The sequence below is a fragment of the Delphinapterus leucas genome, chromosome 13 (genome assembly GCF_059928025.1).
Source record: "Delphinapterus leucas isolate spDelLeu-1000000601 "Yukka" chromosome 13, BTC_Dleu_Yukka2, whole genome shotgun sequence".
In the NCBI taxonomy this organism is placed as follows: Eukaryota; Metazoa; Chordata; class Mammalia; order Artiodactyla; family Monodontidae; genus Delphinapterus; species Delphinapterus leucas.
In genome coordinates, this window is record NC_143141.1 from 8,851,204 (window position 1) to 9,427,919 (window position 576,716).

Below are 576,716 nucleotides of genomic sequence, written 5' to 3' on the forward strand. Positions count from 1 at the left end.
TGCGCCCCAGTTCTCTCGCCTGCAAATGGGAGGACAGACACGTATGACTCAGGGTGTATGAGAGGAAGCCGTGCACAGCAGCCAGCGCTCGGCAAGGCTCCAGGAGGGCGGGTGGCTCATGAAATCAGTGACAGGGGACGTGCGTCACCCCTCTTGAGCCGACAGGCCCTGGCGCACAGTGAGTGCTCAGTAAGGTCAGCGTACGAAACCTAACAACACAAGGTCCCTTCCTGCGCAGCCGGGAGAGGAGGGAAGACTCGGCGAGGTGGGCAGGGGCCGGCCTGGGCCTGGAGCCAGGGAGTCAGAGGGAGACCAGAGCCCGCAGGCCAAGCAGCTGTCCACCTGAGGGCTGGGCAGAGGCCAGGCCTACACCGGGAGGAGAAACCCCAGGCCCAACCCGAGCGGGGGCTCAGTGCAGAGAGGGGTAGGAAGCAGGCCCACTCCCTGGGGAAGGAGGTAACTGGGCCTAGTCAGTTACCAGGGACCTGAAAGCCATCAAGTGCGGGACTTCGGGGACCCACGACCAGCCACTGAGGGGACTGCAAGGACCTACGACAAGCAACTGAGGGGTCTTGGGGACCCACGGCCAGCCACCAAGGCGGGGGAGAAAAGGAAGATGAGCTGAAGACACAGATAACTGACTCAATTCTGGTCTCCCTCTGACTCCGTGGCTCCAGATTCGGTAACAGGGACCACCATGAACTTCTTATTATTTTTAGATTAATTAATTATTTTTCATACAGCAGGCTCTTATTAGTTATCTTTTTATACATATTAGTGTATACATGTCAATCCCAATCTTCCAATTCATCCCACCACCGCCTCCCCCCTCCCTCTGGACCACCATGAATTTTCATGTTATTTATACTATGTAAGTACAAATAAATATGCAATAGGGGCATATCTATTCATCTTCAAATCAAAGACGACTTCTCTCAGTCCACAATCGGGAAATGACCTTCTAGATGTCTGTCCTCTGGCTCCCCTCCCCGCAGGGCAGGAGTGGTAGGTGCTGTCTGCTATTCTTTCCCTTTCGCCCCCTTGACATCCTGGCACAGGCAGGCATTCAATAAATGTTTGTCACATCAATGAGTCAATTATTTGCACAAATCCCAGTGCACTATTTCTTCCAGGTATTAACACAATCCCTCCTTCATGTCACCTGGCCTTGCTCATGTGACTTCTCCTTGCTGGGACCAGGAACTCACACTGAATAAGGACCCCTCACACAGACCCTTGCTGGGCCGCCCTTGCTGGGCCGCCCTTGCTGGGCCATTTCACCCAGGTGATACCATCTGACCCTCGGGCTGTTCTGTCCTCAATTCACAGATGAGGACAACGAGACTGCCCAGGGCCACCTGGCCACAGTGAAACGAACTCACTCATCAACAAACGTGCCCCTAGCGAGGTGCCGCACAGGCCCCTGATCCGAAGCTCTTACTTTTCCAAACCAATGTAACACAGGAAGACGACAGGACTTATCTGTTCATTGAGTGCATGTTCAGCAAACGGCCCTCCTGCAGGTCCAGGAGAAGGACGAACCATGGCCGCCCAACGGCCTCAGCCGTGCCAAGCCTGGGCTTCCTCATTCTGTCTGCTGTGTCGGGCAGTGCCATCCTCACCAGGCTGCTGCACCACGTAGGAGGCCAAATAGTGCCCCCCGCAAAGATGTCCACGTTCTAAGCCCTGCAACCTGTGAGCGTTATTTACATGGCACGGCCTTTGTAGATGTGATTAAGTTGAGGATATTGAGGTAAGAAGCTATGCTGGAATATATGGTGGACCCTAAATCCCCATAAATGTCCTGAGCAAAAGGATGCTAAGGAAGGTTTCAGACGGAAGAGAAGAAAGCCATGTGACGGAAGCAGAGGGAGGCACAGTCACAGAGAAGAAGCTACACAGCTGGCGCTGGACGGAGGAGGGGGCCGTGAGCCAAGGAAAGCCGGCTACCATCTGGACAAGGCAAGAAATGGATTCTCCTCTGCAGCTACCATGGCCCTGCTGATACCCTGATTCTGGCCCTGGAACGCTAATTTGGACTTCTAGCCTCTGGAACTGTAAGAGAAAGAAATTTCTTTTGTTTTAAGCCGCCAAGTTCGTAAGAATGTGTGACAGCCGTCCTAGGAAACTGATACAGGGGATGAAGTGGGAAGTATGAGCGAAGCCAGCAGAACAGGGCCCGGCACACAGCAGGAGTTCGAGAACCTCAATCCGTGAAGGACGGTTCCTGTCACCTCCCTGGACCATGAGCCAGTCCTTCAAGCTACGCAAAGAGCTACAGCCTTATGCTGCAATGAGCCTGCTGACATTTAAAAACCTCCTTCACATATACTGTCTCTCTTGATTCTGTCTCAAGAGGGAGTTTCCAAGGCTGCCCAAACTCTTAGCTCATCCTACATAAAAATACAGTTTTGCCACAGGCATTTGTCTTAAACACCCAGTACAATAACTCAGCTATTCCACGGGCGGCCTTTGCTGACCTCTCACAGAGGACCTCAGGCATCGTGAGCTGTGATCAGGGCCTCCTAACCTTGAATAAACACAGCAGAAGCGCTCCTCTCAGCCACAGGCCCTGCAGCTGCCAAAGGAGGGGCTGGAGGCGGGTCCCCAATGTGGGTGGGCCCCGAGAGCCCTGCCCTGCGAACCCGGGATAAGGGCCAGCTGGGCCAGCAAAGGACCGGGTGGTTAACATCTGGCCCTCTGTCCCCTTCTCTCCATCTCTTCAGCCCTGGCTCCGCGGCCCCGCTCTCGGTTTTCCTTCTTGAGGGGTGGGTCCCAGTGTTGAAACACACGATGTGCAATAATCCCACTTCCCCTGGCGCTGGCAGCTGCCCTCCGGGCTCTGCGCGGACGAGGCCCGGATGCTGGAGGCGCCTCTGCCCTCCCCCTGCCCCCATTCAGGGGCCCCGCCACTCTGTCTCCGGCCTGCGTGAGATCTGAAGACCATCCCTCTCTCACAGGCCGCGAGCAGCCCGCCACAAAGGGCTCAAGGCGGAGCCTCGAAACCTCAAGGGTGTCTTAATGAAAAGATGAACAGAAAGAGGAAGCCCATTGCCTTCCTGAGAGCAGCCCTCTGAGCTGTCTTCTTTGCACCCGTTCTCGTCTGACCTTCTGCACGGGTGCAAGGGCTGGGCTCACTCATGGGACACATGTGCCCTGGGCTCCTGACAAGACACCACCAGGGCAGACAGGGGACAGCAGCAGGTCAGGACCGAGCCAGGGCAGAAGGAGGCGCCCCTCGGCGCTCCTCAGCCTGGCAGACCCCAGGGGTTCAGGCCTAACGTCCGCGCGCCCCTCACTCTCCTCGGAGGGCTCACAGCTTGGCCCTGTCCTGCGAGACCCCACCTGGGTCTTGTGCGCAGCCTCCCAGACACACTCCTGGGACGACCCTGAGGGGTTATCACCACGTCCTGCTCCCTGGAGCACCCCCGGGCCGTGCGGCCACAGTCCCCCCTACCTTGTGCCTGAAACCCTGTACAGGAGGGAACGTGAGCAGGCAGGCAGGTAGGTGTCAGTAACCTCCGCCAGCCCACCTCCCGGGCCTGAAGGGCGGCCTCGCAGACGCCCCTGCCCACACGCACCCACTCCAGTGGTGAACTGCCAGGGCCGCCTGGCAGACTCAGAAGCTGACGGCGACCACCCAACGTGACTCCGAGTCGTCCGTATGTACAGTGCCCGTGTCCGGATCGTTCCCTTCCCTTCCAGACATACAGCGTGATGGTGGGAGCGGCTGATACCCTGGGAGGGCACAGCCAGGACCAGCGTCAGCCAGACACCACCACAGCTGGAAATCGGCTCGATTCCCCAGGCGCTGTGCAGTCCTGGGCCCGGCTGTCAAGAGACGTCCCTCCAGAACCTCTTGTAGCACCTGCTGCTCAGCCCTGCAGTGGGCCAGGCAGAGGAGTGCCCCTCAGAGCCACTGTTCTTTTCTTTTTTTTTTTTTTAATTTATTTATTTTTGGCTGAGTTGGGTCTTTGTTACTGCGCGCAGGCTTTCTCTAGTTGTGGCGAGCAGGAGCTACTCTTCGTTGCGGTGTGCGGGCTTCTCATTGCGGTGGCTTCTCTTGTTGCGGAACACAGGCTCTAGGCGCGCGGGCTTCACTAGTCGTGGCTCGCGGGCTCTAGAGCGCATCCTCAGTAGCTGTGGCGCACAGGCTTAGCTGCTCTGCGGCATGTGGGATCTTCCCCAACCAGGGCTCGAACCCGCTCCCCTGCATTGGCAGGTGGGTTCTTAACCACTGCGCCACCAGGGAAGCCGGGAGAGCCACTGTTCTTGAAGCTGAGGTCCAGGTAGCCTTGACAAGCCTCATTCAGGATGCTACAGACTCGTTTGAAAAGTCTGTGTGTGACTAGAAGGCGATAATTCTAAAAAGCATATCTTACAAATAATATCTAAGCAAGAAATAGTTACAGGCCAGGTGAGAATAGGAGGAAATGCGGAGGAATGTTCAAACGTCATCTAAGCCCACTCTCTCCTTCCAGCCAGGGTGATACTCCATCCACCCCTCAGAACAGGGTGGGGCAGTAACCACACTCGTGCCAAGCACGGGCTGGAAAGTGCCCACCACGCATCAAGAGAGCTCTGCTTAAAGAATCTACAGTACAGCCTGGCAGGGTGACCCGGCGCAGCTGGGGCAAACAAGGAGAAACTATGTTCCCACGTGCAGAGAGTACCAGGATACAGTCAGGGGATAAGGGGAGGCCCCAGAGAGCATGGAGCGCAACAGCACCGGTGCAATTAAAAGGTAAACATGAACATATTTACACATAAAACATACACATACTTGGCTGGCTTGTACACAGAATACCTAGGGAAGAATACATGAGAAGCACATGGCATTGATGGCTCCAGGGAAGGGATCTGGGTGGCTGGGGGATGGGGCAGGAGGCAGACTTTATCACATATCCTGCTGAACCTTATAATTTCTGAACCATGGAAGTGAACGCCTATTGGAAAACATAACACAGGATGTCATCCCATTTGTCAAATCAAGCTAAGAGCAGGCAGATTTCGAGGACTCGCACCAAGTGACATTAGTGCAAGGATGGGGGACTTGAGGGGGCCGTACTCTGGGGCACTGTCACCCTAGCAGGTGGGGGAATGGAGGAGGGGGCCGTGCTGGTTTCTGGCAGTGACCCCCATCACCTCTCTAGCATCAGCACCCCTCGCTCTCTGCCTTCACTTCCCTCCTCCCCAACTGGGCGCCTTCGTCCGTGTCTTCCGCCGACTATGTCACTGCAGTATACAGCACAGGGACACGTATGCTCCGAGTCCCAGAGCCCCAGAATCTTGGAGACCGAGTGTGCCTTAGCGGACGCAAGCCAAGCCCTGTTCCTGTAATCGCTCACTACCAAAGCCCCCTCCCCGGCCTCTGGCCAACGGGCTCGACCATGTTTCATGGCAGCTCCGCGCCCACTGCACAGAGACCCCACGAGGTCCCAGGGAGAGCGTGACGGTGGAGAACGGGAGGCCACCAAAGCTGCCGCTTGGCTGTTTCATCACAGGGAGAGGACCCTGAGACACTGTATCCACTTCTAGGAACACATTATCTCTGGGGCTCTGCATACCCCAGTGCTTCGTCTCCCTCACAGCCCAGTTTTCACAGGCGGTTTAGAATATTCTTCCCTGGTGCTGGTTTCATTTCTGTCATTTCAGAGACACGGCTTCACTGCCACCACTGCAGGATCTGGGGACATCCTGCCTGTGGTTGGGCACTTCGGCCACCCAGCATCAGGCCCCAGGGCTGGGCAGGGCTCAGGGAGCTGTGGTGCCCACGCCTGCTGGCCCAGCCCTGAGCGGAGACCAGGAAGCCAATTTTGGCCCACGAACCTGATTAGTGCACAGGGATGGTCATAAGAACACTGCAATCTAAGGACCTTCTCAGACCACAGAAGACTACGAGTTGCTTTTGTCATGTAAAATGATAATAATGATTCAATCAATCAATCAACCAACCAATCAATAAGATACAAACAAAACAGAACTTAAAAGTCTGATAAGGGACTTCCCTGGTGGTCCAGTGGTTAAGACTCCACGCTCCCAATGCAGGGGGCCCGGGTTCAATCCCTTGTCAGGGAACTAGATCCCACGCGCATGCCGCAACTAAGAAGTCCACATGCTGCAACTAAAAGATCCTGCGTGCCGCAACTAAAGATCCCACGTGCTACAACGAAGAGCCGGCACAGCCAAAATAAATAAATATTTTTAAAAAAACAACTCTGGGGCTTCCCTGGTGGCGCAGTGGTTGAGAGTCCGCCTGCCGATGCATAGGACATGGGTTCGTGCCCCGGTCCGGGAAGATCCCGCATGCCGCGGAGCGGCTGGGCCCGTGGGCCATGGCCGCTGAGCATGCGCGTCCGGAGCCTGTGCTCCACAACGGGAGAGGCCACAACAGTGCGAGGCCCGCGTACTGCGCAAAAAAAAAAAAAAAAAAAAAAAAAACGAAAAGAAAAACTCTGAAGAAACTCCGGGGTGGGATGAATGATGTCCCGAATCTTGAGCCGGTCCCGCCCCTCCTGAGTCTCCTTCCTGACGTGTTACCCCGTCCTGCCCACACTTCTCTCCTGAGCCCCCCAGCTCAAGCCACCACCCCGAGCCTTGACACAAAACTCATCTCTCCGTGAAGCCCTGTGATTCCCCGCGAGGCCCAGGAGAGGAGAAGGCCCCCCTTCCTGTGCGCCCTTATCCTCCCGGCTTCTCTAAAGTCCCTAGGATTCCACCCACAACCCTGTGCATGTGCAAACAGAATTCCTCTTTTAGGTTCACTAAATTTAGGAAGCAAACATCCAAGCTGACCAAGCCCTGAGGTGTGGCTCCTTCCTCCCAGAGGGGCAGAAGGGCCTTAGGTTCCAGCCAGCGGGGTGAGGGGGCGTGCGCTGAGGACACGTCAGGTGCAGGGGGACAAGCTGACGGGCTTGGTTTCACCTTGAGAACTTAACTGGGATGACCACGGGCTCTGGGCTCACCTCCCTTTCTTAAGTTAGACTGAACCCCAACTTGACCTCCAGGTAATGGGCTATGTTCCCAGGAGAGCCTGAGGCTTTTCCTTCACTTCTGACATTGGCGTAGTAGCTTTTTTCTTTCGTTCATTCAACAAACATTGATTACACACCGATTCTGTGCCAGGTACTGTAGGATGCTCTTGGGAATAGAAAACTGAGCTATTGTCCCTGCCCTGAAGGACGCTGATGTCTTAGGACACCCCAGATCTGCTGTGTTCACTGGGCATGTCCCTTGAGAACAATCTTCACACTGGTGAACACCATGTGGGACATGACATCCCCATAAAATGCAGTAAAGCAGAAGTGCACCTCTTAAGCAATTCCTCCTGACCCTGAAGGAGTTACTGTTAAGGAACTACACACCAGGAAGGAGAGGGTAAGGGGACCTCCCGACCATGGGGCTCAGGGGACCCAGCCACTCAGCACTCCCCACACCAGCTCTTCAAGGTGCCCAGAGTAGATTATCTTACTTTGATGCTGTTTTTCCTCTTAGCTGCCCAGCACTCACCCGCCTCATCTGAACCACAGTTGCCTACACGCCGTTAAAGTGACCATGCCACCCACCCTCTCTCAGGCCACTCAACCTGGGGGGCGGGGGGGGGGGGGCAGAGAGACCCACACCAGGCACTCAGGGTGTCTAGTTCCCCAGCATCAAGGGTCAGTCCCTGACCAAGGACCATATCCTGCGCCCCCCCGGGTGCTCCCTTCACACTTCAGTGTCTCTGGGCCTGTGCTGTTGCCGTCTGGAACTCAGATGTTCCCCGAGTGCCACTATGTCCCTGGCAAGGGTTACCAGGCCGGGGGCCACACGACCTTTGCTGACAGCCCCCTCCCACAGGCAGCAGTGCTTTCCAGGACTCCCGTCTCCTCCACCCTCCTCTCCCCCAGCCCACCCCGTGACAGCGCCTGCCCCTTCAAGAGGGGGAGACGAAACACGGAAATCAGAACCACCTGCCTCCAGCGGGGCCTCACTTTCTGCATTTACACTGCATACTTAGGGTGTCCCAGCAGTCTTTGTTTCCTCTGAAAAACACGTGCAGCATCTGGTCACCGGGGCACCTGTGGAACGGGAAGGCAAGTCGCAAATAACACAGGGACGGGCACACCCGTGACGGGAAGTAAAGGTAGTTCGATGAAGTTCGATGGTCACCTCCCGCAAGCAAAATATTTCACCCACAAACATGAAAAAACAAATTATGTTTTTACTGAGAAAGAACTGGACAGCAAAACAATCTGGGAGATCAGCACCAGCTCAGGCAGGGGAGATGCTAGGGTGAGAGGAAAGATGCCCAGTTCATCCACTCCCTGCGGAGCTGCCCCCGGGAGAGAAGACAAGAGAGGGCCTTGGGGTAGTCCTTGCCTTTTTTAAAATGCGAAGTTAAAAAGTCTTTAGAGGCCAGGAAAAGCTGTTATTACACATGAGCAGATTTTCATCATTAGTTTCGGAAACACAAAAGGAAGTTCCTGAGTTTAGGAGCATGAATTCAGGGAGTGTTTCTGGTAAAGATGCTTGAATACGAGCACATCCAGACCCCTAGCCCCCAGGGATTCCACTCAACCAGAAAGCAATGCACGGCCCTTCCAGAAGCTCAACTTCCGGGGGCTACTGCCTCCTTGCAGGGGGGTGGGGAGGGGGAGGGGTGCGTGGGCATGCACACGCACGCACAGTGAGCGTGTATACACGTGTGCAAGCGGCAGGCGTAAGTGCACGCCTGGCTGGCGTGTGAGCACACGAGAGGTGTGAGGCGCGTGCTGCACACAGGCGTTGGGCTGGGGTGGGGGGAAGGTGACAGGAGCAGCTGGCCTGGCCAGCCTCACCCAGGTGTGCAGCAGGCACACGCTACGCCCAGCGGCTGGTGGCACAGGGAGGCCCCCGGCTCCTCTTATTCCTGGGTCTGCCGTCCGACCATCCGAGAGGCTCTGAGTGTAGGCACTGCTAGCACATATATCCTTCTTAAAATGCAAACGCCTCAAAGAGCAGAACACAGTCGATTTCGCTGACACCTAGAGTTATGGGATCCCTTTCATCGGACAGAGAGCGAGGCACTTGGGATCACCCTTCTGAAAGGAACAGCAGAATGAGGAGGGAAAGAGGCAGGAGAGATACAAGCAGACCCAGGCGTCTCTCAACTCAGCTGGCGAGGCCGGCCCTCCCCCAACCCTCTGGGGAGGGGGCATGCCCGTGGCAGGCTCAGGGCGAGGATGGCTCTGGAGAGAGAAGCTCTCTGCCTCTCCCAGGCCCTCCCACTCCAGGCCTCTTCCCACTCAGGGCATCTCGCCCACTGGCCCTCGCCTGGATCTCACACCCTGCCTGAAATCCCCACGCCGAGGCAGCCCTTGCCTTCTGAACACACCCATGGGTCCAGAAACCCCGAGGGAACTACTGGGGAAAAGCAACTCCAGTCTGCGGAGCTCAGCACTGGCCCTGAGAACTCAGATTAGACTTCTACCATTTCTGTTCTTTAAATGAGGAAGTGGAGGCACAAAAGGAACAGTGACCTCTTTCAGGTTCGAGTATGAAGGCCCATGTGGAAGTGAGAAAGGTCTTAAGCCCTTGAGTTTTCAGTTAGATGCCCACGCCTGGTTTCCCCACAGAAATTTTGCCAACACTTTCCCAACAAGCACAAAAACTCATCTTTCAAAACAGATAACAACTTGCAGGCAAGACACAGCTAGGTGTGCCTCCGATGTCCATTCTTCCCTTCCTCCTTAGAAACAGGCCCAGGACCCTGACTCGGTTGGCATGGGGCTGCATGCCTCCTTGGCATCTAGGTGTGGCCAGGGGTTCAGCTCTTGCCAACAAGATACAAGGACAGAGCTCGACGAGGAGTTCTCAGGAAGTTTGCCTTCCTGCGGCCTAGTGTCTGGAACGCCCACGAGCTCGGTGTACCTCTAGCCGCCGTCCTGGTCCTGGACGTGAGGCCTGGGCTTAGGGATGGTAGGGCACAAGCTCTGATTGCCCACCTCCAGACCTCAGTAGATAAAGAGAAATAAATGCCTACTTAACTAAGCCTCTTGTCCTTCCGATTCGTTCTGTTACTCATGACCAGATGTTAATCCTAACAATTTTACCATTTCTCACTTATATCCAATGGTGGAGGGCGCCACCATCCTGGAATGCTGAGAGCTGGGGATAAGGAAAGATACTATTTTAGACTTAAGTTCATTAACAGTCCCATTTTCCCCGAAAGAGGCCTTTAAACAAAGCATTCTCAAGTTTACCCTGGGCTCCAGGCTAGGGTGAGTACATTCTCACAAGACCTTATAAGCATAAGAAGATTCACTTCGTTATAGAGTTATTTCATAAAACAGTTCCTTCCTAACGCGGTCAACACTTATAACCCTAAAAAAGCTATAACCAATCCTACTTCCAGGCCTGCCCCACTACCAAGCTCAAAAAGACTTAATATACCGAATTCCTGTTTACCGCCCCAAACATTTAATAGCTTGGCTTTTGCATATTCAGTCCCGACAAATCTAGGTTATGAGGTAAAAACAGCCCCTTTTCATTCATTACGGTTAGTCCACTAAACTAGGTTCACAGTCGAAGCCATGGGCTGCTGGTTGCCATGACAAACACTGGTACAACCCTTAAGAGTTTATGGAACAGCCAACCTATGGGTCTCTAACACTGGTCAGATCCTGTCACGTCCAGTGCCAAGGAATGATACAGCGATTTATGGCCCTGGAATTCGATCATGTCTCATCTAATCCTGTTTGAAACGAGTCACACCCACTACAGCTTAGAACCCTCTTGGCCATAGAAGGGGCTGAGGCTGCGCTGGCTGCTGCGACGAGGAACGAACCTGCACACTAGACAGCGTGACCTGATGCCCTGAGAGCACACAGGGTCACAGCCCCATCGGCAAGTCCCCAGTGCAAAAGGCTTATGTTGTCCCAGGTTAGGAACTGATGGAGATTAATTTTAAAACCCGGATCTTCTTAACCAAGATGGCAGTACTACTGTCGCGGAAGCATTCTTTCTCTTTGAGCCAGTGAAACAACCCTGCACAAGGCCCCTCACTGCTTCCCAATCCACCTGCTGGCTTTTCTTCTGTCTTTGACCAACGAGGTGAATACCTAGCTTGGTAAAGATACTTGACTAATTAAAGAATGATTAAGTAATTAAGTTGGCTCAAAATGCAAAGATCATCCTCCCTCTGCTGAAGTTATTCAAAATACCATAACAGCGCGAAGGCACCTATAATGATAATCACAAAACACGTGTCTTGAGAAATCACACGCAGAACACCAACTATTTCCAAGATTATTTTTGCTATCAAGACAGGTTCCTGTTCTCACGGGCTCAACGGCATTTCAAGGAGACACACAAGGGCTTCCCCGGTGGCACAGTAGTTGGGAGTCCGCCTGCCGATGCAAGGGACACGGGTTCATGCCCCGGTCCGGGAAGATCCCACATGCCGCGGACCGGCTGTGCCCGTGAGCCGTGGCCGCTGAGCCTCTGCGTCCGGAGCCTGTGCTCCACAACGGGAGAGGCCACAACAGTGAGAGGCCCGCGTACCGCAAAAAAAAAAAAAAAAAAAAGGTCAGGGATGGCTAAAAAGAAATAAAATAGGTCAAAAACAGAGTAAAAAGGAGGTCAGAGAGACGTAAGTGGAGAAGTCAGGGAAGGATGTCAAGCTGCCAGAGAGAATCCAGAGCTGAACCAGACAATAACTGTGCATAAATTATCTAGGCAAAATATCAGAGAGTAGAGTGGTCTCCATCAGTCCACGGAGAATGACAAGGATCTGGGCTTCAACATAGAGTGCAGTTGTACTGGGGGACTTCCTGCAAAGAGCCTCAGAGTAGGGGTGTGGGGATGGGGCACAGGTGGAGGAGCCAGGGGCGGCACCGGATGCTCTACTTGGACCAGGAAGAGTTTGGTCTGCATGGCACACAGGGAGCTTCCATCTCCACGGACACGCCCAGGGTCCTCCAGCATCTCTGACACGAAGCTTCTCCATTCTGGAAAGCTGCTGCTGAATCACTACAGAGCGGAGGGAAAGTGAAAGAGCACGAGGCAGGAGATGGACTTCCAAGGCCACAGACTCAAGAAGCACTTCCCTAAATAGACTTTATGTATGTCTGTGTCTGAGCCTGAGGCCCACCAAACCAAGCACACACAAGATTTTGCCCATGCAGCCCTCAGGCACCATCACAATTCCACTGCGACGCAGGATTGGGGGCCAAGGGGGCAGGAATGCAGGGACTGACCTTCACTAGATGAACAAGGAAGGAGAAGGTAAAACTCAGGCCCGGCTTCCCCAAATCACCTGCAAGCCGGGGGTAAAACCCAAATGCGCCTTCCTCCTCCCCCAGGTAGGCCTGTCAATCAGCAGGGTGTTTCCGCGAGGCCAATCCACTCACCCAACACTCCTCTTCCAAACCAGAGCAGTAACAACGCATGGAAGATTCTGGGGCACCTTGATGCTGCTTGGCACACGCTCCACCAATGATTCCATTTTACCGGCCATCTGATTAGCACCCAATTAGGCAATGTGATCATACTGTTTAACGTGTGTTTACGCAGAACACAGTCGAAGCAATAACTAAGAAACGTGAAAATACTTACCATTCCACTGCACACAAGTTTCTATGTGCTTTAGAAAAAAAAAAAAAAGTGTCAGTAGAAGACAGCTGGGTCAGTGGCCACCTGACTAAACATCTATGAGCCCAGGCCCCTCTCACTTCCCTCTTCCCACTTCTGCCCACATCCTTCTCCTCTGACCTTTGCCGGCAGTCCCCTACCTCTCAAAACCTCCTTCTTCTGCAGCATTTCCCTTTAGAGGTGCCCTGGGAAGGACTGAGAGATGGGATGCACTCTAGCCTTTTGAATACACTTTTTAGAATAGGGGCCCAGTAGGAAAAAGGGTAATCGAGACTGCAAAGTCGAGAGGGGAGACGCCGGACCTCCTGCGAGACAGTACCTTCCCTGGACCGGCACTGGTCCAGAGCTGCAGTGCCCAGACCTCTCCTGCTTGTATCAATAGTATTTAATCCACACAGCACCCGCCCCCATCCCCATGAGCCAGGCACCTTCCGCATTTTACACATGAGAAAGCTGACTCAGGTTCTTGTCCAGCACTTTCTCTTCCCACAATCCAACTTACCCCCCCTCAAAAAACAGACACTGACACCCCGAAGCCATTACTGCGCGTGCTTTGTGACACAAACCAGACTAACCCCGGCGTGAAACAATGCATATCACCCCGTCCCAACGGCAGCCAAGGCGACGTGGGAGCTGTCCTGTCACTGCTCACAGGCAACAGTGGGGCCCGCCTCCAAACAAGCCAGACGCAGACACCTGTCCACATCTGTCTCCACCTCTATCCCCTTTCCCCGCCCTCCCTCTGTAGGTCACCATATGCTGATCCGCCTTGTCAGAAGGATGGGTCAGGCGTCCAGAGTCACATTTTAAACCTCTGAAAAGTCGACACACTCCCTGCCACGGCCTCCCCCGTCTCAGAGTGGCCAGGCTGAGGACCCCCAACATCTTCAGGAGGATCTGGCCCAGGTGGTCAAACACCACAAACAGTAAACCAGAGTGAGGCCAGGAAGTTCAGACCCCTCCCTGCTGTCCTCGGGGCTCCAGCTCCACTCCCCCGGCCCACACCGCTAAAAGGCCCTTCTCGTTTCCCATCAGTGGCTCTCCACCTGGAGTAAGCCACGCAACCCCCGAGGCCCCCTCCCCGGCAAAAGACCCCGTGTCCGTACACGTCCAGTGGAGCCCCCTTCTCCCCGTGCTCGACCCTCGGATTTAATACTTTTTGAAAAAAACCCACAGGAAGAAACAATCACACCGTGACAATACCCACACACACACGTGCAAATAACTACCTGTGGGATCAAAAAATGCTTACCCTCCCTGTAGGAAATATACTTGGATATTTTCTATTTTATTTCAAAAAAATTTTTAATGCCGGTTACAATCTCAAATTGATGTCACAAATCACTGCTGTCTGAAGACACTATCCTGGACCCTCCCCAGGCCCCCTCCCCCTGGGCTGCCCTCCTTCCTGGGCCGTCAGCACCGATGCAGAGGCGCTCAGCGTGAGGCTCCCATACATCACTTTTATGTATTAGGATGAACCTTGAAAGCCGTGCAAAGTCAAGAAAATCTAGAACTACCTCAGCTCTCTAGTTCCAGGAAAGGTCTGGAACAGTGGGCTAGTCTGATCCCACGAATCACACCGTGGAGGTGGCTGTTTTACTCCACCCGAACGTGAAGGTGAGGCTGTGCCTCCGAAAGGGGACGATAAAGCAGGTCACAGCCCGCTGCCATTATTAACAGTCCCTGAGGCTGCCGTCCCTCCAGGCCCGTTCCTTCAGCATTCCCCAAGCCCCTACTAACGGCACTGCTCCCTGTTTCTTCCTAATTGAGTGAGAAGTAGCAGCATGTGCAAACCCCACGCACCTGAACACGCTTAGGGCCCCGGCTTAGGAAAGTGAGTCAGCAGGGCCCGCGCACCCCATCCCCGCTGGGCCAGAGAGAGAAGCTGGGGCCGGCGCTCCCAACGCGGCCCCCTTCAGTGCCGAGTCCTGCAGGGAGGGCGTGGGCCCCGCTCAGAGGGGCTGGAGAGACTGCGGGCACGGGAGCTGGGACACTCAGCTGGGCCCATACACTGCGGCAGGGGGCCAAGGAGGGCAAAGCCGCCCACAGGCTCCTTAAACACTCTGCACGCCCCTCGGCTGACGCTGTGGGCTGACCTCCCAACTTTTCCCTCCCGTCCGCCTATTCTGGGAACTGTCCTCTCTGGATTCCGGAAACACCAGCTCCATATCCAGCTGAGGAGTGGGGCGGGGGGGGGGGTCTTGATTAGACTGAGGGAGCAATTCTCAAACTGGACCCTGCATCAGAATCACCTGGAAGGCTTGTTTCGCAACAGGTCGCTGGGCCCCAGCCCAGAGTCTCTGATTCGGTCGGTTGGTCGGGGCCTGAGGCCGCGTTTCGGACAAGCCTCAGGTGGTGCTGATGCGGCGGGTCTGGGGGCCACACTCGGAGGGGCTCTCCTAAGTCAGCCGGCCCACAGCCTCCTGTTCTGGGTCCGGGGAGGCCACATGATGCTCACTGCTCCCACAGACCAGAGGGAGGACAGGCAGACGCTGTGGCTGGGGACCGGCTGGCGTGTCTCCTTCACGCAGTCCCGCTGACGCTAAGAACCATCTCATAACCGCGGGGAGGCTGACCCTGGGATGAAGCATCTAGGTCCTCGACGAAACTTCAAAACTGCTGCTAGAGTAGGACTCCAGGTCTGTGAGACAGTAAACGTCCTCATTGCTCACTCGGCAGCCAAAAGCACCCCAAATGACCTGCCCCATAATCCATAACCCCAGGGAGACTCCTGAACTGGGCATCCTCATTTCCTAACACGACCTGTTCTCCCAGAAACACGCACCTGCCTAAATGCATTTCTTTCGCTCTCCCAGAATGTGCACACCAAGGTCATCCGTCTTGAAAGCTCTAATTCATGGGCTAGAGAATGCACCACTTGAAATGCAAGCAACACAGGACAGGGAAGGAAAGGAGTTCCACATCCTGGAGTGAGTGAGTTTTATCAGGCAGCTACTGTAACAGCCGCTGATGCCAGCCATTCAAGGGCACTGGTGGAGGCAGGGGGCAGGGGGCAGGGAGGGAGGCCGGGGGTTTCAGGAGACCTCAGAGTCCTGCCTGCAAGCATAAGAGAAGGGGCGCTGCAGGGGCTCGAGGTCAAGAGAAAGAATAGGTGTCTGAGGGACAGGCTCTGAGGAAGGGAGCTGAGGGGAGCTGGTCGCTTGGCCCCTCCAGTGGTCCCCTCCCCTCCTCCTGGAGGCCAGAGGACACCTGTCTGTTCTCCTGACCCCATTCCAGAAAATGGACACCTCCTCTTTATCCCCAGAGCATGCCCCTCCCCACCAGATACTGCCTGCCTCTGAGACCCTCCCAGGTGACCCCCACTGAGCAGACCGCACATGGAAAGGCCTGCAGTGTCTCAGCTGTCCCAGGTCAGCAGCTGTGGGCAGACAGGAAGGGCCAACTGGGCTAGCTGGCAGGCCCATGACAGGGCACAAGCAAGGTCTGTAGAGAGAGGATACAAGCACACAGCACCCAGGGGCCCTGGGTTCCCATTTCCCGGCCGGGTCATGACAAAAGGGATGGTTAAGAGATTAAACCCAACCAGAAGAGGCTGCGCTAGTTCCACGCGGCCCCCCACACGTGCTTTCCATATAGACTCATCCTCAGGTACATCCCCTGGGTTTTCAGCAGGCATCAGGCACCACTGCACACACCTGACGTGTATTAACTCATTCAAGCCCCCAGCAAAGCCTCTGGGTTTGCTGCTGCCATCAGCCCAGTTTTGCGGGTGAGAAAACCGGGCACAGAAAGATGAAGCCACTCGCCCAAAGTCACACAGCCAGCTGGAGACTTACAGGAAGTTTGACTGCAGAGTCCACGATAGCTCCAGGAATAAAATAGATGGTTTTGAGAGATGTGTATGTTCACCACGCAGGACTGAGTGAAAAAGCCCTTTACTGATACAGAAATTGTTGATACTGGGGACTCCAGGTAGCTGATTTTCACGTCCACGCTGACACATAAAGCATTCATTTCAAAATCCTGTGAAGGGAGCTACGTAATTTCGTGGAGACGGCACTAGATCCAGACAGACCCGGGTCTGAATCCCGGTCCAACCACTTACAATCACTCCCAGGTGGTGCCTTAATCATGCCTCGTCTCAACCCCCCCTCAACACCACTGGCCTCCCGGGACCTTGCTGAGAACGCATACCGACGCTTGGCCCAGGGCCTGGAACGTAGGGGGTGCTCAGAATATGTTAGTTTCCTTCTCCTTTAGGATGAAAAATGCATCACCCTTAAAGGAGACATCAAAGGCTGCCGAGAATAAAGTCCGAAGTTACAGCACCTTCCACAACCCAGCGAGATAACCTCATAAGAAAAAATGGTCAAAGGGTATGGACAGGCTATTCACAGAAGCTAAAATATAAACTGGCAAGAAAAGGTTTTCAATATTTTTGGTAATTTGGGAAATGTAATTTAAAAAGTAATGTCTTCTTTATCCATTAGATTGGCAAAAATTTACAAGATTTATACTCTTCAGTTCAGTGTTGGTCAGATTAAAGGGGAAAAGGCAATTCCACACACTGACGAATGCATAGAGCGGTAAAGCTTCTTGGAAGGGGCGAGGGGGCAGTGTGGCAAAGCTATCCGTTTAATATATTACTCTTTAACCCAGAAATTCTCCTTCGAGGGATCTAGGAGACTGAAACATCTGTGTTGACAATGATGTGGTTCACAGATTCCCCACTATTTTTAGAGCAGAATATTGGAAACAACCTAAAAGTCCATCAATAAAGGACAGTTAAGGAAATAACGGTACACCCACACTCTGGAATACAGACCAAACTTTCCATGTCAGTGCATACAGATCCCCAGGACATAGCATTAAATGTAAAAGGTAAAGCAGAGGAAATTTTTCGATGTGTCTCCAGTTATGTTTACGAGAACACTTGTCCACTGAAAAGGCCTAGGAGCAGCAAGGAGCACACCTAGCACCCAGATCTGGGTTTTCAGTATCATTCTCCACTAAAAGGAACTTGGACTCTTCGGAGAGATGGCTGATTCCAGGGCTGGAAAGTACAAGCTGAGTCTTGGAGGTTTTGTGCCAGAAAGTACAGAAGTCCTCAAAGATAATGAGAACATATCAAAAGGACAGGAGGGCCAGCTGGAAGGGGCTCCTGCAGGCCAAGTCTGGGACAATTTAAGCAGAAAAGTGGGTAATGAGCATAACAAACTATAATCTACTGCATAAAGCAGGAATTCATCCATGAGTGCGGAGACATAAACCAAAGAGTAAATGAGGGAGAAAGTAAGGTTCTTCCTTTTAGTACAATTCCAACTGATGAGCGTAGAAAGAAACATGGAATTAGAAAATCACCATCTGTCAACTATCATAACTGATCTGGGTAAGCATCACCAATGGATTCTTAAACTAGTGGGTGAAAGTATGAGGAGTAACAGTATATTTACAGTCTCAAGTGAGCTTACTATGAGATACATATTAACAACAAAGGGAAAAACGGGAACTTTCTGTGAGGGAATCTGACAGACAGGATCTTAATGAAGTGATGACAGGACCAGTGAATGGGACAGATCAACAGCATACGCCTCCCACCGTGAGACACGCTGAGACGGCCGCAGCACCGCCCCGTGCCACACCTGCCAAAAGCATAATGTGAATCTAAGCAGGAGGAAACCACGGGCAAACCCAAGGGGAGGGACATTATCCAAAACACAGGCAGTTGTCTTCAAAGATGTCAATGTCAAAGTCATGAAATACAAAGACAGATTCAGGAACTGTTCCAGATTAAAGGAGACTAAAGAGACAGGATGGTTTAAGGCACCACAGAATCTTGGATTTCCTTTTGCTCTAAAGTGGCCTACTGGCAAGATCTGAAAAAGACCTGTAGATTCAATAATAGCGTTGCATCAACATTTAATTTCCTGATTTCTAATAATCATGCTGTTGTTTTGTAAGAGAATGTCCTTGTTTTTATGAAATACACAATAAAGTATTTAGCAGTAAAGGCGTATCAAGTCTGCAACTTAACATTAAACATTTCAGAGAAAAGTAATCACACACACACACACGAATAGGAGAGAGGATAAACCAAATGTCAATATTTGGAGAATCTGGGTAAAGGATATCTTGGAACACTTTGGATTATTCTTTCAACTTTTCAGTGAATCTGAAATAATATATTTTCTTAAAAAATTTTTAAGAGAGCAAGGTATGCATATGCATAGAAAAATACAGGTAAATTCCTGGGGATTAAGTTCACAATGGTATTTTCCTTAAAAGCCCAGAGAGACAAAATGAAGCAGGCCTACCCTGGTGTTACCACTGGTCTCCCTAGAATATGCTGTCCTCACAGAGCTTCTGTTCCAGGACACTGGAAAAAGCTGTTTTGAAGGATCTCTCAAGGCTAGCTCGTTAACCAAGTTCCACAGAAGCAGCAACAACATAATCAAGGCTTCTTCACTGCAAATTTGTGCTGTTCTTCCCTCAGTGAAAAGCCACAGCATCCTGACGCTGTGCATGGCTGATGATGCCACAGGACCCTTCCTGGAATTCATAATCTCTAAAGAAGTTTTTCATAAGAAACCAGGATAAAAGAGTCTTGGTCCAAAGTCTTCCCCTCTACTGTGTCTTACTGGATTCTTGAAATGTTAAGCCATGGGATGGGGGTTGGGATCAGTTTGTCCCACACCCTTTTGCTTCCATTCCTTTGGTGCCCTTGCAGATTTGCTGGCTGAGGAGAATGCTCCCAGGCAGGCAGCTGGCTAACGGGACTTGAACGGTCAATAGTTCTATCATACACAACCTGTCTCTCTAGAGCTTTACAGCTTACAACCTCTTATGTATATTATTTGATTTCATCCTTCCCTTAAACTGATTTTTTTTTTTTACTTACTAATGGCATTAAGTCTAACAGCAATACAACAAAATATACAGTTTCCAAAAACAATGAGTTATAATGTCTACCCTTGACTTTGCGTCTAGCGGGGAGGCAGGACTTGCACCTGAGCAGATAAACACTCTGAGACAGCATAAGCCTAATGAAAAATAGCTGGATAAGTAAACTGGCTAGTGGAATTAGTACAACTAATTCTACCACTGAGCTCAGTAGAAATACAGCCCCCCTTTCTCTTTGTATTTTTCCAGCATTTATTCCTTTAAGCCCCGTCTTCAGGGCAAACCCTCCTTGTAAATGTAACTCTGGCTTGTTGTTACAGAGGCTTGTTTGCAAGACACCACAGGGAACCAGGCCTTGTGGGGCTCCAGTTCGCACGCAACGCGCCCCCCGCCCCCCACCCCCGGACAGCATCGCGGTCTCCTGACACCAGCCCTCCAACACAACAACCACACTGACCTTCCCACACAGGCACCATCATCTCAACTTTCTTCAAAGAAACCAGTGAACTGACTCTTCCAGAAGTAAACATTTCAGCAAAGGACCCCCCCCCAAACAAAGGCCCTAGCCTAAATCCAAAGACAAAATTCCTGTTAAAGAAAACCTGTTTTCAATCAAAGAAAAATTAGGCTTAATTCTAGGACAATCTATAGTTAGTCTATGCGCACTTACCAATGCCAACAGCATCTAGATTCCAAAACAAACTCAGCAAAGTAGGTTCTGTTCTCACCTTCCAGAGATGAGAAAATTGAGAACCAGAGTTAGCAACTGGCAGATTCAAGATTCACATCCAAGTCAGCCTGTTCGCTCTCCAACCCCACTGCCCACAGTCCGCCCCATCCACTGTGAACACAGATGAATCAGGCAGAATCTCACTGCAACATTCAAACTGCCACCCCACCTCCTACTCCCTCGGTTTAGGTGCCCCTTTAAGGGGCAGGTGGCAAATCAAATTCGACTCTTCAGCAGCCTCTCAACACAAAACCCATTAAGTGGCAAAGCAAAAACACAAGAAGATGGGCTTTACAACCGCCTATACTTTTTTCTTATCCAAAGGAATATTTTTTTATGATCTGTCATTAGGGATGAAGTCGGGGCAGGAGGAATACATGATTATGTAATGTCACAGGGCAGGCAACAAGGGGAGGGAGAGCCGAGCCCATCACCGCTCCCTTCGCCCACAAACACGTAAATTAACCGTTGACGTTTTGAGTGTTTCAATCTCCTGTGGCCTACACATTCATGACTGGCTTTTCAGGAGACAGTCACAAACCCCTGCAGATTTCCCAGGCCTCAATTCACTGACTAGCAAAGCCATAAAGAAAGAAAATATCAAAAGCAAAGATGCCAGAACTGTTGTCGGGGACGGTGGGCCGGCAGAAAAGGGAAGAGTTTGGGAGGATGGGGGCCTACACCGAGGTGTATGTTTATTTTTACCCGGTTCTGTTTACACCCGAAACACCCCGAGGCCTCAGCGTCTGGAGTCACTAGATCCAGCCCTGGAGACGCACCAAGCAGGCGCCGCGACCTGGCCTCGGGGGCGCCACGTCCCGCATCCCGGCTCCCCGCCGCCCGCTACCCTCAGCCCTAGGCGGCCCGGGGCGTCATCCTGCTAGGGGTCGCCGGGGTCTGACCATTCTCCAAAGACGCCACCACCAGGGAACCGCTAGCTGTACGATTTCCATGACAACCGCCGGCGCCTTCCGCGTCCGGCGCGCCGGGTATCAGGATGCGCGCCGCGCCCCGCCGCTCCCCGCTCCGCCCGAGGAGCATCCCGGTCCCCGGCGGCTCGCGGCCGCCGCGTCGCCCCCGGCCCGGCCCGGCCAGGCCCACCTACCTGGCGCGTCCCGGCCCGCGGCGCCCGCGCCCTGCCGTCCCGCCGTCCTCGGTCCCGCCGGGCCGCGCGCCCGAGCCGCGCAGCAGCAACGCCGCCGCTGGGTCGCAAAGTCGTGGGCTGCAGCCGGGCTCCAGGTGCTCGTCCTCTTGTCCGGGTCCGCGGCGCCCACCCCAGCCGCGAACCTGCCGCCAGCGCTGCAGCGCCAAACCCGCCGCCCAGGCTGCTGCTGCTGCCGCTGCTGCTGCTGCCGCCGCCGCTCAGGAGGCCACGCCGGCCCCGCCCCGGCCCCGCCCCCTCGCCGCGCATGCGCGCTCCACGAGCCCCGGTCTGGGCCGACCCCACCCGGCCGGTCCTCCTCCGCGGCTGCTCACGCAGACTTCTCTCGGCTTCCTGCAAGACCCGCTCTCAGCTGTCATCGAATCGCCTGCAAGGAGTTCTTGAACTTCTGCACTTTAATTGGACGATGGCATTTTCGCCCTCACAAATACTGAGGCTTGGAGGCCCCGACGCATCCCTGAGGAAGAAGACTCCTGAAGAGTCGCGACCCGGGAACCGCTCCGGCCGTTTGCCCTCCGGTGAGCGCGCTCCCCGGGTGCGGACTACGCAGTCCCCTGGCGAAGTTTAGGAAACTGAACATTCAGCCCAGAAACAAGCAAAAATTAAAATCATACTTTGAAGAAACAGATAAGCAAGAAGACAGAGACTGCTAACATCCTTCCAGATTGTCCTGGCATACTGTATATACATTTACAGACTCTCACCAAATATCAGCTCCTTACACCTCTCTCCCAAAGTTCTATTCTTCCATGGCGGGGGCGCGGGGGGATGTGAAATAGAAGAGTCAGAAGTTTTGGAAGAAAAATTTCACTTTAATATAACTTTAAACCTTAATATTTCTGCTTGAGCAAGGGTAATACTGGACTGAATATAAACATTCATCTTCATCTTTAAATTTTGTCAGAAAAAAAATTCTTTAAAATTCTTGAATGAAAACTAATTTAATTCAATAAACCAGAACACTTCTCAGTTGGCGCTCACATCCCTCAGGTATAAAAACAAACATTTATAAATTACTTTAAAAAGAAAAGATTAACCTGTAAGAAATGAAAATTAAACAAAAATTCTCTAATATTTAGAATTAGAGCTGAGCTTCCCCATGTCACCAAAAACCAAACGCAGACAACAGTCTGGATAAAAATAAGTAAATATGAAACTTTTTAAAGTTTAATTTATTTTCTGATTTTTATTTCTCTTCTGAAAAGTAATTTACTAACAAAAAGCTTTCTATTATTTCTTCAGATAAATGGATAGAAATATTGACAGAACTTTAACCCTAGTGTAAAACTAAATCCAAAATATCAAACTTGTGGAAATGCAAAAATAATTTTATACCTTATTTTCTAAAACTAGGGTGACCAATATACCTGGTTTAGCTGGGACAACCCCAGTTTACATCTTTTACCCAGCAAAATTATTAATAGGTCCCCTTTCATTCTCAAAAGTGTTCTCAAAAGTGTTCAGACAATACATTTTATGGCCATGATAACTTTAATCAAGCCAAGAGAGTTTTTCAATCACTGGCTTTAAAAAAAAGTAACAAATTTAAATTCACAAACATTTAAAAATAGACATCAAAGTTCAACAATTCATTCATTTAGCATAGTAACAAACTGAATGAGAATCAGGCCTCCAATAACATTTGTCACTTGACTGTTGCGTAATTCAGGTTAATCTTATAAAGATCAATTACAATTTCAGTGCAGCAAGGAACGGGGCCCCAATTTCACTGCAGAATGAACATTATCAAGAGAAAAAGGAGCCAGGTTTGTTGGTAAATATGGTACTGTGCATTCCCTAAGCATCACAACATGATAGAAGAAAGTATCCTAGAAGTGTGCTTGTGGGAAAATATCCCCATCCTTCAGAAACTCTCAGCATGTGATACCCAAACAACAGCATTGATATCCTCTCAGAACTTGCTAGAAATGCAAGTTCCCAGGCTCCATGCCAGACCTGCTGAATCAGAAACTCTGAAAGTGGGGCCAAGCAATCTGTGTTTTAACAAGCCCTCCAGGGATTCTGATAAACGTGTGGACCTAGATTGTCTATATACAATAAGTAAGCTGACTTAGATCATCTATATATGATAATTAAGAGCTAAGCAGTGCTGTTTTGGGGACTCGAAACAACCTACATGAGAATTTCTTTGGGGGCCATTAAACATAATATATTTACATGTGTTTTCACTGGAGAATATATGTAGCCTGGAAAACTAACAGCCCTGCTGCCATAGTAGCTGTGAAAACCAGTGGCCTCGCAAAAAAGGAGGCACAAAAAAGCTTTTGGAGTGCCTCATAACGCCCTATCCCCAAGGAGTTTTCACTATGTGACTGGCCTGGCAGCTTAATGGAGAAGCTCCATTCTCAGGGCTTGTCTTTAATTGACCTGACTCAGTGCTTATTTGGTGCAGTTGGCCCTATCCACAGAGCATTTGGTGAAAGCAATCGGCAACAATTACTTAACAGGGCAACTGCCTAAGGTGGTGATACCAGGTGGAGCTAGCAAGAGACTCACCAATTAAAAGGAAAGAATGGGGGAACTTTGGAAAGACCTGACATATTTCTTGGAATCCAAAAGGACACACATGTGTACAACTATGCACATGTCCAGGAAAGACTTAAGAAGGCCATAATTTCTCACTTCTGGCTGACCTTGAGGCTTTGAGCAAGCAAGAAATGAAGGCTCAGGCAGAGTTGTAAATTGCCTGCCCGAACACTGAAGACATGCCTCAACATACACACACAGCCCCTTCATAAAGACATATTGAGGGCTTCCCTGGTGGCGCAGTGGTTAAGAATCTGCCTGCTAATGAGGGGACATGGGTTCGAGCCCTGGTCCGGGAAGATCCCACATGCCACAGAGCAACTAAGCCCGTGTGCCACAACTACTGAGCCCGTGTGCCTAGAGCCGGTGCTCCACAACAAGAGAAGCCACCGCAATGAGAAGTCCATGCACCACAACGAAGAGTAGCCCCCGCTCACCACAACTAGAGAAAGCCCATGCGCAGCAACAAAGACCCAATGCAGCCAAAAATAAACAAATAAATTTTTTTTTTTAAAAAAAGAAGACATTCGTCCCAGCATTTGAGACTATCTTTGTATAATAGTTAGCCAATATACACAAAGAATATCAATAAAAAGACAGGAATTAAGCTAACCAAGCAAGGACTTCAGTGGCTACAAATGACATAGAATAAAGGCTTTATAGAATTATCCCAAGAGAGACACTAAACAAACAAAAGGCCCTCTTCTCTTTCCCTGGGGTAGAGGGAAACTTGATTTCCAGAATTGCCACATTATGTAATTTAAAATGTCCAGTTTCAAACAAAAAGTTTAAGCATAAAGAAACAGGAAAGGACAGAGGCTAAAAGGTAGTCAATAGAATGTCTGTGAGAAAACACAAGTGTTATACTTACTAGACAAAGACTTTAAATCAGTTATCATAAACATGTTCAAAGAACCAAAGGAAACCACGTATCAAAAGCTAAAGGAGGGCTTCCCTGGTGGCGCAGTGGTTGAGAATCTGCCTGCCAATGCAGGGAACACGGGTTCGAGCCCTGGTCTGGGAAGATCCCACATGCCACAGAGCAACTGGGCCCATAAGCCACAATTACTGAGCCTGCACGTCTGGAGCCTGTGCTCCGCAGAGAACAAGAGAGGCAGCGACAGTGAGAGGCCCGCACACCACGATGAAGAGCGGCCCCCACTTGCCACAACTAGAGAAAGCCCTCACACAGAAACGAAGACCCAAAACAGGCATAAATAAATAAATTAATGTTTAAAAAAAAGCTAAAGGAAAGTATGAGAGTAACAAAAAGAGAATATCAAAAAGAGATGGGAGTTATAAAAAAAGAACCAAACATAAATCCTATATTTAAAAGGTATAATAACTGAAATGAAAAATCTGTTAGAGGGGTATAACAGCAGGATTGGGCTGGCAGAAGAAAGAATTACATTTGAAAATAGGTCAATTGATATAGCCTAGTCTGAGGAACATAAAGCAAAAAGAATAAAGAAACATGAACAGAGGCTCAGAGATCTGTGCACCATCGACTATATCAACATACACATGATGGAAGTCCCAGACGGAGAGGAGAGAGAAAGGTACAGAAAGAATATTTTTTTTTTACATCTTTATTGGAGTATAATTGCTTTACAATGGTGTCAGAAAGAATATTTGAAGAAATAATGGCTAAAAATTTCCCAGTATGATGAAAAACACTAATTTACACATCCAAGAAGTTCAATAAACTCCAACTAGCATAAACTCAAGTAGATTCACCCTAGACACAGCATCATCAGACTATCAAAGGCCAAAGATGAAAAAAAAAGCCAAAGATGGAAGGAATCTTGAAAGCACCAAGAGAGAAGCAACTCATAAAGTACAAGTGATCCTCAACAAAATTAACAGCTGTTTTCTCATCAGAAATCATGGAAAGGGACTTCCCTGGTGGCACTGTGATTAAGAATCTGCCTGCCAATGCAGGGGACACAGGTTCGAGCCCTGGTCCAGGAAGATCCCACATGCTGCAGAGCAACTAAGCCCATGTACCACAACTACTGAGCCCAAGCTCTGAAGCCTGCAAGCCACAACTACTGAAGCCTGTGTGCCTACAGCCCGTGCTCCGCAACAAGAGAAGCCACTGCAACGAGAAGCCTGCGCACCGCAATGAAGAGCAGCCCCTGCTCGCCGCAACTAGAGAAAGCCTGCACACAGCAATGAAGACCCAATGCAGCCAAAAATAAACAAATAGATAAATTTATTTTTAAAAAAAGGAAATCATGGAGGTCAGAAGAAAGTAAAATAACATAATCACAGTGCTGAAAGGAAAAGGCTGTAAACCTAGAGTTCTATATTCAGCAAAACTCTCTTTCAAAAATGAAGGAGAATAAGATATTCTCAAGTAAACAAAAACTGAGAGAATTCACTGCTAGCAGACCCATCCTATAAGAAATAATAAAGGCAATCCTTCAGGCTGAAATGAAAGGACACTAAAGAATAACTCAAATTCACACAAATAAATAAAAACTAAAGGTAAATACAAAGGTAAAAATCAGTTTGAAATGCTTTTCTTCTCTCTGATTTAAAAGATATCTGCATAAAACAATCAATATAAATCTGTGTTGATGGGCTCATAATATAAAAAGGATACAATGTGTATAATAATAATAGCACAAAGGAGTGGGGAGAAAACAGCTTAATTGGGGTGAAGTTTGTATATACCACTGAAATTAACTTGGTATTAATACAAACTAGATTGATTTAAGTTAATTAAGATGATAATTTAATTCCCAGGGCAAATACTAACTGCAGATATACACAGATATAGATATAAATATAAACATTAAAAGAAAGAAGGGAATTAAAATATCAGTAGTATACTAAAACATACATATTTACCACAAAAGAAGCAGTAACAGAGGAAGAGAGGAACAAAAAGGACATAAAATATGTGGAAAACAAAGAGCAAAATGGCAGATATAAGTCCTACCTTATCACAAGTTATATTAAATATAAATAAATGAAATGCTCCAATTAAAAGGCAGAGATTGGCAGATGGATTTTTTTTAAAAAAAGAAGAACATGACTGAACTATGTGCTGTCTACAGAAACAAAATTTAAAGGTACAAATAGGTCAATGGTAAAATGATGGACAAAAGTATACCATAGAAACAGTAAACAACAGAGGGCTACTGTGGTTATACTAATATCAGACAAAACAAACTTTGAAACGGAAAAACTATTACTACAGACAAAGAGGGACATTTTCTAAGAGGGTCAGTTAATCAGGAAGATACAATAAAGACGATGCATCCAAAAAAGAGACCCAAATTACAGGAGACAACACGGACAGCGTTTAAGTAAGAGGTGGACAGTGTAATAGTAATAGTTAAAGATGTCAATACTCTACTTTAAATAATGCATAAAACAATGAGGCAGAAGATCAAGGAAACAGAAGACTTGAATAACACTATAAACCAACTAGACTTAACATATATCCATAGAATACTCCACCCAACAATATCAGAACATACATACATACTGCTCAGTTATTTATGAAACGTTTTCCAGGATAGACTCGTAGGCCATTAAAAAGTCTCAATAAATTATAAAGGATTGAAATCATATAAAGTATGTTCTCTGACCCCAGTGTTACTAAAATAGAAATCAACAACAAAAGGAAATTACAAGTAGGTAGAAATTAAACAACACAGCCCTCAATAACCGGGGGGTCAAAAAGAACTCAAAAGGGAAGTGAGAAAACATTTTCAGAAAAATTACAGTGAAAACTCAACATACCAAAACTTTCGGAATGCAGCTAAAGCAGTGCTAAGAGGAAAATTTATGGCTGGAAACACCTATATCAAAAAAAAAAAAAGACCTAAAATTAGTAACCTAACCTTTCTCCTTAAGAGATTAGAAAAATAACAATCCTCCCACCCAAGAAAAGCACGAGAAAGGAAATAATAATGATCAGAATTGAAACAAATGAAATACAGAATAGAAAATATAGAAAGATCAATAAAACCAAAAGTCAGTTATTTGAAAACACTAACAATTTTGACAAACCTTTAACTAGATTGGCCAAGAAAAAAAGGAGAGAGAAGATTCAAATTACTAGAATTAGGAGTGAGAGAGGAGATATCACTACTGACCATGCATCAATAACAAGGATTATAAAGGAAAACTCTGAACAATTTTATCTTAACAAGCTACAAAACCTAGATGAGATTGAGAAATTCTTAGAAAGAAGCAAATGAGACAAACTCAAAAGAAGTAGAAAATCTGTATAGACCTATAATAAGAAGACAATTTTTAATTAATAACTTTAAAGCATTCCATTAAAAAAATCCTCAGGCCCAGATGTCTTCACTAATGAATTTTAACAAATATTTTAAAAATTCTTTACAAACTCTTACAGAAATTAGAAGAGGAGGAAACACTTCCAAACTCTTTCTATGAGGCCTGTATTACTCAAATACCATAAACAGACACAGACATTAGAATAAAGGAAAACTCCAAATCTATATTCCTTATGAATATACACAAAAATCCTCCCCCCAAAATACTAGCATACTGAATCTAGTAATATATGGAAAATGTTATACACCATGACCAAGAGAGATTTATCCCAGGAGTATAAATTTAGTTTAACATCTGAAAACCAATTAAGGGAACACGTCATATTCATAAGTAGCAAAACACACATGATTTGACAAAATTCAACACCCAAAACTTAACGAACTAGGAATAAAAGAGAACTTCCTCAAACTGACAAAGAACATTTTTGAAAACCCAGAGTCCACATTATATTTGATGAAAGATAGGATGTTTTACCTCTAAGATCAGGAATAAGACAAAGATGTCCCCTCTTTCCACTTACATGCGACATTGTATTGGAGGTTCCCCTTAGGGAAAGGAGAAAAGGAGAAAAAAAAAAGGCATCCAGACTGAAGAGGAAGAGGTAAAACTCTCTCTATTTGCAGGTAGTGCCATCCTTATATAAAAAAGCCTCAGGAATCAATTAAAAAAAAATTAGAATAAACCAGTTCAGCAAGGATGCAGGATGTAAGATCAATATTTTTACAAACTAGCAGTGAACAATCCAAATGTGAAATCAATAAAACTCCACTTATTATAAACTCCATTTATAATAGCACCAAAATAATAAAATACTTAGGAATATATTTAACAAAGTTCAAGACTTGTGTACTGAAAATCCAAAACATTGTTCAAAGAAATTAAAGAAAACCTAAATAAATAGAAATATACCCCACGTTCATGGATCAGAAGACTTAATATTTATAAGATGGCAATATTCCCCCCAAATGATCTTCAATTCAACATAATCCCTATCAAAATCCCAGCTAGCTTCTTTGCAGAAATTGACAAGTTGATCTAAAAATGTATATGGAAATGGAAAAAACTGAGATAGTCAAAACAATCTTGAAAAAGGAAAACAAAGTTGGAGGACTTATTCTGACTAATTTCAAAACTTACTAAAAAGCTACATAGTGAAGATACCATGGTACTGGCATAAGGATAGACATGAATTGAGAGTCCAGAAATAAACCCTTATGTTTGTGATTTATTGATTTTATTGATGCCAAAACAACTTAGCTGGGTAAAGAATAACCTGTTAAACAAATGGTCCTGGGACAACTGGGTATGTACAGGCAAAAAATGACATTGGATTCTTACTTCACACTATATACGAAAATTAACTCAAAGTGGATCACAGACTTAAAAGTAAAAGCTAATACTGTAAAATTATCAGAAGAAAACATAAGAATACGTCTCTTTGGACTTGGACTAGGGGGTGATTCCTTAGATGTGACACCACAAGTACAAGCAACAACAACCAAAAATAGATAATTTGGGCTTTACGAAAATCAAAACCTTTTGTGCTTCAAAGGGTAACATCAAGAAAGTGAAGACAACCCACAGAATGGGAGAAAACATTTCAAAATCATATATATTTAGGGCTTCCCTGGTGGTGCAGTGGTTGAGAGTCCGCCTGCCGATGCAGGGGACGCGGGTTCATGCCCCGGTTTGGGAGGATCCCACATGCCGTGGAGCGGCTGGGCCCGTGAGCCATGGCCGCTGAGCCTGCGCGTCTGTGCTCCGCAACGGGAGAGGCCACAACAGTGAGAGGCCCGGGTACCACAAAGAAAAAAAAAAATCATATATATTTAAGGAACTTTTATCCACAATACATAAAGGACATTTACAACTCAGCAATTAAAAGACAAATAACCCAAGTGAAAATGGGCAAAAGATCCAAACAGACATTTCTCCTGAGAAGATATATGAATGGCCAATAAGTATATGGAAAGATGCTCAACCTCATTAGCCATCAGGGAAATGCAAATCAAAACCACCATGAGGTACCACTTCACAGCCTCTAAGATGACCAAGACTTAAAAAGTCAGATAATAACAAGTGTTGGCAAATATGTGGTAAATTGTAACACTCGTACATTGCTGGTAGTATTGTAAAATGGAGCAGCCACTTTAACAATTTTTGAGTTTTTTTTTTTTTTTTGGTCGCACCACATGGCTTTTGGGATCTTAGTTCCCAGATCAAACCTGGGCCCACAGCAGTGAAAGTGCTAACCACTGGACAGCAAGGGAATTCCCAAAACTGTTAAACATAAAGTTACCATATGACCCATCAATTCCACTCCTAGGTATGTAATGAAGAGAATTGAAAACATATCCATGAAAAAACTTTTACAGGATTGTTCATAGCAGCACTATTCATAAGAGCCAAAAAGTAGAAACAACCCAAAGTTCATCAACTGAATGAATGGATAAATAAAATGTGGAATATTGTTTACAATAAAAAGGAATGAAGTACTGATACATGCTATGATGGATAAACCTTAATAATATGCTAAATGAAATAATCCAGTTACAAAGGGCCACACATTGTATGATTCCATTTATATAATATTTCCAGAATAGGCAAGTCCATAGAGACAAAGGTAAATATGTAGTTTCCAGGAACTGGGAGGAGGGGAGGATGGAGAGTGTTTGTTAATAGGTAAAGCGATCTTTTAGGGATGATTAAAATATTCTGGATTTAGATGGTGGTGATGGCTGCATAGTTCTGTGCATATACAAAAACCCATTGACTCGTACACTCCAAAAGGGTAATTTTTATGGTATGTGAATTTATATCTCAAAAAAAACTGTTATTTAAAAAAGCAAATAGGGTATTATTATGTTGGGGATCTTCAAAAGACTGTCCTGAAATTCAATAATTTGCTAGAAGGACCCACAGGACCCAGAGGTTGTTATACTCAAGGTTACAGTTTATTGCAGTGAAAGGATACAGAACAAAACCAGCAAAGGGAAAAGGCACATGGGACAAAGTCCCGAGGAAATCAGGCACACGTGGACTCTCTCAATGGCGTGGCGCAAGTTGCACTTAATTCCTCCAGCAACGACATGTGTGAAGTGTTGCCAACTTGGAAAGCTCACGTGAGCCTGAATGTCAAGGGTTTATACTGGAGGTCAGTCATGCAGGCATACAGCACCTGCATGACTAGCCTCAGTCACTGAAGTCTAGTCCCCTAGACCGAAAGCAAGTATACAGTTTAAATCAAACTGTTGGTATAAAATTTCCCAGAGAAAAGTACACGCAATGAACCTCAGCAATATTCTGTAATGAAGACCAGGGCTGGTATGGAATCCTCACAACCTTACGTGAACCTTTAAAGTAAGTGAGATACAGAATAGCATGATTTCTTTAACTTCAACGAACTGTGAAGGGATATAAAAGCTAAGGTACTTCATTATTCTTCAGTACTGAAAAGAAGTTGTTTGTTCTTCTACTGTAATTAGTAATCAGAATAAAAGTAATTACTATCATGTCAAACTTTTTCAAGCATTTCATATTTTTCACTCGTGCTTTCTGTAGTAAAAACCTATTGTTTCTGCTTGCTCTGAATCCCTTTTTCTTTTTGAGGAGAGGTCCATCTCTCGTCCAATGAGACTCTGATGGGTGCTATCAATTACAGTGCAATGAGGACAGGCATATGGCCCAGACCTGGTTGATCAGGGGACGTCATCCCTTTTTCCACAGGAGCTGTTCTAATTCGAGGGCAGGTGTTCCAGAGGAGACAAGAGACCTTCTGTGGGACCTGATTAGTGGACCCTAGAAAAGGTTCTCTCTCTTCCTTTTGGATCACAGACCTTAAGGATGTGTGCTTTGGGCAGACACTGGCCTCTTTCCCATTATGTAGAGAGGGCCAGACTGAAAACGAGGTCAGGAAGCAGAGAAAAACGGTCAAGGGATGGAGGCAAGGAGCCCTGGTAGCATAATCCCAGGCTCTGGATCCAGCTATGCCTAATGAGTGATATTAATGTTTTGAGGTTGTTACTTCAGTGAATTAGTGCAAATGAAGCATTTCTTCTCCAAGGAATCAAACACAATTTATTTTAAAATTAGATAGAAAAAAATGAACAAAATGAGTGTTTTAACCTACAATTTCCAGATAGAAAAAAATGAACAAAATGAGTGTTTTAACCTACACTTTCCAGATAGAAATTTTCTCACCAAGCTCTGTGTTGTCAGTTACATCCGTCCCCCTGAAAGCCATCATAATATTCTCAAAGGGTGTACAAATTGTGTCATTTGGTCAAAAATCAAGCTTGAAAATAACAGTATTTCCAATCTTTGCTTTTAGAACGATTCTCAAAACACAAATTATCTATTTTTCCTTTTGCTGGTGATGCTTTTGGTTTCATATCTGAAAGACCATTGCCTACTAAAAGGTCACAAAAATGTTTGCCTTTGGTTTTTTCTAAGAGTTTTATAGTTTTAATTCTTTCGTTGAAGTATTTGACCCATTTTGAGTTCAATTTTTTTTCTAGTATGAGGCAGGGGTACGATTTCATTCTTTTTCTTTTAAATAGCCATTTGTCTTGGTACTATTTGTTTAACTGACAATTCTTTCTCCCATTGAATTGCCTTGGCATCCTTGCCAAAAACCAATTGACTGTAAATGTGATGGCTTATTTCTGGATTCTCAGTTCTATTCCATTGATGTCTATCCTTATTCTAGTGCCACAATGCCTTGATTTGTAGTAAATCTTGAAATCAGGAAGTGTGGGTCCTGCAATTTTGTTCTTTTTCAAGATTTCATTGGCTCTTCTGGGTCCCCTGTACTTCCAAATGAACTTTAGGATCCACTTATTAATTTCTTCAAAGAATCCAGCTGGAATTTCATTAGGGAATATGTTGAAACTATAGGTAAATTCAAGGAATATTACCCTCTTAAAATATTAAGTCTTTTGATCCATGAACATGGGATATCTTTCCATTTACTTAGGTCTTTTTAAATTTCTTTCAATAATGTTTTCTAGTTTTCAGAGTATGAGGTTTGCACTCTTTGGTTACATTTATTCCTATTTTACTCTTTTTATAATATCATAATAGTTTTCTTAATTTCATTTCTGGTTTGTTCATTCCTACTGTATGGAAATAGATTTTTGTATATTCATCTTGTATTCTGCAACACTGCTGAACCCATTTGTTAGTTCTTATAGATTTTTATTAGATCCCTTCGTTTTCTATATATAAGATTATGTCATCTGTCTACAGAGACTTCTTCCTTTCTTTCCAATCTAAATGCCATTTATTTGTTACTTTGTTTGCTTGTTTACTGCCTAATTGTGCTTGCTAGAACCTCCATTACAATGTTGAATAGAAATGGAGCACTTGAATATGTTACTCAACTGTCTCCATTATGTATTATGAGGAGCCAGCTGTTAATCTTATTGGGATTTCCTTGCATGTGACAAGTCACATTCTCCTGCCGCTTTCAAGATTTTCCCTTTGTCTTTTATTTTTAGTATTTTTACTCTGATGTGTTTGTGTTTGGATCTCGTTGGATTTATTCTATTTGGAGTTGGTTAATCTTCTTGAATGTGTAGATCCCTTTTTGCTCCTCTCTCCCTCTGGGATGTGTTTAATGGCATCCCATATTTCTCATGGTGCTGTTTATTTTTCCTCATTCTTTATTCCCTCTGTTCTTTGGACTGCATAATCTCTGTTGCTCTATCTTCAAGTTTGCTGATTCTTTCTTCTGCCAGTTCGCATTTACAGTCAAGCCCCTCTAGTGAATCTTTCATGCCAATTACTATACTTTTCAACCCTAGAATTTTCATTTGATTTTTTAAATAATTTCTGTCTTTTTATTGATATTCTTTTTAAAAATAGTATTTATCTTTATTTTGGCTGCACTGGGTCTTAGTTGTGGCACTCGAGATCTTCGCTGAGGCATGCAGGATCTTTAGTTGAGGCATGCGGACTCTTATTTACTGCATGCATGCGGAATCTAGTTCCCCGACCAGGGATCGAACCCGGGCCCCCTGCATTGGGAGCATGGAATCTTACCCACTGGACCACCAGGGAAGTCCCTGATATTCTTTATTTCATGAAACATTGTCATAATCTTTTTTCATTTCTTTTTCTTTTTTCTTTTTTTTTTTTTTTTTAATTTCAGCCCCAAAGTTTATTCCTGACCACCTAATTCCTGAATCTCTGGACTGATTTGGTAATTTGCCTCAGAGCAATCTGGTTTTCATTTTGTTTTTTGCTCAAGTCTAGGATTTTAATTTTGGTGTTTGTTTGGGGACCCTGAAGATTTCCTTTACTTTCCAAAGGGCCAACACTACATTATAATTATTATTATTATTTTTTGGCCATGCTATGCAGCTTGTGGATCTTAGTTCCCTGACCAGGGATCAAACCTGGGCCCCTGGCAGTGGAAGCATGGAGTCCTAACCACTGGACCACCAGGGAATTCCCTTTTTTAACTTCTTTAAAACATGGTTTCCATTCTTTGAATATGTTTATAATGATAGGTTTGAAGTCTTTGTCTGTTAAGTACAATCCAGGCTCTCTCCTAGGCAGTTGCTATTGCCTGTTTTTTTTGTTTGTTTTTGTTTTCCTGTGTATGGGCCCCACTTCCCTGTTTCTTTGCATATAGGAACTGAGAGGAACAGCTCCTTAACAGCTCCCTAGATGTAGGACATGCTAGTGTCTTGTTACTTCTTTCAAAACCTGAGGCTGAGAGAACTTTTGGTTTCATTTAGTCTTCCATCTTCAGGATTCTGTGAAGAGAGTGGATTTTGATCATACTTCTCCTTTTTGATACTGGCTCCCTCCTTTGATTGCTTTTCTCCTGGCTAGTACAATTGGATGAGTCTGGGATTGTCTCACCTTGCAGACCCTCAAGGTGGGCCCCTGCTTTAGAAGCACCTTCTCTTCCTAAGTGTGGGCTTCCTCCAGAACCTTCCATTCTTTGCCTCTTCCTATAGCATTGCTTCCCAAATACTTTTACTCCATGGCATACAGAAAACATATTTTCCAGGATCCTGGGGTAATGAAAGAAAGCCTCTTGCAGCTGGAGGTAAACATCTTAGGGAATCTGGCCCCCCAGACCCCATCAGGGAAGTGTCTCCAGCATATCAGTTGAGCATCTCTGCTCTAGGCCAAGATAAAGTGTTAGATGTAGGAAAAAGGGACAGAGAGGCTTCTCAGTCTGATTTTGGTGTCAGCCTTGGGCCAGAAGTCCAGAATGTATCAATTAAGCCTATAAGCATCTAGGTTCATTTCCCACCCTTCAGGGACTGACCCCTGAAAACTACACCTCCTAGGTTCCTTTGCCAACTGACTTCTGGCTGGGTTTCCCCAATGGCATGCACTGTCAGGAAACAGAGGAGCAGGAGGAAAGGAGAATCTAGGCATCCCCTATCTCCCTTGACCAGAGTTTGTCACGTTTGCATCATTGGCTGCATCTCCTTGGTCAGCCCAGCTCCCTTTGTGCAGTCCTTACTGTGTTTCCAGCTCCCATTGGAGAACTCTGGCCCCTGGGTTCTGGTAATTCCACCACCTCCTAATGTCCCTTCAGCTTTTGGGCTCTCTGCTAATCTCTGGGTTGCTGTATGTTTGGGTTTTTAGCAACTCTATTATGTAACTAGTTCCTCTATCAAATTCTCTCCATTGAGTATCTGTTGTGGGCTGTTTTGCTGCCTGCACCCTCCTGACAGCTTATGTATGGCCTTCCAAATACCCCTAGCTGCTAAAAAGAAAGAACAGGCACTGACTGACCTTCTTCACTGTGCAGGGATCTTCCTCATAAATCTCATAAGCAGCAGTGGGCAGCTGGTCCAGAATTTGGGATCCTGAGTCCTGGCCAAATATCACCTCCCTACGGCTAATAAAGAGACAGAACAAAGCTTTGGGGCAGCTCCTTCCCTTGTCTGCCTGACAATTCCCTACTCATCCTTTAAGGTCTTAAATATTATCACTTCTTGAGCAGTCGTTTTTTTCTTCCAACTTCCTCAAGACTGAATCAGTTCCTCTCTCATCTGTATTTCCAAAACAAGCATACATAAATGTACTATAGCAACTTTGGGCATTATAGTCACACACAGATCTATTTCCCCTATTAGTCAGCAAGTTCACTGAGGGCAGGGACCTGGTTTCACTCAACTCTATGTTAGGGCCTCACTCAGCTCACAACGCCTGGTACATAGCATGCATTCAACAATTTTCTTTCTAGAAATTCTTTAACTTGGCTGCATATCAGGATCATCTGGAGACCTTTTAAAAATTGTAGCTGTGCAGGCTCTATCCCAAGACCAATTAAATCAGAATCACTGAGGATGGGGCCCAAGCTCTGGAATTTTTAAAAGCCTTCCTGGGTGATTTTTTTAAATTGAAATATAGTCGATTTACAACGTTGTGGCAATCTCTGCTGTACAGCAAAGTGAGTCCGTCATACACACATAGACGTTCTTGTTTTTATATTCTTTTTCGTATGGTTTATCACAGGATATTGAATATAGTTCCCTGTGCTATGCAGTAGGGCCTTGTTGTTTATCCATCCTATATATAATTGTTTACATCTGCTAATCCAAAATCCCAGTCCTTTCCTCCCCAATGCCCCTTCCCCTTGGCAACCACAAGTCTGTTCTCTATGTCTGTGAGTCTGTTTCTGTTTTGTAGATAGGTTCATTTGTGCCGTATTTCAGACTCCACATATAAGTGATATCATATGGTATTTGTCTCTTTCTGACATACTTCCCTCAGTATGATAATCTCTAGTTGCATCCACGTTGCTGCCTCCTAGCTGATTTTAATGTGCAGCTAGTGTTGCAAACCACTGGTTTAACTCATTACTTCACCTTATCACACTTGCTCTTGCTGCTGAGTCCTGCCAGAAAATCAGCTTCTCCTGAAATTTAATTCAATTCAGCAAATATTTTTGAGCACCCATTCTGTGCCAGCCATTGTGGAGACCGACCCTTGCTACGCAAAGTGTGTTTTGTGAACCAGCAGCACTAGAATCATCAGGGAACTTGTTACAAATGCAGAATCTCAGGCTCCATCCCAGACCTACTGACTCAGGATCTGCACTTAACAAGGTCCTCAGGGTGGTTTGCATGCACACTGAGGTCTGAGAAACAGTGCTGTTGATATCACACAATGTCAAAATTCTTGCTCACTGTGAATTGTATTTCACTTCCTATTCACTCTGCTTTGCTTTCCTTTAAAGGAGTATCATATTCTATTCTATTCTTCAGCTAAAACAGAACATCTCATCCAAAGCAGGTTGAGACTAAGCAGGGGAGAGATGAGCTAGTGGATGGTGGATTCCGAGTGTGTGAGGGAAGAGGGAAGATGAGGTTGGCACTTGGAGAGATAGATGGAAGCATTTCTTGGCACACTGAAGATGAGTGTATCGGAGGCCTTGGGGATGGTCTGTTCGGAAGGGATGACTACTGTCTGACATGGCCAATTCATTGGGAACAATCTGGGTGTTCTGGGGGGCTGGAGCAGATCTGGTTGCCAGGGAGCATGCTGACATTGGTGCCTTCATTGGTAGGATAAATAAAGCAGCCTTGTTCACCTTGTACTTTGGGGATCAAAGTATAGCGGGGCTCACAGACATAGAAAACAAACATATGGCTACCAAAGGGGGGCAGGGATAAATTGGGAGTTTGGGATTAATGGATACACACTTCTGTACATAAAATAGATAAGCGACAAGGACCTACTCTATAGCAGAGGGAACTATATTTAATATCTTGTAACAACCTATAATGGAAAAGAATCTGAAAAAGAATAGATGTATGTTTATACATATAACTGAATCCCTTTCTGTACACATGAAACTAATACAATGTTGTCTAAAACATAAAAGGTATAGTGGGGCATTTCTGAGGGCTGGCCCATCAGGAGTCACAGGTTACCCCCAAATGTAACATTTTCTTTTCCCATTAAACTCACAAACAATTGAGGCCTAATTTTTGTGGTGTTGTCAGACTGTTGACTACAATCTGTAGCAAAAGACTGAATTTTATGTCCCAATCAAACACATGATATGTGAGTCTAACAAACACAATTTTCATGGAGACATACCCCTGTGAATGGTGCCAATGCAGTCTGTTATTTTCTATTATATTCTCTTAAAATCTGTCATTAGATCGATTTCATGACCCAATAATGGATTGCAATCCACAATTAGGAAAAAAAAATGCTTTTCACAGAATCATAGTAATTTTGCAAGGAAAGCACTGGACATATTCTGTTTGAACTTGTCAAGCTGACCCAACTCCTGAGGCACAGTTTAGCATAGTGGTTAAAAATACAGGCTTCCGGAATCCCTGCCTGGCTTCAAAGCTGTATGCTCTGAACAAGTGATTTCATCTTGCTCAGCCTTGGTTCCCCATTTGAAAATGGGAATGATGACAGCTACTTCCTCCTTCCTAGATCTCTCCTAGAAACTGCGCTCACCCTTAGCTGTCCCACAGGTGGCAAAATAAGCGGTGTGTCTCGGGGCCCAAGGCTTTCTGTGCATCCATGGGCAGAATGGCGCTGCAGGGACCCAGGGACGGGGACAGCACCCTTAGGAGCATCACGGATCAGGAGGTAGGGTTGGGAATGACTTTTATAGAAATATAACACCGACTTGCTGGCACAGGAAGTAAAATGCTTCCTTCCTTATTCAAAGGCAGATATTATAAAACGTTGCAAATAAACACCAACTGTCACTGGCTTTACACAGTGAAGGTCTATTTCTCCCTCATATCACAGTCTTGGGGGCTGCAGCAATGGCTTGGAGATGCAGACTCTGCGTCATGAGGCCTGCAGGTCACCAAGGCAGAGGAGGAAGCAAGCATGGGGTGGGCACATGTAGACACGCTACTTCCGCTCACACATCTGTGCTCACTGCTGGTCCCCTCATCAGCCGAACTGCAAGGGAGGCAGAGGGGGGCCTCGGTGCCTGTCAGTGAGCCCTCACCGTGGCCTCACCACAGAGACGAGGAAGGAGAGAGGGCGCTTGTGACCATCACCATCTTCATCAAAAGCCACCCTCCCACGAGAGGGACAAGCACCTAGGAGTTTATTATCAGTCATTGGATCTTAAATTCCACAAATGGTGTCAACCATAGTCTTGCTTTGGCATCTTGACTTAATTATTGCAGGGTGCTAAAAAGGCCAAACCATACCTTGCTGCCAACCCTGAAGGCTGCTGTTTGCACAGAAAAGAGCTGTTCCCTCCCACTCTTACTTGCTCTGGCTCTGAGGCATGTTCCCTGCTGGGTGGATCCCCTGGGTGGGTGCATGTGCACAGCTCAGCCTAACCTTTCCCTGGAAAACCACTCCAAGTACTGGCAGATGTGCCCTCTGGATCCCTCCCTCGCCTGATTATTAACCTAAACTTTGTGTACAACAATCACACACACACGATTTCTCCTTCAATGCACTTAGGAAAGATATGGGCTGTACTTAAACAATGGGAGAGTCCAACATTGCCAAATCTGTGAACACTGATTTCTATTAACAGCATGCATCTTGCATACCCACCTGAAATATATGGAAGAATGAAATCATTCTGTCAAAGCTGACTCCGCATCTGGGTCTAGGGTTAACCACTGCTGCCAGCAGCCATGACAGGCTTGCTTCAGTGGTTCACCAGGCCCCAGGGGAAAATATCACCCAAATGATTCATAATGTGTCATTTGTAACTGTCTAATCTTAGGCAATTTCACTGGTAATATAAGGTGTCTATTAACGTATTGACCAAAATTTAATTTTAATATTTGAAAGTATATCTGAAGTTTAAAAAATTTCCAAAGACCATCTTGAGATTCTCATCTTAAAATGCTTGCCTTAGTAAAACAGAACTCAGATTATTTTGAAGGAGCTATCAAAAGAGTTTTGAAGTTTTCATAACCCATGCGGGCTGTCTCTAGTTTTGGCGAGCGGGGGCTACTCTTTGTTGTGGTGCATGGGCTTTGCATTGCGGTGGCTTCTCTTGTTGCGGAGCATAGGCTCTAGGAGTGCAGGCTTCCGTATTTGTGGCGCATGGGCTCAGTGGTTGTGGCTCGCGGGCTCTAGAGCACAGGCTCAGTCGTTGTGGCACACGGGCTCAGCTGCTCCGCGGCATATGGGATCTTCCCGGACCAGGGATCGAACCCGTGTCTCCTGCATTGGCAGGCGTATTCTTAACCACTGTGCCACCAGGGAAGCCCCTCATTTTTTTAAAAAAAGAAGTTGATCCTCAGCATCTAAAGCATCATTGCTCAAGTTGGGGAGCCAGTTACATGGTTATATTCAAGGTCATTGACATCAGATTCTTCTGGACTGCAGTTGCCACATTGTAGCAATTACTAGATACAAAGCCTGGTTTCTGACATAATTGCCTTGTCTTGGGGACAGGCAACTTCTGAAGTACAATGCCACCCACGGGCATGAGGTTTTTCTTCCCCCCCAAAATCTGGCTTTGTTGTGGTTCTGGGAAATCCACTCATCATGAAATTCTTGCACACAGAAAAAAATAATGGTCTATCATTTTAATTTTAATGGTTTCATTCATGTTTACCTGCTTATCTATTCTCTGTACTCATGATGTGGTTTAGCAAATACAAGGTTAAAGCAAAGTGTTAAAACAGAAGACTTGGAGAATAAAGAACATTAGACGTGCAGGATCCTCTCTGGCCGAGACAGGATTTAGAAGATGAGAGTTGCTTACCAAAGGTTCTGAGGGCCCCTGGCCCAGAGTTCTTCCTCCTTCATGTCTCTTATTTCTTTTTTCATAAATAATAACAAAAGTAATACATGCTTGTGGTTTAAAAAAAATTGGAAGGTACAGTTAAGCAAAGAAGGACAAAAAGATCATTCACAATTCTACCAGGAGACAACGGTTAATGATTTACTGCATGTATCTTTCTACCTTTTGCTATCATACCTACCTCTTCCAGAAGGAAAGACTGAATGAAATAGCACAAGAGAACTTGCCAAGGTCACCGATGTCCTCTTTGTTACCAAATTCAATGCACACTTTGCAGCTCTTCCCAGAACGTGACATCATCGATCGCACCCTCCTCCTTGAATTTCCATCTCTGACTTTGACCACATCCTGACCACTTACTTGCTTGCCTCAGTTCTCTGTAGGTTTCATGGGTGCGTCTTCTTTCTCCTACCCTTTAAAAATGGTGAAGCTCCCCAGGCTTTAAAATACTACTAACTACTAGGCCTCTTAAATGTTTCTTGACTGTTCAGCCTGCCATCCTCCCTACCTGGGCCAGCGCTAAGGCTTCCCAACTGGTCTCCTTAGGTCTCCAAATCCAACTCCCACACACAGTGGTTTATTTAGGAGGCAGCTCAGAACCCTCCAGTATCAAAGGATAAGGCCCACCTATAAAACACAAGGGGCACAGTCCCCCTTTCTCCTACTGGTAGGATCAGAGAAGGGCAGAGCTGGAGGGGCCTTGGAAACTGGCTGACCCCACACCCCCAGCCCTGCCCCAGGTGCAGAGAGATGCAATAGCTGTGGCTTCACCCTGTTGGCAACAGTATTAACCGACCAGAGCAGCCCCAGAACCCTGGACACAGTAGCCTTTCTCAATAAAACATCTGGAAACATGGTGGAGCTGTAGCATTTGCTCATTTAGCTTTTGCAAATCCAACTGTCTGAGTTTGGGGCTGAGCAGAAGGGAGGGAAGGAGGGAAGCACTCTGAACAGTATGGCAGACTCTGTCTGTCCTTCTGCTGCTGAAGTGAGCAGGGATTCCCAAGAGCATCTCAGAGTGTGAGCAGTTTACCACACAGACATCCTAACGTGCCAGAACAAGGCAAACATTTTTTCAGTTAATAGATTTTTTGTTTCCCAGTCTTAACAATTATAACAAACATAAGGCCATTATTAAAAAATCATATGCCTGACCAAGTAGGTGAAAGACATATGCTAAGAACTATAAAACACTGATAAAGGAAATTGAAGATAACTCAAAGAAATGGAAAGATAGCCCATGCTATGGATTGGAAGAATTAATATCATTAAAATGGCCATACTACCCAATCTACAGATTTAGTGCAATCCCTATTGAATCACCCATAACATTTTTCACAGAACTAGAACAAATAATCATAAAATTATATGGAACCAAAGAAGACCCAGAATTGCCAAAGCAATCCTGAGGAAAAACAACAATGCTGGAAGCATAACCCTCCCAGACTTCAGACACTACTACAAAGCTACAGTAATCAAAGCAGTACGGTATTGGCACAAAAACAGACATAAGGATTAATGGAACAGAACAGAGAGCCCAGAAGTAAATCCACACACCTACAGTCAATTAATCTTCAACAAAAGAGGCAAGAATATACAATGGAGAAAAGACAGTTTCTTCAGCAAGTGGTGCTGGAAAAGCTGGACAGCAGCATGTAAATCAATGAAGTTACAAGACTCCCTCACACCATGCACAAAAATGGCTTAAAGGCTTAAATATGAGACATGACACCATAAAACTCCTAGAAAAGAACATAGGCAAAACATGATCCGACATAAATCACAGCAATGTTTTCTTAGGTCAGGCTCCTAAGGCAAAAGAAATACAAGCAAAAATAAACAAATGGGACCTATCAAACTTATACACTTTTGCAGAGCAGAGGAAACCATGAACAAAACAAAAAGACAACCTATGGAATGGGAGAAAATATTTGCACATGATGCAACCAACAAGGGCTTAATTTCCAAAATATACAAGCAGCTCATACAGCTCAATATCAAAAACAAACAAACAGAAAACCCCCAACAACAACAAAACAACCCAATCAAAAAAATGGGCAGAATACTTAAACAGACATTTCTCCAAAGAAGACATACAGATGGCCAACAAGCACATGAAAAGATGCTCAACATCACTAATTATTAGAGAAACGCAAATCAAAACTACAATGAGGTATCACCTCTCACTGGCAGAATGGCATCATCAAAGAGACTACAAATAATAAATGCAGGAGATGGTGTAGAGAAAAGGGAACCCTCCTACACTGTTGGTGGGAATGTAAAATGGTGCAGCCACTATGTAGAACAGTGTGGAGGTTCCTTAAAAAACTAAAACTAGACCTACCATATGATCCAGCAATCCTACTTCTGGGCATATATCTGGAGAAAACCATAATTGGAAAGATACATGCACCCCAATGTTCATAGCAGCACTATTTACAATAGTCAGGACATGGAAGCAACCTAAGTGTCCATTGACAGATGAATGGATAAAGATGTGGTAAACACACACAATGGAATACTACTCAGCCATAAAAAAGAATGAAATAATGCCATATGCAGCAACATGGATGGACCTAGAGGTGGTCATACTAAGTGAAGTAAGTCAGACAGAGAAAGACAAATATCATATGATATCACTTATTTGTGGAATCTAAAAAATGATACAAATGAACTTATTTACAAAACAAACAGATTCACAGACATAGTAAACAAATGTATGGTTACCAAAGGGGAAAAGGGGTAGGGGAGGGATAAATTAGGAGTTTGGGATTAGCAGATACAAACTACATTGTATAAAGTAGATAAATAATAAGGTCCTACTGTATAAAACAGGGAACTATATTCAATATCTTATAATAACCTAAATGGAAAAGAATCTGAAAAATAATACATTTATATTAATATGTATATGACTATATATATATTTGAATCACTTTGCTGTACACCAGAAACTAACACAACATTATAAACTAACTATACTTCAATAAAAATTATATGAAGCTGGTCTTCCCTGGTGGCGCAGTGGTTGAGAGTCCGCCTGCCGATGCAGGGGACACGGGTTTGTGCCCCGGTCCGGGAAGATCCCACATGCCGCAGAGCGGCTGGGCCCGTGGGCCATGGCCGCTGGGCCTGCTCGTCCGGAGCCTGTGCTCTGCAACGGGAGAGGCGGCAACAGTGAGAGGTCCACGTACCGCAAAAAAAAAAAAATTATATGAAGCCAAAGATGTAAAATATATATATACAATAAAGACTCATTAATTTAAAAAATTATATGAAGCTAATTATCAAACATAAAATAGAAATTTTGAATTGTTAATGAGTTGGAAACTCAAAATCACTAAGAAAAATTAATTTGTTATGAAACAGATACACCTATTGCTTTCATGGAAATGAAATGCTTTGCCAGTTTTAATGGTGGTGTGTCCATTATCTCTTTTCTATAGAAATGATCACTGCATTTGCCAGTTTTTCTTGTGGCATCGTAAACCTTAAGAAGCTACATTTTCTACTGACAACTGGTATTGGCTAACTGATTTTGTATATAAATATATACAAAAGAACTCAGAAATGAATCCAGTAAATCATCACTGCAAGTATGCTCCAACACCCTTGTGGGAGTCAAAAAATGACTCCATTAAGAACTCACGTCTCTCCGTTATACGGAAGGGAGAGATATACAGCTGCCCTGTCCAGACAAGACTCTTTACCTACCCCGTTAGAGAACTGTCATACTATACTTGTCATATTAAAACAAGACCCCCTCTATATATAAAATAGATAACTAAGAAGGACCTACTGTATGGCACAGGGAACTCTACTCAATACTCTGTAAAGACCTATATGAGAAAAGAATCTAAAAGAGAGTCGCTATATGTGTATGTATAACTGATTCACTTTGCTGTACACCTGAAACTAACACAACATTGTAAATCAACTATACTCCTATTAAAAAAAAAAAAAGGACCCTCTACTGCCATCTGCTGGAAATGTCATAAAAAATACAAAAATCTGTGATGCTAACAAGGCAGGATGCCTCTTTAGAAGGGGCACTTTTGAGCAGTACACAACTAGAGCAACCATATGTGGCAGTCCTGAATATAGTCACTAAAAGCAAGCCAATGCCTTCCTTTGGCTCCCAGCCAAAGAGTGAGCAATCTGCTCCACTGAAAGGAATACAGGCATGTTGGACCTAACACAATCCTAGACTGTACACAGAGGGCAATTTGAAACATTTCCTAGGGTAATTTTGGCTACACTTGATTTTTTCCTTACCCAGCCTTTATATAAAGGGTGATCCTGTTTCCCTGGCATGTTTAGTCATCAGAGAATAGGACTGACTCTATTATATGTATATGAAATACATCAAATTCAAGAGCAAGTATGAGGACATAAAAGGAAGCTGGTGAGCTTCTGAAGGAAGCTGGTGAATTCTGAAGGATTTTTCTGCTAATTTTAGTTTGCATGGACAACTGTAGGTCTATTAAAAGACTGTGCTCCCTTCCAGAGTGTAGAGTTGTCACCAGGAAGGGGCTGCCTAGTCAAGGACCATAATTTTCACTCCCCTCCCTGTATTCCTGTGTGTCTAGACATGATAAATTTTTGCCAAGAGAAGTGATGTACATCTCTTCTAGGCTGAGGTGATTATGAAAGCAGGGGTGCCTTCCCTAACTCCCTTGCCCCCCATCTGCAGGCTTCAGAGCTTTGAGACCCAAAGGGAGGGCACACCCCCAAAACAGACAGCGCCTGGATCCCTGCCAGCCAGGAGCACCCACATTGCCCTGTTGCAGAGTAAGAAACTTGTACTGCATCAAGCTACAAACCTTTGGGAGTTCATTTATCACAGCAGCTAGGGTTATCTTAATACGATTTGCTAATAGTTAATGCATTTTGTCTGCTAATAGCACAAATAGTACCGGGGAGCAAAAGTTTCAGCAAACCTTAAGGAGGAAAATGAAAAGATAAGGCCATTACTGTTTTCTGTTGATTGGCAAAAGACTGCCCTTTCTAAATTTCAGAGCAAAGTACTAGCATAGCTCACACACACATTCCATGAGAAAATGGTTTTGAGAATCCCTGAACAGGCTTTCTGGAAGGCTGCTTTCTGCTCACTGCTTCAGGAGAACAGCCTGGTGGTGGTAAGTACATGGCAGAAAGCTCTCCTGTACCTACCAGGCCTCTCTCCGATTGTCCTCATCGCTGTAACATTGCTGTTCACACTCATCTGATCCAGGTGTAGAGCTTGAGGCTCTGGAACATCTCCAAGGCCATCTTTTCCGTAAAGACTGTCATAAATCAGGGGCTGAGGTAATAGGGAGGAAGCGCTTTCCTTCCTTTCTTCCTTCTCCCTCCTTACCTCCCTTCTCCTTCCTTTGCTTCCTTCCTTTCACTTTTGGTGAAAACATTTCATAACTGGTGGTGTGTCCTTTTTATTACGTAAGTGAGGGGGCCCATAATGCTTGATTCATCCACCTGTAGTGACGTTAAAGGGGGTCACTGAGTTCAGATTTGTCAGTCTGATCCACAATAAGTTTCCCCATCAACTTTTCAACTAGCAGTTTTTTTGGGTTTGTTTGTTTTTTTTTTTTTGCGGTGTGTGGGCCTCTCACTGTTGTGGCCTCTCCCATTGCGGAGCACAGGCTCCGGACGCGCAGGCTCAGCGGCCATGGCTCATGGGCCCAGCCGCTCTGCGGCATGTGGGATCTTCCCGGACCGGGGCACGAACCTGTGTCCCCCGCATTGGCAGGCGGACTCTCAACCACTGCGCCACCAGGGAAGCCCTCAACTAGCAGTTTTGACATCCATTTAATATTAGTGCCTAGATCCAATATTTCATAAGGTGATTTTTTTAGTTGGAATTCTTCTATAAAGAAGAACTTTCCTTCCTCAACTGTTTAGGCTGCTCTGAAATACAGTTTGTACAGGAAGATCAGGATAAGTGCTTGATTCTTTCCCCTCAACGGTTTTCAGAATGTCGAGTTGCAATGGTGACTAATAGATTACTTTTTAGTATACTTATCAACTCACAGGTTAAAAATATATATATACATATATATGTATATATATTTGATTTAGTTCAAACCACTGCAGTTGCTTTTCTTTTCAATGCTCAAATCTCCCATCTTTGGCCACTGGAAGTTCATTCAGGCCGGCTCCCGTGTCCTGTGGATGTAACCCCAATAAGTAGTCTTTGATAGCTCCCTTGCTTTCTGGCAAAACAAAATGTCCAGATTCATTTTGGTTTCTTAAATGTGAAAATGTATTCAAAGACTGCAATCTGGGTTCTATGGATACTCATACTACCGAATTGTCATTGTTTCTGAGCCTTTTCAATGGACACTCCTTATGCCAATATCTTCCCAACCTTTTGATCTTCAGAAGGTTCTTGTACTTGGGGAGATTACTCAGGAAGGGCTCATTGAAACAGTATTCTCTGAGTTGCTGCATGTTTCTAACTGTTTATCTGTGGCCTTTATACTTCAAGGTCAGTTTGGCTGGATATAAAATTTGTGGCTCATATTTTCTTTCTTTAAATATATTAAATGTGTTACTGCATTGTCTTCTAGCACCATGTGCTATTTTATAGAAGTCCCCCTTGTTTTTTCCCCCCTTACAAGTGATTTTGTCCTTTTGCTTGAGTGCCTAAAATATTTTTTTCTTTTCCTTTGAAGAAAGATCCATAAGATTTGCAAGAATATGTCTCAATGCCAGCTTCTTGGGTCAGTTTGTCAGGATGCAGGATGCTTTTTCAATATACAGTTCAAGCTGACTTATTTTAGGAAAGTTTTCTTAAATTATAAGTTATAGTGTTGGCTCTTTTCCAGAGTTTTGGTTTACTTCTCTGGAAATTTTTGCCAACATGTTAGATCTCTGTTGCTTGTCCTCTGTATCTGTCGCTTTCAAATCTTTTCAATTTTTTCATTTACTTCTGAGTTTTAAAGTATTCCTCCTTTCCATCTTTGATATTTCTCTCATCATCTATTGTGTTTATTTGCTTCAGTGTTTCTTCTACTTCAGTCTTTATTTTGAAGTGATTTTTTTCTTTTATTTCCAATACTCTTCTGAGTTCTATGACCTCTCTTTTTGACTCTCCCTTTTCCTCAATCACTTCAATCCTGATTTTGCTTTACATTGTTCTTTAGAGTGTCCATCGTTTTCCTAATCTCTTTGGGCTGATTTTGAAATGTCAGGTCACATCTGTTTTGTGATCATGTCTTTTTGGTGGATTTCATTATATATAGAGACCTTATACTGTATCTTATTCCCTCTCTCTCTCTCTTTTAATAATGGCTTTGCCTGGAATCTGGCTGTGATCCTTTTCTGTTGCTCATATTTTAAGTGAATTGAATGTGCTTTATACTTTTTTTATACTTTAGAAAGGAGAGAGGGAACATGATTTCTCTTTTTCTACATGGTCAAATCTTTACATTTTGGCAAGTAGACAGAATAGGCAAAGAAATAACTATTAGAATCCTTAACAAAGGCATCTGTTTGTTTGCTGTCTCCTTTCAGTGGCCTTGAAGTAGAACCATGCGGCTCCCAGCAACAGATTCTTTATTCTTCCCAAAACAGAGTTCCTGGTACTGAGTGATCCTGAAACTCCACAGTGTGGTGGTCAAAGTCTACCAGCGATAACGTAGCTGAACTTTTGAAAGGAGCTTCTCACTTCATGAGCCATCCCATTACTTTGTGAGAAAACATGAGATAAAAACATATGATCCATAGGTATATTTGCCCAACAGAAATGAACGCATACATCCACCACAAGAACGTTCATAGCAACCTTACTCATTATGACCAAGAACAGAAACAGCCCCAAAGCCCGTCACTACCAGCATGGATAAATAAATCATGTTCTATTCACCCAATGAAATAATGGACAGCAATGAGAATATGGACTACAGCTATATATAACATCACGGATGAATCTTGAAAACTTTATGTTTAACAAAAGAAGTCAGCTACAGAAAGCAAATACGATATGATTCCATAATATGAAGTCTGAGAACAGACAAAACTAATCTCTAGTGATAGAAATCAAAATGGTTATCTTTCAGGGGGTTCTAGACTGGGAAGGGACACTAGGGGGTCTGTCCTGATGCTGGAACTGTTCTATGCGTGTGAGTTCATGTCCACATGACATGAACATCTACATCTATGATTCCCCCACTTCACTGTGTGTATCTTATCTACATCAAAACCTTTGCTCTGGAACTTTGTGGCCTCAACCTCATTTAACTCCTTTTACCAAAATGAATTCTTTCCAAATAGATAAAGAATTCAGATATAAGAAATGAAGCCATAAAATCCTAGAGGTGTACATGGGTGGATATTTCTATATCCCGAATGAAAAGGCTTAACTATGACATAAAGGCCAAAACGAATAAAAGACTGATAACTTCAACTACATAAAAATGTGGAAACTTTTGTGGACAAGAACTAAGCAGAGAGGAAATGGGATCACATGTTGACAAAGGAATACCAATTCATTTTCCTAATACCGTCTCACAAATGAATAAGAAAGAGAAGAAAAACAGAAATATAGGAAGAGTTATAAACAGGGGTTTAAAAAGAATGATAAATAACCAATTATTATATAAAAGATCCATTTATAGTTATAGTGAAATAAATCACATTAAAATAAGATAATTTCCCAACTATCAGCTTGATAAAGAATAAAAACATGATAATACACAGTTACCCTTATAAACTGTAAAATGATGTAAACTTTTGGGGGAGCAACTTAATGGGCATCAAAAGCCTTTTTTGGAGAATTTCTACACTTTGACTCACTAATTCCACTTCCGGGAATTTACCCTAAGGAGCTTCAATCCTTCAACTTTTCAGCACCTAACTATAGAACACCTATTATTGCGCTTGGCCCTTTGCTGGGTAAACTGTGATAAGAAAAAAAAAAAAAAAAAAGACCCGATCTTTGTCAGAATGGAATTTAGCGTAGGAGGTAATCAGATGAAACCTCAATAGAAAAATGAACAAAGAGAATAAAAAAATCATTCACAAAATAAGAAATGAAGAGTGGAGATGCGTGATTAAAGACTGACCGCACTCACCACCAGCAAGACTGGGAGAATTTGCTCTTTCAGACAGGGGGTGGGCGTGTACACTGATAGAGCTGTTGCGGGGTGGGGGACTCAGGCAGGATGTATAAAAATGCTAAATGTGTAAGCCTCTTGAATAAGAATGGCATGGTTTCTTGGTTTCTGATAACAAGTCATGTGACTTACAGCGTTTGCCTTTTTACTTTCATTGTTTGGCTCCTTGGAGCCCAATTTGATGTTCAACCTTTAATCATTTAAATCTTAGGGCCCAAAATTGCACAGGGACTTCTCTGGTGGCACAGTGGTTAAGAATCCACCTGCCAGTGCAGGGGACACAGGATCGATCCCTGGTCCAGGAAGATCCCACATGCCGCGGAGCAACTAAGCCCACGCGCACCACAACTACTGAGCCTGCGCTCTAGAGCCTGCGAGCCACAACTACTGAAGCCTGCGCGCCTAGAGCCCGTGCTCCACAACAAGAGAAGCCACTGCAATGAGATCCCTGCACACTGCAATGATGAGTAGCCCCTGCTCACTGCAACTAGAGAAAGCCCGTGTACAACAATGAAGACTTGACATAGCCAAAAATAAATAAATAAATAAATAAATTTATTTTAAAAAACCACAGTCAAAGGAGCAAAAGGCCAAAAAAGACTGAGGAGCCAACTGTTCCAGATGAAAGGAGGTTAAGGAGATGTGACAATAAATGCAATTTGGACCTGGATTAGATCCTGGACATGGAAAAAGGAGAGCTTCTTGGGACTCAATGAAATGTGAATACGGATCACAGATCAGGTAAAAGTATTAAACCAGGAAGTAGTTAAACTTTCTGCTTTTGAAAACTGCACTGTGGTAAAAGAATGTTCTTGTTCTTTTTCTTATAAAATACATACTGAAGTCTTAGTGGGGATGAGGGTGAGGACAACTGAGCTACAGACTCATCCGATGACTAGCTCAAAGAAAAATTTTTAAATTCAGATAAATTTCTATCTTCTATGCTATGATTATCCTAGTAAATCATTAAGAGAATGTGAAATTCTCATTAGTCCAGGTTTTTGTTGGGCTGCATTTACCTTCATTTTTGTTTAGCAGGCATGCTATCCTGCTAGAAAAAAAATCGTGAATCCAAAATTTGCCACAAAATATATACTAATAAATGTTTATGCTCTGATCACAGATAATGCATATGGGTGAATTCAATGCCAACATTTGGTGCTTTTTTCTCTATCTCAATTGATTTGACACCGGGTGGGATATTTAACTTTTCTGAGTTTTAGTTTCCATGGCTGTAGAATGGGGATTCTACTCCTTGCCTTCAAGGGTTGAATATAAAAGAAATGCAGAGCACCTGATATTGTACCAGACACCAAGCAAGTGCCTTCCACGCGTCAGGGAGTATTACGGCATGTGTCTCCAACTCTCTTCCTATTAGCTTAACTGATTAGAGCCTGGGTCTGGGAAATCCCAGTTCTATGCCGGCCCAAGGCAAATTAGTACTTTCTGGTCATAAGCCAGCCCCCATTCTTGGATTCTAGGTCATCCATCAGCAAATGCAAGATCCTCCCGATGAGCCATCAGGGCCTGGCCTAGCCTGGTGTCTCACTTCCCATCAGCATTCACAAAAAGCCACTCAAAGCCATGACCACTGACACATGGGCCCCATATATCAGGAAAGGTTAGTATAAAACCTTTGTTAGATATTTTTTAAAAACCAGCAATCTCTGATGGAAACAACTCAGAAAGGTGGTCGCCTCTGAGAGTGGAATGGAGGTTGCCTGGGAAGGAGTGTGAGGAACTTTCTGGAGTGTTGGTAATGTTCTACATCTGGATAGGGGTATGTTGCAGGGTATACATTTATCAAAACTCAGAGGACATATGCTTAATATTTGTGTACTTCATAGTTCACACATGCATTTTGCCTCAATAGAAAAAAAATCTGTAAACACAGAACTCTAATGATATGCATGTTGAAGAATTTGGGAGGAATACTGATAGCTGCAATTTACTTTGAAATATATTTTAAAATTAGGTGCATTAATGGATGGATAGAAGAATGGATAGATGGATAGTGATAAAATAAATACAGTAAAATGTAAATGGTAGAATCTAGGTGGTGGGTATATGGTTGTTTAACTGCACAATTATTTGTTTTGCTGCTTGTTTGAAAATTTTCAAAATACAATGTTGGAGGACGGGGGGAGGAATCAATGCCTAGAGCCCAGGACCTTGAAATGGACTGACATTTAAAATACCTGATTATTTTCAACACTGAATCCACAATTCTCATTGGGTTGGATAAAGAAAGCATGATTATAGCAATGAATAATCAGTTAGCTTTTTTCTGTCTTCACCACTGGCTGGTCTAGTGAACCATAAGATCCTGGACGAATCCAGATCAAAGATGAAGGACCAGTGTCCAAGTGCAGGTTCAAGGTCCAGGTCTAGGTTCATTACCAAAGTATAGGAGAACAGTTCAGCCACGAGCCCTGATGACTTCACGCAGGTCCAAAGTCCAAGTTCAGTATCCACGTCCAGATCTAAGGTCCAGGCCCATGTCTATGAACAAGGTCAGGTCTAGGTCCAAATCTGAGGTTAAACCAAAGGTCCACATTCAAGTTTATTTGTTTGTTTGTTTATTTATTTATTTATGGCTGCGTTGGGTCTTCGTTTCTACACGCGGGCTTTCTCTAGTTGTGGTGAGCGGGGGCTACTCTTTGTTGCAGTGTGTGGGCTTCTCACTGCGGTGGCTTCTCTTGTTGCAGACCACAGGCTCTAGGCGCATGGGCTTCAGTAGTTGCAGCATGTGGGCTCAGTAGCTGTGGCGCACGTGGGCTTAGTTGCTCTGCGGCATGTGGGATCTTCCCAGACCAGGGATCGAACCCGTGTCCCCTGCACTGGCAGGCGGATTCTTAACCACTGCGCCACCAGGGAAGTCCCCACATTCAAGTTTAGAAGTCCAGTTCCAAATTCTAGGTTCTAGGTCCAAAGTATAATAATGTCAAGCACATGTTTCATTTCAAATTCATGTCCAAGCTCCAGGTTCAATGTTCAAGGGCAGATCAAGTTTCAGTATGAAGTTCCAGGATGAAGGTCATATCTAGGTCCAGGACTGAGGTCTAGGGTCCAGGTTTGAGGACCATGTATCAAGGTTCAGATCTATAACTAAAGATCAGATTTAAGGCCAGATTCAAGGTTCAGGACTAATCCAAGTACATGGCTGAGGTCTGGTGTCTGGTTTTCAGGTCCAAGTCCAAGGACAAGGTCAGTAGCCAAGGCCTTTGACCAGGTTGAGACCTGAGGTATAGTCCAAAGATCAGGTCCAAGGTCTAGGGCTAGGTCTGAGTTCCAGGTTCAAAGTTCAGGTGCAAGGTCAAAGGTCTACTTCCAATGTCCAAGTCCAGGATTTGGTTCAAGGCCCGTGACTATTTTTGAGGTTCAAGGAATATCCAGGCTCACATCCAAGGTTGAGGGACAAAGTGCAGGTCAGATTTGAGAGGATGAGGGGAGAATGACCAAAAAGGCAGAGTAGAAAGACCCTGAGCTCACCTCCTCTCACGAGCACAACAAAATCACAACTATTTGCAGAACAACCATCAATAAAAAAGACCAGAACCTATCAGAAAAGATCTTCTACAGCTAAAGACATAAAGAAGGAACCATGTCAACACAGGTAGGAGGGGCAGACTTGTGATATAATCAAGTCCCATACCCCTGGGTGGGCAACCCACAAACTGGAGAATAATTATATTGTAGAGATTCTCCCACAGGAGAGTTCTGAGCCCCACTTCGGGCTCCCCAGCCTGGGGGTCCTGAACCAGGAAGATGAGCCCCCAGAAGATTTGGCTTTGAAGACCATCAGGGCTTAATTTCAGGAGTCTTTGGGAAACAGAGACTTCATTCATAAAGGTACACACAAAATCTCACGCTCACGGGGACCCAGAGCAAAAGCAGTAATTTGACAGGAACCTGGGCCAGACCTACCTGCTGGTCTTGGAGAGTGCCCCAGAGAGGCTGAGGGAGGGGGTGGCTGCAGCTCACCTGGGGAACATAGACACTGGTGGCAGCAATATTGGGGAACATTCTAGTGTGGGAACAATGCTCCTTGGGGCTTCCACCTTGGCTCATTAGCCCCAAGACCTGGCCCCGCCCAACAGCCTACAGGCACCAGTGCTGGGAAGCCTCAGGCCAAACAACTAACTAGGCAGGGACACAGCCCCACCCATTAGCAGACGGGCTGCCTGAAGAGTTCCTGAGCGCACAGCCACCTCTAGATACAACCCTGTCCACCAGAGGGCCAAGACCCAGCTCCACCCAGCGGTGGAAGCCTGCACCAGCTTCTAGACCAGCCTCACCCACCAGGGGGCAGACACCAGACAGAAAAAAACCACAATCCAGGTGCCGAAAGCCACTTGCTTTTCTTCTCTGCAGAGGAGGCTGCACAGTTGGGAAGCCCAGGGGTGCTCCTTCTGTTCTTTCAGGCTCCTGGACTTGTACCAGTGCACTCTGCGAACCAGCTGTGCCCCAGCGGTGCAAGGGAGCGCCCACCCTGGGGGCCAGGCAATTGCTTGGCACTTAAAAAAACTTTCTGGAGGGCTCCGGGAGCATTGTAGGGGTTCGGAAGTGGGTCTCGGAGGCTCCCCCAACCTCGACTGCATTTGTGTGCAGCTGAGTGCGAGGCCAGTGTCCAGTGAGGGACAGGGGTTGCTCGTGTGTGATGTCAGAAGAGAGGCTGGACCGAGGGTGCAAAGTGGGAGGGAGAGGAGGAGCCCGTTTAGGACCGGGATCACAGGATGTTTCCGGCTTTAAATTGAAAGGAGAGGGGTGCCCCCCAACCCTTGTAATAACTGTGGGCTGCAAGGGTGTTCTTAGATTCTGGTATTTAGGTTATTTTCTTTTGTGTACTAAAATAACGCTGCAATAAACATTTGTACATGTCTCTGGGTACACATGTGTGAAAGCTTACCTGTGTATGGGAGCCAGAAGTGTGGTTGCTATGTTACAGGAATAAGTCTTCAACTTTACTAAACAAAATCACTCCCTGCACTTCAGAGAAGCATTTTTCTTCTCCGTTTTATTCATTCAGGGTTTGCATTTCACCTCTCCTTCCTCAGGGTATTACTAATGGCCCCAGACCCAGAGAAGGAATCTGCCTTGGCTTCCTTCTATTTGACAGAACCCTGGCAGAAGGGTCTGAGAGGGACCAGAGTGTGCTTGATAAAGTTACAGCAGGTCTCTGGTCCTGCTTAATTTTGGGAGTTGGTAGCATCATATGTCTGAGGGCCAGTGTTTCATGGGGGATGAAGCAGTCTTCTCTCTTACTGAATCAGTTGAGTTACAAATTTTTTCAGATGCTCCTTATACTGTTACTGCCAAGATCTCCTTTGCCCAGCTCTGTGTGGTTCCTTGAGGCCTGGAAGCTTTGGGACTTTCCAAGCTTGAGGCATTGGACTCTTTACCAGGCTGGTTTCCCCAGAGCCAAAAAGCTCCAGCCCGCTCATCTGAGGTCCTGCCACCTCTCACCTCCCCAGGGTTCTGCCAGGGATCCTGCATCAGTCCATACCTTGAGGGGTGCCCACCAACATTTGCTTTCTTTGTTTCAGAGACTCTCTCTTTTGAGACAAACAGACAGACACACACACACACAGACCTCAATGAGCTTAGATTCCCACAAAAGGCACGAAGAGAAGCTATCTCCCAGCATGGATCCCCATGGCTGAACCCAGTACAGAGGGAAGAACGGCCTTCAGGGGCAGCACAATGGCTGGGAGACCACAAACCCTGTCTCCGGTTCCAAGACAGTGAACGGCAGTCCTGAAAACAACCCGAGACCCAACTTCCCAACAATCTTGGCACAATCTTTTCATCTTAACTAGATGAAATTGTATTCATTTATTTCTCTAGGACGATAACGTGACTTTTTGTGCACCCAAGAAGTTGAGCGGGCCGTCCCCGTTATACTGTGTTATTTTAAAGTTTATTCACCACAACTCTGTGAGGTAGGCAATATGGTTCCCATTTTTCAGGTGGGGAAAGCGAGGCCTAGTGAGGCAAAATAACCTGCCCAAGGGGCAGGGCTGTGACTTGAACGACAGCAGTCCTGATTCCCCAAGGCCCATATTCTAACTTGCCACCCAAACTCCTTGGGTATAAGCACAGGACAAAGCTGGGGAAACGCTTACCCAGCTTCCTGTCCATCCATGCCTTCCTGAACTGCCTGACCAACCCCCATGGTGACCCGGGACAAGTGATGCCAGGAATCTTAGCATCCTGCTTGGGATACACTTCTTATATATCTGAATGCTTTGAATCACTCACTCTGACAAACGCTGCCGCTTCGGTTGCATTTTCTTACCTGCTTTTGTACTTATCCCCTTCACATCGAGCATGTGCTGTCCCTGTTCACCAGCGCCCGTTCTTTTGGGGAAGCCGGGCTCATTGCCCTAGAAACATACCCCAGGACTGAATCTTCCCTTATAACAAACTATGAAGCAGGAGTCATCCAGTATTTTTAAAATCCAGGTCTCTATTTTTCCTGTGCAAACATGAATGTAGGCAAAATTAATAGTCAAAAGGCTTTTTAAAATATATGCATTTTGATAACACGTTGCTAGTTACATTTTGCTGTTGATATGAGCTTGGATCACACTTTCCTTTAATAGGCCTTTGAAATTCCTTTTAGAAAGTTAAAATGGTCAAATGGTCCATAGTAAAAACCAGAAGAGACCCATGTAAATCCAAAATACATACTTGAAAAGGCAGCACCTTTTGGATGAACTACATTAGGGCCGAGTTATGTAGAATATGGATTATATAACAGTGGACCACAGAGACTTCAAAGCAAATGGGGCATCTTGTCCGAGAACAAGAGAGAACAGGAAGAAAGAAGAGGAGAAGGAAGAGAATAGAAAGAAGGAAGAAGAAGGGGAGACAGAGACAGAGAGGTTGATGGAAAAGAGGATCAGGAAAACCTACATATACGGCTTCTCTGCATCAGGAGAGTGACTCGTCTTTGGGTAATTTACAATGTGTATTAAGCAAAGGATGGACCATTAAGGTAATAATTCACAAACATAGAACCCAAATCTAGAGATATCTTATATAAAATGTTAATGCAATACTATTTACTGGATTAGACAAAAAGAGCTAGGTTCTACACTCTGCACATTTTCAGCTAAGAGCTTTGCCTCAGGATGTAATTCCAAGGGAGAGCAAGGCTTCCTCTTCAGGGGTCAAGGAGCAGTTTGCAAAGACATGGCCTAAGGGTCTCATCTCCTAAAAGTCCTAGTGGTCAGCTTGTTTGGCTTAGGACCCCATTCCAGCCTCCAACCTGGGAACCTTTCCCCTCCACATAAGTCTCCCCACCAAGTCAGAACAGGCTGCCCCAGAACCCTGACTCAGGTACCAGGAGAGAGGTTGTCTTTGAACCCCGCTGGCGAGTTAGGAGATGTCTCTTTCCCTAACGGAGATGCTCTTTTCTATGAAACAGATTCCGGTTTCACAGCAGCTGGATGGCAGGGAGCCTGGATTTGCTTCTCAGACTCGAAGTGACCTCAACTGGGGCGACCTGGCTTTATCCCTTGTGCTTGTTGCAGCACCAATGGCCAGGGTTTCTAGCATCCCAAAGAGCACACGAGGATATACCAGAGTCAGAAACAAGCCCCAAACCGTCTCGTGTATTGAATTTGAGTTACCACATGTACTTCAGATTCTGTTACATCCCCCTCAGCAAAAGGGGGTGAAGTGAGGGGCAGAAGCGGGTGGGTGACTAAATCATCTTCCACTTATAAAAAAAAAAAAATGAAGTTCACAAGTCTAAAAATTCTCTGTGGATAAAAATTAAAAGAGCTCTGTGCTCACACTCTCGTACTCTTGAGCAGGGGGCGCCCCACTCTTTACAAAGCCCGGCTGCATGCAGTGCTTCTTGTGAGCTCACAGCAACCTGCCACTTAACTGGGGCAGATGGCAAGAGTCCCGCTTTCTAGATGAGGAAACCGAGGCCACGCAGCTCGCAAAGGGTAAGGAAAGCTGGAATTCAGCCCTGGCCAAGTCCCACGCCGTGCAGCATCACACTGACAGCTGGCTCTGGGAAGCGGGAGACAGACATCTGCGTCTTCACTGTTGTTTGGCCTCTGTTTGTGGAGCATCCCCGTCAGGCGGGAGGCCGATCTTCACCTGGTTTTCCAGTTGGCTGAGCCGCTGTTTCACTTTCATCTGGGTGGCACTGTACTCAGCCAGGAGCCGTGCAAACCTGGTCTGCAGGGTGTCCAGGGAGGACTCCAGATGCTCCACTTTCTCCTCGATGCCCTGGGGGTCCGCCCCGGCCTTGGCCAGTTCCTCGTCGATCAGGTTGTCCTTCATCAGGATCTGCCGCCCCTTCTCCTCCAGCGCCTTCTTGGCCTCAGGGTATTCGGTGAGCGCCTCCATCAGATCGTCCCTGGAGAGGCAGAACAGGTCCGAGTAACCGAGGCTCCTGATGTTGGCCGTCCTGCGGTTCCCCGACTTGCTCCCCTTGATGTTCAAGATGCTGATCTCGCCAAAGTAGCTCCCATCGCTGAGGACCACGAACTGGGTGACCCCATCCTCGGCCACCACAGCCAGCTTGCCCTCCTTGATGATGTACATCTCCCTCCCTATGTCCCCCTTCTTGCAGATATAATCCCCGGGGCTGAACACCGCAGGCCGCAGCTTCAGCACCAGCTCCACCAGCAGCCCCGCCTCGCAGTCCTGGAAGATGCGGACCTTCCTCAGAGTGTCCAGGTGCACGCTGATGGCGATCTCGGCCCTCAGCTTGTCGGGGAGGCACTTGAGCACCTCCCTCTCATCCACCGTCTTCTTGTTGGCCCACAGGTAGTCGAACCACCGGATCACCCGTGTCTCCAAGTCCTTGGTCACCTTGCGGAATTGCATGTACTGCTTGACGGAGTCACTCTTGGCCTGGAACTCAGCCTGCGAAGCGTTCATGTGTGAGATCATGGAGCCCACGTTGCCCACAATGGTGGCAAAAATCAGGACACCCACCAGGAAGTCGAGGACCACAAAAAGATACTCCTCATCTTTCACGGGGGGTGGGGTCTCGCCGATGGTGGTCAGGGTCAAGGTAGACCAGTAGAGGCTGTAGATGTACTTCCTGGAGAGGCGCCCATACTCTGGGTTTGAGATGTTTGGGTAGACCCAGGAGTCGGTCCCGAAACCAATGAACTTGGAAATGGCAAAGTAGAGGCAGGCATTCCAGTGGACGATGATGAGGATGTACAAGACCAAGTTCCCAATCCTGAACATGTTGGGGTAGTTGGTCCTCGTCTCTGTGCGGTCAAAGAACTCGAAGAGCCGGGCCAACTTTAGTAGGCGGTTGAACCTCAGCTCTGGGTAGTTCATGCCCAGCTTAAAATAAGCCAGGTCCGTGGGGACCAGGGACAACATGTCCAGCTTGAAGTGCAAGGTCTTTGTGTAGTGCTTCCACAGCCGGTTGGCATCCGTGACCAACAAGCCTTGCTCCAGGAAGCCTGATGAAGAAGATAGATCACGTGGGCATCAAAGAGGCCTTTTTATGACCATGGCCCGCAGAAAGGTATCTCACCTCAAGACCACACAAAACGTGGTTATACATAGATAAAAGAAACAACTTCCACAAACCACACATACCATTACTACAGGAAATGCACTCCGGTATTTTCTATTCAACGATCTGATCTATTTTATTCAATTAAAAACCTAGATCAGTTAGGTAAATTTGAATGTGGATTGGGTATTTGATGGTAGTAAGGAATGCTTATTAAATTTTCAGAGATAAATGGAAGTTATACTTAAAAAACGGGACCCTAGTTAAGGTTACATGCTAACGTGGTTACTGTCTGAGATTTGCCTTAAAAAACTCCATCCAAGAACAGGGAGTGGGAGGATAAATGAAAAAAGATAAGCAAAATGTTGATAACATTTGGAGCTGGGTAAGCATATGTGGGGATTCATAACACTACTGTCTCAGTTTTGTATATGTTTGAAAATATTAACAATAAAAAATTTGAGGGCTTCCCTGGTTGTGCAGTTGTTAAGAATCTGCCTGTCAATGCAAGGGACATGAGTTCGAGTCCTGGTCCGGGAAGATCCCACATGCCACGGAGCAACTAAGCCCGTGCGCCACAACTACTGAGCCTGCGCCACGACTACTGAGCCTGAGCTCTAGAGCCTGTGAGCCACAGCTACTGAAGCCTGCACGCCTAGAGCTCACGCTCCGCAACGTGAGAAGCCACCGCAGTGAGAAGCCCATGCACCGCAACGAAGAGTAGCCCCCGCTCGATGCAACTAGACAAAGCCTGCGCATAGCAATGAAGACTGAACGCAGCCAAAAATAAATAAATTTATGAAAAAAAATTGAAAACACTGGTCATGGCCTAGCAAACTGACTTTACAAGTCACTGATGGCGTATGACCCGTCTTTTTATTTTTTTAACTATTTATTTATTTATTTATTTATGGTTGCATTGGGTCTTTGCTGCGGTGCGTGGGCTTCTCATTGCGGTGGCTTCTCTTGTTGTGGAGCACGGGCTCTAGGCGCGCAGACTTCAGTAGTTGCAGCACGCAGGCTCAGTAGTTGTGGCTCACAGGCTCTGGAGCGCAGGCTCAGTCGTTGTGGCGCACGGGCTTAATTGCTCCGCGGCATGTGTGATCTTCCCGGACCAGGGCTCGAACCCGTGTCCCCTGCACTGGCAGGCGGACTCTTAACCACTGTGCCACCAGGGAAGTCCCGCAACCTATCTTTTTAAAACCTTGCCCAGGAACACAGTGGTTCTCCTTCCTGGTTGCACATTACTGTCACCCAAGGGGCTCTGAAAACACATGAAGCCTGGGACCCACCCTGGTCTGGAGATGGGCTGGACCTTGGGAGTCGTGAAGCGTTATTACTGGTGAAATCCACCACATAGGCCATGACCTGCCGTCTCCCTTCGTCCCTCTCTCCCTTCCTTTCCCTCCCTCCCTCTTTCTTCCTTTCTTTCTTTCATTTTCAAACATGCAAAAGAGTAGAGAGACTAATGTAACAAATGCTTTTTAGATCTGGGTGAGCAACAGCAACACACCAAGGGCTCTGCAAGTCACAGAGCTGGACCTGCCCCCAGAGTTTGGTCCCATAGGTCTGGGGCATCTCTAACAACTTTCAGGTGATGCTGCTGGTCCAGGGCCACACTTTGAGGGCTAGACCGAGGTAGGATCGCCCCCTCTGTGATAAGCAAACATCAAGTTTGTTGTCACGTTAGGGACACCTGGCTTCACAGCTCCCCATCCCCTATTTGTTTGGTTACACTCGTGTTTATTGAGTGCCTAGATCATTACATTGCACTCGTGCGCCTTGGGACTCCTCAACACCTCCTTAATAATCTTGTCTCAATTCTGACGATTTTTTCTCCATGGCCTCTTGGTGTCTGTGCCTACCTGTCCCCCTCTCTCTCCCAGCCTTCTGCTGAATCTTAGATTGCCAAGGACAGTACCAAGCACAAAAAGGGGTGGGGTCAATGTCTGGGTGAGGGCTGCCTGTCCCACCGAAGCCTGATTGATGCAGGGAGTCCCCCCAACGAGTCAGCCACCCACAGGGCTCTTGCATCTCCATAGGCTCGTGTAACCATGGAGTGGCAGGCCACCAGGACTGGCCAAGTCACCCAGGCAAGCCTCAAGCTGTGTTCTTGAGATCTTCTAAGTTATGATGCAGGGCACTAATTCTGGAGAAGGGGGGGCACCCATCTGGCCTGCTGGGTGGTGCCTGTGGCCTTTAGGCTGGCCACTCAGCATCTCTGGGCCCCAGTTTCTAAAGCAGTAAGATGGAGATAATCATGCCTACACTTCTTGTCTTCTGCAGCAGTTCTCATGAGAAAACAAGACGTGCTCGGAATGCTCTGTACACCATGAAGCCACCCTGAGGTTTTGCTGTGATCCAGTGGTTTTTACATCCACAACCATGGCACAGTTTTTAGTTTAAAAATCTTGGAAATGGTAAGCAGGGCCTCCACCAGCTTATGTGATGCCTTTGTGCAAATCAGAAAAAGGAGGCCCAAGGAGGCACAGCTTGGAGACTGAGGCATGGGTGGGGCTTTAGCCCCCACTCACAACTAGAGGTGATCTTGTTACCGACTGGTGTCCTTGGACTCTTTAATCAACAGAAACTGATAAGAGTCCAGATGAGGAATTCAGGCCTTTATTGGGACTCATGCTGCAGCACAAGGGAGCGAAAACAGTAACAGGTGGCCTTGCTTGTTCCCTGAGGGGTGGGGGCGAGCTTGTCCCTTAAAGGATATGGGGGTGGATTGGTGGGTTGGGCTGGAGGGGGGCTTAGGTGGTCTGCACATGCACGTAGTTATTTTTAGTCCTTTACAGATTCTTTGTGTCCTGTCGCTAGAGGAGATGTTTGTCTAGCGGCAAGTGCAAGCACTCTGGTAGAGGGTCCCAGGTCCCAGCCTGTCTTAATCTGAAGGAAGTCATATCCCTCTAGGCCCTGTTTTAGGTTTTAGTTCTGAAACTTATATACATGTAGTATATTACACCTCCTCTAAAAGCCATGGGGTAACATGCCCTGGCTCCTCTCACTGCCTGAGAAGAGGAACTCCAAGGGCTACCATTCTGGATCTCCCTGGACCTGCCCCGTAGCCCCCAGGTGGCCCCCGAATCACGCTGTGGGGTCTGCGGGCCTGGGCCCACTCACCTGTCCGGGCTCGGACTAGCACATCGAAGCCATAGAGGAAGTCGGCTGAGCAGTCCAGGACCAGCCAAAGCATCAGGTGCTCAGACTGAAGCTCATCAAAACAGGCCCTAAACAAGTGTGAGAAGGGGCAGGTGTGTAGGGGGGAGGGAGCAAGGCGGGTAGCAGCTCTGTGCTACAAACCTGGGGTCAGCTCATCCCGCTAACAGCCCAGCCCACAGGGTTGCACCCCAGCATCAGCGTCCCAGCCCCGATGAGGGGACCCAGGCTCTCAGAAGCTTTTCTGTCTCAAGGTCACCGAGCTCCTAAGAAGAGCTGGGACTGACCCCAAAGAGTGGGCCCCATTGCCTTGCAGCAGTAGCGACAAGACTGCTCCCCTCCCCTGGCCGGGGAGCAGTTTATCCAGGCCTCAGACGAAGGGGCTGAGAACTTGCCCTTTCTGGGGCCATTTTAAATGCCAACAAAGATATAACAATTTCTGAGAGATTGACAACAGAACAAGCCATATCCATCCCCACAAATTAGCAGTTTGGGAGCACCCCGAGGCCCCGGCCGCCCTCACAAGAGCAGCAGCTCACCCTGCATCCCAACCGGCTCAGAAAACCCAAGGCCCACAGCCGACAGCCTGAGAACTTCGCCTGGCGCCTGCATCCCTGTCCTGCAGGTCAGCTCAGGAGTGACCCAGCCCCTCCCACTTCCCCTCAGAAGAGCAACGGCTCGCCCTTGCATCTTCCTCCTGCGACTCCGTCAAGGAGGCTCCAAGGTGCCAGGACCATGGTTTTGATCTCAAAGCCAGGCCTCCACCAGCGCTTCAGGGAACCCAGGAGGAACTGAGGCACATGCAGCTGGGTGGTGGCTGCCAGGGACTCAGAGCTCTGTGTTGAGGCCCCGCCCCACGCCCCTACCTGCAAACGAGCAGACACCAGTTGTAGAAGATGGGCACGGCGATGATGGTCAGCCAGTGATAGTACATGTTGTTGGAGGGGTCCACCACGGTGGTGTCCTTCTTCTTTCTGGAAACACCGACACACAAGCAGCGCAGTGCGTTAGAAGACCACAGCTTTGGAAAGGCATAGAGACCCGGCCTAGCTTAGAGACCCCAGGGCAACTGCGGGCTTCAGCTGGAGATGGCTTCCCAGATAGGGTGCTGTCAGTCCCAGGGGGGTCACATGGGTGTCCCTATATGGGTGCCCCCACCCAGGCTGGGAGCAGGGCAGACTCCGAAGGCCTTCTCCCAGCTCGGCACCCCGGGAAGCCACCGGTGACTACAAAACTACAGCGATGACATTCCCATGTCCTGGGGTATCATCCATAGCCTTCAGGGTGCCGAGAAGGAAAATGGAGCACAGTGATGTTGGAACCGTCTCGGGGAGCTCTGTGAAAATGCCGACTCCCAGGCCCAGCCAGACCCCTCCAGGACTGGGGTCTGGAAATGTGCATTTAATCACTGTCCTGGGTGGTTCTGAGACAGCTCCTCTCTGGACTGAACTTGGGAGCTTGGGAGCCCAGAGCTCTCCCTTGGGAATGTGCTCTCTCCACCTCACTAACTGCAATCGTGCAGATGTTCTAAAGACATTTCCTGCCTCTCCGCCAAAACCACCAGCCTGGGAACCATCGAGGTATGTCAGCCAACACTGAATGGAAGAAATAGCTTAGGGTGCTTTCGGTGTTTATTTTCAGGATTTTCGGAGGATTGGAATTTATAGGCGGTACTGGAGATCTTTCTTTGGGTCCACGCGTCTCCTCCCCCACCCCATCTGCCCCCCATGCCCGCCTAGGCCTGCAGAGCTGCTCCCGTGCCCCAGAGGAGACCCTGAGTTGCCTGTTTTCACCTCAACTCAGCAAGTCCGAGGTCAGCTGCTGATTGGCTGGGCTTTGGACGTGCCCAACGCTCGTTGGCACTGGGCTTGGATTAAAGTTTGTGAATATAGTGTTTTCTAGTACCCAGGAAAAGGGCTCCGCGTACTCCACTGTGTGGACGGCCACCTCGTGGGCAAACAGAATGCCCAAGGGGAGGGCACCGGAGCAGGCTCCCAGGGAAGCCCCGAACTGCTCACCTGAGGCTGTAGGCAAACCTGCCTACCTACAAGCCCCCCTTTGGGCTCCCCGACTTTCCCTGCAGAACGAGACCCTCACGTGATCTCAGCAGGCCTGATCCCTGCCTGAGACCAACTCCTTTTCTGTAGCCCTAAGCAGCCCTCTCTCCAGGGCTGACCCTAAGGCCTGACTGCGTCTCTCTCCTCCCCAGGGCCAGGGCCAGGGCCGGGTGGTGTGGAACCAGGCCTGCTGTGACGATGAAACCCCCTCTTTGGGGGCAGTTTCTCTCAGTACTTACTCCTCCTTTTTTGGGTTTTCCTTTTTCTCTTCCTTTTTTTCTTTCTCCTTTTTCGCCTTGTCACTGGATGACACAGGGTGACATTTAGCAATTTTCATATACCAAGGTCATTACCACGGGGAGAGGGTAGGCCACAGTGACACGGGGGAGAGGGCGTGGTGCAGGAAACCAATCTTTCTAGCACACTGGGATGAAATGAGGTTGTTGATTTCATGAATAATATCATTATTATTATTCCTGAAGGGGGAGGGTACCACCTCCACTGAAGTATCCATTGTATACATTGAAATGTACACAGTGGTTCAGTCTAATATTCTACAATTTCTGACCTATTTCCGTGAGTCCCTAGAAAGTCACAAGCAGCTTGAGACTGGAAACTTTTGAGGTAATGGGAAATAAACCCAAATCCACACCTTTAGGGTGGAAAAGCCACTCAAGAGTTTTGGGAGTCACATGGAACGCTCTTTGTTCTGAGGAAAGGGGGTGGCTTTTCCGTTGTTCTGGGGTCACATGAAAACCTGGCCCTTGATGGGAAAGCCAGGGGACAGAAAGGAAGCAAGACCCTTAGGCAGGCACAGGTGTGCTGGGCAGCAGCAAGTCTTCAAGTCGTCTGAGGCAAATGCAGCCACGCTCAGACGCTCCCAGACTTTGCTGGATGTGGCGTTGCAGGTGGGGCCTCGCCCTCCTGTCTGCATCGGCAGGAAGGGCCTGTAAGGGCAGATGTTTCCTCAACGCACAGCTTTACTCTGCTTCCCCTTCTTTATTGCACGTCCTTCATGGGCCGGACACAGTTACAAGGGTTACCTATTAACAGTTAGAGTAGTCCTGCAAGGCACACATTATTGCCCACTGAACAGCCGAGGAAACAAAGGTGGAGGGTAAAAGACCCTGCCTGCCTCAGGGCACCCCCGGAATCACCCGCAGGCCCTTCTGATTCCCCTGTTCCTTCCCCTGGAGGAAGGAAGGGCTGAGAAATAAGTGTCTGCTAATTAAACACTCGTTGAAAAGGACCAATGCACTTTACACAGCACTTCCCCAGGAAATAATCAAAGGTGTGTGCAAACATGCATACAGAAGAATCATCACCACCATTATTTCTAAGTCACAGCACAAACAATCTGATCATACAACAGAGGAAATTCTTCAACCACAGAATTCAACCACAGAACAGGATACTGTTTCTATCCTTCAGCTCCAAGCTGGCAGCGTTTCTGCTGCCATAAAATCTTCTAGACCTTAATGGGTCATGTATACCAGAGGGATCCACTCCACTAGACAGAGGCTCATCCACAGATCTTTCTGAGAAATCTCTTCTCTATTTTTGGCTTCTGTTGAGATGAGCCGTGGTTCACACCCTCGGTCTCTTCAGAGGGTCTTTTATGTGACTGAATACTCAGAGCTTTTGATCTTCGAGTTATTAGCAAAAGTTCAGCCGCATCCTCGGCTTTTTCCTGAAGGCATGCTTTCCTGACAGTGACTTTTTAAAACTTATTCTCTTTTGCCATCTGAGCAGGCTGAGAACTTCCCAAGTCATCAAGTCTTGTTTCCTTTTCGTTTATCAGTTCTTCCCTCAATTTCTTTCTTAAGTTTTACCATCAACAGCAAGAATAAACCAGGCTGCACCCTCAGTACCTTAGCTTAGAAATGTCCTCAGCTAAATATTCAAGCTCATTGCATACGAATTCTGCTTCCCCCATACTTGTGGGACATAATCCCGCTCAGCTTTTTGCCACTAAACAACATGAATCCCCTTTCCTTCAGGTTCTAAAAGCCTGCTCCTCACGTCCTTATGAGCCCTCACCAGCAGCACCCCTAAAGTCCAGGTTTCTACTAATAGTCTGTTTCGACCATTTAGGTATTAAGTACGTAGGCAGCTTAGGTTTTTCTCTGGAATGCTCCCCATTTTTCCTTCTGAACCCTCACTGCTATAGTTTTTTTTCTGATGATTGTTCCCCACTTTTTTATATCTTTATTGGAGTAGAATTGCTTTACAATGGTGTGTTAGTTTCTGCTGTACAACAAAGTGAATCAGCTATATATATATATATATATATATATACATATATCCCCATATCCCCTCCCTCCCACCCTCCCTATTCCACCCCTCTAGGTCGTCACAAGGCATCGAGCTGATCTCCCTGTGCTACTGGTAGAGTCTTTAACATTCATATTTCTTTTAACAACCTGTTCAAAGCAATCTAGGCTTTTTTTAACAAAAACATGCTCCTTAAAATTCTTCTAGATCCTACCTAGGGTCAATTCTGAAGCCACTTCCACATTTTAGGTATTTGTTACAGCAGCACTCCACTTCTGGGATCGAAAGCTGTGTTATTGATTTTCTACTGTTGCCATAACAAATTACCACAAGTGTAGTATCTTAGAACAACCCAAATTCATTCTCTTACAGTTCTGGAGATTGGAAGAAGTCGTATAATCTGACTGGATGAAAATCAAGGTGCCCTCAGGCTGTGTTCCTTTTTGGAGGCTCTGGAGAGAATCTGTTTCCTGCTCACCGGGATTGCAGGTAGAATCCAGCTCCTTGAAGCTCAGGACCAAGGTTCCTGTTCTCCTGCTGGCTGTAGGTGGAGGGCTATCCCTGGCTTTTGGAGGCTGCTGCATCCGTGGCTCAGGCCTCCCTCCCCGCTTCCTCCATCTTCAAAGCCAGCAATGACAGGACGGTCCCGCTCACACTGCGAATCTCTCCTCCTTCCATCTCATATCTCTGACTCACTCTCCTACCTCCCGCTTCTGCTTTTAAGAACTCATGTGATTACATTGGGCCCACCTGGATAATCCAGAATAATCTCTCCATCTGCAGGTCCTTAAATTCAATCACATTTGCAAAGTCTCCTTTGTCATGTAAAATAATCTACTCGCAGGTTCCAGGGGTTAGGATGGAAACACTTTTGGTGAGGTTGTGGTAGTGAAATTACTCTGCTTCCCACAGTAGTCAATATTGATTGATCATTTACTATGTACTCGGCACTTCACATGTATTAGAACAGTCTTAACACAACTCTGTAAGACGCCAGTTACAATCCCTATTTCACAAGTCCAGAAACTGAGGCACAGAGAGGTCAGGTAACTTGCTCAAGGTCACAAAGCTCTTAGGTGGTTGAGTTGGGATGCAAATGCACTTAACCAGTACATATATTAAACATATTGCATCTGTCTATGTATCTGTGTATCTATGTATCCACGTATCTATCTATTCAATATATACGCCTAGAGAAAACTTGGAGGGATATTTGCCAACATGTGAAGAGGGGTTGTCTCTGATAATGGGGTTCAACTGCTAACGTAAAGTGTACTTTTTTATGGGTGTATGCTCGTGGGTGCTTTTCTGTGTTTTCAAGTTTTTGACAATGAGCATATTAATAAACTAAGAACAAAAGTTGTTAGAATCTTTAAATGAGAAGAGCAAGGACACTCACCCATCCTCTGTTCTCTTGAAGCTACTGGTTTTTCTGCAGCTGAAGTCTTAATGTCAAGTCACCAGCAGAGGGCGCTGCCCACAAGCTTATCGGGCACACTTAGCCCTGCTGGGAGTTTAATTACACCAGGCTCTGCCACCCTTGTTCAGGATTTGTGGCCCCGGGTTACAAGCTTTGGACTTTCCTCTGGCTACCAACCTGCTGAGGGCCTAGGGAAGACCCCGTGCCATCCAGCTGTGTCCCGGAATCCACCCAGCACTGCCCCAGGGGACCTACACAGAGCTACAAAACGAGGCTGGTTTTGGCTGAGAACAGATTGATCGGGAGAAAGAAACTTTCAGAACCCATGGGACTAAGTGAAAATGCTAGAAATGTGGTGGAAGAATGGGGGAAGGTGTCCATAAGAATTACTTCTGTATCTTTGTACCCAGGTGGCTCCATTTGGGGGCAGCCCCCAATTCGGTCCTTCGGTCCTTGGCTGCAGTGTGGACCCACGATACGAGCCCATCTGAAAAGATTTATAAGAGCCTGATGTAGCTGACGGCATCCACACCATCCTTGCCCACATCCCAGCCCCAGGATGGAGAAGCCTGGAGACCCACCCACAAGACCTCTACCTATGGTTTCTGGTGCCCTGAGCCTTTGCCTGACTGCGGGACTCAACACCAGGTTTCCAAGGGCATCAAACACATATCACAGTAGCTATCATTTTGCAGATTAAATCATTTCATTTTTCTTGACTGTTGGCATTTGAGTCTCTGGATTTCATGTCCCAAGTTATGTAAACAAAATGCAACTAAGGGGGAGAGGATGGGGCAGGGATCAACTGGGAGTTTGGGATTAGCAGATGCAAACTATTCTATATAGGATGGATAAACAACAACGTCCTTCTGTAGAGCACAGGGAACTAGATTCAATATCCTGTGATAAACCACAATGGAAAGAATCTGAAAAAGAATATACGTATGTGTAACTGAATCACTTTGCTGTATTCCAGAAACTAACACAACATTGTAAACTCACTTCAATTTAAAAAATACATTTAAAAAACAAACAAAAAAGCCCCCAAATGCAACTAAGGTTCACGGAGGGGAAATGGAAAGAAGTTCTATCAGAAGAACAAAGGAAAATAACAAGAAAAAGCCTCGGCACAGTTCTCAGTCGGCTGGAAGTCAAGGAATTGGCATTTCTTGGCTGACACGGATGGTTTTCCCCTAAGCTCCAGCTGAGACCCCCCTCCGCTCCTACCTCCACGGTGTTCTAAAAAGGAAGGCTGGAGAGCGGGACACACACACACACACACACACACACATGTGTTCACACACAAACACGGTCACACACATACGCACACTGTCTGCTTGGGCTCTTGGGTGATGTTGCCAGAGTCACACATCAAACCGCTCTGCCCGCTCAGCATCGGGTGGCAGGAAGGAATTACGGTGGGTCACGGTTTCAAGAGGCTAATCTCTGGAACTATTTAAATCTCCTCTTTCCACTGTCCCGATCATGCCCTCCAAATTGGCCTGAATTGGCTTGAAGACAAGGGCACTTCACCGGCACACAGGAGCCTGAGGATGTAGAATGGAAAGTGCATTCTCATCATGAAGGAGATTTATCCACTGCTCTGTAAAGGGACTCCAGCTTTGCACCTTCAGATACATAGCAACAGAGGTGTTAGCACTGAAAATGTTTACCGAGCCAACCCCTTCGCTTTCTAGATGAGAACAATGAGAGACACAGAGATAAAAGGACCTGCCCAAAGAAGTCACACAGACCAGGTCCCTCTCCCCATTTGTCCACAGGGATGGGTTTCCAATGGAAGGAGCAGGACCCTAGAATGGTCTGGTGGGGTTTGGGGGAGGTAGCAGTACAAAGCTGGGGTGTCTACAGGGAGGGGGTTGGCCGCAGGGGGTGGGAGGGGGCAGAGGTACTCACTCCTTCTCTGAGTTGTTGCAGGCATTGGTGTTGCTTCTGGCCAGGGGCCAGTCACTGCGGGGAGGTAAAGAGAGCACAGCATGGGAATCTGAAATCAAGTCCAATTGCTGGGGACCCCTTGCCCCCAGGCAGTTATTCTGGGACTCCCATCCCCTGTCTCACGGGCCTTTCCACACAGCTTGAACAGAGGGAATTGTTATTGTCAGGGACAGACATTGTTTCGTGACTAGTGTTGGTGAACGGGAGAGGATGAACACCTGGGTAAATTGAGGCTTCTGAATAACTGAGGATTAACTCTTTGAATCCCATCCAGCATCCTAGCCTCGATTCCTCTCAATGTCCTCCAGTTTTAGCATGTGCCAGGCAGTGGGCCAGGCACTATGGAGGGGGGGAGCACAGAGACCACCCGGCATGGCGCCTGCCCTTGGGTGCTCCTGGGTGAACAGGCCAAGCTCCTTGGACCAGAATGGACATCGTTAGCAGCAGCAGCAACTTGCTGCCCCCTCTGCAGAGACATGGCTGTCACAGGGCCCTTCCCTTGGAAACCCCATCACAGGGCCCGCTTCCAGTTCTCAGGACAAAAAATGGACTCTTGGGTTTCCCTGGTGGCGCAGTGGTTGGGAATCTGCCTGCCAATGCAGGGGACACGGGTTCAAGCCTTAGTCTGGGAAGATCCCACATGCCGCAGAGCAACTAGGCCCGTGAGCCACAACTACTGAGCCTGCGCGTCTGGAGCTTGTGCTCCGCAACAAGAGAGGCTCCAATAGTGAGAGGCCCGCGCACCGCGATTAAGAGTGGCCCCCGCTTGCCGCAACTAGAGAAAGCCCACGTGCAGCAACGAAGACCCAACACAGCCAAAAATAAATTAATTAATTAATTAAAAAAAAAAAAAAGGACTCTGGGCAGAGCTGCCCCAGGTTTCAGCCCATCCTCCCCCTTCCCCTGCCCCACATTCATCTTAGAACTCCAGGGCCTGCCATCCCAGATCTATGTGAGAATCTGGTAGAAGGTAAGGGCTGGTTTCACAACCAAGCATGTTTACTGAAAGCTGGATTGGGCAGTACTTGGTGATGTTCTTTAGGAAAAGGCGTGATCTCCCTGAGCTCACCTGCCAGTTCGCATCTTTGACAGCTGGTTTTAGAAAGCCAGCCTGGCCTCACAGGGCTAGAGGGCAGCTTGCCTGTCTGTGGTGACTGCAGACCATTCACAGGACAGGAGACCCCAGGGCCCAGAGCCAGGCGCTGGTGACACTCCAGCCTGACTCTCAGGGCACCTGTTCTATGATGTTGAACATCCAGCCAAATGCCTTTTTGGTACTTCTGCTCATCCCTCCCAAGCCTCCCTCTCCCCATCCAGGATGTGGCTCTAACTGCTTGTTTCAGGATTGGTTCAGATCATCTAAAATTCCCCTGGGGAATCAAAACTGGGAGATTATAGAGGAAAGTTTAGCTCTCTGGGGTGCAGTTGCCCGTGAGCTGCACCATGATCTGCCATAATCTCATCGGGCCAAACCCACAGGAAAACTAAGACCCACCTCTGCATACACTTTGCTTTGCTGATGGGACTTGGCCTTGAAAATTCAAAGTCTTCTTCCCCCAGGAAGCCTCCCTGATTGATCTGCTCCCATCCTGCACCTATGCATTCACCTGCCCACTCTGAACCTTCCAGCAAGTGACCAGGCATTGGGGCTTGGTTCTGATGGGGTCAACCCTCCGTTAATCTGGTCACATAGGGAAATGGGCAGAGTCTAATGTTCATCTCCATGAGTCTAAAGTTGTGGAGAAGAAGTTTGATCAATTAAGCCAAGGAAGTCTTTGCTTGCCTAAAAGGAACTGAACCAGCCTGGCTGGCTTGCTAGCAAACCTCCTTTCCTCCCCGACTCTTTCCTCCTCCTCCACCCTCCCTTCGTCCTTAGCTGCCAGCCGTCCTGTCTTTCTGGCTCAGTAGCGAACAGCATGTGGGCCTCATGGTCCTGGTGCTCCCTCACAGCCTGGGATGCCCGGCCCTGGGAACCTGGGATGGCCCTGAACACATCCAGCCAGCACCCAGGCCCTCCACGGTCCCCTTCCCACAGCCCAGGGAGCCCGAGGGTTTATAGTCCAAGCTCATGGGAAAAGGGAGCCTGAGAACGCTGCTCCACTGGGCCTCCGGCTCTCAGCCAGAGATTCTCACACCTTTCCCCAGCAGAGAAGACTAATGTACGTCTCCTAATGTCTCTGGCAAGACATCTCTTTGAACTCTCATAATTTATCTTAAATACGCTTGTACATCTTGCACATTTTGCAATGGACTGCATAACCTGTAATAAACATAACCCCCTGCCCCAAATCTGGAAATAAAATCAAAGCTCCAAAAAAATTCATCTGTTTCCCCTGAGGCTTCATGGCCTTTACTCCCCAGGGGCTTTCTTTGCCTTTTCGAGGGGCCCGCAACCGAGCCCTCTGTTCCTTTGACTCCAAAACAGACAGCATTTTCTCTAGCAAATTATACAGGGACTGTCTGTTCTGCAACAATCATGCTTCTTTTTTCACACTTTACGTCTTCTAAACCCTGGCATAACCTAGAGAATTCAGCCAAAAGATCTTTTTCAAGCCCCTTTTTCCTTAAAACAGGTTCTGAGCAAGTGTCCTCCTGTTTGTGAGGCTGAGAGGAGGTCTGCTTCCCCTGAACGTGTTACCTCTTCTCCCCCAACTGCCCCAAGGGTCCTAAAGAGACCCTCTGCTGTTCAGCGACAATGGATTCAACCCACGGTCGCCCAGTGGTCTCCCCGCCCACCAGAGGCTGGGGTGACTTCTCAAGAACACGAGAAGAGGGGGAGGGGAGGCAGCAGCTCTGTGCGGGGGGGGCAGGGGTGTTGGGGGGTGTCAGTCCAGCCCCTGCAGATTTCTCTACTTGCAGGCACCAGACAGCACCAGCCACAAGCTCCCCACTGGGCAGGGGGCCGTGCAAGGTGCTCAGAGCCCTTGTTCTGCAGACCCTTATCCTACTAGAAAGCAGACACTTTCCTCATCCCCCACCCTACTCCCACCTACTGTGCTCCCCACGGTTCTTAAACCAACCTGGGGCGAGGATGGTTCCCCTTCAAAGTTCTAACCAACCTTTGGACCTTTTCCCCAGAAGAATGTACGTATACCCATCCATAAAATTGTGGGTACCATCTAGGTACTCCCTGAGGTTCGTGGTACAAAAGCCCCAGTTTTTTAGCAAGGTGGGTCACAGTGCAAGGTGAGTAGGATGAGGGTCCTTTAACGGAGAGATTGGTGAGGCTAACGTCCCGGGTGCGGTTCCCAGAGCACCAACTCCAGGGGGCGCTAGCGGGAGCTCCGCGGAGGACAGGGTCAGCTGCCCATGAGGCCGGGGCCTCTGGTTAAAGGGTTTCCGCTCCCGCAGGGCTTCTTGGGCTCGTGTGGAGACTCCTAGAGCATGAGTGTTCCCCCAGGACAGACCCCTTCTTCAGGGAACAGCTGAGGGACTGGTGCTCCCGGCCACCCGGGGGGCGGCGGGTATCCACGCTGCACGGAGGGGGCAGCAGGTGCTTCCCTCCCCGTTTGGGGCAGGCAGCCCTGCCTCCCTTACCTTCTCCCTCTGTCTGGCGGCTCCTGGCTGCCCGCGTTGTTCTGGACATGGCTTTCGCGGCTAGACACCTCCTTAAGCTCGGCTCCGTGGAAACGCTCCAGGAAAGAGTCAGGCCTCTGGTCCTCGTGGCGTAAGTGACTGGCGGCCCAGGCACGCAGCGAGGTGATGAGGCGTGACAACCTGGAAGGGCACAGACCCGCAGCGAGGCCGGTGCGGAAGGAGACGGAAGCCCCCTCCCAGAGGGCTGGGGCAGGGGCAGAGATGCCGGCAGGATGTGGGTCCCAGGGCCGGTCTCAGGTTTGCACGCCACCCCCTGCCCCCACTCGCCAGAGCCTTTTCTTCCCTCCACCTCTGCCACCTGGGACGGAGCTTCCTCCATAAGGGACATTTCTTCATTATGGCTTTGTCCCTTTAACACCTGGACTCCATCAAAGGCACGATCCTGCCAATGGGCCATTTAGCAAGCTTTTCTGCTCATCTTTCCTTCTGCCCCATGTAGAGCTCTTTGTTACGACTGGTAAGCATAGGCACAGTAAAAAATACAATTTCCGAATAGTGATAAAATTCAGAGCAAGGTATAAAGGAACAAGCACCCAGATACAACCTAGGTTCTTTCCCCAACCCTCGTCCTATGAATCGCTCTTCATACAAACTCTTGTTTTCTCCCCAGCCCTGTGCAGAAGTTCCTGTGCAATGTGCCCTGATCTCTCTCCTGGAGCGGACGCCACCCGGGCCGCAAGCACCTGAGACCAGGCAGTCCACGCCCAGAGCTCATCTTAGCTTCAGTTTTCTGTAAAAAAGCTTCCCTCAGCCCTGCCTCTTGCTTCCCCGTCTTGGCCAGGGGGGAACGGAAAGACAGACTCAACTATTTCTTGGAGTTCAGCTTTCCTGCCTGGGCACCCACTGTGCACGCCACTGTCCCCAAGAAATCAGTTCTGAGCAACCTGGCATGGAGTCATGAATTGTCACATACCTTGATCCCCATCACACACTTGTGACCATAGCCTAAGGGAATAAGTTGAAGTGAGGCAACATGCCACGCACAGAGATGCTCACAGCGGCCACTGCAGATGAATGGCAAGGTGCCTGCCCAGCCCAACCTCTCCGCTCTGACACTCCCCACACCCACGTCCTCCCTCTGCTGAGGGAGAGAAGCAAGGTCATACTCCCCGGAGCTCCAGCCTCAGCCAACAGGCTCGGGGATGGACGACTGACCCACAGAGTCACTCAAGCCTCGGAACTAAAAACCACTCCAAGATGGGGTTGGGTGTTTCGACTCAGGATCATATGGTGAAGGCTGTGTTCAGCCTGTGCCTGCTGAGGTGTGAGCCGAGAAAGCCAGAAACGTAGGAGGCACGCAGGCAAAAAGCACACAGATCATGAAATGTTGCTAGAGAAACGAGAGAGGGAAGGCAGCTGCTTCCCCATGGCCCCTTATGAGCCCCACTGGCTCCGTTTCCACAAGGTGGCCTGGATCTTAGCTTACACCAGCCCCTGCCCCAGCCCTACCCTTTTCATTTGAGCTAGTTGAAGGTGTTCTCTAACTTACGATCAACAGGCCTTTTATTAGCAAGATATTTTATTAGTAAGACAAAAAACACTGGAAATCACTTAAATGCCCAGCTGTAAGTGGCTAGTGAAATAAATAATCCTCCACAATGAAAAACATGAAGAATAACTCGATAAATTAATTTTTTTGCAATACTCTTAAGCAAAACCTGTAGAACACGTGACTGTATGAAACTCTGGCTTTGGTAAAAAAACAATATATATCAGTGGAAGGAAATAATGAGCCCAACATTTGTTGAGCGCCCGTCGTGGGGCAGGAGCGGGCTCTGCCGCAGCCCTCATGTTACTAGATGCATCTTTAGATGAGACGTGAAAGGTGAAATGACTTCCTCCAGGTGGTACAGCTACTGAAGCCGGAGGACAGATGTCATCAGAAGGGAGACAGAGCTCGGAGCCTAGTTAATCTTTCAAATACTTTTGCGAGGACGTAAGCTATGAAGTCTAGACCCATACGAGTGAGGACCTGCCAGGGGCTATTTGAGGACCTGCCAGGGGCTATTTCCGACAGAGCCACGATTGCCCTCTGTGTGCCACCGTGATCCACCCAACGGTCTCCCACGGCTGGCTGATCTTTCTTCTGAATTCTTTTCTGAAACTTCTCTGGTTGGCTTTTTTTTTCTTGAATTCTTCCAGAATTGAGCAAGTACCTCAATATCACTTTTTATGAGAGCAATTTCAGATCGAGGCAGTTTTTCTTAGACTTTTCTGAGCTCGGAACACCTGACCCAAGAGGAAATGACTCCCTGATAGATTTCTGACTCCGCTTCTCCTGCCCCTTTATTCTCCAAATCTGCAACCCTACCCTCAACCACCATTTCTTCCTGAGACTTATCTACCTTCTTTCTGCCTCCGTCTGCCCTTTCCCAAGGTGAGGGCTGAGACCGGTCGGTTACCTGGCGGGCCCCTGGCTGGTGAAGGAGCTTCGCTTGGATTCAGCCAGTCCTCTGGTCTCCATGGTGATGCCTTCTTGCAGTTCTGACGGTGTCTCCTCACATGGCAAGTGGGTCCTAGGAAATCAAATATGCAGCAAGCAAAATTGATTTCAAGCTCATCCTTGACATTGATTTCCAACCTCCTGGACACGTTGAGGACTGAGATGGCCAGATGCCCTGCTTAAAGAAGAAAGCTACTGTCACAGATCCTCACCCCAGAGCTCCCCACTTCAGTTCATACTCCAGCAGCAGCCAGCAGGTCCTGGCTTTCAGGAGAAAGTGGCTTTTCCTTTATGACAAGGAGGCTACTGCCCATAGCCCAGGTGAAAAGGGCAAGCCAGCAGCAAATGGTCCTTATTAGAGCACTGGGGGCGGGGTGATGGGGGGGAGGTCCCGGACCTGCATCTGGAGCCACAGCAGCTGTTTCCATGCAAGGATTCCAGAACAAGGATTTTGGTTCATACACATCTCTGCATACTGAAATCCCATCTCCTAAAGTCGGATCAAGTGCCGCCTCCTTCAAGAGGTCTTCCCTCGCCCTCTGTCGTAGTGTGTGGGTACTGCGGGAGCCCACTGGTTAAGAGGAGGGTCCGGCGATACTGTAAGGAATTGGCCTAGCCCTCCACGTGCATTTGTGTAGTGCTTTCACATGAAAATCCATTTCTGCTGTGCCCTTTTGCCAAGCCCTAACCCGTGTCCCCTGTAACGCGGAGAGAAGGGGGGCGGGGACCTCACCTGTGCAATTCAGGGCGAAAAGCAACAGCACCCACAGGACAGGTGTCCACAGCTCAGTCTGAGCATCGGCAGAGCCTCGTGTTTGTTGAACTTCCTGGAATAAGACCTCTCTGCTGGGGTGTAATTTTCCTTTTTTCCCTTCCTTTTAAAACTTCCTAGGGCTGAAGTTTGATCAGCCTGATTAAAAGCCATCCAGGCATCGGCCTCCAGGGATTTGCACTTCATTCTATGAGTCTTGGAGAGCCCAGGCAAGACAAATTAATTCGATCACATGACCTATTCCAGCCTAATCAGCCTTCTTAACAAGGTGGAAACACGGTTGAAGAAGCAAGAATTAATGTCAGGGCAAAGGCTCTATCTCTCCCCAGTGAGTGATTCGAAGTCAGAATCCCGTATCTCAGCCGCCAAGCCGCTGCCTCTTCCTTTCTGCAACCTCCCTGCCGTCTCCAGCACGGGGAGCTCACTACCATTCCATGGCTCCTCCAGGTCTTCTCTGCACAGCCCTGATTGCCGGCAGGTTCTTCTCTCCCTCAGCTTCCCCATATCGAGGATACACGTTTTTGTGGGTTTTTTTGCTGGAACCACGTGGAGTCAGGCAACTTCATCTTCTAAAAGACCGCCTTCCATGAAGGGACAGCTCTCACACCTGTGCTGCCTCGCTTTTCCAAGCTAGACGCATCAGCTCACCCAGCCTTTCCTCATCAGGTTCAAGTCTCTTCCCTGTCACGGTCATTCTCCTGTGAGCAGGTTCCTGTATTCTTGCCTGACTGGGCACAGAGACTGAGAACCACCCTGCTGTTACTGGAGCCCAAGACATGCTTTTGGTGCCCCATCACCAGCTACCATCATCCAAAACCCAATGTCTTATAACATGTGCTGCTGCTAAGCCAGAAGGCCTTGTCTTATGCATGTACAATTGATTTGTTGGAAATAAGTATTGGACTCTCCCATTTATCTGAGTCACTTGATGTTCTGGCACGCTTGGTATGCAGGGTCCTCCCAACTCCGTCTCATTCACAGATGTGATATCCGAAGTATACACCATTTATTGACTGCTTGCTGTATGTCAGCCACATACATTTGATCACTTAATCCACATAAAAACTGTATGAGAGGAAACTGAGGTTCAGAGAGGTTAAGTAACTTCCCCAAGGTCACACAGCCAAGTGGCAAAGCTGAGATTTGTATGCCATTCCATCTCCTTTCAAAGCCTGCTCTCACCTACTCCATGAATCTGCCTTCTGTATTTTCATATATGGCACTGATTAAAGCAAAAGTTGAATAGGACACGGCTGAGAGCTGAGCCCTGTGGCATGCCACTAGAGACATGGCTCTGATTCCCCTGGCTGCACAAATGTGGGCATGGCTTTTTTATTTCCAAATCGCCTAACTGAATTCTCTATACTCATAAGAGACCACTCACACCTCATCCTTATACATATGAGAGACCCTACCAGAAGCCCTGCTGCAGTTAGGAAGCTACAATACCCTTGAGCTTCTAATATTCTGCGTACCGCAAAGGTGGGAATGCATGTTGCAAGGCACCCGGGTCAGTTACAGGAGGAGGAGGCGGCAGGGGGACAAGTGAGTCCATCTCTCCAGTGCCTGGATCCTAGCAGCTGGCATGCTTGGGGGTGGGGAGTTGGGGTGCGGGCAGCAACTAACAGCTGGGCTCTAGCTCTGCCACAGAATGTGTGCCTGGAAGATCTAGAGGCAATCCCAGGACGAGGTGTTCTGTCCCCACGAGCAGCTCCCTCCTCAGGGAGCTCTAGGCATCGAGCAGGCGGCCCAGCATTTCTGCCTGGTCTGGATTCTGTTCATTGTGGGGGGATGGGGGGGGTACATCCTGAGACCAGATTTATTTGCATTAGCAGCAAAGGACTCAATGCCCATGACATCAGGGCTTGTGGGTGGGTGAGAAGGGCAGAACTCACCCCAGATTTCAAAGCAGGCCTGCAGCTGGCAGCAGTGAGAGCTACTGCAAGTGGCCTGGAACTTTGACACCTACATGAAGGGGAGGTGGCGTAGTGGGGAGCCCGGAGGCCTGTGTTCGAACCCCTAACCCAGCACCTATTAACTAAGTGCACTGTGGGCTGGTCACTTACCCTCCCTGAGTTTAATTTTCCTGGTCTTCGAAAAGAAAACGAAGGAAAAATTGATTTCATATTGATTTAAGTATTGGTCAAACACCCAAGTCCAGAAAGGCACATTTAGCTGTGAAGAATAGGAAGGGTCTTATACGATGTAAGTTCAAGGGACCCAAGGGGTCTTTTCTTCTTGATGCATCTCCCCACTTGTTTCTTGATGCCCAGAGTTCTACCCTGCTGTCTTTCTCCCAGCTCCATAGTTTCTACCCTCGTTAAATGCCTGGGGGTATTTAAATAGCAAACCAATTAGTTATTCCTCAGAGAAACTGATTTTACGAGGTAAATGGAAGAGGAGATTGGCTAGGAGGAGAGGAACCAAATGTCTGAGGTGATATTTTGTGTCCCCAAGGACACACAGGTACTGCCAAAAGGGAGAAACTTCTGGCAATCAGTGCAAGATCAGGGATCCAGAACCTCCCAGGGAAATACAGAGGCAGGAGAGAGTGCGGGCCAGGTGCTGTCCGGCCCGGAGCTGGCTCAGGACTCGACAGGCTTCAGTCTCTGTAAAACAAGCAGACCAGGCCGGGACAACATGAAGTTGCCTTCTACCCACAGTCTCCGGTTCTCCGTGGTGATGGTGCCTTTGCAGGAAGAAGCCCTGTGAAGTTAGTAACTAGCAAGATCAAGGGCAACTGGTGAAACAAAATGAAGTGACTGTTTTGAAAGACAAGGTCATTTTCAACCTGTAAAGCTCATCTTCTGAGTTTATTTATACAGAGGAATTAATGTCCACAAGGTGAAGCTTCTTCGTCACTGGGAGGGAGCAGAGGTTCTCATCAGAACGGGAACTGGTGATTAACTTTGTGCTCTGTGGATCTGGTGTCTTCTTTCAGTGACTTTGGGGACATAAGAGGAAACAGAAGTGGCCTTTTGGAACAAGGGTGGAGAAGATGATACCTTATTTTACTTTTCCTGCTCTCAAGCCCTGAGGAACTAGAGTGATGGGCAGGTACTGCCCCGGCCACGTGTGACCAGGGAACTGAAGTCACTGCATTTTTGTCTTGGGTCCTGGGGAAGCAGGTTGAAAATGGTTTTCTTTTGTGGAAATTGCTTTGGGCTCTGTTCAGGGTAAAGCATGAAGAGAAGTCTCCTTCTCTGTAGGACACAACCCCTTATGCCCAAAAGCTCACCTAAAATAGCTACACTAGGAGACTGATCTGGGGTTTGGGGTGCCCTCGGTCCCAGCTGCAATCCTCTGTGGCAGACTGTGAAGTCTTTCTCTATTGCAGTATCTGCAAAAATATGCCAGCCAGCTCTCAAATAACTGAGTCACCCAAACAGATCTAAATAGGAAAAGCAAAATTCAAGAAAGACATCTTTATTTCTGGTCTTTTCAAGGTGTAAACTTAATTTTTTTGTTCAAAGGAAACACTTTCATCCTTCCTTATGACTCTTCACTAGGAAAATGGGCCCAGTGATTTAAAAAGAGAAACAGAAACCTGCGTCTCTAACTTGGTGAAGGACCTGGGAGGCGGGATGTCTCAGGGGTCGGGGAAATGATACTCCCCGCTTTGGGGGGCACTCAGCAAATGCATATGTTCCTAATGCATATGTTCCCAGCACAGCTGTGTGATATCATTGAGGATAAAGAGTGATTAATATTTAAGGACACACATTCATAATTATTTCTCCCAAAAGTTTTCTAAAAGGATTGGAATTTCAAGGCAAAGATCTACGATTTGTTCAAACAGCATTTCCTCCCTGCAAATAGTGATTTGAAACTTTAAAAATTTTATGTGACTGTGCCAGAGTCCTTTGCTGAAATCAATCTTACAGGGAAAACTAGTCTGTGAATTGACAGATGTTGGGCTGCTCTGGGAAGCAGGGGAGGGCTCTGGGCCCAGCCTTCCGGCCCAAGGCTGCTCCCCCCAGCCTGAACTCCTATTCTCAATCTTTGGTGATGCTAAGGAGCCATTCTGGAAACTTCTGTCTGTTAACCCACTCCTGCCTCCATGAGATAATGCTTCTCACGAAGGAAGCATTTTTCCTCTCTCTCCTTTTGAAACCTCTCAAGTGTTTCCACGGGATTCTGTGCTAATCTGTCAACAAGCTTTTGCCACGTATGTAGCTGGGCACGGCCCCAAGCGGAGCTCACTGAGACTCGGCTAGTGGTCAGGCTGAGACAGCCTGATGTGGGCACAGGCAGGAAATGGCCCGCTCCAGGTGTCGGGACAGCTGGGGCCATCTGAGGTCAGAGGAGGTGAAGAAGGCTTCAGCTGGGATGCTAGAGAAGGCCCATAGGAGGGGCAGCATCTCCAAGACCCGCAGTGAGCACCGACTAAGCATTCACTGCGTGGCAGGGGTGCCCTGTCTTACCCTCATTTCCGCCCTGAGGTCAGTGCTGGTCCATTTTGCAGATGAGGAGACTGAGGCTTGGAGCTGTTGAGCAGCTTTTCAAAGCCACTTTTCAAACCCGGCAGTCTGACCCCGAGCCTGTGCTGTTGGTCACCACGCTGGCCTGGGGATGCGGGTGGGGGATGGGAGGGCATTTGCTCACCCGTGAGATGGCAGGGTACTGTCCAAGAGGATCACTTCAGAGCGCTGGCTGTGTGGACAACCTATCCCCGGAGCGTGCATGGACCCAGTGTGAGCCCAGAGCGAGGCTCTCGGAAACCAGAGGCTCTTGAACAGCCCGCAAGCCAGACGGAGCTTGTCGGCCACCGGCCGAGGCAGAGCCAGGACGAGTCGGGCAGAGCTGGCTCGTGGTGGTGTCGGGTCAAGCAGGCATTCTGGGCAGGAGCCCAGCCCACTCGCCAGGCCCGCCTTCTCACTGGGCGGAGCCAGACTGACACTCCAGGGACTCTGGAAGCTCCACGAGATGCTCTGGTTTTGTCCCGCTCGAGGCAAAAGGGAGCAATGGGGAAAAGTTCCATTTGCTTCAAATTCTTCTTGATCCTAACAGCTTCTTCCTTCTCCCATTGGGCCCAAGATCCCAGGAGCCTGATGCTGCCCAGGGAGCCTGACTTCCTGCTGTGCTCCAAGCTTGGGACTTTTCTCCCCTCTACCGCAATCCTCTTTGAAGCCCCTCTTCGGGGGGTGTTATTAGCTCAGGTATGGGAAAGAAACTATTAACGCACACCAAAGTTTTAATAGCAGATAACTGTCCTAATAGTGTTCCTCTTCCTTTTAAATAAGGGCAATGCCTTAACCTAAAGGAAGGAGTCCTCAGTTGTGGAACACAAGTATTGACAGTCGGCCAGTTAGGAGGGAGAAATTTGAGTAGGGTGAGAATTTCTGATGCCCCTGGGTCTATCAAATTTCCTGGGTCCAAGCACCAACTTAAAAGAGTTGGAGGGAATATCTGTTGCCATGCTTTGAGATTTCCTTCCTTTGCCTGAATCCCAGAAGGTGGAGGTCCAAAGACTACGTAAGTTTGCAAAGATAGGGAAATCGCGGTCTATCACTTATTAGCTGAGTTGCTAAGGAGCTGGGACAAAGCACCTAGACGTAGGAAAAACCAAATGTGCATTTGAGAGAGGAAGTGACATGTGTAAGTTAGTGAGGAGAAACGACGGAGGAGGGCCTAGTGCCAGGGATGCGAGGATTGAGGACTGTAATTGCACTTTTGGCCGTCAGATAATATGCAGTTTTCATGGGAGGGAGGTTTTAAGTGTTATATTTGTGAGACAAAAATAACATAAATATTGGAAATAAAGCTTCTTCTTGTTCAACTCAATCAACTCACTGAGAATTTAAGAAACATAAGAATGTAAGTCCATTTGCACCAAATAGATACTCTCCCATTTCCCAATGCTGCTCCATTTTGCAGTTGAAGAAACTGAGGCATGGAGGGGTTAGTGAGTTTTCCCAGGTCTACTAGTAAGTTAGGAACAGGGCTAGAAGTAGAACTCAAGGCCCCAGGTTTCCATGTGGCTGCCTGTGTCGGGATGTCACTGATGGGGCCGATGGCTTTGCTGGCAAGGCACGGCCCACTCCCCCCAGGTACATGAGCACGGCTGAGTCCTGGCCTTCTCCTGGAAGTGAGGGACAGTGCACCTGATCTGTACTCCACCCCAGTGCCCGGGGCAGTGGCTGGTGCACAGACAGAGCCCGATAAATGTTTCATGTATACAAGGGAAAGTGTGGCAGTTTGGGGACATTTTTATAGTAGAATTCAATCAGCTGTGTATGAGTCTCCATTTTCTTGCCTTCTAGAAAAAAAGTTACAAGAGTTATGTAACTTTTGGAGCCTCACTCTCCCACATCTCTAAAATGAGAATAAAAACTACCTCAGCGTGGGTTGTGAGGAGCGAGGGGCACGGAAAATGAAGTTAGAAGGGGTGCTGTGAACAGGGCCCGCCCGCCGACCTGCGCTGGGCCACAGGCTAAGGCGGTCTTTCCCCCAGGTCTAGATCAGCTATGGACATAACCTGTTCCAGGCACGACGTTAAAAGCCCATCCTACCTGCTGAGGCCGTTCTCAATGCTATCGAGATCTCTGTCCGTGGTCCTTACCACGAGGTGGTGAGTCCTGGAAGGGTGGGAGTATTGGGTGCTAATCTTGGCCATCTTCTTGCTTTGTCACATTCAGCTCCAAAGTGGTTGCTGAAACATGAACACAAAGCAGATATGTCATCAGGACCCCCCCCAGGAAGTAACTGCAAACCCAGCTGGTATGGGAGGGCTACTCCCCCAGGCAAGCCCTGGCACACGTGCCCTCCTCCATTTCTCTCCCAGTTCCTGCCACACTGTGTTTTAGTTGGATCTCTCCCGGCTAGTTGTCCGAACCAGAAGCACAAACAAGGTCTTTTACTCCTTTGTATATGCTGCATGCTGAGAGCTGCTCAAAGGTTTTTGTTTGTTTGTTTGTTTTGTTTTGCTTTTTGCCACCCCTCGTGGTTTGCAGGATCTTAGTTCCCCGACCAGGGACTGAACCTGGGCCCCCAGCAGAGGAAGCGCGAAGTCCTAACTACTGGACCGCCAGGGAATTCCCAAGGGCTGCTCAAAGTTAAGCGCTGATTCAGCAAATGAATGAATGAATGGCCAAGTTGGTATCCCATGTAAGAAAGCTAAAACCCTCATGATTCTCTTTAATGATGCAGTGTCCCTCCTAACTCTGGCTTTCTCATTTACCCTATGTTAATCTTATAATTTTGCACATGTTTTAGTAACTCCCCAAAATCTTGTTTTAAAACAAAGTATAAAAAACCTAAGTACTTGACATTTATAAAACCTTTACAACGTGATGTTCAACCCAGTACACACGTCGTCTCATTTAATCTTCACAATAACCTCATCAGATATTTACAATTTTTGTCTCCATTTAAAGATGACTAAATTGAGGGACCTCTCCAGTGGCACAGTGGTTAGGAATCTACCTGCCAATGCAGGGGACACTGGTTCGAGCCCTGGTCCGGGAAGATCCCACATGCCGTGGAGCAACTAAGCCCGTGCGCCACAACTACTGAGCCTGTGCTCTAGAGCCTGTGAGCCACAACTACTGAGCCCACGTGCCACAACTACTGAAGCCCGCATGCCTAGAGCCGGTGCTCCACAACAAGAGAAGCCACCGCAACGAGAAGGCCACGCACTGCAATGAAGAGTAGCCCCCGCTCACCGCAACTAGAGAAAGCCCACGCGCAGCAACAGAGACCCAATGCAGCCAAATATACATAAATTAATTAATTTAAAGAAAATTTAAAAAATAAAGATGACTAAATTGAGACTCAGTGATGTCAAACAGCTTGTACAAGCAAAGAAATAGATAAAACCTATCGATGGCATGATCCTTATGCTAGAAATCTGACCGTGAATACTTTCCCTTCAGCAAACATTGGAAGGTGTCCCTCTGACTGATGAGAAAAGAAAACTGATGTGAGTGCACAGCTGGTGTGATGGATACGAAGACAGGCCAACTGCATGATTTCTGATCACAGTCTTCCAGAAGGAAGATGAATTCCTGAGGACAGTTTCTCTGAAACAGATGGGCACAGGCTCTCTTGAGCAGCCACATGGCTTAAGTGTGTCAGAAGTCAGTACAGACCACTCCAGAGAAAGATGGTGATTTCCAGAAATAGCCCAGTGACTAATTCCAGGACTAAATTAATTTCATATCCAAAGGAAGGTCAGTGCCAGGAGCCCAGAGCACTGCACTGAAGTACCCAACATGGATGTGGTCCCTGCTCACCACGAGTTACTCAGGGAGGGGCAGCTGGTGGCTCAGATAGTCCTGGTTTATCTCTAATGTTTGATAGTTTAAGTCCACAATTTTAAATTTTATAATTTTCTCAATAGATAAAAAATAGTTTTGATTTTTAAAAACTGTATTCATTTATGTAACTTAGTTTCTGGCTGACCACAGGAGATACAAAGGAATATAAGACAACGACTGTTCTCAAGGATCTTACAAGTCTAGTGGGGCAGATGACGTATACCAGAGGGTCCTGAAAGTTGAGTCACGGAGCTTGGGCTTTACCTCTGAGCCCATCAGGGATGTGGTCAGATGTGTAAAGGCCACTCTGGCTACACTGGGGAGGATATATTCAGGGAGCAACTAAGCCTGTGCACCACAACTACTGATGCCTGCGCTCCTAGAGCCCGTGCTCTGCAACAGAAAAGCCACCGCAATGAGAAGCCCACGCACCACAATGAAGAGTAGCCCCCATTCGCTGCAACTAGAGAAAGCCCACGCGCAGCAATGAAGACCTAACGCAGCCAAAAATAAAAATAAATAAATTTTAAAAACCCCACAACTACCAGATAGATAGAAGCACCGGGACATGGTAATTGATCAAGGATGAGGGGTCACGCTGCCGTGACCGCTGGCATGGGGGTCGGTGGTGCTGCCCACTGAGGCAGGGACTGCGGGAGGGGCAGGGTTGAGGCAGGGAATGATTCCAGTTTGAGATGTCTGCAGAAACTTTGAAGCCAACATAGGAACCAAGAGCCTCCCACTAAAAGAAATACACCAAATTTGAAATCATCCATCCAGTGCTTTTTTACTGAGCACTTACTATGTGCCAGGCAGTATGCTAAGAGCTAGGGTTTTATCAGAAAATGATATGCAGCTCTGTCCTCAAGGAGCTTATGGTCCAGTGGGATCTAAAACAAGTCTTTTTTTTGGCTGCACCATGCAGCATACAGGATCTTAGTTCCCCAACCAGGGATCGAACTGGGGCCCCCTGCATTGGGAGTGCGGAGTCTCAAACACTGCACCACCGGGGAAGTCCCTAGAACAAGCCTTAAAGAAGCTTTGGGACTCTGTGGAAAATCTATTAAATTACTCTTCTTTGTGTATTTTCATGAGAATTGTACCAAACAGAGAAAAAGCTCATTGCAGCCAGTCTGTGCCCTTTCCCTCAGCCCCCTCAGCTGTCCCCTCCATCCTGGGCACAAACCCTGACCCCAGATGCCACCTCTGGACCCTTGCAGACCTGCTCCCTGTGGAGAGCTCCCATATGCCAGGCTCAGAGTGGCTGCTCGTGTAATACTGTCTCCTTCAATCCTCACAACAGCCTTCTTCCCTCCCTTTTCCAATGAAGAAATTCAACAGGTGAGCAGTTTCCCTAATGTTGTTGCTTGCAGCCTGAGCCAAGGTTAACAAAGACCTGTCTGACTCCAGAGCCCGATAAAGTCAGTGGGTGGAAAAGAACTGGCATTACTTTTTGGCCTGAGCAGTAGGGGTCCTGCCTGGGGCCCCATTCTTTAAAGCAGCGGTCCCCAACCTTTTTGCCACCAGGGGCCGGTTTCGTGGAAGCCAATTTTTCCATGGACAAGGAGTCAGGCGGGGGGTATGGATCACTGTAACGCGAGCGATGGGGAGCGACAGGGAGTGGCAGGCGAAGCTTCGCTCGCCCACCCGCCTGCCACTGCGCCACCTGGTTCCTAACAGGCCTCAGACCAGTACCTTTAAAGGCCCCCACTCTGACTCCCCTCCAGCCCTAGCCCATGAGGCCAAGGGAACATGCTCTCCCAGAACCCCATGCCCTGCTCTAGACTATGCTCTGGGTGCCCGGGACGCCCAAATTCTCTGTGGACGGGCTCTAGAGGCTGCCTGGGCCTCTTCCCAGGTCTGTCTTCCTGAGAACGGTGTCGGTGTGCTGCCCCTAGACCTACAGGTGGCGCAGGAGGAGCTATTTGTGAGGGTGAGGTGAATGGAGCTTGGAGGTGTGAGCAGATTGTCCACTCATGTGTGTGAAAGGCCCCCTGTGGCTTGGGGTGGACTCAAGGCTGGGAATAGAAGGGGGCAGGCCATGGATGGGGGACCAGAGATCAAATGTCCCCATGCCACTATGTTCCAAGGCCATTCTGACACACGTGCAAACCCAAAGTGCTAGAGAGTTAACTCCCCTTGGGCAACCCTTGACTAACAGAACCTGGAACCATGGGTAAATATTCCCCTTTTCCGTCCCCTCAGGAAGATAATTCAGACATATATTCTACATGGCTCTTTGGAGAAGCCCTAGAAGGATCAAACGACTTGCCCAGAGTGGTGATTAGTTTGATAATGTACACTTGGGGTAGTTTCCCCTGCCTCCCTTGTTTTCTCTTCCTTGGAACCACTCCCCAAAAAAGTTGCCTGCCAGCATGCCGTTACCCAAAAAATTCTTTTTTTTTTTTTTTTAATGGTGGGAGGAGGGGATTACCTCAGCTAAGAGAACGCTTTTTAGTTATTTAGACATGGTAAGTGGGCCGTGTGCACTCCTGACCCAGGTCCCTCAAGGGTTAGAAGTAACCTAATTTCCTTCTTAATTCCGTGTTCTTTATCCAGGAGAATGAGGCTGGGTAGGACAGGGCAAAATGTACATCATTAAAGGAAAATGTTAGTTTAAGATAAATCATTAAGATCTTTTTTCCCCTAATTGTTTCATAAATGTCATAAGGGTTGTCTTAAAAAATTACTTAAAAGAATCAGGACACAAACAAAGTCTATATATTCTGATTGGTTGATGTACCTCACTGGTATTTTTAAATCTAAAGTTTCTATGCGTTTCTCTTCTTTCTCTTTACGGAAGAAACGTAATTGTTTGTACTATAGAATTTCCCACAATATGGATTTTTGCCAATTCCAACTCTACGATGTTTCCTGTAAATTAGAAGTTGTACTCAGGGCTTGTTCAAATTTGGGTTCCATATTTTCTTGGGTGATTTTAGCAGCCATTGGTGATCACTGACTGGATCTATTGATTTATTAGGAGTTGCAAATTGGTGATATTCTAGCATTCCATCTTCATCAGTTAGCTGAAATATTCTTAAAAAAGAAAATCTGACTTATTATTTGGCTGCTCAGTGGTATGGTTCATACAGGAAAGGCAGAACAAACACTTAATTCTTTCCCTTTATTTACTAGCTTGTAAGCCATGACATCCTAAGTGATTCCCCAACCGCCAGAGTGTTTTCACATCTCCCAGCCCCATAAACTCTAGGAGAACTCACAAATGAGATGATGAAAGTACAACAGATGATCCTGAGGCTCTGTTGAAAATGGAAACTGCCATCCAGCCAGGGCCCCCCGAGTGTGAGGCACCTGCATATCCATTACTCATTCATCCTCAGGAACCCCAAGAGGTAGTAGCGAGGCTGATTTTGCAGGTAAGGAAATGCGGGCTAGGGTCTGTCTGACCCTGCAGTCTGTGTTGTGGTTTGTTTTGCTTTGTTTATCATGCCCGCTGCAGGAGATGAGAAGTGCACAAATATAATTTTAATTTTCAAGCACGGGAAGAAGATGCATCCTGCCAAGTACCAGGGTGACCTTGAAGTGGATCCCAGGCCTGAGCCGTTTGTGAGCATCTCCCAAATGAATGTGTGTTTTCTAGGGCTTGACTGGGAACTAAGGACATACCATTCCAGACAATTCCCATTTTCTTTACAACATCACTAAACCCAACATATTTTCTTCCCACCGACACACTTATTGACTCCATCAGTGTCCTAGGCATTGCACCTGGCCCTGAGGATTACGATGAAGAAGACAGGTCCCTGTCTTTGAAAGCGCAAAATTGCCTGGGAAAACAGGTATGTAAACAGCAGGGGGAGGAAAGAGAGGTGCTGAAATAGAGACAGAGACATGATGGGGAACAATGTGGATGGGGGGTACTAATTCTGCCTTAGGGATCACTGAGGTCTGAGAAGGCTCCTCATGTGAGGAGCAATCACAATAATTATTTAACATTATTCAACATGTACTATGTGTTAGCCATTGTGCTGTGCACCTTTAAGGATCTGACTGTCTTTTGTGCACATCTTTAACTCTCTCCACTGTCCTCGGCTGGGACACCTAAGTAGGCAGGAATCTAACAAAGCTCGCCTGCATTCCAGATATATTTTTTTCACTCCTTTATTAACTCCAAAAGCCTTGAAGGCAAGAATTGTTTCCTTTTACTTAGAATATTTTATCCTCCAAAATACTCAGCATATACACATGGTAGGTAATAAAAAGTGGGTGTGGCATAAATGGAGGAGGACCAGGTGAGTAACTGTAATGATGACCCTGATAATTACAACAGTACATTTACTAGCATTTACTCTTCGCCTGGTCCTGTTCTGATAACTTCAGTGTGTATTAACTCACTTGATCCTCACAACACTCCTGTGAATGAGTCACACTGAACATTTCTATCCTACTTAAGAATGGATGGGAATTTATGAGGGAGAGAGCAAGTGAGCAACAAAGGAGGTCAAAACATGGGAAACCCTTTCTTCTAAATTGAAGTGTGCTTCTGAAAAAAAACCTTGGTCCCCACTTATGATGACTAACTTTTCATACTAAAAAAATATTGTCCATGTTCTGTCCTCTTTTTTATTATGGCTTACACATGAAAACCAGTCCTGGTTCAATTTGTGTCATTTGAAACATTGTCATTTTTCAAACCCTGAATGCATCTCATCAATAGAGAGGTGCCTGCAGCCCAACATGCATGCCCATCTAACCCACTGGAGGTCTTTGTGAATTATCATTGTCCTGCGTGATGACTCCTATTCAGCCGGGGACTGGCAGGTCCAATTAGTGAGGCACCAAGTCTAGACACAGAGCCATGCCAAATAAATGGGAACTCCAATCAGAGGGGAGCCCCACAGTCTTGCTGGATGTGCACTCTTGGCCCAGGTCTCTGTCTTCTCCAATGGAGATCGACCACTTTTACCACCTGGGGTCTTTGCTCTTCTCAGAAGTAACCTCTCTCTGGGCTTCATCCATTTCAATCCTCCACAACTCAACTTTCTCATCATTGTTCTAGGCAAAAGCACTCAGCCAATTCTCAGTAAGTATGAGGTTGGACAGGCTCACTGTGTCAAATTAAACTCCAAAGATAAATCAATAACTCCCACAAGGTCTGCATGCCTTGGAACTTTTGTCTAAAGCACACTTCTAATTGCCTTTCCCTTCTTTCCTATTCCATCTGAGAACTTCAGGGTAGGAGGGAAAACGTCCAATGCTGAGGCACTGAATCACTCTGAGACCTGCGAACCAGCCAGAGAACAAACACAAGGACCAGAACAGACGTCACTACACTAACCCAATGACGAGGGCTGTGTGTTTTCAAGCAGTCCCTTGAGTAATATCTTTTGTTTGAGACAAATGACTTTGGAAAGACAATATAGGCAGTCAAGGGCACTCAACTGAGAGAAAGGAGAGCTGGGGTCTCTTCTCAGCTCAGCCTCCAATTTGGGCGAGTGACCCAGCACTTTAGTTTCTTCATCTAATGATGGACATAGACTTACTGCAGATGAAATCTTTCATAGGAACCCAATGCATAAAACATTCACTTGTAGTATTTTATTTAAACGTATTTTGTAATTTTATAAAGACAATCAGTGGGACATAAGTTAATTTTGACCATGATATCCAATATAGTAAAGTTTGGTATGGAATACAGGTCAATCAATGCTATCTTTATTTATTTGGGCTTTTAAAATACTTAAATATACATTTTTTTAAAAACCCTTAAAATGCATACAGAATACCTTAGGGAACTCTGTGGAACAGAGTTGAAAACCAAGGCCAAGTTGATTATTAAAGGTCCTTCTGTTTCAGAAGTTCCATGATGGGACAAAACTCTACAGTGCAAATACTGTACCCAAGGGTCCTCTCATATTTTCTGTGAGTGTGATCCTATGTGGAGAAAATAAAAATATTCCAGAGCTTCGAAAACAAAAAGGGGAAAAAACTATATAATGTTAATATTCTCTGGACATGGCACAATATAAATATAAACAACTTGAATATCAGAACTTAACGTGAGAGGGCATTTTGAAAACTGTATTAATATGCAAAGATCCTCAACAAAATACTAGCAACAAAAATCTAGCAACACATAGGAAGGATTTTACACCATGACCAAGTGATATTTATCCTAGGAATGCAAAGTTGATTTATCATTCAAAGTCAATCAGCATAATACACCATATTAGTAGAATAAAGGGTAAAAACCATGTGATCATCTCAACAGACACAAGAAAAGCATTTGACAAAATCCAACATCTTTTCAAGTTAAAAATTATCAATAAACTAGGACTAGAAGGAAACGTTCTCAACCTGATTAAGGGCATCTATGACAAAGCCATAGCTAACAACATAATGGTGAAAGACTGAATGCTTTCCCCCTAAGATCAGGAATAAGACAAAGACATCCATTCTCATCACCTCTCTGCAACATGGGATGGCTCGCCAGGGCCATTAGGCAAGAAAAATAAATAAAGGCATCAGATTGGAAAAGAAGAAGTAAAACTATCTCAATTTGCAGATGACATGATCTGATATATAGAAAATCACAAGGAATCCACTAAAAAACTATTAGAATTAATTGAGTTTAGTAGTATTGCAGGATACACGATCAGCATAGAAAAATCAGTTGTATTTCTATACACTAGCAATAAATAATAAGATGAAATTAAGAAAACAGTCCCATTTTTAGTAGCAGTAAAAAGAATAAAATACTTAGGAATAAATTCAATCAAGGAAATGAAAGGTTTGTATGCTGAAAACTATAAAAATTGTTGAAAGAAATTAAAAACATGTAAATCAGTGGAAAGATATCTCCTGCTCACAGATTAGAAAAATTAATAGTTAAGATGGCAATACTTCCCCAATTGATCTACAGATTCAATACAATCCTTATCAAATCCCTTCTGGAATTTTTGCAGGAATTGTCAGGCTGATTCTAAAATTTACATGGAAATTCTAGGGACCCAGAGTAGCCAAAACAAACTTGAAATCCTGATAAAGAAGAACAAAGTTGGAGGACTCACACTTTCTGATTTCAAAACCTATTACAAAGCTACAGTAATCAAGACAGAGTGGTACTGGTGTAAGGATAGATATATAGGTCAATGGAATAGAATTGAGAGTACAAAAAATAAACTCATGCACCTACGGCCAACTGATTTTCAACGAGGGTGCCAAGATAACTCAATGGGGAAAAGAATAAATAGTCTTTTCAACAAATGTTGCTGGGAAAACTGGATATTCACATGTAAAAGAATATATACCATACATGAAAATTAACTCAAAATAGATCATAGACTTAAATGTAAGGGTTAAAACGATAAAATTCCTAGAAGAAAACATAGGAGTAAATCTTCACAACCTTGGATTAAGCAATGGTTTCTTATATATTACACCAAAAGTATAAGTGACTAAAATAAAAATTAGATTGCACTTCATTAAAACACACACACACACACAAAAAACCTTTGTGCTTCAAATGATACCACCAAGAAAGTAAAAAGCCAACCCACAGAATGGAAAAAATATTTTAAAATCATATATTGGTAAGAGACTTGTACCCAGAATATATAAAGAACTACTACAACTCAATAATAAAAAGACAAATAACCCAATTAAATAATGGGCAAAGGATTTGAACAGACATTTCTCTGAAGGAAATTACAAATGTTCAACAAGCACATGAAGAAATGCTTAACACATTTAGTTACGGAGAAATGTCAGTCAAAATCATGATGAGATAACCACTCCACACTGCCTACGATGGCTATAATTAAAAAAACAGACAATTACAAGTGTTGGTAAGGATGTGAAGAAGTTGGAATCTTCATACACTGCTCGTGGGAATGTAAATGATGCAGCCACTTTGGAAAACAATGGCGCAGTTCCTCAAAATGCTAGAAATAGTCACAATGTGACCCAGGAGTTCCACTCACAGGCATATACCTAATGAAAACATGTCCACACAACTTGTATTTCAATGTTCACAGCAGCATCATTCATAATAGCCCCCAAATGGAAACAACCTAAATGTCCATCAGCTGATAACTGGATAAACAAAATGTGGTATATCTATATAATGAAATGTTATTCAGGTGGAACTTTATTTGGCAATTAAAAAGGATAAAATACTGATACCTGCTACAACATGGATGAACCTAGAAAACATTATGCTAAGTAAACAAGCCAGACACAAAAGGCCACACATTGTATAATTCCGTTTATATGAAATGTCCAGAATAGGCAAATCCACAGAGATAGAAAATAGATTAGTGACTGCCAGGGGCAAGGATGGGCAGGGGAGTCAGAAAAGAAAATGTCTGATAATGGGTTCAGGGTTTCTTTTGGGAGTGTTGAAAAGTGTTGGGCTGCACCCCGCAGGCCCACAAGGCCTGCGCTTGCCCAGCTTTAAGACCGAACAAAGAGCCTGGAGTCAGCAACAGAGACATCAATGGTTTAATGGATGGGGGGACCTTACACGTCTGAAGCAAGGTCCTGGAGCGACACCCCACTGTGTGTGGCTCAGGGCAGACAGGACCTGGTGGCAGTCTTCGCCCCCAAAAGGAAGGGGGGATTACCATTTATAGGAGAATTGACGGAAGGTGGGCTCATTAGTTACCAGGGAAACCAGCAGAGGGGCACGCCCCTCACCACCGCTTCCATAAGAATAATCACTAGCTGGGGGCTGGGGCAAGTAGTAGGAAGGTCAGTCAGGTGTGTAAGATACAGGTGAAGCAGGCATTTGTTGGGCTGGGGGCTGAACAGAGGGCAAGAGAACAGCAATCTCGAGTGACCTGGCCCTACAAAAAGTTTAAACATTATATCGAGTTAATGGTCGCACAGCTGTGAATATACTAAAAAATAACTGAAATATATACTTTAGAAGACTTTCATCACATGTGAGTTATACCTAAAAAAGAAGTAGTGTTAAATCTAAAATCAAAACACTTTTCAAATGCAAAACTCACAATGTCTGCTACAAGAAACTCACGAAACATAAATATACTAAAGGGGAGAAATGTCAAAATATCATATTAATAAAAATACTGATAATGATCACATTTTTGAGAGTTTACATGATGCTAGGTACTTCTCCCCATGTAACAACTCATTTAATTTTCACAATAACCCTATGAAGTAAGTACAACTATTATCCCTATTTTATAGATGAGCAAACCAAGGTACACAGTTCACACAGCCAGGACTGTAGCAGGCAATCTAACTGTAAAGCCTGAAAGCTTAATCCACTGCCTCTCAAGAAACGAGGCCAATTTCTGGGACCAGTAAGTATCAACATTTCCTCCATCTGCCCAAGGAATGTCCAAAAGGGTAGCTCAGGTCTTAGACCATGAGGATGTGTCCAGTTGTGCTTGGAGCTGAGCTTCCCGGTTGACGAAGGGAAATGGAAGTCAGAATCTCTGTTCTCCCTTTTCTGCAGAGTAGTGGCTAGGCAAACCCAGGAATGTCACTGCACCAAGATAGGAAGAATGAGTCTGAGTTAGGAGACTTGAATTTTGTTTTTCAAGGAAACCTCTGAATGGCTGGGAGGCGGAGTCCTCCCTCTTCTCAACTCGATGCACTTTTATAACACAAGCAAAGGGAAGCCTGCACACACCAGCTGTAGATTTTCAATTCCTGCCTGAGAAGAAAAGCTAACATTGTTCCCCCAGACAGGAAGAGATTCTGGGTAAAAGAGAGCCCACCGAAATTGTAACAAGGTTATCAATTATGTGACTCAACCACCAGACAGAGGCTTGCCTCATGCCTAGAAAGTGTCTTGGTCTTCTGTAGAGATGACTCAGAACTAATGGGACTCTGGTTTCCTGAGCTTTATGTGCACTCAGTTTCTAAATGACTATTTTGCAATAGGATTCAGCTGCTCAGGTTGAGATTCCAAGAGGATGAAAGTGCTTTCTAGATGTATCTAGGGCCGGAGAACCTGTACCTCTGTAGCCAGCCCTATAGATGCTCTGCCCAGAATTCCATCTTCTCCTCCCACCTCCCAACACACACACACACACACACACACACACACACACACACACACACACACACACACACACACACACACACACACACACACACACACACACACACAGTCATCAAGCCAGGCAAAGGACCTCCCTTCCTTCCCCAAGGACTGTTTCCCCAAGGCTAGCTGCAGACACAGGAGGTAAAGCGTGTTTTTTCCCTTAATTAACTTTTGGGATATGATATAAAGGTAATGCATTGTCATTATAGGAAATTATAAGATGGTCATGTCCAACTTTGAGCACTTGCCATGCCAGGCACTGAACTAAGAAATTCACACCAATCGCTTCATTTCTTCTCCCAACAACTCAGTGAGGCAGATGTTATAACTACTACCACCAACTTACACATGAAGAAACTGAGACTTGGAATGGTTAACAACTTATTCAAAGTCACCCAGTGGCAGAACTGGGGAACAAAAGCCTGTTTTGTTTTTTAAATCCCTACACTGCATTATTATAGTACAAGACGGAATGTGTGGAGTTCCTCAAAAAGGGGATCAGATGAGGTCCAAGGTGTGGGCCATGTGAGGGAGGATACAGTATATCCAGGAAGTTTTTGTTGGTACAAAACTAAATGTCCTGAATGGCACCGTCCCAACTGCTCCCAAATATGCCCTTCCTCCCCTGAGTCTTATTCTGGTTAATGCCCCATGAACGACACCTGGAGCCAACTAATCACCCAGCTAAGCCTCGCATAAGCTTCCACTCCTCCCTCTCCCTCACTTCCCCAGATCCACCATCACCAAGTCCTTCAGTTACACAACCAACTGTCTGTCCCCTCTGTTGCCTTCCACTCATCCATTCACTAAGTCAGAAATGCATGAGCCCTAACCATATGCCAGGGCTCACACAAGCCAGAGACAGCTCTCAGCCTCCTTGAGTTCTGTTCCCACCTCTGTCCAGGCCCTGTTCCCCCTCCCCAGGATTGCTGAAACAATTCTTTTTGTGCATCTCCCATCTTTAGTTTCACCTCTGCAACTCATCCAAGTTGGCACTCAGGAGGTGCTCAATGAGTGTGGAATGAAAGAATGAATGAATCTTCTACACTAACATCGGGGTCTTTCTACACAATAGTTCTAATCATGTCACTCAGAAACTTTCAGAGGTTGCCTATTTTCTCCAGCATGCAGTCTTAGCCTGACATTCAAGGTTTTTTTGTAACCTGGATCATATTAGCCTAAAAGGGATGCTCCATTTAAATGAAATTACTCATCCTTCCCTTAAGAGTGGCATGAATTTTCTCATCCCACCTGGTGGCAGAGACTGCTCACCAAAGCCCACCCTAGTACTGGCTGTATTTCTCAGTCCCCCTTCCAGGCCAGCTGAGGGCTGGGTGGCAGGATTTGGCCAGCAGAGTCCCCACCATGATGCAGGGCCCCCAAGTGCCTCGGAACCTCAGACATCGCATAGGCCATGGGCTAAGCCACTGAGACGTTCTGGGTCTGTTACCGAACGCAAGTCCGTGTGCCTGACGCACAGTGAGTCCCAACAATACCAAAATGTCGGAGTTGGCAGCAGAGGAAGGTTTACTGCAGGGCCACGCAAGGAGACGGGTGGCTCATGCCTTAAAAACCCTGAACTCCCTGAAAGCTTTCAGCAGAGCCCTTTTGTAGGAAAGGTGAGGGAGGGGCGTGGTTAGTTGTTGCTAACTTCTTGGTGTCTGATCCTTTGTTCTTGAGGTCGGGTCTCGGTCAGGTCATGATGTTCCCCTAAATCTCTACCAAAACAAATGTCTTTCTCTATTCTGACAAGAAAGGGCAAGGGCCCAAGGCTCAACTTCCGCCCTCCGAGGTCCAGGTCCTGCCTAAGAGGAGCCTGTGCAGGTCGCTTATCCTGCCCGGGAGTGTTCATCCAGCGCCCAGTCTGGGTCCTCCCGCCAATGCCCAGGCTCCGCTGAGGAGGCAGATCTCAGCTGGTGGCGCCCTCGGGCCAGGTCCCCAGACCCCATCCAGCCTTCATCACTGAAGGAGCCAGGCACGCCGCACCCAGTCGGCCCTCAGGCTTTTCATTTAAGCTGGAGAGAATCATTTGCAGAGCATCAACAGGAGCACATGGTGTAGCAAATACCAATCAGGTGAATGCCCAGCTCACCACAAGTGCCCTGCTTTGAGAACAGCCCCACGACAGAGGTGGACCTGCAGTCACGACGTGCAATGCCCTTGCAATTTAACCCTGACCCCTGGCCACCTCCTAGGGGTGGACAACTGATCTAAGCTGGACCAAGTTTAGAAACTTGAACGGAAAGACTGAAGCTGGTTGAAGCTGTTACCTTCATGGCTGTGTCCATATACTCCCGTTGCTGAGGCCTCCAGGGACTGCGATCCATGGAGACGGCCGCCGCCATGAAGTCGCGGAGGCGGGGATGGGAGAGGGGTTCGCTGCTGCCTCAAGGTCTGGGCCCGGCCAGTGGGTGGCAGTGAAGAGGACTCTGGAGCTCTGGGGGACACAGCCCTCAGCCTGTCCCCGGGCCCCCCCCGCCCCAGCTCACCCTCAGGCTCGGAGACCGGAGGGCCTGCAGGGCCCAGGAGAGAAGGCCAAGGTCCGCGTCTCGCCGCACTTTCTGCTACGAGGAACACGACAGCTGTGCTCCTCGGGGCAGCCAGACCTCCAACCCCCCGGAGCGCTCCGGCTCTCGTGCACTTAGGGTCTCGCGTGCTCAGGGTCTCGCGATAACTGTCGTGCGCTAAGGGCTGCGCGCGGCTCTGCCCCTATTACGAGTCTATGTGTTTCCACAGCAGGGTCTATCCTCTCCTGAACAAACGCACATCTTGGCTCCTGCTAGTCCCTCTGCCTAGAGAGACGTTTTCCCTCTTGCTCAGCAGTTGAAATTCCTTAGTTTCAACTCCATTATGGCCTCCCCTGGGGGGGGGTCTGTCACTCCCACTTCTCTCTACTCTGGGACACTGTTATCACCCCTATTGCAGCCCAGAGCAGAGGCCATCCCTACACCATGATGTCCAGAGGCCAGGGACTGTGTTTGTTTAATTAATTTTGTCTCCCGCAGGGCTTAGTCTTGTCATTTGTACTCAGGAGTAGACAGTGTGCAGCTGACATGAATTAGGTCAAAGGGAAAACCATTTACCCCAGCCTCATTGTAGCAGTTGGGGGATGGAGGTAAAAGCTGGACCCATCCCAACCTGGAGGCCGCAGTGATTGGCAGGGATTAAGAGAGGGTTTCAGGTGAACAGGCGGCTAGACAGTGTGGGTTGGGAGGGAAGAGGGGACCACAGCACCTGATCATTGCCATCCCTCCCTCACAACCACAGGAAACCCGCAGCCTGTACAAGATCTGGGTGGGGGGGGTAGCTACTGAAGAGCTTCGGTGGCTTCCAACTGTTTACCTCCTGGGTACCATGGCGACGGGAAATTGGTCGCCATGGCAACCCCATTATTAACCAGCCGCAGCAATCGCCGGCAGATAGTGAATGACTACCGAAAAGGCAGAAACACAGGCGCATCAAAGGCAAGAGGCACACGCAGTCCCGGCCAAAGTCCCAGATAAAGTGACTGAGATCGTGTGGGGACCAGTCACCCGGAGAGCAGCCAGTCACCCTCTCCTGGCATCCCACGCCCGACGAGGGCCCCGTTTATGACAGAACAAAGGCTGAGAAGGAAAAGTGCGTGCGCTCGGGCGTTCTTGCGAAGGGAAGTTCGCGTCTTTCCTGCCACACCCGCTCCCCGCCAAGGGAGTCCCGCTAGCTCAGTGAAATGCTAACTCGCTTCCCTGACCTAGCGGAATTGTCAAGAATCCGGGACTTTGGCGTACAAGGACCTAGCTCAGGGAGTGGCCGTGACAGGGGTCACCTCCCTCCTCCCGGCCCGGCTTTCCATCGCCCCCTCCCGTGATTTCTCATTCAGGGAGTATGTCACCCCATGCCTAGACAACGACGTCGTTGCCCGTTTTTATGAATGAAAGTGTGTGCGTGCGTGTGTGTGCGAGGGAGGGGCTGGTGGACAGGTCCATAGAGACGGGTCTGGACTGAACACTCCGGGGTAGAGCCCGAACCCAGGTAGCCAGTCACTGCCCCAGGGTGTGAGGTACCAGGGAAGGCGCCGGCCCCAGCTTCGCCCCTCCGGAACATTTGGTGAGGAGCGCCCACCGTCGGGCCGTCTGGTTTCCGGGAGAGGGGTTGCGCCGGCGGAACCGCTGGCAGGGAGAGCGCTGAGCGAGCGAATTGCGTGTCCCCGGCACCGCGTCCACCGCCACGGGGTCCCAGCCACGGGCTCCAGGTCCCCTCTGCTCTTGCCCCACTGACCCTCGGCCACATGCCGTGTCTAACTAGAGATACCCACTTCAGAATGACAAATTTTAGTCTCAACAACAGCATAAAGTAGGGCAGCTGTGAACTGGGGAATCACACGGAGGGAAAAATGAATCGGCACTTCCTCCGGTCATCCAGTCCTTGCCCAGGGTTGCTGGAGAGCGAGGGGCTGCTGGCCGCGCCCCCCTCGGGGCGTCGGGGGCGGGGGTGAGGGCTGAGCTGGGGAGAAAAGCCGGAGGACGAGGACAGAGGGCCCGTGTGATTATCCGGTTAGGGGTTTGCAGAGGATCGGAGGCCCACCCCGCCCCGGCCCTTCTCCTCGCTCCTGAGCACTAAGTCCCTAAGGCCAGAGCAGCCAAGATCGCGGATCATGATTTTGTCGTTAAAAAAACAAAAAAGAGTGACTGCTCACTCCCCCGAAGTATTTTCATTCTTTGCCTCCTCCGCAGCCCACCTGTCTCTTTGCATCCTCAGGGCTGAGCAGGGCCCAGCGGAGGCAGTCCCCCGACGCCGGCGGGGGTCCCCTTGGCTCCTGCCCCCTCCAAGCCATGGACACAACTTCCACCCGCGCCGCGCGTACTCGGGGAGACTCTGCTCGGGAGCCGGATCTGGAGCCCGGGGAACGAGGCGGCGCGGCCTTCGGGTACAGGGTCTCTTGGGGACGTGTCTCGGGGGTGGTGTCCATCCTTTTGCTGAAGGAGCCCAGCTTCTTCTGCCTCCTGCCCTGACGGCTCAGCCCGACTTGGCCCAGCGCGTCTGCGGGACGTGAGTAGAAAGGGGTGCGATAGACTTAGGAGGCGCAGGGGACGCCTTCTAGTCCTTTGATCCCTGCTGGAGGGAGTTGTGTGTGTGCCGCGGGTGGGAGCAGATGCCAGAGCTGGCTCTTGCTTCTGCTCCTTCCTTTCCTGCCGAGATGTGGCCCGTTTCAGCACCGGGGGGTGCGGACAGCGCCGCGCCCGCCCTAGGGCTCCGCCACCCCACTGCCCTGGGCGTACTTCTTTAATCCACACGGTGACTGGAGTCTGCGTCCCCCGCGCACCTCCCAGCGCCCCAAGAACAACCAGCTCAAGGGCCCCTAAAATCCTTACCCCACTTCAAAGTTTGAGCTCTCCGCGGCGCGCCTGTGTCTGGCAGAGCGTCTCCTCCCCGCTCTGGGCCGCAGCTCCGGCTTCACTCCCTCCCACACTCTCGGGCCCCAGGACCCTCCTCTTCAGGTGGCGTAAGGAGCCGGTTGCCCGCCTCTCTCTGCGAAAGTCAGGTGAGGCTCTGGAGCCTCAAAGGCGGTCCCCGAAGAGGCAGAAGCCACTCGTTCGCATCACCGTGGGCTCCAAGGGAAGAGGGGCGAGCCAGGAGCAAGAAAGCAGAAAAGTCTGTCTGTCAAATACGGACCCTCCCCTAACCGCGAACGGCCTCCTTGGACTCCTTCCTGGGATGTTTTACCAGTAGTGTAATCCATGCGGCATGAGGACACAGCAGAGATCTGGGAGTTTGAAGTTTAAAGGTGGGAATGTATATCCCCTTAAACTCATTTACAATCTTAGGGGGAGGGTTTTAGAAACAAATGTCTCTTAGGGATATTGTGTATTCTCCTTGCAGAATGTTGGTTTCCCTCTATCACACCGGACAACACGGATTCCCCAAATCAAAAATTAAAACCCACCAATCCAGTTGTTATTCATTGCCCTCTGTGAAAGAGTTTATGAGTTTCTTAAACTCTTTTCGAAGAAAATAACTTTAACAAAACCTCCACCTTTCTCCAAACTCACTTTCTCCACAGAAGTCATTTATCTAAGGACATATTCAGGATGAAGACCTAATCTCACCTCCCTTTCACTTAGGTTCTAGATGGAAGGAACAGGTCCCAGGAGCCTTCTTGTCTGGGACAAGAAGCCTCTGGGTTCTAGGTTCCCATGAGTGACACTCTTATAGTAAGAAACTCTGAAGGAGCAGTTCCCCCAGCAGCCTGAAAACCAGAGGTTTCCCTGAGGGCTTCAAGTATGTGGCATTTCCTGAACATACATATCACACTGTCTATTATTCATGGAGCAAATTGTCTTTAGAAGACAAGTTTTCAAGTTCATGCAACATTTCAAGGGAGAGATGAAGTGTACACTATTCACTGGAGAAATAAAGAGTTAGAATGGCACGTGCACACGTACACACATTCATCTTAGAGAAGGGAAGTAAAGCCTAGCAAAAATTTCCTTGAAAAGTCAGGCTTAATTGTTCAGATTCAAAGGATTCTGGTTATGTGAAAGCAAATGAATGGAGGTGGTGAGTCAACAAAACAAAGCTGAAGCCACAGAAGTTGGAGGAGAGTTCTTGTTTTATCATTTGGGCTCCTGGAAGAAATGTGAAGTGAATTTAACACACGAGAAAACATAATTCATGAGACTATGGCCTCATTAAGACCTTTAGTCTCCTCAATCCAGAGAGTCTCCCACATACATCAGTTACCCTGTGCAATTTTGTTTTCGGCCCTCATTATTGGGAAATGCTGCATTTCCTCTAATCCCTGTAACTTACCATACAAGTTAAAGCTGTTTCCTGTTGCCTTGTCCTCAGGGAAGACAGGAAGCAGGTGGTAATCCTCTGTTGCCCAGAAACATTTCAGAGCTTCTAAAGAATCTTAAATGCTGATTTTGGAGAAAGTAGTAGTTATCATGAGACAATTTTAAGGCATAAGACTAAAAATGAAAAATCCATTTGGACTTTGTTTTTGAAATGCAGACCATTTCTAAGATATGAGGGGGAAAGCAAGACCTTACAAAATTGACAATAAAATGGAGAAGTGCGCTGAATCTGATGAAGTAGAGCATCCACTACAGGACGGAGCATGTAATTGCCCTGTAGGAAATTATGTGGGTGGCTAGAGTTATCACTGAAGAACTTTTGGCACCTGAAATGTGGAAACAGGTGAACTGAGACGGGAAATGAACAGAAAGAGACCGGAGAAGATATATCTGTGAATTTGCCTGGAAAGGCATCCAGCGGCAAGATCCTGGGCCGCCAGGATGGAAGGTCCAGATAGGGCCAAAGGCACACTGAGTGGGGTGGCCTCTGGGGACCTGTCCTACTGCTTAATAAGCTTCATCTGAGGTACAAGCAGGTGTGTATGGCACAGTGTGGAAGGGTCAGCAATCCTTTATCGAGATGCAGGACACTGTCAGCACCAGGCAATCCCAGACAAGTTAGTGGGAGGTCCTAACAGGTCCATGGTATCCAGACACCCAGCAGAGGGATCTTCAGAAACCCAAAGCCTTGTGCCAGAAGAGGGAGTCCACAGTTTGAAGGGTGCTGTGGAGAAGGTATCGCTTCCTCATTCTGATGGGGCAGGTGAGACTGGGAGTGGGGGAGGACTAGGTGAGTCCTAGGTTGTTTCAGCCTCAGCCAGGACTCACTAAAGAAATGAGAAGGGGTCTGTGGGGAAAAGGGTGGCACCCAGCCATCAGGAGCTGAGGAAGGCTGGCCCCAGGGAACCTGGTGAGACCAGTTCTATTCACCTGTGACTTCAATGCCAGAGAAATGAAAGGATAAATACTCGCCATGCCCAGAAGGATTGAGTCCGAGTATGAGCCTGTATAGGTGTGGCTTAGGGGACTCCCCAGTGATATGTAGTTTTGTTTTAAAGTTTAGAAATGGTGTAATTATGGTCTATATAGTCTTCTGGGATTTATTTTTTCAATCAATATTAAGATTCAGTGATGTTTCTTGTAGCTTTAGGTCTTTCAGTTTTACTCTGTAAATATACAATTTGTTATTTATTCTGGGTGCACATGATGCACTTTGATTTCATAAACTGGGGAGGGGAACTAAATTTTTGCTATTCTAATTATGGAAAATCTGCCTAGTACAAACAAATTTCAGATGTCCTGGTGACCTGATGATTATAGGCTAGGGTTGGAAGGCACATAATTTGTGCCCATAGGTGGGCAACAAGGCAGCTACTTCTGCTGGGGGCCATATGGTGTCCATTGTGCTAAAGAACATGCAATCGGATAAGCAGATAAGCCAGACTAGCAGATGAGAAGTAGAAATGCAAACAGATAAGCCCAGTTATCGGTAAGGGGGAGGGTGTGGGCCTACCCTGGCAGATGGTCTAGATCCTTGGTAAATGATAAGGCAATTTGTAGGAATGGCTTTGAGGAAATAAAATATTTATGCAGAGGCAGGCAAGGTTCACATGAGAAGCAATGATGAACCAATTTCCCCAGCAAAAATTCTGCCATCAGTGCAAAGTCATCTGGGGAGGAAAGTCCCCGAGGTGGGAAGAAGCAGTTGTTTTTAGATTTTAAGGCTCACTTTGCCTGTTTCCTTCTCAATGATGATGACATGTTTCCCTCACCTACCTGGCAGTTGGAAGAACAGAAGGAAAATTAACTTAAATTAATGAAATGTGAAGAGTTATGAATTCTATCCAAATATCATTAAAGGCCTGAGGAGGACCGTGGTGCTGTAGGGTCTAATCTACCTTGTCCCAGGAGACACCCCATTCAGGCCAGCCTTGCAGGCAGTGGACAGGTAGGGGCTGCCAAAAAGGCCCCCATCTCCTCTCTCTGACCACCAGTGCCTGCAATTCCACCCTCAGAATTTCATCCCTCTATTTCCAAACTTTGATCCCTGTTAAAATGCAGATAGCTCCGGGTGATAGAGTGTGGATAAAGAATCAAATAAAAAGTTCTGATAAGACTGAGGAGACCATGTGATGATGCTAGAGACCACTGAGGGTGGGATGGCGTGGATGCCATGGCAGGGGGGTGGGTGGTATCAGAGGGGTCAAGGGCCCAGGTGACAGATACTGGACACTGAGGGCAAACTTGATCCCCATTACAACCGAAACTGGCCCTGGCCTGGGCACATCACACGAGCTTTCCTCTAAGCCTAAAGCCTTCATTTTCCACCCACAAAAGAGGACAATGACCTCTGCTAATTGTTAGAGCTGGCAAATGTGTACTGGATGCAAGGCTGTTCTAGTGGATGGTAGCATGAATGTCATCACAGGCGCTCATTAATAGATGTGATGTACCCTGGAGCTCAGTACTACTCAGGACCACATTCTCATCAGGGCCTGGGGTAAACCGTATGGAGTGTTCCTGGACATTTTAATATAGATAGAATGTATGGCTAACATGCCCTCAGGAAATGTGGCAAATAAGGGGTGTAAATCGGGGTCCAAAATCATCTTGAGCGCTTTCAGCAATGGGCTGAAAATACAGACCAAGAAAAAACTGTAACGGGAACAAGTATAAGGTTCTGCATTAGGGTCCTGAAAACTCAGCCACCGCAGCACAGGAAGAGGAGACGTGGCTTAGCAGACCTCAGCCAATGTGACGCTAAGCTTCAGGGTGATGTGTCTCCACAAAATTGGCAAAAAGTTAAGGAGAAATAAAGCCGACTTAATAGAAATAGATCACATAGAAAAGAGGTGAGAACATAGCATTTTATGTTATGTTCTAGATTTTCTTCACATACACATATTCTCTTTCACAGTCATAATAACATGTAAATACAATTTTGTTATTCTGCTTTCAATTATCTTGAGAAATAGCCTATCTTGCTGCATTAGTTTCCAATGCTTTTTAGTCGTGGCCAAATCTTTTATCACTGGCCACGATCATGGTCAAATGAATTATATGATCAATAGAATGATTTACACAATTATTGAACTTCTTATGTACATTTAAATTATTTCCTATTTTTCAATCCTTTAAATGACTGCCAAAAACACATGCATAGAGCCTTTTCCTATTTTTTGTAATTATTTTAGGTTATATGGTAGAATTATTATTTCCTTAGGTTCCCAGAAGTAGGATTACTCCAGAGATATAAACATCTGAATTCAAGAGAAGTTTTAGCAATTTCTATTGCCATCAAAGATTTGCCAGTTCCACCGTTTTTTTCCACCAGCATTCTATTTTATTTTTCACATTTCATGCTAAACTGTACCCCACCATAGTTTTAAATTGCATCTCAATAAGAGGTAGTAAAATTGAACATTTTCTCATGTCTGTTACTTCTGTTTCCTCTTGGTGAATCATCTGTTCGTGTCCAACTTTACATTAAAGGTGATGTTTTTTGGGCTTCCCTGGTGGCGCAGTGGTTGAGAGTCCGCCTGCCGATGCAGGGGACACGGGTTCGTGCCCCTGTCCGGGAAGATCTCACATGCCGCGGAGCGGCTGGGCCCGTGAGCCGTGGCCGCTGAGCCTGCGCGTCTGCAGCCTGTGCTCCGCAACGGGAGAGGCCACAGCAGTGAGAGGCCCACGTACCACAAAAAAAAAAAAAAAAAAAAAAGATGTTTTTCCTTTCAATTTTCATGAGGTTTTGTGCAATACTGGGAGAGATTCTCTCTGGTTTATTTGATGAAAATATTTTCCCCAATTGGTTTGCCTTTTTATTTGAGCTATGATAATATTTATTCTACAGACTTGCAAACATTTCCCACTGAGATTCATTCAATTCGTTGAAGGCCTAGAAGCAAAATTCCACTACACATATGATGTCTACTCTTTTTTTTTTGATGGTTTTACATGTTTTTATTCTTAATATTAACTCTGTAATACAATTGGATTTATTTTGACATAAAGTCTAGAATTTTACTTAAAATTTCTTAAATTTGAGCAATTAATTTAATGTGGGACTCGGGTTCATCTGTTAAAAAAAAAAAAAGCACCTAGTTTTCACTTTTATTCCAAGATGTTCTAATAGAATACTAGGTGGGTCAAATACTTGATTGCCCAGCATACCCCGTTCTTCAACCATACTACGTCAGTTATCGAGTCATTACCTTTTAGCTCCCCAGTATTACCTGCTCCCCGGTATTACTTTAAGCATTTGTTTTGTACGGGGTGCAAGATGTTAAGCTTTCTCAGTAGAGGAAGCAGGAAGGGACTCTTCTGCTTCTGGTGGCTGCACCATCGGTCAGCAATGAGGATGTGAGAATGACCAGTGGTGCTTTCCCCCCGCCCCCCATATGCCTAGAACACACAGTCCTTTGATGATGTCTCAGCCTCAGCCCGAGCTGGTGGTCGCCTTCCTGCAGCTCTCTCAGCATGGACACCGAATGCTGCAGCCCATCCTGCCTGCACTGGTGCTGCAACTCCATCTGCTTCCCTATGCCCCACCCCCAGATTTGTCTCCTGGGACTTTTGGTGCCATAACCCTTCTGACACAACACCACAGCTCCAGATCTCCATCTTACACTGGTGTCCCTGCTTTCTTGGCACACTGGTGTGGCCACAGCCACTGGTTGTGGCTTCACCGCACCTGCATTCTGTGAGTTGCTTCTTGCTGGCCCAGCAACTGCAGATCAGCTCAGGCCTGTGCAAACCAGTGAACTTCTCTGCCATCTACTGGGCTGCAAGTATGCCAGATCCAAAAAAGTCTAAATGCTAGCCTTGGCGGGGGCGGGGAGGGGGTCCCATTCCAAGTTTGTCCTTCCTTGGTTACTCCCTTTCAGCCCAGGTCTTTTTTTTTTTTTTTTTCGGTACGCGGGTCTCTCACTGTTGTGGCCTCTCCCGTTGCGGAGCACAGGCTCCAGACGCGCAGGCTCAGCGGCCATGGCTCACGGGCCCAACCGCTCCGCGGTATGTGGGATCTTCCCGGACCGGGGCACGAACCCGTGTCCCCTGCATCGGCAGGTGGACTCTCAACCGCTGTGCCACTAGGGAAGCCCGAACGGTCTTTATATTAACCTTATCCTGTTTAAATTATTGTGTGGTTTCTGTCTCTTGATTAGATCCAAATTGATAAATGTGCTATGAACCGGGGTGTCTTTTATATTTTTCTCTAGAGAAGGGGTCAGAAATTTTTTCTTAAGGGGCTGGATAGTAAATATTCTAGGCTTTCGGGCCAGATGGTCTCTGTCACAAAACTCAACACTCATTCATGTTAAAAAAAAAAAAACCCACAAAAAACGAAAAACCAGAAAAAACTCTCAACTCTCAGCAAATTAGGACTAGAAAGGGACTTCCTCAAGTTGATAAAAGTCACCTTAGAACAGCTTACAGTTCTCAGCAAATTAGGACTAGAAAGGGACTTCCTCAAGTTGATAAAAGTCACCTTAGAACAGCTTACAGTTCTCAGCAAATTAGGACTAGAAAGGAACTTCCTCAAGTTGATAAAAGTCATCTTAGAACAGCTTACAGTTCTCAGCAAATTAGGACTAGAAAGGAACTTCCTCAAGTTGATAAAAGTCACCTTAGAACAGCTTACAGTTCTCAGCAAATGAGGACTAGAAAGGAACTTCCTCAAGTTGATAAAAGTCACCTTAGAACAGCTTACAGTTCTCAGCAAATTAGGACTAGAAAGGAACTTCCTCAAGTTGATAAAAGTCATCTTAGAACAGCTTACAGTTCTCAGCAAATTAGGACTAGAAAGGAACTTCCTCAAGTTGATAAAAGTCATCTTAGAACAGCTTACAGTTCTCAGCAAATTAGGACTAGAAAGGGACTTCCTCAAGTTGATAAAAGTCATCTTAGAACAGCTTACAGTTCTCAGCAAATTAGGACTAGAAAGGAACTTCCTCAAGTTGATAAAAGTCATCTTAGAACAGCTTACAGTTCTCAGCAAATTAGGACTAGAAAGGAACTTCCTCAAGTTGATAAAAGTCACCTTAGAACAGCTTACAGTTCTCAGCAAATTAGGACTAGAAAGGAACTTCCTCAAGTTGATAAAAGTCATCTTAGAACAGCTTACAGTTCTCAGCAAATTAGGACTAGAAAGGAACTTCCTCAAGTTGATAAAAGTCATCTTAGAACAGCTTACAGTTAACATGCTTAATTTGAAGACAGAGATCAGGAACAAGGCAAGAATGTTCCATTTCAGCCATTCTATTCACCTCCGTACTGAAAGTCCTAGCCAGTACAATACAGAAAAAAAGAAAAGAAACAAGTGGCATGAAGATGAGAACATAACTGTCATTACTCAAAGAAAGCATGATTGTGTATGTAGAAAAACCTATTTAATCTATAAAAATATTAGAACTAAAAGTGAATTTAATAAGATTGCAGAATACAAAGTTAATATACAAACTCAATTGTACTTCTATATATTCTAGCAACAAACAACAGAAAATGAAATTTTAAAAATACCATTTACAGTAGCATCATAGGCACAATTACTTAAGAATAAATCTAAGGCTATGTGCAAGACTTGTAAAATGTTGCTAAGAAAAATTAAAGAAGACCTAAATAAAAGTAAATATATATCATGTCATGGTATATGTTTATGAAATCTCAATCATTTAAAGATTTCCCACAAAATTAGTCTATATATTTCATGCAGTCCCAATCAAAACCCCAATAGGCTTTTTTTTATTTAAAGAAATTGGATTCTAAAATTTTATGGAAATGCAAAGGATCTAGATTAGATAAAATCATCTTGAAAAAAAAGAACAAAGTTGTAGGATTTATGCCACTTGATCTCAAGAATGTAAAGCTACAGTAGTTAAAACAGTGTGGTACTGGCCTGAGAACAGGCTAGTGGAACAAAATAGAAACTCCAGTAAAACCCCATGTATATATGGTCAATTGAATTTTGATAAAGGTGCCAAGGCAATTCAGTGGGGAAAGGAAATTCATTTTTAAGAAGTGGTGGTGAAACAACTAGGATATGTATGAATAAAACCAAATCTCAACTCCTATCTCACTCCACACAGGAAATTTAATTTGAGATGGATCATAGATAGGCCTAAATATAAAAGCTGCAACCAAGATGCATAGAAACAAAAAACCAGAATATTTTCATGATTTGGGGGTAGGCAAAATTTTCTTAGACAGGACCAAAAGTTACTAACCATAAAAAAAAACCAAAACAATAGGGGTTTTTTGTGTCTCCATACAAATTTTAGGATGTTTTGTTCTACTTCTGTAAAAAATGCCATTGGTAATTTGATAGGCATGCATTGAATCTGTGGATTGCTTTGGGTAGTATAGTCATTTTCACAATATTGAGACTTCCAATCCAAGAACATGGTATATCTCTCCATCTCTTTGTGTCATCTTTGATTTATTTCATCAGTGTCTTATAGTTTTCTGAGTACAGGTCGTTTGTCTCCTTAGGTAGGTTTATTCCTAGGTATTTTGTTCTTTTTGTTCCAATGGTGAATGGGATTGTTTCCTTAATTTCTCTTTCTGATCTTTCGTTGTTAGTGGATAGGAATGCAAGAGATTTCTGTGCATTACTTTTGTATCCTGCAATGTTACCAAATTCATTGATTAGCTCTAGTAGTTTTCTGGTGGCATCTTTAGGATAATCTATGTACAGTATCATGTCATCTGCAAACAGTGACAGTTTTACTTCTTCTTTTCCAATTTGTATTCTTTTTTTTTCTTTTTGTTCTCTGATTGCCATGGCTAGGACTTCCAAAACTATGTTGAATAATAGCAGTGACAGTGGACATCCTTGCCTTGCTCCTGATCTTAGAGGAAATGCTTTCAGTTTTTCACCATTGAGAATGATGTTTGCTGTGGGTTTGTCATATATGGCCTTTATTATGTTGAGGTAGGTTCCCTCTATGCCCACTTTCTAGAGAGTTTTTCTTACCATAAACGGGTATTGAATTTTGTCAAAAGCTTTTTCTGCATCTATTGAGATGATCACATGGTTTTTATTCTTCAATTTGTTAATATGGTGTATCACACTGATTGATTTCTGTATATTGAAGAATTCTTGCATCCCTGGGATAAATCCTACCTGATCACGGTGTATGATCTTTTTAATGTGTTGTTGGATTCTGTTTGTTAGTATTTTGTTGAGGATTTTTGCATCTATATTCATCAGTGATATTGGTTTGTAATACTCTTTTCTTGTAGTATCTTTGTCTGGTTTTGGTATCAGGGTGATGTTGGCCTCATACAATGAATTTGGGGGTGTTCCTTCCTCTGCAGTTTTTTGGATGAGTTTGAGAAGGATGGGTGTTAGCTCTTCTCTAAATGTTTGATAGAATTCACCTGTGAAGCCATCTGGTCCAAGACTTTTGTTTGTTGAAAGATTTTTAATCACAGTTTCAATTTCATTACTTGTGATTGGTCTGTTCACATTTTCTATTTCTTCCTGGTTCAGTCTTGGAAGGTTATACCTTTCTAAGAATTTGTCCATTCCTTGCAGGTTGTCCATTTTATTGGCATAGAATTGCTTGTAGTAGTCTCTTATGATGCTCTGTATTTCTGTGGTGTCCACTGTAACTTCTCCTTTTTCACTTCTAATTTTATTGATTTGAGTCCTCTCCCTCTTTTTCTTGATGAGTCTGGCTAAAGTTTTATCAATTTTGTTCATCTTCTCAAAGAACCATCTTTCACTTTTATTGATCTTTGCTATTGTTTTCTTTGTTTCTATTTCATTTATATCTGCTCTGCTCTTTATGATTTTTTTCTTTCTACTAACTTTGGGTTTTGTTCTTCTTTCTCTAGTTCCTTTAGGTGTAAAGTTAGATTGTATATTTGAGATTTTTCTTGTTTCTTGAGGTAGGATTGTATTGCTATAAACTTCCCTCTTAGAATGTTTTTTGCTGCCTCCCATAGGTGTTGGATTGTCGTGTTTTCACTGTCATTTGTCTCTAGGTATTTCTTTTCTTTTTTTTTTTTTTTTGTGGTACGCGGGCCTCTCACTGTTGTGGCCTCTCCTGTTGTGGAGCACAGGCTCCGGACGTGCAGGCTCAGCGGCCATGGCTCACGGGCTCAGCCGCTCCGCGGCATGTGGGATCTTCCCGGACCAGGGCATGAACCCATGTCCCCTGCATTGGCAGGCGGATTCTCAACCACTGCACCACCAGGGAAACCCATCTCCAGGTATTTCTTGATTTCCTCTTTGATTTCTTCAGTGATCTCTTGGTTATTTAGTAACGTAATGTTTAGCCTTTTTTTTGTGTTTGTGTTTTTTACCATTTTTCCCCCTGTAATTTATTTCTAATCTCACAGCGTTGTGGTCAGAAAAGATGTTTGATGTGATTTCAATTTTCTTAAATTTACCGAGACTTGATTTGTGACCCAATATGTGATCTATCCTGGAGAATGTTCTGTGTGCACTTGAGAAGAAAGTGTAATCTGCTGTTTTTGGGGAATGTCCTATAAATATCAATTAAGTCTATCTGCTCTATTGCGTCATTTAAAGCTTGTGTTTCCTTATTTTCTGTCTGGATGATCTGTCCAAGTCCCCCACTATTATTGTGTTACTGTCGATTTCCTCTTTTATAGCTGTTAGCATTTTTCTTGTGTATGGAGGTGCTCCTATGTTGGATGCATACATATTTATAATTGTTATATCTTCTTGGATTGATCCCTTGATCATTATGTAGTGTCCTTCTCTGTCTCTTGTAACATTCTTTATTTTAAAGTCTATTTTATGTGATATGAGTACTGGTACTCCAGCTTTCTTTTGACTTCCATTTGCATGGAACATCTTTTTCCATCTCCTCACTTTCAGTCTGTATGTGTCCCTAGGTCTGAAGTGGCTCTCTTGTAGACAGCATATATACAGGTCTTGTTTTTGTATCCATTCAGCGAGCCTGTGTTTGTTTGGAGCATTTAATCCTTTCACATTTAAGGTAATTATCAATATGTATATCCTACTACCATTTTCTTGTTTTGGGTTTGCTTTTGTAGGTCCTTGTCTTCTCTTGTGTTTCCCACTTAGAGAAGTTCCTTTAGCATTTGTTGTAGAGCTGGTTTGGTGGTGCTGAATTCTCTTAGCTTTTGCTTGTCTATAAAGCGTTTGATTTCTCCATCGAATCTGAATTATATCCTTGCTGGTTAGAATAATGCTGGTTGTACGTTCTTCCCTTTCATCACTTTATATCATGCCACTCCATTCTGGCTTGTAGAGTTTCTGCTGAGAAATCAGCTGTTAACCTCATGGGAGTTCCCTTGTATGTTATTTGTCATTTTTCCCTTGTTGCTTTTAATAACTTTTCTTTGTCTTTAATCTTTGTCAATTTGATTACTATGTGTCTCAGCATGTTTCTCCTTGGGTTTATCCTGCCTGGGACTCTCTGTGCTTCCTGGACTTGGGTGGCAATTTCCTTTCCCATGTTAGGGAAGTTTTTGACTCTAAGCTCTTCAAATATTTTCTCAGGTCCTTTCTCTCTCTCTTCTCCTTCTGGGACCCCTATAATGTGAATGTTGGTGTGTTTAATGTTGTTCCAGAGGTCTCTTAGGGTGTCTTTGTTTCTTTTCATTCTTTTTTCTTTATTCTGTTCTGTGGCAGAGATTTCCACCAATTCTGTCTTCCAGGTCACTTATCTGTTCTTCTGCCTCAGTTATTCTGCTATTGATGCCTTCTAGTGTATTTTTCATTCCAGTTATTGTATGGTTCATCTCTGTTTGTTCTTTAATTCTTCTAGGTGTTTGTTAAACATTTCTTGCATCTTCTTGATCTTTGCCTCCATTCTTTTTCCGAGGTCCTGGGTCATCTTCACTATCATTATTCTGAATTCATTTTCTGGAAGGTTGCCTATCTCCACTTCATTTAGTTGTTTTTCTGGGGTTTTATCTTGTTCCTTCATTGGTACATAGTCCTCGGCCTTTTCATTTTGTCTACCTTACTGTGAATGTGGTTTTTGTTCCACAGGCTGCCGGACTGTAGTTCTTCTTGCTTCTGCTGTCTGCTCGGTGGTGGATGAGGCTATCTAAGAGGGTTGTGCAAGCTTCCTCATGGGAGGGGCTGGTGGTGGGCAGAGCTGGGTGTTGCTCTGGTGGGCAGAGCTTAGTAAAACTTTCATCTGCTTGTCTGCTGATGGGTGGGGCTGAGTTCCGTCTCTATTGGTTGTTTGGCCTGAGGTGACAGCACTGGAACCTGTAGGCTCTTTGGAGGGGCTAATGGCAGAATCTGGGAGGGCTTACAGCAAGGAGTACTTCGCAGAGTTTCTGCTGCCAGTGTCCTTGTCCTCACAGTGAAACAGAGCCACCCTCCGCCTGTGCAGGAGACCCTCCAACACAAGCAGGTAGGTCTTGTTCCATCTCCTGTAGGGTCACTGCTCCTTCCCCATCGGTCCTGATGTGCACACTATTTTGTGTGTGCCCTCCAACGGTGGAGTCTCTGTTTCCCCCGTCCCATTGAAGTCCTGCCATCAAATCCCGCTTGTCTTCAAAGTCTGTTTCTCTGGGAATTCCTCCTCCCTTTGCTGGACCCCCAGGTTGGGAAGCCTGACGTGGGGCTCGGAACCTTCACTCCAGCGGGAGGACTTCTGTGGTATAAGTGTTCTCCAGTTTGTGAGTCACCCACCCAGCAGTTATGGGATGTGATTTTACTGTGATTGTGCCCCTCTTATCATCTCACTGTAGTTTCTCCTTTGTCTTTGGATGTGGGGTATCTTTTTTGTCACCAAACCAAACTGTTCAGCAGTTAGTTGTAATTCTGTGCTCTCGCAAGAGGGAATGAGCACACATCCTTCTACTCTGCCATCTTGAACCAATCTCCCATTATGCTTTTAATGCCTATAGGGTCTCTAGTGATAATTCCTCTTCATGTTAATTTGTGTTGTTTCTCTTCTGTCTTACTAATTAGAGGTTCATCTCTTTTGTTGATTTCTTTCAAAGGACTAACTTTAGAATTTGCCATTTTACCTTGTAGTTTTTTCTTTGTTCTATCAATTATTCAGAAATGTATTTAATTTCCAAATATTTTGAGATTTTAATGAATATCTTATTGCCATTGGTTTCTCATTTAATTTCACTGTGGTCCAAAAACGTGCTCTGTATGATTGTAATTCCTTTAAATTTATTGAGACTTATTTTATGGCCAAGCATATTGGTAAATCTACCACGCATGCTGGAAAAGAAAGTTTGCCAGGATTTGGAATTTAAGTTGAGGTGGTTAAGATAATCTTGTTTCTTTTAATTTCTTTTATATTTTATTTTTGTTTTTTAAATTTTACTTTAGTCTACTTAAGTGCCAAAAGAAAAAAGTTAGTATCCACACCTATGTAAAATGTAGAAACCTTGCAGTCATGTAAATCCATTTACCACTCTACCAGTTGCCTTTCAAGCCATAGTTGTCATATGTATTATGTCTATATGTATACCATGGAAACTGAGAGGAAAAATAGTTAACAAATATTTCCTAGATACTTACCATTTCAGAAGCTGTTCATTCCATCTTTAAGATCTGATTTTCTATATTGCATCATTTCTCTTCAGACTGAAGAACTTCCTTTAGCATTTCTTACAGTACAAGTATTTTCATAATAACTTCTCTTCATTTACTTTTATCTGAAAATGCTTTTATTTTTATTTCATTTTTGAAGGATATTTTCAGATGATACAGAATTTTGGGTTGAGAGGTTTTGTTTTCTTTCAACAATTTAATGATGTTTCACTGCCTTCTAGCTTCTATAGTTTCTGATGAGAAGTCAGTGATTTCTAGCTATTGTTCCTTTATGTGATGTGTCGTTTTTCATCTGGAAGCTTTCAAGATTTTCTCTTTATGTTTGGTTCTCAACATTTTACCCACATGGAGTAATTTTCTTCTTATTTATTCTGTTTGGGGTTCACTGAACTTCTTGAATCTATAAGTTTGTATCTTTCAAGAAATTTGTGATATTTTTCAGCCAGTGTATCTCCAAATATCCTTTCCTTCCTCTCTCTCCAGTTACAAAGGGTATTAGATTTTTTGATATTCTCCAAAGTCCCCAAAGTCCATGAAAAAAGTCTTTTATCTCTTTTTCAGACCAAACAATTTCTTTGATCAATCTCAGTTCCATTAACTCTTTCCTTGGTCTATTCTGCTCATAAGTCCAGTCAGTGGTTTTTTTTCTTTAAACTTAAGATATAATTTTTTGTTCTAGAATTTCCATTTTTAACAGTCTTTTTCTCTGCTGGGATTTCCTGTCTTTTCATTAATTATAAGCATGTTTTTCTTTACCTTAATGGACATAGTTATAACAGCTGCTTTAAAGTTCTTGTCTGATAATCCAACATCTGGGTCATATCAGGGTTAGTTTGTTGCCTTTTCTCTTGAAACTGGATCGCATGTTTATATATTGAATAACTTAAAATTGTATCTCAGACTTTGTGCATATTAGCTTGTAGAGATGCTGGATTCTGTAACATTCCTCAGAAGCCTAGTTATTTTTGTTTTAACAGACGTTAACTTTGTTGAACTTAAATGGAAATCTCTGCCTCTTTGGTGGCAGCTCAAATTTCCATGTAATTTTTTAACCTTGGATTGTGATCCTGTAACCTGATTGTGCATGTGTGGTTAAGATGTCAGTCAGAAATATGGGAAGAGTTTGTATACACAATATTTTTGGTTCCCTGTCTCTGGCTCTCTCCTTGCTGGGATTCTCTCTGCACTTTTCAGAAGCTATAGTTTCTCCAAACTCTGTTTTCTGGTTTTTCAAGACAGAAAGACTATATGTTTTCATTCAGAGATTAAACCTGCCCATATGGTACTGACCACGTCCTGCCTCAGGTTCCCTCAAGCTAAAAAAATATAATAGCAGGAAACTCACTACATCAGAATCTGCCTGTCTTTGGTCACTTTTCAGGATCTCTGGGTAGTTGTTATTTGTATGCTGTCTGTCAGAGGGTTCTGTGTTAAGAGTTTACGTTTTCAAACGTACTGGAAGTGGAATTTCTCTTGCCTTTATTGTTGAAGGTTAGTTCCACTGAACATACAATTCCTTGTTACATATTTTTGTTATTTTCCTCTTTCTGCACTTTCCTGTCCCAATATCTTCTGGTTGCCATAGTTTTTGTTAAGAAGTCATTGATATTGTGTCATCATTTCCTGGAATGTAACACACTGTTCTTCTCTGGTCACTTTCAAGATTTTCTTGGTATCATTTTTCAGCAGTTTGACTGTGACGTCCCTGGAGTGGTTTTCTTTGTATTTATCATGCTTGGGATTATTTAGGCTTCTAGGATCTACTAATGTTTTCCATCACATTTTGGAAGTTTTCAGTCATTGTCTCTAGATATGTTTTTTCTTTCTCTTTTCCTGTCTCCTTTTCTTCTAGGTCTTCAACTTCACATATTTTGAAATCATCCCACAGGTCTCTGAGGTTCTGTTTACTTTTCTCCAATCCCCTTTCTTTTTGTTGAATTGGGAAATTTTTATTAATCTATCTTCAAGTTCAATGATTCTTCCGATCTCTCCTCCTGCTGTTCAGTCCATTTAATATGTTTTGTTGTACTTCTCAGCTCTAGGATTTTCCTTTTGCATTTTTAACACCTTCATGTATCTATTGAGATCCCCTATACATTTCTTCATTGATTTTCCTTTAATTCTCTGCACATATTTATGACTGTTGCTTTGAAGTTTGTTAAATACAACATCTGGACTCAAAGTTTCCATTGACTGTCTTTTAGCCATTAGAATGGAACACATTTTCCCATTCCTTTTCATGTCTAAGTTTTTTGATTCAGAAATCAGACACTGTAGGCAGTATATTCTAGCAATGCTGTAGTCTACTGTGTTCTTCAAGGTTTTTGTTTATTTATTTTTGGTCTGTTGTCTGCTTGATTTTTTTTTTCCTATTCTAGTACGAAGTTAACTTGCCTGTATTCAAACTGCAAACTTTTCTCTGCTGTAATATGAAGCAGCTCACATTTTAATTCTGTTTTTATGGGTTGTCATTGCTGCTTTTCAATCCTGGCACCTTGGGTGTTTCCTCTATGGCTACATAATTTGGTGGCAGATTTTGGAGCTCACTCTTTCAGTGATTTCCCTCCTTAACTTTTCAACTGCATTGCCAGCCTTGGAGTCTGTCCCCTGACACTATAATCCCACAGGACTAGATTACTGCTGCCCAAGCTGTACATGATTTGGAAATACATTTCAGTTAACAAGGAGCAAACACAACAGACTTTGCTCCATGCAGTTCTATCTCACGAAATTCCTCTGTTTTCTGCCTATTTTGGTTTTGAATAGGGCTCCCTGGGTTCTCCCCTGTACATGCTTAAGTAGTTTAGTGATCAGCCAGGAATAAAAACAGTTTATATTTAGATTTCATGACTCACTCTTACTGTGGTTTCTTGCTGCCAAGATGTTGTCTTTAAATTTTCACTTCTTTTCTACCCTTGAACTCTTATCTCTGGCACCTTGAGCCAGTCAGGCTGTAGTTTTCTGTGGCCTTGGCCATGAATACTAGGGAGTGCCCTTAGGCCAGAGTGTCACCACCTCACAATTCTTACCTCTTCCAGTTGCAGTTTTTGGAGACTAAACTCTATGCTTTTGAACATTTTCTTGTGAATTTAAATACTTGTTGACTTTTAAAAACATTTTATCCAGGTCTTAAAATTAAGATTAATTAAGGGATTAGTTAAGGGATTTGGATTACCACTTCACATTGCCACATTTCTGGAAGTTCTCTAAATGTAGTTTTAATTTATATTTCTCTTAACATGAGTGAAGTTAAATATCTTTTCAAACTTTTAGGTTTATATATTTGCAAATACTTGATGTCCTTTGCCTGTTTTTCTGTCATGTTTTTGGTCATTTTTCTCCCTCAATTTTTAAGAGTTTATGATATACTAAACTCTTTATGATATACTAAATTTCCATTTTTATTTGGGTCTGTTTCTAGACTCTATTCTATCCCATTGGTCTATTTGTCTTTTCTTGTGCTAGCACCATACAATTTTAAGCGTGAAGATGTTATAGTGTTTTATGTGTTCTTACAAGTCCCTCCTCATGGCTTTTCTTTTTCAGTATTTTATAGTTACTCTCACATATTTATTTTTCCATATGAACTTTATTATCAACTTTTCAAGCCTTATAAAATATTTGCTGTTATTTTTATTGGGATTGTGTTACATTAATAAATGAGCTCAGGGGCTTCCCTGGTGGCTCAGTGGTTAAGAATCCACCTGCCAATGCAGGGAAAACGGGTTCGAGCCCTGGTCTGGGAAGATCACACACGCTGCAGAGCAACTAAGCCCATGCGCCACAACTAGTGAGCCTGCGCTCTAGAGCCTGTGAGCCACAACTGCTGAAGCCTGCACACCTAGAGCCCGTGCTCTGCAACAAGAGAAGCCACCGCAATGAGAGGCTAACGTACCACAACAAAGAGTAGTCCCCACTTGCCGCAACTAGAGAAAACCCATGCACAGCAACAAAGACCCAACACAGCCAAAAATAAACAAATAAATAAATTTATAATAAATAAATAAATGAGCTTAGAGAGAACTAACATTTTCATGATGTTGAGCCATTCTATCTAAAAACAAGGGATATTTATTAAGTCAAATTTTGTGTCTTTCAGGAGTGTTTTAAAGTTTTCCCCATATTGTTTTTGTTTATTGTTAAGTTTATTCAAGCTACAGTTGATCCTAATTATTCATGGATTCCATATTTGTGATTCACCAAGTCACTAAAACTTATTCCTAACTCCAAAATCAATACTCAAAGTATTTTGTAGATATGCATATGCTCAGACTGGTTAAAATCTGAGTCACCTTTCTGTCTCGTTTCAGCTCTCTTACTGTAAAATAGTGTCCTTTTCATGGCATATTTAGTGCCATGTTTTTCACATTTTTGTGTTTACTATTGGTGATTTCACTGTTTAAAATGAAATAGTGTTGAAATGCTGTCTAGTATTCTTAAGTGCAAGAAGGCTGTGATGTTCCTTACAAAGAAAATACGTGTTAGTTTCCTTCAGGCATGAGTTATAGTGCTGTTGGCCATGAATTCTATGTTAATAATTCAATAATACATATTAAATAAGGTGTCTTTAAACAGAAACACACATAAAAGAAGGTTAGATATTGATCAGCTGGTGGAAATGATGTGACCAGAGGCTCACAGGAACCTAACCCCTAAGGGCCATAATTCAGTATTTGCTTAATTTAGTTTTAGAGATGACTTTATAGAACAGAGCTGCCATTTTAAAAATGAGATTTATGAGAATTACTATATTTAGTTTTCTATGTTTCTATTGTAAATGAGGTTTTCATTACCAATATATCTTCTAATTGATCGTTATCTGTACATATGAAGACTATTGATTTCTGTATATTAAATTTCTATCCTGCCACCTCACTGCATTATTTTTTTGTTTCAATTAGTATTATTATTTATTCTCTCAGGTTTTTCAGGTATATTCTCTTATCATGTGCAAATATAATTTTACTTCTTTTTCAATTCTATTCCCCTAATTAATTTTTCTTATCTAATTGTGTTTGCTACAACTACTCCTCCCTTTTATAAGGATGTATTTTCATCTATGTTGAACTGCTCTGAGCTGGTAACGGCCTAGGTTATTGATCCATAGATTCCTGAAGTTGAAAGGAACTTAGAGGTAATGTTGGTGATTCTGCCACTTGATGCATGAATCTTTTTTACATCCTTCAAGTGGTCATCCGGTCTCTTCTTGAACCATCTGTTCCCTTTCTTCTAGTAAGAGCTTATCACCCTGTATGCATTCCACACAGTTCTCTGTGGCTACCCGTCACTTCATCCTGATGCCTCTGCACCTGGCTTATGATCCAGGCCAATTATATAGGGTAGGCTGTAAAATCTGGATATATAGCTATCATTTTTAACAGATTGAATCCTTTTTATTGCTTCTTCTGTCACACGCTAAAAGTGCAGATTTATTCAGTGAAAATCAAATACACAAATTACCTGAGGCAATGCATACAGATGCACAAGAAGGATGGATGGTAATGCATCCCCTCCATTTGCTGTAGCCTGGAAACTGTCTCTAGACAGTAAGTTGGGCACTCACAGGGCTCACTTCGTTTGTTTCTCAGAGATCAATGCTTCTGTCCAATGTTTTGGAAACTGTTGTTACATACATTTTATCAGGTGTTTTAGTTGTTTCAGGTGGGGGATGGGGGTTGGGGTGGAAATCCAGTTCCTGTTATTCTATCCTGGCTGGAAGTGGAAATACGTAGTCATTATTGCAGTCTTCCCCAACACATAGAACTGGGCATTATCGTTGAAGGACAACACACTGAACATATCACTTGATGTCATTGAGCATATCATGCATTGTAATATAATATCAATACACTATTTCATATATTTGTCCTGTGGTTCATCCTTGCATCCCCGTGGAGATGAAGAGGGTAGAATAGTCTAATGGTCTCTCTGCAGCCTGGCCCACTGTGAGCACTCGTTTGTTGAATAATTGAATGAATACATGCAGACTTACATGAATGCACTCATGCATGAATGAATCACTTTGACTGTGTGAATGGATTCTTTCCTACCCGAGCCCCGCCCCGCCCCCCCCGCCCCCCCGCCAAATTCTCCACTGTGCAGACCAAACCTAGACGACTGCTCCAGAGCCTTCCTGCCCGGGTTCTGGGTGACAGGATGTCCAGTGACAGGACACTGTCCCCGGCCTTGTTCCAGATCATTTCCTCACTCCTCAATTTCTTCCTCCCTGCCTTACTACTTTTAGCCTGATGCTGAGCTGATGTCCCTTCTTCTTACATATTTTTGGAAGTGGTTAAATTCTTCACCATAACCCTGGTGACCCCTTAGCTTTTGAGAATGTAAGTATCACTTTTAATTAGGTTGTGGATTTTAGAGTATCACAACGCTGCCCTATCATTTCTATTTGCAAAAAGCATCCAATATTTTTCTTATTAATAATCTGTACTCTATTATTATCTAGCCCTAGAGCTATTATTGAATAGAAGAAAACAATTTGGGAGACTATTTCATTTTTAAAATTAATGACGCTAATTTTACTAAAATTTTTTTGCAGTGAATACTTTGGTACCTCATTGCTAAAATGTGTTCAGAGAAAACAGTAACAGCCCAATAGTTCTGAAATGTTTCCAATGTAAGAGTTTTTATTCTGGTTCCACACTCAGAGGTACCTACAACAGACTACAGATAAAACTAATTAGGGAGGGCTCAATAAAAATTTTCAGAAAACAGTAAAATAGGCAATGTTCAGCCTTGCAGCTCTCAGACAAGTTACTAGGTCTTAATTTCAGTCCTAACATTTAATGATAAAATCTCTAATTCTGATGAGATAATCAATTTAAAACAAGACTGCAGGCTTGGATTAGAACTACATAATTTCAAGATTAGAACTACAAATTTCAAAAAATTTGAAAATCCTATGATGGTAATCTATCAGATTAAATTTCTGGGTGTGGGGAGTCTACCAGAAGATGGTATTCAGTCAGTTTTGTGGGGGCAGGGAAAATAATAGGATAAAGAATGGTCCAGGAAAGCCAGAACCAATAAGCTCAAACAGATCCAGGTGGAGGATGGCAGGGAAGTCTACCTTTGTTACAACCGGGGAAGGCAGAGGTAGAATGAAGCATGGCCTTACCTCAGCAGAGGGGCTAGTTCCACAATGTCTGGTGGCTGAGGGCAGCCCAGGAGGAACACTGGTTCTCTTAAACATGGTTGCCACTAGACTGCTTTCAGGTTTCTCAGCGATGCTCCTCAGCGCTTTGCTGCTGTGGGTGGCTTCATAAGGGCAGGGCAGGGCAGGGCAGGGCTGCTCAAGGTGGAGGTGTGGCAGCGATGGCGTGGCTGGTTGACTCCTAGACCCCACACCGAGGACTTTCTCTGGGGAAGTGGATGTCAGCATTACTTAAGGGTGTTAGAGTTTTTGCTGTCCTGGCGCCTAAACTGGCCCGGAAACTGGGGAGTGATCTTACATGCACTATCCTTGAGAGACATTTCAGGGTGTTCCTGAAAGAAATGATGTTGTCCCTCTCCCAGCCTGAGCTTGGGGTGTGTTTTGGGGTAGGACTCTCGGGACCTGTTTCCATGGGAAGAGTCATCTGAGTCCGAGGAGACCATCTCCTGGAGAGGTAGCCTCTTGGTGGCTTTCTTTTTCTTCCTTCTAGGGTTCTCCTGTCTTAGTGCTTGTAAATCCCCAGTGTTAACTTCTTTGATTGGCCATATGAGGAGAGTAGAGTTCTTTATCTCCATGTCTTCCCTAGAGAGACAGAAAGAGAGTGAGAGAGATAGATCAGGGTTATCCTGGTCTTGATGGCTGCTGTGTCTACAGAAATGTTCAAGCCAAGAGATAACAAGTGTGGTGAGGATGTGGATAAAAAGGAACCCTCGTGCACTGCTGGTGGGAATGTAAACTGGTACCGCCACTATGGAAAACAGTATGGGGGTTCCTCAAAAAATTAAAAGTATAACTACCATGTGATCCAGCAATTCAACTTCTGGGTATATACCCAAAGGAAATGAAATCAGTATCTTGAAGAGATATCTCCACTCTCATGTTCATTGCAGCATTATTGACAATAGTCAAGACATGGTAACAACCTAAGTGTCCACTGATGGATGAATGGGTAAAGAAAATGTGATATACATGGAATATTATTTAGCCATAAGAAAGAAGGAAATTTGCCATTTGTGACAACATGGATGGACCTTGAGGGCATTATGCTAACTGAAATACGTCAGACAGAGAAAGACAAATACTGTATGATCTCACTCATATGTGAATCTAAAAAGAGCCAAACTCACAGAAACAGAGAATAGCGTGATGGTTGCCAGGGGCTGGGGAGGTGGGAGAAATGGGGAGATGTTGGTCAAAGGGTATAAAAAAATAAAGGAAAATATATCGGGCAGTTTATTTATCTAGAAGTGTCATCCTTCAAAGAAGGCGTCTTGGGAACACCACGACCCCATCTCAGCCAGGCCATCATGGCATACCATTTCGGGAACTTGCCTTTTTCAGGGCCTTTAGGGTAAAGTAAGGACACCAGCTGTTCAACCTTATTTTGTTCCCATAATCAGTACCTGCCACCTTGATCACCCATCTTTCACTCTGAGTAACTTTGCCATGGCTGCTTCAGATCCTTTTGGAAATTGTCAAGAAAAACATTAGTAGAGTGGAAAAAGATTTTTAGTTACTTTTAAATAGAAAATTTCATCAATCAAATTCCTCTTCAAAGGATCAAGATTCACCACATGTGATAGTTTTCAAAGATTGGCTCAAGGACTCAGGAGGTGATTTCCAAGAGACATTAAAAAATTGGCCTGACCAGTTCACACGCATTAGGATAGCCATTGCCAAAAAAAAGAAGAAAAAAAAAATCAAGAAGTAACAAGTGTTGGCAAGGATGTAGAGAAATTGGAATCCTTGTGCACTGATGGGAATGTGAAGTGGTACAGCTGCTGTGGGAAACAGTGTGGCAGTTCCTCAAAATACTAAAAATAGAATTATATAATCCAGAAATTCCACTTATGGGTATGTACTCCACAAGAATAAAAGCAGGGACCCAGATACAGATATCTGCACACTGATGTTCATAGCAGCACTATTCATAATAGCCAAAAGGTAAAAGAAGCCCAAGTGTTCATTGACGGATAAATGAACAAACAAAATAGGATATATACACGCAATGGAATATTGTTTAGCCTTAAACAGGGAGGAAATTCTGGCATTTGCTGTGACGTGGACGAACGTTAAGCTGAGTGAAATACGCCGGTCACAAAATGGCAAACACTGTGATTCCGCGTAGATGAGGTAGTACCCGGAGTCATCAAGATCACAGAGGTAGAACACAAAACGGTGGTTGCCAAAGGCTGAGCGGAAGAGGGAGTGGGGAGTCCGTGTTCACGGGTGCAGAGTTTCAATTTGAGAAATTGAGAAAAAGCTCTGGAGATGAATGGTGGGGATGGTTGCACAACCATGTGAATGTACTTAATGCCACTGAACTGCATGCTTAAAAATGGTTAAAATGGTCAATTTTATGTTATGTATATTTTACTACAATAAAACAGGTGGCCTTAGCAATAGCAGTAGCATTGGAAAAAGGCTTCCCAGGAGGCCACCAACAAGATTATCTTTAAATATAAGGCCAGCGCCTGTGTGGATGGGTAAGTTCTGTGAGGCCAGGTTCTCAGAGACTCGAAATCACGCCGCAAGACTGTAATCACCAGCCCTGTTCTTTGAAATCTAAAATCTTATCCACCCCACTACCATCAATTCTCCCGCAAATCACTACGCTGCTCCAGAGGAGACTAAGTTGATACATACTATTTCCTTTCAGAGGTTTTCTCTGTTTCCCATATATTAGAGTTGGCCGCAGTCCAGTCTATAACCTATCAGCTGTCCGACAGAAGAGCAGCAAGGAAGGAATGCGAAGAAGAGAGTTTTCCGGGTGTACTAAAGGCACCCAAAGAGTAAGGCACAGGAGAGGCCTACCTGCCCACCTGAAGGACACTAGGAGATGATCTTGGAAGGAACCCAGGAAGAAGAGCATGAAAGACCAAGAAGCAACGTGTGTCCAGCCCTCCCTCAGTAGGGGGTTGGTCACATAAGTGGTGGACCACCTGGACAACTAGATTTGAGGCAGGCAATAATGAAACAAGAAGTGCCCTTGTCCTGAAAAGATGCAAGTAACATATTACGTAGAAAAAATGGTGCAGAACAGAATGTATGTTACATGTTCATTTCTGTTATTAAGATTGTGAATATGGGGGATGATTGGAAACCTTCACATCCATCTCTTAATAGTTGCCTCAGAGAAATGGATTCCAGGAGAATTGCCACTTTCTCCACATTAAGAAGTCTCTTTTCAACTGTCATAAATGATTAAGAGAAACAAAGGTTTCTATTTTGAGGAAAGAGAAGCAAAATAGCAGAGAAAACACTCTAGAAGGAAATACATCAAAATGCAAATGGCAATTACTCTTGAAATGTGGAACTACGGATGGTTTTTATATTCCTTTTGTTTTTTGCTTTTAATTCCTAAATTATATTAACTATGCATTACTTTTTGAATAAGAATAAAACAGTATAAGTTAGCATGATTCGAATAAAAATGGGCCGGGATTTTGATCAAGGAAAAGCCTTTACATCAACCAAGTAGATGCTGCTAGGCTACCCTATTATATCCTCCAGAATGACTAATGTAGACCAAGTTCAAGGTATTCCACAAGGAAATGTCCCCTTATAGGATGGGGGAGCAGGGTAGGTGTGAATCTGATGTGAAAGCTCTTATCCACACCCCCCGGCCCCCCACGCACCCTCACTCTGCTCTGTGGGAAGGGGAAGGGCGGCCATGCTCCCGACTTCAGCCAGTGGACATTCTCCACCAGCACACCCGGAAGGGCCCTGCTAAGTGGCTTTCTTTTGCCCTATTTCATGCCCAAAGTGAATTCGATTTAGTGCCCTATTAATTATTTTAGGCTACAGAGTTGGTCAACACTGCAGGGGATCGTGGAGGAGCCAGGCACTGTGCCTTCCTTCACTGGCTCTTCAGAGCAGCTCGTTCCACTACGGGGAAGAGTTCTGAGCATCCTGCCCATGCTCTCCTTGGGTCAAAATCCACCGCATTCACCTGACCTGGGCATCGTCAGTTTGCCCGTATTCTTGCTGGCTCCCTGAGGCCTCATGTCTATTCTGCCCTAAGCGTGTCTCTGTTGGCAAGGCCATCTTAGAACATAAAGAACAGGAGGACGTCTGGCATAGGTACCGGATACACATTTGATGAGGGCCAGGAGGCCCCTGAGTTTTAACAACGGAAGGGGCAGAAAAAGGAGAGACTGAGAAGAAAAGGCAGTTTTTGCTATCCAGATTGCTCTCACTGGCCCTCAGGGGTAACGAATCACCATGACTGTCTGTGCTCTTGTCCCAAGTACAAGCACGCCTTCTGAGGACAGGCAATGGCACCTGTCCCTCTGGATAAGGTAGGACACTCACAGACAGGGTTATGGCGGAACTGCTTGTTTTCCAGGCCTTAGGAAATGGGGCTCCTGATCTGACCAGAAGGGACCGAGGGAGCTGATGACATACACAGGCTTAATGATTTCCAGAGGCACAGCTCCTTCTAAGGGAAAAATAGTCAGTAGTGACCGGGTGAGAGGATGGGAGTGATTCATCTCAGAGGCAGCACTGAATCTTGAAGTTTTAATCGATGACTTAATATCCCTGCTGTCAGGAAGGCAATGTGAGGCCATGCTACATGGATAAAGGGAGGAGGGTTCAACAATATGGGAATTATCATTTCCTTTGGGGGCACAGTCCTAAATCCGAATAGCTTGATGGAAAATTGCTAAACTGCTCAAAGAAAGGTAACGAGAGGCTAATATTTTGTGTAATAGGAATTAAGAGCTGGCTGCAGACCCAGACAAACCACATCAGAACGCTGGGAGGGGATTCTCCTACCCAGCCACGTCCCCAAGACCACACGGTTACAATTGTGCACAAAGGGAAGAACACTCTTGTCTGCAGTCTCCTTCTAGCGGAGAATCTCACTGCCCAACAACCTCCTTCAGACGCCCAATGATTTTTCCGGAGCACAGAGAAAATCATTAGTCCAATCTGGTTCTCCTGCGATCCCATTTAGAATGTTGCTCATTATTTCAAGAAATCAAACTCCCTCTGTGGTGAATCTTCTTGAAGAGGAAACTTGGAGGTAATTTGCCCAAGCCTTGTTCTATCAACAAGGAAGGGAGGATGGATTCCAGCTCGGCTGGGAGGGGTTTCCTGCCAGTTACATGGCACCAGAGGCGCCCTGCCCAGAGGAGCACGTGGTCCCCACCTGTGGGTGGTTGAGCAACACCTGCTAGAGGCACTTCCCTTCAATGGAGAAAACCGGAAGTCAGAGCATTAAGCCCAGCAAACACGCTTTCCCTGAAGGAGCCGGAGGCCGCAGCCTTCTGATGTGAATAGGACCCCGGGGAGGTAGTCAGGGAAGACCTCGTGCTGTGAATCTCCAGGCTGGCAAGGAGGGAGGATGCCAAAGTGAAGGAAAATTCCTTCTGGCTCCCTTGACTTTTGGAGTTAGGAGAAATTACATGTGTGTTCTCTAAATGGAGAAAGTTACTGACAGGTTAGGGACTATTTTCATTCAGAACAGACATCTCTGATGGCACGAAATGCAGAAAAAGCTCAGGGACTTTACTGAAGGTAAGGCAGGGCAAGGCAAGAGCAATCATTTCCCTCCACCAGACACACCTCTCTCAGTGGTGCTGCCAGAGAATGCAATCATCAGGTTTCAAAGGAACAAGAAAATTGGAAGAGCCTCACCTGACTTCATATCACAAACATGGTAATACTAAAACTCTCTCCTTTAAGGACTAGTTATTTGGAATTTAGCAAAATGGGTAACATATTTTGCAAGACAACCTTGCTATAAGTCTTCAAGAATCATTTTTGTCGGGCTTCTCTGGTGGCGCAGTGGTTGAGAGTCCGCCTGCTGATACAGGGGACACAGGTTCGTGCCCCGGTCCGGGAGAATCCCACATGCCATGGGGCGGCTGGGCCCGTGAGCCGTGGCCACTGAGCCTGCGCGTCTGGAGCCTGTGCTCTGCAACGGGAGAGGCCGCAATGGTGAGAGGCCCGCGTACCATAAAAAAAAAAAAAAAAAGAATCATTTGTGTCGAATTTTGAATTGAAAATGAAAATTTGTATCAGCTGTGGCCATATTCAATCAATTTTGAACCCTTTGCCTTCCAAATACTTTTCTTCCTGCCTTTCACTCTGTACCAGCCTTGTTAGGAACCAGAGGAGGGGCTTGCAGAAAATACTCTCAGTGACCCCAAACTGAAGACCTCAAGAAGGAAGAAAAAGAGGAGGGGCAGAGGGTGGAGAGCTGGATGTCTGGCATCCTGGTCCACAGCTGTTTGGGACCATATACCCCTTGTCTTACCAACCCCCAATGGATGGTTATAGTGGATTCAGTATTTTAAAATTAAATTTAGCCATATGATGTCCCGTTGAAGTTGTAACCTACAGTACATTTCTTTAATTAGCCCATGAAGAAAGCACCACGATATTTTTGTTTTTAAATGGTCTCATCTGGGGTAAGAGTGTGAAGATTTACTAAAGAACAACCAAAGGGAGGTGGCACATTTAGAAAGGAAGCGAGAAAGGGTTTCTGATGAGAAAGGACCTACCAGAAGGAAATCCCAGTGTAGATACAAAATAAGACCTATGCCTTTATTCTGTGTGCTCACATCTACCAGCCCTGATTATGGAAACAGAGACAGATTAACCTCTGAACGTAGCGGGCTGGATGTGACCTCTGCTTAGGAGAATTAAATGCAGTCTCTTTCTAGCGGAGAGGCAGCTAGAGCAACACAACAGTGGAAATTACAATGGGAGACCAGGGGTCAATGAACGCTTCCGCTGTGTAAAGCCCCAGGAGCTGGGGTAGGCAACTAGCAGCAGAGCTTTAAATAAGGCCTGGGGTAGTACTAAGGCAGAAAATAATGAAAGGTTTTTCTCAACACAGAAAGAACTGAATTTTAATTCTAAAGTAGTGATTGATAATACTGAGTTTAGTGAAGATGGTACCTAGACAATACCTAGACACGTGTATCCATAGTCCTATATAATGTACTGTAATTTGGATATCATATTGCTTGAGTAGGATTTTGAGACAACAAAAGTGCTCTTACTTAAAATGATATATTCATCTAGAAAAAGACTGAAGGAGTGAGAATATATTTTCAACAATCATACCTAACAGAAGCTTCTCTGTGGAACTACATGCCCCCCAAGGAGCCTTGCTGGGCGTCCCCTAGTATTTGTGTGTTCATTGGTTCATTCCTCAAAGAGTCCTTGGGTACATCCTGTGGGCTGGACCCTGGCAACCAGGATTTAGAAGCAGACAGAACCTTGCCCCCGCTTTCAAGGACTGACGCCTAGTAGGGGTGATGGTCCTGAAAGTACATGGCCCAACACAAGGTAAAATTCCTATAATGAAAACGTCTACAGGATGCAGTGGAATCACCTCACCACATAGGGCTGGAGTCCTGGAACACAGGGCTTGCGTTCAATGTTGGAGTTCCCCAGGTGGCCAAGGGCAAGAATAGCATTCCAGGGAGGAGATACTTAGTCTCTGCAAAGGCACAGAGCCTTGAAAAAGCACAGCATGGGAAAAAAACTGCAAGTTTTTTTAATGGTTAGTTTACAAATTTAGTATGGTTAGTGTGCAGAGGGGCTTTTGGGAGGTTTGTTGGGGAGTGGCTAGGGGAGAAGTAAGGCCAGCTAGGCAGGCCTGGTTCAGGGCAACAAAAGGCTAAGCTAGGATAAGAAGAGGGATGGGGGCGGGGGTGGGGGGGGCGGTTCGTGGGGGAGGGGCAAGAGCAGATTTACACATGAGGAAGATTCCTCTGCTCGGTACTTAGGGGAGATGGCAGGACCTCAGGGCAGGAGGAGGCCTCAGGAAATGAGAGCACTTGTGCAGCCGAGCTGAGAAATATTCGCAAACTGTTTACGGAACGTGTATATCTCTAACTAAATCCACTTCTTACCTATCACTTTGTCTCTTCACTGAATTCTTTCTGTGATGCGACATAAAGAACCTGAGCTTCCAGGTGTGTGAGACCAGGTGTGTGATCTCAGTTAAAATACAGTGGGTTCAACTCCCAATCTGGATTTTGGCTGGATTCGAGTCCCAGCCCGTGGGTTCAAGTCCCAGTCTGAGTTGTGCGGTTTCAGATCTGGGTGGCAAAGGGAGAGGAGGGCGCTGGGTCACACTGCAGCAGGCAAGGAGGTGTAGTTATTTAGGATCGTGTGTGCACACGTGCATGTGTGTGTGCAAACAGAAGAGGCAATTTTGGGGTTTTGCAGAGGTGAAGGAATAGGTGGAGAGGAGCTAAGGAGAGAGGGGAGGAGAGTCCAGGGGTAAATCACAGAGCAAGGACGTGGGCAGGGGGGGACAGGCCTGCTAGACGGATCAGCATTGGATGAGGAGGGACTCTGACATCAGGGGGAGAGATCCAGGCTTCCACAAGCCCAGAGGTGAGGAAAGCAGCGCAGGAAGACAATGTCTGGTGGTTTCTGTTTATGAAGCACAAGGTGAGGCCACTGGGAGACTGAAGGTTGGCACCCAAAGACGGCTCAACCCGTGCTCAAAATCCACCTTCACCTCCAAGGTCAGGGCTCTGACTCCAACTCTGATGCCCCTCGTTGGCCCCATGGACTTGGTCTTGCCTGCTCTTCAGGCCTCAGCTTTTTCTTACTGATTTTGCTTTAATCCACCTTTCCAGCTGTTAGCCATCCTGCTGCCTCAGATGAAAATGTGTTTACCCCACTGTCGCCCCTGGAAACCACCACCCACCCACCCACACTCACCTGGGCACAGGCAAGCCAGGGCCAGCACCTCACTCTCACCCCCAACAGGGAGAGGTGATGGGTGATTAGTCCCAAGTGCAACTTAGTCTAACCTGTGCTTTACAGTGAGGCTTCCTCAGAAGACCCTGAATCCTTACAAATAAGAGGAAAATCACTCCTTCAGAGTCACGACAGGATTGGAAGCTTTGCTGAAGGGTCAGTAAAATACATAATGTTGAATTTGAGATTAGAACAAGACAGACAAATAACCAGCAGGTAAAAGCTGTGACGTTGAAGGAAGAATCATCATAGACTTGCACTTTGGTAGGAAGTCCTCCACCTCTGCTTTTCTCCCCAGGTATGTAGAGATCGTGGATCTCAACTCAGAAACAGATTAAAAGTGCCAAGATATAAATAAAATCCAGAAAGTAGAAAGTTGGGTCCACTTACACTTTTGAATCCTCCTGAATCGGGGGTGACTTAACATGAGCGCAAGAGAGGGCATATTTGTTTTGGCTGATCTTAATAAGTGCACTCCGAGGGCAAAACTCCTGTAATAATACCAAAAGAGTTCATTCAATTTAAATCAGAAATGTCCACAATTCAGATGTAATTTTAATCTAGCTCAACCCACTGTAATAGCTACCAGCCATTATCCTGCTCCGGTGATACTTAAGAGGGCAGCGTAAATGCAGAGTCTAGCTTGATAAGTTTACGCTGAATAAAAGTCATCATTGAGTCCTTCCTGTCATTTCTCCACATCCTGGATCATTTGTCAAGGGGTGTGTGTGTGTGTGTGTGCGCGCGCGCACGTGCATCCACTGATGCACACAAACACACACAGACACACACCTTCATATAACCACCTTCCTTTCTAGCTGAAGTCCAGCCTTGGCCATCTCTTTCCTGGACTTATAAACTATCACCACCACTATCACCACCACTGTATGTCCCACTGTCAGCCCCTGGGTCTCCCAGAATTTCTATCAGAACTGTCCTCAGCGTCCATCCCCAAGACCATGCCGTCTAGTCCAGGGCCCCACTGCCAAGGGGGGTAACCTCCAAGGTCCTTCCTGGGCTCCGAGGCTCTTCCTCAGGGATCCTGGGTCACCAGCTACATCTCTCCCCACACCTGGGACCCACCCACGGGCATCTCGTCAAACGTCCCTTGATCTGCTTTCTCCTCTCTTGCCTGGTAGATGTCCCAAACCAGGGCCACCTGGCAGAGATGCTTCCCACCCGCTGCCCTTCCAGGCTCCTTCAGTGTCATCCAAACAGCTCCAGGAAAGTCCATTATCTCTCACGGTTTTTCCTGGGTTGATGAGAAGATGCCCTTTCTCCCTCTTATTCTGTCGGATGGGATACAGTGCTCCTGCGGCCACTGGCTGTGACGGCCTTCGCTCATCCATCCTACATTTCATCCCTTCATCCTAAAATTCATTCACCATGACCCCTTCCCTTATGGACAAACCCCATGCTACAGTCAAGAATCGATTAGAGATTCACTTTGTTATACAGCAGAAACTAACACAACAATGTAAAGCAATTATACTTCAATAAAGATGTTTTAAAAAAAAAGAACTGATTAGATATTTTTGTTCTGTTTACTAGGCAGTTGGGCATAGACATTTAGAGTGCAGGCCACAGAACCAGACTGCCTAGGTTCAAAGCCTGTAACACCGCTCACCCTGGGTGTGACTTCACCTCTCTGCGTCAGGTTCCTTATCTGAAAATGGGGATAAGAGTACCTACCTCGCAGCGTTCTAAGCAGCCAGCTGTTCACTACGCGTGAAGCACCTGGGTTAGTACCTGTGCCACATAGTAAGTGCTGAATAAGTTAGCACGACTCTTTCGTTTGCTGCTTTTCACTTGCCAATCCATTTTCCAGGCGTATTAAGTGGGCCATCAGAACATGTTATTTCCATTAGAAAACATCGTTCATTCAAGTACCTCATAAAGCAATTGTGAGAACTTGCTCTTCACCAGCAGCGGTACCAGGGATGCATAGATGGATAGGACCCGGTCCCTGCCTTTAAGGAGTTGGGAGATTGGTGAGGGAGCCGGGGCGGAAGGAAGGCAGGACAGTGTGCAGGGGAACCTGAGGGCCTCAGCAGAGATCAGGCAGCGTCTTCGGGTGACAGAAAGAAGATGGGGAGGGTGGTCCAGGAAGGGTTAAAACGCAGGGGCTTGGGAAAGCCCACTGTGTTCGGGAAGCAGTGAACCTTCCATAGGGCTGGTAGCCAAGCTCACGGGGCAGGCGGGGGGTCAGGTGGGGGTCGGGCTGGGCTTTTCCTTGAGGTTGCCAAGAAGTGTGTGTGTGTGTGCATGTGTGTAGGACAGGGGGCACATCAGGTAGGCAAGTGACATCAACAGATTTGTAAACTGATAATGACTTTTTTTCTAAAACTTTTAGGAAAAATACAGAGGGAACAGCAGCAGTAGCAGCAAGGAGGGAGAGAGAGTGGGGCTGTAAGAACCTGGGGAGGCCCTTGACGAAGCCGGAATTGGAGCGAGCCTCCCCAGACCCCAAACGTGGAACGAGAGCCCCAAAGACCATCTGACAGAGGAGTTAGGAGGCCACGGCGACCTTAGCAAAGGCGGATTTTGTGTTGTACAGCGGACAGAACTCTAACCACAGCGGGTGGCGTGCAGGGGGAATAGAAACAGCCAGGGAGATCGCTCTTTCGAGACATCTGGCGGTGCCAGGAGAGAGCCAGGCATTGCCTGCAAGAAAGGCAGGGGTAAAAGGAAGCCACTTTCTGCCTAGCGAGAATGTTCTTTTCTAAGTGAAAGTCTACTTACTCTCCGGCTGTTACATTTTAAAACTGTGTAGACTTTATCTTCAGCCACATCTTGATTTGGAACTGCTATGACAATGGCGGGCACATAGAAGTCAAATCCTCGGGGTATCACAATTTTGGCAAACACATAATCTCCAACCTGTAGATGAGAACATCTTTCACGGCAAATATTTTGCTTATCCATCTTAGAGACAATATTCATATAAGCTTGTTTTAAAATACCCCAAGATGACTAGCAAGTACTGATGCTAGAATTCAATGCAATAGAATTGAATATAGAATTCAATTCAATACATATTTTTTTTCCTCAGTTGGAAAGAGTCGCTAGGTCCAAACTTCCCTGGGCTCATTGGGCCACAGTTGGAATTTTGTGACCAGTTTGGGGAAGCCGCATTTTAGCAGGGCTTCCCCTGACAAGGGTCTCAGGGACAGTCAGCAAGATGGTGAGGGGTCTGGAAACCATATCTTACAAAGACTGGTTGAAGGAAGCTGTAATGTTTCACATGAGGGCCAGGGAGAGAATAGACGGTGCCCTCCTGTGTCTGAAGGGTTATCGGGGACAGAGGAGAGGAGCAGATTTGTTTAATGTGGTTCCAAAGCTCACACCTGGAGTCCATGGGAAAAAGTCCCAAGAGAAAACTTCCAGCAGAAAGAAAGTCTCGTGAAGGGTCATACAAAGCTGCGGGGCACCTGTCAGATGGAGAGGATTCACGGTCGGGGGAAAGCGCACTGATGTGCCCTCTGAGTCTGCCCAGGGGAGGTGGGAACAGACAACCAATGTGAATCCTACGAGCGCTCCTCAGCACTCTTCCTCCTGGCTCACACTATCCAAGAAACAGCAGCAGTGCAGCTTCGGGGGGGTTCCTCTCTCTACACTCTCGCCTTGGTGCGGGGATGAGGATAGCACAGGAGGATGTGCCAGACACGGCACAGCTCTGATGAATTTATAAGCAGAAGAGGACACGTCAGCCCGGCTCACCCCTGCAATGCATGTTCAGAGGTAACTGCATTATGGCATCAAGGTCTGGCATCAACTGACTACAACGTCAAGGAAAGGGCTACTTCTGCCTTTGTTATTAAATCTGTTTTAGTATAATCTTCTGCAGTGAAAGCTTCAAGAGCACCAGCAGTTACAGCAACTCCCGCCCATGACCATCCATCGTCTGTAAAGCAACAAGAGCCTGGGGGCAAGGCAAGCAGGTCTGTGCAGTCCTGAGCTACTTAACAGGGCGTTAGCAGATCAGGGTCAGGAGCCAAGAAACTGCTAGGCAAGGGGTCTATAGGAAGAGGGGTCACTGTTATCCAGAGCCCTAGGAACGGTGAAAAGGGGCCCATGGGGCTTCCCTGGTGGCGCAGTGGTTGGGAGTCCACCTGCCGATGCAGGGGACGTGGGTTTGTGCCCCGGTCTGGGAGGATCCCACATGCCGCGGAGCGGCTGGGCCCGTGAGCCATGGCCGCTGAGCCTGCGCGTCCGGAGCCTGTGCTCCGCAACGGGAGAGGCCACAACAGTGAGAGGCCTGCGTACCGCAAAAAAAAAAAAAAAAAAGGGGCCCAGGAACAGATGGCTGGAGCAGGTACCTGGAGCAGTGGGCAGGGCATGGCGCCCCCCACAGGTGTGATGAACGAGATGGGCACGACCTTGGTGTCTCCGTACCTGAAGCCCACGAGCGCGTGGGTGGGGCTCACACACTTCTTCACAACCCCTGTAAGGAATCACATTTAAAATAAAACAGAAAGGCAATGCCTATTCCCTTAGGCTTGCCCCATCCCGTTGGTCAAGCTAAGTTACGGCACTTTGCCTGCTTACATCACTGTGCCCCTTGGTTTCTCCACCAGATAACACTGGATACTCTATGACGCCTGCTGGGGTTGAGCAAGTCAGAGCGTAGTGCCGTGCTCTGCTCCAGAGCTGAGCTGGGAAGCTAAGAGAATGCGCGGAAACTTGTTCAGCCAGCATTACCAGCAGCCAATCTGCTGGGAACACTGTTCCTAGAAATATCCTTTCCCTGGACACTTCCTAACGTCTGATTCCCTTATTTATTTTAGTCATATTTCCTTCTATAATACTTGGAGACAGAAAACCGTTGTTAGGATACACACTACTATATATAAAATGGATAACTAATAAGGACCTACTGTCCAGCACAGGGAACACTACTCAGTACTCTGTAGTGACCTATATGGGAACAGAATCTAAAAAAGAGTGGATGTAGGTATATGTATAACTGAGTCACTTTGCTCTACACCTGAAACTAACACAACATTGTAAATCAACTCTGCTCCAATAAAAATTTAAAAAAGGAAAATCATTGTTAAATTGTGAAAGTGAAAGGAAATATGAATTTTCATCCTCAGCTTTTCATCTAACATTACACACCCCACAGTGTCCCTAAAATGTACTATCAGAAAAGGAAGAAAAAAGGAAGCAAGTTTTCTTGTCTTTTAGTTACGTGCAGAGATTATTGTAACAGGAAAAGAAAATACTGGTGTTAAGGTTCTCGTATTTTGTCATTTATCCTAGTTGAAATTTATTATATTTTCCCATTTAAAAGGGATTATAAATACTGGGGGGACGTTTTGACTTTCCCGGCAGTAACAGCTGCACTTGGACCCCCTAGTTTGAGACAGAAATGAGCTTGTCCCCACTGGCTCCCACAGCGTGAGTGCCCGGCATCCTCGCCCCAGCTCACACACCGGCGTTCGCAAAGTCCTATGTGCTTTCAGGTGGCAAAGAAACAGCTGCTGATTTTCATCTCAAGTCCAGGTGTCTTGCTTTAAATGGCCAAAGAAAGGGAAAACTTATTTTTTTAAAAAACACCACACACATATGAAAACCAGCTTTATGTTGTCTGTTTTCTTATTGGACTAAATGTTCGGTTTGGTTTCTGAAACATTCTTTACACATGGCTCACACATTTTCTACCATAAACTGACTCTACCCTTTTAATTAGGAAAACTAACACTATTTTTTAGAAAGAATTCCTATTATGAAAACGAAGAACCCCTCTGAGTTGAGGAGAATCCTAGCATCCCCAAGCACACAAGCGCATCCCAACCCACCCCAACCCCGGCCCTGCCCCAGGCAGGGGTAAAGGTCTGGGCTGCCAAGATGACCTTGTTGGCCAGTGGGACCCTCCTCAAATTCTTAGCCTTTGGGACTTTGCAGAATCCAGTCTCAAACCTGGGATGCAGTTTTTCAGGTATCTGCCTCAGGTGAGTAGCTGTGTGACTGGATGGCCCGCGGCGTCTAATCCATGTATCGGCTGCCTTTTACAGAAAAAGGCTGCCGACCCCTGCTTGAGACCATTAGACCTAGACTTTTGGTATGTTACTACCAGCTCTTTTTTTTTTTTTTAATCTCTTTCCTCATCTTTTATTCTGATAACAAGCAAAATAGCTCACTTAGTGTCTTGTATTCTTTTTTTTTGAATTTTATTTAATTTATTTTTTTATACAGCAGGTTCTTATTAGTCATCCATTTTATACATATTAGTGTATACATGTCAATCCCAATCTCCCAGTTCATCCCACCACCACCTCCCCCCGCCACTTCCTCCCCTGGTGTCCATACGTTTGTTCTCTACATCTGTGTCTCTATTTCTGCCCTGCAGACAGGTTCATCTGTGCCATTTTTCTAGGTTCCACAAATATGCATTAATATACGATATTTGTTTTTCTTTCTGACTTACTTCACTCTGTATGACAGTCTCTAGATCCATCCACATCTCTACAAATGACCCAATTTCGTTCCTTTTTATGGCTGAGTAATATTCCATTGTATATATGTACCACATCTTCTTTATCCATTCATCTGTCGATGGGCAATTTAGACTATCAGCTCTTTTATGTTCCGATCTCTGCAGATGTGGACCTTTGTTCACCTCCAGAAATTAGTGTAGTTTCTTCCAATCTAACTCTAGAACCAGCCTCACGGTGTTGACACCTGGCTGTCCTCCAAGGCGGGAGGACCCAGAGCTGCTGGCCTGTTCGGTCATGGCTCAGCCTCTGCACTTACCCCTTCTCCACCTCATTAAGGAGCTGCTATCATTTCTAGGCCCTGATTCAAGATCAGCTTCTGATTTTTGGCTGCCCTTACACTGCAGTTTCTCTTTGCCCTCAGCCTCAGAGAGGTGAGATGGTGTTTCCTGCTCTGAAACGTCTCCTGGGACCATGTTAGGGGACTGGGCTCTGGAGGTTGGACCAGCAGGCAGAAAGAAGCATCTCCACTCCGTCATCTTCCTGGGTACGAGTGGGCCTCCCCACCTCAGCCAGGGGGCTCTCCTATACCCAGGTGTGGGGGAAAAGGGGACACACCTTAGTTGAGACCCTCAGCAAAAACACTGCCTATGCCCAGAGGTCAGGGGAGTGAAGAAACAGTCTAGGCAGACAGCATGCGTGAGTTCATTTGGTGAAAAAAGCAGGAATGGTTTTCAATCTTCACTCCAAATAGGAACTTCTCAGGCTGGAGAGTGGATTTTTTTTTTAACCGCTGGCTATAAGAACCTTCCGATATTCACAGCCCGGCTCGAATCCCATTTCCTGAAAAGGGCATCAGTTCTGCTCCACCAGAAGCGTCCCCTCCACCTGCCCCCCTCCACTGAATGCCAGCCTACACATCTAGTCATCACATTCTCTTCTTTAGTCTCAGAGGTTTCCTTTATAGCGCACTGTGCTGGTTTTTGCCTTTTCAAATTGCTCTTAAAGTTTTAAAGCTGTTGTTAAAGTTTTTAAACTGCAAGCAGCTCCCTCTACCCCCAGGTGAGGACCCCAGGTGAGTTGTTTATATCTCCCAAGAGGAGATAATAGAAATACTCTACACGTAATGAACACTTTCCAATTTCAAGATGCTGTACATTATCATATTTAATCTACACCATGATCTTATGGGGGGTTTAATTGTTTTAAATCTCATTTGGCAAGATAAGGAAACAGGCTCAGAGAACTTCAGTGATTCCAGTCACACGGCTGGTAGAGGCAAGAAGCAGACTTCGAATAAATAAAAACTTAGGATTGTCTGATCCTAAATCATGACCCCTGAGAAAGTATTCAGTCCTCCCCTGCCCCAACCTTCTTCTTCCGTTATAACTTGTTCCAACGACATAGTGCAGAAATCTTGCAACCCAGACTTTTCACCACTGAATTTCCTGAGATAAAATCCTGCTTCTTGCTGAACAATGGGAAGGATGACCCAATTCCTACAAATAATGATTTGAAATAAGGTTCTGAAGTGTGTCTGCCTCCCTGCCTTTCGGCATCCTAATAAGCCAGGCTACCAGCTTGTCCCTTCTGTTCTGCACAACACAGCCCTTCCTCAACTAGTGAATCCACATTGACCCCTGCATAGAGTTAGCCATACGGAAATACCTGCCCTGATTCCCAAGGATGGCGGCAACAACTGGGTCAGCTCTGCTCCAGTGTAGACGTGGGCTTGAGCAATGGATGCTCTGATCCCATTGCTCCAAAGCCACCTTCTGCTCAGATACATTTTAAAGCTATTTTTCATTAAAAACATTTAGGAGGTTTTGAACAAAAGTTATCAGAAAAGGAGTCATCAGTGAATATCATGCCACAAAACTCTATTTGGCCTTCTTTTTTGTAAGGGGTAAAAACAGTACCCTGCAGTGACCAGGTGATCTAAATGAACATCACTAATGAGGGCACGTGGACATCATGTGCCTTTGGATAGGCTGCCCTGAGAGGGATATGGCATCAATGATATCACATAACATTTTGGCTGGGAACACTTAACCTGAATCTAATTTAACCCAAATTGAGGAACATTCCATAACATAATTGGCCTTACTGTTAAATAATGTCAGTATCATAAAAGATGATGGAAAAGGCTAGAGAATGATTCTAGATTAAAGAAGACTAAAGAGAAATAACTAAATGCAATAACAATTGTGAATTGGGACCTATACTAGAGGGAAAAAAATGCTATAAGGGCTATTCTTGGGACAATTAACCAAATTGAAATATATAGATAAAACTATATAATATTAACTTTCCTGAATTTTATAACTTGACTGTGGTAATATTAAGGGAATACCCTTGTTCTTGAGAAATACATGTATCAAGGGGCAAAGGGGCATGACGTTACCTAATCTCAAATAGTTCAGGAAAAAATAATGTGTGTGTTACGGTAGAGGGAAGGAGACAGAGAGAGAGAGAACGGAAAAATAAAATAATAGATTGGTAAAATAAATGTGACAAAATGTTAAAAATTGGTAAATCTGGGTAAAAGTATACAGGAGTTCTCTATTATTCTTGCAAATTTTCTGGAAGTTTAAAATTATTTTTTTTTGAAAAAATAACTCTATGAGGGTAAAATAGAGTTGAAGTTCCCAGTTAAAGAAAAGATACATTGACTTTGTGGGGGGGAGGGGAGTGTAAAGGGGGGCTGTGGGGAGGGAAACAGAAACTAAGTCCATCCTTAACCGATGCATCATCATTTAATTCAGCTGAGTCAATATTTACTAACTAGCCACTAATCAAAATAACTGATTATATGACTAAATTCAAGTGTTTATTATGTTATTACCTTTTTTTTTTTTTTTTTTATTCTGGTCGTACTACGCGGCTTGCAGGATCTTAGTTCCCTGACCAGGGATTGACTGAACCCGGGCCCTGGCAGTGAACGGGCCGAGACCTAACCACTAAGCACCTGACTGCCAGGGGATTCCCATCAAATATTTATTACCTTTCAAGTGACTTATCTGAGCCACAGATTAAAAATTCCCAAATGGCCAAATCCCATGGAGCTATTAGGACTGTGTGCTCTCTGCTTCTAGCTGCATATTTAAAAACAACCAGGGCAATAATCATTGCTGCCATGGCCTTAGGTATTGCATGTGGCTCTGTGTTACCTGTTTCCTCTACTCCCCCAGATCAGCAGCGGTAGGTCTTCTGCATTTCCTTATTACACAGGGATGGTTGGGGGAAAAGTTTGAGCAGTATTATTTTTTAATGGGACCCTGGCCGGCAAACTGATCTCAAGCCCTAATCCAGCCATTTGGAATCCTGTCATTTTCAGCATTTTCATTCAACTGCTAAATTAGCCTTGGGTCCTGCTCCGTGGCTCAGATTCAGAAAACCAAGGAGGGGTGGCCTCCTATGATCACCTCTCAGCAAATCTAAGCCCCAGAGAAATAGGAGGTTCTCAGGCCCTGCTCTTGCAAAGAAGAGTTTCATGCCTCAGCCTAGGAGCTCATCTCAAATGCCTGGATCCATTTTTCTCTCAAGCAGTCAACTTCAAAGCACATTTACCAAATTTCAAATAAAATATCCTAGTTATAAGTTCTACACATATGCCTGCTGGAAACCCAAACTCCAGATGAAGTATTTTTCTCACTTAAAAAGCAGATTAAATTAAGTTTAATAAAGAACTACTTAACTGGTGATTGACAGATAATGCCTACATTAAGATCAGCTATATTTTGAGGTACAGTCTTTCTGCTTGACAGCTCTTCCTCAGGGTTCTTTCTCTAAGCTCTCTTTCCCAATAGGCCTTTACCATGATTTCAATGACTACTTTTGTGCTGACGTGGCAAAAATCTCTATCTCCCTACAGATTTCCTCCTCCAGACTCTGGACCCATTATCTCCAATTGCTTCTCTGACAACTTTAGCGTCTTGTGGTGCACCTACAATTCATCACGTCCCAGACACACCTCGTTATCTTCCTGTCCATACCGCCATCTCCTACAGGTACCATCCTTTACCTTATGACCCACGCCAGGGACCCAAGTGACGTCCTAATCCACTCCATATATACTCTTCACACAGCGCTGGGAGGGATCTTTTTAAAACTTCAAGTGTGACTGTGTTTCTTCCTGCTTTAAATGTGACTCCCCAATAAAGTTCAAACGTCTTAACATAACCCTTTACGAACAGCCACACACTTACCTCTCCGAAGAGCTTTCTTACTTTCTACCCTTCCTTTGCATTTTGGTTCCAGCCATAATCTATTTTATTTCTCCAGGCATAAAATGTTTTTCTTCACCTCTAGATCTTCACACATATCATTTTCATTATTCATGAAGCTCTTGCTTAACTTCACCTGGCTGATTCCTTCAGGATCACATGCCCCAGAAAGTCTTGGGCAAACCTCTCGGGTCCAGTCACACTGGCCTCTTCCTTCAAGGACGAGGGTGTCATGGGCACTCCATCCTCAGGACTTCGTACTGCTGTTCCCTGTGTTTAGAACTCTCCCTGAGATAATCTCATGGCTCCTTTTTAAAGTCCTTAGTAATATGTTGCCTTCCCTGGAAGCTCTTCCTTGTCCACCATATCTAGAATCGCGAGCTTCACCTTTGACACGCTCAACCCTCTTCGTGGCTTCATTTCCCTTCATAGCCCTGCGTCTGACACACTACGTATTTTACTTATTTGGTTGCTCACTACGCTAGACCAGCACCTTAGGGATATTACATACGTGGAACATAGTAGGTATGTAGGAAAACTTTACTAAACAAAAGAAAGATTAAAGTAAGTTTTTCTGGCTGTTACTTCCCCACAAATATGGGGAGAAACTTCATCATTTCATTTTAGAAGTGGAATACCTCAGCATAGCTCATGAAGTGTCAGTGTGCTAGGGAAAGCATAGTTTGAGAACTTCTGGTTCCCAATATCATATTATGTAACAAGGGAATCTTACAAAATAAAATACCTACCTGGAAAATAAAAGCCATTTTCGTCACATCTTGCAATAACCTTCTGGCCTTTGAGTGGATCCAATTTTTTGGATTTGCTTTTCTTTGTTGGAGTTCCTTGAATTTTCTGTTGCTAAAAAAAAAAAAAAAAACATTAATAGTTGATAGAAAAAGTAAGTGCAGACAGTGAAAGTCACAGATACAGGATAGTGTGCGATTCTTTACTTAGAATCACACTGTTGAGGAATTACAGGACGTGCATATACTGTATACTCACTCTGGAGTACTTTCTGTTCTATGCTGTTGGGAACAGGCTTTTAAAACTGAACTGATATGGAAAACACTGCACATAGAAAATGAGGCAGAATTCACAGTCTAAATCTAATCAAGCTTTGTTAAAACAAAACAAAAAAAGGCAGCCTTTTCCGGAGAATTTAAACAGGATCCGGAGTTTTAAACTATGATATTCAATATATGCATATACGATCCAAAATGCAACACACAAAAGAAGCAAAAGCAAACATGACCAATTCTCAAGGTAAAAGGAAATCAACAGATCACAGTATTTAGATGGCTCAGGTGTTGGAATAATCAGATTAAGATGCAAATCAGCAGTTATAACCATAGTACATGAGGTAAAGGTAAATACTCTTGAAATGAACAGTAAGGTAGTTGTTTTCAGCTGAGAAAAAGGAACTATAAAAAAAAAAAAATGGAAATTTTAGAAGTAAAAAAAAACCCAACAATATCTGGAAGGGCTAAATAGCAGAATTGATACGATGGAGGAAAGAGACCTGAAGACAAATGAACAGAAATCATCCAATCTGAAGAACAGAGAAAAAAAGATATTTAAAAATGAGCAAGGGCCTTCGTGTTCCAGATAACCCCTTCAAAGCCCAGCTCAGTTATAGTCTCTCTGGGAAGACTTCACCCCCAGACAATTTCAGAAAAAACAAAGGAAAGTACTGCTCTGTTATTTCCAAATGCTACCACATGAATCAAGGCTTGGAGTGAATGTGACTGTTGTGTCTACTACAGGAAGAAACTGGTAGCTTCATTTTTGATCTGTAAAGTCCAATTCTATCTAAAGTCCTATTTTCTATGCTTGATGACTGATCATTAGTAGAGAGACCCAATCTCCACTGCTCCTCCAAAAAACCCCCAAAAGCCTCCATTCCATCATCCAGAAAAGTCATTATTTTTGATTTCCAATCAATGTGAGGACCAACGATCTTGTAAAATAAATTTAAAATGAATTACTAGAAAACAAAATAAAAAACAGACATATAGTGTTTGGGTTTCTAGGTAAAATCTATTTAAGAATTCTGAAAAGCAATTGGTAGCAAATGGGTTGGAAAAGAAGACAAGAATTCAAAGTACCACCAAATTGGTAGGGTGTTTACCATTTTTTTCCTCTGGTATTCCCTGGCCTGACCTCAAGACAGCCCAAAACACAGAAGTGGGCTCCAGAGTACAGACAGAGAGAGCTCTAAAAGAAGCCCTCTAGTTCTGGCTTAAGGAATGGGAAAAGGAACTCCTAACCCTTGGAAAGAATACAGAAATCCTTCTCCCCTTTCTCCCTCCATACTCAGACCTCAGTCCCTAAGCAATTCTGTGCAGTGGCAGCAGTGTTGGCAAAACGAGCCTGGAGGAGCCAAAACTCTGCAGGAGTGGAATCTTCTTGCTCCAACAGGGTGGGTGAACCCCCACTGTTCTCTCTCTCTATGTATCTAGCCTCTGTTTGGTCCCAAAGGCAAGCACAATATATGGAAGCACGTGACTGAGTTAGGGACATAAAACCCTGGATTTCTGGCTGAAGGATTAAAAAGAGGAACCCTAGGAAACCAGAAATTACTAGGAAGGTCACTTATATTAGAAAAGGGAAGGCCAAGTATTACCCCAATACCAAAACAGGCAAAAACATCACAAGAAAAAGAACACTACAGTCCTATATTCCTCGTGAATATAGATGCAAAAATCTCTTAAGAAAATATCAGCAAAAAACCCAGCAACATATGAGAAGAATTATACACAATGACCAAGTAGGAGTCATCCAAGGAATGCAAAGCTAATTTAACATCCATAATTATGCATCCACAATTAATGTAATACTCCAAATTAATATAGTAAAGAATAAAACCATATTATTATCTTAATGCGTGAAGAAGGAGCATCTGACAAAATCCAACAGCCTTTCATGATAAAGACGCTCAACAAACCAGGAACAGAAGGAGACTTCCTCAAATTGATGAAAAGCATCTGTAAAAAGCCTACAGCAAGCATGACACTTAATGGCGAAATATGGGATGATTTCCCCTTAAGATCAGAAACAAGGCCAGATACTCTTGCAACTTCTACTTAACGTTGTACTTGATGTTCTAGCCAGTGCAATCAGGCAAGAAAAAAATAAAGGCATCCAGATTGGAAAGGAACGGGTAGAGTTGTCTTTCTTCATAAATGATATAACCCTATATGTGGAAAACCCTGAGGAAAGCACACAAACACTACTAGAGTTAAAAAGTTTTGCAAGGTGTCATGATGCAAGTTAAATATACAAAAAAGAAAAAATTGTATTTCCATGTACTAATAATGAACAGTCTGAAAATAAAATTAAGAATTCCATTTATAGAATCAAGAAGAACAGACTAAGGAATAAATTTATCAAAAATATATGAAAAGCTCATACACTGAAAACTACAAAACACTGCTGAGAGAAATGAAAGATCTAAGAAGTTGAATATCATGTTCATGGACGAGAAAACTTGATATTGTTAAAATAGTCATTTTTACCAAACTGATCTATAGATTCTACATAAATCAAACAAAATCCCAGGAATTTTTTTTTGGCCAAAATTGAGATGCTGATCTTAAAATTTACACATAAATGTAAATGACCCAGAAGAGCCAAAATCATTTTGAAAAAGAACAAATCTGGCGGACTTACTCTTCTTAATTTCAAAACTTACTGTAAACCTTCAGTAATCAAGAAAGTGTGGTCCTGAATTAAGGATAGTCATATGATCAGTGGAACAGTATTCAGAGTCCAGAAACAAATCCTTACATTTATGGTCAATTGATTTTTGACACTTTGGAAAAGCTTTTGGCAGTTTCTTTAAAAATTAAACATAAACTTACTGTATGTCCTGGAAATACCACTATTAGACATCTAGCCAAGAGAAACAGAAATTTTTATAACACAAACACTTGCATGTGAGTGTTCATATCAGCATTATTCACAGTAATGGAAAAATGGAAATAATCCAAACGTCAGTGGACTGGGGAAATGGGTAAACAAAATGTGGTATATCAATGCAATGGAATGTTACTCAGCCATTTATATACGAAACTTACAGAAAACACAAATTTATAGAGACAGAAATTGATTAGTGGTTACCTGGGGCTTGAGGTGTAAATGGAGACTGACTCCGAATAGGCATGAGGGATCTTTTCTGGGTGATGGAAATGTTCTGAAACTGGATTGTAGTGGCGGTTGAAGCTCTGTCAGTTTTGCTAAAAATCACTGAATTGAAATAGGTGAATTTTATGGTGTGAAAATTATAGTTGTATACATCTGCCTTTTTAAAGAAGGTTAAAATAGGCAGCCATCTGCTTCTTGTTTCCCTGCGTAACTGCTCAAGGTATTCTGCATAGTGGGCTGAAGAGGCGAATGAACACAAGTTTCTGAATCTACTCTTAAATCAAAAAATAAACAAAACAGGCCTTTTTCTTCAAATTGCTATAGTGTAGAAAATGGGGGTTTTCCCACCCAGATTTTTTTCATTTTTTTCCTTTCTTGACCCTTAACTTATTAATTGTTGGATTTCTCCAAGAAATTAGTCCTCCAACCCAATCAAAGCACCCAGTGACATCATTCACCAGCTTCTCATCTTTGCAGACCATCAGGTGACCCTCTTCTCCATGACACAAAGCCAATATAAACTGTTTTCACATGCACTTTGATGCCATCTTTTTTGCACTGCTGTAGCTATATCCTCAATAAAGGATTCGATGCATATTTTATGAGTTCATCTGCTGGTCTTCACTTAAGCAAGTCTCTAATTTATGAGGCGACTGACAAGAAAAACTGAAATAACTTCAGGTGGTGTGAACACCACTTACTCCTGGGTCATGATTCATGTTCAGTGTGGTTTGGGCTCCTGAAACCTGCAGCTCATTTCCCTGGTGCCCTGATATAACTGAGCATTTTGCAGCCATCTATCATTTGTATCTGTTTGGTGATACTTTTCAGGTTCACTAAAAGAAGTGGGAGTATGCTTTATTTCCTGGGAGCTGAAAAGTTAGAGCTAGGTCCTCAGGGAAGAAATAATGAACTAAGGGCTTAAAGTCTCTTGCAGGATGGTGGGATATGATCAAGTCTTCAGACCTGTGTTGCTTGTAGCCTATGTGGTCACAGACAAAAATGTAAGATGAACACCACGCTTTTGTTTATGATGTTCCCATCTAGTTGAATTTTGCTGGGGACCCTCTATTCTCATGGAATTTCTATTTTTACCGATGTACTCAATACGTCAAAGAGGATGGCCCAACATCATTGGTAGCTGGTGAATGTCATCTGCCTGTTCCTGGGCTTCACCCAGAGAAGAAACCTAAGCACTCCTTCCCGTGGGCAATCAGAATGACCTCCTGCCCATCTGAAATGGCCTCAAAGGGAGGAGACTGGACCAGGGGACAGGAGAAATGGGACTGAGTGCTGTCCAGGTGGCTGTGTGACTTTGGGCAGTCTGTTAACATTTCTGGGCTTCAGTTTCTACATGTGCAAAATAAGGAGATAAAATAAATGATCTCTAACATCCTCTCATATCTGTCCAGGAGAGTCTAGGCCTTACTAGCCTTTCTGCAGTGCTGGGGAAACTGTCAGGCTATGTGTGTACACGGACAGGAACACAAGCAGGATACCCTTGCTTGTAGTTTTTACAATATAAGGGAAATGTAATGGCCAGAACTGTGACATGAATAGCAGTGTTTTCCATCATAATACTCCAAAGAGATGCCCACACCACAGTTTCCTACAGTCAGTTCCTTGACGGAAGATTCCATGTACAGTATATTCTCATTGATAGAATTTAGAATCTTGAGAATTTGGAATAAGCCAAATTAAATCAGCTGTTGCATAAATACCTCACCTGTACATAAAGTGAACCTCCAAAGCCACCTTACTGCACACCATCAGTGTTCATATCAAAGACCAATCAGCCAGGGAGGTGCTGTTGGTCCCTGAGGCATCAGACAGTCTTATCACCTCCAGACCTGTAACAACCTGTTATTACAAAAGATGTCCACATCGATTCCAGAAAGCGATTTTTCCCCTTTAGATTTCATCAACAGACCAGACATTTATTAGAACCTCTGCCTAGAAACATTTAAAACTCCTTTTCAAAATTCTAAATGAGTATAATCACATAATTTATTTAAATAGCCCCTTTTAATCTCTGGATTCCAAATACTGATTCTCTCAATATACTAGCCAGAGGCTAACCAATGTGACTGCTTTCTACAGTTTCACATGTACAAATCTGAAGTCAGTTGCCAGAGATCATCAGGGACCTCTTTTTTTTTTTTTTTTTTCCATAGTTTTCATTCACTTACCAATTCATCTGATATAGGAAAACCACTCACTCTGTGAGGACCTTCCCTGCAAGGGCAGCAGCCACGAACAGAAGCGATACAGAGGGTTGCCGGTGTTCATTTTTAACACACTGAAAATGCCACCTAAGAAACTGCATTTTTAAATCGCTGAAAAGTATCACCTCCCATTCGAGTCATTCACACATCTGTGAGTTTACCTGAAAGGATCCTTACAGCTACTAAAGGGCTTTGCATACTCACATTCACTCTGCTCTTGTTTCCAACAGTTACTACTATTGGCAAGAATTCATTGCTGGCTGTTTCCACAGCACGTAGCTTTATGGAAGGAACTGTTCACTGTACACTCAGTGATTCTTCCATATCCCTGCAGAGGCAACTCAACTACACCACAGATAGAGCAGAGAAGCCGTGGCGAAACAAACCAACAGGGCCAGCATTAATACAATGGTTCATTCACAGAAATAGAGCATTGGTCTCCCAGGGTGGAAGGACATCGATCAGGGCAGCTAGACACACCATCCCTTCAGCCACAAAGTTGACAGCACCTTTCCAGAAAGATGATGTCCCGCTGTTTTTGAGTCTTGCCAAAGACTTTAGAGACCCCTTACAGCCCATACTAGAGGACATTAGCTTCCCTGTTCCTTTCCTGCCATCAGTCACCTATGCATGTGCACAAGACAAGCGTGCTACTGGGCTTTAAAATGAAATCTATGGGGACTTCCCTGGCAGTCCAGTGGTTAAGATTCTGCACTTCCAATGCCGGGGGTGCGGGTTCGATCCCTGGTCCAGGAGCTAAGATCCCACATGCTGCACGGTGCGGCCAAAAATAAAATAAAATAAATAAAAAATAAAAAATAAAATAACATTCTTTACAAAAATAAATTTAAAAAAAGAAATCTATGGAGGACAAGGGGATGGAGAATGAGAGAACAAGAAATGCTAGCACTAAATAAATAAGCCGACCCATCTCTAGGTTCAAGTGCCTGGCAGTAACTGCGTGCCAGTTTCAGTGAGGAAGTCAGATAGGCAATGATGCTGGCAGTTAGGGATGCTGTCCACTGGATAATTTGATTTTGCCTTGTCTCCAAAATTCAGAGAATCCAATTCACTTCTTTGCCAGATCCAATTATCGGGTGGTGCAGATCAGGATCCAACATGGTCTACCCTCCTTTCATTTCATTACTTAGTTTCAAGGTCATGCTCTCAGGTTTGCATTGGTGGAGTAAAGTTACTAAATGTTTGATGCTTTAGAATTTTCCATTTAACAAACAACATGTTTTCACATCAGGTACAGAATGCACTTCCATGATGTAACTAGAACTACTCTTCGGCTCAAAATCTTGTCGTAAAACCACTATATTTTTTCCTGCCCCAAATCACTGAACTCTGCTGGACCCAATCCCCAAACTGTACTAGCGGCAGTTCCAATGGCTTGTCTGTCCATGTTTTGTCCTTAAAGCCAAGTAAAGTCTGTGACTGTGCTAATCAAGATAATACATGTAGTGTCAGGCATGTTCTGACATGTTCATGACATGTTTCCTCTCGCTAGGATACCTAATTATAAGACCAGAATACTTGCAAACTGTCTCTGAATAATTCAACTCTTTTTAAAACCTTGGTAAGGAGGACAAGGCCAGCCTGGAGCATTTTCTGACATTCACTATCTCTCCCTTCATTTAGATTTAGAGGGGTTTCTCCACCACAAGAGTATCCAGGGTCTGCATCCCTTTTGGAAATGGGTTCTGGAGAGAAAATGAGAAAAAGACCTTACAGGAAAACATAAATCAGGGATGGCAAACTCCTGCCCAGCCCCTCTAGGCAGCGGAGTGACCGACCCATGGTAAAGAATTGAAAGGACTTGGAGCGCTTTCCTTCCTAGGCTATTTGCATTTTAACAGGAGTCAAACCATAAGGCTAAAGAAGTGAAGCTCTAGGTGGAATTTCCTGCCTCAGAGTCAAACCATAAGGCTAAAGAAGTGAAGCTCTAGGTGGAATTTCCTGCCTCAGTCCCTCCGGTCTGAAGAGGAAGCTAAGACTCCTTGCAAGACCTCTCACAAGCATAGCAGGTCGGCGCTGGGCTCCCGGGGACCCTGAGGACACCGTGCGTGAGCCCAAGGCTTAAGGCGGAAGCTGCGGCCAGGAGGACGTGCAGAGAGAATTATCGTCCCCTTTCAGAAGCCTCAGGCACTTAGCTGTGCTTTAAAATCCAAAGCAGCATAGGGACGTGCTTTTTCGGAGCTGTTTCCCCCTCCACCTCAGGGAACATCATAACTTTAGGAAACACAGCGTGAGCAACACGTGTCCCCAAAACTTCTGTGCGGGTTTCCACTTCCCCTCTTTGGGGGCTGCTTCCTGAGCAGATCAGGACTGGTGTGCTGCTTGGCCTTCCCCTCTTCCCGATGTGGTTCCTGTGCTGTGTGAGGGGCTGCTTAGGAAGCACAGGAAACAATTACAGGATGATGCCCTGAACTACCAGACAGGCCCCGGACGGGTCCCCAGCACTGAGCAAGGGAGAAGACTTAACCACCCTGACAGTAAGATCTCCAGTCAAATCTCAGTCAATAGCAACTCAAAGGGCTTTTGTGGGAGGCTGAACTTATTTTGGGTGGTTTTTTTTTTTTTTTTTGGTAGTAGCAAAGGAACCTAATAAATATGCATTAGATGCTGAATCGAACGATTTCCCTAGCTTGAAGAGCACACTTGTAACATCTTCTCAGGGAACACTCCCTTGTTGCTCTTTTAGGGAAGAATCAAAGAGAGAAAAACTTGAAATGTTTTAAGTATTTAAACCTGAAAATTAACAGCGCTGTGGCCTGCAATTCGAATGTTACTGACACAGTTATCTACAGGCAGCTACTCCAGAGATGCATCACAGCCATGCACTGGAGCCACTCCTGTGTCATTGCCTGGAGCGTGGACCACCTCCAGCTGCCTGCTGTGGTGCGAGGTGATGGCATAAAAAGAAATGCTGAGCCTTAAAGAAAGCTTTTCAAGAGATCTCTGTGCTGGTTACCCTGGGCCATCTACCTGCCCCCAGGTCCATTCCCTGCCCTGCTCCATGCCCCAGGAGGCTGACCCCCAAGGACAACATGACCCAATTTCTCTTGTTGGCTGACTTTCCAATAGGCTGAGCCAATGGGAGGCAAGAGGTCGGAGGGCAGCAGGGGGAGGAAGACAGGGGTATTGGCTCTGGGCTCCCTCCGTGCCCTTTGTCTCTCTAGGAATACCCCCTACTCTGGCTAGTGGCCTTCGCTCTTACAGGCTCCAGTAGCACTATTTCCCTCCACCCTTCAAGTCTGGGGGTGGTGACAACTTCCTGCTATTGCCAGTGCTGGGGTGAAATCCCCTTTTGGCTGCCTTAGACCTGCCTCCGCCTCTGCAAATAGTCCCTTCATTAATGTTTCTTCACTTGAAGTGACTGAATGGGATTCTGTTTCCTGCCTGGACCCTCCTGATAAGCCCTCCACAGTCGGTTCTCCTCCTTCAGACTGGGAGGTCAATGACCATCCCCAAACCTGTTTAGGGTAGAATTTATGCCAATGAAAAAAGATGAGCCTTGTGGCAAAAGAGTGCTAGGGTCCACCCAGCTGAAATCTCCAGCCAGGATGGCTGTCTTCAGCTTTAGAATGAAAAGACAATCTGGCAGTGATTTTTGTCCCTGGAGCTGATACCCTCCTTCCCACTCCTAAACATCAGGATACTAGACAGAAACCTTTCTGGATACTATTTAGAGTTGGTGGGAGTTTTTCTTCCCTTCTGTGAATTTCCTGCAGTGGCTGGTCTTCCTGAGTAGGATCCTCTCCTTAAATCCCCAGCTAACCCGGGCATGATCACGACACGGCAGCATCTTCTCTTTGGCATCCTCGCCCATCCCATCCAGGCACCTCACTCTCTCTGGGATTTCAGTCCCACCCTGGCCACATGTCCTAGCATTATCTCTCAGGAACCCATCGGGGGTCTGGTTTCCATATGTTAATGTGTCACCAAGGCACTGGCCTGAATGTGCACGTGTCATTCTTTGTGTGATGGCATCACTGGTGCACAACCCACACCTGCTAATTCCCCACCCTTGCACCAGGGGACCTTCTGTGTCACTGTCACTAAGGAGTCAGTCTTCCTACCAGACCCAAGTATCAGCAGAAGAGACTAAAGGTTTTACTTGTGGAATGAGAAAGGCTGGCTAGTCATAAAGGGTTAAGGTGTGATGCCTCCGTTCTCCCCTTAAAGAGGGAATAATGAGAGCTGCAAAAGAATGGGTTACAATGCAAGAATGACAACTGGTCCAATTATTATTTGGGAGCAGATATAACAAATGACGCTACTTATTCTGACTTCATTTTATATACAACTCAAAGAAATTTCTCTCTAAGTCTCCCCAACTAATGTTCTCCTGTGTGGTGTCAAAGTCACAACCCAATATAATGTTTTCAAATCCAAGTGGTCTCTTTTCGTCCCTTCATTCTCCCATTCCCATCTCACCCAGCCTCACCCATATCCTCCCTCCTGCTGTGCATTTTCCTAACACTCTCTCCTGGACAGTTTTCCATGGAGTGGACCACTCAATTAGTCATTCTTCAAAGCTAGAGACTCCACATTCCTTGCCAGTCTCAACTTGGAAAAGTAACCACGTGCAGCCAGCTGTGTAAGTACATTTCCGAGGCCTCTATTAGGGCTGTTTAGAGCTACTTAGAATTTAACAAGATTTTCTGCCTCCGAGTTTTTCAAGGCAGCCAAGATTGGGTGCAGAAAGCCCGTTGGATCTTTCTGGGCCTGGATTCTGTGGGATTTGCTCTGGAGAACAATCCTTATTTACTAAGAAAATGCTGCAGGACAACATAGCTGGAGCTGCCCTAGACCAGGCTCCCAGAGAAAACTTGGGAAGGTTAATTACAACTCAGATGTCCTTGGTGATTTCCACCATACTGTAGCTCCGAGGGCTCAGGAGTGGCCAATGACGTTGGGCTCTGCAATCACGGCAACAAGAAGGGTGCTCGTGAAGGGAGCTTTCAAGTGGAATATACAATTTCAGAATTAAGATCTTTCATTATGTAGTCAGTAAGCCAAGCACCTGTCTCCAGGGATGCCACAAAACTAGTGGATTACAGAAATAGGGAGGGACAATTAATCATGGAATGTGTCCAGTATAAGGTGCTGGGCAGAGCAGGTGGGATAATGATTCTTGCCCTATGTCTGATCCTGGGGCCAGCAAGGGACTGCCAGTGAAAGCCTGAGTGGAAAAAGCAGGGCACATTCTAGCCAGACACTGGCATGTATAGCCACTTCTCCCCACCTCTGATCCTCACCAACAGAAAAACCATGAAGCTGTCCCAAACTCAGGAACCAATATGGCAGCTACTTTGGGTGCCAGCGTACTGTAGGGGAAAGAATCAGAGAGCCACAGACCTCCAGACTCCATAACATATTCTGGAGTGGATCAAACAGGGACCACTCCCTTCTGAACATACGTGGGCATTTCTGATTGGGCATCCCATTCCGACCAACTTTGATCACCTTTTGTTACTTCTTATCAATAAACTTTAGGGGGTCTTAATGAAAAACAGGTTTCTTCCTCTCCAGATTACAGTCATTGATCAAAATCTTTGGCCTCTGCTAAAAACATTTAAAGTGAGACTTTTTTTATATGAGTCAATAAAAATGACTTGCATCTGTGATGGATTTTCACCACAGGATCTCAAAAGGCCTGGCAATCTTGAGCTTTGGTCCGAACCATTTTTCACGCTGAAGGATGAGACTTGTTAGCAGGTCATGAAATCAACTCAACAGAGCACGATAAAAATGGGATAAAAATACCACACAATACATCACACATGGTAAGGAGAAGTACCGTTTTAAGAAAATGATACAGAAAATCTTCCATTGCAGAGGGCCATGTTGAGAGTGGAAAGAACTCTGTAGATGAGCTGCCAACTATGGACCCCTCCCCGCCCATTCATTACCTACGGACTATTGTCCTGGGCACATGGGTGCTTTCCTGAACTGACAGTGGGGGCTTTGGTCACCCTATGTAGGGACAGGGCAGTGAAAGGACAGCCTTAGCCCCTGACCAAGAAAGGGGGCAGCAGTGGACCCATCAATACCATCACACAAACTCAATGTCTTCCTCACTCTGGCTCCCACATCAAGTTCCCTCCATTTTCTCTCCTTTGCTTTCTGGGAAGATCTTGAACAAAAAGTGCACTTCCTGTATTTACTTTCTCCACTGCTCTCTACTTCTCCAACCTCTGCACACTGGCTTCCACTCCCAAAATGCCACCGAAGTTGTTCTGGCTAAGATCACTAACGATCTCCCTCTTGAAAATCAAATGGTTTTCAGACATCATCCTGTATGACTTTCCAAACTCCTCAGTAATATTTTAACAACGGAAATAGCAATGACGGGCAAGGTGGGTTGAGGGCATTTCCTGTTGAGCATTTAGCGTGGCACACCGTACTGAGCATATTATGTGCGTTGTCTCACAGCCATCTTGCAGGTGGCTACTATGATTTTTCTAATTTAAGAATGAGGCATCTAGGCTTAGAGTGCCTAAGGAAGGTCCACATCTGGAAGTACTGAGACTTGCATTCAGGTGTCTCTGACTCCAGACCCAGGGCTCTTGCCATCTATCCTCCTCAGGCTCTGACATCATAGCTCCCTACCCTGGGCCTTCTGCTCCTCTAGCTTTCCTGTCTTGGCCCTTTCCACAGTCTCCTCTTCCTTTCTCAGCACCTCAAATGACCTCCAAATCTATCTCTGTAACATGGACTTCTCTCCTAAGCTCCAAACACATGGCTGCCTATCGGCCTTTCTCGCCGGGATGCCCTGTGGACATCTAAGAATCAAGAGGACCTAAAGTGAGTTACCTTTCCCTGAAAATCCGCTCTGCCTCCCATGGTACCTCTTCCTCTTGTTCTTCCATTCATGCATACATTCGAATACCTGGGAGTGCCTACAAGGTGCCAAGCGATACTGCAGCAACACTAGGAATACCCAGAACACACGGACCAAGTCCCCCCCTCATTCCAGCGGAGGAGATAGATGATGAACAAACACGCACATGATGTCAGGGGGTGAAACGTGCTGTGAAGAAAACAAAAATGTGGGAAGGGGTTAGAGAATGACAGGGTGTTTAGAGGGGCTGTCTCTCTGCGGAGCAGAGGTGACACGGATGTGGTGGCTAACCGTGCCTCTGTCTCCCAGTTGTCCAAGACGGGAAGTTTGTGGGTATCCTCAACGTTGCCCTCTGGCTCACCCCACACATTCACTTTCCACCAGCTGGTATCTCTTTCGCCCATTCCCTCCCCACTGTACCGGCTTGACTCAAGGACTCAACACCTCTCAGTGGAGTCTGCACCTGGTTTTGGTCTTTCATCCCTACACTGAGCCTCATCTTGCTGCCAAAAAAATCTTTCCAAGACACAAATCTGCTCATGTCCTCCACTTGCTGAAAATCCCTCGCTGGTATCCATTTCCTACAGGCTTGGTTCCTGATCCTAGGAGAGATTTCCAAGTTCCTTGTATTCTGGGGCCATCTTCCCTTTCCCGTCTTGTCTCCTGCCACGCCCCTGGTGAACATGCCATGTTCTTTCCACCTTCCTGCCTTTGCACAAACAGTTTCTCTCACTCAGAACATTTCTCACACTCCCCCCCTCAAATTCCTACACATCCTTCCAGACCACATTCAATCATCCCTTCCATGAAGACTTCCTCAACGCCTCAGCCAGAATCGTTCGCTTTTTCCCACCTTCCAGTTGTCCTATGGCTATGCCTCTGTTGTCATATTTATAATACTCTGCTATAAGGATCTGGGTTTCATTCCTTCAATAAATATTTTTGCGTGTCCACTGTGTGCCAGGCATCATTCTCAGTGGATGTAGCTATGGATACAGCTACAAGTAAGGCCAGACAAGATCTCAGCTCTCACAGAGGTTACGTTCTATGCCAGTATGTCTCCTCCACTAGGCTGGATCCATGTCTCCATTGCTGTTAACAAACCCCTATTTTGTGTCCAATGTATAATATCACCTTGGGAGGCCCCAAGGAAAGAGAGAAGAATGTGGCAGGCTGAGATCACCTGTGCCAAGGACAGAATCTGATCCATGGTCGGGAGTGAACAAATGTTTCTGGATGAAGAAATTGTGGAAATTATTTTAATTCCCACTCTGTGGACAAGGGAATAAAGAAATAGAGCAATTAATTCACATCCCATGAACAATGAGCTTTTGATGCCCACAAATTCAGGAGACTACACTACGTTCTGAAACATAAGAGGCTTCTTTTCACTTCATTAGCAACACTTCCCACTTTAACATTTAATATAAAGTATAGATAAAAGAATAATGCTTGCGAATTCTGCTGTTAGGCAGTAATGTCACCAGAGCTCAACATGCGAAAGTCCATCATTTAGAACCTATCTGTTCACCTCAACTAGAATAAGAGTGGGACCTGGTCTGTGTGTTTAGGTACCTCTAGTGCCTAGGATAGGGCTTGGTACCTCATAGGAACTCATACATATTTCAATGAATAAATGAAAGAACAGAGAGGAAGAAGCGTGAGGAAAAGAAGAGCAGATTTCCAGGGAGAGGGATTTACTTCATTTGAATTCAGTCTTCTTGATTCTTGGTGTTTACAGGGCATCTACGTGAGCAAGGCCAATAGACAGCCACATGTTTGGGGTCATCAGATGGTGCCTTCCAAGGAAAGACTGAACAACTCTTTGAGGAGGTCACTTTGAATAAAAACGACCACCCCCCCCAATATATATAAATAAATAAAATAAATAAAAACAAAAATATAAATAAAGATATGATAAAACTTTTGCACTCTGCACAGAAGAAATCGCTTTCCACACTGAAGGAAAAAAAGCCACTTGCAGGGGAAAAATAAATTTAAATAAAAATAAGCAAATAAAACACAAGAACGTAGAACAGCAAATACAGAATTTAAAACCAGGCAAAGCTGGTATCACTTAGCAAAGACTGAAATCAAAAAAGATGAATCTCAAAGGTCAGTTCCTTGGATATATCTTTTAGACTATCATATGGTAAATATATTAAAATTATATAGAACTCAGTAGGATTCTGGATGAACTGTTCCAGGTTTACACACACCCTACTATAGTCAGAAAGAGGATATTACACAGGCAGCAAGTATTTAGAGCCCCCAAATGTTCATGTCCTTTGGTCCAAGAATCCCACACCTAAGAATTTATCCTAGCAAAATAGTTCAACTATATGCACTATAGAAGCATTAAAACATGATGTGAAAGAGAAGAAAATTGGAAAAAACCCTCAAATGTCCAACATCCAGTGAAGAGTTAAACAAATCAGGGTATTTACATACCATGGAATATTATGTAACCACAAAAAATATCAGTTTGATGATTCAGCAAAAACACCGAGAAAATATATGAGACGTTGAAAAGCAGACCATAAAATGATTATGGATACTCTAACTGCAATTCTGTGTAAAATTTATTCAAGGAAGAAAAACAATTAAAAGTAAATGATACAAAGTGGTAATAAATAATATGGCTGCCAGAAAATAAATTTTCCTTGTAGGAGGTCTGTTTTACTAGTAATAATAATTGCAAACACTTATGGGGGGAGCTTTCAATACTAAGTACTTTAAATGCTCATTTTGCTTCCGTAACAAGCCTATGAGGCAGATACTAGTAACACTCTTATTTTACAGATTTAAAAAAAACCCCTAAGGTTTAGAGAGACAGAGTCACTGGCCAAGATCACACAGGGATTAGGTGGTAGATCTGAGGCTGGACTTTGGTCCGGCTCATATCAAAGTCCAGGCTTCTAATCACTACACGATACTTCTGTTTAGATTTATTTTTCAATTAAAACATGTATTGTTTAAAAAATAAGGCCAGAGTAAAATCAAATGGCATTTCCTTTCTGTTGAAAGAAGTCCTGAGACCTTAAGTGGGTTGGCTGTAACTCTTAGAAATCAGTGCGGTGGGAGGTGGGAGAGAGGGGAGGCCAGCACAGGAATGGCAAGGGCTTGGGATAGGAGGGAGGGAGGGAATACAGACACCTCCACGGTACACACCTCTTCAAGGGCCCTGCTCACATGATTCTCCTTCTTGGCAGCCTCCTGGAGCTCCATGGCCTGCTGCACATACATTTTCCCAGCTAGGATTTCATTCTCCAGCACTGACAGCTCCTTCAATGAAATGGGCCAATTCAACCGTTCTAATGCCTTGTTTAAAGCTGCCTTGTTTTCTAAGTAACGCATTGGTTTGTTTGCACCTAACCTAAAAAAAGAAGAAGAAAGAGAAACATAAAGTGATCATAGTAGAAAACATATGGAAAGATGTTTTTTCTGTAGACCCTCCCCTGAGAAACATCTGTCAGAGCAGATGTCAGGTGTCAGTTGACAGAATCACAGCCATGCCTTCTGGCCCGTCAGGGCTTTGGTAGTTTATGCAAGTCAGAAACAATCATCTCCGAGTCACGGTAGGCACTTTTCCCCATTACCTAATTTGATGATCTGATTTTACAGAAGTTTGATGCACATAAGTTATTTTTTCAACAATGTTTTCAGCGTATTTGGAACCCATTCCTTTCTCCCTAGGTCTAACATTTGGCAGAACCAACAGTGAGTTTCAAAGACATTTCACACAACTATGCCTAGCAGTGACTCTGGAAAACAAAGCAAACACTAAACTCAAATATTTGTCTCAGTGCAGTAATTCTCCTATTAGCTCATTTTAGCTATTTTTATCTTCTCTCCTCTTGTAAGCCTAAATAGGCCTAAACTTTCTGGCTTCACTGTTTTGGTACACAAAGAACAGAAGCCAGGCTTTCTATCAGCTGATGAACAAGCTGTGTGATTCCAGGGGAACCCAGTGGGGTGTGGAGGTCCCAAGTCCTGGATTCTGTTTCCAGTCCCAGTACTTCTGAGTCAGATACTCATGGAAGAGGGTACAGAGATTGACTGATTGAGGGACATGGGGGAGGAAAAACATTTCATAACTGTCATTCTCTTAGTGTTGAAAACGTCACGGCATTTTTTAAGATGTCGGGTGTTGGAAGAGCACACTGTTAAACCAGTACATTCACAGGACTCAATCCACAAACAAACTTGTCAACAGAAGGCAGCAAAAATTCTTATTAAAAAATCTAAATTGGTGTGATGTCAGCAAAGTGGTGAAATGAGAAACCCCAGGCCCTCATTCCCCCACAAGGACGCTGACTAACCATATAAAGACCAAAGTGCCTTTGTGAGAAACCAGTTAAAATGTACCTGCCCTCCAGGAGCACAAAGCCAAGAAGAGTAGGCATTGAAGCGAGTAGGAAAATGTGTTGCATTTTGTCTGGCCAAGCCCCTCCCCTTCCCTGGCACACTGCAGAGCAACTGGGAGAAAACTCCTATTCAACATGTATCCAACATTTTGGTCTTTTCTGGGGCTGCCCGAGAGACTGGCTTCTGTCTCACTTGACTCAGAATGTTGATAAAAATGGCAGTATACTTTGGATGCCAGGTTGGGGCAGCTGCGAACAAACGCAAATTTCATGGGTGGTTACAGCACCAGAGATACTGCCGTACTAAAGACAGACACCAGGGAGAGCAAGAGATTACGGGTTCCTGAGAAAAAAACAGGGGCAAAACCTCTTCAACTGGGAAATGACATGCACAAGCCTAGAGAAGACATATCCCCAGAAAAGGTGTGAGAGTGTCCCAGAATCTCTAGCCAGAATGATTGGTGAAGGTCTTCCCCTGTAAGAAGCCATTTGTAAAGACTGGGAGAAGTGTTTGTTTTATCAAATGCCCAAATATTGCCTAAAGATACTAAGGCATACAAAGAAACAGAGAAAGATGGCCCAATCCGAGGAACAAAATAATCTCCAGAAATCTACCCTAAAGAAAGGAGATCTATGAATTACCTGACAAACAATTGAAAATAACTGTCTTAAAAATGCTCAATGAGCTCACGGAGAATACAGACAACTAAAAGAAATCAGGAAAATGATGCATGAACAAAATGAGAATATCAACAGATATAGAGACTATAAAAAGAACCAAACAGAAATTCTGGATCTGAAGAATACAATAACTGAGCAAAATGGATGGCTAGTGGGAAGCTGCTGCATTGCACAGGGAGATCTGCTTGGTATTTTGTGATGACCTAATGGGGTTGGATAGGGAGAGTGGGAGGGAGGCTCAAGACGGGATATGGGGATATATGTATACATATAGCTGATTCACTTTGTTGTACAGCAGAAACTAACACAACATTGTAAAGCAATTATACTCCAATAAAGATATATATAGAAAAAGAATACAATAACTGAAGAATTCACTAGAGAGCTTCAAAAGCACACTTCGTCAATCAGAAGAAATAAATTAGCAAATTATGACTATTTTAAGTCATAAATTGTTACAAGGACAAAGAAGGACATTATATAATGGTAAAAGGGTCTATCCACCAGGAAGATCTGACAATCATAAATATATATGCACCTAATTTCAGAGCTCCCAAATATAGAACCAAACATTAACAGAATTGAAGGGAGAAATAGAAAGAAACAGTATAAAAGGAGGAGATTTCAATTTCCATTTTCAATAATGGATAGAACCACCAAACAGAAGACCAGTAAAGAAACAGAGGACTTGAAAAACACTATAGATTAATTAGACCTAACAGATATATACAGAACACATCACCAGCCAACAGCAGAATACATATTCTTCTTAAGTGCACATGGAACATTCTCTCCAGGATAAACCACATGTAAGAACACAAGTATTAAAAGTTTTTAAGATTAAATCATATAATCTCCAATAACAATGGAATAAAACTAGAAATCAGTAGCAGAAGGAAAACTGGAAAATACACAAATATGTGGAAATTAAACAGCCCACTCTTAAACAACCAATGGGTCAAAGAAGAAATCTTAAGGGAGATTATAAAATATCTTGGGATATTTTAAAATAAAAATACAACATATCAAAATGTCTAAGATATAGCAAAAGCAGTCATAAGAGGGAAATTTAGAGTGCTAAATATTTACATTAAAAAAGAGGAAAAATCTCAAATCAACAACCTAACTTTACACCTAAAGGAACTGGAAAAATGGAGAATAAACTAAACCCAAGTTAGCAGAAAGAAGGAAATAAAGATTAGAGCAGAAATAAGTGAAATGGAGTATAGATAAACAATAGAAAAAAATCTATGAAACTAAGAGTTAGATTCTGGAAAGAACAACAAAACTGACAAATGCTTATTAGCTAGATTAAGAGGAAAAAAGAGAAGATTCAAATAACTAAAATCAGAAAGGAAAGAGCAAACATTACAACTGTTGTCACAGAAATAAAAAGGATCATAAAAGACTACTATGATCCATTATACACCAACAAAATGGATAACCTAGAAGAAATGGATAAATTCCTATAAAATTATAACCAACTAAGACTGAATCAGGAAGAAATAAAAAATCTGAACAGACCTATAACTAGTAAGGAGACTGAATCAGTAAGCAAATAATTTCCAACAAGCTTGAGCTCAGCACTATGTAGCTTCCATGGAGAGTGCTACCACACATTCAAAGAAGATTTAACACCAATCCTCCTCAAATACTTCCAAATATTTAAGAGGAGGGAACATTTTGAAACTCATTCTATGATGTCAGCATTACCCTGATACCAAAGCCAGACAAAGATACTACAAGAAAACTACAGCCCCAATATTCCTTGTGAACATTGATTCAAAAATCCTCAACACAATACTAGCAAACCAAATTCAACAGCTTATTATGAAAGGATTAAACACCATGAAGAGTGAGATTTTATTCCTGGAATGCAACATACAAAAATGAATCAATATAATACATCACAGTAACAGAATGAAGGAAAAAAACCACTTGATCATCTCGATTGATACAGCAAAATCATGACAAAATTCAACACTCTTTCATGATTAAAAAGTCAAACACTCAACAAACTAGGAATAGAAGGAAACTATCTCAATATAATAAAGGCCTCATAACTTACTCAAACCTTACTTTAAATAGTGAGGAGGGAAATGATGTCATGAAAGGTGGTGGAGTAGGGAAATCAAGGAATTTGTCTTTTCACCAAAACAACTATTGATAGAATTAGCTATTTTGAAACTCTGGAATCTAGTTGAATACTTACAGTATCCAGGGGAATGCTTGATGAAGAGAGAGGCTGGCATTTAGGGAAATCTCTATCAGGTCACTGGCTGACCACAGAGATGAAACAATACTTCAGTGAACACACATGACAAGGAATATAGTCTTTGCAAAAACAGTGTGGAAAGACACTAAACAGACAAGTGCAGCCTTCATCAGGCAACAACAGAAATTTCTGGGGAGGGTAGAGAATCTAATTTCCAGAGTTACTACGTTACAATGTCCAAAATGTTCTGTTCTCAATAAAAAATTACAAAGAACACAAAGAAACATGGAAGTATATAACCCATTCACATGGAAAAAAAGAAACTGACAGATGAAGTCCAGACACTGCATTTGGTAGAGAAAGACTTTAAAATAACTGTCTTAAATATGCTCAAAGAGGTGAAGGGAACCATGGACAAAGAACTAAATGAAATCCTGAGAATGATATATGAGCAACTAGACAATATCAATAAAGAGAAATTATGAAAATGAACCAAATAGAAATTCTAGAGCTGAAAAGTACTATAGGTGAAATGAAAAATTCATTAGAGGGTTTTAACAGTAGATTTGAGCAGGCAGGAGAAAGAATCAGCAAACTTGCAGATAGATCAAATGAGATTACATAGTGTCTGGAGTAGAAAGAATACAAGAATGAAAAAGAGTCTAAAGGACATATGGGATTCTATCAAGCTTAACAACATATGCATTATGAGAGTGCCAAAAGGAAATGAGAGAGAAAAGGGTGAAAATATTTGGCAAAAATGAAATAATGGCCAAAAACTCTCCAAATTTGATGGAAGACATACATCTACACGATCCAAGAGGCACAGTGAATGAAAAGCAGAATACACTCAAAGAGAGCTATACCAAGACACTATACTATAATTAAACTGTTGAAAGACAAAGACAAAGACAGAGAATCTTGAAAGGAACAAAAGTGGCTCATGAACAAGAAATCCTCAATAAGATCAACAGCTGATTTCTTATGAGAAACCATGAAGTCCAGAAGGCAGTGACAGGGTTTGTTTGTTTATTTATTTATTTATTTAGGCCACGCCGCATGGCATGTGGGATCTTAGTTCCCTGAACAGGGATCGAACCCATGCCCCCTGCATTGGAAGCATGGAACCTTAACCACTGGACCACCAGAGAAGTCCCATTGATATGGTATATTTAGAATGCTGAGAGGAAAACACTATCAAGCAAGGATTCTATATCTGGCAAAACTATCCTTCACAAATGAAGGAGAAATTAACACATTTGTTAACACATAACAAAAGCTAAGGGTGTTTGTTGCTAGTAGGGCTTCCCCATAGAGGAAATGCTAAACAGAGCTCTTCAGGATGAAATAAAAGGGCACTGGAAGACAAGTTACACTGGCCATATGAAGAAATAAAGATGACTGGCAAAGATGACTACATATGTAAATATAAAAGCTAATATTCTTGTATTTTTGGTATGTAACTCCTCTTTTGTTTCCTATATTATTTAAAAGACAAATGCATAAAGCAATGATTATAAAGCTATGTTAACGGACACATAATGTAAAAGACACAAATAGGTTGAACGTGATAAAATGAAAAAAGATATTCCATGCAAATAATAACCAAAAGAGAGCTGGAATGATTATACTAATATCAGATAAAATAGATTTTAAGTCATACACTTTTACAAGAGAAAAAGAAGGACATTATTTATATTAATAAAAATGTCAAATCATCAAGAAGACATAACAACTGTAAATACATATCATCTATCAACAGAGCCCAAAAGTATATGAAGCAAACATTGACAAAATCGAAGGAAGATATAGACAGTTGTACAAAAAGGAGACTTCAATATCCCACTTTCAATAATAGAACAACCAGACAGAACATCATAAAGGAAATAGAGAACTAGAAAACACTATAAAACAACTAGACTTATATATAGAACACCTCACCCAACAACAGTAAAATAAGTATTCTTAAATGCACATGCAACATTCTCCAGGATAGACCATATGTTAGGTCATAAGGCAATTCTCAAAATATTTTAAAGATCAAATCATATAGAGTACCTTTTCCAGAACAGTGGAATGAAGCTAGAAATAATAACAGAGATAAAACTGGAAAACTGGAAGTATATACGTATAAATATACACCACACTCTTAAACAACCAATGGGTCAAAGAAGAAATCACTATTAGAAATTGGAAATTAGAAAACACGTTGAGATAAATAAAAATGAAAACACAACATATAAAAACACATGGGATGCAGCAAAGCCAATGGTCAGAGGGAAATTTCTGGCTGTAAATGTTTAGTAAAAAGAAAGAAAGATCTCAAATCAACAACCTAGGTGTACACCTTAAGGAACAAGAAAAAGAAGAGAAAACTAAACCCAAAGCCAGCAGAAGGAAGGAAATATTAAAGATTAGAGCAGAGATAAACAAAAGAGAGAATAGAAAAATAACAGAATCAACAAAATGAAAAGTTGGTTTTTGACAATATCAACAAAATTGGCAAAGCTTTAGCTAGGCTGACTAAAAGGAGAAAAGACAGAACTACTAAAATCAGAAACAAAAGCAAGGACATTACTATTGATCTTACAAAAATTAAAAGGATTATAGAGAATAATATGAACAACTGTAGGTTTTCAAATTAGATAATCTATACAAATGGACAAATTCCTAGAAACACACAAATTACCAAAACTGACTTCACACAAAATAGACAGTCTCAACAGCCTATAATAAAGACATTGAATCAGTAATCAAAAATCCCCCAACAAAGAAAAGTCCAGGACCAAAAGGCCTCACTGATGAATTCTACCAAACATAAAAAGATCAATTAACATCAATCCTATTCAATCCCAAAATAACAAAAGAGAGGAGTCACTTCCAAATACATTATATGAGGACAAGATTCATCTGATACCAATGCCAGACAAAGATGCTAAAGAAAACAAAACTACACGATCATTTCTGCTTATGAATATAGAACTAAATAGCCTCACCATATTACTAGCAAAACATTATTATTTATTTATATAAATTTATTTATTTATTGGCTTCATTGGGTCTTCGTTGCTGCACGCAGGCTTTCTTTAGTTGTGGTGAGTGGGGGCTACTCTTGGTTGCGGTGCGTGGGCTTCTCGTTGCAGTGGCTTCTCTTATTGTGGAGCATGGGCTCTAGGTGCGTGGGCTTCAGTAGTTGTGGCATATGGGCTCAGTAGTTGTGGCTCGCGGGCTGTAGAGCACAGGCTCAGTAGTTGTAGCACACAGGCTTAGCTGCTCCGCTAAGGGGATCTTCCCGGACCAGGGCTCAAACCCGTGTTCCCTGCATTGGCAGGCGGTTTCTTAACCACTGCGCCACCAGGGAAGCCCGACTTCAGTTTTTTAAAACGAGAAAAATAACAAGTGTCGGCATACAAGAACCCTCATACATTGCTGTATGTACGAGGTGGGAATGTAAAAAGATGCAGTTGCGGAAAGTAAATGAGAAGTTTGGCAGTTCCTCAAAAAGTTAAACACAGAATTACTCTGTGACCCAGAATATCCACGGCTAGGTATGTACTCAACAGAAATGAGAACACATGTCCACACAGAAACGTCTACGTATTTTGCAGCATTGTTCATAAAAGCCCCAAAGTAGACACAACCCAAATATTCATCAATGGGAGAATGGATAAACAAACTGTGGTATATACATACAATGGATCATTACTCAGGCATAACAAGGAAGGAAAAATACTACATATGCTTACAACTTGGAGGCACCTTGAAAACAATAAATTTTTGCATTAACTAAGTAAAAGAAGCCAGACACAAAAGGTCACATAATATGTGATTCCTTTCATATGATATATCCAGAATACGCAGATTCACAGAGACAGAGAGCAGATTGGTGGTTACCAGAGGGGGAGAGAGGAATGGGGAAGGATTACTTAATGGGTACAAGGTGTTTTCTGAGATGATAAAAAAGTTTTGAAACTAGAGGGAGGTGGTGGTTTGCACAACATTTTGAATAACTTAAATACCACTGAATTGTACATTTAAAAACTGTTAATTGTAGGTTATGTGAATTTCACCAAAATTTTAAAAATTTTTAAAAAGTGAGAAGAAACTGGCTTACTTTTTTTTTTCCTCTTGAGATAATGCTTGCCAAACAATTTTATTCAGGCGCCTGTTTAAAAAAAAACCAACAATAGTTATTTAGTAGCAACAGTTCATTTCATGACAAAAAGCTGAACCCGGGCAGGGAGATCCCAAGCCACGCAGCACCACCACCGCTGGACCATGTCATTGCCACTCGCTCAAAGAGATTGGATGTGAGTGTCTCCCACCCTCAGCATCACTGCAGAAGCCTCGGGGCTTTGTGGCAATCATGCTAAATATTAAAGGAGGGCACAGCTCTCAGCTGGATCAGGTAAAACCCAGACTGAGAAAAGGCAGCAAACAAACTGTTCCTCATTATCTCTGCATGAAGATATTTCTAAACGCCCACTGCTTTTCTTCATAAGGAAAAATACGTGTGCCCTTAGCCTGCCTTCTGTAGACATTCTTCTGTCTGGATTCTCAGAGCAAAAATAAAAGGTTAATAGGTTCATAAATAAGAGGATTGGGACACACTTTAGAGATCAACCAGCCTGATCTCCTTGTTTTCCAAATGCAGCCGCTAAGAGGGGCAGACAGATGAAGCGCCTTACTTATCCAGCACCGAGAGCTGGTGGGGCTGAGACTAAAGCTCACCGAACGTGTTCGCAGAGAGATGCTGGCCACCCAAGAAGGAAGGAGGAAGTTGGAGCCAGTGCTCTCTATCAGGTAGTTACAGCTCCTTTTCTTGTTACTGATCAGTGGTGCTTTTTCCAGAGCTTCCAGCCCAGTTCTGTAGTGCTACATCATCACCCAAATCAGGCTTACTAGGGCACAGGGCACAGAACGCTGGCTCCACAGGTTGTGAGCTGGTGTTCCATGAAGCAAAAAAGCTTCAATAAAATGGGGTGGGAGAATACTGCCTCTCCCCAGGAGGCATGCTTCTAATCCTTGGACCCAGCGTCCGTGGCACAGGGCTCTGGGAGCACACTTTGGGTGGTGTTATCCTGCCCTGATCTCCCATCACAGGCCTGGTGAGATCATGGAAAGGGGGTCTGGCTCGGTGGTGAAAAGCACAGACCCTGGAGCCAGACTGCCTGGGTCCAAAGCTCAGCTAGCTCCTCCTCTTATTAGCTGGGAGACTTTGGGCCAGTAGCCAACTTTTCTGTAGAAAGGGGGTAATCACAGTACCTCTCTCCCACTGCTGCAGTGCAGACTCAATGAGCAAGTTATGTGCACCGCACACAGAACTGTGTCTGACACAGGTAAACGCTCTGTAAGTGACAGGAAGAGTCAGGAAGTGGGAAATAAGCCAGCTCGGCTCCTGTGTCTCTTGATGTTTTTGGTTCTTTGGGGTCTATTTGGAAATGGTTTTCTTTAATGATGTGGTTGATGAAACAATGGGCTTCTAAGGCTTGTGTGCATTTCTGGGGAAAAAAACAAAACAAAACAGTAAATCCTTTTAAGTCTAAACCTTGAAAGTGCAGGCAGTAGAGTAGGGAGGCTGGGAGTGCGACGAGGGCTTGGGAGCTACGTGGGTCTGGGTTCAAATCTCAGCATCTCCACTTTGCCACCGTGTGAACCTGTTACATAACTTTTTGAAACACTGTTTTCTTATTGATAAAACAAAGATAACACCACCTACCCTTGGAGTTGCGAGGATTAAGTGAGCTGAATGTATAAAGTGACCAGGAATAACTAAGGCTCATTCCCTCCAGCTTCTGAAGGAGGGTGAGGCTTAGACACTCAGAAACAGTTGGTGAATGTGGGTCCAATTAGCTAGGACATGTCTCTAATTTTATTTCGGTTCTTCAGAAAATATTTTTCCAAGAGGGTATTTCCATAACCTCTATTATTCCTCTGCTTTCCGCCTTCACTGGACTATTTCAAAGCACACGGGGCAGAAAAAGCGAGTGGGTGTGAGCTGAGGGCAGCAGAGATGTGTGAATCCCGGCTCCACTGTCCCGGAAGGCAACCGTGGGAAAGCCTCTAAGCGTGCAGGACGAGGGCAGTCCTTGTGGGATGCTGGGATTTGACAAACCGCAGTTTTCCTCTTTCTTTTAGGAGACTGAAATTTGGCTGAGCGTAGCGTTTACTAGCTTTCTCTACCTCTAGTTTGCAAATCCGCTTGTACTGAGTGGCTCATTTGCAAAGCAACTCGTAACTAATGACACCTCAGAAGTCTAGTCAGCAGCCCAAGCAAATCGATGATAAGCAGAGGCTACTATGCCTGGTCCCTGAGTCAGAACTGATGCTTCTCCTGTGGACCTGAGGGCTGAGACCTTGACCTCAGATTCACAACACAAGCTGTGGAAAAGTCACCCCAGAATCCAGCCAACCCTGGTAATCGTCACTCAGAGCTTATGCTCAGACACACAAAGCCAAAACTGCTTCTGCAATTCTTAAAATATTGAACCAGAAGGACTCCTACACACGGGCACTAAGTGTGACCAAAACTGCTAGTTTACGTCACTATTTTGGCCAGAGGACTGTGAACTTCCCACTCATTTGGTCATCCCTAACCATACGGACTTAGGGTTATATCTGGCTTACTTGTGGTGGGAAACTCCTTAGAAACGTTGTATTGGGGATGAGATGGGGATAAACTAAGCTTCACTAATTACTTTTCATCTTTTCATATTCCGCATATCTTTAGAAAGACGAAGCAAGATGGAAAAGGGAACTGACATTTACGCCAGCAAAATTCTTCAACACTATTGAACACAAAAGATCAGGAAGCTTTGTTCTGTATAATATTAATGTTAATACTATTAAATAACAATATTAAATAAATAATTCATTTAAAATAAACATCAAGTTATTAATACCAAATAATTAATACTAATGCGATCAATAATATCAAACATTAATCATATTAAAATAAATGTTAATGATCATGTTTAAATTAATATCATTTTAATAAACAATATAGTATACTATTCCTCTAAGGGTACTAAAAGGCTTTTCCGGATTCACTCATTGGAAGAACTGGAACAAATCACCACTATGTCTGTATTTTGGTTTTGCCATTAACGAAGGACTCTCTTCTGCCTGGGAAGGTCCCTCTGGAAACTCTCGGGAAAGGGTCAGCTCAGTGGGAAGAGCTGTGTGACCCTCCCATTCCGTGTATTTATGGTTATTTTAGCATCAGCAGATATAGGGAATGAAAGAGGGAAATAATTAACATGAGTTGCTCTTTATATATAATTTACATAACCCTCACAACTGCCCCATGAGGCAGATCTTGCAAATGAAGCTCTCAAGTGTCACATGACATGTCAAGTAGCTGTCAGAGCCAAGAATGAAACCCCCGAGCTATCTGACCTCAGAGCCCCAGTTCATGGCCTGGCATCAGGCTTTCACAGACCAGGTAATTACAGCACTCAAATATTTGAATGAGTCAAGCAAATTAAATTACAATATGATGATATTATTGTATTTCATTCTGAATAACTGAATTGGATCAATTTTAATAAGTAAACTTGAATTAGATCAAATTAAATTCCAACAGCCAAATATATATATATATATATATATTATATCTATATATAGTGACACCTGCTAGGACGAGGAGAAGACCGGGGGAAAGCAAGCAGCCCAGCCCCTGCCTTCGAGGGCCAACATCCTCGCAGGGAAGGGACAAGCCTGTACAGAAGCTGTGAGTGCTCCAAGGGCCACACGCAAGGTGGGTGGTGCAGAGTCGTTGGGGAAAGGCCTCTCTGGGGAGGGCCATTGGCACTGAGGCAAGAAGGGAAGAAAGAGGACAGCTGGTGGGAGGGGGCAGGAAGAGGGGCAGTGGAGCTTCAAGGCAAGGGAAGGACTGCCTGGTGCAGGGGCAGGGAGGCGGAGAAGAGGGCCAGCACCAGTAAGAGGGTAACTACAGAGCAAAGTCTCAGGCCCACAGGGGAGGGCGAGCCTTGGCAGAGTTCAGCCTGCCTTCGAGAGAAATGAAGGGCCCACAAAGACTCAGCGAAGTCCTGAGAAGCCCATGGAGGCAGCTGCAGGAGCTCATGCGACACAGCCTCAGTTCTCAGGCAATGGCAGTGGAGGAGGCTCAAGTGTAAGGAGATCTGGAGAGGACCGTGATGGGCGTGGGGCGGAAAGGCCAGCCTCTGGGCTGGGTCGTGCACTCCAGGCAACAGAAGTCAGGCTTTATACTTTTTTGAACACACACTAGACACCCTGTAAAATGACAACAGATCAGTAAATGCTGGCCTGGGCCCCGTCGTTCACTTTGGCGTACTTTATTACCCTTTTCCCAACCACATGGTAGTAAATGAAAACCCAATTGCACAGCTTCCAGAACCAAGAATAGGCTTGCCTGGAGGAGCTGGGTAGCTCAACGTTTAATCAAGCGTGTGCACCAAGGACTAATTAAGTGCTGAGGGGCAGGGTGCGGAGGTGATTAGAGAGCTGGGAGAGGGTGAGATTCTAGCCCCAGAGCTGTGTTCTCCACCAACACTCTGAGGCAGGCTGCCAGGTCAGGCTGGAAGGAGCCAGGCCCCAGGAAGGGGCTGGGATTCAAGGACCCTGGGTCTCCTTCTCCAGCAAACCCTGGGTTATCTGCCCTTGGGAAAAAAGGCCCCCTCACTCAGTACTAACACAGTGGCTAGTTAAGAGTACAGTTTTCACTGTAGTCAACTTGGTCATCTTCTTGATTTTGATATAAAAATTGTTTAAATCAATTATCTCATTATTGTGGCGTTTCTTTATTGTGGTGTGGTGTCACTTTACAGAATGTTAGATACTAAAATGGTCCAATTCGCTCTGCTAAAAAGCAAAGGTTTAAAGAGCTCATGGAAACAGGAGATTTCTGCAGAGTTTGGAAAGGGAAGATGGCTTCTCGAAAACCCCGTTGGACATACTCAGGCAAAGCACTGGGCTGGCCAAAAAGTTTGCTCGGGTTTTTCTGTAACATCGTACGGAAAAACCCGAACGAACTTTATGGCCAGCCCAGTACTTAACGCAGTGCTGGCACAGAGGAAGCCCCTTATGTTAGCTGCCGCTGCTGTTAATATTCCTCATGGACCACTGTTAAAGAGCTGCGCCAGATGAAAAATTTAAGCTAAAAGAAGGGAAAACAAGCCCAAACAAATTCCACATCCATTAAAGAGTAGCCAGGTGTAATATACTCACTTTTCGTAGGACTTAACTGCCTGTTCCACTTTTTGCTTGTAGATATTAAGCTTCACTCCTTGGGGGTTAATTAAAGTCATCTTATTTGTGTCATTGCACACATGTGCCAGAGGGAACACCTATATGCCAATGCCAAAGGAAAGGGTCACTTGATAGGTTAACACGTGCCTTCAGAAATGGATCTAATGGCTGTACAGTATGTTTTTCTGAATATAAAATCAATACATTATATTTGTAGAGAAATTAGAAAATACAGAAAATAAAAAAAATAAGAATCAGAGATATCACTGCTAACCTTTTCCTTCCAATTTTTAAAACTATATATTTAAAAAATACCCCCCCCCAAAAAAACCTGTTTCAGGAAACCCAAATCAGAATCAAGTGTTATCTTAATAAGCCTCTGTCAAATTGAAGGGCATAGGCGTTAAGAAATAGAATATCATTGTTGCTACTTTGTAAATTACTAGCTGGGTTAAACATCTTTCTCACATATTTATTTTATATTTGATTTTCTCTTAAGAATATCTGATTATAGTTAATATCTTTTGACCATTTTCTTTATCAATTTGTAAGAGATCCTTAAACATGTCAAATAAAGAAGGCTTAGTGATCAATGAAAACACTTTCTGTAAGAACAACAGAGTACCAGAATGAGAGGGCATCTTTCTGAGTTCTTTCTGTCTGTGTCTGATGCTTCCTTCTGGGTTTGGGGATGCCTCTGATTCCATGCTATCTTAAGAGCACCTGTAATATTTTACATTTACCTGTCTGCATATTACTTTGTTTCATTCACTGCTGTATTCCTATCACCTAGAACAGTGCCTGGCCCTCAACAAATATCTGTTGATAAATGAATAAATGTATGTTTGCAAAAAGGCTCATTCCATGTCTTATTATTTACATAAAAAGAAGAAGTCTAACAGGAGAATACAAGGTCTAACAGGGTTTCGATACTGTGTATGATTCCAACCACGAGGAGCATGTAGGCATTTTAGAAATGTGGGGAATCAAAGCAACTATACACCAATAAAAATTAATTTTAAAAAACCCAATTAATCATAAGATGAAAGAAAGCTTTGGCCTTGACAACAGGGACCTGTGATATTTACTTTCAGAATATTTTCTATCAGTAATTTCAATAAATTGATATGTTAATTTAAAAAAATGTGGGAATCACTTTTAAGAAGTAAATTTTTACTTCCAATCCAGATGATACAGAGCTCATGTTTTATGTACCCCTTTGCCTTCAAAATCATACAAAAATTGTATTGTTGTTATTTAAGGAAAAAAATGCATAAAAAGAAAGGAAGGAAAGGAAGAAGGAGAGAAGGGAAAGGAAGAAGGAGAGAAGGAAAAAGAAAGATGCATGGTTGATGTATTTCTAGAGACAAAAAGTTGAATAAGTCAGCAGGGCTGAAGTTGTGTGTTTGTTGACTCTCGTGGGCAAAGACGGCAGGGGCGGTGGGAGCTCAACTCCCAGAAAGCAAGTGGGACTCTGAGTCAGGCTCAGTGCCTGAAGCCAGCACTAGTATGAGGTTCTCTCACCCCTGCAAGAAGGCCCTGCCTGGTGAGAGAGGACACTAGTGCAGTCTAACAACCAAGAACTGAACCAAGCCATCCTCAATCTACACTATCCCAGTATCGTCATGGGATAAGAGCTCTAAATACCAATGACTGGGGTACAAGGGGATGGATTTAGGTAACTGCAAAACAGAAGACAGAGAAAAAAACAGATTTTTAAAAATCTTGTCAAAATGTGCCAACCGGGCTTCCCTGGTGGCGCAGTGGTTGAGAGTCCGCCTGCCGATGCAGGGTACACGGGTTCGTGCCCCGGTCCGTGAAGATCCCACATGCCGCGGAGCTGGCTGGGCCCGTGAACCATGGCCACTGAGCCTGCGCGTCCGGAGCCTGTGCTCCACAACGGGAGAGGCCACAACAGTGAGAGGCCCGCGTACCGCAAAAAAAGAAAAAAATGTGCCAACGTACTAAAATTCCTAAATACACACACAAAAATGCTACAAACAGTAGCTGAGCAAATCAACAATCAGAACATCAATTCACGTGAGTAGAAATTAATTTTACGAGCCACCTAACAATAACTTTATATGAATTATGATTAAAATTAAGTATGATTAGGTTGTTCAAAGATGTAACAGTCATATAAAAGTGTAAGAACAGAGTGCCGTTAAGAACAAATGGATGAGAAAAAGAACAGTATTTTAAATAATAAAGTCATGTAAAAAAATAGATATTGAAATTGCAAACTACATAATTTTGCAATGAAAACATCAAGACCAAAAGAGACAAACAAAATAGCCAAAGATTCAGAAGGCTGAAAAGCAAGACATTTAGTTTGGCTGAATAGTCGAACCTTGCTACTTGTCAGATGCAAGAAGTCATCATGTGGCTTCTAAGTAATCTTGGTCAAAGAGAAGAAGCCAAAACAGTGGGTTAAAAGTTGAGGTGACTGGACTTTGAAAACTTAATGAAATTTGCAGAAGTGGAAAAAAAAAAACCCAAACAAACAAACAAAAAACACCATCTCTTAAAATTTCACATAAACTTTCAGAGGAAAAATCATCAGTCTCAACAAAATGAAAGACCCTTCCATATGTATCTCCCCTGGGAAAAAGACCCCCTAGAGGTCTATAAATAGCTCTGCAAATTGCCACCTTATGGCTCAACTGCAAATCAACCCCACGAAATATTTAGCAGCATTACACCATTTCACCAGGATCCGCTGGATGCCTGGCTGACGGTGCGTAAAGAAAACCCACTGTTTAATGTTCCACCTCCCTCTTTGGTGGATCTGGATCTCATGCCTTGCATGGCCATCATGGACTTCAGTGTGGTAGGAGTTCAAATTTGGCTCGTGTGCACCCACTCTCATTCCTTTCTGCACGCAGGTTTAGGGAAAGACCAAGTCATACTCCACACCTTCAGTCTGTGGTCTGAGTTTTTACAACATGGTAGTCACGTGGAGGTCCCATGGGCTATTCCCTTTATGATGTCAAGTTTAGTGTGACTATGAGGTCATAAGGGGCATTCTCACAGGGACTTGGGGGATCACAATCATGGCTTCCCAGCTTCTGTAGGGAAGCAGGTAGGGAGGAGAGTGTGATTAATGAGGAAACTGATACTATTTGAGAGGGAATGAAACCACCTGGTCACGCCTCCTGAACATGGTTTACTTGTTACCTCTTTCTTTTTTTCTCTTTTTTTTTTATAAGAAGAGGGAAATGCAGACACAGAGACAGAGAAGTCCAGGCCATGTGATGACAGAGGCAGAGACTGGAGTAATGCAGGTCCAAGCCAAGGGATGCCAAGGATTCCACCACCAGAAGCTAGGAACAGTCAAGGAAGGGATCTTCCTTAGAGCAGTCAGAGGAAGCATGGCCCTGCCAACACTTAGATTTCAGACTTCCAGCCTCCAGAATGTGAAAGAATAAACAAATTTCTAAGCCACCCAGTTTGCGGCACACTTTGTCACAGCAAACCTAGGAAAGTAATACAGAGATGTGAATACATATATATAACTGTTTATGTTTTCAAAACAAAATAATGGAACAACCAACTAGCTGTTGGCTGATCTAGGAATGACTTCTTGGAATGACTGGGGGGACTTGGCTCTGCTCCACGTGTCTCTAGAAGGCTTGACCAGGCATGTTCCCAGGCACAAATGAGTAAACAGAAATAGCCAAGGAGCCTTAATGCCTGGGCTTGGAACTGGTATACCCTTGCTTCCGTTTCATTCTATTGGTCAAAGATACTTGCTACCTCTTATAATGCAAATCAAGCATTAACAACTAATGGGAGATGCTTCTGGACAGTGTTTGAAAATAAAAGGGAGCCTCAAGGTATTACCTACTTCAATTCTCTTGAGGTAAACCTAGAAGTCTTACCAAATTGATGCTAATCACACCCTGTGTGAGAAGATTTTAACTGTGAGGGATGGAGGGCAGAGGGAGGAAGGGGGGGCAGGGGGAGGGGGGGAGTGAGAGAGAGATACTGGCCATAATTCCTGGAATTCATGGACAGCCCTAGTTTGGGCTGATTCTGTTAGAATTTTTCCCAGTGTTAGACCAGAGATACACCTTAACCACTAATTTTGTCAACAGGTGAGAATAGTTTTATCAATTCTATTAAGAATAGTTTTATCAATAATGGGATTGTAGCTTCAAGATGGCGGAGTAGAAGGACGTGCTCTCACTCCCTCTTGCGAGAGCACCAGAAGCACAACTAACTGCTGAACAATCATCGACAGGAAGACACTGGAACTCACCAGAAAAGATACCCACGTCCAAAGACAAAGGAGAAGCCACAATGAGATGGTAGGAGGGGCGCAATCACAATCAAATCAAATCCCATAACCACTGGGTGGGTGACTCACAAACTGGAGAACAATTATACCACAGAAGGGAAAAACGACAAATAACATACAAGGGAACTCCCGTAAGGTTAACAGCTGATTTCTCAGCAGGAACTCTACAAGCCAGAAGGGAGTGGCATGATATATTTAAAGTGATGAAAGGGAAGAACGTACAACCAAGATTACTCTACCCGGCAAGGATCTCATTCAGATTTGACAAACAAATCAAAAGCTTTATAGACAAGCAAAAGCTAAGAGAATTCAGCACCACCAAACCAGCTCAACAACAAAATGCTAAAGGAACTTCTCTAAGTGGGAAACACAAGAGAAGAAAAGGACCTACAAAAACAAACCCAAAACAATTAAGAAAATGGTAATAGGAACATACATACATAATGATAGTCATCTTAAATGTGAATGGATTAAATGCTCCAACCAAAGGACACAAGCTTGCTGAATGGATACAAAAGTAAGACCCATATCTATGTAATCTACAAGAGACCTAGGGACACATACAGACTGAAAGTGAGGGGATGGAAAAAGATATTCCATGCAAATGGAAATCAAAAGAAAACTGGAGTACCAATACTCATATCAGATAAAATAGACTTTAAAATAAAGAATGTTACAAGAAACAAGGAAGGACACTACATAATGATCAAGGGATCAATCCAAGAAGAAGATATAACAGTTATAAATATATATGCACCCAACATAGGAGCACCTCCATACATAAGGCAAATGCTTACAGCTATAAAAGAGGAAATCGACAGTAACACAATAATAGTGGGGGACATTAACACCTCATTTACACAGATGAACAGATCATCCAGACAGAAAATTAATAAGGAAACACAAGCTTTAAATGACACAATAGAACAGATATATTTAATTGATATTTATAGGACATTCCACCCGAAAACAGCAGATTACACTTTCTTCTCAAGTGCACATGGAACATTCTCCAGGATAGATCACATCTTGGGTCACCAATCAAGCCTCAGTAAATTTAAGAAAATTGAAATCATATCAAGCATATTTTCCAACCACAATGCTATGAGATTAGAAATAAATTACAGGGGAAAAAATGTAAAAAACACAAACACATGGAAGCTAAACAATATGTTACCAAATAACCAAGAGATCACTGAAGATATCAAAGAGGAAATCAAAAAATACCTAGAGACAAATGACAACAAAAACACGATGATCCAAAACCTATGGGATGCAGCAAAAGCAGTTCTAAGAGGGAAGTTTATAGCAATACAATAAGAAACAGGAAAAATCGCAAATAAACAATCTAACCTTACACCTAAAGGAACTAGGGAAAGAAGAACCAACAAAACCCAAAGTTAGTAGAAGGAAAGAAATCATAAAGATCAGAACAGAAATAGATGAAATAGAAACAAAGAAAACAATAGCAAAGATCAATAAAACTAAAATCTGGTTCTTTGAGAAGATAAACAAAATTGATAAACCTTTACCCAGACTCATCAGGAAAAAGAGGGAGAGGACTTAAATCAATAAAAATAGAAATGAAAAAGGAGAAGTTACAATGGACGCCACAGAAATACAAAGCATCATAAGAGACTAGTACAAGCTAATTCTATGCCAATAAAATGGACAACCTGCAAGAAATGGACAAATTCTTAGAAAGGTATAACATCCAAGACTGAACCAGGAAGAAATAGAAAATGTGAGCAGACCAATCACAAGTAATGAAATTGAAACTGTGATTAAAAATCTGCCAACAAACACAAGTCCTGGACCAGATGGCTTCACAGGTGAATTCTATCAAACATTTAGAGAAGAACTAACAACCATCCTTCTCAAACTCTTCCAAAAAATTGCAGAGGAAGGAACACTCCCAAATTCAATCTATGAGGCCACCATCACCCTGGTACCAGACAAAGACACTACAAAAAAAGAAAATTACAGACCAATGTAACTGATGAATATAGATGTAAAAATCCTCAACAAAATACTAACAAACAGAATAAACAACACATTAAAAAGATCATACACCATGAAAAGGTACGATTTATCCCGGGGATACAAGGATTCTTCAATGTAAACAAATCAATCAATGTGATACGCCATATTAACAAATTAAAGAATAAAAACCATATGATCATCTCAATAGATGCACAAAAAGCTTTTGACAAAATTCAATACCCATTTATGATAAAAAAAACTCTCCAGAAAGTGGGCATAGAGGGAACCTACCTCAACATAATAAAGGCCATATATGACAAACCCACAGCAAACATCATTCTCAATGGTGAAAAACTGAAAGCATTTCCTCTAAGATCAGGAAAAAGACAAGGATGTCCACTCTCGCCACTATTATTCAACATAGTTCTGGAAGTCCTAGCCACGGCAATCAGAGAAGAAAAAGAAATAAAAGGAATACAAATTGGAAAACAAGAAGTAAAACTGTCACTGTTTGCAGATGACATGATACTGTACATAGATAATCTTAAAGATGCCACCAGAAAACTACTAGAGCTAATCAATGAATTTGGTAAAGTAGCAGGATACAAAATTAAAGCACAGAAATCTCTTGCATTCCTATCCACTAACAACGAAAGACCAGAAAGAGAAATTAAGGAAACAATCCCAGTCACCATTGCAACAAAAAGAATAAAATACCTAGAAATAAACCTACCTAGGGAGGTTAAAGACCTGTACTCAGAAAACTATAAGACACTGATGAAAGAAATCAAACATGACACAAACAGATGGAGAGATATACCATGTTCTTGGATTGGAAGAATCAATACTGTGAAAATGACTACACTACCCAAAGCAATCTACAGATTCAATGCAATCCCTGTCAAATTACCAACGGCATTTTTTACTGGATGGAGACACAAAAGACCCTGAATAGCCTAAGCAATCTTGAGAGAAGAAAATGGAGCTGGAGGAATCAGACTCCCTGACTTCAGACTATACTACCAAGCTACAGTAATCAAAACAATATGGTACTGGCACAAAAACAGAAATATAGATCCATGGAACAGCATAGGAAGCTCAGAGATAAACCCATGCAGCTATGGTCAACTAATCTGTGACAAAGGAGGCAAGCATACACAATGGAGAAAAGACAGTCTCTTCAATAAGTGGTGCTGGGAAAACTGGACAGCTACATGTAAAAGAATGAAATTAGAACACTCCCTAACACCATACACAAAAATAAACTCAAAATGGATTAAAGACCTAAATGTAAGACCAGACACTATAAAACTCTTAGAGGAAAAATAGGAAGAACACTCTTTGACATAAATCACAGCAAGATCTTTTTTGACCCACCTCCTAGAGTAATGGAAATAAAAACAAAAATAAACAAATGGGACCTAATGACACTTAAAAGCTTCTGCACAGCACAGGAAACTATAAACAAGACGAAAAGACAACACTTAGAATGGGAGAAAATATTTGCAAACGAATCAATGGACAAAGGATTAATCTCCAAAATATATAAACAGCTCATGTAGCTCAATATTAAAAAAACAAACAACCCAATTCAAAAATGGGTAGAAGACCTAAATAGCCATTTCTCAAAGACATACAGATGGCCAAGAGGCACATGAAAAGCCGCTCAACATCACTAATTATTAGAGAAATGCAAATCAAAACTACAATGAGGTATCACCTCACACCGGTTAGAATGGGCATCATCAGAAAATCTACAAACAACAAATGCTGGAGAGGGTGTGGAGAAAAGGGAACCCTCTTGCACTGTTGGTGGGAATGTAAATTGATACAGCCACTATGGAGAACAGTATGGAGGTTCCTTAAAAAACTAAAAATAGAATTACCATATGACCCAGCAACCCCACTACCGGGCATATACCCAGAGAAAACTATAATTCAAAAAGAGTCATGTACCCCAATGTTCACTGCAGCACTATTTACAATAGCCAGGTCACGGAAGCAACCTAAATGCCTATCGACAGAAGAATGGATAAGGAAGATGTGGTACATATATACAATGGAATATTACTCAGCCATAAAAAGGAACGAAATTGGGCCATTTGTAGAGACGTGGATGGATGAAGTAAGTCAGAAAGAGAAAATGAAGTAAGTCAGAACGAAGTAAGTCAGAAAGAGAAAAACAAATATCATATATTAATGCATATATGTGGAATCTAGAAAAATGGTACAGATGAACTGGTTTGCAAGGCAGAAATAGAGACACAGATGTAGAGAACAAACGTATGGACACCAAGCGGGGAAAGCGGGGTTGTGGGGGAGGCGGTGGTGGGATGAACTGGGAGATTGGGATTGACATGTATACATTCATATGTGTAAAATAGATACCTAATAAGAACCTGCTGTATAAAAAATAATAAAACAAAAATTTGAAAACATGATAATAGTGTTTATCTCTTACTCTTTGCCAAGTACTAGGCAATCTATATATTTTCTCATTCAATCCCTCTATAGATGTATAGATTGAAATGCAGTTTTGTTATTTGGTTTTCCTCTCCACTGAACTCTAGTTTTTTATTCCTTTAAAAAATATTAGTTTCTAGCACAATGCATGTACAAAGTAACCACTTACTGAATACGTAAAAGACTAAAATTATATAAATTCAAATAATGGCTGAGGCTCCAACATTTTTAGAAGTTTATCTCTATTATAAAATACTGTGTTTGGAGTCTACCAAATTTGAGTTCTCGGTGATTGAGGCACGAGATGAGCGTACCTTTGCTATTTTAAAAGAGGTGTTTGCCAAGAAGGTTAATGATGTAACCAAGATTTTAAGAGATATATTTGGCTTACACAAGAAAACTATTCTCAAACAATAAAAGAAAAAAATTAAAATTGAATGCCATTTTCACTTAGCAATTGGCAGGTGTTTTTTGTTTGTTTGTTTTAATGTTACTGCTCTAAGTGACAGCAAAGATGTAGGAAAATAGGCACTCTTAAAATTCCAAGTAAACTGCCCAATAATGGGGGGAATAGTTAAATTAATTGTAGTAATTCATGTTATTGAATATTAGCACAACCATTAAAATTCATCCCAAATTGGTCATTACAGGGAAATATGTTCATAAGATATGCTAAATGAAGAAAGGGGGATACAGAACTGTACACACAGTTATTAGCTGTTAAAGTAGTACAGGAAGAATTCTACCTGACAACATTCTGGCTGTGTTTGTAAGCCATCCCACAACATTTTGAACATGAGAAAATAGTGTAAACTGGTGTTTATATATTCATCACTCAACACTAACTGAATTCACCAACTTCACTGTTTTTCAACTAAATCATTTCTTCCAATAAATATCCCAGAGCCTGCTGTCAGACTGGCCAAGGAGGGGTCTGAGTGGATGTGAGTAATGAAAATGCAAAGGCTGTGCAAATCCCACGTGGCTGACCCTGAACACGGCGCAGTGACTTCATAGTTGTGCAAACTGCTGAGTGCTGAAGCTTAAACCTCTGCTTAAACAGAAACATCTCCAGACTCCACAGAACAAATTGAAGGTGGGGCTACGAAGTGAACTGGGGAAGAGAAGTGTCAATCAGATCGTTCATAAACCCACGAAAATATGCTGCTTACTGCAGTGTAGGCTATAGCTCACAAATTTCAATCTAAATTGTTAGAAAATAAAAAAGACATTTTAATATAAATTTCAATTAAATTGCTAGTGAGGTCACTAGCATTTTAACTGGTATAGTAAATGAGTATTTGCTGGCATGCCATAATATTTGAAACAGACTGTTGAGTAGAAATCAAGGCACAGAGTATCTTTAGTTCAACTTCATTTTGGTAAAACAAAAACAAAGAACAAAGGCTATGTATGTAGTGAAAAAACTTTGGCCAGATAACCACCAAACAATTCATATGTGAGGAATTATATTCTATTGTTTCTCTTCTACTTATCTGTAGTTTCTAATTTTTCTACACAATGAATACGTATAGCTTTTGTATTAACTGTCCTTCTAGATTTTTTAATTAAAATAAACTTTTCTATCAGTATCGTTTTCATTGCTACTATATTTGAAAGCAACAAGATGCCATGCCCTTAGCAGCATCCCTAACATTCCTCGTCAGCTAAATGATGAGATAAAAAGCCACCTCACTACGTTGGTCTAAATTTTCCATCAGATACTTTGATGAGATCAAATGTTTTTCTCAAAACCTAGTCTGAGGGCTCACCACGTACCAGATTAGGGACCTTGCCATGACCCATCGGGAGTCAGTGACAGAGCTGGGGTGCAGGCCCAGGCTACCTGATCACAAAGCTGTGTGCTGAACCCAGATTAGGGCAAAGCAGGAAGCCTTGATGCAGTGCTGGTAACACATGATGATGGTGGTGGTGGTGGTGATGTAGTGGACTTTTCAACGATGCAAACTAATGTTCCCAAATTGTTTCTTTTTTTTCAAAGCCATTGTCAATAAAGAGCTTTAAATTCCAGATTCATCAAATATCTAAAGCAGTTTTACTCTGTATATGACTTGGTGATGAATTAATCTTTTTGAAAGAGCTAAGATTAAATTTATCTGGTCCACTGAAAACTGAAAGTGCCAGTTAGCATCTTGTAACGAAGAGTTGCTAGGGCAACCTCCCTGCTCAACACTTCATTTCCAAGGTGACAGATTTGATGCTGGTCCAAGAAACATGAAAACCAAAATAGCATTGTGCTCCAGAAGAAGAAACAGCCCATACATAAGTCATGAATGAAACAAGTAGCCGGGGATAAAGCCAAATGCTGCTTTACGATTCTACCCAGACAGATGTGGCTGCACACAGAACACAGGAGTAAAAGGCAATTACAATTCTCAGTGAAGTGGGTTAAGATTCATGTCTCCTTTTCAGCTCCAGTCTACTTTTTCAAAAAACTGTTAGGTCCAAATTTCAAAAAGCTATATATCTCACTCAGTGGGATTATATTTTTCGATCACTGTTTTCCCATTCTTTCCATCAGAGAAAATATTAAATAAAAGATGTTAAGTGGGCTTTGAGGATGAAATGGGAATTTATTGCAGTATATTTCCTTCATCATCATGATTCTTGCTCTTATGAGCAATAATGGAGGGCGGAGAGCATGTTGTGTGCTACGTACCCACAGGCCTGTGATGAGAATTTACAAAGCCACAGAAGGCACGAGCACAGATGCCCATGGTGGAATGCACGTGAAAAAATATACAGCCTCTTCCCTTGGCTTTGCTTTCTGGAGTCAGAAGACAGGTTCTCCAGAAAAACAGGACCCTCACTACTCTTCCATTTTTTCCTTCTTGGAAGTCACTCAACATTTCTCTCTCTCTCAGCCCCATGTGGTTTAGTCCTGTCGACTTGACTTTATATAGAGCCTTGGATCCATCCTCAGCGTTGTCACCTGGGTCACAGCCACCTAGACCTTGCCTCCTGACTGCCCCGCTTCGTTCCAGCCTTGAACCTCTACAACCCTTTTCCACATAGTAGCCAAAGACCAAACCTGATCTTCTCTGTCCTCTGCTAAAAACCCTTTGGCTTCCCTCAGGATGACCTTCAGAAAATCCTTAACTCGACCTTCACCAGCTTTCACACCTTCCTCCAGTTGCACTAAACTTTCTTTGGAACGACAAACGTCCTCTGACCCTTAGACTTCCCCCTAGGTCACTCCTCACTCCCCTCCACCTCATCATCCTCGTAACTCCTCCTCCCCTAGGTCCAAACCTGGACTGATCAGATCCCCCAGGTCTGAACTTCCCAGGCCAGGTCCAAAGCGCCCTCTGCCAACTCAAGGTGGTTAGGGGCCTCTCTGGCATCTTCGCTCTGCTCTTCCCACTCATCACATTTAACTAGAACTTCTTATTTTAATTGCTAGTTCCTCCATGAGATTGTAAGCTGTGATTGGGTAGGCTGCAGTCTAGCCCAGTTCAGAGACTGCATACAGTAGGCAATGTAATATTTATTGAATATTTTTATAATAAAAGCCAACGTTTGGGCTTCCCTGGTGGCGCAGTGGTTGAGAGTCTGCCTGCCGATGCAGGGGACGCGGGTTCGTGCCCCGGTCCGGGAGGATCCCACGTGCCGCGGAGCGGCTGGGTCCGTGAGCCATGGCCACTGGGCCTGCGCGTCCGGAGCCTGTGCTCCACAGCGGGAGAGGCCACAGCAGTGAGGGGCCTGCGTACTGCAAAAAAAAAAAAAAAAAAAAAAAAAGCAAAAAAAAGCCAATGTTTATTCAGTGCTTGCAGCCCATTATATGCATTACTTCTTTTTATACTATATATATATACCTATACTATATACATTCACTATACTATACACAGTATAACAGTCTCAGAGTAGGTATATTATTATCCCCAGAGTCCAGATACATTGCATACAGCCTGGAGAGCACATTTCAAAGTGCTGCAGTGAGTTACTATGTTTATTTCTTCTAAATATGAGGAGAGGACGAGTTGAATAAGATATCTGCACACTAAGGTCTGCACACTATTTTTAGGGTTTTCAAAGTATCTCTATACTTGTAGAACTAATGCTTATCAACAAGTATGATATACAGTTCCTCTTAGGAAAATGGCTGTCTTTCTGAATATAAACTAGTGGAAATATAGAATCTATTTGGAGGGTGATTTGGTTTAATCTGTCAAATATTTAAATGTACACATCCTTTGGGTCCAGCAATCCATCTATCACAAGGACAGACTTGTAGAGGTGCCCAGAAGTCTCTGTGCAAGGAAATCCATTACAGGATTGTTTGTAATAGGGGGAGGAAGGACACAATGTAAATATCCATTAACAATGGGGAAGAAATTTGCAACTAACAAAAATGAGATAGACCCATATCTACGCACAGAGAAAAGTCTCTAAGACATATGTTTATAAAAGACAAAATAGCAAATCCATATGGTATTACCTTATTAAACTGTTTTGTATATTAAAATTGTTATGTGTATATGTAAAAATATATGTAATGTATTTGTGTGTGTGTGTGTGTGTGCGCATGTGTGCGCGTGTGTGTGCGTGCGTGCGTGCGTGTGTGCGTGTGCGTGTGTGCGTGTGTGTGTGTGTGTATGTTGAAAAGGATTAGCACGATATTCACCAAACTATTCAGAGTGTTTCCTTTATAAATGAGGTTGGTGGAGAGAGAAACTTTGACATTTTCCTCTAAAGACTTCTAAATGGTCATTCTATACAAGAATGTACTCATATATTACTCATCAAACAAAAATAAACCAATAAATTAATTAAAAATCAAGTGTCCTTTGCATTTAAACTATTTTATCTCTTGTTTTAGGTCTGTTTTTCTTAACTTTTTTTTTCTCAGCATATCATTAATGTATGTCCAGAGTTGAAAGAACTACAACAAAAACTAAAAATTATATAAACAAACCCCCAGATCTCCAATAATCTCACCCCTCGGATAAACACTAGTAACATTTTGGTAAAAGAGAAAAGGGAGAGACAAAGAGTGCTATGTCTACATCATACACATATGTAACCAAATTAATGTACTATCTATGCGGTTTTGTACCCTGATTTTTTCATTTAGCATTGTATTGAGAACTTCTCCCCATGTCATTACTTATTCTTCAGAAACATGATATTAAATGAACATTCAATCATATGGATGTACTTATCGGATATTTAGGTCGTTTTCAATTTTCTCATTGTTAGATATAAGGCAGCAATAATTATTCTCTGAATATATTCTTCAGTATTTCTGATTATTTCCTTCTGTAGATTATGGAATATCTACATATGGATTTGCTGGAGGAAAAGTTGTAAGCCCTTAACACCTCTGAACATATTGCCAAGGTTATACCAACTTATACTCCCCCCAGCAGGATGTAAAAGTTCTAATTCCATCCTATTTTCACCACGACTGTTTATTAGTATTTTTTAACCTTACACATTTGATGATGGGGGGAAGTTGTCTAATTTTTTTTAATTTGCATTTTTTCAAAAATGCATTTATTTGGTTACCAGCAAGAAATATTTTTCTATGTGGTTTTTGACTTCTTATTTTTAAACTTTTTCCCCTAGATTTTCCACTGGGATATTTATCATTTTCTTATTCCTTTATGGTATGGGTGCATGTGCATTTTTGTGTGTATACTGAACCCTGATTTATACACACACACATACCATATGCATGTGCTAACTTACATGGATACACACATGCAAACACATATTTAACATATTACTCCTGTAACTCTTTGTTGTATACGTTAAAAATATTTTTCTGAGATTTGCCTTCATTTTAGTTATATGTTTTTAATGCAAAATAACATTTTTAGGTATTCAATCTATAAATCTTCCCTTTGATTTTATGTGCTTGCTTTCCTACCTTCTCATATTTGTTTTTTGAGTATTTACTTTTCAATGTATGTCAGGTTGTTGGGAGGCTTAGAAGGAGACATGATAAGTACCAGAAAATTCTATTTCCAGGGATAGTTCACCAAATATATTTTCTTTCAAACAGAACTCAAGAATAGTAATAAAATAAGTGCACAGAATATGAGAAGCTGTCACCAAACTTCCTAGAAGGAATAAATCAGCATTCAGTTTCTCTCTCTTGCTTTTGGAAGAAGTCAGATTCAAATGATAAGTTGGTATCTGAGTAATCAGGTTAGAGTTCACTGAAGGTAGAAGTAGAATCTTCCAGTCACAAGGTCACAGCCAGGGATAGGACCGCTCACCTTGAGGCAAAGTCATCAGGAACCCAGCCTAAGGGGTCATATATCCAACCTCCAGAGCAAGAACTGCTGGTCATGTCAAATCAGGATGCATATCCAACTCCATGGGTATAATCTCTTAAATGTGACTAACAGAAAAAGTCCACCAATTCATCTGCTTCTTCCAAATACATCAAATTTCAGCTACTGCGAGACCAGTTAGATAAAGCCTTTTTTTTTTTTTTAAATTTTCCTGCCTTTGCTTTTTCTCAACTTTTTACTATGGAAGCTTCCAAATACGTAAAAAAGCAGAGAGAATAGTAGAATGACCCTCCCCCAACTCAATATTCTTATTATCCAAATTTAACAATTATCAGCTCATGGCCAATCTTGCTTTATCTACTCCTCCCTTCCCCCAACTACTCCCACCATCCAGATTATTTGGAAGCAAATCCCAAATTTCCTATATACCCTCTGCAAAATTTCAGCATGAGATACGGTCTTTTAAGGATATTATTTCAATTTACTGACTGTAAAGCTTGATATATTCCTATTTAAACCATGAGTTGCTGCTACATTTGCCGGGAAGCACCAGGGTTCAATCTTCCTATTCTTGTTTTCCTTGTGTTCCTCATCTCTGTGCAATCTGGCTGCTCCACTGGATCCGTTCTTGCGTAGGGCAAGGACCTTCCAGTTGCCCAATTCAAGGCAAACTTTACAGTGCTTGGCTTTCCTCCACAGTTAACCCCAACTTGCGCCCTCCTACTGGAAGCTCTTTTTCTCCTGCCAGGACGTGACTCTCACTTTCTCATGGCTCTTGTGCTCTGGCTCACTCCCGATCCTCTCTCTCAATCCCTCTCTTTTTCTGCATCTCTGTCTCTGTGTCTCTCTCCCTCCCTCTTTCTGACGTTTTCCTTTGGAGACTTTTAGGATGGAAAAGATGCCACTGTATTTAGGAAGAGAAGGTAAGCAAAGGATGGACAAAATCTCTCACAAGCGCTCGCTGTCCTTTGATACAGACTGATATTCACTCGTGACTCATGACTCTGACCTAGAGGCTTTTCAGACATTTCTGCAGCTCCACAATGCCACCCATCAGCAACGAGCCATGAACTGCCAACCCAACAAAGAAGAAATTGTTCTTCTCATCTTAGAAGCAAAAATGCTTAAGAGCTTCTCTCTCTCCTTTTTACTGCCTTTGCAAATAATTTTTTCCCAATCGCTGAAATACATTTCTGTGACAACTGTACAAGACGTCAAGTGGACTACTCTTTATTTAGGCAGGAAATGAAAACTACATCAAGCAGGGACACATAGAAGATCAGTTTTACCTCATCAAAGACCTTGGAAACGACATGCTTGTCCAGAATGGGGACGTAGGTGGGACTGTGAGGGATGGCGGTCATGGACAAAGCATCCATGATGGTGAGCTTCTTGGCCACCAAGCCATGGATCTTGAGCCAGTTTGCTGAAGACATTCCTGCAGAACTAAGAACATGAGACTGTGATGTTTTAAAACTTGTATCAAACAAAACACAACAAAACTGTCCCAGTAAAATTACTCACTCTTGGTCATAAACTTGGGTTCCTTCTCGAGTCAATCTTTCTAATGACTTGTCATCTGGAAACTCATTTGTCAGCAGGATGCCCATTTCTGTGGAAAGGGAAATGGCAGCTGTATAATTTCCTCATATATGGGGTTTATATCAAAAATGCAAAAGGATCACACTTATCTCTGAGTTCAGTTGTGACTGAGGGCTAATAAATGGACTATTTTTCCCAGAACTGATCTGTCAGAGGGGGTTCTAGGCAAGATTCATTTTGCAATGGACGCTAACGACCAATGCAAGAGTAAATAGGGTACTCTCATTGCTTTGCTAATCTATCTCACCCCATACCCATTGAGATCTCTCTCCATAAAAGGATGAGACAAATTCATTCTCCAGAAAACATATTTTTAAAATGTCAAGTAAGAACACCATGAACCAATAATTGTTCAATGTGGCCCTCATTAGATTTCCTCCAAATTACACAGGAGAGCCTTGTTCAACATTTCAGGTTTCGATAGTTTATTCTGTAATTCCTCAGCTCTGTGCAGAAACCCAAAATCCCTACTAGGTCCTGTTTAGTTATAAATTCACATTTTCAAATTATTATTTGGAGGTTTTTTTTTTGTTGTTGTTGTTGCTGTTTTGTTGCGGTACGCGGCCTCTCCCGTTGTGGAGCACAGGCTCCGGACGCGCAGGCTCAGCGGCCATAGCTCACGGGCCTAGCCGCTCCACGGCATGTGGGATCTTCCCAGACAGGGGCACGAACCCACGTGCCCTGCATCGGCAGGCGGACTCTCAACCACTGTGCCACCAGGGAAGCCCCTTATTTGGAGTTTTTAATGTATATCCTTATAGAATCTTGGATTCATAAATGAAAAGGGATATGAGCTAGTTGAATCAGCAGCATGTAGAAGGAAGGGGTGTTTGGGAGTGAGCTAGTCAAATGCCTATGAAATCATATCCCGATCATCATGGGATAAGCCCCTTAAAGGACTGTGCACGTAGCAGATTTAGGAGATAGGGCAGGTTAACTGAAACAGAGGAAAAGGCATCACATGGATCAACACTGAAGAACACAAGGTTTGATTAAGCTATGGCTCAGTAACAACAGGTGTAAATTTGTCCCTCAGGTGCTTCCTACTACTTAGGGGCTTGTGTGGATGTGTGTGTTTAGCTGGGGATTTATTATTTATCAACTCTTTGAAAGATAGGGAAAAGTGATACAGGAATTAAACTTTTAGGAAATTTATTCTTAAAATTTACTGTTTTAAGAATAATGATATTATCAGTAGTCTTAACAATTGAGTGGAAAAGTCTCGTTTTCCTCACATTTAGTTCCCAAAAGGCTGACAATATGGATCAGAGAGGGGCTTGTCAGATGGCGCCACCTGTGAATGAGGGGAAGAAAACAAACCAACTATGCAGTATTAGGTTTTCAAGTTCAAACCACGCAGTGACAGCAAGCATCACCACTAGTGCTGCGGTTATACGAGCCACGGGTATATTAAACACCCAGGCACCATATATGCAAGTCTGACCCTAAGAAAATCCAGTTCACTAAAGCAAGACGACCTGATTTACAAGGGAGTCCTTTGAAGAGGAAGCTCTCTGGACTCACTTAAAAATGATTTGTTTTCCCCAAAAGGACCTCTACCCAGCTCTTTCAGGAGCAGACACACTGGGGAGAGGAGACCCTGGGCTTCCTGACACAGAGACCCTTGCTGGCTTGCCTCTGTCACTTGGAGTGTTCCAGCTGCTGGAATTGGAAAGGCCGTCCTTCCTCTCACTGCAAGCTGAGCTCCTGAGGGTGGACAGCTGGCTCCTGAGTAGGCTGGTTTTGGTTGGTTCTGTGGGTACCACAGGGAGAAGGGTTAAAGGAATGTGGGTTGGAAGGAGGTATTTTATGAGATGCAACTACATTCTTGGATCCTTTAAAAAGAAAGCAGGTTCAGTCTCCCAACCCTCAGGGGGACAGTACTGCCACCAAGTAAATGCTGCAGTAATGGCTTGTTCCACTGATCTGGGTTCAAACTCTGCCCCTCTTGGAGAGAAATCTGTTTCCGAGCTCATTCAGGTTGTTGGCAGAACTTATTTCCTTGCAGTTGCAGGACTGAGGTCCCATATTCTTGCTGGCTGTCAGCTGGCGGCCTGTCTCAGCTCCTTAAGCACCCCCATTCCTACTCATGGGCCCCCTCTATCTTCAAGCCAACAATGGCACACCGATGCCCTCATGCCCCAAATCTCTCTGACTTCCTCTTCTGCCACCAGCTGGTAAGAGACCCTGCTTTCAGGGGCTCACATGAGTACACTGCGCTCTCCTAGAGAACCTGGCCGAGGTCACATAACACTCTTATCACTCCCAGAATCATGGGAGTGATGCCCCATCACATTCACAGCTTGCAGGGTTTAGAGCGGGACATCTCTGTAGTTCATTTTATAAACTCTGCTGACCACAGTTGCTGTCTAAGCCTTTATTTATATTATTTTCTACCCTCTGTTGGGTCCTTTCAACTAGCAAGTAGACACTTATCAAATTCTGACATTGAATCTGTGTGCTTTAGAGGATAATAAGTTTGTACCAAGACATGTTGATTACTTTTCCCATGTGGTCACAGAAACCAGACTAACTGTAAATGTGTTCCGTACTTCACGACCTGGATGCCTTCTGTAGTACCAAGGCATTATGTAGTATTCATAAATGAAATGCGTCCTATTTTCGACAAGATGGGACTTACCCTCTCTTACAAGAAATTAGACAATTAGAGTGAACATTAGCTAATAATCTGCACTATCTTTTTTTTTTTTTTTTTTTTTTTTGCGGTACGCGGGCCTCTCATTGTCGTGGCCTCTCCCGTTGTGGAGCACAGGCTCCGGACGCGCAGGCTCAGCGGCCGTGGCTCACGGGCCCAGCCGCTCCGCGGCATGTGGGATCCTCCCGGACCGGGGCACGAACCCGCGCCCCCTGCATCGGCAGGCAGCCTCTCAGCCACTGCGCCACCAGGGAAGCCCTGCCTTGTCTATCTTTTGCACAGGAAGATAACACAAGGGTCTCCGTGCATGGAGTAAGGAGTGTGCTATGTGTTACTTGTTTTCCTAGGCAACAAACAGGGTGATTCCTGTTTTGGTTGCCTCTGTAACAAGGAATTAAGAAGGATAAATTTTCTCAGGAGCTATGTTTGTGAGCAAAAGAGATGAATGATCCACATACGAGAGTTGAACTCCTGCCCCTGACTACACCGGCAGGCCACCTTGATCAAACTCACTGAGCAAAAACAAGAGGTGTGTCCAAATGAAAATGAAATTTAGCTCCCGAAGTCCCCAAACATAACAACTGTACTATTCCCAAACTCTGAAAATAAGGAGTAAAAGTATATTGATCTGGCACTGGATTCAAGCATTTAACTACTCCCCCAGCTCTGTACAGTCAGTCACCACATTTCATCACTCTTCTAAATTAAAAATTGAAACAGAATAAAAACTCAGCACAGGGATGCCTACCAACAGCAACAATCCCAAATCTAAGTGACATGGTACAAATGACCAAAGGCCATTAAAATGTTCAGGATGAGCGGCAAGTAGCATTTCTAGCAAAAGTCACGTTTACGGGAACGGGCAGGCAGGACTGGCAAAAGGGATGCTGCTGCACAAGTGGCCCAGTATGGGAATCCTCTTTGTCCCCATGGGCTTAAGACAGAGACACCAGGGCAAATGGACAGATCATGCAAGAGGGACCAAGCTTCAGCCAATGCCTCTTGGTCCCTACAGGGTTGAGGCTCTCTTCTCCTGCCCAAAGACATGGGGACACGCAAGAGACAGTGTGTGTGCGGCAGGGGAAGCCACCACAACCTTCCTCCACTGAGAGGCATCTAGCATCCTGGCCTGGGATACTCCTCTGCTCCCTCAGGCAGCACCAGTAGGAGCCCCAGTGACACCAGGAAACCAAGCACCAAAATAACACCACAAAGGCTGTGAAAATGAAATTACCACTGGAACCCCAACCCACAAGAGCAGGCCATGACCTATGGGCTAACTTTAAACAGGACAACTGCTTCCTAAAATAAAAGATTTACACAGCATCCAGGGTCCCTAACATAATAGACAAAACATTCAGGATACTGTAAAAAAAAAATCACCCATCATTTCAGGAATAAAGAAAATCACACCTTGATGGAGAAAAAACAATCAAATGATGCCAATACCATGATGAGTCAGAAGCTGGAACTACCTGACAAGGATCTCAAAGCGTGTCAGAAACATGCTTCAGCAATTAATTACAATTTCTCTTGAAACAAATAGAAAATCTCAGCTAAGAAACTGAAGTTATAAAAGTTTCCAAGTGGAAATTGTAGAACTGAAAAATAAAATATGAAAAATAAAAAAAATTTGTTGGATGAGCTCAGTAGTAGAGTGAAAATGGCAGAGGGCAGTTTGGGGACATAAAAATAGAATTCAGCCAATTTTAACAACAGAGAGAAAATACAATAAGAAAAGATAAACAGAGCCTCAGGGACCTGTAGGATAATAGCAAAATACCCATCATTCATATTATCAGAGTCCCAAGACAGGGAGGAAAAAAGTGGGACTGAGAGACCATTTGAAGAAGTAATAGATGAAAACTTCCCCAATTTGGTGAAAGATACAACATACAAATCAAGAAGCTGTGCAAACCCCCAACAGAGTAAACCCAAGGAAATCCATGCCAAGATGCGTTATAGTTAAACACTGAAAATTCGAGACAAAGAAAAAATTTTTAAAGCAAGCCAGAGAGAAAGGACCCAGTACCTAGAGGGAAGCACCAGTTTGAACAACAGCAAATTTCACATTTAAAAAGTAGGAGGCCCGAGGAAGAGGCACTATGTTTTTCAACTACAGACAGGAAAGAACAATCAACTGCAAATTCTGAATACGGCAAAAATGTCCTTCAGGAACGAAGAGAAAATAAAAACATTCCTAGACAAGGAAAAAATAAAAAATAATTGTGGCTAGCAGACCTACCTTTAAAGACTGAACACAGGAAGTTCCTCAAACAGACAGGAAATGATAAAAGAAGGAACTTTGGAGAATCAGGAAGGAAGAAAGGACAAAAGAGAGCAAAAATGTGGTAAATACAATAGATTATCCTTTCCTCTTGAGATTTAGAAATCATATTTGATGATTTAAATAAAAATTGTAGCATCACCTGATATTCAAGACAATGATGTTTAAAACTGGGGAAGGCAAAGAAACCTAAATTGAAGTAAGATGTCCGCACTCACAAAAAGTGGTAAAATGTTGATACCAGAAGAGTGTTATAAGTCATGTTTATATGCTGTTATACCCAGAGAAACCATACAAAGAGTTACACTCAAAAGCACTGCAAATAAACACTAAGGCCAAGTGGAAGATATTCCAGACATACAAGGCTGCTTCAACATTTGAAGCATCATATCAATAGACTAAAGAAGAAAAACCATATGATATATCATTTGACACAGCAAGAGCATTTGACAAAATCCAGCACTAGCTCATGATAAAAACTCTCAGAAAACTGGGAATGAGGGGAACTTCCTCAACTTGATAAAGAATATCTACAATAAACCTACAGCTAAAATCATATTTACTGGTGAAAGACTGAATATCTTTCCCCCTTAAGACCAGGATAAAGGCAAGGATGCCCACTCTCATCATCCTTATTAAACATAGTGCTGGAAGTTCTAGCTTCTGCCAACAAGGCAAGAAAAAGAGATAAAGCCAGAAAGACTGGAAAAGAAGATAAAACTGTCCAAATTTGCAGATAACATATTGTATATGTGAAAACAGTAAGGAATTCACACACACACACCAAAATTTAAAAAAAACCACCCACAAAACCCAAAAAACTCCTAGCAACATTAAGTGAGTTCTGTAAGGTTGTTCATTATGGTATCAACACACAAAATCAACCACATGTTGATACACTAACAATGAACATACAGCAACCTATATTAAAAAACCAATACCATTTGTAATTGTTCCAAATACTCAAATGAAATAATTAGGTATATACTTAACAAAATATGTACAGGATGTGTAAACTGAAAATTACAAAATGCTGCTTGTAAGACATCAAAGAAGATTTAAATACATGGTCATGGTCAGGAGTCATGTTCATGGGTCATGCCACATTCAGAGGCTGGATGAATCAACATTGTGGAGATGTCAGTTGTTCCCAAATTGATCTACAGGTTTAATGCAATTCCTATCAAAATCTGAGAGGTTTTTCAGTAAACAGAGACAAACACATTCTAAACATTAAGCAGAAATTTCAGGCCCTAGAATAGCTAAAATAATTTTGCAGAAGAAAAATAAAGTTGGAAGAATCACTGTATCTGATATTAAAGCTTACCTTGTAGCTACATTAATGAAGACATTGATCAGTGATCTACGTGGAGAGATGTACACATAGATCACTGAAACAGAACATACAGTCTAGATTTAACCCACGCAGATATGCCCAGATGATCTTTGGCAAAGGTGCAAAATTAATTCAATGGAGTAAATATAGCCTTTTCAACAAATGCTGCCAAAGCAACATCTATAGGCCAAACAACAAACAAACAAACATAAAAAACCTTGATCTAAAACTCACACCTTATACAAAAATTAACTCAAGTGAATCATGGACTTAAATGTAAAATATAAACCTACAAAATCTGTAGGAAAAAACATAAAAGCTAATCTTCAGGAATTAGGGTTAGGGAAAGAGTTCTTAGATTTGACACCAAAACCATGATCCATAAAGGAAAGACTGATAAATTGGATCTTATCAAAATTAAAAGCTTTTGCTTGGCCAAAGACCCTAATTAGAGGACAAAAAGACAAGCTACAGACTGGGAGAAAACATTTGCAAACGACATATCTGATAAAGACCTAGTATCTAGAATACATGAAGAACTCTCAAAATTCACCAATAAAAAACAAATCGATCCACACAGAAAATGGGCAAAGCACATGGGCACAGACATTTCACTGAAAAGGATATATGGAAGAGGATATCTATTTCACTGAAGAGGATATATTGTGAATGAGCACATAAAAAGATGTTCAATATCACTAGCCATTAGGGAAATGCAAGTAAAAACCACCGTGAGATGTTACACACCTATCAGAACAGTTAAAATAGAAAATAGCGACAATCAATACCAAGTTCTGGCGAGAATGTGGAGAAACGGAATCACTCATTCTTTGCTGTGATCATATAAAATGGCACAGCCACTCCCGCAAATAGTCTGGCAGTTTCTTATAAAACTAAACATTCGATACTATATGACTCAGCAATGGCACCCTTGGGCTTTATCTTAAAGAAATGAAAAATTATGTTCACATAAAACCTGTACAAAAATGTTTATAACTGCTGTATTCCTGATAGCCCCAAACTGGAAACAACCCAGATGTCCTTCAACAGATGAATGGTTAAACCAACTCTGGTACATCCATATCACAGGCTACTACTCTGTAATGAAAAGGACTGAACTGTTGATACCTGCCAAAAATCTGGATGAATCTCAAGGAAAATATGTTGAGTGAAAAAAGCCAAAACCCAGAGGTTATGTGCTGTATAATTCCATTTTATATAACATTTTTGAAATGACAACATTTTAGAAATGGAGAACTTAGTGGTCCCCAAGAATTGGGAAAGGGTGTCGGAGGGAGATGGCTGTGGTTATAAAAGAGCAATGCCAGGGATTCTTGTGGTGATGGAGATGTTCTGTAGCTTGACCGTGACGGTGGAAATATGAAACCACGTATGATAAAATCATATAGAAGTACACACACACACACACACATAAGTGAACACATGTAAAACTGGGGCAATTTGAGTAAGATCGTGGATTGTATCAATGTCGATCTCCTGGTTGCAAAATTGTACTATTTTTTCAAGATGTTACCACTGGGGGAAGCTGGGTGAAGAGCAGATATACGGGAGCTCTCTGTATTATTTCTCATAACTGCATATGAATGTATAATCACTTCTATAAAAATTTCAATTTAAAAAACACAGGTTTAGGCTTCTTTTAAAATATTATGGGGCTTTAGTTTTATTCTACCTTCTTGCATTAAAGGAAAACTGGTAATGAGAGTCAAACCATTTTGTTCACTGATACCTGCGTGGAGGACTTTCTTTTTCTGAATCTTTTGACTTGACAGGTCCTCTGGTACTTTCGACATTCGTGTTGATTCGACATCAGCGTGAGATTTTGCACATTTTTCTGGGGTTGAAACAATGGAACAGATTTCTTTTTGATGCCTGTTTTAGATAAAAAGTAGACAAAGAAGATGAAAGAAAAAAAAAAGGAGGGGGAAACAAAATTTCCATCAAGAAGGCAGAGTTAGATCAATACAATCGTGTTGAATGCTGCAAGCTTAAGAAGTGAGCCGCTCCCCTTATATTTGGTTAAAATAAGAATAGTCATTTGTCTCTGCCCCCGCAGAAGAGTGGACAGGAGCCCAGCCCTGGCTCACACCACAGCTCTGTTCCTTCCCAGCTATGTGACTAAGTGCAGTCGCTCAATCCTCTAAATTTCGTCACTTCCCTCACCCACAAACTGAAGGAAACATCAGCTGGGCCCTAACAGCATGGAGCTGATGAGAGGATTAACTCCAGAAAGAGTCTGTTGTAACACAGAAAGCATTATAGAAACCCTTTTCTCTAACTAAAGGGTTGAACAGCTAGCTATTATAAAAGCCAGAGAAGGGAAACCCCTGCCTTGAACCCTCTGCCAGCACCAGATCATGGCAAACCATTCTGTTGAAGATCTCGGGCCAGGAGGGATCCCCAAAAATTCCTAAATATTTTCCCAGGCACACCTTCTCTGACACTCTGAACACAGCAACCACAGAAAGGAGTTTCCAGAACAACCTCCTGCTCCAACACTGTAAAGCACGCCCTCCTTCCTTCACCTCCCCCTCCAAGCCCATCTCCACGGAGCACCCGCCCGGTGTCCCATGATGCCCCACCACACTGCATCCTGTGACAAGGGCCCAGGCTTACATTCATCTGTGCACCCCAGTTCGCCTGGCGTATGATTTGTACTCAGTAAATGTTTGAAAAAAGAAAGAAGGGAGATGAGATTTGGAGGCTGTAACATTTATTCCACCTGGTAAAAAACTCAATCTGTTTTCAACTACAGCTAGGTAGGTGAATTAACTTTTCCTAATGATATGTTATAAGGAAGTACAGAAGCATAATATCTATAGAATGAGGCACTGCATTTTACTCTTTTCTTTATATTAATTCAGAGCTCTTATTATGTGCCAGGCATGCCCTCATTTAATCCACCCAACAACCCTATGATGACCATTATTCCCCTCTTATAGATGAGGAAATTGAGGCTCAGTGAGGTTAAGTAGCTTGCCCAAAGTTACTAACATGTAATGGTGGGAAGCCTGGATTAAAACACTCCTCTGCATGACTCTAGAACCTGCTCCTTAGAGCCCCTAAAACATATATACATATAAAAAACCAAGAATACATCTACTAGTCAATCAATAGCAGCTACAGTCAACTGACCAAACCAACTTCCAAGCAATAGCTGGTCATGTTGTCCTGACATTCTTTAGTTTGATTAAGCAAGGGGAAGAAGACAGGTAAGGTACTAGCTGAAAAGTATAGAGAAGATAATTGACACTGATGTGCTGCTCATTTATTTCTTAGTTTATTTGCTTAAATTCTCCAGATTTAGGAGATGTATCTAAGCTTTCCCAAACAAATTAAAAAAAAATAATGCTGTAAAATCTCATTATAAGAGATGCCTGGGGGCTTCCCTGGTGGCGCAGTGGTTGAGAGTCCGCCTGCCGATGCAGGGGACACGGGTTCGTGCCCCGGTCCGGAAAGATCCCACATGCCGCGGAGCAGCTGGGCCCGTGAGCCATGGCCACTGAGCCTGTGCTCCGCAACGGGAGAGGCCACAACAGTGAGAGGCCCACTTACCGCAAAGAAAAAAAAAAAAAAAAAGAGATGCCTGGTATAACATTTATCTTTTTACTGATTCCATGCTCATGCCCTGCCCCCAGCCCATATTAAATGCTTAGTTTGCTAAGAGGAAGACAATAAATTTCGAAGAAGGAGAAATCCTGATTAATATGTATTTTCAACTTCTTTCCATTTTGCTATCACAGTTTTAAATAAAAAGACATCTTCCTGATGGGGTATTTATATGAAGCTGTGACACTTGAATATGTGTACAATGTGAAATCATTTAAATAAGATTTGACACATTTTCTGAGTGTTTGTTAGGGTGGTTTTGATCTTTATTTAAGAACTACTAGTTAGAAACATATTAGAGGGAATTCCCTGGCGGTCCAGTGGTTAGGACTCTGCGCCCTCACTGCCGAGGGCCCAGGTTCAATCCCCGGTTGGGGAACTAAGATCCCACAAGCCATGTGGCATGGCCAAAAAAACCCCAAAACCAACCAACCAACCAAACACAAAAACCCCCAAAATAAACATATTAGAATATAGGATGGGAAAAGACCTGAGGAATCATCTATCCCAAATTCTACCACCACACCCGTCATTTTAAAGATGAGGAAACTGAGACCCATGGCAATGGACAATATGGAGATCCACCAAGGTCACACAGAGTGAAGTCTGGACCTTGGCCTCCTGACCCTGAGTCAGATCTCCTTCATGACACAGCACTCCTGCTCTGCTCCGTCACTGCTTCGGTTGGTGGGGGGTATTGTCCTCACTGGGTGGAAATGAGACATCCTTAGGGCTCATGCAAGGGTTTCAGAATCTACATATAAGGATGACCATGTGGCCTCTCTAAGCCAATCATTATTATTTTTTTAATATATTTAAAAAATTTTTAAGTTATTTATTTTTATTTTTGGCTGCGTTGGGTCTTCGTTGCTGTGCCTGGGCTTTCTCTAGTTGTGGTGAGCTGGGGCTACTCTTCATTGCGGTGCGCGGGCTTCTCATTGCGCTGGCTTCTCTTGTTGCGGAGCACGGGCTCTAGGCGCGTGGGCTTCAGTAGTTGTGGCACGTGGGCTCGGTAGCTGTGGCTCGTGGGCTCTAGAGCGCAGGCTCGGTAGTTGTGGCACACGGGCTTAGTTACTCCGTGGCATGTGGGATCTTCTCAGACCAGGGCTCGAACCCGTGTCTCCTGCATTGGCAGGTGGATTCTTAACCACTGTGCCACCAGGAAAGTCCGCCAATCATTATTAATTTACTAGATTATGAGTTCCCTTTGCTTAAACAAAAATCCTAACATAATCATACTATGTGATTCTTTAAAAGAAATCTCACAAAGTATTGCAGAAAGAAGTGGCAAAGAGATCCAGCAGAGCATCCTAGGGGACCCCCTGCGATGGGGAAGTGGGAGCTCTGCTGTGCTCACCTGTCTCCATCCTTTTCTCCGTTGTACCACCAGTCCATGACCAAGGACTCCGAGTAAAGGTCTTGTACCTTCTCCAGGTCACTGCGTCCCTGCTCCATTTCCTTAATTAAAAGAGTCAGATCTTCATTCTGCCAAAATAAGTTAATGCATTACGAGATTAGAGTTCAGATTTCAAACATTTCTAACAGAAAACGAACTGTATCAGGAAAAGTAGAATCTAAAGAATTTCATGTAGTTCTTATATTATTCCTTTTTTAGACAGCCCAATTGAGGTATAATTCATTTATATTATAATAAACTGAATGTACGTGAAGTGTGCCATTTGAGTAGTTTCGACAGTCACACCTGTGAAGTCATCACTGCAATGAAGACAATAAACATATCCATTACCCCCGAAAGCCTCCTAGTTTCCCATTGTAAATCTGCCTTTCCTTTGCCTCAAAACCTGTCTTCCCCCAACCAACTACTCATCTCCTTTCTGTCACTATATAATATTAGTTTCAATTTTCTGGAATTTTACTTAAATGGACTCATATAGTATATACCCCTTTTTTGGTCTAGCTTGCTTTACTTTTATAATTATTTTGAGATTCACCCATGATGTAGCATAAATCAGTAGTACATTCATTTTTATGGCTGAGTAGTATTCTATTACATACCGAATTCAAAATTTAGTCACCTGTGGATGGACGTTTGAGTTTCCAGGTTTGGGCTATTATAAATACTAAAGCTGTGACCATTTGTACACAAGTCTTTGTATGGACATCTGCTTTCATTTCTCTTGGGTAAATAAATAGGAATGGAATGGTTGGATCAAATGGTTGGTGATGTTGAACTTTTAAAGCAACTATCAAACTTTTCCAGAATGGTTGTACTAGTTTACATTCCCTCCAGTAATGAATGAGAGTTCTAGTTCCTTCATATAATTGCAAACACTTGATGAGGTCAGTTGTCTTAATTATAGCCATTCTGATAGCTGTGTAGTGGTATCTCATCATGGTTAATGTGTATTTCCCTAATGACGAATGATGTTAACCATCTTTTCATGATCTTGTTTGCCATGCATATATCTTCTTTGATGAAGTGTCTGTCCAAATCTTTTGCTTATTTTTTGTTTCTTTGAGTTTTGAGAGATCTTTATATGCTCTGGATACGAGTCCTTTATTAGATATACAATTTGAAAACATTTTCTCCCAGTCTACAACTTGTCTTTTCATTATCTTAGCATTGTTTTTTAAAGAGAAGCTTTTAATTTTGATCAACTAAAATTTATCAGTTCTTATATAGACTATGCTTTTGATAACCTATTAAAAATTTTGGGGGGGCTAACACAGTGTCTCAAAGGGTTTTTCATATGTTCTCCTCTACCTGGAAAAAGACCTAGATTTTACATTTGGATCCATGTATCATTTTGATCCATGTATCATATTAACTTTTGAATATGGCATGATGTATGGAGGAAATTGTGTTTATTTTGTCCAATTGTTCCAACACCATTTTTGGGGGGAATAAAAAACTATATCCTTTTTCCACTGAATTGCCTTTGCATCTTTGTTGAAAATCAGTTGTCTACATATGTGTCAGTCTATTTCTGGTTTTGCTATTCTGTTCTGCTGATCTATATACCTATCTTTACACTAATACCACCCTGTCTTGATAACTATAGCTTTATATGTCTTGAGATCAGGCAGTATTAGTCCTCCAACTTTGATTTTCTTTTTCAAAGTTTCCATGGAATTAGTTTGTCAATTTTTAATTGAAAAAACCTGCTGAGATTTTGATTGGGATTGTGATGAATCTAAAGATCAATTGAGAGAGAACGCACATATTAACACTGTGATGTCTTCTGACCCGTAAACAAGATACATCCCTCAGCAATGTTTTGTAGTTTTCAGTATATAGGCCCTTTCACATATTTTGACAAATCTGTCCCTACATGTTTCATACTTTTGATGCTATTGTAAATGATAATTTTTATTTTTCTTTGCTAATATGTAGAAACAAAATTCATTTTTGTATGTTGACCTTGTATCCTACAATCTTGCTAAATTCAATGATTAGCTCCAGCAGCATTTTTGTATATTCCATTGGATTTTCTACATATATTACCATGCTGAATGAAAATAAAGACAGTTTTACTTCATCCTTTCCATTCTGGATGGTTTTCCTGCCCCCTGGTTTATTGGGCTAACTAGAATTTCCATTACACTGTTGAATAGGAGTGGTGAAAGCAGACAACCTTGTCATTTTACTGATGTGAGGGGGAAACCGTACAATCTTTTACTATTAGAGTATGGTGCTAGCTGTAGGTTTTTCCTAAGTGCCATTTAACAGAATGAGGAAGTCTGCTCTGTTCATATTTTGCTGAGAGATTTCATTAGAAAAGTGTGTTGGATTTTGTCAAAACTTTTTCTGCATAAATTGAGATGACTGTAAGGTTTTTAATAAAGTATGTTAATTTGGTGAATTGTATATCAATTTTCAAATGTTAAACAGAACTTGCATTTCTGGGATAAACCCAACTTGGTCCTTATGCATTCGACTTCTGTATGCGTTAAGGAATATTAGCCGATAAGTTTCTCGTCCGATTGTATTTGCGAGGGTTTGGTATCAGGTTAATGCTTGCCTCATATGAAAGTATTCCCTCCTTTCATTTTCCTAGACGAGTTTGTGTAGAACTGATATTATTTTCTCCTTTAAATGTTTGATGTAAATCAGCAGTAAAGCAATCTGGGCCTGGAGGCTTCTATGCATAAAGGTTTTTAACTACAAATTCAATTTCTTAAATAGATGTAAGGCCGTTCAGGTTATCTATTTCTTCTTGAGAGAGTTTTGGTAATTTGGGTCTTTTGAGCAGTTTATCACTAGATGTTGAATTTATGATTATTTTTTGCTTTACCAGTAAATTGTCTTTTTAAAATTAAATAACTGTAGATTTCATGCAGCTGTAATAAATAATACAGAGAGATCCCATGTACTCTTCGCCCAGTTTCTCCCAAGGGAACGGCAGACACTCCCAGTGTCTTTTCATCCTGTTAACAGGGTCTTTTGCAAAGCAAAAGGTTTTATTTTTGATGAGGTCCAATTTATCCATCTTTTCTTTTATGGATCATGCTTTTGTTCTCAAGACTAAAAGTTCTTTGCCTAGCCCAAGGTCCTTGAGATTTTCTTCCATATTTCTTTCCAGAATTTTTATAGTTTTATGTTTTACATTTAAGTCCATAATCCATTTTGAGTTAATATTTGCATGAAGGGTGAGGTTTAGGTTGAGGTTCACTATTTTGTCTGTGAATGTCCAATTGCTCCAACCATTTTTTGAAAAGGCTCTCCTTCCCCCATTGAATTGCTTTTGTACCTTTGTCAAAAATCAGTTTGGCATACTGGTATGCTGGGTATACTTCTGGGTTCTATACTCTATCCATTGGTCTAGGTGTCTGTTTCTCCACCAAAGTCATACTGCCTTAACTAACGCAGCTACACTGTAAGCCTTAATACTGCAATTATTTCTCCCACTTTATTCTTCTTTTTCAAGATTTGTAGGGTTTTCTAGGGCCTGTGACTTGCCATATAGATTTTAGAATAAGCTTGACCATGTCTGTAAAAAACCTTTCTGGGATTTTGACAGGAATTGGATTAAATCTATAAATCAAATAGATCTCTAATATGTTCAGTCATCCAATCCATGAACAAGGTATACACCTGTCCAGTTATTTATGTTTTCCTTGATTTCTTTCTTCAGCCTTTTGTAATTTTCAGCATAAAAATCCTGTACATATTTTTAAAATATACATCTAAGTATTTCATATTCTTTGGAGCAATTGCAAATAATATGGAATATTTAATTTTGACTTCTCAAAATGTGATTGAATTTTGTGTGCTGATCTTGTAACCAGTGGCCTTGCTGAACTCACTTAATAGTTCTAGGAGTTTTGCTTTGTTTTTTAGCTCCTTGGGGTTTTATGTGTAGACAACATGTTACGAGCAAATAGGGACAGGTCTCTTTCTTCCTTTCCGATCTGTATGCCTTTTGTTTATGCTCTTGCCTTGTTGCTGTGGGTACAGCTTCCAGTCGTATGTTAAATATGAGTGGTGAGAGTGGATGCCTTTGCCACGTTCTTGATGTTAGGAGGAAATTATTCAACCTTTCACTATTAAGTATGATTTTACTCATAGGTATTAAGTTGATGTAAGTTGAGGAAGTTCCCCTGTTTCTATTTTGCTGAGTTTTTTATTATTAATGGGTGTTGCATTTGGTCAAGGCTATTTGCGCACAATAATATGACCATATGATTTCTCTTCTTTAGCCAGTTAATACGCTTGATTACGTTGATTGATTTTCTAATGTCAAACCAGCCTTGTACATCTGAGTAAAATCCCCCTTGGTCATAATGTATAATTCTTTTATACACTGCTGGATTCAGGTTACTAATGTATTATTGAGGATTTTGGCATCGTTGTTCATTGGTATATTGGTCTGTGGATTTCTTTTTTCTTTCTTTTTTTAATACTGTCTTCTGGTTTTGGTGTCAAGGCAATACTGGCCTCATAAAGAGAATTAGGAAGGAAGTGATCTCTCCTATTTTTTGAAATAAATTGGTTTAATTATTTTTTGAACTGTTTGGTAAAATTCTCCATGGAGCCATCTGAGTCTTGGTATTTCTCTTTCAGAAGTTTTAAAATTATAAATTCAGTTTATTTTATGATTTTAGTGCTATTCACATTGTCCATTTTATCTTGGTTGAGTTTTGGTAGTTGGTGGATTTTGTGGAAGTGGTCCATTTTTTTTCTAAGTTGTCAAATTTATGAATGCAAAGTTGTTGTATTCCTTTTATTATCTTTTAATGACTGTGAGATCTACTGTGATGTCCCCTATTTCATTCCTGATATAAGTGCTTTGTGTCTAATCTTTTGTCTTTGTCAGCCTTCTGAGAGGTTTTATCAAATTCTTGAGAGAACTTTTTTTCAAAGAAACAGCTTTTTGTATCATTGATTTTCTCTACTGTTTTACTATTTTCAATTTCACTGATTTTATGCTCTTATCTTCATTGTTTCCTTCCTTCTGATTACTTTGGGTTTATTTTGCTCTTCTTGTTCTAGTTTCTTGGGGTGAGAATGCAGATTGTTGATTCAATATGTTTTCTTGTTTCCAACATAAGCATTTAGTGCTATAAATTTCACTCCCAACACTGTTTTAGCTGCGTTGCACATAGTTTGATGTGCATTTTTGTTTTCATTCAGTTCTAAGCAAATTGAGAACTTTTCTTTGACCCACTGACAAAGGGTTCTCCTGGAGTGGACCACTTGCTTGGGCTGGGTCCCTCCTGCCTATTTTTCCCTCCCACTCTGGCGTCTCTGTACAGAGGTGGAGTCTCAGGACCATGGGGATAAAGAGGCTTCCCAGAGGGGGCCACTTGTGGCTGTGTCCCTTTGGCTAGTCCTCTCAGTTACTCCAGTAAACCTGTTTTTCTGGTACATGTTTTATATATTTGGGAACTTTTATAGTTAAAGTTCATTTTCATTTGGGCATACCTGTGTATCTGGTGATTTTTTTTTTTTTCAGCTGTTTTCATCAAGGCAAACTGTCACAGCGGCCAGAGTCAGGAGTTCAGCTCTCTTTTCGTGGGACAGTTATCTCCACTTTGTTCACAGTCAGAGCTCCTAAGGGTAGGGGTTAACAGAGCACTGAGTAGCCCCACATAGCACACCTCCTTTGACCTTGTTGATGCTGGATAGAGGTAGAGGCTCAGCTCTCCACTGGGGGAGGAGCACTGCGGGGTTAGTCCTATTTCACACTACCTCATCTAGCTTATGCTGGTGGGTGTTGTGGAGGCAGCTTCCCACCAAGCCTCACTGACACAAAGGATGGGGGAAAGTGCAGTGTCACCTATCCCCAGCCCACACTTACTTTTTCATTTTCATTGATGCTGGGTGTTTGTGGAAGCTTAGCTCCTTGCTGATCCCTCTGCCATGAAGGCTGTGGTGAAGAATAGCAGTGATGCTCCTGATCTCACAGTGCCTTGTTAAGTCTCAGTACTGCCTGGTGGGACAGTGGTTCAGCTTGCCACTGGACACCTTGGACAATACCCTGCTTAGGGAATGAGAGCACTGCTTACTTCTACTGGAGTGGGGCGGGATGGATGATCAGCTTCCCTCTCAATCCTCTGATACTACCCTAGTGCAGGATTTGCAGCACATCTGCTTCTGCCTGGTGGGGTTTGGAGAATCAACTTTCCATTCAGCCCCACTCACACTAACCCAGCAGAGAAGCATTGCCACTGGCTTCCACCATGTTGGGGCTGGAATATTAGCTCTCTGGGCAGATATACTGATACCACCTGACAGGGATATCAGAGCACCATCACTTCCTTCCATGGAGCAGGTGGGTGGTAATGGAAGATCATCTCCCTGTTCAGCTCCACTGAAATCCTGGGGAAGGGGATGTAGTCATCCCATTGGTGTATGGCTGGAGTAGGGCAGGTATTGCCAAAAAGGTCTTTGGCTAAGCTAGGGGAAATAGGTTGTTCTTGGGTCATTTTTTGGGTCTGTGCCTGTTAGGGATTCCAGGTTGGAGGCTTTGGCAGTGCCACATCTGGGGTATATGGAAGACAATAACAAAACCCACAGAACTCATGCCATGTCATTCCTTAGGTTCTGAGGTCCCCAAGGCATTCTACCTCCTTCTTTCTACTTTTCAGAGTCTTCCTTTGCTTGTTTGTTGTTTTATGTCCAGGGCTTTTAAGCTGTAAGACAGAGGACCTAGGAGGAATGGGGCTACTCCATTATTGCTGGAACTGGAAATCCCTCCAGTTGTTTATAATTAGATTTAAATAACAAAGTAAAAAAACTTACATATTTACCCATGCAGTTACCATTTCCTTTGCTCTTCATTCCTTGGTGTAGGTCTGTATTTCTATCTGGTATGATTCCCTTCTACATATAGTACTCTCTTTAACATTTCTTGTACTGCAAGTTTATCGGTGATGACTTATTTCAGTTTTTGTGTATCTTTATTAACTTTGCTTTTTGAAATACATTCTGTGTATAGATTCTACACTGACAGATGTTTTTCTTTCAGTACTTTAAAAATGTCACGTCACTCTCTTTTAACTTGCATTGTTTCTAATGAGAAATCTGCTGTCATTCTTATCTTTTTTCCTCTGTACCTAATTCACCTTCTTTAAAATTTTCTCTTTGTCACTGCTTTTGAGAAGTTTGATTCTGATGTAACTTGGTGTAGTCTTCTTCATGTTTATTGTGCTTGCGATTCATTGAGTTTCTTGGATCTGTGGATTTACAGTTTCAATCCAACTTGTAAAATTTCTGGTCACTACTGCTTCATATATGTTTAAGCTACTTGAATTTTTCCACAGCTCACTGATGCCTTGTTTTCTATTTTTCTGTTTTTTTGGTTTTAATTCTCTTTCTTTTCTATGTTACATTTTGGATATTTCTATTGCTATCTTGCAGTTTACTAATCTTTTGTTCTGCAATGTCTGATCTGCTGTTCATCCTATTTACATGTATTTTTTTAATCTCATACATGGTACTTTATCTCCAGAAGCTTGATTTGTGACTTACTTGTATCTTCCACGTCGCTCCCTAACGTTTTGAACATATCAAATACAGTTACAGTAACTGTTTTCATGCTCTAATACTAACATCTGAGTCAGTTTTACATGTTTCACTTTTTCTGTTTGTTTTTTCTCCTCATTATGGACCTGTATTTTCCTGCTTCTTTGCATACCTGGTACTATTTGATTGGATGTCAGAAACTGTCGATTTTACTTTGTTGAGTGGTGGGTATTTTTGCTTTCCTATAATTATTCTTGGAGTTTGTTCAGAGATGCAGTTAAGTTCCTTGGAAATGGACTGATCCTTTCAGGTCTTGCATTTAAAATTTTCTAGACAGAACTGGAGCAGTGCTTGGTTGTTCCCACTGCTAAGAGAAGATCATTCTTTAAATTCTATCCAATGCCCATAAGATTATGAGGTTTTCCAGTACGACTGATGGAAGTAGTCAGTATTCTCTGCCTTGTGTGAGCTCAGAGTACTGTTCCCTCCAATTCCTTTGGATGATTCATTCCCCAGACTCTGGTAGTTTCCTCACATGTAAGCATTGATCAGTACTCTGGTTTGTCACTCCTTAGAGCAGACAGTAGGACAAAAACCACATTCTCTATCTAGAAGGGCATTCTTTTTTTTTTTTTTAAAGGATTATTTATTTATTTATTTATTTATTTATTTATTTATTTGGCTGTGTTGGGTCTTTGTTGCTGCACGCAGGCTTTCTCTAGTTGTGACAAGCGGGGACTACTCTTTCGTTGCGGTGTGTGGGCTTCTCATTACGGTGGCTTCTCTTGTTGCGGAGCATGGGCTGTAGGCGTGCGGGCTCAGTAGTTGTGGCTCACAGGCTTTAGAACACAGGCTCAGTAGTTGTGGCGCACAGGCTTAGTTACTCCGTGGCATCTGGGATCTTCCTGAACCAGGGCTCGAACCCACGTCTCCTGCATTGGCAGGCAGATTCTTAACCACTGTGCCACCAGGGAAGCCCATACAAGGGCATTCTTGAAATGCATATCTTCAGGCCAAGACTGGAGCATAGAATTTTATTTACTTTCTCCCATTAGTGCATTAGAATGGATTGCTTTATCAGGTGTCACGTGGTTATATAGCCTGAGAAGTCAGAAGACAACTACCTAACATCTGAATTTTTTGAAAGTTTCCCACAAATGTCTGTAAACAGGCAGTGGTTAACAAACTTTATGTATGGACCCCCAGGATGCTTGTTAAAAATACAGATTCCTGAAGTTTGGCAAAATGTTGATAATTGTTAAATTTGACTGATAGGTACATGGTCCATATACTCTTCTACTCTTGTGTTTGTTTGAAACTTTCCATAATAAAAAGCATAGAAAAAAAACAAAATATATTAAGATTCCTAGGCCTCTATGCCTAGAGCCTGATTTAGTAGCTCTGAAGTAGGACCCAGGAATCTGCATTGTCACAGGTGCCTTAGCTCAGGTGGTCCTTAGACCACATTTTGTAGTACACTCATTGTTAAGTGATTCATTTCCTCCACTTAGGTGTCCTTGTGGTTGCTGTTTTCCCAATTAAAGTCTCATCCATGGGCCTCCAGCCATTAGTGCTGAAATAAGTGAACACTCTCTTCTCAGCCCATTAAGCTCTTACCTGAACAGCCTCTGGAGGACAGGGATCCTTGTTACCAAAACTGTAAGAATGGAACTCTCCTCCAGTCAAAGAAGCAAGCTCTTTCAAAAATCCATTTGCAATCTCATCATTGTAACAGAAGGAGATGGTGTAAATAGGAACTTTCTGAAAACGTCTGGCCTGCTCTATAACCATTTTAGGTGGCTGAAATGATACATTTTGAGGGGAAAAGGGGAGATGGAAAGAGAGAGGAAGAGACAGAAAAAAAAAAAAAAGATGTGAAAATCCCTAATATTTGCTCTAGACAGTGAAATTCTCAAATAGTAATCCTGTATACAGCGGAGAATGACTTCTTGGAAAGGTGCAAATTCAATTCAATAAACAAAGCAAACACTGCCAGATAGTGAGAGCATGAAGACCAATGACTCAGCTCTTGCCCTCTGAGGGCTCACAGTTTGGTGGGAAAAAATCTAGGAGAAATATTTGACTAACCAAACTACTCAATTTCAGTGGACCTAAGCCTAAAGTCCATGCTTTTAAAATGCTGGGCTATACTTCTGAGCACTTAAAGTATTAGGGTCATGGGTAATACACCTTGGCTACTGGGATTCTGCAGAGTGAGGCCACCAGATGTCCATGTGGCTTCCAAAGCACCTACTCCCAAAAAGTAATTTCTAGACCATGGTCAATGTGTCTCCCACAGAGTGAAAAAAGAGACATTGATTGAGGGCCCTTCCATGTGCTGGGCACTCTGTTGCGGACAATAATATCCCAGTTAATCCTCATAACCATCTTGTGAGAGAGTTTTGGAAAGACTGCTAGTTGCCTACCTCTCCTTTTTTTTTTTACTGTCAGAGCCCTGGTTTTCTTTTCATGGTAGCAACATACTTAGTTAAAAACAAACAAACACAACACATACACACATACACACTCATCTTCTGACACTTTTTTTGCAGCTAGGTGTGGCCAGGTCTGTCCACTGAGATATAAGCAGAAGTCTCAAGGGAGAGACTTTTTTTTGCCAATAACAAAGATAAAGACTTAACAAAAAAAGCTAATATCCTCCCCTTTTCATCCCTGCCCCCTGGAAAGTGGACACTCTGCCTAGAAGTGGAGCAGCTCTTTTGTGACCATGAGGATGGACGTCACACACAAAGACAGTGAAGCATAAAGATTAAAGGAAGCCTATTTCTTGGAGACGTCCTTGAATAGCTGTATAACCTAGACTTCCTTCCGCTGGGCTTCGCAGCCATAGGGATATAAATCTCTCCATTGTTTCAGCCATCATTGGTCTGCTCTTCTGCTTTTCCTCCCAGTAACATGAAACCCTAATTGGCACAGTAGGTACGGATATGGACTCCACTTAAAGATGGAGAAACTGAGGCTCAGAAGAATTAAGTTTCCTAGGGCCATCAACCTCTTAAGTTGGTAAGACTAGATTCAAGAGTTTTTACTACTAGAGGCAATGCCAGACTATGTGTTTCCCCGCCGTTTGCAATAAAGACCGTCTCTTGCTAAGGACTGACTCTCCGTAAACATTACCCGACTCTCAGGAAAGATGACTGATGAACTGCCCTGCCACCTCTCTACCAGCACCACCACACCCAGCTGAGCACCCTCAGAAGTGCCTCTGATTGTCTTGCTTCCACTGCCTTTGTGTTTCTCAGTCCCTCTTTGATGGACCCAAATTGCTGGCTCCAACTGGAGAGTGGCCAGTTCCCACTCTCCACCCTCAGTTCCTATCCTTTGACTGTTAACCCTTCCTATACGTTTGCTATGAGCCCTGGGGAGGCAGGGGGATGAGGGAGGCCTCTGGACTCACCACTGGGAGATGGCCAGTTGAGTGGTCCCCCAGAGACTGGTCTCATTCCAGCCACCACTTACACATGGCTTCAGTCTCTGGATCTGACCAGCCTTGAACCTGTCCCTGCCTATAAGCCCACCCACACCTCTCCTCCTCTCTTCTCTCCCCTCCCCTCTGCCCACTGGCTGGTTCCTAACCAAACAGCAACCTAACCTAGCTGAGGGCTGATCCCATCCCTCTTGTCAACTTCAAGGACAGAGCAAAGCCCTCTCTGCTGCCTGCTCTTCCTTCAACCTAGCTTCCGTTTTGAGGACTTACCATGTGCTGGGCACTAAGGGCTCTGCTTGTGCTCTCTCCCTGCATCCCCCCCACAACCCACCATGGAAGGTACTATCATTATCCTCATTTCTTACAGGACTCCTGGCCACTGCCCCTCAGCCCCATATACCAGACTGGAGATGCTAGACCTAAATTCTGTTAATTTGATAGATAGGGTTTTAGCTAGAAATTACTCCTATATTGACTTACAGCTGAGATATTTGGGAAGGGAAAGAAACTAACGTTGATTTAGTGCCAGCGGTGTGGGTGCCAGGGACTGTGGGCAGCGTTTTCATCTTCCATACGCTACCTGACATTATTTCATATGGTCATTTGCTCCTTGCCTATCTCACCATAAAACAGAAGCTTCGCTGAAGGCAGGCATGTTGTCTATCTTGCTCCTCACTGTATCCCAGACTGATAGCAGTACCTGGCACATAAAAGGTGCTCAGTAAATATCCGTGGAATGCCAAAACAAAAACAAAAACAACCCCCCCCAAAAAAAAACCCCAGTGTTTAGGGACTTCCCTGGTGGTCCAGTGGTTAAGACTCCGTGCTTCCACTGCAGGGGGCATAGGTTCAATCCCTGGTGGAGGAACTAAGATTCCACAAGCCGGGTGGCAAAAAAAAAATATATATATATATATATATACACATATATGTATATAATCTCCATGTAATGCATTCACGAGAATATCACCTCATTCACTCATAGCAACCCTGGGAGGAGGGAGCATTAGCTCTAAGTCACGGATGAGGAAATTCACATCGGGGGCACTTGCCCAAGGTCATTCAGATGGGCAGTGCTGGGGATGAGCTCTAACCCAGGTCTCTGGCTCTAAAGCTGTTTATTTCCATCAGTCCTGACAGCTCAAGAGAGCATGAGCAAGTCTCTTATGTGTATCGCTGTGAGCCCTCCACCAGCACACAGCCCCAGGTAGTGTTTGCTAAACCGGCACGAGGTTCTAGTGCCCAGTGTGGCGGTGGAGAGTTGGGCGGAAGGCGGGGCTGCACCTTGATTGCAGAAGGAGCTCCATCCCTGCAACAGAAGAGAGCCACGCCTGTCCTCCCGCCCCAACCCTGCAGCCCCCAAGGATCCTTTTCGCTGGTGGGTGTCCTCACAGCTTAAAAGAAGACTCAGTATGTTGAAGTAAGCCTTTCACCACCACAGCCTGAGTCACCCTGACTCTCCCCAGCCACTTACTATAGTAGCTCAGCTCGCGGGGCTGTGCCATGCGGGGGCCATGTCTGTTAGGACACCGAGGAAGCCTTTCTCAGCCCAGGACTCCTTAGTCTATTCCCCCCAGAGGTCCCGTCAGTCCCTAAGATGGGGCCAAGCAGCACACCTGAGACACTCTCCCCCAGTACCCTCGTCCCCGAGCCTAAACAGGTGTGCGGCCAGATGTTCCTTTCACCACAAAAGTCAACTTGGGGTGTCAAGAAAGGCAGGGACGGTTCTCCCAACAGCTTGAAGGAGGTTTGTTTGTGCAGAGGGGCTCACCCTGTGCCTTCCCCTGCTCCCATCCCTCGCATACCCTACGTGGGGCTTTATTATCCATCTGTTTTTGTTTAGAACGGTGCAGATACCTTTCTCACGTCCATTCTTGCGAGGGTGAGCCCCTAACTTCAAAGAAGTCCCAAAATAACCACAGCCAAAGATGTGCTGGGCTGCTCCTGACAGAGGCCCTGCAGTGTCCATCTGCACCTACAGATGCCCACCAAAGGACACCTAGCAATCCCAGGCTCATGAAGAACCCTCTGAACTTGATTAATTAAAAGACTTGTCTTCTATATAATTCTGCCCTGGACATTTAATAAACAAGCAGCACACTGATGTTCATGGAATTGAATCCTGAACAGCATCTCTGTGCGTTCTTCCAAGTAGAAAATTCTGCGGAGTGCCGGGAATAATGACATTGGTCTTACATATTCAGGTCCTACAGTCAGTGAAAATTCAAAACCAAATCGAGATTGAGTGGTACATCTTAATGTCCTCTACATAGAACATGAATATCAAATATCCATTTGTTTTTTTGAGAGAGTCTGAGGAATAATGCAAAATAAGTAGATTGTTTGTGGGGAAAAGGTAGATACAAATATGAAATGCCTGAATAAGAGTTTATAAATCACTTTTTCAGTAACTTGCATATTTCTGATTCCAGCTCGTTCATTTCCCTAGTGCCTCATCGTTAAGTGGACCACAGACCCTCTGGGAATTTGGGGGCAAGCTACTGATCTTCTCCCCAGAGAAATGTACGAGTGCATTTTTTATATAATTTGGGGAGATTCCAGACCCTCATAAGTCTATGATGGACTGTAGACCGAGAATCCTTCTCAACATGCTGCTGGCACAGTGGTACTTGGTAAATCTTCTTCAAGGGCTATTTGGCGTATCTATCAAAACACATACCTTTTAATTGAGTTCACTTCTCAGAACTTATGCTACAGATATACATGTGCAAAATGATATATGTGCACAGTTACTTTTGCAACCTTGTATATAACAGGAAGATTGAAATAACCTAAACACTCATCACCGGGGGACATGACTAAGCAGCTGTGTGATGGAATAGCAGGCAGCTATAAGAAAAAATGAGGAAGCTCTTCATGCAATGATATTAAGCAATCTCCAAGGTATATCGTTTTATTAATACAGTCGCAGAATTGTGCGTGTAATATGCTACCATTTATGTATTTTAAAAGGAAATATACATAAACAAATATCTGTCTGCAGAGCAAACTATCTCTCAAAGAAGAGGCAAGAAACTGGTAATATACTGGTAACAGACATATCACCTGCCTCATAGCTGGTGAAAGGAGGTGGGAGGGAGGATTTTCTCTACATTCTATCCTTTCGCACCTCTGTCATTTGTACCATGTGAATGTATTACTATTCAAAAATTAAATCAAGTCAATTTTTAAGGTAGTTTTATTAAATCTATGTCATTTAATATGATGCACTCATTGAGAATGATGTTTCTGAAGAATTTCTCATGACTTGGAAAAACGCATATATTAGATGAGAAAGAGCAGAAAATTGAATTATGAACAATTTACACCTTATTCTTCCTTATGATTATATGCTTACTTATATTTTCTAAATTACAATAAAATCAGTTAGGATTTATTAACAAGAAAAAGATCCCCTGTCCAGATGACTTGCAAGTCAGAACCTGCAGCCTACTTCTTCCCCCAAATGCCAGCCCCATCCTTCTAGGGGCTTTTGGACAGCCGTGAACTCCAGGTGCTCGAACTCAGCTTCCTCCACCAGAAACCCCCAGGTCTCTCCTTCTTTAGATTTCAATCAGTTAATAACAATTACTAGAAACCAGAAATCAGTCATCTTGACCCCTTTCTCCCTTGTTCCTCACCCAGCCCCCCACCTCTTGCCCCCAAACTGGCCACCAAGTCCTTTGATGCTACTTCTATGATCTCATCTCTGGAGGGTCCCCTCCTCCGCATTTCTGTTGCTCCTCCCTGAGGTGGGACCTCACCAGCCCAAGATCTAGTCTTTCTCTGGCTCTCCCATCCACCTGTGCATTAGAAGCATATCTCTAACGCACTGGCGGATGGGACCATCTGCTCCTCTGAGAGTCCCTACTGAGGTAAAGCCCATCCTTTCTGTGTGACATCCAAGGACCTTCACAATCTCCCCCAACCAAACCTCCGAGACTCGGCCCTGACACTTTTCCATTCATTGCTCTCGGGATGTTCCCTCGAGCAGCCCACATATTTTCACACCTCTGTTCCTTCTGCCCAGGATACCAGTAATCTCCCCCGTTTAGGAAATTTCTTCCCCTCCTTCCAGACACAGCTGAAATGCACCCTCCTCGGCGGAACCTTGCCTGGCCTTCTCTCCATCGTGTACAGCAGAATTCATCACTGTGCTCCCGTACAGCCCGTAGCACAGGCAACTCCACTCCCTCTATCTCATCAGAATTAACTGTATATGCTAGCACATCCTCCGATGTGTAAGCTCCCCTAGGGCAGGATATTATTCATCTCTGTAGCCTCAAACGTGCAGCCGCCACACAAGGAGCATAAACAAGGCACAATAAATTGCCTCTGAATAGAAAGTGCAGTGAAGTTGATAGGAAAATCATTCCAAATAAAATTTCACTTTATACAACTTCGTGGCCATAAATCTAACACTGTAGTAAAATCCAGTTGCTTTAGTGTTTAAGCCCTGGACCGTTTGACACCGGGTATTTTACAATATTTGCCTAGCAGTCTTCACATGCAGACACTTCACAATGAAGGAAACAAGTCGATACTAATTCACTTTAGCGGTTAATTTACATTGTACTGGCCTGCACATCCGTATATTTATTTAATGCCCAGAGCATTAGTCTTTCATTCACAAAGCTCAAAAGAAGATGAACAGACGCCGCTAAAGATTTTCAAATATTTTCCGGTCAGGCTAAACAAAGAACATTTCACCAGAAAGGCATGCTTTTGTTTAAATGATTACTAAGTTAAAATTAGGGATAAAACCAAGGACACTGTGCAGTGACATGTTTTAGATTCAGTGTCCCCAAAGGAAAAAAATCAAAAAGAATCTCCTAACTCTTAGTTTATAATAAAATATAAACCAGTCTTCCATGGAAGGCATACATCTCCTTTCATGGGGTTGGTCTCCAGGTCTATGGGTGTGCATCAAATTAACCAAACAACACTCACCGTCACTTAAATTCTCCTCACTGTTGTAGAAGACAAAGGAATTTCTCAGTGTGTGTGTTTTTACCTCAGCTGTGCGTCCCTAAGCCAAGCAAGTATCTCTCAACAGCTTTTTAGTGGCAGTGGAAAAGGTCCCTCAAACCCACTCTCAGCATTCACTTTCAGGGGATTAGTGAGTCCCTCTTTGTTCCCAACTTTGATAAGTACCTGGTCAGGTCTCCCATCTGTCAAAAGGTAGATTACTTGTGTTTCTTTATCAGCAAAAGCAATTTGCAGTGCGCTCAAGGTGTTTGTGGAACTTCCAATCTACAGAAAAGAGAGAGAGAGACATAGCAAGTACATACTTGAATCTCAAAAAAGATCTCACAAACAAGTGTTATTTACTCTCTGCTTCCAAAAAGAGAAGTACTTGTGAAATAAAAGGTACAATTAAATTAGATTGAGATCATAATTTAAATCCAGGAATTCCAAGAAGACAAATCCCTGAATATGTCATAAAAGCATCTATGCAGACAGTTCCAGGATAGCTAGAAGCCAGGACGATGGATTTCCTGTCCTGATGACAGAGCTCTTAATTCAATTTTATCTTTGTGTGTTTCTGTGGCAGGCACTAACTCAGTTACTGTTCATTCAGCTGTCAGCACGGCTTAAACATGCAGCCTGAATTCCCCCCAGGCGGGGACCATGTTAGTTTCCAACCAGGATTGATTCATGACACCCAGTATTCAGCAAACATGAGTGTGGTGTCATGAGCAATCCAGAGGTACAGGAAACTGTAAAGTTGTAAAACACCTGCAGTTTCTGCCCAGGGAGGTACAGAACTGGCCAAGTTGTCACTCCAAAACTCAGAATGAGAAACAGCCAGAAAAACAGCAAGTACGTGACTTTTGTTATGCCCATGAGGGGGCTCAGGTCACAGGGCAACCAAGTGGCCCCAAATCTGGGGAGAGTCAGGCAAGAGGCCAGCCCTGGCTTTCTGGGACAGGATGCAGCCAGACACTAGAAGAAGAGTTGGGCTGGGGTGACTGGTGAATCAGCGGAGGCTCCCAGGTGTATGTTGGCAAGAGGCCCCAGATATGGGGGCATCGGCGCTCTCTTGAAGGCTGTTTTGCCACAAACCCCACAGGGTGCTCACAGAATAGATTGGGAGAGTCTAGAGAAAGTCTCCTTCACGGTGCAGAACTGGGGGAGAGAAACACAGGAATCTCCATAGAGACCCTCTCCTCACTCTCCCCATCAGAACAAAAGCCTTAATCTGTGTACGTATATGGGGTGGGGGGGCAACAATGAACACGCTCACCGTAGGGCACTGGTCAAAACCCAGGAAGGCTGGGGGAAGGAAAGAGGAAACAACAAACTCTCTACACCTGCGGAAGGAGCAGGGCTATGTGCTGGGCTCAGAGACACTGAGAAGGCCACACCCCTGAGACTCCTGGACGCCATGCCTGATTAAGACTGAGGCTTATTCAGAGAGCACCCACCCCCATCACTCCCCTAGAAACATCAACTAACAAATAACTTTCAAGAGAAACGCTCTCTCTGAGGCCCAGTGTGGAAGGAAAAATCAAAAGCCAAAGATAAAGCAGACAACCCTCTGGCACGTCATCCCCTACCCTAACACAAAGTGTCGCTACAAGAATTTGAGGGATGTGGTGCAAACAAACCTCAAAGCCAGCCCAACTCCTAATTAGAGTAATTTTAACCCACCCCACAAAGGAAGGCATGCCCATTTCCAGGCATGAAAAATATTTATCTCAGTCTCTATATACTGCACGTGATGTCCAGCTTTTAACAGAAAATAAGCACATAAACAGAAGAGCAAACAACATACTCCCGAGAGACAAAAGTGCTCATCGGAAACAGACACAGACATGACACAGATGCTGAAACCATCGGACAGAAAATTTAAAATAACTGTGATAATGGCAAAGGTGAACAACATTCAAGGCCAGGTGGGTAATTTCAGCAGAGATGGAACCTTAAGAAATAATAGAATAAAAATGCTAACAGTAAAAAACTCAGTAGGACGGTGAAGAGGTCTTTCAAAGAGTTCAGAGTACAGCTGTTCCTTGGTATCCACAGGGGTTGGTCCAGGACCCTCTCCCCCGACAGACACCAAAATCTGCAGATGCTCAAGTCCCTTACATAAAATGGCGTCGTATTTGCATATAACCTATGCACATCCTCACATATACTTTATTTATTTTTTAAATAAATTTATTTATTTATTTTTGGCTGCATTGGGTCTTTGTTGCTGCACGCGGGCTTTCTCTAGTTGCGGCGAGCGGGGGCTGCTCTTCGTTTTGGTGCGCAGGCTTCTCATTGCGGTGGCTTCTCTTGTTGCGGAGCACAGGCTCTAGGCGCGCAGGCTCAGTAGTTGTGGCGCACGGGCTTCGTTGCTCCGCGGCATGTGGGATCTTTCTGGACCAGGGCTCGAACCCGTGTCCCCTGCATTGGCAGGAGGATTCTTAACCACTGCACCACCAGGGAAGCCCCAACCTCGCGTACACTTTAAATCGTCTCTAGATTATGTATAATACCTAATACAGTTCAAATGCTATGTAAATAGTTGCCAGTGTGCAGCTAATTCAAGTTTTGTTTTTTGGAACTTTCTGGAATTAAAAAAAAATTTCCATCTGGGGTTGGTTGAATCCATGAATGAGGACCCTATAGATACAGAGGAATGACTATAGGTTCAAAACAGCCAAGGAAAGAAGTAGTGAACGTGAAGATAGAGGAATAGGAATTACCCAAATCAAAATACAAAGAGAAAAAACAGCAAATCAAAACAGAAAAGAGCACCAAAGAGCTGTGGAACAGTATCAAATGGTCTCATATATGCTTAATTGGAAACATAGGAGAAGAGGAAAAACAGGACAGAAGAAATATTTGAAAAAAAAAATAATGGCTGAGAATTTTCCAAAAACAATGACAGACATAACCCCATGGACACAAGAAGGTCAGATAACACCAAGTAGGATAAATAAAATAAATCACCTAACACTTCTGCCAGAGTGGTATACAAGGAAGCCAAGTAGTGAGCTGGGACTTTCATCCCCACCAACTGTACCACGTCCTCCCTGCTCAGTGATGTCCACTCCCGCCCAGCAGTAACAAGGTACTCCTCCCCATCAGGTGTCAACAGAGTTCGAGTGGGGAACCTGAACTTCAACCTGCACCTGGAAGTATGAGGCAGGGCCCACCCATCCCCCTGACAGAGCAGTGTGAGACAGAGCCAACTAAACAGAAGGCTGGAAGAATATCCAGTCTCATAACATGAAACAAAAACGTCTAGGATTCAACTGATAATCAGTCCATCGTACCAAGAAGCAGGAAGCTCTCAACCTGAAATGAAAACGATAATAGATACCAACAGCAAGAAGACAAATATGTTAGAATTATTCGACAAAAATTTTACATTAGCCATGAAAAAAATACTTCAGCTAGCAATTATCAACAATCTTGAAACAAATGAAAACTAAAATGCATCAGCAAAGAAAAAGAAGGTCTCATCAGAGAAGAAAAAAAGACATGAAGGAGAAGCAAATGGAATTTTTAGAACTTAGAAATAACAATAACTGGGCTTCCCTGGTGGCGCAGTGGTTGAGAGTCCACCTGCTGATGCAGGGGACACGTGTTCGTGCCCCAGTCCGGGAAGATCCCACATGCCGCGGAGCAGCTGGGCCCGTGAGCCATGGCCGCTGAGCCTGTGTGTCCGGAGCCTGTGCTCCGCAACGGGAGAGGCCACAACAGTGACAGGCCCGTGTGCCCCCCAAAAATAATAATAATAACTAAAATTTTTAAAATTCTCTGACCCAAGGACTGGCTATGCCAGCTGACCACTGCTCTGTGACACCAGCACACAGCAGGCTCAGAACGTCTGAGTGTTGTCCTGAACTTACTGGGTTGATTCCTGGACCAAACCAGTCCAAAGAATAATAGAGGAATCTGGTCTTCTTGAAAATGAATTTTGCACACTCAGCAAGCAAGCAAGGGTTCTTCAATGAAGACTTTTGAAGAGACCAGAATCACACTTTACAAAAAAATGATCTGACATATTTTTAGCCACGTAGATGGCTGATACTATCATCAGTGATTCTTACACGAAGCAGAGCCCACTTATGTTTTTACCCAATGAGATTACATATATAATATCTTGTTATCACAAACTCTAAATTAGTGGGCTCTGAATTAAGATACTTCCTACTGTAAAAGAAGACAACATATGTCCCAAGGAACCAATTTAACAAATTGTTTATGAACTTAATATCCTTTCCCAGCATAAGGTAGCCAGTTAGGACAAAATTTTACAGGCATTAATATTTCTTATAGATTTCCTCCTCCCACTTTAATTTTATTTATTTATTTATTTGGCCATGCTGTGCAGCTTATGGGATCTTAGTTCCCTAACCAGGGATCGAACCCGGGCCTTTGGCAGTGAAAGCACGAATCCTAACCACTGTACTGCCCCCAAATTCCCCCTTCTTCCATTTTTAAAAAACAAATCCCAAGGGAACTCCAGAACATCCCAATGACAGTGCAAGTTCTGCTTGGTTAATATTCAGGGAGCGTCACTAACGCCCATTTGTGGCTTCCTGTCAAGTCCAGGACTCTAAACTCAGGCACTGAACTATTTTAAGGATACTTGCGATCCATATTAGACCTCTAAGAATAACTCCTGGTCTCAGTTTTAGTATATCTTAAATATCTGGAATGCTATGTGGTTCTAGAAAAAGAACTTTTAAAATTAAGTTCAAGACAAGAGAAAATTTGAGGAAAGGCAAATTCTCCCCAGTAGTCTGTGTAAATGCCAAGAGCAGCAGCTTTAAAGTTCTCCAAGTAAAATGCAGGCCTGAAGGAAGTATTTCACCTTCTTATGATACCCTGCTGCCCTATCTCTCTCCTTGCTTTCAGCCCTTACCACTCACACTGTACTGTATGTTTCCACAAGTTCATTACTTTTGAACAAAGTCCACTGTTAAAAGCAGCTGTAATATATCATTTGAAGCAAGAGTGAAGCGTCAGAAGAAACAAATATGAATGTTTAAGTAAAAAAAAATTATATTTTGAAATTTGTTTTCATAAAAGTGCTGAGACTTGAGCCAAGAGAAGTGCTGTCAATAGAAGCTTATCTAAATGTTAGATATTGACAGAAAAGATTGACTTAACATGACCTCTGTAAGTAAAATGAACGCCTATGTGAAGCCATGGCTATCCTTGGTGTTCAAAGCATTTCTCAAGCATTTCTATCCTGATCCCTATCCTTCTTCTCCCGGACCCAGGCTCCTTCTTACCTTAATGTCTCTAACCCAGGCCTGGGCCCCCTTCAAATTATCCTCATCAATTTCAACAAGTTTTTCCCGCCAAGCAACGGCTTGAGCATCAAACTGCACAAAATTGAATTTCCTTTTATACTTCAGCTGTTCCTGTAAGAGACAATTATTATTTAGCCATGAAACCACTTATGTGTGAGAAAAGATTAGGACAGGTCAGGGTTTGATACATTTTAATCGTTTGATATCTCTTTTCAGTTCTAGAAGCTAAAAATTACATTCAAAAGAGAAAATGTTTTCTAGTTCAAAAGGCATTTAAATAAAATTTACACACAGTTTGGATATTAAAAATTTACAAACGTATATATGTATAAACACATATATATATGTCACATATAAGTTTATATATATAACGCGATATTATATCCTGTGTTTAATACTGACATTAATGGTATACCGAATATGCACACTAAATGCTTAAAAGAATCCAAAACAGTGTTATCGCTTTGGTCAACATCTTTTTGGTCAACATCTTTTTGGTAAAGCTATTTTATTCACTTGCCTTCCATCAATCAGCTCATGTTCCTCCAGCAGAAGTTCATCAAATTAAAAATTCTATTTTGTATTTGTCAAACACTCCCTGCAATTGTTTCCTATGGTTCATACTCACATCAATGCTACCAAGTCATGACAGTACTCTGATACCCGTTTATATGTGTGGAAACTAGGAGTTAGGGAGCGTTAGCAGCCTGCTTTGGGTAGTACAACTCAGAGGCAGCACAGGTGGAATAAGGACCAGAAGCTCCTGACCATCAGCCCACGCTCCTCCCACACATTAGTTCTGGGGCCAGTGCATGCAGCATCCCTAACACGCACTGGTAATTAAAATAAGCATGCCGAGCTGAAGAGTATCTGGAAGACAGTGGAGGCGTGTGCACACCACAGATTCCAGGATAGAGAAAACCTGGGGCAATGGACATAGAAATTTCCTTAGCAACCCGTATGTGTTATAGGAAGGACCCACAGAAGGAAGGGTCTGCTTGCAAAGAAGGGATGATGCTCTCACTGGCAAAAGGGAGCCTTTTTCTGAAGTGGCTTTTCTGTGATTTCTGAGTGCACACCTGGCCTGTGCATCTCTGACAACCACTACAGGTGTTAACTGGCGGAGATGCACTCATGATACTCGGCCCCCAGGTGCCTGATCCCGACAGCTCCATCTCACCTGCATGAGCTGGATGATCTTGTTCTTCACCAAGTCCAGTTTCCCCTTCATTGAGTGAGATGTGTCAATGAGAATGTAGACACAATCGCTAGGCACTTTTCCAAAAAGGACTTGACTCCCATCCTGTAGCCATTGAATCCTAGGCAGGAAATATTTGAAAGGGAACGGTTAGAGCCTGTGGCACTCAGAGCATCGTCCTAAGAACTTAATGATACGTCTACAGAGGAAAATCAATAGGACAGAAAAGTAAATCCAATACTGGGCTCCAAAGCCAAAAGTAAAATTACTTCCAGTCATCTGGTATTTTGGGGGCCTTTAGCTATGACTTCACACCATTTATTCTTCTAACCCTGCTGACTGCAGTCAAGCTAGTAATGCCAGCACATTCCTGAAGCTTCAGTGAAGCTTATGGATAGAATCAAGCAACCCCAGATCCCAGTAATAACCAAGCGCTAGGTGGTCATGTAAGCAGGACTGCTTCTGTGGTCCAGGCTCAGGATCCCATCACAGGATGTAGATTAAGTTCATGGTTGCAGGCAAACCCTGGGGGAGAGGGTGGGGCAGACAAAAAAAATACTTGAAACAGTTCAGAGTTCAGCAAGGCCCAGTCAATTAGACTTTACAGGGCAAAACACTGAAGAGGAGATCACTGCATAGGAGAGAAAGAGCGTCAGAGAGGGATGGAAAGAGAGATTGAAAGGGAGAGAGAGTGTGCTCCAGATATCTGCAGAAGGGTGCCCTGGAGACTTTGGCTAAGTTATGATCAGGGCATGTGCGTGAAGAAACTACTGAAGCCAGGGAATAAATCACCAAAAAAGTAATAGATGGACCAACCCCTCAGAGCTCACCCAAGTCTGGAAATAGTTCATCTTCCAATCAGCCAGAGTGGAAAAGCCTCCGTAATGCATGTGGCCTCAAGTAGAGTCCTCACAAGGGTATTGCCTTAATAATAGGACCAAATTAGTCCTGAACTAAAGGCTCCCCTGCACCTACGCTGACATAACTTAAAAGCAAGCCCCAGAGTAACTTACTGCATTCCAAGTAACAACTGCATCACAAAACACACATAAAAAATGCATCAAAATCCAGTACCCAACAATGTAGAATTCAAAATATCTGGCATCCAGTAGAAAATTACCAGGCACACAGAGAAGGAAACTATGACCCATAACCAGAAGAAAAGATCAAAAGAAACGTACCTGAAAATGACACAGATGATAGAATTTGCAAAAAAGGATGTTACGCAGCTATTGCCATACGTTCAAGAAGGTAAAGTAGGAACAGAATGAGGAGAGGAACGGAAGATCCAAAAAGAATCCTCTGAGGAAACGTCTAGAGATATACAATGACTGAAATGAAAAATACACTGCATGCTATTAACAGTGAAGTAGACACTAGCAGAAGAAAAGATCAGGGAATTTTAAGAAAGACACAGTAATAGTAAACAATCCAAAATAAAACACTGAGAGAAAAAGGTTAAAAAAGTATAACAGAATAAGCAACCCATGGAACAATATCAAGGAGTCTAACACATGTGTAATTAGACACTAAGGAGGGGGAAAGGGGCACAGAAAAACATTTGAAGAAATACAATCAAATGTTTCCAGGTTTGATGAAAACAATACACCCGCAGATCCAAGAAGCTCAAAGAATCCAATAGAAAGAAAAAACACCATGACACATCATAATATAATGGCTGAAATTTAGTGATAAAGAAAAAAATCTTAAAAGGAACCAGAGACAACACAGGATAATAGGTGACTGCTCATCATGCAAGCCAAAAAGAATGGGGAACAATTTTTAAAGTATTAAAAGATAAAACCGTAAACCTAGAATTCTATACTTAGCAAAAATACCTTCCAAAACTAAAAGTAAATTCAAGAGTCTTTCAGACTAAAACAGCTGAGAGAATGCATCACCAACAGACCTGTGCTAGGATCTATACAAACAGACTAGAGAGCAACAGACATCACAAATATGTGAATCAATACAAGATACATTTATTCTCATTTTAAATCTGTTTACAAGACAACTGATTGTTTATAATGTATTTTGGGTTGATAGGATATGTGGAAGTAAAGTGTGTAGGACAGCAATAGACAAGTCAGAAAGGGAATGGAAGCTGAAGACTTTCATGATGTACATGAAGCAATATATTATTATTTGAAGCTAGACTGTGATAAATTAAAGATGTATATTGTAAATGCTAAAGTAGTCACACCACAACAAAACAAAACAAAACAAAGAGGTAGAGTTAACAAGCCAACAGTGGGGATAAAATGGAATCGTAAAAAATATTCAAACCAAAGTAGGCAGAATAAGAGTAAAAAGGGAACAAAGAACAGGTGGAATGAATAGAAAACAAACAGCAAGATCTTAGGTTTAAATCCAACTAAATCAATAATCACCTTAAATATAAATGATCTTAACACTCCAATGAAAAGCAGAGATTGTCAGATTGGATTAAAAATAATATCCTTACATATTCTGTTGACAAGAAGCCTATTTCAATATAAGATACATATAGGTAAAGGTAAAAGGACAGAAAAAAGAAAAATCCTGCAGAAAATAACAAAAGAAAGCCAGAGTAGCTACATTGATGTTAGACAAAGCAGACTCCATAACAAAGAATATTACCAAAGATAAAAAGGGACATTTCATAACAATAAGGGAGTTGAGTCATCAAGAGGACCTAACAACACTAAATGTACATGTGTTGGCTAATCGAGCTTCCAATTACATGAAGAAAAAATTTTAGAACTGAAAGAAAAATTGGACAAATACACAACTATAGTTGGAGATTCTAACACCCTTCTCTCAATAATTTATAGAACAATTAAGCAGAAAATCAGTAATAATATGGAAGATTTGAATAATACTATCAACCAACTTGAGCTGAGATATTTAAAGTATACTCCACCCAACAAAAGTGGTTTTTTCTTCATATTCTGGGCCACAAAACAGATCTCAACGGATTTCAAAGAACTGAAATCATACAGTATTTCTCTGTCCACAGTGAAATTAAAAGCTATCGGGAAAAATCCACAAATACTTGGGAAGTAACCCTTTGGTCAAAGAAGAAATCAAAGGGGAAATTAGAAAATGTTTTGAGATGAATGAAATGAAATACAACATATCAAAATTCGTGAGAAACAGCTAAAGCACTACTCAGAGGGAAATGTATAAAATTAAATGTTTATGTTAGAAAGGGAGGTCAAGATCAGTAATCTAAGTATCTATCTCAAAAAACTCAAACCCAGAGTAAAGAGAAAGAAGGAAATAATAAAGATAAGAGTAGAAATCAATGGCATAGAAAGGAGAAAACCCTACAGAGAAACAAAACAAAACAACAACAACAACAGCAGTGAAACCAGAAGCCAGCTCTTTGAAAAGACTGAGAGAACGGATAACCTCCAGTCAGACTTAGAAAATAAAGATGATCAGCTCTATGTATATTTAAAGAAATTGAATGCAGCATTAAAAAAAAACCTTTCCACAAAGAAAAACTCCAGGCCCAGATGGCTTCAATGGTGAATTCCATGAACATTTAAGGGGGAGATGATACTAATTCTCCATGAAGTCTTCCAGAAAATATAAGAGGAGAGAAACCTTCCCAGCAACCCTTGATACCTGGTGGGAGGAGAGGGACAAACAGACCCAGGAGATGCCAGGTGGGGTGTCTTCTAAGCAGCTTCCTTTTCCCCAGATTTGAAATCCAAACTACTCTCCTAAGGGAGTCAATCCCAAAACCATAAGTACAGAAGACTCCAGAAGCAAGGATTACTTTTTCTGAGTGACCCATCATCAGCTGGGTTTTGAGAAACTGGGGCTCTGCAGAGTATATATGGGGGGAGACAGGTGTCTACAGCTTGTGGTTTATAACAGAAAACATGGAAGGAGGGAAAACGCTCTGATTGCAAGTGACTACTACAGGCTGGGTACTAGCCTAAACTCATTAGACTTAGTATCTAATCTAATCCACAGAACACATTTGTAAATGGCATTATCATTCCTGCTTTATAAATGAGAAAGCTGATGTACACAGACACTGACTAACGTGCCCAGGGTCACAGAAAATAGCAGACTGGGGTTAGAATCCAGCTCTGCCTGACCTTAGGGCCCATGCACCTAAATGGACGTGGTCTTTCTATTCTAGAGCATCATCTAGAGCACCTCCCTTGGCATCAGCGAGACGAAAGTGTTGAGTTAGGTCACCCCATGGAGCTGATGTTGAGGTCACAGTCTAGTACACTAGACTCTTATGAGCATTAACATATTTTAAGGACCAGCAGGGTTGAGAGGGATCACATGAAGTTATTTTTAGCAGATTTCTAATATGTATATATATATTATTCCATTGCATATAAATGTTTCACAACATTGTAACAGTTGCCTTGAAAGGTAATTTTCAAGAGTACAGAGGACAGGTGTCATACAGTCTGCTATACACCTGAGGCCCACAAAAAATGCAAGACATTAACAGAAGTGTTCCTTTGCCTCCTACAGTGATACACAATTAACATGATAACTACATCTTTGTTTGCTGTTTTTCAGAGTCTGCACTGGCATCAAGGCAGCTCAGAATCTGCATCCAAACATCCCCTTTGGTTATTAACAATGAGGCCAACAGCAAACCATCAGATGGCAACCTTGACGTAACAATGCTTATTGGCCATTTCTCTTGGTTGAGCTTTACCAAGAGCTCAAGCAGACTTGAATTTCAAGAGAGACTGGATCATGCAATGTACCCTCATGCAATACACCAACCTCCTCCGGATCCGGGCCAGGACTGCATGAATTCTCTCACTGTACCATGTGTACTTCTCCTTGGTAATGCAGACGTGGACCAAGCTCCCATCCTTCCAGGGAGCATGGACAAATCTGCTGCAGTATTTCGCATGCACTGTCTTCTTGTTGGTCTCCTAAGGAAAAGACATAGGACAGAAGCCACTCAGAAACCATTCAAAGAAGAAAAGTCCCCAGATGGCACCTCCACCTCTGCCTTATTTATACAGCTCCTAGCACTCACTCCCACCATAAAATCATTCAACAGTTGGTTCAACCAAACATATTACCGGGGCCTACTCCATATGGAGCCCTGCGCTGGATGTCGTGAATGACGGTCAGCAAGACATGGGCAATCCCATTTGTGCCCAGAGAAGCTAATGTTTCCAGCAGAGAGATGCTAAACACACACACAGGCACACACCTACATATACAAACACAGAGAAAGTAGCAATGTAGAACACTAGCACCCAGTACCTGGTCCTGGGTTGAGACAGTAATGATTGGGCAAGTTCTGGCAAAGAAGAAAGAGTTCACAATGGACTAGAGGGTCAGGGAGATCTAGAGGAGGTGGGACTTAAGACACCCCAAGCATCTTTCCACTGTTACTCCCAGCACCAAATGAAGAAAAGTAGTAAAGAACCCCATGCCACATCTAGGATCCTTCCTGGACATACGGAACTGGCCCAAGGACAAAGTTTTCCCACAAAGAGAGCTTTCCGAAGGACTGTCTCTATCACTCATCCAACCAGTTTATAAATGCATCAAGCACCACTCCGCCAGGCCCTGTTCTAGGCACCAGGAACACAATCCATAAAAGAAGACCAAAATCCCTGCCTTCATGGAGCTCACACGACAGGAAAAGAGCCAGATGATAAACCAATACTCATCTAGCAGGTCAGAGGATGACAAATGCTGTGGAGACAAATAAGGCAAGGAAGAAGAAGAGAGAATGCTGAGGGACAGGGGAGGGGAAGGGGCAAGTTAAAACCTAGAAGGGAAAGCCTCAAAGAGAAGATGAGGGCTTCCCTGGTGGCGCAGTGGTTGAGAGTCCGCCTGCCAATGCAGGGGACGCGGGTTCGTGTCCCGGTCCGGGAAGATCCCACATGCCGCAGAGCGGCTAGGCCCACGAGCCATGGTCGCTGAGCCTGCGCGTCTGGAGCCTGTGCTCCACAACGGGAGAGGCCACAACAGTGAGAGGCCCACATGCCGCAAAAAAAAAAAAAAAAAAAAAAGAAAAGATGAAATACGACTGAAACCTGAGGGAACAAAGTGTGTGGCCCTTCGGAGGTCTGGGGGGAGTCTGAGGACACAGCAACGACAAAAGCCCTTAGGTAAGTGTTTGCCTAGCATGTCTGTAGACTTTTAGGAAGGGCAGTATAGCCGAAACATAGTGAGTGAGGGAAAGAGCAAGATGAAGCCAGAGAAACAGGAGGAGGAGGACCAGGGAACAGATGCTGTGAAGCTTGCTCACTGATGGAAATGATTCTGGCTTGTCCTCTGAATGAAAAAAGGAAACATCCCAGGGCCTTAACATAAGAAACGACACAATGTTTTTAAGTTGAGATACAACTGACATTTAACATTTTATTAGTTTTAGGTGTACAACATAATGATTTGATATATGGATATACGGGGAAATGATCACCATGGTAAGTTTAGTTAACCTTCATCACCCCACAGTTACAATTTTTTTCATGTGATGAGAACTTTCCAGATCTATTCTCTTAGAAAAATGACACAATTTATACTTGTCTTACTCACAATTTAAAAGTTCCATTTCTAAACAGTTTTCGGGGTATTTTAAAAATAAATTTATTTATTTACGGCTGCGTTGGGTCTTTGCTGCTGTGTGCAGGCTTTAGTTTCAGTGAATGGTGCATGGGCTTCTCGTTGCGGGGGCTTGTCGCGGAGCCCGGGCTCTAGGTGCGCGGGCTTCAGTATTTGTGGCACGCGGCCTCAGTAGTTGTGGCTCGCAGGCTCTAGAATGCAGGCTCGGTAGTTGTGGCACATGGGCTTAGTTGCTCCGCGGCATGTGGGATCCTCCCAGACCAGGGCTCGAACCTGTGTCCCCTGTATTGGCAGGTGGATTCTTAACCACTGCGCCACCAGGGAAGCCCCCTTTTTTCATTTTAAAGGATAACTGTGGATACTCTGCTGAGAATAGACTGTAGATAGTCAAGGGCAGAGTCAGGAGATCAGTGAGGCGGCTTGGACCAGGGGTAGGAATGGTGAGAAGTGGCCAGATTCTGATTTACAGATATATTATGAAGGTAGAACTGACAGGATTTAATGAGAGGTCAGATGTGGGTATGAGATAAAAGAGGGGAGTCAGGAATGACTCCCAGGTTTCTGGCCCAGAACTAAAAAAGTGGAGTGGCAATAAATTGATGAGAGGAAGATTATGGGAGAGCAGCCTTGAAGGGAACAATGGGGATTCAGTGCCTGATGTGTTAGGTTCCAGATGCCTATTAGACATCCCAGTAACATGGCAAGTAGTCCAGCAAAGGCCAGGGAAGGACTCAGAGCTGGAGATTTAAAGTTGGAAGTCACCAGCACGCACACAGTATTAAAAGCCACGGGGCCAGATGAGGTCATCCAGAGAATGAGAGCAGATAGAGAAGAGGTCCAGGGACTGCGCCTTGAGGCCCTTCAGCAGATAGAGATTGGGAAAATGAGAACGAAATGACAAGGAAGACTGAGAAAGATTAGCCAGGATGAACTGGGGGATGGGGATTGACATTTATACACAATTGATACTATGTATAAAATAGATAACTAATGAGAACCGGCTGTATAGCACAGGAAACTCTACTCAGTGCTCTGGGGTGACCTAAACGAGAAGGAAATCCAAAAAAGAGGGGATATATGTATACATATAGCTGATTCACTTTGCTGTACAGTAGGAACTAACACAACATTGTAAAACAACAATACTCCAATAAAAAGTTTTTTAAAAACTAAAATGTTTCATAAAATTCTCTGGTTTAAAAAAAAAAAAAAAAGGTTAGCCAGTGAGCTAGGCAGAAAAACAAGACAGTGTATTTTCTGCAAGCAAAAGAATTTCATGGAAGTAACCAACAATAGCAACTGGTGATAACAGGTCAAGTAAGAAAGAGAATTAACCTCTGAATTTAGCAATTCAGGGATCCTCGGAAAGAGTGAGACCTTTGCCTCATTGTAGTATATTCAAGAGAGCACGGGAGAACTATGGGATTAGAGAAAAAGAATTTACAAAACTATTGAGGCATTGGGTTCCAAAAATGAACAGAGGAATAAGGCGAAAGAGGCAGAGCCAGAGACGAAGACGGGGGTCAAAGAACTGTATTTTTAAGATGGGAGAAGTACCGCCATGTTTTTTATGCTGACAGGAAAGATCTAGAAATGAGGACAATATTAATGACACAGACTAGAAAGGGGGAGAATGGATGAAAGAGAGGATAGGGGTCAGTGCACACGTGGAAGGGTTGGTTGGTGAGGACAATTCAGCCATCCTAGAAGAAACAGGGGTAGAGCGCACAGGTGCAGATGCCCGGGGATTTGTAACGTGGAGGCAAATGTTCACGGATGTTCACTTCAGTGTTCAGTGAACTGCGAAGCAAGGTCTCCTGCTAAGAGCGGGTGGGGAGGAGGAGGTGTTGGAGGTGTGAGGAGAGAGGAGGCAGGCATCTCGGAGAACAGGAGTCAGAGTGGATTGTAAACCCGAGCAGGGTGCGGGGCAGTGGCACAAAAGATCTGCCTGAAATCAGACGTCAGGAATTTAAAGTGAAACCAGGTGGCTGTGTGTTTTTCTCCAGTTTCCTTCATCAGAGTCAATTGCATGAGTATAAGGCAGAAAGCTGGGTTTAACAAAGGTTGGGGTTTTGCCAGATGAGTGCAAGAATGTAAGGCATGGGGAGTAGCTGAGGATTATGAGAGGGACAAAGGATAGAAGACAGAGAAAAGGTCACAGAAACAACCAGCTGTATATCCCCATGGGGCTGAAAGACTGGAATTAGTGTAGTAGAGGAAATGACCTAAAAAGAGTGGGAATTGATTATGTGGGTTATGACTACACAGTTATTTGCCATGACGAGGTCAAGGGTATGCCATGGCAGGATGGAAGAGAAGGAATGGAGGAGAAAGTCATTGAAAGTCATTGAACAGGTCAGAGAAATGAAAGGTCTGGGTATGGGAAGGGTCATCCACAAAAAACTGACATCACTAAGGATTGAAACAGCTGGAGCCAGTGACAGCAAGCCAGAAGCTATAATCTTCAAGGATGGATGGGGGTGACCTGAGGCTCAGTGGGTGTCAGATACAGAAGGTACCTTGGGTGGTACATTCTGATGACCTGGGAGGAGGGAGGGAGAATGATCAAGAAAACAGCAAAGAGGAACAAGGAGGTCACCACCCACCTCTGTGCCCACAGACCCAGGGAGAATGGGAGAGAAACTAGGGTCCTTGAGCAAGAACCCAGACAAGCAGGTGAAGGGAACATTTCAGAGTATGTGAGGCTACGGAGGGTCTGCAGATGACTTCCAGTTCCAGAGGGCACAGTGGAGGGGTTTTAGGAGTCAGTGGGGGATGGAAGAGGCTCACAGAAGGGATGCCAGAGCCACACAGGGATGAGAATCCAGGGGTCCAGGGGTGACTGATGTAGGCAGGATTGAAGCACATAATGGGATCAGTCCTGATGTTCTCAAGGCAGGCAGGAAGGCGAACCATATCTCCACCGCAGTGCAAAGATGGAAGGAGAAACACATCCTCTCTCTCAGTCTCACCATGTGCTCCCTACACTGAAACCCATCACGTGGCATTTCCCAACTGTGTCCTGTGCATTTCCAAATGGAAGCACACCAGACCAGAAGTTACGAGAACACAGGTGTCTGGCACCAGAGTGTCCAAATGGGAAAAGCACAGTGTTGAGAGCCCAACAGATGTGAATTCAAACCCTGCCTCTACCTGCCACGAGATCTCAGCTGAGTTGTCTAACCCCTTGGAGGCCCTGGGACTTCATTTTCTCATGTGTGATACAAGAGCACAAATATTCGCCTTGCATATAAAGTGGGTAGGCATTCCATAAATGCTCCTTTCTGACTCACTATGTTTGTAATAAAGAAAACAAGGAAGGCAACATCTAGTGGGCATCTCCTAAGTGCCAGGCATTGTGCTTATACATGCAATTTTCAAATTTAGACTTTACACCACCCATTTTACAGATGTGGAGAGTGAGAGTCAAACAGGTTAAATTATTTGCTCAACATCTCATATTTAGTAACTGGTAGAAGCAGTATTTACACCCAAGTCTTCTCATTCAACTCCGGTGTACTTTCCACTATACCACACTGCCTGGTACATAGTGAAGGCTCAATAAACATTTGTTGGAGGAATAAGTGATGAGACTAGAGTGCGTTTCTGAACATCAGGGCTGGCTTTGTGCTCAAGCAACATAAGTGGCCATGAATGCAACGTGACTTCAAGGGGTGCCCCAAGACATCAAGTTACTAGACTTTGCCTGCAAATTCCCTAATTAGAAATGCATTTTTGTCTCCTCTCCTCCCCTGCTCATCCATCTTAGAAATGCTACACAACAAGGCATTTTTCGTCGTTTCTTTCTCAGTGTCTCAATTTCCCGGATCCATACCTACAAAGCAGTTTTTATAGTTAAAAGTCTAGGAGGTCCTTCCCAGTGGGAGTCTGGGGGAACCCTAAAGAATCAACCTATTTCACAGCTTCAGTTTCTTTCTACCTTATACACACATCACAGTTTTAGGTACAAATCCAGTTTCAGATACGTATACCAAATACTAAAAATAAAATTGTCGGGCTCCCCTGGTGGCGCAGTGGTTGAGAGTCCGCCTGCCGATGCAGGGGACACGGGTTTGTGCCCCGGTCCGGGAAGATCCCACATGCTGTGGAGTGGCTGGGCCCGTGAGCCATGGCCGCTGAGCCTGCGTGTCTGGAGCCTGTGCTCTGAAACGGGAGAGGCCACAGCAGTGAGAGGCCCGTGTACCACAAAAAAAATAAATAATAAAATTGTCCCTTTTTCATTGGTGAACGAGGGCAGCTATACTGTACACTTCTCAACTTTTACTATACTATAATTTGTTAGTGTCAGAAGTTTGAGGTAAAATTCCCCATTTATAAAGCCAAATTCTTCAAACCATCCCTATAAAATTTCATTTAAATTTGTCAAGAAAGCAAAGGAAAAAATCAGTATTAGAGAAGACCTGTGCATACCACACTGTCGGGAGCCTGCAGTAAGCTATGTTCAAATTGACACGAATTCATATTTTAAAATATTCAGGGCCTAACGTATTTTAAAAATGAAATTTTAATTAGGTATGATTTCCTGAACTAATAACATTACTGAATAAGGTCTACAAAAGCAGAAAACGGTACTGAGGGAGGAAACCCACAAATGAGATTTCCCTGCAATGTAGCAATTACTCTGGATCCCAATATGTAAGCCAGGAAACAAGTCTTGCATCGATTCTGCATTTTTTCTCATTCAATTTTGATATTCTCCTCCTTGCAGTTCATTGTAAACGGCAATCAGAGGGCAAAAACACAACGTCATGTGGCTAATGTGGCCCCAAAGGAAAACAGCGCTTCCTCGGGTGGACGTGTGGAACCAGTGGCCATGCAGCCTAAGAGGGAGTGTCAAAGAGACTGGGGTTTCACCTCTGTAGGACTGAGAGACTTTGCAGTGATGATCTTGACACTGAATCAGAGCCTTAGAGAATACATAAAGGGACACTGCATTTGGGAAGGACCTTGATTTCCTCTCCAAGTAGTCTCTGCTGGGCTGCTGTAACTGACATGTCTGCTCTGTGGCTTGCATTTTGGCTCTCACTTCAGTGTGTACCTGGGTTTTCACTACCTTCTAAAAGAGATTTCCCTCAGTTTGACAAATTTACAATATTCATTTTACCCTGATTTTCTGTTTCATATGGAGACACTTTTTAGTCTTTCTATAATTCCAAACTTCGGACAGTCTTCTGGGTCCTGTTCTACACACCAGTGTTTCTCAAAGTGTGGCTCCCAGATCAGCAGCTTCAACATCATCTGGGGATTGTTATAAAGGCACTTTCCTGGGCCCGGCCTCAAACCCAGTGACTCATGCACACTAAAGGTTAGGAGCCACTACTACAGATCATTATCCTTCCACTACGAGCCAGAGTCAGGCATTTTGAGAAGCTGTATTCCTTTCAGACCCATTGTCACAATGGAACTACACCTTTCAAAAGTTTACAGTATAGACCCTTACCACGCTATAACCCCTTAGAGAATATAATTTTATGTTTACTGGAAATCCAGTAAATGCTGGCCGGTAGCCAGCCACTTGAATAACGTAGCTCCAATATAGTGACGGTCCAAGAGGACCGTAGAAATGCCTGCTTTGGGGCATATTCACCAGCAGTTTCTCTCTTCCATTCAATACAGGGAAACAAAGGGCTTCTTTTTTGACACAATGCCTGAATTTCTATAAGCACAGCTCCTGGCTTATGTATAATTATTGTCTAATTCACTTATATCTAGAAGCCTTTCTCAGACTTGAGCTCCACTCCCACAAGTAGCATTCAGAAAAGTGTAAGGCAGGGAACAGAGGAGCATCCTTCTTCAAAGGCAGCATGAATGCTGCCTTTCAACCTTGGTCCTGCCCTGGGTCCAGCCCTGGTCCTAGATGCCCCTCCCAGGGCATCCCCGTCTAGGTGTCCACTTCACTTACCGCACTGGTCTGCACCGACTCGTTCTCTGGTTTGGCTTTTATATCAACAACTCCATCAGCATGGCGGAAGGAGCAGTCAGCAATGACATCATAAAATGACAGCTTCTGGGATTTCAAACCATATTTCTGTAGCCACTTCTCAGAGTCCCAGGTGTCCTCTGGATTCGACTCATTTTCGGCAGAGGTTGCTCCTAATTGTGGTTTTGGAATCACAATTCATCAGCCGTTCATATGACACAAGACTCGCATACGTCATCCTCAACTTAATATTTCAAAGAAACATGTTCTTTGTTAGCTCACATTCTTTTCAGGAAGCATGCTTTCCAAAGCAGGACTGGCAGAGAACTGGTTCACAAGACTGGAAGGCAGGAATCTGCTACTTTTCATTTCACTTCCTCTGCTACCTAAGTTGACTGGACCCATGCAGAGGGGTAGGTGGCTGATAGGCAAGGCAGGAGAGCATTAACCGTAGGGTCAGAAGCTCTGGGTTCAAGTCCTGGCCCCGTTACTTACTAGCTTGGGCAAGTTGCTCAAACTTGGGTGAGTCACCCCATTTAACCTCTCTGAGCTTCAGTGGAATTCTTCACCTGCAGATAGCATCTACTTGGCCTTCCTAAGGGTGTCGGAGTGATTCAATATGAAAAGTTATGTGAAAGTGCGTGGTAACGAGTGGCGCGAGGAATCAGGGACAGGAGCTCCCCTGTTAACTTGGTGTATTTATCCTGATTCAGAGCCTGGCTCTCAACTCTGCAGGCTCAAGAACCTCACGTCAGCTCAGGCGCCTGGAGCTGTATCTATGCCTCACTTTAGGCTCACGTGATCAATTACAGCAAGAAGGCCAATCGCCCAAATATCCCTAGCCTTAGGCGCATTCCCTTGGTGTTTTCCAAATCTTATCTGTACTCTCTAAGGGGGAGGACGTGTTATGTTACCTGCCAGCTTATCATACAAACAGCAAAGTATCTATCCATGTGGCTCAAAACCCCTATGGCCACCTAAGGGAGAGTGGGGTATCTGAGGGTGGGCACAGAGGAGGCATGGTGTCTGGAGCTGGCCCGTGAGAGCTGACTGTGCCCCTTTCCTTCCCGACTCCAGGCTCAGTGGTAGCGCGTGGTGAAACTGACCGTGCCTGCCGGGAGCATATACAGAATCTGAAAATCAGCAGATGTTACAAATGAGGGCTTTCTTATTCCAGAGAGTGGTTGATAACATTTGTCTGCATGATGCCCCTGCAAGGAAGGCAGAAAGGAGCCTGAGCTCTTAGCCCCAGTGGGACCAGTAGAGCCTCAGGAGAACCGGGAGAAGGTGCTGTGCAGAGAGGTGGTTTTTAAAACGGGTACGACCACGTATTAGGCCCGCCAGTCCTACAGAGTTTATTTTCACTTGGATCAGTGGTTCTCAACCCTGCACACTGGAATCCTCTGAGGAGTTTTAAAATATACTGATGCCTGGGTCCCATGCATTAGATTCTGTTTTAACTGACCTGGACGTTGAGATTTTTCAGAGTTCCCTAGGTGATTATACTGTGCAGTCAAGCACTAGGGTAAGATGAAGAAAGCTTTCTAAATTATGATTCGGTGATCCCTCCATTTATGCTTCTATCAGACAGATTCAAGTTAAATTATACTTTTAATGGGAAACAAAAATACTACCCATAGATATCCATTACTATATTTAAGGGGATATATAATTAGAATAATATTTGAAGAAATAAAACACTTGAGAGCCAATTATTTCTCAATAACACATAAAGGATCTGTCCGTTAATGTTACATATGTCCTCAAATTTTAATAGAACAGCTTTTAAATAACGCACTCTGAAACCTACTGGAGCTGGAACTTCTCAAAGAAGCTTGATTTTGGCTTTTGAACTTTAAACCAATCTGGCATCAAAAGCCCCTCTGGACACCATCCCCGATGTCAGCAGTTGGTTTCTACATGATTCACAAAGTGTCTTTTCAATCTGCACAGGGGACTGAAATCAGAGGTTTCCCAGAGCTTCTGATCCCAAGGTTCTCCTGCAAGTTCTCCTGCATCGCAGGGAAAAAGCAAAAGGAAATTGGAGGCATTTTCGTCAGTGGGGTCAGCCTCCTTGCAGAAACCCTTTGGGTGACCATTTTTCCTCAATTATTGTTGATTACATTCTAAGCCTTTGTCTCCTCTTTACTCCTACTTTATTCTCCTCCCTCCTTTATGATCAATAGGTGTAGTAGGAAATAAACTTTTCATTCAATTATTTCCATAGCAACACACACACCTATCACATGCTTTGCTCTGTTTTGGGTTGCTTTCTTTTGAAAAGACAAGAGCCTTTTATCAATTATAAATTCAAGCCAATCATAAAAGAATTTCCTAAAAACACATCAAACAAATTCTAAGAAGGGATTTTTAAAGAGCCAGAGACTAATTTTTGACTGTAGCTTCACCCAGGACCAGGCAGTGCAGTCACCCTGAGGGTATGATTCAGGCTCCCAATTACCCTCTGAAAAGGGGTTGCAGGAAGACCCCAAAGCAACTTGAACTTCATAAAGGGAAGAAGGGGCAGCCAAGCATACAAAACCAAAGAGCATAGGCGCCCCAAAGCTGAAGAAAGGAGAGAAAGGGTGAAATCTCTTCACTTTCAGTGCTAATGACACCACCCCCATCTGAGCCTCATTTTCCCAGGGAGAGGAGAGGAGTGGCGAGGGAGTCATCCATTCATTACAAGTCACTCACTAAGGGGTCCTTCCCATTGCCCTGCAGTTGTCTTAATTAAATGTGCTACATAAATTCTCACCTATGGAGCCAAGGATAATACCTTCATGTATGATAGAGATGTGACCTCACAGTGCATCCTAGATTCTCTCTAATCCATGGGCAGATCACATCCATGTCACAGGATAACCTACCTGCCACCCGGCCCCTGTCCTACTTATCAATCTCAGAACATTTTTCAAGGAGTAAGACCTACCGGCCAGTGCTTTCGAAACATCACAGCTACAGCCAGGGCCACAGCAAAGAGACAAACTGGACACAGTCCATCAGTGCCCACTCTTCCTCTAGAGGCTCACAGCCATCAAGGACTTAGAGTCACCATAACTACCCTCCCCTTGGCGATGGTTAATCTTATGTGTCAACTTAGCCGAGCCACACTACCCAGATATCTGACAAACATTATTCTAGATGTTTCTATGAAGGTATTTTAAAAGTGAGATTAATATTTAAATTAGCAGACTTTGAGTAAAGCAGATAATCCTCCATAGTGTGAGTGGGCATCTCCATTCAGTTGAAGCCTTAGTAGAAGACAGACTGACGTCCCCTGAGGAAGAGGGAATTCTGCTTTTAGACCCAAACTGCAATACCAGCTCTTCCCTGGGTCTCCAGCCTGCTGGCCTGCCCTGCAGATTTTGGACATGCTGGCTTCCACAGGCATGTGAGCTAATTCCTTAAATCTCTCTCTCTATACACACATGTATACATACACATACACACACACACACACACACACACACACACTTAAATATACACGTATCCTATTGGTTTTGTGTCTCTGAAGAACCATGACTAAGAGGCCCATCCTCCTCCACTGAAAGTTACTTGTCCAGAACCTCATTCCTGCCATGGTCCATGTGCCTTTCAAGGGAACAGTCAGCTAATGACTAAACTACAGCTCTAGATCTGGAACCAACCTCACAGAGCATCAAGTTCAATGTTTCCCACAGTGTGTTCCACAGACTCTACTTCTACTGCATGTCAGTGGCTATTACTCAGAAAGAGGGTTCCTTAGCAAAACGTTTGGAGAGCTTGAAAATAAACAGTTTCAAGGGGTTTTTCAACGAAGGACTTGTCAAAGCCTTTGTTGTAGGAATCAGCAGTGGGTCTCACCATGAGCAGAGGCATGAATAGTATTTCCTAAAGGCATTTAGTCTAGGCCCTTTCTCCACAGAACATTTTGTAGGGCTTTTATTTGATAGATCACAGCTTGGTACACACTGTCCAACATCCCTGTTATCACAAGTGTCATGAGACAGTAAACCAACCCTTGGCTACCATGTGGAAAGTGGCACGTGGGAAGTGGCACAGGAAAAGTGGCACATCATGTGGGAAGTGGCACTGTGAAACAGTTACAAAGAAGCTGGAAGTGGTGTCCAACAGCAAGCAAGCAAGTGAGAGAGAAGGAAAGAGAGAGGAAGGAAGCAAGGAAGGGAGGGAGGGAGGGAGGGGAGGGAGGGAAGGAGGGAAGGAAGGAAGGAAGGGGGGAAGGAAGGAAGGAGGGAAACAGAAGAGAAGAGAAGGAAAGAGAAAGAGGGAGGGAGGAAGAATTGAGGACAGCTGGGAAGGGAGAGAGAGGAAGGAGAAAGGGGGCAGCTGCAGGGAAAGAAATCCGGACACTCCTGCTGGTGAGGTGGGTGAGATTTCAACAGGCTCAGCAGGCAGCAGCTGGCAGGACTGAGGGTTCTCTGAAGGTGGGATGATGAGGCCCACCTGGGTCGGGAGCCCAAGAGACAGGTGTTGACAGCGTGGCTCAGGAGAGTAGACTGTCTCCGGGCAGTTACACACTTTGTGCACTGCACTTGCTGACTGACTGATATCTTCTGTTCATCGACACTTGTTAAAGCACCGAGGGCTGAGCTTGTTTGCCTGGCACTGGGAGGGGAGCCAAGCCAGGGGGAGGAGGAGATGGAAGGGCAGAGAAAGGTACCCACTGATATTCTGCACAACTGATTCACCTGGCACATTGGGGTAAAGGTTCTCTGGAGTGCCCCAGGGGGTGCACACACGAGGGCAGGGGTACAAGGAGATGCAGTGATGTGCCTGAAGCCACATCTCTAGTATATGCCTGAGTCCAAACTGGCAGCTACAGAGTCTGCCCCGAGCGGACTGTTGAATAATCTTGGGAATGATGATTAACGTGTGCAACCATTACGTTCACGGGAGACCGGGAAAGAATCTTGATGAATCCTAGGCCCTTTCTCCCCTGAAAATGATTTTTACTTCCTACTTGTAATGCTTGTAAAAATCAAAGTAGAATCTGTTGAAAAGAAGGGTTCCATGGTTTATGCAACTTCAATAAACCAGCAAAAAAACGATCCCAACCCTGAGTTCTCTAACTCCTATAATCTTCAGGGGGTGTAAGCAGGAGGGGAAGGAAGTTAAATGAACAAAGAGGCACAAAAGAAGCAGATGTAAAAATAAAGAACATAAAGCACGGATAATGGATAGGATGTGGGAGAGGAGCTAATGCCTCTCAAAGATACCGTTCTGTTTTCTAATTTTTTTCCTTCTGCCTCGTGATTCTGAAAGAAGGAAGCTTAAAAAAAATTACAAGTAGGCTGTGGATGAGGCAGCTGCAGGAAGAATGTTTACTTTCTGATGATACCTGCAACTAGACACTGAGAGATAAGGAGCAATAGCTCATGACAAACCTGCATGAAGGCTAAGAAGAACCCACCAGTAGAGCACAGGCTCCAAGAGAAGAATTTCGAAAGCCACACATTTCATGTGTCTATGTCTAAAATGACATTGAAAATAGCTGAGAATCAGTGACATAGGCCACAAATTATACCAGAGGCAACTATTTCTTTAAAAGATAGCATGACACGGCAAGAGAAACACAGACCAATTCAAGATGTTTGGTATAAAGTGGAAAAATCAAGATTAAGAAATGAGAAAAGGATTAATGGAGTTTGGGAATTTAAGGTTAAGAACCTGAAATTCTTGCGGTAGTGAGAATGGCAACTCTTAGGGTGGGAACACTAGAATTAAACCGAGACAGAGATCTGAATCTGCTTCCCTTGGGAAATTAAAATATTTGCCACTTTTTTGATCTTGCATCAACAGAGAACATGTTTTGTATTATTTTCATCCTTTTAAATTTATTGAGACTTATTTTATGGTCCAACATATGGTGTCTTCTGGAGAATAATCTGGGTGCATTTGAGAAGAATATGTATTATGCTGCCGCTGCGTGGAACAGATATCTATAGATAACTATTAAGTCTAGTTGATTTATTGTGTTGTTAAAGTTTTCTATTGATCTTCTGCCTGGTTATTCCATTCATTTTTTTTTTTTTTTTTTTTTTTTTTGCCACCTTGCGGCATGTGGGATCTTAGTTCCCTGACCAGGGATCTAACCCGTGCCCCCTGCAATGGAAGCATGGAGCCTTAACCATTGGACCACTGGGGAAGTCCCTCCATCATTATTGAAAGTAGGATACTGAAGTCTTCAACTATTATTGTTGAACTATTTCTCCTTTCAATTTGCCGGTTTTTGCTTAAAGATCTGCTGTTAGGTGCATATATGTTTACAATTATAATATCTTCTTGTTAACTTGACCCTTTTATTATTATCAGATATCTCTTTGTAAAAATTTTTTGTTTTATAATCTATTTTGTCCAAAATTAGCATAGCTACTCCAGCTCTTTGATTGTTACTATTTGTATGTCTTTTTCCATCCTTGACTTTCATCCCATTTGCATCTTTCAATCTAAAGTGTGTATTTTGTAGACAGCATACGGTTGGAATATTTTTTTCTTAATCCATGTGTTTATCTCTGCTGTTTAACTGAAGTGTATAATTCATTTTTATGTAATATAGTAAATGATATGGTAGGATTCACATCTGCCATTTTGCTATTTATTTTCTATATGTCTTAAATCTTTTTTGTTCCTCTATTCTTCTATTACTGCCTTTTGTGTCCAAAAAGATATTTTCTAGTATACCATCTTAATTCCCTTGGCATTTCTTTTACTAAATTTTTTGGGTTATATTTTTAGTGGCTGCCCTCAGGACTACACTTAATATCTTAACTTACCACAATCTAGTTCAGATAAATGGCAAATTAATCTCAATAGGTACACAAAAGCTTTACACCTATATAGCTCCATTCTCTCCCCACTCCTTGTGCTGTTATTCTCATATAAATTATATCTTTATACATTATGTGCCCATCAACACATATTTATAATTATTGCTATGTGCAGTTGTCTTTTAAATCAAATAGGAGAATAAGTTCAAACAAAAGCTACATTTATACTGTCTTTTATATTTACCCATGTAGTTATCTTTTTTTTTTTATTTTTTGCAGTAATGCGGGCCTCTCACTGTTGTGGCTTCTCCCGTTGCGGAGCACAGGCTCCGGACGTGCAGGCTCAGCGGCCATGGCTCACTGGCCCAGCCGCTCCGTGGCATGTGGGATCTTCCCGGACCGGGGCACAAACCCGCGTCCCCTGCATCGGCAGGCGGACTCTCAACCACTGCACCACCAGGGAAGCCCCCCATGTAGTTATCTTTATAATGTGGATTCAAGTTACTCTCTAATACCCTTTCATTTCATCCTTAAAGACTTTCTTTATTATCTTTTATAAGGCAAGTTTTCTAGCAATGAAATCTCTCAGTTTTTGTTTATATTGAATGTGTTAATCTTTCCTCCTTTTGATGGATAATTTTCCCAGATATAGTATTCTTCATTGACAGACTTTTTCTTTCACCACTTTGAATATTTCATCCCACTGCCTCTGGCCTCTATGGTGTCTGATGAGAAATCAGTTGTTAATTGTACTGAGGATCACTTGCATGTGATGAGTCACTTGTCTCTTGATGCTTTCAGGAGTCACTTTTAGGGCCTGGTGCTTTCTGTTGTGGACAGTTGTTTGTTATTGATTCAATTTCTTTAACAGATATAGGCCTATTAAGATTGTTTGTTTCTTCTTGTGGGAGATTTGACAGATTGTGCCTTTCAAGGAATTGGTCCATTTCATCCAGGTTATCAATTTTGTAGGCACAGAGCTGTTCATAATATTCCTTTACTATCCTCTTAACATGGGATCCCTCGTGATGTTTCCTCTTTCAGCGCTGATATTTGTAATTTGTGTGTTTTCTCTTTCGTTCTTAGCTAGCCTGACGAGAAGTTTATTGATTTTATGGATCTTTTCAAAGAACCAGAGCCAGCTTTTGATTCTGTTGATTTTCTTTACAGATTTTGTTTTCAACGTCATTAATATCTGCTCCAGTTTTTATCATTTTTTTCTTCTGTGTACTTTGCATTTAATTTGCTCCTCTTTTTCTAGTTTCCTAAGGTGGAAGCTTATTGACTTTGGATCTGTCTTCTCTTTTAATTTAATTGCATTCAATGCTATAAATTTCCCTCTAAGCACTGCTTTTGCTGCATCCCACAAATCTTGATACATGGAATTTTTATTTTCATTTAACACAGTCACTTTCTAACATGATTCTAGCTTTGACATTTCATCATATCTTGTATTACATTCCAATAACCTTCCTGAATTAAATGCACCACATCTACAGAATCCTAATGAAATAATTCTTCTTCCACATTTTGGGGGGATTTTTTCAGTGAGAGCCTTAACACTGATTTGTGGAAGCATTACATGCTACTCTTATGCAGATGTTTTTATGTTTTTGTTTTTTGTCTAGAAAATACAGAGCTCACTACACATGAGAAAACGTATGCTTGAGTTCAACAAAATACTGGCCCTTTCTAGCACTCTCACTTAATGCTTATTAATCAGCTTCGTCAATACTCATCTAGGAGCTTAGCTTTGACACCTGTATCTTCTTTAACCCAAGTCCTGCCAGGTTCAATATTTGAATTCTCCCTCAGATCTGCCCACTTAGCATCATCTTCACATACTATCACCCTAGTCCAATATTCTTTCATTTCTTGTCTATACTAACATCCTAACTCTCTTCCCTCATCCTCACTTGGTCCCTCCCCTCCAATCTCTTCCCACACAATAGTCAAAGTGGTTTTTTTCTAAATACAAATCTGATCTTATCATTCCCTTGCTTAAAAGCTTCCACTGGGTTCCCACAGGTCTGAAATTAAGAACTGACTTTTCGGGCTTCCCTGGTGGCGCAGTGGTTGAGAGTCCGCCTGCCGATGCAGGGGACATGGGTTCGTGCCCCGGTCTGGGAAGATCCCACATGACACGGAGCGGCTGCGCCCGTGAGCCATGGCCGCTGAGCCTGCGCGTCCGGAGCCTGTGCTCCGCAACGGGAGAGGCCACAACAGTGAGAGGCCCGCGTACCGCAAAAAAAAAAAAAAAAAAAAAAAGAACTGACTTCTCATGCCATAGACTCCAGACCCAGCATGGTCTGGTCCTTAGGTACTTTTCCAGACTCATCACAGGCCAATTGCTAACTTGAATTCTGAGCTCTGGCCACACTCATCTTTTCCAGCTCTACTAAAGTGCCATGCTCCTTCCTGCCTCAGGACCTTTGCATGTGCTGTTCTGTTGCCTAGCGTAAATTCTTCCCTTACTCCCACCCTTCATCTCATTAACTCACCCCCTCAACCCTCAGATATCAGCTCCAATGTTATTTCCTCAGCAAGGCTTTCCTTTACCCCAAAAACCTCAGGAGCTCACACCTTTCCTTAGTCATACTTCCCCAGGTGGGAATTATACTTCCATGTGCTTCTGATTTTCTACCCTTCCTGAACAAGAAATGGTACAAGATCCTGCTTTATTAGGGGCCATTCCATGTCTGTTTTTCATCATTATACTCACTGTCTAGCACAGAGCTACGTATAGTGAGCATTCAATAAACAAAAGAATAAATAAATGGATCAAACTTTTTTTATGCTATCACTACATTCTATGTGTCAGCACAGTCCTGAGTGTTTTACATATATTTTCTCATTTAATTCTCACAACAGCACATTGGGTAGGTATTATTATCATTATCCCAATTTTGCAAATAAGGAAACTGAGGCACAGATAATAAATGTCTTGTCCAGGGTCACACAGGAGTGGGCAGAGCCAAGATTAATGTCTTTGTAACTCCAAACCTGTGTACTTCACCATCACCAATGACTACAGGGAAATCCAGCCAGTTATTTAATACAATGCCAATAAAAATGAGCATTATCTCTTTCTCCACTTGTTAAAAAAAGTGCTCAAAACTCCCGTAGAGCTCCTTGACGGAACTTCCTACAGAGCCTGAATGGATCTTTTGCCTTTTCCTTGTCTTTTGACATTGAGTTTGATATTCTGAACCAACCAAGTATGCGGAGTCCAATTTCGGCATCACTACACAACATGATTAGACTAATTATCTCTAGTGAGTCATAAAATGTCTGTGAAGGTTACTGCAAATGCAGAGTTCCTGAAATGCTTTGAGCTGAAGCATCATCCAAAGAAGAGTAAAGTCTCCCTAACTTTGGACAAATTCTTGAACGTTTTGTGAGAAAGGCCATATTATCGTTTGAGAGCCATACCTGGCACACACACAGTCACACACACAAACACACAGAATGCTCGGATATGCCAACACCAATGTCTCTGAACAGCTCAGCACTTCAGGAGAGATGCACAGGCTCCTGTATTACTTTATTAAGAGCTGTGTTAAGGTATAATTGATAATTGATAACAATAAACCATATACATTTAAAATGTACACACTGGTAAGTTCTGCCATATGCATGGTTAAGTTTATGTCAATCATTTTGCTATTTGTTGTCTATTGGCCCCATCTGTCCTTAATTCTCTCTCTTTTTTTCCTGACAGCTTTTGGATTGAGTATTTTCAAATCCAATGTATCTTGTTTGTTGGCTTGTTTTGTTATTTAGTGGTTATTTTAGTTTATAGTACACACTTTCAATGTATCATGGTCTAATTTCAATTGATATTATATCACCCCACACATAGTATAAGAATCTTACAATAGGGGCTTCCCTGGTGGCGCAGCGGTTGAGAGTCCGCCTGCTGATGCAGGGGACACGGGTTCGTGCCCGGTCCGGGAAGATCCCACATGCTGTGGAGTGGCTGGGCCCGTGAGCCATGGCCGCTGAGGCTGCGCGTCCGGAGCCTGTGCTCCGCAACGGAAGAGGCCACAACAGTGAGAGGCCCGCATACTGCCAAAAAAAAAAAAAATCTTACAGTAGCATATTTCCATTTCTCCCCTCCTGGATTTTTTTTTTTTTTTTTTTTGCAATGCAGTGGTTTGCTGTTTTTACAATTGTGGTAAAATACACATAACACAAAACTTATCATTGTAACCAGTTTTAGGCGGCATTAAGTACATTCACACTGTTGAATCACCATCACCACCATCCAACTCCAGAACTTTTACAGTATCCCATACAGAAACTCTGTACCCATTAAATGACTCCCTCCATTCCCCAATCCCACCAGCCCCTGGTAACCACTTTTTGGGTCTGGTTTTTCACTTAGCATAGCGTTTTCAAGGTTTATCTGTGTTGTAGCATGTGTCAGAGTTTCCTTCTTAAAGCTGAATAATATTCCATTGTCTGTATATACCACCCTTTGTTTATCCAGTCATCTGTTGGTGGACTTTTGGGTTGTTCATCTTTGGAACTTATGAATAATGCTGCTATTCCCCTCCTGCTTTTATGCTACTATTGTCATACACTTAACTTTTATATACATGGTATAAACCCCACAGTACACTGTTATTATTTTTGCTTAAACAGTCAACTGTCTTTTAACGGTATCTGAATAGAAAAATACCACCTATTTACCCATGCAGTTATTCCCAGTGTCCTTAATTCCTTTGTGTAGAACCATGTCGCCATTCATTTCTTTCCATATCAAAGTATTACATGCTCCTTCTGCCTGAAGGATTCCCTCTAACTTTTCCTGCAGTGCAGATGAGCTGATAATAAATTCTTTCAGCTGTTGTACATTTGAAAATGTCTTTATTTTGCCTTTGTTTTTGAAAGATATTTTCACAAAATATAGAATTCTAGATTGAGAGTTTAAGGTACTGAATGAAAAAAAAAAAGATGTTACTCCACTGTCTTTTCACGTGCAACAAGAAATCTGCTGTCATGCTTATCTCTGTTCCTTTTACAGAAAATGTCTTTTTTGCTCTGCTTGCTTTTAACATTTTCTCTTCCTTAGCGGTTTCAAGCAAATTGATTGTGATGTCCTTTGGTACAGTTCCCCTCATCTTCTTGTACTTGGCATTCATCGAATTTCTTGGATCTCTAAGTTATAATTTTCATCAAATTTGGAAATTTTTCAATCTTTATTTCTCCAAATATATTTCTGTTCTCCCTCCTCCCCTCTCCTCAGGAATTCCATCTACATTTGTTTACTTGAAGTTGTGCTACAGTTCACTGACGCTCTTTTGTTATTTGTTCTTATTTGTTATTTATTATTGGTTTTTTTTTCTCCGTATGTCTCATTTTGGATAGTTTCTATTGCTATGCCTTCAAGATCACTAATCTTTTTCCCTGCAATGTCTAATCTGCCATTGATCCCATTCAGCATGTTTCCAAGTAAGATATTTTCTTCCCTAAAAATTTTCATCTCTAAAAGTTCAACATGTATTTTTTAAAAATACTTCCCTGTCTCCACTTAACTTTTTGAACATATGGAATACAGTTGTAACTGTTTAAATGTCTTTTTCTGCCAATTCTAACATCTGTGTCAGTTTTCTTCTTTTCATGCCTAGTAAACTTTGATTGGATACCAATTGTTGTGAATTTTACCTTGTTAGGTACTGGATGATTTTATATTCTTATAAATCTTCTTGAGCTTTGTTCTGAGATGCAGTTAAGTTACCCATAAAGAACTCTCTACTTTCATGTCTTGCTTTGATGATTTCTTAGAAGGGCCCAGAGCTCAGTTTAAGGCTAGTCAGTCCCCATTACTGAGGCAAGACCTTCCCAAGTAGTCTATCCAGTGCTCTGTGACTTATAAATTTTTCCAATCAGGCTGGTAAGAACAGGCACTGTTCCTGGCCCTGTGTGAGCTCTAAACCCTTTCTTTCTAATTCTTTCCAATGGATCTTCCCCAGCCTCGGGTAGTTTCCTCACAGAATGATCAATATTGAGCAGAAATCACAAGAGGGGCTCTTTGCAGATTTCCAGAGTTCTCTCTCTGTGCACCTCTCTCCTCTCTGGTACTTTGTCCCGTGAAATCTTGATATCTTGATCTCCCTGGACTCCTAACTCTGTCTCTCAAACCTGGAAGTTTGCTCTGCTCTACCTGGGATCCTTCTCCCTACATCATGGCCTGGAAACTCTCTCAGAGCACTAAGCATTAAGCTGGGACAATCAGAGTTTACCTTGGATTTTCCTGTATCTCAGAGACCACTGGCCTTGGATGCTTGGTGTCAAGCGCCTTTAAAAACCAATGTTTCATATATTTTTGTCAGTTTTTTTTTTCCCTCAGGGAATTATCATGCACTGCTCTTGGTAATTAAAAGAGGTCAAAATTACCAACGGCCAGATTGTGTGGCCTCCCCATCTTCTTATTCCAGGTGTCCCTGACAGGAACTGCCCTCCCGGTCCTGGTCCTATAGGTGCCAGTTGGTCCCTGAACCAGTGCACCCAGTCCAGGGGGCAGATGGGGGCCGCTATGTCCAGGAAGGAAGACTTTGTCTAATTCACATGAAGGTTCCACGTGTAATGACAGCTCACCTGATCTCCTCCATCCTACCCTTCCCCTCTCCAGATGGCTACCATATCTCCTCTGGCCTGCAGGCCCTGGGCAGCCAAACATGGAAAGTGGCTGCTGCCCTCACACAAAGCAGACGCAGGGTCTTGGGCTGACACAGCCTTTGCTTCAATAACACTGGGCTGCGGGCAGCAACGGGGGCAAGTCAGATGCTACATGTGGCCTTTGGGGCCAAAGCAAGGTTATAAAAGCTTCTTTTGGTATCCAACAGTGGAAAGGTCCTGACCAAATTTTCCTTTTTAAATAGAAATGGTAGGGACTTCCCTGGTGGCGCAGTGGTTAAGAATCCACCTGCCAGTGCAGCGGACACGGGTTCGAGCCCTGGTCCGGGAAGATCCCACATGCCGCGGAGCAACTAAGCCCGTGCGCCACAGCTACTGAGCCTGAGCTCTAGAGCCCACGAAATACAAGTACTGAGCCCACGTGCCACAACTACTGAAGCCCGCACGCCTAGAGCCCATGCTCTTCAATGAGAGAAGCCACCACAATGAAAAGCCCGTGCACTGCAACGAAGAGTAGCCTCCACTCGCTGCAACTAGAGAAAGCCAGTGTGCAGCAACAAAGACCCAATGCAGCCAAAAATAAAAATAAATTAAATAAAATAAATTAAAAAAAATAGAAACGGTACATTTAAAGCATCTTTTGGGACTTCCCTGGTCATCCAGTGGTAAAGAATCTGCCTTCCAATGCAGGCGACACGGGTTCAATCCCTGGTCAGGGTACTAGGTTCCCACATGCTGCGGGGCAGCTAAGCCTGCGTGCCACAACTACTGAGCTCGTGTGCCTCAGCGAGAGAGCCTGTGCGCCACAACTAAGACTCAATACAGCCAAAAAAAAAAAAAAGCATGTTTTGAAAGTTTATGCTTGGAGTTATTTTGGTTTTTAGTTCTGTGTGTGTATTAGATTGAAACAAAGGGATGACAATCTATCTTTCTAAAGATTACAGAGGCCAATAGCTCTTCTGTTTCCTTTAGAAACAACATCTAAAAACCTTCTGTTAACCCTCAAGATTACCCCAAGCTTCAATATTCCCTCTGTTAGTCTGCTCAATATGCCATAACAAAATACTAAAGACCAGGTGGCTTGAACAACAGAAGTTTATTTTCTCACAGTTCTGAAGGCTGGAAGTCCAAGATCAAGGTGCCTATAGGTTTGGTTTCTGGTGAGGCATCTCTTCCTGGCTTGTAGATGGCAACCTTCTGGCTGTGTCCTCATGTGATGTGTGAAGAGAGAGAGGTCTCCAGTATCTCTTTCTCTTCTTATTAGGACACCAGTTCTATTAGATTAGGGCCCCACCCTTACGATGTCATGTAACTTTACCTCCTTAAAGGCCCTTTCTCCAAATATAGACACACTGGGGTTAGGGCTTCAACGTCTGCATTTGGCGGGACAGATTTCAGTCCATAGCACTCCCCCAAACACCTTAGCAGCGAGCATTTGCCTGGCATGAATGTTTGCCTTATCCCAGGTCCCCTGCTGCATTTTCATTCTCTCAGGATGACAGAGGACTCTCTGAGTCCTTGACTCTAAGCTCACGCTGAGGGGGGACGGGTGTCACCACAAGTGAGCAGCCCCTCCAGACAAGCCTGATTGGGCCCCTCCTTGGAAACCCCAGACAGCTGGTCCTGGGGAAGCAACTGCAGCTGCTGCTGCCCCAGACCCAAGTCAGGACACCCACTCACAGGAAAAAGCCACTGTTGCCAGGAATTTATTAAGTCGCACAGGGCAAGCTCACCCATGCCTTCTACCTCCTCCTCCCTCTACTCGTGTCCCCTTCCCCGCTTCTCCTCTTCAACTGCATCCCTGACCCCAGCCAGCCTGGCCTTCTTGCTCTCCTCCCCTATTGATGCCTCTGTAACACAGGCAGGGTACCAGGAGGCAATACAGCATGGCAGGGGCTTCCAAAGTTTGCTGCACATTAGGACTGCCTGGGGAACTCTCAAAACTCCCAATGTCCAGATTGCATCCTTTATGGATTAAATCAGAATGTCTGGGTTGGGAGCCAGACATCAGTATTTTTACTGAGGAACTAGGTTTTGAATCCTGGCTCCATTACTTCTAGCGTGGCCTTGGGCAAGTTACTTAACCTTAAATGGAGATAAAAGTAGCAGCTATCTTATAAGATTGTGGTAATGATGAAATGAGCTAATACTTGTGAAGTGCCTAGAACAGTGCCTGACGTGTAAGGTATGTGCTTTGTTAACCACTGTTATTACCAGCCGTGCTCTAAATGAAACCAGTCCCCTACAGAGGAAAATCCTTTACTAACTCAAGAACTCAGGACGAAGAATCAGTATTCTCACTGCCCTAACTGTGAAAGAGAAAAGATGGAGCTAACATTTACCAAGTACCTGTTTGGTGCAAAGCATGCATTATTTTACTTAATTTTTACAATAATCTCTTAAGACTGATGTTATCATTATTTAACAGGAGAATAAACTAAGGCTCAAAGAGATAGACTCAGGTTAATCTAGCGATGGAGCTGGGATTTACAACCAGATTTCTCACTCCAAACCCAGGCTCCTCTTTTCAACTGGATCTTGACCTATGGACTTCCGTGTTTGTCTTTGCATAGCCTAATTTTAGCAAAAATCCTGAGAAGACAGTTTACCAGGATCCCCCACCCCCAATACCTGAGCAAATTCCTCATTCCCCCTGTCCCCCAGGTGATGTCTGATCACCCTGGCCCGCCTTCAGCAAGAATCCTGTCAGTTAGGTTTAGCCAGAAATCCCCTTTTAACCCTGATGTTTCTTCTTGGTAATTTTCCACCCACCAACCCTCCACCCTTCTCCTTGGCTGTAAATCCCCACTGGTCCATGTTTATTCATAACTGAGCCCACTTCCATACTGAGGTCTCTTTTCCCCTCTTGCAATAGTCCCTGAATAGAACTCTGATTTTGCTTTGACAACCTGCAGACACACACATGTGCACACACACACACACACACACACACACACACAGAAGGAGCACAGCAGAGCTCTGGAGAGTCCCCTCAGGAGCTGGGCTAAGGAGCTCTCCTTGGTAAGGAACATGGAAACAGCCCCCATCCCCAACCAGTAGCAGTTATGACTCTTTTACACTCGTGCCCATAAACAGCACCCACCGTGATCTGTTGTGGCCACGTCGGTATTGGGAGGCTCAGCCACCAGACTCTGGATCTGGGCCAACGTGCTGCTGGCTTCCTGCATCTCCCTCCAGATGAGAAACACGTCCTCTCTGACCCCAGCTCCTGGAAGGGAAACACGTGTGAGCAGGCAGCTGTGGAAGGCCCCAGAATGCTCTGGTGGTCCTAGCAAGCCTGGCACAGCCCAGCCAAGTTTCCAGAATATTTCTGAACACCCTCTTCCATTTGCTCCACTAACGTCTTTCTGAGATTCAGAAGTGAGATCCCTAAGAAAACGCTGTCATCTCAAGAAATCGTAAATGCAGACCTTAGGAGGTAATAAATCCTTATAAAGTAAATATTTGTGGCAGCCAGTGTATATTAAGATGAATTTATTGATAATACTCAAATAAGATAAAGAATAAAAATATTCAAAGGCACCCAATAAAAGCCAGGGTGATCACTGTGGGCAAGGGAAACGCAACGGTATATGGAAGTAACAACCCCTCACCTTTCCTGATTAAGCCGAGATTTCCTGCTTCTTTGAAACCACCTTCACAACTCTATTTTTCCCTAATGTAATAAAAATTCTTTGGCCTCCTTTTCTGGACCTCTCCTGTCTCAGTTAAGGGTTTGGTTTGGCTGTATGACATTTTTTAAATGATATGGCGCAATTAATATAGACATTTATATCATTTTAGCAATCAGTCAATAGACGTTCATCCCATGGGTAAGAAGTCCAAGGCTGGGACAGAGGCTCTGCCTCCACCAAGATCCTGGCTCTAATAGATTAGTAATCTCCAGAGGTTAAGGAGGGTGTAGGAGGCGGATGGGTATGACTATAAAATGCAACACGTGGGAACCTGGGGTGGTATCCTGAGAGCATCAATATCGATATCCTTGTTGTGATACCGTCCTATAGTTTTGCAAGATGCTACCATGGGGAAACCTAGTAAAGAGCATGTGGGCATTTCTGTTATTTCTTACAACTGTATGTGAACCTACAGTTCTCTCCGCCAGAGCCCGCTGTGCATACGAGGCCAGCAGTGACTCCAACAGGCAACCGTGCTTAGAAGATGCCACTCACCCATTTTCAGTGGCAGCCGCGGGCCCAGCCGCCAGCCTGGCACCACTCACGGCATCGTGGGGGCTACAGGGGGGTCCCTGCTCTGGGGTGCTTCTAAAAGGTTGCTCAGACAAGAATTTAGCAGACGTATTCTCTAGTTTTAAAGACTCCATTCCAATAAAAGTTTATTTAAAAACAAACACGCACAAGAAATCTACTTCACAGACTGTGTACAGTCGGCTCAGAGAACACGGATGCTGTTATTACTTAAGTAAGCTGAGTCCCGATTCTCTAATGATAAATACCTTTTTGGGGTACCTGCTACGTGCCTGGCATTGTGCTTAGGCCTTTCGAAACATTTTCTCATCTCTCTTCACGACAATTCTCCAGGCAAATTCTATTCCTGTCCCCATTTCCCAGCTGTGTAAACTGAGGTGGAGCTAGTTAGTTGTCCAAGGTCATACCCTCAAGAGTGGCAGAGCAGGGGGTCAAACCCAAGTTGGTGTAACTGTACCAACTCAGCCACCCTGACTAGGTGTCCTGGAAAAGGGACGGCTGGTTTACAGAGGTCCCTACCCAAGCTGCTGATGGCATCCCACTTAGCAGTCCACAGATGCCTGAGATCCCACGACCACAGAGAAAGAGAGTAGCCATCAGGTGTAGGGGCCGCCCCAGGAGATTCGTCCACCCTGGGCCAAAAGACTGACCTTAAGCTACCAGGGCAGACCAGAGTTGATGTTTCTGACTTCTAAAATGTAGTCCAGAAGGGTGGGGCGGAATTAAGGGAAACCAGAGCTCTGGCCCTCCTGAAGTTGGCCAGATCAAGTGAGAGAGTATTAATAGCTATATTTATTAAGAAGCAAGTGACAAGCCCTGACAGAGATGGATGGCCACCAGGGCTCCACAGCCATCAATAGCCCGAGGAGTGAAACGTGATGAGTACCCAGCTCCACGCTGGAACTCCAAAAATATTGCAGGCTGCTACCCATTGCAAACCTGGAGCCCCCAGGATTTTCTGATCCTGTGAAAGCAAAACTGGCTTCCAGCTGCTTGCTTTAGCCTGGAAGTGTTAAGTAGCAGAATTCTCTTTAAAAGTTTCAAATGAGTCAAGGCTTTCCATCTCCCCCAGGCTTGTCAATAACATCTTAAGAAGGAGTAGACTACTCCTTCAGCCTCAAAGGAAAAACTTCCAAGGAAATACAGTTGCCGCTGGCTGATCCAAGGACAGGAAAGTGCGTTTAAGGGGCAGCAGTGACCTGGGATGTGCTCTCCTGAGCAAGCAGTCATCAGACTCTCACTCCACTGGTTTAGTCGTTATAATCAGGCAGCTACAGATTCCTACGCTGGTGATCAGAAAACAAAACAACTCAAAACTACCCATTTAACTTGGTTTGCTTTAAGAACAAAACATAATGAAACAAAACCAGCTAGCAGACAAGAAAAACCACAGGCAATAAAAAGCCTAACTTAGGGCTTCCCTGGTGGCGCAGTGGTTGAGAGTCTGCCTGCCGATGCAGGAGACGCTACTTCGTGCCCCGGTCTGGGAGGATCCCACGTGCCGCGGAGCGGCTGGGCCCGTGAGCCATGGCCACTGAGCCTGCGCATCCGGAGCCTGTGCTCCACAACGGGAGAGGCCACAACAGTGAGAGGCCCGCGTACCGCAAAAAAAAAAAAAAAAAAGCCTAACTTAGAAGGTAGAGGTTTTATTTCAAGTTATTCGACAGGCAGTCAGGAAGGGCTGCCATTTTTATCTGGGTCATTTCTAAGGAGCTTAGCTGGGAAATCAGACGGCTGCAGCCAAGGGGGACAGCCCCACTGGAAACAGAAAGCGTGGAGGACAAGGCACAGGAGATTTCAGTATTCAGAGAGCTTTGTGAGGCCAAACCAGAAAGGAGATGAAACCACAGCGGATCCTGCCGCGCACAGAGACAGGATATGGTTCCTCAGACAGACACCCAGGTGTCCTAAAAGATCCTCCAACCCCAGCTGCCCCCTCCCACCCCAACCCCTGACGTCCCCCATAGGCCTTGTGGTGACCACTTGAAGGCTCACGGAATGCTGACACTAGCTGGAGGTGATGTCACATCAAGCTGCTGTTTGTTGTCAGCACCCGGTACTGACTGGCTTGTTTAACATATGAAGGAGACCCAGGCCAGATACGTTTTGATGTGTCAGGGGAAGAGCCCACCTGCCACCAAACACCACCTCCCTGTTAAATCTTGCTTGTCTCACTTGTAGGATAAAGTCCAGTTGTCAGAGTCCAAGTCAGTCATCTATTCACGTGGCAAATATTTGTTGAGCACTTAGTATATGCGGTGGGTGGGCACTGCCAGTGAACCCTGAGCTGGCACTCAAATCCAGGGTTCAAGGCCCCCACCATGACACCCCTCTAATAGTCTGCCACCATGTAAGAGCACCATCCTCCCAGCCCTCCAGGGCCCCTGCACTCCTCCGTGCTCCCTATCAGGGGGCTCGGAGCCCTCCACTGCACTCACCCAGCCCCACCCTTCATTCAAGGCAGCAGCCTGACTCCACCATCAAACTCTGCCCCGCCGCCCCAGGAAACAGCCATCTGCCTCCCGTTCCTTTTCAATTCCCATGAAATGAACCAGCCACAGCCACTGCTCTCGGTGCTTTTCCTGCCGGGATACACGCAATTAAAGAGGCTGGCGCCATGTGCAATTCCTGGCTGCCTGGCCGGCCAACCTCCAATTCCAAAGAGCATAAAGAAGCATCAGCCAGAGAGGGTGAATTAGTGTATCCAGACCTTGAGTTCAGGCTAAGTGAAGTCACTCCTTCACAAACACGAGGCTTTACTTTTAGTAGGCAGCTCCTTACAGCACAGCTCACCACTCAGCGGCGGGTCCAGGGTTTCCAGTAAGGACTCCTATCCTTCCTTCTTTCCATTCTTCTTCATTACAAAGAAACAATGACGGAGCACCTAATGCATTCTTTCCTCAAGGGATTGCTCTGTCCCATAACCGACAACCCCCAATAATGCAAGACACTCTTCTAAATGGTAACAGACTTATAGCGTTTGAGCATATGGCTATACCCTAGGTGTTCCAGACATTAACAGTGACATGCCCTAGAGCAGTAAGTCATTTCTTTTTAGGTCCTCGTGCCACAGCAAGGCAAGGTCCCCACCCCCTCACCCCCATATCTGAAATATTAGCAATACCGGGGGCAGGAAGGGAAGGGCTATTAAATTAAATTAAAACCACCCTCAGCAACCGTGAATCCCAGGCCACCCCCTGAGTCCTGCTGTGGCCCTTTCCCCATCGCCCGGGACTCCTGGGGGAAGAACTGGCCCCCCTGGGTGGAGACTCTGCTGACTGCCTGAGCCCTAAATGCCTACTCAGTCTTGAGGATCTGAAAGAGTTGAATATGACTATAAAAGGCAGTATTTTCAGGAAAACACAGCACCTCTATTTTCAGAAAGTGATATAACATTTAAAAATAATAATAAACAATGAGGTAATTAAAATCCCCAGAGACCTAAAATTACAATATGCATCTGGTAAAAGGGTGTATATTACATCCATAAAGGGATTGAAAGTGGTGAAATCAGTAGTTTTTGTTGTAATGGAAGCATTCCCAGTTCCTTGTTTTAATTACATATTAAGATATTTTGCTCAGTCTCGCCCTATGGAAATTAACCATTAATTAATTTAAAGCAAATAGAGTCATTTCACCATCTTGATAAATGTCTAATGTTTTCTTGGGACAATGAATATATGTGTTTCACAAACATCATGATGCCTTAAAAGCAGTTTCAAATATCAAGTATGGACAACTCTTAATAGGCGGCTACGGTACCATCTCCTGGGGCCTCTTTCTTCTAAGTATAACACTGTAAAATGCAAATGGAATGCAGTCTAATTGTCCAATATTCACATAGAAAACCTGTATATAAACCATAACTCTTCTCCCCATGGTAGAGAGCAAGTGTTCCACAAAACTCAGTAAGAAGCATGACCCCAGACTCTGTGGGCTACTAGCAAACAGGTGATAAAGACACAGGCACAAGAATAGAGAATCAATATCTAAAGAGAAAATGCCCCAAATGCCCACGAATAAAGTTTAGTTGGATAAATCTATTCTATTTAGAATCGCTAATGCCGTTCAGAAGACACCAACTCAAAGGTTAAGTGTTTTAATGAAATGGTAAATTCAAAGGAACTTTATGAGTTTCCTTTAGAGCAAATTTATCAAAGTTTTTGTTTTTCAGCTTTCCTAATCACATAAAAGGCCTGCACTTCTTTTGGTTCTAAGGGACTTACAGTGCCCAAAAAGGATTATAAGATGCTCACAGGGCTGCTCACTGATTTCTGTCAACCAACTCTGAACCAAGAGAGAAACAGTAAGGCTAGGACTGTTGTTTTGCGGGAGTGATCCCACGCTAGCATCTGCTCTGCCTCCTGCCCTCAATGGAAACCCGTTTTTGGGATGGTAGGTCACGTGGGCTACTGGGGACTGGGTCTCACTCACATAGAGGGGTCTCTTCCCAGCTCTGCCAGGTCATTCAGGAATGAGTAAGTTTTAGGAGACTCATTATTTCACTCTAAACTCACAAGAGACTAACCTAGAAACCAGGAAGCCAATCATTTAAAAATATCCTTTTCACAACAGGACATCTTCTCGGAGAGTCATCATTCATTCATTTCTTCAACAAAACTCAATCAACGCCCATGATATCTGGGCACTGGAAATACAGAGTGAATAGGAAACAGTGTGAGCTTTGAAGCGGCTCCCCCTCCAGGGTGGTCTTCCCAAAGTGTGGTCCTCAGAACTTGTGTCAGAACCCCCAATCAGCTTATCAAAATGCAGATTCCTAGGCCACACCCCAGACTCACTCTGAGGGTGGGAATCCAGGAAATCGTACTCTTACAAGCATCCCCGTGATTCTCTTGCAACAAAAGTTTGCGAAGCTTTTATTTCTATTATTTCTATCCAGCATATGCTTGGAGAAAAAACAAAAAAGTTGGGTGATTTCTGGGAATGGTATTCTAATACGCTGATGTCCCTATTTCTGCCCTAAAGAAATGCTCCTAAAGAGTCAGAGCTCTTTTTTGTGTCTGACCTTCAAGGTGTCAGAGAGTCCTTGACATACCATCTTCCAGATCCCGTTCCAGGCCACTCTCATTGATATGGTTCATGATATTCTACTATTTCTGAGAGTGTCGTTTATTTTAGATGTATTTCATAATGGCTGCTTCCTGCTGATACAAAAAGAGGGAGGAAGGGGGGGAAAGTAAAATTGACTTTGTACCTACTATGTGCCAGTCACTATGTTGGGCACTTAAACATACTACTTCATTTGTTCTTACAGCCATCACCCAAGTAGGGCTCATCACTCCCACTTAACAGATGAGCAAACTGTGGTTCAGAGAAGTTAAGGAACTTGCCCAAGGCCACACAGCTAATAAGTGATGAAGTCAGACTTCAGCCTCAGGTCTGTCTGTCTCCAACTCCCCCTCCCCATACTCTTCCCATGTGGAGCACTGTCCTTGTATATCCTCAAAAATTACCACAATGCAGGATTTGTGTAAGCAAACCTCACCTGTTATGTACCGGTTGCTTTTAGTTTCCTTCAAGGGGCTTATAGGCTCATCTCTTCCTGGTATGGAAACCACCCAGTTTGTAATTCTGATCTGTAGACGATGATGGTTGGTGAGCTGTATCACCAAGGTCAGGACCTAATGCTGCACTCTGCTGAGTTGTAGCGCACACCTGCTTGCTTAGCTGTAATCTACCTGCGCTGGGATTGGCGGTCACCCACGGGCAGGCCCAATGGGTTTTACTAACTCTGAGAGCTCTCCAGTGTTGAGCTTCTACTATCGTCATACTGCATCCCTTATCAAACTGTTATTACTTTGAGGACAGAACTACGTTTATCCCTTTTTGTAACTACTCTCCTTGGTACATCCCTGACACCTTGTAGGCTGCTCCAGAACATCAGCTTCTTGAAGAGAGGGACCCCCTTTTTTCATCATTGTAACCCCAGAGCTCAGCACAATGCTCCACTTTCAAATAATATATGTGGAGTCGATCCCTCACCTTGAAACCAGAACAAGCGTATTCAAATGTAATGAGAAATCTCCACTAGCTCTTTTTCCTAGTAATTCAAGTTAATTTTTAAAAGATTTTTCAGAGATTTCTCTATGCTTCAATGTTTTGTTAGGTGATGCAGGATGTCTGAACCCACTTGATTATTTCAGTGTGATTCTAAGAGATTGATTATCTTGTTGACTAAAGAACTGGGCTGAGCCCACCACGGCCCGGTGCCAAGAGAGGGTTCCAGTGAGCAGTGCAGGGGTCCTGGTGACAGGCTAAGAATAAACAAGGAACCCAGGATTTAAACCCACTATGGGGGAAAAAAATACAGGGGGTCCCTGCCCTTAAAGGGACTTACTCTCTGGTGGGGAAAACTAGACCTTCCTACACATTAGGTGAGGGTGTGAACTAAGGGAACAAGAGGGTTGAGTGTAGGTGGGCAAGTCTTAAATCCTAAACTGAGATCCTGCAGTTGTGATGGGAAGGAGCAACGTTTTTTTCCCACTTTTATTATTTTTTTAAATTAATTTTTACTGGAGTATAGTTGCTCTACAATGTTGTGTTAGTTTCTGCTGTACAGCAAAGTGAATCAGCTATACGTATACATACATCTCTTCCTTTTTGTGAAGGAGCAACTTTGAAATCATCAAGCAGAAGCATAATTGATATCCTAAGAGTTTAGGGTTCCCTGAATAGGAAACTTGTCTTTTATTCCTTCTGAATCTCCTCCTCACCCCTAGTGAGACACTAAAGCACACAGAAGGCGTTTCATAAATGCTTTGCCAACAAGAGGACTGTCTCAAGAAATCCAAGGCAAGCCATTATTAGAAGGAGCAGGACTTCGGAGACAAAGTCTCAGCCTTGTAAACTGGAATGTGGCAGCAATTTTGTAAGTGCAGCTGCTCCAGCTCCATCCATTGAATTAAACTGAGTTCTAGGGAGCAGAAAGGAGACCTCTGAGAGAACTGCTCTCAGTAGCCCATAAACAGGCACCAGTCAGTGCTTCTATATTAAATTAGAGCTTAGACACAAAGAAGCCAAGCCAAGCCTGAGTGATGGGCCAGCAAACTTTAAATATCTAATTAAAGATCACAAGTGTCTTCCAAGAATGAGGACTTGGTTGTTTATTCTCCTTCAGCCTGTCAGCCTGAACATACCTTAAAACAAATAAATTTTGGTTTTGTAATACTGAGTTTCATTCATGCATTTTTCTCCACCAACACACAAAAAATTGCAGTTTCCAAAGGTAGAATCAACAAATTTTTACAACTACACCATTTTTGGACTTCAGAATAATACTGTTGAGCAGAACAGATTTTCTAACACCATTTTGCCAGAAGTGCTGGACACAAACAAAAACACTCTCAGAAAAACACTGTCTTTTCCTATTACCTGAAATTCACTCCTTTTTTCCCCATTTAGAAAAAATTGAAGTACAGTTGATTTACAATGTTAGGCGTACAGCAAAGTGACTCAGTTATACTATACATATATGTGTGTGTATATGCTTTTTCAGATACTTTTCCATTATAGGTTATTACAAGGCATTGAATATAGTTCCCTGTGCTGTACAGTGTAACCCCTTGCCGTTTATCTATTTTGTATATAGTCATGTGTATCTGTTAATCCCAAATTCCTAACTGATCCCTCCCCGACCCTTTCCCCCTTGGTAGCCATAAGTGTGTTTTCAATGTTTTTGAGTCTATTTCTGTTCTGCAAATAAGTTCATTTGTATCCGTTTTTTAGATTCCACATATAAGTGATATCATATTTGTCTTTCTCTGACTTACTTCACTTAGTATGATAATCTCTAGGTCCATCCATGTTGCTGCAAATGGCATTATTTCATTCTTTTTATGTCTGAGTAATGCTCCATCATATATACGTACCACATCTTCTTTACCCATTCATCTGCCAATGGACATTTAGGTTGCTTCCATGTCTTGCCTATTGTAAATAGTTCTGCTATGAACATTGGAGTAGATGTATCTTTTCAAATTAGAGTTTTCATCTTTTCCAAAACTCACTCCTTTTTACTTATTAATTGCAGTCTTTCTCTTACCCCATGAGCAAAATATGGTGATGATCACACTGAACCTATTTGCCGCTTCTGCTCAAGGAGCAGAGGCTGGCCAGCATGCTGGGCTGAGCTGGCCGAGGGGAGTCCAGGCTCAGAAGGAAGAGGCGATCACAGATCTACCAATGATGGCTGATGGTGGGAGATGGGGCTAGAAGTGAAAGGTGTTCAGCTGCCTAACCCTGATCTGGAACCATGAGGGGGTCCTGAGCTGTGGGTTGTGGTTGTACATATGAAACACGCTAAAGTTAAGACTGCCCCTCAAGTGTCTGCATCTGCCTCTTCTTCTTCCTTCCCCTCCCTCTCCCTCCCCTCCCCTTCCTCCCCCTCTGGTATAAGATACCAGCTCTGGCTTGAAGTGGGAGCTCAGAGCTCCAACCACGGCCATCAGCCTGGGTGCTCATCCTACCACTGGATGTCTTGCATTCTCAACTCTGAAGAGCCTGGCATGGAAAATGAGTCCACTGTCAGCTTCACCAATGAGTCCGGATTTTGAGCTGGCCACATCAATGCCAAAATTATTGACTTTTGTTTAGGCTGGTGCCAGGCCCTCAGTGAAAAATTTTACTCTAATGTGATTTTCTCAGTCCATACTTACTATTTCAGTTTAATTAAAATGTTGAGGACAAAACAGGAAGAGAAAAACCAAAGTAAAAGATGAGGTCTGCTCCGAACCCTAGAGATCAGAAGCCTTTTTCCTTCCTGAGAGGGAGCCCCCAGACCACTACGTAGACCCCTCACTCTGGGCCCACAAGGCTTTGCTAACTTAAGGAGCAGCTTCCCATGGAATTAGGACTGTACCCCTTAAAGATACAGTCCCTGGAAAGGACCAGCAGTTAAAGTTCCTTCCCAAGTCAGCAATAACCCAGCTCCCATGCACAACAATCCATCCCATCCAATCATGAAAGCTTCCGAGAACTGAAAATTACCACGTCCAACTGACAAATATTCCTGCACCATTCACACCTCTCACTGCGCCTAATCTGACAATATGGAAGGACTATGGAGGAAAGTCATGCCCAGAAAGGGCCCCACAGCATAATCCTAGGTACCACTGCTAGCAGATGAACAGGTGCTCCTGATTTCCTCTAGAAAGGTCCTGGTCACCTACCCTTAACATAAACCTTGGAAATGGATCCACCTCCAATCGGGACGCAGCTAATCAGTACAGTATTCACTTCCTACTTCCAAATTCCGATTCCCATCCATCCCTATGCATGCGAATAAGCTGGTTAGTATCATAACTAGTCTGAAAATGCTCACTGTCCTGTTGGATTATTTTACTTTCTAGAGCCAATGTCTACAATAAAAGCCCACTTGGAATCCTAAAAGGAAACTAATATTAATGGAATGTCAATTTTGTACTAAACATTACCATGGGTGTTATATGCCTTAATTCCCCCAACAATCATAAGAGGTAAATGTGAATTTTCCCATGTTTACAACTAAGAGAACATAGCTCAGAAAGGTTAGGTAACTTACCTAAAGTCACACAAGTAGTTAGTGGCAAAACTAACTAGGTTTTGAATCCAGGTCTGACTCCAAAGTTGATTCACTTCCCAGCAAACACCGTTTGCCAGAGCCAGAAAAAGAACCATGCAAGAACAAAACATTGTGAGAGCTTGCATTACTGTTTAGCAAATATTCATTTCCCTCCCCACCTCAGTGTGAGGGAAGTAGATGTCCTTATCTGCTTGATGTGGGACTTGGTCATGTCATTTGCTTTGGCCAACAGAATATGAGTGGGTGTGACATGAGCAGAGGCCGTAAGTAGGGCTGCACGGCTTGGCTTGGCGCTTGTGCTCATTGCTCATGCTGACTGCCACAACAGAAATATATCCTGGAGAGCACTAGTTAAAGGAGGACACGTCCCTCCTCAATTAATCAATCTGCAGTTGACCTGTAGACCTGTGAGAAAGAAATAATGGCGAAAGTATTACTAATTTGATGAAAACTATAAACCAGCAGGTCCAAGAAGCTCAATGAACCCCAAGGACAAGACACAGCTGTCAGGCTTGGAGGGGAGACTCAGTGGCAGGCTTTGCTCTTGAAAAGAAATGTTGAGAAGCTTCAGGAGGCAAAAGGAAGAAACAGAAGGGAGGAGCCAGGGAGAATGTATGTCACTCTTTCCTCCTCCAGTGGCTCAGCAGCAGCTATTAAAATATCACCTGGTGGGGACTTCCCTGGTGGTCCAGCAGTTAAGACTCCACACTCCCAATGCAGGGGACAGGGTTCGATCCCCAGTCATGGAACTAAATCCTGCATGCATGACGCAACTGAAAGATTCCCACATGCCACGACTAAAAAGATCCTGCATGCCACAACTAAAGATCCCACACGCCACAACTAAGACCCGGCGCAGACAAATAAATAAATAAATTTTTTAAAAAAATAAATCACACCTAATGAAGAGTATGTGAGGAGGATGGTGGGAGGGAATAAAGAGAGGAGCTGAATTTTCACCCAGACTAGCATGGAAAAACTAGACACAGCGCCAGGCAAACAGAGGATCCCAGGGGGCAAGGAGAATAGAAGGGTATCCCCCCTCCCCTAAGAGTTCTCAGAAATCCAGGGGAAGGTCTTTGGACAGCACCTGGCCACAGAATCAGAGGTGAGAGGCAATTTACTCTTGATTCCTGAGGTGGGCAGGCACCACCATATGCACAAGAGCTCAGCGGGGCTGACGCAGTAGGTGCCGTGAACCTTAGTCCTCTTCCTGTCCTCTCTCTAAATATTCCTGACAGCCAAAGAAAACTGCCCAGGAACTCTTAGGAAGTAATGTAGAAAAACATTTTAATGTAATGCACTATTTAAGGTACCACCCTAGGCAGTACATATTGCCTGTGTCAAAACACTGGAAAAGCTTTCTATCGCCCAAAAAGAGCAGTCCTGGGAAAATGAGCAGACAGGAAAAAATTCAATCTGGGGGGGAAATTCTTCCAAGTACATATAAGAATCCAAAGCAGGCACAGAATAAAGAAATGATTGTACACAATGTATCTATTGCTGTCTTTGCAAGGAAGCAAGAAACAAGACAAAATTGTTCTCAGCCTACAACTACTTTTTGCTATCTCAGGGGAAGAGGATGATGTAAGGATTTGCCCCAAAATATGAGGCCTAAAAGTTTGTTAAAATTCACACATAATTAACTTGTTTGTAGATACTATTACAATTCATTTATCAAACCCATTCCAAGAAATGCAGATTCCTACAAATAGCTATTTATCAACAAGTATCACACATCAAAATTAAATGAAATAAGAACTTGTAGCTATGTGTTTATCTAATCTATCCAGTCTCCACTAATCTGAGTTGGAGTAGTCCAAAGGACTTCGGAAACTTTAGAGAATAATTTTAGCCTTTTAAATCTTGAATTGATAATAGGCACAAAGGCAATATAATTGGTCCAAATTTTTAAAGGCTTTTTAATACATTGGCAAGGAAAGCTGCAGTAAGCAAACTGCTGATACAAATCAATCCTTTTTTTTTTTTAAACATCTTTATTGGAGTATAATCGCTTTACAATGGTGTGTTAGTTTCTGACTTATAACAAAGCGAATCAGCTATACATATACATATATCCCCATATCTCCTCCCTCTTGCATCTCCCTCCCACCCTCCCTATCCCACCCCTCTAGGTGGTCACAAAGTACCGAGCTGATCTCCCTGTGCTATGTGGCTGCTTCCCACTAGTTATCTATTTTACATTTGGTAGTGTATATATGTCAATGCTACTCTCTCACTTCGACCCAGCTTACCCTTCCCCCTTACCATGTCCTCAAGTCCATTCTCCATTCTCTACATCTGCATCATTATTCCTATCCTGCCCCTAGGTACTTCATAACCAATTTTTTCTTTTTTAGATTCCATATATAGGTGTTAGCATATGGTATTTGTTTTTCTCTTTCTGACTTACTTCACTCTGCATGACAGACTCTAGGTCCATCCACCTCATTACAAATAACTCAATATCATTTCTTTTTATGGCTGAGTAATATTCCATTGTATAAATTGCCACATCTTCATTATCCATTCATTTGTCGATGGACACTTAGGTTGCTTCCATGTCCTGGATATTGTATACAGAGCTGCAGTGAACATTGTGGTACATGACTCTTTTTGAATTATGGTTTTCTCAGGGTATATGCCCAGTAGTGGGACTGCTGGGTTGTATGGTAGTTCTATTTTTAGTTTCTTAAGGAACCTCCATACTGTTCTCCATAGTGGCTGTATCAATTTACATTCCCACCAACACTGCAAGAGGGTTCCTTTTTCCCCACACCCTCTCCAGCATTTATTGTTTGTAGATTTTTTGATGATAGCCATTTTGACTGGTGTGAGTTGATACCTCACTGTAGTTTTGATTTGCATTTCTCTAATGATTAGTGATGCTGAACATTCCTTCATGTGTTTGTTGGCCGTCTGTATATCTTCTTTGGAGAAATGTCTATTTAGGTCTTCTGTCAATTTTTGGATTGGGTTGCTTGTTTTTTTGATATTGAGCTGCATGAGCTGCTTGTAAATTTTGGAGATTAGTCCTTTGTCAGTCGCTTCATTTGCAAATATTTTCTCCCATTCTAAGGGTTGTCTTTTCATCTTGTTTATGGTTTCCTTTGCTGTGCGGAAGCCTTTGTTTCATTAGGTCCCATTTGTTTATTTTTATTTCCATTTCTCTAGGAGGTGGGTCAAAAAGGATATTGCTGTGATTTATGTCCTAGAGTGTTCTGCCTAGGTTTTCCTCTAAGACTTTTACAGTGTCTGGCCTTACATTTAGGTCTTTAATCCATCTGGAGTTTATTTTTGTGTATGGTATTAGGGGGTGTTCTGATTTCATTCTTTTACCTGTAGCTGTCTAGTTTTCCCAGCACCACTTACTGAAGAGGCTGTCTTTTCTCCATTGTATAGTCTTGCCTCCTTTATCACAGATAAGGTGACCATAGGTGTGTGGGTTTATCTCTGGGCTTTCTAACCTGTTCCATTGATCTATATTTCTGTTTTTGTGCTGGTACCATACTGTCTTGATTACTGTAGCTTTGTAGTATAGTCTGAAGTCAGAGAGCCTGATTCCTCCAGCTCTGTTTTTCTTTCTCAAGATTGCTTTGGCTACTCGGTGTTTCCATACAAATTGTGAAATCTTTTGTTCTAGTTCTGTGAAAAATGCCATTGGTAGTATGATAGGGATTGCATTGAATCTGTACACTGCTTTGGGTAGTAGACTCATTTTCACAATATTGAATCCTCCAAGCCAAGAACATGGTATATCTCTCCATCTGTTTGTATCATCTTTAATTTCTTTCATCAGTGTCTTATAGTTTTCTGTATACAGGTCTTTTGTCTCCAGAGGTAGGTTTATTCCTAGGTATTTTATTCTTTTTGTTGCAATGGTAAATGGGTGGGTTTCCTTAATTTTTCTTTCAGATTTTTCATCATTGGTGTACAGGAATGCAAGAGATTTCTGTGCATTAATTTTGTAACCTGCTACTTTACCAAATTCATTGATTAGCTCTAGTAGTTTTCTGGTAGCATCTTTAGGATTCTCTATGTATAGTATCATGTCATCTGCAAACAGTGACAGCTTTACTTCTTCTTTTCCGATTTGGATTCCTTTTATTTCTTTTTCTTGTCTGATTGCTGTGGAGAAAACTTCCAAAACTATGTTGAATAAGAGTGGTGAGAGTGGGCAACCTTGTCTTGTTCCTGATCTTAGTGGAAATGCTTTCAGTTTTTCACCATGAGAACGATATTGGCTGGGGGGTTGTCATATATGGCCTTTATTATGTTGAGGTAAGTTCCCTCTATGCCTGCTTTCTGGAGGGTTTTTATCATAAATGGGTGTTGAATTTTGTCAAAAGCTTTTTCTGCATCTATTGAGATGATCATACGGTTTTTCTCCTTCAATTTGTTAATATAGTGTATCTCATTGATTGATTTGCGTATATTGAAGAATCCTTGCATTCCTGGGATAAACCCCACTTGATCACGGTGTATGATCCTTTTAATGTGCTGTTGGATTCTGTTTGCTAGTATTTTGTTGAGGATTTTTACATCTATGTTCATCAGTGATATTGGCCTGTAGTTTTCTTTCTTTGTGATATCTTGCTCCCAAAGTCCACCGCCTCAATTTGGGGTGATTCATTGTCTATTCAGGTATTCCACAGATGCAGGGTACATCAGGTTGATTGTGGAGACTTAATCCGCTGCTTCTGAGGCTGCTGGGTGAAATTTCCCTTTCTCTTCTTTGTTTGCACAACTCCCTGGGTTCAGCTTTGGATTCGGCACCGCCTCTGCGTGTAGGTCACCTGAGGGCGTCTGTTCTCCGCTCAGAGAGGACGGGGTTAAAGGAGCAGCTGATTCGGGGGCTCTGGCTCACTCAGGCCTGGGGGAGGGAGTGGTATGGAATGTGGGGCCAGCCTGCTGCGGCAGAGGCTGGCATGACGTTGCACCAGTGTGCACCGTGCGTTCTCCCGGGAAACTGTCCCTGGATCACAGGGCCCTGGCAGTGGCGGGCTGCACAGGCTCCCGGGAGGGGAGGTGTGGACAGTGACCTGTGCTCGCACACAGGCTTCCTGGTGGCTGCACCAGCAGCCTTAGCGTCTCATGCCCGTCTCTGGTGTCCGTGCTGATAGCCGCAGTGTGCGCCCGTCTCTGGAGCTCATTTAGGCGGTGCTCTGAATCCCCTCTCCTCGTGCACCCCGAAACAATGGTCTCTTGCTTCTTCGGCAGCTCCAGACTTTTTCCCGGACTCCCTCCCGGCTAGCCATGGCGCACTCGTCCCCTTCAGGCTGTGTTCATGCAGCCAACCCCAGTCCTATCCCTGGGATCCGACTTCCGAAGCCTGAGCCTCAGCTCCCAGCCCCCACCCACCCCAGCGGGTGAGCAGACGTGCCTCTCAGGCTGGTGAGTGCTGGTCGGCACTGATCCTCTGTGCGGCAATCTCTCCGCTTTGCCCTCTGCAACCCTGTTGCTGTGCTCTCCTCCGTGGCTCTGAAGCTTCCCCACCTCCGCCACCCGCAGTCTCTGCCCACGAAGGGCCTTCCTAGTATATGGAAACCTTACCTCCTTCACAGCTCCCTCCCACTGGTGCAGGTCCCATCCCTATTCTTTTGTCTCTGTTTTTCCTTTTTTCTTTTGCCCTACCCAGGTACGTGGGGAGTTTCTTGCCTTTTGGGAGGTCTGAGGTCTTCTGCCAGCATTCAGCAGGTGTTCTGTAGGAGTTGTTCCACATGTTGATGTATTTCTGATGTATTTGTGGGGAAGAAGGCGATATCCAGGTCTCACTCCTCTGCCATCTTGAATGTCTCCTCACAACTCAATCTTTTATTTGCTTTCTAATTATATCACTGGACCTACCCAAATCTATACTAATAAACAGAGTAGGGGAGGAGTGGAGAAAAGAAAAAAGAGAAAGGAAGAAAGGAAAATATATTGGGGGCAAAAAATGAAAAGCTTTAAATGCCAGTGTATAGTATGAGAAAAAGCATGTGTTGAATAAGACAGCACAGAAACCAAGAATACATGTGCTCACATGTGTGTGTGTTGAAAAAGTGTGTGTTGAATAAGACAGCACAGAAACCGAGAATATACGTGCTCACCACTTAGAATATTCAGTCCAGCAATACACAAAATGAAGGTTTATTCGGATAACATCAAACCCATTTTTCACATCTACAGTAAATATACAGGGCAGAGAGAAAAACAAATTGAATGTGAAAAGGTCATTACCAATCAAGAGTAGAGTGCGACAGGGCAATGAAGCAGAGTAGATGGCCCAGGGCAAGCCCATCACATACAGGAATGTAATATTGATATATTGCAAAGGAATCCACATACATCAGTGGAGAAAGAAAGATTAATAAGTGAATGGTGTGAATATATTTTTTGGTGGTGTATTTCTTTCTGTACTTTAGACTTCTGGGGGAGATAGATTTCTAGTAGTGAAAATACCGGATCAACATGATTAAACATTTTGGGGCCATGTCTCACACTGAATTGCTTTCCAAAAAAAGTTTTAAGACAATCTAAGTCACATCAGCAGTGTATATGAAATACCCATTTCACTGAACCTGAATTAGCATAAAAATAATATCTCATTGTTTCCAGCTGAATTTGCTTTGATAAAGAAATTAATGTCAATTAGTAGTGAACAGTAGTGAAATTGAACATTTTTGTATTTAACTTCTTTTGCCCATTTATCTGTTGGGGTCTGCCAACTTGGTTCAGAAAGGCAAGAGGGAGAGCATCACAAACTATCACCCAGAGAAAACTTATTTGCAGGAACCACTCTCAGTAACAGCAAAGAAGAGTGCCTTTAGCCATGAAGCATAGCCCCTTCCCCACACCATCTCCCATATGAACCACCAGCAGATACCTATCTTGTGTCCTTTCAGTGGTGAATAATAAAGAGGAAGCCAGCACACAGCATCCAAAGAAGAACATAAGAAAAAAATGAGGGAAAGAGCAGCAAAATTACCAAGAGATGAATAACACTCACTAAAAACGTTATCAGGGAATACATGAAAATTATGATCCAATATTTCACCATGAATTTAAAAATATATATGAAGCCATCATCTCCTTGAAGGAAGAAAACAAAGCAGACATGCAAAAACTCAAGAATGTGACGGCAAGATAACAGGAAGAAGAAAAAAAAATCACAAAATTAAGATGAAAACATTAGAGAGAAAATAATAGGAGACAGTCAAAGGAGAGCTATCATACTTTATACATAAAGTGAGTCACCAAAGAAGAAAACCAGCCTGGCACAACGGTTAAGAAAATGAAGTGTTTGACTTCATGTCAATGAAGTGAATGTGAATTTGGACAAGTTTCTTAACCACTTTCTTTCTTGGTTTCCCCGTCACTAAAATGAGGATAATGTTAGTACCTACTCCATAGGGCTGTTAGGAAGTTTAAGTGGGTTAAAATTTGATAAGAGGCTGGAACAGTGCCTGGCATATTCCAAGCAATGTCCAAGTATTTGTTAAATTTAAAAATAGTAATAAATAAAACAACAGAGCAGAAGAAGTATTTTAAAGTATAATTCAAGGAAACTTGCCTGAAATAGAAGTCTTAGATATTCATATTAAAGGGCACACTACATACCAGGGAATACCAACCACAGCAGTCAACGCTGAGACATATCCTAGGACTTAGTGGATTTAAAGATTAAAAAAAAGAATCCTTTGGAGCAAAATGGCTGAACAAGATATCCCTTGATCATATCCCTGCCTCAACAACAATAATTTGGCAACCACCCACAGACAAAAGTGCCTTCATAGGAGCTTTGAAAGTGTCTTCATAGGAGCTTTGGGATCCAGGTAGGAGATTGTGAAGTCCAAGACCAAGGAGAGGTGTTTTGAGAAGGCAGGTCTGCCCCATGCTGCTGACTTACCAACCATGCTCCCCGCTACAGAAACAGAAACAGCTTTGTGCCCCTGAGAACTTGACTACAGCCCTGTTTGGCTTGGTCCTGTCTCCAGCACCATATGCCACAGGACCCAGGAGGAGCCATGCTCACCCGAGCATCAGGTGATAGACATACAGCCCTCGGTCCCAGCTGTGGACCCTAAATTGGCCCGTGAACCAGTTCTAGCCCCTCTTGGCCACAGTCTGGGAGCCCCTGGAGGTAAGCCCCCAAACTCAGTCAGACTGTAGATTCTGAAGAGGCCCTGTAATTGGGCTCCAGCCCATCCCAGCCATTGTCCACAGTCTTGCTGGCACAGGGATCCTGCAGGAGAAATACCTGTCTATACCCCCAGAGATCCAGAAAGGGCCCCATACTTGCCTCTAACCCCCTCACAGCCTCCATCTGCCAGCAGTCCTTAGGGGCCAGGGCCCCAGTGGGAGACTCTCCAGTCTGAACCCCCAGAAGGGCCCTGTACTGGGCTCCAACCTCAACACAGCTTCAGTCCACCAGCAGACCTGCCAGCAAGGGACCCAGTAGTACACACTACTGTCTGTGCTCCAAGAGACTCTGAAAAGGACATATACTCAGTTCCAGGCCTTCCCAGCCTCAGTCCACACCACTGAGCCCAACCTGCCCAGGGACCTGGTGGGAGATATACACATATGTGCCTCCAGGGCCAGGTCTGCAGACCTCAAACATGGCTATAGAATCTCAAACAACCTTGGGGCCCCATTCCAGCCCCTCTCAGCCATGGTCCAGGGCCACTCCTGCCCACCTAGGGGCCCATCCAGTGACCAGGCATCAGTCCTCCCAGGGATCTAGTGAGAGCCATGCCCCCTGCACACCTAGTAATTGACCTGCTGTCTAAGGACCCAACTGTGGAACCTGAAGAGGATCCTTATCCCAGAACACCCTACTGAATAAGGTACTGGAGGCAGTCCCATTCACCCAGAGACCAGACAGGATCCACACCTGTCCCAGCCCCTGATAACAAGCCTGCCAACTGAAGATCCCACTACAGACCCAGCAACAGCCATATAACTGGGTCTAACTCAGCACAGCTGAGATTTCAGAGGTAGTCCATCAGCCCAGGGAACAGACAGGAGAAGGTTTTTACCTATGGAAACCAGTCTGTAAAGACTGGAAGAAGTGTATGCTTCTTCAAATGTACAGATACCAATGCAAGGCTACATGAATCATTAAGAATCAGGCAAAGATGACACCATCAAAGGAATTAATAAAGCTCCAGTAACTGACCCCAAAGAAATGGAGACCTACAGATTACTTGAAAAAGAATTCAAAATAATAATCTTAAAGAAACTCAGTGAGGGCTTCCCTGGTGGCGCAGTGGTTGAGAGTCCGCCTGCCGATGCAGGGGACGCGGGTTCGTGCCCCGGTCCGGGAAGATCCCACATGCCACAGAGCGTCTGGGCCCGTGAGCCATGGCTGCTGAGCCTGCGCGTCTGGAGCCTGTGCTCCGCAACGGGAGAGGCCACAACAGTGAGAGGCCCACATACTGCACAAAAAAAAAAGAAACTCAGTGAAATGCAAGAACACAGATAACTAAACAAAATCAGGAAAACAATGCATGCATGAACAAAATGAGTTTAATAAAGAAATAGAAACCATAAAAAAGAACCAAAACAGAAATCCTGAACCTGAAGAATACAATGTCAGAACTGAAAAATTCTATAGAGAGCCTCAACAGTAGACTTGATCATGAAGCAGAATCAGAAAACTTGAAGACAGATCATTTGAAATTAGCTGATTATAAGAACAAAAAGGAAAAAGAATGAAAAAGAGTGAAGAAAACCTATATGTATTATGGGACACCTTCAAGCAAATGAATATTCACAACATAGGAGTCCCAGAAGGAAAAGACAGAAAGGGGCATAAAGATTATTTAAAGAAATAATAGCTGAAAATTTCCCAAATCTAGAAAGAGATATGGACATCTAAGTAGAAGAGTCTCAAAGGATCCCAAGGACCCCAAGCAAGACCAACCCAAAGAAGATCACTCTGAGACACACTATCATCAAAATGTAAAAAGTCAAAGACGAAGAGAAAATTTTGAAAGCAGCAAGAGAAAAATGAGTTATCATGAACAAGGGAACCCCCATAAGGCTATCAGCAGATTTCTCTGCAGAAAGTCTGCAGGCCATGAGGGAATGAGCTGATATGAAATATTCAAAGTGCTAAAAGCAAAAAACTGCCAACCAAGAAAACTATACCCAGCAAAACTGTCCTTCAGAAATGAAGGAGAGATAAAGAATTTCACAGACAAACAAAAGCTAAGGAAGTTCATCATCACTACATCTACCTTACAGAAATGCTAAAGGGAGTTGAAATGAAAGGATGCTAAGTAACAACTTAAAAATACATAAAAGTATAAAACTCACTGGTAAAGGTAATTATATAGTTCAATTCAGAATACCCAAATGCTGTAATCATGGTGTGTAAATCACTTTTATCTCTAGCACAGAAGTTAAACAATAATATTAAAAACAACTATAATAAGCTACAATAATAAATAAGCTACAATATGTATAAGCTATAATTATATACAGTATATAAGCTACAATAATTTGTTAATGGATGCACAAGATAAAAAGATCAATAGCATAAAATGTGGGGAGGAGAGAGTAAAAGAGTAGTTGTTCTGTATGCAATTGAAAGTAAGTTGTTATCAGCTTAAAATAGACTGTTATATCTTACAAGATGTTTTATGTAAGCCTTGTGGTGGCCACACATATACAAAAAATACAACAAAGACCTTTAGTAGTTACACAAAAAATAAAGGAATTAAAGCATACCATTACAAAAAATAAATCACAAAGGAAGACAGTAAGAGAGGAAGAAAGGAACAAAATAACTAAAAAAGTCATAAAATAACATAATGGTAATAGTAAGTCCTTATCTATCAATAATTACATTAAATGTAAATGGACTAAATTCTCCAATCAAAAGACACAAAGTGGCTGAATGGATAAAAGAAACATCCAACAACATGCTGCCTATAGGAGACTCACTTTAGCTTTAAGGACACACACAGGTTGAAAGTGAAGGGATGAAAAAAGATGTTCCATGCAAATGGTAACCAAAGGAGAGCAGAAGTGGCTATACTTATATCAGATAAAATAGCCTTTCAATCAAAACTGGTCACAAGAGACAAAGAACGTCACTATATAAAAGGGGACCAAGTGATAAAGAGACCAAGTCATTAAGAGGATATAACAATTGTAGGTATATATGCACCCAACATTGAAGCACCTAAATATTTAAAGCAAATATTAATAAAACTGAAGGGAGAAATAGATAACAATGTAATAATAGTAGGGAACTTCAATACCCCACATTCAACAATGGTTACATCACCCAGACAGAAAGTAAATAAGGAAACACTGTACTTGAACTATTCCTTAGACCAAATGGACCTGAGATGCATACAGAACATACCACCAACAGCACCAGAATACACATTCTTCTCAATTGCATCTGAAACATTCTCCAGGATAGATCATATATTAAGTCACAAAATAAGCTTTAGCAAATGTAAGGAAACTGAAATCATACCAAGTATCTTTTCCAACCATAATAGTATGAAACTAGAAATTAATCAAAAGAGGAAAATGGAAAATCCACAAATGTGTGGAAATTAAACAACACACTCCTGAACAAATGAGTCAAAGAAGACATCAAAAAAGAAATCAAAAAATCTTGAAACAAATAGAAATGGAAAATCAGAACAAAAAAATATCAAAACTTATGGAGTGCAGCAAAAGCCATTCTAAGAGGGAAGTGTATAGCAACAGCACCTACATTTAAAAGATAAAAAGTAAGATCACAGATAAATGACCTAACTTTACACCTCAAGGAACTAAAGAACTAAATGAGTCCAAAGATGGCAGAAGTAACAAAGATCAGAGCAGAAATAAACGAAATATAGACAGGGAAAACAATAGAAAAGATCAACAAAACTAAGATGGTATTCTGAAAAGATAAAATTGACAAACCTTTAGCTAGACTAAGAAAAAAGAGCAAAGACTCAGTGATCATGGGTTGCCTGTGCCCTGGTCATCGATAGTACAGGGAGAGGAGTTACTGAAAGACATTTTTCCATGTTTGAAGGGCCCAGTTGTCCCTTCCAAACCCTGGATCTTTCACACACTATCTTTTTTCTCCTGCCATTCCCTTCAGAGCTCAGGCCTTTGCTGCCCCCCTCCGTGATATGGTGACCAGGCTAGCGCCCTGATTGCAGGGGTTCACTTTGTCTTTGAAGTTAAGGAGTCTCTTGGCAGAAACCAGTCAATATATCTATATTTGGATCTCACACTGGAACGAGTTCAGATCGGTTCGGTGGGAGGTAGAAACCCTGTGACAGTGCCTTTGCTTAGTAGACTCCCACAGATGCAACATGGTGCCCCCAAGAGGCATGTCTGGCTCCCAGATAACAGGTCAGCCTTAGATCTGGAGATTGTTGAGGAAGTCCCATGAGTCAGTGACCTTGGGGTGACCTGGGATCTGGGATTGCTGGTATATCTCCCCAAGATTCCTATTGTTCGTGGACACCAGTGGGGCAGAGAATGGACAGTGAGGTCTCCACGTGAAGAGCTCCCTGCTGCCTGCTCAGAGCATCACAGGAGAACTGTTCACTCAGCATGAGAGATCAGGGGCAAAGCGCTGGGACTGGGGGCTTGGCGTCCCCTTTAGCTGGCTCTGAGTCCTGACAGCAGTGCCCTTGGAGGGCCAGGGAAGGCTGGCCCTGGTCCCTCTGCTGTGCCTGGATGACTTCAATAACCAAGAGTATTTTTCTTGAGTTGGCAGCTGTTCATCATCATCATTTTCTCTCCATCCATCCATTCAATAAACCATATGGACCCACCCACCCCCCAAAAAAGAGCAAAGACTCAAATAAAATTAGAAATGAAATCTAAATATGACACAATAGAAATACAAAGGACCGTAAGAGACTATTATAAATAATCACATGCCAACAAATTGGATAACCTAAAAGAATGGATAAATTCCTAGAAATATAGAAACTACCAACACTGAATCATGAAAAAAAAGAAAATCTGGGCCAGGTGCCTGGAGGCACGTCAGCTGGGCCTTTGGTGGGCTTTTCGGGGACAAGGATGGCTATGGCCAGTGATTTCTACCTACGCTACTATGTAGGGCACAAGGGCAAGTTTGGACACGAGTTTCTGGAGTTTTAGTTTTGGCCAGACTGAAAACTTAGATATGCCAACAACAGCAATTATAAAAATGATGTCATGATCAGAAGGGAGGCTTATGTACACAAGAGTGTAATGGAAGAACTGAAGAGAATTATTGATGACAGTAAATTACAAAAGAAGATGATGCTTTGTGGCCTACCTCTGACAGGGCTGGACTCCCCAGCAGGAGCTTGAAATTGTAATTGGAGATGAACACATTTCTTTTACCACATCAAAAATAGGTTCTCTTATTGATGTTAATCAGTCAAACTATCCTGAAGGCCTTCGAGTATTTTACTATTTGGTACAGGACGTGAAATGTTTAGTTTTTAGTCATACTGGATTACATTTCAAGATTAAACCAATCTAAATTGTAAAAAAAAAAAAAAAGAAAATCGGAACAGATTAAGAATTAATACCAATCCTCCTCAAGCTCTTCCAAAAAACTGAAAAAGAGGGAGCACTTCCAAGCTCATTTTATGAGGCCAGCACTACCCTTATACCAAAGCCAAATAATGACACTACAAGAAAAGTTTATTATAGACTAATATCACTAATGAATATGTATGCAAAAATTCTCAACAAAATACTAGCAAACCAAATTCAACATCACGTTAAAAGGTTCATACACCATGATCAAGTAGGATTTATCCCTGGGATGCAAAGATTGTTCAACATACACAAATTAATAAATGTGATACATCAAATCATGATTCCCTCAATAGATGTAGAAAAAGCATTTCACAAAATTCAACATTCTTTCATGATAAATGAACATGAAGTGAACTCTCAAGAAATTGGGTACAGAAGGAATATACCTCAACAGAATAAAAACCATATATGACAAACTCACAGCTAACATACTCAGTGGTGAAAGGTTGAAAGCTTTCCCACTAAGATCAGGAACAAGAAAAGAGTTTCCACTCTCACTACTCCCATTCAGCATAGTACTGGAAGTCCCAGCAAGAGCAATCAGGCAAGAAAAATAAATAAATACATCCAAATCAGACAGGCAGAAGTAAAATAGTCTCTGTTTGCAGATACTATGATCTTAAAAACTCCACCAAAAAACCTATTACAACTAATAAACAAATGCAGTAAAGTTGCAGGACACAAATTCAACAGGCAAAAATCAGTTGTGTTTCTATATACTAACAACAAATTATCTGAAAAAGACATAAAGAAAACAATCCTACTTATAATAGCATCAAAAATAATAAAATACTTAGAAATAAATTTAACCAAGATGTTGAAAGATCTGTACACTGACAAATTATAAGACATTGATAAAATAAATTGATGAAGACACAAATAAATGGAAAAATATCTCTTGTATGTGAATTAGAATAATTAATATTGTTAAAATGTCTATATTACCAAAAGTCATCTATAGATTCAAGGCAATTCCTATTAAAATTCCAAAGGGGGCTTCCCTGGTGGCACAGTGGTTAAGAATCTGCCTGCCAATGCAGGGGACAGGGGTTCGAGCCCTGGTCCGGGAAGATCCCACATGCCGTGGAGCAACTAAGCCCATGCGCCACAACTACTGATCCTGTGCTCTAGAGCCCGCGAGCCACAACTACTGAGCCCACGTGCCACAGCTACTGAAGCCCGCGCGCCTAGAGCCTGTGCTCCCAACAAGAGAAGCCACCGCAATGAGAAGCCCATGCGCTACAATGAAGAGTAGCCCCCGCTCGCTGCAACTAGAGAAAGCCCGTGAGTAGCAACGAAGACCCAACGCAGCCAAAAATTAAATTAATCAATTAATTTTTTAAAATTCCAAAGGCATTTTTCACAGAAAAGAAAAAACAATCCTAAAATTCATATGGAACCACATAAGACCCTGAATATCCAAAGCAATCCTGGGAAATAAGAACAAAGCTGGAGGCATCATGATTCCTGATTTCAAGCTCTGTTACAACACAATAGTAATCAAAACAATATGGTACTGGCATAAAAGTGACACACAGACCAATGGAACTGAATAAAGAACCCAGAAATAAACCCATGCATATACAGAAAACTAATACCTGACAAGGGAGCCAAGAATCCTCAACAGAAAAATTACAGTCTCTTCAATAAATGGAGTTGGAAAAACTGAATATGCCCATGCGGAAGAATGAAATTGGACCCCTATATTATACCACTCACCAAATTAACTTGAAACAGATTAAAGACTTAAACATAAGACTTGAAACTGTAAAATACTAGAGGAAAACATAGGGGAAAAGCTCCTTGATACTGGTTTTGGCAACAATTTTTTTGGATATGACACCAATAGAGCAAGCAACAAAAGCAAAAATAAACAAGTGGGGCTACATCAAACTAAAAATCTTCTGCACAGCAAAAGAAACAATCAGCAAAATAAAAGTCAACTTACAGAATGGAAGTAAATATTTACAAACCATCTATCTTAGAGGAAGTTAATATGCAAAATATATAAGGAACTCATACAACTTAATAGCAAAATACAAACAATCCAATTAAAACGGACAAAGGATTTGAATAGATATTTTTCCAGAAAAGACATACAAATGGCCAACAGATACATGGGAAGGTACTCAACATCACTAATTACCAGGAAAATGCAAAAGATATCCCCGCACACCTGTTAGAATGGCTACTATCAAAAAGACAAGAGACAACAGTGTTGGTGTGGAGGTAGAGAAAAGGGAACCTTTGTGCCCTGTTGGTGCGAAGTGTAAATTGGTGAAGCCACTATGGAAAACAGGATGGAGGTTCCTCAAAAAAATTGAAAATAGAACTACCATATGATCAGCAATCCCACTTCTGGGTATATGCCCAAAGGAAATGAAATTACTATTTTGAAGAGATATCTACAACCATGTTCATTCCAGCATTATTTACAATATTCAAGACATGGAAGTAACCGAAGCATCCACTGACAGATGAATGGATAAAGAAAACGTGATTTTATATATTTTTTATGGGTACAAAAATTTGAAGTATATCAATGTAATATTACTCATCCATGAGAAAGAAGGAAATCCTGTCATTTGCAACAACATGGATGGACCTTGAGGGCATTATGCTAAGTGAAATAAGCCAGATAGAGAAAGACAAATACTGTATGATCTCACTTATATGTGGAAACAAAAAAAGCCAAACTCATAGAAAGAGAGAGTAGAATGGTGGTTGCCAGGGACTGGGGCTGAGAGAAATGGGGAGAAATTGGCCAAAGGGTGCAAACTTTCAGTTACTAGATGAGTAAGTCCTGGGGATCTAATGTACAGTGTGGTGACTATATTTAACAATACAGTATTATACACTTGAAGGTTTCTAATTGAATGTTCTCACCACACGCAAAAAAACGTAATTATGTGAGGTGATGGATGCATTAACTAAGCTTACTGTGATAATCATTTCACAATATATATGTGTATTACATTGTACACCTTAAATTTTCTCAATACTATATGTCAATTTTATCTCAATAAAGCTGGTGGAATAAAAGAAACCTCTGAGCAACCAGGCAAAAAGATAAAGTCACTTACAAAAGAAAAAAATCAAGTTGGCCTTGGATTTCTTCTCAGCAGCACACACTATGAGAAGACACTGCAGCACCACCCATAACACACACAAGACAAACAAAAAGTGAGCCAAGGGCGTTCTATCCAGCCAAGCTGTCCTTTAAGTATAAAAACGTAGAAAAGAACATTTGGAAACCCTGGGAATATTGTTCCTCTGATTCCCTCCTTGAGGAAACTATTAGAAGATAAATTTTAGCCAACCAAGAGGTGGCTGGGGAAACCAGAGGAGATGGACTACAAGTGAGAACAGAATGTACTTAACAGCAGAAATATTAAAACTAAAACAAACATGGGAATTGGGATGACAGAAGAAAAGTAAAGGTGATAAAAAAAAGTTAGTCTTTAAGGGCTTCCCTGGTGGCACAGTGGTTGAGAGTCCGCCTGCCGATGCAGGGGACACAGGTTTGTGCCCCGGTCCAGGAAGATCCCACATGCCACGGAGCAGCTGCGCCCGCAAGCCATGGCCACCGAGCCTGCGCGTCCGGAGCCTGTTGCTCCGCAACAGGAGAAGAACTTAGTCCTTAAGTTGCTTACCTAGTAGTAATAACAGTAGGGTAACCCACAGGATGATGGTCATGGCAGTAACAGCAGTTATAATTATTGACTGGCTAACCATGAGCCAGGTACTACATAAAACACTGTGTGTGTGTGTGTGTGTGTGTGTGTATACACACAGTGTTTCATACAGTGTATACACACATATACTCATATATACACACACGCATATATATATATATATATTCCTAACAACCCATAAGGTAAACATCATCATCCCCATTCATAACTAAGAAAGCTAAAGCTCAGATTAGTTAAGTGCCTCAACCACGATCACACAGCTAAGTGACAAATCCGAACCCAGGCCTGACTCCAAAGCCCAGGCTCTTGATTTTACTGCATTTGCGTTCATTGAACATAGGACAGAGCCTTATTCCTCTCTGCCTCCTCATCATTTAACACAACTAATATAACATAAAATATAATAATAACAATCTATTTTTCCCATTTTATAGATGAGGAAAGGAAGCAGAAAGGTTAAATGACTTTCCCAAAGTTACACAGCTACTTAATCGACGGGGCAGCTAGCATGGCTCTAGAGCAGCGCTATCCAATACTAATTCAATGGTAGGTGAACCACAAGTATAATTTCCAATTTTCTAGTAGCCAAATCTTAGAAAAAACTTAATTTTATTAATATATTTGACATAACCCATATGTTCCTAATATCATTGTGACATATAATCTATACTAGAAACTACTCACGCCATAATTTACATGTTTTCCTCACTCAGTCTTTGAAATCCAGGGTGTATTTTAAACTTACAGCACATCTCAAATCGGACTCACATTTCCATGCTCAGTAGCCACATGTGGTCAGTGGCTCCCATATTTAACAGAGCAGCTCCAAAGCTACATGTGGCACCAACTTAACAACACACGAACTCTCCATTTTCCATTCTGCAGCATTGATTCCTGAAGTGTTATTTTATAAAATCAAAAAACAAAGTAACTAGTTATATTATCTACCTCCACAGAAAACCCATCCTGGGGTTAGGGTTTCACTCTTATAAAAAGGTCGTATTTATGCGTGTCGTTGGATCATATTTTTGATGGTAATCTGTTCTCCCTATACTTTCTCTTCCCTACCCACTCCCTCCACATTCAAGCAGCCATTCTCTCCTTGCCCCAAAGAAGGCAGAGCAGAAAGGTGAAACAGGCTGCAAGACATTCTGGCTTTTTCCTTTTAAGCCTAACCCCTGAGGAGAGGCACTGGGGTTTACAGAGCAGGCAGCTTTAAGAAGCAGGAGGTAGAGAGGAGTCATCCCAGATTAGAAGGACGTTCCCCTTGGCTTGGGGGAGAGGAGGAGAGCATCCCAGGAGAGGGTGGGAACTGGCTCTGTGTCTTTGCAGCACCTTGGGAGCAAGGCACAGGGTGAACGGGGGTGGGGCAGAGTCTGCAAACGACTCCCACATCCAAAGCCAGCACGGGAGCAGCAGAGAACTGCTCAACCTGGAGTGGCCGTGAGACGGGGACAATGGGCATTTATAGGGCGGTTTGCAGGAAGAGATGTCTAATTACTAGAGACCCCTCCCGATGCCTTAGCACTGCCTAGGATCTCCAAGCTGTGGGAAAAGCTCAGGAGGAGTCCCTGGGAATGACTGGGGTTAATTTCCCCGCAATCCACTGGGATAGAAGGGCACTGGAATCAAAAATTAAACTGAATTCTAGAAATCAAAGAAAGTGTCTGGCTGGGCTTGTTTTTGTGACCAGACATTCATATCTGCCACCTAGGGGGCCTCACTTGAGCCTGCCAGGGGCAGTGGGCAGTGTCCCCCCACAAACCATTACACCGGAGCCAGTTCATCTCCAGTGGATGGCTGTAACCCAGGAGGAACTGGAGTGCTGAGGGGCGTGGCCTCTCAGAAGTCACTGCTGACTTGGGGAACACCAGTGGCCTGGGATGAAACCGAGTTTCAAAGAATATCACGGAATACGTTTAAGTCCTGATCAGATACAAAGCAATCAGCAAAAAGGCCACTTGTTGGAGTTTGCTTAAATGATGAGTTTCCCTGACTCCCTGAGAAGACCCAGAAATAGAGGGGTGGAGAAGATGATTTTCAGGCCACTATTTCAGACTCTGAGGAAAGAAGGACTATTTCAGCAGCAGCAGTAGCCATAGCTCTACTAGACAGGCCAGATGAAGACCATCACTGCGGCAAGCCCTGGCTGACACTGTAACAGGAAGAACAAATCTGACTCCATGTTAGATCTGTTCCTTTTACTTTAACCCGTTGTGCTTTGTTGCTTGTGCTTAATCATGCTGGCTCTGCACCTTTTGTAAGAGAATGTTGCGTATAGCCTGAAGTATACAGGATAGCCTACTCTCAGGGCTCTGACCTTTAAGAGTCCATTCACACAGAGATAAAAAGTTGCAGAACAGAGAATAACATTTGCCTTGTTGGAGGTTTACAGGAACCTGACCTATGTGGACAGCTGCAAGAGCAAAGGAATCCAACACCAAGAAGTCTGCAACAACTAACCACACCCCTCCCTCACCTGGCCTTTAAAAGTGCTTTGCTGAAACCCTTCAAGGAGTTTGGCGTTTTTTCGGCACAAGCCACCCATCTCCTTGTGTGTCCCTGCAGTAAACCTTTCTCTACTCCAAACTCCGAGACTGTCCCCAGATCTCTACAAGCCAGGTGTCAAGACAAGGAGACCCCTGCTACCTGCCCATCAGGACTGCTAGGAGACTGTGGGGGCAGGAGAGCCCAGACCCAGGGCAAGAATGGAGAAAGTGTTGCTCAGTCCTGGAGAGAAATCTTTTCAAGGAAAAATGCCTGGAGTTCGGGGAAAGTCAACATGCCTCTGTTTTATTTTGCTTATAAGTGAGATGAATATTTCACAGTACACAGAGACTGTGAAGAGAACCCACACTCATTAACGGGGAAGGAAAGCCAAACTTCAGGGGACTGGGTGGCTCAGAGGAGCTCAGAGGTAGCATCATCACTCTGGTCCCATAGCAATCTAGGCTCTGTTGGCACCCTTTCCCCTCCCCAGTAAATAGTCAAAGAGAGTACTTAAACAGAGAAAGAGGCAAGGACACCTACATGGAAGGTGCTGGCTACACAACAGAGCAGCCACCCCCCTGCTGTATGCCCCGTGAATATAAACATGAGCAGGGACCCACCCAACTCTGGGCGGAAAGCCAAGGGGAAGGATGGCCATGAGGAGGAAGAGTGTAGAGCTACAGCTTCAGGTCAGCGTTACCTGCCATATTAGATCCCCCACCCTTCTTACATCTAAATCACAGATCCTGCTCCCCCCAGTGAGGGGAATCCATCCGAGGCTGATGGAGCATTCCTACACGGAATGGAGCCTGCGCCGGAAGAAAGCAGAATTTCTAAGGCAGAAAGTCATCCCTGGAAGGGAAAGGGGAGAAGTCTACTCAGTGCCCAGGTTCATGAACTCAACTCCTGGGAGCCTGAGATTATGACCCACCCGGCCAAGTGCTGCCAATGTCCTGGGATCCCGGTGCAAGCCACTGCTCTAGCCCCACCCTCATGCAGGTGAGAAGCCATTCCTTTCTAGAAACAGAGAGATTTGCTTCAGGAGATGTGGATGGCTGGGATCATGTCATGAGATAGTATGAGATATTGCACCCTACACACACACACACACACACCCACAAGAATATTATTCAGCCCTTAAAAGGAAGGAAATTCTGACTCATGCTATGACATGGATGAACCTTGAGAACATTATGCTAAATAAAGTAAGCCAGTCACAAAATGACACGTATTGTATGACTCCACTTATATGGGGCATCTAGAGTGGTCAGATTCAGAGACAGAAAGTAGGATGTTAAGTGCTGAGGGCTGTGGGGAGGGACAAATGGGAAGTTGCTTAATGGGTACAGTTTCAATTTTCCGAAATGGAGAGAGTTCTGGAGACTGGGTTGCACAACAAGGTGAATGTACTTGCCACCTCACTACTGAATTTAGGGAATATACTTAACACTTAGAAATGGTTACAATGGTAAATTTCATGTTATGTACATTTCACAACAATTTTTAAAACTATTATTTTGACTACAGAGGTTTTTTGCATTGATGTGGTACATGTGGTGATGGTAACTCACAGGCTAAAAAGCCAACTATCTAGAAACCTCAAAGTCAGAAACAGCAGGACATTTCTTTCAGTTGCCAGTTCACTTCTCTGAGCAATGCTTCTCTAGCCCCTCACTTGATAGTCTGTCTTTTCTACACAACCAAAGGCAAAATTATCTCCCGAGGAGACACCCTCCCTTCCCAAACTAGAGGAAACTCATACTGATAAATGCTTGAGACAAATGATGGAGAAGCAGGGAGGGGAAACTGATTAGGGAAAGACTGGAGAACTGCCTCTGAGCCCGAGTGAGGTTGAAAACCACACATTTTCCAAACAAAAATCGTCTCAAGGATTTCTGGCCAGTTTTTGAGTGGGAGAGGTAGGCTCTGAAATGTTGGCATTCCTGGGACGTTCTGATGGACTGAGGAGACAAGATCACATATTTAGGATCTGGGACACGCTTCCCAAATTCAGAACATGTGATCACTGAAATGGCATTAGAATGGCAGGCCACGCTCTGAGCATTTCATTCTAAGAAAAATGTTTTTATCTGTAATTTGATTCATATGCTTCACAGGGGTTGGAAAGACGGTGGTTGTTGAAAATGTAAGCTATGCAGCCAGACATGCTTCCCTCTATAACTAAGTTGCCAAGGAACACATAGGCCCAAATGAAACCCCATTTATGGTCATTGGCACACCTTGGGGAGCTGGTGACATCTCACATTCTTTAACTTCATTGATTCATTGCCCACTAGGCTTAATCTTGTAAATTACTTTCAAAGGCATGGCATACATCCTAAATTACTTTTTTTCTTAGATTAGCATCAATCTTGCTTATCAGTTGACATTTTCTCAAATTCCCTGGAAATGTCCACCTCACCATCAGAGCAAACCTGTAAGTTACCTAAGGCAGTGGCCCTGACGAGCACGACGGGAACCTCTCCCCAGCTCTGCTTTGGGGCACTAAGAATCTGAATCCACAAAGTGTGTGTCTAGGACACACTCTGTGATTCAACCCCCTGCCTGGGTCTCCACCTGACCCCCTAGCCGGGGATTGCAAATGCCTCCTACCCAGTCCCAGGGCCCTTCTCCCAGGAGCCTTTGCAACACTGTTATGTAAACAGAGAAAACTTGCAAGCACGTGTACCCTGCAGCTTCTCCCCCAGCCCCAAATAACCCCCAAAGAGTAATTCCTGCCTTGTTTGAAGCTAGAAATCCTTCTGTTGATTAGTAAAAACGAGCAGGAAGGTGGAGGTGGGGATGGGCTTTCTCAGACTTCTAACTACCCCCGCGCTGCATCATGTCACAGTCCCACAGGAGCTGCCGTCCCTGCTCTTCTCGGCGGCGTTTACTCAGTGTATTTGGCGCTTGGCAATTTCATCAGCTCCCCGAAGAAACTCCCATCTCCTGCTTTCTGAGGAACCTTCTAGTGCTGGTTTCCCGAATCACAGTACTATTTCTCACTTATTTCCTGACCTCGTTCTCTACGCCTGTTAAACTCTCTGATCACACCCTTTGAATGAAAGGGGAAGTTCATTCAGCCTCCATAGAGGTTCCTGTGTGGCCTTGGCCCTCACAAGAGGCAGGTCCATCCCTCATGTGCATCTAGAAACACCGCCATCACTGATGGAGAAGCAACAGAAAACCCACAAGAAGTGAGGGCATCCTCGCTACAGCTTCCAGCCAACCTGGGCAACAGAGCAGCTCTGCCTTGCCAAGAACTAAGAGTGCGCTGACACGCCTGGGGCCAGGTCTCCAGAAGTTTCCCAAGTTAGGAAACACATCTCACTGAGGCCACTTCCCTAGGTAATACACTTATGCCTGGTTGCCAGGCTGCCAAATTCCCCACTAACATCCATGAACTCTGCCCTTGCACCACAGGAATAATACAAAAGGTACGGTGAGTCCTGCCCTAGAGCTAAGGCTAGGGATCATCTGAAGTTATTAAGACATAAAGTACACTGTTTCTTTTCCATCCCAGGTACCTGGAGGGAGTTTTCCTTTCAGTTTCCTTGAATTCCAAGTAATTACACTGTCGCCATCCTTAATGGGGAAGGCAGGAAGTTCCACGCACTCTGTTCTCTCTGCAAATGCATGGAATCTGAAACAGGAAGAGATATGCCACATCAGGCTAGTAAGTGGTATCTGCGCATTAACTATTCATCCTCCCAAGACTGGGAACTTGCTCTTCCGTGGTGCTAGGCATCTTCCAAGCGTTCACTGCTTTTCCCTGTGCCTTGTCAAGTCCCACAAATAAAAGACAGGAAGGTGGAAGACACCAGAGAATTGCGGAGCCATTGGGATTTTAACTGATGACTCTTCTGTTCATGAGAGGATACTTAGCTCAACCAAATGGTATTTATCGACCCTGGAAAAATGATACCCTGGGCTTAGACTTATCCTTTTGTTCCCAGGGTTCAATCATGTAAACACAGTTTGGACAAGCCCAGAGGCTAATGAGGGGCCCAACAGTGCCCAGAGCCCTGCGGGTTCACTGTTGAAAGCTGGTGACAAGAGGCAGCGTTGGCTCATCTGCCCACTGCTGATGGGCTTCAGTCAACTTTCACTTGGCAAATACACACCTCCCCAGGACCTGAGCATCAGCACTAATGAAAAGAACTCAGTGTGGGCACGTTTTTAAGGCAGCCTCTCAGAGTGTGGTCCTAGGAGCAGCAGCAGCACCTGGGAGCTGGCTAGGGATGCACATTCCCCGGGCCCCACCTGATCTGCCGAGTCAGAATATGCACTTTAACAAGATCCCCAGGGGATTCATAAGCAGCTTGAAGCTAAAAAAGCGCTCATGTACCAATGTTCATAGCAGCACTATTCACAACAGTCAAGACATGGAAGCAACCTAAATGTCCACTGACAGAGGAATGGATAAAGAAGATGTGGCACATATACACAATGGAATATTCCTCAGCCATAAAAAAGAATGAAGTAATGCCATTTGCAGCAACATGGATGGACCTAGAGATGATCATACGAAGTGAAGTCAGACAAAGACAAATATCATACGATATCACTTATACGTGGAATCTAAAAAAAGATACAAATGAACTTATTCACAAAACAGAAATAGACTCATAGCATAGAAGACAAACTTATAGTGACCAAAGGGGGAAGGGAGGGAGGCATAAATTAGGAGTTTGGGATTAAAATATGTACACTACTGTATATAAAATAGATAACCAACAAGGACCTACTGTAGAGCACAGGGAACTCTACTCAATACTCTGTAATAACCTCTAACGGAAAAGAATCTAAAAAAGAATATGTATATATATACACATGTATACATATATACACATGTATGTGTATAAAACTGAATCACTTTGCCGTATACCTGAAACTAACACACCATTGGAAATCAACTGTATTTCAATTAAAAAAAAAATTTTTAAGCACTGGTATAGTGTTCCAGGTGATGATGGGCTAAATTGCACCCTCAAAGCCAGTTGTCTGGAATCCAAAAAATCAGTAATAGCAGGAAATTTCTTTCAGATGGCAGAGGAGATCTCTGAGTACTGCTCCTCCGGCCTCTCAAGAGTACCATCCCTGCCTATCGCCACTCATGACACAAAAAGAATCCTGAAACGTGAGCTGGGATGGACAGAAGGATGGGCAGATGGCGGGAGAGGTCTGTGGGCCTTGCCTGGGCCATAGAAGGCCTCAGTCTCGTCTATTTCTAAAGGGTTTCAGGTGACACTGGGACAATGAAAGCAGGGGCTTCCTCCAAAACAGAAATGCCCAGTTTCCTTCATCCCATTGTTACCAACCTGGGTTCTCAGACTCTTTAATCAATAGAAATTGATAAAAGAGGCCAGAGAAATTCCGGCAAGGCTTTATTGGTACTCTTGCTGCAGCACAAGGGCATGAAAACAAGTAGCAGGTTCCCTTGCTAAGCAGTGAAGGTGGAGGCGGATCAGTGGGTGGGGCTGGAGGGGGGGCCTAGGTGGTCTACCCACCCCCTTGGTGGCGCCGTGCCCAGGGATCATGCTCAGGACCCTGCTTTTGCTCCCAGGCCCTCAGAAATGGCAGCTGGGTTTTGGCCTTTTTGTATTTTATTGTTCATAATTTGCCCCGACTACCCATGCATGCAGTTATTTTTAGTCCCTTAGAGTTCCTCTGTATTCTGTTGCTGGAGGAGACGTTTGTCCAGCTGCAGGCACTGCAGTAAAGGGTCCCAGGTCCCCACCTGTCTCACCACGACCTCCCTGCAGGACAGACAGGGGGATGATCGAGGTTTGTCCTGACAGGCCTCACACTCTGAGTGCCAAAGGCCTTGGCCCAGAATTTTCTACTCTGAAGAACAGGGCAGACATTTCCTCTGGCTAATACAGCCTCGCCTGTGCAGAAAGCAAATCACGATTAAGTCAGGCTCTTTGGAAAGTCTGAAGAGTGTAGCACTGTGTCTGAGAGCTGGTGGCTCTGTCCAGACACAGCCTCAGGCACCGGGGGACACAGAGTCCAGCCTCCCTGCAAGCTGAAATGCTCAGGACACACCCTTTACAGTTTGATAATAACTGCTCTTCAGCTGGGGCTCAACAGCAAAAGATGCACTGAGACCATCCAGGACCCCCGGGAGGAGGTGGGCTGGCAGGTAGCAGAGTAGGCAGGGGCACTGCTGGTCGTGGGTTGGCCTCACTTCCCAGGACTAGAGGAGGGACAGAAGGGCCCGGGTGTACCCCGTCCTCTTCTGCAGAATCCGCTCTCCACGGAGCACGACCTGAAAGTCAGGGGCTGAACTGCAGCTTCTCCCATGTTAAATTACTCCCTGGCCTCTCACCTTCCCAGAGAGTGTCCCACATGAGCTGAGCAGAGGATCAGCAAGAAAGGTGGCCCTGCCAGCTGGGTTTTTCTCTCTCCACTAGCAAAAGTGGGGGCAGTGAGCCCCTTCTGTATTTGGGGGTTTCAAGAGCCCAGAATTGAAGCCAAGCACCTGCTGTTAAAAGATTTCAAAGCGCTTTATGAGAAGCCAGAGCACTGGTCTTCAGAATCACCAGGGATCCTGTTAAAAATGCATATCCCTGTTCCTCCCTAGACCCTGAAAATCAGAATCTCTGGGACTGTGGTCAAGATATCTGCATTTTAATCAAGATTCCTAGGTAGTGAAAGGCTTTGCAAAGTGAAAGCCTAACTGCATATTCCCAGACTCCCCTCTACTGTGCAAAATCAGCCTGCAAGGTGAAGCCCACGTCTCCCAGGCCAATATGATGAGCAGCTAAATTTGAGAACAAATGCTCAAGAGTGGGCATTTTACCCATTTTAGACAGGCTGACTTAGGAAAGAACTCAGTCATTCTCCTTGTTACCACATAAGTAGCTGGTCTCTCTCTACAAGAGACACAAACTCTCTCACATGCACAGATAGGGTTGTTTTGAAATGTAGGTATTATTATTATTCAGGTATAGTGAGGCCAACAGATCAGGAGACAGCTACCATTGAAAAGATAGTTTACAAGGAGACCTTCAAGATGGTGGAGGAGTAAGACGTGGAGATCACCTTCCTCCCCACAGATACACCAGAAATACATTTACACGTGGAACAACTCCTACAGAACACCTACTGAATGCTGGCAGAAGACCTCAGACTTCCCAAAAGGCAAGAAACTCCCCACGTACCTGGGTAGGGCAAAAGAAAAAAGGAAAAACAGAGACAAAAGAATAGGGATGGGACCTGCACCTCTGGGAGGGAGCTGTGAAGGAGGAAAGGTTCCCACACACTAGGAAGCCCCTTCGCGGGCGGAGACTGTAGGTGGCGGAGGGGGAAAGCTTCAGAGCCGCGGAGGAGAGCGCAGCCACAAGGGTGCGGAGGGCAAAGCAGAGAGATTGCCGCACAGAGGATCAGTGCCGACCAGCACTCACCAGCCCAAGAGGCTTGTCTGCTCACCCGCCGGGGCGGGTGGGGTCTGGGAGCTGAGGCTTGGGCTTCAGAGGTCGGATCCCAGGGAGAGGACTGGGGTTGGCTGCGGGAACACAGCCTGAAGCGGGTTAGTGCACCACGGCTAGCCGGGAGGGAGTCCGGGAGAAAGTCTGGAGCTGCCGAAGAGGCGAGAGAACATTGTTACAGGGTGCGTGAGGAGAGGGGATTCAGAGCACTGCCTAAATGAGCTCCAGAGACAGGGGCGAGCCGCGGCTATCAGCGTGGACCGCAGAGACGCTAAGGCTGCTGCTACCGCCACCAAGAAGCCTGTGTGCAAGCACAGGTCACTCTCCACAGCTCCCCTCCCAGGAGCCTGTGTAGCCCGCCACTGCCAGGGTCCCATGATCCAGGGACAACTTCCCTGAGAACACATGGCACGCTTCAGGCTGGTGCAACGTCACGCTGGCCTCTGCCGCCGCAGGCTCACCCCACATCCGTACCCCTACCTCCCCCCAGCCTGAGTGAGCCAGAGCCCCCGAATCAGCTGCTTCTTTAACCCCGTCCTGTCTGAGCCAACAACAGATGCCCGCAGGTGACCTACATGCAGAGGCCGGGCCAAATCCAAAGCTGAACCCCAGGAGCTGTGCGCACAAAGAAGAGAAAGGGAAATCTCTCCCAGCAGCCTCAGGAGCAGCAGATTAAATCTCCACAATCAACTTGATGTACCTGCATCTGTGGAGTACCTGAATAGACAACCACTCATCCCAAAATTGAGGCGGTGGACTTTGGGAGCAACTGTAGACTTGGGGTTTGCTTCCTGCATCTAATTTGTTCCTGGTTTTATGTTTATCTTAGTTTAGTATTTAGAGTTTATTATCACTGGTAGATTTGTTTATTGATTTGGTTGCTCTTCCTCCTTTTTTTTTTTAAATATATATATATGTATTTTTTTTCTTTTTCTCTTTTTCTGAGTGTGTATGTGTATGCTTCCTTGTGTGATTTTGTCTGTAGAGCTTTCCTTTTACAATTTGTCCTAGGGTTTTGTCTGTCCTTTTTTTTTTTAGTATAGTTTTTCGCACTTATCATTGGTGGATTTGTTTCTTGGTTTGGTTGCTCTCTTCTTTCTTTCTTTTTTTAAATTACATTTTAATTTTTTTAAAATAATTTTAAAAAATATTTTATTTTAATAACTTTATTTTATTTTATTTATGTTTTTCTTTCTATTTTTCTCCCTTCTCTTCTGAGCCATGTGGTTGACAGGGTCTTGGTGCTCCAGCCAGGTGTCAGGCCTGTGCCTCTGAGGTAGGAGAGCTGAGTTCAGGACATTGTTCCACCAGAGACCTCCCAGCTCCATGGAATATCAAATGGTGAAAGCTCTCCCAGAGATCTCCATCTCAACGCTAAGACCCAGCTCCACTCAATGACCAGCAAGCTACAGCAATACACCCTATGCCAAACAACTAGCAAGACAGGAACACAACCCCACCGATTAGCAGAGAGGCTGCCTAAAATCGTAATAATGTCACAGACACCCGAAAACACACCACTGGATGCAGTCCTGCCCACTAGTAAGACGAGATCCAGCCTCATCCATGAGAACACAGGCACTAGTCCCCTCCACCAAGAAGCCTACACAACCCACTGAACCAACCTTAGCCACTGGGGGCAGACACTAAAAACAACGGGAACTACAGACCTGCAGCCTGTGAAAAGGAGACCACAAACACAGTAAGTTAAGTAAAATGAGAAGACAGAGAAACACACAGCAGATGAAGGAGTAAGGTAAAAACCCACCAGACCAAACAAATGAAGAGGAAACAGGAAGTCTACCTGAAAAAGAACACACAGTAATAACAGTAAAGATGATCCAAAATCTTGGAAATAGAAAGGAGAAAATAGAAGAAATGTTTAACAAGGACCTAGAAGAATGAAAGAGCTAACAAACAATGATGAACAACACAGTAAATGAAATTAAAAATTCTCTAGAAGGAATCAATAGCAGAATAACTGAGGCAGAAGAACAGATAAGTGATCTGGAAAATAAAAGAGTGGAAATAACTACTGCAGAGCAGAATAAAGAAAAATAATGAAGAGAATTGAGGACAGTCTCAGAGACCTCTGGGACAACATTAAACACACCAACATTTGAATTATAGGGGTACCAGAAAAGAAGAGAAAAAGAAAGGGACTGAGAAAATACTTGAAGAGATTATACTTGAAAACTTCCCTAATATGGGAAAGGAAATAGTCAATCAAGTCCAGGAAGTGCAGAGTCCCATACAGGATAAATCCAAGGAGAAACATGCCAAGACATATTAATCAAACTATCAAAAATTAAATACAGAGAAAAAATATTAAAAGCAGCAAGGGAAAAACAATAAATAACATACAAGGGAATCCCCATAAGGTTAAGAGCTAATCTTTAAGCAGAAACTCTGCAAGCCAGAAGGGAGTGGCAGGACATATTTTAAGTGATGAAAGGGAAGAACCTACAACCAAGATTACACTACCCAGCAAGAATCTCACTCAGATTCGACAGACGGAGAAGTTAAAACCTTTACAGATAAGCAAAAACTAAGAGAATTCAGCACCACAAAACCAGCTTTACAACAAATGCTAAAGAAACTTCTCTAGGCAGGAAACACAAGAGAAGGAAAAGACCTAGGATAACAAACCTAAAACAGTTAAGAAAATGGTAATAGGAACATACATATCGATAATTACCTTAAATGTAAATGCTCCAAGCAAAACACATAGACTGGCTGAATGGATACAAAAACAAGACCCGTATATATGCTGTCTACAAGAGACCCACTTCAGACCTAGGGACACATACAGATGGAAAGTGAGGGGATGGAAAAAGATATTCCATGCAAATGGAAATCAAAAGAAAGCTGGAGTAGCAGTACTCATATCAGATAAAATAGACTTTAAAATAAAGACTATTACAAGAGACAAAGAAGGAGACTACATAATGATCAAGGGATCAATTCAAGAAGAAGATACAGCAATTGTAAATATTTATGCACCCAACATAGGAGCACCTCAATACATAAGGCAAATGCTAAGAGCCATAAAAGGGGAAATCGACAGTAACACAATCATAGTAGGGGACTTTAACACCCCACTTTCACCAATGGACAGATCATCCAAAATGAAAATAAATAAGGAAACACAAGCTTTAAATGACACATTAAACACGACGGACTTAATTGATATTTATAGGACATTCCATCCAAAGACAACAGAATACACTATCTTCTCAAGTGCTCATGGAACATTCTCCAGGACAGATCATATCTTGGGTCACAAATCAAGCCTTGGTAAATGTAACAAAATTGAAATCGTATCAAGTATCATTTCTGACCACAGTGCCTTGAGACTAGATACCAATTACAGGGAAAAATCTGTAAAAAATAGAAACACATGGAGGCTAAACAATACACTACTTAATAACCAAGACACCATTGAAGAAATCAAAGAGGAAATCAAAAAATACCTAAAAACAAATGACAATGGAGACACGACAACCCAAAAGCTATGAGATGGAGCAAAAGCAGCTCTGAGAGGGAAGTTTATAGCAATATAATCCTACCTTAAGCAACAAGAAACATCTCAAATAAACAACCTAACCTTACGCCTAAAGCAACCAGAGAAAGAAGAACAAAAAAACCCCAAAGTTAGCAGAAGGAAAGAAATCATAAAGATCAGATCAGAAATAAATGAAAAAGAAATGAAGTAAACAATAGCAAAGATCAATAAAACTAAAAGGTGGTTCTTTGAGAAGATAAACAAAATTGATAAACCATTAGCCAGACTCATCAAGAAAAAGGAGAAGAAATAAATCAGTAGAATTAGAAATGAAAAAGGAAAGTAACAACTGACACTGCAGAAATACAAAGGATCATGAGAGATTACTACAAGCAACTCTATGCCAATAAAATGGACAACCTGGAAGAACTGGACAAATTCTTAGAAAAGTACAACCCTCTGAGTCTGAACCAGGAAGAAATAGAAAATGTAAACAGACCAATCACAAGCACTGAAATTGAGACTATGATTAAAAATCATTCAACAGGGCTTCCCTGGTGGCAAGGGTTGAGAGTCCGCCTGCCGATGCAGGGGACACGGGTTCGTGCCCCAGTCCGGGAGGATCCCACATGCCGCGGAGTGGCTAGGCCCATGAGCCATGGCCACTGAGCCTGCGCATCCGGAGCCTGTGCTCTGCAACGGGAGAGGCCACAACAGTGAGGGGCCTGCGTACCACAAAAAAAAAAAAAAAAAAAATCATTCAACAAAAAAGACCCCAGGACCAGATGGCTTCACAGGTGAATTCTATCAAACATTTAGAGAAGAGCTAACACCTATCCTTCTCAAACGTTTCCAAAACATAGCAGAGGGAGGAACACTCCCAAACTCATTCTACGAGGCCACCATCAGCCTGATACCAAAACCAGACAAAGATGTCCCAAAGAAAGAAAACCACAGGCAGTATCACTGATGAAAACAGATGCAAAAATCCTCAACAAAATACTAGCAAACAGAATTCAACAGCACATTAAAAGGATCATACACCATGATCAAGTGGGGTTTATCCCAAGAATGCAAGGATTCTTCAATATATGCAAATCAATCAATGTGATACACCATATTAACAAACTGAAGGAGAAAAACCATATGATCATCTCAATAAATGCAGAAAAAGCTTTTGACAAAATTCAACACCCATTTATGATAAAAACCCTCCAGAAAGTAGGCATAGAGGGAATTTACCTTAACATAATAAAGGCCATATATGACAAACCCACAGCCAATAACGTTCGCATGGTGAAAAACTGAAAGCATTTCCACTAAGATCAGGAACAAGACAAGGTTGCCCACTCTCACCACTCTTATTCAACATAGTTTTGGAAGTTTTCTCCACAGCAATCAGACAAGAAAAAGAAATAAAAGGAATCCAAATCGGAAAAGAAGAAGTAAAGCTGTCACTGTTTGCAGATGACATGATACTATACATAGAGAATCCTAAAGATGCTACCAGAAAACTACTAGAGCTAATCAATGAATTTGGTAAAGTAGCAGGATACAAAATTAATGTACAGAAATCTCTGGCATTCCTATACACTAATGATGAAAAGTCTGAAACAGAAATGAAGGAAACACTCCCATTTACCATGGCAACAAAAAGAATAAAATAACTAGGAATAAACCTACCTCTGGAGACAAAAGACCTGTATGCAGAAAACCATAAGACACTGATGAAAGAAATCAAAGATGATACAAACAGATGGAGAGATATACCATGTTCCTGGATTGGAAGAATCAACACTGTGAAAATGACTATACTACCTAAAGCAGTGTACAGATTCAATGCAATCCCTAACAAACTACCAGTGGCATTTTTCACAGAACTAGAACAAATAATTTCACAATTTTTATGGAAACACAAAAGACCCCGAATAGCAAAGCAATCCTGAGAAAGAAAAACAGAGCTGGAGGAATCAGGCTCCCTGACTTCAGACTATACTACAAAGCTACAGTAATCAAGACAGCATGGTACTGGCACAAAAACAGAAATATAGATTAACGGAACAGGATAGAAAGCCCAGAGATAAACCCACACAGATATGGTCACCTTATTTTTGATAAAGGAGGCAAGACTATAACAATGGAGAAAAGACAGCCTCTTCAATAAGTGGTGCTGGGAAAACTGGACAGCTACATGGAAAAGAATGAAATCAGAACACCCCCTAACACCATACACAAAAATAAACTCCAAATGGATTAAAGACCTAAATGTAAGGCCAGACACTATCAAACTCTTAGAGGAAAACCTAGGCAGAACACTCTAGGACATAAATCACAGCAAGATCCTTTTTGACCCACCTCCTAGAGAAATGGAAATAAAAACAAAAATAAACAAATGGGACCTAATGTAACTTAAAAGCTTTTGCACAGCAAAGGAAACCTTAAACAAGACAAACAGACAACCCTCAGAATGGGAGAAAATATTTGCAAATGAAGCAACTGACAAAGGATTAACCTCCAAAATTTACAAGCAGCTCATGCAACTCAACATCCAAAAAACAAACAACCCAATCCAAAAATGGGTAGAAGACCTAAACAGACATTCTTCCAAACAAGATATACAGATCACCAACAAACACATGAAACAATGCTCGACATCAGTAATCATTAGAGAAATGCAAATCAAAACTACAGTGAGGTATCACCTCACACCGGTCAGAATGGCCATCATCAAATATCTACAAACAATAAATGCTGGAGAGGGTGTGGAGAAAAGGGAACCCTCTTGCAGTGTTGGTGGGAATGTAAATTAATACAGCCACTATGGAGAACAGTATGGAGGTTCCTTAAGAAACTACAAATAGAACTACCATATGACCCAGCAATCCCACTACTGGGCATATACCCTGAGAAAACCATAATTCAAAAAGTCATGTACCACAATGTCCACTGCAGCTCTATTTACAAGAGCCAGGACATGGAAGCAACCTAAGTGTCTATCAACAGATGAATGGATAAAGAAGATGTGGTACATATATACAATGGAATATTACTCAGCCATAAAAAAGAAACTTAATTGAGTTATTTATAGTGAGGTGGATGAACCTACAGTTTGTCATACAGAGTGAAGTAAGTCAGAAAGAAGAAAACAAAAACCATATGCTAATACATATATATGGAATCTAAAGAAAAAAAGGTTCTTAAGAACCTAGGGGCAGGACAGGAATAAGGATGCAGAAGTAGAGAATGGATTTGAGGATACGGGGAGGGGGAGGGGTAAGCTGGGATGAAGTGAGAGAGTGGCATGGACTTATATATACTACCAAATGTAAAACAGATAGCTAGTGGGAAGCAGCCCCATAGCACAGGGAGATCAGCTCAGTGCTTTGTGCCCACCTAGAGGGGTGGGATAGGGAGGGTGGGAGGGAGACGCAAGAGGGAGGAGATACGGGAATATATGTATAGCTGATTCACTTTGTTATAAAGCAGAAACTAACACACCATTGTAAAGCAATTATACTCCAATAAAGATGTTAAAAAAAAGAAAAGATAGTTTGCCACTCACAGTTTCTGCTATGGAGTGAATTGTGCCCCTGCCCATCACCTCCCCAAATATCTGTGTTGAAGCCTTAATCTTCAATGGGATTGTATTTGGAGACAGGACTTATAAGAAGTAATTAAGGTTAAATGAGGTCATAGGGGTGGGGCCCTGATCCAATAGGATTGGTATCCTTTTAAGAAGAGACACCAAAGAGTTTACATGCCCTCTCTCTCTGTCTCTCTGTCTGTGTCTCCCTCTCTCTCTCTCTGTCTCTCTCTGTCCTCCATGGAAGGATGGAAGGACACAGCAAGAGGGCAGCTGCCTACAAGAGAGAAAGAGAGTTCTCACCAGAAACAGAATCTGCTAGCACCTTGATCTTGGACTTCCCAGCCTTCAGAATTGTGAGAAATAAATATGTCATTTAAGCTACCCAGTCTGTGGTGTTTTCTTGTGGCAGCCAGAACTGACTAATATTTTTCCAAAGAGATGGGGGCATGCCACACCACACAGGGCCACACAGGGAAGCCCCAGGTTTGGTCAGGAAGCAGAGAGAACAAGGGGAAAACATGGGCAAGTCTTTCTTGTGGATCCTGCAGAAAGAAATGGGTGAGGCAGAGTAAGCAGGCTTAGGATTGGCTAGTTTGAATGATTTCAGCGGGTGCTGGAGTGTAGGGGCTGTCCTGAGCTGTCTGGTACCTGGCCCTGGGTTGACTGGGACAGGGGACAGACAGTGTTTAGGGTACGAGAGCCTGGATTGAGAGTGTGGGCTGGATTTGTTAGTTTGCACATAAAAGGTGCATTCTGTCCCGGGTGAGTCTTTTACTGTCTTTACAAATCAGCTAACCTGGGAGGCGCGGTCTGTCCAGGGTCAGCAAGACCCCAAAATGTCAAAGCGTCAGAAAAAAAAGTCAAGATTAATGCCAGGTAGAGGAGCAAAGGTGAATGGAGACTAAAGACTACTGGAAAGAGGAGAACACAGCAACCGACTGGTCAGGAAGACCGCTAGGAATCAAGACCCACTGTCGACTACAGGCAAGCACGCAGCTCTCTCGCGGTCTTCCCAGAGCACCTTTTCTGCCTACCTGCTTCGGGTCTTGGCACTCAGATCCTTTAAGAAAGCTGTCGTGCCCTCTCGTCTGGCATTGAAGGACACCGTGCGGACAGGATATGGGACCTCCAAAGCCCCCTGAAGGAGAAGCTCCTTGGATTCCTCTGGAACATCCCCCACCACAAAGTAATAAATGGATTCAACCTGCAGAACAGTGACACCAACAGTTTATTTCCCTGAGGCACCCTAGCCGTGAACCAGACTCATCGGCAATATACTCTCTATAAACCTGCCTCTTTAAAAAAATAAGCGGGCAGAAAGAAGAGCAGCACCGCTCAATGTTTCATGACGATGTGTTGGGGCCAAAATCAGGAAGTAAGATATTCAAGGCCCGGTGCTAAGAAGTGTCAGGCTTTGCATGGGAAGGATATGGTTGGTGGATTTGGAGAAGAGCTTCCTCCGAGCCCACGGATAAGTTATGCAAGTCCACGAATGAAGGAAGTGTCGGCCAGCCACTGGGGGCAGGAAGCTTATTAGCAATTCCCTATGGCGGTGCCAGAATTCTGCAGGGCCGGCTCAGGCATCCTCAGTCTGAGGCTGCGTGTGGGAAGGAGGGCGTATTCCCAGCTGGTCTCACCTCCGGGACACACACTCGCCTGGGGAGGTGAGGCTGTCCTGCCTTCACACGGCCAGTCAGGAGCCACGCCAGGCCAGGAGTCAGGAAACACACACACACACACACACACACACACACACACACACACACACACCAGCTTTAAACCAGGAACCTGGGAGATGCATAACTCACCCAGGTAGGAGACGATGCCCTGCTTAATGTAAAGATGTCGATGCCATCCACTGGGCCTCCCCCTTAACCACACTGCTCTAAGGGTCTCCCCTGCCACTGAGGAGTCCTGTAACCTCGGGCAAGTGGTTTAGGTTCAGTTTCTTCACTTGTGAAAAGGGAGACTATGCAGTTGACTTCATGACTGAGCTTCAACAAGATGGCATACACTTATGTATGTATATAAATCACAGAAAGTAAAACCACAGGTAGAGCCAGAAACACATATCATCTAAACCTGCCCCTAAAAGCACCCTAAGTGATTGTCTCCACAGATAACTGGGGCAGAAACCCCCAGCAAATATATTGTATTTTTTAAAATATTTATATATTTGGCTGCGCCGGGTCTTAGTTGTGGCATGCAAACTCTTAGTTGCGGCATGCATGTGGGATCTAGTTCCCTGACCAGGGATCAAGTGTGGGCCCCTGCATTGGGAGAGGGGAGTCTTAGCCACTGGGCCACCAGGGGAGTCCCTGTATCGTGTTTTAAGGGATAAACAGATGTCATCAGCCCTTTAGGATTCATGAGCTTCTAATCACACATCCCCAGTTAGCTGACGGTAAATAGTCAATTACCTCGCCTCGACTTCAAAGCTGGGACTTAAAGCTACCTGGCCCAGAGAGAGGTGGGCTGAGGGTCAGCTCCCAGCTGCTTAGACACCCCATCTGTGGCAGCAGGGGGCAGGCTGTGCCCAAGAAGGCAGGTGGGGAAAGGGTGGCAGAGGGGCCAGGCTGGGAGTTAGGAGGCCGCCGGGGTGGGAGCTGAGCCCAGCCTACTTCAGCAACATTCCTCCCCAGGCTGGGCGCAAAGAGTCTTCCTGCCCCCATGACTCTCTCTCTCAGGCCCTTCATCACAAAGTCCCTGATTTTCAGAAGTACCTCATGGGAGGTAAAGACTGAGGAAGGTTGTACATTTCTCCCAGTCAGTCACCTGAGAAGCAGAAAACACACTGACAGGAGGAAGAAAGTGTTCTCCAGATTCCTAATTATACAACTAATACTGTTCTTCCAGAAAATGCATTCTATGTTGTTCTCTTCCCGGTGTTAGACATTACCTTCTTTCTGTAAGACGTCTTGAATAGGCTCCAGTGAGCTGCAGTTACTAGTTTTCCAGCTGTGTTGGTGCCCAAGTTTAGCATGAGGACAGCTTCATCCTCTCAGAGGGTCTAAGAACACACATGGCTCAAGACAGGGGAACAGACCCAGGGAGTATATTCTAGGGTTTGGTAGATCAGCAGGGAAGTGAGTGAGGACAAACAACTCTGGCTGGTCTGTCGGCAGCTTCTGACTCCCTCTGTCTCCACCGCATGCTGTGTAAACACAGCTTCTTTGCTCTGGCAATAACCCAAGAGCCTGAAATCCTCACGCAGAGATGTTTTTTCCCTCAAGACTTCAGCAAACCAGAAATTGCTATAGCCAGCAGTGAGTCAGGATTTCCTTTCCTTCATTAATTAAGGCTATGGGGTTATTCACTATTCACTAAGGTCCTTACTCAGCTTCTTAGTTGCCTGTGTTTTCGGTCAACTCTCAGTTATCCGTGCTCCAGATTTCCAGGGATATGCTTTCCCAGAGACCAGCTACCTCACCGCCATCTGCACACTGCCTTTCTGCCTCTCATTTCTGCTCGCATAATGACATTTAGAAAAACAGAGAGGACGATAAATATGCTACCTACTTCTATCCCCCCAAATTTGTCAAAATGCCTTCGAAAGTGAAATGGCTTTGAGGTCGTCTGCTATTGGGGATGATAAGCTAACATAAATTTGAATTCTTGTTATCATGCCCAGTTTACAGATGAAGAAACTGAGGCCTGGACAGGTTATTTGACCCGGGTGAGCAGCCAGTGAACCCAGCCTGCCTGACCTCACGAACTTCTGTCCTTGCCTTTTTCAGCCACTGCACTCTGTCAGCTCATCATGGCAAGGCTGATCCTCACGTGTGAGAGATGATGGTGAATCCCAGAACTGGAGAGGCGAGATCATGCGACAAGAAGGTGGCCAGGGGTGGGCACTGTTTTCATATTCTTGGTCCCCACACCATCCAAGGCTCCTACCCCCAATCTCACTACTACTGACCAAAAGTTGGGTCCAGGAGGTTGTCTGGCTCAAGGGAATTACCCTCATGGGAATCCTCACTCCTTAACCAGGACCTCTGTGCTCCTTGAGGGCAAGGGGACCTGGAGCAGCTTCTTCACCGACCAGCATCACCTCAGATGCTGGTTTGTACCGAACCTGATAACACCAGACATAGAAAATATTTGGGTTCCATGCAGCTACTTAACCATGACTCAAAAACTCCTGCCACTTTATACTACGTAAAATAGGTTGGAGCCTTTCTGTTTTCACTTGATATGTCTTATTCTGTCGGGCCGCATGTTCTGCAGCTTCCCAAGGTAACCTGCAATCCACCTGACCAAGGTCTTGCCATCTTCCCAGCCATGGGTTTTGGGGAAAAGAAGAACCAAACTGGGAGCAGCCGCTTCCACTCTGCCTGCCGTCTGCTCCAGCCTGTCAGAAGCTCCCAAGGCCTCTGGGTATAAAAATTCCCACTTTGCAAGGAAACAAAAATGAAAGCCAACCAGAACAGCAGTGAGAGGTCCAGCAAATTCTGTCTTCTCCTTCATGTAACTTTGACCGTTACAACAGTGTTGACCAACTCCAGAGCTTGGATCTAACTTCCAGATCTTCCCTGTGCCTGTGGCTGCTCTCCCTGGTTCAGCCCATTTGGATTTTCTGACCGACCGCCCCCCCGCCCCCGCACCCAAGGTGGTGACTGCCCCTTGCTATTGATCCAGCTCCCTTCTCAGATTCCTCCTAACACCGTTGACCACCACCAACGTTCCGGCCTCCTGGGCTTCAGGATCCCTATTCCAACCCAACATCCCCATCACAGGCATACAAGGCTCAGCAAATTCACCCACCTGGTCCCATGCAGACCACCTCCCTTCAATTCAAAAAAACTCAAATCCGTACCATAGCTTGAGGACGGGAATCTCTTGGATCCACATCTAACCCCCAATCTCAAAAATATTGACATTATTTCCTTTCTATTCCTTCACTGTTCAACAAACATTTATCGAGCCCATGCTAGGCACTGCCATTGCTAGGCAATGCTAAGGCAAAAAAGAAAAGATGTGATGCCTGTCTGAGCCGCAGCAAGGAAGAAAATGAAATGCCAGGGTCATGACTGATGTGGCCAGGCCTTCTGCTCACTGTTCAGTGGTGAAGGTTCCTTATGGAATCATGTGGGTCTGCCTCTAATTCACCCACTTAGTCTCTCAGTGAATATGACTTTTTAAAAAACAAGTAAACAAATTTGTGCCTATCGGGTAGATGGAAGAGAGGATGAGAGAACACAAAGAGAAATACAGGCGCCTTTGAAAGCAGAAGGCAGGTCCCTCCCTTAGGTAGCTGGGAATTGGGGCTTTGGATAAACAGCCATCTCTTTCCTAAGGACCCTTCTCGTCCTGCGTCAGCTGGCCATCCAGGGCCCCCGACACAGCACCCCTCCTCAAAAAGGCCAGGGAAGCTACCAACTTCCAAAAGACGCATCCAGAGACCAGAGGACGCTGCAGAGTAGAAACCCTGTGCCAGACACATGCCTGGGCTCTGAAGGCAACACCAGCCCCTCTAAACATCTCCTCAATACTCCAAGGGCTGCCCTTCCCATGCACCAGGTTCTTTTTTACAGGGTACACCAGTAATTCATCCATCAATAGTGCTCTTCGTGTGCCACTATGAGATACACAATTTAAACAGACCCCACACTCTGCCCGGGCTCTTCCTGGACCCGAAGGCTCACGCTCTGTCATCTGTCTCTGGTAAACCTTCCCGGCCCACCCATGGTTACAAAGACCAGTCCTGGAGGCCAGTGGGCTCTGGGCATCCTCCTCCATCGTAACCAAGCCCATCAGTCAGCCCTCCCTCTTCACGTGGAACGGGTACAAAACCCCACTTCCCTGTTAATCTTTGAACACAAGACAATACCCACTGTCTTGCTTCCTCTCAGGATCCACTCACGGAGGGAGATGAAAACTCAAAGCAGGTTATCGTGAGCAGGAAAAGGCTGGGGTTTTAGATGTACTGTTCAAGACACTTCTTAAGCCTTAAATCCTTTCTGTTCATAGCAAACTGCAGCCACATGGACCAACTGGAAACTCACTGGGGTGGACGTGAGGGGCTCAGGGCAGAGCAGCGGGTTTTTACAGGAACAGTTTCTCTCCCCACCCCTAACACATGCATGCTTTTCTGGGGTTGCTTTTGGCCGCTCCGCAATATATGCAGGATCTTAGTTCCCCAACCAGGGATCAGACCCATGCCCCCTGCAGTGGAAGCGTGGAGTCTTAATCACTGGACTGCCAGTGAAGTCCCCATGCATGCTTTTCTTTACTCCTCATAAGACACAGAGCATGGCATTTTTATATGTGAGGCAGTTGCATTTACTAAACTCTTCCTCAGGACCACAGCCAGATATAAGCTCTGGGTGGAGAATACCATGGTCTGAATATGTTTAGCATCTTTCATACCCCGTCGTCTCTTCTCAAGAGTTTTCGCGTGACATTTTGATGACCAGTGCCTGGAAGCTTCTTTCTTGGTTATTCCTCTTCTACAGAACTTCCCTGGAACTCACTAAATTGTTACACATTCCCTGGGCTAGGGAAAAACCCCCCAGAGAAAGGAGACATACAAACCAGAGGGAAGTAAAACAGAAAGTCAAGGTCACCAGGAAATCTTGCAGTCAGGTCGGGTTGCCAGAGCCACCTATGACCGGGGAGCCAGGTAAACAGACAAAAAAGGAGAGCACCCATGTACGTGCGCACACGTGCACACACACACACACGTCCAAGAGCCTGTGAAATATTCCATTTCTTGAATGCTTATTAAGATGTCCAGACATTTGAATTTTTACAGATGTTAAAACAAACTTAAGAGGCCAAAGAACAAAGTTGCTTGCATTTCATTCTTCTTTAATGGGAAACATTTGTTCCTCTGGGTTTCTGAGGATAAACAGTATGTTTCCAATTTCAAACCATCACCCTCAGTATCAATAAACACAGTCTGGTGACCACTGGGAGCTCTCCTTTGAAGGTGCCAGCACATGGCCACCTTGCCCAAGCAAGGACTTCTTAATGCAGCAGACTAAAGCTTGAAACCTGCAGAATCCCCCGGATTCCAGAGTGGAAGAAGCAATTAAGTATTAATTAATATTAATCAATAAGTAAGGATTAGTTAAGCATCTGTATCCCAAAAGAAAGCAGACCTATCCCTACCTGGGGAGTAAGGCTGGCCTAAGGACCTCATGTGCCCAGAGTACTTCCTCTCTAGCCTGTCACTACCCTTAACAGTCCCACCATTAGAGCTGCTCACAAAAACACACACTCTTGTGGCTAAAAGAGATAAAAAACACCACCAGTGAATCGCTTCTTCCAGGTAAAGCTTTATATCCGAAAGGCCCCTATCAAAAAGCTTATGTGAATGCGTCAGCATTCAAGAACGGATGACACACTGACTGGGATACACTTCACCTTGGAAAGCACATGATGGACCCACCTGTGAAGAAGAGGAACTGGGAAAGACTCGGAGCATGGACGCTGGGAAACCCTATTTCCTCATCCTCAAGGTTCAGTGACGAGTCTTCCAACCTCTCCTCCCATAAGAGATGGGTTTATCTAATTGTCAGGAGAGCACAAGTGGAATTGAAGCATTAGAGATGCACACTCACGGCCTCACTCCCTTCCTTTCTCAATGCTCGGGGGCTGTGAGCAGCACGTGGCTCTCCTGGCAGCGGCTAAATGAGGGCCTGCCCTGCGGCCCCAATGACGCCCCCTAGGGGAAGCCCAGCCAGGCTCAGGTGTTAAGAGTCTCATTTTGGTTGGTCCAGCCCTGCCATCACCAGAGATGCTCTTTTGATCCCCATCTGGGGCCTGTCACCTATTTATCAATTGGTTCCAAATTCAGAGGTGAACAGGATTAAGACTGCTGGGGCTCTTGAATGCCAAGGATGCAGTCTCTGCGGGATGCAATTGGAAGGGCCCAAGCTCGGCTGGAAGGCAGCATGCGGATACTGAGTGGGAAGAAATAAGCGCAAAGCCACCTTCGTGACGTGGGAGCAGACACAGACACACACTTACCGATTCGTCTTTCCCCGCCTCCAGCAGAGCATCTAAGCGGCTAGCCTGGCTCAGAGCCAGCTCAAAAGGCGATTTCTCAACCCAGCTGATGGCAGCGGCTATGGATTGTGCAGTCACAGGAACAGCACCTTCCTGCCATTTCACAGGCTCTTGAGAAACCCTGAAAGGGACCGCATGGGGCTGTCACTGGCAGTGGTCGATGTAGCTGTCAGCCCTCAGTCTCACAGCTACGAGCAGCAAGACACCCAATGTCACCAGAGCTGAGAGAAAGAAAACACAGCTCCCAGCCCTCTCAAAGTTACCGAGAAAACAGGCGAGCTGTTTAAGGCAGGTTTCCAAAGCACTATGACCTTCCATAAGCTGTACTGACTGGGAAAAACAATGCTTACAGGAGAATTTAAAAATCTCAAAACTTGGAACTTCAACAATTGCATTAAAATTACTGAGGAACGTGCACAGGGAACTACACTCAATATCTTGCAATAACCTATAATGGAAAAGAATCTAAAAAGGAATATATGTATACACATATATAAAGCTGAATCACTTTGCTGTATACCTGAAACTAACACCACATTGTAAATCAACTATATTTCAATAAAAAATTTTTAATGTCAAAAAAATTATTGAGGACAGTTATTTTCATAAACAGGAACGTTTAGGGCTTCCCTGGTGGTGCAGTGGTTGAGAGTCTGCTTGCCGATGCAGGGGACACGGGTTCATGCCCCGGTCCGGGAAGATCCCACATGCCGCGGGGTGGCTGGGCCCGCGAGCCATGGCCACTGAGCCTGCGCGTCCGGAGCCTGTGCTCCGCAACGGGAGAGGCCACAACAGTGAGAGACTCGCGTACCGCAAAAAAAAAAAAAAAAAAAATAGGAAGGTTTAGATGCAACTGTCTTCTGTGAATAGTTAAGTTTATAAGGATTCACAGCATTAAGATTTGCAAATCAGCAACAATTTTGTTACTCCACAATTTTATTTCTAATTCTTTTATTACATTGTTTTCATTGTTCTGAAAGATTCCCATCAGTTACCTTTTTTTGGATCAAAAATAGTATTGTTCTGAGTTCAGCAGAGAGTAAGTTTTTAAATCCTGGGACATTTTGATTCAATCATTTAATTTGAGCTTAGAAATGTGATGGAATACCCCCAAAAAACAAGGGCCACTTGAGTTTATCTCTGTGTTTATAATTAAACGAATTTTATGAATCACTTATGAATTTGTAATTATAAGAATTATGTGAATCCTGGACTAAATGAATCAGCCTGATTTGCCCCTCCTAGCCCACCTCCAGATACAGAGGCTGCCTTACCTCTGTGTGGCCCTTTGGGTAGAGAATCTGGCTGAGTGGCATCTATGCTACACATTTCCAAAGAAGCTAAAGCACTGTAGACTTAATCACTTAATTCCTTCAATAATATAACTGCGACAGAAATATAAACTTGGGATAGAACACAATTAGGCAGCATCCTTGAAGGTGTCATCTGTTTAGCTGAAAATATTTTACTTAAAAAAGAAAAACTCGGGCTTCCCTGGTGGCGCAGTGGTTGAGAGTCCGCCTGCCGATGCAGGGGACACGGGTTCATGCCCTCGTCCAGGAAGATCCCACATGCTGCGGAGCAGCTGGGCCCGTGAGCCATGGCCACTGAGCCTGCGCATCCGGAGCCTGTGGCTCCACAACGGGAGAGGCCACAACAGCGAGAGGCCCGCGTACCACAAAAAAAAAAAAAAAAAAAAATGATTTAAAAAAGAAAAACTCAATTAGATAGATGTCCCTCTCATCCAGATGTTTTCTGTCAGGGAAGTACAGCCACTGTTCCACATGAGAAGTCAGTGCTGAAGTCCAAATTCTCTTGAATACAAGAATCTGTAAAAAATTGATTGTGAAAAATCTGAAATATGGGAAAGTCTATAAAGCCAGCCACCTGTTGTTCTGATTAAAGGGGGTCAACTTACAGGGGAAATCAATTTGAGCTGCAAACTCAATCTGAAAAGCAGTGAAATTTGTGACACTGGAATTCATTATTGAACCTAAAGTCTAAAACGTGTGAAGGAATTTTAATTTTAAGAATTTATATTCTTATATTTTGACCTTGCCATACCATACACTGAAGAAAACAAGGTTTTAAAGTATCTTCCAATTTGAAAACTAAGATGCCATATACAAAGCAGATAAAAGTTTTTAAGATTTACTCATTGTGGGTTTTCTGCTGGAATGATATATTCTAGGAAATTACAAGATTATAGCTCCTCCCTCCCCACAGATCTAACTGCGTTAGTTATGCTCCTTAACTCCAAATACATGAAAATTCCTCATGAAGTTTCAGGGGAATACTCCTTTCCTATGGGAACTCACCATATGATATTGAACTTGGCTATGTGAGCCACCTGCTCCTGGAGGACCATGACTAGAGCATCTCGGCACAGATTAAGCTCCTCCTCCAGCATGCCGCCACAATCCAGCACTATGGTGATGCACCGTTCCAAGATGACACCAAATACCTGCCGGCTGTTGCTGGTGAGCCAGTCCATCCGCTGCTTGTAGCTCTCCACAGCTTGTGTTAAGTGCTCCACATACTGATAGATCAGGTCTGATGTGGCTGTCAACTTAACGAAAATAAAAGTAACAAAATAAAAATTAATAAAAGCACACCAAATCAAGTCATTTGAACCACACTGCAGCCCGGAACAATAGGGCCCACTGAGTCATGGGCTACGCCATCAAGAACTGTACATTAATAACAGTTGCATAGATGATCCTTCAAACTCCACACAATCCAGGAGGAAGTCTTCCAATCTTTCAACTGAAAAACCCTTGGATAATTCCCCATAGAAGGAAACATGGTGATGAAATCTATTCAAAAATATAGCACTCTTTTGAAAAACATGTGTTTCCAGATTGTGTTTAACCTTTCTAGTTACAGAATTACTTTTATCTGAAAATGCTCAGGGGTACTTTAAGAAATTAGGTAGAAGAAAAGAGAGATTAGCAAAGGCAGAGGAAGTTCCTAAAGGAACTAGAAAAAGATGAACAAACAAAACACGGAGTTAGTAGAAAGAAGGAAATCATAAAGATCAGAGCAGAAATAAATGCAATAGAGACTAAAGAAGCAATAGAAAATAACAACGAAACTAAGAGTTGGTTCTTTGAAAGATAAACAAAACTGATAAACCTTTAGCCAGACTCATAGAGAAAAAAAGAGAGAGTGCCCAAATCAATAAAACGAGTAATGAAAAAGAAAAACTTACAACCAACATTACAGAAATACAAAGGATCATAAGAGATTGCTATGAACAACTATACACCAATAAAATGAACAACCTAGAAGAAATGCACAAATCTCCCAGATGGAACCAGGAAGAAACAGAAAATATGAACAGGCCAATTATCAGTAATGAAATTTAATCGGTAATAAAAAAAAAAAACCAACAACTCCCCCAAAACAAAAATGTAGAACCAGATGGCTTCACAGGTGAATTCTACCAAACATTTAGGGAAGAGTTAATACCTATCCTTCTCAAACTATTCCACAAAAATTGCAAAGGAAAGAACACTTCCAAACTCATTCGGCCAGCATCACCCTGATACCAAAACCAGCTTATCACAAAAAGAGAAAATTACAGGCTTATCACTGATTAACATAGATGCAAAAATCTTCAACAAAATATTAGCAAACCAAATCCAAAAATACATTAAAAGGATCATATATCATGATCAAGTGGGATTTATTCCAGAGATGCAAGGATGGTTCAGTACCTGCAAATCAATAAATGCGATACACCACTTTAACAAACTGAAGAATAAAACTCATATGATCATCTCAATGGATGCAGAAAAAGTTTTTGACAAAACTTAACATTCATTTATGATAAAAAAAAAAAACTCTCCACAAAGTGGATATAGAGGGAACACACTTCGACAAAATAAAGGCCATATATGATAAACCTATAGCTAACAGCATACTTGATGGTGAAAAGCTGAAAGCATTTCCTCTAAGATCAGGAACAAGACCAGGATGCCTGCTCTTGCCACTTTAATTCAACATAGTATTGTAAGTCTTAGCCAGAGCAATCAGAAAAAAGGAAATAAGAGGAATTCAAATTGGAAAGGAAGAAGTAAAACTGTCACTATTTGCAAATGACATGATACTATACATAGAAAATCCTAAAGACACCACCAAAAAACTACCAGAGTTCATCAGTGAAATCAGGATACAAAATTAGTATACAGAAATTTGTTGTAGTTCTATACACTAACAATGAACTACCAGAAAGAGAAATTAAGAAAACAATCCCATTTACTGTAACATCAAAAAGAATAAAATACCTAGGAATAAATCTAAGGAGGTAAAAGACCTGTACTCAGAAAACGATTAAGACACTAATGAAAGAAATTAAAGATGACACAAACAGATAGAAAGATATACTGTGTTCATGGATTGGAAGAATTAATATTGTTAAAATGACCATACTACCCAAGGCAACCTATATATTTATGCCAGCCTTATCAAAATACCAATGGCGTTTTTCACTGAACTAGAACAAATAATTTTAAAATTTGTATGAAAACACAAAAGACCGCGAATAGCCAAGGCAATCTTTAGAAAGAAGAACAGAGCTGGAGGTATCTTGTTCCCTGACTTCAGACTATACTACAAAGCCAGCAATCAAAACAGTATGGTACCGGCACAAAAACAGACACATAGATCAACAACGTAGAACAGACAGTGCAGAAATAAACCCATGCATTTATGGTCAATTACTTTATGCAAAAGAGACAAGAATATACAATTGGGAAAAGACACTCTCTTCAATAAGTGGTGCTGGAAAAACTAAACAGCTACTTGTAAAAGAATAAAATTAGAATATTTTCTCACACCGCATAAAAAAATAACCTCAAAATGAATTAAAGACCTAAATGTAATACTGGAAACCATAAAACTCCTGGGGGAAAACATAGGCAGAACACTCTTTGACATAAATCGCAGCAATATCTTTTTGAATCTGTCTCCTAAGGCAAAGGAAACAAAAGCAAAAGTGAACAAATGGGACCTAATTAAACTGAAAAGCTTTTGCACAACATATGAAACCACTGGCAAAATGAAAAGATAACCTTCTGAACGGGAGAAAATACTTGCAAATGATATAACTTTTAAGGGATTAATATCCAAAATATAGAGTCATACAAATCAATATCAAAAAAACAAACAACTCACTGTCCGCCCTGGGTCACCGCAGCCTCCGCCGCTTTCAGGCCTAGCAGCCTGAAGAAAAAAAAAAAAACAGAAAAAGATAAAAAAAGAAAAATAATCCGGAAACGCTTTTAAATCTTTTTTAAAAAAGAAAAGAGGGCTTCCCTGGTGGCGCAGTGGTTGAGTCCGCCTGCTGATGCAGTGCTCGCGCGCCCGCGTCCACGCACTTCCGCACGCCACCCGGCCGCGCCACGTGGCAGCCCGAGCCCGCCGCACCCGCCCCCCGCGCGCCGGCCTCCGCACTGCACGTGTCCGCGCTGCCCTTAGCCTGCCCGGCGTGGGTGGTGCCTGCGCGCTCGGGCAGCCCGGGGGCGTGCAGAGTCGGCACCGACAAATATTTGGTTTCCCGTTTTCCCGGGCTGCCGTAATCTTAAACCGCCAGGAGCCCAAGGCCTATTTATAGAGAAACGCACGTTCCGGAGACCGCCGTGGACACCACGGCGTTGCCTCTGGAAGAATTTTTGTAATTTGGAGGACAGTCCCCGTTTTAATTTTTTTCATTTTTTGAAATTGGGAGCTTCCAGACCGGGACAGCTGAAAATTGCAAACTCCCAGGGAGGGCCATATTGTTTTTGAGAGCCTTTTGTCTGCGGTTTGGCAGTCTCCTCCCAGCCGCCCCCAGACTCCTCTCCGGCCCGCGGAGCCCACTCCAGCTTCTCTGAGTTTCACTGCCACCTGTGAGCCGCGGCACGGGCCACAGCTCCGAGCGGAAACCCCCTTTGTCCTGTGTGGTCCCTCTAAGAAGTCCTCCTGGCGGGGCTCAGGGTGGTGGGGAGATGAACGCTGCAGCCAGCAGCTACCCCATGACCTCCCTGACCTCCCTGTACGTGGGCGACCTGCACTCAGACGTCACCGAGGCCGTGCTGAACGAAAAGTTCAGTCCTGCAGGGCCTGTGCTGTCCGTCCGGGTCTGCCGCGATACGATCACCCGCCGCTCCCTGGGTTATGCGAACGTCAACTTCCGGCAGCCGGCTGACGCTGAGCGGGCTTTGGATACCATGAACTTTGATGTGATTAAGAGAAAGCCAATCCGTAACATGTGGTCTCAGAGGGATCCCTCTTTGAGAAAATCTGGCGTGGGAAACGTCTTCATCAAAAACCTGGACAGATCTATAGATAACAAGGCACTTTGTGGTACTTTTTCTGCTTTTGGAAACAGTCTGTCCTGCAAGGTGGTGTGTGATGAGAACGGCTCTTAAGGGTTACGTCTTTGTCCACTTCGAGACCCAGGAGGCTGCCGACAAGCCCATCGAGAAGATGAACCGCATGCTCCTCGATGACCACAAAGTGTTTGTGGGCAGGTTCAAGTCTCGAAAAGAGCGAGAAGCTGAGCTTGGAGCCAAAGCCAAGGAATTCACCAATGTTTATATCAAAAGCTCTGGGGAAGAGGTGGATGATGAGAGTCTGAAAAAGCTATTCAGCCAGTTTGGTAAGTGTCAAGGTGACGAGAGATCCCAGTGGGAAATCCAAAGGCTTTGGATTTGTGAGTTACGAAAAGCACGAGGATTCCAATAAGGCCGTGGAAGAGATGAATGGAAAAGAAATCAGTGGGAAAGTCATTTTCGTCGGCCGTGCGCAGAAGGAAGTGGAACAGCAGGCCGAGTTAAAGCGAAAATTTGAACAGCTGAAACAGGAGAGAATTAGTCGCTATCAGAGGGTGAATCTCTACATTAAGAACTTGGATGAGGCCATTGATGATGAGAAGTTAAGGAAAGAGTTTTCTCCTTTGGGATCAATCACCAGTGCTAAGGTAATGCTGGAGGATGGGAGAAGCAAAGAGTTTGGCTTTGTCTGCTTCTCATCCCCTGAAGAGGCAACCAAAGCAGTCACAGAGATGAACGGACGCATCATGGGCTCCAAGCCACTGTATGTCACCCTGGCCCAGAGAAAGGAAGAGAGAAAGGCTCACCTGACCTACCAGTATATGCATTGGGTGGTTGGGATAAGAGCGCTCCCTGCCAATGCCATCTGAAATCAGTTCCAGCCTGCAGCTGGGGGCTACTTTGTGCCACAGGCTCAGGGAAGACCTCCGTATTACCTAACCAGTTAGCACAGATGAGGCCTAATCCACGCTGGCAGCAAGGTGGGAGACCTCAAGGCTTCCAAGGAACGCCAAGTGCTGTACGCCAGTCTGGGCGTCGTCCAGCTCTTCGCCATCTGGCTCCAGCTGGTAATGCTCCAGCCTCTCGCAGCCTCCCTACTACCACTCAGAGTCGGGTCTGAGTGCCCAGACCGCTTGGCTATTGACTTTGGTGGGGCTGGTGCCGCCAGCAAGGGCTGACTGACAGCTGCCAGTCTGGAGGTGTTTCCGCAGCTGGGCAGAACCTAGCGTGCTGCTGTTGCTGCCGCTGCTGCTCGGGCTGTTGCACCTTACAAATACGCCTCCAGTGTCCGCAGCCCTCACCCAGCCATCCAGCCCCTGCAGGCACCCCAGCCCGTGGTCCATATGCAGGGGCAGGAGCCGCTGACCGCCTCCATGCTGGCCGCAGCAACCCCCCCCCCCCCAAGGAGCAGATGCTGGGTGAACGTTTGTTCCTGCTCATCCAGATGATGCACTCAAACCTGGCCGGGAGGATTACGGGGATGCTGCTGGAGATTGACAGCTCGGAGCTGCTGCACATGCTGGAGTCCCTGAGTCTCTCCGCTCCAAGGTGGATGAAGCTGTGGCGGTCCTACAGGCTCATCATACCAAGAAAGAAGGTGCCCAGAAGGTGGGCGCTGTTGCTGCTGCTACCTCTTAGACAAGGACAAACCGATTCAAAAGCCAAATAACCCCTCATGGAATTCAGCTCAAGGTTTGAAGATGCCCTAGCTTGTCCTATGGACCTCAACACCAAGACCCACAAATTGCAAATTTAATAGGTCATTTTGTATCAAAAAGTCAATTCTGAAGCGCCTAGAATTTTTCAATTGAAAGATTATATTCTTTGGGTTCTGATATGGCACAGACAGTGTTAACTTTTTTTTTCTATTGTGAGTTTTGATTTTTTCCCCCAGAAATTGATTTTATTTGATGTACCCAAGTCTTACCCAAGTTTCTCAATAAAGAAAAAAATCTCCATAAAAAAAAAATTGAAAAAATGGGCAGAAGATCTAAATAGACATTTTCCCAAAGAAGACATACAGATGGTCAACAGGCACATGAAAAGATGCTCAGCGTCACTAATCAGAGAAATGCAAATCAAAACCACAATGAGATATCAGCTCACACCTGTCAGAATGGCTATCATCAAAAAGACCACAAATAACAAATGCTCAGGAAATGGAGAAAACGGAACCCTCCTACACCGTTGGTGGGAATGTAATTGGTGCAGCCCCTATGAAAAACAGTATGGAAGTTCTTCAAAAAACTAAAAATAGAGCTGGCATATAATCCAGCAATTCTCCTGGGTATATATCCAAAGAAAATGAAAATACTAATTCGTAGGTATACATGCAGCCCAATGTTCATAGCAGCATTATTTACAGTAGCCAGATAATGGAAGCTATGGAAGCAACGTAAGTATCCATCAACATATGAATGGATAAAGGAGATGTGATATATATATATACATATATCACACAATAGAATAGAATATTACTCAGAATTTTACTCAGCCATAAATAGAATATTACTCAGCCATAAAAAATAATGAAAGCTTGCCATCTGCAGCAACATGGATGGATCTGGAGGATATTACGCTCAGTGAAATAAGTCAGACAGAGAAAGACAAATATTGTGTAATCACATGTGGAATCTGAAAAATAAAACGAATGAATATAACAAAAAATGCATCTGTATCATATTTGCATCTGGCATTGAATTGTATCGTTTCATAAATGACATCAAATTTGTATTCAACCTAGAGATTATCATACTAAGTGAAGTCAGACAAGAAAGACAAATATATGATATTAAAAAATGATACAAATGGACTTATTTACAGAACGGAAACAGACTCAACAGACTTTGAGAAAAAACTTATGGTTACCAAAGGGGAAAGGTGGCGGGGGGAGGATAAATCAGGAGTTTGGGATTAACATATACACACTACTATATATAAAATCAACAAGGACCTACTGTATAACACAGGGAACTCTACTCAATCATCTGTAATAACATATGGGAAAAGAATCTGAAAAAGAATGGATATGTGTATATGTATAACTAAATCACTTTGTACACCTGAAACTAACACAACAATGTCAATAAACAATGTATTCTAATAAAAAAAAAATTAAAAAAATTTGTATTCAACAAATCTAGATAAAATTCGGACACTCCAGAGAAAACTGGGTTGGGCTGGGGGAGAAATTAGGTAGAAGAAAAGAGAGATCAGCAAAGGCAGATGAAAAAAAAAGTCTCACTGAAACATCTGCCTAAGCATAATACACCAAAAATGTTTCTGAAAATGCTTCTAAACATGCCAGCACATCTGCCTGGCTTTCTCTAAGGGATGCCACCCCACTACCCATCCTCCCGCTCACAGCCTTTGTCCTATGTCCTCTTGTCTCTCAGGCCAAGCTCCCCTGTACCTGGATCACTTGATCACCCAGGGCTGCCACCAACACTCTAGGGGCTGCCCCTGAAAGGTGACTTACAAATAAAGCATCGTTCACACAGGTCAGGCAAAATCGTGCAAGGCCTTTCAGGGTGTAGGGAGGCAGGAGACAGACAAAAGGAATAAGAAAAAAGTGTACCCTATGCTGTGAAGAATCAGACATTAAAAGATCTGGTACTTAAAAAAAAAAACAACGTTAACAATCTTCACAACACCCCCAAACACCTAAATGGTTAAGGAAAATGTGTCTTCGGAACACACCATGTAATTCTACGTTTTCACGCTGGTCCCTCTGCCTTCAACTCCTTTCGTTCTCATCCCAGCCCCCTCCCCACGCCCCTGTGTCGGCAGAATTCCTAACTCCCTCACCAGAGTTCACGGCACTTACTACAAACCTCTACCATAACACAGAAACCAGGGTGGGACCATGTCATAGGGGCCATGTGGGTGGAATTAGATGGCAAAGACAGACGTTTTCAATACTGTCACATTGATTTTAAGGTGGTTCAGATAAAAAAAGCTGCGCAGCGCCACCAAAATAAAATAAAATGAAAATAAGAGTAATGTACATTTTTTAAATGTTAAGAAATAACCATCCAGGTGGTACATGAATGTACAGTGACATGAAAAAGTATCCATGAAGCAACATGATGGGACGTGTGTCTCTGGAGCTCCCTGTGGTGGCCGGGGTGTGCACAGCACCTGACGTGTTAAGGGTGCGCAGGAATCACGTGTTGAATTGCTGGGAATGAAGGACTCCAGTAACAGGTGCCACTCAATCTCTGTCCACTACTACCTGCATCAGGGGTCCTCTATTCCTAGAGCATCTACCAGATAACAGCAGCTTGTGCTTGCCTTTCAGCTAACTTCTGTCATACTGCTTTCTTTATTTTCCAGGCAAAACAAAGTGTTGATATGCAAAGGTTTTCACCTCCGGTCAAGACCTTTCTGCTCTCATCTCTAATGGGTCAAGTGCTTCTCTCCCCAGTTCCTGGGCCTTGACATTCACCACTGTCTACACACAGAAGAAATCCTCCAGCCCTGATAAGGCCTTGGCCTGCCTGCCTGTCCATGTAGACCTCAGTAGCATGTCCCAGGACCTGGCCATCGAGGGAACTCCGACTTACATTGTACACTCTGCCATCTTCCGTTGTGTAGATCCGTGGAAACAGGCCATCTGCATACCGGGAAGCCACAAGTCTCCCCAGAGACGTCACATAATCTGCATGTTTATAAAGAAAAGCAGTCAAAATGGTACATTATCAAGACTTATTTTTATTTCAAAATGCTATTCTCTGACATCAGATTATATCCCCAGGGACACCAATAATCTGTGATGCTTAGTATTCTGTTCTAGATAATGAAGTATTTCTAGGTGCTATGATAAATGTGACTGTTTACGACATGTGAAATCCTGTGATGCATGAATGAATGGGGAGGAAGAACAGGGTTTGTTTCTTGGTCTCTTGGTTCTTTTGTCCAGAATGATTAAGGCAGGGGTCAGAAAGATGACATAGAAACTGTGTTTAATTCCGGAGATCTTTTATTCAGGACTTGGGCTTAGTTTTCAGAATTTTAAAAATTAAACTTAGATATTATCTACTGTTCCCTCGAGTGGGGATTCATGAATAAATGAGTGAGATGAAGCAAGTAGGGAATACAGTCAGAACACTCATACAGGATGTCAAGACCACTTTCTTCTCAGAGCATATGCTCAGCTGTTCAACATCCACCCCATAAACACTCATTGAGCACCGCTATGCGCTAGACACAGTGCTTACAGAATGGGAGTACAGTGCTTCCTGAAACATATGTTTACTCCTTCGCAGAACTAACAGAAGCTTTCAAGGACTAATTATGACTTGGCAGGACAGAGATGAGGTAAGGCTTCATGGAGCTGTTTTATTGTGATAATTATTTTATTGTTGCTGTTATTGTTAGTATTATTAAGTCTCAAAGGTGGTAGAGAGAGTGGTGGTACTCTTCGATCCAACACTTCCTTTCCTTTGCCTTTCTAGGGAGGCAGGATCACGGCCTACTTGGGAAAGGCAGAAGGGGCAAGGCTGAATTTTAGAGACCAGGTTTGGTCCCAAATCACCAGGAATGATAAAATTCACAAGTCCTGAAGTTCAATGTCCATAATAGTAAAGAGCAAAGAATGGATACTTGAATCCCATCAGCAATAACCTCACTCAATAAATCTCTCAATCTTTAAAATCTTCATTTCTAAGATTTCAACATCTTTTTTTTTTTTTTTTTTCTTTGCAGTATGCGGGCCTCTCACCGTTGTGGCCTCTCCCGTTGCAGAGCACAGGCTCCGGACGCACAGGCTCAGCCGCCATGGCTCACGGGCCCAGCCGCTCCGCGGCATGTGGGATCTTCCCGGACCGGGGCACGGACCCGTGTCCCCTGCATCGGCAGGCAGACTCTCAACCACTGCGCCACCAGGGAAGCCCCTGATTTCAACATCTTGACTGACATCTACAGAGCAGCGTCAAATCACCAGCAGCATTCTCTCTTTACCTAAGACATTTATCTGGAGTCAGGAGGGAGGGCTATTTTCTGAGAATTGAAGAAGATGAATCTATATAAGGCTCCATAGCTGTATTAAAATTAAATTAAAAGCCAATTAAAATTAAGGCATTATGAATTCCCCATCCAATAATGGTGAAGTAGATTTTATTGGCTAACTCTCACACAGAAAAAAATTATAAGCCCTGGACAAAATATTAAAATAGCTACTTGAAGGCACTGGAGAGCAATTAAGAACAGGCAGAAACTGGAGTAGCATTAATCCTTGAAAAAAGGAAATTGGTGAGATTTGCATTCATTTAATAAGGGAGGCAGAGTTTGGAGTTTGAGTCCAACCAAGTTAACTGCTTGCTAGAATAAGAATCAGCTCTCCACCCATCAACTGGTAAGTGGATAAACAAACTGTGGAATATCCATACAATTCATCTCCTGATTTTATTTGGCCATAAAATGAATAAAGTTCTGGTACATGCTACAACATGGATGAATCTTAAAAACATCACATTAAGTGAAAGATGTCAGGGACTTCCCTGGTGGTGCAGAGGTTAAGAATCCGCCTGCCAATGCAGGGGACACGGGTTCGAGCCCTGGTCCAGGAAGATCCCCCATGCCGTGGAGCAACTAAGCCCGTGCACCACAACGACTGAGCCTGCGCTCTAGAACCTGCAAGCCACAATTACTGAGCCCGTGTGCCACAACTACTAAAGCCTGCGTGCCTAGAGCCAATGCTCCACAACAAGACAAGCCACCGTAATAAGACCGCGCACCGCAGTGAAGAGTAGCCCCCACTCGCCATAACTAGAGAAAGCCCACGCGCAGCAACGAAGACCCAACTCAGCCAAAAATTAATTAATTAATTTTTTTTAAAGTAAAAGATGTCAGTCACAAAACACCACATATTATATGACTCCATTTATATAAAATGTCCAGAACAAGAAAATCTATAGAGACAGAAAGTAGACTGCTTTGGGCTGGGGTCTGATGGGCAGGGTGCATAGCTAAGAAGTACACGGTTTCTTTCTGCAGTGATGAAAATGTTCTAAAGTTGACTGTGATGATGGTTGCACATATCTGTAAATATTGAATTGCACACTTTAAATGGGTGAATCGTATAGTATGTGAATTACATCTCAATAAAGCTGTTATTTTTTAAAAAGCAGATATGAGAATCTAGCTGTTTTCTATTGGGACAAATATTAAAGGAATTTGCAAAAATGTAAAACAGTGCCACTCTTCTCACTACCATTTTTATTTTAAAAAACATTTTTTTCTTAAAAATGTTATGTTAACATATAATGGGTTTGTTACTTTTAAATGAATTAATAAATATTTTTAAGGGTTTTAGTTTTAACTTCCAATATGATAAATATCAACAGATGTAAAATGCATAAATTCTTGTAAGAGATTAAAAATGAGGACATGATATGAAAGTGTATAAAGGAGATGTAATGAACTGAATAAAGAAACATTAGGGTAAAAACATTTACATACTAATATAGATAATCAATTCTAATGACAGTGGATTTCTCATCAGAAATCACAGAGGCCAGAAGGAAGTGGCACAATGTCTTTTAAGTGCTGAAAGAAAAGAACTGTCAACCCCAAATCTTATATCTGGTGAAATTATTCTTCAGGAATGAAGAAGAAATAAAGATATTGTCAGACAAAGAAAAAAAAAATGTTGCCAGCAGAGCTATTCTTACAGAATAAATAAAGGAAGTTCTATAAACAGGAAGGAGACGATAAAAGAAAGAACCTTGAAACATCAGGAAGGAAGAACACAGTAAGCATAAATATGTGTAAATAAAACAGATTTCTCTTCTTGAATTTTCTAAATTGCTTGATGGTTGAATTAAAAAGTATAGTACAGCCTAATGTGATTCTCAATGTATGAAGAAAAACAATAAAGCATGTTATAAATGAGATTAAAGGGACATAAAGGGAAATAGTTACCATTCTTCATTCAAACTGATAAAATGCTGACACCAGTAGACTTTGATAAGTTACATATTTATAATGTAATACCTAGCACAACCACTAAAAGAGCTGTGTGAAGAGATACTCAAAAAATACTATAGATAAATTTTTTTAAATTCTGAAAAATGTTTAAGTAACCCAAAGATAGGCAAGAAAAAGAAATAAATGGAAAACAGAGGAAAACAACAGAAAACAAAAAATAAAATGTCAAACAAACTCTAACATATAATTACATTTAATATAATTGGTCTAGATACAACAATTAAAAGAGACTGGCAAAGAGGATTTAAAAACTGACCCAATAATAAGGTGTCTATAAAAACCTGCTTCAAATATAATGATGTATAAGTTAAAAGTAAAAGGACAAAAAAGATAAGTCATGTAAATATTTTAAAAAAAGAAAGCAGGATTGGCCATATAATGTAAAAAAAGTAAACTACAGAGGAAAGAATATTACTAAGGATAGAGGAGAACATTATATAATTATAAAAGTGTCAATCCACCAGGAAGACTTTGCAATTCTAAACGTACATGCACCAAACAACAGAGCAGCAAATATGTAAAGTAAAAACTGATAGAACTGAAAGTAGAAACAGACAAATCCACAATTATAGTTGGAGATTTCAATATCACTCCTGTCAACAATTGATAGAATAACTAAACAGAAAATCAGCAAGAATAAACAGGATCTAATTGGCATTTATTTTAAAAAATACTCCATACAACAACAGAAGAATACACATTCAAGTACCACAGAATATATACCAAGGTAAACCATATCCAGGGCTAGAAAACAAACCTCGAAAAATTTAAAAGAATTGAAACTGAGTATGTTCTCTGTCCACAGTGGGAACAAACTAGAAATCAATAACAAAAAGATAAGAGATTCTGGGTCGGGGTTTCTTATGTAGCAGAGCAGCTCCCTCACTGCGATCTATTGAAAGTCAGCCCTCGACACAAGGGTTTGAAAAAAAAAAAAGTTAAAATAGAAATTAAAAAGAGAAAAAATATTTTTAAAAGATGAGAGAAATCTCCAAACTCTTGGAAACTAAATAACATGCTTCTAAAAAAAAAAAAAAAAAAGTCCTTGAATCAAAGAAGTCTCAACAGAAATAAAAAATACTTTCTTAACTGAAATGATATACAATAAAATGAATTGATAATGAAATGAAATGATAATACAACATATGAAAATTTGAGGGACACAGCTCAAGCAGTCTCAAGAGAGAAATTTATAGCACTAAATCCTGACACAAGAAGAGCTGAAAAGTCCCAGAACAATAATCTAAAGGTCCCACCTGAAGAAACTAGAAAAAGAAGAGCAAAATAAAATCCAAAGCATGCAGAAGTAAATAATAAAGATCAAGGCAGAAATCAATGAAATTAAACAAAGAAAAATAGAGAAAATCAATTAAATTAAAAACTGGTATTTTAATAAGATCAATAAAATTGACAAACCCCTAGCAAGACTGACAAAGATGAAAAGAGAGAAGACATAGGGCTTCCCTGGTGGCACAGTGGTTGAGAATCTGCCTGCTAATGCAGGGGACACGGGTTCGAGCCCTGGTCTGGGAGGATCCCACATGCCGCAGAGCAACCAGGCCCATGAGCCACAACTGCTGAGCCTGTGCTTCTGGAGCCTGTGCTCCGCAAAAAGAGAGGCCCGCGCACCGCGATGAAGAGTGGCCCCCGCTTGCCGCAACTGGAGAAAGCCCTCGCACAGAAATGAAGACCCAACACAGCAAAAATAAATAAAATAAATTAATTTTAAAAAAAAGAGAGAAGGGCTTCCCTGGTGGCGCAGTGGTTGAGAGTCCGCCTGCCGATGCAGGGGACACGGGTTCGTGCCCCAGTCCGGGAGGATTCCACATGCCGCGGAGCGGCTGGGCCCGTGAGCCATGGCCGCTGAGCCTGCGCGTCCAGAGCCTGTGCTCCGCAACGGGAGAGGCCACAACGGTGAGAGGCCCGTGTACCGCAAAAAAAAAAAAAAAAAAGAGAGAGAAGACATGAATTATTGATACCAGGAATGAAACAGGGACTATCACTTAAAACCCTACAGAATCAAAAGAATAATGGAATACTACAAACAACTCTGCACACATAAATCAAACAACTTAGATGAAATGAATCAATTCCTCAAAAAACGCAAACTACCACAACTCACTCAATACAAAATAGATCATTTGAATAGTCCTATACCTTATTAAGGAAAGAAATTTGTAATTTAAAAACTTCTAGAAAAAGAAATCCCCAGGCTTGGATAGGTTCCCTGGATAATTCTACTGAACACAGAAAGAATTAAATTCTATACAATATTTTCCAGAATATAGAAGATAAGGGAACATTTCCCAACTCATTTTATGAAGCCAGCATTACCCTGATACCAAAATCTGACAAAGGCAGTATAAAAAAAGAGAAACTACAGACAAATATCCTTCATGAATATAGATGCAAAACTCCTTAACACAAAATTAGCAAGTAGAATTCAGCAATATATAGTATAAAAAAAATTATACAACATGATGGAGTCATGTTTATTCCAGGATACAAGGCTGGTTCAATATTCAAAAATCAATATAATCAAGCAAATTAACAGGCTAGGGAAGAAAAATCACATGAACCTTTCAACTGACACAGAAAAAGCATTTGACAAAATCTAACACCCATTCATGATAAAAACTCTCAGAAAACTAGAAATATAAGGGACCTTCCTTAACTTGATTTTTTTTTTTAATCTACCAAAAAAACCTAACATCATACTTAATGGTTAAAGACTGAAAGCTTTCTCCTAAGATCTGAAATGAGGTAAGGATGTCTACTCTTACCACTTCTATTCAACCTAATACTGCAAGTTCTAGCCATCACGACAAGACAAGGAAATAAAAGGCATATAGATCAGAAAGGAAGAATAAAAACCTTCCCTATTGGGCTTTCCCGGTGGTGCAGTGGTTGAGAGTCCGCCTGCCGATGCAGGGGACACGGGTTTGTGCCGCGGAGCGGCTGGGCCCGTGAGCCATGGCCGCTGAGCCTGCGCGTCCGGAGCCTGTGCTCCGCAACACGAGAGGCCACAACAGTGAGAGGCCCGCGTACCGAAAAAAAAAAAAAACTGCCCTATTTGGAGGTGACATGATGGTCTACCTAGAAATCCCAAGGAATCAACAACAACCAAAGAAAACCTCGTAGAATTAATATGTGTGTTCAATAAGGTCACTGGATAGAAGATCAACATTAAAAAATCAACCATATTCCTACATACTAGCAATGAACATGTGGAAACCAAAATCAAAAATACAATTTCACTTATAATTGCTCAGAAAAATGAAATACGCAGTAAATCTAACAAAACATGTCCAATACTTGTACACTGAAAATTACAAGACAGGTGTTGAAGGAAATCAAAGATGTAAATAAATGAAGAGATACTCCATATTCATGGACTGAAAGACTCAACATAGTAAAGATGCCAATTCTCCTTAAATTGATATACTGGTTTAATGCAATTCCTATCAAAATCCCAGCAATATTTTTGTAGACAGACATGGTTATTCTAAAATTTATATGGAAAGGCAAAGAAAATAGAGTAGTAGTTAAGACAATTGTAAAAAAAGAATAAAGAGGGAGGAATCAGTCTACCCAATGTCAAGACATTATATAATTATAGTAATCAGGAGTATGGGGTTTGGTGGAGAGACGGACATACAGATAAATAGAACAAAACAGAGGACCCAGAAATAGCCCCATATAAGTACAACCAGCTAATTTTTAACAAAGATAGAAAAGCAATTCAAAAGAGAAAGGATAGTCTTTTCAATAAAAGTTGCTGGAGAAATTGGATATCCATAGTCCCAAAAAATCAACCTTATACAAAAAATAAATTAATCACAGGCTAAATGTAGGGTGTAAAATCATAAAAGTTTCAGGAAGAAAAGGGGGGAGAAAAACTCTGAGACTTAGCAAGATCTATACAAGAAAAAAAACAAATTGGATCTCATCACCTGTGCACTGAGATATACATGTATATCTGTGCAGCAAGATACATGCTGGGCCATAAATTAAATGTCAGTCAATTTCAAAGATATATATTTTTTCCCACTCAATTTCTTTAAAACACAAATGACTTTTTAAAGCAATAATTATAACACTGGATTGTGAGGTTTATGATATATGTAAAAATAAAATATACTAAAACAATAACACCAAGGACAGGTATGGGGGATAAGTGGAGCTATACTGTTATAAGAGTCTTACATTTTACATGAAGTAGTGCAAAGCTAACTTTTACCAGACCGTGACAAGTTATGGATATAATCACTAGAGCAACCACTGAAAATGCAATGCAAAAAGGTATACCTTGGGCTTCCCTGGTGGCGCAGTGGTTAAGAATCTGCCTGCCAATGCAGGGGACACAGGTTCGAGCCCTTGTCTGGGAGGATCCCACATGCCGCGGAGCAACTAAGCCTGTGCACCACAACTACTGAGCCCGTGCACCACAACTACTGAGGCTGTGTGCCACAACTACTGAAGCCTGCGTGCCTAGAGCCAATGCTCCACAACAAGAGAAGCCACCACAATGAGAAGCCCGCGCACCACAATGAAGACCCAACACAGCCAAAAATAAAATAAATAAAAAATTTTTTAAAAACTTAATTTTTTAAAAAATGGTATACCTTAAAATCCTATTGCAATTCAAATGGAAAATGAAAATGGAATTAAATGAAATACAAAAATATTCAATGTACCCAAAAGAGGTCAGGAAAGGAGAAACAGAGGGGAAAGAAAGTGATGGGACAAATGGAAAACAAACAGTGAAATGGTAAACCTAAATCTCACTGAGTCAATTACTACATTAAATGTAGAGACCCAAACTACAATTAAAAGACAGATTATGAAACTGGGTTAAAGGGGCACTCTTTAAAGACAGAGAGTACAGATAATCTGTAAATGAAGAGTCTAAACATATATGCCATGTAAAAATGAAGCACGAGGAAGCTGTAGTGGTTATATTAATATTAGACAAAGTAAATGTCAAAACAAGGACTACCGTGTGATATAAAGATGGACATTTCAAAATTATTAAAATTTGCCAATTCATCAGACAGATATGAAAATCTTAAATGTGTATGCATTTAGAGTTTCAAACTACACGAACAAAACTGACAGAACTAAAGGGAGAAATGGACAAATCCACTAGAAAAAAAAAAACACTGAAGACAGAACATCTCTACAATACTATCAAGCATCTTGACCTAATTAACCTTTATAGATACCACCTAACAACTGCAGAATACACATTGTTTTCAAGCATGTATGAAATGTGCAGCAAGATACATGCTGGGCCATAAGTTAAATGTCAGTCAATTTCAAAGACTAAGAGATGCTCTCTGACCTCAATAGAAGTGAATTAGAAATCCAACTACAAAAAAGATATCTTTAAAAGTCCTAACATATTTGGAAATTAAACGCATTTCTTAAAAAACATGAATCTAAGAAAAAAGATTATGAATCTAAGAAATCTAAGAATATGAATCTAAGAAAAAGAGGAAATAAATACTTTAAACTCAATAATAATGAAAACACCACCTATCAAGATGTCTGCGATTCAGCCTAAGCAATGCTTAGAGGAATACTTATAACTTTAAATACCTATATGAGAAGAGAAGAAAGATTTAAGATCAATTATCTACGTTTCCACCTTAAAATAGAAAAAGAAATGCAAGTTAAACTCAAAGTAAGTAGAAGGAAATAAATAATAAATATCAAAGCAGATATCAATGAAATAGAAAACAAGGGATAGAAAAAAAAAAAAATCAACAAACCCCAAATTTGATTCTTTGAAAAGAGGTATGATATACCCCTAACAAGACTTATCAAGAAAAGTGAGAGAAAACACAAATTATCAATATCAAGAGGGAACATCACTACTGATTCTACAGGTATTTAAAAAATGTTAAGGGAATATTTTGAACAATGTTTTGCCAATATATTAGAAAATATTCATGAAAGGGACAAATTTCTTGAAAAACACAACTTTCCAAAACTGACATGATGAAACAGAAAACCTGAATAGTTCTACGTAAATTACAGAAACTGAATTTCTTATGAAACTTCTCCTATAAACTCCAGGCTCAGATAAGTTTTGCTGGTGAGTTCTATCAAACATTTAAAGTTGAAATAGTACTAATCATATACGAACACCACCAGAACACAGAGGAGAAGGGAATACTTCCACATCATTTTATGAGGCCAGCATAACCCTGATGCCAAAACCTAACAAGGACATGAAACGAAAATTACGGAGCAATATCCTTCATGATCTTAAATGGAAAACTCCTTGACAAAATATAAAGAATTCCTATTTTGCTAATATTAATGACTGAGTTATAATTATTTGAAACATGAGTTTGTTTCTTTATAAAGGAATCCCACAGACCCTGACTCTTGCAGACTCCCCCACATCTAAAAGGTATTTAGATGGTACAGGGTTGGCTGTACTAGCCTTTGTGGAAGGATAAATAAGAAGGCACAGCTTGAGCCCTGAAGAGCAAGGCCTTGCCCTTAGGATGGGCCCCCAGATCAGTCTGTAACACCCACATCCCCTAGATCTTCCTTATTACCAGCATGGAACAAAGCTGTCAAGGGAACTGGTGAAAAATGTGAAAAACACAGTATTAACGGCTGCTCAAAAAATATGTTTAATTGATTAATCGACAAATTCAGAATAAAATCCTAGTAATGAAAATTGCCCTGACTAAAGGAGTGTTTCCCTCAGGTGGGGTGTTACTGAAATGTGGGCCAGCACAGTCCCAATGGGTGGGCAATCACACAATGTAAGACACTCAGTATCTCTGGTCCCCAGGCCCTACATTTCAGTAGCGACTCAAGTCAACATGTCCTTTAAAACAAAAAAACCCTCACACATTTCCATACTCCCTGTTGGAGGGCGGTACTCCTGGGAGTTGAAAACTAACATTCTAACTAAGACATTTAAGAAAATACTGGACCATTAACAGGCAGGTCACAACAGGAAAATAGCACGTTCTCCCTGAAACCACACACAGCTATTGTTCTAATCCATAGCCTCCAAAAGGGTTTGCATAGGCCAGGGGGTGAGCAAGACATCTGCGGGTACAAGGGGTATAACTCCTATTTATTTCTTATTTCATCTTTAAAAGAAGAAAGAATGAAATTAAGCATTATTAATATTTAATATGTGGGTTGATGATTGTACATCTAAATAATATATTGATACATATATTGGGGGTCCGTGCGCAAACCTTTCTTACCCATAAGGATGTGAGATCAAAATAAACTCAGAGACCTGTGCTTTTGAGGGACCTTCAGAACTGATGCAACCTCCTCAAAGGCTAAAGGGCAGCATGCTGGTTGGGTTTTCCAGCCAGTGTTGCTTTGTGAGTATTATACCTTCACAACGTGGAAATCCAATCTGTGACAAAATCTGTTTCAAGGTCAATTTGTTGCTCTTAAGCCCATGCAGTTGAAGCCATTCCTCAGAAGAGATGAGACTCTGCTTGGCCGAGTCTGTTCTGGCGTTGCTCAGTCCCTCTTGCCACTGCAGCTGCTGTTCAGAGATGGTGGAAGATGAGCCTGGTACATCCATCTCTGAGCTAGGATCTAAGTCATAGGGACCTCCTGTAAGGGCAATTGTCAACATCAGACTTCCCGAAAACTTGGAAACAATCTAACATCAACCAAGGATTGGTTTAATATAAATTACAGTGCAACCATCACTGGAATTCTATCAGGTGAAAATTATAATACAAACTGTATATTTGTTGGCAAAGAAAATATCTACATGTATGGCTAAAAGGTATCCATAAAACTCAATGTCTACATGTGTATACCCACAGACACTCAGAAAAACATCTAGAAAGATATGTGCCAATTTTTACAGTAGTTTTCTCTGTGTGGTGGAAGCACGTGTAGTCTTTGCCTTTTCTATATTGTTTAAACTTTTACACTAGTTAAACATTTCTAAGACAAGATTTACTTTTATAATCAGAAAAATACAAAACTCTTCCATTTTGGAAAATAAACATTCGCTCCTGAACCTTCATGACACATCAGTATTCCAGTTATAATCACACCTGACCTTCCTCTTCCAAAGAGGATAAAGAGGATAAAACGCTGAAAGGAAACAAACCTTTTCTCAGGTGGAGTGGCTAACTGGGAGCTAGGGACATGGGGGCAACCAGACAGAGGCTCAGCCCTGATAGAATACAGGGACTCACCTTCCCACGTTTCATTCTCTGGGACTTCACTCGAAAGCTGTACTTAAACGTTCTGGCTCATGTAGCCAAGCTGTTCTGAGACCAACCAGACTCAATGCAATATACAACACACTGAACTGATCCAGACCTGCCTAAACATAGCTGATGCACACACAGGGAAGGAGGAGCCTGACTGTAATGTAATCTTAACCCACTCATTGCAACTTCAGGCAGGGCCTGATGACTTGGAGAAAGAGTAGAAACCTCTGCTTCCCTCTGTACCTAGAATGTGCAATGCATATAAATGTGTTTCCCTGGACTGTAACATTTTTCAACAATGGAAAAACTCGCTTTTCCCATTTCTAAAACTCTAACCCTATTTTCTGAAAGTATCAGTGTTATGACATGCAAATTCAGTCAAACAGAAATCAATCCGACCCACGCTGGGGAGGTTTTGTGAAAAGAAGTTAGAAGTATTATTATTAGCAAACATTTATTTAACTTTATATATGTTCTGTGTAGTATATACTTTTCCTTACAATAACCTTATGAGGTAGGTAGTACTATTAATCCCATCATACAGATGAGGAAACCAAGACAGAGTGCTTAACTAACTTGCCCAGTTCTCACAGCTGGTGGGGGATGTAGCTGAGATTCTAACCCACTCCAGAGTCTATGTTCTGTGAACTTTACAGTAATGAAACCAACCGCAGCAACTTCCATTTGTTGGCCAGGAACAGAGCGTTTTAAAGACACTACCCACAAATTATTCATCATGGTATCCGTTACCCACTGCTATCACCCCACTTACCTTTGAGGAATTGGAAGCTTCAAGAATTTAAAGAACTTGTTCAGGACCCATAGCCAGTAAAGCAGAGGCAGAAGTCAAAGCCATTTCTTAACCTCTCTGCCATGGCAATAAGTGACTTCCAGCCTGGTCCTACGGTACAAGCTTACTGATTCCTTCCAGTAAGACTGCTGTCCACGCTGCCCATCAGGGCTCCTGGGTCCTCACTGATGACAGAGCACTAACCTTTATTATCAGAGCTCAGGCTCAATAAACTTCCTGGCTTATCATTTTCAAGTTTTTAAAGATAATGATTTCTATTTTAAGGTTTATGTGAATTTGTATTGTCCATATATGTTGAATTCCAAAGGTACACAAACCCATGCTATTGGTGAAGATCTTTCTACAAGGGCTCAATTTGATGAGAATGTTACAAGAATATCTTGGAGAGCATCACGTAGGAGTGGGAAGATTTAGAATGAAAACTCTGTGTCGGTCCATTCTGCCATTTCAGGCAAGCAATTCCTCCTCTCTACATTGGTAATACACCCTAACTCCCAGGTCCACTGCAAGGAACAAATGTGGCAATACATGAGTTACGTGTGGGTGAGCACTTGATGTATTGGAAAGAACTGTGTACAAATAAATTCCTTAAAAGTCATTACCCTTTATATTACTGCATGTTTGTGAGCTAATACATGGATGTTTTTAAGCTAAAAAAAAAAAAAGTCAGTACCCTTTAGTACTTTGTTTCATATACCCACTTTTTCTCCAATCCTCTTTTGTTGTTGTTGTGTTTTTTTGCGATACACGGGCCTCTCACTGTTGTGGCCTCTCCCGTCGCGGAGCACAGGCTCCGGACGCACAGGCTCAGCGGCCATGGCTCACGGGTCCAGCCGCTCCGCGGCATGTGGGATCTTCCCGCACCGGGGCACGAACCCGCGTCCCCTGCATCCGCAGGCAGACTCTCAACAACTGCGCCACCAGGGAAGCCCTCTCCAAGTCTCTTTTTACCCACCATGTCCCCAGAGCTATGAAGTTTGGGCTCCTCCTCCTTTAGAATCACAGAACATGAAAAGAGCAAGGAAGGCAGACTAATACGCTTCTACTCTTTTTGAGATCTGCCCAACAGAGACTGCCAGCTGAAGAACTTTTAAATTTGGCCAGTGCTTCCTACAGAAACAAGAAAAAGGAAGTCCCAGAATATTTCTCACTATTTCACCATTTCCAGTTAATCTTTCTCCTTCTCAAACACATTCATCCACCTCCTGTAGTCTTCTTACTAGAGGAAGCTACAGGCCCTAGGTTAAAAAGGGAGCACGGCTACATAAACTGTCCTACTAAGGCTACTAAACTGGATTTGGAACCTTAAAGAAGATTTCAGAAGAGTCATAGCTTTTGTTTTTAAGCCAAAGGGACGTGTTCTCAATTCCAAACAAAAGACAACTGAATCCTCCAGCTAAGGTGTATGCCCCAGTCTCTTTTGCATTCGAATGATTTTTTTTTAAATAAAAGTTGTTTTTTAAGTCTGGTTGGCTCTACTGGATCAGAGAACCTACATGAGTCATTCTAATTCAGATCTTGATCCTTCAGGCTTTTTAGCTTGAGAATACCCATTTTGTTGGAAATGAAAGCTTGGAAAGTTGAACTTATCCAGAGAAAACAAAGAAGGAAGGAGAGAAAGGGCACCTCCGACAGAAGGGATCATTTACACAGATGTGATAAGAGCTACTCTGTCAGAGCAAGGAAGCCTTCGAGAGCAAAGTTGTCAAGTAAACTGACAAAGCAGCCCTTCCACACAGCCTTCCTGCTTTCCTACATCTAAGCTGCTCTCAGGTCATTCTCCTGCATGGAATCTTAGCCTTGAAGGCCCATTTCCAAACCTGCTCCTTCGTTAAGACTCTCCAGATGCTCTCACCAACCTTCTGCATCCTCCCCCTGGGAAAGCCCTAGTTTTTGCTTTGATACTTCACCCATATGGCCTTGGCCACTTCAGGTTTGTCCTCCCTAGATTGAAAGAAGGTTCAATGACTACAGGGACAAACTACATGAATGTCCTCAAGCAAAGGGCCTGATATACAGCAGGTATTTTGTACAGGTGTTGAGTTGAATTAAATTGATCACTCAGAATTACTGAGAATCCTGATCTTCAAACAAGGCAAAGATTCTCAGGGCAGGAAACAGCTGTCTCTTTAAACAGACATTTCCCAGATATTACTATGGTATTATTATTACTATTATAATTCAGTTTCTTCTTCTGAGGTTATTACAATATAGAGGAACCCAGAAGTTAGAAACAACAAATCCCAGTTGAGCGCTTCCCTAAGTTTTAAAAGCTATCCCAAGAGCCAAAGTTTGGGGAAATAGAAAGGGGTTTCCTAAATAGAAAAAGTATAAATGGAAAAAAGAAAAAATAAATAAAGAAGTGAAAGTCTGAGCTGAAGGCAGGGTCGGGCAGGCAGAATTTGGGGAAAAAATATAAAGTTGATTAAGCTGGCACAGTCCAAAAGGTCCCAACCAAGGTAACTAGGGGCTCCGTGTACAGCCAGCCTGGGGCTGCTAGGGCGTGCCGGTTCTAGGAGGCCAAGAGCTGCCCCAGGGCTGTCCTGCGGTGAGCCCCTGTGGAAGTCCTGATGCCTTAAGAGAGCAGGTCCTATATGGTCAGAGGTTGAAGGACCGTGCATGACTTAATTATGCATTAATTCAGCTTAAATATTTGGAAAACTCTACCTGCTTCACCTTATTACTGCTGGCCTATAGTACAGACAAAACTTTTCTAAGCTGGTTCTCTACCAGAGCGACCGAGCTTTCCCTGGGAGTGAGGTATGGTGCAATGAGCTCTGAAATAGGAGGGGTCGGTTCCTTGTTTCTGGGTCTGACCCTCGTAGGAATTAGTTAAGTGAGTCAGAGCAAGTCGCTGCGCTTTTCTGGGCCTCTTTCCGCATCTGTAAGCGGGGGCTAGTCCAGCTCGGAAACTGTATGATCCCAAGGTTTCCCTACGCAGCTTGCTGGAAACCTCGGCACCTCAGAGGTTCTGACGTGAGGGGATAGTATCCCACACTTACTAGGCAACCTGTCAGATGAATGACAAGGCGATTCCTGTTCAGCAGCCGCCCTCCCATGCTAGGGGCGCCGTCTGGCTCGAGAGGACAGGCAAGCCACGCATCCTGTTGGTTGAAAAAGCGGGCGCAGGGTCCGCGCTTGGCGCAACAGGATTCCAGCTTTTCGATATCTCCGTGACCCGAGCGCGACCTGTTGACCACTGCGTCGCCGCGGTTGCTCGGACACCGCCAATCAAGGCGCGGCTTCCCGAGCCGGCCCCCGTGGAGGCGGAGCCAGAGGAGAACGGGTGGGACTCCCAGGTGGTTCCGCCTTGGGGCGGTGCGGGACTGGGTACCGGGTCCAGCTGAGACAGACGGATTGGAAGGACAGTGTGCTGCGGTTTTGCAAATTTGCAACTGGTGGGGGGGTGGGGGGCGGGGGAGGGCGCTTTAGTTACCAAAATTCCTCATATCTTTGGATATAAGTATTCCTATAGGCATTATTTTCTCTTACTTTATTTGTACCTTAACGAGTAAGCAAAGAGCTCAAAATATGCGTCTGTGATTTTTCAGTCACTCGGAAATAAAACTGTGCTTGTGAAAAGCGTCTTTAAATCCTTAAGAGGAGATCCCACAGGCAAGAATTGTTTTACTATATGTATTGGGATATTAAACTGTGTCTTAGATTTTAAAACTCAAAAAGTGACCAGATTATTTGTAGGCTCAAAGATCTAATAAAACATAGTTAATATTAGAACTGAATAATTCTGTCCTCGACAGAAAAGTCTACTTCATCTACAGGGGTTTACTTTTCCTACATTCTTTTAATGCCTTTATAACTTTAAAAGTACGGAAAGGTTTGATCTCAGATCATAAATCATTATGCAAAGGTAGTAGATTGTGTACCATTGGCCCTGCAAATGACATCTGCCAACCACACCCCCAAAAAACAAAAACTCAGCAGTACTGAAGATTCTGTTCAGAAGGCAAGTAGCACAACGGCCACGCCCACGCCCACGTTTGCCAATGCCACCTTAATCCCTGCTGTCCACACCCTGCCAGACTCATATTTCTGGGTCAGGTGGGTGAGATGGAGCGCACAGCATCCGCTGAGCCAAACCCACTGCCTCATGCTGTCACACCAGGCCGTCCTGTCTCCACCTTCACCCCATGCCTTCTCCCTTCCCTGGGACACTTGCCAATTATATGCAAGTCACTGCAGATGACTCTATGCTTCTGTCATTTACATTTATGTGCCTACAAGCATAAATTCTTAGGAAATGTTAAATATTAATTATTTAAACTGTAGACAGATAAGTGAGCAGAAGTTTAGGCCATTTTGAAGTATTGCAAAGCTGACATGGACTTCAGTTCAGCCAGCCACAGGATGGTTCACCTCATTTTTGTTTGCTGGTCTGGCATAAGAATACCTTTAGCACAGTTGTGATATGCCATTGGACTGAACTGTCGCACGTTTGTTTCGAATTTACATTTTACAGATATTTTGTATCCTACCATCAAACTCAGTAATTGGCATTTATTATTTCACTCCCATCCTTAAAGTAATGTCTAACCTGAGTTTATCATTCAGGGCCCGTATTGTACTTTCAGCCTCTTTGTCCACAACTCAAACCCTCCAACAGGGAGCCTAACCTGGTCCCTGCCTTTGACCACACGTGCCTTTACTCCAACACCCCCTTCACCAGGATTACCACAACTTGGGAGCCACAGACCTGCCCAGGGCCTACAGGTCGAGCTCAAGCTCCTCTGTCTTCACTTGACCCTTGGGGACACACCAGCCCCAATCATTTCTTTCCACCTGTCCAGACTCAGAGAATCAGTTGTCAGTACCACACACCTGGCACTGCCTCCTGCCTTGTGACAGCCCTTACATTGTTATTTGACCCTTGTGCTGGTTACTTTTCAGGTTGAATCGTTCTTCCTTTTCCTTAAACAAGCCCATCACTGGCACTGCCGGGCTTATGGTCATGATTAGAATCTCGGTGGGCGAGGGGCAAAGATGATGATAAATGATAAAAAGGAGGAAAAGCAATTTTCCTGAGCCCACCACAAACACTGGAACCAGAGAAAAATTAGAATGTTAATTCAAGAGAATTGTATGTATGTATGAGAAAGAGTCTGAGAGAGAGTTAATGCTACACGGTAGCATTCCCAAATAGAAAGGAGGAAGTGGGGAGTGGAGCACCTGGATCAGGTGCTTGGTCGAACCTTGGTCGGCACTGTTGGTCCAGGGAGTTTGGCCGCCCAGGGGCTGCCTGAGATAGCTGGGGTGGGCAAAGTCCAAACAGACATTTGTATATATTGTGATATTCTTCAATTCACTGTTCTTTGTTTGAGGAGTGAATGTAGGCTTGCGGCTCTCAACCTAACATCTTCCATGAGGAACAGGACTTTTAAGGATAACTCTTCTGCCCTTGACAATTACTATGTTCACTGTTACTCGACATTTAAAAATAATAGCTAGAGGGGCTTCCCCGGTGGCGCAGTGGTTGGGAGTCCGCCTGCCGATGCAGGGGACACGGGTTCGTGCCCCGGTCCAGGAAGATCCCACATGCCGCGGAGCGGCTGGGCCCGTGAGCCATGGCCGCTGAGCTTGCGCGTCCGGAGCCTGTGCTCCACAACAGTGAGAGGCTCGCGAACCGCAAAAAATAAATAAATAAATAAAAATAATAGCTAGGATTTCTTGAATGCCAGACAATGCTTTAAGCACTTTAAATATATCACTTCATTCAATCCTCACAAAAACTCCAGGAGGGAAATACCATGATTATCCCCATTTGACAGACAAGGAAACTGAGACATAAGATCAAGCAACTTCTCCAAGGCTACTCAGCAAGTAAAAGGTGGCTGGAGAATCTGAACCCGGGCAGCCTGCCTCAGCACCCCACCCTCGTAATTACGTGCTGTGATGGTCAATTGCTGGCTTTAGCTTTCTGCAAAAGAAATGTTCTGCTGTCTCAGCTGTACAGTATTCACTTAGAACCGGATATTAATGCCACAATGAAAACCTCACTGGACTTGAATGGGCTTTTAACAGAACACATTTCAATTTTAAATGGCATAAAGCAGGTCCATTTTCTAATTGCCTCTGCCTTCCACACTTCCTGTTAATCAACCCCTTTGCAACTCAGTGTGGCTTTTCGATGAACTGGACGCCTTTGAGTCTACAGTCATATCCCAATAGCTGAATTAAGACTTGAACAATATTTTATCTAAGCAGGAAGTCCCAAACACTTGAAAATTTTAAATCACTCTTCAAAACAGATACTTACACCAAAAGCTGGCAAAATCAACACTCCTGGGATGAGATTTTGATCACATGGAAGCGATATTCAGGAATGGGCCTGAATCTTACCTTGGCCGAGTCATCCTCGTTTTGCGGTTCCTAAGGAGAGGAGTAGACAAACTGGAAATGGCAATGGGAGATAAGACATCTCCTCATTTTAGGGCCCTCTGACCCTAGGGCAGGGTGACCTGGCAACACTTTGTGTGCACAAGACTTGGGCACAAGGCTAGGGCCTCTCTCTCCTTCTAAGCTCAGATCTCTCTACCGGCGTCTTGCCAATCCTGGAGGGGCAAATATGTGGTGGGAGTAGGAGAGAAGAGGCTCTGCCCACCAGAAGAGGTAAGCTCTGGTTTTGCTGCCCTCTTCTCCGCTTTGCGAAAGAGCTAAGTGCCAGAGGGAGAAACACACCTGGTGGCCACCTTCACACTCTAACCTTGGCACCAGCAGCATCCTGAAATCTGATCCAATTAGATCAATACTCACACTTCTTGAGGAGTGAAGGGAAGAGGAAAGAGAGGAAGAGGATAACATTAAACGAATTACAACATTCTCACTGACGAATCTAATTGTGAAAATCCCAGGTAAAATACCAATAATTTGAATTTAAGAGAATATTTTTTAAATCAGTTTTTAAAAAACTGTAAAAGTACATACTTTTCTACCAAGCCATTCCACTTGGTTTCCTTGAGCATATGTAAAAGAGTTTTTATGACAGCAAAATAATGGAAATCATCTAAATGTCCATCAGTAAGGAAGTAGTTGAAATTATGGTATATTCTCATTGTAATATAGTAGTTTAAAAAAATAAGTTTACTTGTAATAATGTAGAAAGATCTCCAAGGTATGTTATTGAGTTATTTTTTAATCAACTTACAGAACAAATGCAAACATTTTATGTTAATACGCACGTATACACACACACACACACACACACACACAATTATACTGATGCAGTCATACGTTTGCTTCCACTCACAGCTCATTGGCCAGAGCAAGTCACATGACCCCACCTCATTACTAGGAGATGGGGAACTTCGGGAAGCGCAGGATAGTCACTGGGCAGTGGGAATTTCTCCCTGCCATATAATCTAAGGCTTGGGCTTTGGGAGAACAGCAGTCAGAAAGAGTTGCAGCCAAACACACTCTGCTTTCCACTGTGCTACATGGAAATAAAGTAAAGAAGAGGCTGCCTGGTGGAATGTGGCAGCAAGGGCACGCGGAGTATATGGAAACTCAGAAAACACACACACACGCTCACACACACACGGTCCAGCTACAATTATATACTAAGAGTTTCTTACTCAAATAGAAATGCTGTCACAGAGACAGGGTTTATAATATTATATGCCAAGGGCTTTTGTAAAATGCTAATATAATAATGATCATTTGAAGATTATATGTTCTAAAAGTATCTATTAAAGACACCATTATGTTGCCATAAGCCCCAATTCAAATGCCCTACAAGCTTCTCTAGGAATTTAGTGCTATGGAAAAGTGCGCCTCTTGTCGGGTTGTTTTTTGTTTGTTTGTGGGGTTTTTTTGGCTATGCCTTAGGCTCACCTGAAGTATCTTTCTGAGGTTACTTGCCTCCCTCCCATCTTTCACCTCTCAACTGTTATAATTCTACTCTGGTCTCAACATTTTTGAAAGTGTGTATGGGAAGGACCTTTAACTGTAGCTCAGTGCCTTTCAAGAAGTGAGAAGAGCATAAATAAAATCTCAAACAGAAAAATGGAGGCATTTTTCTGTACGATGCCTTCCAAAGCCTGCATGGTTGCTGGGAGGGGCTGAGCAGGAATTGCAAGATGAGGTGGGGCAGGATGACTGCTCCGCCTCTGGGAATGGGCCAATGGGCACTCAGATTTCAGAGGTCCCGGGGAGAAAGGCAGCTGCCTTTTTCTTTACTTGAGGCTCCTTCCCCCAGCTCCCCGCCCTGCTGGAGGTGGAGAATCCCGCTGTGACTGAGGCTTCCATGGGGCAAGCTGAGCCCCCCAGGCCTCACTCACCCAGAGCCCCCCACAAGAGGGAGCCCCTGATCCCATCTCTTTGCTTAAGTTGGCAGGAGTTTGCCCCCACCTTCCAAGCCCCAGAGCCTGCTCTCCCCTTCACCCTACTCAGTTTCACACGTGTCCTTCCTCCTGACCGATAAATTAACCTGGTTCTTGAATCATTCACAGATAATGGACAGAGAAGTATTGATTTTTAACTGCAGTGAAATTTTAAGCAAAACTCCAGAAAGTCCTTACCTGAATGCCACTTTTTTGTCTTATGAAGAACTCTTTAACTGAAAGGATGGCTTCAAAAGAATACATAATTAGTAGGTTTCTTCCTTCTATTGAAAACTTTTCCATCTTCTTGATGAAAGCCTAGTGCTAATGCAAAGCTGCAAGCCTGTCTTTAAGATCCCAGCTACATTTCCTGAAAGAACAGGACAAGAAGTAAATGATGACTAATGTGAAACACAAATTCCACAGAGCCATTCTGTGAAAGAATAAATTTATTTACATAGAGAAGCAAAAAGGTGATTGTGTCTCCCTTTAGTGAAAGGTACCTGTTAATTGTATAAAATTAGGTGCCCAGTATTTGGGACATATTGCTCTGTATGCCCTCATCTATTTAGATACACATGGGTATCTCAGTGACTATATAATTGATTACTGTAATCAACGGCCCTTCATTTTAAATAGAACTTCCAATTTGGGGGCTTATAAACCAAACATCAGAAAACTAATAAATATAAAATAATTTCTAAAATAAAATAAAATAAAATAATTTATGCCCCTGGGCCACACCTATCCTATCCAAAGTGTACCAAAAGGAAGTTTGTAGGGTATAGGAATCAGAGATGATGGGCCAAGGGGCCCATGCACTGAATAAAGACACCTACTAGCTGTGTGACCTTGGTCAGGTTAATTACAGTCTCTGATCATTTTTCTCATGTGTCATGTCTCATTTGACAGGGATCATAAAACATACATGCCTTCATACCTCCCAGGGTGATGTAAGGTACATATGTGAAAGAAAACAAACTACCCTTCTTAAATTCTGTATATCAAAATAACATCATGTATCTGAACTCAGCTCTCTAGGACAGGAATTGGATGAACTATCATGTGTGCATATGAGGTGGGCCTTTAACTGCAGCTCATTGCCTTTCAAGAAAGGAGAGCTCAGTGGGAGACGGAGTCAGGAGACTTCTTTCTGGGCCCAGAGCGATGAGCATGGCTGCAGAGGAGAAAGCAAATTGTGAATAACGTATAAGCTTGTAGATTCAGAGAACCCTGAATGTGCTGACCCAAAGGGCAAAGCACAGGGAAATACACCTGGAAGGAAATTAGCACCTGGAGGAAAAGGGCTGCAGAGAGATAATAAGGAAGTTCAGGGAAGGGGCTGGTCAGTCTGGGTTTCCTATAGGTGTCCGTCAAGCTGCTAGGACAGACATGGAACAGACTTGGAAGGAGCCTGGCTGTGAACCAGAGGATGGAATGCAAACAGACTAAAGGAGGTCCCACAGCCTGACAAGAAGGGTGAAGACAGTCAAATCGATGGACAACAGCTGTGGAGGCCCAGTGAAGCCAACTCTGCCAGGGCTGCCCTGGACGGCACACTCCCAGCAGCTCAGAATCCACTCTCGCCGTGGCCAGGTCTCCTTGTGCCCTTGAACCTACCCAAGATGCTGGTCCAGAGGGCCACAGAGAAAGCAAACATCACCAGTAGCCATGCTCGGGGCCCAGTCACTGACAAAATCCTCCTCCCATCCCAACCCAGATTTGATTTTTTTAAACTGGGTAATGGAAGTAGAATTTTACCCTGAGTGCAAACAGGCCTTTATATTTACTGTTCGTCCTCCTGAAATATTCTTTCCCCAGATAGTGAAATATAAGTTATAAATTAATGAAATATAAGTGTTAAAAGTGTTACCGACCTGGACCCTCGGGACTCTTTATTTTTTTTCATTAACTTTTACTGGAGTATAGTTGTTTACAATGTTGTATTAGTTTCTGCTGTACAGCAAAGTGAATCTCTTATACATACACATATATCCCTCTTTTTTTGGATTTCCTTCCCATTTAGGTCACCACAGAGCACTGAATAGAGCTCCCTGTGCTATACAGTTGGTTCTCATTAGTTGTCTATTTTATATATAGTAGTGTACATATGTCAATCCCAATCTCCCAATTCATCCCACCCCCTTCCCCCACACACACCCCGTATCTATATTGGACTCTTTAATCAATACAAATTATAAGAGGCCAGACAAGGAATTCAAGCAAGGCTTTACTGGGACTCGTGCTGTAGCACCAGGGAGCGAAAACAAGGAACAGATGCCCTTGCTCGCTCCCTGGGGGCTGGGGGAGGGGTGAGCTGGTCCCTTAAATGGGGCGAGGGTGGGGGTAGATCTGTGGGGGCCAAAGTGGGGGCTTAGGTGGTCTGCCCACCCCCTTGGTGGCGCCGTGCGCAGGGATCATGCGCAGGACCCTGCTTTTGCTCCCAGCTCCTCAGAAGCGGCAGTTGATCGGTGGCCTTTTTGTGTCTTGTTGTTCCTAATTCGCCCCAACTGCGCATGTGTGCAGTTATTTTTCGTCCCTTATAGTTTCTTTGCATTCTGTTGCTAGAGGAGACATTTGTCCAGGTGCAAGCACTGCAGCAAAGAGTCCCAGGTCCCAGATCACAGCCTGTCTCAAAAGAAAAAAGTTCTTATTTCTGTGAAACTTAGGATGAATGCTTTGGAAGTCCTAGATGGAGGTGAGTCACTAAGTAACATTGCTATGGAGTTAGGAATGGGTACAACCCACCCTGGGGGAAGGAACAAGCAGTTCTACAAATCTAGAAGTACTCAGCTTGCCAATCTTTAAGCTCTATTTCCACTTTACAGAGAGTGAAACTGGAAATCGTTGTTGTCTGTGACATGTTATGAGTGTGGTTTTTGAAAAAAAGAGAAGTAACTCTCAACAGTATACAAATATTCAAAGGAAGTAGCCTTGACCCTAACAAAAAGGTAAAATCATGACTCTCATTCAGATATAAAAATGAACACACGGTAAGGTTCTATTAAACTCATCAAATGAAAGAACCGGGCGGTTGTTATAAGTGCTTCAAAGAAAAAATTTTTTTTAATTACATGGGGTAATTTTGAATTGAATATACAAATAGACACAGACTGGCTCTTCCACAGGAGAGGGGGAAGCCCATCTCTACCAGATGGGACAGAATTTGCATGTCTAGCAGTTACCCACACTGTAGATTTACAGTATCAATCTGATAAGGCAGAAAAGTACACTATAGACAACACATCATTTTCCACTGAGGTACAAATAGTTTTTCTACAGCCCTATACCAAAAGATTGATTTTACATCTTGACATAAGCCAAATTAAAATGAGGTATCTAAGATCTGTGTATGGTTCTATGGTTCCAACATTTTCAATTAACTGGTTAATAATTAGCCCCAGTCACTTGAATAAGAGAGTCTTGGGTATGATAGATTTTCTTTCACTGGATGAAAGGACTTAAAGAAAAGTTTCTATATTTCCTAGTTAAAAAAAACCCCAAACAAACAGAAATTGATTATTTTTTCCAAACGTAACCTAACAAATGAACATTAAAGTAAGTGCCGGGAGAAACTGGGTGAAGGGTACAAAGGGCTCCTCTGTACTATTTTTGCCACTCTCTGTGAATCTATAATTATTTCCCCAAAAATGTTAAAAAGCAAAAGACTATTAAAGTACAGCACCAGGGGAGACCCCCCGCAAAGATTGCACCTTGCCTTCCTGGTAGAATGATGGAAGGCTCTCCTGGGCACAGGGAGTGAGGGGCAAGGGAGGTCTGCTCCATGTATTCAAGATGAGGGATTATAAGAACTGCATTTCTCTGCCTAAAGAAGGCATGGGTATTACAAAACCAAAGTAGTCTGAGCAGGGTGAAGTGTGGAGAACTTGAACCTGGTAGCAGTAAATCTTATCAGGAGATGGAATTTTTTTTTTTTTAACATCTTTATTGGGGTATAATTGCTTTACAATGGTGTGTTAGTTTCTGCTTTATAACAAAGTGAATCAGTTATACACATACATATGTTCCCATATCTCTTCCCTCTTGTGTCTACCTCCCTCCCACCCTCCCTATCCCACCCCTCCAGGCAGTCACAAGGCACCGAGCCGATATCCCTGTGCCATGCGGCTGCTTCCCACTAGCTATCTACCTTACGTTTGTTAATGTATATATGTCCATGACTCTCTCTCGCCCTGTCACAGCTCACCCTTCCCCCTCCCCATATCCTCAAGTCCATTCTCTAGTAGGTCTGTGTCTTTATTCCTGTCTTACCCCTAGGTTCTTCATGACATTTTTTTTCCTTAAATTCCATATATATGTGTTAGCATACGGTATTTGTCTTTTTCTTTCTGACTTACTTCACTCTGTATGACAGACTCTAGGTCCATCCACCTCATTACAAATAGCTCAATTCCGTTTCTTTTTATGGCTGAGTAATATTCCATTGTATATATTTGCCACATCTTCTTTATCCATTCATCCGATGATGGGCACTTAGGTTGTTTCCATCTCCGGGCTATTGTAAATAGAGCTGCAATGAACATTTTGGTACATGACTCTTTTTGAATTTTGTTTTTCTCAGGGTATATGCCCAGTAGTGGGATTGCTGGGTCGTATGGTAGTTCTATTTGTAGTTTTTTAAGGAACCTCCATACTGTTCTCCATAGTGGAGATGGAATTTATTCGTTTTCTTAGGTTTTAGGACTTTCAGTTCTTATGCTGTCAGAAGTCAAAATGAATAGTGGCAGTAGTCCCAATGACAGTGTCAATTTCCTGGCTTTGATCTAGCTGTATAAGATGTTCATATTGGAAGCTGGGGGAAAACTACAGGGAACTCTCTCTACTATTTTTAAACTTTCTGTGAGTCTATAATTATTTAAAAATAAAAGTTAAAAAAAAAAGAACGGTGACATATGTTTCAAAGTTTACGGAGCTGACTTTATGAACTTTTGCTGACAGAGGCAGAACTGTAATTTCTCTGGTGTGTTGGATCCATTGTGAAGTCAGATGCATTTGGGGTACACATGGGCCAAGTTAAGGTTACAAGTATCATTCCGGGATTACTGGAAATTTCTCCATCAGCATCTTAAGGATCATCATAAGAAAATTAACGAGAAGTGGAGGCGCTTTTCATAACCTTCAGGGAAAGACAGACGCAGGAAAGAGCTTCCTTTTGCTCGTAGACAAACGTCTAGTTGCCAGAGAAGAAAGTAGCCTGCGATTGTTTCTCTTCTCTCTCTGTAAACGTTTTCAAAGTCAAAGATTTGCAGGGGACTTCTTTTCACATGCTCAAGGGTAAACCTAGACCTGGGCCTGACTGTGCACGTTTCCCTTGAGAGGAGGAGCCCCAATGCCATGGTCCCTGACACAGTTGTTACCACCAAGCACTCAGTGTCCCTGGTCTTTGTGGATGTCTTTATGGCCTGGCAAAGGCTTTGTCAACACAGGGTCAGGCAGTCTCTGGACATTCTTTTTAACTTCGGGTGTTAACCTTTGGCTGAGCCACAACTGGAACTTCCATGACGTCCTGCTCTATCTGCCCTCCTCTCTCCCTTGTCTGCCTTTTGCCCTGGAAGCATCCTTCTTTGTTCCCACCGCAGAGACTCACAGTTAAGGATGTAAAAGATTTCTTTGCAGACTGAACAAGCTAAAAGGGGTCAGTTGCCTGGCTTAGAAGAAAAGTAAACAAGACCACCATTGTCTAGTGACCATCATCTTTTAAAAGAGACCTTCCCTGAGGAACAGGGGATTGTTTTGAGGAAGTAGCTTTTTGTAATGTGTTGAATGGCATTGTCTTACAGTCATATGTGGAGAGTGCTTTATGTGATGTTTTCAGCTGATGTGGGCGCCCCAGAGCCTGTTTATTCCAGTGGTGTAAAGTGTACCCTTCTGTCCTACTACAGTAAGAATCACAGAGAGTGCAGCTTACCAAAAATGAAGACCCTTTTTGTGACCTTGTTATTGTATTTAAGAGCCCTGGTCACAATTCTTCTTCTTATGCAAGAGAATAAGCAAACCCTTGGTGTGTCTTCAGCAGGATTTGTAGCCATAGGTGAAAGGATGCTGTCCAGTCGTCCAAAAAGCAATTTACATGAGAAATCAGAAAACGAATCTTTTCTGATGTCTAATTTCACTTAGGTAAATACTTTTTGAGGTTTAATTCCCTTAAAATTGCATTTTTATTGCAAATTTGGTCTTTTAATAGTTAAATTCACACAGCCACGCACTGTGCTGTAGGCAGATAACTAATCAAGATAAGCGCAGTTTTTCTCTTAGGAAACTTGCACCTAAATTACCACATCATCAATAAAGACTAAATATATAACAAGTGAAGGTTTATAATGGTGTAAAATTGTAATCAACTTGAGTTGCAAACAAGAGGCCTTGGTAAATAAATTATGGTCTACACAAACAAGCCATTAAAAACGGTGTGTAGAAGTCACATTTAATGACTCGGAAAGGCTGAAACACTATCATAAGTGAAAACAAGAAGACCTCAGCGCAATATATCGTGTGCACCAAGTAAAAGTACTAGAAGGAAGTATAAATCGTTGTAGGTCAGCAGAGGTTATCTCCAAATGGTATGATAATGGGGAATTTTCATTTTCTTCCTTTTCCTTTTTGTAGTTTCTAGATTTTCTATAATAAGTATGTGCTATTTTAGAATTTGAAAAACTTATAACCATTTCCCCCTTAAATGAAAGAAAATACATTCCTAATGTCATTTACAATAAGAAAATCCGATGCTAGTCAATTATTTTCTTTAAGCATATATATGTGATTGCTTGTCTGTGCATAAATGATCTCTGGAAGGAGACCAAGACTGCAGTATTGGTTGCCTCCAGGGAGGGGAAGTGAGTGGTTAGGGACACCAGTGGAAAGAAGATTTTTCACTAAATATTGTTTTATGTCTTCTGAATGTTATACCATATAAATATGTAGCCTATTCAAAAAATTAAAGCTTGAAAATTAAGAATTTAATCAGTATTAGCTGAAACTAAGCTTTAGAAACCTTAATCAAGTCCCTGTGTTGATGTCATTGGCAAACCTTCAATGCCTGGGACCACAACCAATATACCCGGTAAGGACTTTTCCCAACTCACTCACTATGAAGTAACACATAAGAGGACCACGCATTCCTAAAGCATGGTCATGGCTATTCTTCCCAGGAACCTGATTGCTGGGGGTAGAATATTGAATCTAATATGGTCTAATGTGGTATAAGGGCTACAGTTGGCAAAGCAACCTGTCAGTTAATTCTGCTTGCTACACAGTTGTTGATTCACCGGGTAGAGAGAAGAAGGGGTGAAGGAAAGTCATTGATTTAATTGACTGGGTAAAATATGTTGACCTCAATGATCAAAATTGAGCATAGCCTTAGCATCATTACTCTGATGGCCATACCAGACCTTTCTGTGTGTTGTGTTTCTCTATGAGTCCTGGGATGCCCTGAGCCCCCCTTTCATGGACCACCCTTTGGGATGCAAGTCACTGTTCTGTACTGTCTGCCTAAGGCTCCATTCAGCTGCTCCTCCCATGAAGCTTATTCTCACTGCTCTGCTTTTGGGCCATTCAGGCTACTTGGCACTTCTGTGGCACTGTGACTCTAGCACTGCATTCTCACATTGAACTGACTGCTGGGGTCCTCTCCCCCAGGCCCACTCACCTTTCCCTTTAAATGTAGCACTTAGCCATGTCTAAACATAAAAGAAACCAATATATTTTTAAATGCATCAAAGAATAGCCAATAACAATGTTTCTCAAACTGGACTCCCAACCCTATATTCCTTAAATTTCTTTTGGAATATCTATGAATGTTCTATGGAAATTTATTAATTTTGTTTTCATTTCCATTATTCACCTTCTTTAAAAATATATAGCTATATTCTTGATGAATTCATGAATATTTGAATGATGTCCTGCTAACTGGTGGGATTTGAGTGACCATATTTACACATGTTTATTGATGTGTTGGTGTCAGAAATTAAATGCCTCAAATAATTAGACAAGAACTGGGAGGATACCATGAATATGAGATGATGCATTCTGCCCAGTAAAGGCCAAATGACTGTCAAAGCTACCTCTATGTGAGAAGCTTTCACTGTAGTTTGATAGAGACCAGTGGTGGGGAAAAAGTCATTATGTCACATCCAGCAGTGGAGACTGCACCGGGGACAGGCAGTGGTATTCTCATGCACAACAGCACCATATCCCAGGAGAAGTCAACTTGAATTATACTGGGTTTGGTCACTTTTTCATGTTTATTTTATAAATTTCTTTGGGTTTTACCATTATATGTGTGCTGTAAGCCCAAGGAGTTTACTACTAGCTTACGTTGTTGCATATTTAAGAAATATCACACCGTAAGGCAATAGTGGCTGTTTTCTTTTCCTTCCACATATTCCTCAAGAAACTCTGGCTTTTAAGAGTCTGTCTTTGACAGAAAACAAACTTATGGTTACCAAAGGGGAAAGCGGTGGTGGGGGGAAGGGGATGAAGGATAAATTAGGAGTTTGAGATTAACAGATGCATACTAATACACATAAAATAGATAAACAACAAGGACTTACTGTATAGCACAGGGAACTATATTCAATATCTTGTAATAACCTATAATGGAAAAGAATCTGTAAAAGAATAGATATAAATATATATAATATATTATATATAATATAAATGTTTATAAATATATTTTTACATATACATATGTGTATATATATATAACTGAATCACTCCGCTGTACCTGAAACTAACACAACACTGTAAATCAACTATACTTCGATTTTTTTTTTTTTAAAGTGTCTGTCTTTGGACTTATCTACCATATGCACTAACGCTCTAAAAGTTAGTGACTGTTTGCTTTGCCTGCTTCCTATACCACCTACTATAGTACTTAGCAAATGTCTATAATCATTATGATGACAGGCAATAAGTGCTATGTTAGCATTGCCCTTTTCCAGCATTTGGACACAATGGCAAGTTTCACGTTGATGTTTTTCAGTGAACCTATCTTCAAGTCCAACCTCGTCAAAACTATTCCAGGGCATCATTATCCTTTGTAAAATTTCTTGTACTGGTTGGGAAAATCTTAACTGGTGTCTTGGCCCTTGCTGATAATTATTCCAATAAATACTCTCTAAGAAAAACTTTTATGGTGCATACTTTTTACCGGTATATGTGTAGGCAGATGGGTCCCCTCATCTGCTATTCTCAGCACATACATTATTTCACTAAGGGCCTCAAGACATCCATTGCCTGTGGCCTACCAGCATGTGGTACCAAGCCTGGTGGACCCAACAGACAAAACCAAAGAAAATCAAATAATGATTTAGTGAAGGAGGAGGAATAGCTCAAGAAACTCCAAAAACAGATCTAACTACTAGTTCAAGTTCCTTTAATAGGTTAATTATATGCCTCACTTTAGCAGCTAAAGAAAGAATGTTCTCGATTTTTGATAAGAATTTGATGAATTTGCTCATGTATGATAGTTTGGAATACGTCTTCTTAGATGTTCTACTGCTTAAAGTAGGTATGGTCAAGGTGGCATTCTTTTGTACTTAGCAATTTTCAGCTCCTCATTAATCTTATCATCTTCATTCTTGATGATTTTATCATCACCTTTACATGGATGTGAACCACATGCTCACATGTTCTAAGCCCGAGTCAGAACAGAGAAACATAACTCTTTACTCTTTTTCTCAAGACAAGAAGGAGTTGGCAGTTTCAGACTCCTGAAACTTAGATCCAGTACCATTTGGTGTAAACCCAAGGAAAGGGGAACTGAAATGAATACTGTTCATGGCCAAAAAAACTTACTTACATTTGCTTTCATCACTAAAATCTTAGTAAAGATAAGTAAGCTCCCAAACTTTCCCTATTTAGGCAATCTGGCCCACTTCTCTGTGCTTATGTCTCTCCATCCCAAAAGCTGTTATACTCGAGAAAGATACAGCTGTCATCATTTAAGCAAAGCAGTGAAAATTAAAGCTAGCTTGAAGCCATGTATGGTCATCACAGTTGTGTGAAAATGCACTAAAATTAGATTTATGGGACCAGGACAACCTTTAGAAATGATCACTTCTCCCAATCAAACTTATGCTTCCGGGTAGTATGGATTATTAAGGTGGAGCAGTGACAGCTGAACAAGTTTAGGAGAAAGAAACAGTTTAATCCTATAGAGGTCACTTGTGACATTTATGCATAATTTCCGTAAAACAGCAGTTCTCAAAGTGTGATCAGTGGACCCCTAGGGGTCCCTGAGACCCTTTTAGAGGATCTGCAATTTAAAACGATTTTTATAGTAATATTAAGATTTATTTTTCTTCATCACTGTATTGACATTGTTACTGATGTCACAAAGGCTATGGTGGGTAAAACTGCTAGCATGTTAGCAGGGAGCCACGCAGTGGCTCCACACTGTATTGGAAGTCATTATATTCTTCTCCACTACATACAAGGGGGAAAGAAAAGAAAATTTCACCTAAGAATGTCCTTCATGAAGCAGTAAATCTATTCACTTTATTAAATTTCAACATTTGAGTTTTTTTCAAATTAAAATTATTTATTTTATTAAATATCAAACCTTTGACAACATGTATTGTGACAAAATAGTACATTGCTGTATACCAAAATACAGTGGCTGTCCCCCTAAAGAAAAACTAATTGAGAGATTATTTGTGTTGTGAGCTGAACTTTTTTCACAGAACATCATTTTTAGTTGAAAGAACAACTGATAGACAAACTATGATTATTCAGGATTGGGTACTTGGCAGATGTTTTCCTAAAAATTAGTAAAATGAGCCTATCACTTTAAGAAAACTACTGACAGTATTTGTTACTCATGATGAAATTTATGATCTCAAATGAAAATCAGAATTTTGGAAGATTAGTGTCCACTGCCACAAACTTAACAGCTTCTCAACACCTAAATATTTTTCTGATGAGATTGATTATAACATTAACAACTGTTTTAAATATTATATGCTAAATTGTGTCACTATTTGAAAGATCTGTATACTCAGTGAACCAATATTTTCCAAATGACCAACACATGATATTACAAAATTATGTGTGATCAAAAGAGACCATTCAAAGACAGACCAATGAGTTTAATATAACAGAGATCAACATTGCTATTTTATTTCATATTATAAAATCAAGTGGGATTTATCCTAGGAATGCAAGATTGGTTCAATGTAATACACCTTATTAATAGAATAAAAGACAAAACCCACATGATTATCTCAAAGGTATGCAGAGATGCATTTGACAAAATCCAACATCCCTTCGTGATAAAAACACAACAAACTAGGAATAGAAGGGGATTTTCTCAACCTGATAAAAAGCATCGATGAAAAACCCACATCTAACGTCAGACTTAAGAGTGAAAACTGGCTGCTTTCTTCCTAATTTCAGGAACAAGACATGGATATCTGCTTTGGCACTTATAATCAACATTATACTGGCAGTTCCAGCCAAGTCAATTAGGCAAGAAAATGAAATAAAAGGCATTCAGATTGGAAAGGAGGAAGTAAAACCCAATTTTCAGATGACATGATCATATATAGAAAATCCTAAGGAAGTCACTAAAAACAAACAAACAAACAAACAAAAAACTATTAGCACTAATAAACAAGCTCAGCAAAGTTAGGGGATACAAGACCAATATACAAAAATCAATGGTACTTCTGTAGACTAACAATGAACAAACTGGAAGTGAAATTAAGAAAAAACTTCTGTTTACAATAGCATCAAAAAGAATAAAATATGTAGGAGTAGAATTAAGAAAAAATGGTGCAAAACTTATACTCTGAAAACTGCATAACATTGTTGAAAGAAATTAAAGAACACCTAATTAAGTGGAAAGACATCCCATGTACAAGGATTGGGAGACTAAATATTGTTAAGATGTCAGTACTCCTCAGACTGACCTACAGATTCAATGCAATCCCTATCAAAATCCCGGCTGACCTTTGCAGAAATTAACAAGCTGAACCTAAAATTCATATGTAAATGCAAGGGACCCAGAAAAGCCAAAACAATCTTGAAAAAGAAGAACAAAGTTGGAAGACTCATACTTCTTGATTTCAAAATTTACTACAAAGCTACAATAATCAACACAGTACGATACTGGCATGAGGATAGACACATAGACTGATAAAATAGAATTGAGTGTCCAGGAATAAATCTTCACATTTATTGTCTATTGATTTTCAAAAAGGATGCCAAGACCACTCAATGGGAAAAGAAATGGTGTTGTGACAACCGAATCTCATCAGGCAAAAGAATGAAGTTCCTATATACAAAAATTAGCTCAAAATGGATCAAAGACCTAAATGTAAGTGCTAAAAATATAAAACTCTCAGAAGAAAACATAGGTTTAAATTCCATGACCCTGTATTAGGCAGTGGTTTCAAATGCACAAGCAATAAAAGAAAATATACATAAATAATTCATCATCAAAAGTGAAGACTTTTGTGCCTAAAAGAATAGAATCAAGAAAGTGAAATGAGGGACTTTCCTAGCGGTCCAGTGGTTAAGACTCTGCACTCCTAATGCAGGGGTCGCGGGTTCGATCCCTGGTCAGAGAAAGTGAAATGACAATCCACAGAATGAGAGAAAATATTTGCAAATCATATATCTGAGAAAGGTCTTGTATTTAAGACCTCGTAATTCAGGCTCATTATTCAGCAACGACAGCAAACAAGTAACCCAAATTAAAAATGGACAAAGGATCTGAGTAGACATTTCTCCAAAGCAGATATACAAATGGCCAACAAGCACGTGTAAAGATGCTTGTCATTAGGCATTGGGGAAATCAAAACCATAATGAGATAATCCTCTACACTCACTAGGATGGCAAAAATAAAAAAGGCAGATAATTACAAGTGTCAGAGAGGTTGTGGAGAAATTGGATCCCATATACATTGCTGATGGAATAGGAAATAGACCGTGGAAAGCCATCTGGTAGTTCTTCAAAATGGTAAACATAGAGTTACTATATGATCCAGCAATTTCACTCCTAGGCAGATACCTAAGAGAAATGAAAATATATATCTATACAAAAACTTGTACAAAAATGTTCATAGCAGCATTACTCAAAATAGTCCAAAAGTGGAAATATGGCCAAATGTCCATAAATGAAAGGATAAAGAAAATGTGGTATATGCATAAAATGGGATATTATTTCACAATAAAAAGGAAGGAGTCACTGAAACATGCTACAAAATAGATAAACCTTGAAAGTATTATGCTAGGTGAAAGAAGCCAGTCACAAAGGACCATGTAATGTGTTCCATTTATATGAAATGTCGGCATAGGCAAATTCACAGAGACAGAATATAGATTGGTGATTGCCTAATGCAGGGCCATGGGGGTGGAGGGTAAGAGAAACTAGGAGTGAATGCTAATGGGTACAAGGTTTCTTCTCAGGGTAATGAAAATATCCTAAGATTAATTGCGGTGATGGTTGCCCAACTCTGAATATACTGAAAACTATTGAATTATACACTTTAAATGGATGAATGGTATGCTATGTAAATTATATCTCAATAAAGCTGTTTTTTTAAAAAAATATTTATTTGGCTGAGCTGGGTCTTAGATCTTCATTGCAGCACGCAGGATCTTAGTTGCAGCATGCAGGAACTTAGTTGCAGCATGTGAGATCTAGTTCCCTGACCAGGGATCGAACCCTGGCCCCCTGCCTTGGGAGCACAGAGTCTTAACCACTGGATCACCAGGGAAATCCCTAAAGCTGCTATTTTAAAAAGTACATATGAAAATCTAGATACTTTCTTTTGAGACAGTCATTCAAGAGACTGGCAAAAATGTAAAACAATGCCACTCTTCTCACTAAAATTTTTGTTTTAGAAAATATCCTTACTTTTATTAAAAATATATTGTTTATGTAACATATAATGTTTACTGTTATTTTTTAATGAATTGAATATTTCTAAAAGTTTTTAGTTTTAACTTGTAATATACTATCAGTAAGTGTAAAATGCATAACTTGTTATAAGCATATGAGATTATAAATGAGGCCATGATATGGAAATGTATAAAGAAAGTGAAATTAATTGAAATGAAATTCCAAGGTAAAAATATTTACCATTTTACATACTAGTAGCAGGTACTATTAAAAGAAAGAAACACTGCTGAAAATTGCTCAGAACTTTATTTAAAAGCAACAAACAAACAAATGCCCTTTTCTATTATTATTTGCAAATGTATATCATACTTTCAAAATTGAAAGTATACCTAGAATAACTATAGATTCATTTAGAAAAAAAACTAGCAAAATGAATTTACCTCTTTTTATATATTTTAAGGCTAAATGGTATTCTCCAAAGGTATCTTTAAAACTATTTTCATCTTGTAGGGCTTTAGTTAGCTGGTGATGTAATAATAGCCCTGCCATGAAGGAGAACGTCAGTGATGTCAACCAGGCAATGCCAGAACCAACAAATGGTTGTCATGAGGACAAATGGGGCCCAAGTGGACTGTGCCCAAGAGAATCAAGTTTCCAGGCATTCTGTGGACATTTAAGTTTGTTTCTGTTTGCACTGAAAGTTAGCAACCACCCACAGCAACTCTCCAGGAATTAGAAACAAAGGTTCCTGAGCTTGGCAAACATTCTCCATGGTTATCAAAGCCTCCTTGCTAATGAAGCATGTGTGACTTTAGCTGACAAAGTCAGGGTGCTGGGTGTTCTTTCACTGGGCCTGTGCTGTTCCACCACACCTCCCTAACACCTGACTCCCAGCCCCTCCTGGCCATCTGCACAGCCACCTGCTCCTCTTTCTTTACACGATGAGTAAAGAGAACTGAATACGACTGGCCTTTCAAAGTCAGAGCACAGAGCTTCCCTGCTCACAAGGCCTTCACTAAAGAAGTGTTAATTCAGTAGAACTGGGACTGGAAAAGGGTTGAAAAAAAGATAAAGGAACAGGCAAATCCAAAGGGACAGAAATTAAATTAGTGGCTGCAAGGCCTGGCGGGGAAGGGAGAATGGGAAGTGACTGCTAACAGGCAGAGGGGTTCTTTTTGCGGAGATGAATATGTTCTGGAATTTGATAGTGCCGCTGGTTACACAGTTCTGTGAATATATTAAACACAGATGGATTTTATGGTATGTGAATTATATCTCAATCAATCAATCAATGGGAGCTGGTTCACTGGCCAAAAGAGCCACAGCTTTTTCTTCCACTGAAAACTTGATTTGGGGGGCAAGACTAGGTATTTTAAAGAAGCTTTTGTATGAGACCAAAGGACTTGCAGAGTTTCTTCTTCTGGAATGGAGGAAAAGGTTGAGGGCTATTTTTCTCATGTTTGAAGATTGGATCACATGTATATAGATTTATGCAGGTTAATATTTGACTTTGTATTTGGCCTGGGAGAAACTATTTATTGAAAGATTGGGTGGCTCTTAGGAATGCTCTAGTGTATTTTAAAGGCTATATATATATATGGATATATGTTTTAAAGGATATGAATATATTGGGCGCAGAAGTAGACTTCAGTACACATTTCTAGGCAAGAGCAGAAGGCAGATGTCGTAGTGGAAGGAAGAATTGTCTGGGACATAGGTTCAGAGCCAAACATGAAGGAAACAGGGACTTCAGAGGCATAGAGCTCCAAGCAACAAGATGTCCCTGCCCCTACAGATTCTTCATCCTCCACCACCCCTTGTTTGAGTGCCCAAATCAGGGAAGTAAGAAGGTCAAGGCCCCAGAACACTTCTGCTTAAGAGCTCAAAGCATCTTCTAAAATGCGTGTCTGAACTGGTACCCTAATCTAGTCTGACTTCTCCGGTAAATAGGCTATTATGTTGATAAAGAAGAGGGTCCCAACAGGACCCTGCCCACTCCCGGGAAGTAGACCAGGTGGAGGGCTAGCAACCCATTGGGTAGACTTGCATACGTCCCTGTGGAAGGGACTGAGCTCCCCTGGGGAGGGAACTCACCCTAAGGAAAAGGGAGACACAGTGACATGGAACCAGCATAGATTTTGCCCACGAGTTTGGTCCCCACCCTACCTTCCTTGGAGTTGAGTTTGAGCCCCAGGGAAAGAAGGGGCAATGAGTAAAAATGTAAGGAGATGGTTTCACTTGAAATGTTTGTGAGATGGGGGCAGCTTTAGCTGAGTGTGACGCAAAAAGGGAGAGGCATTCTGTTTTCAACGGAGCTAAGCTCACCCCGAGGACCAACAATTTTACTGCTATTTTGGGTATCTCTAGGCTCTGCCAGTTGGAAATGGGTGGCTGCTATATATTTCCTTCCCCACAACCTCACAATCAGATGGTACCTAACAATCAGTGTTAGGCTCAGATGAGATTCTGCCACATGTACTAACCTTATTAGCCACTAGGCTCCAAAAGTCACACAACTGGTTTTGTGACTTCCGTGAAGTTTCCACTCTCTGTTAGATACTCTGACAAACACTGAGTTTGTTTCTTAGGGTTGCACTAACAAAATACCACAGTCTTGGTGGTTTAAAACAACAGAAATGTATTCTCTCATAGTTCTGGAGGCTACAAGACTGAAACCAGGGTGTTGGCAGGGTCTGTTCCCTCTGAGATGTTGGGTGGGATCCTTCCTTGCCTCTCTCTGGCTTCTAGTGGTGGCCGGCAGTTTTGATGCTCCCTGGCTTGCAATGGCATCACTCCCATCTCTGCCTCCGTCATCACATGGTCTTCTTCCTGTGTGTCTCTTCTCCTCTTCTTATAAAGACACCAGTCATGGGACTTCCCTGGTGGTGCAGTGGTTAAGAATCCACCTGCCAATGCAGGGGACACGTGATCGAGCCCTGGTCCGGGAGGACCCCATGTGCCGTGGAGTAACTCAGCCTGTGTGCCACAACTACTGAGCCTGCGCTCTACAGCCCGTGAGCCACAACTACTGAAACCCACATGCCTAGAGCCCATGCTCCGCAACAAAGAGGAGCCACCGCAATGAGAAGCCCGCACACCACAATGAAGAGTAGCCCCCGCTCGCCACAACTAGAGAAAGCCTGTGCGCAGCAACGAAGACCCAAAAATTAATTAATTAATTAATTAAAAAAAAAAGACACCAGTCATATTGGATTAGACTTCAGTATGACTTCATCTTAACTTGATTTCATCTGCAAAGACCCTATTGCCAAGGAGGTCATGTTCACAAGTACCAGGGGTGAGGACTTCAACATAGTTTGGAGGACACAATTCAATCATGACACACACCTTGCCAGAAAGGGTCACTCCAAAGCCAACACACAGCAGTGTCCTCGCTACAAGACCAGCCAGGCTTCTGGTTAAGCCAGGAGAGAATGTCCTTTGTAAAAGGGTAGACCAAGTGGGGTCCAAGATCTTGGTCTAACTGGCAAGTGGTTAGACAGCGAGGTCTTCTGATTCTTGTGCCCCAGTTATGAAAAGACCAGACTCATAATTTGAACAGCTCTGATTATCTGGGGGAAAAATAATTTCTAACATCTGTTGTGTTAGTTAACCCTCTAGGGAAGTGTTTCTTAAGCATTTTGTACCATGGACCCCTTTGGCAGTCTGGGAAAACCATGGACCCCTTCTCAGGGAAAAAAAAAAGCTTTCAAATGAATAAAATAAAATACATAGATTGTAAATGCAATCAAGTCTATTAAAATACAGTTCTCAAAATTTTTGTGTCAGTAACACTTTAACAAGATCTAGTGGAAGGTCTAATAATTATTGTGATTTTAAAGTAGTGATGATATAAACAATATTTGGTGATGTCTATAACAATTGTAACATCCATGCAAACACCTGAGGCATCTGCTGTGGCAGGAGATTTGGTACTTTCCTTCTACCGTGGTTTGCTACCTACTTTCACAATTAAGGGAAATGCATTTTTTCAGTTTGAGGATAGTGAAAGTGAAGATGTAATTTTTTTCCCCATCCAAAGGGACAGACTTGCTGAATGCTATCCTTGGCCTCCTGGGAGGTCAACAGACTCCCGGTGAAGAAGCCCTGACTCCAGTGGATACAGAGAGTATATTCCTGATTAGGGAGCTTCCAACAGTAACTAACAGCCCTGGGGGAAGAAAAAGTGAATGTCACTACACCGTCTACACTGAATCATCTTAAAGTAGGCTATAAATCCTTTAACTGCCAAATTCTGGGAGCCTGGGCCGGGCAGATACCATGGAAGAGATGCAGGGGTCCTGGCCAAGATGGGAGGAGTGGGGCTCTCAGAGAAACAGTCAGCAGGAAACAGGGCAGGAGTGGGCCTAAGAAACAGTTGGGAAATGGAGGTGATGGGGCTAACCAATAGACAGGGCCGGCACAGGGGAAATTAAACTGTAGAAATGGCCAACACCATTTGGTAATTAACTAGATGTATATATAAGTACTTGGAAAGTACCCCTGGGCACCCCTAGAAATTACCTGGGGACATTCCTATATCATTTGGTGGGTAGCTAAAACCAATGAACTGTACATTATGTTAGAATATTTCCGATGGGTTTCATCTACAAACAGCACATGTTCAAAGCTTGAAAGTCTGTCATTTGACCATCTACTCAAGGTTAAAAAACTTAAATTTCAGAATTTATCAGACTGCTTCAGTAATGATGCCTTCAGAGAAATAGGTCTTTTTTTTTTTAAGCAGAAGAGAACCTACCAACAAAGAACCACAGAATGACCCATTTTCTATTGCATACAATCTGTGGCACCGATTTAGGAATGTTAAAAATAGCACTTCAGCACATCATTTGTCATCTTCCGCACTTATTCAAATGTAATAGAGGTGGAGTAGATGGGAATGCTGGCCTTGGTGGGTGGGGCCTGATGTCCAATCTAGTCTCTAAACTTCTTGTTTTTCAATTGTGTTTGGCCCACTGTCGGTGTATTCTGTGAGTCAGGGGTCTGCGAAAGAACAAGTAGAGTAACCAGCCTCTGTTTTAGAGAAGACATCTCCATCCAACCATCTGGGGCTGCATAATCCACCGTCCTGCATCACTTTTCTGAAAAGCCGTGCCTTGGAAGGGGGCCCAGGCTGGACACCAGGAAGACCTGGTGCTATAACAGCCTTGCTGGGGATTAGCTGTCTGACCTTGGAAAAATCCTTTAATCTCTTAGGGTTTAAGTTTCCTCTCTACTAAATCTCTGAGGAACTTTCCAGTTCAAAAATTATTCTATATGACAGCATAATGCTTAAAGGAAAAGCATTCTTGTGAACTTCCACTATTGTTTTTTATTATATTAATCAAAATAGTACTTAAATATGTAAACTTAAAACTAGATATAAACTCCTTATGCACGCCATTTTAGAGATTTTGAAATAAGCAAAACAACAAATCCAATAAAATTTTAATCAATATATATTATTATTAAATTTCAATTACTTTTATTCATTAATAATTGACAGTATTAAGTCAATTCAATGGCTAATACTGCTTTGCTGGACATAAACTGTTGCTAACAATTGGAATATAATTTTCCAGAGCACTGCCTCTACCACTGTGTTCTGTTGGATGACTCCGTTCTCCCATTCTCTCCCTTTGAACTCTTGTGAAACTTTCTTTAAAGCCGTGGCATCATTTGGCCTTTACTTTGGAAGAATGCACTGTTTATGCATTATGTTCTCCTTTGCTCTTTTCTCCTGAGCCTGCAGTTATTAAAGTAAAACAATATGGCTCCAAATGACGCTGCAACCAATGGTGATATCTTCATAAGGAGTCATCCAGGTGATCCCAAACATGTTTACATTAGTATTTTTATTGGGTATTATGAGGTCATCATTGAAATAAAAACACGAGCATTTTAAATTTCTTATAAATTCACCATTCCCTGGGATCTCAGTTTGAGAAATGTTGTATTATGACTTTACAGTGGCCCTGGCAGAATCTTCCTCTAGTGCCTGCATGATACCTCTTAGAAGGACATAACACATACATTAGGCCCTCAGTTCATCTAACGTGTTTCTGGAAATCAGGACGTAGAATACATGATCCAATATGTTTCCAAACGTCATCAAACACAAGGTGACGCCCAGGAAAGAAAAACCCATGCTCTCTCTTACAGAAATCCAATTCCCATTCCCTGCTTTCCAAAAGATCTTTAAGAAAGAAAATAGATCAGTAAGTTCCAAAGAACAAGAGGAGTATTACTACAGTGAAAAAAAAAAAAAAAGCATGGCCTGAAATTCACCTCTTGGCCTCCAGATATGTGGTCTATTTGATTTTAAGCAGGCTGCTGCCATAGAAAAAACTCATGAGACTCAGACACAAAGAGAAGCTCATGGTGACCATTCTGAAGTGTGCTTGTGGGAGAGTGGACAGCCTTCGTAAGAGTTCAAGGTCTGCAATCTCCAGAAACAGCCTACGATACACAAGAAAGCCATCAGCACCCTCGAGACATGGCTGACCTTCACAGTACAGCCCCAAGACTCACACCTCAGCGCAAGAACAAGGTGCAGGTAGGACTCTCATGATCAGGCACTGGAAGGTGAACTTGGCATCAAAATTGGTTATGACACAGAAGCCAACCACCACCCAGGAAGTTAAGAGTCCACTGGTGGCCTGGTGGAGTATACTGGATCCGGAATGAAACTGTCAGCCTCTGTGGGAGTTTGGCCACTGTCACAAAGAAGCACAGAATATTCCTCTCCCTGAACTGGTGGAGGAAAACTCAGAGGGCCAGGCCATTCAGTGGCAAAGCAGCTGCCAACACCAGCAGAAACAGGGACACTGACAAGGTCCTGACACTCTCAGATTTTACGGAGGAGTTGAATACCCGGGAAGCCTGCATTTTTACAAATATTGGGGTGAGATTTTTGTTTGTTTGTTTATCAAAGATAGAGTTCTTTCTTTAAGGTCTACTTCTTACCTCTTTCCTGTGGAAATCCTTGTCTAGGAAGGCACAGAGCAATTGTAGTAATTGCTGCAAAGGTGGGGGAAAAAAAGAAAAAAGAAAAATCAAGGGTAGTTAAAGCCTGAAATGGAACATTATTGAAAACCCCTTGTACGTCCTTTCTTTTTTTAATTAAACTTTTTAAATTTTGAGATAATCGTAGATTCACATGCAGTTGTAAGAAATAAAACAATGAGATCCCATGTACCCATTATGCTCTTTCCCTCAAAGGTAACATCTTGCAAAACTATATTACAGCATAAAAACCAGGATATTGACATGGATACTATCGACATAGAGAGCATCTCCATTATCCTTCACATTGCACTTTTATAGCCACATCTACTTCCCTCCCACACCCACTCACTCTTTAAACCCTGGCCAACCACTACTCTGTTCTCTATTTCTATAATTTTGTCATTTCAATAATATTACATAAATAGAATCATGCAGCATGTAATCTTTTGGGATTGGCTTTTTTCGCACAGCATAACTCCCTGGGGAGTTATCCAAGTTGTTGCGCGTACCCATAGTTTGTTCCTTTTTATTGCTGAGTAGAATTCCATGGTGTGGATCTACCAGTTTACTTAACTATTCCTCTGTTGAAAGACATCTGGGTTGTTTCCAATTTTTGGAATGAAGCTCCAAATGAAGTATTTTATTATAAATTATGGCTGTAAACATGCCTGTATATTTTTGTGTGTGATTGTAAATTTTCATTCCCCTAGGAAAAATACCTATGAGGACAATGGCTGGGTTGCTTGGCGGTTGTAGGTTTAGTCTTTTAAGAAACTGCCACACTGTCTTTCTGCTGTACCATTTTACATCCCTACCAGCAAGGTATAAGTGTTTATTCTAAAATATATAAAGAAAGGAAAAGGAACTGGGTATTTAAAACTATTTGAAAAAGAAGAATAAACCAGGAGCATTTGGTGGTTTTCAGTATACAAGTCCTGAACAGGTTGTGTTAGATTTACACCTAATTCTCTTTTTTTAATGACTGTAGATGATAATGCATTTAAATTTTTAGTTTCCATGTGTTTATTGCTAGTGTCCAAATATACAATTGATTTTCTTTTGATTTGATATACATTTAATGGGGTTTTTTTGAATAGCAAAAGTTTTACATTATTTTTAACATCTTTATTGGAGTATAATTGCTTTACAATGGTGTGTTAGTTTCTGCTTTATAACAAAGTGAATCAGTTATACATATACATATGTCCCCATATCCCCTCCCTCTTACGTCTCCCTCCCACCCTCCCTATCCCACCCCTCTAGGTGGTCACAAAGCACCGAGCTGATCTCCCTGTGCTATGGGGCTGCTTCCCACTAGCTATCTATTTTACGTTTGGTAGTGTATATATGTCCTTGCATGTTGATCTACAACCTGCAATTTTGCTAAACTCACTTATTAGTTACAATTTTTTGGTTTTTTGTTTTGGTAGGTTCCTTGGGGTTTCCTTTGCAGACAAAAGTGTCCTCTGCAAACAGGGACAATTTTAGCTCTTTCTTTCTGATCTGCATGCCTTTTATTTCCTTTTCTTGCCTAATTATACTGGCTAGCCTTCCAGCACTATGCTGAATAACAATGGTGAGTGTGGACATCCTTGCCTTATTACTGATCTCAGAGGGAAAGCATTCAGTCTTTCACCGTTAAGTACAATCTAAACTATAAGGTTTTGTAGGTGTTCTTTACCCAGTTGAGGAAGTTTCCCTATATTCAGTTTTCTGAGAGTTTTAAACATGAATTGGATTTTAAACATTTTTTTTTCTTCTTTGATTGGTATGATCATGTGATTTTTACTCTTTCTCCTGGTATTTTAGTGGACTGCTTTAATTGGTTTTTGGATAATTAAACAGTCTTGCATCCCTAGAATAAACCTCACTTGGTTGTATTGTATATTTCTTTTTATATATTGCTGAATTCTATTTGTTAATCTTGTGTTAAGGATTTTTGCATATATATTCATGACGGATATTGGTATAAACTTCTCTTTTTGAATGTCTTTGTCTGGTTTTTTTTTTTTTTTTTTTTTACATCTTTATTGGAGTATAATTGCTTTACAATGGTGTGTTAGTTTCTGCTTTATAACAAAGTGAATCAGTTATACATATACATATGTTCCCATATCTCTTCCCTCTTACGTCTCCCTCCCTCCCACCCTCCCTATCCCACCCCTCCAGGTGGTCACAAAGCACCAAGCTGATCTCCCTGTGCTATGCGGCTGCTTCCCACTAGCTATCTACCTTACATTTGGTAGTGTATATATGTCCATGCCTCTCTCTCGCTTTGTCACAGCTCACCCTTCCCCCTCCCCATATCCTCAAGTCCATTCTCTAGTAGGTCTGTGTCTTTATTCCTGTCTTACCCCTAGGTTCTTCATGACATTTTTTTTTCTTAAATTCCATATATATGTGTTAGCATATGGTATTTGTCTTTCTCTTTCTGACTTACTTCACTCTGTATGACAGACTCTAGGTCTATCCACCTCATTACAAATAGCTCAATTTCGTTTCTTTTTATGGCCGAGTAATATTCCATTGTATATATGTGCCACATCTTCTTTATCCATTCATCCGATGATGGACACTTAGGTTGTTTCCATCTCCGGGCTATTGTAAATAGAGCTGCAATGAACATTTTGGTACATGACTCTTTTTTGAATTTTGTTTTTCTCAGGGTATATGCCCAGTAGTGGGATTGCTGGGTCATATTGTAGTTCTATTTGTAGTTTTTTAAGGAAACTCCATACTGTTCTCCACAGTGGCTGAACCAATTCACATTCCCACCAACAATGCAAGAGGCTTCCCTTTTCTCCACACCCTCTCCAGCATTTATTGTTTCTAGATTTTTTGATGATGGCCATCCTGACTGGTGTGAGATGATATCTTATTGTAGTTCTGATTTGCATTTCTCTAATGATTAATAATGTTCAGCATTCTTTCATGTGTTTGTTGGCAGTCTGTATATCTTCTTTGGAGAAATGTCTATTTAGGTCTTCTGCCCATTTTTGGATTGGGTTGTTTGTTTTTTTGTTATTGGGCTGCATGAGCTGCTTATAAATTTTGGAAATTAATCCTTTGTCAGTTGCTTCGTTTGCAAATATTTTCTCCCATTCTGAGGGTTGTCTTTTGGTCTTGTTTATGGTTTCCTTTGCTGTGCAAAAGCTTTGAAGTTTCATTAGGTCCCATTTGTTTATTTTTGTTTTTATTTCCATTTCTCTAGGAGGTGGGTCAGAAAGGATCTTGCTGTGATTTATGTCCTAGAGTGTTCTGCCTAGGTTTTCCTCTAAGAGTTTGATAGTTTCTGGCCTTACATTTGGGTCTTTAATCCATTTTGAGCTTATTTTTGTGTATGGTGTTAGGGAGTGACCTAATCTCATACTTTTACATGTACCTGTCGAGTTTTCCAGCACCACTTATTTAAGAGGCTGTCCTCTCTCCACTGTACATTCCTGCCTCCTTTATCAAAGATAAGGTGACCATATGTGCGTGGGTTTATCTCTGGGCTTTCTATCCTGTTACATTGATCTATATTTCTGTTTTTGTGCCAGTACCATACTGTCTTGATTAATGTAGCTTTGTAGTATAGTCTGAAGTCAGGGAGCCTGATTCCTCCAGCTCCGTTTTTCATTCTCAAGATTGCTTTGGCTATTCGGGGTCTTTTGTGTTTCCATACAAATTGTGAAATTTTTTGTTCTAGCTCTGTGAAAAATGCCATTGGTGGTTTGATAGTGATTGCATTGAATCTGTAGATTGCTTTGGGTAGTAGAGTCATTTTCACAATGTTGATTCTTCCAATCCAAGAACATGGTATATCTCTCCATCTATTTGTATCATCTTTAATTTCTTTCATCAGTGTCTTATAATTTTCTGCATACAGGTCTTTTGTCTCCTTAGGTAGGTTTATTCCTAGTTATTTTATTCTTTCTGTTGCAATGGTAAATGGGAGTGTTTTCTTGATTTCACTTTCAGATTTTTCATCATTAGTGTATAGGAATGCCAGAGATTTCTGTGCATTAATTTTGTACCCTGCTACTTTACCAAATTCATTGATTAGCTCTAGTAGTTTTCTGGTAGCATCTTTAGGATTCTCTATGTATAATATCATGTCATCTGCAAACAGTGACAGCTTTACTTCTTCTTTTCTGATTTGGATTCCTTTTATTTCCTTTTCTTCTCTGATTGCTGTGGCTAAAACTTCCAAAACTATGTTGAATAATAGTGGTGAGAGTGGGCAACCTTTTCTTGTTCCTGATCTTAGTGGAAATGCTTTCAGTTTTTCACCATGCGAACGTTATTGGCTGTGGGTTTGTCATATATGGCCTTTATTATGTTGAGGTAAATTCCCTCTATGCCTACTTTCTGCAGGGTTTTTACCATAAATGGGTGTTAAATTTTGTCAAAAGCTTTCTCTGCATCTATTGAGATGATCATATGGTTTTTCTCCTTCAATTTGTTAACATGGTTTATCACATTGATTGTTTTGCGTATACTGAAGAATCCTTGCATTCCTGGAATAAACCCCACTTGATCATGGTGTATGATCCTTTTAATGTGCTGTTGGATTCTGTTTGCTAGTATTTTGTTGAGGAGTTTTGCATCTATGTTCATCAGTGATATTGGCCTGTAGTTTTCTTTCTTTGCGACATCCTTGTCTGGTTTTCGTATCAAGGTGATGGTGGCCTCGTAGAAGGAGTTTGGGAGTGTTCCTCCCTCTGCTATATTTTGGAAGAGTTTGAGAAGGATAGGTGGTAGCTCTTCTCTAAATGTTTGATAGAATTAGCCTGTGAAGCCATCTGGTCCTGGGCTTTTGTTTGTTGAAAAAATTTTAATCACAGTTTCAATTTCAGTGCTTGTGATTGGTCTGTTCATATTTTCTGTTTCTTCCTGATTCAGTCTTGGCAGGTTGTGCATTTCTAAGAATTTGTCCATTTCTTCCAGGTTGTCCATTTTACTGGCATAGAGTTGCTTGTAGTAATCTCTCATGATCTTTTGTATTTCTGCAGTGTCAGTTTTTACTTCTCCTTTTTCATTTCTAATTCTATTGATTTGAGTCTTCTCCCTTTTTCTCTTGATGAGTCTGGCTAATGGTTTATCAATTTTATTTATCTTCTCAAAGAACCAGCCTTTAGTTTTATTGACCTTTGCTATCGTTTCCTTCATTTCTTTTTCATTTATTTCTATTCTGCTTTTTATGATTTCTTTCCTTCTGCTAACTTTGGGGGTTTTTTGTTCTTCTTTCTCTAATTGCTTTAGGTGCAAGGTTAGGTTGTTTAATCGAGATGTTTCCTGTTTCTTAAGGTAGGATTGTATTGCTATAAACTTCCTTCTTAGAACTGCTTTTGCTGCATCCCATAGATTTTGGGTCATCGTGTCTCCATTGTCATTTGTTTCTAGGTATTCTTTGATTTACTCTTTGATTTCTGCAGTGATCACTTCATTATTAAGTAGTGTATTGCTTAGCCTCCATGTGTTTTTATTTTTTACAGCTCTTTTCCTGTAATTGATATCTAGTCTCATAGCGTTGTGGTTGGAAAAGATACTTGAAACAATTTCAATTTTCTTAAATTTACCAAGGCTTGACCTGTGACCCAAGATACGATCTATCCTGGAGAATGTTCCATGAGCACTTGAGAAAAATGTGTATTCTGTTGTTTTGGGATGGAATGTCCTATAAAATATCAATTAAGTCCATCTTGTTTAATGTATCATTTAAAGCTTGTGTTTCCTTATTTATTTTCATTTTGGATGATCTTTCCATTGGTGAAAGAGGGGTGTTAAAGTCCCCTACTATGAATGTGTTACTGTCGATTTCCCCTTTTATGGCTGTTAGTATTTGCCTTATGTATTGAGGTGCTCCTATGTTGGGTGCATAAATATTTACAATTGTTATATCTTCTTCTTGGATCGATCCCTTGATCATTATGTAGTGTCCTTCTTTGTCTCTTCTAATAGTCTTTATCTTAAAGTCTATTTTGTCTGATATAAGAATTGCTACTCCAGCTTTCTTTTGGTTTCCATTTGCATGAAATATCTTTTTCCATCCCCTTACTTTCAGTCTGTCTGTGTCTCTAGGTCTGAAATGGGTCTCTTGTAGACAGCAAATATATGGGTCTTGTTTCTGTATCCATTCAGCCAATCTGTGTCTTTTGGTGGGAGCATTTAGGCCATTTACATTTAAGGTAATTATCGATATGCATGTTACTATTTCCATTTTCTTCATTGTTTTGGGTTCATTATTGTAGGTCTTTTCCTTCTCTTGTGTTTCTTGCCTAGAGAAGTTCCTTTAGCAGTTGTTGTAAAGCTGGTTTTGTGGTGCTGAACTCTCTCAACTTTTGCTTGTCTGTAGTGGTTTTAATTTCTCCATCAAATCTGAATGAGATCCTTGCTGGGTAGAGTAATCTTGGTTGCAGGTTTTTCTCCTTCATCACTTTAAATATGTCCTGCCAGTCCCTTCTGGCTTGCAGAGTTTCTGCTGAAAGATCAGCTGTTAACCTTATGGGGATTCCCTTGTATGTTATTTGTTGTTTTTCCCTTGCTGCTTTTAATATGTTTTCTTCGTATTTAATTTTTGACAGTTTGATTAATATGTGTCTTGGCATATTTCTCCTTGGATTTATCCTGTATGGGACTCTCTGTACTTCCTGGACTTGATTAACTATTTCTTTTCCCATATTAGGGATGTTTTCAACTATAATCTCTTCAAATATTTTCTCAGTCCCTTTCTTTTTCTCTTCTTCTTGTGGAACCCCTATAATTCGAATGTTGGTGCGTTTAATGTTGTCCCAGAGGTCTCTGAGACTGTCCTCAGTTCTTTTCATTCTTTTTTCTTTATTCTGCTCTGCAGTAGTTATTTCCACTATTTTATCTTCCAGGTCACTTATCCATTCTTCTGCCTCAGTTATTCTGCTATTGATCCCATCTAGAGTATTTTTAATTTCATTTACTGTGTTGTTCATCATTGTTTGTTTCATCTTTAGTTCTTCTAGGTCCTTGTTAAATGTTTCTTGCATTTTCTCTATTCTATTTCCAAGATTTTGGATCATCTTTACTATCATTATTCTGAATTCTTTTTCAGGTAGACTGCCTATTTCCTCTTCATTTGTTAGGTCTGGTGGGTTTTTATCTTGCTCCTTCATCTGCTTATCTTACTGTGTTTGGGGTCTCCTTTTTGCAGGCTGCAGGTTCGTAGTTCCCATTGTTTTTAGTGTCCCCAGTGGCTAAGGTTTGTTCAGTGGGTTGTGTAGGCTTCCTGGTGGAGGGGACTAGTGCCTGTGTTCTGGTGGATGTGGTTGGATCTTGTCTTTCTGGTGGGCAGGTGCACATCTGGTGGTGTGTTTTGGGGTGTCTGTGGACTTATTATGATTTTAGGCAGCCTCTCTGCTAATGGGTGGGGTTGTGTTCCTGTCTTGCTAGTTGTTTGGCATAGGATGTCCAGCACTGGAGCTTGCTGGTCGTTGAGTGAAGCTGGGTGCTGGTGTTGAGATGGAGATCTCTGTGAGATTTTCGCCGTTTGATATTATGTGGAGCTGGGAGGTCTCTTGTGGACCAGTGTCCTGAAGTTGGCTCTCCCACCTCATAGGCACAGCACTGACTCCTGGCTGCAGCACCAAGAGCCCTTCATCCACCCGGCTCACAATAAAAGGGAGAAAAAATAGAAAGAAAGAATTAGTAGAAGAAAGAAAGAAAGAAGCAAGGGAGGGAGGGAGGAAGGAAGGAAGGAAGGAGGAAAGGAAAAAAAAAGAAAGAAAGAAAATAAAGTAAAATAAAATAAAGTAAGATAAAATATAATAAAGTTATTTAAATAAAAAAATAATTATTAAGAAAAAAAAATGGATGGATAGAACCCTAGGACAAATGGTGGAAGCAAAGCTATACAGACATAATCTCACACAGAAGCATACACATACGCACTCATAAAAGGAGGAAAAGGGGAAAAAATCATAAAGCTTGCTCTCAAAATCCACCTCCTCAATTTGGGATGATTCGTTGTCTGTTCATGTATTCCACAGATGCAGGGTACATCAAGTTGATGGTGGAGATTTAATCCGCTGCTTCTGAGGCTGCTGGGAGAAATTTCCCTTCCTCTTCTTTGTTCTCAGAGCTCCCAGGGGCTCAGCTTTGGATTTGGCCCCGCCTCTGCGTGTAGGTCGCCGGAGGGCGTCTGGTTTTCGCTCAGGCAGGACGGGGTTAAAGGAGCCGCTGATTCGGATGCTCTGGCTCACTCAGGCCGGGGCACGGCGTGCGGGGCGGGCCTGCGGCGGCAGAGGCCGGCATGACGTTGCAGCAGCCTGAGGCGCGCCGTGCGTTCTCCCGGGGGAGTTGTCCCTGGTTCCCGGGACTCTGGCAGTGGCGGGCTGCCCAGGCTCCCCGGAAGCGGGGTGTGGATAGAGACCTGTGCTCGCACACAGGCTTCTAGGTGGCGGCAGCAGCAGCCCTAGTGTCTCATGCCCGTCTCTGGGGTCTGTGCTGTTAGCCGCGGCTCGCGCCCGTCTCTGGAGCTCCTTTAAGCAGCGCTCTTAAGCCTCTCTCCTCGCGCACCAGGAAACAAAGAGGCAAGAAAGAGTCTCTTGCCTCTTCGGCAGGTCCAGACTTTTCCCCGGATTCCCTCCCGGCCAGCTGTGGCGTACTAACCCCTTCACGCTGTGTTCACGCCGCCAACCCGTCCTCTCACGGCGCTCCGACCGAAGCCCGAGCCTCAGCTCCCAGCCCCCGCCCGCCCTGGTGGATGAACAGACAAGCCTCTCGGCCTGGTGAGTGCCGGTCGGCACCGATCCTCTGTGCGGGAATCTCTCCGCTTTGCCCTCCGCACCCCTGTGGCTGCGCTCTCCTCCGCGGCTCTGAAGCTTTCCCCCTGCGCCACCCGCCGTCTCCGCCCGCGAAGGGGCTTCCTAGTGTGTGGGAACCTTTCCTCCTTCACAGCTCCCTCCCACTGGTGCACGTCCTGTCCCTAACCTTTTGTCTCTGTTTATTCTTTTTTCTTTTGCCCTACCCAGGTACATGGGGGGTTTCTTGCCTTTTGGGAGTTCTGAGGTCTTCTGCCAGCATTCAGTAGGTGTTCTGTAGGAGTTGTTCCACGTGTAGATGTATTTCTGGTGTATTTGTGGGGAGGAAGGTGATCTCTGCGTCTTACTCTTCCACCATCTTCCCGGAAGCTCCCCCACCCCCCGCCTTTGTCTGGTTTTAGTGTAAGGGTAATACAAGCTTCATAAAACAAATCGGGATATGTTCCCTCCTCTTCCACTTCCCAGCATAAACTGTGTAGAACTGGTGTAAAATCTCTAACCTTTTGGTAGAATTTGGGGGGACTAGTTTTTTCTTTGGAGGGAAAATTTTAAATTATTAATTCCATTTCATAATATTTATAGAGCTATTCAGTTGAGTTATTTCATAAATGTGAGTTGTGGTAGTTCGTGTATTTTGAGGACTTCTCACATTTTATCAAATTTTTGTGGGTAGAGTTGTTTGTAGTATTCTCTTATTATTATTTTAATAGGTAGAAGGTCTGTAATGATATCCACTGTTTCCTTTCTGATAATGGTAGTTTGTGTCTTAGCTCTTTTTTTCCTCTTGTCAGTCTTGCCAGAGGTTTTACATTTTATCGATCTTTTCAAAGAAACAGCTCTATTTCCTTGCTTTTCTCTATTTTTTTCTATTTTATTTTCATTGATTTCTGCTCTGATCTTTATTACTTCCTTCCTTCTATTTGCTTCAGGTTTATCTTATTTTTCTAGGTTCTTGAGGTGGGAGCTTAGATTGTTGATTGGAGGCATTTCGTCTTTTCTATTCATATATATATATTTTTTGTTTGTTTTTGTTTTTGTTTTTGTTTTCCAGTACACGGACCTCTCACTGTTGTGGCCTCTCCCGCTGCGGAGCACAGGCTCCGGACGTGCAGGCTCAGCGGCCGTGGCTCACGGGCCCAGCCGCTCCATGGCATGTGGGATCTTCCTGGACCGGGGCATGAACCCATGTCCCCTGCATCGGCAGGCAGACTCTCAACCACTGCGCCACCAGGGAAGCCCTCATCTTTCCTAATGTTTTCATTTAGTGCTATAAATTTCCCTCTCAGTACTGTTTTAGATGGGTCCCACAATTTTAAGCTGTATTTTCTTTCAATCTAATGTATTTTTTAATTTCCCTTGAGAGTTCCTCTTTTATCTGAGGATTATTTAGAAGTGTGTTGTTTAGTGTTCAAGAGTTTGAAAATTTTCCTGTTATCTTTCTCTTGTCAATTTCTAGCTTGATTCCACTGTTGTTGAAGAACACACTCTATCACTTCAATTCCTTTAAGCTGTGGAGGTGTGTTTTATAGCCAACAATGTGATCTATCTTGGTATATGCATTAAGGGCACTTGAAAAGAATGTGTATTCTGCTGTTGTTGTGTGCAGTTTTCCATAAATATCAATTAGATCTTCTTGGTTGATGGTGTTAAGTACTTCCAAACTTTTGCTGATTTTCTGTCTATTTGTTCTATCAATTGTTGACAAAAAGGTATTGAATTTTCCAACTGTAATTATGTACTTGTCTATTTCTCCTTTCAGTTGTATCAGTTTTCCTTCACATCTTTTGCAGCTCTGTTATTTGGTACATACATATTTAGGATTACTATGTCTTCTTAGTGGAGTGACCTTTTATTATATAATGACCCTTTCTGTTTCTAGTAATATTTTTTCCTCCCAAGTCCCTTGGATTATTGATTTTAGATCTTTCTTCCTTTCTAATATGTGCACTCAATGCTATAAATTTCCCTCTAAACACTGCTTTTGCTACATCTCACAAATTTTGATGAGTTGTATTTAATTTTCATTTAGTTCAAGATATTTTTAAATTTCTCTTGAGACTTCTTTAACCCATGTGTGTTATTTAGGAGTGTATTGTTTAATCTTCAAATATTTGGGGATTTTTCCAGGCATCTCTCTGTTATTGATTTCTCATGTAATTCCATTGTTGTCTGAAACAATACTTTGTATGATTTCTATTCTTTTATATTTTTCAAGACATGTTTTATGGCCTAAACTATGGTCTATCTTCATTCTAGTGAAAGTTCCAAATAAGCTTAAGAAGAATGTGTATTCTGTTGTTGTTGGATGAGGTATTTTATAAATGTCAGTTCGATCCAATTGATTGATGGGTGTTCAGTCTAACTCTATCCTTAATTATTTTCTGACTGTTGGATCTGTCAATTACTGACAGGGAGGTATTGAATCCCCAACTATAATAGTAGATTTGTCTATTCCACTTTGCAGTTCTATCAGTTTTGGTCTCATATATTCATGTTAAAGACTTTTATGTCTTTTTGAAGAATTGATCCTTTTATCATTATCTGTGATAATTTAACTTGCTTTGAAATCTTTATCTGAAATTAATATGGCTTCTCCAGTGTTATGAATTGAATTGTGTCCTCGAAAATAATGTTGAAGTCCTAACCCCCAGTACCTCAGAATGTGACCTTATTTGGAGATAGTGTCACTGCAGATGTAATTATTTAAGATGAGGTCATACCAGAGAAGGGTGAGAGTCTAACCCAATAGAACTGATGTCTTCATAGAAAGAGAAAATTTGGAGACAGATATGTACAGAGGGAGAACATCATGTGAAGATTAGAATTATGCTGCCACAAGCCAAGGACCTGTCAGAAGCTAGGAGAGAGTCCTGGAACAGATCCTTTCCTAGCACCTTCAGAGGAAGCATGGTCCTGCTGACACTTTAATCTTAGACTTCAGGCTTCCAGAACTGGAAGACAATAAATTCCTGTTGTTCAGGCCACCTACCTACGGTATTTTGTTATAGCAGCTCTAGCAAACTAATTCATCCAGGTTTCCTTTGATTAGCATGGTGTTAGAACAAGTCTTAGGACTTAAGTCTGCCATTTATTTTTTGTTTTCTGTTTTTCATTCCTCTGTTTTCTTTTGCTTCCTTGACTTCCTTTGATTTAGTTGTACATTTTTCAAAATTCTGTGTTGACTTATCTATAATGCTTTTGAGTGTATCTCTCTTTTTTTTTTTTTTTTTTTTTTGCAGTAGGCGGGCCTCTCACTGTTGTGGCCTCTCCCGTTGCAGAGCACAGGCTCCGGACGTGCAGGTTCAGCGGCCGTGGCTTACGGGCCCAGCCACTCTGCGGCATGTGGGATCCTCCCGGACCGAACCCGTGTCCCCTGCATCGGCAGGCGGACTCTCAACCACTGCGCCACCAGGGAAGCCCGAGTGTATCTCTTTTTATAGCTTTTTTTTAGTAGCCGATTTAGGTGTTATATTATTCATACATAAATTGTCACAGTGTCCTATTCTCACTTTACCAGTTGAGTGAAGCATAGAAATTTATTTCCCTTTATGGCCCTTTGCTCTCTCCCACTAACAATACAATGTTCTCCAGTATTTCCTTTACGTACATTTAGACCACATCAGATAGTGCTCCAATTTTTGTTTCTGCTGTCAAACAGAATTTAGGAAAATCGAGAAGAGAGGGAGAATATATTATATTTTTTCTGTGCTCTTTCTTCCTGCTTTTCCAAGGTTCTTTTTTTCATTATTCCTTTCTGTTTAGAGAACTTACTTTATTCATTATTTTAAGTTAGCTCTACTGGCAACAAATTTCTTCAGTTTTTCTTCATCTGAGAGTGTCTTGATTCCCTCTTCATTTTTAAAGAAAATTTTCACTGGATATAGGATTCTGGGTTAACAATTCTTTTCTTTCAGTACTTGAAAAATATTGTGCCACTTCCTTCTGGCCACCATATTGTCATTCAGATTGGTTTCCCCCCATAGATAACATGTTTCTTTCTGGATGCTTTCAAGACTTTTTTTCTTTCTCTTTGATTTTCAGACTTTGACAGTACTGTGTCCTGGATGGATTTCTTTATGTTAATTCTATTTAGGGTTTGCTCAGCTTCCTTAATCTGTAGTTTTACATCTCTCAACAAATTTGAGAGTTTTCAGCCATTATTTCTTCCAGGAATATTTTAGCCTTGCTCTCTTTCTCCTCTCATTCTGGGAATCCAGTGAAATAGCATTAAATTTTAGGTTACAATCCCACAGACTCCAGAGGCTGTGTTGATCGTTTTCAGCTATTTCATCTTTGTTGCTCAGACTGAGTAATTTCTGTTGTTCTATCTTCACGTCCACATGTTCTTTCCTCCATTTCATCCATCTTGATGTTGAGCCTATCTATTACATGTTTGGTTATTGTACTTTTCACTTATAAAATTTCCATTTGACTTTTCTTTATATCTTCTGTTTCTTTGCTGAGAATTTCTACTTTTTCATTTGCTTCAGGCATTTTCATAACTGCTCACTGAGGTATTTTATCACAGCTGCTTTAAAATCTTTATCAGATAACTCTAACATCTCTGTCATCTTGGTGTTAGCATCTATTGTATTTTTTTACTCAGTTTGAGATCTTTCTGGTTCTTGATACAATGATGAGTGATTTTTTTATTGACTCCTGGACATTTTTAGTATTGTTATGAGACTCTGGGTCTTATTCAAACCTTCTGTTTTAGTTGGCTTCTTTTGACACTACTCCAGCAGAAGTGAGGTTGCCACCTTCTTTCTGCAGGGCAGGGTAGAGTCCAGGTTCACCATGTGGCCTCCTTTGACACTCAAGGGTGATGGGGCTCTTCATTACTACTGCGTGGGGGTGAAAATTCTGGCTCCTCACTAGGCTGTACCTCCCTGGCTGGGAGAAGTCGGAGTTTGTCATTTACTGCTCCCCACTGACACCATCTGGGAGTGGCCTAGTTATTGCCGGGCAATAGCAAATATCCTGATTCTTCACTAGGCTTCTGAAACACTACTTGGGTGATTGGGGCATTTCTTTACACCTGGTAAGGGTGGAGGTCTAGGCTTCCCACTCAGCCTTTGCTGGAATAGGTGGGAATGGGGCCACAGGCTTTTCTGTAGTATTTAGCTGGAGGAGAGCAGTTATTGTCTAACAGTTTCCTGTCTTGTAGGTGGTCCCTTTCCCGATCCTTTGGCTAAAAGAGCAGGCTCTGTTGAGGCTTTTTTTTTTTTTTTTTGTCTGCACCATTGGCATTTCCAGGCTTCCATCATCTTCTACTCTAAGTCTGGAATGTAAAAGGTCAAAAAAAAAAAAATCTGGGGAACTCACCACCATGTCATTTCTTGGATCCTGAAGCCCAAGCTAGTCTGCCTTCTCTCCACCCTTCAGAGTCTCCTTATGTTTATTTTGTATATAATGTCAACGGCTTTCAGATATACTAAGTGGGAGGAATAGGTAAATTGCGCCTACTCTATCTTCCCGGAAGTCCACTCGTGTATCTTTAAGATTTATTTTGGAAGTTTTTCTTATATGGATAAAAGGAATAGAGACTCTCGCTTTCTTTAAGCCCCTGTTGCCTTGCGAAGGCCTTTTCAGTGGTCATCCAATTAGAGCAGAGCTGTCCCTGCCTGTCTGACTGTCAGTTCCCAAAAGTAAACCTGAGGCGGGGATTTAGGTGAAAGGGATGTATTAGGAAGGAAATGACCAGTAGGGGAGTGAGGAAGTGGGACTGGGAAATGAAGGAAGCCAACAAGCGTGCATTATCCACAGGGTAACGTTGGCTTGAGCTCTCAGTGAGCAGTGGAGACGGTGCATGAGTCCCCTCTGTGTTTCCCTAATCAGAGGCAAGGGCAGGGGCAGCTTCACAGGAGTCCACGGTCATACAGGGCTCCACACTTGGAAGGGCCCCATACTTAGTTTTATGCTCTGCTCCCATCATTTTGAAATTCTTAATAATTTCTTAACAAGGGGCCCTACATTTTCATTTTGCACTGGGACCTACAACTTATATACTCAGGTGGTGGAATATTTATACCTACTTCCATTGGAGGGACGTAAATTCCTAGACATTCTGGGTTCTTCTTTAGCTCAGGGGTGCTGGGTTGCACAGTATCTCCCCAAAATGCACGTCTACCAGAACCTCACAGTTTTATTTGAAGATAGGATCTTTGCAGATATAATCAGTTAAAATGAGATCATACTGGATTAGGGTGGGCCTTAATCCAATGACTGGTATCCTTATAAGAAGTGAAAACAGATACACACACACATGCACACACGCACACACACAGGGGAGAATGTCATGTGAAGACAGAAGCAGAAGTAGGCGTGAACACCGAGGGTCACCAGCAGCCCACCAGAAGCTAGGACATGCGTGGAGCAGTTTCTCCTGCAGAGCCTCCAAAAGGAACGAACCCTGCTAACACTTTGATTTTGGACTTTCAAACTCCTTAACTGGGAGAGAATAAATTTCTGTTGTCTTAAGCCATCCAATTTATTACAGCCCTTAGAAACTAGTACTCCAGGTCTTGGCCGTTGGGAGTGAAGGCACACCTGGATCAACCTGCAAAAAACTGACAAAGGATCTGAGGGGCAGGGCAGAGCCTTGCTGGGGCCAGGCGCTCTGGCCTTGTCCTTTCATTTAACCAAACCAACCTCTCCTCTCTACAATGAGCATGTGGCCTAATGACCCAGCCAAGGAGGAGCCATTCAGACAATAGGGGTGTGGGGCTCCGGTGAACCAGAGAGGCTGACCCCACTTAATTGCATTTGCATTCAAATTTTACAAAACCAAGCAATCGCAACCAAACAAGGCCTGTCAGAGGGCCAAATTCAGCTTCCGTGCCTGTAAATTGCACTTCTGGCCCAGAAAATCGTGTTACAGCTGTTCTCTGGAGTGAAGATTCTTCTATCCCAAAGGCAAGCCAGCTTTATTCACAGCTCTATTGTTCAGTGTTCTCAGCTATTCATAAATATCTCCCCCAATGGCTCTAAGGGTTCTGAAATTCCTAGCTGACTTACTTCTTGGGTTAAGATATTAAAGTTTTTTGCTTTATTGCAAATATCGTTAATGTCTCGGTCTACTAAAGCAATGGAAAAATAATTCGAATTATCGATACATTACCACATAATCTCTCTGAAGACCTTGCAGAGCCTTAAGCATGTAGGATGCTAAGCAGGTACATTTTGATGAGAATCAGGAGAGCGTGAACCATAGGCCACTGCCAGGGAGTGTAGTCCAGGCTGAGTGACACTGAACAAGACGGCAGGCAGCAGGGGAAGGAGTGTGCTACGAGTTGGAGGGGAGGTTACATAGATAAATAAAAAGGAGGGCTTCCCTGGTGGTGCAGTGGTTGAGAGTCCGCCTGCCGATGCAGCGGACACGGATTCGTGCCCCGGTCCAGGAAGATCCCACATGCCGCAGACCGGCTGGGCCCGTGAGCCATGGTCGCTGAGCCTGCGCGTCCGGAGCCTGTGCTCCGCAACGAGAGAGGCCACAACGGTGAGAGGCCCGCGTACTGCAAAAAAAAAAAAGGAGACCTGGAAGATAAACAGCCTTGAATCAAAATATTGCAGGTGGCTGGCACTGCCCTCAGAAATGACTCAGGGATCATGGGCACAAAGAATTTTTCTCCCAATTTTAGGCATTTTGCTTGATGCCAGAGCCTCAAAAATAATACAACCATAAGTGTAAACATATATGTTTTCTTCTTATTTCATTTCACCCTCACGGCATTTCTGAAAGGAAGCTATTTACACGGTGTAGATGAGGAGAATTCAATTCATGAAGATTGAGTTTTCCAAGGAGCAAGGAGGAACGCCATCATCAACCCAGCTCCTTTCCAAAACCTTACGCAGGGGTTCCTGGCACATGGGGATAAATCCTGCCAGTGGGAGGTTGGACAGAAGTGATAAAGGGTAAATGGCAACCTAGGTCGGCTGCATAGACCTGTGACCAGTGTGTGACCACACAGCGCCACATGCTCAGAAGGGGGCCCCGTGCTTGGGGCTTAGTGTTCTGTGGCTGCCATCTTGAAACTCTTAATGATTTGATCTTGGAATTTGTGTTTTGTGGCTGAAGTCCAATGGAACAATGGAATGCATGCCAGGGGCTTGGAGGCTCTGCTCACATGTAGTCCCACCTCCTGCTGCCTGCCAGCTACCCAGAGCTCAGTTGCTCATCCCCCATCCCCGCCCAGCAGCCACTACTGCCCTCTACCCCTGCTGGGGGCTGGGTTTGGACTCAGAGAAGGTCGAGGTCAATCACATTTGTCCGTGACTGAATTGTAGGTTGGGGTGCTAGGCATCTGGGAGGGTCTGCACTTGCCCCATGAAAATTCCCATGCATGACGTACATTAAAAAGAGAAATAAGGGTTTCCCTGGTGGCACAGTGGTTGAGAGTCCGCCTGCCAATGCAGGGGACACGGGTTCGTGCCCCAGTCCGGGAAGATCCCACATGCTGCGGAGCAGCTGGGCCCGTGAGCCATGGCCGCTGGGCCTGCGCGTCCAGAGCCTGTGCTCTGCAACGGGAGAGGCCACAACAGTGAGAGGCCCATGTACCACCAAAAAAAAAAAAAAAGAGAGAGAGAATTAAAAAACACCTTATCAGGTCGAGAGAATATAGAGACCACAAAAGAAAAGAAAAATCCCTTTCCTCCTAGTAAACAAAGGGGTCCACATTTTCATCTTGCACTGGGCCCCACACATGATGTAGCCAGTCTTGACAGCAACGTCCCAACATAATTATGTATATGGGCCACTTGCTCAGGCAAGGAGCCCCTGGGCAACTTGCTGGCACACTTAACACAAGCTCCAACACACTTAAGACATATCCGTAATACTAATAGTAGTGTCCCAGGGACAAACAGTCTGTCCACACCGCTCTCAACACCCTCCAGTCTTTGACCCGCTCTGCAGCTCAGAACTATGCAAACCAGCTACAGCCTCTCTTACATAGAGCCTCAGCTCAGCCTTTCCTGTGAAGGAGCTGTAACACATACTCTTAGATTTGTGATATTCTATATATGAATAAATTATGTTAATTTTGTTCACTGCTAAACTCCTTCAGTAGACTCACTGGGAGGAACATAACAAGTAGTCCTGAGCACATCTCTTAACCCTGGCCTTCTATGGAAACGTGGAGGAGATGCCCAAGTTGTTACCTTCTGCTGGCTTTTGACCCTTGACTTCCACAGATCAAGGCTGCAGTGTTACCCCCCTATGCCTGAGGATGTGCAAGCCTTTTCAGATTAAACACTATTGCTGTCCAAAGTGGGGCTTTTTTTTTTTTGCTCCAAGTCTACCATGATCTCTCCTGTGGTCTCTCCACTTACTTGCGTTGCTCCGGGGATATTCAGCCCTGCTCTTGTTGCTGCTTCCAGCACCAGCTGACCAGTAGGACAAGCTCCTCCTGGGCCTGCTCCGGGACAGCTGGCAGGAACAGAGGCGATGCACTTGAGCCCTGTAGCCTGGGCACAGAAGGGAAGCAGGTGAGCCGGGCAGGGGCAGCTGGGGTAAGGGGGTTCTGCTGCCCCGTGACCGGCAGACCTCGGGGCACAGAGAGCAGCAGGATGCACCCGAAGGACAGCCGTAGGCTTCCTTATGCCTGTCCATTTGCAGTCCATGGAGGGTCATAGAGAATATGCTTGTGACTGTGTGTTCGCAGAAAAAATTAAAGCACAAATGAAGAGCCTGCCTCTGTGGGGACCCCGAAGTGACCAGAGGCTGCACCCACAGCCAAGCTCACTATGGCTACAGTCCTCCGGGTCCCTAGCAAATGAGCTCAGACAACTTAAGATACTTGCTTAACCCACTTCCTCAAGTCACAATAAAGCAAATGCTCCAATGGGACTGGTGCAATGGGTATGAGGGATTTTACTGGGGTGATGCAAATCTTCTAAAATTGAATTGTGGTAATGGTTGCACAATTCTGTACCTTTGCTAAAAGGCGTTGAATTGTACACTTAATTAGGTGACTTTTATGATACATAAATTATACCTTGATAAAGCTCTTTAAAGAAAAAAAGAGAAACATATACTTTCTCATTCCCTTGAGAATTGAGAATTCCCATTCAGATCCCAGCTCCAGATTGCATTTATGTTCTTGTTTTTGAATCAATTTTATGGAGGTATAATTTGCATATAAATAAATGTATAGCTTGATGAGTTTTGACAAGTGTATATATCTGTGTAATCACTGTCACAATCACGATATAGCACATTTCTGTTCTCCCAAAAAGTTCCCTCTGACTGACTCACTGCAGTCAGTTCAGCCCCAGCCTCAGGCCAACACTGATCTGTTTTTTTGTCAGTGTAGATTAGTTTCAAGTCTTCTAGAATTTCATATATACGTACTCTTTCGTGCCTGGCTTCTTTTGCTCAACATAATGTTTTTGAGAATCATCCTTTGCCCCTCTTTAAAAACCAAACAAAATAAACTTGTGTTGGTGGTTTCTTTAAAGTGAGATAGCATCTCTTTGATGTCTCTTTGATAAGAACAAGTTTTCTGAACTAAGAAACAACTTTCCTTCGTTAGCCTAAGGCTCCTAGCTGATAATACTTTTCTTAGTACTGAGTTCGGAAGAGGAAATTTCACTTCTAATTTAGAATGAATTTTTATATTATCTCTGTACAATTTTTTAAAAAGTGAAAGAGAAAAAGGGTCAGGTTGGAGGGAAAGAAACACACTAAGACAAAAGTATTTTAAACTAAAACACCTCCCTAAAGATATCACACATTTAAAGCTTTCAAGCTAGGTGAGTAATTCCTCAGGAAAGGCAGAATGTTTCATGTTATGGCATGTAGTAGACACCCAAGTCATCGTTGAAAGATTGAATGAATTTGAAAAAATTTATAGTACTCACAGGAACAGACAGTGTCTCTCCAAACTCGCGTAAATTGCTGAATGAAGCAGTCCGTGTGAAATCTGCCTTTCATCGTGGGCAAGTTTTGCTCACAAGATAGCAAGCGGTCACTTTGAAGATGCAGAGTGACTTTTAAAAATAGCCAAACCAAATGGAACAAAATGTGGGTGTTGGCTGCCATAGAAGGAGCATGCTGTGTCGAAAGTGAGGCCACGAGCTGTTATTGAAGCCAAAGGGTTGACCTCAAATGGTTTAAGCCACTTGGGGAAGGAGATGAGACCATGAGAATGAGCAGAAGTGGGGTCCAGGCAGAGCGCACAGACCCCCATCTCTGCCTCCCACCAGAGAAGAAAATCGCTCCATTGATACTTTCCAAAGAGGTTAGGTGTTTCTCTGCGCTGTACCCTAACAACACACCCCATCTCCAGAAGTTTCCAAGAATGTGCTCCCAGAAATCTGTTTCCATAACTAGCCCATATACTGGCATCTGAAGCCTCTGCTTGGGCTTCCCTCTCCCTGCCATTCTAACTAATTGTATCATTTTTTTCAAGTGTTTCAACTTAGAAGAGCACCCGGGAATCTAAACTAGCTGCTTTATTTGCTTTCTTTGTTCCCTGCTGTTCCCAGCTTCCATTAGGGATCATCTTCCTTGGACAATCTAACTATTGTCTTTGATTCACTTTGGGTCACCCAGATTCCACAGCCTCCTTATCCCTTTTCCCATGACCACTTGGAACTACCACCTCACTGGCTCATCCCATATCAACTCCAGGCCCAATCCCTGCTGGCAGCAAGGGCGGAAATGTTTTCCACCTACGTGAGTTTACACAGGCACTTTCTACCCAAAGAGCCTTTACCCAATGCAGGACCTGCTCCTGTTTATCCCCGGGTATTGTGGATTGAATCGTGTCCCACCCAAAGAAAATGTGTTGAAGTCTTAACCCCCCGTACTTCAGGGTGTGACTTTATTAGGAACGAGGATCATTGTAGATGTTAGCAGTTAAGATGAGGTCATGCTGGAGTTGGCTTCTAAACCAATGTGACTGGTATTCTTGTAAGAAGACAGCGTGTGAAGACACAGACACACAGAGAGAATGCCATGTTACGATGAAGGTAGAGATTGGAGCTATGCAGCTGCAAGCCAGGGCACATCAAAGATTGCCAGCAACCCACGAGAAGCTAGGAAGAGGCAAGGAAGGATGACTCCCCTATAGGCTTCAGGGGTGCATGGCCCTGCCCACACCTAGATTTTGGACTTCTAGCTTCTAGAACCATGAGACAATAAATTTCTGTTAAGCATCCCAGTTTGTGGTACTTTCTTAGGGAAGCCCTAAGAAACTAATACAATGAGTAACTCTCATTTGCACCTGACTTTCACTGTAATAGGGAAAAAACAAATCTGACTCCAATTGGATCTGTTTCTTTTACTTTAATCTTTGTATTCTGTTGCTTTTGCTACAAGTTAAGAATGTTGCCTATGGCCTGAAATATACAGGAGAGCCCATTCTCAAGGCTATAAACTTTAAAGGCATAACACTTTTCCATCCTTACCGAGATAAAAAGTTGAAGAACAGAGAGTAACATATTTCTTGTTGGAAGTTTACAGGAACATCGTGACCTGACCTATGTGGACAGCTGCAAGAAGGAAAGAGCCTGATGCCAAGAAGTTTGCAATAACCAACCCCACCCTCTCCCCTTTTAGTATAAAAGGAGGCTGAATTCTAACTCAGGTAAGATGGTTCTTTGGGATACGAGTCCACCATCTTCTCTGTCTGTTGGCTTTCCAAATAAAGTCACTATTCCTTGCCCCAACAACTCATTTCTCAATTTATTGGCCTGTAGTGAGGTGAGCAGTATGAGCTTGGACTCGGTAACACACCTCCTCCAGGAAGCCAGTCAGGGTTAGGAGCCACTCCTCTGAAATTGTATTTTATCCTCTGTTTAACCCCCTAGTAAAATAAGATTTCTTAAATTATATATATATATATATATATATATATATATATATATATATACACACACACTCATATATATTATTTTTTTTTCTTTTTTCACTTTCCTGGTAATTCCTTCCAAGTAAATGATCAACCTTGATATGGTCAAAGGTATGATAGAATAGGGGAAAAAATACTAGCAAGGTTCTTCCCGACTTTTAGATTCTAAAGCCTGGGTCCTCAGGGGAATGTGGAGGACTGAAGCATAGACATCATGTTTGGGAGGAGTGAGGTTTGAGGAATGGTTCGAAAATACTCCCCCTGGTGTGGAGGGAGGAGGATGAAGAGGGGAGGAGAGGAGAGCAGAGGGTTGGAGCGTTTCAGGGAGAGAGGCTGCAACTGGCTTCCCTGGAAGAGTCCTGGGTAATGTTTGTCCAGGGTCGGGGAGGGGGAAGCAGCTCAAACCACTTTATAAGCATTTAGTCTCCACAAATTCCTGGGAGGTGTTATTATTTATAAATGAGGGAACAAGGTCTAGACAGATTAGTGACTTGCACAAAGACAAACCCCAGGTAAGTAGGTGTGGTAGCCTCCAGGGTGGCCTCCACTGAGCCCAGCTTCCTGGTATTCATGCCCTGGCGTGGTTCCCATATTGAATCAGGATTAGTCTGTGGGACCAAGATGATATGGCAGAAATGATGGTGTTTCACTTCCAAGGCTAGGTCATAAAAGAGGGAAACATGAGAGCAAGAGTTTGAAGGCTGGTTTTGAAGACACTTTCCCAAGGACAGAGTGATGACTTGAGGTGTCACAGGAGTCCTTGCCTCCCTGGGGAGTGGTACCTGGTCTGAAAAGATTGTGGAAAATTCAGTCCAAGAGGTAGAAAGCAAGTTCATATCTGGTCGGGGAATCAGGAAAGGCCTGTGGGGCTTTGAAGGATAAGCAGGATTTTTTTATCAGCAGAGTTGATAGGAAGAAAAGAATTCCAAGTGGAGAAATTAGCATGAGCAATGGACAGATAGAGAAAGTGTGAGGCATGCTTGCTGAGCAGCACATACAGTCATATACGGAGCGGGAAGAGGGGGCAGAACGCTATCAAATCATAGCAATGTCGACTGAAAAGAAAATGCATAATCTAAAAGTTGAGAATTATGTTTTATGAGGAGGACAAAACTGAGAACTTAAGCCTGGAAGACAGCCTCTCAGATAGCTCTGAGGGGCAGCTCCAAAGAGGTAAGGGAGGAGCCAAGATATATAGGAGTTTTGCAGGAAAAACTAGGTAGTCAGAACATCCAAAGATTACTGTTAATTAAAGAAAACCAGGGTCTTCCCTGGTGGCACAGTGGTTAAGAATCCACCTGCCAATGCAGGAAACATGGCTCCGAGCCCTGGTCCGGGAAGATCCCACATGCCGCGGAGCAACTAAGCCTGAGCACCACAACTGCTGAGCCTGTGCTCTAGAGCCCGCGAGCCACAACTACTGAGCCCTCATGCCACAACTACTGAAGCCCATGTGCCTAGAGCCCATACTCTGCAACAAGAGGAGCCACCACAATGAGAAACATGCGCACCGCAATGAAGAGTAGCCCCGCTCGCCGCAACTAGAGAAAGCCCATGCGCAGCAATGAAGACCCAATGCAGCCAAAAATAAATTAAATAAATAAATTAAAAAAAGAAAAGAAAACCAGACATCTCAAGTGAATGAATGTAGCACTTTTCTATGTATGGGTAGATGCAAGAGTCTGGGCTCATTGAAATCGTTCCTTTTATATGCATCTTAGCTATCTAGGGCCAGTATCCTGGCTTTTCTCCATCCTCAGGGTGCACAGTGGGGGGCTGCAGTGGCTGATGGCTTGATGGATGCAGCATCCTTTGTTTACTGATATGGCAGGGGACATTCTTTGTCCACAGGATGAAAGAGATTTGACTGGTCATTTAACCCAATTTCTTCAGTTTAGTTTTGTCTTCATGGGTAAAGGGCTTTGAATGACAGTCTGTGGAATGTAACCATTGTTCTATGGACAGTGAGAAGACAAGGTTTGTCGGACAGCTGGGGGCAGGCTTCATTCTGAGTTAAAGAATTGGTTTCCTATTCAATAGAAAAAGAAGTGCCATGTGCTCTAGAACTCTATTTTCTTTCCCAATTGGACTATGTGCTGTTTGATTCCTAAACCCATGCTAAAATTTCAGCCTTTGCAAAAATTGATGCTGCTCCACAGAAGGAACTCACCTTCCTTACCAGCCAGTTGGATTCTAACCATTCTTCAGGCCCAGTTTAAGTGTTATACACCGTTTTTTCCAAATGTTTTACTAGCTTCCAGACAGAGGATTATACTCTGATAGGATTGTCACTGCCTGCACCTATGCAAGTTTAGCCATGTGTGACTGTTTCTGATGATTTGATCGTCTCTTTGATTGAGTTATTTGCATTGGTAACACCAGGCAAGATTGAATTTAAACTTGAATTCAGTTCCCTAAGCACCATTTACTACAACTCTGAAAGATCGTATGTGATGCAGAACTGAAACTAAAAATAGTGTAGCATGCAAAAGACTCCCTGAGGGTGAGACTTCTGGTTTTAAAATGTGGCATAAAGAGGGCAATTTCCCTCTTCTCTGAGAAATCACCCAAAAGCAAGAAGGAGAATAAGAAACAGGAACAAAACTCTAGATTGAAAGAAATAAAGAGACATCTGTAACCCTGAACCAAAATAGATGAAGTGCAGTGAAGGTCAAGTAGGCGCGTGGGAAGATAATGAGAGAGGATAGCCACTGTTGGAAATGTCACTCAAACCCAGGAAAGCCTGGTTCCTCAAAGTAAGTGACACACCCTAAGGGACAAAGCCAATGACCTCTTTTTGGAATAATGGGAACAGTACAGGTTTGTGGCTGGAAATTCTGTAGAGTGGTTAAATCTAAAGTCTTGACAAATAAGAAAGGTGGAACTGGATGAGGAAGGACACAGATGGGCCATGTTTGCATTCTGATGGTGACGCAGAAGGGTGTGAGCAATCTAATCTGACTGAGGAGAGATAAAGGATATAAGAACTCTCACACACAACCACGTTTAGCCTGGGAAATGGCACCAGCCCTTCTGCCATTTAAACCTCCAGGCAGACTCCATCTCTTTATAAAAGAGTATTAATTTTTTTTTAAGCCACAGAATCTAAACAAAGATAGCACATGAAGATAAAGATGAAAGTAACAGTGGGGAAGTGGCTGGTGAAAAACAATTACCAAAAAGGCTGTTGCCACAGAACAGATGAAAAGTTGACTAAACATAGTTCCAGGAATTTTAGAAAGAAATGAGTGAAGTATTTCCTCATGAAAAAAGAAGAGCACATGGGCTTCCCTGGTGGCGCAGTGGTTAAGAATCCACCTGCCAATGCAGGGGACACGGGTTTGAGCCCTGGTCTGGGAAGATCCACATCCCGTGGAACAGCTAAGCCCATGCGCCACAACTACTGAGCCTGTGCTCTAGAGCCTGTGAGCCACAACTACTGAGCCCACGTGCCACAACTACTGAAGCCCGCGTGCCTAGAGCCTGTGCTCCACAACAGAAGCCACCACAATGAGAAGCCCACGCACCACAACGAAGAGTAGCCCCCGCTCGACACAACTAGAGAAAGCCCATGCATAGGAATGAAGACCCAATGCAGCCAAAAAAAAGAAAAAAAGGAAGAGCACAAAGCAAGATTGAAGAGCTTTGTAGACAAGGTAAGGTACAGAGGAAGACGGAATATGAGTCAGCAAAGCATAGGCAACCAGAGGAATAAAAAGCAAAACCACTACAGAAACAAAGACTCAAACAGATGCGGCACACAAGAGAAGAGGGCTTAGCTGGAAAATACAATAAGGTAAAAGGAAGAGAGAATTGAGAAAAGCAAGCTAGTGAAATTAAAATAACCAAATAATTTTAAGCGATTCGGAGATATTGCCAGTACGATGGAGTAGTTTGTATCAGATCACCCTTCCCCACGAGAACAACAGCAGATTACATACAGAAGAGGGAATTAGGAAATTGAAAAATAAGTCAGTTGCAATTCTGAAAGGAAAAACAAAGAATAGGAGAAATAAGTGTAAGACACATATGGGACATGGTTAAAAAAAAAAAAGAAGTCTCACATACATGGAATTCAAGTCCCAGAAAGAGAGAAGAGAGACCATGTGGCTGCAGAGAATCTGGTTATTAATTTTCCAAAAGTGATGAAAGGTATCAAGTCATAGATACAAGAATCCAAGTAGGATAAGTACAAAGAAAACCACACCTAGGCCCATCATTAAAAGGCTAAAGGCTCCACATTCTGTCTATGGAATGTGTATCTCTCTAAATAAATCCACTTCTTACCTTAAAAAAGGAAAACGAAAAACCGAAAAAAAAGAAGGCTGAAGGCCAAAGATAAGAAAAAATATAGAAAGAAAGCATAAAAACACCAAAATACTCCAATAAAGACGTTTAAAAAAAAAGAATGGAAAATATAAATAGCCCTTTATTTGTTAAATAAAATTGAACATATAATTAAAACTCATTTCACAAAGAAAATTCCAAGCTCTAATGACTTCAATGGGAAATTTCTGCAAATAACAATAGGTTCAATATTACACAAGCTTGTCCAGAGTAAAGACAAAAAGTTGAGGCCAGCATAAACTTGATCATGACCTGACACTTCAATAAAAAAGTTCATCACTAGAACAAAATATAAATGTTCTAATCACCAGAAAACACACACACACAAACACACGAAGTCAGACAACATGGTGAAAGATTTCAAAGGAAGCAATCAAAAGTGTAACATAAAATAGGACAGAATTGAGACCAAGGGTGTTAGTTAAATTAATAAATATAAACAGGCTCACCTATAAAAAAGGAAAACAGTATCAGATCACCAAAAAAGCCCACAGTTCTAATGTATGGAAATACATACAACTCTATGTAAGAAATATACCCAGAACAAATTGATCAGGAAGGTTAAATTGTTTTAAATGTGCAAAGGCCAGGCAGGCAAAGGTAAAGAAAGAAAGAAAGAAAAAATAGCAGTGTCGTAATCTTTATTATAGATAAGTTGAAAATTCAGGACAAAAAGCATTTACAAGCTAAGGAAAAGCACTTCATTATAACAAAATTGTGCAATTCACAAACTGTCATGAATTTCTGTGCCTCAAATAATATCATGTAGTCAGTGTTTCCAGTTGACTCACTCAGTACAACCTCAGTCAACCTCTAGCACAAAAACAGCTAGAAAGCGTGGGACTTAAGTTCCTTTCATCAGACGTATGGACAGGAGAATTGGAACCCAAGTGAGCAGCGGGAGATGGTCGACCACGCACAGGGATTGGCATCAACTGGAAAGCAGCAGTGGAAGCATTTGGTTCTTCTGGGACAGCTAGTGGAGGTGTTCCTGTCTTGTCCCTGGCATTTTGCATAGCAAGTGTCAGATGGCAGCAGCTGTGGAGTTTGGGGCAGTGGTGCAGTGGGCATGCTCTTTGCCTATCCTATGCTTGTTCCCTCACTGTATTTAGGAAGAAGATAACTTATTTTCTCGTCTTCACAGGTCTACAGATAGAGGCATTTTGCCCCAGGATGGACCATACCCCGGGTCTTACTCATAGATTTAGAGGTTTTAGAAGATGAGATTTGGGATTTTTTGATGAGATTTGAGACTTAAAGTTGATAGGGGAACAGGTCAAGACTTTGGGAATCTTAGGATGGGATGAGTGTGTTTTGCATATGGAACAGACTTGAATTTTTTAGATGCCAGAGGGCAGACTATACTAGGTTGAAGAATGTCCCTCCAAAATTCACATTCATCTGGAACCTTAGAGTGTGACCTTATTTGGAAATAGTCTTTGCAGATGTAATTACTTAAATTAAGATGAAGTCATACTGGATCAGAGGGGCCCTAAGCCAATGACTAGTGTCCTTATATGAGGAAAAAACAGACATACACACATCAGAGAAGGCCACGTCAAGATGGAGATAGAGCTTGGTTTGATGCATCTACAAACCAAGGATCACCAAGGATTGCTAATGACCACCAGAAACTGGGGGAGACAAGGAAGGATCCTCCCTAGAGCCTTCAGAGAGAGCATGGCCCTGCTGATACCTCACTTTCAGGCTTCTAGCCTCCAAAACTGTGAAAGAATACATTTCCGATGTTATAAACCACCAAGTTGGAGGTAACTTGTTTTAGCAAATCTAGGAAACCATTAACTGATCCTCTGGTCTTTTTTCTATACATACATACTTTTCTTGAATGTATGTGTATGTGTGTGTAAAATTAAGGTGTGTACACACTTTTTTAGATATAAAGCATCTTTCTGTGTGATCAAGTAAACCCCATAGCTACATACTTAATGGCCATGTGCATGCCATTTCATGAATGCCACAGAATTTAGTTCACCTTTTCCTCATGGCTGGATATTAATATTCTCCTTACTGTCCCATCTAACATCTCTTTAAAGATCACCTGACCCTGGGACTTCTCTGGTGGTCCAGTTGTTAAGACTCGACAGTCCCAATGCAGGGGGCACTAGTTCCATCCCTGGTCAGGGAACTCAGATCCTGCATGCTGCATGGTGTGGCGAAGAGAAAAAAAAAAGGTTCACCTGACCCTGTATGAGAGGTAGCAGAGGGTGGTAGTTAGAGCTCAGAATCTGGAGCCAGACTGAGTTCAAATCACGACTCTACCTCATACCAGCTGACTAAGAGTGCCTGAGTTATAGAACCCCTCTGTGCTCCCGTTTCTTCCTGTATGAGGTGGGAACAATGTTTGTGCCCTCCTCATAGGTTATTGTGAGGACTGCTGGGTACAGGGAAAGCCCTTAGAACAAATGGTGCTAACAACGTCAGGTGTTCTATCTAACCCTAACCCTAACCCTAACCCTAACCCTATCGGTACTCCTGCCCCTTCTCCTCCACAGTAATAACCTCACCTTTCTTCACACAGAACCTTCCATTGTGAGGAGTGAGAAAGCCCTGGAAAGTGTGTGGTACAACTTTAATGCCCTTAAGTTCTGAGAAGACTTTCAAACCTAACTCTCTCCCCTAATTCCTCTGAGATGAGACCAACATCCAAAGGAGCGGGAATGACACCATTCAGTGGAAACACCATCTGGGAAAGACACACGCAGGTGGCCAAACTCTTCTCCAGCTCCTCAAATGGTTCTGTTCAAAGAATGCAACAGATTACAGTCCAACAAAAATGTGCTGAGGGCCTACTACAAGCTAGGCCCTGAGCTGGATGCTTTCACAGTTATCTTTTTTAAAAATTTTATTTTACTGAAGTATAGTTCATTTACAATGTCATGTTAGTTTCTGCTGTATGGCACAGTGATTGATATATATATATATATATATTCCTTTTCATATTCTTTTCCATTATGATTTATTACAGGGTATTGAGTATAATTCCCTGGGCTATACAGTAGGTCCTTGTTGTTTATCCATTCTATATATAATAGTTTGCATCTGCTAACCCCAAACTCCCAATCCATCCTTCCCCAACCCCTCCTCTCCCTTGGCAACCACAAGTCTGTTCTCTATGTCTCACAGTTATTATCTTGTTCATCCTCACAATAGCATCATCGTCTCACAGCAAACAAATACACAAATCTATACTAAGCTATAGAGGCTAAATATTAAAGCCAGAGGGAGTAAACCAGTGGTTCTCAAATTAAACATGCAACGGAATCACCTGGAGAGTTTGTTAGAACTCAGGTTGACGTCAGAGTTTCTGATCAAGTTGGTCCGGGGGGTGGAGCCTGAGAATTTGCATTTCTAACAAGTTCCCAGGTGATGCTGATACTGTTGGCCCCAGGGAGCACCCTTTGAGAACCCCTGGAGGACATGCTGCAGTCTCTCAGCGACCATCCTGAACGCCCCTCTTCCCCCCCGGGGATGTTGTGGTGCTCTCAAAGGGCAGGTGCTTTCGATGTCTACATGTCTGCTTATGCACCTGCCTTCTGCTGCTTCCTGCCTCATCTAACCCAGTAGTTCTTACGCTTGGGTGTCGCTGAGGGTTTCTGGATGGGGTTACAGAAATGAAACCCAGCGTGCGTGCTCTATGGCAGATTTAAGAGAATTTCAAGGGCAGTGTTTGCTGTACTTGATTTTGCCTCCTGTGCCAATTACAGAACATAATCTGCTCATAGATTCTGATGCCACTGCATAATAATACCTGGGATAGACTGTGAGAAGAAAGATTTTACACACACACACACACACACACACACACAACTGAGGGGGAGGGGTGGGAGAGGAAAGATTTATGCGTGTGAAGGCATGTGTGCTTACACCTGAAGACGTCAGGAGTTCTTGTTAGGGCGGGCATTCCAGGCAGAGAAATAGCAAGTGCAAAAGCACAGAGGCAGAAATGCCTAGGCTTGTTTAGGAATTGATGAGGGGATGTGTCATGTCACCTATGTTCCTCTCTTTATTGAGGGGCATTAGCTCCTGATACTAACGGAGGGCTACACTGCTTACATTTTCTCTTTTGTTCCCAGGGCTAAAATGATTTGGCATAGCTCTGATGGGCTAGGAGTGCAATGGAAAAACACCAAGAGTATCCTGGCACTGGTTACACAATCCTCTTAGGCCAGCATTGTCCAGTAGAACTTTCGGTGATGATGGAAATGTTCTAGAGCTGTGCTGTCCCAGGTTAGTCATAGGTGGCCCATGAAACACTTGAAATGTGGCTAATGGAATGGAAGAACTGAATTTTTAATTTCAGTTAATTTAAATTCAATTTTAATTTTAGATTGAAATAGGTACACCTGGTGACCTGTGATGGCAGCTCCGGAGGCAGGCCATTGGAGATCATAACTGCTATGGTCTTCCAGCTACGGCTATGGCGACTGCCTGAAGGCAAGATTCTGAATTCGATGCTGGTGGAAATAAATGATGAAGGAGATATGGTCCCTGTCCTTGAGAGAGACAGAACTAAACATGCGACCGGAAAGTCAAGAGGTGAGTGCAGCAAGACAGGGAGCCCAGGATTCTGTGAGAACACATGGAGAGCCTCGTGGTCCTGTCTGTTGCTCAGAGATGGCGTCTCAGAAGGGCGGCGGCTGGGCTGAGGGTGAGGACGAGCTGGAGTTAGTATGAGAGGCTGGGGAAGGGCCAAGGGGAAGCGGTGGTGCCCTGGGGTTGTCATGGCGACACTGAGGCCCTGGAAATCACAGCGTGCCCTTGGGCTGCTATTTAATTAAGCCACCAAACCATGGCAGGGAATTGCCATTTATTTATTTTTATACTTTATTTCATCCCCAAAAGAGTTAAGGAGGATTGTAAGAACAAACATAGAGCACAGCAGGATAAAAATAGAAAGCCCTTAGAGTGAAGGGAAAGTAAGGGCAACTAGTAAGATGAACCCAGAGGGCTTCTGGGTTGTCTCCATCCTTGATGAGCTGTCAGCTGCTTTACTCACATGGAGGAGTCCCTGCCCGCGCTGACATCTGGGATCTAAGGCACTTGATATCACAGTAGCTGGGTCCTGGGCAGGCTTCCCCAGGAAGCGCCTGACCAAACAATTGTCCGAAGATGGAGGTGATTTTGAAGAAGGCAGCACCACGGAGCCCTCCCAGTTCCATAAGTGCAAGAAGAACATATAACTCAGATCTGTCACCTAACACGCTGCTATGGATTGGATTGTGTTCCCCCAAAACATAATTCAAGTCCTAACCCCCAGCAGCTCAGAAAGTGACCTTACTGGAAAATAGGGTCTTTGCAGATGTAATCAAGTTAAAATGAGATAATGAGGGTGGGCCCTATTCCAATATGACTGATGTCCTCACAAAAAGGAGAAATTTGGACTCAGGGACAAACACACACAGAGGAAAGAGGGTCACGTGAAGACAGAGGATTGGAGTCATGCACTCGTAATTTTAATGAGTGCCAAAGATTGTCAGCAAACCACCAGAGCTGGCAAGAGGTTTAGGAAGGGTCCTTCCCCTACAGGTTACAGAGGGATCATGGCCCTGCCAACACCTTGCTTTTGGACTTCTAGCCTCAAGAACTATGAGATAATAAATTTCTGTTGTTCTAAGCCACCTGGTTTTGTGGTGCGCTGTTGTGGCAGCCTTGAGAAACTAACACAGACCTTGACTCTGAACATGCTGCCTGAAAGGCAGTTAGAGTCAGAACTAGCTTGGGAATGTGTGAGGTTCCGGGTAGGGTTCTCAGGGGAACTGTGTATGGGAGAGGCCCTGGGTGAGAGGTGAGTGCTTCAGCAACAAGGAACTCCAGGAACGCTCACCATTCATTTACTTATTACCGCACCACATGGCACAGGAGCAGACCACGCACACACACACACACACACACACACACACACACACTTCAGTCCATACGCAATCTTAGAAAGACTTCCCATTTCCTGATTGATGTGCTACTTATTTCTGTTTTGGGTTTTGTCTTGTTGTTTTTTAGTTCCTAATGTCTTTGATTAACCATTTTTCTACATACTCTGTAACATTTTATTTTAAAATACAAACAGCCAATTATAACTACTGTGCATCTTTCATTCCACGTCAGGATTACAGCATCACTTGTCACACCTGACAGAAAGTTTAGACGTGCCCTGAGGTGACTAAATTCACTGGAAATGATACAAAGGAATAATAAAAAAATGTTTAAAGTGGAAGTAAGGCCAACTAGTCAGTTTGTCTTAGTGTATAACAAAGCTTCAACATTCATTGTGCAATTTCTAAATTTGTTTTGATAACCGCATTCCAATGTAAGTTGGCTTTGATTTTTTGAATACTTTTCTGGGCCTTATTTTCCTTATCTGTAAAGTAGGGATGATAATAACACTATCTCTGAGGTTGCTGAGGCTTCACAGTTAACTTGGAAACATGCCAGGCACATACCTAGTGCTCCAGGGTGTTAAGTCTGAAAGGTATTTCGGGCCCAGGTCCTGCCTTTAAGGAGTCTATAGTCAACTTTGGGATACCAGCAAGTGAGGCAACACTGGGTTTCTTCCTCTCCCCAGCCGCTCCCCTCAGCCCTTCCTTTACCTGGGAGAAAGTCTTTTCTAGAAGGTTAAAAAGACAGAGACTGTGATAGTAAAAGAGTGTTAAAGATAGATTAGCATTTTTCAGGCTTCTCCTTAGCTCGTTCTGACTACAGTTTCCTAAACTTTACTGGAGCTCTTTGTTTCTTCAAGTGGATCCAAGTAACTGTTTAGTGTCCTTTATTTCTGTCTGAAGGACTTTCTGTAGGCAGGTTTGCTAGTGATGAATTTTCTCAGTTTTTGTTTATCTAGTTATGTCTTAATTTCACCTTCTTTTTTCAAAACTATCTTTAGAAAGACAGTTTGCTGGACACAGAATTCTTGGTCAACAGTCTTTTTCTTTCAGAACCTTTGACTATTTCATCCCTTCTGGCCCTGTGGTTTCTGATGAGAAATCAATTGATCTTACTGAGGATTTCATGTTTATGATGAATTGCTTCTTTTTTCCTGTTTTCAAGATTCACTTTTTGTCTTTAGCTGTCAATAGTTTGGTTTGATATTTGATATTTCTAGTTTGATATTTCGAGGTGTGGATGCTTTTAAGTTTATCCTGCTTGAAGTGTGTTGAGTTTCTTGGATGTGTAGATTATTTTTCATCAAATTTGGAAAGTTTTGAGCCATGGTTTCTTAATATATTATTTCTGCCCCTTTCTCTTTCTCCTCTTCTTCTGGGACTCCAGAAGATTCGGGGAGTCTCTGTTCACTTTTGTTCACTCTTTTTTCTTTTTATCCTTCAGAATAGATCATTTAATTTGGCCCATTTTCAAGTTCACTGATTCTTCCTTGTGCCTGTTCAAATTTGTTGAGCCCTTCTAGTGAATTTTCATTTCAATTACTACACATTTCTATATTTTTTCATAATTTCTATCTATTAATATTTTGTATTTGGTGAGACATCATTGTCATACTTTCCTTTAGTTCTTTAACAGGTTTCCTTTAGTTCTATGAACATATTTAAAATAGCTAATTTAAAACCATTATCACCATGATTCTGGGCACTTGGTTTTCAAGGCTGCCACAGAGGTGGGCGGGGAGGAGGGGAAATGGAAATAGAGCAAGTTAAAATGCCAGAAAAACCATTGTTCTTACTCTAATTCAGCCTTTAAAAAAATAAATAAATACACACTACTGGATTGCTAAAAGTCTTTGGTTAATTTCCACAATTCTGAAAAACATTGATTCTGAAAAGTCTGCCATTTTTTGCTTTTATGGAGTTTTGCCTATCCTTACATTGCCATTTTTGCTGACATTACTTAATTTCATTGATTTCTGGTCTTTTATTATTATTTTTCTCTCAGCACTGCTTTAGATGCATCCTGCAAATATCGGTAAGTTGTATTTTATTTTCATTTAGTTACATGGAACTTTTTACATTGAGACTTCCTCTTTAACCCATGGATAATTTAGAATTCTGTTGTTTTATATCCAAGTGTTTATAGCTTTTCCTATTGACTTTCTGTTATTGATTCCTACCTTGATTCCATTATCTTCAAAGAACTTACTTTGTATAATTTAAAATCTTTTAAATGTGTTGAGGTTTGGGGATGGAAAAAGATATTCCATGTAAATGGAAATCAAAAGAAAGCTGGAGTAGCAATACACATATCAGATACAATAGACTTTAAAATAAAGACTTTTACAAGAGACAAGGAAGGATACTACATAATGATCAAGGGATCAATCCAAGAAGAAGATATAAGTTACAAATATATATACACCCAACATAGGATCACCTCAATACATAACGCTAATGCTAACAGCCATAAAAGAGGAAATTGACAGTAACACAATAATAGTGGGGGACTTTAACACCCCACTTACACCAATGGACAGATCATCCAGACAGAAAATTCATAAGGAAACACAAGCTTTAAATGATACAATACACCAGATTTAACTGATATTTATAGGATATTCCACTTGAAAACAGCAGATTATACTTTCTTCTCAAGTGCACATGGAACATTCTCCAGGATAGATCACATCTTGGGTCACAAATCAAGCCTCAGTAAATTTAAGAAAACTGAAAACATATCAAGCATCTTTTGCAACCACAACACTATGAGATTAGAAATCAATTTTGGGGAATAAACGTGAAAAACACAAACACATGGAGGCTAAACAATATGTTACTAAATAATCAAGAGATCACTGAAGAAATCAAAGGGGAAACAAAAAATACCTAGAGACAAATGACAATGAAAACATGACGATCCAAAACCTATGGGATGCAGCAAAAACAGTTCTAAGTGGGAAGTTTATAGCAGTACAATCCTACCTCAAGAGACAAGAAAAATCTCAAATAAACAATCTAACCTTACACCTAAAGAAACTAGAGAAAGAAGAACAAACAAAACCCAAAATTAGTAGAAGGAAAGAAATCATAAAGATCAGAGCGGAAATAAATGAAATAGAAACAAAGAAAACAATAGCAAAGATCAGTAAAACTAAACGCTGCTTCTTTGAGAAGATAAACAAAATTGATAAACCTTTGCCCAGACACATCAAGAAAAAGAGGGAGAGGACTCAGATCAATAAAATTAGATATGAAAAAGAAGAAGTTACAACAGACACTGCAGAAATACAAAGCATCATAAAAGACTACTACAAGTAACTCTATGCCAATAAAATGGACAAACTGCAAGAAATGGACAAATTCTTAGAAAGGTATAACCTTCCAAGACTGAACCAGGAAGAAATAGAAAATATGAACAGACCAATCACAAGCACTGAGATTGAAACTGTGATTAAAAATCTTCCAACAAACAAAAATCCAGGACCAGATGGCTTCACAGGTGAATTCTATCAAACATTTAGAGAAGAGCTAACACCCGCCCTTCTCAAACTCCTCCAAAAAATTGCAGAGGAAGGAACACTCCCAAACTCATTCTGTGAGGCCACCATCACCCTGATACCAAAACCAGACAAAGATACACCAAAAAAAAGAAAATTACAGACCAATATCATTGATGAATATAGATGCAAAAATCCTCAACAAAATACTAGCAAACAGAATCCAACAACACATTAAAAGGATCATACACCATGATCAAGTGGGATTTATCCCAGGGATGCAAGAATTCTTCAATATACGCAAATCAATGTATGTGATATACCATATTAACAAATTGAAGAATAAAAACCATATGATCATCTCAATAGATGCAGAAAAACTTCTGACAAAATGCAACACCCATTTATGATAAAAGCTTTCCAGAAAGTGGGCATAGAGGTTACCTACCTCAACATAATAAAGGCGATATATGACAAACCCACAGCAAACATCATTCTCAATGGTGAAAAACTGAAAGCATTTCCTCTAAGATCAGGAACAAGACAAGGATGTCCACTATCACCACTATTATTCAATATAGTTTTGGAATCCTAGCCGTGGCAACCAGAGAAGAAAAAGAAATAAAAGGAATACAAATTGGAAAAGAAGAAGTAAAACTGTCACTGTTTGCAGATTACATGATACTATACATAGAGAATCCTAAAGATGCCAAAAGAAAACTACTAGAGCTAATCAATGAATTTGGTGAAGTTGCAGGATACAAAATTAATGCACAGAAATCTTTTGCATTCCTAAAGACAAACAACGAAAGATCAGAAAGAGAAATTAAGGAAACACTCTCATTCACCATTGCAACAAAATGAATAAAATACTTAGGAATAAACCTACCTAAGGAGGTAAAAGACCTGTACTCAGAAAACTATAAGACACTGATGAAAGAAATCAAACATGACACAAACAGATGGAGAGATATACCATGTTCTTGGATTGGAAGAATCAATATTGTGAAAATAACTCTACTACCCAAAGTAATCTACAGATTCAGTGCAATCCCTATCAAATTACCAGTGGCATTTTCTACAGAACTAGAACAAAAAATCTTAAAATTTTTATGGAGACACAAAAGACCCCGAATAGCCAAAGCAGCCTTGAGGGGAAAAAATGGAGCTGGAAGAATCAGACTCCCTGACTTCCGACTATACTACAAAACTACAGTAATCAAGACAATATGGTACTGGCACAAAAACAGAAATATAGATCCATGGAACAGGGTAGAAAGCCCAGAGATACCCATGCAGCTATGGTCAACTAATCTGTGACAAAGATACACAATGGAGAAAATACAGTCTCTTCAATAAGTGGTGCTGGGAAAACTGGACAGCTACATGGAAAAGAATGAAATCAGAACACTCCCTGACACCATACACAACAATAAACTCAAAATGGATTAAAGACCTAAATGTAAGACCAGACACTATAAAACTCAGAGGAAAATATAGGAAGAACACTCTTTGACATAAATCACAGCAAGATCTTTTTTGACCCACCTCCTAAAGTAATGGAAATAAAAACAAAAATAAACAAATGGGACCTAATGAAACTTCAAAGCTTTTGCACAGCAAACAAAACTATAAACAAGACAAACAACAACCCTCCGAATGGGAGAAAATATTTGCAAACAAACCAACGGACAAAAGATTAATCTCCAAAATATATAAACAACTCATGCAGCTCAATATTAAAAAAACAAAGAAGCCAATCAAAAACTGGGCAGAAGACCCGAATAGACATTTCTCCAAAGAAGACATACAGATGGCCAAGAAGCACATGAAAAGCTGCTCAACATCACTAATTATTAGAGAAATGCAAATCAAAACTACAATGAGGTATCACCTCACACCAGTTAGAATGGGCATCATCAGAAAATCTACAAACAACAAATGCTGGAGAGGGTGTGGAGAAAAAGGAACACTCTTGCACTGTTGGTGGAAATATAAACTGATACAGCCACTATGGAGGACGGGATGGAGGTTCCTTAAAAAACTAAAATTAGAATTACCATGTGACCGAGCAATCCCACTACTGGGCATATACCCACAGAAAACCATAATTCAAAAGGACACATGCACTCCAATGTTCATTGCAATACTATTTACAATAGCCAAGTAATGGAAGCAACCTAAATGCCCATCAACAGACAAATGGATAAAGAAGATGTGGTACACATATACCATGGAATATTACTCAGCCATAGAAAGGAACGAACCTTGGTCATTTGTAGAGACGTGGATGGACCTAGAGACTGTCATACAGAGTGAAGTAAGTCAGAAAGAGAAAAACAAATATCGTATGTTAATGCACATATGTGGAATCTAGAAAAATGGTACAGATGAACCGGTTTGCAAGGCAGAAATAGAGACACAGATGTAGAGAACAAACATATGGACACCAAGGGGGGAAAACGGTGGGGGTGATGGTGGAATGAATTGGGAGATTGGGATTGACATGTATACACTAATATGTATAAAATAGATAACTAATAAGAACCTGCTGTATAAAAAAATAAAATAAAATTCAAATATAAAAGAAAAATGTGTTGAGGTTTGTTTTATGGCCCTGGATATGTATGGTCTACCTTTCTTTGTGAATGTTTCACGGGCACTTAAAAAAGAATGCATATTTTGCTGTTGTTGGGTAGAGTGTTCCATAAATGTTAATTAGATCTTGTTGGTGGGTGGTGGTGTTCAGATCTTCTATATCTTTGCTGATTTTCTGTCTAGTATCTCTATCAATTGCTGAGAGTGGAGTGTTGATATCCCAAGTATATTCATGAATTTGTTTTTAGTATTCGTCTACTATATATATACATAACTTATCACAGTCTATTGTTAAAGAAGTTTAATTGCTTTTTTTTTTTTTTTTTTTTTTTTTTTTTTTTGTGGTATGCGGGCCTCTCACCGTTGTGGCCTCTCCCATTGCGGAGCACAGGCTCCGGACGCGCAGGCTCAGCGGCCATGGCTCATGGGCCCCGCTGCTCCGTGGCATGTGGGATCTTCCCGGACCGGGGCACAAACCCGTGTCCCCTGCATCGGCAGGTGGACTCTCAACTACTGCACCACCAGGGAAGCCCAGCATTGTTTTATTTTTAATTAACTTTTTAGTTATAGTAAGAATACTTAACATGAGAACCATCCTCTTAATAGATTTTTAATGTACAATACTATATTGTTATCTGTACACATGTTGTATAGCAGACCTTTAGAACTGTTACCCATTGATTAGTAACTCCCCACCTCCCTTTCCCCCAGTCCCTGGAAACTACTATTCTATTTTTTGCCTCTGTGAGTTAGACTATTTTAGATACCTCGTATAAGTGGAATCATGCAGTATTTGTCCATCTGTGACTGGCTCATTTCACTTATCATAACGTCCTCAAGGTTCATTCATGTTGTCATATATTGCAAGATTTCCTTTGTATGGTCAGGCTATTCAAGATGACTGTTCTCCAAAATTTTGCCTTTTGCAACAACATGGGATGACTTGGAGGGCATTATGCTAAGGGAAATACGTCAGAGAGAGAAAGACAAATACTGTATGATATCATTTATATGTGCAACCTAAGAGGTACAACAAACTAGTGAATATAACAAAAAAGAAGCAAACTCACAGATATATAGAACACACTAGTGGTTTCCAGTGGTCGGGGGGGCCAGGGGAATATAGGAGTGAGGAAGTGGGAGAAACAAACTACTGAGCATAAGATAGGTTCAGGGATATATTGTACAGCATGGAGAATATAGCCAATATTTTGTAATAACTGTAAATGAAAAGTAACCTTTAAAAATTGTGTGGAAAAATTTTTTTTAAAAGTTGTTCTCCTACTCTCTGTGCATCACCTGCTCAACCAGTCCCTGCTTCACTCACATGACTATCCAGTTCTCTTAATTATAGGGCTTAAACAGCAACTGCCTATGTGCTTGCCCACGGCCCCAGCTGCTGGTTTCCCTGGTAAGTGATGAGCCAACCTGATATCAATTCCCCCATAAATGGTAGCTTTCTTCTTCGCTCCCCATCCCCCCGTCAGTAGTGAAGATTGCTGCCATGTCCTAGCTGCCAACTGCTGTCCTTGGTGGAGTATCGCCTCAGGACACTTTGCTTCAGACTGGTAAGCTTCCCTATCCAATAAACCATTGATGTCTCTGTCACTATAACTGGGCTCTTTCTTAGGTCTCAGACTGCGCAACTGCAAGGCTCACAGGCTTGCAGGGTGTAACCCAACACCTTCTTTGTTAAAGCTGAATAATATTCCTGTGTATGTATATACCACATTTTCTTTTGCCATTCAACATCAGTGAAAATTTAGATTGTTTTCCTATCTTGACTCTTGTAAATAGTGCTGCAGTGAACATGAGGGTGCTAATATCTCTTCACGATCTTGATTTCAATTTTATGAAAACATAAATTCCTAGAAATGGAATTTCTGTATCATATGGTAGTTCTATTTTTAATTTTTTTAGGAACCTCCGTACTGTTTTCTATAGCAGCTGCGTCATTTTACATTCCTACCAACAGTATACCAGGGTTCCAATTTCTCCACATTCTCATCAGCACTTTCTTTTAATAGTGAAAACACTATTTTTTTTTATAATAGCCATCCTGACAGGGATGAGGTGACTCTCATTGTGGTTTTGATTTCCATTTCCCTAATGATTAGTCACGTTGGTCATCTTTTCATATACCTGTGGGCCATTGGTCTGTCTTCTTTGTTTTTCCACTTTAAGAGAAGTATAGAAAACTTTCTTCTATCTATCCACTTAAAAATATAATTTTTTGCTATTTCCTCTATATACATGGAGCACTGCATCAGATAATGTTACGATTTTTGCTTCAACCACTGAATATTATTTTAAAAACTCATGAGAAATAAAATAGTCTATATTTATTCCCCTCCCCACTTTGTGTGTTTATGGGTTTTTTTGTTTGTTTTTCATTTGGGTTTTTTTTTCATTGTTATTTCCTTTCTACAGTTCCTCGCCTTCTTCTGTTACGTTTTCCTTGAAAAGCTTCTTTTGGCCTTTCTTTAAGGCTAGATCTGCTAAAAAAAGCTCTCTTCATTACTCTTTGCCTGAGAATGTCTTTATTTCCCCTTCAATCTTGAAGGATAGTCTTGCCAGATGTAGAATTCATGACTGACAGTTTTTTCTCTTAGCACTTAAAAAACATTGTGCCACTTCCTTCTGGCCTTCTTGGTTCCTCAGAAGAAATCTGCTGTCGTTCAAATTGTTTTTCTTATGTAGGTAAAGTGTTTCTTTCTGGATGCTTCAGATTTTTTATTTGTTCTTAGGTGTGACTATGATGTGTCTTGGTGTGAATTTCTTTGGGTTTATTCTCTTTGGGGTTCACTCAGATTTTGGAATGTGTTGTTTTATGTTCTTTGCCTAAACTGGGAAATTTTCAGTCATTATAGCTTCAACTATTTTTTCATCTCCACTTTTCTTTCTCTTCTCCTTCTAGGACTCCAATAATATGAATATTAGATTTTTTTCATTATAGTCCCACAGGTCCCTGAGACTCTGTTCTTTTTCTTTTCAGTGTATTTTCTCTGTGCTGTTCAGAGTGAGTAATTTCTATTGTCATATCCTCAATCTCATTGATTCATTTCTCTGAAATATTTTTTTCTGGCATTGAGTCCATTCAGTGAAGCTTTTTTTTTTTTTAAATTGGGTTATTGTATCTTTAGTTCTATCATTTAATTTCCCTTTGGTTCTTTTTTCAAACCTCTACTCCTTTTCTGAGATTTTCTATTTTTTCCTTAAAGTTCTTCTCAGAGAATTCCAACACGTGAGTCATCTCAATGTTGACATGTGTTGATGGTCTCTCTAACTCAAAATTGTGATTTTCTTGGTTGTTGGTATGATGAGTAATTTTCAGTTGTATTCTGGACATTTTGATTATTATATTGTGAGACACTGAATCCTATGTAACTTTTGTGGCAGACAGTCACCCATTTTAGCATACAGGTATAGCATACAGGTCAAGGTGTGGGTGGGTTTTCAGCTCCCTGCTGGACCCTGTTGACAGCATCCTGACACAGGCTGAGCAGTGACTCATACCTCCTGTGAGTACAAAGGAGTAGGGTGGAAGTTCAACAACTCTGTTAGCACTGACTCACACTACCTCATTGTCTCCAAGTGGGGTGTAGCTCAGCTCCCTGCTGAGCTGACACCAGGGTGGGGGATGTGATGGACCGTCTAGTCCCCCCACAAACTGCCTCCTTCCATTTCACTGAGGCCAGGTGGAAGGAGATGTGCAGCTCCCCACTGAGCCCCACTGAAAGCTCCAAAGCAGGAAAATCAGGGCACTGCCTGCTTCTGCTGGGTGCAGACAGAAGGTTAGCTCCCTGTTCGGCCCTGCCGACACCACCAGCTGGATAAATCAGTAATGCGCTCCTGTTTCCTTGAGGCTGTCAGGGGAATGGAAGACTAGCTCCCTTCTGGGCCTGGCTGAAAACTTGGGTGGGGATATTTATCCACTGGTGTTTGGCTGGAGTAGGGGAGGTGTCACCAAAAAGGTTTTCTGCTCTCTTATGCATCTCTTTTCTTGGTCCTTTGTTCGGGAGGAATAGGCTTTTCTTGGAGCCTTTTTTTTTCTTTCATTGTTCTTGTTGGTGCTTGCATTTTGCAGGCTTCACCAATGCTCCATTCAGAATATACGGGAGGCAGGAAAAAAAACCTATTGTTTTCTCAATTCCTGTTGTTCTTAGGAAGTCTGCCTTCTGCCTTTCAGAGTCTTTTTATGCTTGTTTGTTGTGTTGTGTGCAGGGATTCTTTAGTCGTAAGAGGGAAATCCTGGGAGGAATGTAACTATTCCATCTTGGGTGGAACCAGAGCTCTGAAATTACTTTTTGTGAAGATCTGTAATGATGTGGAAAATGTTTCCTGTTAAGTAAAAAAGAAAGATATAATTTATATCTATTACATAACCTTGACCATGAGTGGATGAATGGAATTAACATTTGTTGGGCAGATGGATGAATTAATTCATTAATATCCTCAGTCAATGCTGTACCACCTGATCCCCCAAATTTGATCACTTTCTTACTCCAAGCCTTAACATTTTCTACAAGCCTCTGTATGTACACAGCTATGGTCTCACTGAAGTTTACCTTACAAATCCTGAACACCCTTGGAAATGTTATATTTGTGAGCCCTGATTTTAACCTTTTGTCCACTTTTATAATATATATAGTAGGTAGTGAAATTTTAGGAATAGATTTTTAAAGAAATTGGTTGGTCATTTTCCTGAGACTGACTAATTTGGTCAAATAATTTTTCCTGGCTAGGAAAAAAGGCAATCCTCATTACAATGAGACATTTATTTATCCATCAAGTAGATATGAAGTGAATGAGAATTAAAGAGACAGCTTTTATTTCTTTTCCTTTTCTTTACAGTAGTTCCTTATTGGTTATGTATTTTAAATATAACAGTGTGCACATATCAATCCCAGACTCCCAGTCTATCCCTCCCCCCACCCTTTCCACTGGTAACCATAAGTTCATTCTCTAAGTCTGTGAGTGTTTTTGTTTTGTAAGTAACTTCATTTGTGTCATTTTTTATATTCCGCATATAAGCAATATCATATGGTATTTGTCTTTCTCTGTCTGACTTACTTCACTTAGTATGATAATCTCCAGGTCCATCTGTGTTGCTGCAAATGGCATTAATTCACTCTTAATGGCTGAATAATATTCCATTGTATATATGTGCCACATCTTCTTTAACCATTCAACAGTCGATGGACATTTAGGTTGCTTCCATGTCTTGGCTATTGTAAACAGCACTGCAATGCATGTATCATTTTGAACTATGTTTTTCTCTGGATATATGCCCAGGCGTGGGATTGCTGGATCATATGGTAGCTCTATTTTTAGTTTCTTAAGGCACCTCCATACTGTTCTCCCTAGTGGCTGTACCAATTTACATTCCCACCAATAGTGTAAGAGAATTACCCTTTCCAGAATTTATTGTTTGTAGACTTTTTGATGATGGTCATTTTGACTGGTGTGAGGTGATATCTCATTGTAGTTTTCTATTCTTTTTTTTTTTTTTTTTTTTTTTTTTTTTTTTGCGGCACGCGGGCCTCTCACTGTCGTGGCCTCTCCCGTTACGGAGCACAGTCTCCGGACGCGCAGGCTCAGCGGCCATGGCTCACGGGCCCAGCCGCTCCGCGGCATGTGGGATCTTCCCGGACCGGGGCACGAACCCGCTTCCCCTGCATTGGCAGGCGGACTCTCAGCCACTGCACCACCAGGGAAGCCCGATAGGCAACTGTTTTAAGGCAGTGAACAACAGGCAGCACAAGACTGTAATCCCTTAGAAAAAAGGAAACTTACAAAGTGAGCTTCTTGATTGCCCAAACCTCTGCCTTGAGAACGTTTTCCAACAACTAGCAAAGAACTGGAACTTAAGCAGAACACTGTGGTCTATCCTAGCTGAGGACGTAGAAATAGTGTTCTGGGGCAGCTGAGGCAGGCAGAATCTGTGGGGCGGGATACAGCAAAGGAAGGACCTAAGAAAAGAGGGCACCTTAGAAGTCCATATGGAGAGCCCCCATGAATCCGTTGCTGAGGGGTGGGCTGTCCATGTGCAGAGAAACACTTCTTGAGGCTTACAAGACAGTAACTGCTATGATTTTGAGAGCAGAGCAGGGAGTAGAGACTGAACAGCGCTTGAGGACATCGGAGTCCAGCCCCGCCGGGATGAAGAGATAGTATTTACACCTCATTAGCATCCCTGGCATCCAGCTGAGACACTGGAAAGCCTGTACCTTAGGAGTAAGGACCAAGCCCTAGAGTAACGTCTGCTCTAAATTCACCCTAACAGAGTCTAAAGCCAAGTCCCAACAAAGTTCACATGGGATAAAGAGAGTTTGGAGGCTGAGTCCTGCCATATATACAGTGGAATATTACTCAGCCATAAAAAGAAACGAAATTGAGTTATTTGTAGTGAGGTGGGTGGACCTAGAATCTGTCATACAGAGTGAAGTAAGTCCAAAAGAGAAAAACAAATACCATATGCTAACACATATATATGGAAATATATGGAATCTAAAAAAAAAAAAAAAAATGGTTCTGAAGAACCTAGGGGCAGGACAGGAATAAAGATGCAGATGTAGAGAGTGGACTTGAAGACACAGGTGGGGGGAAGGGTAAGCTGGGACGAAGTGAGAGAGTGGCATGGACTTATGCACACTGCCAAGTTAAAATGGCTTGGGAGAAATCTCGAACTTTCCACATAACAGCACTAACCAAATATAAGTGTAAGCCTGTATAAGTTCACAGTGATTGTTCATTAATTAATGAGCCTGCTAAAACAAGAATCAACACTCTTCAGAGAAAGAAAACAAAAAGCAGAATCTCTAAAATGCACTATCACGATGGCTGAGAATCAAAACTTGTTAGACATACAAACAAACAGGATAATAATCCATAGTAATTTTCTTTTAAAGGAGGCAGTTAATTTAAACCAAATCTAAGATGGGCCTCGATTTTAGAATTCGCAAAAAAGACTTTAAAGTAGCTGTTAAACTTCTCTTAAAGGATTAGAGGAAAATATGATCTTGGAGAGTGAACAGATAAGGAATCTCAACAATGAAAATGAGATTTGAAAAATGAAAACTATGAAAAATGGAAATCCTTATTTAAAAATTTTATTTTATTAAAGTACAGTTGATTTCCAGTGTTGTGCTAATTTCTGCTGTACAGCAAAGTGATTCAGTTACACATATATGTACATTCTTTTTCGTATTCTTTTCCATTATGGTTTATCTCAGGATACTGAATCTAGTTCCCTGTGCTCTACAGTAGGGCCTTGCTGTTTATCCATTCTATATATAATAGTTTGCATCTGCTAATCCCAAACTCCCAATCCATCCTTCCCCCACCCCTCCTCTCCCTTGACAACCACAAGTCTGTTCTCTATGTCTGTGAGTCTGTTTCTGTTTTGTAGATAAGTTCATTTGTGTCATATTTTAAATTCCACATATAAGCGATATCATATGGTATTTGTTTTTCTCTTTCTGACTTACTTCACTTAGCATGATAATCTCTAGGACCATCCATATTGCTGCAAATGGCATTATTTCATTCTTTTTTATGGCTGAGTAGTATTCCGAAACATGGAAATTATTGACGTGAAAAGTAAAAATGTTATTTTGCGGTTTAAACAAAAAGGGATTCTGTGGACAGTTAAAAATGGGAAACTTGTTTCAAAAGAGTGTAACAGGTTGGCTTCCTGCAGTACTTCTTAAAGTCTTTAATATGCTTACATGTATTATGAGTATGCAAAAGAGATTCTAGGGTACAATGGTTTCCACACATCCTTGACTTCAGAACTCACATCACCCAGGAACAGTGGTCTGCAAAACATATTTAAAGATTACCTCTTCTACCTGTGCTCATTCCCTGCCCTGCCATGCACTCTCAGACCTTCATGCCCTTGAACAGTATTTCCTCTGCTTCAAAACTTTTCATACACCCACATTCATCTGATTAACTATTCACCCTTTAAAACTTATTTTAAGATTCTCCTTTTTTTTTTTTTTTTTGGCCATGCTGTACGGCTTGTGGGATATTAGTCCTCCAACCAGGGATCAAACCCACGCCCTCTGCCTTGGAAGCGTGGATTCTTAACCACTGGACCGCCAGGGAAGTCCCTTTAAAACTTATTTTAAATATCCCCTCCTTTCTGAAGTCTTCCCAAACTCCCTCTCATAGAATTAGCCACTCCATCTTCTGAGATTCCCTAGCATTCTGTACACACATCTGCTGAATCATCAATTGTCATATTGCATTATAATTGTGTTTGCACGACTCTCTTTCTTGTGACCTCCTTATGGGAACTGTCACCTCCTTGAGGCCAGCGATCAGTCTGACTCATCTTGATGTCCTCAGCATACAATATAAGGCTAGGGATTGGCAGCATCGTGAGTATTTGTTGAATGAGCAATGTCTTACTTCAGAAGGTGACGACCAATGGAAAGCAATGATCAAGATGATACATGCTCCAATTTTTAGTAGCAAGTCACTAGAATCAGGCAAGTCACTAGAATCCTCTGAGGCACAGTATTTCCTGGTGATGAGGACCACAGACTCTGGGGCCAGACTGCCAGGGCTTTAATCTACACTCTATCACTTGCTACCTGTGTAACCTAGGGCAACTTAATTACATTCCTGTAGCCTGAGATTCCTCATCTGAAAAGCAGGGGTACTAGCACACTCTACCTCACAGGATATGTGAGGATTAAATGAGAAATTCATGTAACATAGCTAGCACAAAGCCCTACACATAGGAAGGATTCAGTGAGCCGTGGCTATTTATATTGTTGGCTTTTCCTGCTTGTCACCTGCCTGCCACAACCTCCCCTCTAAGCATCAGTCTATTATCAGTATTCTCCCCTCCAGCTTCTTTACCTACCCACGCCCCTGCCTGTTCCTACGGCCCCTTACCAAAGCCTTTCTTCCCACTTATACCAAAAGGGTAGCATGAGTTGTCAGCATGTTCCAGCATGCGTTTATCACTGCATTCACCTAGAATGCTTTATGCATAGGCCCCACTTACCCCCCAAGGCCAGATTAGATCTGAGTCTGCCCATGAAGCTTTACCAACTCTTAATTTTTCCCCTCCCTTCTGCAGTGTTTGTCTGGTCCATATGATTTGACATTTGACTGCATACTTCCATTATTTCATATATGCAAGTGCTCTTACCTCAAGAAAGAGTATGGTCCTTCTGAGCAGGGACCTCAGCTCATTCTATTTCCTTCTGTAAAGACCTCCTAGACGCAAGACCCAGGAAACGGCCATTGCAGGATCCTTGAAGTGCAATAGGGCATCAGACCATCTCTGTAGATGCCTTTTGGGGTCTCAGTGATCGTACAGCAGAGGTTACACCCTCTCGGCTGCCTACAGAGTCCAGGCAGCAGGTTTGTGTGTGAGACTCTCAAGGTTTAGATAACTAAACATTGTAAGTCAGTAGGGTCATGTGTTATCTAAAAAGGTTTGATGGTGTTAGACTACGTGAGTAGAGGATAGGGTCTAGGACAAGGGCAAGAATTTTGTGTCCTCTCAGCTGGTGTGACATATTGTGTTTTATCCTTATACACTGATAGATTCTAGTGGCATTTCCAAGTGTAGGCAAAGGAGGGAAGGAAGGGTGTTTAGTAATCGAGAAATGGCGTCAGAGGATGGACAGCTGGAAGCGTTGAAGGTATTCAGTTAAGAAAACATACGGCTTAATGTGGTGTCCTTTGGTAATGATTGTTAGAGTTTTTTCCAACCCTTGAAATCTAGCCTTGGTAGTGACATGGCTATAACAACTTAGCAAGAGGCTCTTTATCAAATTACCTTTATCAAATCACTGTTAACTGGGTGATTTAGAAAGGTTCTTTTGCCTCTGTTCCCCCATTCCAACCTTAATTATAGAAAAAACAGCCCACGGTATTCTCCCCAAATCAGAGCTTTAAAACAACATGAACTATCTCATACAAAATGGAGTTCTAGACATCAGTAAAACAATACTCTCAACTGAGTGTAAGAAATGTAGTGAATGTTAAGTGTAGGAAGACGGTGAATATTATCCCGCAATACTGGCATTACGTTATTGCAGACTTGTTAGGTTACTACACACGTCTACTTGAGATCGTAAGGAAGCGACTCAGCAAACACTCCAACAACTAATGATCATGAAACAGTCTGAGAGATTTTAAATGTTCAAAAGGAACGAATGGAACCCACAAGGCAGGAAGAGAACATTAGGGAAAATAAGGATGCAAATAGAAATTTTAGACATGAAATATATAGTCAGAAAAGTTAAGAACTCAGTAGACAAGTTAACCAGTCTGGACGACTAGAGAGAGAACTAGTGGTTTGGAAGATGAGTCTGAGGAAGTTACACTGAAGCACAGAGAGAAGAACAGAGATTGTGAAAGTGAAATCAATTTAATGTGAAGAATAGAATGACGAAATCCAATATGAAACTAATAGGAGACCCAGAGGAGAGAACAGAGAGAATGAAGGAGAGGCAACACATTGAAGAGGTAATGGCAGAGAACTTACCAGAATTGGAGGACGATGAATGCTCAGGTTGAAAAGGCACACTGGGACTTCCCTGGTGGCACAGTGGTTAAGGATCCGCCTGCCAATGCAGGGAACAGGGATTTGAGCCCTGGTCCGGGAAGATCCCACATGGGGATGTACTTTGTATTGCAGGATGTTTAGCAGCATCTGTGGCCTCTACCTCATAGATGCCAGTGGGAACCCCACCCACAGTTGTAACAATGAAAACGGTCTCCAAATCAACCTCCCATTGTTTCTCAGATTCCTTTGACTACGATCCACAGCTGGATATTCTCACATACCTGAAACAAGTTTCAGAAAATATTTCTTATGCTTAATTGTCTGGTCTTTTCCATCCTTTTCTATTTCTTTTCTTTCTTTAATGCTCATGGTGACTTACCTGTCACTTCAATTTGACTTCTGCCTCAGAACTTCATCAAGACTGTTCTAGGTGAAGACCAGCAATGACCTCCTCGTCCAGCAGACCCTTTGCAGTCCTCAGCTTACCTGTGCCCTCAGTGGCACTACACAGCATGGCCCACACGCTCCTCCTGAAGTTGTCTCTTTCGTTAGCTACCATGACATCACGGCCCCTCATTTTCCTCTGCCTCCTCTGCTCTATTTGTCTTCCTTTCTGGATACTGCTTCTTTGTCTGATCTCTATATTGTGAAGGCTCTTAGAGGTCTGTCTTGTCATTTTCTCTCTTGCGCTAGATGATCTTCCACATTCTATGGCTTTCAATACCAACCATATGCCAAAGACTGCCAAATTTATGTTCAGCCCAGACCTCTCTTCTGAGCTTGACACCCACAGATCCAACTTCCTTCTTGACATCTGCCCTGTTGATGTTTCACAGACATCTAAAACGAAAACTCTTGCCTTTTCTCCAAATCTTTTATTCTTCCAACTTTTTAAATCTCAGTAAATGGTACCACCAATCCACACAATTGCATAAGCCAGAAACCTAGATGTCATACTTGACATCTCCCAGGTGTCCAATGGATCAGGGTCTGTCAACCTGCAAAATACATCCTGAGTCTGTCTACTTCCCTCCATCCCCAAGGCCTTCATCTTACTCCAAGTCTCCATTATCTTTCACCGAGAGCACTGCAATGGACTTCTAACAGTCTTCCTGTTTCATTCTAATCCAGTCTCCGGCCAAGAGAAAGCAATACTCTTAAAATATAAATTTGATCATATCTCTTCTCTGCTTAAACTCCTTCAATGACTTCCCTTTGAATTTGGAATCAAGATCAAAGATCTCAGCCTGGTCTATGAAGGTCTCCATGACTCCACCCCTGCCTGTCTCCCTAGACCCACTTGGCACTGCTTACTTATGTACTACCCACTGCTTAGTAGCTTGTCAGCTCTAGCCACACTGGCCCACCTTCTTTTCCTTCTATGAATTGCTGCCAATGCTCTTTCCCGCCTTGGGTCCTTGACTCTTCTTCCTCTGCCTGGAACACCTTTTCCTCACTCTTTGCAAGCCACTTCCTACTACTGCTTGAGGTGTCAGATGAACTTCCGCTTGCTTAAAGAGGCCTTCCTTGCTCATCACCTCCCACTCCAATCTAAATTAGGTCCCTGTTATACTCTCTCCTGATGCTCTCTACTTTTCCTTGATTGCACCGAGTAAGTAGCTGTGTAATTATTTGTGCTCCCCACGAGAAAGTAAACTCTATAAGGACTGTTTTTTTTTAATTTATTTTTTATTGAAGTATAGCTGAACTACAATGTTGTGTTAATTTCTACTGTACAGCAAGGTGGTTCAGTTACATACTGAATATATATATTTATATATTTATATTTTTATATATATATATATATATATACTGAAGTATATATAAAAATATATATACTTTTATATATATATGTATAAAAGAATATACATTCTTTTTCATATTCTTTTCCATTATAGTTTATCACAGGAGATTCAATATAGTTCCCTGTGCTATACAGTAGGACCTTGTGGTTTATCCCTTCTATATATAATGATTTGCATCTGCTAACCCCAAACTCCCAATCCATCCCGTTCCACCCCCCTCCCCCTTGGCAACCACAAGTCTGTTCTCTATGTATGTGAGTCTGTTTCTGTTTTGTTGATAAGTTCATTTGTGTCATTATTTGAGATTCCACATATAAGTGACATCATATGGTATTTGTCTTTCTCTTTCTGACTTTCTTCACTTAGTATGATAACCTCTAGGTCCATCCATGTTGCTGCAAATGGCAGTATTTCATTCTTTTTTATGGCTGAGTAGTATTCCATTATATATATATATATATATATATATATATATATATATATATACCACATCTTCTTTATCCATTCTAAGGACTGTCTTTTACACTCACCTTGAGCCTAGGTCACTGTCTGGCACGAATTCAGCACTTTATAAATATTAATCAGATGAATGAATGAACAGTGTTATTTTGCAGAAAGAGATGGTGGGATGAGACCCAATGGGATGACTAATAGGTGTTGAGGAAATTAAGATGTCAAATTTGCACTATTCTTTTGAGAAGAGTGACAGGAAAGGGCATGTGAGAAAGTAACTGCTTGGAAAGGGGCAGCAGGGTCAAAGGAAGTTTCCTGTTTTAAACCATCCAAAGAGTGACATCAATGGCATAGATGAGTCTGGTGTTGGCAGGCCTCTCTCTCTAACCGTGTCCTCAAGGAACTCAGCCAGTGTGCCATCAGGATGTGACAAGTGCCTTTCTGAGTCGTGTCCTTTTAGGTTCAAACGTCTATGACAGAGTTGCTGGTCCCCTACTCTCAACCCTCTTCTAACCATGGTTGTGTCCACTGCTCATCTCTTACCCCTGTTGTCAACTCAGCCCCACCTCGGCTGGGACTGCAAGATGTTTTCTTTCTAGACAACTCTGGCAAAACCTAAGTATGACCTTTGAGAACTGCTAACCCCAATATTGGAGGGTTGGTTCCAATAGAAACTAAGAATTTCTGCATTTTTACTTACAGAATTACAAGGTGATAATGAAAGTTGAGTTTTGTAATGAGTTTTAAATATCATCACCCAGGAAAGCTTTATCTCTTGCCATAGAGTCATAGCCTGTTGGAATATACTTGATGAACTGCCTCTTTCGCATGTGTGAGGTTGGACAAATCACTTTGTTTTTCTGAAGCTTCAGTTTCTTCATCAGTAAAATGAATGAGGGGCTGGATTAGACTCAGCTTGCAGTCAAGTATACATACATGTTCAGACCACATGATCCACCCTCCAAATCAGGGTATTTGAGGGTAGGACCAGGCCTCTGTATTTTAGGAAGGCTCTACAGATGCTTCTGACATACACTGCTGGTTACTGGCTTAGATTCTTTTAATTTCTAACATTTTATATTAATACCCCCCATTTGCTTAAAGTAAAACCTGTCTAATAATAGCGCTAAAATTTCCCTCACAAAATTTTGGCTACGATTGCATATAAATTGGGATTTTCTTTTTTTCTCAGGAGATACTTTATTCAGATGAATAATTCATTTATAATAAAAGAAACCCAAGTACTAATGTCTTATTAATCTATATGGCTATAATACATTCCCATGATTTAAATGAAACTAAGTATTTGATTTAGGAAGAATCCTACCGCAATAAATGAGATATCTTAATTAGGAAATGTTCTATAACATTCATGAGGAACAAAGGCAGTGTAAGAGTCTCCAAGCAAAACTACCTCATTTTACTACCAAACCTTTAGGCCTGAGAATCAGAGGAAAGTTCTCATACGGGGGATGAGAATAAAGAACTGAAACTTGCCATGGAATTGAGAACAGAAATTACAGGCATGGTTAAAAAAGTAGAACGTAGTTGTAGGGAAATCACCTTCTTGTAACAGAACCCAATGGGTGAGTCAGAAAGCAGATGAATGAGAAACCCTGGTGGGACAGGCTCAGAACAGTGATGGGCCCCAATCTCTCCAGTCCGTGCAGACAGGCGGGAGCAGCCATCTGTGGATGAAGTGAACCCTCCACCCCGCCGCAGGGAATGTAGACCTCCCACTACTGGCAAAGGTGCAGCAGGACAGTAATTCTACTGCTGCTAAGTGCCTCCATCATGCCAAAATCAAGCCTCAAAATCAGAACTGGCCTGAGTTATAGAAAGTAAAGTTGTTTTTCTTGCACACCCAGCTTTGTGAGCTGCAATCCACCCCTGCCACAGACTTGCTATTGTCATTACCTTCGTTACTGTTATCTCTGCCTTCATGTTGGGAACCTTTCTTCTCTGCTCTGTGGCTGGAGTGTAGATAACTAACATACCCTGAGTCCTTCCTGTTCAGGTCACCATCTCTCCTCCCATTTCTCTGGGTATAAATTGCCCGCCCCCTTCCTCCCTTCACTAATAGCAGGAGAATTCATTTATTCTCTCCTTCATTTCATTCAGTCATTCTAAAAATGCCATGTGTTAGAGACCACTTTAGGTTACAGAAATATAGCAGGGAATAGACAAGCTCCTTCTCTCCTGAAGATTGCATTCTGAAGGTGAGGGGCAGAGAGAAAACAAATAAATATATAATGTGTCAGGTGGTGACAAGTGCTCTGAAGATAAATATAGTAGGGTAAAGGAATGAAGAGAGACAGGAGACAGATGCTATTTTAGAGGTGGTCAGGGAGGCCTCTCTGTTGAGCTGACATTTAAGCAGAGAGTTCTGGGAACTTATAAAAATGCTTTATACACATGATAACCGCAGATAACCAGCCAACTGGCACAGTAGCGGGACTGTTCCCTTGACAGTATACGCAGAGCCCTGTCACAATCTAAGGCTAAATCAAATGACTTCTAAAAGACCGGTAAACGCCACCCGGATGCATAGCTTCACTGATGAAAGAGAAACTGACCCAAAATAAAAACTGTAGCAGCAGAAATGGGCTTCCACTTAGGGAACAATGTTCCCTAAAACATATGCAAAATTACTCAGCAGAAGAATAAGATTGTGACAAAACCTAAATACCTAAAACTATCCAATTGGCGTTTCCGAACAGTGTTTTCCCTTATGCAGTATTGATTTGGAAATGTTAAGAGAAGGTGGAGAAGTTCATGGTCCCACATTTTCCAAGCTTCCATGGGGAAATGGATAGTATAGGCTCTCAATTGCAAGTGAGGGAGGTGACTAGCTAAGAGTAACTAGAGAGCCTCGTGGTGATGGAACAGCCCTGTATCTTGATTGAGATGGTGGTTACATGAATCTACATGTGATAAAGCTGGATGGACCTAAATACACACACAAATAAATAAGTGAATGCATTAAAATTGGTGAAATCTGAATAGGCTCTATGGATTGTTCCAATGTTAATTTCTTACTTTTGACAGTATATATTCCTGCAAGATGTTACCATTGGGAGAAACTGGGTGAAGGGTACACAGAATTTCTCCTGGTTTTATTTCTTGCAACCACATGTGAATACGATTATATCAAAAAGTAAGTTAGAAAGAAACAAACAAAGAATTCAGGCATTCTGAGCCCTGAGCCTAAGCCTTGACGATGATGTAGGGCCAGTGGTTGCAAATGTTTTATGTGTCAAGGGATTCTTTAATTAGACAATATAATCTTTTTTTGTGTGTGTGGTACGTGGGCCTCTCACTGTTGTGGCCTCTCCCGTTGCGGAGCACAGGCTCCAAACGCGCAGGCTCAGCGGCCATGGCTCACGGCCCAGCCGCTCCGCGACATGTGGGATCTTCCCAGACCGGGGCACGAACCCATGTCCCCTGCATCAGCAGGCGGACTCTCAACCCCTGCGCCACCAGGGAAGCCCAACAATATAATCTTTTTAAATTTCTGTTATTCCGAGATGTTCTGTTTATCTCCTTAATGGACAAGAAGAATAAATCTAATTTAAAATAGTTTTACAATACATTTATTATTTTAATTAAGTCCTTACTTTCTCATGACATAATCCACATAAAACATCCCAATTCAATGTAGGGGGGAAAAAAAAACAGACTCTAAAATATTGTATTCCTTCCACAATTTCCCATTAAAATACAAACTTCTATAGCTAGAAAAGTAATCAAGAGGCAAAAAAGCTTTAAAATGATTCTCAGTGTCCGGCAACACAGCTTGAACTCCCCCGCATACTACTTGCATGCACTGTGCACTTGGAAGCTTTAGGAAGAAAGAAGTATCTTTGCTCTGCGTCCCAAGAGCTTCGCTCCAAACCCATAGGAATAATTCCCTTTTGTTCACCTTTGTTGTTTTGATTTATCTGAAATTTACAAAATAGGCACTGGAGGATACTGCATCACAATTAATTTTTTTCACATTTATTTGTTTTTAATAATCTACACAAAATGTTATGCTTAATTGTGGAAAAACGGATTTTTGAAAACTTGCATTTGAAGAACAGATTGGTTTATCCCAGGATGATGACCTGGCTGCTGTCTGGATAGTGGTGGGCTGGCTCTGCAGGGACCACGGGAGGGGGGTGGGGGTGGTCTGCAAGACTGTGTCTGGAAACTGCAAACCCGGGCCTGAGAAGCTGGAGAGGAAATTCCCCAGGACACGTCAGAGCTCAGAGCCCTGGGGAACTGGAGAGTAGGAAAAGGGCGAACCTGACCTCAGAACTCAGGGCCAGAGCTGAGCGGGGGCAAGAATCCTCTCTCTGCCCCAAAGTGCGGTGACCCAGGGACCATCCCACCCGTGCAAGACCCCAGCCAGCGAGGCTCTGGAAAGCCTGTTTCTCCTTCACCTTCTCTGCCTGACCCTTCCCTCTTTCTGTGGTAGGAATGGACTAGTCGAGAAAAAATATAAAGAATATTTTAATTGTAAGTTTAAAAAATTATGGATTTCCCAGCCCAAGATATATCATTATTATTATTTTTTTAATCAATGAGAAACATTTTCATCGAGCCTTTGGCTGCTGCATGACCCATCTCCCAGGAGTCAGGTGCCAGGTGACAATGACAATAGCTTTGACGGGTGCAGTGGTGTCTCAGAGCACAGGAAAGGACAAGTTGTGCAAAGATGTGAGGTGCAGCTAAGTTAACTTGCTGCTTTTTAGCGTTCATATTTGATTCTAGATTTTTCTGTTAAGTTATGCAGAACCCAGATCCGGGTGAATGTCACTTGTTTTGTAGCCTCCAGCAATACGTCCAAACACTATCAGATTCCTACCTGTGCAGCCCAGGAAATTAGTACAATATTTAAGGTACCAACTCAGCTCACGGTGATCCTCTCACTGCCCCTCTTACCAGGAGTGGAAGAGCCACTGGTAGCCTTGACTATCCCGAAATACTCCCCCACCCTTCCCATCCACCCCTAACACATCTAATGGGTCCTGCTTCTCCTTCCTGAGAATTGACAGTCTGAAATTCTAGTTCTGTCTGTTCTGTGTTTTGAACAGACACTGCAGCCCAACATGTTTTATGCCATGGGGCATAACAGAACACACATCTTCAAGGGTAGGAGTGAAGCACACGAGACGCACATAGAGGGAAAAGGTCCTCCGAGGCATTCCTCTTCCATCTCCCTTTCTGAAACCCAGCCATAGCTCCAACTCGGGGGTCTATGAGACGCTCCGTTTTTCTTGTAATAATGTCTGCCTTTCTGGCTAATCTGGCCTGAGTCCGTTTATTTTACCTTCAGTGGAAGTGTCCTAATGAACCCTGGTAGGGTCTGCAAGGTCAAAGACTGCTGATTGGCTGTCACAGTACCTGGCATGTCGTAGGGACTCAATGAACAGATATTGAATTAATGCATGAAGGATACCCTGGGCAAGCATGCCATGCGTGGGAGGAAATGTCAGAAAAGCAGCGTTCCCCTGCTTTGTGGGAATGACGGAGGAATGGTGGAGCTAGTTATACAAGAGAACATACTCAGAGGAGAAGAAATGGCAGGCGGGAGTCTATCCAAAATCCTGTAAACATCCTCTCCATATTTTGATGATTTCCCAGATTGTGAATTTACCTTCAACCGTAGAAGCCAGATCTTAACTTTTCCAGCCTCCCTTTCCACTGGAGTACAGGTGTTTGACTTGTGAGACACCGCTTGGAAGCCAACTCCAAGAGGAAAGGGGCAGGACCTAGGGCACCCACACTGCCTGTGTGCTGGGCAGAGGCAGAGGCAGGTTCTGGGGGTGGACCTTCCTGACCAGGTTGGTTCTGTGAACAGATTGTGGACAATGCCCATAAAAGCTCAGCCCAATATGTCCCTTTAGCTCTACTAAGGACACTGTGATCTTTCTAATACCTCTTAATAAACTGACTAGAGTGGATGCAGGGAATAGAAGCTGGAGTCTTCATCATGCAGTCAGAGCTGAGAATCACGTCTGAGAGTCAAGATGAGAATCCAAGATGAAAGCGAGGAAAGTAGGGAGCCAGGAGAATGACTTTTCTTCTTTTTTAAAAATTTTTATTGGAGTCTAGTTGATTTACAATGTTGTGTTACTTTCTGTTGTACAGCAAAGCGAATCAGTTATACATATAGCCACTCTCTTTTAGATTCTTTTCCCATATAGGCCATTACAGAGTATTGAGTAGAGTTCCCTGTGCTATACTGGATGGACCTACAGATTGTCATACTAAGTGAAGTAAGTCAGACAGAGAAGGACAAATATCGTATATCACTGATATGTGGAATCTAAAGAATGATCTTTTCAAACAACCAATTTTGAGATTGATTTTTCTCTATTGTTTGCCTGCTTTCTATTTCATTAATTTTCATTCCTATCTTTATTATTTACTTCTTTCTATTTTTATGAGCTTGATTTTCTGTTTTTATAGCTTCTTAAGGCAGAAGCCTACATCATTGATTTGAAACTTTTCTTCTTTTCTAGTGTAAGCATTTAAAGTTATCCTCCTTCTAAGTGATACATAAACTTCATACCACAGATTTTGATATGTTGGGTTTTCATTATCCTTTAGTTAGAAGTACATTCTAAGATTTCCAATTTGACGCATGCATTAATTAAAGTGTTTAATTTCCAAACATGTTGGGGTTTTCATATTCCTGATATCTTTCTATTATTGATTTTTATTTTAATTCCATGGTGGTGAAAGAACATACTCTGTATGATTTCAGTCCTGATGAACTTATCGAGGACTGTTTTATGGCCCAGGAGATGGTGTATCTTGATAAACTCATAAGCACTTGGAAAGACTGTGTGTTCTGTTCTTCTTAGGTGGAGTGTTCCAGAAACATTGATTAGGTCAAGTTGGTGGAAAGTGTTGTGTAAATCTCTGTTCTTATGATTTCTGTCTACTTTTTCTATTTAAATACTGATAGAGGAATATGAAAATCAGCTTGGTAATTTTGGATTAGTCTAGTTCTCCTTTCATTTTCATCAGTTTTTAAGATTTTCTTTTTCTTTTTAATATTCACAACCCCTTGTATCAGGTATCTATTGCTGTGTAACAAATTAGCCCCAACTTAGCTGCTCAAAACAACATGCGTTTGTTATCAGGAATCTGGGTATGGCTCATCTGGATGCTTCTGGCTCAGGTCTCTGACAAGTCTGGCATCGAAGGGTCAGCCTGGCCTGTATTCACAGTCATCTCAAGGCTCCCAGTTATCGTCCAAGCTCACTCATGTGGCTGTTGGCTGCCTCAGGTCTTTTCTGGCTCTGGGCTACAGCCTTGACTAGGGGGCCTATCCACAGAGCTGTTCATAACATGGCAGCTTTCGTCCCCCTGAGGAGACAGAGAGAGACTTTTGTAACCTAATCTTTAAGTAAAGTCATATCACTTTTGCCACATTCTGTTTATTAGAAGTGATGTTAGACTCAGCCCATACTCAGGGGTGGGGGGTAGAGAAAGCTGTGAATAACAGAATGTGGAGATCATTGGAGGTCATCCTGGAGGCATCCCACACACTCTTCAAGGCACTCAAAACAGAAAGAGATCTCAATATATATACCTATGGAGACATACGTAAAAAAATACATGTACATACGTATACATATATGTGTAAATATATACATATTTGGTGGTAATGGATTGTCTCATGGCATGTGGAAATGCTAAGCAACCAGTCCTCAGGAGAGTGAGGCTCAAGGCAGCTATGAGGACTCTGCAGCAGGAGTTTGTCAATGGTCCTATGTAAGCTCTGTCATTTACATAACTCAGAATTCATCCTCCATGTCCATATTTCTTTGTCATAAATTTCAAGAGAATCTGATTGGACCAGCCCCTGGGATAGGAGTTCATAGCCAGTCAACTATGGCAGGGAAACAAGATCATGGAGGATAAAACCCAAGACCAGAGGTCCACCCCTGTGGGCAAGGGAGCAGTGCTCATAGAGGAAGGATGGGTTATATGCCAGGTATCACCCTGGTGATGCTCACAAGTAGTGCTTCCGTCAGAATACGTTGGCAGTGGCTGAAATCGAGAGTGGACTGGCTCAGGGGAGAAGATCTGACCTGAAGACCAAGGGTCTTAGGGGGCAGAGGAACATTCATAGTAGCCCTTGTGTCCTACCCTGGGTCTTTGTGTGGCCCAGGCTCAGGCCCCACACCTTTCTGTACACCTCAAAGAGATCACAGGTCTCTGTGCACCCTGTTAATGACCAAAGGAACTTTGGTGTCCTGCCAGGGTCACAGAGTAACCTAAGAAGAGGAGTTTGGCTCAGGGTTGGACTCAAGTCTTAGGTGCTGGACTGTGCCAGCAACTGTGGCCTCAGGAGGCTCTGAGCACTTGGCCTCCTCAGCAGGCAGGAGGAAGTGGTTCTGTGGTCCCACCAGATGTTTCAAGGCATGGGCATTATCTGCTGCTACCCTGGGCTAAGTTTGGTTGTTTCAGATATTTGGCAAGTGCAAGAATCCTTTGGATGAAATACGACCCAGGGCTTGATGACTTGATCTCTCTGGTCAGGCCCCACTGGCACAAGTGATGGTCTAGGATGCCTTCTTAGCCATATGTAGAGAAACTAGATCTGGGGCTGAAGCAGCTGAAAGCCTATTGTTGCTTTTTTTAAAAAACAGAAAATTCCAAGCATACCTAAAAGTAGAGAGACTGGCATAATGAAGCCCTGCACCAATCACCCAGCTGCAACTGATCAATTCATGACTAATCTTTCCTCTATAACCCTACCCACTGCAGCCATTTACCCTGTAGATTACTTTGAAGCAAATTCCATCATATAATTTCATTCATAAATATTTCAGGATGTATGTCTAAAAGATAAATTCTCATTTTAAAAAATCAATAACCATTATCACATCTAAGATAATTAAAAATTCTTTTTCAAAAATCCAGCCAGTATTCCAATAGTCCCTGTTATTGCCTTTTTAATGTACAAACTCTAAAAATTAAAATTAGGATCCCCCCCAACTGCTTTTAAAAGCATTCATTGGTGATAATATTCGCAATAAAATATATTAAACCATGAAACAAAACAATAAATGATAAAAAGTTTAAGTTGTTCTTTACAATGTGATAAATCATGAGAAACTGAAACCAGTTTCCATCATCTTTTTTCAGGCTGCTGCTTCTTATTTTCCAAGAAGGAAAGAAAAAATGATTAAAGCCTGAAGTTGTCATTAGGGCTATTAAATTGTCTCACCCTCTCTCCTTGCAGCCACAGGAGAGATTACAGTTCCTCAGTCCCTTAAAGTGAGGTGTGGCCACATGACTTGTTCTTACCGAAAGTTGTGAGTGGAAGTGATGAAATGTCAGCTCTCATCAGATAATTTAATTTCCATTACGAGCCCCTCTGAAGCATTCTTTTCACTGTGCTATAGTGAGTGACTCAGGTTACTCCATCACCTGGGGTCCTGGAGGAACAGGTAGCAGATGAGAGAAACAAATTTGTTGCTTGAAGTCACTGAGAGTTTGAGGTTGTATGTTATCGAGGCATAACCTGGCCTACCTTGACTCATGCAAAGTGTTTAGGCTTGAGCAGGTGATTTCAGGGAAGGTCAAGCTATGGCTAATAACCTTTTAGTGAGAACCCTCTTGAGGGATCATTGGATTCACCTCTTAGGATTTTACTGAATTGATCTGTGCTGTCCTTTAGGTAGAGCAGTGGAATCTTAATTCTTCGGGCTTTGACATTATTATAAGAGGAATACAATAATTAAAAGAGCACCCTGACAAATAAAACACCTTAGATGTATAAAATATTAAATGGACCTGAAGTTGAAACAAAAGATGAAACCCTGGCCTGCAGCGTCATGTCTCTGCCCTTCTGTTACCTTGGACAGCTCCCTTCATTTCTGGGCCTCAGTTTCCTGTTCTGTAATGATAATCATTATTACAAAAGTGACACTACTGGGCACCTTACACAGGCTAGATAGTTCCGTGGAACTTAATTAATTTAATCCTTACAACTAGCTTTCAGTAGTTAATTTTTTGTACCATTTTTAAAAACACAAAACTGGAAACATATTTAGAGAGGCTGCATAATTGCCCAACAATAGCTGCACGTGGAGGGGGTACTTCCAAAGCCATCCTCAACTAAAGGTTTAAGGTCCATTTCTTGTTCTAAAATCCTGTGGATTTTTGGTGTAAGGCTATTCACAACTAGTAAAATCACATTGTCAAAAAGAGAATAATATTTTCTCCAACAAAAAGAAGCATTCTTTTATTTGCAATCATATTTTCCATCGTGTGACAGAGCACATACTTTATGAAGATCAAGGACTCTTCTATTAATATTCCCTGGCCTGTGTACTGTCAAAGGGATTCAAAGCATCAAACCTTTATGATAGAATTCAGATGCTAACCGTAATGTAGACTCTGAAACACAAATATTCCCCCTGAGAGCTTGTGCAGACTTTCTTTCCTTTTTTCTTTTTCTTTCTTTCTTTCTTTCCTTTCCTTCTTTCCTTCCTTCCTTCTTTCTTTCTTTCTTTCTTCCTTCCTTCCTTCCTTTCTTTTTTTTGTAAATTCTTTTCTTTTTTTATTGAAATATAGTTGATTTACAATGTTGTGTTAGTTTCAGGTGTATAGCAAAGTGATTCAGTTATACATATATATATATCTACTTTTTCAGATTCTTTTCCCTTATAGGTTATTACAAAATATTGAGTATAGTTCCCTGTGCTATTCAGTAGGTCCTTGTTGGTTATCTATTTTATGTATAGTAGTGTGTATATGTTAATTCCAAACTCCTAATTTATCCCTTCCCCCCTTCTCCTTTGGTAACCATAAGTTTGTTTTCTATGTCTGTAAGTCTATTTCTGTTTTGTATATAAGTTCTTTTGTATCATTTTTTTTTTAGATTCCACATATAAGTGATATCATATGGTATTTGTCTTTCTCTGACACAGACTATTTCTTTGCTGACACTTTTCTTTTCAGAATAATTCAAAGACTTGTTAATTCATGGTCATAAAGACATTTTGCCAGCCACGTTGTATGGTTTTACAATACCAGACTTACAACACCAAATTTAATTTGTGGTTAAAATATTGGAAATTAAAGTAATGATGTTTAGAGAAGGGAGAATTCACTTTATGGAAAACACTGCTTAGGCGTGTGTGCGTGTGTGTGTGTCTGTGTGTGTGTGTTACAGCTATGATATCTGCTCCCGGACCGCCATTACCAGCTCCACACATAATGGCCAATTCTTGGTTCCCCATTTAGGGAACTCACACCAGACTTGGCAGAGAGAATTGTGTCTCTCCTGCATCTTCATCTCAGCTAATGTTTTTATTTTACTGTCATACATTAATGTTTTAATTTTGTTTTTCATCATTTCTGGTCTCCATCTGAGCACCTTAAATATATTGGTCCTCATCTTAACTGAACATTCCTGAAATCTTTACTGTTAGGTTAAATAATAGGGAGAGGTAGGAACACCAGTCTGTCAATACATTGTTCAATGTCATTCCCCCCCACCCCCACCGCCTCCCAGTGGCTTTCCAAGGCTGCTAATTAACATCCGACCATGATATCTTAAGTACAGGTGAATGATTACTGAAATAGGTTTCTTTAATAATGGTGTTTAGGAAAGTTCAGGAAGTCAGGGCAGCCTAAAATTCCATATCAAAGTTCTTATTGAGTATGAGAGAGGACAATGGTACAGGAGGTGAGAGGAACAGGGAAAATACTGGAGGTACCCTCTGTCCTCAAGAATATTATTTTCCTCCTTTGAATGGAAAGACCACCAAACCACATGAAATAGCTCAAAAAGTTATAGGATTAACAATAATTCTAGAAGAGAAACAGTTAGGTACTGGAGTCTGTTGAGACTTTGAAACGGCAGGCTGAAATTTTGGTTTATTTCAAACTAGGCTGTTTGCCATGGAAATGTTTTTTGAGAATGCTAGAAAGACTAATATAGGCTTGTAAAATGTGTCAGTCAGCTTGGAAGGAAAATGTTGAACAAAATCATAGTTAATTCTAGCATTTAATGCAAAATGCTTATTAGTAGAGGTGTAAATGTGGTCGCAGTTACAGTCATCGATGAGGCCCTGGTTCAAGTAAATTTGGAAATTGCAAAGGCATCTAGTTTTCTTGGAATATCCAAGTAAAACGCTTCCAATAGGATGAAATCCACATAAATAGTGGGCTCAACCCACCGTCTCCCAAGCTACTATCCTCATCCCGCAGCATGAACCCGTCTGGGGTTTATTTGCCTTACCCTAGGCTACAGCAATTTACCTAATAATTGAACAGACTTAAACCTGGGGCTTCATGAATTGCTTTTTTTTCTTTTGAAGAACAATGCTATGGAAAACCTACCAAGGAATAAGGCACGCAGCAGACAGAATGAGCAGGTTACTCTGTACATTAAAGAAGATTGTCAGTATGCTACATTTCTTCTTATTCCCTTATTGCTGTGGGCTTTATTCATACTCCGAACTAGATGAAAGAGAACTGAAAACAAAGAAAAAACAGTAGAAGTTGCAAAGGCTGGATAAATAAAGACATTGGTGGAACCCAGAGTTGCCTTCATTTAATTCTCCTCCTCATTTCTCCTTTGGTTCTCTCCCTCCTATGACATTTTGTACCTATCTATCTTATCCACTAAGACTTTAAGTTCCCTCGAGGGAAAGGACTATGTCTTACCGATCTTTATCTTTTGGTATTATTCATTCATTCATCCATACATCAGTCATTCCATAAGTGTTACTGAGAGCCTAATATATTCCAGAAGCTTGGGATACATCAGTGAACAAAACAGATGGAGGTGAAAGACAGATCAAGACAACACATAATGAATAAGTAAATTAAATAGTATTATAGAAAGTGATAAATTTTATGGAAAAAGAAAAAAAGCACAGGGTCAGGAGGATTGGGACTTGGGGTTGGATATATTATTAAACTGCAGTTATTAACAATGGTGATCAGAGTACGCTTCACTAAGAAGGTGATGACAGAGCTAAGACTGGAAGGAGGTGAGAAAGTGAGCCAAGCAGGGAACTGGGGGAGGAGAAAGCACTTCAGACAGAGGGAAGAGCTGGGACAGAGGCCCTGGAGAAGAAGCATCCCTGGTATGTTTGAGGAACACAATGGAGGCGAGTTCAGCTGAAATTAACTGACCCCAGGGGAGTGCAGTAGAAATGGAAGTCAAAGTTCATGGGGGGCCAGATTGTGTAGAGCCACGTGGGCCAGCAGAAGAGCTTTGGTTTTTACCCCGAGGTGGGAGCCACTGCAGGAGGCACGGAGGTATCTTACGCTTTAAATGGTCATTCTGCCGCTCTGTGGACAATAGACTATAAACATGCAAATTTATGTCAAAAAAGAAAGCAAATACCACCAGAACTTAAAAAAATAAAATCAAAGCTGAGTTTATATACTTGTCAGGCAAGGAAACACATCAGTGAAAAAGTTTACTAATTCATGAATTGGGAAAAGTCAGGGTTTTTTAAGTGCTAGAAAGAGGAAAGGGGGTTCATGGGGGTGAGGCTAATCTAAGATTGAAAGCCAGCACCCTCATAGGAAAGAACAGTGCTGGATCAAACAGGGAACTTTGTTCCATGGGCAGAAACAAGTCTTCAGTTAGGTCTAATAAGGGTCTGGCCTAGGGGTCACTCAAAGTTCACAGTCCTTTATCAGTTTCAGTTGGTTTGAACCAGTTGCGGTATAACATAGCATCCCATTTTGATATCTCCTAGGCAAAGGCTGTAAGTGGAAAATTTTCCTTTTACAGTCGGGCACAGAGAAACCTGTTAGGAAGCTCTTGCAGAGATCCAGGTAGAAGATGACGGGGCTCATCCCAGAGTATACCATGGAGGTGATGAGAAGCAGCAACTGGTGGTTGGAGTTGCCCTGGAGACAGGAAAAGCTGTGGGTGGAAGCGGTTTGGGGAACAGATAAGGAGTTCGTGTGAGTTTCAGATGTCAAATAGATGCAGCAACAGGGACAGTGAGGTCTGGCTGGTGACGTAAAGTTGGGACTTGAAAAAGAGTATAGATGGTGTCAAATACCAGGATCCCATGTGCCGTCAACCAGTGAGCCAGTGAGATGGAGCCCTGGGGACTCCAACAGTATTTTCCCCTCCAGGTCCCAAATTTTAATTCATATATATTTTTATTACAATGAAAGTATTCTTGTAAGCCTCCTCAAATATTTTGTGGAATGAAGTGGGAGTATAAATCAATGATCATTGGAACGTTCACTGTGCCTCATATGGTGTTTTAATTTCCCCCAATTTATTAGATGCCATTTTACAGATAAGGAAACTGAGGCCAGAATAGTTGAGTAGTTTGCCTAGCATCATGTAGCTAATAAAGGCAGGGCTGGGATTTCAGCCCAAGTTCACCTGAGTCCCTTTTAACTCTGCTTCCGATAGTTACTAATCTGGGTAGAGAACAAAGTTGACTAGAAGGTGAGGAGTCCCAACTGTTTGTAGTTCCTGGCATGTTGCAACTTAGTGCAATAGTCTTTAAACTTGAGCATGTATCAGAATCACCCAGTGGCTTGTTAAAAGACAGACTCAGGACCTCAACCCAGAGTTTCTGATTCCACATGTCCGGGATGTGGTCTGCTAATGTGCATGTCTGATAAGTTCCCAGGTGATGATGCTGGTGCCGCTGGTCTGGGGAGGACACTGTGAGAACCACAGGTTTAGCCGCTTTTCACTGATTCTGCCAGTGAAATAGCCTGCCAAATGCCCAGGTCTCCCTAATTCCCCAAAGGGGATTAGAGGGGTGTCTGCTGCTAATTGGAACTTCAGAAGGGTCCTTGGTGATAATTCCTTCGCCTTTTTTTTTTTCTTTTTTTTTGGCCGCACCGTGCAGCACGCGAAATCTTAGTTCCCCGACCAGGGATCGAACCCGGGCCCCAGCAGTGGAAGCCTGGAGTCTTAACCACTGGACTGCCAGGGAATTCCCAGTTCCTCCAGTTTTAACGTAGTTCTCTCCTTCCCAAGGCACACGGCTGTTGGGGGAGAGGGGATGATGGGGTGATGGCGGCTCAACTCCAGGTGCTCTCCAACACAGTTTACCAAGCTGTCCAGTAAGTTCTTCTTTTATTATTATTCTCCCAGCAGTCTCGTTGCCCTTTCCTGGGAACAAACTACCATCATCACCCCTGTGACTCCCAACATCCATCAGGCACAGGGGGGGTTCAGGTATGGTGGGCCCTAAATGCTTACACAGCTATTGGGGATGGGGGACTTAAAGAACAAGAATACAAGCTTATAAACACACAATTAGATGCAGGGCCTTGAAAGAAGCTTGTGCAAGAGAGGGGCCCTAAAGCTTCAGCTTCATTAGCTTCATGGGAAATCAGCCTCTGATCAAACAGGTCTGTATATGTCTAGGCTCCAATTATAGCCATATGCTTAGTTCCCATGGGGCTCTTGAGCCTCAGGCTAATGAGAGGATGTGGTCGATTCCTGTGTAAGAGAACCTGAGCGTTTCATGGTTGAAGAGACTTGTCTGCCCTGAACCTGGTAGTTGGTGAAGGGCTGCTGAGTCCTTGTGCCGCACCTTGAAGGTAAGTTTTGACCCAGCTAAGGCACTCAGTTACTTATCCTTGGGCTTGATTTCTTCGGTGAGTTAAAAGCCTTCCGGATACAAACATGGAAAAGCCAACTTAGAGATAATAGTAATTATTCCTATTTAATTATACCAAGAACAAAATTCGATTAAATTCTGATTCTAATATTCAGAAAAGTAAAAGTGCTTTTCAAAAATCAGGGCAAGGCTATTAAAATGCAAAGTGCTTGCTTGACAAAGAAGACTACTGCATAGGGTAGCACTTTGAGCTTCTTTTTTAAGTCTTCCTGAAATTTTATTTTCCCACGTAGTTTGTTCCAAGACGTATGAGGGGTGGACTTGGCCTACATACAAGGATTCACTCAACAAATCCTGCTAAGCATAAGCAAACGGCTCTGTAGTTAGGGGAAGTTACTAAGATAGTTACTAAATTAGGAATTAGGGGAAGTTACTAATTGATTAAAGAGGGAGTTTGTAGCGAACAGCCACGCCCACGAAGAACCTTGACCTAAGCTGAAAAGGGCATCTAAGAGGTATGAGGTGGCTTCCCGAAGGGGACTAAAAGAGACGGCATTTGTGTTGAGCCTTGAAGGAAATATGTGAATAAAATGTCTTAAGAATTATTCCAAGACGGAGAAAGCCAGCATGAACACTGGACGCTGTTCTGGAGAACAGTCTGCCCTCTGCCTCCAGAGACACTGCTGTTTTATACACACACACACAAACACACATCCCAAAGGGCTTTCTCGCTGCAAAGTGGGCACAATCCAAGGGCAGGAGGAGTCCATTAAGCGTTCCTGGGTGCTGTGTCTTGAAGGATACAAAGATGAACAGAGCAGGTCCGCGTCCCCAAGGCAGCGCCACCAGGAACTCAATCAGGCCATGGGTATTCTCGAAGCGGCTGAGAGGCGGAGGTGCGGCCAGGAGGAGTCACTGGAATGCATTTTCCGTGCTGGGCCTCGAGGTATGGATGTGCACTCAGTCCTCTGGAAGGCTCTCGCATTGCAGTACCAGGGATGCAGGGGTTTGTCCCCTGCTCACAGCAGCGTCCCAGCCTGCCCCAGCGCCCCGCAGCCCCTCCCCGGCCCCGGCCCCGCCCCCGTACCAGGGCGGCTGCGCGGCCAGGCCTCCCGGTCCGCACGTGATCGCCGTCACTGCCTCCGCGAAGCCTGAACCGCCATCATAAGTCCTGGCGGCTGGGCCCTGGCCTGCCTCCCTCCTCCTCCTCCCCTGGGGGCCAAGGGTGACGGGTTGGGGGTGTGCTGCCCTCGTCCCGCCTGGCCACTGAAGCCGTGGGCCTCCGAGGGCAGGAAGACGAGTTCCGACCCACGGACCCCGGGGCGGGCAGACTGCCAGGCGGGCCGCCCAGGTGACGACACGGCGGGGGCGGTGCCCAGGGCCGCGCCCCGCCCCTCGCAGGCCAGCGCCCAAAGCCCGCGGCCCGTGCCCGTTTCCAGTATGGCCGACCGCTGTACTTGACCCGCGGCCTCTCCGCTTCGACTCTCCGTAAGCGATGCAGAGGCCGAGGCCGTGACTGACACTCTTGCTCACACGCACGCACGGACCCAGACCCACGCCCGGAGTCCGAGCCCTGGGCCCAGAACCGCTCTCGCCCCCGGCGCCGCGGCCAGAGCCCGGACCACGGCTTCCGCGCCGCCGCCGCCTAGCCGAGAAGGACCGCGCCGGATCTCGAGCGCGGCGGCCCGCGGCCGGCAGGGATGGGGAAGCGGGCCGGAGGAGGAGCACCAGGAGCCGCCGCCGCCTCCACGTCCCCCGGGGCCGGTCTGGAGCCCGCGGCCAGCCGCGGCGGGGGCCCGCGGAGCGCGGCCGCCGGCTTCCTGGGAGCGCTGCACCTGGTGATGACTCTCGTCGTGGCCGCGGCGCGGGCCGAGAAGGAAGGTGGGTGTCAGCCGGCCGGCATCTCCCGGGCCCGGCCCCGCGGCTGTCACCGCGCCCTCGCGGAGGCCGCTGCCGGGCTGCGGCCGGGGAGGAAGGGCCGCGGCTCTGGGCTCGGAGGGCGGCCGAGCGCGGGGCTCGGTCCGGCGCGAAGTTGCTTGGTCGAGTCCCGTCCCGAGCCGGGAACTTGCGGTTCGGATGCCAACTCGCGGCGTTGGCCGCACGGAGTTGCTCTTGTTCTCCGTGATTCCTTCCCCTCGTCTTCCCTGTTGTCTCCTGTCACTGCCGTTTCAAAACTTCCTGAGTTCTCATATATTGTTGCCACTTGGCTCACTAGGTAGGAGGGGCATATTTTTAGACTTGATTGCTGTTAATAGGCAAATTTGAGGACACTTTTTTTTTTGGTTGCGGTTTTAATAGCGGCGTGCGAACAGAGCTCACTTTAAAATGTAAGAATAGCGAGACTGGTGGAAAGGCTTCAAGACAGCTTACCGAATTTTACTTTGCATTTGTTCAAACATTTTGGGAGGAGGAATCTTGTTTTTTCAGCTTCCCTTTTCAGTATCGCTTTGCAATATTGATGATTGTTTAGCTAACAATTCTCTCTCTCCATAGTACAATTCTGCTTAGCTCTCTATTGAGCTATTGAAAGTCTGTTTATATTTTTTACATGTTTTAAGATACTTAATTGGGTGTCATTGTCTTTAATGTGAAAGACTTTAAAAACCAATGTCAAGTTTCTAGTTTGCAAACCTTTATAATTTACAGTTAAGGGCTGACCCCTAGTTTTAAAACTCTCGTTAGTATTGTACGACTGTAACACCGGTACTTCTACAGGGTTAAAAAATCATTTTGTAACCTAGAAGACCAGATCTGTAATTTTGTCATTACTACGTGTTTTTTTGAGCCTGGGGAAATGAGTGACCACAGAGCCTTCATGAAGAAATCACTAAAAGTGAATGGTTTTTAAAAAGCTAAGCAAAACTTGTTAGTTTAGCTTCTGTTTCACACTAAACTGCCACTGCAAAGAAAATAATTTCTTGCCGCAATGACTTTAAGGTTGATGTTCTACTTTACAACTAAAGTCACTTGCTTTTTATTGTTACTGAGGGCAACAGCAGAGCAAACCAAATTAATGTTAAAGTACAGTGTGTTTCAGTTTACTGTTTATTTTTTTGCTCAGAACAGTACATTCTCTCACTTAACTCTAAGCAACCTTAGTCTGGGTTAACCTAGGTGAAAGTTATTCAGAGAATTGCCATCTGTAGAAAGGATTAATTGACAGAGGCAAGATTATTTCCTGAATAAACTATTGCTGCTTTAGGACTAGTCAGGCCTGGGGTTGTCATAGTTCATCTTTGGTTACAGATCTGCAGCTGGTTCTTGTGTGGCCATGGTGCCCAGCACAGCCTGGCATGTAGTTGGTGTCCAGTAAGTCTGAAATAGTACAATAAGTTAATGTCCCCTTGAGTGTAAGGTAGTCCTTGGCAGGTATTGTGTCCCGCTTTTTCTCTGCCTTTGCTTACCTTGCACAGTGCCAGGCACACAGTAGGCATTTAACATTTGTTTGAGTGAGTGATTATACTCATGGGTCATTAGCACAGGGAAGTAAAATGATTGAGTCTAGTAAAACATTAAGTTTGTATTGTCATCCTGCTGCTTATTTTTCCAAGAGCCATTTTATGTGCTAATTCTCAGTGTATACTTAAGTAAACAAATCCCTTGTTTGAGAAATGTCAGCCTAGGTTATATTTGCCAGTTTCCCTTTTGTATGGTTTATAAGTTTTAATACACCTCTTCTAATACCCGTAAATGTAAGGGTTAAGGGAGGAGAATACGTGCCAGGGTGTACAAGGATGAAAAGATGTGGTCGAATCAGCCAGAGGTCCTGGCAGAATCAGACACCTTTTGTGGCCCATGTTTTGTCTGGATGAACAATTTGGATGGAGAAATTAGCTATTCAAGGTATTGATGGTAATTATTACTAATATAGAACACAAGGACTCTGTCCATCATAAATGGATCTGGCTCTAATCAAATATTCCATGAAGGTAGCTCCAAAAATGGCCAGTGCTTTCAGCCTCCTTGCTGATCAGATTCTGGTAGTTTTTGTTTGAGTAGTAGTGAGATTGATTTTCTTACATGAATGTGATACTGCAAATTTGGCACCATTCACCCCGCAAAGGATGCTGTTGGGTTTTTTTTTTCCAGAAAATCTGGGCAGATTTCTGAAGGTAGCTGAGTTCACTTTGTCCATTTACATCCTGAGGACTTTTTGTGTTTATTTTGGCAGTATAAACCAGCATAATTTTTCAAAGTTAAGGCTTACCTGCAATTTTAATGATGTTTCTCTGGGCATTTTGTGTTTTAGTATATTTCTATTGCAGCAGAATCTCACTAAAAAATCTTCAAAACAAAATAAAACTCATTGTCTTCAGAAGGAAAGCAGCAGAAATAGCTAGACTACCTAATGCAGTTTTTCATGTTTGGACTAGATGTTGTTAATTTTAAGTCAGAAGCGTGAACCATTCTTTGTCTTAACATCCTGTATGTCTTAACACTCCTATATCTTAACATTTGTCTTCACTGATCTATGGGGGTGTGTTTCACTAGTCCAGAGAAAAGGGACCTTTGAAGATGTTTTGACTCTGCTCTACAGTTTGTAAGGACCTCTGAAAGAGTTGCCAGAGGTGGAAGTTACTGTAATTACTACAACTAACTTGCTTATTCTGGATTGGTGTCAAGATTTTTCTTGAAGCTAAGATCTAGATATTAAGAAGAATGAAAATAGGGGTGTGTGTGTGTAATGAAAATGTATTAAAATACATATAGTGAAAATACGTGTGTACATCTTAAACGTATAACTTTTAGTGGTATTTTTATTTGTAAATCAGCCCATTCATTATTACAAGCAAATAAGAGCTTTTGAAAAAAAGCATCATATATCATGTATAATATAGTTTCGTTGTGACATGTGTTTTTGGAGGGCACGGTTGTCTTTTAATTTATTATGAATGAAGAGCTACATTTTATGCATCTAGTAAATATAAAGTTGGATAAATTTTCAGGAATGTGATTGTTTTAGTCTGTGACAATTTATATTTGTGTCACATGTTTTATCATTAATTGGCGATTTATGGCAGGGCGAAGTTTGACAGTCTTTCTTAGGACTTTTAAATTTGTCTACCAGATACTTCAGTTTCGTGCACAAATTAAAGCTGTATTTGTGACAGAAGTGCAGAAGGAGGGTACAAAAGTGTTCTCTCTCCAAAGCATATGGACAAAGTGCTTAGGAATAAAGGCCAGAAGAAAAGAGATAAAAAACCTAATTTGATTAGGTTTTTTGTCTTAGGATGGTAGAATTGATCAGGAGCGGTATTTGCTTTCTTCTAATCAAATTATTACTTCATAATGTAAAAATGTTTTTTAAGAGTGATTTTCTTAAGAGTTGAAATGTTTTAATCCTTGCATGGGGGTAGCGTGATTACTTTTTAATTTAGGGCCTAGTAAGTAGAATATTCATTCATAGTGCTTCACTAAAGAACTTTCGTTGCTTGCTTTTACGAAAAGCTGTTTGCTACTGCCTGGATCCTTGGAATCCTCTAGTTGGAAAAAGTGTGTTGTCTTTCTCTCGCTAAGGACAGTTTTGCTCCTCTTTGCAATGCTTGCAGCCATCCCCATAGACACCTGCCAAAAAAATCAGCTTTTGGGAGTAGGTGTGAAATCATCTAATTTGTTATCATCCAGAGTAGTAATAAGCAAAGCTACTCTTGGGGGAAAATGAAATCATTGTTGGTGCTTTTGATCTTTTAGAAATTCTCCATCATCTGCATGGAGCTTGAGCTTTCTGATTGGCCTTGTCACACTGAGAGGCCTTTTTTCTCTGGCTGAATTTTTCCTTATCTGCTGTAAGCAGCATCAGGCACTGTTGATAGCTGCTTCTTGGAACTTTTCTTCCTTCGTTTCTGTGACTTCGTACTTCTTGGTTATCATCCTGCCCTGTTGTCAGTCACTGCTCTGCAGCTGCCCGTTGGCTGTCTTCCTTCTCGTGCACATCTGGCCACCAGCACACGCTGCACATGTACAGAGCAGAATTCTCTGGCGCTACCTCTGGTTTCCCAGTTTTTATTAATGCTATGATTATTCTCTCTGCCACGTTGGTCTCGATTTTGACCGTTTACCGAGTGGCATCAGTGTCTGTTAACTTTCTTGGGCAGCTCTCCTACTGCCTCCGGCCTCCTGCCTGGGGCACTGCCCTAGGCCCTCACTTCCCAACTCTCTCCACTTCTCTAAAGTCCTGCAGTCCCCTCTCTCAATTTGCATTGTCTTTGTTACTCAGCTGTTATTCATTTTGACACTTAATCATATACTGCCTTGTTTAGCTCCTTAAATTGTTTTATGGGTGTCACTCTTCACCCAGTCTGGAATTTCTGTGGGGCAGAACCTCTGTCAACATCTGCGGTATGTATTAATACATAAGAGGCATATTCAGTTTTAAACAGAGGGCTGCCGAGAATGACCTTATCCTCCCCTTCTCATATCTGAAACCTGGATCGAGAGTCCGCAGTACAGGTAAAACTCTGAACTTGGGTGCAGGTGTTAGCAATTCTGCTACAGTAAGACATAGGGCAACACTACTTTTTTCTTCCCTACATGTTGCTTTCTATTGTAACTAAAATGAGTAACGTATACTTATCTAAACCCTCACTTTTGTTACTTTTAGATTTTAATATTTCACATCCTTATAAAGCCCCAATTTATAGATCATGAAGCAAGCACAGAGAAATTAAGTAATATTCCCAAGGTGACAGAGCTGGTAGGTAGTTGAGCTAGGGTTCCCTTGCAAGCCATCTCTCCCGAGTCGAGCTGCTTAATCCTGAATGAGTACTTAAGGTAGTAGATTCTCTTGTATACCAGCTGGATAAAGAACAGTCCTGCCAGTTCATGCAAAACCAATGTGTTAAGTATTCAAGTGAGGTGAATTTTTTTTTTTAACAACTGTAAACATCTATATCACTTTCTATTAACTTCTTAACCATTAAAATGATCACAGGCCATCTGGATCATGCACATTCTTAAAAGGAAACCAAGGAAATTCATGAATGGATGATCCATGGAGCAGGTATTTGGTATTAGAAGCCCCTGACTCGACTCTTAGCTCTTGATGATTTAGGTACCTGGTATATTGCTTAGGTTGAAATTACACTGCATTCTGTGAATTCATGTACTTCTTAGTTCTAGATTGGTGCGACAAGTTAGTGTAGACATGTGGAATAGTCTCAGAAACTGGCCCTGTCTTCAAAGGAAATGGAGATAATCCAAAGGCTTGTAGTGGCATCAGCTTTTGACAGTGGTGAAATCTCTTTCAGACTTCTGTGAGAAGTCTAGGAGCTCCAGAAGTTCATCTCTGGTGCTTTTGTTCATTCTTATGAAGGTGTTTTTGGATTAGGCGGTCATTATCATCCGTAGTAGATCAGTTTTTCTTTCATTCCTTTGTGATTGCTTTAGAAAGATTTTTAGAAAACTATAACTCTTGATTCATTTTGTTGAATATAGCACTTAGGGCAAAGGTCTGAAAAATGTCTAAGGTCTAGGAAGATCCTTGACATGGTCTGTCATGATAGAGCATCAGACTCATTTTATTTATTTCTATATATAATTGTGGTAAAAAATAAAACACATAAAATTTACCATCTTAACCTTTTTTTTTGGCTGCGTGGCATGTGGGATCCTAGTTCCCCAACCGGGGATCGAACCCGTGCCCTGTGCATTGGGAACGTGGAGTCTTAACTACTGGTCAGCCAGGAATTCCCTGCATCTTAACCATTTTTAAGTGTATAGTTCAGTAATGTCAAGTATATTCACATTGTTGGGCAGTGGGTCTCCAGAACTTCTTCATCTTGCAAAACTGATACTCTCTACCCGTTAAACAGCAACTCCCCATTTTTCTCTTCCACCCAGGCCCTGGAAGCCACTATTCGACTTTCTGTTTTTTGTGAATTTGATTCCTTTAGATACGTTATATCAGTGGAATCATGCAGGATTTAACTTTTTGTGACTGGCTTAGTTCACTTAGCATATCGTCCTCAAGGTGCATCACGTCGTAGCATGTGATGGAACGTCTTTCCTTTTTAAGGCTGAATAATCTGTTGTGTATATATATAATTATATATATGATATATATATTTACAAAATATATATAATATATATTTATATAAAGATATATATTTATAAAATGATGTATATATTTATATAATTATATATATATACACACACACATATATATATCATTTTTCCATTTTGTTTATCCATTTGTTTATCCATTGCCAATGGACATTTGGGTTGCTTCCACTTCTTGGCTATTGAGAATAATACTGCTGTGAACGTGGGTGGGCAAATGTGTCTTTGAGATCTTGCTTTTACTTCTTTTAGGTATATACCCAGAAGTGGGATTGCTAGATCATATAGTACTTCTATTTTTAATTTGTTGAGCAACTGCCATACTGTTTTCCATTACAGCTGCACCATTTTACAGTTCCACCAACAGTGCACAAAGATTTAGTTTCTTCACATTCTCGCCAACACTTACTTCTTTCTTTTTCTTTTTAATAGTGGCCATCCTAATAGATGTGAGGTGATATCTCATTGTGGTTTTGATTTGCATTTCAGTAATAATTTGTGATATTGAGCATCTTTTCTTTTTTTTTAAGGCTTATTTTATTTAATTATTTTTGGCTGTGTTGGGTCTTCATTGCTGCGCGAGGGCTTTTTCTAGTTGCGGCGAGCAGGGGCTACTCTTCCTTGCAGTGCATGGGCTTCTCGTTGCAGTGGCTTCTCTTGTTGCAGAGCATGGGCTCTAGGCACGTGGGCTTCAGTAGTTGTGGCACGCGGACTCAGTAGTTGTGGCTCATGTGCCCTAGAGCACAGGCTCAGTAGTTGCAGCTCATGGGTTTAGTTGCTCCACAGCATGTGGGATCCTCCTGGACCAGGGCTTGAACCCATGTCCCCTGCATTGGCAGGCAGACTCCCAGCCACTGTGCCACCAGGGAAGTCCCGAGCATCTTTTCATATGCTTGTTGGCCATTTGTATATCCTTTTTGGAGAAATATTTATTCAAGCCCTTTGCCCATTTTTTAATTGGGTTATTCTTGTTGTTGAGTTGTAGTAGTTCTTTATATATTCTGGATATTATCCCCTTATCAGATAGATGATTTGCAAATGTTTTCTCCTATTTTGTAGGTTGCCTTTTAGGGTTGTATTCTTTGATGCACAGAAGTTTTTAAGTCGGATGTAGTCTATTTGTCTATTTTTGCTTTTGTTGCCTGTGCTCTTAATGTCATATCCAAGAAAACATTGCCAAATCCGATGTCATGAAGCTTTTCCCTGTAGTATTTTCTTCTAGGAGTTTTACAGTTTGGGGTCTTACATTTTGATATTCATTATGAGTTACTTTTTGTATATGATGTAAGATAAGATTCCAAATTCATTCTTTTGCATGTGGATGTCCAGTTTTCCCAGCACCATATACTGAAGAGACCATCCTTTCCCCATTCAGTTGTCTTGGAACCCTTGTATAAAGATCATGTGACCATGTACATGGGAGTTTATTTCTGGGCTCTCTATTCTATTCCATTGGTCTATTAATCTCTCTTTATACTAGTACCACACTGTTTTGATTACTCTAGCTTTGTTATTTGTTTTGAAATCAGTGTGAGACCTCAACTTTTGTTCTTTTCTTTCAGGATTGGCTATTGGGTTCCCTTGATATTCCATATGGGTTTTTTTTTTTAACCTCTTTATTGGAGTATAATTGCTTTACAATGGTGTGTTAGTTTCTGCTTTATAACAAAGTGAATCAGCTATACATATACCTGTATTGCCATATCTCCTCCCTCTTGCATCTCCCTCCCACCCTCCCTATCCCACCCCTCTAGGTGGTCACAGAGCACTGAGCTGATCTCCCTGTGCTATGTGGCTGCTTCCCACTAGCTATCTGTTTTACATTTGGTAGTGTATATATGTCCATGCCACTCTCTCACTTCGTCCCAGCTTACCCCTCCCCCTCCCTGTGTCCCCAAGTCCATTCTCTACATCTGCATCTTTATTCCTGTCCTGCCCCTAGGTTCTTCAGAACTTTTTTTTTTTCTTTTTTAGATTCCATATATATGTGTTAGCATACAACATTTGTTTTCCTCTTTCTGACTTACTTCACTCTGTATGACAGACTCTAGGTCCATCTACCTCACTACAAATAACTCAATTTCGTTTCTTTTTATGGCTGAGTAATATCCATTGTGTATATGTGCCACATCTTCTTTATCCATTCATCTGTTGATGGAGACTTAAGTTACTTCCATGTCCTGGCTGTTGTAAATAGAGCTGAAGTGAACATAGTGGTACATGACTCTTTTTCAATTATGGTTTTCTCAGGGTCCATATGGATTTTAGGATGGATTTTTCTATATATGCAAAAAATGCTATTGTGGTTTTGATAGGTTTTGCATTGAACCTGTAGATTGTTTGGGGTAATATTGATATCTTAATAATATTACGTCTTGCAATCCATGAACATGGGATGTCTTTCCACTTATGTGTGTCCTATTTTATTTCAGCAGTGTCTTGTAGCTTTCAGCGTACAAGTCTTTCACCTCCTTGGTTATTAGATTTATTCCTAGATGTTTTATTTTTTTTTGATGCTATTGTAAGTCACACCTGCATTGTATGACTAAGGGCTGTGAACTAGTTTTTGATAAAAGAAACATGGTCTGCTTTTGAAACAAAAAATTCTGCAAGCTTAAGGTAGTTCCTTAGATTATTTGCCTATAAAATGAAATGTATTTTAAGCCTCTTAAGTTCTAACAATTTGTGACTATTTTCTTAATCAGTTTTGATTATAAAATGATGTGACAGTCTAACTTTGGTTCTTAAGAACTACTTTTTTTCCTGTGTAGTTACAGTATACATTTGAATCAAAACATGTGCTAATAAAAACCTATCTCAGCAGTAAATTTGAGATATAGCCTAAGCGAACTCTATTGGTACAAAGTAATTAGGGTTTGCATTCATGGTGTGGCACAGGCCCTACTTAGATTTTATTTGGAGGGGAATGAGTAAATTGGAAGCAGAAGATTTTCCTAGGAAATTGTTTCTGGTACAAAGATGCTTTCTAAGACTTAACTACTTATAAAGAGCTTTGAAATAAGGTTCAAATTTGTCATTCTAGAGTTTTACTTGGTGTCTAAGCAGTGTCTAAGAGAGGGCGGTGTGCTTTTCTAACTGGGTCACTTTTAAAAAGTGCTTCCATGAATTTGTGACATGGGCTCGTGTGAAGTATTGCTTCTTGATTTGAAAATGGATAATGGAGTAGTGGTTAGCACTATCAAGAGGTAATGTCCCTTTTTGGGGCTAGTTCAGCAGTAGTTATGTTTCACAGGTAAGGGAGTTATTTTATATTTGGAAGTTTACCTCATTGTACTGGGGGCTTCTCTTGGGTTATGGCTGGACTCGAAAATAGGTTACTGAGAATAGTGTTGACAAGAGAGGAAAGTAAGAAGGGAGCAGGCTGGCAATTAGATCTGATTTTATTGGAATCCTAGAGATTCTTGTAAATAGAAAATAATTTCTGAATATTGTCAGTTTCTTCCCAGCTGCATCTGGGTTTATTTATACTTGTATAGGGTCTTGGGCTTCTGAAAGTTAAGGACTAGGTCACATTCTTCCTGGACCTAGCATTTTAAGGAGTTCAACACATTGAGTTCTGTCTTGGTAGGAGAAGCAGTAAACCATAAAGATGGTCATAAAGATGAACCAGAATGAAGAAAAAGTATTTATGAAATGATAATATTTATATAAGTTTGATATTGTGCCATTTCAGGAATGTATTATGTAAGCAGTTATTGCCTATAATTGGTAATGCCTAGAATTACTTGATGATGATTGCTAATGTTTATCAGGTTCTTTCTTTGTGTCCGGCACTGTGCTGATTGCTTTGCATGCCTTACCTCATTTAATCCTCACATTAATGTTGTGCGGGGCCACAGTCCTTCTTCCTTCTTCTCCTAAATCTCTTTGTTCTTGGCTACAATTCCTCTGTGGCTGTCAGTACTGCTGGGGGTTGCTTGTTTGTGAGAGTATAATAAAGGATTTTAATTTCCGATAAAATGAGACAGTGTAGTATATAATAGTTTTTCTTGTGCATACAACTTAGAGGTCAGTTTGAGAAAACTTCTTAATTTCACACAAAAAATTCATGTTGGTTGTAAAAATGAAACATAAAATATGGATGAGTAAATTGAGAAAAATTTCTGTAATCTGTCAGGTAGAACCAACATCAGTCATCACCTCCCTTTCTTCTCCCCCATTTTTCTCCCCTCTACTCCCCATTTAAAAAATAGATGTTGCCAACATTGCCTTTGAAGAAAACTATCAATTCATATATTTCAACAATACTGTGTGAGCGTGCCCGCTTTCCCACGTTGGCTGTTAGCCTTCTTTTAAGTCCTTGCCCACTTGGCAATAAAAGACATCCTTTTGTTTAATTGCTTTAAAAAAATTGCTAGTGTTTCTTAGGCATGGTTTCATACCAGGTTGAGTGATGCACTTAGGCGTAAGATGTATCTCAAGTTCAGAGAGAGGAGGGTTAGAGCTCCAGCTGGGGTACTAAGATCACATAACCTTGAGAAATTTTGGGTGACGCAAGGCAGTGTTCTATTTATGGACCTAAGTCAAAGTGTGCATCAACAAGGAAGGATTTCTGGGAACCACCATTCCACTGTGCATGGCAAGGAGATGGGGTAGGAAGAACATACCAAACTCACCCCGTGAGTTATCTAAGTTAATGAGAGAGAAGTCCACAAGAGGTAGGAAGTTGAGAAGTAGAAATAGTGGTTCAGAGTGTGGGTCTGGGCTCTGGCCATCTCCTGCTTTCTGGCGATGTGACTGTAGGTAATTAGCATTAACCACTGTCTGTCTCAGGTTCACTATCCATAGAGTAGGGGTAATAATAGCACCTCTCTCATGGAGTTATTGCAGAGATTTACCAAGGTCGTGGGTGTCGAGCCCTTAGCACAGTGCCTGGCACATTTAAAAAAAAAAATTGCTGGTAAGACTGAACTCTTTTACACTTCTGCTGGCTGTTTGTATTTCTTTTGTGTTGTTTGGTCACATCTTTGTCAATCTTTCTGTTGGTGTTTGAATTTTTCTTTTTGACTTAAATGAACAATTAAGGGTTTCATATTTTTCCAAGTTTCCATTTGCTTTTTTATTTTTTACTTTTCTATTTATTATTATTATTTAAAAATGTATTGGCCAAATCTGTCACTGTTTTCTTTATAATAGAATTTTTATAACTGTAGTCATGAGAGATAGTATTCTGTTTTCTTGTAATGTCTGCTTTTGGTAATAGAGAAATATTGGCCTCATAGAAATAGTTGAGAGGTATTTTTTCCTTTTTAGTTTTTTGAAAGAGTCAGCATGGAATTGGTGTTATTTTCCCCATAATATGTGGTTACCAATCAAAGACAATTGAAACCATCTGGGCCGGGAATTTTTTTTTTTGTGGGTTTATTATTTTTTTTTTAGTTATAATCTCAGCTTTTAAGATACAGGGCTGTTTAGGTTATCTGTCTTTCTCTGAGTGAGCTTTGGTAATTAAAATCTTTCAAAGAATTTGTCTACTTCATTTAAGTCATTAGATTTATTGAAAAAGTGGTACATAGTGTTCTATTTCTTGAATATTTGTAGAATCTGTAGTAGTGACACTTCTCTCATTCCTGATATTTATAACTTGTGTCTTTTCTAATTTTTCTTGATCTGGCTAAAGGTTTATTAATTTTAATATTCTTCTGGCAAACAGATTTCAGGGTTTTTTTGCTCCCTATTAATCTCTCTCTGTCTCTATTTCTGCTAAGATTTTTATTATCGCCTTCTTCTGCTTACTTCATTACTTCTAGTTTTTTTTTTTTTTGCGGTACGCAGGCCTCTCACTGTTGTGGCCTCTGCCGTTGCGGAGCACAGGCTCCGGACGCGCAGGCTCAGCGGCCATGGCTCACGGGCCCAGCCGCTCTGCGGCATGTGGGATCCGCCGGGACCGGGGCATAAACCCGTGTCCCCTGCATCGGCAGGCGGACTCTCAACCACTGCGCCACCAGGGAAGCCCTTACTTCTAGTTTTTAAGGTGGAAACTGAGATCTTTGATTTTGAGGCCTTTGGGGATTTACCAGGGATCTTTTTGTTATTGAGTTCTAACAATACATTGTTATGGTTTTTGTTTAAACTGTCCTTTTATTTAAACTGTCAATGATATTTTAAAAATTTCCAAGAGATTTGCATATATATGTGTGTGAATATACATGTATATACATTTATTTATTTGTATATGTTTATATATATTTACATTTAGTTTATATAATTACTTATAGTTACCATTTCTAGTGATTTTCATTCTTTTGTATATTTCCACCTGGTATCATTTTCTTCTTGAAAGATTTCCTTTAACATTTCTTTTTTTTTTTTTTGCGGTATGCGGGCCTCTCACTGTTGTGGCCTCTCCCGTTGCGGAGCACAGGCTCCGGACGCGCAGGCTCAGCGGCCGTGGCTCACGGGCCCACCCGCTCCGCGCAAGTGGGATCTTCCCGGACCGGGGCATGAACCCGCGTCCCCTGCATCGGCAGGCGGACTCTCAACCACTGCGCCACCAGGGAAGCCCTCCTTTAACATTTCTTGAAGTGTGTATCTGCTAATAATGATTATTTTCATCTTTTATATGTCTGAAAATGTCTTTATTTTGCTTTTATTTTCAAAAGATATTTTTGCTGTGTATAGAATTATAGGTTGATATGTTTATTTCATATGTGAAGTGTCTACCTTCACTTTCTTCTTCCTTTCATTGTTTCCCACGAGACATTTGATGTCATCTTTATCTTTGTTCCTCTGTATGTAATGTATCTCTTTGGATAAATTTAAGATTTCATTTTTGTCACTTTTTTGAGCAATTTGATTTGATGTCTCTTGGTATAGTTTTTTTTCATGTTTCATGTTTGTTGAATCTCTTGATCTATGGATTTATAGTTTTCATTAAGTTTGGGAAATTTTCAGCTATTATTTCTTTGACTCTTTTTCCTGTCCTCCTCTCCTCAAACCCAGTTTGGGTGCTCTAGGCATTTGTGTATTAGGCAGCTTGGAGTTGTTCCCACAGCTCACTGTACTGCTTAGTTTTGGCGTTTTTCATTGTGTTTCATTTTGGTTGTTGTTGCTATGCCTTGATTCAAGTTCATCAGTCTTTTCTTTTGCAGTGTCTAATCTGCCATTAACCCCATCCAGTGTATTTTTCATCTCATACATTGTATCAGTAGTTTTCATCTGTAAAAGTGTGATTTCAGTCTTTTTTATATCTTTTATTTCTCTGCTTATTAACTTAGCATATGGAACACATTTATAATACTTTTTAAGTTGCTCTGTCAGCTGACTCTAACCTCTGTGCGGGTTCTAGGTAGGTTTCAGTTGATTGTTCTCCTGGTAGTTGATGTTTTCTTACCTCTTTGTGTGCTTGGTGATCCTTAATTGGATGCCAGACATTTCAGATTTTACTTTGTTGGGTGCTGTTTTTTGGCTTCGGAAAAATACTCTTGAGCTTTGTTCTCAGATGCAGTTAAGTTAATTGGAAAACAGTTTGATCTTTTTTGCGTCTTGCTTTTAAGATTTGTTAGGTGGGTCAGGAGCAGGGCTCAGGCTCGGATCAGTTATTTTCCACAGCTGAGGCAAGACCTCCCTGAGTCCTCTATCCAAAAGCCTGGTGGGAACAGGCACTGTAACTGGTTCTGTGAGTGCCCAGCACTGTTCCCTCTAATCCTTTTGGGTAGTTATTTCCCAGTTTAGGTACTGATCAGTACTTTGCTGAGTACGGTGACCCTCTGTAGTTCTCTGTGCGGCTCTCTCCTTTATGATATTCCGCCCTATGAACTCTCACTGCCTTGGTTTCCTTGGACTCTCAGCTCTGTCTCATCAAGTCAGAGAGTCCACCAGACTCTATCACAGCTTCCCCTCCCTGTGGCCTAGTAACTCAAGGCAGTGAGCCGGTTATAGGGCTTGCCTTGTTTGTTCCCATCTCTTAGAGATTGTTTTCTTTGACTGATATTTAGGGTCTGAAAACTATCATTTCATGTATTTTGTCTGAGTCTTTGGTTGTTTCAGGTGGGAGGGTATGGTCCCTGTTACTCCTTCATGCCCAGAGGTAGAAGTCTAGACATCTGTATCAGTTATTATTCTCCAGTATAGCCAACGTTGTTATTTTTAGGTGTTATTCCCAAACCTGTTGCTACAGAAGAAGTTTTGGTGATTTCAGATCAGATAGCGTATTAGTATCCTATTGCTGCTGTAGGAAATAACCACAAGCTTGGTGGCTTAAAAGAACACTAATTAATTATCCTGCAGTTCTGGAGATCAGAAGTCTGAAATGGATACCACAGGCTAAAATTAGGGTGTTGGTAGGGCCATGTCCTTTATGGAGGCTCAAGGGGAGAAACTGTTTGCTTGACTTTTCAAGCTTCTTGAGAGGCTGCCACATGCCTTGGCTTCAGCCAGGTCCTTCTTGTGCTGCCATCTCTCTGGTCCTCCCTTTTCTGCTTCCCTCTTACACTTTTACGGATATTGGGCCCACCCAGATAATCCAGAATAACCTTATTATCTTTAAGTCAGCTGATTGCAATCTTAATTCCATCTGCAACCTTAATTCGCTTTTGCTTTGTGACCTAACATGTTCACAGGTTCCTGAGATTAGGACATTGACGTCTAGTGGGTGGGGGAACATCATTCTGCTGCCAGAGATAGATGGCTTTCAGCCACCCTTCTCATCTGCTGCACACGTTTTTCTTTCTTTTTATGGTGAAGAAAAATGATCTACTAAGGATTTTCTTCTTAACCTACACACATTAAAAAAAATTATTAGAAACAGTGAAACTCTGTAAACCTACATTTTAAAAAATGTGTTGTATATAGCTTGTCTACCATACATAATATTTAGAGGTAGTTTATTTTAACTTCAGATACAATTCATATATTAATTTTTGTGGTTTACTTGCTCATCTTGTGAATTGAGAACTTTTCAGCTTGTCGTATCTGGCAATCTGTAAAAACTTCTGAAGTGTGTGAAGTATTGCCACAAATGTAATTTTAGGCAGGTTCAACCTACCTTATATTTCAATATTTTTTTTCTCTTAAAATCGTATAATAGTACCTCTGTTCCCACCTCCTATCCCCACACACTCTTATCACAGTTCACTTCTTGTGTTGTTGCTTTTTATCATGTATAACAGCCTCAACTGGCTGAACATCTGTTCTTCCACCTGGCTGGGTTCTGCCTAGGGTCTCGTGCCTGGTAAATAGACAAGGTGAAGGCTTTGCAGATGGATGACTTTTCTTCACAAATTAGTTTATCATTTACTAGCTGTTTGTGTCTTGGGGACAGATTATTTAATTGTGGACTTTTCTCATCTATAAAATTGGAGCACACATGTTTAATAGAGTTGTTAGGCACTTTACGTAGGTACTCAAATGTCAGTTTTTGATATCTTTACAGAGAAGACTTCCTACCTTCTTAAATTTTTTCTTCTTTTTCTAGGCTGTTTCCTCTGGCCTGCGTCTCTTATTTTCATCTTTCCACCACTCCCCCCCAGGTAAAGAAACTGTGCCTGGAGCTTTTGTCTCTTGGATTAGTTCTTAATTCCCTCTTGCCCCTTACTGAGCAAGGAAAGCCCAAGGACAAGGGAAGCCCAAGGACACACCCCAGAGAGGTAGCCATTTCTTTAAGGTGTCGTGTTTTATTTGAACGATATCTGCAAATTTTACATTCCATTCCATGCTGAAAACAATTTTTCCTAAGTGAATATTTCTGGAAGATATTTCATGTTTCCTACTTCTTGTTCACAGCTGTCCATTCCTGGAAGTACTTTTTTTTTTTTTTTTTTTCTTTTTTGCGGTACGCAGGCCTCTCACTGTTGTGGCCTCTCCCGTTGCGGAGCACAGGCTCTGGACGCGCAGGCTCAGCGGCCATGGCTCACGGGCCCAGCCGCTCCGTGGCATGTGGGATCTTCCCGGACCGGGGCACGAACCCGTGTCCTCTGCATCGGCAGGAGGACTCTCAACCACTGCGCCACCAGGGAAGCCCCTGGAAGTACTTTTTAACTGGCTACAGCAGTGCTGTTAAGGTAGTTCTCAGTCAACAAGGAGAAAGGAATGGAATGTTGCCAGGGTCTTGGTTTGCAGCGGTGGACTAACCTGGACCGTCGCGTTCCTGCACAACTTAGCATTGGACAAGTTATGAAAGGCGCTGAGTAAAATTTAGAGAAGTGGACGATTCTCCATCCCTTACGGTAACACCAGGCAGTCCACTGTTGCAAGACAGACTGCTTTGGAAGTGAAGGCACGTGATGGCCACCAGCTACTTGTGGGAGAAAGGGTTTGGCTTTCAGTTTCATGGGTCTGTTCCTGTAGATTCTTACTACATCAGTTTCTTTTTTTCCTTTTTTTTTTTTTTAAATTTGAGCAGGTTGTATACAGTGATATATGAGTAATTTTCACCAGATGGGTATGTAGATACGTTTCTGAATCATTGCAGAATGAGTACTCCAAGACTTTGGAATATCTATGCAGAAAGATACATTCAGAAATATCAGAGAAAGCCTGAAAGTGTCATTCATTAGATTTTGAAAAGGAGATGTTTTCAAAAATGTAAGCTAGGCATTTGGGTGTCTGCAGACAGAGTTAGGGGAAGAAAGAAGTAACAGGCTAGTGGAGGGAGGTCTGTGGAAAGAGTTGGATGGGTGGCAGAAAGACCTAAATAAGGTGAGCTCGGCCTGGGGCCTGGAAGAAACTAGTAATAAAGCAACACTGTCTGTCTAACCTCCCCACCACGCCACCTCCAGGGGGCTGGTTAAGATGTACAGGGTGATTTCTCTTCAGAGCCTTTGTACAATTGCAAATAAAAGTCTTAATTTATACATACTCAGTGGTCATAACACATCAACAGATTACCCTTGATTGAGTTAAGTCAGCTAATTCACCAACATAAGTGTTGTCATTTCCTTTTTGTTCTGGTGGGAAGGCTGTGCCTTCGAAACTGGCTTGGGAGGTGAGCTGGGGAAGGGTTCCCTCCCCCTGATGACAGCTCTCTGTCTTCACCACACAAAGGCGAGTGGAAGCCGTTGGGAGTCACTCTTGCTTTGTGCAGGCTTCCCCTACAAGCACACGCCAGCACTGCTTGGCAGACTTTCTGATTTATGTTTTGGTCTGAACGTCTCCTTTCTGGGGTGGAACTCGTTCTCAGAGGCCTGGTTGCAGGGAGATGGGAGAGCCCACTGTTATCTGCATTGTGCACGAGCACAGCACGTGCTCAGTACATGTTGACTCAGTTGGAAATTGAATCACACACAAGGCTGGTTCATGACCATCTCTGTGTTCACCTCAGAACTTCATGTTGATTTCTTAAAATGTTAATACTTAAAACGTTAAAACACCACGTTGGTTTCTTTTCTTTTTTTTTTTTTTTTAGACATTGCCCCTTACCTAGAAGTCATATCTCAGTTCCTATTTGGCCACCAGACTAGGCTGAACACTGGCAGATTAATTCATTAATTTTGATGCAGTGGGTGCCATGTCCTAGGCTGGGTCTAGAAAGATAAAGACGCAGTTCTGGCCCTGCAGGAGCCTCCAGCGTGGTGAGGTGAGCAGGACTGCAGACAGATGCTCACGTTACAGGTCACAAGTGCTTATCAGGATAGCCAGTTACTTCGGACAGGGCTCTCCGAGTGTACACTTGTGACCTGTGACTTGTGAGGTGGGGGGACAGAGGACCTCAGCTGGGAGCTGGGAGAAAAGACGTTCACTGTGATCCAGCTTACACGTCTCTTACCGGGACCGTTTCTTCCTTATAAGCAAAATGCTGGGCTTTGAATAAAGCTTTTGGGGTCCATAAATAAATACATTTTGAACTGACCTTGTGCTTAGAATAAGTAACTCATATTGGGGTCTTAGGCTTGACACGGTAGCTTTGTTACAATGTGTCTCAAAGAGGGAGTTTTATATTTCTTTTTCCTCCTCCCTTCCTCCCAACTTAAAAAAAAAGAAAAACCCTAAAAAATGATATAAGACATCCCAACAGGATGTTTCATGTGGGAAGACAGCATGGTTTGATAAAAAGAAAAGCAGTGAAGCTCTAGTACTTACTAGCCCTATGACGTTGGTCAGGTTACTTACCCTGTTTTCTCTTAGATTAAATGGGAATAAAGGCGCTTTATGGAGAGGTTGAGGAGCTTAAGCTTTTGGTTTGAGGGTGCTTGATAAATCTGTCTGCCATCACCTTCCCTCCTCCAGTGTCGACCCTCTTGAGAAATTCCCCATTGTAAGCTTTGGATTAGCGAGTATACAATCTTTAATGATAGGTAATTTGTTCATTACCTATTAAAATTCCTTATCTCCGTGTGGTCTTTATACTTTGATTTTTTATTCCCTTTTCCTTTCTGCCAGTTCATTTGTACCAAGGAAAAGTAAATAGGTGGAACCTTTTCAAGCCTTCCTTCCTGTTGTCACACATGTGAACACATTTCCACACTGTCCCATTTTCAGCTATACTTCCCATTCCCTGTCAGCGTGCATCTTTCCCGCAACCAGTGATCAGCGAGCCTGTCGCTGGGCTCTGAGAATATGTTTAGGAGTAAGGCATAATCATTCACTTCCAAGAATTTCTTGTTAGAGAGACAGGCTTAAACAAATAATTATAGTGTATCAAGGTTGTGTTTGCAAGCGGAGGGACTTGGGTGGACTGTATAAAAAAAGCCTGTGTTGTTCAGCCGTATATAGTGGAGGGAACATTACCAGTAAGGCTGTTTGGTCTGGTGGACGTAACCCAGGCTTACAGCGAGTCAGAACACCGCTCTGTAGTTCCATTCAGCTCATCTTGCTACCTGTCTAACAAGTGTGCCCCTTAGTTGTTTCAAGTGGTGGGCAGGTGTGGCTCAGTTCAAACCTGTGAACACTCCTGGGAGAAGTCTGGTCACAGCAAGCTCCTGTCTTCCTGGTACGTGATCAGTCTTGTCATCTTGCCTGAGGAGCCTGGCTGCCTGTCTCGTGTAGAGACTAGACATACAGTTGACTTGGGAGTACCACGGTGACTGTGACCTTGAGAGGGTTTTCCAGCCCTCATGCTTCGGCTTCCTCATCCGCTTTAATGGAGATGGTTGGAGTACCTCCCTTCTAGGGTTGGTGCAAGGACGGCATTGGGTCATCTTGGCAGGCAGTAAGTGCTAGATGAGTGCTGGCTCTTGTTTATGTCACACATTCGTATTATGGACCAATCTGTATGACTCGTGTAATCCCAAGAGAGCCAGATTGCAATTATGTTCAGTTGGACCAGACTGAGTCCTTGGTCTGAAGATATTCCATGTATTCAGCTCAGCAAACATTTTTTGAGGGCCAAGAAGTGTGTCAGACGCTGGCTTGGTCATTGAGGCCTCGGAGATGCATAAGAGGTGATTCCAATCCTCAGGTAGCTTATACTTTTCCTTTGTAGCGTACTCTTTGCCAAAGTACTTTTAATATCAGGACACTCAAAGAATTAGATTTTAAAAGTGGAAGAAATGAGAAAATTAGAAAAGTGTTTTGTCTTTCAAAGGAAAATATCAAGTAGTTTAAGTAAAATTGTCCCTTCCAGACCTCATTAACCACCCCAGAAGGACTTCATCTGAGTTGGATGCCAGACACTATGCGGGTTTAACATCTGCTGAATTAGTGTTGCATTGAGCAGAGCACCAGTCAGCTTCCTCTGAGGTTTACATGTTCAGTATATGTGTCAGCTCTAGTAATCAGATAGTTTGACCTACTAGATACCCATGATAGAATTTTCTTTTATGACAAGGGAAGAAAAATATACGCCTGTCAACTTAATGATGACAGGTTAAATTAAAAGTTGAAGTTGATAATCTTGCTTGTAAAGTTTTTCTTTAGTTTCTAGTTTCACTTAAAAAATTTTTTTTTCTTTAGGTTCTGCTCTCTCGCCCTTTACAGAGTTTTCCTTGCATTACTGTCTTTCTCTGCCCAATTAGATTTTTAGATCTAGTTGAAAGAGCCACACCAGGAAACTTGGCTAATGCCACCTTTTCTACCTTTATGTGAATTTCAGAATTATATTTAAATCATTTCTCCCTGAGCAGACTAAAGAAGGATAGAAGCGAGCTTTCAAAGGTAGCCAAGTTACAATCTAAATTCATTGGAGAGTTTCTTCAGATTTCCAGAAGCAGTAATTTTCATTACACTGGAGACGAAACAGTCTGTGCTGTTTGTGAGATAAGATGAGTTGGTGCCCAGTCATAGGGCTTGTCACACCATTCAGATTCATTCTAACTGGTTTCCACTAGGTGCTTAGCTGAATGGCCCTACAAATGGCCCTGATAGTTGGTGCTTAGTAAATGGTGGCTATTATGTGCCAGATACTGTACACAGTACTGCCTGTTTAAATAGGAAATGTAAATGCATATTTTATAGATGAGGAAACTGGGGTTTCAAGACCATGAGTCAGTGTTTTCCCAAGCTTTCCTGATAGTAGTTAATAGTATTTAATTTTACCATTTTATAATGCCTCCCTATTTTATTTTTTATTTTTTTTTTGCGGTACGCGGGACTCTCAGTGCTGTGGCCTCTCCCGTTGCGGAGCACAGGCTCCGGACGCGCAGGCTCAGCGGCCATGGCTCATGGGCCCAGCCGCTCCGCGGCATGTGGGATCCTCCCAGACCGGGGCACGAACCCGCGTCCCCTGCATCGGCAGGCGGACTCTCAACCACTGCGCCACCAGGGAAGCCCCCTCCTATTTTAGAGATTAATATCTTCCTTACCAGGATTTGCTGGGATTAAATAAGAATAATGCATGCAGATTGTCTAGCTCAGTGCTCAGTATGTACAAGGCATTCAGTAGATGTTGTTAGACATTTTACTCTGGTTATTATTATTTTTCTTTTTTAAGATGTTGGGGGTAGGAGTTTATTTTTGCTGTGTTGGGTCTTCGTTTCTGTGCGAGGGCTTTCTTTAGTTGTGGCAAGCGGGGGCCACTCTTCATCGCGGTGCGCGGGCCTCTCACTATCGCGGCCTCTCTTGTTGCGGAGCACAGGCTCCAGACACGCAGGCTCAGTAGTTGTGGCTCACGGGCCTAGTTGCTCTGCGGCACGTGGGATCCGCCCAGACCAGGGCTCAAACCCATGTCCCCTGCATTAGCAGGCAGATTCTCAATCACTGAGCCACCAAGGAAGCCCCTACTCTGGTTATTTTTATCTTGCAGTGTTTTTCTGTCTGGAAGTGAAGGTGTATAAGGAAAAACAATCTGATTGCAAAAGGATTGATTTAGTCAAGGACATTATTTCTTAAGTATGTATTTAACAAGCTCCATTCTTAGTTACATGTGACTTTTGCTTTCCTCGGCAACATTTGACTGTTTTAAGGAAATGTTGGTAAATATTGACTTCTTCCTTAACTGTATTCCCCTGTGCTTTATATGCAGTGGAACTGAATTTATTCTAAAAGGGGAGGTGTGTGACTTGCATACCAATTTCAGTAATAGGAAGTGACATGAACAAAATTGCAAGGAAATAGAGAGTCAAAGATCAGTCGTGAAAAAAACCCAGTGTAAAAACAGTGCCGTAACAATTCTCCCAATTTCCTAAATTTAACAGCAGTACTTTTGAACTTGTAGATGGTAGTCTCCTTTATTTTCTTTTGTCTGAGGACAGAGGAGTTCTGACTGAGAAAGAAAAGGAGACCTTTGACTGCAGTTACATGTGGTAATGGGTGCGTAGGGATTGCTACCATCCTATTGGCTGAACGGTCAGGAATGTGAGCGCTTGGTTTGTCAGTTTTCTCAGAAGTAGTTGGAGTATTGTAGAACATTACTACCCTGTGTCACTTCTGTGTAAGTCTGTGGGTCAGAAAACTGGATTGACTGAAGTGTTTATATTTGAAAAGATAACTTATTCTTTTAAATATTAATTCCGTATCCAAATATCTTGCACTTTTTTTTTGGTCTTTTTTTCACCTTAATTTTTTTATTCCTGGATGTAAAATTCTTTTTTTAAAAATTTAATTTTTTTATACAGCAGGTTCTTATTAGTTATCCCTTTTATACATATTAGTGTATATATGTCAGTCCCAATCTCCCAATTCATCCCACCACCATCCCCCCCCGCCACCTCTTTCCCCGCCTTGGTGTCCATACATTTGTTCTCTACATCTGTGTCTCTATTTCTGCCCTGCAAACAGGTTCATCTGTACCATTTTTCAGGTTCCACATATATGAGTTAATATACGATATTTGTTTTTCTCTTTCTGACTTACTTCACTCTGTATGACAGTCTCTAGATCCATCCACGTCTCTACAAATGAACCAATTTCTTTCCTTTTTATGGCTGAGTAATATTCCATTATATATATATGTACCACATCTTCTTTATCCATTTGTCTGTCAATTGGCATTTAGGTTGCTTCCGTGACCTGGCTATTGTAAATAGTGCTGCAGTGAAGCATTGAGGGGCATGAGTCTTTTTGAATTATGGTTTTCCCTGGGTATACACCCAGTAGTGGGATTGCTAGTAATTCTATTTTTAGTTTTTTAAGGAACCTCCATACTGTTCTCCATAGTGGCTGTATCAATTTATGTTCCCACCAACAGTGCAAGAGGGTTCCCTTTTCTCCACACCCTCTCCAGCATTTGTTGTTTATAGATTTTCTGATGATGCCCATTCTGACTGGTGTGAGGTGATAGCTCATTGTAGTTTTCATTTGCATTTCTCTAATAATTAGAGAGCAGCTTTTTGTAGTTGAGCAGCTTTTCCTGTGCTTCTTGGCCATCTGTATATCTTCTTTGGAGAAATGTCTATTTAGGTCTTCTGCCCATTTTTTGATTGGGTTGTTTGTTTTTTTAGTATTGAGCTCTTTATATATTTTGGAGATTACTCCTTTGTCCATTGATTCATTTGCAGATATTTTCTCCCATTCTGAGGGTTGTCTTTTCATCTTGTTTGTAGTTTCCTCTGCTTTAATATCTTGCACTTTTAATAGAAATTTACCACAGTACATTTGCTTAGAAGAAAAGCTTTGTAATACATGATGTAGTACAAACAGTTTTCGAAGTGAAAATCATATTGTTCTAGCAATCTTGAAACTTTATAAAGCTGACTACTTCCTAGGACCTTAAAAAAAAAAAAAGCCATTGAGAAGCCTCACAACTCCTTTTCTCTCCCCTTAACACAGAGGAGATTAAGAAAAGACAGCTACTAGGTGAAGCTGCATGCCCTAGGGGTATTTATTAAGAGCATATATAGCTGTAGTAATGTGTACCTAAAACAGCCCTGTAAGGTGAGTGAACTTTATTGAACTTGTGCCAGCTTTCCTTTTTTTATGTTTAACGAGCTGTACTGAAGTATAATTTGCATACAATAAAGTTCACCACTTATAAAAGTGTACACTTAATTAGTTTCACAGACATACACAGTCATAATATAGGACATTTTCATCATCTCAGAAAGTTCCCTTGTGCCTCTTTGCAGTCAGTGCCATCTTCATATCCTGGCTCCAGGCAACCACAGATCTGCTTTCTGTCACTATAGTTCTGCCTTTTCTAGACTTTAAAATAACTGGACTCGTACTGTGTGCAGTCTTTTGTGCTTGACTTGTTTCCGTTTGCGTAATGCCTTTGAGATTCAGTCATGTGGCCTCTACGGCAGTTTGTTTCTCTTTATTGCTGAGTAGTGATCCATTACATGGGTATAGTACCATTTATTCACCTGTTGGACATTTCAAGTTTTGGTTTATTGTAATTAAAGCTTTTGTTCAAGTAAAAGTCTTTTTTATGAACAAATATTTTCATTTCTTGTAAGTAAAAAGCTAGGAGTGGGATTGATGAGTATATGGTACTATTATGTTTACCTTTATAAGAAACTGCCACACCATCACCTGCCAAACGTGAGTTCCAGTTGTTCTTGCTGTACATCCTTGCCTACTTGGTGTCCTCAGTCATTTTAGTGGATGTGTGGTGGTATTTCATTATGGTTTTAATTTTCTTTTGCCTAATGGCTAATGATATGGGACACCTTTTCCTGTGGTTCTAGGCTATTTATATATCTCTTTTGTAATGTTTCTAGTCAAATCTTTTTGAGTTGTTTGTCTTATTAACTTTTGCAAGTTCTGTAATACTCGGGGGGTGTGTGTGTGTGTAGAGAGAGAGAATAAAAGTGGCAAGGATGGACATCCTTGCCTTGTTCTCTATTTTAGGGGGAAAGCATTTAGTCTTTCACCATTAAGTATGATAGTAGTTGTAGGTTTTTCACAGATGTTCATAGTCAGGTTGAAGATGTTCCTTTCTATTCTTAGTTCACTCAGTTTTCATCATGAATTGGTGAACTTTGCCAAATGCTTTTTCCCTATGTGTTGAGATGGTTATATAGTTTTTCCTTTTCTTTCTTTTTTTTTCTTATTATGTTAGTACAGTGTAATACATTTTTTTAAAATGTTAAACCAACCTTGCATTCTTGGTATTAACCTCGTTTGGTCATTATATGTTATTCATTTTTTTATATATTGCTGGACTCAATTTAGTAAAACATTGTTAGGGGATATGGATTTTAGTTTTCTTACAGTATTTTTTGTCTGTTTCTGGTGCCAGGATAATGTTGGCCTCATAAAATTGGGAGGTATTTTCTTCTATATGTTGAAATATTTGTATAGAATTGGTCTTAAATCTTTCATGCTGTTTTGGGAAACCATCCAGAGCTCAGACAGGAAAACTACAAGGCGATCCTGCTGAAACATTTTACTGTGACATAGAGCAAAGAACTACTCAAGGACTAATGGGAACATATCAGAAGGACACAAGAGCTGACTTGAAGGGACACTAATTGGCCAAATTTGGAACATTTTGAGCATTAAAAAAGGAATAATAACAGTATTCAATTATTGGGGGAAAAATCCATGAACCCATAGTGATATTCAAAAATCAAAAGGGTGGAAGGAATTGAAAATGGCATTACCAAAGAATGCCATGTAGTAAAGTTATAAGGAATGGTTGAATTAGCAAACCATCATTTTACAACCACCAGTGTAATAATTGATTCAGGCAAGAATCATCAGTGGATGCTAAAATCACTGGTGAAAGGTTGTTGGGTACATGCACACTATCTCAGTGTTCTCCCTATGGATTAATTACCAAGGGAGAAAGACATCTTTATTACGGGAAGAGCTGGTGCATTCTACATTAACTAAGTGATCCAATTTAGCATCACCAGTAATGTCAGACAGACTGGCATATCTGCCTGATGATGGGATATACAATGTCATCTGTGCATTATTCTTGCCAAAAACGTTTTATATGAATCTAATTATAAGGAAACAGTAAAGCAAATCAAGATTGTGGGACATTCTGTAGGACTATTCTTTATTCTTCAGAAATATGTCATGAAAGACAAAAAAATTTGAGGAGACTTCTAATTTAAAGGAGACTAAAGAAACATTACAGCCAATTGTAATGCATGATCCTTGACTGGATTCTGGACTGCAAAAAGATCGGACACTTTTGGGTGGACAATTGAGGAAATATAAATGCGGACTACATATTTTAAAATATTATGTATCAATATCAAACTACTTGTGTGTGATAATAGAATTGTGCTTACGTTGAAGAAGGTCCTTATTCTTTTTTTTTTTTTTTTTTTTTTGCGGTACGCGGGCGTCTCACTGTTGTGGCCTCTCCCGTTGCGGAGCACAGGCTCCGGACGTGCAGGCTCAGCGGCCATGGCTCACGGGCCCAGCCGCTGCGCGGCATGTGGGATCTTCCCGGACCGGGGCACGAACCCGTGTCCCCTGCATCGGCAGGCGGACTCTCAACCACTGCACCACCAGGGAAGCCCTGTCCTTTTTCTTAGAGGATACATGCTGAAGTATTTACTGGGAAATGTTGTGATATCTGTAGCCTACTTTTAAATGGTTTTGGGGGAAGAAAAGTCAATGTATACAGAGATGGAGAGGAGGAGGGAGAATGTGCTAAAACAAATCTGACAAGATGTTATTCTTTCAGTTTTTCTGGAGGTTAAAGTTTTCTACAGTAAAAAAAAAAAAAAATACGGCAAAACATGTTTTCCTGTTTGAGAATGAAGGCCTCAGCCTTCACCAGGAGCCTAGAGCAGTTGGCTCTGCAGCCCACCTGCACGTTGACCTTGAGTCTTAGCTCATTGCAGACAGACCCTCCAGTATCAGCTCCTCCTGTTACCTCTCCCTTCTCCTAACCTCCCTTTGTGTCTCTACCTACATGTTTCTTCAAGGCTAGCCCTTCCACTCTTCTCTTGACCCTCTGAGGCAGCCACTTGACGGCCTGGCTTCTGCTCTGCCACTGAGAAACCTGTCTCAGGACTTAGCAGTGGCTTCCAGTTGGCCAAATCTGGTGGCTTGAAGTCTGCCTCCTCTTTCCCCCATGCTCTCTATGTGACAGCCTTTGACACTGTTGAATCCTCCTCTCTCGGGGCTTCCACGATACATGCTGTGCTCTTCTGTTCCTCTTCTCAGACACTGTTACTGTCAGTAGTGCCTCTGCTGCCTGAGGGACGTTCTGCTGTATATTAAACTGTAGGCTTCAGTTCATTTCTTCCCTGGTGGCTTTTTACATCTTACAGCCTCAGTTTTCATATCATTGTGGGTGTCTCTGGTTGTGACCTCTTTCCGCAAGTTCAAATACTGTTTTCAGACTGCTTGCAACAGCATTTTCATATTCCATTGTTATCTCAAGTCCTTTATGTCTGAAGTTGGAACTGAGCCTTTTCCTTTCTTCATACTCTGCTCAAAGCTGGTCATCACCTGGCTCATTTGAACAGACATTTCAGTCACCATCCTGCAAAGCATCTGTGTATTACTATAAAATGCAAAATCCCAGAGAATGTGCTTCTTTAGAAGTAGGCCCAGAATCTCCATTTTACTGAGTTTTGAGATGACTTGCTGCAGAGATCCAAAGATGCCACGTTGAGAATTGGTGTTTCAGTCATTAGTTTAAAGGTTAGTTATTGTACTAGTTCACTGTGGAAGAAGCCGGTCTTATTGAGAGATTCCCTCTAAGTATGGAAGATTGTTGAGAGGCAGCCTGGACTTGAACTTTGCACACAGGAAGACCTGAGCTCTCATCTTGACCTTGCCATTTACTTGCTGTGTGACCTTAGGCAATTACTAAGACAAATGGGAAGAACAGCACACAACTTCTAGGGCTTTGCACGGGGGTATGGCTCAGCCTCGGCTTCCCTTTCCAGGCTCTTCTCTGATTCCTTCCAATGTTCCCTAAATTCCAGGCCTATGAAAATGACTGCTATTTTCTGAGAGTACCATAATTTCTTACACCTCCAGTGCCTTTGCCCTGTGGTGCTCTCCGGTAGGAAGGCCCTACCTTAACCTCCTTGCTCACCTGTCTGACTCTCACTTGTTCTTCACATGAAACCGCTATTTGGAGACATCTGCAAACCCTTGTGGCTGAATTTGGTGCCCCTAGTTCTTGGTTTACTTGTGTCCCCTCTTAGTCAATGAGCTCCTTGAGGACAGGGCAGTATCTAGCCCTATCCCTAGCACGGTGCCTGTGTGTAGTAGCTTCCTTTTAAAAGTTCTCTCTCTCTTTTTTTAATAAATTGTCAGAGTACCTACTGTGGGATTAGCTAATTGTATTTTGGAGGCCCAGTTTTGAAATTTTCTTCCTCATTTGTTTGTCAACATACTTGGTGGCCTTGCGAACAGGGAGGAAACTTTCCAGTACATTTTCAAAACAGAAAATGTATGTTCTTCTGGAATACAAGTTTTAACAACTTCAACACACTTTTCCCCTAATTTTGAAGGTTAACTTGTTTCTCTTTTTTAAGTTTAGGTCTGTAATTGACTCGCCCCACAATGAGATCATAAAGTAACCTTGCCCCTCTTCATCCTCTGAGTTAGTCTTCTGTTTATAGCCAGTAGTTAACACCAAAAATGGTATCCCTAGAGCTTTGAAGCAAACCAGGGCAGAGTAGAAGTAAATTAAGATTTGTGCTTGGTTTCTAGAGAGGAAAAGATATGTATAATGACATTTTTATATTCATGTAATCAAAAGTAAAACATATATGAATAAATATAAAAATAAGAAATAAAAAATCATAGTAATGCTAAAATTTATATTTAAGTAAAACATTTGATACTTCGGTACAATAGGATTTTTTTTTTTTTTTTTGGTTTGGAACCTGCCAAATTGGTGTCTTTTAATTTTTACTCCTTGTAAAAAGTTTCACATTTACTTACATATCCAATTTCATGTTAAAATTAATGCTGTTGGCCAATTTTTTAAACTTAAAATTTAAATCAGAGGTGGGAAATAAGCTATTAAAGACAAATAGTGAATAAAATTATTGAACCATACATTTACAAAAGTCATGTTTAATAGTAAAAAAGAAATCTAGTTTTTACTACTTACTGAAGAAAGAGAAATATTCTCTAACTCTTTACTTCTAATTATAATTCTCAATTTGACATCACTTATCTGTTTTCATCCCCAATTACTTCTGTACCTGAGAAAATTTTCCAGCTTTTAAGCGTGTTTTTTTTGTTTACCACTTACGGAGTACACCTTAACTGTTACTTATAAGAGTTCCTTGAACGAAACTTGCAATTTTAAATTGCACCCGTAAATTGTTTGATCAGGGTATAGGAGATCAGTACCACATGAGTTAAAACAAAGAACGGAATTTAAAAAGTGTCATCTATATAATCACCAAATTATCTGATGGGACATTGTAACTGTTTCACATTTCTACTCAGCACAAGCAAGAATGAAGTGGTTCTAAGATACTAGCATATTTGGCGTTTTTTTGCTTATGAGTGTCCAGTTGCTCTTTGTTGAAAAGGCTCTCCTTCTTCCCATGAATTGCTTTCTGCACCTTTGTCAGAATCAGTTGGGCATATTTGTTTGCGTCTGGTTCCGTTCTGTCCCTTTTATCTCTATGTATATATCCCTCTACCAGTACCACATTGCTTTGAGGGTTCTAGCTATATAGGAAGCCTTAATATTGGGTAGAGTAATTTCTTACACTATTATTTCCCAGGATTCTTTTAACTATTTTAGGGAGTGTGCCTTCTATGTAAATTACATAATAAGCTTATCTATGTCTATAAAATATCTCTTGCTGAGATATTGATAGAAATTGCATTAAATCTATATTAATTTTGGGAGAATTGACATTTTTACTATGTTGAGCACTCTGACCCACAAATTCAGTATATAAGTTCATTTACTTAGGTTTTTTTTTTTAATTAGCATTTTGTAATTTTTAGCATACAGATCATATACATATCTTCTTAAGTATATACCTATGTATTGTGTTCTTTTGGATTGATTGTAAATGGTGTTTTTAATTTTAGTTTCCATGTGATCATTGTTAGTATGTAGAAATGTTTTTTGTTTGTTTGTTTTGGGGGTTCCAGTAAAATTTTAAAATAGGCAGTCAGGCCTTGGGTTATAGATAAAGATAACCTTCAAAATGAATAAATTGATTGAGGGAAATTAATCTGTATGCCAAAATCAAGTTCAACATACTTTAAAGGAAGACAACAATATTCAGACATTTGACAATGTGATATTCAACAGTGTCCTGTATCCAATTAAAAAAAAAAAAAACTAGATAGAAGCAGGAAATTTTGACACATAATCAGGTAAAGAGCAATCGATAGGAAAAAAAAAAAACCCAGAAATAATAGTTGATAAAATTAATAAAGATTCCAAAAATGCTATTATAAATTCAGCTGTTTAAAGGTAAATATAAACTTAGAGGGAGAAACAGAAGATATAAGACAAATGAACATTGTGACGATGAAAGCACAGTCTTTGAAATAAAAAGTGACAGGCTAAATAACAGATGAGATACTGAGAAAGAAGAACAGTGTATGTAAGGACATAGCAATAAAACTATCAATACAGAAGCAAACGGTAAAAGAAGGGGAAACTCTGAGTTTTGGATGCCTGTGGAACAATGTTACACAGTGTAGCATATGTAAAAGTGGAACCCTAGAAAAAAGAAAAGGTGGTTAGAATGAGAAGAAATATTTTAAAAATTAATAGTCAGAATATTTCCTAATTTGATCAAAATTATAAATCCACAGATTAGTTTAATGACCCTAAGCAAGATAAACACAAGAAAAATTGCATCGCAACAAATCATATTGAAATTGGTGAAAACAAATGATAAATAGAAATCCTAAAAGCAGTCAGAGAAAATAAGCACATTTTATTTAGGCTAACAAAGAAAAGAACTGTCACTCATTTGTCATGAAAACCAATGCAAATTAGAAGATAATGGAATGAAGTTTCTCAAGTCCTGGGGAAAAACACATATTATCAGCCTACAGTTCTGTGTTCGGTGAAAATATCCTTCAAAAATTAAGATGGGGGCTTCCCTGGTGGCGCAGTGGTTGCGAGTCCGCCTGCCGATGCAGGAGACACGGGTTCGTGCCCCGGTCCGGGAGGATCCCACATGCCGCGGAGAGGCTGGGCCCGTGAGCCATGGCCGCTGAGCCTGCGCATCCGGAGCCTGTGCTCCGCAACGGGAGAGGCCACAGCAATGAGAGGCCCACGTACCGCAAAAAAAAAAAAAAAAAAGTTAAAAAAAAAAATTAAGATGAAATTAAAGACATTTTCAAACAAACTAAAGCTCAGATAATTTGTGAATAGCCAACGCGTACACAACAAATGTTATAAGACGTTTTTCAGGCTGAAGGAAAACGAAGCCAGATAAAAACAGAAATGCAAGAAACAATGAAGAAGAACAACAAAAGTTTGTGGGCAAAAATAAATGAATATTATACAAAACTAATGATAATATAGATTTAAAACATTTGAATAATTAAAAGGAATTGCCAGAATTATGCTAATCGTGGCATGGATTAAATGGCTTTAAGAGTTCCTAACTTTGAGTATTATTGAGAAAGTGGTAAATGTAATAATGTGTATTAGATTGTAGTAAGTAAAGGATGGCTGTTCTATAAAGTAATCACTAAAATAATAGTAAAAATAGTGCATTAAATCAACTAAATATCCACATGGAAAAAAAATGAATCTTGACCCCCAGCCTAACACCATGCATAAAAATCAATTCCAGATGGATTACCTATTTAAATGTTAAAAGTAACAAGAAAAGCTTTTAGATGAAAACATAGGAAACTGTCTTAATAACTTTGGAGTAAGCCGAGATTTCATATACAGGACATAAAACAAGCTCTTCATAAGGGAATGATATGAAAAGTTGTGTTAAACAAAAAAGAACACAGACTCAATACATTTTATTTGATACTACAGTAACCTTGATGTCAAAGCCAGCAAGTATAGCTCAAAAGGAAAATTATAGTCCAATCTTAGTCAATAGTAGGGATGCAAAATATTAATAGAATATCAAATCAAATCCAGCAATTTATTTTTAAAAAGTATCTTATATTAGAGTTAATTTATATCAAAAGTGCAAGGCTAAATTCAGTATTAAAATACATATTAATATAAGTCACCACATTAACAAATTAAGAGAAAATTGCCCTCTCAGTAGATGCAAACAAACAAACAAAAATCTAGACAAAATTCAGCATCCATCCATGATTTAAAAAGTAAGCCAGAAATAGACAAGAACTTCCTTGCCCCTAATAAAGGACTTTGTCAAAAACTCCACAGTAAACAGTTTACTTACTGGTAATATATTTAAAAGCATTTTTCTTAAAGTGAAAATAATAAGGGTATTTACTTTAAGTGGAAAAAAATGATAGCTGTTGGGAAAACTAAAAGTCATTATTCATTGACTATGTTTGTCTCCAGAGAAGACCTAAATAATATGCAAATTATCATTATTAGTTTGGTAGTTTAGCAGGATACTACAAAATTAAATTTCATTTTTATGCAGAAATGTAAGTTTTTAAATGGTAGAATTTACCTCAGCAAGTTAAATTAAAAACTGGTACTTAAATCTGGGGAAAAAATGTGCAGTGCCCTTGACAGAATCAAAGTTGTAATGGTGCCCGTTTTCCCCCATATAAGTAAAAAATGCAATAAATGTCATCAATAATACTGACAGACTTTTCTGCTGGAAATTTACAAGGGGATTCTAAATTATATCTGAGCATGCTAAAGATGAAGAGTCAAGAATTTGGGGGAGTAGAAGAAGGAAGAAGCAGTGGAGGAGGAGTGGGGAACGCTCTTTCAGATATCAAGATCTGTTACAAAGTTAACATAATTAAGACAGTATACTGTGGATGCAGGGATAGAAACAGGCCAGAGGAACAGAATGAAGATTTCAGATAAGAAATCTCCATTCAGGCGCATCCCGGATGGTTTGGCTGTAGACCAGAATGGAGATTTTCAGAAACGGACATGTGGATATATGAGAAAGTGATGTAGACGGAGGTAGCACTGCAGGTTGTGGGGGAAGGAACAGGCTCTCTCAGTCACTGTGCTGGGATGCCTGGTCATCAGTGTAGGAGAAAAATGGAAGTTCTGTCTCAAAGCATACACAAAAATTAATTTTAGGTAGATTAAGGAGTCAAAAATTAAAGGTTAAATTTTATTAATTTTATAAATATAGAGAATATAAAATAAAAGAACAGGATCGGACTACACTAAGATGAAGCATTTCTCTTCCTGAGAAGAAAACAGAAAAGAGTGAAAACACAAGCCACAAGCTGAAAGTATCTGCAGTAGGTATAGCTAACTTCAGTGAATCACAGACCGAAAATAAATACGAACAGAAGAGTTGTGACAAAGCATTTCACAGGAAAGGAAACATGAACAGCCAATAAACACATTATTCACAGATTTCTTGGTAATCAGAAAGATTCACATTAAAAACTCAAAGATACATCATTGATACCCACCAAATTAAGAACAATTATTAAAATTTTATCATTAAAATTTGTGAATTCTTTTCTCATTCCAAGTAAATATACACTTCCATTCCTAATTTGGGACTGTTCTTTAAAATAAGGTCCCTATATTGTAAAAACTTCAGACCTACAAAACCCGGATCCATTTTTTTACCTCGGTGTATACCCAGGAGAAACTCATGCACACGCAGAGTGAAAGACATGTATGAGAATGATCATGGTAGTACTGTATGTAACAGCACATAATCAAAAACAATGCACGTGTCTACGGGCAGAAGAGTGGGTAAAAACAGTGATAAATTCGTATATTTGAATATAATATATATTATAGTGAATAAACTTCAGCTGCATGGATAAATCTCAGAACATACCCTTAAAGACCGTGAGTTGGAGAAATAAATATTACGGCATGATGCTATTTATAAAAGCTTCAAAAACAGGAAAAACTTAAAATGATATTTTTTAGAGATACATATATATGTGTTAAAACTATAAAGAATAGCAAGGTAATGGTAAACACAAAATAGAGGATAGTGGTTACCTTGGGGTGCGGGTAGGAAGGAATACAGATGGGGTAGAGCAAATGAGTGATGGCAAAAGTTAATTTTTAATATTTAATTTCTGAAGCTGGATGGTGGGTATACTGATGGCTTTATTATCTTTAAACCATTCATATTGTTTCACAATGAGAATTTCTAAGAGTTCTAAAAACCTACAGCTAAAACTCAGTAACCTCATTAAGGGGAGTGGCTGGCAAAATAGCCCTGTTTTCAATTTCATGCATTTCCCTTGGTGATGATGAGAAAATTATATTAATAAATGTTATTTAAGCTATTCTTATAAATCCTTCAAGTTAATTTCTGGAGCCTACTAGAGTAGGAGTAGATTGGAGTCCTTGAAATAGTCACAGTTATTTTGAATATATCTTAAATATCTGTTAAGGTTGTCAAGTCTTGAGGGGTTGAGATGTGAAAAATGAAGCTGTTTGATGTCGGAGAAGTTACTTAACATTTCTGTGTCCCAGTTTTCTCAAAAATGTTTATTATTTATGTCCCGTTGACTTCCTGATATCCAAACTTGTTCCTCTTTCCTTGCTTAAGATAGAAAACATAGGGACACATAAAGGACAACTGTGGTCCAGGAGATGTCGTTATCATTGCATCCACAGTAGGCTGCAACTACCTGGAGTGGAAACGTGCTCACAGACCAAGAGATCAGTCACTCAGGCCATTGTCACCTCTGACAGAAGTCTTAAATACCCAAAAGGGAAGCCCACTCAGGCTCATGACACCATTTAGGCTGGGGCTAGAGGTAGAGAACCTTGTGTCCTCCTTATCTTTCTTTTTGGTTCAGTACCTAATAAATGAACTTCTTTCCTTCAAGAGCCTACCAATTTCTGACGCTTAATTTAGTATTAGGTGAATTAGGGACAAGTGGACCAGGATGCATATGTATTTTTGAAGCAAACCCATATAATCCATTCTGCAAAAAGCCTTCCCAGGAGTGTCATAGAATGAATCAGACCTATCTGTGTCTTTCCTGCCCTCTATCAGAATATTAAGGACCATTCCAGAATCAAATTTTGAAGTAGAGGTCTTGAATGTCTGCCATGCTTCTCTCCCATAAAATGTTATTAAAACACTTTAGCTTGTTGAAAACACAGAATATTTCCCCTCCCCCACCTCACCCCACCTTAACTCTCTCTGTGGCTTTTGGTAAGTGAATTAATCTCTCTGGATACACTTTTTTCACATAACTTGAAGCACTTGAATTATAATTCTCTATACGTTCAGTTAAATAGAAATCCTCCCTCTGATCTTAAAGGGAATTAATATAAAATTTAATGTTTCTCTTGTTTTATTAGCAAATTTGTTTTACCATGGTATATTCCTTGTGTGATAGAGTACTGTCTTTGAAAAAATATATAATTTGTTTTCTAAAACCTATGGCTAACATTAGCTCAAACTACTTTTTATTTTACCCCTGAGATAGATTCACCTAAATAATATTTTCTTTGCCAACTTCAACAGCCTGACACAGTATTACTTTTTGAGTCACTGTCCTTTTCATTTCCAATATTTTCTTAGCCGTAAGTTTACGAAAAGGCTTTTGTAAAGCCACCTTCAATACTGCTAGGTCTTTATTTCCTTTTCTTTGGAAATTGTAAGTATTGTAGTTAAATTATGGGGCTCTTACTCTTTGCCCCAGAGACTTGACTCCATCCGTATTCATTTTCTTTTTTTCTTCTCTCAACTCTAGATTGTTTTTAACACTGTGGGTGTCCAGTTTAAAAATCCAGCTTTCCACCAACATGGAGGATTTTCTTGGTATCTCTTTCACGAATTCTTTCTGTGGTCTACGGAAAACCTTGGCCAAGTGTGAACTTAATAAATTTCTAGTTTCTAAAATCTCTAATTCCCACTCTTGCCATAACATACACTTTTCTTCTTAGTGCCCCAATCCAGTTGAGTTTCTGCTCTGATCCTGTAGCCTAAAATAGATGGCAAAAAGAACATAAAAGCAGTAAATAGATGAATCCATTGAAAAAGGAAGAAAGAAAATGATGACAGTGAGATCTCAGAGCAAAAATGTGAAGAAAAATTTAACAGAAGTGGGGCTTTTTTTAAAGCAAAGAATAAGGAAGGAAAACACTAAACAAAATAGATGAAAGCAGTTCTGCATATAGCAGATACTTTTTAAAAAATGCCATACAACCAGGGGATGAGTTAAATCTCAGTAGCATGAGACATAAAGATTCTAGATTTAAAAGTATCTGAGAAATGGGATAGAGAGAGGGAAAGGACAGTTGACCTGATCATTCAGGGCAAAGAGATGATATCCACTCTCTGCAACAGAAGGGTATGATATGTCAACCCAGTTGGACCAGGCAGTGGTCTTCAGCCCCACTCCCAGAGTTTGGGGAGAACATAAGAATAGGAGAGAGAATAAGGATCTTAGTCCTGCAAAAACTAGAGTATATCTGCACCTGGTGTGTAAGTAGAGTCATCTTAATATTCGCAAATAGAAATGCCGTTAATTCTAAAGTTAATCACAACATGCATGTAAAACCCTAGTCTTATGTTAGCCAGCAGTCTCTCTCAGGGAACTTTGGGTTACAAACATCTAACACCGTATTGTCTGGGATTCTGACCACTGAGAGAGAGTGATTGCTGGATAGGATGTGCGATAGACAGGAAGAGAAATTGGCTAAAATATTGATAGGATCAGAGTGTGCAACAGAGAGAGCTAATCTGGATTCCTCTTCTACTTACTAATTTCTTCTAAAATAGGTGTACTTGTTTCTACATGCAGCTATTGGATGCAACTGTTAAAAACATGCAGTCTGGGCTTCCCTGGTGGCGCAGTGGTTGAGAGTCCGCCTGCCGGTGCAGGGGATACGGGTTCGTGCCCCGGTCCGGGAAGATCCCACATGCCGCGGAGCGGCTGGGCCAGTGAGCCATGCCCGCTGAGCCTGCGCGTCCGGAGCCTGTTGCTCCGCAACGGGAGAGGTCACGGCAGTGAGAGGCCCGCGTACCGCAAAAAAAAAAAACAACATGCAGTTTTAAGTCACTGGAATCTAGAGAGTGTGCTAGGAGTATTTTTGGAATAAAGATCTCTATTAGGTGGGTATTATAATAATCGTCTTACGTCAAAGATATTTATTGGAAAACAATATTTGCGAGGTAATCGATTCTTCTTTTTCTTCTCCTCTCCTCCTCCTTCCTCTTCATCTTCTTCATCAAATACTTAAAATTGATTTTAAATGAACACCTATTATCTCCTTTCTCCAACTATGAAACTATTCTAAAATAAGATTTAAGGAAGATTTTAGAAAATGGAAGCTATGTATTTATATAAACTTACAATCTTGGAGAATACACAAGTATTTGTCATTAAAAGGACTAGTTTATATTTATAGAGGTTATCGTCTTTTCCCCTATACTTAGAGTGAGGATTAATTTTAAACATGACATAAATAGGAGAGATTTAATTAAAACTTGAAAATATGTGTTACTGTTAATGGAATTCTTGCTGCAGTTACCTTTGCAAACCAATGCTAATGAAACTGTAGTTCAAAGTGGGTTTGGGGAATTGAGATAGCTATTTATTTTCTTACCTGAGATGCCATGATAGTCGTCTTAGTAAAACAAAGAGCCCGATTAGGAGTGCTCTCATTTGCAGATACTGATGAAGTTTACACAAACTGCTAGGATTTTTCACTTCAGAGCCCCTCAAACAAGGTCAGTGAGTGAGAAAGGGAAGTACTTTGCATTTTGAAAGCCTTTCTCACCTGTGGAGCCAGAGAACGGACTTGCTCCTATGGCGGAGCCAGGTTCTGCTCTTGCCCTCACCAGGCTCGTGGTCCCTTCCCCCCCAGTTTGGTATCTCCAGGTATTGCCAAGCTATAAATTGCCCTAGAGAAGGGAAGAGCTTTTTCAAATGTAATTGATTTTTTTTTTTTTTTTTTTTTTTTTTTGCGGTACGCGGGCCTCTCGCTGCTGTGCCTCTCCCGCTGCGGAGCACAGGCTCCGGATGCCCAGGCTCAGCGGCCATGGCTCATGGGCCCAGCCGCTCTGCGGCGTATGGGATCTTCCCCGACCGGGGCACGAACCTGTGTCCCCTGCATCGGCAGGCGGACTCCCAACCACTGCGCCACCAGGGAAGTCCCAAATGTAATTGATTTTTGTGTGTTGATCTTATATCCTGCTACCATGCTGAACTCACTTATTCTAGGAATTTGGTGGTTTTTCTTTTTCTTTTGTAGATTCCTTTGGGTTTTGTACATAAACCATTGTGTCATCTGCAAATAGGGAGAATTTTATTCTTCCTTCCTGATCTGTATGCGTTTTACTGATTCTTCTGATTTCAGTAGCTATGATTTCTAGTACTGTGCTGAAAAAGATTTGTGAAAGCAATATCCTCACTTTTTCCCCAGTCTTAGGGGGAAACCGTTCATTCTTTCACCATTAAGTATTGAAGTTAGTCCTAGATTTTTGCGGATGCTCTTTATCAAGTGGAGGAAGTCCCATTCTGTTTCTAGTTTGCTGAGAATTTGTATCATGAATGGGTGTTGGATTTTGTCACATGCTTTTCCTGCATCGATTGTTTTGATCATGTGATTTTCTTATTTATCTCTTGGTATGGTGGATTCCATTGATTGATTTTCAAATGTCTTGCATATGTGAAATAAATCCCATTCAGTCATGGTATATTGTTATTTTTACGTATTGCTAGACTCAGATTGCTAGTATTTGAGAGTTTTTCTGTCTAAATTAATGAGGGATACTGGCCTGTGGTTAAAAAAAAAAAAATTGTCTATTTTTGTCTGGCTTCGATATCAAGGTAATACTAGCCTTATAAAATGAGTTGGGATGTATTCCCGCTTCTGTTTTTTGGAATAAATTATGTAAAACTGATGGTCACTCTTCTTTCAGTGTTTAATAAAATTCTCCAGTAAAGCCATCTGTGCCTGAGGATTTCTTTTTCTGGGGAATCTGTTGCCAAATTCAGTGTCTTTAGTGGCTGTAGGTGTATGCGGGCCTTCTAGTTCATCCTGGTTGAGTTTTGGTAGCATGTGGGTTTTGAGAAGTTGGTCCATTTTTTTCTAAGTTGTTGAGTTTATGAGCATAAAGTTCATAGTATCCTCTTACTAATCTTTTAGCGGCTGCAGCACTTACAGTGCCATCCCCTGCTTCATTCCTGGTGTGGATGACTTGTGTCTTCTCTTTGTTTCAGTCTTGCCTAGAGGCTTGTCAGTTTTGTTGATTTTTGCTTGACTTTTGTTTAATTCATTTTTCTGTTATTTACCTATTTTCAATTTCATTGACTTCTGCTCTTATTTTTATTATTTCCTGCCTTTTATTTGTTTTGAGTTTATTTTTTCTGCTTTTTCTAGTTTCTTGAAGTGGGAACACAGATTATTAATTTGAGACCTTTTCCTCTTTTCTAATGTGAGCATTTTAGTGCCATAAAAATTTCCTCTTAGAACTGTTTTTGACATATTACATTTGTATTTTAATTCATTTCTATGTGTTTTTAAAATTCCATTCTTTCTTGGCCCATGATTTGTTTAGAAGTGTATTGTTTAATAAAGAAGTATTTGGATGTTTTTATTTTGTGTTTCTGTTACTGATTTCTAATCTGATTCCATTGTGATTAGAGAATGTAGTTTGATTTCCGTGTTTTTAAAGTTGTTGAGGTTTCTTTTATGGCCCAGGATGTAGTCTATCTTGAGGAATTGTCCAAGGTAGCTTAAAAGGAATACGTATTGTGTTGATGTAGGTGGAGTGTTCTATAAATGTCAGTTAGATCCTATTGGTTGATGGTGTTCAGGTTTTCAAATATTGGGTTGACCGAAAAGTTCGTTCGTGTTTTTCTATAACATCTTATGGAAAAACCCAAGTGAACTTCTTGGGTAACCCAATATTTTACTTAGATGTGTATTCTTTTATATCTTATGTCTCTTCTTAGTTTTACCAGTTGCTGACAGTGGGGTGTTGAAGTCCCTAAATACGGGATTTGTTTACTTTTCCTTTTAGCTTTACCAGTTTTTGTTTCATTATTTTGCAACTGTGTTGTTTGGTACACAGTGTACATTTGGGAACAGTATTTCTTCTTGGTAAGTTGATTCTTTTATCTAATGATAAAATGATACTCTGTCCCTCCTCTGAAGTCTACTATATCTAATACATAGCTGTACCTTAAAAAAAACAAAGCATGATAAATCTTTTTCTAACCCTTTAATAATTGAAATCTATTTATGTTTGAAGTATATGGTTGGATAATCATTCTGGCAGTTTCTGCCTTTTAATTGATGTGTTTAAACCATTTACATTGAAAGTGATTATTGATATGTTAGAGCTTAATTCTTCCATTATATTATTTGTTTTCTGTTTGTTTCTTCTTTTTCTTGTTTCTGTATCTCATTTTTCTTTCTGTGAGTTACTTCAAAGTTTTTTAGGATCCATATTGTTTAGTTTATATTGCTTTGTGTATTTCTTAAGTGGTTGCTTTATACATTACAGTATATATGTAACTTAACATAGCCTCCTGATATCAGTGTTTTACAGCTTTGACTACAGTGTTAAAACCTTGATTTCATTGAGATTCCATGGCCCTTACCACTTTTAAAAATATAATTTCCTGAAGTATTTTTTCTCCATACATTGTGCTCAACTGATGTCATTATAATTTTGTTTCAACCATCAAGTATGATTTAAGAAACTCATGAGAAAGAATAGTCTATTATGTTTACCCCTTTTTTTTTTATCATTTTCTTTATTCTTGTTTCCTTTATGAAATTCCAAGTCTTCTTTATCACTTTCTCTTTTTTTTTTTGGGTGGGGGGGCTTCCCTGTGTTTTTACTTCTGTACCAGTATCTTTTAAAGAGTAAAAGTTTTCAGAAATTTTAATCAAACTCAATTTACCTTTTTTTTTTTAATAGTTCATTTTTTATTTTTTGTATCCTATGTAAGAAATCTTTGCCAATCCCAGGGTCACTATCTTTCTCCTATGTTGATGTCTAGGAGTTTTAGCTCTTACATTAAGTTATGTCAGTAATTTCAAGTTGATTTTTGTAAGTGTTGAGGCATCTACATTCTTTCTTTTTTTTTCTCTCCTTTCCCATATGACTGACCAGTTGTACCAGCATTACATATTGAAAAGATCATTTTTCCCCTGATTGAATTGCCTTAGTACCTTCGTCATAATCTATTGGCCATATATGTGGGAGTCTATATCTGGAGTATCTATTCTATTCCATTATATATTGTTTTTGTGTCAGTATTATGCTGACTTTATTACTGTGGCTTTATTTTAAGTCTTAAAATTAGGCAGCGTTAGGTTTTCCAATGTTTATGTTTTTTAAAATTATTTTTACTATTTTGGGTCCTTTGCTTTTCATATACGTTTTAGAATCATCTTGTAAATTCCTACAAAAAAGCCTACTGAGATTTTGATTAGAATTGCACTGAATGTCTAGATCAGTTTGAGGAGAATTGCTCTCAACAATATTGAGTCTTTTGATTCACAAACACGGTATATCTTCCTATTTATTTAGGTGTTCTTTAATTTCTCCCAGCTGTGTTTTGTCAGATATATCCCTTAGGATATCATATGTTTTGATGCTATTGTAAATGGTTCTTAATTTTTGTTTCCATTTGTTCCTTGCCAATATTAGAAATACATTTGATTTTTTATATTGCCCTTGCATGCTGCCACTTTGCTAATCTTGCTTATTCTGCTACAATTTTTGTAGATTTCTTAGGATTTTCTACATTGAGGTTGATGATATCTGTGTGTAAAGACAATTTTATTTTCTCTTTTCCAATCTGTATGCTTTTACCTCTTTTTCTTGCCTTCTTGCATCAGCTAAGACTTCAGATATGATGTTGAATAGTAGTAAGAGGGAATATCCCTTACTTTGTTAGAGGGAAAGTATTTTGTCCTTCACCATTTAGTGTGATGTTAAGCTGTGTCTTTTGTAAATGGCTTTTGGAAGCTTAAGGAAGATCCTTTTGTTCTTACTTTGCCAAGATCTTTTTGTCATGGAGGGATGATGCGTTTTGTCAAATGCTTTTCCTGCGTCTTTTGAGATTATTATTATTATTTGTTGTTGTTGTTTTTAATGTTTGGTGGGGATTTTTAATTTGTGTTTTTAGTTTTATAGGTTGGGTTGCTTTTTTTTGGAATGTTAAATATTGCATTTCTTGGATAAACCCTATATGATGATGATGTATTTATCCTTTTTATACATTAATGGGTTATATTAGCTGAAATTTTAATGAGAATTTCTGCATCTATAATAATGAAGAATGTTGGTCTGTAGTTTTTCTTTTCTTTTAATGTCTTTGTTTTTGGTATCAGAGTAATGCTGGCTTCATAAAATGAGTTGGGAAGTTTTTCCTCTTCTTTGTTCTGAGAGAGTTTGTGTTGAGTTGGTATTTTTTTCTTCCTTAAATATTTGGGAAAATTCATCAATCTATGGGGGGTGGGCCTACAGTTTTCTTTGTAAGACTTTTAACTATGAAATAACTTCTTTAATATATATAGGGCTATTCAAGTTAACTTTTTTTTTTAAACTGATATTTGGCATTTTGAGTCTTTGAAGGAATGTATCCATATCATAATCTGAATTGTTGACTATACTGACAGAATTTTTAATGATATTCCTTTACTGGACTTATGTCTGTAGGAAGTGTAGTCATGTCCAGTCTCTCATTTCTTATGTTTCTAATATGTGACTTCACTTTACTGACAGGTCTGGCTAGAAATTTATCAACTTTATTCATCTTTTCAAACAAAAAGCTTTTGATTTCTTTGATTTTTCCCTATTTTCTGCTCTTTTGTCAATTTACATTTATTTTAGGTTTAATTTGCTGTTCATTTTCTAATTGCTTATATTGGTCACTTCTTTGAGCATGTGGGATAAAAACTACATTAATAAGATATGGACGATTCTTACCTAATATTTAGAATATGATGTTACGTATTGTATACATATATGCAGTGCAGATATTACATATGTACACCATACATCTCATAATATATGCTTGCATATTGGACATACAAGGTAAAATCCCTGCACAATAATTGAATTGTCATATCATTTTAACTGACAGTTTTAAGATGGCTATAATACCACTTCAGCAGTTTATCGTTTTTGTCACAGTTAATCTGTGACAGCAGTTGGGATACTAAACACCTCTACAACCAGTATTTCCAACTTGGCATAATTAGGTAAGGAGATTTACTATAGCTCAGTATGTGGTCTTTTTAAAGATTGAGTGTGTTTAAACATTCAAATTTTTGTAAGTCTTGTGTAAATGATTTTATTTTTTGTAAACTTTTTATTTGGAACATTTTCAAACTTTCAGGAAATTTCTAAGAATCAAAACAAAATAAAAAACACATACCTTCACCCAGCTTCACCTACTGTTGACAGTTTACCCCATTTGCTTTAGCAACTGCTCTGTATTCTCTCCTCCCACACACATGTGCACACTAAAGAGTGAATTTCTATACATGAAAGAACTGTGAAGCTTAAAGCTCTTCTGGAGTAGGTATCACATTTTGTCCCATGGCTCCACAGTATTTAACATGCCATACAGGCAACCTTTTAAGAAAAAATTTAGGGAATAGAACACAAAATCATGCAATATCTTTTTGTTGTTGTTGAATTTTAAAATACTGAGATATAATTCCCATATCACAAATTCACCCTTTTAAAGTGTGCAGTTGAGTGGTTCTTTTAGTATGTTCACATTGTAGTATGTTCACAATCTAATTTCAAAATATTTTCAACATCCCCAAAAGAAACCTCATACACATTAGAGTCACATCCCATTTCCTTCCAGCCCCTAGCAACTGTTAATCTACTTTTATTTCTGTGGACTTTCCAATCTGGACATTTCATATAAATAGAATCATAAAATATGAGTCTTCAGTATCTGGCGTAGTTCACTTAGCATTATGTTTTCAAGGTTCATCCGTGTTGTAGCATGTATCAGTAATTCATTCTTTTTTTGTGGCTGAGAAATATTCCATCATATGGATTCATCACATTTTGTTTATCATTCATCAGTCAGTGGACACTTGGGTTGTTTCTGCTTTTTGGCTGTTATGAATAGAGCTGCTATGACATTTATGTAGAAGTTTTTGTCCTCAGGTTTTCGGTTCTCTTGTTTATATATATGAGTAGAATTGCTATGTCTATGGTAACTCTATATTTACCTTTTTGAATAACTGCCAAACTGTTTTCCGAAGTGCCTACTCCATTTTTTTTTTTTTTTTTTTTTGCGGTACGCCGGCCTCTCACTGCTGTGGCCTCTCCCGTTGCGGAGCACAGTCTCCGGACGCGCAGGCTCAGCGGCCATGGCTCACGGGCCCAGCCGCTCCACGGCACGTGGGATCCTCCCGGACCGGGGCACGAACCCGTGTCCCCTGCATCGGCAGGCGGACTCCCAACCACTGCGCCACCAGGGAAGCCCCATGGCTACTCCCCAGTACTCATTATTATCTGTCATTTTGATTATTGCCATCCTAGTATGTGTGGAGTGGTATCTTGTTTTGGTTTCAATTTGTATTTCCCTGAGGATTAATTTTGAGCATCCTTTCATGTGTTTATTGGTTATTTGTATTCTCTTCTTTTAGAGAAATGTTTATTCAGATCCCTTGTCCATTTTTTAAATTGGAATATTTGTCTTTTGGGGGGGTGAGTTCTATATATTCTATGTACCTAACCCTTAACAGATAAATAATTTGCAAGAATCTTCTATTCTCTGGGTCATCTTTTCACTTTCTTGATAGTGCCCTTTGAAGCACAGGAATTTTAATTCTGATGAAGTCCAATTTATGTGTTTTTCTTTGCTTGCTTAGCTCTCCTAGCTTAAAAACATTGCCTAATCCAAGGTTGTAAAGATTTACCCATGTTATCTTCTAAGAGTTTTATAGCTTTAGCTTTTACATCAAGGTCTTTTCTCCATTTTTGAGTTAATTTTTACATACAGTGTGAGTTAGGGTCCAGCTTCATTCTTTTGCATGCATATATCCAGTTGCCCAACACCACTTGTTGAAAAGACTATCCTTTCTTCTTTCTTCCATAAAAGAATTGATCATAAATGTGAGGGTTTCTTTCTGGATTCTCAGTTCTGTCCTATTGATCTACACATTTATCTTTATTCCTCTTACCATGCTGTCTTGATTAGTGTAGCTTTGTAATAAATTTTGAGATCAGGAAGTGTGAGTCCCCTACTGTGTTCTTCTTTTTCAAGATTGTTTTGGCTATTATGGGTTTCTCACATTTTCTTAAGTGTTTTAAGATCAATTTGGAAAAAAAACAAGGTGGGATTTTGATAATGATTGCATTGAATCTAAGATCAATTGGGGGAGTATTACAATCTTTACATTGTTAAGTATTCCAACCTATGTCTTTCCATTTCTTTAGATCTTTCATTTGTTTCATTGAAACTTTGTAGTGTAAAAAGTATATTGGTCTTACACTTGATCACGGTGTATAAGCCTCTTTTTATGTTGCTGGATGTGTATTTTTTATTTTGTTGAGGATTTGATATCCATATGCATAAAGGATATTGAGCTGTAGGTTCCTTTCTTGTGATAACTTTATCTGATCCTGGTATCATAGAATAAGCCTTCATAGAATAGGTTGGGAAGTGTTTTCTCCTCTGTTTTATTTTGGAAAAGTTTGTGAAGCATTGGTGTTGATTCTTCTTTAAACATTTGGTAGAATTCACCAGTGAAACCATGTGTCCCTAGGCTTTTCTTTGTAGGAAGATTTTTGATTACTATTTCAATCTCTTGTTATAGGTCCATTCAGATTTATTCTTGAGTTAATTTCAGTTATTTGTATTTTTCTAGGTATTTGTCCATTCATCCAATTTGTTGGTGTACAATTGTTCCTAGTTATTCTCTTATAATCCCTTTATTTCTATAAGCTTGGTAGGTCCTTTTTATTTCTAAGTCAGTAGTAATGTTCCCTGTTTCATTTATGGGTTTTTTCTTGGTCAGCCTAACTAAAGATTTGTCATTTTTGTTAATCTTTTCAAAGAACCAAGTTTTTGTTTCACTGATTTCTCTGTTTTTTGTTATTGTTCTCAATTTTATTGGTGTCCACTCTAACATATTATTTCTGTTTTTCTACTTGTTTTGGGTTTAGTTTCCTTTTCTTTTCTCCTATTTTGTGAGAGTTGTTATCATGACTGGGTGTTGGCTTTTGTTAAATACTTTTTCTGATTCAGTTTATATGACCAAGTAATTTCTCTTCTTCAGCCTGTTGACAGTGGTGAATTATATTGATTGATATTTAAATTTTGAACCAGTCTTGCACAACTTGAATAAATCCCACTTGGTCATGGTGTGTAATTTTTTATACATTGCTGGATTCAATATATTAAAATTTTTTTGGGTCTAAGTTAATGAGATATATTCTGTAGTTTTTTAAATAGTCTGTGTGATTTTTTTTTTTAGAAAAAAAATTTAGTAGTATATATATGTAACATAAAATTGACCATTATAACTGTTTTAAAGTGTACAATTGAGTAGCATTAATTACATTCACAGTGATGTGCCACCATCATCATCTATTTCCAAAACTTTTTCTTCACCCCAGAGTCTCAGTAATCATTAAGCAGTAAGTCCGACTCCCCCTCGCTCTAGTGCCTTGTAACCTCTAACCTACTTTCTGACTCACTGAATTTGCCTGTTCTAGACGTTTCATGTAAGTGGAATCACAATATTAGCCCTTTGATGTCTGACTTATTTCACTCAACATAATGTTTTTAAGGTCCGTGCGTGTTGTAGCATGTGTCAGAACTTCATTCCTTTTTATGGCTGAATAATATTCTGCTGTATTTATACACCACATTTTATGGCTCCATTTATCTGTTGATAGAGAGTTTATCATACAGATCCTTTTGTGGGCTACGGTTCCAGTAACCAGCCTAATTTTCAGAGCCCTGGTGGTGGTGTTTTGGTCTGCTTGTTTTGTTTGTTTGTTTTGGCCACATTGCGTGGCATGCGGGATCTTAGTTCCCTGACCAGGGACTGAACCCGCACCCCCTGCAGTGGAAGCGCAGATACTTAACCACTGGACCTTCAGGGAAGTCCTTGGTCTGCTAGTTTTGTGTGGTGCCTCTGGTGCTCCCACGGACCTTGGCTTGTGCTAGGGATGAGGGAGCACAGTAGGGTGAGCTTCAGTGTATTAGTGATTTTCTCTTGCTTGTTTAGAGTAATTGGTGGTTCTCAGCCATTCATTTTGTAACAAGTTTGCTGATCTTTTTATATAAATTAAGCACTTTAGGATAAAATAAAAATTATGGTATTTTATCATAAGCTATAATATTAATTTTGAAAAACATTTGTGACTCACCATTTTAGATGTGTGGTGTATGTCCAACACATCTGAGTCGCGTAAAACTATATTTTGAGTTTTAGTAAACAACATGGACACAGCCTTTCTTTAGGAAGTTGGTAATACTGAGTGGTGTTGATAAAATTGGAATTTGACTTATGAACTCCTTTGCACTTTTAATGTGGGAAGACGATAACAAAGTAGGTGTATATTACTTCTTTCAGATAAGAAAATTAATAAGGAAAGAAACAAGGGTCCAGTCATAAAGTATCTTTATGGATAGAAGGGACCCATACAAACCTAGTCCAGAATGTTTAAAAATATTTGTTACTGAGCCTTTTGTTGAAATAAGATCCTGAACAAGTGTAACTATAAAAGAGACATTAATATCATTAACAATAATTAATTCTGAGATAGTAATGCCTTTTTTTTTTTTTTTTTTTTTTTTTCGGTACGCGGGCCTCTCACTGCTGTGGCCTCTCCCACTGCGGAGCACAGGCTCCGGACGCGCAGGCTCAGCGGCCATGGCTCACAGGCGCAGCCGCTCCGCGGCATGTGGGATCTTCCCGGACCGGGGCACAAACCCGTGTCCCCTGCATTGGCAGGTGGACTCTCAACCACTGCGCCACCAGGGAAGCCCAGTAATGCCATTATTTTAACGAATATTTCTTTTCTTCCATTTTCCAGACTCTGTGCTAGATGACAGGCAAACCAGAAACTATTTACAGGTTGTGATAAGAGTTAAAATAGGGCATGGTTAGAGGGGACAGGGAGTGGCTTGGAGCAGTCACTGGGGGTCCCCTCTGAGGGTACTGTTGAGGCTGAGACTTGAAGGGCAACAACCATGAGAAGAGCGTTCCAGGCAGCGTGGCTCTTTGACACAGGATTTGGGAGTCCTTTCAAGTCCTGCTTGTGTGCCCCTTTCTTCCTCTCTTGGATTTAAAAAAAATCATGGATTTCACTAGTCCAGCCTCCTCCCCTCATGTGAGGAGACTGTGAAGGCCAGAAAGTAAAGACTTGATGGTGACAGCCTAGGATCCTGATGCCTGGTACACACTCCCGCGCCCCCATACACACGCCCAAATGACATGTATTCTTACTAGCTATTTACAACATTCATTGTTTTCATGAATTATTATAAAAGATGTCTGAAAACAAGCATTGTATCTAGTCATCATTTGCAGTGTTCAGAAAAAAGAATCTCTGCCTAAAAGAAAAAAAAAAACCCTAATTATAGTAGAGAAAGATTTGCCCTTAAAGTGAAGATATTTTTGTCTTATAAATGTCATTCTTTTAAATGATACTTAAATGTCATTTAAGTGAGATAGGGAAGTAAACTCAATTTCTGATCTTCTGTTTTGAAAGTAAGTGATAAATAACAGACACACTGAGATTTTTCCGCTGAAAATAAATGTCTTTGTTACTCTCAGACATCATGGTGATGTGGGTGAATATGAGGCGCTTAAAGTAGGTCTTACCGAGCCCAGCTTCACAGAGTAAATGGCAACAGAATCATAAAAGCCAGAACTAAAACCTCTTGTGTTTATATGTCCTCCTTTCCTCCCTTGTTATTGGAAATACATGGCTGATTTTTAAAATTAGGTTGCTTGAAGGTACTGTGGGTTGTGAGCATTAGTGTCACGTTACTTTGAAAGTAAATAGTGATGGGTTTAGAAGCATAGGTTCTGGGGTCCCATTGCTGAAATTTATGGCCCCTCTCTAGCCACTTTCTTGCTGAGTGACTTCGAGCCTAACCTCCCTGTGCCTGCTTATCTTCAAACGGAATCCATAAAGTCTAGTCATAGGATTAGTTTGAAGTTTAATAACACAGTAATTGGTCATTATTAGATGGTGTTCTTATTTCTAATACATCAGATTGCTGCTTTAACTGGGGAACATTGAGACAGTTTGGGATTCCTTTAGAGTGTAAAATAAGGGACAAAAACTCTTGGAAGAGGAAGTAGCTGTCAGTTGTGGTTTCAAATCTAGAGATATGGAGATGTGTGAACTTGACTTGCTTTGGTTACTGTTTGTAATGTATAGCTTAATAACTGTTAACACATTAAATGATTAAGTACATATTCTGTTTTTCTAGGCATATAATTTGAAGTTACTATGATTGATCATTTAGAGCAAAATACCCTAATTTGTTTTATGCCAGAGTTGAATCCTATTCATTTCTACATATTTTAAGGAAAGCTGTTGATGTGTAACACAATGTTTCCCTTTCAGAACTTTATAAAATAGCTGCCGCTCTTAATTTTTTTCAACTAAGGTAATTCATGTTTTTGTTTTTTTTAAAAGCTCCTAATTAAAAACACAATACACCCAAATTATATTACTGCTTTTCTTTCTTTAGTAAAGTTCTCATCAGTTAGATAAAGGTCTGATCTAGCTTGATGATGGGAACTTATGTGATGGTCATTATATCATAACTCTATTAGCAGGCACCACATATAGCACATTTCTGTTACTTTTTTTGGTCTGTTTTCTCTGCTAACTAGATGGAAAGCGTCTAACTGGGAGCTAGACTTTTTGTACATTGTGAGCATCTGGCTATTCAGTTAATTCTTGTTCATTGTGTTCTTGCATCAGTAAATCTGTATTCAACAGGAGTATAACAAAAAGGTTTTCTGGATCATCTAAAATTTCACTTTATGTTAAAAGGGTGGGGGAGGGGATGAGAAGTGGGATGGGTGAGCTGGGCAGAGCCTTTTACATTCACAGTCCTTTTTTCTTAATGGTTTATCACTTTATTTGGAGACATTTTTGTGTACTCCACATGTACTCTATGTCAGTAATTCCGTTGGAGCCATTAGCTCTGATCTCACTTTTGAAATGCAGCTACAAGCTAAGACTAGAGGTAACCAGAAAGAGTTTGTTTGTATCAGTGTGTGCAAATACCAGTACTTATACCTGAGCAGAAAAGTGGTATTTCATTCACGCACTCAGTGTTACTGAATGTTCTGTATATACGAAGAACTGGTGGGGAATGAGCAGGGTAGAGCAAGTTGGAGCTGTGGTTGAAGAGAAACACAAGAAATGGAGGGCAGGGCTTTCCCAAAATAAAGTCAGGGTGTGATTAAGAGAATAAGAGGAAATCGATGCTCAGCAGGCAGGAAAGACACCATCCTAGTAGGTGAAGTGATCTAATTCGCTGGCATCTCATCTGCTGCGTGACTTTCAGCTTTGGTCATACTGCAAAAGCCAGGTACGTGGGCTTAGACAGTAGGCTTCTTCATGGACTCTACCCAAAGACCAACAAGAAGGAGCCAGTGAGGGTCATTTTAAGCCAAGTGAAGCACCATTGTTTCATGAGTTTTAAAAAATAAGCTTTTCATTTTAGAACAGTTTCAGGTTTATATAAAAATTCTAAATATAGTACAGAGTTGCCATTATACCCCCCTCCCAGTTTGCGCAATTATTAACATCTCACTTAATATGGTACTTTTTTTTGCAATTAATGAACCAGTATTAGTATATTATTATTAAGTACAGTTCATATTTTATTCAGGTTTCCTTAGTTTTTACCTGATTTCCTTTTTCTTTTTTAGAATCCCATCCAAAATAGCATATTACGTTTAGTAGTCATGTCTCCTTAGGCGCCTCTGGTCTGTGACAGTTTCTCAAACTTTTCTGGTTCTTGATGACCTTGACAGTTTTCAGGAGTGTACTGGTCGGGTGTCTTGTATAACGTCCCTCAGCTGGGATTTGTCTGATGTTTTTCTCATGATGAGTCTGGAGTTATGTGATTTGGGGAGGAAGACCACAGAGATAAAATGCCATTTTTGTTATGACATATCAAGGGTACTGTCCACATGACTTTTCCCTGTGGATATCGACCTTGATCATCTGACTGAGGTAACGTTTGTCAGCTTTCTCCATTGTAAAGTTACTCCTTTTTTCCTCTTTTCCATACTGTTTTCTTTAGGAGTCACTATATGCATCCCATGCTTAAGGAATGGGGAGTTATAATGTTCCACCTTCTAAGTAGAAGAGTTTCTGTATAAATTGTTTAGAATGCTTCTGCCTGAAAGTTTTGTCTCTTCTCCCCCATTGTTTATTTATTCATTCATTTCTTTATACCAGTATGGACTCACAGATATTTATTTTATACTTTGGGTTTTAATCCAGTACTGCTTGACTTATTTTATTGCTCAAGTTGTTCCAGCTTTGGCCATTTGGGAACACTTACTGTTAACTCTTACATCTGTTTGACATATTCCCATCAATGTAAGGCTTTTTTTTAAGCACTTTCTGGCACAAGTTGCTCCCATTTCATCTTGTGTATTTCCTGCCCCAGTCCTAGATTCAGCCATTTCTCCAAGAAGCCCCAGTTCCTTTTATTGGGGAATGGTAGTAGAACCCAAGATCTAGGTGCTAGATGTGCTTTTTGCTACTGGGTTGTAATACATGTGTGTATACTAACCTGTGTATATGCACATCTGAAAATATTTCTGTATGCAACCATCTGTATCTGCATTAAGCTCAACATGAATTTGTACTGATGTTGCCAACTCTAATCCATTACCACATAGATCGTTCTAGCCTCCTTCCCTTGCTTTTGTGTAAACTCTTATTCCGACAGTGAGAAATCTCTCACCATCCACCATCCATGTATTTAATTGTTCAATTCCAGTCTACATGTATAGCAGCGTCAGGATGGTTAACCCAAACCCCTGTGGAAAATAACTTTATTAACTAGAGATAGTGCTTATGTACAGTTTCTGTTGCCTTTAGTCTTACAGATTCCACTCATTTCCAAATTACTTAGGTCAGCACCTTTCCCCACTCCACCCTACTTCAGGGAGATAGATGGTTTCATACCTTTGCTATGTATTTAAATTGTTTTGTCATATTCTGTAGTCTATCTTGGGATTCCTGATCTCCTAAATGATTTTTTTTAATTGCATACAGTAGGTTCACGCTTTGTGCTGTGAAGTTCTGTTTTTGACAAATGCATAGTGTTAATTGCATCTACCATTACAGTATCATACAGAAGAGTTTCACTGCTTTGAAAAATTCCCTATGCTTTGCTTATCCCACCCTTCCTTTCTTTCTCCAAACCCCTAGCAACCACTGATCTTTTTACCATCTCTACAGTATTGCCTTTTCCAGAATGGCATATACTTGAAATCATAGAGCATGTAGCCCTTTCTTTTACTTTTTATCACTAATATTCCACTGTATGGTTAATCTACATTTGTCTCTTTATTCAGCTATTGAAGGACATCTTGATTGTGTCCAGTTTTTGATGATTATGAAAAAAAAGCTGCTATAAGGAAATGCTTGCAGATTTTTGTGTGGACATAAATTTCCAAATCAGTTGGGTAAATATTTAGGAGCACAATTGCTGGATTGTATGGTAAACGTACGTTAGCTTTTTAAATACCCTGTCTTTGCATTGTACTCAGTTTCTTGGAATGGAATAATCTCCTTTTGCCATTCTCCTTGCCCACTCCCCCACCAAGTCAGTTTTGACCATTGATCCCAGGTCCTGTCATCACTACAAATGAGCAAATGATATAGAACTTCAGCTTACCATTTTGGGGGGAAATAAAATCCTCTAGTGATGTTTCCTATGTGTTTATGTTATTTTCAGTTAATCTCTCAGTGAAAATAATCAGCTGGATCTAGTTGAATTTTACTGTTTCGTGCTTTCTGGCAGTATAGCAGGAGTAAATATTTTGTGAGTGGCTTACATAGCCTGTAGGTTGTTAAAAATACTTGCTAATTGGGTTGTATTGTTTTGGTTTCATAGTTACTAAAATCCTGAAGAACTAGTCAGATTTTTCTCTTCAACCATCACCATCAAGCAGTATATTTTCAAAATATTAAGTTGTAGTAATTAACTTTAAAAGATTTTATTTGAATGAAATTTATGTTCCCGTTAAGTGATAATATGTTTTGCTTCCTTCACAGCATTTATTCAGTCGGAGAGCATGATAGAAGTACTGCGTTTTGATGATGGAGGACTTCTACAGGTAATTTTATTTTAAGCTTGAAGAATTATCTCAGTGTCAAGCCTTGAATAACATCTGATTATTATTTTTCTTTTAAAACGTAACTGGTTCATATGAAATATATTTTATGAGCTTCATATGCAGACAGGGCAGTAGAGTCATTGGTAATAATAAAAACCTCCATAGCTGTATGGATTACCTTTTAAATAAAATATTTCTGGGGGATGTTGAGAGGTTAGGTGGGGAGAGTTAGATCAGGAGCAGTGGAATTGGTGGTAAGCTCTGTTAGTATGGAGCCAGTGAGTGAAACGCTGAATTCGGATGTTGGACCGCAAAATATTTATCTGGAAGAGAACTTCTCCAGAGGATATAAGTTCTGCAGACGTACATCTATATCATCCTTCCACTAGCCATTCTAAGCCTTGTCTTTATATATATTACACATAAAATTAGAAAGTGTAATCTGATAGAAGTCCTGTTCTGCCTTTCAGACATAGCTCACGTATCACCGTGAAGCCTGTTTTAGTCTCTTCTTAGCTAAAAAGCAGTTCTAGAATTTCAGAGCTGAAAGAGACAGCACAAGCCATCTTAACCAACCCTGATTTTTGTGGCTGATTTTCTCCTTCCAAACTTTTTTCATATTCTATGCTTGTCTTACAGTACTCGCCACCTTTGTAATAATAACAAGTGTTTTTAAATACCATGTTATTTGGTAGCATGGCTGATAATTTTTTTATTCATGTTATATTCAGGGGAAACCAAGGTTTAGATTAAGAAAGTTGCCCACGATCCCATGACTTTGCAGTGATGGCATGGGTATTAGAATTCTGGTCTTCTCACTCCCGGTGTGATTGTTAGTCTCTTTGTTACACAGTGCTGCCTATGATGTATTTGTTTACTTAACTAAATACATGACTTAAATAGTTCTCCTGTAGCTTATAATAAAGGCAGGAAAGCGAAAATTAAAGTTAGATCAAGGCAATAGAGAAATAATTCTGCTAGGGACTTGGAATAAGATTTGTGTTTTAGCATAAATTTAGATTTCAGACACTAAGCCAAACAAAGTAAGCAAGGAAACAAGTGATGGGTTGTAAGGTTCTTTTTCTCTGACAATGAAGCAAATAAATGTTTCGGATGAAAACTTTTTCCCTGTTTCTAAATTTTTAAATAAACTTATTATTCTACTTTTATATAAGAGATGTTGAGAAACACAGCAGGCAGTGGCTGCATGGTGCTTGCAGAAAGTCTTCGTATGGCCTTTTATATTTTAAAAGTGAATAACAACTGAAGATATATAATGATCTCTAGTTTTGTAAAGCCACCTTGCTAGAAAATGATCTTAGTCTCTTGCTCTAGTTCTTTAATCTGTTGCAAGATGAGAACTTGGAGAACCTATAGAAATCACTGTTTTAAACATTTCCCTTTTGGTGATTTGCAGGATCTAGAGAGCAGGCAACTCAGGACTGAATTTCTAAAAAATTCTCTGAGTGTAGTTATCCTGTACTGATTGAAAAAGGATTTATTATATCCTTCAGGAACTAGACATCTAGGTTGCAAGTTGATAATCCATTTTGAAAACTCTGAAGCTTGACATGTGTTTTTGCTGGGGGAGGCTGTCAATTCACGTCTAAAAGGACTTGGGTGTGGAAGAGCTCGTCAGCTGGGATGTCATTTGCTCATCCTCTTTGGATCTGCTGAAATGCTTGGACCAGTGCTTGGGGGAGGCCTCAGAGTTCTATAGCTAAGGTAATTTTAGACTGGAGTGTTAAGGGCAGGTATTACCACTGGTTACCTCAGCCACAGTGAAACCTCACTAAGCCTCCTGCAGAATGCCTAATGTTGAGATGCTATATATAGTGGATTATATATCTGCAAGTAACAGAACATAAGACCCCTCTGAATAGACATTTATAAAAATCATTCATTTTAATGTTGAAGAATGTCGCCTAGGAACAACTGTTTTGATTTTGACATAATGTCATTCTTTCTGGCGATAATTTGCCAATAAGTTCAGCTATTTCTTAAACAGCTCCTGGTTTCTTGTGATTAGAAGAGAAGTATGTTCATGTAGCATTTCTGTGGCAGAATATATATTGGGTTTCTCCAAATTAAATTAAAGCTAAAGCAGGGAGAGAGTCAAAGCAACAGCCTTGTTTTACATTATTTAAAATTAGAATTTTGCTTGAGAGCATTCGTTCCCAGATTGTGGAATTTATGTTACAGTCATGTGGCTTGGCTCATGGTGATTTTTTAAGTCCTAAAAATTAATTGATGATAAGTCAGTAAAAATTGTCAAAACATTAAAAATTTGCTAGAAAGTTTGGACTTGATTTCCTATTTTATTTTTAAAGAAAAGGATAATGAGGCTCATAGAATATTCAGTTGCTAGAGTGAGAATCCAGCATCCAGTAAGTACCCAGCTTCCTGGTTCCAGAACTCTTTCCACAGTATGATGCATGTGCATTTCTTGCCAGTGCGTTCCATGCGTTATCACTAGTAATGTTAGGATATGATTAGAAATTGTAGCAATCCTCTTAGCCCATGTTTTCTTTAGTTGGTGTTTTGACCATTGTAATTCCTGCTTGGCAAGGCTACTAAGATTTGGTATATAGAACATAGGAAGCTGAGTCAGTTCTTAAGGTGAGCAGACACTGAGGATTCTGCCTCAGCATCTTGCTGAGAACCCCAGCTGACACATATAATAAAGGATATCTGTTAAGGAGGAGGGATGCGGAAAAAACTATGGTAAACAACATACTTAACAGTGAAATGCTGAAAGTTTTATCTCTGAGATGAAGAATGGATCAAAGATGCCCACTAAATACCACTTATATTCAACATCATGCTAGTTGTAGCCAATAAAGGAAGGCAAGAACAGCTACTGAAACTCGCGCACCTAGAGCCTGTGCTCTGTAACAAGAGAAGCCACCGCAATGAGAAGCCCGTGCATCGCAACAAAGAGTGGCCCCCGCTCACCGCAGCTGGAGGGAGCCCGCACACAGCAACGAAGACCCAACGCAGCCATAAATAAATAAATAAATAACTTGTAAAAATAAATAAATTTTAAAAATAAATAAAGACAAGAAAAATAATTAAAAACTAAAAGGATTGAAAAGGAAGAAAAAAATGTTATGCACCTCAGATTATGATAGTTTATGGAGGTCATCCAAAGCATCTACAGATAAGTTACTAGATTCAATAAGCAATTTAGCAAGTTTGCAGGATAACAGTTGATATATAAGAAACAACTGCATTTCTATGTTTATGTTGAGCCGTATGAATTATACCACTTCTATAGATCAGAAAAGGCAACAGAGTCTAGCCAGGCTCACACATATATGGATACTTGATTTATGAATAAAGTGTCGCTGAAGAATATTGGGGAAAGAAAATACTGGGGAACAGTCAATAAAGGGTGCTAGGACAAGTGAATATCTATGTGGGAGAAATAAAACTTTGACTTCACACCAATAACAAAAATAATATAACTATTTTGGGACTCTGGAGTCTTTTGAAGGCTTATAGCTTCAAGCGGAAGGCTTGAGGTAAATTAAAGTAAAATATGGTCCATTTCAGCTCTTAGCCTAGAAGCAGTTACCCACCCTCACCCCCTGGCCCTGCGGCAAGCAGCTGTGCATGTTCATCAAGCAGCTTGCACACAGCTTGCAGAAGCCTGTGGGCAAAAAAGGATTCTGTCCTCCAGATATTGGGGATCCATGCCCTGATTGCTGCTTTTGATCGCAGAGGTTTAGACAGAGAGGCAGGCGGCCATTATTGTTGCAACTCCCCCATTGTTAAAAGTTCCTCACCCTGAAGTGAACCAGAAGATTTAAAGGGCTGACAACCTTCAAAAGCCACTGCATATATGGGGGAAATTAGAAAATCACGTTGAATGTTCAGGGAAAGGCCCAGGTTCATAAAACACCTGAGAAGACCTTAAGTGTACACCTCAGGCTTATCTTTGGCACAGACATAACCTACATCATAAAACCAAAAACAATAAACAGAAGCAAACAGATAGCAAACTCTGGAAGAGGAGGAGAATCTGACACCCAGAGTTACTCGATTATTAAATTCAAATATCCAGTTTTAAACAAAAAATCACAGTGTACAAAAAGAAACAAAGTATGGCTCATTCAAATGAAAAAATTAATCAACAGAAACTCTCTCTGAAAAAGACCTGATGGCAGATCTACTATACAAATTTGAAGTAGATCTACTTTAAAACAGTCATCTTAAGGATGCTCAAAGAACTAAAGGAAGATGTGAAGAAAATCAAGAAAACAATGTATGAATAAAATGGAAATATCAATAAAAAGATAGAAAACCTAAAAAGAAAACGAAAAGAGGGTGACATCATCAAGATGGCAGAGTAGGCAGCCCTAGCTCTCATTCTTGTACAGAAACACTGACATAAAAGTAAATATTGGTACCAAAATACTTTGAAGAGAAATTCAGAATCCATCAAAGAAGCAGAAGTACCCCTAGAAGGGCACAAACGAGAGCAGTCAGATTTTGCTGATAAGAGGAGTACTGACTTTTCTTTAATCTTTCATCTTTTTGTTCCTCAGACTCGAGAATTTCCACTGTCTTGTCTTCAAGTTTGATGATTCTTTCTTTTGCCTGCTCAAATCTGTCTTTGAATCGTTCTAATGAATTTTTCATTTCAGTTTTTGTACAATATTTCAGTTTTGCAAGATGAATAACTTCTAGAGATTTAGTGTACAGCATGACTGTAGGTATAATACTGTATTATATACTTGAAATTTGCTGAGATAGTAGTTAATTGCTCTCACCAAAAAGAAGAGTATATGAGGTGATCATTTCACAATGTATATGTATATCAAAACATCACATTGTACACCTTAAATATAAACAGTTTTTATTTTCCAACTATACCTCAGTGAAGCTGGGGAAAAAAGAAAGAGCTGAAAATACAGTAACTGAAGTGAAAAATTCTCGATGCTGAGGAACAGAAAGATTAAAGAAAAGTCAGTAGAGCCTAAGACCATCAAGTGAACCAACATATGCATTGTGGGAGTCCTGAAAGGTAAAAAGAGAAAGAGACAGAATACTTGAAGAAGTAATGCCTGAAAATGTCACAAATTAATGAAAGACATGAATATAAGCATCCAAGAAGCTCAATGAACTCCAAGTAAGATGAACTCAGAGACTCATACTGGGACATGTTAAATCAGACCTTAAAAAGGCAAAGAAAATCTTGAAAGCAACAAGAGCAACAGGACTCATCACATAAAAAGGATCCTCGATAAGTTATTAAGAGATTTCTCATCACAAACTTTGGAGACCAGAAGGCAGTGGACCCATATATTCAAAGTATTAGAAGGAAAAAACTATCAACCAAGAATCCTATAACTGGCAAAACTGTTCTTCAAAAGTGAGGGAGAAATTAAGACATTCCCAGATAAACAAAAGCTGAGGAAGCTCAGTACCATTAGACCTGCCTTGCAAGAAATGCTGAAGGGAGTCCTGCAGGTAAAAATGAGAGAACACTAGACAACAAGGTAAAGCCATATGAAGAAATAAAGATCACAGTAAAAGTAAATACATGGGCAATTTAAAAGTCGGTATTATTGTAACAATGGTTTGAAACTCCACTTTTTGTTTTCTACAAGATTTGAGACTAATACATTTAAAAAAAATAGTCTAAAAGCAAGGATTATTGTCACTTTGGTTTGTAACTCCACATTTTGTTTTCTATATAATTTAAAGATTAATGTACTTAAAATAATTCTTAGTTTGTTTTTGGATACAAAAAGAAGAAATTCTGTGACGTTAACAACCAAAAGAAGTAGGGATGGAGCTGTAAAGAAGTACACATTGAGTGTGATTGAGTTAAATCTGATAAAAATTCAAATTAGGGTGTTATAACTTTAGGATGTTAGATTAATCCCCATGGTAACCACAAAGAAAATAATATAGGAAATACACAAAATGAATTTAAACATTTCACTACCAAAAAATCAACTAAACCAAAAGATGACAGGACTACAGGAAATGAGGGAATAAAACAGTATAAGGCATATAGAAAACAAATAGCAAAATGACGGAATTAAGTATACTATTGAAGCTGAGCTGGTAGGAATTCAAACAAGTTTGTTGTAGATTTAAGATATAAATTATAATCTCCAGGGTAACCACTAAGAAAATAATGTAAAATATACATAAAAGGAAATGAGTGGCCAACTTCAGCTTGTGTAAGCTAAAAGAAGTCAGTTTTAGGCATATACAGTCTTATCAAGGGTATGTCAGGAATTCCCTGGCGGTTCAGTGGTTAGGGCTCCACACTTTCACTCCTGAGGGCATGGGTTCAATCCCTGGTTGGGGAACTAAGATCCCGCAAGCCACAAAGCCAAAAAAAAAAAAAGAAAAAAGGATATGTCATAATAAGTGTGTAATAATTACACATAAGAGCACAAGATTTGAATTCTGACATATACTGTTTGACCCCGGACTGGTAAATATAATTTGAGTGTCTCCAGTGTATTGAGAATTGCAAGGACCACTAGAGATAGAGACAGTTGTGGCAGTTAATGAACTTTGAATTATAATGTAAGGAGATGTTATTACAAATGAAGATTAAATTATTGATATGTCTTTATAAAATTCAGGTTACAGTAGGGTTTTCAGTCTTGGCAATATTTATATTTTGGACCAGGTAATTAATTCCTTGCTGGGAGATGAGGAAAGAAGACTGTTTTAAGTGTTGTACGGTGTTTAGCAGCATCCCTGGCCTCTACCCTCTAGATAGATGCCTGTAGCCCTTTCAGTTGCAACCATCAAAAGTGTCTCTAGACATTGCCAAATGCCCCGGAGGACAAAATTGCCCCCAATTGGAACCACTAGGTTATAGGGATAAACTTATATATTATTTTTATGATAAGAGAATTTAATACTGTTTGGGAATATACCACATACTTATTTTTGCAGAGTCTTTTCCATTTGAGTGGAAGAATAGTTCATTTTCCTCCTTTATATCCCTTTGGGGTGCTCTCTGAGAGAGACTGTGCTCAGACTGGTCTGGAATGTGGAGCCTAGCAGTGAGCTAGGCTGAGACTGGAGCCCTTAAATGCAACAGAAGAATGGAGTCTGAATTGTGGGTGGGAATTGTGCTTATCTTTGTAGATGCACAGTGAAAAGATCATTTGCAATATGTCAAGCGTTACCAACTTTAAGTATCTGCGATTCAGTGAAGTTTACTTTGCAATATTGTAGGTATATCTTATATTTGATAGAAGATACAGAAGTACATGGCACAGGCATTTTCTAGGGCCCTGAGTACTCCTGACAGACCCTTATCTCTGAGCATAAAGCTCAAAGGTTTCCACTAATCAGATGGTGAAATAGGAAATCTCAGTCTCTTCTAGGGATTACTTCATAGTTTGGTGAGCTGACCATCTTTTTTCATATGATTACTGGCCATTTATTTTTCTTTAAGTGATTTGCCTCCTGTTCTTTGCTTATATTTCAATCACAGTATTCTTTTCCCCAGTTTCTTTCTTTTTCTTTCTTTTTGCTGTTCAGTTATAAAATACTTACGTAAATAGCAGATCTTTTCATTGTTACTAATGTAACCCTTCTTTTGCTTGATTTTTCTCTTCTTTTCTGGGGGATGGGGTGGGAGGGGGCGTTTACCTTGTTAATTTTTGCTCATTCTTCGGCTTTCAACATTTTTGAATCCTTTTGTGTTAGGTATTTACAGTCTATAGTTGGGCTTTGTTTTTTCAACATGATCCTTTTGTCTTTCTTAATAGACGGGTTTATCTCTAAATGAGATAATCATGCTATATATGTGTTTAATCTACTCCATCTAATTTTTATGCCTTCCTTTTTGTTTTCTCTCAATTTCGGGGCTTAAGTTTCAGATACGTATTTAAGATATGTTTAAACTTTCATTTCTCAAATTACTTCAGAAACAAAGTAGTGTGTATTATGATCTTTCCTTTTCTCTCAATATTTAGGGTTGTGCTGAGATTTTTATTCTTATTATAGTTAAATGACTTTTCTATTTTGTGGCTTATACTTCAAAAACAACATTTACTTTCTGCTTTTCTAACCTTATTTCCACAGTTCCTTTACTGTATCTGCTTATCTTTCACAAGACAGCTTCCTCATTTGCAATTCTTCATGAGTAATCATCTTGGCCAGATTGTCTTCATGAAGATATTTTTTTCCCCTCCAGAAAGTATACATGCATGGGTGCTACACTTCCTGAGTCTCCTTTCTGTCAGCTCCAGATGGGGACCACAGTTTGGCATGTCCTAGAATTCTTAGGTTGTACTTTTTATTGAAGTAAAAGTGACACACAGTAAACTGTGCATGTTTAAAGTGTATGATTTGAAAAGTTCGACATATTATACACCTGTGAAAGCATTACTGCAATCAAGATAATAGATATATGTATCCGTGGCCCCCAGAAGTTTACTTGTGACCCTGGGTAATCCCTCTACCCTCCTCTCCATCTCTAGGCAACGCTGATTTGCTTTCTGACACCATCAGTTTATACTTGAAATCATTTTATATAAATGAAATCGTATAGAATGTACTTTTTGGGAATTTGACTCAGCGTGATTATTTTAAGAGTTATCAATGTTGTTGCATGTATCAGTAGTTTATTTCTTTTTCCCCATTCAAATGTTATTTTCTGTTCTTTTAAAAATATTTTTTCTAAAATAATAAAGAAATATTTAATAGAGAAAAAGAAAGGTTCCTAGTCGTTGAGTTTACTCTCTTTTTATTGCTGAGTATTATTCTACTGTTCTATCCCATACCACAATTCATGTGTCACTTCATCTGTTGATGGAAGTTTCAGTGGTTCCAGTAACAAATAAAGCTGCCATAAACATTCATGTATAAGTCTTTGTATGGACTTATGCTTTTGTTTCCCTTGGGCAGATATCTCAGAGTGGTCATATGGTGGGTGTTTTAAGTTTAACTTGTAAGAAATTGCCAAGCTTCTTCTAAAATGGTGATTCTGTTTTACATTCCCACCAGCAGTGTATGAAAGTTCCAGTTACTGCACATCCTTGCCAACCCTTAGTATGGTCAGCCTTTTCCATTTTGGACATTATTGTAGGTTGTAGTGTATTGTTGAAGTTTAAATTTGCTTTCCCTTGATAACTGGTGCTGAGCATCTTCTCATGTTCTTAACTGACATTTGTAGAATTGCTCATTTTAAAAAATTGGGTGGTTTTCTTATTATTCAGATTCATAAGTTCTTCATGTGTTCAAGATACAAGTCCTTCATCAAATAGGTGATTTGCAAATATTTTCTCTCAATATGTGGTTTGCCTTTTCATTTTCATAGCAATGTCTTTTGGTGAGCGTATTTTTAAAAGTTTGATGAAGTCCAATCCATCAGTTTCTTCTTTTATGACTAGGGTTTTTTTTGTCCTGTTCACGAAATCTTTGTCTGTTTGAATGTTGCAAATATCTGGGTTTTTTTTGTTGAAACTTTATAATTTTAGTTTTTATGCTTAGAACTATGATTTATCTAAAATTAATTTGAGTGCCTGGTGTGATACAAGGGTAAGGGTTCATTTTACCCCAAGCTTTGTTCAGTTGTTCCAGCACCATTTGTTGAAAAGATACATGTTTCTCTACTGAATTACATTGATGCCTTTGTTGAAAATCAAGTTGACTATAAACGTGAGTTCGTTTCTGAGTTTTCTCCAGTTCTGTTGATCTGTGTTGTCTGTCTTTATACTGGTGCCACACTGTCTTGATTGCTGTAGCTTTTTTTTCTATTGTAGTAAAATACACATAACATAAAATTACAGTTTTAACCATTTTTAAGTGTGCATTTCAGTGGCATTAAGTACATTCGCATTTGCTTCTGCATCACCACCATCTAGCTCCAGACCTTTTATTTTCATCCCAAACCGAAACTGTGTGCCCATTAAACAACAATTCCCCATTCCCCCTACTGCAGCCCCTGGCAACCAGCATTCTACTCTCTGTCTCTGTGAATTTGTCGACTCTAAGTACCTCATGTAAATGGAATCATATAGTTTTTGTCCTTTTGTGACTGGCTTGTTTCATTTAGTCTAAGTGTAGACTTAGTTTTCAAGGTTCATCCATGTTGTAGCATATGTCAGCATTTCCTTCCTTTTCAAGGCTGAATAATACTTTTTTGTATGTATCACGTTTTGTTTCTTCATTTATTCATCAGTAGGCGCTTGCATAGCTTCCATGCTTTGCAATTGTGAATAATGCTGCTGTGAACACGGATATCTAAATAACTGTTGAGTCCCTGCTCTCTGCATTCAGTTCTTTGGGGTATAAACCTAGCAGTGTGATTGCTGATCTTCTAATCCATATCCTACACTACAGCCAAAATAATGTCTTTAACGCTTAAATCGTCTAGACCATGTCTGTGTCTCTGTTTCTCCCCTACAACTTCAGTCCCCTTGTACTGCATTTAGAGTACAACACAATCCAGGCTTCTTAGCATGGCTTCTTACCAGGGCACAACATAACAGGGCGCTGCCTCACCTCCAACCTCATTTCTGCTTCTTTCCCACTTCTCTCTAAACTCCAGCCACATAGACCTGCCATCTGTTTCTTGAGCATCCAGCCTCTTTCCTGTACTAGGACCTTTGCATGTGCTGTTTTCTCCACCACCACAAAATCCCACCTCCAAACACAGCTCTTCTTTACCCTTTAGGTTTCAGTATAAATGTTATCTCTTCAGACAGGGCTTCCCTCATGACATATTTAAGCATATCACCTATTTATTCTCTTTCATAACATCTTTCCAATTTTTCCAAAGTCCTTTTATTCAATGTATAAACACATATTTATTTAGTTTTAAAATAACTGACTCCCCCTACCCCTACCCCGCCCCATACCTCAAGCTCCATGGTGGCAGGAACCATAATAGACCAGCACCTGCGCACAGTTGGGAAGGAGTGAACAGTAGAGACACGTGTAGCCTCACAAAGTAATTGGAAAGAGGACTCTTCTCATAGGATGTATTGATTTGGCAAGCTTCTAAAAATCAATCCTGTTACTTTGCATTACTTCCATGTGTGTTTAAAATTTAATCCAAATTATTCTCTCATTTGAATTATATGGTGTGACAAATCATTTCATATGATTTAGGGATCAGGTTTAACCTGAAAGTAAGTATAAGGTCAAAGTTGAAACTGTAATAAAATACGTTGGATATTCTGTATGTCTGTAGTATAAAGATTTGGTTTCCGTGTTTTCACCATTGTTTTCTTCCTTCACAGACTGAGACAACACTTGGACTCAGTTCATACCAACAGAAAAGGTAAGGCAGTAATAGGTATATATATATATTTTTAATATATAAAATTTTATGTATTTAATAAGATACTGACATACTTTTAGGTCTTTCTGGGGGATTCCCGCTCTCCGTTTTCCCCATACTTTTTTTGGTGAGGAGGGAAAACAAATAGTAAATCACATTATATCATGTATTTCAAGTATTGTGTATGGAAGACCAAGTTTAAATCTGAATTTGCATGTTGTGCATTGTGTAGCATTCCTTCCGCATTCACATGCAAAGGGGTTTACTGGTAGCTGAAACTCCCCTTGCTTTGGAAGAGTTTCGGTGTTACAGCTCCCAGTGACCTCTCCCGTGGTCCTCCCTGCTTTTTATGGGCTGAGCAGTGCTGCCCTCAGTTGTCATCAAGGGTCTACCTGCAGGCCCCTGGCAGAGGAAGTTACCATATAAGGAGAGATGATTTTAATTACAGGAGACCCTAACCGGTTGTCTTGTTGACCCCCGTTGTTTGACACATGAGGACTCTGAGATTCTTAGAACCAAGGGATGTGCTAACAAGGTTAGAGTAATATTCTACTGAGTAGTATTGGACATTATTGTAGGTTGTAGTGTATTGTTGAAGTTTAAATTTGCTTTCCCTTGATAACTGGTGCTGAGCATCTTCTCATGTTCTCAACTGACATTTGTAGAATTGCTCATTTTTTAAAATTGGGTGGTTTTCTTATTATTCAGATTCATAAGTTCTTCATATGTTCAAGATACAAGGGTTTCAGGTAGAATTCATTATCTTCTGATCACCAGCCCCATGTTGCATTCCCTTTGATATTCTTATATCAAGTATGGAATCCTTCAGTGTTCGCTGTATTTTCTCTCTTTAGCCAGAAGAGCAATATAGAGTTAGTTAAGAATTAGAGGGGAAATGCTTTGAAGGAGGCATAGGGGAGCCAGTGGAGGCACATGAAGGAAAATAGTCGTGATGGAGCTTACATGGTAGGGAAGAGAGGTGAGAGTCTGCACAGTCTGCTCTGTGCTGGGGCTGTGGGTACACTCCCTGCCTTGAGACGTCTTGAAGGACAGTAGAGACACAGCTTCTGATGAGGTTATAAAGCATATGTGTTGATGAAATGACAAAGGCAATCTGCTTTCTGAAAGAAGGCGGCTCACTTGAAGAGTATATTATAATCCAATGATAGAAGCCTCAGGGCTTAGTTGTAGGGGATCAGGTACCTGAGACACATGGGTGTGCCTCACATGGTGTCTCACTTTCATCATCAAAACAGTCCACAAGGCCTAAGGCACAGCTGAGGTGAAGTTAGCCTCTGACTGCAGCTCCTGGTCTCCACTACTGGCTGCCTCTACCAGCTTCTCCTTGGGGGTACCCCCATTTCTGCTGAGCATTAGAGATTGCCGAGATGGACACTTTGTGGTTTTGAACTCCTGTAGTCATTTCTGCGCCAATTTCTGACTTCTTGTACTCCCCAGTTGTATAGTCCATTTGCTGCCCTGTGACTTTTCTAGTAAGCCGGGAGATTCAGCCCCATCCTTTCTTGTATTGCCTATACATGATCTCCTGAGTGAAAACTCTCATTCTGTAAGTGAAACTTAACCTGCTCCAGGGAAATTTATATCCTGAAAAGCTTAGTTAGAAAATGATTCTGTAGCTAATGGTGGTGAAGCTAGTCTCTGGCTACCATTTGCTCCGTCTCCACCACAAAGGTTACTATTTGCTTCAGCCCCAAGGGCTTCCAGGACATTCCGCAAAGAGAAGAGCTGCTGCTTTCATGGCCTCAGGATCATGGGAAGTAAAACTATGAAAGAATTTTCCAAGATACTCTTTTTTATATTTCTCTCCTACCTTCTGGTTCACCCTTTCTAATTTGTTTTAATACAGTTATCAATTACATGACAATATTTTGTTTAAAAAGATGCCAGCTACATAATATAATGGTGGGTAATGTGCACATAGTGTTCCATCAGTGTTTATTTTAGTTGAACACCAAAATGTTATAATGAGTACCAGTAATGATTTAATATTTTGGGACGTGAGGCCACCTTCTATGAATGTATTTTCCTAGGGTTGTGGAGCCCTATGGTGGGAGATTAGGAATTAAAGAGACCTGAGTTCTGTGTTCACCAGATATGTAGCCTGGAGAAAAACTATTTAACTGCTCTGAGCATGACTTTCATTTGCAGACTGGGGAAGATCATTTCTCGGTCTGATGTATCTTATACGTGATATAAGGTTATGCATTATATAAGGTTGCTGTAAGGACCAAATGAGAGACTTATTTGGGTAACAGTAGTTTGCAAACATTAAAATGTTACATAAGTTGTGGGTGTTGGTTAATTTATTTGTTCAGTCATTCAGCAAATATTTACCGGAATCTTTACATACACCAGGCATTGTTCTAAGGATTAGTGATTCAGTCATTGTGTTTGTTATCTATTGCTGTGTAATAAATTACCTCCAAACGTAGAAGCTTAAAACAGCAGACATTTATTATTTTTCTGTTTCCGTGAGTGAGAAATTTGGGAACAGCTCTGCTAAGTAGTTGTGGCCCAGGGTCTCGTGAGATTTCAGCCAAGACATCAGCCGAAGCTGCAGTCATCTGAAGGCCTGGTCCCGGTGGGTCCTCTCCAGGATGGCTCACTCACATAGCATTAGCAGAAGGCTTCAGCTCCTGACTGGCTGTTGGCAGGAGACCTTAGTTCTTCGCCATGTGGAACTCTCTGTAGGGCTGCTTGAATGTTCCCGTGTCACAGCAGCTGGAGACCCTAGAGCAGGAGAACCAAGAGAGAGCACAAGGAGGAAGCCACAGTGTCTTTTGTAATTGGGTCACACAGTCACTTCTACCATATTTTATTCATAGGAAGTTATTACCCCCAAGGAGAGCAGAATTAAGCCCCCACCTCTTGAAGAGAGGCAGATCAGAGAATTTGTGAACACATTTTAAAACTACCACAGTGCTGGCTGGGCCAGATAGTCAAGACTCCCGCCCTGGTAAAACCTGTGTGCTAATGGGGAAAACAGACAATAAGCCACCAAATAAATGAACAAAGTATCAGTTAGAGAAAGGTCTGGGATAGACAAGACTCCATTGCTTCTTTAGATTTGACCATAACAAAGGCTGCTCTGAAATGATGTTTCAGCTTACCTGGTGAAAATCTTAGGGCAGAGCATTTCAGACAGGAACAGCTAGTGCAAAAGTTTGACATTGGGAGCAGTGTTGTTGTTATTATATTATGTTGTTATGAGAGCTGGAAATGTTGGTGTATACAGTTAGGTAAGAAGGATACATGTGTATATCTGTGTGTGTATGTGTATACACAGTGTCCACAAGAAGAACCAGAGTCTTCTGATCTTTAAGTTTCCTGGTATCTCTAGGATATAAGCCAAAAATACTGGGCTACGGAGTACTTTTCAAATTAAGGTGGTTGAGGTTCTTTAATTGACTGTATAGTTTGCTTTTTATTAAGTACAACCATTTTGGTTGCCTGCAGTTAACCATAAGCATCTAGAAGATTATAGTTAGAGCCAGAGCTTGCTAATACCTTAATGGCAGATAAAGCCTGCTCACAATTGCAGTTTGTCTAATATCTGTTATAAATTTTGTGAAAAAGTTAAAGGGAATGTTCTTAAGTTGTTTTTTAAGATTCCATTTGGGTTTATACTTAGATTAATTTTCCAGCTCTGGAGCTTTTAGCCACACATGAAGTGACATATATGCAAAAAACAGTACTACTTTGCATAGATCTTGAAGACTGTAGTAATTTTGATGGTAGACTTAAACCCAACCATATCAAATATTATAATAACTGTGAATGGTTTCAATACCAGTTGTCAGACTATATTAAGGAAAGATCTAAGCATATATTGTCTACAAGAAATGTACTATATATTTCAATTTATATTTAATTTTTTTTATCATTTGTTTTGAAATAACTTTAGAGGATAGATGCAAAAAGAGTACAAAGAATTCCCATATATATCCCGTGTATATCTTGACCTAGATTGATTCCCCATTTAACACTTTACCACATCTGCTTGATCGTTCATAATCTCCCTCTCCACCTCTCCTTTCCTTCTTCTCTCTCTCTTCCCTATCTTTCTATATATAGGTATATATGTATATGTAATTATTTTTCTGAATTTTTTGAGAATCAGTTGTAGACATGATGGTCTTTTATTTTACCCCTAAAAACTTCAGTGTATAATTCTTATAAATATAGACATTATTTTACAAGCCACAGTAAAATCAGGAAATTAATATCTACATATACTACTTAAGCTACAGACCTTATTTTAATTTTGTCAGTTGATCCATTAATGACTTTCACTTTAACAAGTAAAGAAATTCTTGGTCCAAGCTTCTACTTCTCACCCTCACATTTTATTTATTTATTTATTTTTACATTTTATTTTATTTTATAGCTGCGCCGTGGAGCATGTGGGACCTTAGTTCCCCAACCAGGGATCAAACCCATGCTTCCTGCATTGGGAGCACAGAGTCTTAACCACTGAACACGAGGGAAGTCCTTCCCCTCACATTTTAATTCATTGTGTTAAAATTTACACATTTTTTTAATCGTCCATTCAATAGCAAATTATTGTAATTTATTTTTAATATGTTTGTTTTTTAACTTTTAAACTAGAGTGGTAAGTGAATTATGTACCATCATCACAATATTAGAGAATCTGAGCGTGACTGTATATTTACCATTACCAGTGAGTTTTACACATACATTCATGTGTTTTTTTGATGTCAATTAGCATCCTTTTATTTCTGCTTGAAGAACACCCTTTAGTATTTCTTGTAAGTCAGAAGTGGCTATGATGAACCCCCTCAACTTTTGTTTGTTCAGTGAAGTCTTTCTCTCTCCTTGATTTCTGAATGACAGCTTTGCTGGGTATAGTATTGTTGTTTGACAGTTATTTTCTTTCAGTAGTTTGAATGTCATCCCACTCTCTCTTTGCCTACAGAATTTCTGTTGAGCAATCCACCTGTACGGTACCTCCTTCTTATCTGCGGGGCATACATTCCAAACACTATACTGTTACTGATAGTACCAAACACTAGATATACTCTGTTTTTTTCCTATACTGACAGTGGGTCACATATACAGCAGGGGTACAGTAGACAAAGGGATGATTCATGTCTCGGGCAGGGCAGAGCAGGGCAGCATGAAGTTTCATCATGCTACTCAGAAGGGTGTGCAGTTTAAAACATGTATTTTTTATTTCAGGAATTTTTCATTTAATATTTTCAGACCATGGTTGACCGCATGTAACTGAAGCTACAGAAAGTGAAACCACAGATGAGGGGGGGCTAATGTAGTCTTATGGGGTGGGGAGTGGGGTGTTCCTTGTATGTGATGTGTCACTTTTGCTACTTTCAGAATTCTCTCTTTGCCTTTGACTTTTGACAGTTTAATCATAATGTGTCTCATTGTAGGCCTTTTCAAGTTCAACCTGTGTGGGGTTCTTTGGGCCTCATAACTCTAGATGTCCACTTATCTCCCCACAACACTGGGGGAGCTAGATGTCCACCGTGGGCTCTCTCTTTCCCATCTGAGAAACTGTAGGCGCTAGGGGGCCCTCTCAGTGCAGCGCTGTACCAGCCTGGTAGAGAGGTGATATGACCAGAGTATAGCCATTTCTCTTACCTTTCTAATACAGTTTTTTTCTTCTTCTTCTTCTTTTTTCCTGCTCTCTGTGGTCCAGGGATGTTCTTGAGCCTCACCCCTGTGTTTTGGGATTTTCACAATGGTATCTCATCTATGGGTAGTTGTTGGGTGGTCTTCTTGTGAGGGGGACTGAAGTCAAGAATGACCTACGTCACCATGTTGATGATGTCACTCCCCAAAAGACATCATTGATAATAGGAAAAGGAGGGACAGGGAGAAAATACAGTACATACATTTGACAAAGGACATGTATCTAGAATATATAAAGAACTCTTAAAATTAAGACAGACATCCCAGTTAAAATACTTTGAACAGACACTTTGCAAAAGAAGATATCTGATTGGGCAGTAAACAAATGAAAAGATGTTCAACATCATTAGTCCTTAGGGAAATGAAAATTTAAGCTAAAATGTATTTATTGGAAAATATTGATATAGGAGTAATCTGTATCTTTTCTCTTAAGTCACTATATAGCTGTCTCTAATAAAAGTCATACTGGGGACCATTTTAAACTGTTGGTGACTTTTAAAAAAGTTTTGCTTGTTAAAGTGCTTTTATTCCCCTCTTACTTCTGCTTGCAACGCTTACTGTGGATCAAGCTACAAAAGAGTAGTTCCCAAACGTGAGAGTGGACATAAAAGTGCCAGTTTCTGGGCTCCATACTAGATGTAAGGAATCAGAATCGAGAGGCGCGGGGCCCTGGAATCTGCATTTCTACAAGCATCCTAGATGATTAAGGTGTAGGTAGACCACAAATCATTCGTTATGAAATACTGGGCCGAAGAGAACCTCTTGTTTAGGTAGTAATTGCCCCTAGGAAAATATTTTAAATTTCACAGTTTAAACAAATTCCCAAAGCTCCAAGAATGTCTTGTATGCTTCATTTGGGAAGGTCTTGTGTGCTTAATTTCGACCTAACAGTTCACCAAGCAACACAGATTTCATGTATCTCTCCAGCTGTTCCCTCGCTTGAAGTCAGAATAGCCCTTATTCATCTCCTTCTCCCCAAATAAACAGTTAATGCTTTAGTGAAAATAAAATATTGTATTGAAAGTTTCAGAAAAAATACAATCACTGCCGAAAGCATAAAATCATGTTATTACTTTTATAATGTCTAAGAGTCTGTTTCTTTGAAATTGACAAAGGGCACCATTTTTCATATTGCTTCTTCCCCAGTTTATTGTTCAACATTATGGATTTGTAGACATTTGCTTTCTGTTAATAAAGCACTAAAGAGTATCATGGCCATTCTAAATAAACAGCAGCAGCCATTTCAATCAGCTGTAGGTATGTGATCGCTATGTTATTGAATTTTTGGTTTTGTTAAGATTATACCTATGACAATTTGTGTTGTACCCACTCAAATATTAAGTTGGTCCTTCGATATAGATCTGCTGCTGTTTTGAAAATATGCATTGATTTATGAGGGAATTATCTGTTATGTATTGTCCCCTCTATCTTATATTCTGTGAGCATCCTGTAAATGTCACGATAACAATTGCTGGACACCACTTCTTTAGAACATTTTATGGGAGGTCTTAGCCCACATAAGGCATGAAAAAGGAAAACAAGGTCTAAGGATTTAAAAGGAAGAAACAGAATTGTTGTTACTTGCAGGTGATCTGTCTACAGAGACAATTCAAGATAGTGATCATTTTAGCAACACATATAATGGCAGGGGAAAATCTAAGAGAATCTATAGACAGACTGTTAGAATTAATTCACCAAAATGCCTGGGTTTAAGATCAGTACCCCCAAATCAGTAACTTTTTAATATAAAGCAATAACCATGTATATCTATCTGCCTACTTGACATCTCCATCTAGATAAGACATCTCAAGTTTAAATGTCTAAAACAATACTCTTGAATCCCTACCCAACTACCCTTCCCCACTTCTAACCTACTCTCGCATGTCATGACTACGTATCTAGTTTCTCGGGCCAAAATCTTAGAGTTAAGTCATCTTGATGCCTCTCTTCTTTCTCTTACACTCCAAAATCAATCCATCAGCATGATGTCTCTAGCTTCCAAAAATATTCATAAAAGAGCCACTTCTCACCACCCTCCCTTGCAGTCATCCTGGACCACAGTGGCTGTCCCCTCCTCTCTGGACAATTGCAGGGCCTTCATGCTTCCCTCTTGGGCTCGTGCAGTCTCTTCTTCATACAGCAGCCAGATTTGACCTTTTAAATGTGTTAGATCATGTTACTTCCTTGCTCAAAACACTGTAGACGCTTATTGTTACACTGAGGATAAAATCCAGACTCCTGCAAGGAGACCTGGCCTCTGTACCGCTCTGATCTCAGCTCCGGTCTCCTCTCCCTCCTTCCTGTACTCTGGCCACTTCAGCCTCCTGGTTCCTCATCATGCCAAGGACATTCCTGCTTTCTTCCCCCAGATCGCCACCAGTCACGTCTCAGCCCCAGTGTCCCTCCTCAGAGAGACCGTCTATGTTCCTGCTGTGTTTGATTTGTCTTTATATGTTGGACGTCATCACGTGATGTGTTCTACTTTTGTTTTCCCCATTGGCATGTTAGTGCCATGAGAACAGGCTCTTTGTTCTCATGGCCCCAGCCACTAGACAGCCCCTGACATTCAGTATATTTGTGTTGAGTGAATGGGGGTGTGCACTGCACCTTTTTCCCTTGCCTGGCCACTTTAAACATTTCCACTTGAAGTTTGGGGATTAGGCTCTCAGTTCTGTGAGAAAAAACTGTATCTTAATCTCCTTTGTATCTCTAGCATCTAACACAGTCATTGTTTAACACAGTCATTGTTTATATATGTGTGAATTACTGACTTAGACACATTTACTTTATGCATTACAATTTTTTTTTCTTGATTGGATGGAGATTTTATGTAAGTTTGAGTTTCACACTGTTAAAACTGATGAGCTCATCAGTATCTGTTGTTTTAAAGGAGCTGAAGAGTATCCTCGTTATAGTATGTCTAAGAAGGGCAGAAATCAAGAGGGAGAAGATTCTGTACCTCTGGCTACATGTGGCAGCTGCCTTGTGAGGAATTGTGCCTTCATTGTCCCAGTGTCTTTAGTTTTGTGCTTTAGTAAAGTATAGTCTTACATTTGGTCTTTTCCTTCTCGTGTTTGTCATCTTTAATGTTCAACATATGTAGAAGGATTGTCTAGCAGCACAGAGTAATGCTTAATTGGTAAGGCTAAAAACACTTTTAAACCTTATTTCTTTAAGCTCAATTATTCCACTGCTCAGACTATTTAATCTTTATTGAATTGAGTTAAATCTAGATCTTCCACATTTTCTGTATGTCCTTGTCTATTTCTGTTGTATTTCCTGAATGAAATTACTATATCACGTGAAGCTTGTGCTCTTTTGAATTGCAGAGGTGATGGAAATAAAGTAGTCTCACAAAATGGGTTTTGCTCTTACATCATTTCTTAAAATACAGCAGAAAGATAATCTACTGTTTAGAAACTTTAGTGTCTGAATGACTTTCTCCCTCTCTCAGTATGTAAACAGATGACTTTAGGTATGTGGACCTCCTCTCCAAGGTTATTTATACTTTGCATCAATGTTAGGTCGTGGTGATGTCTAGGAGGTTTGCTTATTCAGGAATCTGTTTTAGTGAGAAGTTCTAGTATCAAGGGGAATAGTTAGAAATGATACTCAAATATTTAGGCCAAGACATCATAGATCAGTGTGTTCCAAACTCTCAGATTAGAAAGATATTTCAGTTCTTGGAAATTTCTGTCCCCAAATTGACTCTTGTTTAGTTCTTTGACACTCTAGTTACAATGGGATCATGAGTTTTTATCTCTATAAATTGCCTTCCAAGTACAAGTAATTATTTATTGTTCATTGTACATGTATTAAAAATCCAAATGAGACAGTTCTGTGGCAGTCCAGTGGTTAGGACTTGGTGCTTTCACTGCGGTGCCCCAGGTTAAATCCCTGGTTGAGGAAATGAGATCCCTTAAGCCACGTGGTGTGGCAAAAAAAAAAAAATCCAAATGAACATATTAAGGTATATTGTTATCAATTATGTCAACCAAATAAATTTCAGCAGTCTATTTGAGCAGTTTCTGTTTTTGCATACCTTTGAATAGGAAAAACACTCCTTTTTTTCCGCCATTTTTTAAAACAAATGTTTATTGATTTCCTCTAATAAAAAAGTAACACATATTTCTAATATAAGACTCCACTTTTCTTAAAGAAACTTTATCATGACAAAACTCAAGTGTCTGACTTTGGTTTGGGGAAACACATATGTTGCAGAATTGCTTCTTAGGCTGTTTTCTTTTTACTTACAGTATATCTCTGTACCGGGGTAATTGCAGACCTATAAGATTTGAGCCACCAATGCTGGATTTCCATGAACAGTAAGTTTAAAATTTTCAGGCCATAGCAATATTATATATATTTTACGCATGCATTTGTCTTGCCTTTTGCCTGTGTTATCTTGCATGAGAAAGTTACATGTTTTAGTCATCAGGAAAGTAAATAATGTTGAATACAGTTTGAAAATGGGAGGTAAGTATCTGTTATGAATCTAACGTATAATATTAAATTTTGAAGTTTGAAAAATATCCACATTTTGGAGTCTCTGGTTCAGAGGATCTTATCTTCAGAAGCAGCATTAAACTTGGTTACCTTTCTGATTAGCACTTCATTTCCAGTTTGATTATTTAACATTTTTCCTTGTGGATGTGGAAGAATATATTAATTTGTTTGATGTATATGCTTTTAAAGTACAAACTTTTATACATCATCAAATAAATAATATTATCACCAACCCAGGAGGCCAAACAAAAGCAGATCCTACAGGAAGACAAGGTCCAACCACAGAGTACTTCCTCAAACCATAGTTCTGCTTACCTTCTGCCTCTGGGTCTCAGGTTTTGCACATCTCAGATACACTGAGGGGAAGACAAGTCTTCACCCGTATTTGGTTCCAACCCAATTTAGCACGTAGGTAAAGAGAACATCTTAAATGATATAACTTCTAGAGTAATGCCACTCTGGTAAGTTAGCAGAAGAAGTTTTTTTTAATTTGTTTGTCCTTTTTTTTTAAAATAATTTTTATTGGAGTAAAGTTGATTTACAATGTTGTGTTAGTTTCAGGTATATAGCAAAGTGAATCAGTTATGCATATACATATATCCACTCTTTTTTAGACTCTTTTCCCATATAGGTCTTTACAAAATATTGAGTAGAGTTCCCTGTGCTATACAGTAGGTCCTTATTAGTTATCTATTTTATATATAGTAGTGTATATATGTCAATCCCAATCTTCCAATGTATCCCTCCCACTCCTTTACGCCCCCCCCCCAACCGGTGACCATAAGTTTGTTTTCTACATCTGTGACTCTGTTTCTGTTTTATGAATAAGTTCATTTGTACCATTTTTTTAGATCCCACATATAAGCAATATCATATGATATTTGTCTTTGTCTGACTTCACTCAGTATGACAATCTCTAGATCCATCCATGTTGCTGCAAATGGCATTATTTCATTCTTTTTTATGGCTGAGTAATATTCCATCGTATATATGTACCACATCTTCTTTATCCATACCTCTGTCGATGGATATTTAGGTTGCTTCCATGTCCTGGCTATTGTAAATAGTGCTGCAGTGAACATTGGGGTGCATGTATCTTTTCGAATTATGGTTTTCTCTGGATATACGCCCAGGAGTGGGATTGCTGGATCATATGTTAGCTCTATTTTTAGTTTTCTAAGGAACCTCCATAGTGGCTGTACCAATTTACATTCCCACCAACAGTGTAGGAGGGTTTCCTTTTCTCCACACCCTCTCCAGCATTTATTAGAAGAAAAGAATTTAAAAGGGAAGTTGGTAGGGGGAGCTGTATGCAGGTCTATTCTGATTCAATAAATGAAAACTGTAATTTTTTTAATGTTGTCAAAGTTGTAGTTAACTGTTTTCTACTAGTGAAGACATTAAATTTAAATAATTTCCGTTTAAATATTTCAGGGTATTTTTAAATTTGGAAGTGTATTAATCTTCTGATTTGAAACCAGGTACCTGAAACTGTTCTTCTACACTAAGATGTTAATGTCAAGTTTTCATTTAGTTTTTATGTGTACCACAGTAGGCAGCCTTGCAATTTTTAACATTCTTTAATTAATTCTGTAATAATTTCTTTACAATCTCAAACCTAGAATAATCAAAAATATCAGTTATACTTGTACAAAACCGTGGTAGAGTAGTCAGCATAAGAAGAGCTATCTGATAACAACTCCATCTTTTCAGGTGTTTACAGAGATCATGGATTTTTGGGGTGGGGCTGCAGAGAGAAGTTTGTGTGTTTCCTTTTGTACCTACAGATGGAATCAGTATTTGCAAGTAGTCGTTATATAAATAGTAAAATTGACTTGTGGGTGTTAGGTTTAAAGACCATAGTGTTCAGGTAGGAAATACATCACTATTGTTTCTGTCCTATAAAAAGGTTTAGACACGGTGTTGAGATGGCAAAAGCACAGAGTTCTTAATCCAGTCACAGTAATATATCACCCATAGTCTCCTTCTGTCAAATGCCAAGATATTTAATGAAACATGGCATGCATTTTGATCTTTAGCAAGAAGGTTCGTTATTTTAAAAATAATGATGAGTTCTATCTCTCTGATGAACTCCAATCTAGGACTATGGCATGGGCCATGTTTATGATCACACCATGAGCCTGGGGACAGAGGAGATCAGGGTACAGTAGCAAAACCTTAAGTCTAACATAGTGAGTATTCTTACTTTGAAAAGCTTAGCAGTAACCTTAGAGAGATTGTTTCAAAAGTTATATCCGGGCTTCCCTGGTGGCGCAGTGGTTGAGAGTCTGCCTGCTGATGCAGGAGACAGGGGTTCGTGCCCCGGTCAGGGAAGTTCCCTCATGCCGCGGAGCGGCTGGACCCGTGAGCTGTGGCCGCTGAACCTGCACGTCTGGAGCCTGTGGTCCGCAACGGGAGAGGCCACAACAGTGAGAGGCCTGTGTACCGCCAAAAAAAAAAAAAAAAAGTTATATCCAACGTTTTTCACTTCATTTTTTTTTTAAGGGAGTTTTGAAAATTTCATGCATCCCCTGAGATAAAGAAATTTTCAGGTGTGCAAAATATCTGAATCGAAATTGGTAATTCCTGTTCCAAATTATCTGTCCCTCAACGCTTTACATAATGAATGCCCCACCCCTAAATAGGAGAAATTGAGATAAGGGCAAGCAAAATTCTGGACTGGTAGTTTTAACCTTTTTTGGATCATGGTTTTCTTTAAGAACAGATGAAAGCTATCAGAACCTCTTCCTTCCTTTCCCCAAATGCACACACACACAGTTGCACATACAAATAACATTTTGCACATAGGTTCAAGGGTTTTATAGCCATCCCCATCAAAGTCCATATCTGGATCCTTAAGCGCTCGTAAAGAATTCCTGTTCTAGGCCACAGATTATTAAATCACCACTACAGAATTTACTGGGATTTTGCCCAATATGCTAGCAGTACATGTTCACTGTGGTAAACTTAGAAAATGCTTATCAAGAGAAAGAAGTAAAAATTTACCAGTAATCCAACCACCCAGAAACATAAACATTGAACTTCTATCCTTCAAGTCCTTTTTCTGTGTATTTATTTATTGAGTTACAAAAATATAACAGTATTTTCTGACCATAAACTATTTTATAACCTGCTTTCTTTTTTTAAAAATAAATTTATTTATTTATTTATTATTGGCTGCATTGGGTCTTCATTGCTGCCCACGGGCTTTCTCTAGTTGTGGTGAGCGGGGTCTACTCTTCGTTGTGATGCGTGGGCTTCTCAGTGTGGTGGCCTCTCTTGTTGCGGAGCACAGGCTCTAGGCACGCAGGCTTCAGTTGTGGCATGTGGGCTCAGTAGTTGTGGCTTGCGGGCTCTGGAGCGCAAGCTCAGTAGTTGTGGGTCACGGGCTCTAGAGAACAGGCTAAGTAGTTGTGGCGCATGGGCTTAGTTGCTCCGAGACATGTGGGATCTTCCCGGACCAGGGATGGAACCCATGTCCCCTGCATTGGCAGGTAGATTCTTTTTTTTTTTTTAACATCTTTATTGGAGTATAATTGCTTTACAATGTTGTGTTAGTTTCTGCTGTATAACAAAGTGAATCAGTTATACATGTACCTATGTTCCCATATCTCCTCCCTCTTGCATCTCCCTCCCACCCTCCCCATCCCTTCCCTCTAGGTGGTCACAAAGCATGGAGCTGATCTCCCTGTGCTATGCAGCTGCTTCCCACTAGCTATCTGTTTTACATTTGGCAGTGTATATATGTCCATGCCACTCTCTCACTTCGTCCCAGCTTACCCTTCCCCCTCCCTGTGTCCTCAAGTCCATTCTCTACGTTTGCGTCTTTATTCCTGTCAGGTAGATTCTTAACCACGCACCACCAGGGAAGTCCCTAACCTGCTTTCTAAACATATATACTGTGCATTTTTTTATTCCATAGAATTTTCTGTTACATTATTTTGTGGTATCAAAGAACAGCAAATTGTATGGATATATTTTTAAAATTCATTTATTGTTTTAAACTCTTTGTTCTTATAATCAGTGCTGAAACTAATGCTTTAAGCACAACCATTACTAGTTCCTCAGGAGAGCCCAAAAAAATGGAATTAGGAGGTGAAAGGATATGCAGAGTGTAAAACATTTTTAGTTAATATTTAGGCTAGAGAGTAATTAGGTGTCATGTACAAGGAGCACCGATAGGAATCAATGAATTAATCTACGACTGGAGAGGACGATGTGCTGAAGATGTGCAGACAGACAGATGCACTCCAGTACAGACGAGGGTTGGGTTATACGATGAAGAAAATTGTTTGAAGCAGACTGTGAGCTCTTGGTTACAGGTTAGACTGGACTGTTCCCCAAAGCAGCAAATTTATATGCTGCTGCAAAAGAGCGGAAACAAAAGGAAAAAAAATTTACCCTTAATTTAAACTTTTCTGTGTCCAGCCTGAGAGCACTGAACAGAGTTTGTTTTTATCTCATAAAGGTAGAAGTGGATCTATAGAAGTAGGAGTTGGGAGCAGATGTGAATACATGTATTAGGGTTCAATCAGAGGAACAGATCCAGTCAGATCCAACGTTGTGTGTGTGTGTGTGTCCGTATATGTTTATGTGTGGAGTTTTTATAAGGAATTGGCTTATCTAATTGTGGGAGCTGGTTAAGCATGCCCCAAGTGTACAGGGGCAGGCACTCAGGAAGGGAAAATTGCGAGCAGGCTGGAGCCTCAAGGGCAGGACCTGAATATTGATGTCCACGGGCCGGCACTTGGGGAGGATCCCAAGGAAGCAGGCCAGTCTCACATCCAGCTGTTGTTGGGAGTCTCTTAGCTCAGATGACGGCCAAACTCTCTTTGAAAGCTCCAGGCATGTTATACATACTTTAAGAGGCTCCTCTCCAAAAGGAATTTTTCATAGCAGGTTTCATGCAGTCATACAGAAAAATAGAACAGACAGTGAACATATTCTTAAACTAAATTCAATAATCAAAAATTTTGCCATATTCATATTTTTGTTCACTTTTTTAATCATTTGTAGCAGACATAATGACATTTCATGCCTACATTCTGCATAAGTACAGTACCATTACTGGTATTGTAAGAAAATTAACAGTAATTACAGAGTGCCATAATCCGTCTGTTTTGGTCAGTGCTGTTGTTGTTTGGTTCTAACTGATAGAAATCTAACTGAAAGGAGTTAAGCAAAAATAAGGATATACTAGAAGGAATTCCAAGGACTGTAATATATTTGCAGAAAGTTCAGAGTTGCAGTGGGACCTGGGAACGACAGGATGCACGTTATCCAGCACCACTAGGCCTTTCTTCTGCCCGCCCCCATCTCTTATCTCTGCCCCACTTGCTGTAGGCTTCTTCTCTCCCACTGCCCATATCTTTTCCCTACAATGATGAGAGCAAATCTACTGACTGTTCTCGAGACCCGCATTCTCTAGCCTCCCTCCCTCGGGGAATAATAGCTTCTTTTACTTTAGTTGGAAAAATCTCAGAGTAGTACGGTCATCACCCTGGCTTAGGTGAGGTGGCTACGTCATCACTCAGATAAGGACGGTGTTTGGTAGTGGACGTGTTTTCCAGGGGGCGTCTCTGTAATTATCAGGGCTTCACCCAGAGAAAGAAGAGTGCAGTGGGCAGGAACTCCAGTTGAAGCCCGTTACAACCTCCCTGGCCCATTGAACCTCCAATGACCTTCAGTCCTCTGTAAAACACGCCTTCCCCAGCCTGCCTAGCAGAGGTAGAAACTGTCTTCCCCCTGCTTCCATGGTGTGGCGTTCACTCCACAGAGCTGGGGTGGATCCACACCCAAAATTTGCTGTAGGTGTCAAGACTGATTCACACACCAAGAAGGGCTGAAAAGATGTATTATCCTCACATAATGAAGCTTTCTGGGGAGAGCAGAGAGGGCTCCCAAGGTCTGAAAAATGGCTTGAGAGAGCAGAGGAAGGAAACTGGCTTGGCTCTTGGTTAGGCTTAGGGGGTGAGGCTGGGCAGGCTTGCACGGTCTGAACTTAGTAGATCGGCGAGAGAGTGTGCAGGCTTCCCTGTGGGCTTGCCCAGATGTGGGGCATAAGGTGAAGGGACCTTGTGGGGCTTGAAAACTGTCAGCAATGAGACATCAAAACTGGAATTGGGTTCTTCATCACACCTGACATCCTCTGCTAACTTCTGTCAGTGCTGGTTATTGCTCTAATTGTTTCTTTTGACGTCTGCTTCCCTACTAGACCCGACTATCAAGATAAATACGCGCTATTTATCTTTACGTATCTGGCACGTACTTCACACTTAACACATGCCGTACATTGTCTTTAAGTCCAGCAAGATTACCTGCTGATTTCTTCTGCTACAGTACAATTCGTTTTGCATTTTCAAGTGTTTTTGCAGCACTTCATTAAACGTTTGCTGTACCTTTTCTTCTCGATCCAGCAATGTACTGATTTAATTAATGCCCATGCTGTAAATGTCTCATTAGCTTCATATGTCTAGCAGTAATTTTAGGACTTGAGAAGTAGCCTTAACAGAGCACTTCATAATATTCTCTTCCAGAAATTGTAAGTGATCAGAAATCATGGTTCACTGTACCTTGACTTATGCACTGAAGTTTTGCCTTATGTTTTCCGTGAACTACTTCTACTGCTTGTGGTCATTTTTGCTAAACCAGAAGCCATTCTTAATTTTAAAACACCCTTTGCAGTAACTGGAAGAGCTTTTGAGTCGGATGAAATTTATCACTCCAGGTTGCCTTCAGTTGCCAACCAGGGTCTCCAAGACGGTTTCCTGTCCTTTAGCAAGGATGCAGCTCTAGTTCTGTGGCTGCTTTCTAAACCACCGTGGCCTCACTCCTCTCACTACCCTGGCCGTCCCTACCGCCCTCTAGAATGTCTTTGACGTTTGATCAAATTAACTTTCTTGAAAAATAGGCTTTCTTTGTTTACATCCATTTTGTTTAAATTTATTCTTTGATTCTACTTTTTTGCCCCTTCCCTCTCCCTCCCTCTCCCTCTGCCCTTCTCTTCTTTCCCCCCTTCCCCCCTCTCTCTCCCTAGCAGTCAGCCTGGAGCAATCTTGGGCCTGACCACCACCTTCCCCCCACCGCCTGCTTTACTCACCCCCCGCAGTTATTTATGCCAGTGCTGTTAAATATTTTTCTGTTTCCATAACAACTCCTTTTTTCAAACATTTATTGCAGATTTAAAAGATTCTTTGGGTGGGATCTTGTTTTACTGAGTTCTTTGGTTTATATAATTATTAAGTGAAGAAAATCTTGATTTCAAATCTAAAAGTTTAAAACAGAGACCTAATGGCTTTTAAAAGGGTGGAAATTGAATAAACTTGCTAAAAATGGAGGTGTTTATTGTCAAGTTCAGTTGATGAGAGGCATTTCGGCCTAATCACTTTTTGGTATTCCGAGAAAATCAAGTAGGCCCTCTTTTCTAAAGGGATGTTTGGTGCTTTTTAGCTTTCCAGTTTATAACTGTTCAGCCAACACTCCAGCTCAGCCCTCAGTCTAAAATATGTTTGAGACGATGGTCAGATTTTGTGGTAATCGAGTGGTCAAAGTAGTGCATATTGATTTGGCCCAAATTCCTGCCAAAAGTTGTGTTTAATAGACTGCTGGGTCACTGTCATTCACAAAGTTTGCCTGAGGGCAGCTACTCAGCCATTTCTTCAGCTGTTTCATGGCACTGCATTGTCATCTTTCTGTGGCTAGAAAAATTGCCATGGACCACAAAATTGCAGCTTACTTTCCAAGCTAGTCTCTAATTCATGAGTGCTTCATCCTAATTCTTTTGAGCCTCAGACTCTTGTAAAATATGGACAGTTAGTCAGAAGCTCTGCTCTTGAGAGAACAGCTGTGTATCTCAGCTTGGTTTATCTATAACTAATTCCCACTAACCCCCTTGGCCCTCCTCCTGTCTTGGGAGCAGCTGATAATGGAAACAGACTGGACCAGCACACCAGCAGGCATTTGAAAATCTGTCTTATTTTTAAATCTTACCTGTCTAGCCAAGCAGCCATACATGATGCTTATGACAGTCAGGATTCTAAGATGCCCCCCGATTCCTGGCCCCTAAGGTGCTCATTCACCTTCTCCCAATTGTAATTCAGTCAAACACTCATCTAGATGTTGCTGTAGAATTTTCAAAGAATTTTGAAAATGTAATTAAGGTCCCAAATCAGTTGACCTTTAAGATAGGGAGGTAATCTGGGCACCTGACCTAACCACACATGAGCCCTCTACATCTGGCTGTGGCAGTCAGAGACACAAATGTCTGGAGATTTGAAGCATGAGAGGTATTTGATGCAAGGGAGTTTCTTTGTGTTGGTTTTGGAAAGGGCAGGGGCCATATGGCAAGAGGCTGAGAGCAACCTAAACGTTGCCAGCAACCTGCATGAGCTTAGAAGGGGACTTTGAGCCGTGATGTGTGAGACCCTGAGCAGATACACCAGTCATGCTGTGCCTGGACTCCTACCGTACAGAACTGAGAGATGATAAATGGGCATTGCTTTAACGCTCTCGGTTTGTGGTACTTTGTTAGGCAGCATAGAAAACTGATGCACTGCTTATTTATTCACAAGTAAATTTGTATTAGTACTTGAGCATAGTTTTCCATGGTTCAGTGTGACTTCTCTCCTCAGTCTTGCACTTTGTCAAGGGAACTGAGGAGAGGGAGAGGCAGGGGAAGCTGTTTGTATGAGGTCTGTAAGCTGGTCCATCCAAGGAGACCTCCCTCTGCTTCCATGGTCTGGACCACCTGGAACTGCAGGAAGCCTGCTCTGTGTGTGCATGAGTGGCTGGAATAGCCTGCTGACGCCTTCCCTCAGTTCTTGTTGCTCCAGACTTCTCTCGGCAATGTAAGTAGATGACCCTTCTCCAAGGGTTCATTTCCGGAGGGTGTGGCTTAGGGCCTTTCCTCTTTGATCCCTAGAAGAAAGGGTAAGGCCAGCCTCACCGGCATTGCAAACCAAGCTTTCTGATCCACCCCTGCTTCCAGGCTCCTAGAACCTCCAGGCTTGTTTCCTTACCCCAGAGCCCTCTCCTGTAGCAGGCCATCTTCAGTCCTGTCTTCTTCAAGGATCCCCCAGAGTACTTGTCTGTGTTATACCCTGTCTTCTTTATCTAAACTGAGATTGATTGCACTGAGGTCAATGGAGGAAAAACATTAAGAACAAATTCATAGGGAGGAGAAACACTGGTTGCCAGGTAGCCTATGGGACACTTGAATTGTAAAAGAGCCTGTTTGCTGAAAAAAGCACATAATCGGTGAACTTACAGGGTGGAAGGAGCACATTTTTATTTCTGTGTACTGTTATTCTACTTATATGTGTATAAAGCTTGAGGAAGAAGAGTTTTATCTTCCATGTTGTCTTTGTAAAGCTTCTTCCTGCAGCATCGTGGCCATAGTTTGAAGTCCCAGCTGGATCTGTACCTACTTCCCTAATTATTTTATGGTCCCGTGACCCTACCTGAGATCGCTGAGCCTGTTGGTTAAGAGGTCTAGCTCCTGAGAAAGCCTCTACCTGAGCAAGAGGAAGTCCACGCATTGGGGGCTCCTGAGGGCACTCAGCTTCCTGCCTCCTAACCCTAAATGCGTTGTTGCAGACCTGCCTCTGGATGCCCCTCTGTCCCTTCCTCAGGGCCCAAGCCTTGGTTCACCTTTGGGTTTTTTCCTCATGGCTGAACTGTAAGCCACAGAAAGATTTTGAGCCTCTTGATGGCTGGGCTGTAAACCACGGAGCAGTTTTGGACCAGGTTTTTGCTTCCCTGCAAAGCAGGAAACTCGCCTGTGGGATCCTGCCTCCCAAGGGCAGTCTGTGGGTACAGCCTCTTAGTGACCGCTAATGCCGCAGAATCACCTGCTCTCTGCTGAGAGACTTGAAGGGAGTTCATCTTCTCTACAGCCTTCCCGCTTCTGGCAAGAGCTGGTGGCATCTGCAGTGATAAGCTCTCAGAAGGGGAGTATGTCTTGGTTTAAGCCTTAGAGGCACCAGAAGACATTGAACCTCAGCAACAACAAAACTTCATGTCAGCCTTATAAAGAAATTCTCAGATGGTGTGTAAAATAAAAAGCAGCACAGCCCATTTTCAAAACCTTAAAAATGTGTTAAATGCTTACAAAAGACAGTGAAGAGTTCTTATTTATATAGTTTGTGGACCTTATGCATATGAGCGTGATTTTTTGGGGTAGTATGGAAAGAAGGTATTGTTATCCCATTCTAGAAAAGACAATGTTTAAAACAACTCAAGAGTCAACTGTAGATGAAGCTGCAGAAGAAATGAATAAAGTGGTGCTGAGTTACATTTGATGTTGATTTAGGTGATACAGAATATGAGAATCAAGTGAAATAATGTGACTGTGTTAGAAGTCAGGTTGAGCGCATGTAATTCTGCCCAACTTTAGACTTTGAGGGTTTTACCCCCAAAAGAAGAAGTCCTAATAAGGAAGTTAGACAAACCTCTAAGGAAACAGACTAAAACTCTGCTTGGACGATAAAATGAGCTTTGAGTTTATTTATCATAATGTTTAATTATAACACTTCCACCCTAAGTTCTCTAATATTCTATTTAGATAAAATTTGTTAAAGTACGTTTCAAATTGAATTATTGAGGGATCATATCACAACATATGGGGCCTACTGTCTGACTAAACAGGATTCAGCATTGATGGCTATATAAGAAGCACCTGTAAAGATAAGGTAGCATTGTTAACAGTGGTGGCTCAAATGTAGGTCCTCGGCAAATACCTTTTGATTCATTGACCTCAAGTAAACAACTCACATAGCAAAGCCACCTTGACTGATGTGGTCACTCTAAAGCAAAAGGAAGAATAAAAGACTGAATGCTTTATTTCACTTTTATATGATGATGCTTAACAATTATAGGGCAGTGTTACTTTCCAGAGTATTTTCATTACTTTACCACATTATTTTCACCTTTTTTCTTTTTTATGAAATATAATATACAGACAGAAATGAATAAGACATATGTATAGTTTTGTATCTGCCACCCAGTTAGAAATTATTCTTATGTAATTTTAATGTATGTAATTATATTTTAACATATAAATAATATTGTGATATAGCTCATTCTGGTTTTTTTCCAACTTTGAGATATAACTGATAAATAACGTTGTAAGTTTAAGGTATACAGCACGTTGATTTGACTTACACTGCAGAATGATTACCACCATGGCATTAGCTAACACCTGCATCACATCACATAATTACCATTTCTTTTTTGTGGTGAGAACATTTAAGATCTTAGCAACTTTCAAGCGTATAGTACAGTATTATTAACTATAATCACTATGCTATACATTAGATCACCAGAACTTATTCATCTTCTAACTGGAAATGTGCACTCTTGGACCGACATCTCTCCTTTACCCCCACCCCCTAGTCCCTGGTAAATACCATGCTAGTCTTTGTTTCTGGGAGTTCGGCTTTTTGAGATTCCACATATAAGTGATATCACACAGATTTGTCTTTCTCTGACTTACTTCACTTAGCATAATGCCCTGAAGTCCGTCCGTGTTGTTACAAATGGCAGGGTTTCCTTTTTTCTCATGGCTGAATAATGTTCCATCGTGTATATATACACCACAGCTTCCTTATGCATTCATCCATCGATGGACACTTAAGTTGTTTCCATATCTTGACCATTGTGAACGATGCTGCAGTAACCCCGAGAGTGCCATGTATCTCTTCGATACCCTGTTTTCATTTCCTTCAGATATGGGAAGAAGAGGGGGTTGCTGGATCATAAGGTAGTTCTGTTTTTAATTTTTTGAGGAACTTCCATACTGTTTTCCATAGTGGCTGCATAGCTCATTCTATTTCTTAACCTTTTTAAAGGTCTGTTTTTGTTAGATTATTTCTCTGCTCTCTTATTTCTAACCACTGGAGTGAAATAGTGAGTACTTACTCTGCCGTTAACTCCCCCTTTGATGGCTACACGTATTGCCTCTCCTGCCTTACCACCACAGACAGCCCTGCGGTGAAATCCTTACAGGGTCACTTACGGACCGTCACGAGAATTTCTTTGGAACTGTAAGCGCAGAGTGGAGTGCATAGGTTACAGAGTGTGGGTACACTTGACGCGTCTAGGTGTGGCCTGATTGCTCTTGTGAATGGCTCTCCTCTCTGCTCCTCCGAGCAGTCCACTAGCATTCCTGTATTGCCATGTCCCCTGTATTTGCACTTAACATTAGCCAACTTTCTAATTTTGCTAGTTAAATAGGGATAACATGATGCCTTGTTAATTTTGCATTTCTCTCATCACTAGTAAGTTCGAATATCCATCTCTATATGCTTATTGGCCTTTAGAGTTTCCTCTTCCTATAAATTGCCTGTTCATATCCTTTGACCATTTTTCTTTTGGGGTTCTTAGTAATTAGAAATTCCTCTTATAGTCTGAAAATAATCTTAAAGTCTAAAAAGATATTTAGACATTGCAAATATCTTTTCCCAGCTTGTCATGTGTCTGTTAAATTTTCCCATCTGGTATTTTGTTGAACAGAAAGTCGTAATATTTTCCCCAACTTCTGAAAAATTTAAAAGTACAGAGAAGTTGGAAGAATAATATGGTGAACACCTACATAACCTTTACCCAGATTCACCAAGAGTTAACCTTTTCTTTCTGTCTCTTTTTCTTTCTACACACACACAAACTCCACATTTTTTCCCGAAAGTAAATGTATACATCATATTTCACCCCTGAGTTCTTCAGTGTGTAAATCCTAACGGACTGGTCCTACATAGCCACAATTCCATTATCACACCCAAAGAATCTAATATTGATGCAGTAACATTATCTAATATATAGTTTACATTCAAATTTCCCTAACTGCCAAAAGCAATGTAGTCTTCCATCCTCTAACCAGGTTTAAATTAAGGATGACACATTGCATTTGGCTGGTAGGTGTCTTTAATCTAGAACTGTTTCCTACCTTTTTTCTTTTTTTTTTATTCATAAGATTGAAATTTTTGTAGTCCAGGTCAGTTGACTTATAGAATAGCCTACAAACTGGATTTGCCTGATTATATCCTAATGATTAGATTTCAGGCTAAACATTTTTGTCAAGAACATTACATAGATAATGTTGTATTACGTTATATCAGGGTAATGTAATGTCCATATTGCTAATTATTGTTGATGCTGAGTTTGAGCGCTCATTGGTGTACTACCTGCCAGATCCTGTAAATTGTAAACACGGCTTTTCCTCTTCGTGATTCATAAATAATCTGTACGGTTGGTATCCTGTTCTCCATCAATCTTTCATCTAATAGTTTACCTCATCCGCACCCGTAGACTCTTACCTGAATCAGTCATTACATCGATAGTTGCAAAATGGTGATTCCTTTTCTCCCCTTCAAATTCTATCATTGTTTTTTTTCATTTAGGAATCAAGATTCTTCCCCCTCTTTTCTTTGACCATCACTATAGACCAAGGGTTAGCAAATTATGGCCCTTGACACCTGTTTTTATATATAAAGTTTCACTGGAACATAACCATACCCATTCATTTACGTTTGTCTATGGCTGCTTTTTGCACAACAGTGGCAGACTGGGTAGTTGTGACAGAGATTGCATGGTCTGTAAAGCCTAAAATATTTACCGTCTGGCCCATTACAGAAAAAGGTTGTTGATCTCTGCTATAGACTCATGGGTTTTGTTTTTTAATCAGTGTGTGATAACCCTTTACTTTCACTGTTCTTTTTGCTCCAAATTTTACAGATTTTGCCAGTGGGAGCCTGTTTAAGCTGATTCCTTTTTCTTTTTTTGATACATCCTATTATCTTTGAACAATTCTTTGCTTTCTAATAGAACAAATGTTCTAGACTTCCTTATGTTTGCTTTGTCCAAGACCTGGAATTAGCCAAAACTAAAGAAATCCTGGTCTCTTCAGTGGGAAATGACATTTAGAAACCCAGATCTGGGCACTGAATGTGCTCATTGCCCCAATATGTCATTGCTTCTGTGCTCATGTGGACCAATCTCTGGAGGAATATATACATGTATATACACATATGCATTATGTATGTATATATTGATATGTATACATGCATAAATCACTGCCCATACTGATAAGTCCAATTCATATTTTCCCAATTCAAATCCAGCCTCACAGAGTTCTTTCTCACCTTTCCCCATTTTGTATCAGCATCCCTCTTTTCCCCAAAGTGTTTGGTAGAATAGTCCCTTTAAATATTTGGTAGACTTTGCCAGTCAAGTCCTTATGGACTGGAGTTTTCTTTGTGGGGAAGTTTTAAATTGCAGATTTAATTTCTTCAGTAGTTTTATTTTCTGTAATGCTTACATATTTTTTTCTTAAATTTGTCAGTTTTCGCAAGCTCTGTTTTTCTAGGAGTATGGCAATTTCAGGATTTTCAAATTTACTATCATAAAGTTAATATAATTTTATGATTGTTTTACTGTTTGTAGCATCTGTAGTGATGTCTTCTTCATCACTGCTGGTATTGATATTTTATGCCTCCTCTTTTTTCTTTATTCATCTTGCCAGGTAGTTAACAATTTATTAGTCCCCCCTGCCAAAATGGGAATTTTTGACTTCATAAATCATCTCTATTTTATGTTTTGCTTCATTGATTTCCACTCTTATTTGTATTATTTCTTTCCTTGTACTTTCTTATTTTAATTTGCTGTTCTTCTTCTAATGACATGGATGCTTAGCTCATTAATTTTCAGGCTTTCTTCTTTTCAAATATGTACATTTCGATTTATGAATTTTCGATTAAGCACAACTTGAACTGTATTCCCCAAGTTTTTAATGAGTTACTTTCTTCATTTTGATTCCGTTCCAGATAGTTCTTAATTTTTACTCGTCTTTGATCCATGAGTTGTTTACACATGTTGGTTTATTTACATATTTATAGAGAATCTGTTTATCCGTTTGTTATTGATTTCTAGTTTAATTGGGCCAGGACTAGAAAATTCTGCATATAAAAGGGTTCTGAACAAAGAAGAGATAGAACAACTAGAAAATAGCAAGATGGTAGACTTCAACCATAAAAATAATTACATTTAATATAAATAGTCTAAACACAGCAATTAAGAGACCAAGATTGTCACATTAAAAAAGCAAGACACAACTAACAACAGAAACCCAAAATATAGGAAGCAACACTAACAGAACTAAAGGGAAAAAACCGACAGTTCAGTAGTAATAGTTGGAGATTTAGGTACCCCACTTTTGATAATGGCATTTGGAAAGGAAGAATTAAACATCTCTATTTTCAGATGTTGTACTCTTGTACATAGGACATCCTAAGCAATCCACTTTTTAAAAAAAAATAGAACTAATGAGTTCAGCAAGGTTACAGGATATTAGATCAATATACAAAAATATTTGTTCTATACACTAGCAATGGACAATCAAAATTAAGAAGACAATTCCATTTACAATGGCATCAAAAATAAAATACTTATATACAAATTTTTAAAAAGTAGTGCTGTATACTAAAAATGCCAAACCATTGTCAAAAGAAATTAAAGAACTAAGTAAATAGAAGCCATCCCGTATTCATAAATCAGAAGACACAAATGAGAATGGCAGTACTCCCTAAATTGATCTGTGGATTCAACACGATCCCCGTCAAAACCACAACTGACTTTTTTACAGAAATTGGCAAGCTGATATTAAAATTCACATGTAAGTAAGAAGGATCCGGGATAGCCAAACAATTTTTTAAAAGGAGACCAATGTTGGAAGACTAATAGCTCCCAATGTCAGAAACCTTCTAAAGAGCCTTAGTAGTCAAGACCGTGTAATACTGCCATGTAGATAAATGGGAAAGAATTTAGATTCCAGAAATAGAACTTTATATTTATTGTAAATTGATTTTGACAAGGGTGCCAGGACAATTAAATGAAGAAAGAATAATCTTTGCAACAAATGGTGCTAAGACAACTGGCAAAAGAATTAAGTTGGATCCCCTACCTGACACCATACACAAAAATTAATTCAAAGTGTATCGTAGAGCTAAATGTAAATGTAACAAAGCTAAACTATAAAACCTTAGAGGAAAACATTGTAATGTGTCTCCATTATGCAGTGATTTGTACAATATTTTCTTAGATATGGCTCCAGAAGCACAAGTGACAAAAGATAAAATATACACGTTGGGTTACATAAAAATTAAAAACTTTTGTGCTGCAAATGATACCATCAAGAAGGTGAAAAGATAGCCACAGAATGGGAGAAAATATTTGCAAATATCTCCTAAGAGGCTTATATCCATAATGTATAAAAAACTCTTGCAACTCCTTAAATTTTGCTGTGTGCTTATTAAGTACAGGGTTTCCTTATCTCTCCTTGTTGACATTTCATAAATGCTTTCAATCAAGAATTATTTCATTTTTTTAAAAAATTTTGGGTTTTGCCCATTGTTTTTGTCCATATTCTTCAAGTATTCCTACACTCCATTTTCCAGATATTACCACTTCTAGTTATGTTCTACATATCTGTTTTTCTTTTGATTTTTATAGCTCTATCTTTTAAAATACTCTAAATATATATACTTTCTTACTGAATTTGGAACTAAATTGTCAATCTGATCTTCCAGCTCACGAATAGAGTTTTATCTACCTATATCCCATCCATTGTCTTTGTACGTTATGTTTTCTGCTGATGTTTTCTCCTGTTTTCTATAGGCTTTCTTCATTTTACTAGTATCTTGCCATATCTCCTTAAGCATATTCCATTATGCTTATTTTTAATTCTTGGTTTAACTTTTGCAGCTTCAGGTATGCATTATTCAGCCTTTACTAGGTTATGCTGTGATCACAAACGACCCAGTGGGATTTAGACTAGAAGAGCACTCCTATCTGTGAAATGCCATTTACTTAGCAGAAGAAACAGAGTACAAGAAGACTCTTAAAACTTAATGATATATGTCACTTTTGCTCACATTTCATTGGCCTAATGTTAATGAAGTGGAGAGATATAAGCCCCTCACCAGTTCAGTCAGCAAATCGGGAACAATATTGTGGTCTGTCACAACATTGTATGTGTTTTCAACTTGATTGTACTACTCCTCACAGATCATGTTATTTTGATGTGTGAACTTCTGAGTTGCTGTCTTATAATACATATTGAGGAAGAGCAGAAGACCAAGCCTTTCTCTTTGTCTCTTCTTGTGAATTTAAGAAGGAAGATGATCCCCAAGGTGGAGAGGTCCAGTTACATACACACATTCACATAAAAACTATTGGTTGTCCTATGTTCCCACCACTCTATCTGACAGTGCTTAGGCAAAAGTGTCTGGAAGAGGTATCTTCCTAAATTGTAATCTAACAACTTTAGGGCTTTGGAGGACCAGAGAGAGGAGTGTAGAGGCGGGTGTGCTCAAGTGTAGCTGGTCAGCAGCTTCTTAACCCCAGTGAGCCTTTCTGCCATCTGGGTTGAAGGGGGAGGCTTTGATTGTACCAAGGCAAGCAGGGAAGGGAATGGAGAAGAGGAGAGTTATTCCTGGCTTCTCGCGGCCTGCGCTGCTCTGTGTCCCTCACTTTTCCCCACCTGCCAGTTCAGGCAGCCTTCTGTTCCCCCAAGGGTTTCTTGCTGTTTTTGGTTAATCCTTGGAATCAGGGATTAACTTCTAAAATTTTCCAGCGTTGTTGTTTGTATATGCAGCTGTTAGGGGGTGTCAGGGAGAACCAGTAACATATACTAACCAATTCACCATTTTAAAAGGAACCCAAAGCCCCTGGTTTGTTTTTTTTTTAAACTAGTGAAAGTTGTCAGCTGTTCACTGATCAGTTTTCCAACATCATAAGTTACAAGTGATAAACTGAACTGAGGAAAAGGCAAGGGCAAAAACTCCTGAAGGACAAAAGCATGGTGGACAGTTGAACCACATATAAAACGTAATTCTGGCGCTGCATCTTCAACTACTTAGAATTTGAGGTTTCTACAGATGAAATAAAATTTCAGAAAGCATAGGCCAAAATGATTGTACAAGAAGAGGACCTTGTGACAGAAGCTGTAACTGAATTAGAACATGAGGGTTTGGATTCACATAGAGGACAGGGAAGAAAACACAGAGCAAAGACATTGGTAAAGGCGTGGGGGTCATGCACATGGAACCAGCCTGACTCAGGTGGAAACATAGGGAACCACGTGTGGAGGCTGAGTGATTCCAGATTAGGGGGGCTGATAACCACTTCATAACAGCAGGTGGTATTACAGAGAGAAAGAAAGGGATCTGACTCTTTTGTTCCCTGCCTGCTTCTTCACTAGACTGTAACCACTGAGGTCATGGGCAGGGGCAGGGGCGGGCAAGCTGCCCCATGCACGCTCTCACCAGGTGCCTGGTTCTGTGCTAGACAATACGAGGAATACACAGTGCGCGTACAACGTAAACTTCGTCCTTAAGGTACTGATAATCTTGTTGAGGAAATAAGACAGGTGCCAATTAAATAACTAGAGAGAACTCTGAAAAAACGTAATTTATTTGCAGAATTCTCTTAAGCTGTCAAGCTAGGAAGCCTGTGCAAATATGATTAGCAACGTAAGTACTTAATGGACTACATACTGAGGAGGTTTCACTTTTCAGACAAACTGTAATGTGGATGCCATGGGGAACGTTAAAATGAATCTGTGGACATCAGACCTCGAGTGTGTGCTTTATACTGTTCCTTTGAGAGGGTTAGAGCAGGGACCAGAGCCAGATGGCCTGGATTCAGGGTGATGTTCCAAGTATGACTTTAGGCGAGTTAATTAAGCTTTCTGTGCCTTGGTGTCCTCATCTATAAAATGAGTATAACAACAGCCCCTAACTTATAAGGCAGATCTGCTCACATAACGTTGCCACTAAACTTCTTCTAAATTGAAGAGCATCTATCAGTGGAATTTGGGGAGAGGAGGATAAGATTCAGAATTAGTAGAGAAGCAGGCAGTAGGTGGTATTACAGAAAGTAATAAAGGGATCTGACCGTTTTTTTCCCTGCCTGCTTCCTCACTAGATTGTAAGCTTCATCCGGGTGGAGACTTGCCCCCTTACATCCTAGTACCTGGCTCAGTGTGTGACATGCAGTTGGCACTCAATAATTTTATTTGCTGAATAGCGAATGCATGCATTTTATGTGTAATTTTAGGTATAAACTAACTTAATATATAATTTCATACGTTTGGGTATGTATTTGTCTATAAATAGTTTTGATGTTTAATTTTTTTAACAACTAGAGGTTAACTCTGAAACTAGAAATTGTCTTTGAAGTATTTGTAACAGTTTTCTTTTTGTTTTTGCAGACCAGTTGGAATGCCAAAAATGGAAAAAGTTTACTTACATAACCCTAGTTCTGGAGAAACTATTACTTTAGTGTCAATATCTGCTACAACATCACACTTTCATGCATCATTCTTTCAAAATAGGGTAAGCATCTCTGCTGCGTTTGATCTCCTTTGAGTTAATGGAAATGTCTAGGGTCTTTAGTGTATAATTTTACTTGGCTCTAATCAAAATCTAGTTTGAATGTTTCACATTGATTCTGGACCTGAGTTTGCCCCATTTCCTGAGAACTGTCACTTCTACTTTTCAACACACATTGTTTTTCTCAACACGAAACAGCCTAACAAATCAACTTTGAAACTCAAGCACTCTGAAGAATGTAGCATTCATATATTCAGTTGGTTTTCTCGTCCTACCTAATAATAGGTAATTCCTCAGCGTTGTGTTAGTTTTCTATTGCTGTGTAATAAATCACCACAAACACCCACTTATGAGCACATGGTTCTGTAAGCCACAAGTCCGGCGGGTCCCTTGCTCTGAGTATCTTAAGGCTGTAACTAAGATGTCAGCTGGGCTGAGTCCTTGACTGGAGACTCAGGGGAAATCCACTCCCAGACTCATTCAGGTTGTCGGCAGAATTCAGTTCCTTGTGCTTGTAGAACTGAGGTCCCCGTTTCATTGCTGGCTGTCAGCCAGAGACCTCTCTCAGCTCCCTGAGGTACCCACACTCCTTGTCACCATCTTGAAGCCAGCACTGGTGCGTCACATCTCCCTCACGCTTCAGAAATCTGACCTCTCCTACCACCAGTGGAGAAAACTCTGCTTTAATCATGTCATTGGGTCAGCATCACCTGGGTAGTCTCCTTTTTGATTAACTCAGAGTCAGCTGACTAATAATCTCATTATATCTGCAAAATCCCTTTTATCAAGTAGTGCAGATCACAGGTGTGGTATCCTTCATATTCACAGTCACAGAAATTAGGGCAGGAAATTTGAGGGCCTGTTTAGGGTTCTTCCTACACAGGTGTCCTATAAAATTTTACTTACAATCATTTTCGTAGATAGTATGCAAACTTGTTACTATAAAAAAAACTTTTATCTGGCAAAAAAAAAGATCTTAATAAATTTTGGATTTGAGAGAATGCGTTAAGCTTTAATATATAGGTTTCCGAAATAATTAGCTAAATAGCAAATGTCAGAGGGAAGTAAATGAATGGAGCCTGATTTCATCTTCCGAGGGTTTTCACTGACTCCTTTGAAGAGATATGACTAAATAACCAATTTTTAGCATATAAATTTATATCAATTATTTCGATTTTTACATTTCTCCTTTCTAAAATCCTGGCTTCATCGTATGTTGTCATTAAGTAGCAACTTCTAGGGTAAATAATGGCATATAATTTTGGCTTTTTTAAAATTTAAAACTATTTTGTAAACAAGGAATGGATAAGTCAGCATATTTTGATGATAAAGTTTTAATTTTCTTGTTGTACTCTTGGAAAGCATCCCTTTTCTAAAATATTTTCTAAAACAAGTTTCCCTTGAGTTATTATTTGTTTTACCTAAAAGATATTTCCACAATTTTTATAAACGTGCTGATGGTCTCAAACAATCAAATCCCAGTCTAAGAGAGACCTAGTCCAGTACCCTCATTATATGAATGAAGAGTTGAACCCCAGAGGGCTTTGCCTGTGGTCATGCAGTTAGGGATAAGAGCCGATCCCTCCGCAGGGATTTGTATCATATTAAGCTACAGGGTGGGTCATATACATTACAATCTGTGTATGGAGACACACTTAGGTGTAAGTGGTGTCATCCAGCTTTCAGGCATTGCCACAGTGTAGAGACATGTTGGGTTAAAAGGCAAAATAGTAAAGTGCAATGAAAACTGTTTAAAAGTAGTGCACAACTACACTACAGATTTTATTTTTACCTTGTTAACTTACTTTGCTAATTCAAGCAATGTTTTGTTGTTTCTAAACATCAAGCTTCACCCTTGTTAGAGACCAGGATTTTTACCTTTTTCATGTTCCTATCACAATACAAAGCAGACCAAATACATAGCAGAGTTACAAATAGATTCTTACAGGGGCTAGCCAGGTAGACGATGCAGACCAAGTGGAATGGGGAGTGACCTGGAAGAGCACATGTCCCATCCAAAGGCACCAGCCCCCACTCAGCTCCAGCCAGTGGTGGCCACGTGGGAATGTAAGCTCATGCACAGTTCTGATTTTCCAAGAAGAGTCGGAAATAGGAATTTTTATAAGATAATATCTACTGATTTTACAAATTAAAAATGAATTTGACTTTAGAAAGACAGATAGTGTTGACCAAAGAAAGCTAGTTAAAGGACACCAATTTGACATTTCTGACCTAGGCTTTCCCAGGGACTTATTTCTACAAATGAATCTTATGCAAAGAGAAGTCTTTCTGAAAAATTCTTCAACAGATAATCTCAATCAAGGGATCAATCCAAGAAGAAGATATAACAGTTGTAAATATTTATGCACCCAACATAAGCACCTCAATACATAAGGCAAATGTTAACAGCCATAAAAGGGGAAATAGACAGTAACACAATCATAGTAGGGGACTTTAACACCCCACTTTCACCAATGGACAGATCATCCAAAATGAAAATAAGGAAACACAAGCTTTAAATGATACATTAAACAAGATGGACTTAATTGATATTTATAGGACATTCCATCCAAAAACAACAGAATACACATTCAAGTGCTCATGGAACATTCTCCAGTATAGATCATACCTTAGGTCACAAATCAAGCCTCATTAAATTTAAGAAAATTGAAATCATATCAAGTATCTTTTCTGACCACAATGCTGTGAGACTAGATATCAATTACAGGAAAAAAATCTGTAAAAAATACAAACACATGGAGGCTAAACAATACATTACTAAATAACCAAGAGATCGCTGAAGAAATCAAAGAGGAAATCAAAAAATACCTAGTAACAAATGACAATGAAAACACGAAGGCCCAAAACCTATGGGATGCAGCAAAAACAGTTCTAAGAGGGAAGTTTAGAGCAATACAATCCTACCTCAAGAAACAAGAAACATCTCAAATAAAAAACCTAACCTTACACCTAAAGCAATTAGAGACAGAAGAACAAAAAACCCCAAAGTTAGCAGAAGGAAAGAAATCATAAAGATCAGATCAGAAATAAATTAAAAAGAAATGAAGGAAACAATAGCAAAGATCAATAAGACTAAAAGATGGGGCTTCCCTGATGGTGCAGTGGTTGAGAGTCCGCCTGCCTGTGCAGGGGACACGGGTTTGTGCCCTGGTCCGGGAAGATCCCACATGCTGCGGAGCAGCTAGGCCTGTGAGTCATGGCCGCTGAGCCTGCACGTCTGGAGCCTGTGCTCCGCAACGGGAGAGGCCACAACAGTGAGAGGCCCGCGTACCACAAAAAAAAAAAAAAAAAGGAAAGAAGTAAAACTGTCACTCTTTGCAGATGACATGATAGTATACATAGAGAATCCTAAAGATGCTACCAGAAAACTAACTAGAGCTAATCAATGAATTTGATAAAGTAGCAGGATACAAAATTAATGCACAGAAATCTCTGGCATTCCTATACCCTAATGATGAAAAATCTGAAAGAGAAATGAAAGAAACACTCCCATTTACCATGGCAACAAAAAGAATAAAATACCTAGGAACAAATCTACCTAAGGAGACAAAACACCTGTATGCAGAAGACTGTAAGACACTGATGAAAATAATCAAAGATGATACAAACAGATGGAGAGATATACCATGTTCTTGGATTGGAAGAATCAACATTATGAAAATGACTCTACTACCCAAAGCAATGTACAGATTCAATGCAATCACTATCAAACTACCAATGGCATTTTTCACAGAACTAGAACAAAAAAATTCACAATTTGTATGGAAACACAAAAGACCCTGAATAGCCAAAGCAATCTTGAGAAAGAAAAACAAAGCTGGAGGATTCAGGCTCCCGGACTTCAGACTATACTACAAAGCTACAGTAATCAAGACAGTATGGTACAGGCACAAAAACAGAAATATAGATCAATGGAACAGGATAGAAAGCCCAGAGATAAACCCACGCACATATGGTCACCTTATCTTTGATAAAGGAGGCAACAGTATACAATGGAGAAAAGACAGTCTCTTCAGTAAGTGCTGCTGGGAAAACTGGACAGCTACATGTAAAATTAGAACACTCCCTAACACCATACACAAAAATAAACTCAAAATGGATTAAAGACCTAAATGTAAGGCCAGACACCATCAGACTCTTAGAGGAAAACATAGAACACTCCATGACATAATCACAGCAAGATCCTTTTTGACCCACTCCTAGAGAAATGGAAATAAAAATAAACAGATGGGACCTAATGAAGCTTAAAAGCTTTTGCACAGCAAAGGAAACCATAAGATGAAAAGACAACCCTCAGAATGGGAGAAAATATTTGCAAATGAAGCAACTGACAAAGGATTAATCTCCAGAATATACAAGCAGCTCATGCAGCTCAATATCAAAAAAACAAAAAGCCCAATCCAAAAATGGGCAGAAGACCTAAATAGACATTTCTCCAAAGAAGATATATAGATTGCCAATAAACACATGAAAGGATGCTCAACATCACTAATCATTAGAGAAATGCAAATCAAAACTACAATGAGGTATCACCTCACACCAGTCAGAATGACTATCATCAAAAAATCTACAAAGAGTAAATGCTGAAGAGGGTGTGGAGAAAAGGGAACCCTCCTGCACTGTTGGTGGGAATGTAAATTGATACAGCCACTATGGAGAACAGTATGGAGCGTCCTCAAAAACTACAAATAGAGCTACCATACGACCCAGCAATCCCACTACTGGGGCTATACCCTGAGAAAACCATAATTCAAAAAGAATCATGTACCACAATGTTCATTGCAGCTCTCTTTACAATAACTAGGACATGGAAGCAACCTAAATGTCCAATGACAGATGAATGGATAAAGAAGATGTGGCACATATATACAATGGAATATTACTCAGCCATAAAAAGAAACGAATTTGAGTTATTTGTAGTGAGGTGGGTGGACCTAGAGTCTGTCATACAGAGTGAAGTATGTTAGAAGGATAAAAACAAATACCGTATGCTGACACATGTATATGGAATCTAAAAAAAAAAATGGTTCTGAAGAACCTAGGGGCAGGACAGGAATAAAGACGCGGACATGGAGAATGGACTTGAGGACATGGGGAGCGGAAGGAGTAAGCTGGGATGAAGTGAGAGAGTAGCCTGGACTTATATACTACCAAATGTAAAATAGATAGCTAGTGGGAAGCAGCCACATAGCACAGGGAGATCAGCTCGGTGCTTTGTGACCCCTTAGAGAGGTGGGGTAGGGAGTGTGTGAGGGAGACACAAGAGGGAGGAGATATGGGGATATACGTACATGTATAGCTGATGCACTCTGTTATAAAGTGGAAACTAGCACACCATTGTAAAGCAATTATACTCCAATAAAGGTGTTAAGAAAAAAAAAACGATAATCTCAATGTATATATAGTTGAAGGAAAGTTAAAAGCCAGTCTGTGTTTTCCAGTATCAGGAGATAGAATTAAACAGTAAAATAATCTATACCTATCAAAATCTACATTTAGGTACTCTAGATTTAGCTTTAAAAGAGATAGCCAAAATCTATGCTACCTTAAGTTTTTTTTTTTTTCCTTATTCTTCTTCTTGCTTTTCATTTTTATTCCCTACAGTAAGATACTGACTCCAGAAGCTCAAGAAGTGGAGAGGAGAGATGGAATTAACTCTTGGGAGAAGAAATAACCTTATTTCCCCTCCACTTAATTTTATGCCTATCATAAGAGCCTTTGGGGAAAAATGAAAAGAGTTTCTCATGTCCAAGAGAGCAAAACCTTTCTGTATGTTCATCCTAACTCTAATTGACTTGTCACCTTTAGAATTCCTGGTCAGATCGTATTTCTTTGAGAGTAAAACATTTCCTGTAAGTCACTTAAGTTGTTGATTATTAACCAGTATCATCTCTACGTTAAGCAACCAGTAGGAAATACAAAGTAGAATAGTTATTATTTAAAAGGCTGAGTGTTACATAACTGTATTTTAACACATACACACATATAAATAATACCCCTTACTAAGGTTTTGATTCTGAGATCACCTGGAAATCAAGAACAAGGGTAATAAAAGGAATGTGGTTGTGTGACAATTCGTTTTTCTATATATAACTCCTAATAATTGTGGTTTATAATTATCTGTTGACTAACTATAATTGTCTAATTAATTATAATTAAAATTACATAATATTAAGACTGCAGTTTAGGCCTGTTCATCTTCATGGCTATACTGCATATTGGCCATAAAATATGTAATGTATGGCTTGTGACAAAAAATACAGATTTTTTTAATACTCTATAATAGTCAAATTTTAATTACCATAGAATGGTGGAAATGGGTGCCTTATAGACATTGGTGAGCAAACAAAAAGTATATTTTCCTTGATTCTGTAGAGCCTTTTGTTTGATTACCTTTTCAGATAAACTGAAGATTAATTAGGATACACTTTGTTTCAATCTATGGCTAAAATGAAAATGTTTTTACCCATTTATTTTAGTATGCTTAATGTAGTAAACAATTTCTTCTCATAGGTTGAAAGTCATTAATGAATATTAATGACTATTTTTTAATTATATGTAGAGACCTGGACATTTTTTGTTCTATTTCTGATATCCATACATGTTAATGGGAATTGAACAAATGTGATATAGCAGTAGCAATGATATAGCAGGACAACCTTTCCTTATTGAGTGTTCTTGGCTCCCATGTCAAATATTAGATAACCATATATGCAGAGGTTTATTTCTAGGCTATTTGTTCCACTGGTCTACATGTTTTATTTTTATGCCAGAACCATACCGTTTTAATTTCTGTAGCTTTATAGTATGGTTCGAAAGCAGGAAGTTTGCTGCCTCCAGTTTTGTTGTTCTTATGATTGTTTTGTGTTTCTATACAAATTTTAGGTTTGTTTTATCTCTGTTAAAAATTCCACTAGGATTTTGATAAGATTGCATTGAACCTGTAGATGGGTTTGCTTAGTATGGATATTTAAAAAATATAATTCTTCTGAGCCATGAATAAAGGATATCTTTCCATTTGTCTTCTTCAACTTCTTTTTATCAGGGTCTTAACAGTTTTCATTATACAGGATCTTTCGCCTCCTTGGATAAATTTATTACTAAGTATTTTATTGTTTTTGATGCTATTGTGAGTAGAATCGTTGTGGTTTTTTTTTTTCAGATGTTTCATTGTTAGTGTGTAGCAGCACAACTGGTTTCTGTGTGTTGATTTTATATCCTATAACTTTACAGAATTTTTTGATTAGTCCAACAGTTTTTTGGTTAAGTCTTCAGGATTTTCTATATATAAGATCATATCACCTGCAAATAATGACAGCTTTTCCTTTCCACTGCTGATGCCTTTTATTTCTTTGTCTTGCCTTAATTGCTTTAACTTACACCTTCCAGTACTATGCTGAATAAGAGTGGTGAGAGTGGGCACCCTTGTCTTGTTTCTGATTTTAAGGGGAAGCTTTCAGATTTTTATCATTGAGTGTGATGTTAGCTTTGTGTGTTTGTATGTGGTCTTTATTATGTTGAGGTGTGCTCCACCTATACCAAATCAGTTTAGGGTTTTTATCATGAAAAGATGCTGTATTTTGTCAAATGCTTTTTTATTGTGTTGCTGAATTCACTTTGCTAATAGTTTTTGAGAACTTTTGCATCTGTATTCATCAGGGATACTGTTTATAGTTTTCTTGTAGTGTCCTTGTCTGGTTTTGGTATCAAGGTAATGCTGACCTCATAAAATGAGTTTGGAAGTGTTCCCTTCTCTTACTTTTTGGAAGAGTTTGAGAAAGATTGACATTAATTCTTCCTTAAGTATTTGATAGAACTCACAAGTGAAGCCATCTGGTCCTGGAGTTCTCTGTTTTGGGAGGTTTTTGATTACTGAGTCAATCTCCTAACTCATTATTGATCTATCGAGATTTTCTATTTCTTCCTGATTCGGTCTTGGTAGGTTGTGTGTTTCTAGGAATTAATCCATTTCTTCTAGGTTATCCAGCTTGTTGGCATAGAATTGCTCATACTGGTATTTTATGATCCTATGTATTTCTGTAGTATGTCTCCTCTTTCATTTCTGATTTTATTTATTTGAGTCTTCTTTTTTCTTGGTTAATGTGGCTCTTGATCTGTCAATTTTGTTTATCTTTTTGAAAAACTGGCTCTTAGTTTTGTTGATTTTTTTTTTCTATTGTTTTTCTGGCCTGCGTTACATTTTATTGCCATTTTGATCTTCGTTATTTCTGTACTGCAAACTTTGGGCTTAATTTGTTCTTTTTCTAGTTCCTTGAGGTGTGAAGTTAGAATGTTTATTTGAGATCCTTCTGTTTTCTTAAAATATGCATTTATTACTATAAACTAAGTTTATCCTTTTCAGAATGCTTTTGCATCATTCCGTAGATTTTGGTATGTTTTGTTTCCATTTTCATTTGTTCAGTGTTATTTTTTATTTCTCTTTTAATTTCTTCTTTGACCCATTGGCTGTTGAAGAGAATGTTGTTTAATTTCCACATAATTGTAGATTTTCCAGCTTTCTTCTTGTTGATTTCTAGTTTAATACCACTGTGGTCTGAAAAAAATACTTGATATGATTTCAAACTTATTCTTCTCTATGTGCACTTGAGAACAATATGTATTTGCTGCTATAGGATGGAATGACCTATAAATGTCTGTTAGGTCCATTTGGTCTAATGTATGGTTCAAGTCCAGTGTTTCCTTGTTGATGTTCTGTCTGGATGACCTATCCATTGCTGAAAGTGGGATATCAAAGTCCCCTACTATTATTGTATTCGTGCCTATTTCTCCCTTCAAACCTGTTGATATTTGTTAATATATTTAGGTTCTCCAATGTTAGTGCATATATATTTGTAATTATTACATCTTCTTGATGAATTGACCCCTTTATTATGTAATGACCTTTTTGTCTCTTGTTACCATTTTTTACTTAAAGTCTATTTTGTCTAATATAAGTATAGCTAACCCCATTTTCCTTTGGTTTCCACTTGCATTGAATTTCTTTTTTTCTTATTTATTTATTTAGTTTTTTGGCTGTGTTGGGTCTTCATTGCTGTGTGCGGGCTTTCTGTAGTTTTGGCGAGTGGGGGCTGCTCTTTGTTGCCGTGCACGGGCTCCTCATTGCAGTGGTGACTTCTCTTGTTGCAGAGCATGGGCTCTAGGCACGTGGGCTTCAGTAGTTGTGGCATGTGGGCTCAGTAGTTGTGGCTCTCAAGCTCTAGAGCGCAGGCTCAGTAGTTGTGGCGCAGGCTTAGTTGCTCCGCAGCATGTGGGATCTTCCTGGACCAGGACTCAAACCCGTGTCCCCTGCACTGGCAGGCGGATTCTTAACCACTGTGCCAGCAGGGAAGTCCTGAATTTCTTTTTCTGTCCCTTCACTTTGAGCCTATGTGTTTCATTAAATCTGAAGTGAGTCTTGGAGGCAACATATAGTTGGGTCTTGTGTTTTTATCCATACAGCCTCTCTGTGCCTTTGATTGGTGAATTCAGTCCATTTACATTAGAGTAATTATTGATATGTAAGGACTTCCCAGTGCCATCTCATTAATTGCTTTCTGTTTATTTTATATTTCCATTGTTTCCTTTCCCCTCTGTTTCTGCCTGCCTTTGTAAATTGTTGATTTTCCACGGTGTTATATTCTGTTTCCCCTTTCTTTACCTTCTGTGAATCTACTCTAGGTTTTTGCTTTTTGGTACCATGAGGCTTACATAAAATATCGTTAGATAAAATGGTCCATTTTACATTGATAGCAACTTAATTTTGATGTCATGCAAAGGTGTTACCCTTTTACTCCCTCCCTTTAATGTGTTTTGGTGTCATTATTTACCTCTTTTTATATTGTGTATTCATTAACAAATTATAGTCACTGTAATTATTTTTAATAATCTTCTCCTTAAACTTTATACCGTAGTTAAGTGGTTAACACACCGTCCTATCACAGAATTAAGTTTTCTCTGTCTGACTGTGCGTTTACCTTTACTAGAGTGTTGTGTACTTATGTATGTTTTCCTGTTGCTGATTAGCATCTTTTGATTTCAGCTTGAAGAACTCTTTTCAGCATTTCTTGCAAGGCAGGTGTAGGGGTGATGAAATTCCTCAGTTTTTGTTTGTCTGGGAGAAATCCTTCATATCTGAAGTATAACTTTGCTGAATAGAGTATTTTTGGCTGGCAGGTTTTTTTCAACACTTTGATTTGTCATTCCACTGTCTCCTTGCCAGTAGGGTCTCTGCTGAGAAATTGCTGATTGCCTAATGTGTTTTCTTTGTAGGTTACAATCTTTTTTTCTCTGACTCCTTTTAGGATTCTCTCTTTTTCTTTGATTTTTGACACATTCATTATAATACATCTTGGTGAAAGGCTTTCTGCTTTAGATAATAGGGTAATCTCTTAGCTTTGTGAACTTGGATGTCCAAGTCTCTCTCCAGGTTTGGGAAGTGCTCAGCTATTATTTCTTTAAATAAATTTTCTGCCCCCTTTCCCTTCTCTTCTGGAGCTCTGATTATTCTAATATTTTTTGATGGAACTCCATAGATCACATAGGCTTTCTTCACTCTTTTTCATTCTTTTTTTCTTTGTTCTGTGCTGTGTTATTTCAAAATTCCTGCCCTCTAGCTCACTTATTCTGTTTTCCATTTTATCTAACCTACTGCAGATGCTCTCCATTGCATTTTTCATTTCATTCATTGAAATCTTTAGCTCTAGAATTTCTGTTTGGTTCTTTTTTGTGATTTCTTTCTCTTTGGTAAATATCTCATTTTGATCATGTATTTTTTTAAATTTACTTATTTTATTTATTTGTTTTTGGCTGCGTTGGGTCTTCGTTGCTTCGTTGTTGCTGTGGAGCTTTCTCTAGTTGCGGTGAGCAGGGGCTACTCTTCGTTGCCGTGCGCGGGCCTCTCATTGCAGTGGCTTCTCTCATTGCGGAGCATGGGCTCTAGGTGCGCAGGCTTCAGTAGTTGTGGCACGTGGGCTCATTAGTTGTGGCTCATGGGCTCTAGAGCACAGGCTCAGTAGTTGTGGTGCACAGGTTTAGTTGGTCCACGACACGTGGGATCTTCCTAGGCCAGGGCTCAAACCCATGTCCCCTGCATTGGCAGGCGTATTCTTAACCACTGTGCCACCATGGAAGCCTGATCGTGTATGTTTTTGAGATTTTGTTGGATTATCTTTCTGGGTTTTCTTGTAGCTTGTTGAGTTTCTTCAAAACAGCTATTTTGGGGCTTCCCTGGTGGCGCAGTGGTTGAGAGTTCGCCTGCCGATGCAGGGGACACGGGTTCGTGCCCCGGTCCGGGAAGATCCCACATGCCACGGAGCGGCTGGGCCTGTGAGCCATGGCCGCTGAGCCTGTGTGTCGGAGCCTGTGCTCTGCAGCGGGAGAGGCCACAACAGTGAGAGGCCTGTGTACCGCAAAAAAAAAAAAACAGCTATTTTAAATCTTTTATCACCTAGACCACAAAATTCTGTAACTTTGAGCTCAGTTGTTGAATTACTGTTCTTTTGGTGATGATATGTTTCTTTGATTTTTCACATTTCTTACAATTTTGTGTTGCTGCTTTTACATTTGAAGTAGCAGTCACACCTCCTTAAATCTTTACTAGTTGCCTTCAAGTGGGGTGTACTGTTCATTGGTGCTGTTATATGTCTAGGGTTTTTCAGAAGGTGGTGGTGCTATAGCTCAAGTTTGTGCTTTCTCCCTTGCGCACACATCCTGGTATGTTCTTCTGATAGCAGTCCATGTACCGGCCTTGCTCTTGCTAACTTGGGAGTGCATACAAGGAGCCGTCTGCAGAGTTGGGGGAGGTGTGGATTTAGCTCTTGGGGCATTGGGGGTGCCTGCAGACCTGGTGGGGAGATCCTCCAGTGAGATACTCCAGAGACTCCTGGATGAACTTCCTGCTGCAGTCCTGAGCACAGTCAGCAGGAACTGCCTACCTTTAATGCCCTTTGATATTTTTATCTGCCTCTTTCCTGATCTCCTACCTCCCCCAGTTATGGAAGTTCCACCTCAGTACTCTGGGTGCTAGTGGAGAGAAACAGGATTCCCAGCCACATCCTGCACAGCCGGAGGAGTTGGGCACTCACTCGCTCAGGGTGCTCTCCTCCCCCCACCCCCTCCCCCCCGCCCAGGAGAGGTCACCATCCCATGCACTGTTGCCTTAGCATGGGTGGGGGAGTTGGCCCTGGGAAAATTCCTCTTACTATCTCCACTGCAACCAAACTCTTTTTTTTTTTTTTTTCCCTCCAGTGGCATGCTGGAATATCTCCTTGGGAAAGGTAGACTTCTGCACATTATCTCTTGTCCATCAGTATCTGCCCAGGTCAGCAGTCTCTAGGTTTTTTTCCCAGCTGCAGTGAGAGGGGTTGGGGCAGGTTCATTTGTCCCACGGCCTGTTTCCAGATGCACAGGCGGGCAAGACAGCTCCCAGATCCTCAGGCGTGTGGTGCTGTATTCCCCAAGTCCCACAGAGGCACTTCTGTTTGTCGATGGATGTCTAACCCGTTGTTTTAAAAGGAGGACAAAAAGGAGGAATGTCTTACACCAGCAGGATGCTGACATCACTCCCCCAGTTTTAAACAGGATGGTCAGAGTAGGCTTCATTCAGAGGGTGACATTTGAACAGACTTGACGGAGGTAAGGGAGAAGACTGTAGGGAGGGAAATGGAATGTATGGAAGAACATTCCAGACAGAGCGTTCAGGCAGCAAGGTCTCCAATGTGGAAACACAACTGGTGTGCAAAGAGGACAGTGTAGCTAGACCAGAGTGAGCAAGGGTGAGAGCAGAAGTAAAGGGGGGTGGTGGGAAGGGACAGACTGTGAAGGGTCTTAGAAGCTGTGGTAAGGATTTGGGCTCTTATCCTGATTGAAATGGGAGGCCATCACGGATTCTGAGCAGAGGAATGAATGATAGCTTATGTTTTCTAAGGATCATTGTTTATCAGAAATAGACTGAAGAAGGGTAAGGGGAGAATCGGGGACACTAGTTACCTTGGCTGTTGCAGGACTCAGGGCAAGATTACTCTGAGCAGAGTGAAGAAGTGAAGAAAGCTGCATTGGGGATATATTTTCAAGATAGGAATAGGATTTTCTGAGGTGGGATTGAGAGAAAGAGAATAGTCAAGGTGGACTCCAGAGTTTTTGTCCTGAGCAGCTAGGAAGACAGAGTTGCCATCAGCTGAGACGGAAAAGGCTGAGGGTGGAGTAGGTTTCGGGAGTGTGGTCAGTAGTTCAGTTTTGGACGTGTTAGATTTGGCATGTCTCCTAGACGTCCAGCTGGGGGTGCCAAGTAGGCAATTGAAGTCTGGTGTATGAGGGAAAGGACTAGACTCGAAATAGAAGATGTGAATCCATGGACCTGGGTGAGATCACCAAGGGAGCAAAAGGCCAGGGACTCTGATCTATGGTACAAATATGTGAGACTTCGCTGCAGATAATTTAAAACTAAAGTTAGCACACCTTGTGTCGTCTTCATTACTTTTTCCTACTGTTTTCTTTTTTTTTTTAATCAAACTAAATTTATTTTATTTAGGAAGTTTGTTGTACCAGAGGGAACAAAAGGATGAATTGTAGCAAATCTGATGAATTCTTATGGGAAGATTACATTCCTGAGCCTGAGTTTATTGTTCTGTTTCATCACTGTTTTGTTACATTGTTAATTGTCATTTGGGAGTAGATGTTCCCTGTTATTAAAAAAAAAAGAAAGAAAGAAAAGATTTGTTCTGTGTATCTCAGCATCTTCTTAAAGTATTCCAGTCTTTAAGTTATAAAGAGTTGATTGGATATTAGGAACTATCAAAGAGAACCTGTACTCTTGTATCCAGGCTCTTTTTTCTCCCAGGATATAATGCTTTTAACAGCTTTCAACAAATACTGAAATCTGTTTTCAAAGAAATCTTTGTACTAATGTATGTTTGTCCATGTAATAGACTGAAGACAGCCACATCTGGCATTCTCAAAGAAGCACATAACTACTAAATGTAATGCTGCAAATCAACTTATTTCCTTTAAAACTTCACTAAATACTTCCAAGGAGTACAACAAGTTTCCTTATCATATATGTGATTTGCAGATCTTTTCTTCTAGTCTGTAGCATGTCTTTTCATCCTCTTTATAAAATCTTTCAAATAACAGAAGTTTTTAATTTCCACGAAGTCCAGCTTATCAAATTTTTCTTTTATGGGCTATGCTTTTGGACTTGTGGCTAAGAACTATTCGCCTAAACTGAATTCACAAAGATTTTCTCCAATTTTTATTCCTGAAGTTTAATAGTTTCAGATTTTACATTTAGGTCTGTGATCCTTTTTGAGTTAATGTTTGTTTATGGCGTGACATATAGATCAAGAGTTATTTTGTTTTGTTTTGCATATGTATACACAGTCGTTACTGTACAGTTGGTTAAAAAGACTATCCTTTCTCATTGAAATACCGCTGCGTTTTGTCAAAGTCAGTTGACATTGAATATGTGGACCTGTTTTTTTAGACTTCCCGTTATGTTCTAATGTGTATCTAATAGATATCTAATATGTCAACCCTTTCACCAATAACCACACTGCCTTGATTACACTAGGTTTTTAGTAGTTCCTGGAATTGCAGTGTGAACCCTTCAGTTTCGTTTTCCTTTTTTAAAATGGTTTTGCTCTTCTTATTCCCTTTTCTTGCCATCTGAATTTTAGAATCAGCCTGTCAATTTCTTTTTTTTAAACCCCTTGCTAAGATTTTTTTTAACATTTTTTTGAATTAATCTTATATAGATAACTAAGTACAGATAATCTTGTATTCCTCACCCAGTTTCTCCTAATGCTAACTTCTTATATCGTATAATCATAGTATAATTATCAAAACCAGGAAATTAACATTTGTAAAGTACTGTTAACTGAAAACTTGAATTTTAACAGTTTTCTATCAATGTACTTTTTCTGTTCTAGGATCTTATTTCACATTGTATTTAGTTTCTCCTTAGGCTGAAATTTTTATTGCAGTTACGGTGGATACATAAATCAATTGGGGGAGAATTAACATCTGAACAATATTATCTTCCGATCTATGAACACAGTATATCTCTCCATTTTTTTTAAGTCTTCTTTTATTACTTTAAGCAGTGCTTTGTCATTTTCTACTCACAGAACTTGCATATTATTAGATTTATATTTTTGTGTGTGCGTGTTATTGTAAATGATACTTTTTTAAAAATTAGAATTCCAGTGTTTATTGCTAAGATAGGGAAATACAATTGATTATTGTATATTGACCTTGATTCCTGCAACTTCATTAAACTCTTATTAGCTCTTATGAGCATTTTTGAAGTTTATTTTTGGGAATTTTTATATAGGCAGCCATGTTGTCTGTGATTAAAAACAGACCTTTCTTCCTTTCTAATGTATATGCTTTCTATTTATTTTTCTTGTCTCATTGTACTGGCAAGTACTTCCAATACAATGTTGAATAGCCGTCATGAGAGAGGACATCCTTGCCTTGTTCCACATTGGGGGTGGGGGAGGGTAGCATTCAGTCATTCACCATTAAATCTGGTATCTCTAGGTCTTTTGTAGATGCTCTTTATATGGTTGAGGAAGTTCTCTTCTATTGACTTAGTTTACTGAGATTTTTAATCATGAATGGATGCTGAATTTTGTCAAATTATTTTATGCACCTACTGAAAGGATTTTTTCTTCTTTAGTATGTTGATAATATCAATTACATTGGTTTGATTTTTGAATGTTGAGCTAGAATTTCATTGTCCTGATAAAAACCACTTGATCATGATGTGTTATCTTTTTTTATGTTGGCTGGATTCAGTTTGCCGATACTTTGTAAATGATTGCATGTCTACATTCATGAGAGATGCTGGCTTGTAGTTTTCTTTTCTTGTCACACCTTTGTCTGGTCTTGGTATAAAGGCAATACTAGACTCATGAAATGAAGTGGGAAGTGTTCTCTTCTGTATGCTGAAAGCTTATGTAGATAGGTGTTATTTAATGGTTGGTCTAGAACTCTACCATTCTACCAGTGAAAGCATCTGGGCTTGGGCTTTTCCTTGTGGGAAGGTTTTTTAACTACAAATTAAATGTTTTTTAATGGTTGTAAGACTGTTCTGGCAATTTTGTTTCAAATGGGCTTTAGCAGATTGTTTTTCAAAGAATGTGTCTGTTTCTTCTAGCTGTTAAATTTATGGGCATAGAGTTGTTTGTAATATTCCTTTATCATCCTTTGTATGTGTAAAGGTTGTATTATGATGTCCACATTTCAGTTTCTTATATTTTCCTCTTCCTCCTTTTTACTTTTGGTCATTCTATTTAGGGTTTTAACAGTTTTATGGACCGTTTTGGTTTTACTGATTTTTCACTATTTTTCCATTTTCTATTTCATTATTTTAAGCTCTTGTCTAATATTTTTCCTTTTCCTTATTTTGGGTTTAATTTACTCTTTTTCTAGTTTCTCAAGGTGGAAACATAGATTATTGATTTGAGACATTTCTTTTCAAGATAAGCGTGTAATACTGTAATTTTCCTTCCAAGTATTGCTTTACAGCAGCAGAGCACAGGGAGGTCAGCTCCTTGCTTTGCGATGACCTAGAGAGGTGGGATAGGGAGGGTGGGAGGGAGGCTCAAGACAGAGGAGATATGGGAATATATGTATGCATATGGCTGATTCCTTTGTTGTACAACAGAAACTAACAGAGTATTGTGAAGCAATTATACTCCAATAAAGATCTATTTAAAAAAAAGATTATTGCTTTAAATTTTGATATGTTGTGTTTTCATTTCCAATTGATTCAGAATAATTTATAATTTCCTTTGTGACTACTTATTTGACCAGTGGGTTATTTAGAAGTGTGTTGTTTACCAGTATCCTATTACTGATTTTTTGGCTCAAGTGTGACCTCCATCTAGCATCTATAGCTTCTAGGGATTCTATGCACCAGAGTTCTGTAGCCCACACTCGGCATTTAGCAGTGTGTAAAAATTTTAGCTGAATTCATTTTACTGTCTTGTACGTTAGCCTCATCTTCTTCCCATTCTCTGTCATGGGTGAGCCGGTACTCACATTCTATCTCTTCTCGAAGGTGCTTGTCTTTCCTTAAATTTGGGGCTAGTTGATACACAAACTGTGATGCATTCAAGAAAAGTTATGATTTTGCAGATTATTCTTTTTGATAATGCAGGAGAAATTCCCAGCTTTCTACATCCAAAGGTAAAGACAGACATCTCAGTGCCACGTATTTTAAGCTATAATTTGGGGAGCATTTTAGAGTTCTAGCCACAGAGGCAGAATGAGAGAAGTTAATGACTTTACGTATTAAAATGCATTTTAAGGCTTCATTGCAGGCAGAACTGCATTTGCAGTCTCTCAAACTTCATGAAGCAGCCCTATTGTTTTGTTGTAATAGAATTTGGTTTGCTAACCACCGTGACATTCTCAGTCTCTACACAAGGTAACAGGAAGGAGTTCCTGCATGTATTACCAAGGCTCCCTTCTTTTTTAATGTAAGTTGCTGGCACATTTTGTGCCCTTTGTGAATGGACGACAGAGGTCAAGAGGTTGAGGCTGGGCTTATTTGTTTATTCGGATAGTACAAGTGGCTACTCAGTAGTAGAGTAGAACATCTGTATAAGAAGCTCGGCTTCAGCTCAGCTCCTCCTTGATCGTCTGATGTTGGAAGAGCCTGTAATTAGGTACTTCATTCCAGCCTAGTTATTGTTGAATGAACAGAATTCAAGGGAACCATCTGTTGTACAGGGTTTTAGATTCATGATTGACAAAGATATGTGACATCCAATATGAAGACATCTTTTTTTTCCCATTGCAAAATAGTTTGGCCAATTTAAAACTTAAACCTTTAGGAGGAAAAGGCTAGTTTATGCAAATGATTCTAAGATGTTTTAGAAGACTTTAGCTATCTTTTCTTTTTTTTTTGGCTGTGTCGGGGCTTAGTTGCAGCACGCAGGATCTTTCGTTGAGGCACACACGTGGGCAGCACGTGGGCTTCTCTCTAGTTGTGGCACATAGGCTCTAGAGCACACAGGCCCAGTAGTTGCGGTACGCAGGCTTAGTTGCCCTGCAGCATGTGGGATCTTATTTCCCTGACCAGGGATTGAACCTGCATCCCCTGCATTGGCAGGAGGATTCTTAACCACTGGACCACCAGGGAAGTCCCGAGAACTTTAGCTATCTAATTGTGGTCACCGTGATCTGATTTTTGGGTTACTAATTTAACTTTATTTATTGCTTTTCTTTTTCAGAAAATTCTTCCAGGAGGAAATACATCATTTGATGTAGTTTTTCTTGCAAGAGTAGTAGGAAATGTAGAAAATACTTTATTTATTAATACATCTAATCATGGGGTATTCACTTACCAGGTAAGAATCAGAATGAAAACTTTATTTATAAAATACAGTTATCATCTTCATCCTGTCATATGGCAACCTTTTGGGAACTCTTTTCAAAAATTCAGGGGATAAGGGAAAAGGTAAGAGTTTAGATTCAGAGAATTTTTTTTAAACTTTTAATTTTATATTAGAGTATAGTTGATTAACAGTGTTGTAATAGTTTCAGGTGTACAGCAAAGTGGCTTAGTTATACATATACGTGTATCTATTCTCTTTCAAATTCTTTTCCCGTTTAGGTTGTTACATAATACTGAGCATTTTTTATACTTAGAGCTGTGTTTGTGAATATCCCTGTTCACATCAGACTGTGAAACAAATGCTCTTAAAGCTACAGCTAAAGTGTTACTGTAAGATTGGTCGGCAAAAGAACAGTTAAAAATATTTTCACAGTGACTCTAGATTTTTTTTACTTTTTGCATGCTTACGAAGTGGTAATAGTTTCAGGATCAAAACTTATGTGCCTGCTTTTCTTTGGTAATTATATTGTTTAAAATTTTTGATACACTCTTTTCTATGTGCAGTCATTGTTTGGGTTATTAAAGAAAGTGAATGTTTTGTGAATCAAGATTTTTATATATCAAGATAACTAAGAATAATTACTTATTTGACACTGTGCTACACACTTTACATGCACTTCTGCCTGCATTACAGATACTGTTATTCTCACTTTTTTAGATGAGTAAGGTGAAGTTGAGAAAGGTTAAATAATTATGCTACTAGTAAGTTACTGAGCAGGGATTCAAACCCATGTCTTTATAACTACAAAGACCATCCTCTTAACCACTGAGCTATATTGCCCATGGAACTCAATTGTTTAAATCCTTACTTGGCTAGTGTCTTACTTTACAGTTTTTATGCTTTTGTTTTTGAAAATTTCTTCTCCACTACCCAGGACACTTCATGTATTTTGGAAATTAGTGTCAGAGTAAACATTCCATTTTAGTCAAGAATCATATCTTATGCTTATTTATGGTGAACAAGTCTTTAATGGTTGTTTGATAGGCAGTATATACTTTTGAAGCCAGTATAGATGAATAACTTTGACATGCTGTACAGAGCACTTGGCATATACTTGTTGAGTAAATAAAAAGACCACCATGAGAATATGAAGACCTGTGCCCTACAGTGGTGCCCCCAACTGACCTAGGTGTTTGTGGCCCACGGGTGACCTGAGGGTCATGATCAGGTTGTTCTCAAGGTGAGCCTCAGTGCCAGGTGTCTTCACCTCTTCGCATCTAGTCTTTCACCACGTCTTTCTCTTAAATGTACCTTGAGTCTGTCTACCTCTCTCCTCTTCACCCCCACTGCTCCCAGGCCATCCCCACCTCTCACTGGATGACGACACAGGAGCCTCCTGACTGCCCTTCCTCTCCTCCACAGCCCCTCCTACAGTGCATTGTTCACTCTGTAGCCAGAGTGATATTCTCTGAGCATAAATCAGATCCAGTCAGCTCCTCATGTAAATCCTTATGTTTTCCCATTGCTCTCAGAGCAAAGTGAAAGCTTCTGACCAAGGCCAACAAGGCCCTAAGGATCTGACTCCCGTGGAGCTCTCCCACCTCATCCCATTTGGCCATGGTTCTCATCTTATTCTTTGTCTCCAAACAAGCCACACCCTTTCCTGCCTCCTGCCCTTTGCCTGTGTACTTCCCCTTGCAGAATACACTTTCACTGTTGGCTTGTTCTCATCTATCAGGTGACGTCAGTTCACGTCATTTCCCCATCCACCCTCTCTTAAAGAATATTCCCACCCTCGCTCCACCCAGTTACTCTGTATCACATTACCCATTTTTCTAAACCTTTTTATTGTTATCTAGGCTGTCCCTAATATTAGGATGTGAGTTTCATAGGAGCAGGCACATTATCTGTCTCGTTCACTGTTGAATTGTTCAGCAGTGCCTGTGGTTGTACCTAGCACATCATAGGCACTTAATAAATAGTTGTCATTGAATGACTGGCTCACCCTGTTTGGTCAGCCCACATTCCTATGGAGGAATGACCTGGGACTGTGCTTCGTATTTAAGAGATTGTCTGGGCCCTACATCCATCTTCTGTTGGTTGGAACAGGGAAATCTTTTAATTCCCTGTTTCCTCCTTTTGTCTATCCCATGACCTCGTGAAGGACTCCTTTCATTTTCATTTCTAATATAGAAATCATTCCAAATGTATATATATGTGCATTTGTATATATATATATATATATATATATAAGAATATATATATATATTCTTGATGTGTATCAAGAATTTTATGTATATCAAATAGGTAGCCAAACAAGTATAGAAACTACATGTGTGCTCCTTTTAAAGGGAGTTACGATTTTTTCCATAAGTTAACCTCACCAGTTTTCCCTGGATCAATCAATTATAACTATAAAAATGTTCTAAAACTCTAAAAGCAACTAAAATTGCATTTTTTTTCCTCCTTGGAATCAGGTATTTGGTATTGGAGTTCCAAATCCATACCGATTGAGGCCGTTCCTTGGGGCCAGAGTCCCTGTGAATAGCAGTTTCTCGCCTATAATAAACATACACAATCCTCACAGTGAGCCTTTACAGGTGAGTTCATGGTGGTGATTTTGAATGTGTTTAACTTTAGTGGAAATTAATGCTTAGCGCGAAATCTCAGTTTGTTATAGTTTTCAAGACTATTTAAAATAACGTGGTACTGAATAATAGTACTAAAGAGAGATATTATTTTATTGCAGCTTGTAGTCTGAATTTGGGGTTATATCAGTCCAGTTATCGAATTTTTGGAACCATTTTTAAAACGACTGTGGTTTCTCTGGTGTTAGTTTTAAGCACCTGTACATGTAATTTAAGAAGAGTTTTCATCTATACAAGGCCACTGCTTTCCTTGCCTTCAGCTCCTTCTGTCCCAGTATAAATTTTTTAAACCAGTATTCGTATTTATTTCTAATAATAATAAGTTTTTGGTGATGGCAGCCTGGAAATTAAAATCCAAGGAAAGGGTAATATAGAACCACTGATTAAAAGCCAACTTACATTTTTATTTTAAAAAATCCAACTCATATCTTACCCAATGTTTTAGTAGTAAGTATTTTCACATTTGAAATCCCTCCTCACTCGCCCCTTGTCTCTAAGACAGTGCGCGTGACTGGCGTCACTCCTTCAAATATTTCCTAAAATAAAAACCCCACCCCATGCCCCCAGTGACTTCCAGCCATGTAACATTTGCTGCCACTGTAGCTTCTAGTTTTGTTGTCTGTGTTGGAAGGAGATGTGGATGCTTTCCAGAACAGTCCTTAATGTCCACACCCAGGGCCCGTAGAGTTCTTTAGGACCCCAATACTGCAGAACTTAGTGGTGGCTTGAAAATGGCAGGTGGAGGGAAAATACCATGCCTTATGGTAAGCCACAGCGCTTTGGCAACCGAAATGGTTTTTGCCATCCTAGAACCCCCTGGTAGAAGGGCTCATAAACAGTGAAGGTGAAAACAAGAAAGAACAAGACAAGATATTCAGAGCTGGGATTATGAAATGCTTAGGAATTTAGTAGCAAGAAAGGTTTCACCCCCAAACTTGGCTGACACTGGGTGAGGATAGCTACGAATAAAAATACTCCACCCAAATTTTGATTATTTGTAGCTGGATATCTTGATCATAAAAGAGGAAAATGCTCTTGTCTCCTGCTTTTACAAGTGAAAAGTATTTCCTCTCCATCATCAGTCTGTCGTTTATATCCTTTTGCTACTTTGGATAATGGTGAATTTTCCCTGTTCTGGCTAACTTTTATTACAAATCTATACAGAAACCTCATAAATTCTTGCTACTTTTCTTTTCTTGACTGTTTTCAGTCCAAGACATAAAAACTGTCCTCTCATTCTCTCAGACCCTGCCGCATGAGTTGCCACACTCTTCTGTAGCAGCAGTGTTACAAAGCACCCAGGAATGTGCCCTCTCTGTGGTTGCCACACCACGGACTGAGGGTCTCGCTTCCTGCTTGGAAGGATGGAGGTTACAGACTCAGCAGATGTTGGCTAATCTACGGTTACTTTAGTAGCCTTACAGTCTGCACCTTTGCTCCTCAGCCTTTGGAGTCATCAAGCTATAATCTAGAAAAATCATCTCTGAATTCAATAGTGACTTTTTTCTTTTGTTCATCTAGTCTTTTTCAGTTATATAACATTTCAATTCAAGATTTACCACAACGGACTTTTCATCAGCGCACAGGAGAGCGAATGGAAAGCCAAAGTTGCCCTCTTAGAAACAATAGATTGTTTATCTGGAGTGCTTTTTTTTTTTTTTTTAAAGGGAAAATCCAAGTCCCTACCCGATGGGCGCTCTTTTAATTGAGGTATAACTGACATACAACATTATATCAGCCTCAGGTATACAGTATAGTTTAACTATAGTCACTATCATGTCTGTCACGTTCCTGTGACGTAATTGCCTTTGTAACTGGAAGGTTGTGTGGAAGGCACTCTGAACCTGGGAGTCCTATAATGTGAGTCCTGTCCTTAAATTTAAGATAGTATTGTAAAGCAAGAAATTACATCTGATTTGTTCATTATACAACACAAACACAGGAGTGTGTTCTCATTGAAAAAGAATGTCAACAATTCAAACGTGTGAGGCAAAAGTTCCTTTGAACTTGCCACCTTCCGGTCCAGTGCTGTCCAGCAGAACTCCCAGTGCTGATGGAAGAGTTCAGTGTCTGCTCTGTCCAGTGCAGTAGCCACCAGCCACAGGTGGCTTTTGAGCACCTGAACTTGTGGCTGGCGTGGCTGAAGAGCTGAACATTCAGTTTTATTTTAGTTCAATTAATTTCAATTTAAATAACCACATGTAGCTGGTGACTGTTATATTAGGACAGCTCCAGCCCTGAACCCTTCCTCGGCGATACCCTTCATGTGATCTCCGTGTGTCACATCAGGCCTTTTTCTGTGTGCTTGGGTGCAGATATGTGGGCACACAAAAATTAACATTCTTCGTGGGACTCTTTTTACATAAATTATATTTTGTATATATTGTTGGCTTCCTTTTTTTCTCTAAACTTTATTAAATTAGGAAAACTAGCACTGGACTAAAAATCAGGAGTGTGTCGTCCTAGTTTTAATGTAATCTGTCCTTTGATTTTATAGTTTAGCCTTTATCTGTCCTCATTTCCTTATTCCCTTTCCTGTTATCAGTAGCCTACCTTTGTAATCTTATGTTTCCAAACATGGTTAGGCTTGTGTCCTTAATACCTTGGAAGATTAAATGAAGTAGTACATGATGTTTTCTGGTTTTTAGAAAAAGTTCTGCGTCACCCCATCAGTTAAGGTGCTGTTACTGTTAACGCAGTACTGTAGGGGAACGCTAATAACTTGGAAGGCAAGTGATAGTACTCAGAGACAGTCCTAGCTCATTAGTCTTTGCTAAATGCATCACTGTAACGACAACACACACAAAAAAACAAAAACAGTAACCTTTAAGCATATGCTAAAGTACTGCTGTTTTTCCTGCTTTATCCTTTTTTAGTGTACTCCTAGAGGACTTTTGTGATAAAACAAGTAAAGGTTTTCTACCATTCTCATTCACCCCAAATTTGCATTTAATTAAATATATTCTTTATTTTTAAGAGATAGGGTTACCTGCCTTTAAAGAGAAGTCTCCTGCCATATGACTCTTCTCTTCCTTGGTATTTACCCAAGAGAAAGGAAAGCACGTGAAAACCCAAAGACTTATACAACATGGTGTTCATAACAGCGTTGTGACCAAACATCTGTAGTGACCAAAAACTGGAAACACCCCAAATGTCCATCAACAAGTAAATGGATCAAAAATTGTGGCATATCCATGAAATCAAAAAGAAATGAACTGGGCTTCCCTGGTGACGCAGTGGTTGAGAGTCCACCTGCCCATGCAGGGGACACGGGTTCGTGCCCCGGTCCGGGAAGATCCCACATGCCGCGGAGCGGCTGGGCCCATGAGCCATGGCCGTTGAGCCTGCGCATCCGGAGTCTGTGCTCCACAACGGGAGAGACCACAACAGTGAGAGGCCCACATACCACAAAAAAAAAAAAAAAAAAAAAAAAAGAACTATTAGTACATAAAACAACATGGTGGATCTCCAGATAATTACACTGAATAAAAGCAGCCAGACACAAGAGTACATACTGTATGGTTCCATTTATATAAAACTCTAGACACTACAAACTAATCTAGAGTGGCCAAGAGCAGCTCAGTAGTTGCCTGGGGATGGGAGAGGGCAGAGGGTGACAGGTGGATTGCAAAGGTCATGAGGAAACTCTAGGAGGTAAAGGGTTTATTTAATATCGTAATTATAGTGGTAGCTTCATGCCTGTGTACCTGTCAGAATTCATCAAGTTGTACACTTTAAAAATGTATAGGGCTTCCCTGGTGGCGCAGTGGTTGAGAGTCCGCCTGCCGATGCAGGGGACACGGGTTCGTGCCCCGGTCCAGGAAGATCCCACATGCCGCGGAGCGACTGGGCCCGTGAGCCATGGCTGCTGAGCCTGCCTGCGCGTCCGGAGCCTGTGCTCCGCAATGGGAGAGGCCACAACAGTGAGAGGCCCACGTATCGCAAAAAAATAAATAAAAATAAATAAAAATGTATAGTTTAGGGCTTCCCTGGTGCCGCAGTGGTTAAGAACCTGCCTGCCAATGCAGGGGACACAGGTTTGAGCCCTGGTCCGGGAAGATCCCACATGCTGCAGAGCAACCAAGCCTGTGTGCCACAACTACTGAGCTTGCGCTGTAGAGCCCGCAAGCCACAACTGCGGAGCCCATGTGCCGCAACTACTGAAGCCCACACACCTAGAGCCCGTGCTCTGCAACAAGAGAAGCCACCACGATGAGAAGCCCACGCACCACAAGGAAGAGTAGCCCCTGCTCGCTGCAACTAGAGAAAGCCCGTGCGCAGCAACGAAGATCCAATACACCAAAGATAGATAGATAGATATAGATAGATAGATAATTTTTTTAAATGTACAGTTTATTGTACATGAATTATACCTCAGTGAACAGTTTTTAAAAATCATGGGTTGGGACCTCTCTGGTGGTCCAGTGGTTAAGACTCCACATTCCCAATGCAGGGGGCCCGGGTTCGATCCCTGGTCAGGGAACTAGATCCCACATGCCGCAGCAAAGATCCTGCCCTCAGCAGTGAAGATCCCGCCTGCTGCAACTAAGACCCGGCATGGCCAAATAAATAAATATTTAAAAGAAACAATCATGGGTGTAGGTACAAGCCACAGAGATATATTACTAGTAGCTGTGATTTTGCTACAGAAGTCTTCAAATATTTTCATACTGCACTGATATTGTTGCATATGCTGAAGAATGAGATGCTCTTCACTATGTCACAATTACAGTAGTTATTAGATCTGCTGCTAGATCTTGTTATAAATGTGTGAATAAAGAAGCATTTGTGTTACTATAAGAACTGTAAAATTTGTATTTCTAAAATATGATACTTTCCATAAACTGTTTCCTTAGGAAAAAAAATAGAAATAAATGTCCTACAGTTGGATTTCCTAAAATCCAGTCTCTGAAACAGCTACCCTATTTCCGAGTTCAGTATTTCAAAGTTACCTTGCTTTAATTAAATACGCCACCATTGCTTACCCGTATGAGCACTGCCTCTGGTGATGTGACACCACACTTATCCTACATTTATATCTGTAAACGTCTTTAAATTTTTTCTGATGAACAGTTAGGGTGTCAAACGTTTCTGTATAACAGCAAATCACTTGCATTGAAAACATGATTTTGACTTAACCGTCATGTGCTCCTTTGTCACAGGTTGTAGAAATGTACTCTAGTGGAGGAGATCTTCACCTCGAACTTCCGACAGGTCAGCAGGGAGGCACCAGGAAACTGTGGGTGAGTGCTGACTTGTTCTCTCTTGTGAGCTCACATGAAACCAGTTATTCTCTTAAATACACCAGAAAATACTTAACTCCTCATCACCCGAAGAAATACGGGTGACTTTTCTGTAATTATTGTCTTAATATTAAATTTATATCAAACTAACACAACATTGTAAAGCAACTCCAGTAAAAATTAATTTAAAAAGATAAAATAAATTTATATCACATATACTTGAAAATTGGAGAGACAGAGAGAAATAGAATAGTAATTTTTGGAAAGAGCAGTGAACAAAAATTGGTGTAAGCTCTAACCCACTGTGTGGAAAGGAAGAGGTTTTAACTCTTCTTCCTCAGAATAATATTAGTAAAGTTGTCTCTGAATCTAATCATTTATAATATGCTTTACACTAATATTGAAGAAGAAAAAAAAAAAAAAACGTGAGAAGGACCTGCTACATGTTTTAAGGTAAAGCATTGAACACGCATACTCACTATTGATGGAGGAGATGCCATTTGCAGAGGGAACATAGTCAGGCCCTCCTGATGACTTAGAAACTTTAAATTTTTAGGCGGTCTGTAGCCACGTTTAATGCTGTTTAATATTTGACAGTACTCTGTGTCCATGGTTAGAGAACCACTTTTTCTTGGAGAATACTAGCAAATATTAACAGATTAATGAATACCTAGTAACTACCTTATTTACAAAGGTTCCTGCCATAGGAGGGTTGTTTTTATTTTTTTTTTAATGTTGCCTACCCAGCTTTAATCAAAGAAGGGAAAGTCATAGAAAATGCAGTTCTTGTACCGAGGTCACTAAAATCGCTGCTCATTCGTAATTGAAGACACACGGATCTGACCACTATGAATAGGTTCTGAACATCAAAGTTTCTTTGTTAATTGCTCTGTTAAACACACACAGCCTCTAGATTCTGTCACATGACCAGTCTCAGCCAGGGAAGGGACGCGGAGGGGACGCTTTTAGGATATTGACTTGAACATTTAGAAACCAATTTGTCAGTGACTAGGTTAACTTCTAAGATGTAGAAACACTCTAGCAGGTAGAAATGTGTAATGGATGGTCTCTTTATATCCTTTCACAAAAATGATTTACCTTGAAATTATGATATTGTTTGAAAAGCCTTTGGGAGAAATAGTGTATAAAACAGTGCTTCATAGAATTAACTATAAGCAATTAAATTTGTATTATAACTCTAGATAGAAGAACTAAGAATTTACTATGAAATATAACCGGATTCTAATAAATAAACTTTTAAAAATTCAGATTTCTAATTAGTTAAGAACTGTAATGAATGGTAGCAGACATGGCAGATTGTTTTAATACTCCTAGCAGCTACGAGGAACGATATAGTGACTTATTCCTACAAATCTAGAGTGAGAAAAAGTCAGTTGGCCTTGACCTCACGCCCAGCCCATTTCAGTGTACATGAGAAAACCCCAGCTCCTAAAGATGGGGAAGTGGATGGTCTATCTCTAGTGGCCCCAGGAGGGTTCCAGTCACCTCTTTCCTACTTTGAGACTAAAAAGTTAAGAGAGTAGAGGCAAGTGAAGACCAGTAAATTCTAAACCATGGGGATTTCTTAAAATAGGCCAAAAGGTGTGTGCAGAAAAACTCTGGTGGTCCCGAGGGAGCCAGATTATTCAAAACCCAGGAAAAGAATTATACCTCAAAAACAAATTTTTTTCCAGTGAGTCTTCCTTCTAGTGTAGATGTAAGTGTTCTCTTTTTATGAGCCTAAAAAGTTATGCTATCTTACATGCTCAGAGCCTTACTGAACGCGGTTGGTAAACTGTGGATTTGCTTGGGAAGCTTTGTTTTGTTAGGTTTTATTTTTTATTTATTTATTTTTTTAAACATCTTTATTGGGGTATAATTGCTTTACAATGGTGTGTTAGTTTCTGCTTTATAACAAAGTGAATCAGTTATACATATACATATGTTCCCATATGTCTTCCCTCTTGCGTCTCCCTCCCTCCCACTCTCCCTATCCCACCCCTCCAGGCTGTCACAAAGCACCGAGCTAATATCCCTGTGCCTTGCGGCTGCTTCCCCCTAGCTATCTACCTTACTACGTTTGTTAGTGTGTATATGTCCACGACTCTCTCTCGCCCTGTCAAAGCTCACCCCTCCCCCTCCCCATATCCTCAAGTCCGTTCTCCAGTAGGTCTGCGTCTTTATTCCTGTCTTACCCCTAGGCTCTTCATGACATTTTTTTTCCCCTTAAATTCCGTATATATGTGTTAGCATACGGTATTTGTCTTTTTCTTTCTCACTTACTTCACTCTGTATGACAGACTCTAGGTCTATCCATCTCATTACAAATAGCTCAATTTCATTTCTTTTTAAGGCTGAGTAATATTCCATTGTATATATGTGCCACATTTTCTTTATCCATTCATCCGATGATGGGCGCTTAGGTTGTTTCCATCTCCGGGCTATTGTAAATAGAGCTGCAATGAACATTTTGGTACATGACGCTTTTTGAATTTTGGTTTTCTCAGGGTATATTCCCAGTAGTGGGATTGCTGGGTCATATGGTAATTCTATTTGTTTTGTGAGGTTTTAAATGAAAGGAGAGCAGAGTCTACGCTCTCTTGGTTAGCATTTAAAGAGAATCCTAAATGGGCAGAAGACCTAAATAGACATTTCTCCAAAGAAGATATACAGATTGCCAACAAACACATGAAAGGATGCTCAACATCACTTATCATTAGAGAAATGCAAATCAAAACTACAATGAGATATCATGTCACACCAGTCAGAATGGCCATCATCAAAAAATCTACAAACAATAAATTCTGGAGAGGGTGTGGAGAAAAGGGAACCCTCTTGCACTGTTGGTGGGAATGTAAATTGATACAGTCACTGTGGAGAACAGTATGGAGGTTCCTTAAAAAACTAAAAATAGGGCTTCCCTGGTGGCGCAGTGGTTGGGAGTCCGCCTGCCGATGCAGGGGACGCGGGTTAGTGCCCCGGTCCGGGAGGATCCCACGTGCCGCGGAGCAGCTGGGCCCGTGAGCCATGGCCGCTGGGCCTGCACGTCTGGAGCCTGTGCTCCACAGCGGGAGAGGCCACAGAGGTGAGAGGCCCGCGTACCGCAAAAAAAAAAAGCTAAAAATAGAACTACCACTTGACCCAGCAATCCCACTGCTGGGCATATACCCAGAGAAAACCATAATTCAAAAAGAGTCATGTACCACAATGTTCACTGCAGCTCTATTTACAATAGCCAGGACATGGAAGCAGCCTAAGTGTCCATCAACAGATGAATGGATAAAGAAGATGTGGCGCATATATACAATGGAATATTACTCAGCCATAAAAAGAAATGAAATTGAGTTATTTGTAGTGAGGTGGGTGGACCTAGAGTCTGTCATACAGAGTGAAGTATGTCAGAAAGAGAAAAACAAATACTGTATGCTAACACATATATATGGAATCTAAAAAAAAAAAAACTGGTTCTGTAAAACCTATGGGCAGGACAGGAATAAAGACGCAGACGTAGAGAATGGACTTGAGATACGGGGAGGGGGAAGGGTAAGCTGGGACGAAGCGAGAGAGTAGCATTGACATATGTACACTACCAAATGTAAAACAGATAGCTAGTGGGAAGCAGCCGCATAGCACAGGGAGATCAGCTCAGTGCTTTGTGACCACCTAGAGGGGTGGGATAGGGAGGGTGGGAGGGAGATGCACGAGGGAGGAGATATGGGGATATACGTACATGTATAGCTGATTCACTTTGTTATAAAGCAGAAACTAACACAGCACTATAAAGCAATTATACTCCAATAAAGATGTTAAAATAAATAAATAAATAAAACATTATTTAGCTAAATAAAAGTATATTCTGAAAGTATTGCATATGAAGAGACAGTTAATGAGTGTGCCGCTAAAAAGTGTAGGGAGAAAAGTATTACAGAGATGTATCAGGAAGTCCATCAATTAAAAGAATTTTGTTTAAAAAAATAATTAATAAATTTTAAAAAAAGAATCCTTTTTGCAATGACCTAGAGAGGTAGGATAGGGAGGGTAGGAGAGAGGCTCAAGAGGGAGGGGATATGGGGATATATGTATGCATATGGCTGATTCACTTTGTCGTACAACAGAAACTAACAGCATTGTGAAGCAATTATACTTCAATAAAGATCTGTTAAAAAAAAAGAGAATCCTGTAAACTTCTGGAAAAGCAATTTCCCTCTGATGGTGATGTCTCTGTTGTTTAGAGAATTTCAGGACTGAATTATATACCCAAGCACCAGCAATACATCAAATAATAATTGATTTTTATGATTAACTCTCTTAATCACTTATCATCTTAATGATGATTTTGCCGCTGACAGTTTGTTTTCATATAATTTTATTTCTTTCATTTTGCTCAGTTTTACACACCATACTTCATTAGTTTTAAGATATGTGTGTTTTTATCTTTTAACATCCTCCAGAATTGGACTGTGTGTTATAATCAATGGAATGAATATATTTGTTTAATTGGCAATATGTTTTTTTTCTTAGTATATAAAATAATAGTGCATCTTTCAGGTGATGTCATCTTATTCAGTAAACTGTGGTTTTGCTACATTATGGTCTGTTAACTTGTCAGGAAATTCCTCCTTATGAAACCAAGGGAGTAATGAGAGCCAGTTTTTCATCTAGAGAAGCAGATAATCACACAGCTTTCATAAGAATAAAGACTAATGCTTCAGACAGCACGGAGTTTATCATTCTTCCAGTTGAGGTGGAAGTTACCACAGGTGAGTGGATGACTAAAGGAGCTGCAAGTTTGTTTTGGTTTCAGTACATCCTACTCTGGCGAAGTGAAATATAATTGTTTACTTTTCTTTTTTCCAAGCTCCTGGAATTTATTCCTCAACTGAAATGTTAGATTTTGGTACACTGCGAACACAAGGTAAAAAAAGAGACAGTGTCTTTATAGGTCTTTTAAAGAATCCCTGTATTCATTGCTGAATGGCTCTACTTTAACTCCTTTGTAATTAATTCAGCTTTGAAAGTTATTTCTCAGTGGGTTACATGATCTTGTAGAAATCTGCTTTTGGGAACTCGGAGCCCTTAGTGATTTATACCCCATTCCTCTGAGGGATACCACTGCTTACAAGATGGGAAAGCAATGTCATGGGTAACTTAAGTCTTCTAAATGGAAGATTGAGGCATCAAGTCGTTTCTTAATCCAGTTTCTCACCTATTTAGTTATGCTGAATCTTTTCTTTTAATAGTGAAATAAAGGAAGTGAAAAGATTGACTTCTGGATTTTTGTTTAGATATGGATTATTCAATTGCATTATAATAACGTAATGTTAGAAATTGATCCCCAGTAGTCAGAGAAAGAATTCAAATTCTAAAATTGAAAATAACCAAAAAAGGATTTATTAAGAGAAAAGTAAGAGTACCTGTAATATGGGATTCCTGTGGGCCATATGTAACTAAAAATTTGGTTGTTTAGGATTGAAGACCCATTTTTGAAAATTAGATTTGGTTTTAATATAATAATTTTATATTGTACTTTACTGAATTGCTTCATTATGCTTTGCTGGGAAACTAAAAGATAGTGATAACGTCAGTTTCAATGAAAACTTTTGTTTTGTTTTGTTTTTTGGTCTGATTGTTTAGGAGGGGGCAGTTCCTATAGTACTCACTGTCCTTAAGAGTAAGGCAGTTCCTGTCAAGGAGTGTGATTGTCACATTCTTTTTATAAATGTGATTGTTATTCTAGTTCACATTCTAAAATACATTCAGTCTGATATCTAAGAAGAGAAAGATTCTAACTTGCTATAAAGCATACCATTTTAAGAAATATTTTCTTTTCCTCAATTTTAACAGATCTACCAAAAGTTTTAAATCTTCATTTATTAAATTCAGGAACAAAAGATGTACCAATAACAGTAAGTTTTTACTTTTCTTTTTCCTAATTTATATATTCTTTGTTTTTAAACTTATGACAAAGTTTAAAATGATTAAACTCTTGCTCTAAAGGCATTCTATTTTATGGTGACCTGGTGACACTTTGGTTCAAAGCGTGATACAAGAAACCTGTTCTGCCTCTCTAATCACCAGATTTTCAGGATGAGAAGGGCATGTGGACAATCTTCTCCAAGCTAAGTGTGAACCAAAGTTCATGAGGTTCCTGTTTAGGCCTGTAGAGTCTGATAAATCCTAGGATCTGCGTGCCATGTGCAAAGAAAAACGGGTTGTTAGACTTAAGGTACAGTTAAGTAGAAAGAGAGAAGAAAAGATTCAGATGAGTTGGAACGAGAAATAAGGAAGCAAAGAAATCCGGTAGGTAGTGGTTGAGTGCTGTTAACATTTGTCTCTGGTACCCCTTCTAACCTGCGGCTGCCGTAGTTACCCTTGACAGCACACTGTAAACTAGGGTCCTCTCTCCCCCTCACACATGCTCGAAGAACAGGTGACTTTGATGCCTTGTAAGTGGAAGTGGAGTGTCATGAGATGGTGAGCAAGGTCACTGTGCGTTAAAATGTGGTTACCTGGGATGACCATCTCTCCCGTCACTCGGGGTTTGTATACTCTCTTCTCTTTGGTCTCTATTCCACCATTTGGTGGTAAACTCTGGGTTTGGGCAGGGATGGGCAACAGTCTGTTAAGTCTCAAAGCCCATCTGATCTATTTCATTTTATCAGAGTTCTCTGAATTTAGGTTTTCTGATATCAGCACAGGTTATAATAAAAATATACTGCTTTCCTCTTCCCCTGTTCTCTTTGTAACTTGGGAACCTCACCAGGAGGTGAGGCTGTGAGCTAAAGCAAAATCTAGGTAGAACTTGCTCACTAGTAGAGTCATAGTCTGAGCAGTGTCCTGCCATATGACCTAGTATTTCTTCCTGCTAGGTAGGAGAATTGGGGGTGGGTTAGGGGAATGGAGTCTGGTAAAGCAGCGGTCCCCAAACTTTTTGGCACCAGGGACCGGTTTTGTGGAAGACAGTTTTTCCATGGACCGGGGTGGGTGTGGGGGGACGGTGGGGGATGGTTCAGGCGTGATGCGAGCAATGGGGAGCAGCAGACGAAGCTTCGCTTGCCCACTGCTCACCTCCTGCTGTGCGACCCGGTTCCTAACAGGCCGCAGACTCTGCTACCAGTCTGCGGCCTGGGGGTTGGAGACCCCTATGGTAAAGAACTTCCCCCAATCTGAGTGGAGCTGAAACTACCCCAACCTGAGGTTCCTAGCACTCCAGTGTTAGGCCGACTGAGAGGGACCTGCTCTGAAGGTGCCTGAGTCTGCTGGGATTCATGCCCCTGCTCCTTGGTGAAGTCTTCAAGGGCCTGGGACCCTTCCACAGATGACAAGGAACAGCTCCTTTGACCTAGCCACTCTGATACTGTATTTTTCTTAAAAAAAAACCACATAATGCTGACTGTTACTGCTATATTGAGGGGTTAGTGATTGTTTTTGCCTCTTTAATCTGTATTGAAATTTTCACAAGTCTATAGAAAAATGAGCAAAATAAGAGCAATATAGGGCTTCCCTGGCGGTGCAGTGGTTGGGAGTCCGCCTGCCGATGCAGGGGACGTGGGTTCGTCCCACATGCCGTGGAGCGGCTGGGCCCGTGAGCCATGGCCGCTGAGCCTGCGCGTCCGGAGCCTGCGCTCCGCAGCGGGAGAGGCCACAACAGTGAGAGGCCCGCGTACCGCAAAAAAAAAAAAAAAAAAAAAAGAGCAATATAAATATTTATAAAAATATGAGTGTGTATATGTTAACATAATTAACATACAGTTGTAAACACCCTTTCTGGATAAGGACTATTCTGAGATAATGTCATTGTTTCTTTGACATTAAAATGTTTGTTGTTTTATTATTAAAGGTAGTAGATAGTTGGGGGAGGGTTGTTTTTGTTTTTTTAATAGAATAAGTGGGGAAGTGTTCTTTCCTCTTCTGTTTTTGAAGGATTGATGTTAATTCTTCTTTAAATGTTTGGTAGAATTCACCAATAAAGTCATCTGGGCCTGGATTTTTCTTTGTGGGAAGTTTTAAAATTATTAATTCAATCTCTTTACTTGCTACAGGCCTGTTCAGATTTTCTTTTTCTTCTTGAACCAGTTTCAGTAACTTATGTCTTCCTAGGAATTTTTTCATTTCATCTAAGTTATCTGATTTGTTGGCATACCATTGTTCACAGTATTCCCTTATAATACTTTTTTTTTTTTTCTGTGAGGTAGGTAGTAATGGCACATCTTTAATTGTTGATTTTAGCAATTAGAGTCTTCTCTATATTAAAAACTTTTTTTTGGTCAGTCTAGCTAAAGGTTTGTCGATTTTGTTGACCCTTTCAAAGGACCAACTTTTGGTTTTGTTAATTTCCTTTTTTTTTTCTTTGGTTTGATACCAAAATACCCTTTGTTTTATGAAGAAAGGTAGTAGATAGTAGGAATTTCTCCTTCCCTGCCACCAACATCCTCACATTTGCAAAATAAAAAGTTAGAAAACCTGTTAGGCTTCCACACACACACACACACACACACACACACACACACACACATATTTTAGATTTTACCAGTGAAATGCAAAGGCCTAATAACCACTGCTCTGTTACAACATTTTAAAATCTCACTTTGTACTCAGAATTGTGCTTCCTTTTGTTCAGATGTCCTAGTTTACTATATCAGACTCTCCTCTGCAATGGAGCGTGATTCCTTCTGCTAGATTTGTCCAGCTTGCTTTGGCTACAGCCTACAAGAAGTTCTTTGAACTTCTTGGTCCTGGATTTCTTCTTGAGCCCAGTTGGCATCATGAAGCACAGTTACCACATACGTGATGATGTGCACACAACTCCCTCCCCAGCCCTTTCCTGCCCACGTGCTCAGGGCACTAACCTCCACGAAGGAAAACTCCTGAAGCACACTGTCTGGCCGTACGTCCTGGGATTCAGCAGCACATTTGCCTGTAGGGCAGACCCTGCCTGTTGGTGGATCACTTGCCATTGCCTCCGTTTGAGATGTCAGATAATTTTTACTTTTTATGTGTTCTGCATGCTGTTTGTCTCTTACTGGTTTCTTCAGCCTGTGGGATGTCTTGTACAGAGGAGGAACTCTCATGCTTTTGGGGCAGACTTCAGGCCTTGAAGTCACTTCTCCAAATGTGAGGGCTTAGAGATTTGATGGGAAAGTGCATTTACTTAGCCCAAGCATTCTGGTCTAACTTTTTACATACAATAAATAGACTCAAACAAATGTCTTTTTCAATAAACATTTTCTAGAAAAATGAAATTAGCAGTTCTAAGAATGTGAATGAAAAAATGTAATGCATTTATGATAGGTAATTAAATATAAACAGGCCCATGTTCTTCCTTTTCTCTTTTATGAAGGAGTTTTAGGATACATTGTAAGTGAACATTTTTCTTACCGTGGGTTAGACATATCTAGGTTCTTTACACAGATTACCTTGTTTGATACAGCTCTCTTGTAACGTACTCAGGTCCTTGTTTTCCAAATAGGGAAAATGAGTCAGACCTTTTTATTTTGAAGTGACTTAATTTGACTGTAAAACGTACAAGTTACATGAAAGTATATTAGGAATATAATGATACTTATTAATCAAGTCTTTATGAATATATTGTTTTATATTCAATATTCCCATTAACCTATTGATTTATGTATATGTGTTTAGATCTACATGTGTATCTACCTATGTATGTATTTTTTTCTAACATCCGAAGCCTATACTCTGCCAGTGTTTTGGTAGTTTTATCTCATTTCCTCATTCATTCACTCATTCAGTCAATATTTAATAAGCATCAACTATATGCTAGCTTCTGTGCTAAGTACTGAGCATACAGAAGGGAATCAGACAACCAAGGTCTTTGTCCTTACTGAGCTCATTTTTTAGCTGGGAGACAGACAAACAGGTATGCAGCATAATTGTAAGTTGAGAAACAAGCAGAATGGCATGTAAGTCGGGGAGGGAGTTGGTTTAGATAGAGTTGTCTCTGAAGAGCTGACGTTTGCAGTCATAACTCAAGAGTGAGAGGTAGGCACCCATAAGAAAAGCTGGTGGCCAAGTGTTCCCATCAAAGGGATCAGCAAGTGCAAAGGAATAGCTTTGATGTCAAGGGAAGCAGGGTTGAGGGGGTGGTTTGAATGGAAAAGATGAAGGCTGGAGAGTCAAGCAGGGCTTCCTGGGGCCCTGGGAGGGGTTTAGATTTTATTATAAGTGCAATGGGAAGTTACAGAATTGTAAGCAAGAGAGTGATGTCATTTGATTTATGCGTTGTAAAAAGTCAGTGTAGCTGCTTGTGGAGAATGAACTGCAGAAGGTTAAAAATCTGTTGCATGGTCCACTTGAGAAATGATGGTAGCTTGGACTCCTCGCCTTATCAGCCAGGGGATGAGCCCATCTACCATGGAAACTGAGTTTTAAGAGAGCTTCCCAAGGTTTTTCCTGTGTTTTTCTCCATAATATGCCAGACCTAGAGACTGGTGCATTTTTTTAAGCGTCCCTCCCTCCCTCCATTTCACAAATATATAGAATTTTAGGATGAGCTCAACAATGCTAAAACCCAGAGGGTTTTTTAAAATTCCCCTTCAGGGAATTCAGAGTCTCTTCATCTTTCAAGATATAAGACCACTAAAGGAAGCAGCTCCAAATATAAGTTCCTCACCTGTCAATGGACAAGATGCCCAGGTCCAAGCCTTCCTGACATTGTCTATAATGCAACTTTGAGAATATGGTTTTCCTCAATGTTTATAAAACAATACTATATAAATGATGGAATAAGTTTGCCTGAGATGTCTTAAGGCACCTTTGTATGAAGTTTCCTTGCTAATTAATGAATAAAAACCACAGCTGTACTTAATTAATTTTACTAATGTCAACTTGACATGGACCTTAGCTCATTTGTGCACTTACTGTTAAAAATACAATCGCTATATACTGAAAGGTTATTTTTCTTGCTTGCTCAAAGTAGTTCAGTAGTTTCAGAATGTCCTGAGCCTTGAGTTTCACTTGAGAGTTACGGAGCATTAGTTGGGTATGAATGTCATGGAGAAAGACTGGAACTATTGGGTTGGCCAAAAAGTTCGTTCGGGCTTTTCCGGAACAAACTTTTTGGCCAACCCAGTATACTTCGAGCCTGTGCAAACTGCCTTTCCTGGGAATCTTGCCATATTTTTTCCACTTCTTGATTATCTTTAAGTAAGCAACAGTTAGTGACTGGTACTAAAATATATTATTAGTATAAATATGCTTATTACAAGTTAATGATTATTTATTATTTTTCATTTAAAACTGTCAGAATGAGCCAGCTATTTAAGTGTTTTGCTTGTTTGTCTCTCTTTGTTTTTGTTTCCTTGGAAAACAGGTTTTAACTGATTGGGGGATTTTTTTTCTTTTAATGGTAACAGGTGAACAATTTAATTTAGACCATTTGTATAAAACATGAGTCAGTTGAATATTATTTTACTGTTAGCGTGACATGTTTTAAGGTAATAATACTGAATGTAAAGTTTTCCTCTGGTAAGAAAAATCTTAAAGTGTGTTTCATGTGAGAAAAACATTTTTTTCATCAAATATTTATTCTTAGTTCTTACTACTTACTGTGACTATGTATGGTAATGGATACCATTGCTTAGCTGTTTCTGACATGGGCTTGTGCTCGTTACTGATGAACCACCACTTAAATTCTTTAAGTGTTTGAAAATGGTCAAGGTTCCCTTGCTGCTGTATCATAATCAATAGGGTAAGTGAAAGAATTAGGAACCATATGTGTCCTCTGTAAACTGTAAGGCTTTATACGGTCATCTCTGTAACAGATCCTGACTTCAGGATAAATGTGTCTAATTCAAAAAAAAAAACAGCATAATTAGGGACTTCCCTGGTGGTCCAGTGGTTAAGATGCTGCACTTCCATTGCAGGGGGCCCGGGTTCAATCTGGGTTCCTGGTTAAGGAACTAAGATCCCACGTGCTGTGTGGTGCAGCCCCCCACCAAAAAAAACAGCAAAATTAATAGAATCACAAAATTTTTCAGATAGGTGGAAACTTAGAAAAAAATCTAATCCAACCCCTAGGATTTTACGGGTGGGAGAAATAAGGCCCAGAGTAAATGGGCAGCTTACTCAGACTCACACTGCTGGTTAAATAGTATGCTTCTGTTGTAAACTCGTCACTCTGGGTCTCACCTGTACTTCTATACTGCTTTCCTTTCCTTTGGAAAGGGTTTTTAGTGTAGTGTGATGAAACCAAATGAACCTTTTGTCCAGTTTGTAGTTTATCTTGTAGTCAAACCGCTTTGTTTTACTGTTAAAAATACACACACACACACATATACATACATACATACCCTTCAAGGAATGAAGAGATTCATACTTTAAATGATTGCTAATAACAGCAAGCTTATTGATAGTAAATATATTGATATGAACCAGTCAACTCCCAGCTCCATTAGAGATTCAAAAGCAAATGAGGGGCTTCCGTGGTGGCGCAGTGGTTGAGAGTCCGCCTGCCGATGCAGGGGACGTGGGTTCATGCCCCGGTCCGGGAAGATCCCACATGCCGCGGAGCGGCTGGGCCCGTGAGCCATGGCCGCTGAGCCTGCGCGTCCGGAGCCTGTGCTCCGCAACGGGAGAGGCCGCAACAGTGAGAGGCCCGCGTACCGCAAAAAAAAAAAAAAAAGCAAATGAGGAGTTCTCAAAGAAGAAGAAAGAAAAAGAGTTAAAATACTGGGAGAGCCTGAGGCCAAGAGCTAAGGCAATTAAGATTTCTAGCACGGGAGACTGCAGGGCTATCATCCCAGGCCTAGTAAAGACACCCGAACAGCTGAGGACTAACAGCAGTGGGAAGGGAGGCGCCCTGCTGACTGGGACTGAAAAGCAGTGTCTGTCATCACTCTGTACGTAACCAACTTGGTTTCCTATGATTGAAACACAATGCAAGAGACTGCTTTTCCTCACACTCTTCTGAGGTGCTTCTTGTGCCTTCAGAGGACTGTCCCTCATTCTCTATAGGCAGATTCCACCTTTATAAATGAGCAGAAAAGGTGGGTGGGGAGCTGGAGGAAGAACCTGGTGGCTCATGGGGATCTGACTGCGCCCATGTTAGCACGATTGCCTGTTGAGTGTTCCTTTCTACTGGAAACATCTTGCTTTGACAAGTTTATAAAGCCCCTGAAAATTCAACGGAAATCCCAGAAGTGTTCTGAAATCAAAGTAGTATTCAAATTGCATTCTAAAAGAAGATTTTTGATCAAGACTTGTGTTCAATACCACGATTTTCATTAGTATATGTTTGGGCAGTAGGATGCCAGGTGAAGAGCCCTGGACCAAGTCAGGACAGCTGGTTTCCAGTTCTGTCTCTGGATGCCAAGCTGTTGAAACATCACTCAGTATTGCAAGATGTCCTTCATCTGTAAAACAGGGAAGGAAATTGGTATCTTTAAAGGGCCCTTCCCATGAAAAATGCTTTTTGTCAGTGCGGATTATCATATTTAAAAAGTAACTGCACTTAAATAGTACTTATTTTTTAAGCTTGCTCAAAAAGTGCAAGCGGGCTTCCCTGGTGGCGCAGTTGTTGAGAGTCCGCTTGCCGATGAAGGGGACACGGGTTCGTGCCCCGGTGCGGGAAGATCCCACATGCCGCGGAGCGGCTGGGCCCGTGAGCCATGGCCGCTGAGCCTGCGCGTCTGGAGCCTGTGCTCCGCAACGGGAGAGGCCACAACAGTGAGAGACCCGCGTACCGCAAAAAAAAAAAAAAAAAAAAAAGTGCAAGCTTTTACTGTTTTGTTGTTGTTTTAGGCTTAGTTGTTTGAACAGAAAGCTCTTACTTTGTTAAGTTGAAAGCGTTCTGACCTCTTCCAGGTTGCGCATCCCTGCCATCCGCCTCCTCACGGTTCACCCCACAGCTGGGAGTGCAGCCCCTATCATAAGTCCTCATGTCCCCTTCTCTTATATATAAATTAGGCATTCATTTAGAAAATAAATACCTTTTCTTCTATGTTATGTATTCATACCCATTGTACTTTTTACAGTCACTTTATCATTTTCCTTCTGGTCATCATTTTATTTCATAAAAATAGTCTAATGAAGTTAATTTGAGGTCTTATCAGCTTAGCCTACTCTATTTAAAGGGACCACATAAAGTTAAACTTTTCAAGTTTTGATTCTGCTTTACTTTTCACTATAAACTGAACCACTAGACTAAAATAATGCTATGTAAATTTTTCTCTTTGCAGAGTGTTCGACCTACACCACAAAATGACGCTATAACGGTACACTTTAAACCAATTACATTAAAAGCTTCAGAAAGTAAATATACCAAGGTTGCAAGTATCAGCTTTGATGGTAAGTGTTCAACTTTTTCTCTCTGATAGAGTGCTCTTATTTTGATAAATTAGAAGGCATCTATGTTGACATCTTAATATAGAAACCCAGACCATTTTACAGTCAGATTTTATAGTACTGGTTAGGTTGGTTTTTCTTGTAAATCATCGCCAACTCTTATTTGATTGTTTCACGAAAGAAAATATTGTAACTTCATAAACCTAAATTAATATTAGCAAATACGTTAGGGTTGGAACTAAATTTTTGTTATCTGGGCTCTTTTACATATATACCTATTATGCTTTGCCTTAATTATGAAGTCATTAATTTTTGTAATTAAGTGAATATATATTTGAATTTCAGAAGCGTGTTTGAATTTAAGAGCAGAAATAAAGTATTTTCTGTAACATTTCCATATATTGGCTTTTATTAACGAGGCAGACTGTCCTACCTAAACTAAAATAATTGCCCTCATGATAGAATTGTCAAATTAGATAACAATTATTTCAAACACGTATATTGTGTATTTTGACATTTGAAATATTAACCCAGACTTTAACATATTTTAATAGCATGTTTTTATTCAGTTTTGCCCACTTTACTAGAACATTTACTGAATTTGCTGTCATAAAATTTTTTGAGTAGTGATGTAATGGCTGTCTGACTGTATATGTAATTTAAATTTAATGAAAGCTGAAACTCCAAGCGGGACTTTGCTCATAAGGGCACGGGCAAGTGAGGAGCCCTGAAGCTTAAGCTTTGGCCGCGGGATAAAGCCATCGTTACTCATAGTCCACATTTTACAACTAAGCTCCTCATCAGAAGAGAATATTTGGTCACTGAGTGACCTCCTGAGTGTGGCACAGTGTCTGTGAGAGCATCTGTGCTCACTCCATGCACGTGGGGAGTCTGCGGGAGAATCTGGGGCAGCTGCACAGTCGGCTGCCAGCACAGCGTTCACCCTATGAGCTCAGAGAAAACGCCCAAAGAAGTTAAGATTAAATACATGGCGTACTTCCACAGTCCAGCCGTCAGGAAATAATCAGTACTGTAGAAGGCTTGATAGCACAGATATTTCCAAATGTGTGATAAACTGTCTTCTGTGTTGCTAAGATACCAGCCATGACCACCAGTATCAGTGTCAGTATCAGTAGGTACATTGTCTCCCCTTACGGAGAAACAGAGCAACCAGTAGTAATTTCTGACCCCAAGAACAACATGTAGGGCCTACCCTTCTGATAAATCCAAGGAGTGGGGGGTGTACACTGGGGCAGCTGTGCTGTGTACTTCCCCCATTCTTTTCCAGCTCCTGTACTGACAATACAGTGACTGTTTCCACTGAGATAAATGAAAGTCAGGAATGGTGGTTCTGAGATCACAGACTCCAAAATAAGTGTTTCTTAAAGAAATGATGTAAAATTTAACACAGAGACAAGGGAAAGCATCTTTTAAAGCAGGTGCTACATTTCTTAAAAGTGGTTTTTATTATCATGGGAAAATCCCTCCACCTTTCACCTCCCACCTCTCCCATCACCACCCCGGATTCCAATACAAATGATATTACCCTTGAGATTGCTAAGAAATGCTTGTTTTACTTAACTTTTAAAATTTTCAGGGGAATTCCCTGGCGGTCCACTGGCTGGCCCGGGTTCAGTCCCTGTTAGGGGAACTAAGATCCTGCAAGCCGAGAGGCGTGGCCAAAATAATTAATTAATTTAAAAATTAAAATTTCAGAATGTGCCATGAATATTAACTCCACAGTGTTCGCTTACCAAGCAAGCATGTCTCATCAACTCATGATTCTTTGTGATTTTTAACTGAATTTTCTTGAGGTTTTGACCACTTCATTGCTAAAATATAACTTGATTAGATACTATGAAATGCCTGAATTATGGCCCTTGTTATCAGCCTTATGTCAGAATAAATAGCAAAAAAAAAAAAAAAAAAAATTTAAAGCATCCAGAAACGGCTCTACAGTAAAAAGCAGAAAGAAACGATGTTTAATGGGAGTTTCAAAAATCTGGATCTGCGCTGTCCGTACATAAGCTACATACTAGATGTCACTCCATTCTTTTTGTTGTTCTTTTTTTGTGCTAAAGTTGGATAACAAACATTTGCAGAACTTACGTATAAATTCTTCTCATAAGTGGAAATGTTCCTTAAGTACTTAAAGGGGATAAAGATACACAGCTTCTTTATTTGCTTTGGAAAGAACATCTAATGGGTACACAGATTGGATCCAACTGACTCTTTTCTGTAATTCCAGATGGAATGATTCAGAAGTGCTACAGAACTTAAAAGGTTTTACTTCATCTGTGAGGACAGTATGATGGCAGGGAGGGTATATGCCTCCTCTCACACTATAGGTTAGGGTTGGCTAATATAAAAAGTCAGAGCTCATAACTCTTGACATTTTTTGCACCAGGCTACTTTATTGGTATTTATAGCAAGACTCTGGCCACACAAGGAATGTTATTTCTTAATCCAGCTGTAAACTAGCAGTTCTCAACTTGGGGGGCTGGGCAGTTTTGCCTCCCAGGGGATGTTTGGCAACGTCTACAGACACTTTTGGTTGTCACAGCTGATGTCTAGCAAGAGGCCGTCCTGTGCACCGCCCAACATCCCGCAGAGCACAGGGACAGCCACTCTGCCACCCAACAGCGAGTTTACCTGGCCTAAAATGTTCGTAGTGCCAAGGTTGAGAAACCCTGCTGTAGGTAAAGCCAAAGCTTATGGCTGTAGAGAAAGTAGCTCAGATATAGCGCTTTTCCTCCTGAATTGTGTTCACTTGCTAATTCCTTACCTGTTTATCGCATTACAGGAAAATTAAAATTTTTGTATGAAAAATGTGATACTTCAGTTAAAATGTTGTAACAGTATTCTTTGTGCCAGTTTGAAAGCTCAGCTTCTTAAGATTTTGTCAGTCTACATGCAAAGTCACTCTCCTCATCCTCTGTATAAACTCTTTGGTAGCAAAAGGTGACAGATGATGTTTTATGCTTCCTTTCAGCATCAAAGGCAAAAAAACCATCTCAGTTTTCTGGGAAAATAACTGTTAAAGCAAAGGAAAAGAGTTATTCTAAACTTGAAATACCATATCAAGCAGAGGTTTTAGATGGGTGAGTTTTTCTTTAAAATAAACTTTATAACTTTTTATTAATAAATTCATTGATCTTAGCAAAAGTAGTAGCCAAATTCACATAAACTCCATGGAATTCGTGTTGAGAAGAACAAATTCAACTATAAAGGAGAAAAATCTCCTGTATTTTGTTTATTTTTTTTAGAAGAAAGAGGTAAATGGGATGATATGATTTGGGCTTAAATGAAGTCTTAATGATTCCATAATACAATAGAAAAATGAATCTGTGATTTTTAAATCATTTGAACCATTTCCTTTCTGTAATTCTTTTTGTAACATGCAAGTGGCTATGGCTTATTATTAAAGTATATTGTCACTTGAAACAAAATCATTTATATTCCTTTATAGACTTGTTAAACACTGTTCTAGAATTACAGCTTTTTATAAATGGGCAATAATATATGTAGTTCATTTTCTAATTATACTTTAACCAATAATAGTTTAATGTCCAGCATGGCAGGGACTCCATGTGGTCAACCACTAAAATGTTTATAGTCTTAATTCTCTAATAACAGTCATAATGCTGAACGTAAATTATTACAGCGAAAGAACTTGGATTTTAAATTAACACGTGGAAATAAAAATAATTTATTTTGTTTTTTTCAAATAGTTATTTGGGATTTGATCACTCTGCAACATTGTTTCACATCCGAGACAGTCCTGCTGATCCTGTGGAAAGGCCAATTTACCTCACTAACACTTTCAGTTTTGCGATCCTCATTCATGATGTGTTGCTACCAGAAGAAGCCAAAACAATGTTTAAAGTATGTCTGGGAACCCTCATCCTTTTAATTTTACTGATCTGCCAAGCAAATGATGCTGACACATTGTTTTTTCTCTCCCATCATTTCCTAGGTTCACAACTTCAGCAAACCAGTCTTAATTCTTCCAAATGGATCAGGATACATTTTTACTCTGTTTTTTATGCCATCCACATCATCCATGCACATAGATAACAATATTTTACTTATTACCAATGCCTCTAAGTTTCATTTACCTGTGCGGGTATACACAGGTTTTTTAGATGTAAGTATGCTATCTGCCTTTAAAATTTAAACTGCCTACATGTCTTTTGTGTTTTCAGCTACTATCAGCCAGTCGTGTTGCACACACTTAAATTTTGCTATTTCTGTGCTTTACAAGTTGTCCTAATTCCTCCCTCGTCAGTACTTACAAGATTTTCACCCTCCCAGCGGCCATGTCTCCTCATGATGCAGTTGACTCCTCTAGTTATGCCTCTATTTAGATCTTTTCCACATTCCACTTCCTCTTGGTTTTGCTTTTAAACTGTCATAGTCATGGGGAAGCTAAAAACGAGCTAAGTGGAAGAAAGATAATAAGCAGGGAAGAAAGACTATAGGGCGGGTGAAAAGAAAACTCTGTAGGGAAGAGATGACCAAAACCAAGAAGTGCAAGAATGAAGAAGAGAACCAGATAAGAAAGAGGGAATAGGTGGGAAAGACACAGCTGGAATAGTCACCGAAATACGGCAGGAAAGGTCTTTCTAGTACAGAAAACAAGCCAGGAAAAAAAATCCAGACAAAGCTGTGCTTAAAATTATCAATGCAAGAGTTTAGATGAGAAAGAAAACTGATAGGAAAGATAGAAAAGGAGAAAAGAAAGTGAAAACAGAGAAATGCAGTTCTCCAAAAAGCTAGCATCAACAAGAATTTTAGAGCTGAAGGGACCGTCACTATTATACCACTCCTTCTGCATTTCTTTTGCTTAAATGGTTACTGGTTTGTAGCTGCTTTCATGAATGTGTGATGTTTGCTGAGACTGAGGACTTTTTGCCTCATTCCCCAGGGCTCCACTTAACCTCACCTAGCACTTTAGTTTCCTGCTGCTTTTATGTGCCTTCAGAGGAGAACTAGCAATTCAGTAGAGGCCATGAGTGTTTTCATTTCTGAGTAATCAAAATATTTCCATTGTACAAAGTTCTTAATTATATATTATGTATGTGTATATTTACATAAAGTATAGGAACCTTAGTATATCTTAATACAGTTACTTTTTCTTGATAACATTCTCTTACATAAGTGTGACTTTACATTTAATCTAGTTCTTTTATATCTTTCCAGTACTTTGTATTACCCCCAAAAATAGAAGAACGTTTCATAGATTTTGGTATACTGAGTGCTACAGAAGCAAGTAACATTTTATTTGCAATTATAAACAGCAACCCAATTGAGGTAAAAAGAAAACTTGTTTTTATTCTAACTCACATTTAAGGATTTTATGCTAGTGCCGCAATGATCACTTTCATATCTTTCTCTTTTTTAAGTTGGCTATAAAAAGTTGGCATATCATTGGAGATGGTTTATCAATAGAACTTGTAGCTACTGAAAGAGGCAATAGAACTACAATAATCTCAAGCCTTCCAGAGTTAGAAAAATCCTCCTCATCAGACCAGTCATCAGTAAGTTAACTTTTTTATTGTTTCCTTAAACTTAGATGTAAACCTCAAATAGGAGACTAGTCATCATAATATTTTTATGAGAGTTGCAATAGCACTGGCTGTTTGATGTTGAAAGGACCTTTTATAGGTAGTCTACTTAAACCCCTTCCTCTCATGGTGAGAGAGCCCTTGAGACTCAAAGGAGTTAAGTTGTAACACAAGTGTCCTTACAGGAGAAATTCCCATGGGTAGTAAACTAACCCTGTGTTCATTGAATTCACTAGGCAGAAGAGATAGCCCTGCACATTGATAGAAGGTGTTTTCAATTATACAGTAATGTTTCTGGTCAATTCTCTGTACTGATTAGAAGAGAGTATCAGTGAGGCAAACATCGTTTGGTGGATCTCTGTGTGGATCTCCCTATACACTTTTACTCTATCTTATGTACAGTTGGTCATAAAAGAGCATGAAACAAGAGTAAATGAATATAGCAGTCTAAGCCCTGACCACTACTGAAAAGAGAACTTGGAGTTTATACCTACTCAGAACAGAATTAGTAGAATCACCTTGTACGACTTCGAAGGAGCAGAACATATGTCATCTGTAGGTTAGCATAGAACTTCTTGTGGCAGTTTTACAAAAGGAAAAGCAAATGTCCTTATGCACAGAGGTTATTGACAAATATGCTTCCATGGAATGCCATAGGTCATAAAAATTGACTTAAACATTCCCCCAAAATAGGTTTTTTGGAGGACAATCTGGCAACATATACCACTCCTGGGAATGTTTCCCATGGAAGTAATTGAAAGAGCCAAAAGCTGTGAGAATGCACATGTTTGATAGCATTATTAGTAATTCCAAATGACTGGAAACAGCCACATGCATAAAGTCATGACTTTATGATTGAATATTAAAGCAAATAAAAAGCTGTAAATACGATTGTGTGTAGAAATTTGGAAAAGGATTTCTGAAAAAGTGGGAAATAGTACTAAATAATGTGTATTCTCATTGCAGTTGTGTGGCATTCAGGCTACATAATCAGATATTGTGGTCGATATATGGGTGTTTGCATTTTAATAATTTATAATGTTTTAAATTTGATTCATAAATAAAGCCTCCTTTTAAAACAAAAAAAGGATATGCCCGTGACAAGTAATATTTGTCACCCCAGCTGAGGTTTTATTTTTAATACAAACTGCTGAAAAAGGATAATAATGAGACCAGCCATTAATGTGTTCATTTCAGTAATGAAGTTACAGTAAAATTGTATGTATATCTAATCTGAGATGGTTGAATTATACTGTTTTTTATAAGACATTATAAATTAATAATTTTAGGACTCTGGATCGTTTCCTCGTACTAAATAACATGTGTTAACACTTACTACTTAAATTTGAGAGGTCCACTCAGTAACATGAAGCCTGCTTGAAACTTTAGAATTAGGTTTTATATAAAACTGTATAAACACAAAAACAAGGGACAGAAAGATGAGATCACTGTTATGAACGCTTACTTAAAATAGGAAGTTGTAGTGAGTTGCCAGCTTCAAAACAGCAACTCCACAATATGTGTTTTTTTAAGTTTGTAATGCCTAAACTTTCAACTGCTTTCCACCTGTTTGCCAAAAAGCCAAACCTATGAACTAAATAAGCATCCTGTTCCTTATGAAACACGCATTGCCAACAGCTCTCTGCACTCTTGAGACACGTGTTCTTATTTGGCTGGTTAGAGTCATGATGAAAACGTTAGAATTGCACAAATCCAACACAGAAATGCTTATAAAAGGGGGAAAGTGAGTATGTTTGGCATATCAACATTTACAAACTAAAGTACAACTTCACAAATTGAATTTCATGTTTTTTGGAAGTATCATGATTGAAAAGTTTAAGTGCCAGAAGCATCAGCAAATAGCTTGAGAAAACAAGATCCACATTCTCCTTTCTTTCACATTTTTATTGCATAACTTTTCCTTCTTTCCATGATTTTTGATGTTTCCATATGATCCAATCTCAGTGGATCTGAGGACATGGTTATTAAAACATGACAGAGTTAAATTCAGAACTTGAAGCAAAACCAACTTTGTATGTATTAATACTTGTGCCCTAATGTGGCCAAAGGGTTAGTGGAAGGCTGTGTCCCTGTGCTGCAGCCCTCACCCGCTTTGACCCTGCACGTACCCGGTTGGGGTGTGAGGACCACACCCCTCCCCAGCTTTGCAGCTGAGAAGTCAGCTGTTCCTCAGGGAACCAGTTTTCTCAGTAGCCCATGGAATAAGTATAGTAGATAAACATCCAGGGATGGGCATTATTTTGAGATATTTGTATGTGATGATATGGTAATTCAGTGTTACACTGGTACAGGTTAGGATTTTGAAGTCAGTTTATCACTGTAGCTTTCTTTTCCATTTTAATAGAAAACTTCAGCCAGCAAGGCTGATGAATGATGTCATTTCTCCTACATACAGGTAATATTAGCTTCAGGATATTTTGCAGTGTTCAGAGTCAAACTTACTGCAAAAAAACTGGAAGGGATTCATGACGGGGCCATACAGATCACAACAGACTATGAGGTAAGGACTTTATTTACAGGGATTCATGTCAGTGGGGTCTTTCTGAGTAATTCAGTCTTTTTTTGTTTTTATAGAAACAGAGAACTAAGTTTACTCAGAAAGTTACAGTTTACCGCTTTCATGCCTTAAAAACTGAGCTTTTGAGAATAGTTTACAGAATATTTGTGTTCATTAGCTCATAGTTTTCTGATAAAACCCAAATCTTTTGACTAAAAACAACTTCAGAAAAATGCATTTGGCACATTTAGAATTGCTGTTAGAAGCCTGCTTACAAATAGTTGTAGCATTGCACAGACCCTGACTGAAATTCCTGAGATAGGCCTCTCTCTTTTCTGAGGTCATAAATATCCTCCTGTGTAACATTTCCAAAAAGGAAGATACAATCAGGAAATCACACCTTAATTTGAGTTCTCACAATCATATTTACATGTTCCTTGACTTCTAAGTCAAGGAACCAAGTGAAAATCAGTGAACTTTTTAAAGGCTTTTTGTGGGGTTTGACATGTTGCATTCAATGAGACTTTGAAGAGACATATTTCTGCCACACCTAAATATTTTGATTTATTATTTCAGAGCTGTTTGGGAAGTCGAGCACTGCTAAAGTCAGCAAGTTGCTACCCTTGTTCTCCTATCTTTTCAGTACATACAACCCCCACATGAAAGAAAACTAATTCAGAATAAACAGAATTGGTCATCTAATAGTAAATGATATGTTGGGAGTATGTCAAATTACCTCCAAAAATAAGGAATCCAAGTTTATCACTTTTGATAGGAATAAGTACGTTTCATATCTTAGCAAAGTATCAGTATCTTTGTGAATTGCAAATAAGCATACGAGTTGAGATTCAAAATCTGGAACGTTCAACTCATTTTTTCAAATTAGCTTGATGTTAATTTATTGCTGAGTACAAAAAGTAGAGAGCTATGTAACTTTAGAAAATGCTGGATTTTTCATTCATTGTTTTAGGAGAATAATTGAACTTTACTTTTTAAATTAATAATCTACAAAATAAAACCTATATTATGAAAAATCTGTTCTTCATTCCTTCCCCATTGTTTGGTCTTGTTTACCATGTTTTCATCGAATCACTGAGAAGTACATGGAAATTTATTGTATTTCACTGCATTTTATGAAGTACATGGATAGATTAAACAGTATCCATGGGTGATTTTAATTTTGCTTATCAGTTGGTTAATGCTAATATACATCCCAAGATTGGTTCTTTTAATCCCCCAAAATAACTGTCCCCCTACAACAACTGTCAGTGTCAATCGCAGACTTAAACACTCATTTCTCTGTGGTTTGCTTCTTCCCTCCACAGATCCTAACAATTCCCGTGAAAGCTGTGATCGCAGTGGGTTCTCTGACTTGCTTCCCAAAGCATATGGTTCTTCCACCTTCTTTTCCAGTAAGACAGTTAATTTGTAGCCTTCTTCTTGCTAATTTTTTTTCTCTTTGCCTTTATGTTCCTAGAATTCAACAATAAAGTCAGTTACTCTTTACTAATCACTTATTTTAAGGTAAGACATTGTACCAGCTTCTTTAGGAGACATAAAGAAGAATAAGAAATAGGCCCTTCTCTCAAAAAGTTTTCAATCTAGAATGAGAAATGGGCCCATGATTCATAGACGTAGAGCAGGATGTAGAAATTGCCCTAAGAGGTGAAAAATAACATGCTATGAAGAAAATACATATCTAATTGATGAAGGTGCCATGTGAATTGGCTTGGAATTTCTTCTGGCAGGGATAGACAAGGGTCAGCAAGAATGGCGTTCAGGGCCCAGGGAACAACCTGAATAGAGACACAGGCAGCAGTCTGAGATGGCTTTAGGCAGTGGTGAGTCGTCCAGTTTTACAAGGACGCAGGGAAGTTTCAAGAGAGAAGATGGAATGGTACCTTGGAGTGATAGCATGAAAAAAATGCAATGCACTTAAGTCCATGAAAATCTAAAGTTTTTGAGCAGAGGCTGGACATCGTCAGAGTTAAGCTTTCAAGACTGGCTCTCTGGCAGAAGTAAATGTAGGACACGTCTGGGAGTAGCAATAGTGTACCTGGAAGCCAACCCAGAGACTCTGGCCACGGTCCACAAGGAAAGCGTCAAAGGGAGGTTTGAGCTTAGGGCATTGGCAGAGGCAGTAAATCGCTTTCATACCTCCACACCTTTGCTGCTCATCTTATACCTCCACACCTTTGCTGCTCATCTGCCTTGGCTGCCCTTCCTCCTCTCCTACCTTCAAGAACTCCTTCATGTCTTTCAAGATCCAATTCCATTGTCATCTCCTCTGAAGATTTCTTCACTCCACTAGATAGTACTAGTTATTTCATGTGTGCTTCTGAAACAATTTGAGATTACTTCTCTGGCAGCAAGCCTCACATTGTGCTGTAAATGTTGCCTTATGTGTTGGTCTCCCCAACAAGACTCTGAGATCCGGTGGGAAAGAGATGAGGGATCTTATACCCCAAGTAGCAGGTATCTAGTAGATAATGGGTGGATGAAGGAGCAAAATAATGAAAAAGAGAACATAGGCAAGAGACATTTCAGATGAACCGTTTGAACTGTACTTGAATATCTTGAGGAGGTTATACTAATGGAAACAGGTATGGGTAGGTAGATAGATAGAGGACTCAAGAATATGACAGAGTTTGAGCCTGGAGAACAGGGAGGAAAGAAACGGGGAAACCAGGAGGCCACCTTTTGCAGGAAGATAGTGTAGATGATTCAGGACGCCTTGGAGCAGATGGAAGTGTCTCTCAGCTGTGGTAGGAGACCTGACTGGTTAAGAGAAACAGTACATTGCAAAATCTTAATGCTATATACGATAAAACCTAAATTCAAATTTTAGCTCCTTAAATATAAATTAGCATCAAATATAAATTTGAATTAATAGGTTCAGCACACCTAAGTTTGGGTCTTAATTCAATCTTTGTCTTCTTATCATTCCACTTTGTACTGACTATACAGGACTCTTGACTTCATTATTTATCCAAAAGAACCTTCAATTGCCTTTTCAATCCATGATCTCCTTGATCCCTGCATATATCCTGGAAGGGAATAATTCAGTAGATGACAAAGTGAAAGGCTCATGGACAGAGTAAATGAGAAGGCATCTATAAAAACAAGGTGTTGGTTTTGCAGTACTTCAGATTAAGCTTTCAGATATCTTCAGATGGCTGGGAAGTCCAACATCAGGGCACCAGCAGATCTGGTGTCTGGTGAGGGCCTACTTCCTTGGTTTGCCGACGGGCATCTTCTCATTGTATCCTCACACAGCCAAAAGAGCAGACAGGGAGGGCAAGCTCTTGTGCCTCTTTTAAGGGCACTAATCCCATTCATGAGGGCTCCACCCTCATGACCTGATCACCTCCCAAAGGCCCTGCCTCCTGATACCATCACACTGGGGGGTTATGATTTCAACATGTGAGTGTGGGGGAGCACACAGACGTTCAGCCCATAACAGTCATGAAATTCTGTAAAATCTCTTATCAGATGGAGACTGCTAGAGCCAAGTGATGAAAACTTGGTACTTCAGAATGAACATTTCAAATAACTCACAGTTTAATACTTCGTATTTGAATACCATTATAAAATGAACTTCTGTATCTGTTACCTCTTTTGATCCCCACCATACCCCTGAGAGACAAGATGTGGACACAAGAGTAGTAGTTATTACAGGTGCATGAAGACCAGTTAACTGCCGGGAAGACACAGCTGGGTGGAGGCCAAGCTGGGACTCAGCATAGGCTTCTGCTTTCTTCTCTTATGTTCGTATCCTCACAGCAGCATCCCCACCCTCTAACATCTTTCTCCTCTGGTCAGACTGTAAATGATGAGTGTTAGTCTTAACTGCACCATCATTCAACTCCTTTTACTGTTCATTTTCTTAACTTCTTTGTCTTTTTTAAAAAAAAAAAAACATTTATTTATTTATTCAGCTGTGCCAGGTCTTAGTTGCAGCACGTGGGATCTTTTAGTTGTGGAATGTGGGATCTAGTTCCCTGATCAGGGATCAAACCCAGGCTCCCTGCACCTGGAGCGGGAGTCCTAACTGCTAGACCACCAGGGAAGTCCCGACTTCTTTGTCTTTCAACACCAAATATTAGGCCAGCAGGGTTTGGTCATTTTAGAGACTTCTTCAAATGGCTAGGAATCAGGTTATAGGATTCTGGTTCTGTATTCAAACAAAAGAAAGTAAAATATTATAATATGATTCTTATTGATGATTACTTGAATCATGTAATTTTTTATTTAAAATCTGGTACCCTGTCATAGGGAGAAGCATGCAGCCGATAAGAGCAATCATTGGTAATTTAATGATTTAATCTGTATACTGTTTCAATATGATGCTTGATAACCTGTGTTTTTTAAAAATGTCTAATTTCTCTTTGGCACAAATAGTATTTTTCTTTTATAAAGAAAATAGCTTTGGATTTTAGAGTTCACTTATTTCATCCTGAATTTCATCCTGAATTTGGATACTTTTAAGGCACCCTGGCCTTGGTATAATCAAACCTTTCTTAACAAACTGACAGTGACTGCTTCCTTTATTCAAAGCTAGCTCTGTACCTTTGTTAGTATGTGAACATTTTTACTTTAATTCATTTTTACGAGATTGCAGAGATTTGACCTGCTAATTTATCTGTAATAGGCCATAAAAACAACAAAATACGTACATTTGGAGGAGGGGCTCTGGTTACAAATTTAAAGTTTATCAACTTTTGAAAATTCTAAATGTCCTTTGAACTTTGGTTTCCTAGAAATATGTCTGTCAGCTCTAAAGTGTGTGTTCTGAAGAAAATCTACCATTTACAGATGAGTTTGTTTGTTTTCTTCCTTCAGGGGAAAATAGTTCATCAGAGTTTAAATATTATGAATTCCTTCTCACAGAAGGTAAAGATCCAACAAATACGATCTTTGTCAGAAGATGTACGATTTTACTACAAACGATTACGGGGCAATAAGGAAGATTTGGAGCCAGGGAAAAAATCAAAGGTTTGAAAATGTTATATTTGCAAAAATTCCCATCCATTAGTACTTTGTCATTGTGACCTTCTGTGGATTTGGGATTCATGGTTCTCCTGTGCCTCTTTGTAGATTGCAAACATTTATTTTGATCCTGGACTGCAGTGTGGGGATCATTGCTATGTTGGCTTGCCTTTTCTGTCCAAATGTAAGTTATCTTGCCGTTCTCTCTCATGCCCTTCCTTCACTCCCTCCCCAGAATACTCTTTAATAAAAGGCGGCCACTTTTAAGGCCCATCCCTATCTCTTGATGCTATGGGAGTCATTTGAAGGGCTGAGTATGTCATACCATTTGTCTCCTTGGTTTAGCTGAACCCAAAGTACAGCCTGGTATAGCCATGCAGGAAGATGCTTGGGATGCCGACTGGGATTTGCATCAAAGCCTGTTCAAAGGATGGATGGGAATAAAGGAAAATTCAGGTCATAAGTAAGTGGTTTTGCTTCATTTAAGTATTTGAGCTATCTTTACCAGTATGAAACATGACTTTCTAAAGTTATTCTTATATTAGGTTATTTTATTTCCCTGTAGGTAAGAAAATATGCCTAATCTTCAGGAAGCATCTTGAATTGCCATTGTAGTTGTATATTTCTCAGAAGTATGCACACTACCATTTTTGTATTTTTTCCAGTGTTCTAGATGCTTCCTTAAAGTCAGAGGAACTCGATGAAGTTGTCCTTGTGTAGGATAACTTCATTGTTTACCTTAGACACATCCATTTGCATAAGAAAGAAAGTTTCTACCTGCCACTGACCTCTGTTAAAGGCTAGGAAAACACTTTCTAGGTTTAACCTCACAGGAGGAGGAGTGTCTCTGCCCCTCCTGAAAAGAACAGCTTCCTCCCTTTCCAGAGCTGAGCCGTTAGGGGTGCATGGCCCGTTCACATGGGCTCAACCTTATGTCTGTGGCAGGTAGAAAATGTCCCAGCGACAAATCAGTACCGCATCTGGATTCAAAAGCAAAGACACACTTTTGTGGCAGTATAGAAATTTGATCTTTCTGTGTACTTCAGAAGAGGATTTGACTAGCAAACTGATGAAAACTGTTCTTCTCCATTGGCTGATTCGAAATGTATTTGTCAGTATCATCAAGATCTTCCAATTTATAGTACTGTAAGATTTTCAAGCCATGAATGATTAAATCTGCAGGTTTCTATTTATCTGAACTATCTTCTCTGAAAGGTTCTCTTAAGGCAAAAGAGAGTTAAATTTTAACTTTAAAATGGTTAAAATTAGTACAGAGACGACTTCTAATGAACTCACTAAGAGAACACTAATTCAAACACTCCTTGGTCCTCTACAGTTCCATAGCGGACATTGTAAGGTACACAATTTAACATCCAATTATGAATAAATAACTTGCAGTGCTGCCCTAGGTTCATCTGCCAAGGAACCTCTTCACGCCCCGCCCCCTGAAACCCCTGCTTTCCTCTCTGTGAGCCTAGTGTTTCACTCCTAAAGACCCAGGCTCCCTGCCTGCCCTGTGCCACTGTGTCCCAGTTGCACAGTGAATGTGGCATTTTCCCTGCCCCTGCCTTTGTCTTACTTTCTCAGCGTGAATGTTACAGAGAATTCGTTACTCGTCATACAAAACCGGTACTCTCACCAATATTAGGGTGTCATAATTCAGTAATCTTATAGGATAAAACGGGCTTCAGTGTTTGTGCCCAGGCACCTTAGCCCCATTTATAATATTGTTTCCTTAGGGAATGTGCTCTGAGTTCTTAACCGCTGGCTTATAAATACTCATAAGTAGGGAAATAGTCAAATGAGGCCCTGAAAATTGCTCTTAACTATATATGTCTGGACAGAATCCTCATATGTGTTACCTCTTCAACTGATGTCTTCATTGTGTATCGGGATTTTGTTTTGTTTTTTTATCTCAAGTGGGGAAAAAGCCATATGCCAAGCAGTGCACTACCTTCTTATTAGTTCTACTGAAAACATTTGCCTGCTGTTGGTGTCTGGATCTTTCCGCTAAACATGCAAGATCCTTTAGGATCCCCGTAACATCATGTTATCTGAATATCCCTGCCTTTTCCCTTTCGAATTCAGTATGAAAACAATACTGTACAGGTGATCAGTGATACTTTGGCAGCTCTTTGTGCCAAAATAGAGGCATCTTCATACATGTCTCTATGAAAAGCATACTTAAATATTAGAGCAAGTAAAATTTCTCAAATACACAAGTCTAATAGAATTTCCTATGTTCAGAAAACTCAAATATTTCCTTTTGTTACAGTGACTTACAAATTGTTTTTCTAGATTGAGCGCTATATTTGAAGTAAATACAGACCTTCAAAAAAACATACTGTCAAAAATCACTGCCGAGCTCTCCTGGCCGTCCGTCCTCAGCTCACCCCATCACATGAGGTTTCCCCTTACTAATACAAACTGCTCTTCAGTAAGTATTCAGAGTGACATCAGTTCTGGGAAATCTGTAATAGGGTTATGAAGTATCTGCTCTTTTTTTTTTTTAATTAACATCTTTACTGGAGTATAATTACTTTCCAATGTTGTGTTAGTTTCTGCTGTATAACAAAGTGAATCAGCTATACATATACATGTATCCCCATATCCCCTCCCTCTTGCGTCTCCCTCCCACCCTCCCTATCCCACCCCTCTAGGTGTTCACAAAGCACCGAGCTGATCCCCCTGTGCTATATGCAGCTGCTTCCCACTAGCTATCTGTTTTACATTTGGTAGTGTATATATGTCCATGCCACTCTCTCACTTCGTCCCAGCTTACCCTCCACCCCCCCACCCTCCCTGTGTCCTCAAGTCCATTCTCTACATCTGCGTCTTTTTTCCTGTCCTGCCCTTAGGTTCATCAGAACCATTTCTATTTTTTTGGATTCCATGTATATGTGTTAGCATACGGTATTTGTTTTTCTCTTTCTGACTTACTTTACTCTGTATGACAGACTCTAGGTCCATCCACCTCACTGTAAATAACTCAGTTTCGTTTCTTTTTATGGCTGAGTAATATTCCATTGTATATATGTGCCACATCTTCCTTATCCATTCATCTGTCAGTGGACACTTAGGTTGCCTGCATGTCCTGGCTCTTTTAATGGTGGCAGTCTTTCACTTACTGTGTCTTTACTTTGTTTAAGGAAGAAGAGATTACGTTAGAAAATCCTGCAGATGCGCCTGTCTACATTCAGTTTATTCCTCTGGCCTTATATTCCAACCCTTCCGTCTTTGTAGATAAGTTAATATCAAGGTAGGCATTGCTGGTAGATTATCAGAATGTTTTCATATTAGCAGTGAATTATTATTGAAAACTTTATTTCAGCTCATACAGTAATAGATTGGGCTTAGAGAAATTCTGCATCTGTAATTGAAGTTGAGAGAAGGTTCTGGGGAGAGAGATGGATATTATATTAAACATCTAGAAAAGCTCCCAGTTTAAGACAAGAAAAAAATAATATAGAACTCCTTCCTAAAATCTTATAAAGAGGAAGCAAGTGGTGGAGCCTTTCAAATATTTTAGTTTTAAAAAGTGAACAAAATATTAACTGTAAGTTGTAGCTATTTTTTGAAGGCTGTTAATCTGATAACATTGATCTCAAAATCTGCCAAAAGATAAGCACAACCTTAGTATTTATAACCCCTTTAATTATGATGCTGTTTACAAAGAAATATGTGTATGTTTTTTAATTTCAGGTTTAACTTAAGTAAGGTGGCAAAGATAGATTTAAGAACACTAGAATTCCAAGTCTTCAGAAACAGTGTAAGTATTCAGACTTCATACTGTTCCAAAGAAGTAATTCTACAATATGATCAATGCAAATGTGAAAGAAAAATATTAACCATCCTTAAATTGGTTGAAGGGCAAGTTACTGGAGAAGTCAGAACAGTCTAGTAATTATTTTAGAGGCAAAAAGCCCCGGAAGAATGGGTGGGATTTAGATTGCCATGAGGCACCCTGGATAGAAGGTCCTGTTTGTGGGCATTAAGCATTAAGCTCATGAAGGTTCATAATAATGTCTGCCAGAACCTCTGAGATTAGTAGATAAGGTGTATACTGATAGATAATGTTTGTTTTTTATTAAGCCTCAAAATATTGAGCTTGGTCATTTAAATTTTTATTTTGGATACTTTCTAATAAGATTGTAAAGCTCCATGGAGGCCAGACCCACGCTAGCTGTGTTCATACTTAGCGCGGCAGTGAGCATAGTTATAACTCAGCAAGTATTTTAAACTAATAAATGTACACATAAACTGTTTGTTCTAGGACCGGATATTCTCCATCATACAGGCCGGGCTGAGCAGCCACTAACCACTCATGATTATATAAGAACTGAGTGTGTAGGATCTGTGTCAGTCAGGAAATTAGCACTGGGAACTAAAGCCACCTGCAAACTGGCCCAAGTCTCTTGGCCTAGATGCCCTTCCCAGCCACTCTCATCCAGCCTTAAACAGCCTGTTCACACCAGCCCTAATGGCTGTGGAGCGTGCACTGATCCGGCTCTCTGGCTCTCCCTGAATCTTTGTTTGCAAGCACGTTAGCGGTGTTTTCTGTTTTCTTTTTGACGTATGGTAGGTACCTTGTTTCCCAGTTCTGGGTATAAGCTCCTTGAGGGCTTGTCTTCTACTTATATGGTTTCCTTCCCACATTTATAGTGCGAAGGGTGTTGAGTGAATGAGAGTAGGAACCTAGCAACCCTCCATCATCTGAACTACTTTGAGTGGAAACAGTAAATGACCACCTCCTTTCTCTCCTTTTGCTGAGCTCTTTTTCTGAGCACAGTCCCAGTCTGTCAAGTAGCCACAGGATGCCTTCCTGCCATGCTGTGGCTTTGCCGCTTCCCATTTGGAATAAGGGAGGTTGGCTCCTAGAATAACCATGGCTTTGTACCTACTAACTTGGTCACCTCGACCAAGTAAATAAACCTTTCCAAACTTCAACTTCTTCACTTGTAAGTGAAGTTAATAATTTGTATATTACAAAGTTTTTGAACAGGTTAAACAGACCAACATGGAAGCCCTTAGATGGGTTGCTCGGGACATAGGAAGCCCTCAATGAATGTTGACTGGATGAGTCAGTCTGTGGCTCACCAGGTGGGAAAGAAAG

The 576,716-nt window shown here is 41.8% G+C and overlaps 3 protein-coding genes, 1 long non-coding RNA gene, 1 other non-coding gene and 2 pseudogenes across 43 annotated transcripts in view; 4 read left to right on the top strand and 3 right to left on the bottom strand.

The window, feature by feature from the left end:
- Positions 1–21,624: 21,624 nt before the first annotated feature.
- Positions 21,625–131,321, bottom strand: CNGA3 (cyclic nucleotide gated channel subunit alpha 3). 6 transcript variants are annotated; one of them, XM_089922700.1, is made up of 9 exons: positions 131,221–131,321; positions 83,777–83,916; positions 76,452–76,565; positions 73,990–74,169; positions 70,414–70,467; positions 65,045–65,107; positions 63,615–63,722; positions 62,713–62,819; positions 21,625–59,530 (listed from the first exon to the last, which is right to left on the bottom strand). In XM_089922700.1, exons 2-9 carry the CDS (start codon positions 83,878–83,880, stop codon positions 58,140–58,142), a joined length of 2,121 nt encoding a protein of 706 aa, XP_089778826.1. In that variant the 5' UTR covers positions 83,881–83,916; positions 131,221–131,321; the 3' UTR covers positions 21,625–58,139. The 6 variants fall into 6 exon arrangements, with proteins under 6 accessions (XP_089778826.1, XP_089778829.1, XP_089778827.1 ...); XM_089922703.1 differs by lacking the exon at positions 131,221–131,321 and adding an exon at positions 122,059–122,169; XM_089922701.1 differs by lacking the exon at positions 131,221–131,321 and adding an exon at positions 102,354–102,441.
- VWA3B (von Willebrand factor A domain containing 3B) lies at positions 121,540–333,272 on the bottom strand. Of its 24 annotated transcripts, XR_016395339.1 has the most exons (29): positions 326,072–328,043; positions 325,245–325,472; positions 314,441–314,535; positions 308,737–308,784; positions 305,877–306,127; positions 303,520–303,679; positions 296,580–296,749; positions 284,549–284,664; positions 250,583–250,708; positions 234,050–234,240; positions 226,318–226,472; positions 221,551–221,689; positions 220,350–220,481; positions 215,263–215,361; positions 208,278–208,460; positions 199,089–199,216; positions 195,852–195,994; positions 189,459–189,575; positions 187,745–187,832; positions 187,510–187,666; positions 171,191–171,309; positions 166,095–166,145; positions 157,889–158,093; positions 142,243–142,354; positions 135,150–135,274; positions 133,573–133,710; positions 131,221–131,321; positions 122,059–122,676; positions 121,540–121,604 (listed from the first exon to the last, which is right to left on the bottom strand). XR_016395339.1 is itself a non-coding variant. In XM_089922672.1 (28 exons), exons 2-28 carry the CDS (start codon positions 325,438–325,440, stop codon positions 122,322–122,324), a joined length of 3,900 nt encoding a protein of 1,299 aa, XP_089778798.1. In that variant the 5' UTR covers positions 325,441–325,472; positions 333,172–333,272; the 3' UTR covers positions 121,540–122,321. The 24 variants fall into 24 exon arrangements, 23 of the variants coding, with proteins under 23 accessions (XP_089778798.1, XP_089778797.1, XP_089778796.1 ...); XM_089922672.1 differs by lacking the exon at positions 326,072–328,043 and adding an exon at positions 333,172–333,272 and having other exon boundaries at positions 121,540–122,676; XM_089922671.1 differs by lacking the exon at positions 326,072–328,043 and adding an exon at positions 329,903–330,158 and having other exon boundaries at positions 121,540–122,676.
- On the top strand, positions 273,233–273,355 carry LOC115803376 (small nucleolar RNA SNORA71). The gene has a single exon (XR_004024057.1). It is a non-coding gene; the product is annotated as a small nucleolar RNA SNORA71 (small nucleolar RNA).
- LOC149747673 (protein mago nashi homolog pseudogene) lies at positions 274,076–275,193 on the top strand (annotated as a pseudogene).
- LOC111187438 (polyadenylate-binding protein 4 pseudogene) lies at positions 309,158–311,734 on the top strand (annotated as a pseudogene).
- A 31,526-nt stretch (positions 333,273–364,798) lies between the features above and the next one.
- Positions 364,799–377,669, bottom strand: LOC149747674 (uncharacterized). The gene is made up of 3 exons (XR_016395343.1): positions 375,743–377,669; positions 374,213–374,347; positions 364,799–372,396 (listed from the first exon to the last, which is right to left on the bottom strand). It is a non-coding gene; the product is annotated as an uncharacterized LOC149747674 (long non-coding RNA).
- Positions 377,670–395,490: 17,821 nt separating this feature from the next.
- Positions 395,491–576,716, top strand: part of TMEM131 (transmembrane protein 131) — a 221,942-nt gene continuing 40,716 nt past the window's right edge. For 4 of the 11 annotated variants that reach the window (XM_022599216.3, XM_022599217.3, XM_089922706.1 and 1 more), the window contains exons 1-25: positions 423,669–424,329; positions 477,054–477,115; positions 488,350–488,390; positions 498,338–498,406; positions 517,849–517,972; positions 536,230–536,346; positions 538,812–538,934; positions 544,145–544,225; positions 548,835–548,985; positions 549,084–549,140; positions 550,070–550,131; positions 558,424–558,532; positions 561,522–561,630; positions 562,261–562,414; positions 562,506–562,676; positions 563,732–563,842; positions 563,935–564,069; positions 566,513–566,617; positions 567,940–568,026; positions 571,457–571,609; positions 571,712–571,787; positions 571,949–572,066; positions 573,902–574,040; positions 574,753–574,862; positions 575,306–575,372. In XM_022599216.3, the coding sequence (XP_022454924.1) occupies positions 424,149–424,329; positions 477,054–477,115; positions 488,350–488,390; positions 498,338–498,406; positions 517,849–517,972; positions 536,230–536,346; positions 538,812–538,934; positions 544,145–544,225; positions 548,835–548,985; positions 549,084–549,140; positions 550,070–550,131; positions 558,424–558,532; positions 561,522–561,630; positions 562,261–562,414; positions 562,506–562,676; positions 563,732–563,842; positions 563,935–564,069; positions 566,513–566,617; positions 567,940–568,026; positions 571,457–571,609; positions 571,712–571,787; positions 571,949–572,066; positions 573,902–574,040; positions 574,753–574,862; positions 575,306–575,372 (2,712 nt within the window). In that variant the 5' untranslated portion in view covers positions 423,669–424,148. Of the gene's footprint in view, positions 395,644–423,667; positions 424,330–477,053; positions 477,116–486,666; positions 486,805–488,349; positions 488,391–498,337; positions 498,407–517,848; positions 517,973–536,229; positions 536,347–538,811; positions 538,935–544,144; positions 544,226–548,834; positions 548,986–549,083; positions 549,141–550,069; positions 550,132–558,423; positions 558,533–561,521; positions 561,631–562,260; positions 562,415–562,505; positions 562,677–563,731; positions 563,843–563,934; positions 564,070–566,512; positions 566,618–567,939; positions 568,027–571,456; positions 571,610–571,711; positions 571,788–571,948; positions 572,067–573,901; positions 574,041–574,752; positions 574,863–575,305; positions 575,373–576,716 lie in introns of those variants that run through there. The other 7 variants (XM_089922712.1, XM_089922708.1, XM_089922710.1 and 4 more) reach the window with 7 other exon arrangements.

What these genes read in the sequence shown, in the direction of transcription:
- CNGA3 (XM_089922700.1), bottom strand. Translation starts at nt 83,880, where the DNA reads ATGGCCAAGATTAGCACCCAATACTCCCACCCTTCCAGGACTCACCAC. An exon ending in CCGCCAGACAGAGGGAGAAG is followed by an intron (nt 70,468 to 73,989) that starts GTAAGGGAGGCA and finishes ACCTCCCCGCAG; the next exon opens with TGACTGGCCCCTGGCCAGAA. An exon ending in GCTAGTCCGAGCCCGGACAG is followed by an intron (nt 59,531 to 62,712) that starts GTGAGTGGGCCC and finishes CTTCTTCATCAG; the next exon opens with GCTTCCTGGAGCAAGGCTTG.
- VWA3B (XM_089922672.1), bottom strand. Translation starts at nt 325,440, where the DNA reads ATGGATGTACCAGGCTCATCTTCCACCATCTCTGAACAGCAGCTGCAG. An exon ending in TAAAATGTAACAGCCGGAGA is followed by an intron (nt 131,322 to 133,572) that starts GTAAGTAGACTT and finishes GTATTATTACAG; the next exon opens with GAGTTTTGCCCTCGGAGTGC. An exon ending in ATTCAGGAGGATTCAAAAGT is followed by an intron (nt 122,677 to 131,220) that starts GTAAGTGGACCC and finishes CTGTCTCTCTAG; the next exon opens with GGAAGACATGGAGATAAAGA.